Genomic DNA, 558,080 nt, shown 5'->3' with positions numbered 1-558,080 from the left:
CAGCCGGCGTCCCTGCCCCGCTGTGGGATAGGCAGCATGGAGTCAAGGGCAGTCAAACCAGTGCCACCAGGGGCTCTGCTGGTGCCATGCCTGTTGCAGGCTCTGGAATGCCCACAGGCAACTTGGAGTCCCAAGACCAGACCTCAGTCTTCAGCTTTGCCATTAAACTACGTGACCTCAGGCATAGGATGGCCTTCTCTGGGCCTCATTTCCTTTTTATCGCTAGAAGGCTTCAAAGCTGCTGTCCGAAGCCCTCTGGGTTCTGGCATGCCGTGGGTCTAGGCTTTGGGTGGGAACCCCAGTGGATAGAAATTCCTGCGGTCTGCCTGCCGTGCTCAGAAGCTTGCTTGCTCGGAGCCTGCAAGGACTAGTCTGATTCCTCGGAATTGTGTGCCAGGGCCTGGAGCGCAGGACCAATTGGCGGGAGCCCCCTGGGATGGTCCAGGCTGTTCAGCTTTATAAGAAAAGCCTGCAGAGGGTTTTGCGTCTCCATCAATCTACCGCGTCTGCTGTGACTACAGCCCCACGTGGCCTGTGTACCGACGCGGCGCCTGTGTGGCCCTCCCTGGGGTGTTTATGTCTCTCATCTCCAGGGTGTGTTGGTGCATGCGCACGTGTGCACTGCTCTGTGTGTGTGTGCTTTTATTCACATGCGGGCACATCAGGGCTCCCCTCCAGAAACGTGTCCCTGCCTGTGTGAGAGTGTGCCATCCTCGAGTCCCAAGTTGGGACACCCAGAGGTCGGCTTGCCTGTTTTCTGCCCTCTCTGAGTCCATAGGGTCAGTCTGTGTATCTTCTACGTGCCTCTCCCTCCGCCTTCTCTTGAAGTGCCCAGGATCCAGAGTCCCGGGCCGGGGGTCCTTCTGAGGGCGTGAGAACCCTCCCGTCTCCAGGACGACCCGGGGCCTCCCGTCCCCTTCCCCCAGCAGCCAGGCAGCTGAGCCAGGTCCCTGAGCAGGCCCTCTGAGGGGAGGTGACTCAGGAGCCTGAGGTGAGGGAGCAGCTCTCCTGGGGGCAAAGGGCTGGCCCCCCGGCCTGGCCACGGGCGTGGCTACGTGTCCCGGGGCTGCAGGGCTGCGGGAATGGCCCTGGTCCCACCTCTGTTGATTCTGTAAACTACAACCTGTAAATAACATTTAGCATTCCTATTGTAACAAGATTAATTTTTATGAAATAAATTATATTTCCTAGTCTAATAAAAAACTCCAGGTTGTATTCTGTGGTCTTCTGGACTGTCTTTCTGTCAACCATTGGGAGTGACCTTCCTGCTTTTCTCAGAATTCCAGGGGCTTGCTGGGTGGAGGGCTCCTGCCAGGACTCTGAGCTCCTGGAAATGGTCAAGCTCAGCTGTGTCACTGTGCAGAGGGGAAAGCTGGGCCCGAGAGGGCTGAGGACTCCCCATGGTCACACAAGCAAGTTCAGGCCCATGCTGGGTCTGGATCTCAGGCCCTGCTCCCAAGTCAGTGCCCTCAGTGCAAAAGCCTGCGAGGGCTGTGTTTGGGGGCCAGTCATTTGAGCCTCCCGTGGGGCTTGGTGATGTGCAGCCAGGGTGGCAGGTGAGGCCCCCATGTCCCTGGCTGCCTGTGAGAGGTGCAGAAGCATGTGTCCCAGCCGGGGTGATACCGGGAGGTCAGGGCAGACCACTGCCCTGGGGCAGCAGAACTCGTGCAGGCAGAGAGGGGCCCAGGGCTGCCCTGGGCAGCCAGGCAGGTGGCACATGGGACAGGAGGACCTTGGGGGAGAGGGTGCATTCCCACATGCATGGTAGCCCTGCGTTTACTGTGAGGTGTGTCCAGCAGGTGGCAGTAAGGGGTCTTGTTCTAATAAAATCGCACGGGTGTTCGTTTTCCCACTGATGGAAGTGTCTTGAGGGGTCTTCTATTTCTAAGTGCACGAAGGTGCGAGACGACCATCCTCAGCCCTGTTCCAGCTGGCCCTTCTGCCCTGTGGACCTCAGGTCTCTGAGGTGGGCCTGGTCCCAGCATTTCCCAGCATGCATTGCCCACTTTGCGTGGATCCCCTGGTCGCCTCAGTTTGTGGCGACAGCCCCCTCTGGCCCCGTCAGGGAGAGCCACAGTGTTCGCCAGCACAGGAAAGGCTCTGGGAGGCCCCACTGAGAAGGTGGCTCCCTCGTACTCATACGGGTGTCCCACATGTATTTGGCCATGGAGCCCATTTCCACCGTTTTATGCTCTGCAGCGTGTGGTGCCTACAAGCCCTGCCAGCTCGGACTTTCGGGGGCCTGTGTCTCGGGGGGTGCACTGGGTACCACCTGGCTGTCCCCCCTGGGGGTAGGGAGCACCTGTGGCCTAGGCCCTCTGGGAACTTTTGGCCTAGTGGGGCAAGCAAGGCCCTTGCACCTGTACACACACCAGCTTGGATGGTCATCGTTCCCCAGGGACCCTGAGTGTCTCCAGCCATCACCGCATCCCAGTGGGTCAGGCAGTGTGCGCACAGAGGAGGGGCAGCTGTGAGTGTGTATGCGAGTGTGACGGCCAGCATGGGGAACGGAGCCTGCAGTGGGAGCAGCAGCCCAGGGGGTGGTTACTTTACATGCGCAGCTCCCACAGGCAGGCAGCCGTCGGGTCCTCCCTGGAGTGAGAAATGCCCGTTTAAACCCCCCACCCCTCTGCCACCATCTGCACAGGAGGACCCTCCCTGGTCACCTGTTCCTTGGGGGTAGCGTGTTCAAACAGTTCTGGCCTGGGAAGCATGGGACCTGAGTTCTAGTCCTGATTCCATTCGGGTCATGGTCCTTCCCTCGGCCTCAGTTTCCCCATCCGTAAGTGTGGGCCTTAGACCTGCAGCTCTGCAGGGGCCCTCTGGCTGGCGTTCCAACATCTGGGGGGTGCTGGTTCTGGGCAGGGGGTGCTGTGACAGCCCCACCCCATGGGCCCTCCTCCGTCACAGTCCCGGGAGTAGGTGAGGAAAACCCAGTTGTAAGCAAAAGACGGGCTGGTTCCAATCCTGTGGCCAAGTGGCTGCTGCCCAGGGAGGTGACACAGCTGGCACACACGCCCAGTCGGCTGGCCCGGCACAGCCGGCAAACTCCGGGTACCCACCGTTGCCCATGGAGGGCTGCTGGGTGGGCAGCCCGCTGCCCCCTCCTGCACCAGGGGCCTTAAGAAGAGAAAGCCCATTGCAACTCTAGTTTAAGGTCGGACACAGGAAAGCCTCATCCAGTTCCCTTTAACAAAGTTTTAAAAACACTGCTGCCCCCTTTAATTGAAAATATGTTGTAATACTTGCCTATGGCATAAAAATTTCAAAAGGCATAAAAGCATAGAAGAAAAGCAGATCCCCCTCGTCGCCCTCCCCCACAGAGGCAGCCGTGGCACTCACATCCTCTAAGGAAGATCTATGCAGAAACAAGTATATTTGTGCGTGTAAATATTTAAATATAATGGATTTGATCCAAGACTCTCAGCCCCACGAGGTATAAACATGAAATAGTTTTATTTTCCCAATAACTGTTTGGAGTTTCATTTTGTTGACACTGATGCGGGCTGTCCCCGAGGAGAGCTGGCTCCCTTAACGACATCTCCGTGGAGGTCTCGGACTGTCCCCTCCCTTGGTGTTACCAAGACAGTCTCATTCTGGTCGCTAGGTCTCCACCCATCCATCTTTAACTAAAGCCCTCAGAGCTCCCCACCCAGGTCACTGGGGCGCCCTGGCAGCCTGCTCTCCACGCCCCCGCTGCCACTGTTCCCCTCTCTTCTCAGACTCGGCCAGCCACTCCCAACAGACGGACCTCCCTCCCTCCTGACCTCCCTTGTCACTTGATGGAAAGGCTGCCCTCAAACCCCATGTCACTTCCTGCGAGGCACAGGCAGCTCAGCCGAGCCTTTTTTTGAACTGGGCCCTGGAGAACCGAGGGACCGTTCTCCAAGGGACGCTGTTCCTGACATAATCCCTGCCCTCGGTACCACATTCCAGGGGCAGGAGGAGCTCCCAAGTCCTCATTTTCAAAACAGAAGCTGGCAGGGTGGGGCATGCAGTTCCTTGCTCACTGTCCAACAACTGACTTGGCACATTGTGTTGGTCATTCCATGGTGCCAGGGCTGGGTCCGCACTGCCCTCAGAGCCCACAGTCTAGGGAGGAGACGGGAAAATGGGCAGGGAGGCGTGGAAGCTCAGGGGGACCCTGAGTCAGCCTGGGGTCCAGCAAGCCTTTCTAGAAGGAATGCTATTTTAGTGCACAAGTTGGTTTCCCTGGCACGTAGTTCTCGATTATGTGTTTTGTGGGAGATGCTTAGGCAAAAGTTTACAGCAACTTGCTTTTGTGAAATTTCTTATGAAGCCAAGATGTTGATGTCCTTGTAGCAGATGTGAAGGCCACTGTCTGCCAGAGGGGCTGACAGAGTCTGAGGGCGCTGTTTAGGTGTGTGGGGTGCAGGGGGATGAGATGGTGTCCTCTCGGTGACCCTAGCCTGGGACACGGGGGAGCCTGGGGGAGGGGCACAGGTGAGTCACCGCTATTCCGGCAGCCATGGGGGCGGTGGAGGGGGCGTGGAGCTGCTCAGCCCAGGCCTCACTGGGGGTGACTTCAATGTGCTCATCCCAGTTCCTCGGCCTAAGCTTTCCCCCAAGGAGCGGGTCTAGGACACCTGGGAATTCGGTCAGTGTTTACTGATCTAATCCATAGATGGGCACAGCCCAGGGGCAGGGCCTTGCCGAGTCCGGCCTGGCCAGCTCCCAGCAGAAAAAGAAGCGAATCCCACGGCAGGTCTGCCAGGACAGAGAAGCAGCCAGCAAGGATGGTGCTGGTGGAGCAGAGGGAGCAGGACAAGGGGGTCGGGTGATTTCAGCGGCCCACCTGGAAGGCAGTGGCATTTAGGCAGGTAGAGATGGGTTGGCATGGAGGGCTGGGCCCAAGGGACCACCAGGTGGTGGGAATGGCATGATCCCAGGCTGCGGTGAGAAAGCCCACAGTGAGGAATGTGGGCTGCTGGGGCCGAGCGGTGAGGATCAGTCAGGGTGGGGGGGCAGGCAAGGCCAGAGGCGCCTTGCTGATCCAGCTCCTGTAGGGGTATAACCCCTTTAAGACCACCCACTGTAGCCTGGCTGGTGTGGCTCAGCAGCCTGAGAACCAAAGGATCTCTGGTTTGATTCCCAGTCAGGACACAGGCCTGGGTTGTGGGCCAGGTCCCCAGTAGGGGGCACTCAAGAGGTAACCACACATTGATGTTTCCCTCTTTCTCCCTCCCTTCCCCTCTCTAAAAATAAATAAATAAAATCTTTTTTAAAAAAGACCACCCACTCTAGATTCACATTGATCTTCTCAGTGTTGGGACTGGCCATAGAAGTCCCCCACGCCAGGCCTGAGGGCTTTGTCCACAGGCTAGGGGTCAAAAACAAGTGTCTCTGGTACCCACCCTGCTGGGTCACGGGAATGAGAGAAGCAGCCACATCAACACTTCTCAGGCAAGAAATGTACCCTCTTGGCTGTTTCTTGAAACATAAGCCTGTCTCAGCACATCGCTCACTTCCCACTTTCGTTGGCATCACGGGTCTGCAACGAGTGAAACGGGAGGGTAAACGTTCTGTTAGATGTCTTCCCGCGTTTGGCATCAGTGCAATAGGGGAGCAGCAGGGAGAAGTGGGGACTGTGGCTACCTGGAGACCACTCGGCCCGCCGGGAGGGGAAGCCCACACCCCTGGCTCAGCCCATGCCGCCAGGCGGGAGTGCGTGCCCACACTGCTCCATCCTCCTGCTTTGAGAAATCAGAGATCAGGCTTAAAACGTATGTGTGAAATCACTCCCTATGTAATCGTTGGCTTAATTCTTTTTAAAAACTGTGTATGTCAAACAAGACCCCCCAGTTTGTGGTCTGCTGGGCTGCGGGGAGCTGAGGCAAGGTTTTGGAGGAGGGAAGGGTCAGGCTTGGGGCTGTTCTGATTCAGGGGTTCACTGGCTGGGGCAGGTCCCAAGGCCCCAAGGCCCTGGCCTCTCTATAGACTGACAGACTGCCGAGGGGCCCCTCCCTACACACTTCTTTCCCTGGGTTGCATCAGAGGGACCACAGCCCTTGCTCCAGCTCCCCTCCTGCCTCTCTCTGTAGGATGGAGGCCTCGGCTGATCCGCTTCCCAGGAGCCTCTCCTCTGCCTGATAAAACCAGAGTAGGGCTGGGCTGCCAGCGCCCCAGGTCCCAGCAATTCCCCTTCTACCAGGTGCCCGGGGACAGATGCCCAGGACACACACCAGCAAATACTGATTACCCAAGGGGGTTACACAAGGGAGAGGCTGCCCCTGAGAACTACAGGGCTCATCAGGATCTGTTTCACAGACTTTGAGGGCCACAGAGGTGAGGATCCTTGGCTGCCCTCTAATCCATCCTCACCTGATGGCAGGATTCCCTCCACAATGACCTAGGCATGGGCTTATACAGTACCTGTTTGAATACCTCCAGAGATGGGGGACTCACTACCTCCAATAGTAATAATAGCTAGCACTCATTGAGTGCTTACTCGTTTTCACTGTAGGGGCTGATTTTACTCTCAACAGGAATAAGTCTAACTCTTCCACTCCATGACAGCTTTTTAAATATTTGGAAACAGCTCTCATGGTCCACCCTGGAACCACTTCCTGCCAGCTAAATGTCCCCAGTTCTCACGTGTCATGGCCCTGTGTCCACGCGCCCTCTTGTGCTTCCTCGGGGTCCTGGTGGCCTGCCTCCATGTCTTCAGGGTTCACATCACAGGGTGTGGGGGGCGTAAAGCCCCCAATGGGTGGGAGCCAAGCACAGGGTTCGGCGCTGAGGATGCTCAGGAAACAGAGGCTGACACTATCCCTGGTCCCAGCTCAGCTTCAAGTTTAAGGGGACAAGCTTTGGGATCTGCCTGACCTGGGTTTGAACTCAGATTCCATCATCTGCTAACCATGACCTTAAGCACATTGCTTAAACCCTTGGGGCTTCTGATATTCAAACAACAAAATCAGGATGACAAGCCTTCTTCACAGATTTACTGTGAGAAGCAAATGAGATGGAAGTGTAAACATGAACGAAAAGCAATAAGGGCGACTCTTTTTCCATATGTCAGCATCAGTAGCAGTTTCATCACTGAGCTTTTATTATCACCTCCCTTATTATGAGCTCTATACATCTATTTACACAGCCTGAGCCTGCTCTATTAGGTGAAAAAGAGAAGGAAGAGCTCTTTGAACCTGCAGACACCTGAGACCACAAAGCTCTTTCAAGTGCACTGTGTCACTGGGGCCTCATGTTTTCCCTTCTCGTGTGCCCAGGAGGCCAGTGGGCTGCTTGGGCAGAGCCAACCCTCTCTGACTCTGGGTCCAGGGCCCCTGCCACAGCCCCACGCAGCAGGGCACACAGCCAAGCTGCAGCCCTGCCTCCCCAGCCTGCACCAGCCCCGACACAGACACGCCCCATGGCCTTCCTCAGGCACCTTCACCCCAGACTCCTCCTTGACCTCCTGAATCAACCCCACTGCCACCAATCTGGAGATGAGCTGCTCAGGGACTCTCCTCCTGGCTTTGCAGAGGGGGAAACACAGACCCTGGGCTCCTGCTTCTCCTCCTCCTGGTTTATCTCATCCACACCCACTGCTTCAACTACCCAGAGCTGACAATACCCCATCTTAGGCCTCCAGCCCCAGCCTCTCCCTTGAGCTCTAGATGCCTACCAGACATCGCCCCCTGGTGCCACAAAGCCTCAAATGCACCTCAAACTCAACATTCCAAATCAGAACTTGTGATCTGCCCCCAAATCTTGGCTTTGCTAGCATTTCCTGTCCCAGCAGAAGCCCTATCATCCATCCATATGAGCGAACTGGAACCCTAGCCATTGATCGTCCTTGCCCCTTTCGCCTCGCTCCGCCCTCCCTCATACCCATTTTTCCATTCTATCTCAACTTCTCAGACCTTCCCAAGCACTTCAGCTCCTGGTTGGTTGTGTGTCAGTCAGTCATTCAGCAATCACCCACCCTGGGCCCCAGGCGAACAGAGGAGAGCCTGGCCTGCCCTGCCCCCCAGAGCTGATGTGGATGGTAGGCCGGGGTTCGGTCTCTGTCTTACACAGTCCCAGTTACATGAAGCACGGCCTCACAGCCCTAATGGTGGTGGAGGAAGACAGTTACAGCTGGGAAGAGAGGAGGAGAGAAGCTGATGTGGCTTGACTCAGGATTTCCTCTCTGGGGGTTTCTATTTTTCCTATCAAGTAGGGGTCAGGAGGACAGGTCATGTTGGGAAGGGGCGTGTACAGGGGTAGAGGCAGGTCGGAGAGGAAGGTGGCAGCCGTCCCTGTGGAGAGCAGGAGCTAGGACCCACCGAGGGACTGCTGGGGTTCTGGGGCACCATGGGTTGGTGGCCATGAACTCCCAGGGGAGCCACCAGCCTGCTGGGGGCTTTCCCCAGCGAGGCTCAGTTGCTGGGGTGCAGGTTTGCCTGCCCAGGGTCGGCCAGCGGTGCCACTAGGAGATGAGGGACACGGGAGTGGAGGGTGCTGCTAAGGTGTTGCTAAAATGATGGGCTGTGGCATCTAAGTGGGCTCAGGTGGGAGGAACGATGCCTGATGCCCAGAGGGAAGAGGAAGGGGTCAAGGACTCGAAACTCCAGGAGGTCCAGAACTTTCCCAGAGGGAGCAGATGAACACAGCAGGGAGAGGGGGTTAAGGTCAGAGTGGGGGCTTGATTAGTGGTGTGGAAGCAGAGAATTATGGGTCAGCATTTAAGGATGATTCCTTATCTCCCAGGATCCATGTGCCCTGCTTGGGGCCCCAGTGATTCCTGGAAAGTGGGAATGGAGCCACACTGAGCTCCCGCAACCTGTGAGCATAGCAATGACAGGACAGAGCCACAAGATGGCAGCATCGGCCCAGACACCCCGTGCCTGGAGGCCTCTGCATCTGCTGGGCTGACTTCCCTGAATATTCAGGTTCTTCCTATTGTTTGATCAATCACCTACAGATCAGCAAACTTCGGGTGAGATAAGGAGTTTGTGTGACCCCCACAACCAACCACCTTTGATGGAGCCCTGGCTGGGCTCTGGGGGCACAAAGGCATAGACTGGAGTCTCGGCTCTGCCACTTACTGTGTGACTTGAGCCAGATACTGTGCACCCCAGACTCCTGATGTGCAAGACTGAGGCTACCCAGAGTGCCTCCCTCATGGGGGTGCATGGACTTAAGGATCTGGTCCCCGGGGGGCTGCAGCCAGAGCAGGAGCCCAGCAAACACTCCTTCCTGGTGGCAATCAGTACTTTATTGGTCTCCTGCTCTGTGACTCAGAGAGGTCTGTTGTGTTGGTGTCGTCAGATGACAAGGCTGAGGCTTGACTTTCCAGGAACACAGAAACGGCATCCCAGCCCAGGTCCATCTGGCCCCAGTTCTGGCCACCACACCAGGCAGCCTCCCCCGCCAGTCCTTGACACCCCTGGGGCCAGGAGCAAGTCCCTTTGTAACAGGGAGATGGCTTCTGTGCACCACTCAGAAACTTTCAGGACATTTCTTAGCCAGGGAGTGGCAGGATGCTTTTCAAAAAGGGCTGAGAGTTCAAGAATATCGACCCAGTGGGAAACGCTTCAGATGCCTTGAGGTTTCCTTCCTCCCTTCCTCCCTCCCTCCCTTCTTTCCTACCTTCCTTCCTTCTCCTGTCTTCTTCCCTCCCTCTTTCCTTCCTTCCCTTCTCTTTCTTCCTCTCTCTCCCCTCCTTCTCCTATTTCTTATTCTCTCCTTCCTCTCTCCCCCTTCCTTTTCTTCTTCACGTGCATTCCAAAAGAGTGAGGCTGCCCAGTGGGTGCACATCACTCGACCGGGTACCAGTCCCTTCCCTGACATTCGCTGGCAATGCCCACAAACAGGTGGTGGTTGGCATCCACTCTGCTCCGTGGCGATGCCCCACACTCACCATCTCCATCCCAGACACAAAGTCGGGGACCCTGAAGGCAGAAGAGTGTGGCTGTTCTCTTCCTAGGCACTCACCAAAAGGGGCTTACATGGCCTGTTCACGGCAACGTCAGGCCGGTGACAGGAACCCAGCCAGTCCCTGGGCCCGCCCACGCCAGCCCACGTTCCCCACCCCCTCCCTGGTCCTAAAATGGGTCCACTCTCCAGTCAGTCCTGTAAAAACTCCTGTATCTGTCTCCTCTCTATGTCCCCTTCCTGACCCTGTCGCCCTATTTTTTGATTATCTGTCAGGGGATATTTTTATTACTTCATCATCAAAGTGCCCTGGGCAGGCAAGAGACTTGCTCAAGGTCAGTCAGCTGGTCAGAGGCGGGGTCAGAACCTGACCCAGGGCTTCAGACCCAATCTCTTGTGCTCCTTCCCTCATCGCACACAGCCTCGAGCATTCCCTGGGAAAGTGAGCGTGCCCTAAGCTACCTGCCTCATCTTGTCCCCAAGCTAGATACTGCCGCTGCATCTGTCTAGAACCTGGGGAAGACGAGCCCATGCTGGCCGGGAAGCAGCCCAGCGGATGCCTCAGCAACCTGTTTCCTCCTAGTAGTTCCTTCTTCCCAGCCAAGGCCACCTCGAGCACCTTCCAAGGCGCAGTGCTAGCAACCAGCTCACCCCCCAAGTGGCTGGCACCTACTCCACATGGAGGAAGCCCCCAGCCTCTGAGCACTAGAGGGGGCCTCCTGGTACCTCTGGTTCCATCAGCAGGTGTCTTGAAACTGTTTCACTCCTTCACATACACACATGTTCTCCAAAAGGAAAGATCAAAATGATGCATCCCACTGAGGATTTGCGTGGAGGAAGCAGTCAGGTGACAAAGTGCTGAAGCACCAAAGAGATGAAATCACGATTTGGGGGCTGGGCCAGGGACTGGTCCCTGGGCCAGGGGGCTGGATTTGCTGCCCTCACCGGACCCAAGGAATTTTGTCACCTATGCCGTCCCTTCCCCTCTCAGCCTCACTGCGTGCCTGGTGTGGAAGACAGAGCCTTGGCTCCGCAGCCCGCCCCTCCATCGCTGCCAACCTGTGCCCTGGGGAGCCTCTGTGTTCTCATCTGTAAACTGGGGACAACAGCCCCATATCATTGGGTTGTGGGGATAAAATGAAAGTTCATGGAAATGCTTTCTTCAAGTGTGATGAAGGCTAAAATTAAGGCCCAAGGACCCCTTCCAAAACAAACTCTCTTCCTGGGAAGTGAAGGAAATTTGCAGTGAGGCCTTGGCATCTGTGGCCTCATTTAATCCTCCCAATGGCTCCATTCGAACCCTGGCCTTCAGAGAGGTTTCGTAATTTTACCACGCCCCCTCAGGCCACAAGCCTGGAGCCAATACTCCCCCCAGGGACATCAAGCACCTTCCTTTCCAGGGCTGGGGGCTTTCTGACACTTTAAGGAACAGGGACCCAGGGGAGAGGCCCCCAAATCTGGGTACATGCCACAGCCTTTTACAATCAGGCCAGTGTTCGGGTGCTGGTTATAGGACAGACGAGAGCCTGGGGCAGGGTGCAGGCAGGGTGCGGGGTGCTCTGCAAACCTCTAACCACCCTACCCAGGCCACGGCCTCCAAGGGCACTGTGCCGTGGCTGAGCTCTGGGGCAGCAACTGCAAAGCCATGCCATCTACGGTCACCAGACTTCAGGCCCTGGCAAGTCCTCCAGATCCCTGCTCTGGGCTGGCTGACTGGGCAGGGACCTCGATGGTTAGGAAGCTTCCTGCTTCCTTTCTGGGAGCACCTGCATCCTTACCTGTGGCAGGCTGAGGGCAGGGTGTGAAGGCTGGGGTTCTGACGGCAGAGTAGTCTCCAAGCCAAGTTCTGGGCCCCCTGAGATCATCTGCCCAGTTGATTAACCAATGGACCCTGACCAATGTGGCTCAGTTGGTGGGGTGTGGTCCCACAAAGAGAAAGTTCACCGGTTTGAACCCCTGTTGAGGAACATGCCTCGGTTTCGGGTTCAGTCTCCAGTAAGGTGCACCCGAGAGGCGATTGATCAATGATTCTCTCTCACGTCAATGCTTCTCACTCTCTCTTTATCCCTCCCTTCCCTCTCTCTAAAAATAAATAAACAAATAAAAATTTAAAAATAAATAAAATAAAACACTGCTGGGGCCTGGTCTCCTCTTCTGAAAACTCTTCCGGAGTCCTGTCGCCTTCAGGGTGATGTCTATGTGAGGGAGTCAGTGAGAAGCTGGGAAATTCCTTGGCGAGTGGCACGGGGAAACTGAGACAGAGGGCCGAACACACCGGCCAAGCAATTCACACCCAGCTGATAAACCGCAAGGTCTATCTTCCCTCACCAGGGATGCTCAGGAGCGAATGGTGTGCACACGTGCTAGCCAGCGCTGGGGCAGACCCGCCTCAGCAGACAAGGACCCTGACCCCTGCACGTGCTCAATCAGCATATTAAAGGCACACCTGGAAGGCCATGAGAGCCTTCCACTGTCCTCTCCTGAGACCTCCCCTAAAATCCCAGCCTTTAGAAAACAGATAAAAACCCTAAGACCAAGGATGCAATGTGGCCCCTCTGCCTTGAACAGACCAGTGCCTCCCTTTCCTCCGGCACGGATCTTGGCTCTCTTCCTCCTAAGCTTTAAGGGTCCCGATAAGACTTGCAACCAGTGGAGGAGCAGGCAGCCGCAGGTCATCCCAGGGTAACCCCTGAACCTGCCTCCAAGGGCCCTCCTTTTGCCTGACTTTTCAGAGAGCCAAAAAGCAGCTCCCCTGGGCTGACTCCTGTTGCTATGATCTTGCCTCCTCTACCTTAAGCCCTTCCTTTGTTTCCCTGTCGCCAGCTTTAGTGAATGTCCTCTCAAAATCACCCGAACTTGTGTTGTCAGATCTTTCCTGCACGATGTCAAGAACCCACACGTTCCACAGCATGCCCGGGCAGACTCGCCTTGGTCCCTGGTCACTTTCCAGGGACACACATGCCCATTCTAGCTCCCAGGAGGCATCTCAAGCCAGGCCCAGCCTTTCTCACGGCCTCACCACGTACCTATCACCCTCCAAGGGCAGATCACTGCTGTCACCTCTGCCTTTGCTCCAGCTCTCTGTTCCTCCTTGAGCATCCTCCCTGCTCTTCTCAATGGGCCACACTGGTCCTGAAGCTTCAGGTCCAAGGTCACCCCTCCTAAGAAGGCCTCCTCCCCCCATCCCACTGTCCACTGTACCCATCTCCAGGCCCTTAGGGGAGCTATATGGTGGAACAGAAAACAGGTGAGGACTTTAGAGTCACAGCAAGGGGTAAACACAGGCTTCACCATCACAGGGCCTTGGGCTTGCTACATAATTTTATAGGCTTGGGCTTGTGACCCGTAAAATAGGGCCAACGAGGATATGAGGCCGCAGCAAGGGTGGGCGGTGCCCAGTCCTTGCTGATTCCCGTCACCTGCCCACCTGATGCCCCTCCCCCACACTATCCTGTTTTCCTTGGGGAGTGTGCAAGCTCCTTCGAAACCAGACCCCAGCCCTTGGCACCTTTGGGCCTCTGCACTGTCTTTATTTCAGCACTACTGACATCAAATGGGTGGGTTTTCCCACACCACAACCAACCCTTCAACTCTCTAGACACCACAGTTCGATCAATTCTGATGCTATCTATCTGCAGCTGGCATCGGACCCCATAGATTTATGGGGTCAGTCCACAAGACTGCCCACACTTCAGACACCAGTCTCAAATATGGGCTGCCCAGGGTACCCAAACTTCTGAGTTGGCTACAAAGTTGGGGGTTTCCACAACTCCTACCTACCTCCAGTTTCAATAATTTGCTAGAATGGTTTACAGAACCCAGGAAAACACTTACTTTAGTGTGTTCGCTTATTATAAAGGGGACAAATAAACAGGGCACAAAGTCCTGAGCAAAGGAACTTCTGTCCCCATGGAGTTGGGCTATGCCGCCCTCTCAGCAAATGGCTGTGTTTACCAACACAGAAGCTCTCTGAACCCCAAATTCAGGGGTTTTTATGGAGGTTCCATTATGTAAGCATGCTTAATTACCTCATTGGTCACTGGTGATTAAGCGGATCTTTAGCCCTTCTCCGTTCCCAGAGGTGGGCGTGGTGAAGAGAGTTCCAATCCTAATCCCACAGACGGTCCCTTTGGCCTGACCAACGACCAACCCCCACCCAGAAGCTATCTAGGGCCCTACCAAGAGTTACCTCATTAGCATAAACTCTGACTTCGTTGAAAGGAGCTTGTTTTGAATAACCATAGACACTCCCATCTGCCCTATCACTCAGGAAATTTCAATGCTTTAGAAGCTCTCCTGCCAGGAATAGTGGACAGATCAAAAGTACCATATTTCTTAGTATATTGCAATATACACATGGCCCCACTGCAGGGCCTGGCACATAGTAGGTCTTTTTAATGAAGGAAGCACACTGTGTTCCAGGAGCCTCACCATGAAACAGGGATGCCACCACACTTTGCCCTGAGAGCACCCAGCACTGAGGCTGCCCAAATGGTGGGTGGGGGGAGGGGGAGGCATGCTAGGCAGGGATTTGAGAATCCGATCTGGTGTTTGCTCCCATCTCCATCTTAGCTAACCTTAAGTCCTGCTTTCTCACATCCCTAAAAGAAGTGCAGTGCTACTCGCGCCCCTCAGGGCATGTGACAGTTAATGAGACAGTGCGTATGAAGGACACAGCCTAAGAGAGGGTTGGACACAAGTGGCCCCCTAGACCTGTAATTCAAACAGGAAGGTCTGGCAGCTACTGGGAGGGCCCGGTGGAGTGGGTTGGTCCTGAGGGCTGTGTGCCCAACTGCCGCGGCGCCTCGGTGCGACGGTGATAAGGAAAAGCTTCAGGAGGCCTGACACTATGAGCAAACCTGGGGTGGCTGGGGCCAGCTCCGGGCTCTGGGACAGGAGGGGGTCCATGAGGTGACGCTGGGTGGGGGGAGAAAGCAGGAGGATCAAAGGAGTGGGAGACTGCACTCAGAGGGGGCCCTCTGTGGGAGTTTGGGGGCGAGCCAGAAAATTCTGGGAGCCAGAGGGGCAGGACTGAGACATGGGGTCCGCTGCAAGGTGCACTAACGGGCGCCCTTCAGCAGCCTTGAGACGCGGCTCCACCGCGCGCTCAGCGCTCGCGGGGGCAGTCTACTTAGCGGCCGGCACCTCATTTCCTCCACAAGAGAAAGGGCGCAGGAGAGCCGGGAGAAGACGAAAGAATTTGCAAAAAAGGAGAAGCTTCGGCGCCGGCGTGCGCGTCGGCGTCCGAGTCAGCGTCCGGCGGCGGGGGCGGGGCCGGAAGGCGAGGCGGGGCCGAGAGGCGGGGAGGGGCCGGGAGGGGCGGGGCCTGGGGGCGGAGCCCGGCCTGTGGCCCGGCGAAGCCCGGAGTCGCATTGGCCACGACGGCCGAGGAGGCAGCGGTAGCGGTGGCCCGGTGGCGACAGTAAGTGCCGGACGGAGGTTGGGTGCCGGCCTGGCCACCAACCAGCTCTTCAGGGTCCCGGGCGGCCCTGGGCTCCCGCTCTCGGCGTTCCCTCCCCTCCTCCCCACCTTGGGCACTTCTGGAGGCTGCTCCACGGGAGCTCAGGACGCCAGCCGGGCCCCTCTCGCTGCATACTTCCCATCGTGTCCTCCTCCCCAGCGTCCCTCGCCTTCCTACCCACTCTTTTCCGCCTCCCCCCACTCTCTTCTCGCTTTGTCTTTCTCGAGGTCTCTATCTTCTTCCTTCCAATCCTCCTCCTTGTGCATTTCCTGAGATTGGACCACACCGCCTGGATTTGGGGGTGGGGTGGGCTGAGTATGGACAACTCAGCCCAATGTATCCAGAAGGTAGCCGACTCTTGGTCCAAATTAGGGAGCCTGAGGCTGGGATATCTACAGCGCCAAGGCCAGTTCTTTCATGGCCTCTGAGGGGCGCCTTGCGTTTCCCAGCAGTGCGTTCCCACTGGGTAACCTAGCTTCACCAGCCCCCAAGCCCCCACATTACAGACAAGGAAAATGAGGCACAGAGGGGAGACTGATTCAGCCAGAGTAAGAAACCTCGTCGGAACCCGCACCCAGTTCCAGATGGCTGTCTGCAGTGGCCCCAGGCCCGGCAGTTTCTGCGTCTTCGTGTAGGGGCTGCCCCTTGCCCCCATCACCCAGGAAGGGAGCCAGGCCCAGTGTGGCCAGTTCCTGGGGGTGCTTGAGAAATGCACCAGCCATAGCCAGCTCATCCTGGGGATGCTGGGACTCTTCTTTACCTTCCTTTTTCTTCTGCTTTCTTTAATCCAAAAGCCAGCAGCTAGTTTTTATAAAGAGTAATGAGACGTTGCTCACTCCAATGGTCTGGCCTGTGACCCAGGTTAGAGAAAATTCCTGGCTCCTTCAGAAGCTTGGTCAAGGCTGAATAGTCCTGGATAAATAGGTACCTGGAGCAGAGAATGGGCCTCCACCAAGTATGAGCCCAAATAACCCTGCTGTTGGCCTCTGCACCCACCCCTGTAGCTTCAGAACCGCTGGCTCTTTCTCTACTGTCCTACATGAGTCAGAATTTTTAAGCACTAATGTCTGGTTAGTTTGTTAGTACTGGGTTCCCTGTGAATCAAGGCTGGGAAAAGTCCCTGCTCAACCAGGGGAGTTTAAAATAGACTTGCTGACTTGAATGCGGGCAGCCAGCAGCATCCTGCCTGCCTGCTCCAGGATGCATGCCCCCACCAGACGAGACAATATCCTTGGCCGCACAGAGTGCATCCATTCAGCAACACTGATGAAGGTGCCCTGTAGTGCTGCCTTCATCTCTGCTCACAGCTCTCTTGCTACAAGGCCTTCCTGAAGGAGCCTGTCTATGCTCGGAGCCTGTAGACGCAGGAGGCCAAGGAGTCCCTTTGGACCCCAGACTGTTTGGCCGTGTAACCTCACCCTTGCCACTTGGTAGCTGTGTGACCTTGGGCATGTTGCTCAACCTTTCTGAGCCTCACTTTTCATCTATTAAATGGGTCTTAGAATAGTACTTACCATATTATGAGGTTGTTGTCAGGCTCAAGTGCTAGGCACAGACCTCAGCATGGATGAGTACTGGATTTCATTTTAACTATTGGGGATTCCTACTATTTGAATATGGGACAAATCAAGTCCTAATTCTTTGCATCTGAAAAAAAAAGGAGGCAGTAATTCCTGTCCTGCCTAATTCCGAGGAATGTTGTGAGTCTCTCTTGAAATAATGGAGAGGCTCCATGCCTATGTGACAGAACATCCCCGTCACCGGGGAAGAAAGGTTCCATCCTGCCTGGCTTGATGTTCTGAGTAAGGCTCAGCCTCCCATGTGAGCCGAGACACATTTATTTATCAATTTATTGGGGAGGGAGGAAGCTACTGCAGAAGGGACTAGAGTATCCCATCCTCAGCTTTATGGAAGTATTTTCCATTTATCAAGTCACTGCCACATCCCGGGTGCTATATAGAGCATAGAAGTAGGTATGCTACCTTGCACTCAAATTCAGCAGCCAGCCAGCCAGCCAGCCAGGTGACAAGCCCATGATGGCAGGGAAGATGCTGATGTTTGTGCAACAGCCACTGTCACAGGCCAGGCATTGCCAGTCAGTTGTAGTTACATAACCATTGTAAAAGTCTTAGGTTTTTATTTAAAAAACAGAAACAAAACAAAACCTAGGTTTGCAGACGGGGAAATTGAGGCTCAGAAACATGGTGACTTGCCTAAGTCCAGGTAGGCAATAGTTATTGGCAACCCAGAACCTTCCCTCTGTCTTGGGCTACCACAGGTCAGGAGTGGCTGTCTCCTGGTGGGATGTGATGAATAGAGGTGGGGGTCCAGGCAGGAGTCGGAAACCCAGGCTTGGCTATTCCCCTGGCTGGTGACCTTCCACTTCCCTGGATAGACCTCTGTTTCCCGAGTAATGAAATTCCCCAGAAATATATGTCTCAAACTGGCTTCTGGAGGCAGCTGTAGACACCATCGACTTTTAAAAAAATGTTATTGCCCTGGCCAGTGTGGCTCAGTTGGAACATCAGCCTACAGATCGAAAACTTGCAGGTTCTACTTCCGGTCAGAGCACATGCCCAGATTTTGCCTTCAACTCCCAGCTGGGGCACATATGAGAAGGCAACCAATCAATGTTTCTCTCTCACACCAATGTTGTTTTTTTGTCTCCCTCTATCGGTTTCTCTCTGTCTAAAAGACAATGAAAAAAATGTTCTTCAATGAGAATAAAATATTTTTTAATTCAAAAATGTTATTTAATTTGAATACTTTTGTTTATTTTATTGTTTGCTTGTTTATTTATTTATTAGTGTATTTTTCCCATTATCATTCAGTCCCCCTATACTCTCCTCCTGCCCGCAATCACCGCACTGTTGTCTGTGTCCATGAGTCCTTTTTCCTTTTTGCTCAATCCCTTCACCCCACCCTTGGCTGTCATCCTGCTCCCTATCTATGAGTCTGTCTCTATTTTGCTTCTTAGTTCAGTTCGTTCATTCGATTCCACATATCAGTGAAATCGTATGGTATTTGCCTTTCTCTGACTGGTTTATTTCACTTAGCATAATGTTCTCCAGGTCCATCCATTCTGTCACAAAGGGTAAAATTTTCTTTTTTAATGGCTGAATCGTATTGCATTGTGTAGATGTCCCATAGTTGTTTTATCTACTCATCTACTGATGGACACTTGGGCTGCTTCCATATCTCAGCAATTGTAAACAATGCTTCAGTGAACACAGGGGTGTTTATGTTCTTTCAAATTAGTGTTTTGGGTTCCTTCAGCTACATTCCCAGAAGTGGAATCACTGGGTCAAAAGGCAGATCTATTTTTAATTTTTTGAGGTATCTCCAAACTGCTTTCCACAGTGGCTGCACCGATCTGCATTCCCACCAAAAGTGCAAAAGGGTTTCCCTTTCTCCACATCCTCACCAGCACTTGTTCGTTGATTTGTTGCTGATAGCCATGCTGACAGGTGTGAGATGACATCTCATTGTGGCTTTAATTTGCATTTCCCTGATGATTAGTGATGTTGAGGATTGTTTCATGTCTATTGACCATCTGTATGTCCTCTTTGTATGTCTGAATAGATACTTTGGGGAAGTGTCTATTCAGGGCCTTTGCCCATTTCTTAATTGGGTTGTTTGTTTTCTAGTGTTGGGTTTTATAAGTTCTTTATAAACTTTGGATATTAATCCTTTATTAGATGTATTAGCAAGTATGTTCTCCCATCCTGAAGATTGTCGAATGCCCTTATTTTTATTTATAATTTTATTTTTGGACAAATAATACATTTACATACTTCAAAATTCAAAAGGTATGAAAGAGTATGAGGTGCAGTCCCCCCTTCCCTGTCCCTGTCCTTCTTCCGCAGAGGCAGCACTGCCAGAAATCACTCCTGTGTCCTCGCAGAGATCACACAGACACTCCTGTGTATGGTCCCCTCCCCATCCGCCCCAGCCTCGCTTTTCTGCACAAATAGTAGCACATTCTCCTGCTCCTTACTTTCCTCACACAAAGTTGAAGAGCGTTGAGAGTGTATTCTTTGCCCATCAAGGGTCCTAATTCCATTTTTATGGCTGCAGAGACACGTGAAGCCTTTGGGACCTGGTTTGTCCATCCAGGTTGATTGCCACAGGCCCTACTATGCCGCATTGCCTCACTCCCCACCAGCCACACACTGGTTTACTACCTGTGTTGCCCTACATGGGGTGGGAGGGTGACCCCGGGGTCGCTTACAGCTCTGACATCTTGTTTTTTTCCCTGATGCTGAAACCTGAAGCTCTCCCATGGTGCCCTGGTGACTCCATAGCCCCCGGTACATGGTCAGTTTTTTAGAGCGGGTGAGTCCCCAGCTTTAGCTTCTGATCGCCTGCCCCATCTCTGTCTCTGTGTTTCAACAGTGGCCTTTGTCTCAGAGGATGACTTTCGTCACAGTTCCAACTCCACCTATAGAACCACGAGCAGCTCTCTCCACACGGACCAGGAAGCGCTGCTCGGGAAGCTGCCGGACTGCCCCCCGCACCCCCTGCAGAGGCCCGAGGACCGTTTCAACGGGGCCTACATCATCTTCTTCAGCCTCGGCGTCGGCGGCCTTCTGCCGTGGAACTTCTTTGTCACTGCCAAGGAGTATTGGATATTCAAACTCTGCAACTGCTCCAGCCCAGCCCCAGGGGAGGAAAGTGAGGACTCAGACATCCTGGTAAGGGTGTGTTCCTCCTGGGAGGCGAGGGTGCACTCAACCGGGATGAGGTGAAGGGCGGCCTCACTCAGGTACGCCATGCCAGGAAGGATTGTGGCATGCTGACGGTGTGCGAATTGGGAAGCCATGTGGAGTATAGTAGAAACAGTTCAATCCAGTCCTGAGACCTGCTTTGTGCTATGTATGAGGCCCCGTGCTTCATGTGGCAGGCGAGGACGGAAGTGGATAAGACACATTCCCGGCCTCCTGATTGCCTGCTGTTTAACTTGGGGAGAAGATGCAAACAGCAATTGTCTACAGTGTAGTGTGGTAACCCCAAGAATTCAGAGTCCATGCCTTCAGGGGTTCAAAAGGGTGGATCTAATAGCATTAAGTTCAGCAGTTAGTTTAGAAAATTCCAAAAAGCAGTCGATAAATAAGACGGAAAATAATTTTTCTCTTACGTTCAGGTTTGGAGGGAGCAGCCCAAGTCTGGTGCGATGCCCCATGTTGTCAGGAACCTAACTGTTTCATCGTGTGTAGCTTCTAAGTTCAAGATCGCAGTCCAGGGGGGCTGTTGGAGCTCCAACCATGAAATCAAATAGGAAGAGGAGAAAGAGAGGCAAAAGGAAACTGGAAGTAACACACTTTGCTTTTGCTTGCATCACATTGGTCAGAACTCAGTCATGTGGCCACATGAGATGCAAAGGAGGCTGGAAAATGTAGTCTTTGCCCCAGAGAACTCCATACCCAGCTAAAATGAGTGGTTGTATAGTTCTGGAGGACAGGAGGAAATTAAGACTCAGAGATAAGTAGTCTTGTCACTGTGTCTCCTGGTCACAGTGTCTCCAGAGCCTGTCACTGTGGATCAGAGCAGGTGGATTAGAAAAACGGGGAGGAGTCATTCCAGGTGGAAGAAAAAGCTTGGGCAAACGCAGGATGGGAGCAAGTTCAGGTGTGTGTGGGGAATAGTGAAGCATCTAATATTGCTGTAGCTGAGGTGCATGCCAGAGAGAAATAAGGCTGAGATCATTGCCTAGGCCTTAAGTGGCAAAGTGAGGAGTCTCAATTCTGGTTGGTTGGCAGTGGCACCAAGCCCCATCTCGCCACCTACGGCTGCCCACTTTGTGAGGAGACTTTTCTCTTGGGCAGGTGGAGCATTGAAGAAAAAATTTGCCACCTGAGCCTTCATTCAAGACTGTTGCAACATGGGAGAGAGATCAGGCTCAACTTCAGTTACTCAAGGACAAGTGGGGATTAATAGCCGAGAAACACAGTGAGGGGGGGTCAGTGGATGGAAAATTACTAAGAGGGGCCACCAAGGGTAGGGAGATTCTTACTAAAAGCAGGCCAAGGACGTCTAAACCAAGGTCGGTGTGGGGTGGGGAGTGAGAAACTTGATCAAATATCAAGGGAGATCAGTTACCATGGTGGGGGCATTCTCAATAAACTGCCTTAGCAGGATTCTTGCTGAGACCCGCTGGGCATGCAGAGAACAGGACAGGAGCGGGCAGTGAGGGCAAAGTCAAGGCCTGGCAGGAAGAGGGCCTAGAGTTTTGGTTAATCTTTGTCAAGAGCCTGTTCCCTCGATTGATCCAGGAGGGTGTCTGTTCTCCATTGAAAACTCATAGATGGGGAATCAGGGACTCTCTGAAGGCATGCCAGGCTGGGGAGGTTGCTAGCTGCCCCTCTCCCCTGGGGGTGCCCCAGGGGACAAGAAGAATATACCCTAGCAGACCTTAGTCATACCCCGCAACCAGCCCAGGAGGTGGCTTGCCTCCCCTTCCTGAAAGCACCTTTGAAATTCCCGATCTGACCCCCCAGGAACTTTCCCCAGTTTTGTAGGACTGAATCTGACACGTGGACTGAGGTTTACTATCATCTTTGGAGGACTCTGCCAGGACTCCACATCAGAATCACCCAGGGAGCTTTTAAAAAATTCCAATCTGGGCTCCACCCCAAACATTAGGATTGAATGAGATCCCTTGATTCTGACACCTTGTGAGGGCCTGCTTCTGTTAACTGGGGAATTTGTGGCTGCCTCCAGGAGCCAGAGCAGTGTGATATCGACCCCATGTCTGCAGCTGCAGAGCTGTCTTGGGAACATGGTATAGTAGTTTAGAGCCTCCCACTCCAGGTGTGTTCCTTGGTGGAGGCTGGCCTGGAGCTCCTTAGTGAGGCAGAGTCTCAGACCCCACCCCAGACGGGCTGAGTCAGGAGCTGCATGCTGATAGGCCCCCACATGACTGACAGGCACAATAGAGTTGGAGAAGCACTGTCGAGGGCGTGGCTTCTGGAAACCGACTGTGTGGGTTCCAACTCTGCCTCTGCCAGTGCTGATCTCTGTGGCCTCCCTGTGTTGCGTCGTCTTCCTGGTATGCACAGGAAGGTAAGGCTAGCAGCAGCTTCTTAGGGTTGTTGTGAGGACTAAGTAAATTACTCTGCACACAAAGCACTTGGAACCAGGGCAGGCACTAGAGCTGTAAGTGCTGTGTAAACATTATCATTATTATCATTTGGGGGCTGCAGCCCTGGAGTATTTCCAGACGCCTGGCTTACCCGGGTGCTTTATGCTCCACTTTTATTTACCAGTGACTCCAGCAGTGCAGCTTTCCGCTGGCCTTGGTAAATCACTCAGCCCACTTGGGCTTCTTCCAGAAGGCCCCTGTCTGTCTGGGCCAGCACTAGCCTAGGCTGGCCCCCGGGACCAGATTACACGTGCACCTGCCCTGTCCCCCTACCATTGTCCCAACCCAGCTCCTGGGAGCAGGCTGCCGGGGCAGAGGAGGATGTACCGGGGGACCTCTGGGAGCCGGCCTGACCCTCGAACAGCGGACGTCCCCTGCACAGTAGACGTCTGCCGTGAGCCGTTCTCTCTGCAAGGCGATCCCTTCGCAGCTGCAGGCACTTAGCATTCCAGGCCCTGCTACGATGCTTTATTGCCTCTTCCAAGTGCTGGCAGGTGCAGATGTAGTACCTGTGGTGCCCGGAGCTCCTGGCTCTTGGCATCAGAGATGAGAGACCTGTCACCCCTCGATTCATGGGCCGGCTTTGGGAAGCAAGCATGCTGGGGCGTTTCTGCATTTTGCGGGCCATTTTTCTTTGCCTAATTCCCCATTCCTGCCACCCACCTCCCCAATTCTTTCCTCCTGTCTTCCTGATCTCCCTGCGAGAGGCGGCTGGTTTGCTCTGTCACCTGAGGGCCACTCTGGGGGAAGGAGGGGGAGAGTCAGATGGATCTGTCTCCAGCTGCCACCTGCAACTCAGTTAGCTGCGGGTCTGGATGTTGTTTTTTGCTGCACTTTCCTTTTAATATTGCCCAGGGATGGATACCATTGGCTGGCGGGTTCGACTCAGTAGAATGTTTGCACAGGCCACCTCCCCCCAAAATTATGTCACTGGAAGGTCACCTGCCATCCCAGGCTCATTTCCTTCTGCCCGGACAGTTTGGGGGTGGTGTAGGAAGCATCTGCTTCACCTGGCCCTTTGTCTCTGCTCTCTGGAGTAAGAACTTTGAATGAACCCACCACAGCCCGTGGATCCAGAGCCAAAGAGATTAGAGCATAAACAAGGAAGAGCTGGCGTGAGAAAATGGTGCGGGGCAGCCGGGACAGCCTCCTCTTCCGAGGCCCACCCTGGGCCCACCGTGCTGGCAGGGGTGTTAAACGCATTGTCTCTAATTAGCCCTGCGTTTTTCAGACAACAGCCAGAGCTCAGAGAGGTTCAGTAGCCTGCCCCAGTCACATAGCAGGAAGGACTGCAGAGGACTTAACGGAGAAGTCAGGCAGAGAGATGATTGCAGAACTGGTCGTGCCCGGAGAGCGGTGTAGAGGGGTCACCCCTGTCCTGACCCTGCAGGCGCTCTGTCTTCATATGGAGAGCCTGCCCTTGACCTGCAGTTCTGTACCACCCAGACGGGGGCCTTTGCTCTGCCCCTGCATTCTGGACCCAGCTTCCAAGCTGTCAGCATCCCTGATGCCTCCCCACCGCACCCACAGGTTTGTAAGGCATTGCTGATCCTGGGATCTGTTTGCCCTCCCTGAGGCCTCTCCTATAGGCCTGTACAGGCAGGCTGCCCCTGGGCCAGGACTGTAAGCTGGGGTGCCTCCTTTCTGCCCCACAGAGCTGAGTGACTGAACCTTCTGCTGGTCATTCCCTGCCCCGAGGCTTCTGTGGCCCCTCCAAACACGTTTTTCCCGTGCACCTGGGCCTGCCCAGGGCTTCTCTCCGAGGGGCCTGTGGGACGTGGCCAGGTCATGGGTGGGACCCACAGTCCCACTTGGTGTCAGCAGGGCCAGAACCCAGGCTTGGCCATCTACTGCTGTCCCATCTGTCCCTTGGCCAGAGGGGGCTCCAACAGCCCAGTCCCAGAGCAGGGGGCAGATGCCTCTCTCACCCCTGAAACCTCCACTGCTGCTACCCTCTGAATTTGGGGCTCTGTTCTAGATCCCCAGATCCTACTGCATGCACTTCCCCACTAGGTTCTCACCACACAACTCACAGTACTGAGCGCTTTCTGTTCTCAGAGCTGGGCCTGCAGTATCTCATTTAACCCCACTGCACCCCCGTGAGGCAGAGCTGTTGCTGTCAGTGATGATAGTACCTGTCACAGATGAGGACACCTCCTCCACTAAACTGTTAGCTCTTCCGAGATCACCGTGTATCCCTGTGCCTGCAGAACAGCTAGCACAGTGCACAGCACACAGCAGCACACGATAAATATTTGTTGCATTAGTTATTATATGGCTGGGGAGGAGAGCCTCATCACCCCAACCCAAAATGAGGATGACATGGCTCTACAAATGGGCAGAAGAAGATCTGAGGGTCACAGTGGCCACCCCCAAAGACGTTTTGCTCTTTCCCGTGGGTTGGCATAGACATGAAGTGGGATTCTTACAATAGGAAAGGGACTCAGGTTGGCCTGGTGCAGCAGGTGGGGACCTACCCTCATATACAGCATCTTGGTCCTGGCCCAACCCTTCAGCACCCACCCCCCACCAAAGATGCAGGATAGCATGAATAGGGAGCTGTTCTTACAACTAAGAGCAGACATCCCAATTCAGGGAGGAGGGGGTTAAAAGAAACCAGGATGAACTAGTTTGGAGAAGAGGAAACTGGAGGGCAGATGATCAGAGGTCTTGACAATGACCTGCTGACTCTAAGGTCACGCCGTGCAGCCCATGCCCACCCACCTTGGACCTGCTGTCTTCATCTGCAGGATGACCTGGTGTGTGACGCATGGTCACCCCCAATTTTTAGGTGGAGAAACTGAGACTCACAAATTTTAGGCCACCCAGGGCCATTTGCTAGCCAGTGGTAACCAGCATGCTCTCTGACTTCTTCCCCTGCCCTGTCGGTCTCAGCTCTGGCTGCACACTGGAGTCCCCTGGGAGCCTTGGAAGCCCACCCGCCTCATCCACCCACCTGATTCTGGTGCAGTCTGAGGGGCCTGGGCACAAGCATCTTTAAGCTTTCCAGGTGAGGCTAACGTGCAGCCTGTTCTGTGCATCCAGCAGCGCATCCATTGAACTGGCTTCGGCCGCTTCAGGAGAGACTTAGGTGAGCCCTCTGGAAGAACTTCCTGCAGTGACAGTTGTCAAAGCTGGGGGGCCTGGGGTGGGGAGAGGTGGAGGGCGTGCAGGGGCGGTGTTTCCCCCTTGGAGAATTAGAGCAGCCTCCCTGCTGGAAGTCCAAGGAATGGCTTTCCTTGGCTTGGTCTACTTCAGAGAGCGCGGGACTCCTCACTGGGACCCTTACCACCGTAAATGGATGGAGGGTCTTGTGCTTGGCTGACCTCAATTCTTTGGGTTTGATGAATTCTTCTCCCTGGCTGCAATGGCCCTTCCTCCGGGTAAATGCTCCCTCTGGTGGGGGCTGGGGGCTCCAGAGTCGCCCTCCTCCTCCCCCTCCCCCCTGTTTGCCAGACTCCTGGAAAAGGAGCAGAAGGACTGACTGGGCCCCGAGGTGGATGTCCTGTCACCTGGGGTGGCACAAGCAAGAGAAAGTAAAGCCATGAGAACCGCTGTCACTGTGAGGACCAGCCAGTAACCTCTCCATGCTGGCTCAGGTTGTAGGCTGTGACCTGCTGCAGGAGTTTTAGGACCAATGGGTAGTTTACTTTTTAAAAACTCTGTACCTGGGAGAAAGCTGCGTCTGTCTGTCTAGTGGAACCAAAGAAGCTGGGAGGAGCCCAGACAGGGACAGAGGGACCTCTTTCAGCTCCTGTCCTAGTGGTGACCTCTCCTACGGGCTGTGTGGCTTAGGGTCGGGCTCTGCGGCCCCGGGCCTCGGAGCACGCAGACTTCCCCTGGCGGCACTGGCAGAGCGTGCCAGATAGGCCGGGAGGGAAGTTCTGACATTTGCTGCTCACCCCCTACGTGGTAGCTGCCACATGAGGGCTGTGCGGAATCCTAGTAATGTTCGCTGCCTCTACCATGTCCCGGCCACTGGCCTAAGGGTACTGGTTCTTTCTTAATTCCACAGTATGTGTTAAGCCACCTACTGTGCGCCAGGGGCTTTATTTTTATGATCTCTTTTGGTCCTTGCTAAGCCCCAAGGAACAGTTATTATTTTTATTTATTTATTCTGAAATTTTGAAATTTTTGTATTTTTTCCCATTACCATTTATCCCCTGTGGGACAGGTATTATATCCACTTTACAGAGAAGAAAACCGAGGCTCAAAAAAATAAGTAATTTGTTCCCAGGCACAAAGCAAGAGACAGCAGGGACTCACACCTGCCACTGGCATCCATGTTGTCCACCCAGACCTGAGGCTCCGTGTCAGTGTTTTCAGACTTCTCTTGACCACCTACCTAGCTGTGCCTGTCACCTAGAGGAAATGTGCAAGACCTGCGTGTCCATAATGGAATCAACAGTTTCATGAGGCAGCATCTACACTTTCACAAAATCTCTGATAGTAGTTTTCAGGGAGGAGCAAGTGGTCACCTGTGCCGATTTTATTTATTTATTTTTAGAGAGGGGAAGGAGAGAGGGAGAGAAACATCAATGTGTGGTTGACTCTCACTCACCCCCTACTGGGGATCTGGCCTGCAACCCAGGCATGTGCCCTGACTGGGAATTGAACTGGCAACCTTTTGGTTCTCAGGCTGGCACTCAATGCACTGAGCCACACCAGCCAGGGCCACCTGTGCCGATCTTGTAAGTGGCTTATAAGCCACCCAGGCCAAGGATTTAACCTTGTATAGGTCCTTGGTGGCCTTGGGGAACCGCGCCATGGGGGAAGGGGCAAAAACTGGACCCGTGGCTGTGAGCCAGAACATGGGGGAGGGGACACTGGTGACAACAAACCTAGAGAGCTGTGTCTAGAAATTTTACTTTACAACTCATTGTAGAAATGAGGTGGGAGTTACAGGGGAGGTGTAGTCGAGAAGAGCGCCGATTTTCCGGTTTCATTTTATTATATAAGAAAAGTAGCGGCCAGTTTGTTGCTCCTGTGAACGGTCCAGTAGAGAGGGAGAAACGGGTGCTGAGGTAGAGGAGGACGCAGGGCTGAGCGAGCAGACGGAGGGCCTGGGCTCAGGCGCACGGTGGGGGCGGCCCAGGAGAGCATGCAGACCGCCCGTCTTTAGGACTGGGAGAGGAGGCGGCCAGAGATAAAACGGAATGTTGCTGAACAGCTCTGGTCCGGGCCTGGGAAGTGAATTCCGTGACTGTCAGTGGGCTGCAGTCTGTACCGTGAAAGACCCCGCTCCACCTGCTTGCCTCTGACCTCGCAGCCAGCCACGAGGGTGGGTTTTCCCCACTCTACGGACGGATCCGGAAAGTGGGGGCGAAGAGTGACTTGGTGGTGTCACAGAGCTGTGAAGGCAAGAAGGGGGGCGACAACCCAGGGGTATCCAAGTTGGCATCAGATTTCTTGGGGTACTTGGCAAAGAGCCAGATTCCTGGACTGTCCCCCTGCTGGCTGTTTCTCCCGAGTGTCAGCATGGGCACCGTGGCCCCGGGCAGGAGGGCAGGAGAGCAGGTATCGGAGCCGCTTCCTCCGCGCCACTTGCTGTTCCTGGAGAAGCACGAGCCATTCCGGATGTAGAGGGATCACAATGCGCGCCCAGTGTAACTCCAAGTGGAAGGGATGCGGTCCGCTTTTTAAGGACAGAATTCCAAAGAACAGTGCCAGTGAAACACCCCGTCCCTTCCCCCATGAAAGCGTAACTGTCCCTCAGCCTCAAACTAGACTTCTTCTCAATAAAGCAGGATTTTGCCTGAGCCCTATTGTTCCCACAGAGGAAGGGGGCAGATTGGCCCGGGGGTCTAGGCAATGGGGCTGTAGGCTTCCTGCACAGGGCACAGGTGTGGCTGCCAGGTGGAGAGAGCAGCTGCCTAGTGGCTTAGGCTAGTGCCAATGGCTGCCCTACATAATTTTTAAAAATTAGAACCAAAAGTGAGTCATTTTTTTATTCCCTTGCCCACCCCCTGACTCTAAATGCAGACAGAGCCAGCGTGCCATTCCCAATAAATACACCTGTGATGGCTTTTTCTTCTGTTTTTAGCTCTAGCTGCGTCCTGCAGAGAGAGAGAAAAATCCCAACCTGAAGTGCCGTCAGTCATGTGTTTTGTGGCCCAGTGTTCTCAAATCCTCTTTTTATTTTCTCCCCGTGTGTCCAAGGCCCGGCCTCCCCACCCGCGCCTGTTCCCTGACTCTCCTGGGCTATCGATCGCTCCCTCTCTGCCTTCGATTTTGTTTCCTCCTGCACTCCCTTAGAATCCAGAGGCGATTTCCTGGACAAATTAGAACACGGCCTGGGCTTTAAGTGCCCAAGTGTCTCCTTAACGTGATTGATCATCGCGAGCTCCCAGAGAGCAGAACCAAACAGGGGTCTGTGCCGGCGCCTTCATTCCAGGGGTCGTTGTCTGGGAGGGGCCCGAGGGGCCCTTGCTCGCCTCTCGGGGGTGCTCCATATGTGTGTGTATTCGGGGTATGTGTGTGTGCATCCCAAGGCCTGTAGCAGCCAATGCGGTTTCGTGGATTTTGACCCATGTGGACCTCCTAAGAGAAGCAGCCTCCACAAAGGGTAGACGTCGTGTCTGGGGAGGAAGTGGCTGCTGTCTACTCAGGATCCTCTGTTCTTGGTAGTTCTCCTGGGTTTTCTTCTGCAGAGAGCAGCTGGAGCACCCCCAGACCACCTCCTCTTTACCCATGTGCCGGGGGGTGTAGTCCCTGTCCCCACACGGTCAGCCTTGCCACACTGACTCATGTCAGCCCTCTGGGGGCTGCAGAAACTGCCCCGGTCAGGCCGGGGCTGTGCGGGTGGGTGGGGAGTTTCCTGGAAGGCTACTTCCTTCTTGCCCTGGCCACATGGTCAGGCTGCAGAAGAGGAAGGCCAGGCTGGCCCACGCAGCAGCAGTGACCTAGCCTCAAGTCAGCTGTCACCCCTCAGAGGTTGAGATCCCTTGGGTGTGGGTGTTCAGAGCTCCCTCTGGCCCTGACCCTTCCCTCTGCCTGTTTCTGAGTCACTCCTCTGCCTCCTGAGGTTGGGGAGGCTGGCCCGAGGGTACGTAGGGGGAACCCAAAGGGTAAACTGCAGGCCGGCTTGGCCCTTGTTGGGGAGGCTGGCAAAGGTCTGACGGGGGTGGGGCTGGACGGGTGGGCAGCAGTGGTTTCCATTTTCTGTGCTCACCTGGTGTGGTAAAGAGATCTGGGATTCAGGAGAGCCGGGCTCAGTGTCTGACTTGGGTTTAAATTTGCTGCGTGACTTGGAGCTCCATTTCCTTATTTCAGAAACTTGATTGAGTTTCTTGCACTTCTTCTGCAAGGAGCCAGATGGTGAATCTTTCAGGCTTGTGACCACACTGTCTCCTGCAGCCACTTGACTCTGCACTGGAAGAGTGAGAGCTGCCATGGACAATTTGTAAACTGGCCGGAGACCGTTTTCCAGTATTTACCAAGGAGAGTAGGTGCAGATTTGGCCCCGGGGCAGTGGGCTGCCAGTCCCAGTCTAGACTTTCTTACGGTTCTTTCCCTAGTGTTCTGGGGTCTGTGATAGAGGTGCCTGGCCTGCTTAATTTCTCCTCCTAACACTTATCACTGCCTCATGCATTCTCTGTTTACTTGTTTATGCATTTACCGACTGTCTCCTTGGCCAGAACATCAGTTCCCTGAAAGCGGGAACTTGGACTCAATCCCTTGTGCCTGGAATATCTATTGATCTCAACGGATACAAGCAGAGGAATGAGTTATTCTGTAACTGGTGGCGGAGGGCACGTTGTGCCGTGCTGGGCGGCAAGGAGAGAGGGGACAGGAGGAAGAGCGTCGTCCCAGGACGACACTCCGTGGCCCCACACTCCAGGGTTTGGGACCTCACCTGGGGCCATTGTTTGACCCCACGTGCGTGCGCTCTGACTGCCCCGAGCAGCCGCCCTCCCCTGCGCAGTCACTGGCCCTCCGGACTCACTCCGAGTTGAGCAAGCCTGACAGTTAGGGCTCCGTTTCCCTCTGTCCTTCCGTTCTCAGCCTCACTGGCCACTGGCTCCCAGGGCACCCGCTCCGATCAGTTTTTCACAGAGACTGCAGAAGTGATCTTTCAAACACATAAAGTAGAAAGGCTATCCACTGTGACAGGTAAGGCACAGGCTCTAGGGACAGAGGGCCGAGCTTGCACTGCTTGACTTTGGGCAAGTACGTGACCTCTCCACGCCTGTTTCCTCACCTGCAACGTGCACCTTCCCTCCGCGGGCTGCTGTGACCTTCAGGGGAGTGAACACGTGAAAAGCATTCAGAACAGCAGGGCGTGGCAAGGGCTCAGGGAATGTGTGCTGGTACCGAGTTTCTCCGTCGCTCAGGATCCTGCAGTGGCTTCCACTCCGGCCTGGACGCCTGGCCCCGCCCAAGCCTGGCCCCCTCACTCTCTGTATTCCAAGACCACCTGGTTTTCCAGTTGCCTGAACACACCAAGCTCGTTCCTGCCTCAGAGCCAGTATGTTGTTCCCTCTGTCCAGAGTGCTTTTCCCCATAACCCCTCACGTAGCTGATCCTTGGGTCTCTGTCCAGACATTGCCTCCTTCAGGAGGTCATCTCTCACTACCCTTGTCCCCCACTGGGCTCTGTTTTAGCCATTATTTGTTTTTTTCCTGTTATTGCATTTATCATAATAAATGCAGTCTATTTATTTACTTTGCCCCCGTCACTAGTGCACTGTGGCATCAGCCTCCAGCACAGGCTGGGCAGGTATAAGGTGCTCAGCCGTTATTTGGTGAATAAGTGACCGAGCTCTAGCAGATCAAGATTTCTTGAGGGAGTAAATGAACGGATAAATGCACAGCCACTGCCCCCTGTGCCTCCCACTGGCCCTCGTCCTTTGTCATCTGAGGCCTCTAGCTCCCTCATGCCTTCTGGAGCAAACACTCTCTTCAGCCTGCTACCCGACACCACCCCTTAGTCTTCCCTCCCCACTTCCCTCACCTCCACCTGCCGCATCATTTACCCAAACTGGAGCCCGCAGGGTATCCTGGAAAAGGCCTGAAAGAGGGGACAGCACACCAAGGAGCTCTGAGGAGCAGCCAGCAGGAGAGGCTCTGTGGAGAAGCAAGCACCGGAGCTGGGCCCTGCAGGGCTGACAAGGACCGGACAGCTGGGCTGGGCTGGGCTGGGCTGGGCGTGGGGGAGGCAGAGGGTGGCAGTCCAGAGCACAGGCAGGGGGGAGGTGGGAAGCTGATGGGGTGGCTGGCACCCTGGGTGGGCGGGGGAGCTGTGCGGGCGTTGGGTGGGAACATAAGCCATAGTCAGGTGATGGGGATGTGGTCCTGCATGACTGACGTGAGTGAGGGTGGAGGGGCAACCAAAGGAACTTGAAGCGAGGGCATTGGGGAAAGGAGGGGTGACCAGGGAGCCTCGGGAGGGGGTGCTCAGGGCTCTTAAGGGCCTTTGAGCTGGGAGCTAGGAGCTTGGGCTCAGCAGGCCGCCCAGGCAGGAGAGCTGGCTGGCCGTGAAGGTTGTTGGGAGGCAGGGACTGCTACAGCCCTGGGGGTCTTCAGAGCCAGGGGAGGCAAGCTTCCTGAGGCAGGACTGTAGCACAGGGAGGGAGGAGACGGACTAAGGATGGGGTTCAGGGTGCCCCTCTGGTGGCAGAGAAAGCAGAGGTGGGCTCGGCTACTGAGGGCAGAGTTGGCTTCTGGGTCCAAGTGAGAGCACTGCAGGGAAGACACAGTGCATCCCTGTGGCTGCCACAATGGGCCACACGACCCGCCCATGTAGAGCAGCAGGGGTTTTATCCTCGAGGTTCTGGAAGACAGGAGTCCAGCCTCCAGGGGCCAGCAGGACCGAGCTTCCTGCCCCACCACTCACCCTTCCTGGCCCCCGCCCCCCACCCCCGCCGCCGCCGTTACTCTAGGAAGAACCTTGCCGTGGCTCCTCCACATTCCCAGTGGTCCTGGGCCTCCCTGGGTGAGGCAGCAGAACTCCCGTCTCTGCCCGTGTTCCCCTGACGCCCCCTCGTGTGTCTGCCAATGTGTCCTTTCCCTATGAGGGAGGACACCCGTCATTGGATTTAAGGTCACCCAGTCCAGTATGAACTTGTCTTAAATGATTGTATCTGCAAAGACCCCATTTCCAAATAAGGTCACATTCTGAGGTCCTGGGTAGGCATGAATTGGGGGGGACACTGTTCAACCCATATAGATGGGGTGGCACGTGGTATTGGGAGTGTGAGGACTGAGACCAGGCCTCGGTTGCGGGTGGGCTACAGAGAGGCCCCTTTGGAGGAGCCTCCCTCGGAGAGGCCTTGGAGGGGTGAGTGGTTCACAGCGGGGATGCGCGGTCCTGTTGTTAGGGACTTCGGACTGAAGGGGCAGAGGGGCCCGGTGGCTAGAGGCAGTGAAGACAAAGAGGGTTTTCCCTGCGCCCAAAGGAGACCTGAGTGAGCCTGTTAGCCAGAGGAGAAGGGGGGACCAGCAGTGAAGGAGAGAGGAAAATGCAGGCGAGGAAGACGAGGATTCCTGGTGCCGATCTCTAGGAAGGCAGTTTAGGCCATGAGCCAGCAGCTTCTTGCCCAGAGGGGAGGCGGCGGCCCCAGAAACCCTCACACAGGGGCCGGGCTCATTCCAGAAATACCCCGGAGCTCTGCTCACCTCCGGCGAGGATTCCAAAGAAGATGAGGGGGAAAAGGACTGCAACTGGGGAGCTCCTCCAAGCTATTAAAGAGCAAGATTTATAGTGGTCCCAGGGAGCCCAGGCCTGGACATGGCCCGGGAGGCCCTCATCCTTACAGTGGCTGGGTCTGTCTGGCCAGCGTCTTTCCAAGGCTCACCTGTCTGCCCTTGGGCCCCTGGCCACTCCATCATTCCTTGGTTGATCTGGATTCCTGTCTCTCTCACCTGTCTGACCCCTGAGACAGGCACTGCCCTCCCCCCACTCCTGCCCAGCCAGTCCTCTCAGCTCACGCATACCCTCAGGCACGCACCATTGGTGTTCCCGGGCTGGGCTGGGGCCCCAAACATGGAGCTGTGGAAGGGGCAGACAGGATGCTCCTGCACCCTGTGGGGACACCTGCCCTCTGCTCACTTCTTGGTGTGCCCAGGAATGACTTTGGCCTCTGCCAGGGTGAGGGTGCTGCCCCTGCAGCGTCCCAGGCTGCAGAACTGGGCTATCAAAGGGCAGTAACTTGTAATGGCAAACTATTCTTGGCTCCAGCCTGCTCGCTGCTACTAATTTCATGCCCCTGTGATCCAGGTAACGCTTTGCTGCCTCGAGCTGCCACCCCCAGGCCTGAATTGCTTTTTCTCGCCCCGCAGGAGCCCGGCTGTCTCTACTGCCTCGCTCTCGAGGTAGGGGCTGCACAGGGCTGCCTCGCCGAAGCCACCGGGTGCCCAGCACCAAGTTAGTCTGCTGCAGCTCATGACTAATTTGCTGCACTTATTTCAAAGTGCCCAAATGGCATTCAGGGGAGAGGAAGCTTAACCAGGGCCTGCCAGAGATAAACAGGCTCATTTCAGGGCCTCCCTGCCCGAAGAAACCTCTTTACCTGGACTCTGAGCCCGGAATTAAATTCTTCCAGAAGAGACGCTTAGCACGGAGCCTCCCAGCGTGGCGGAGGAGAGGAAATGTTCCCCATTATGAAATGGGCCTCACATCTGGCCAGCTGGCTCCGGCGGGCTTTTAAATTGTGTTTGAAAAGCGTCTCTACCCTTTCCTGGTGTTCCCAAACCGGGCCAGAGTGTAACTGATGAAATGAGTTTCTTCATCTCCATTGCAGGTGATCCAGTGCCCGGTGCCCAGGCCACAGGTGGCTCCTTCGCACATAGCTGGCACCTGGGGGGCGGGGGGTGTGGCTTCTGGCCGTGGGCACCCCTGGACCAGGGTCTGACCGTAGGCCAGGTTTCGAGCCCCACCCCCACCCCAGCCGGCAGGGTGGGGGACGCCTCGCTGGGCTCCCACAGTCCGGAGAGGCTGGAAGCCCGCCTGGTGCTTCCCGGCCATCACAGCCTCTTTGACATGGTCTGTGCTTATCAGCCGACCGTGTCCGTCCATATCGGCAGCTGATAGAGTGAGTGCTTTTCTCTTCATCTTTTTTTCTTTTTAACACTAGTCAGATCCATAGGCCTGTGGAAATGCCCAGGAAAATGGACAATGGGGTTTAAGGAGAAGAGAGAGTTAACAGGCAGAGATGAGAGAAACCCCATTATTTTCTGGCATGGGCATGGGCCCCTGCACTTAAGAGCCGGGCGGAGGGACGATGCCATTCTGATGGAACCTCTAGGCTGTCCCTGCTCACTATTGGGAAGGCACGTGGGCTGGTAGTCCTGGCCACTGGTCATCCCAGTGATGTCCTGCAGTCCCGGCGACAGTCTGGGAAGCCGGCAGCCTCAATTAGAGCGGTTTGTAGAGCGATGGTAAATGTCTCCTCACCCCGTCTCTGCCCCGTCTTTGTCCTGCATCAGTAGATCCTGCCCCCAGCACTTGCCAAGCATGCACCCCTATACAGTCGTCCACCCTGTTCGGCCTCAGGCTTCTTATCTGTGAAGTGGGAGCAATCCCAGCTCTGCCTTGCTCTCCCGGGCTGTGTAAGGACAAATGCACCAGAGTCTGTTCCGGCCACTTGTGAGCGGATTTGTTCAAATGTCAGTCGTCTGGTCCCCTGTGGGCCTTCCACTCCCATGCTTGGGTTACAGGGCTGGTACCAAGGATGACCTTTGGCGCTACTGCTGCCAGAAGCTGAGTGCTGACGCTTCCCAAGCTCTAGGTGATTGCTGAGTGCAGGGGAGATCGTGAGGGGCAGGGAGGTTAGATGAGACCTGCAAGGAGCAGCTTTCTCTTTGTTCCCCGGTGCTGGGCCTCAAGTCTGACTGGGTTGGAGAATTCAGAATGGTGACTGAGGGGGCCACTCTCTCTCATCCGCCCCCTGATGGGGCAAGGGGGTGAGGTGGCTCTGTTCCTGCCTCAGCCCCAGTGGGTTTGCATTGAAGAGACAACAGTGCAGTTGGCTCTCGGCTCAGCATTTTCCTGCAGATGCTCTCAGGAAAGCCTTGGAGTTCGTTCCAATACATAAACCTGGGTTGGAGTCCTAAGTGACAAAAAGAAAAACATCTCTCCGTGCCTTTGCGTGTGCCTTCCTCTTGCAATGCCATTTACCTATCCTCTGGTACCCCACCTCCCTATGTCTGTCTGCAAACTGCCCCCTAGTCTTGTGGGGAATTCCTGCGGAAACCCCTTTCCCTCCTCCTGCCCCCTCCTACTGCACCGTGGGTCTATTGTAGTGCAGCCGTAGGGTTACACCAAACCCCATGCTCCCTGAGGGCATCGGGCACCTTGTTTTCTCTAGTTTAATTTACACAGCAAACACCAGCACGGTGGTGGGCACACAGGGACTTGCCACATCTTCCGTAAACAGAGGATGGGTTAAAACAGGAGCAGTGCTGGTCTGGATGGACACTGGTCTCCCAGCCAGACTGAGGGCCGTGGAGTAACCAGCCTCCGGGTCCCCCACCAGCTGAGGCAGAGAAACCTGCTCGGGAGGCCTGATCATCTTCCAGTGCCCTGTACTGCTGGGTCCACCCACCCACCCACCTTCCAGCCCTGCCTTCTTGCTGACTCACCTACAGTGATGCCAGACCCAAACTGACCCTCAGGGCACGGGTTTTTTGGGGACTGTGTAAGTGGGGTTGCTGCACTCACAGCTCTGAGGGCTGCACTACACCACTGTCTGCAGGGCCGGTGCCCCTGTCGTTGTGCAAACCACAGCCTCTGCTGTCATACGAGGTACCCGTTGCCCTCCAGTCCTTCGTGGCCACGCCTAGCCCTTGGGGTCCTTGGGCTCACCTCTAGAGGTAGAGGCCATGTTCATCAACCATTATGCGGGGCATCTCGTGGGCTAAATAGCAGCAGAGCCTTTTGAGGAGCTCTCATGGTGAATCAGGCCCCTGTAGAGGGGAACTACAGTGTGAATTATCCCAAAACCTTGCATTACATAATATCCCCCAATGGCATGGCAGTTACAGTTGCTCTGGAGGGGGCAGTACTCTTACCAGTCTAATTGTAAGGAGTTTGAACCAGCATTCAAATGTCTTTATCTTTCCTGGAGTGAGGTGGTCCCACTCCCTTAGAAGCAAAGGAGACAGAGCCAGGAAGGAAGTGCCGGCTGCAGGTCTGCGCAGCGCAGACTCGAGAACTGCATGTAGGGTCCTCACTGCGAGGCTTTCTAACGCAGGAGCCCAAGGCAGCGCCTTCTGTGCAAATGGTGTCTCGGGAAGCACAGTCCTGGGGAAGTAAGAGCACAGGGAAAGGGAAGGGGGGCAGGGATGGAGGAGAGCAAACACAGACTTGGATATTTCTGGCCTGGCCACAGCTTTGCAACCAAACGCCCCTGGTTGCTCAGGCACCCGGGCTGTCTCCGAAGACGCCACATGGAGCCACCGCATTTCAGACCAGTGCACTGGGGAGAGGAAGGGCAAGAGGTTTTCTCTCCTGTCCTCTTCCCATCTCCTGCCTCTCATTGGTCAAAGCCTGCCTCCTGAGACTTTGCTTCCCCCACCCATCAGAGAGTGTCACCGGGCCTCTCCCCGGCCACCAGGGATCCGGTGTGGCCCAGACAGTGCAATGGTACAGGGGTCCCTCCCCTCTGGTGACAGTGGTGGCAGTGGCTTTGTGACCATGGGACCAAGTGGCAAGGCAAAATGGCCTGAGGGGCAGGTGAGGTGAGCAGCCCGGGGTGGAACGTAAACTATGTCCAGCTCCTTGAAATCAGTGCACGCCACCTGCAGAAATGGTCCTGATTTCAGCAGAGGACTTGGTGAGGAAAGGCCAAGTGGACTGATGTAGTCAGCGAGCATAACCTTTGACCCCCCTCATGGGCAGGTTGGCTTTTTGTGTGGTAGGAGGTTGAATAAGGGATCGTGATGCGTTGTCCCTGTTTTTGTTGAGGAACTGAATTTAAATTGCAGCAGGAAGGCTTTAATTTCAGTGAAACCCTGGCTAGTAGGAACTCAGCTGTCTGACACCTCTGTTAATTAAGAATTGATTGCTACTTAACAAATACTTCAGATTTAGTGGCTTAAAGGAACACGCATTTCTTATCTCACAGTCTCGGTAGGCCAGGCATCTGCATGCAGCTTACTGGGTCCTTGGCTCAGGGTCTCATGTCACAGCCATCAAGGGGCGGACACAGCTGCCATCTCACTGGAGACCCAACTGGGAAGGGACCACTTGCATGCTGACCTGGGCTGCTGGCAGAAGCCACTTCCTTGCAGTCATGGGCTGAGAGCTCTCAGCAACTAGGGGTCACGCGCAGTCCTTGCTACACGGGTCTCCCCAGCAAAGCCACTTGCCTCCTTCAAGCCGTCACAGAAGGAAAAAAGATCCCAGCGAGGTGTTGCTCCGCCTCATGGAACACAATCCCAGAGATGTCGCTGCGGGTGCCTGTCAGCTTTGCTGTGTTCTCTTGGTTAGAACCGAGTCCCAGGTCCCCCCAGACTCATACCAGGGCGTGAGCACAGGAGGCTGGGGTCATGGGACCACCCACCTTAAGAGTCTGCCCAGCACATCTCATTTCTCTAGAAATTCGTTTATAAGTAAAAGCAGCAAGTAAAAAAAACAAACCCACCACATGTTTATATCAGGAATCAGGTTTAAGAAAAAGGTTCCATGGGATGTGCTGAGTCACCCTGCATCGCCATCTGCAGCCCCCATCTGTCCCAGTGGGAAGATGGCCCAGGGTCAAGTTCACTCTGCCTGCCCCCCCCCCCCCCCCCCGCATCCCCTCCCCTGCTCCCCCACCCCCGAGTGCTCTTTGTTAAGCAGAGAAATGGGCTCAGTCAACAGAAAGGGAGTCCTAGCCTTTCCAACATTAAAAGAACAATTTTCTGTTTCAGTATCAACAAGCCAGAACATTCAATTACCTAGGAAATCCCATTCCTACACCCTCAGAGAACCTGAGCCCTCTCAAAAAAACAAAGACGGAGGTGCTGCATTCTGTGTGATGGTCCTGCGTGGACTTGCCCGGAATAAGCAGCCACTGAGCAAAGGGCACCGCACTGGGGGTTTGGATTGGGGCAGTCTGGGCCCCCACCTGCAGCCATCTGTTCCTTGGGGCCTTTTTCTGTTTCTCTTGTTTGGCGCCTGCCTGCCAGGCCTCACGTAGGCCCAGCCACTGTGTCAGGATGTAATTGACTGAGTGCCTCAGACCAGTCCCGGCTCTATCGAGCCCACTGGGGCGGGAACAATGAGGTGGCACCAGCCAGGAGGAAGGCCATTTCCGTGGCTCATGGTTGATGGACCACCTGAGCTGTGATTAGCATTTTAATTGCAAGGCTGCCAGGACCTTACATTCGGGGTGCAGGTTCCAAAGACCTAAAGCACTCTGCAGGCTTAAAAAGGGACCGTGACACCGTCTGTGCTTCCCACTGGAGGAGCCTGTTATGACGCCTTTCTTTCTGGGCCTCCACGTTGCAGTCAGACTCCCCGAAAGGAGAGATTTGAGGTCTTCCGTTTCAAGGTCTGACTCAAATCCTACCTCTGGGGCCTTTTCCCAAACCCACACCCATTCCCATTCTTCCAAGTGCTCAGTCCCCCTTGTTCCCATCCCCCACCTGGAATTCCCTAGAACTCACTGCTCCTCCTTCTGATTTGGAAAACAAAAACAAAAACAAAAACACAGAATGCTAACGTCTCTTCCTGTGGTGTTTTGAGATGTTAGGAAACCTTTGCACTGTGTCCTGCATCCCCAGTGTCTCGCCCCACTCTCGGTGGGCAGGAGGCGCGGGCTGCCCCCACAGCAGCGGCCGGCAGCCTTTTCACCTTCCGGTACACGCAGACTGGTTACTGAAATTCTTCAGTTCGCCAAAAAATATATTTTTGCTGATCTGACCAAAAAAAAAAACAGATATGATTTTGACTCATTCACACTGGATGGTTGTTGTTGTGTGGCTATTGTCATTTTTTTAAATTTGACAACCTAGGGGAAAAGAGGTCAGTGCCCCGACTGAAGAGTCAGGTGCCGCATGCCTTAAAAAGCCTGCAGCACACTGCTCGCTTGCAAGTCGCTGCTGTGTGGTGAGCCTTGCAGTTGCCAGAGCTCCTTGCACGTCGGCCAGTGTTTCACACACGTTGTTTTTGCACTTGGCACATTTGTTACTCAAGGTGTCTCCTCAGGTAAGTTCAGTTTTGTAAGTTTTCCATAGTAGAATGCTCACAGCTTTTTTTTTTAGGATAAAGAGTATAATTCATATAAAGCCCTTGTATGTGGCACAGAGTAAATGCTTAGTACGTGTGCACACTGTCACCGCTCCGAGCCACCGCTGCCGACCTGAGGTTCGCACTTCCACGCACAACAGCAGAGCCGGGCCCTGGCAGCCCCGCCCAGTGTTCCACTGTGTTTAGACAGGATACCGAGGGGCGATGTGCACACTGTAAAATCTACCCTTACAAGCAGACAGTTCCCTGCGTTCTGAAAAACACACTCCTACAGTTGCTACACAGTTGCTACATAGCTTCTTTGGCTGTGAGTTCCAGCACGTTATGATCAACAGTTCTTTATCTCGTCTGCGGGCTCACTTACTCTTTGTCTGTGATGCCCCTGAGCTGCTTCCAGGAAACGCCCCGTCACCTCGCTTTGGCCAGCCTAGGAGCCGCTGCCCCAGTGGCGCTGATGTTCAGCAGCAGCTCTGTGGAAGGAGCTCATCCGGAGTCAGGACAAAGTGGTCCTGCAGGTACCAGGACCTGGCATGTTTCTAAGAGCCTCACTTGTTTGCAAGAATGTGAGAATGTGCTTGAGTCAGACCAAAGCCTGTTTGGGTAACTCTGAGATTTGACAGTGGGCTAAGCAGGCCGACCGGGCAAAGTTTCTCTCTGTAGACAGGCACTGAGTCCCGTCCCACGGCTCGTCTGCTGTGGGAGAAGTGGAGTAGGTGGGATTATAGGCTGCAGGGCACGGGGGCCTCTCTGAGGGCAGAGATTGTGGTTTTCCCTTTATGACCCTGGTACTTAGCACAGCTTGTCTTGGTGTCTGTGCTGAGTGGTCCTAGGATGGCGATGGGGCAGGACTGTGCCATCTCAGGGTGGACCTACCCATCACTCAGAGGAATCTGAAGACAACAGGGAGAAGCCCCACCAAGAGGAGCCCCGTCGCTAAGCTCTGGTGGGGTCCCTTGCCTCCATCCTGAGTAACCTCAGCGGCCTCCTCACTTCTGTGCTTACAGAATTACTTTGAGAGCTACCTTTCCATCGCTTCCACCGTGCCCTCCGTGCTGTGCCTCGTGGCGAACTTCCTGCTTGTCAACAGGTAGGCCATGTTCCTCCCTCCCTCAAGCTCCGCCTTCATTTCCAGCCTCTCCCACTTCCCTCTTGTCTGTGGCTGCTGCTTCTCTGCCTGCTCAAAGGGTGGCCACTGAAGTCGGAGGCAAGTGGCTCAGATTCCTCCGTGGAGACTGAGAAGTCACATCAGCGACCTGGGCCCCTGCCAATGGAATGCCCCATCAGAAAGCTGGACTTTCACTTTCCTGCCACAGGCTGTGACCTAGCATCAGCAGCCAGCAGGAGGCACGTGGGGAAATGGGTCTTCATCCCTCTTCCTCTGGAGAGAGCCTGTCTGTCAACTGCAGCCTGGGCTGTGAGCCCTGCAGCCCAGGGACACCGCCTGGAGGGTAAGGCGGGGCTGGGAAGCAAGTCTTGTGGAAGCTGCTCTTCCAAGCATTCCTGAGAGCAGTTCGAACTGCGTAGCTGGCATCCCTTAAGTCCCGCTCTGGCTGTGTGGGAAGAGGCTGCCAGCCTTGCTCAGTGCTCAGCCAATAACACCAGCCTGTGTGTGGGCTGCTCACAAAAGGATCCTCGGGGAACTCCTAACACTCTGTTAGTGAAGGGCTGGGAGGGAGCCTCCATCTAAGTGCACATGGGAGGAGGAATGATTTAGGAGACAGCCGGGCAAACTAGCATGGTCCTCAGATTCCACCCGGTGGCTGTTGCCATCCATTCTCAGCTTAGGTTTGCAAGGGCAACGGCCTTAGGTACTTTGCCTGCATTTCCCCTAGCTACCGCTAGGTGAAAACAGTGGCTGTGTGGTAATTTAGAAGCCTGAACTTGGGCACAGCCTCCTGAAACCTTAGATCTCTAATGACAGGTCTGTTTTATCTCACTTTGCTCAGTTTGTGCTGATTGTCTAGATTTCTGGTTGAACAGGAATCTAAGGCAAGTCTGGCCTTGGGGAGTGTGCTGTGATGGATTAGTGATGTCTGCTCTGAGTGTGGGAGAAGAGAGGGCAGCACACGTGCTTCATGTGTCCTAAGCCTGCATAGACCTGTCTTTCCAAACATAGTATGCTGTGGGGCTAGTCCAGTTGTCTGTTGTTGTATAAAAATCGTCCCAAAGCATAGCAGCTCAAACGATAACCGTAATTAGTATCTCTCATGGCTGTGGGTGTCAGCAGGCTCGGTTGACAGCTCTGATGTGGTGTCTCTGCTGTGGTTGCAGACCACTGGGACTGGAGCTGCTGGGCCTCCTCGGGGACCCCTTCCCTCCCCTCTCCCTGTAGTCTCCTGCATGTAGTAGGACTTTTCATACTGTGGCTGAAGAACAAGTGCTCCCTCACATCTGTACTTGGAACCTGGGGTCCCCTGCCTTCTAGTTGCCCAGGTTTCCTGGCTTCAAGCTCCTGGAAGGAAGGAAGTAGTTAGAAAGGCCTGGATCTGTCTGCGCTGGGGACCCTGGGCCACCCAGGCAGCTGCCACCCTCTTCCTGCAACTTGGGCAGAGGGCTGGCTCTGAGGGCTCAGCCTTTCAGGCACGCTCCAGAAGTGTCCAGCCTGCCCTGGGCCTGCCCTTGCCCTCCCCTGGCTATAAGAGAGGAGTGAGGCAACGTGGGAAGTTCCTGAGCCTCTGGAAAGATGGTTTGAGGCTAAACTGTTTTTGATTTAGTGTGTGAGATTGAAATGTCTCCTTTTCTTACCTCCTGGAGAACCCTCGCTGGCTCTGACCAGCTCATTCATAATCGCCAAGTGTTTTATTATGTTCAATGTGCAGCATCATAAATACTTATGAGGAGGATTTACATTTAGGAGACTTGTGAAGAAATCAGTTCCCTGGGGTCCTGAGCCCTCACAAGCAAGGGGTGGCAGGGAGCTGGTGGCCTTGGTACAGCTGGCCATTCTCTCCAAGGATGTCATGTCACCGAGACCTGCCCCAGGGTCCAGGGGCCGGAGCAGTCATCTCACCTGCTGGCCTTCCTAAGGCCTTCCTGCTGTCCCAGAGGAGAGCCCTCTGCCCTGCCCCCCCCCACAGGACACTTGTCAAGACTTTCCCTAAAATCCCAGCAGTGTCACCCCCTGGGCCACTTCCCCCGCCCAGGGTGGGAGAAACAGAGTGAAGCCAGCAAGCTCCTATTACTGCATGTGGGGCAGGCTTGAGCAAGCAAGCACACGTCTTCCAGCTTTAAGAACATTGAAAATAGCTCCAGGTGAGATCCCCGAGGGCCTGGGGCTTATGGACAAGGCTTGGAGGAGAATGGGTTAGGTAGCTGGTAATTAGCAGGCCAGGAGGAGACCCGTGCAGGTGAGGGGACTTAGGGAAGAAGCAGAGGCAAAGGTGGTTTGCATTGATTTTTAAACATGGCATTGACCTCCTCATCCCTTACTCCTCCCTCCACTCCCCACCCTTGGGTGCTGGATGAGAAGTTCCCCAGCTCTCTCCAAAGCAACTGTCCTGTTTAAGTGGTGACAGGCACAGGAAAGCTCTTGTGAGGCCGGCGGAATTCCTGAGATGGACTTTTCCTGCAGCATCTGTGAGGAGGTGGTTAAAGGCAGAAGCTTTTCCCAGGGCTGGCTGGCCACACTGCAGGTGCTCACAGCTGTCTCCTTGCCAGGCTGCGGGGCCAAGAGGCAGAGCCATGGGAGGTTCAGGCTCAGGGTGAAAGCCTCCCTTTACTGCTGACACCCTTGCTTGTCAATCTGTATCTCCAACAGGTGTTTACCAGATGCCTGCCAGGCCCCGTGCCAGCCCTGGGGGCCCTGTGCTGTGTAGCTCCTCACACCTCAGTCTGTTGTATTCCTTCTTTTTGCTCCAAGGAACTGTTAAATCCTTTGGGTATTTGTCCCCAGCCTCTCTCTTCACTTGAATTTCTTCAGATTTAGAATCATCATCTGGAAAGGACCTGAATGTTATCTTACCTAGCCTCTTCTCTTTTGAGATGAGGACACGGCCTGGAAGGGTTGACTGTTGGCTTAGAGTTACACAATGAGTTGGTGGCAGAGCTGGGCAGGGCTTCAGTCCCCTGACTCGGGCTCAGTGTCCCTGCTGGCTCTTATTTTGGGGGTGGACGGGGCAGCTCCAGCTGCTGGGAGAGGGTGGGTGACTGGGGGCAGAGGTGAGTGTGTAGAATCTCCGTGAGCATCTGAGGTAAGGCCTGACCCTGACCGGCGGGCTCCAGGATGCCTGGTGTGTACTTACATAGATGCTCTGGGCCCCTGCGGGTACAGGTGCTCCACCTGGCTGCCCACAGCTGCTGCCCAGGCCTAGACCCCTGCAGACCCTGGGAAGATGTATCTCAGTGTGGGGTTCCCCAGAAACAGGCCCTGGAACGAGGATCCTATTTAAAAGTAGTTGATTTGGGAGGTGAGGGTAGAAGAGTGGGGAAGGGAGACCAGGCAGGGAAGGCAGTCAGTGAAGAAGACCTCATTAAGCCAGCTCCCCCAGAGGGTGACAAAGTTTGGCCTGCCAGGGAAACTCTGGGCGCTAGAGCGTGCTCAGGGACAGTAGGCAGTCAGGGGTTTATCCACCCCCTTCCTGGGCATTGGCTGAAGTTTCCTCTTAGGAGGTGTTAATTACATGTCACTTGCAGCCTGCTTCCTAGTAAGAGGGAGGGCACATGGCAGGGCACCCTGAGCGTGCAGCTCCCCAGCTGGAAACCCTGATGTGCCTCTTTGGGTTTGTTGGCACTCTTGGTGACAATAGAGACCCAAAAAGGATTTTCTCATTCTTTACCTGGAAAGTTAAAAGTAAGGCCTGCTTCCAGGATCTGCTGGAGCTGGGGTTCTGCAGACCTGTGTTCTAGTCCCAGCTCCCCACCAATTTACGCCACAACTTTGAACCATGTACCCCTCATTTCCTAGGGCTTCCTTCTGCTCCTTGCAAAGCAGAGGCAGCGCCTGCTCCCTTCAGTTGGATCAGAAGGAAACTCAAGTTAGCCTGGGGTCACAAAACTACTTTGAAAAAAAATCCTTTCTTGCTTTCCATGTTCATCATTTCACACCTATTTATGCACATACTTTTCTTCTACCTTTCAAGTATTTCTATTTTATATAAAAAAAATCATGTATAACTAATTTGGCTTTTCTCCCAGCCCTCACCCTCTGGTTAGAGGGAAAATTAACTTCCAATCCGGTTTAAAGCTTAGTCTAATCTGATGAATGAAAAAGCCTCTTTAGGTGATGTTCTCTCTCCCCAGAATAAAAATGCAGTTTCTCTGAGAGTCAGCCTCCCCTGCTTCCTGCTGAAGGGCAGCGTCTGGGCAGGCTGGGGCAGGGGCAGTGTGGGGCTTACGTTTGGAGTGGGAGATGGGGCAAAGGGCTGGTCCTGAGCCGCACAAGCTTGGCATCAGCTGCTGCCCTTGACAGCGGGAACCGTCATAGGAGAAGCCTTCCATCCTGGCCACTTGTCTGGACCTCCTTATGTCCTGTGTTCCAGGGGAGGCACTGGAGTGTCGTTCTGAGAGCACAGTCTGCAGCCAGACCTCGTGGGTTCACAGCCAAATGATCTTGAGCAAGCTCCTTAGCTTCTCTGACCTGTTTCCTTATCTGTACATGTGGGATAGGTAAGACTACCTATCTGTAGAGCTGGTATGCGAGTTCCATACATTGGCATATAGAAAACACTTAGGAGAGTACCTAGCACAAGTTAAGTACTGAGTGTTCGCTGTGGTGACAGTGATGGTGATGCTGTTTTTCTTCTTTCTCTCCACACTTCTAAGTTTTGTGGGATGGAAGCCCAGTGGGCGGTTGCTCTATTAAATGCTAGACAAAACCAGCAGGAGCTCAGCCCTGTGGCAGGAGGAGCCAGGGCTGGCCTCGAGAGCCCTTGTGTTCCGTCCCGAACCTCACAGCGAGACCAAAGGAAGCAGTATCTGCCGAGCATCTGCCCTGAGCCAGACCTGCTCTCTGCACTCTGCACACGCCCCTGCAGAGACCCTGCTCCTGCAGGTAGACCCATTCTCCCCCGTTGTCCGGAAACCAGAGCTAGAGCAACTGAGCCACTTGCCCAAGGCCACACAGCTAGTGAGCTGGAAAGGGCAGGACTCAGACCCAGGCCTCCCGGCTGGTGGACAGCCCCAGTCGCCGAGCTCCCCTGCTTCCCAGTTCACCAACTGGGCCTGGCAGGGAGCCCCCGGGGGTTTCTAACCGCTTCTGGCATCCTCTCCCAGAGTTCCGATTCATGTCCGTGTGCTGGCCTCACTCACTGTCATGCTGGCCATCTTCGTGGTGATGACCGCGCTGGTGAAGGTGGACACCTCCTCCTGGACACGCAGCTTCTTTGCTGTCACCATCGCCTGCATGGCCATCCTCAGTGGCTCCTCCACCGTCTTCAATAGCAGCGTCTTCGGCATGACTGGCTCCTTCCCTATGAGGAACTCCCAGGCGCTGATATCAGGTGAGAGCCGGGGCCAGACAGCCGACCAGGTTAGTCCCCCAGGTGACCCATGATGGAGCCAGAGGTGAGCATGTGACTGCCTTTCCAGAAAAGGAGATGAGCAGTAGGTGTGTTTTCAGATCTATTATTGTGTAACGAAGTGCCCCAGAACTTAGTGGCTTAGAAAAATAACAGTTGTTTCTTCTGCTCACACATCTGCGATTTGGGCCACAGTTGGTAGGGACAGCGCTCCTCTGCTCTGTGAGGCATCAACTGATGCAGCTCGACTGGGGCTGGGGGACTGCTTCCAAGACGGCACGCTCGCCTGGCCTGCATGATGGTGCTGGCCGTTGGCTGGACATTCAGCCAGGGCTGGGGCTGGGGCCAGGGTTTCTCTCTACCTGGACCCCACCACGGCTGCCCGGGCTTCCCCGTGGCATAGTCTGGGTCACGAGAGACCCAGGCAGAGTGTTATTTCCTTTTATGATTTATCATGTAGGGTCACTTCCACCATAGCCATAAGCCCATCAGGACTTAAGAGAACGCAGACCCACATTGTCTCAGTGGGAGCTGAGCATGATGAACCTTACACTGTCAGGAGCGGGTGGGAGGGAGGACAGAGTGCAGCCCACTTTGGAAAACATAGTCTGTCCACTTCCTGAAGCTACATTCCTTTCTTTCTTTCCCTCCTCTCCCCCGTTCCCTCCCCATTCCCCTTTGCTGTATTTTTCTATTCTTACCTTTCCCCCCGTCCTTTCTCCTTCCTTCCTCTCTTCTGTCTTCTTCCTTCTGATTTTATAGAAGACCTGCTATGTGCCGGGGATTCAATGACCAAGACTCAGCCTCTCAGGAGCTGCCAGCCTAGTGAATAAAGTCCCATGGCCCTGAACTTGGGCACTCTGCGGGGGTGCCAGTGCGTGACTTGGGCCAAGCCCTTTAGCTGAAATTTTGGTGCTGATCCTAAACCTGTTGTTTAGCCCTTATCAGTTCCATTCTCTCACCGAGATGTTCCAACGAGATGAAAAAGAGCTGGGTCAGTGAGAATCTGTGCGTTCTCAAGGGACCACCACCCCTTAAAGCACTACTGGGGCCTCAGCCGCTCCGTTCGGCACTTCCGCACGTCCCCGCTGGGCGAAGGGGTGCTGCGAGCACGTGCTCCCTTGAGAAGAATTTCACAGAGCGTCCGCTGTGTGCCCATAAGGAATAATGCCAGGTAGCGTGTGGCCAACATGACAAACACCTTGACAGCTCTGTGTCCCCTCCCCACTCCCACACCACTGCCAGACATCACTGATCAGTCTGTAGCTGTCCTCCTGAGCCTCTAAATCCTTCTCAACACAGCACTGGACACTGGACACAGTTACTGTCAATGCAGCAGACTTAGTTGTGGCCTCAAATCTAGTTGCCATTTTTGATACAGGATTAGGCTTCTGGCTCTATTCTGGGAAACCCTTGGGCCTAAAAAAAAAAAAAAAACAATAAGAATGGACCGGCTGCTAAGTTTCTGGCGTACAGTCCGTGTATCCCTAGCAGTGCCTCGAGAAGCACATGCCGAGGCTGAAGGCAGGGGCCACCACGTGCTGGCTTCAATCCCTCCTGTCACCCCGTCTCAGAGAGAAGCCCTGGTCCCCACATCTCCCTCCGTCCTGCTGGGAGATATGTTTTCCAGGGCTATGTCAGCCTTGTTCATTACCTGTCAGGGCCAGTGACCAAACACACCCTTTTATGTTGGCAAGGGGTCTTTCAAGTTCACTTGGCCACCCGCGAATCTTCTAGACAAAGGGGACACTCCCTAAACTGTTCAGAAAGTCCATTTTTGAAAGTGTTAAAATCTAGTACTCAGACTTCTATGTTAATTACCCTGGGCCCTGGGCCACCGTCATTACTGTGTGTAGCCCCACAGGGGACCTGTCACCCCGGAGAGTCCCAGGTGTCCACTCTCCCAGGGGCCCCAGAGCCACCTCCCCAGCCCACGTGTTTCGTCCAGAGGAGGGAGCCCATCTGTGAATTCCGCCTGTGTTGGTATCTGAGGAACAATTCATTCGTTTTGTGCTGGTGTTTTTTTAACCCCCTCATTTGCATGTATTTCCATAACTGATGAGATAAAAGTAGGGAGTCATGAAGGATGAGCTCCCCGAGGCCTGGTTTGTTGTTGATGATAATATTGTAAATTCTCTACAAGTTGGGAAGAGAGGGAGGAAAATCAATAGGCAGTGATGTTAGATCTCTTCCTCGGGCAGGCGGCGAACATCTTACTGAGTTTAACCCCAGTTCTTACAAAATGCCGAGGTGCGGATTACAGCTTCTCAGAAGTTGGCAGCCTCTTGGCAAAGGGTTTACCCTGTTGTTGCTGCTTTGATGTAGGAAGGACAGAAATAGCCAAACACCTCATTGAGAATCTGAGAGGATTTGTTTGCTCCTTCTCTGTGCCAGGTGCTCTTCTGAGCACTTCACATGTAGTAATCCTTTAATCCTTATAACAACCCTAAGAGGTGGGTCTTGTTAACATCCCCATTTTAAAGATGAGGAAACGGGCGCACAGAGAGGTTAAGTGACTCGCCGAAGACCACACAGCCAGAAGTGGTGGAGCCAGGATCGGACTCAGATGTTCTGGTTCTTGTGTCTGTGCTCTCAGTCACTATGCTGACTGGTATTTCTTTGCCTCCCTTCAAATCCCAGCCTGTGGTTCACAGAGCTCCTTTTGAGGAGGCTGGGATCATCCACCAGTGCCGTGGGCTGCTCTCTGAGGAGCCTCGGAGGTGCCAGGCAGAGTGCCAGGGAGGCAGCGACCATGGGCAGCACGGGGACGAGGGCCAGAGCTGCCCTGCCTCTCCCTTTCGGCACAGCGGGGTGCTGGTCCGAGCTGCCCAGTGAAACGGAGCAGTCTGCTGCTTGCTGTCTGCAGTCAGCGCTTCTTGCTTCCTTGAGAATCGAAATTCATTCATTCAGCCAGTGAATCCAACTTAGTCACCAGGCCCTGACTGACTCTGCTGATGCTAATGGTTGTGTCTTTGTTCAGCGCTTTTTCTATTCATTGTCCCACTTCTCCCTCACTACGGCCTCATGGACCACAGGACGAGCATTTAGCACCTTCTCCAGGCAAATAAACAGAGGCAGGGAGGGATAAGTAAACAGTCAGCTGACCGCTGGCTCTGGGCCAGCAGAAGTCCATCACCCACGGTTGGGAGGGTTCAGCAGAAAAGGAGGACACTTCCTTCTCCCCCAAACAGCTGCATGGCTGTGGCAAAGGGGACAGCTGGAGTTTGTTGAAAGTCCGCTCTGTGCCGGGCCCTTTCCAGACGCCCTGTCACTCAGTCCGCAGAGCAGCCAGGTAAGGCAGATGCTCTTACCCCCATGTCAGAGGAGCAGGCTGTGGCTCCAGAATGTCACGTTAGCAGCCAGGGCACAGTGAGCAAGGGGCAGAGTCTAGGGGCAGACGTACATCAGTTTGGGTCCTGGGCCCCTGGGTCCACTAGGTTTTGCTGCGTCCTGAGCTAGGTAGCAGTGAAAGGTGGGGTGCCACATGGCCACCTGGGTCCCAGGTCAAAGCCTGGCAAGAGAGAACATTCCGGTGGTGCAACAGTTGCATGTGAGTAAGTGCGAGCGTGTGTAAGAGTGTGACAGTGTATGTGAGTATATATATGACTGGGAATGTGTGTTACTGTGTGTACATGGGCATATGGATATTACAGTGTGTGTGTGAGTATATGTACACGTGATGAAGTGTGCGAGTGAGGGTATGTCCTTGTGTGTGATAGGATGTATGTGAACATGCGTGTGCATACACCCATGTGCTCACACATGTACGGTGCCGCAGTGGCTGCGGGGCATGAGGTGAGTTCCGTGAGTGCATGGGTGGGCGGCACAGCGGCCTGTGGCCGGTGAGGACGGCCCAGACCGGCTGGCCTGGCTCGGAGGCAGCTGTGGAGCCAGTGCTGAGACACGCCCTGCGCCTCTTCCCCAGTTTGGCGGGTGATGGTGTGAGCTGAAGAGGAGTTCTCTGAGATGTCCTGCCCCGAATATAAGATGTCTGACCTCACCAGCGGGGCAATAAGGAGAGATGGAGGGTCAAGGATCAGAAGTGAAACCAGAAAACAGGCAAAACCTTGGAGGTCAATTGCCACCTCAATTGTGTGGCAAGCCTGTCAGAGAGATCCCGGGCCAAGGCCATGGGAGCCGACACCCTGTCAGTCAGAGCACTCGGGGCTGCAGAAGCCCTCCCTGTCTGCCGAGGGTCCAGGACTCTCTGAGAACAGCAGCGCTCTTCTCACAAGGGAGAAGCTTTCTTTTGGTTCTGTTAACCTTGAGCATAGAGGAGGCAGACCTGAGATGCAGGGAAGATGGACCCCCCCGCCCCGCCCCGCCACACCTTTCCTTTGTGTCCTGTGTCCTCTGCAGGAGGAGCCATGGGCGGCACCATCAGTGCCGTGGCCTCCCTGGTGGACCTGGCGCTGTCCAATGATGTGACGAAGAGTACGCTGGCCTTCTTTCTGACTGCGGACATCTTCCTGGGCCTCTGCATCGGGCTCTACCTGCTGCTGCCTCGGCTGGAGTACGCCAGGTGAGGCCCCGCCCCTAGCTCGCAGGACCTTCTTTTCTGTGGTTGTAGCTTTTTATCATTTACTGGCATTGTAATACCCCCACTGGGGTGTGAGCTCCCTGCAGGCAGAAATTGTGTAGGTTTGCTCACTGCTGTGTCCTGGTGCCTCAAGCTGTGCTGGCCTCGTAGTAGTTGCTCAATTTATTGTCACTGTGTTTGTCCACTTTACAGATGAGGAAACTGAGGCTTTGGAGGGTTAACAGACATGCTCAGGTTGCTCACGTTGTGAGCTGCAGACAGGCATTTGAACCCAGAGCTGTTTCTGGAGCTGCACTCTCTCCGCTACATCACGTCGTAGCTCTGGCTTGTGACTTCGAGGGTTTGTCCTCATCTCATCATCCACTCTTCCTGTCCATGTGAGAGAGTCACCTTGCTAACCACCTGAACCCCAATTCTACAAGGGCAGTTTGAGGATTGTTATAACCCAGGCTGGCCTCAGTGGCCCCAGGAAGATAGAGGGGGCCGGAGCAACTTGACACTGTGACCCCCAGGGGGCTACAGACCGGTGAGCTTGCCCGTCCCCTCTGATCCTTCAAGGCCACCATTGGAAATTGCCCAGTTGTGCTTCACAATGATGTCCCTGTGGATTCTAGGTTCTGGCTGGCTCACTGTCCCCACCAGCACCCCATACACTACCTGGCACTTCATCACTGCTGATGAAATTTTTTGAGCCACTGACTGAACAGAAGGCAGAAGGTTCCTGCCACACCTTCCGCTGTTCCCCCATCCTGTTTTCCAAGTGGTCTGCATGGGTCTGTTTGTGGTGGGGTAGCCAGCCTTGCCTGTCTGCCTGGGGCTGAAGGTGCTCTTGGGATGAGGGGCTTTCAGTGCTAAAACCAGGACCGTCTCAGGCAAACTGGAACAGCTGGTCACCCTGGATTTCAGTCTCACTTGAACAGGCCAAAATCCTTCCCAGCTAAGCATGCAAGAGAGCGAACACCCAGAGCTGTGCTGTCCCATAGAGGCTTCTGTTTCTTTGCTGATTAACACTTTGGTCAAGACTTTTGGTTTTATAGCAAGTCAGCTGAGGATGGAGCTTTAGAGGGAGCTGTGCTCCTGGGGCTACTCAGACTAAATCTTCCTTAAAAGGGATAGTTGGAGACCTGGCTGGTGTAGCTCAGTGGATTGAGCGCAGGCTATAAACCCGAGGGTTGCCAGTTTGATTCCCAGTCAAGGCACATGCCTGAGTTGCAGGCCAGGTCCCCAGTAGGGGGCATTCGAGAGGCAACCACACATGGATGTTTCTCTCCCTCTCTTTCTCCTTCTATTCCCCTCTGTCTAAAAATAAAAGAAATAAATAAAAGATAGTTGGAACACTGTCTCATACACCAAAAGGTTGAGCGTTCGATCCCCAGTTGGGTGTGTACAGCAGGCAACCAATCAATGCTTCTCTCTCACATTGATGTCTGTCTGTCTGTCTCTCCCACCCCCACCCCCCTAAAATCAATGACAGTGTCCTCAGTCCTCAGGTGAGGATTAAAAGGGAGCCCACGGGTGTTGTACCAAGAGGGCTGGGCTGCCCCACCACCCAGGGGGAATTGGGAACTGGGCCTTATGCAGCGCCGGGAGCTGGTGGCCTTGGTTGGATGAGACAAGACAGTTGGATTTGGAAGAACTTATGAGGAAGAGCTTCAACCAGAGGAACTTGGATCTTCCTCAGAGCAGACTTAAGGCAAGGGCCTGCCACTGAGGAGAGGGAGAAGTAAGAATATTTCTTTCCCTAAGAGTGATTGTGAAACAGAGCAGCGTTCGAGTGCAAAGCACCCTGCTCAGCATCACGTGGCAATGTGGTTCTGGGAAGAAATCCTCCCACCAACCCACTTGCTATCTTTAGGACTGATAGGGTTCTCAAAAGCTCATGGCTGCAGAACCCCTGATTTTACAGAGGAGGAAACTGAGGCCCCAAAAGAATACCTGGAGTGAGGTCATGTGGGGAGGTAAAGAGGGACTGAAGTCAGAGCCCAGCCATCACCAAGCTGCTGGTCTCCCATGCCCATGCCAAGCCTTCTGTTTGCAGTATCTTAAAACAGTTAGCCCGTGTCTCCTGGTTTCAGACACCTGAGGCCCAGAGAGGTTCAGTGACTCAGACAAGGTCACACAGCAAGGCAATATGACCCATGTCTTTTCTTTGATCAGAGTGGCAGAAATTGAAAAGATTGATAATATTCAGTATGGAGGACATGGGAAAAAGACACTTTCATAGGCTTACTGGTTCTTTCAAAAATTACGTTTTGAAGGCTATTCTGTGCCTGAAGATTTAGCTGGAAAGAGCCAAATGTGGTTCTTGTCCTAGGGAATTGTCTTCTATTAAAGGAGACAGAAGATAAGCCAGCAAACTAACACAGCAATTATAAATTGTCATCAGCTTTTTAAAAGAAATAAATAGCTGCTCTCATAGAGATTAAAAGGGTAGGGTGGGTGGGTTAAACAGAGTAGAGATATATTAGTCCTACCTGTTTGGAGAATAAGTCATCAATATCAATAAAAATTTTAAAGGTACAAACTTTTTTTTTAAAAGTCCTTACCCGAGGATGAGCCTACTGATTTTAGAGGGAGGGGAAGGGAGGTAGAAAGAAAGGGAGAGAGAGAAACATCTATCGATTGCCTCTCATACCCACCCTGAGTGGAGACCAAACCCCCAATCCAGGCGTGTTTCCTGACTGGGACTCGAACCCATGACCTTTTGGTTTACTAGATGACACTCCAAACAACTGAGCCATATCAGCCAGGGCAAAAGGTAGCCACTCTCTGATCCAGGCATCACTCTCCTAGAAATCTGCCTCCTGAAATACGACTATGTGCCTGCCAGGGTTTAAGTGTAGGGATGCTCACTGTGCCTTTATTTGCAGTAGAGACAAACCGGAGCTGATCCCACATGTGCACCGGGAGGGAGCAGCTGGAGTGTGTGTTCCTTCAGTGAAATACTAGGCAGCAATGCAACAGAGACGTAGAGCCCCGTGCCCCGTGTGAAAGGGTGGCCACACAACGTTCGTTGGACAATTATATGTATCCATTCATGTATAATGGTTATGAATGTATTTGTGCAGTTATGTGAGTGTTTATATATTAGTTATATATTTAGGAGTTATACTGTTGCACAAAGTTTTATGATATGTATGTTTCATGCTTCTTTTGCTTAAAAACATAATGGTGGGGCGGTACAGGGTGTTTGCGCATGCACGGAACAGTATACACCAGGCTTTTAATGGTCAGCACCTCTGTGGAGAGAGACCAGAGGGGAGAGTTCTCCTTCTACTCCATCATTTCTCCTCAGTGTTATTTGGGTTCATTGCATCAAGCATGTATTACTTATACAATTTTTAAAAAATTGTATTTTTAGATGCTATTTTATGCCCACCCCCTCTCCCCTAAAACAAAACAAAAAGCAAGTGAGCTGAGACTGGACTGCAGGCTCACCACGTCGTCCTCGGTCAGAGCCAGTTTCCTCTGACCCTTCTCGGGGTGCGGCCACCACCACAGAATGGCGGGCTGGGTGGAGCCCGGCCTTTTGGCCAGTACCAGGACAAGCGGGCAAGGGACTGCGCCAGCTTCCTCCCACCTCCCTGCAGCATGTATATCACCCGAGAGCCTCCTGGGGCTGCAGGCCATCGGGGCTTGGGCTTTCCACGCTGGGCCTAAAGGTCCCCCACCCCCCGTCCCCAGAAATCCTCCTGGGGCGCTCTGACCTCGCGCCTCTCTCCCCGCAGGTACTACATGAGGCCTGTGCGGCCGCCCCACGTGTTTTCTGGAGAAGAACCGCCACTCCAGGACTCCCCCAGTGACCCCTTGGTGGCCCCCAGATCCAGCTCCTCCCCAACACCACCCCTCTGCCCCATCCTAAAGAGGACAGCAGGCCTGGGCTTCTGTGTCGCCTACCTCTTCTTCATCACCAGCGCCATCTTCCCCGCCATCTCCACCAACATCGAGTCCCTCAACAAGGACTCGGGCTCACCGTGGACCACCAAGTTCTTCATCCCCATCACCGCCTTCCTCCTGTACAACTTTGCTGACCTGTGTGGCCGGCAGATCACAGCCTGGGTCCAGGTGCCGGGGCCCAGAAGTAAGGTGCTCCCTGCACTCGTGCTGCTCCGGACCGGCCTCATCCCCCTCTTCATGTTCTGCAACTTCCAGCCCCGTGTCCACCTGCAGTCGGTGGTCTTCCCGTCCGACATCTACCCAGTGCTATTCAGCTCCCTACTGGGGCTCAGCAATGGCTACCTCAGCACCCTGGCCCTCATCTATGGACCTAAGATTGTGTCCAGGGAACTGGCTGAGGCCACAGGGGTGGTGATGTCCTTTTACATGTACGTGGGCTTGGCACTCGGCTCGGCCTGCTCTGCCCTGCTTGTGCATCTCATCTAGAAGGGGTCAGTGGCAAGAGAGTTGGCGTGAGCTCAGTGAGAGGGGCAGGACCTGCCGGGAGGGCTCAGGTGACGCGCAGAGAGGTCTGGAGTTGGCCTCAGTGCAGAGGGCCGAGCACACCTGGGCCTCGTCTCCCCAGGGAGCTGGGGACACATACTGTCTCGGTGCCAGGCAGAAACATTCCAGACACTTCAACAGAACACTCCTGAGACTTTTCTCCAAGAGACACTGGAATAAGGCATAATTACACAGGCACAAAGCGGGGTATCACTGTCCTAGCTGATGGTTGCTTCCCGCCTTTCTCTACAGCCTCCTAGGGGCTGTGTTGCCAGTGTTTGGCTCAGGTAAGTGCCAAACCCCAGCCCTGCTCCTTCCAGCCGGCAGCAGGATGCTCTACCTAACCAGAGGGTCCCTCCGGGACAGAAGTCCCCGTGGGATGGCCAGCCACCAGGGCCAGGACCCAAGCTTGTGCACTTCCTTCCAGGGGTGAGAGGGCACCCACCAACCAGATTGGAACACCAGCAGGACAGGTCTTCCGGGGAACCTTCCTTCCTGAAACCTGGGCTCCAGGAGGTCTCCCAGTCCCAGAGACCAAGTGTGTCAGGCCTGGGTTTTCAAATAGGGCTGTTTAAAGGGTCCGTGGCCTGGGTAGGGCTGCGTCTTTTAACTTGATGTTTACAACATGGTCACTGGTCCAAGGGCATAGTAAATTCTTGGGCGTTTAACGAAGTGTCTGTGTTAGGGTCTTGGCAGGAAAGAGTATTCAGAGTGGGTATTGTGAGGATATTTGAAGAGTGAGTGCAGGGCCCCGAGGAGCGGGTTCCTCCAACCTGCTGCGACCTGTAAGAGGTGAATTTCCTTCTCCCTCCCGTCTCCTTCAGTCTCCTCCAGTCCCTGTGGCCTGAGCCACCCCCAAGGAGCAGGCGCAGATGATGGAGAGTGGATGGAGGGGCAGAAGGTATTCAGCTCAGGGCCTCATCCAGGGTGGGGCTGCCAGCCCCTCCACTTTCCTAGTTTATTTGTTATTGAGGTCAGTAGAGTTCTGAAGCTTTGGTCAACAGAATGTTGCTTCATCCTGAGTAATTGTCTCTTTTGAAGCTGTTGTTTCAAAAGGTGACCTCGGTGTCTGCCCTCGGTCACCTCGGTCACCTGCCCTGAGCAATCATCTAGGTGGTTCTCAGGTCCCTGAAGGCTTCCTCAAGGCTGTTCCTTGGGGGAGCAGGCTGGCTTGGCAATCAGCGAGAGAAAGGAACTAGGTCAGACCCAGAGTTCTTCCTCAAGAGTTGTGCAGAAAGAAGAGCTTGTCCCCAAGAAGTGGCGCCCCCAGAGCCGTAAATGAACCCGCTACTCTGAAGCGCCTCGGCTCTGTGATGCCCCGCAGACAGACGAATAGATGGGGGGTGGTGCTGTCGGCCATCCACGGGGCGGCAGCTCACACTCCCCAACGCCTCAGGCTGGTGCACACTCCCCTTCTTGGGCCAGAGAACTAAAGAGGACACCCTTGAAAATTGATACCTAAAAAATATATTAAAAAGCATTTTAAAATAAGTCCTTCCCTCTCCCCTCCACCTTCAGGAGCCTGACACCTCCCCCTCGAAATTTTCACCAACTTGAGTGCTGTTGATTACTTGGGACATCCGTCTGGCTAGTGACTTATTTCAGCCTCAGGGGCTTTCCAAATGGGCAGTGTGTCCGCATTAAAGTAAAGCAGCAGTCTCTGAGCTCAGAGACGTGGACCACCCTGGGGCCAACAGAGAAGGAACAGTAGGGGTCTCAAATGCCTTGTTAAAGGGGGAGAGCTTTCAGAAGTAGAGGAGATGTCTGCTGATGAAATGATTTGAAATTAGCGTGGAGGGAAGAGGGTGGCGAGCATGGAGATGTGGCGCTGGGAGAGTTGAGGTGACTGGACCCCAAGCAGTGCCCCCTCCCCGGGGGTGCTGCTGTGAGCTGCAAGGGCCCAGCTGCTTGGCTGGTGGGAGGGGTCACCAGGCATCTGCCCACTGCTCTCCGTTGCTCACCTTAGTGGGCTTTCACGAAGGGCCCTTCCTCCCCTGGGAGCAAGGAAGGAAGATAAAAGTATGTCTCCAGGCAGAGCAGGAGGTGGAGCTCAGGCGCCCTGTCCTCGAGGCACTGTCACAGCCGCTCCTGGGGCTTGGCTGCTGTGGGTCTCCAGGCTCACATGACCCAGGCAGGCTCGTGGAACTAGCTCACATGTTCTGGGGAGTGAACAAAACTTGCTAAAGAAGAGGATTTTCCAGCGAGAGAAGTGGGCAGGCTGTGTGCGTGGGTGGTGCTGCGGGTTCCCTGTGAAGTGGCGTTTGTCCATTCTCGCATTCAATCCAAGTGGCAGTTTTTAGTGCACGCCCTTGCATATTTCCAGACCGTACACATTTCCACTTTCCTCTTTTTATTCAACAAAGTCAGAGGCAGCCAAGTTAGTTGTCTCTTCAACTAGTGAGTGACAGTACTTCTAAAGAAAATGCCAGTTCCTATGTGACTGGGCGCGTGATGGGACTTGAGCCAGGGGTGGGTGTTATTAGTAACGACCCTTCATTCTGCCAGCTTGGACCCAGTGCTCCCCAGGAAGATCGGGGGCATCCTAATCCATCGGCTTGGGTGTGCTGTAGGAGGAGGTCCCTGCAGGGAAGCCTTCGGTCCTCAGGCTTCTGAGGCCACGTAATGCTTTTGTAGAGAACTCCAAGTAAAACAGAGATTTTGTTGCAGCAGACATTAATCGAAGGCCCAGTGCTCATCCCAACTTTGTGGGCTCTCGAAGTGAAAAGACCTAGTATCCGTTTCTCCATCATCACTTCCTTGGTGGCAGCACTGTCGGTGCCCAGTTTGCCCACGGCAGAGTCATTGCTGCCCCCTCCACCCCCAGCTGACTGAGGTCGGTCTGGTTCCACGCCCAGCTTAGACCCCAGCAGGATCCCCGGAGGAATTTCAGCCCCCCCAGCAGGTGGAGGCAGGGACTATAGTCATGTGGCCACAGACTCAGGGTCCAGGGCAGCCTGCCCAGTGCTACCCTATGATGAGTGCTTCATCTGCATGATTTCCCCTGCCTGTCGGTGAGTACAGCAGGGCCCAGAGAGGTTAAGTAACTTCCCCAAGGTCACTCAGCTCCTAAGTGGCACAGAATAGTCAAACCTGACCTTCCTAAACTAAGGCCCCACCCACCCTGCTCTCTCGCTCCCCTAGTTGAACTCGGACTCTTCTTGGTTCTCGGCACCTGTTGTTCCTGTGCCCCGCTCCATGGCCTGCCTGGACTCTTGCTGAGAAAATGTCTTCCCCAGAACCCTGGCACTGGCTCTGGCCCGGTCTGATCAGTGCAGCTGGCTGGACCCCCTGCTGGACTGACCCCCATGGGTCCTGATCCAGGGCCCACATCAGGCCCACTCGCACCGCTCCTTGGGCACAGGGTCTCGGGCTGCTTCCGGGCCCCTCCCTCCTGGTCCCACACCAGCCCCCGCTGCTGAGGTCGCCCAGCATAGCCGCTGCCGCTGGACTTGTCTTGGGACACAGGGCTGTGAGACAGAACGGTCTGGGGGTACGGAAGCCTTGCTCCCAGACCCACCTGGCATCAGCTGTGTGAGTCATGTGGCCTTCCTGAGCATATTTCCTCATCTAAAGCGCATGACAAAAAGTCCTGACATTGTGACTGCTGTGCCACTGAGCCAGCCTGCCACACCCAGTCATGCCACTGCCCAGCCCATACAGGACAGCTGCCCCAGGGCTCACAGCCGTCGTAGCAGGGCGACTCAGAGGCACAGGGCACCCTCTGCTGCCACCCATGTGTCTGCACTTGGGAGGTGTGAAGGCAGCATCAGCCTGAGAGGAGGACTTCAACTTCAGGCTGCAGTGGACTTGACCCCAAAGAATAGCAATAAAGATGGGCACGATTTCTGCCCAACAAGGCTCCAGACAGCTGACCCACGAGCTCTGTGCACTCCACAAGAAGTGCCCTTGACCAAAGTTAGGGAACTCCAGACTTACAACGTGGGGCTGAGAAGTAGACAGCTGTAGGTTTCAGGTGCCCAGACCGAGGTTGGAATTCTGGTTCTGCCACCTCCTAGCTGGGTCACTTTGGCCAGTCTTGCTGACACTCTCATTTCTAAAATGAGTGTCCTCTCAGGCCTGTTGTAAAGATTGAATGAACCCTGACATTGTATATACAAGTACCTGGCATGTAGCAGACCCTTAATGAACGTGTTCTCCCACCTGGGCAGTCTAGCAGTGCCCAGCCCCTTCCCTGTGGCAGGCTGTAGCCTGCACCCAGCACTTAGTACCCACGTCTTTCCTGCCCCCAGCCCAGTGCCTGCCTGGGCCAGCACCTCCAGTTCTGATGCCTGCTCTTTGATGCCTAGGCCCCTGCCTGGGTCCTGCCCAGACACGGCTGACCTAGGGCAGAGTGCGTGGGGCAGAAAGCTGGAAATCCAAGACCCCACACCAAGCTCCGTCCCTAACTTTGACCTCTGGGCAAGCCACTTTTTCCTAAGCCTCAGCTGGAAAAAATGGACACCCCAATACCCATGCTGCCTTTATCATGAGCATGTGGCCAGGCTCACAGATCCTCCTGTGTCCCCTAGTGGTTCCTAGAGTCTGCCCTCTGGAGCCACACAGCCTGGGTTTGAACTCTCACCACTTCTAGCCGCATGGCCACGGGCAAGTTCAACCTGACACTGGTTCCTCTTCTGACAATGGGGCAGTTGTAGCACTGGTCTCGGATCTGGTTGTGTACACTAAATGATATGGTGGGGATGCATAGAACAGTTAGAATTGAGCCTGGTGTGTGCTCCACGCTAATTGCCAGCTCCTAGAAGGCTGTAAGTTCAGGCCCCACTTGGAGAACCACTGTGCTAGACCACCAAGGGCCGACCGGGGCTTGTCAGGGGCTCGCATCTGGCCCAGGGAGAGACTAGTGCTCCAAAATCTTCAAAGTACAGGGTCCGGCACAAGTAATACCCTTTTTTTTATTACAAAATTATAAGCATGTAATTCTGTAACATAACAATATCACACTCAAGGACAGTACATGATATTTTAGGTGAACTGTTCAAATTGAAACTATCATAAATTATTACACCCATATTATTACCCTACCAACCACACTTCCGCAGCCCTACTTCTGCCGGACCCTGTAGCTAACGCACTGTGGGCACTAAATCCCTGTTTTCAAAAACGTTCACAGGTTCAGGGTAGAGCCTTTGCACTTTAAGCACCAAGCTCACCCTCTCCACCAGCCCCCAAGGTAGGCACCCAGTGGCTTACTCCTCAATTGCATCTTTACCATCTGCTCCTTTCACCATAAATATTCAGGAGGGAGGTGAGAAGGGCGGAGGGGACCAGGTAAGAAAGGGTAAGGCCTGAGGGCAAGTCAGCCCCAGCCCACAGCTTGGAGCTCAGGAAGTGGGAGTTGCAGTCTCCCTCCCTCCCAGGCATTCCTATCTGGGGCACAGCAGGGTGGGGGTGCCGGTCGCCTTCGGCCAGGGGCCGGGGCACACCGTCTACCTGTTCTCTGGAGCTCATTGGCTGCTGAGGTGGCGGTCACTGGTTTTCATTTTGCTGAGATTCAAAAAGGGAAATGAGCCATTACCAAACTACAACCCTTTTTGAAACAAAAACTGAAATTGCATTTTCTAATCACGTTCTGGGAGCAAAGAATGCAGGAGTCTGGCCTTGCTGTGTCAGAGTCGTCTTCCAGAGGGTGTCAGTGCCTTGCCTGCTGCGCACAAAGCTGTGTGGAAAGGGGCGGGAGGAGTCAAATGAAGAACAAAATGTGCCACACCTGTTAGTGCCACTCCAGCTGTTATTCAGTGGCTAGCCCACGGTCTCTTGTGAGGGTGTCAGGAAATTTCCCTTTCCTTGTTTTTTGCTGCTCAAAACCCACAGGCTCTGCCCCGTTGGATAAGAACTAGTCACCTCAATTCTTGAAATAGGGGTGAGCTAGAGTACAGGGCTTACAATTGGGGGACTTTGGGCAAATCACTAACCTTTCTGAGCCTCGGTGTCCTCACCTGGGAGCTGCAAAAGGCACGCAAGGTATTAGCTCTTGTTATTAAACTACCCACAGATCCACTGGTACCTCGTCCCATGGGGCAAGGAGTCTACAGGACCAAGGAGGTGTGCCAGCCTGGAGCTCATACCTCTTCCCCCTTCTGGACCATGCTCTGGGTACTTGGGACTCCTAAATCTCTTGCCTAAATGGGCTCACACCTGCAACCCAGGGCCTGGGCAGCCTCTTTCCTAGGTCCATCCCCCAAGGGCACTTCCAGGTTCATATTTGCAAGTCATGCGGAGTTTGGACATATGCATTGGACTACCCACATGTGTGCAGAGGAGCTCTTGCCAGATGTGGGACTGAGCCATGATGTTCCAGAGAAGAACTCTTAAGTCAGAAGATTCCAGATTCAAACCTGACCTGTCAGGTTGTTAGAAAGGCATATGAAGAAAGAACATACTTACTTTATAGCATATATGGAAACGTGGTATATGTGCCTCCATTTATATTCTTATCCTGGGCCTGCAAATGCTCCTTTCTCTTACTAGCAGTTTGAATTCCACTTCCTTTGAGTTGTGGGTCTCTTATTTTCCCCTTTATCTGTGTCTCTTCTCCTACTTCCTCTCCTCTGTCGTCCTAAATATCCAAATTGTGCTGTATTTGGAAATGTAGCCAGGATTAGCAGAAGTTTGTAGAGATTTCAGGGGCTCCCTTTCTTCTCTCCCTTAAACCATTTCTGTTCCACTAGGGGCACACCCAGGACAGATCATGGCAGAGACTGGTTGATAGCTGGCCTGACCCCCTTGCCTCCTCAGGTGTTCCCAGACAAAGGGCACCGGTGCTGCTCTAGGGCAAGAAGATGGAGCTTTGTGCTGCAGCCACCATGGTCACCCCTAAGCTGTGTGGACTAGATGACACTAAGGAAAGCCATGGGCTCCATCTGAAGGTGTAGGGAAGGCCCTGGGTGCCTCAGCGTTTGTGCAGGGAACAGCTGTAGGGAGGGTGGTGTCTCTTGGACCCCCATCCTGGAAGGGGGCGAGGCCCTCAGCTGGCAGAGGGGAAAGTCAATTGGTCAGATGTGGGCACCAACTTCACACGACGAGTTGAGGCCCTTTTGGGTTCTGACTCTCCCCAGACTTGCTGCTGATGGTGTCATTATCCACATTTTGCCCCACGTAAAACCCTTTCCTGATGTCCCCTTATTCAGACACCCTTTGGCAGTGCAGAGACTCCAAAATGGAAGAGGGGTTGCTGCCTCTATGGGCTAAGCCTCCCTTGTCCCAGAAGAAGGACAGGAAGAGCTGCCCTGTCCCACTCGCCTCCTGTGGTCCTGGGAGGTCCTGGGGTGACGGGACAGCAGAGGTTGAATAGCCTTTGGGCACATCAAATTCTGCCAAACTTTTCTTCTCGCCTGTGCCTGGGGTAGCTCTATATAGAAAAGGAAAATATGAGGGGAGAGGTGGACCCACTAGGGGGTGCTTTCTGCTACCCACCTGCCCCACAGACCCTAAGAGAATCAGAGCGAACACCAGATATTAGACGACGACATGAACTGTTCTCAGCCACTGTTTCTCTTAGGATTGAAAGTGAACTGCTGGCACTTTGCCACGTGACTGGGTGCTATGGGCCAGGGCAGTGAACTCTGCAAATCTCAGCACGAGGAAGTTCTCCCTTCTCAGCTCTTTCAGTTCTGAGTACCCACAGGAGAAACTTTCAATTTAGTGCTGGAATGTCTTCAGCAGTTTGTTAAAAGTTGCTATTGTTCCTTTTCAACAAAATGAGAACAGGCTGAAGGTCAAGGTCTTGCCTGCTAGGCTTGAGAAGAATGTTTTATTTTTATTCGCATTTCTCTTTATGGTTTCTTGCCTTCTATTTATGACAGGTGATACTGTTTTTCCATTAATGATATACAGTTTGCCTTTTACAGTAATTGTAAGTAAAGCAACAGAGTTAAAATTAAAAAAATACAGGTGGCACGTGAATATGGCAACTGTCATTAGGTTTCTCATTTTAGAGGCAGGGAGATAGACCCAGGCAGGAGACCCCAGGCCCCAGAGTGAGCGAGCGCCGCTGACATGTAGGAAGAACACACATCTACCAGAGCTGAAGACTAGATTGTTCTGCTCGTAGGCTAGGGACTTGGCAAGGCCCCCTTTTAACTTCAGGCCCCACTAACATTCCTTTTGTGGCTGGTGTTTTCACTGGTTTTATTTTAGCTAATAAAAGTGAGAACTTCTAAAGTTATTCTTTGCTCCCTTTCAACTCCTACACAAAGCAGGCCATTATCAGAGGCAAAAGCCTTCAGCCCTGGAGCTAGCAAGAACTAGCAGAGAAGAGAGGAAAGGGTAAAATAGAAGCAGAAAGAAGGAGGAAGTAGAAGACACAGCAGCTTCAACATTTTTAAGGACTCGAAACTCTGGAATGGGCGGTTAGGTCTCTGACTGAGCCTGTCCAAAGTGGACAAAGCAGTCTGTCTCTGCCAAATCACTCTTTAATGCAGACATTACTATCACTTGTTACTGTAACTCTTGATTTGCTCACCAACCTTGTCTGAGTGCTTAGTAGGTGTCTGGCCCTTAGCCATGACTTAACATCCTCTCATCACTCCTCACCAAGAAGCCTCTAGGATAACCCTGGGTTCCGGAGTTGTACAGCCCGGGGTTGGAAATCTGGCCCTATGTGGACTACATGACTTAAGGTAAATTACATCCCTCCCTGAGCCTGTTTCCTCATCTCTCCAAAATGGGGATAATCTCTTAGGATCAGAAAGCTTCTATAATAGAATGCTTATCAAGAGTAAAAAGTGAACAGTCAACAATGTCACTTAGTATTAGTCACTATTGCTGTTATCAGTACCAGGAAGGCAGAGAAGCTTCCGGAGGTCATTCTATCTAAGGTAATTGGGCTGACTGGTGGGATAGATGCAGGTGGGTTTGGACCTCCCGGCCTCGGGGCCCAGAGCTAGGGCAGCGTGGCACGGGCTGTGCAGAGAAACCCAGGCCGCCCGGGGCGGAAGCTCCAAGCTGCCTCCGGGCCTCAGCCACGTCTTCTTGGGACTCCTACTGGACGGACACGCACTCTGCTGCGACACGACTGGCGAGCTGAGGCGGATGCTCAGCCCTGCGAGGTCATCCGGCCCAGTGACGCGCTGCGAGACCGGGCCTGCGGCGCTCAACTCGGCCGTGAACCTCTCCCGGCGCTACTTCTTTGTTGTCCACTTTGATCTCTCCGGAGCTGCACCAGCCACCCACCACGAAAGAGGTGGCCGAGCACGGCTTCCGGCAGCCGCTGGCCATGCTGGGAAACAGGCCTCACAGCCAATCCCCGCGCAGGGGTGGGCAGTGGTTGCCCAGCAACGGGGCCATAGGCCAAGCCAGGGGGCGGGGCCGGTGGAACTGGGTGAGCCGGTGTGGAAGCCGGATAGTGAGCAGACCTGCCAATCCCAGAGAAAGCTGCCTTTTCTAGTCTCCAGTTCCTTCACTCCTATCTGAATTTGGAGGGAAGAGTTCATAAGGCAAATGATAAAAAACAAGAATAAGCCATGGGAACTAATAATAAAGAAGATGTTCATATTATTGAGCATTTAACTTCTGGGCCTGGCTCTTAATAGGGATTATTGTTTTTCATTTGATTTTGTAAGGAAAGTGTGATCACTGTCCCGATTTTGTACGTTATTAAATGGAAATTTAGGTAGATGAGACTCCTTGTCCGCAGTAACTCAGCTAGAGAGTAGCAGAGCTGGAATTGGAATCTAGGTGGTTTTAAACCCAGGTGGTTTGTGTTCCTAAGGAGTCAAGTAGTGAACAGTCATTTCAATTCAGTAAACGTTATGTCTGTGTTTCTGCTAGGCCTGCCTACAAGGGCCAGTCCAGCCTTTATGGGGAATGAGGCTTAGACAAGTTGGAGGAGCCCTCTTTAGGAGAATGAATAACAAATTATAAATATAAAATTAGGCACAAAAAGAATACTTGAGGAGAATGTAAAAAGAAATAACAACAAAGTACTTTTGCTAATTTTACAAAACATGTGACTACATGACGACATTGCTAAGGCCTGTCACAAAGGCATTCTTGACCTTCAGTTCCCATTAAAGCCCTTCAACCAGACATTAAACTACCTTGCATGCTTCTCTGCTTTTCCCTTCCACACCCTGCATTCCACCCACAGGCCCTCCGCGGGGAGGGCTCTAGCAATGGGTTTAGTAGGGCTTTATGGCTGTGGTGCAAGCTTGGGCTGCCAAGTAAGTGAACTGAAATGCCAAAAAGTTAATACCCTTGGAAGCAGTCCTCAACACTGATGGACTCGAGTTGGTGACATTAATACCCCCGCCCTCCGCTCAGTGATCCAGCAATGTTGGCCGTGTTAACAGGTAGGGGCTAGTCACGGACAGCAGCACAGGTGTCAATCTTGGGCTCTGTTGCTGATTTTGGGTCATTTTTTCTAACCCCTCAGAGCCTTATTTTTTCATATGTGGAGTGGGGAGGCCTGCTCCGCTGCCCTGAGGGTGTTCCAAGGATGCAGTGCCCATGGCAGGCCAGCGGCAGAGACCATGGCACAGGCGTGGGCAATGGGGGTGCAGGTCTGCAGCTGGGGCCTCCCCCTCTTCCGTCCATCACAATGGTGAAGGAACATGGGGCTGCTCTTGATTCTCCAGAACCCTGGTCCGTCAGAAGGCTGCTTGTGATGCCTGAAAGGTAGTGCCCTCTCTCTAGGACACTGTCAGCTCACGCTGCAAGGTGGGAAGAGACAGGGATTATTTTGGAGAGCCTAGGTTAAGGATGCTCCAATGCCTTGCCTTGCCAAAAACTGATTCCCTGACTCCCCAGCTGAAATCTGGGTGGTTTTGAACCTGATGGTCTGTGTTCTCAGCAAGCAATTGTCACTCATTTTAATGCAATGATTTCTTACCACATTTGTTTGCTTTTCCTTCATGGCACTCCTCATGAATTATAATGACTTATTTGCCTCTATTTTTAAAAACACTTTTAAATGGAAAAATGTAAACATTTACAAAAGAAAACACAGCACGTGGCTGTGTTTTCTTGTGCACCCATCACTCAGCTTCAACAATCAGCAACTCAGGGCCGATCTTTTCCACCTCTGCCCCCTCTCACTGCCTCCTCCCTGTATTACTGTGAAGCATCCAATCATTTCATCTGTACATAACTTTTGGTAAGTATATGTAAATAATTAGGGCCCCTTAATAAAATGCAACCATAATACCATTATTATACTTAACGAGATGAACAATTCCTTGATATGTGATTATGGGTAAACATCAGTCTCCCTCCACTAGGCTGAAAGCTTCACGAGAGCTTTCTCTCTTGTTCTTGGCTATAGCCACAGTGCCTGAGACCTAGCAGATGGTTGGTAAGTATTTGTTGATGGATAAATGAATGGGAGAAAGGCAAAGGACGCTGGGACCCACTCTGCCTTCTGTGACTGCTGCCCCCCCCGTCCATCCCGTGGACCCTGGGGTGTGATTGCTGCCCTGCAGGCTCACAGTCACTTACTCTCTCTCGTGGGAGCAGCACCGTGGAGCGGTAAACTCCTCAGTTTCTTTTCCTCGCAGCTAGACTTGGGTTTAATCGGGCAGCAAGTTACTAATCCTCTCCCCAGGACTGCAGCCTCCTCCCCCTGCGCAGCTAATTCCACCTTCCGACTTAATCATCCTACTTAGCACTTTCAATAAGGGCTTTTCCTCTTTAGAGTCGCACTCAGGCATTAGTTGATTACTGTAATCTGTCTGACTTCCAAAGCATCGATGGAGATGGGAGGCGAAGGGCTGGAGCTGCCCTTGTCCCTTGGAGCCTCAGTTTCCTCATCTGTAAAACTGGGTGAATATATCTGTTATGGTTGGTATAGGGATTAAGTAAAATAAAAGAACAAGGTGCTTTCCCATGACACATAAGAAGCACTCAGGAGTGACTGCTTTTTCCCAGTATAATTCAGGGATTAAATCTCATGGGAGAGCCGAACAGATCTCGATTTGAATCCAGCCTTCTCCACTCACAGCGAAAATTTCTGAGCCTCAATTTCCTCATCTCTAATGTGGAGATAATGGTGCCCGCCTCTCAGAGTTTACTGAAAGGATTAAACCACATGATATATGTATGTGTTGGGCTGAGCAGAGTGTAGGGCACTAGTAAGTGCTAAATAAGTAGGTTATTCTGCTCCCAGGAGGAGGTGGAGGCAGAGAAAGGAGAAGGAGGCTCTGGTGCCTTCTCTAAGGTGTTAGTTATGTCTTTTCTCCTCGAGGCGTGCAAATCTACAGCAGACACCTGATGTGCCAGACATTGCCCCCCCCCCCCCAGCCTGTGTGTGTTTAGTAAATGAGTGAATGGATTTGGTGAGGTGGGGGCAGGAATTACTACGGGCATACCTCCTCATTTTATTATGCTTTGCTTTATCACACTTCACAGATACTGAGATTTTTATAAATTGAAGGTAAGACCCCCCCACAACAACAAGGCAATGACTCGCTTTATTGCAGCGGTCTGGAGCCCAACCCGCAATAGCCCCGAGGCACGCTTGTCTCTGAACAGGACCCGACAGAGGACTTTCAAGATCTTTCTTTATCTTACAACCAGACAAAGTAAACAAGCCAGCAATTATACGCACCCCCCCCCACCCCATGTTACAGAGGCCCCAGGAGAGAAACTCTAGGCCTGTAAGTGTTGACAGCTGGAGCCACTCCCACCCCAATTGGGATGTGGCAGGAGTGTGTGTAGCTTTCAGAAGATTTGGGCCTCTGGCTCAGCTGGAGTTACAGTGTTCTCGGGATCTTCTAAAGCTGCATGGAACCTGCCTCCTACTCCTCCTGCCGCCCACTGGCTCATGTGGGGCTGTATCTCAGTGTGGTTGTTTTTAATTACTGAGAATTTCAACATTGGGGCTGCCATGACCAGCCATTAAGGTTATACAATGTGCAACTCCAGGGAACGGACACCATTCACAATGGGTAACATCAATGAATCCCCAAGACCTGAGTCCCACTGTGAAGTTGGAAGTGGCTGTAGGAGGAGGTGGGGGCCCTCCCCATGTACCAACTGGACGTGGGGCAGGAGCACTGCTCTGGGAACCAGGGCTCCTGGGCATCCCCTGGTCTGGCGCGAGTGGGCAGGTCCCTGTTCAGAGTGTGGACATCTGGAGGCTGAGCCCCACCCTTCTTAGGGAGAAGGGTAGGAAAGCCCTGAGACCTGAGCTCTAGTTTTAAAACTTGAGAAGGTTAAGGATAGGAGCAAGAGTCTAAGCCAGGTACTTTATATATTGTGTTACACATCTACAAAGGGGCTCCCCACAAATACCCTGCGATTATCATCTGAAGGGTGGGCCCCTGTAGTACAGGCTTCCTCTGCTAGGTGAGTGTTCTAGGAACCCATCTGCATCAGTGTGCCAGCTGGCATTGTTTTGAGAGGATGCATTCAGCTTCAGGAATTTTTTTTGAAGACTCAATGCATTTGCCCATTTCAGGTTGGCTGATTTACAAACACACCTGCCCACACCACACTGAGTGTTCAGCAGTTTTCAACCAAAACTGGCATGACCTCTGTGCCCCACCCTCTCTATTCACCTGGTCTCGCCCTGAGCAACATTTTTTTTTGTTTCCTTGGATAAAAAAGTCCTCAAAGGGAAACATTTTGCTGATGCCAAAGAAGTGAAACGAAAAACAGCAGAAGCACTAAAAGGCATCAAAATTGACAAGTTCAAAAATCATTCTGAGTAGTGGAAAAAAGTCTCAACAGGTATATTGCATCAATGGAAATTACTTTGAAGGTGACCGAAGTTTAAACATGTAAGAATAAATACACAATTTTTAAATAAATAAATTCCATTTTGGAGGGTCCCTCTGTCATAAGTAATAATTTAGTGTTGACAGTAAAGCTCTTTGGAGAGGTATGAAGGGGCAATAACCCACTATGCAGATGAGTTCACTGAGGCACACAGCAAGGAAGTTGCACAATTGGGGTCCAAACTCAGGCTTGTTGGACTCCAGGCCCTGCTATGTTACTGCTAGTTGTAACCTGCATTTTACAAGGGAGGGAGCAGAGGCTCAGGAAGGGGCAGTGCCTAGCCCAGGGTCACACAGCCAGGTGGTGGCAAAGCAGATAAGAAACCCATGAATCTAGGCTTCAGTCCCAAATGAGCCTATATGGGTGCCTGGCCCATCAGTTAATATTTGTTACAGAAACAAATCTAGGAAGATGAAGTCTAGGATGCCTAGGGGTAGGGGAACTGGGGGAGGTGGAGCAGGTGATGAAGGGCAGGCACCAATCCACCATATTTTTGCCCCCAGATCTCTGTAAAAGGAGCCCTGTTACCTTCATAGCAGGGCTTGGTGGGTGGAAATAGGTGGGTTCCAGGAAGGGCGAAATGTGCAGCTCAGCACTCGGCCTCTAGGTGGCACCCGCACTGCAGACCTGGACTCCCTCAGGAAGTCAAGCCCCGGGGAACTAGCCCGTCCCTGGAGTTTTCAGGATGCTCCTGGGGCAGCTCTTCTTTCTCCCCACGCAACCTCTAATTTGCCTTTGGCAGTAAAGGGCTGGCAGGGCACATGCTGGGAGCTCATGCCTCAATCCCCACCCTTCCTTATAAGCCCTCTGCAGGCCCCTGGATGAGAGCCTCCCCGGTAATTTGCGGGTCACCCGTCTGCTTCCCATCTGCTTGACTTTGGGCAGTTTGCTCAACCTCTTTGAGCCTCACTCACTCCATCTGCAGAGTGAAAGTGGATTATATGCCCAGGATATTGAGAGGATCAGATAGAACATTTTATGGCCTGTTGCAGGAGCTCAGCAGATGGGAGCTACAGTGAGTTCTCACTTTAGTTGTCGGTAACTTCTGAACTTTAAGTGGAACGACATGTAACAAAACCAACTTGCCACAGACTAATTGATATAACAAAAGTTAAGTTCTTATGGCATCTCATCAATGTTATAATGAAACATTATTGGAGGATCTGCTGTTGTTAGCATTGTTCCGCAGACAGTGCCATTTTTTTTAGTCTTGTGCACCGCTACGCTAGCCCATCACAGCATGCCCTCTCCATCACCACTGGCCTCTGTCACCCACCCCTGTGGCCTGCTACTTCCTTGGAGACAACACAGGATAGTGGTCAGGCAGAAGGCTCTGAGGTCTCGCTGTCTGGGTTCAGATCCTCGCCTCTGCCACTTTCTGCGTGGCCTTGGTCAAGTCCCTTAGCTTCTGCATTGCCGACCCTTAGTGCTCACTAACGTATATTCCAGCCCCACCCCAACCCCCCATGGACAGGCGGGAGCCACGTGACCGATAGGTTCTGGCCAGGGAAATGGGAACAGAATGTGTGTCATTCCAGACCAAGGCAGTTAAGAGCTATAGACCTCATCCGTCCCTGTCTTGCTGTGCCGCAGTGACCTGAGTGTGGCCACAGGGACGTGAATTTCAGGTAGCACATCTCTAAGAGGGAAGCACCCCAGGTCCCCTGGTCCCCCCTGGAGGAAAGCCAAGCCACCAGCACTGCACTGTGTGGGAGCAAGAAGTACCTGTTTATTGCCATGAGATCCCAGGGTTTGTTTATACCGCACTGTAACCTAGGACCGAACCTCACTGGTACGGTTTCCTGGGCCTCCATTTCTCACCAGTGAAATGGGGACACTAACGGTACCACTCTCGCAGGGTGGTTGTGAGGATTAAATGAGATCATAAATGTAGCCTTCTTAAGATGTAAAATCTGTTTTTGTTACTCCTGTAGGGAGAGTATGAAAAGCACAAAATAACCTTAGACCTCAGAGCAGGAGGGATCCTGGGAGGCCTTGAACTCCCTCCTCATGGTTAGAGGAGAAGACAGAGGCTCAGAGAGGGAAAGGCCTCTTTCACGGTCTTTCAGGCAGAGGGAGGAAGAGTCAGAACTGAATCCCAGGTCTTCTGACCTCCACCTGAAGCTTATTCAGATATACTCTGTTCCTTGTTTCCTAGGAGCTTATGATTAGTTGGAAGCAAGATAGACAAACAGACATAATATTAAAAGTTCACTAAAAATTGCATGCCACATACACTTGAGTTGTCCCGATAGTGAGGATGCTGAGGGTTAGAGGAGGACCTGGGGGTCTTGGAGGCAGGCAGGGAAGGCTTCCTGGAGGTGGTGGGATTTGAAGAATGGGCAGGAGAGGGCAGTGGGCAATGACAGGAGACAGGACAGTGTGGGCCTAGGCCAGGAGGTGGCAGAGTGGCTCGTAGAACAGATGAGTCAAGCTGTGGTCCCCTTAACCAGTCCCCTACCATGGAGAGCACAACACTGAACATCCTTGTCCCGACCTCCAGTTTCTGCATATTGGCCAGCTGAGAGAGAGGCTTCACAGGGAAGAGAGTTTGGGGTGAGGCTTGAAAGGTGTGTTGGGCCTGATTTCTCAGGGAGAGAGGGTTGGGGGCTTTAAAAGCTACAGTAATGCTCCCACTTGATTCTTGAGGTTGGGACTTCCAATGTCAGCCATTTGCCTAACATGTTGACCAATTTTGGCCTTTCCCTGTGCCAACTCTACTGTTACTCAATTTAAATTTTAAATCCTCACTTTCCAACTCATTTATTTTTAAAAACTTACCATCACCCTAAAAGACGAAAAACCAGTACTAGTTGCAATAAATGAAAGAGAACTATAAAACTAAATACAACAATTACAATACTATCCTATTAAATATGGCCAGACAAAGTTGCCTGCAAGAGAAGGTCTGATCCCTTCTAGGTCAAGAAAGGGGCATTCTCACATGTTAAAGCTGTAATCGTGCAATCAGAGATGTGCTTTTCTGTGTGGTTACACAGACTACAGCAGAACTGGAAGTGAAACCGCTTTCTCATGACTGCATGTGATTCAGAGAGGTGGCCCGAGGAAATCTGCACCCAGCAGGACGCAACGTGCAGACTAAACCAAATGGGAGCCCCGTCCTCTGAAGACTGTGCTGGGTTGACTGCAAGGGTCCAGAGGTGGGTGAGCAGACCCGCTGACCACGAGCCCACCTCTCTCCATACGGGACACTGAGTTTTCCAGTGCGTGTGATGGGGCCGGGGTTGGGGTGGGGGGCTGGCAGCCCGGAGAGAGAAGGTCTTGCTTCCCGCCCCGGGGTCCAGGCTTCAGACACACCCAGGGACGTCAGCTTCTCTCCGCACTGCCCGCTGCAGGCCAGGGCTGCCTCTGTGGGCAGGTGACCCGCCGTCACACAGGGCCCTGGGTTTGGAAGGGCCCAGCACTCAGCTTCATGCTCTGTTGTTACCGTTATTCTGTGGGATGCGTGCTGGCAGGCTAAAGGAGGAGACAGTCCCTCTGTGTGCCGATGTGGAAAGAGCTCCAAGGACACGCTTCAAGAGAAAGTCAAGTTATAGAACAATATGTCAAGTATGACTATTTATAAACCTTGGATAATTTTTTAAATACACACGCACAACTTTATTATTCCATTTCCCCCCATTGGCTGGTTAGTTAGACATCCATTTACCATTCTTCTAGGGTTAGCCTAGAGATAAAGCAGGCATCCTTGATTTATTAATGTTTACCATACAGGCACGTTTTACCCACTTCCAGGACGATGCAAGGACTTCAGAATATTCTAACTCCATTTACCCCCTTCCTGACTCATGTGCTATTGTGTCGTGAATTTTAATCTCTCTCTATATTTTAAACATCAGTTGCATTGTTTTATGCAACTAAGATTCATTTGTATTTACCCGTATTCCTCTTTCTATTTCTCTTCTTTCCTTCCTGAAATCCAAATCTCCATCTGGGACCACTTCCCTTCTGCCTGAAGCATACCCGTTATATTTATTTTTATATTTGAGCCATTCATATGGTTTGAAATTCAGAAGTACAGAAGTGCGCCATAATAGATGTCTCCCTCTCCCCTCCCCCTGCCCCCAGCCAGAAACGATATGCTTCCATATGCACACGGAATGTCGCCAGGAAGAGCACATACCAGCCTGAGGACAGCCGTTTGCCTGTTTGGTCTGTGGTGTCAGAGATGATAACGTATTCCTGTCTCCTGTGCGCAGAGGGAAGGGGTCGGGGCCCAGGACGGGCAGGCAGGAGGCCCAGTGTTTTCTTCCTGACACCTCCCCCGGCACCCTGCAGCACACACAGCTTCCCCGTCCTCATTTACTCCCGCCCACAGCCCTGTAGGCCTGGGGGTGCCAGGTCCCCTGTCCCGGGACAGCCAGGACCATGGCTCCCAGGTACCATTTTATGTGTGTCCACTCATTCAGTGGTTACCACAGCTGTAATCGCAGTGCCACCGTTTTACTGAGGAGTGAATTGAGGCAAAGAGAAGTTAGAGAGCCTGCCCAAGAGGCAGAGCCAAGATTCGCATCAAACCCAACAGCCCAGCTTCAGGGTCCAAGCTTTTACTAACCCCACTTTACAGATAAGGAAACTGAGGCCCCAAAAGGTTTGGCCACACGTTCAAGCCCATACAGTCAAGAGTGGCGGGACAAGAACCCACATCTATGACTTTTAGGGTCAAAATCTACCCCTTGTCCCTGTCCCCAGACTACTGGTTTTGCTCTGCACATTGAAATCATACAGGGAGCTTTCAAAACTGCCGTGTCCAGATGTCAGCCCAGTCCAATCAAACCTGGTTCTCTGATCCTCTTTCTACACCCACCCCTTCCCCCCATCTTCCAGGAGCTAGAGAACCACTCCCTGGGACACAGAGGGGCAGGGCCTGGGCGCAGAGTTTAATCCAGACCTTGCCCCAGTGACCTTGGGCAAACTGCTTTTACGTGTCTGTGCTGCCTCAGTTTCCTCATCTGTCAGATTGGATCATTACAGTGTCTCCTTCATGTGGGGATTGAGTGAGATAATCCATGCAAAGCACTTGCAAGAGTGCCTGGCACAAAGTCAGTTTGAAATAAATGCTGGAAAGATTATCCCTGTTATTATCATTTGCTGTGTAGCTCTGTGGAGAGCCCATCCCCCTGTGGGCCCCAGGTTCTCCATCTGTGAAGACGTGGCCCCGTGGGGGCCGCCCGGTCTTTGGAAGGTATCTTCCAGCTCTGCCATGCCCTCACTGGTGAGAAGCTCGCTGGCTCTCAGGCCCTCTCCCCCACGCCCTTCCAGAAGCCCGGCTCTGCCCGTTTTGTGCCCAGGCTACAGCAGGCACGTGCGGGGAGAAGATGAGCCGTGCTTCTGTGGGATGCGTCCAGCCTCTGATTACGGTGTTGGCGTCTCTGCCCGCTGGGAGGTGCTGAGCCGTGCAGACAGAAATCTCTCCTTGTAAGGTGGTGGCTGACAAGGCTCCAGCTGCCTCCAGAGAAAGACAGCAGGGCCTGGATGGAGGGCCTCTTGGAGAGGCAGGGTGGCGGGGGGGAGGCCCTGGCAGAGCTGGGGGCCCCATGCCGGCTTCCTACCAGAGCGCAGGGCACTTAGCGCCAGTCCTTGCCACCAAGCGCCATTCTGCACCAATGCATAATTCATGCCCCCGTGTGCCAATCTGTGCCAGCTTTAATTAGCTTCTAACTTTTTGTCATTCATTTTGCTATGAACACCTTATAAATAAATAATGCGAGGGGAGCAGGGAGTGGGGCAGGAACACGAGGGAAGGAGCCTGGCTCCTCAGGCCTCACGGGGGAGGGGTGAACCTCTAAGGTGGGGATCCAGGGGCCTCCCCAGGGGCCCTCAACTCCGCAGCCGGGTGGCCCTAGCCCACCTTGCTCTCCTTCCAGCCTTGTCCTTTCACAAGCTGCGCTGAGCCGCCACAGCTGTGCCAGGCTCCACGGGCCCACAAACCAAACTCAGGAGCACACGTGTCTGGTTTATGGTGGCAGGCTCTGCCCCGGGAGAGGGCCAGTGGGCTGGGGACACCGGCAGGAAGCAACAAACAGCTTTCACCAGCTCAGGGATGGGAATAAAAGGGGAGTAGGCAACTGCGCTTCACTGTGAGGTGGGAAAGGGAAGCTGTTATGGAGGACACCCAGAGGAGAGGCGTGTATATGCTTTAAAAATAATAATCGACCCTCGTGGGGAAGAGAGATTTGAATGGGAGTGTTGTTTTGTTTTCACAGTTTATAAAGCACTTGGATTTGTGTGTTTTCTCTTCCACCCTGAACGGCAACCTTGGGAGGTGTTCAGGGAAGCTGGGGGCTAGCGCACCATAAACAACTGAGGAAACTGAGGCTCTGACAAGCCAGCGAAGACCCACGTCCACTGCGTTCTATCTCAGGGGCTCTGCATCACACGCATGGCCTCACCTCCATTCCCAGGGAAGGAGGCAGGGGCAGAGAGCTCCCCGGGGGGCGCATGGGTGCTGAGGCGGAATCCAGTCCACTCCCAGGTGATTTAAAAGCTGGGCAGGCTTAGAATAGCGGATTTGGATCCCCCCTCTTTTCTTCTTTCCCTCCCTTCCTCCCTCCTTTCATTCCTCAGTCACTGAGAGTGCCAGTGAGCCCGCTGACCACTTGTTGTGTGGGGGTTACAACGACAGTGAAGGAGAGGCGTCCCTGCTTCCCAGATGCCAGCCCAGGGCCACCCTGGGACAGTCCACTGTCCCTGCCTCTCCACCTTCCAGTTCATCATGCTTTGCCATTATTGTGGGTCTTCACCGCCAAGCCCACCCCACTTCCCTCCACCTCAGTGTCACTGGCTGAGTGGTCTCAAGGTCCCAGGCCCAAGCGTGGCACACAAGGTCCTTCACGGCCCAGCCCTTGCTCATCTGTCAAGACATGTGTGCCACCACTGCCTCGTGTCCTTGGTCCACCCCAACCACCGCACTACCCAAAGTCTCTAAACTGTTTGAGGCCCCCGTGGCTTTGCATGCATCCAGTCCCCTGGACCTCAGATGCTCTTGCTGGTCTTCTCTTGCCAGGTGCCCGCGTCTTGCAGGGCTCTGTGGAGTGGTCCCTGCTATTGGAAGTTGTCCCCAGACTCCTTACTTAGGGTAGACTGTGCCCTTCTCGGGTGCCTCTGTCACTGCTGAACCTGACCCTGGCCTCCTGTGCTTCCCGACTACCTGTTTCTGTCCCTCCGACAGGATCGCAGCTTCCTTGAGGACCAGACTCGCCCATGTTATACGCACGTGATGGACCTTCCAGGAATAATTGTTAGATGAATAAATAAAGACAAAATCCCTGCCTTTGAGGATCCTAAAATGAATGTCCCAGAGCTAATGCTGAGCTTGTACCGCTGCAGAGATGTGGCCACTTCCGGCAATATCTGGACCACGTGTTCTGATACGGAAGGAGCCACTCTATCAACTTGCCTGTCCTCTTCCCTTCCCTCCACTACCTCCCCTTCCTATCCCCTCCCCTCCCCACCTCCCTCTTTTAAATTTTGGAAAAGGGGAGGTAGAGGCACTCTTTACACTGACCCCATGTCACACTGTGACCCCTACAACCGTCAGGAGATTCATCGTATGGTCCACACCAGACAGGGCGGTCGTGGTTGCAGCGCCCCCTAGTGGGAGAGAGGGCTGCATGAAGCTGGGCCCTGGGCAGTTCACCTGTATGTGGTTCTCTGCTGTCCTCAAAGTGCTTTCACACTCCGCCCCAGCATTCCTGATCTCACTGACAGAAGAGAAGACCAAAGCTCAGAGAGGTTAAGCAATTTGTCCAAACCATACAGGTGGTAAGAGGTGCCTCTTTATTGATCCAGACCACCCTCCTCCATGCCCCAGGGTGCTTGGGGGAGAGGCAGACACTTTCCAAGGAAAGCCAGGCAGGGAGAATTCTGAGAGCTATTGTGGACAGCCCTGAGTGCTTGGAGGGATGGAAATCCCAGCCAGGGAGAAAGGCTAATTCCGGGGATTAATCACCTGGAAGTGAGAAAGGTGCTGGGTCAGGGGATTGAGGCCTAGCTCTTTTCCCAGTTCTGAGTCTTCTGCAAATGGCCGTGGTCCTGCCGTTTGCTGCTTCATGAGCAGGGTGGCAGGACTGCTATTCACCTCCAGGTTCAACGAGCTCCCCTGGCCCCCACAGGGAGGGTCCGTATGCATGCTCTTCCCTCCGCCTGGAACGCCTCTGCCTCTGCTGGCCTTGGGGCTCCTGATCACCTCAGCAAAACCCAGCCTCAAGGTCCCCGTATCCAGGCAGACTGTCTGGGCTCATCTTTCTTGAAATTCCGCCACCCAGCCTCCTTTGGGCTACCTCTCGCTTTGGCATGCTTACTTTGTTAGAGTATAATTGATTTGTATGTACGCCTCCCTGGACCAGGCCTCAAAGACAGAGGTTGAAGTGACTCACGCCTATGTCCCCGGTGTGTGCTGCAGGTCTGGTTCCTCTCAGATCCATTCCTCACTCCCCTCTGCAGTGCTTTCTAGGTATCATAGCAGGGCCGACCCTGCAGGCTGCAGTCCCCAAGCTTCTGGGTCTTCTGGCTTCTGGCTGGGGTCAGCCAAAGGGAGCCCTAGTGGGAGGTCAGAGGGCTGGGGAAGGGAGAACCCAGGGTGCCTCTTCTGCAGACTCGGCCGTGAGCTGTGTCTGGTATTTCCAGTTCCCACCAGACAGGTCCGCTGTGGTTCCATCTGTCTTCCAGTGCGTGGCCCACCTGGTGACTCTGCTTCCTCTTATTGGCCCCCCAGCCCAGGGGAAGTATAGCAACTTCCTGCTGTTGCTGAACTCTGGGTTACTTCTTCATCTTCTGTTTAAATTGTCAGCTTCTTCATCACTATGTGACCGAATTCATTTTGAATTCCATGCCTGTTACACACCCGAGGATTGTGTGGGCTGTTGCCCCTGAGGGAAGTTCCTGTCATGGTGTGTGGCCCGGAGTGGGCTCGTGGAACCAGAGTGGCTGCTGACGAGGGCCTGTGAGCAGAGGTGTGGTGCCCGCATCGGCAGGGCTGATGGCCTCCCTGAGCTTGGTGCTGTTTTGTTCACATGTAAACTGACTGCAGACAGTTAGGGGAGTCATAGTTTAAGAGAGATAGATGGTAACAAACCAGAAACAAAAAAGATTTTAGGATTAGAGAAGCTTTACAAGGCCGAGAGAGGTCCAGGGTCCAGCCCAAAGCCGTGCAGCTCGAGATTAGTCTGTTGTTCAGAACCCAGCCCCCCGCTCCTGGCCGCACCACCATGTCTAAACTCCTGACTACCTCAGAGCTGTCTCACCTTATCTCCAGCCCTGCCCTTTCCCCTCAAGCTCCAGACTCCTGTGTCTGATGGGCTCCTACTTCACATCTGCATCCGGTCATTGCACGGGCCTCCCCCACTCCACATGTCGTGTGGGATTCTCACTCATCTCCCCACAGTGGCTCTCCTCCCGAGATCCCATCTTAGGGAGCAGCACCCTGTCCCACCTACTTCCACATGCCAGAAGCCTGGGGCTCTCCTCGAGAGTTACCTCTGTCTCACCCCAGAATCCCCTTCCCTCCCAATTCCGTAGACTTTTATTTCCTGAGTGTCACTTCTGCCACTAGTGCCCCAGCCGAGCCTCTGTCACCTGGAGAGTAGCCTACAGAAATATGAGCTGGAAGAGGGCAGGGATTTGTGAGCCTGTGTATGTGTGTGTGTGTGTGTGTGTGTGTGTTTTGTTCACTGATATATTCTAAGTGTCTAGATGCACAGGGGTCAGCCAGCTTTTTCTGTATAGATCCAGCTGGTAAATACTTTAGCTTTTGTGGGCTGCATAGTCTCTGTCGAAACTCCATAACTCTGCAAATGTAGCATGAAAGTAGCCCAAACTGGATGGGCATGCTGGTGTTCCACTAAAACTTTATTTACAAAAATGGGTGGCAGGATGGATTTAACCAGAAGGCTACAATTTGCTGACCCCTGATCTAGAAAAGTTTCTGGCCTATAGTAGATGACAAGGAAATATTTTTCATTGAATTGGTCTCCTCTTATCAGCTATTGCCTCCAAACCAATTCCCCATTTTTCCCGCCATAAGTTAGATCATGACAGTCCCACCCCTCAATCTCCACACCAACTACCTGCTTCAAAGCCTCAACTCTTGGGATAGAGATCAAACCCACGTCAAAGCCAACATGCCCTAACCCGTCTGGCTCCTGCTCCCGTTCCAGCCCCACACTCACTGCCCTCCCCACCCTCTCAGCATTCCAGCTGTTCTGTCTTCCTCAATTCCCTCATGTATGCCTGCTCCTGCCCACCCCAGGGCCTTTGCACATGTTGTTTCTTCTCCCTAAAACTCTACTCTCTCTCTCCGTTGCTCATCCTTCAGATCTCAGATCTAAACTCCTTCAAGAAGTCTCCCCTGATCCCCTTGGCTAAGTGCCCTTACAGCATGCTTCTTTCTGGCACTGATCTGTCTGTCATTTTACCTGTTTATGTGTTTCGTTGACTAACACCTGCTCCCATTAGAGGAGCTCCACAGGGCACAAGGACCAAGCCTGTTTTGTCCCCATGTTCTCAGAAGCTATTTAAGTTAGCACATAGTAGCCACTGAGAATGAATGGTAGAGAACTGGAGTTTTGAAGTCAAACAGTTTCTAGGTTCTATACATGACTCTACCACACAAGCAAGTCACTCACCTCCCTAACGCTGGTTTTCTTATGGTACAACCAGGATGAAGACAAGACCTACCAGAAAAACTGTGTTGAGGCAGGAAAAGTTTCAGCCCAGAGACTGGCTCCAGGCAGTTATTGTCAATATACTAACTGCGACAGTGACAGGTCCAGAAATCCTGTCATATGAGAAACAGTTAAAAGAACTCAGAATGTTTAGCCTGGGGAAGTAAAGACCAAGGTCAGGGAACTACCCTCTTCAACTCCCTGAATACCAACTCCTTCTGAATCCAGCGGTCTGGACAAGTCATGAAGTTTCCACTATAGGTGTGCAAAGAGAAGCTGGGAGACTATTGTTCAAGGTGCTGCAGAAGGGTCTCCTGCATGAGAGAGGGTGCTCAAGTGATCTCAAGGGTTTCTCCCAATCCGAGGTCCCTCCCTTGGAGGCATTTTGAGCTCAACCGAGGGAGAGAGGGCGCAGATGGGAGCGCACGATTGGGGTTGGCAACGGTAGCTGTTGGAGGGAAGCACAGCCAAGCAGCCCCAACGACTAGAGGGGCCCTACTCTGCTCGACGCTCAGCGATTCTGAGAGCAGAGAGGGGGCGCTTAAAGCCAACAGATGGCGCAGGCTCACCTAAGCTGTGCTTTGGAGCTCTGGCCCCGGCTTCCCGGGAGCGTTTCCAGTTCCTCCAGAGGCGCGGAGCGGGGAGCGGACGGGAGGTTGGCCGGCCCTCTTCCCCTCTGTGTGCCCCTCTCCCGGACAGCCGGTGGCCCTGTGGGGCACGGCTCCAGCACGCACCTGGGGCCATTTACCCGGGCTTCCTTCGTGTCCCTTTGGGGGATGCGTTGAGTTGTCACAGCAGCCAGTGCCATGACATCGGCAGAGGGCAGCTTCGCCAGCACTGAAATATTCATGCCCTGAGCTCCTGGCCAGGCTCCGCTACGTTCCCGGGGGTCCGCGCACGTCTGGGGCGGGTGGCCGGTGGTGCAGGGATACTGGCGGCCCTTAGCGTGTGTGCGGAGGGGGCGCTGAGCGGCAAAGGCGCGGCCCGGCGGGCGGGGGCTGGGAGAGGCGGGAGGTGAGCGAAGGAGCGTCAGGAGGCGGGGTCTGGGTGGCGGGGGCCGAGCGGGGCGGAGGAAGAGAGGGAAAGTTGATAGCGCACTTGAGCGGCGGCAGCGGCTCCGAAGAACCCGGGCGCTGGCTGCGGACGCGAAGCTCAGCGAGAAGATGCGTCCGACGGCAGCCGGGCGCTGAGCCGGGCGGGGCGGGGCGGAGAGGCTCGGCCCCGGGCATGGAGTGTGGGGGCGCAGAGCCTCGGGACGTTTTGAGCGCGACTCGGGTGCCTGAAGTTGCAGCCAGCAAGCAGCCAGCGCCGAGCGGACGGCCCAAGGGGACCTGGGAGCGGCTGTCGCGCCGCTGATGAGCCTTTGCGCCTGCAGCGAGACGCGGTGGTGGCCAGCACCGGAGCAGGCGGCCCGTGGGGGCCGACCCGGCGGAGAACAGAGCCCGAGGCGCGGCGCAGCGCTTCCCCGCACACGCACACGGTACCAAAAGCCGCGCACGGCCCTTTCCCTCCCCACTTCCCTCGCCTTCACTGCGCCGTTCGTTCGCCTGCCACGCGGCGGGAAAGTTGGAGCAGTGGGGTCGCGACCGCAGTCGCTAAACCACTTGTTCCCGCCGAGGCCATCGCCCGCGGCAGGCGTGCGGGGCCTCCTTCCATCCCTGTCCCTGGTCCGGGTCCTGCACCCGGCTCGGAGCCCGCGGCCAGACGCGCGGCAACTTTGATTCCCGGGAACTCATATTCCCTCCGCGCTGGCCTTGGGAGGACAGGCACTCATTGCACTTCCCACCCCCGTTCCTGGACCCACGACACTCGAGCGCTTTGCTCTTCCCACCTCGAAAAGAATCTGGGTTTGGGATGGGGAGAATTTCGGGGACAAAGGGGGCGTCGGGATCCAATCCGGTCCCCTTCTGCGCTCTGGATACCCATTTGGACAGTGGAATGGGTGGGGTGCAGCTCCTCCGCAGATGGGCAATGGCGTTTGAGGGACCTAAAGTCACGTAGCTCTCCTCGTCTCTCAGTGCCCGCAAGAGACCTACCTCAGAGTACTCCGGCAACCTCCCCAACCCGGACAGGCTATGGGGAGCCAGACGCTCCCCTCGTGGAGCAGGGAGCAGGCTGCTGGCGCTTCTCCTCCCAAGTCCCTTTGCAGGCCGGTCACGGGTGGTGCTGACTGCCCCCCGGGGGCCTGCACTCTCGTCTCCCCTCAGGTCAGCCCGGGAAGTGTGCAGAGCCCGCGCGTTCCAGGGAGGTGGCGGCACCAGCCTACAGGCACTCGGTCCCTTGCCTTTCTAGAGCAGAGCAGGTACCTAGAGCCGCTGCCTCTGTGCCGCTAGCGGAGATCCATTGCCCTCGCTGCTGGCCACCGCCCCACCGCCACCCCAGCGCCCAGCCCTGGTGCTGTAAGCGGCCCACTCTCTGGGGGAAATTAGCTTTTCCCCCTGAAGTAACACACCCCCACCCTCCCCAGTAATTCGGAAAGCCGTGCCTCCCTCTTCTATGTACTTTGCCCTCTCAGACCAGAACGGGCATTAACCTTTGCCTTTCATCTGGTTTGCAAAGGCCCCCACCCCAATTTGGATTTTGAAAAACGCTGGAGAGGCACAAGAATATTGTGTGTGTGCATATATGAGAGTGTGTGTATTGGGTGGAGTCAGACCCTTGTATAGGGAAGAATTAGGCTGGGCTGAAGAACCTCCTTGGGACCAGGTGCAAGGTGCTGATGAGTCAGCCCTAAGTTATGGTGTAGGGGTAGGCACACTGTAGTCAGCACCCAAGGGTGTGGGGGACCTGATGTCACTACCCAGGAGGGCCTGGGAGGGCGCCTCCTAGCTGGGGGAATAGGAATGCTTGGTGCTGTTTCCCCAGGGCTGGGGAAGGTCAGAAGGCAGAATGCCTGCCCGGCAGGAAGCGAGAGTATCCTGTGGCCTGGAAAGGTGGCGCTTTGCAGAAGTGACCAGTGTGAACCCCAGGCTCTGCTGCGGGTGGTGAAGGAAAGCAGTGACTGGGTGGGAGACCCAGAACTGGCATCCTGATTTTATCTGGGACCCCATACACATCTGCCTTGGCCTTCCTGACCCCCAAACAGCTGGGGCACTCACATCTGCTTACCAAAGGGCTTAATTCGAGGGTTATGTTGGCAGATGGTTGCCTCCCAAATAGCTCCCCTCTCCAACAAGCTCCTTACCTGCAGTTTCACCATTTGAGGTTCATTTCTTTGAGCTTAATGTTATTTAAGGGCACCTTTCTGAAGTCCTAATTTGAAATGCCCATGGTTCTGGAAGGTGAAGGTCTGGTGGAGCCTTGTTTTTCCGAGTGTGGCCCCAGGCCACACAGCGCAGCGTTAGCAGAGCCGGGGCGTTGGTTGGGAAGGCAGATTCTCACGTCCCACCCCAGACCTCTTGAATCAGAATCTGTATTTGACAAGATCCTTGAGTGATTTGTTTGCTCAGTAAAGTTTGGGAAGTGCTGGTCCATAGTACCTTCTAGGGAATGAGCATTTCACAGCCTCTTGGTGCAGAAAGAGTGTTGAATAGGGCAGCGGATAAGAAAGGAGGGAAGAGAATGAGACTGGAGCGTCTTATTCTGGATGGTTATGCTAGGGTTGGGTTAACAGTCCATTGCTGCCGACCCTCAGGGCTATCCCTGCTGATGCCTGGAGGCGTCTGTGTTGGGGGTACATTCAAACAGATTCAAGTAGCAGCTCAGCTTTCTGTGCAATTAGAACATTGTGGTGTGAGCTGCATATGGGCTAGTAGGAAGCGGGCAGGGGGGCAAGATGTCTGGGAAGGTGGAGATGCTACTGTGCCTCCAGGAAGCCTGGGGCTGAGCAGATGCCGCCCCTCGAGGGGGAGGAACTAAGTAACTGTCCTGCATTTCGTCTGTCCCTCTCAGTGGGTAGGGTGAGTCCTCAGTGCTCCCTCATGCAAAGGGAGCTGCATAAATGCTGGTTTGGGAGAGCCCACAACAGGAGCACACTGACCAAGCTCCACTCTTACATCCCTCCGCTGCCCTGGGCCCTGGGGAGGCCCCTAGCCCCGACACCCAGGGATGGTGCCAGGGCATGGTGACAAGTCACCTGCCTGGTCCTCTGGAGGAGTAATGGCAACCCCGAGGCCATCAAGGCTGGCCTGACAGTGAGGACCTGAAAGACTTTGGAGGAATTTGGATCAAAGGCCTGGTGGGGCCAGTGGTGTCGCAGGTGACATGTTATGGAATGACTCATACCTCCCAGCATTGCTAAAAGAGGACTGTCCTTCCCCAGTGGTGGTCTTTGTCAGGAAGACAGTCAAGCCCCTGACCCGGCTGGTGTGGCTCAGTTGGTTGGAGCGTTGTCCTGTACCCAAAAGGTTGCGGTTTCGGTTTTCGGTCAGGGCACATACCAAGGTTGTGGGTTCAATCCCTGGTCCAGGTGCATACGAGAGACAACCAACTGATGTTTCTCTCTCACATTGATGTTTCTCTCTCTCCATTCCTTTCTCTTTATTCCTGTCTATCTAAAAAGGCAATGAAAAAAATGTCTTCGGGTAAGGGTTAAAGAGAGGGCCCACCCAATCAGAGTGCAGCAGGGGCAGCGCTGCAGGAGCCACGGAGAGGCACGGCCGTGGGCCTTCGGGGCAGAGATGCCGCGGTGACGGCATTCTTTCACCGGTGAGTTAAAAATAGCTAGGTTAATAAAGGTCTGACTATTTTCTTGACCCTCAGTTTAAAAAAAAATTAGTGTTTTAAAATGTAAAGATGGTTTTTAATATTAACATAATTGTCTTTAAACTCATTGTTTTCAAAGTCAGTTACAGTGGTTTTTTAAAAAGAAATCATTTCTTTTTATATTGAGCCTTGATTTGAGTGTTCCTTGGCATTGGGGCCATCCTGTTTGCCCATTACTATGTGAGCAAGGCCATTCACCCTTTGGACCCTTCTCTGCGAGTTGTTTCAGGATGGGAGTAACTTGCCTTTGGTAGGAAACAAATGGGGATCAGAACGCGTCCTTCTGCGCCCAGCCCCAAGCACGTGTGTGCGAGTGGTGCTGACGCCGCTGAGGGGCGGCCAGCCAGGATGCCTTCACAGATGCCTGCGGGGAGGGGGGGCGGTGGGTGAGGTGGCAGCCTCTCCAGTCCCTGCCTCCCTCCCTCTCTGTCCTTCCATGCTGCTTTGTACTGCTCCACGGTGGTCTGGCTCCTCATCTACACAGTGAGCTTCTTTAGCACCAGCTGTGTTTTATTCCTTTTTGTATCCTCAGGGCCCACCGCATGCCTAAGTGGTGCTCAGCAAGTGACTGACTAAATGGAATATTGTCAGGTGATAGTGCCACTACCTTCTCTAGCCCCATCGTCAACTGGTCATTAATACCAGGGCACTTGGTGTGCCTAAAACCAGTTTTAACTATTCATGTTGGTTCCTTTCAAGGCTGAGCTGCTGATATCCATATGGCCATGTTCTGGGCTTTTGGAGTACATACCCTTGGAGTAGTGGTCTCAGCCTCACATGCCTAGAGGGGCCAGGAGGCAGAGCGAAGAGCAGAGCAGAGCCAAACACAAGCCAATAGGGAGTGGTGGGGACTGCAGAGAACCCGAGAGTGGAGGCCCCATATGGAAGGAGCAAGTGTGGGCAAACCGTCCACACGACACAAGTCAGAGGATGGTGACGCCGAGGCTGAAGGGGTGCTTCTGGAGTGCTGGGTGTTTCTATGTCTCGACTGAATTATCTACAACAGTAGTGAATGATCATTTGTGCAGAAGAGAATTTAGGAAAATTAAAGCACTTATGGGCCATATTTATTTTGGTTCAACATAAAAATAGCTTTATTGAATTTCATAGGGCAGAAAATGCATACTCTTATTGGCTTTATTGGCCAGAACGGTATCAGTGAGAAACTTGGCATATTTAAGAAGTAGCCACATGGAGACAGCTTTCTCGTCTTTCACGGTGAAATTCAATCTGGCTCTGTCCTGGGGAGGGTGGCGGGCTGCAGCCGCTGCTCCTCACTGGGCTGCGTATTTGGGTCTCGGGATTGATGCTTTCGGGGCTCCGTCTGACCCCAGCAATTCAAGTCCGTGTGGCCCGGTGTGTTGCCGAGGGGAGTGGGAATGCCACAGATCCATCTCAGCCCCGGGGGCCTCAGGCTGTGTCACCGAGAATGACACGGCAGGCTGAGACGTAGCATTCATATTTTTAACATTCCCTTTGCACGGTTTAACGTGCCATGCGTGTGTTGGTTATTTATATGATCATAAACCCATTCTCTTTGTGATTTTTGCAAGCCTCTTGGAGGCAGACTGCACCGGGACTGAACACCAGCTCTTCCACTCTTGAGCTCTGTAGCTTCCGCCCAGCCTGCAACCTGACCCAGGCTTTAGTTTTCTCGTCTATTAAATGGGAGCAATCTTCAGTTGCATCATAGACTTGCCCTGAGCATTAATAAGATGAAACATTTGGAGGAAGCCCTGGGTGCAGGTGCATCTGCAGTAGCTTTAGTGTTCTCCTTTCCATCAGTCGAGTCATGCGTTAGCTACATTGTGTTCGAGCAAAGAGCGGAAGCCTCCTGCTTTGAGAGCTTGACACTCTAAGTTTCTGCATTCAGTTCTGCCTGAAGTTGTGTGTGTGTGTGTGCGCGTGTGTGTGCGTGTGTGCGTGTGCGTGTGTGTGGTTATGGCTGTGGTTTTCATTTTGAATTAGTGACTAACAACATTATAAAAATAGAAATTTTGCCTAGAAACTTAGATTTCTGGCATCTGACTAGAACCAGCCACACCAATGGTCTGTGTTCCCAACTGGCCGTTGTTGGCTGGAGCTGAGTTGCAGTCACCGCTTATATTTATTTGTCCTTTTATTTTAACAACCCTTTGGTTGAGGAGTACATTAATACACTAAGTTAAACAGATCTTAAATGAAAGTGGTGAATTTTCACACATGTATAAACCTGTGTAAGCACTGCTGGGTGGAGATGCATCCCCAGCGCCCTCGGGTGCCCCCCCCCCCCCGCACCCCTGCCCACCCCAGGCGGTGCTATTCCCCACCCAGACCAACCGCCTTCTGCCCTCACTCAGACTTCCTTCTCACACGAGCCTTGCCCGCAGTTCTTCTCTCGGATTTAGGTGTGCCCATAGCCTTTAGTTTTCTCCTTAGTGCCCACCATTCCCTGTTGTCCCCATCCGCCCCCACTGTTCTCATGTGCACTGCATTCTGGCCCCTTTAGTCATTTGAGTCTGTGACCTCTGTCCAAGGGCTGGGTGGGTCCTTGGAAACCAGCTAGACCTACTATGTTACAGGCAGGGAAAGTGAGGGCTAGAGTGAGGGGGTGGGCTTGTTCTGGGCCCTGTCCCTGGGTGAGGTGGGCCTGGGTGATGGCCAATCAAAGGCAGAGCTCTGTTCCTCCAGCCCCAGCATGGGGTGTGTTTAGGAGGCCAGCCAGCTCCTTGTCTCCAGGCCCCCAGCAGCCTGGGGTGGGCCCTGCAATCACAGTCACGCAGAGCCTCCCGGGGTTCGGCCTCAGAGGGGTGGAGTCTTTTCTGGCCCATGCCTCCCCAAAGATGCATCTTCCCCGAGGCAGGCTGTTAGCAGCGCCGCGTTCCCCTTTAAAGGCCATTCTCCATTTGGAGAGGACCTGAGCTGCCATTTGTGACAAGGGCCCCCTGCACACCACCTTGATTGTGTCTGTTTCTGAAAGAAGGCTGTAATTTGGGAGCCAGTGAAAGCGAGAGAGGGAGGGAAGTAGAGAGGAGTGCGAGAGAGAGGGTGGGGGGAGGGAGAGGAAAGGGAGAGAAAACAAAAAGGGTGGGGCTGGGACCATGTCTGGGCATTCATTTGTGTCACTGCTCCCATCTCCAAGGAATGCTGGCTTTTCCTGGCTGCCCCAGGGCTCCAGTCAGGGTAGGCTGGGCTCCCCGAGAGCATCCCTTTAGCTCTGCCCTGCTTCTCTCCTGCTCTTTGCCTACAGAAGTAGAAGCCTTGTCTCCCTGCCCCAGGCTTACCCATGGTTTATCCATGGCTCATTCTCCCTCAAGCCCTTCGCACCCCTTCTCCTGCTCTGATTTGCCCTTGCCCTGCAAGGAGGCTGATCTTGACCTTTGCTGTGCGGGCCAGGAGAGCTGATATCACCGTCAGGAAACCAGGAGTTACAGAACTCAAAGCCAGGCTTCCCTCTGCCCCTTCTAGGGAGGTCTGAGGCTTTGTCTTAGAGGGAGAGGCATGGATGGGCTGCCACTGAAGACCAGCACATAGTGGGCCCAGGGATAGGAGGTCCTTCCAAACTGACCCTCTTTTGTGTCATAGGGTCCCATGTCCACTGTTGGGGAAACTTTTCATTCAGCCATTCAGTCCACAAATATTGAGCATCATCTATAAACCAGGCTCTGTCTAGCTGCTGGGGATTCACGCTGGGAGCTGCAGGAGTGCTGTCCAGCAGAGGTGTAATGCCAGCCACACGCATCGTTCGGTCTTCAGAACCTGGTCTGTATTGTGCATTTACAGCATATCTCAGTTTGGCCTTGGCATCTTTCAAATGCCCATTGGCCCCATGTGACTGGTGGCTACTATATTGTTGAACTGGAGGAATAGATAATCAACAGCCACTCCAGGCCATTACAGATGGTCATGGAAGCTACCCTAGAAAACTGGGGGTCATTGACATGCTAAGGGCGGAAGATAGGATGGTTGGGGAAGGCATCTCGAAGGATGGGAAGTTGTGTTCCTTTGCCATGGACCTGAGCCTGGCTGGGCTAGGGGCAGGAGTGGTAAGGGGAGGGTCCGTGTGTCCACAGGCAGCCTCCCTAGACACCATGCTTAGCCGACATTGGACACCGCGTCCCCTCTTCGTAGGAGACCCAAGTGGGGCTTGGAATGGATACAGTATTGTAGAAAAGCACTTTGTCTCTGGGGTGCATGCATGTGTGTGTGTTTCCATATCTTCTCTGCATGCTTTCCACAAGAAAGATAAGGATTAAGTTCACCTTCCTTTGCTTTTTTATACTTGGGAGTTTTCCAAGCAAAGAGGAAGTTGGCCTGGAAAGCTGAGGTTATTGCAGCAATAGGGGCACTTGGGGTTGTATCCTCTCAGGGAGAGGGTCTGGCCTGAACAAGGAGGGGGGACTCGGATGCCAAGAGGTCTCAGGGTGCTGAGCAGACCTGGAGGCCCGTCTCCTCTCCTGGAGGTGGGGCTGGGAAAAAGCGCTTGTGGGCAGATTTCTCTGAGGCTGGGCGGCTGCCAGCCTTCTGTGCTGTGCTGTCTGGGCTTCACCTGTGACTCACCTGGGCCAGGGTCAACGTCAACGTCAGGCACCTACAACATCCGGGCAGCTTATATAACAGAGGGAGGCTGGCTGGGCAGGCACAGTGGCAAAGTGCACATGCACGCTCTGTCTCAAGGGGGCGCCACTGCCAGCACCCCTGCCTGTAGTTGCTCAGCAGGTGTACAGGATGCATGCAGCCAGACACTTTGTTTGATATTTCCAAATAATCCAGAAATCCATATTTAAAAACACAACATTTTCTTACTTCAAATGTTAGCAACTAATTCAAATATTTAAAAACACCATGAGGCCCACTCATTTATTCATCAAATATCTATTGAACCCTGACCGTGTACCAGGCACTGCTGGAGGCCCCTGGGGCCCATCCGTGGTTCCTGCCCTTGTGGAGCGTATACTGTGGGAACACCCTTTAGCAGCCCGCACGTGGGACATGGGTGACCAGTTTCAGCATGACCTCTGTCATAGACTTAGAGTTTCTGGGCTGGCAAAAATGATGGGAGACATTTATTAAGCACTTACTGTGTGCCAGGCCCTGGGTTAACACACACAGTGTCTCACTTAGTCCTGACAGCAACCTTATGAGAGAGGGACTCCTGCACTTGCACTTCACGGATGCAAAGTCTGAGACACAGAGAGGCTGAGCAGTTTGCCCACAGCCACCTGGCTACGAGGCGGTGGGGCAGAATTTGAGTCAAGGCATCCGACTCCTTAATCTTCACTTTCTTCTTCACCCTGCATTGCACTTGGAGAAAGCCAGAGCCACATCCCTGCCTATATAGATGGAAACTGCACCCAGACAGGACAAGGGACCCACCTCAGGTCTGCAGAGGCAGTGACAGCACTGGACTTGCAATCCAGGCCTGTCAAGCCTGGTCAGTGTTGTCTGGACTTCACCTGTGATTGACCCGGGGCTGGGGTTGGTCATCAGGTGCCTATGGCGCCCAGACATTGAAGAGAGGAGGCTGGGCAGTGATTTACATATGCATGGGAGTGAATGAGGGGGATATCTCGTCAGCTCAGAAACTGCGGGCCAGCTGCCATGACCAGGTTGCCCCCGTCGGGAAGGCCATGCACTCCAGTGCCTTCTGTGCTAGGTGAACCCAGGGACCTAAGCCAGACCCTCAGCTCTGCCCACCGGGAAACTGGGGGTGTTGAATGCAATGATTCCTATGATTTAATACCAGTCCCACACCTTCCCCTCTGCTATTGGCCAGGCTGGCCCATGAGCTACCCTCAGTATTCCAGCTGAGTGGCCTCAGCGTGGACTCTGGGCCCTGGCCCGCATAACCTCGCTGCCGGACCACAGATCTGTCACGTAGTTTTCTCCTGTCCGTGTGTGCACGGTAACCTCAAGGCAGGAGGCTCAAGTGAATGGTGGAGAGACACCCCTGACAGGCACGTGGAGACTTCAGTCACAGTCCCATGTTGGCTGAAGTGCTTTCACTCTCTGAGCCGCAGTTTTCTCATGTGTGAAGCAGGAGGGAAAAGCCTGCAGGCCCGTCCCGCTGGTTTGGGAAGTAGGGGCTCTCCTGAGATACACGACGGTGCTGGCAGAATGAACGGTGACATATAGAAATGACGGTAAATAAGTTAATAGGTAGATAGATAATTTACTAATTACGACTATGTATTGTACGCACTACTGTGACTTGACCTACTACGCAGGAGTCACAAGATGTATGCAGACAGATATTTAAATAACATGAAAACCTCCAGCCCCAACAGCACTATCTTTGAATAGCTTAATGACTTAACACCTGCCCTATCAATTTGACACCCACCTTTTGGGGAAACTGTACAAGTCAACAGATAATTATTAATCACCTACTGTTTGCAGGACAGTGCAAGGCCCACTATGGTACAGAGATAGACGAACCATGGTTGTTGTTTTCATGAACTCTCATGCTTATTCAGAGGACCATATTTAGTAGATCCAATTCAGAATATGTGTGTGTGAGAGAGAGAGAGAGAGAGAGAGAGAGCGCGCGAGCGCGCAAGCCCTGTAGCTCCTTTTGGAAGTTTCAGCATCTCATGCCTGTCTCAGCCAAAGTTTTCCTTCTTTGTTCTTCCTCACTGACCCCAAAGCTTTCCCCTCCCCCCGAAATTCTGTGTGACAGTTGGGGGTGAGTTAGCGCAGGGATGGCTGCATCCTAGGAAGGGGACAAGAAGGATGTGGGGTGTAAGGAGTGGGGGTTGCCATAGGTGATACCTGCTGGGCTGGCTGACGGGCCAAGCCCAGCCTGAGGGCTGTTGGAAACTGGAGCTTAGGCCGGAAGAAGGGAGCCCATGAATTATACAGCGGGAGGGAGGCTGTTAACTAGGTGACCTCGTTGCACCTGCGTGTTTCACAGCTTCTTGAGGAGCCACTGTGGAGAGCCTGGGTGTCAGGCAAGGGCAGAGGCTAATGGGAAAGGCCAGGTGGAGACACAGCATCTCTGTTTTCTCCTTACTTTCTGGTCAGCTGTCTGACTCAGAAGTTCTCAGTACTAACAGCTCCCTTTCCTTCTGGCTCAGACCCAGATGGCCTTGGCTGTGTGTGTGTGTGTGCGCATGCGTGCACTCAAACGCGGGTGCACTGAAACCCGTGCACCTGAGGCTCCTTAGCAATGGCTGAGTGTAGGAGTGGGCATCTTCTGCTGCTCTGCGCCCCGTAGGCCTGGTCTCTGGGTCTGGCTGCTGACCTGGGAGTCTGCCTGGCCTCGTCCTTGGCACAGATGTGCTGTCACCTTTGCCAAGGGGGCGCCCTCTTTGGGCTACTTCTGGCTGCCATGGAAAACACAGGCTCCTGGGCAGGACTCCCGAAGCCTTGGCCTCTGGCAAGGGAAGCACCGTTTGAAGTAAGTGGGGGGCAGGTAACCCTGACTTTTCCTTTTTATGCTATGGTTTCTGTCATTTTGAGTGTTTGTCATTGGAGCCAGGCTACAACAACCCAAACAAAGGAGCCTCCATACCCCCAGAACCCCCAGAAAAGCAAAGAAAGTCTCTCGAAACAGATGAGGGCCTCACTAGGACAGAGCAAAGGGAAATGAGCTTGAATTGCAGCAGCAGAGCTTAAAGGCAGACCCGAAGAGAAACTGCCTGTATGAAGTGTTGGATGAGGGTTGGAGGATGGTGAGACTGTAGAATTCCTACCTAGCAGAAGTTGGCCTTACCTTGCAAGGAGCTGTTTCCTTGGCCTGGGGTGGGAAACAGAGGGCCCCTGACCAGTGCCTAGAATGGGAACAGGGCTTCCCTGCCTCACTTTCCCCTGTGTCCTGAGTGCAGTTGGTTTCCGGCCTTCCTCCCTAGGACTGGAAAGGGACTTCCCCCCGAACCCATGCTTCAGCCTCAGCCTGCTTCCCCAGGTGTGGGGGCCCAGGCCCAGCAGCCTGGACCTGCCTGCTACCCTCTGGTCTTAGAATTAGGCCTTCACGAGGTCGTTTACCTCCCTATACACCTCATCTGTGTTCACAGACAGACAGATGCATCGCCTGCCTGGAAGAGATGGGCCATTTCTTGATTTGCGCCTGCTCTGGGTGGGCGTAGCTGGGGACCAGCCACCAGACCATCCAGGATCAAATCCTAGTCTTTTAATTATAGCTGTGTAATTTCAGGCAATTTAATTAATCATTCTGTTCTTCAGTTGTCTCACCTGGAAAATAAGGATGATAATAGTACCTACTTCAAAGGGTTATTGGGAGGGTTAAATGAGTTACTGCACGTAAGATGCTTAGAAAAAGCACCTACCATATAGTAAATGGTCAACAAATGCTGTTATTCGTTATTAGTATGCTGCTGTTATTCTCAGCTGATAGTTACTGTTATGCCCTCTTACCCTCAGCTCCTGCATTCCTGAGGCTCAGCCTTACAGGCTGCCTGGGGGGCCAGGGGTGGTGGTGGTTAGCAGTAGCCATGAGAAAGGCCGTGTAGGTTCAAAGGGGGTGAGGGGGAGTGAGCACTCTTGGAAGTCTTCATGGAGGAAGAGGCCCCTTTGCTCAGAGGCTGTGGCTTCTGTCTGTGCCCACCAGTACTGGGCTCCTGTGGTGGGAGGTCAGGAAGACAGGCAGGGCAGCATGTGGTCAGCAGCACTGATGGTGCCAGTCCAACTGGGACGTTTTTGTCAGCTTTTTCACTGCAGTATAACACATAGAGGAACAGTGGTGACCACTCCCATGAGCCCCTACCCAAACCAAGGAGAAAGAAGTGATCAGGAGCTGTCTCCTTGTCACTACTCCCAAAGACAACTCCTCTCCTGACTTCCAATACCAGATGTTCACTTTGTCTGTTTAGAACTTCACAGAAATTGAATCATGCAGTACGTTCTCTTTGTGAAGTTTCCTTCCGTTCACATCATTTGTGAGACTCATCCTGTTCTGCATAGCTCATGTTTGTTCATTCTCATTACTGTGTATTCCGTCATGTACATGTGCCACAGTTTACCCATTCTACTCTGGAAGGGTGACTGTTTTTTCCCCCAGTTTTTGACTATTATGAAGAAAGCTGTTATGAACATCCATCATGCAGTGTTTGGAGTGCATATGAGTACTTGAAATCCTAGTGGGTATCTTTGACTCTCCTCGTACCAATACAGGCTTTATGGTGTAATTACTACAACTTTATATGTGTTGTCTTGCTATCGAGTAGTATAAATCCTTCAGGTTCATTCTTCTTCAACACTTTTGTTTACTTTTGGTACTTGGCTTTTCCATATAAATTTTAGAATCAGCCTTTGAAATTCCACAGAAACCCTGCTGAGATCTGATTAAGTCTGCATCACAAATATGTAGGTCCCTGTGAGAAAAATCGACATCTTTACAATATTGACTTTCTGATTCATGAATGAGCTATACTCCTCCATTTTCCTAGGTCTTAAATTTCAAGAATGCTTTTTAGTTGTCTCTGTAGACAACTTCTTACACTTCTTTTATTAGATTGATGTCTATGTGTTTTATGTTTGTTCATACTATTATACATGATATTTAAAGTTTTTTCATTTCTAATTATTTTGTTTCTGGCATAGAGCAGTAAAATTGATTTTTTAAATATTGACATGTATCCAAAAACCTTTGTTAAATGTACTTATTAATTTGGGTAGTTTGTCTATGGAATTTTTTATTTTTACCACACAATCATGTTTTCTATAGATAATAGCATTTTTGTGTTTTCCTTTTCAATGCTTGTATCTTTTTTCTTGCCTTATTGCAAAGACTAGGACTTCCACATAATATCACACAGAAGTGGTGGGTGGCAGTGGCCATCCTTGTTTTTTCTAGTGTGGAGGAGAAAGCTTTCCATATCTCACCATTAAGTGTGACACTGGCTGTAAGTTTTTTGTAGATGTAATTTACCAAATTAGGGACATTTTCTTCTATTACTTTATTTTCAAAATCATGGTACAACAGACGTAACATAAAATTTGCTATGTTAGCCATTTTTGAGCGTACTGTTCGGTGGCACTAAGTACATCCACAGTGTTGTGCCGCTGTCACTGCCGTACGTCTCCAAACTGCTACTTGTCCCAAACCGAAACTCTGTAATCTCTGTGCCTATTAACGAGAATGCCCCTTCCTTCTCTCTTCAGCCCTTGGGGACTTCTGTTCTGTTTTCTGTCTCTGTGAATCTGCCTGTTTCAGATATCCTGTGAGTGGAATCATACAATACTTGGTCTTTTGTGTCCGGCTTATTTCACTTAGCATGTTTTCCGGGCTCATCTGTGTTTATCATGTACCAGAATTTCATTCATTCTTAAGGCTGAATAATAATCAAATTTATGTATATACCATACTTTGTTTAATCCATTACCTGTTGCTGAAACAGGTGACCGTCTGGATTGCTTCTACCTCTGACTGTTGTGAGTCACGCTGCTGTGAACGCCGGTGTGCTAGTAGTATCTGTTTGAGTTCCTGCTATCAGTTCCTTTGAGTATATTTCTAGGAGTGAAATTCCTGGGTCATATGGTATTTCTACATTTAGTTTTTTGAGGAACAATCACACTGTTTTCTACAGTGGCTGCTTGATTATATAGTCCCATCAATAATGCATAAGAGTTTCAATTTCTCCTTATCTTAATCAACACTTATTATTTCTTTAATAATAGCTATTTTAACGGGCATGAAGGGATATTCCATTGTGATTTTGCTTTGTATTTTCCCAATGGCTAGTGATGTTGAATATATTTTCATGTGGTTATTGGCCATTGTACATCTCTGAGAGAAAAATGTCTGTTGAGGTCCTTTGCCTATTTTTGAATTGGGTTGTTTGATTTTTGTTGTTGAGTTTTGAGTTCTTTATATGTTCTGGATATTAATTCTTTATCAGATATATGATTTATAAATATTTCATCCCATTCTGTAGGTTGCCATTTCACTCTCTTGATAGTGTCCTTTCATACATACAAGTTTTCAATTTTTTGATTAAGTCTAATTATTCTTCTTATTATTGTTACCTGTAGTTTTGGTGTCATAGGCAATGAATCATTGCCAAATCCAGTGTCACAAAGATTTCCCTTAGAAGTTTATAGTTTTAGTTCCTACATTTAGGCTCTGATCCATTTTTAGTTAATTTATATGTATGGTAAAGCCAAGAGTCGAACTTTATTCTTATGCATGTGGACATCCAGTTTTCCCAGCACCATTTGTTGAAAAGACTGTCCTTCACCTATTGAATGGTCTTAGCACCCTTGTCAAAATACATTAACCACATATACAATGGTTTGTTTCTGTGCTTTCTATTTTATTCCATTGGTATAGACCAATGGAATAAAATGTTCCTGTTCTTACCTGTCGGTACCACACTGTTTTGATTACTATAACTTTGTAACAGTTTTTAAGAGCAGAAAGTGTGAATCCTCCAACTTTGTTCTTTTTTTTTTTTCAAGATCATTTTTGGCTGTTTGGGATACCTTAAAATTCCATATAAATTTAATGATGGGTTTTTCTATTTCTATGAAAAACACTATTGGCATTTTTTAAAAATCCTCACCTGAGGGTATGTTTTTATTGATTTTGGGGGGTGAGGAAAGAGAGACAGACAGACATTGATGTGAAGGAGAAACATTAATCGGTTCCCTCCTGTTTGCAGCCTGATAGGGGATCAAACCTGCAACCTAGGTATGTGCTCTGACCGGGAATTGAACCCGCAACTTTTTTGGGGGGTGTATGGGATGGTGTTCCAACTAACTGAGCCACTCAGCCAGGGTACCATTGACACTTTGACAGGGATTGTATTAACTCCATAGATTGCTTTTGGCGATATTGTATTTTAACAACATTAAGTGTAGGATCTTAACAATATCAAGTCTTCCAATTTCATGAACATAGATGTCTTTACACTTATCAATGTCTTTTTACATTTTTTTTCAGCAATGTTTTGTACTTGTTTTCAGTGTTCAAGTCATTTGCCTCCTTGGTTAAATTTATTCCTAAATATTTGTTCATTTTGCTACTATTGTAAAAGGAATTGTTTTCTTAATTTTCTCTTCAGGTTATTTATTGCCATAGATATACAACTTATTTTGGGGGTGCTGGTGTTGTATCCTGCCACTTTGCTGAATTTATTTTCTAGATCTAACAGTTTTTAAATGGACTCTTTCTTGTTTTCTATATATAAGATTATGTTATTGATGAATGGAAATAATTTTACTTCTTTCCAATTTGTAATTGGCTTATTACTTCGGCTGGAACTTTCAATACAATGTTTAATGGAATTAATAATAGTGGGCATCCTGGTTTTGTTCCTGATCTTAAGGAAGCCTTTAGTCACTGAGTATGATGTTAGCTGTGGGTTTTTCATATATGGCCTCTTCTATTTTTTGCTAAAAGTTTTTTTTTTATTGGAAATATGTGTGGAGTTTTATCAAGTGCATTTTTGCATCTGTTGAAATGATCATGTACTTTTTCTTCTTTTCTCTGTTCATGTGGTGAATTACATTGATTGATTTTCAGAAAGTTAACCAACCTTGTGTTCCTGGAATAAATCTTTCTCATGATGCATTATTCTTTTCATAATTCCTTGTCTGCTATTGGAATAGCTGCACCAGCTTTTTTTTTTTTTACTATGTTTTGCATGGTATTGTGAATTGTTAATATGCTATTTAAGATTCTTTTATCTGTGTTCATGAAAGAGATGGATCTGTGATTTGCCTTTCTTGTGATATTCTTGTTGGATTATAGCATCCAGTTATGCTGGCCTCATAATGCAGGTTGGATACTATTCCTTCTTCTCTTTCTCTGAAGGGAGTTTGGATAAGGTTTCTGTTTTTTCTAAATGTTTAGGAGAGTTCACTTGAGAAGTCATGTGAGCTTATATTCTTAGTAGGAAGATTTTAAAGTACAATTTCAATTTCTTTAGCAGAAATAGCACTATATTTCTATGTTTATATATTAGTTTTGGTTAAGTGGTATTTTTCGAGGACTCATTTTACATAAATCTTTAAATGAGTTGACCTAAAGACATTCACAATATCTCCTTTATCATCCTGTATAATTTTTAGGCACTGTAGAATCTGCAGTGCTACTTTCCATGATATTGGCAATAAGTGCCTTCTCATTCTGTTCATTGTCTTGCTGGTCACTGAACTTACACTTTTGATAGTCTTTTTAAAGAACCATCTTTTAGTTTACTGATTTTTGTCTATTTAATGTTGTTTTCTATTTCATTGATTTCTGCTTCTATTAGGAATTTTCAAATTGCCTTCTACTTTCTTTGAATTTAATATATGAGGTCTGTCCAGAAAAAGTCCAGCCATTGCTAACATAATGAGAATGGTTTGTGCAACATCATTGATGTAACTTGCTAGCCAAGGAGAATGGACTGGAATGCATATGTGTGAACAATGACGACTTCACTGTACTAGTCAGTGGGGGCGGTAGACACTGTTGAGTGAGCATGTGTACTGTATGTCCCTCACATTCAAAATGACTGAGAAAATAGAGCAACAAATCTGTATCAATTTTTGTGTTAAGCTTGAACATTCCTCCACAGAAATTATTCAGGTGATTCGGAAGGCTTTTGGGGACAATGCAATGACTGTGGTACAAATAAAAGTGTGGTACAAATGCTTCAAAGATGGTTGAGAATCTGTTGAAAGTGATCCACATTCTGGAAGGCCTGCAACAAGCAGAACACCTGAGAATGTTGAATGTGCATGGGCTGCAATCAACAAAGATTGGCAATTGACAGTGTGAGAACTAGAAGCTGATCTGGGGATTCCAAAAACTACTGTGTCCAAGATTCTGATGCAGGATCTTGGCATAAAAGGTGTTGTGGCAAAATTCATTCTGTGGCTTCTGCTACCATAGCAGAAGGAACATCGTCCTGCAGTTGCTAATGACTTGATTCAAACCGCTACCAAAGAACCAGATTTCCTCAAGGAGATCATAACCAGAGATGAATCGTGGGTCTATGTCTGTGATCTAGAAACAAAGGCCCAGTTATCCCAATGGAAGTTGCCTGCCTGGTTCTCCATGCCCAAGGGAGGTGTGGCAAAGTTGCAGCAAGATCAAGACCATGTTTACTATGTTTTTTGATTGGGAAGGTGGTATTCCTGAAGTATGCCCCTCTAGGCCAGTCAATTAGTAAGGAGTATTATCTCAATGACCCTCATTGGTTGAGAGATGCAATATGATGGAAATGGCCACAACTATAGGCAACTGGTGATTGGCAGCTTCGCCACGACAACGTGCTCACTCATGCGTCACATCTTATACAGAGTTTTTTTTTGTGAAACATCACATCACCCAGGTGACTCAGCCTCCTACAGCCCAGATTTGGTGCCCTGTGACTTCTGGCTTTTCCCAAAACTAAAATTACCTTTGAAAGGGAAGAGATTTCAGAATGTCAGTGAGATTCAGGAAAATATGATGGGGCAGCTGATGATGACTGGGAGAATTATGCGAGATCCCCGGGTGCCTACTTTGAAGGGGACTGAGGTGTCGTTGTTCTGTGTGCCATGTTTCTTGTACATTGTGTCTTCTTCAGTAAATCTCTCTGTTTCTCATGTTACATGGCTGAATACTTTCTGCAAAGACCTTGTACTTCTTAAAATACTTTTTAAGATTTTTTTCTTCTCTAAAATCTGAATTTAAGGCTATAGATTTTCCTGTAAGCACAAAATTTGTACTGTGTCACAAATTTAGATGTCATGTTTTTATTATTGTATGGTTGAAAATATTTTCTCTTTGTTACCCAAAATGTGTTTTTTGGGGCAGTTCTCTACTCAGCCTCGTTCAGGTGCTTTTAGTGCTGCCTGCTTTGGAAGGAGCATCCTTCTGGAAGCCGTGGTTTTCCTCCTGTGGGCTGACAGAGGACAGTAGAGTAGCCAACACACAAAACTACTGTTTGTGCATGGCCAAAGACGGTGGTGATTGTATAGCATCCTGGGCATTTCACATCCTTGAAGTGGGAATTAGGGCTCTGCACCAGGTGCTTCTCATGTGCCTCTTCTCTCCCGGGCAGGGGTGGAGGGGATCCTTAGCGAGAGGCATGCTGTCGTGGGGAGGTCGTCGCCGCTGGAAAGGGACTGAAAATACTTTTTAATTTCTGTTGTAGTTTCTTCTCTGATTCACATGTTTGTGTTTGTGTGAGTGTGTGCATTGTTCATTTCCAAAAATTTGGGAATTTCCTCATTTTTTTCATGGTTGTTTTTGAGCTTAATCTGCTATAATCAAGGAATATACTTTGAATGATTTCAATTCTTTGAAGTGTTTTGAGAGTTACTTTATGGCTCAGCATGGTGGATTTTTGTATTATCCGTTGCCTCATGAGAGTGTTTATCCTGCTATTGTACGCAGTGTTCAGTTTTGTCAATGAGGGTAGGTATGTAAATCATGTTGGTCAGATGCCGGTATCCTCACTGATTTATTTTCTGCCTTTTCCATCAGTTTTTGAGAAAGGCGTGCTGACATCTGCCATTATGACTGTGGATTTGTCTATTTTTCCTTCACCTCGTTTTCCCCACTCAGAGTCTCTAACCCATAGGAAAACGGCATTGGAAGGCCGCCCAGATGTAAAAAGCCTTGTGAAGTTTTGTGTGATTTTTAATTCTCCTAATTTTTCCTAACATTTTATCATAAAAATTTTCAAGCGTGCAAAAAGGTTGAAAGTCTTGAACAGTGAACACCCATAAATGCACCACCAGGATTCTACAGTTTATGTTCTGTTGCATTTCCTGTATTCACCATCCATCTATCAAAATATTTATTTGGGGCTGCATTTCACAGTTAGCTGTGTAACCGTTCATTCCCCCCTATGTACTTGCATGTGTATCATTCAGTGGTCATCTCAGCAAATTTTAAAGTCAAAAGTGGGGACCTAAGAGCAAGTATAAATGACCCATGTACCTGGACACCAGGGTGGGGACTGACTGTGGGAGCAGGGCAGGTGGGCAAGGCGGGGGGGCTCAAGGCAGAGGAGAGCAACAGCAGGAAATCGGGACAACTGTAATAGAACAATAAACATTTTTTAAAAAGCAGGGACTTGAAACTTAATCCAGGTACGAGGAAAGCTCTTTGAGGGAGAGGGCAGAGATGGTGCCACCAGAAGGATCTCACCTGGAAGAGCTGGGGTAGGGATGGCGCGGCCGAGGGTCCCGGTCACCTGCCCGGCTGCAGGGACGGGCTTCTGTTGGACGCGGCACTCCCTGCAGCCCGGGGCTTGTGCCTAGGGCAGCGTGCCGAGTGAGCGGAGGGCTTGCTCCGAAGGGCCGGCGTTGGCTGTGTGCCTCTGCAGACCAGAAGCCCAGACAGAGTGGAAGTTACTGGAGGCCTGCTTGGGGTCATTAAAAGAAGAGATTTGTCTTTCTTTGTCTTTTTTGAAATACCAAACCACCTTTTGGCAATTTTTTTCAAATTTATTTTTGGGCAGGTAACATAACACATGCAGAAAATTCAAGAGGCTTGAAATGGAATGCAGTGAACTGCCTCTCCGCCCTCTCTCCTGCAGCCACTAGGTGCCCCTGCCAGAGGCGGCCAGCTTCTGGTTTCTGCACAGCCTGTCGAAAAATCTATGCACACAGTAACGGTGATGATGAAGATGATGATACCACTGATAGTAACACTTACTACTGAGAGCGTACTGTACGCAAGCTTGTATTCAAGGTATTTTACCTGCATTACCTTGTTTGATCTTGGTAACGGCCCTGTGACATAGGTTATTCTCTCCATTTCAGAGGAGGCAGAGAGGGTCCTGTCGCTGAGGCAAGCTCACACTCCTCCATGGGCAGTCAGGACGTGAGTCCAGCCTTGCTGGACGTTCTGCTCTGCTCCTTTCAGTGCTCCTTGGCACCCCCTCTGTCAACAGGCCCTTCCAGCGGCCTGGCAGTAGTGCACTTAACAGTGTGACCACCTGGCTGAGGAGGCTGTGGGCTCCCTGTCCCTGGAGGACATTCAACCAAATGACGCCCTCCAAAGGCTTCTCCACCAATAGCTGTGTTTGTTTTTCCCCAGCTCTGGTTTCTGCTGCTCTCAGCCTGTGGGTTAGTCTTCTTTCCTGTCTGTAGGGGTCTCAGGTGCTTATCCTGCTTCCCTGAGCCCTGAAAGAGAGGCCCTTGTAGTGTCCGTCCCTCCCTCCCTGTTTGCAGGAAGCAGTGAGGCACAGAAGGGGCGGTGGGCGCTGCTGGCCACACGGCGAGGCTGTGGCTGCCAGGAATGCTCCTTCGTGGTCCTTTCCTGGTTACCGCCTGCCCCCGACTGGCTTATCTCCACCTTCTACCCCCACCCCAGGCCTGGCGTGAGGAGAACCTGTATGCCTGGAGAGGTTGTGGGGGGGGGCATGTGGGAAAGAGCTGAGTGAAATTCTTCACTAGGAAAAAATCTCATTTTCAAGAAAGTCTTGACAAAATGAGGCATTAAATTACAATTTTTCGGAGAGCATCGTAATTCTATTGCAGACAGCCCTTCATCATGGAATCTGAAAGCTGGGAAAATACAAAACTCATTAGATTAAAATAAACCACCTACTGCTCTGGAGAAAAGCTTATTTATCAATATCAATTTACTTATGATTACTCTGACCTGCAATTTGTTATTTTTAAGAATTATGATTTGTGTATTGCTCATATAGATATGAAATATTTTTTCTTAAATTAAGTATTTTTAAAAAATATTTTTTTTCTTAGTAAAGGTTAGAAAGTGGCTATTGGGGAGGGGAGAGAAGAAGTATCAGAAAATAAATGAAAAGAGCCTGGTGAAATAGAGGATGGTGAGGAAGTGTGTGTGTGTGTGTGTGTGTGTGTGTGTGTGTGAGAGGGGCTGAGTGGAAGCAGATGTGGACAGAGTGAACCTGAAATCAGGTGACGCTTATGTGCTTTTAAAAGAGATTTTTGGCCCTGGCCGGGGGGCTGTGTTGACTGGAGCATTGTCCCGCACGCCAGAAGGTTGTGGTCTCGATTCCCGATTGGGGCACATGCCTCGGTCATGGGTTCGGTCCCTGGTTGGGGCATGTACAGGAGGCACTCACATTGATTTTCTCTCTATTTCCTTCTCTCTCCCCCTTTCTCTCTAAAATCAATAAGCATATCCTCAGGTGAGGATTAAAAAGAGAGATTTTGATTTGTTAAGAGGAAGGACATCCTAATTAACCAAGCTGTCCAAAAGATGGAATGTGTCCTGTGTGTGAGTGAGCTTTCCATTTAAAGTGTGCAAGTTCAGGTTGAAGGTCTGTCAGGAAGGATGCTGTAAGGTTAGCAGTCCAATGAAGAGCCAGCTCTTGTCCTGTCCCGCCCTGGTATTCAGTGATCCTCTGAACTGCACACGCCGGGTTGGGCAGGTGGGGCCGTGTGGCCAGCCTCCTGGCACACAGAAGGGAGGCCCTGCACGGGGCACCAGAGAGCCCCCATGTTGAGTGTCCTGGCTCTGGCGCTCCCGTCTCCAGGTCAGTCCTTGCTATGTGGCACCAGAGAAACAGTGTGGGTGCTGGAGGCAGGGACTCTTGGGTTCCAATCCTGCTGCCATTACTTCCTGCTGCGAGACCCCTGTCGAGTCGTGGACTCTCCCTGAGCCTGTTTCCTCATCTGCAGAATGGATCAGTAAGGCCCCTCACTGGCAGTGGTGAAGGCTTATAAAGTTATAAAATCTAGCACATAATAGGCACACCCTCCACATTAACACCCTTCCCACATCTTTCCTGGGCCTTGGTTTCCCTGTCTGCAGAGTGGACCACCTGCTGAACATCTCTAGGTTTCTTCTAGCTCAAGATTTATGTGCAGGTGTGCAGGCGTTCAGTGTTCCTGGTGTGAGGAAGGAAGATGGTTGGAGTAAGGAGCTAGATTCCTGGGGCCTTAAGGCCTCCACAGGCCCATTGGCAGCTTTGGCACCTCCGTCACAGCCACCTGAACGTCTGTGAGTGGTTTTCCTGGCCAGAGCATCCCCCGGAAGTTCTCCAGGTGCATGCTCTGCCTTTGGGAGACTGGATCCCCATCTCATCCATGGGAAAGTGGAGGCCTAGAGAGGAGAGGAAGAGTATGGTCATCTGCCTCCCCCACTGCCTCATGCTCCCTACCCTTGACCCCATTTCCCAGGAAGCTCTGTGCATGGGGTGAGGGGGCAGAGGGGAAAGCCTTCCAAACTCTTGGGAGGGCCTGGCCTTGGAACACCCTTACCGTAGTCTCTCTTTGGCAGAAGCAGCTGTGCTCCGGTTTCCCTCTGTCTTTTCCTCCTCCTTTCCCTTCCAGGTATTCTTTCACATTTTCCACACCTGCTTTTGAATACCTCCTCTGCTAAACAATGCCTGTGTGAGGCTCCAGAGCCACCCAATGTGAAAAATCCAGGGCCCTAATTCTAGCAGATTTCAGAGTCCTGTGAAAGGGAGAGACGTGTATTACCCATGTGTGCGTGTGTACACGCACAGCATCCGGAGTGCTCCCATGAGGGAGTCTGTCAGTCAAGGGCACAGTCGGGTGGAGGAGGTCATGCGGAAGCCAGCTGGTAAAACCAGAGATTTCCTCGGGGAGGTGATGGCCAACCTACCCGTAGAGGAAGGAGGAGGAACTTGCTGTGCATTTTGTGCCCCTGTGGAGCAGGGGCTTGGTGACAACCAAATGGTCAACTGTACACTGCAGCTGGGGTCAGATGTGATGCCACTGCCACTCTCTGCCCCAGGACCCAGGCAGGTCCTTTGCCCCCAGAGAAGGAAGGCAGAGCAGGAAGGCCCTTGTTGGGTGGGCCCCGGTGAGAAGCACATCTGGACAGAGGTTAGTGATGGACAGGCGGAGAGAGAACCAGCTGACAGGTCCAGGAGGGCCACCTGGCCTCTGCAGGTGGGCCCGTTTGCTGGGGAGTGGGATCGGGGAGGCAGCGAGGGCTGTGGCAGCTTCGGGGCTCATCCAAACTTCAATTTTCCAGTTCAGTCAGTTGTATGAAGGTCTGAGCACTTCAGGGTTTTTGGGTTATGACTTTATCCTCTCTGAGAGTCAGTTTCACTGTCTGAAAAACAGGGTGACATTCCCTCCTCCAAATGACCTAAAAGGCCGGATGGCACTAAGCCGGGCGGGCAGGGCGGACGGAGCTCTCAGGTTTGCTCTCAGACCACCGGGCACAGTGTGGTGTGGGGTCCCGCCTTGCCTGCCCTCCGAGAGCAGGTGTGGGGGTAGTGTGTGGAGGGTGGGGACTGTGATGAGTGTGACATCAGTGACGTGTCGTACCTGCATAACAGGGCATTGCTGTCGCTACTCCTGTGGGTAGTGTTTTGTGAACTGTGCAGAAGAGACAGGGTCTGAGAATGGGACTGGGCCAGAGGACGTGTGACTCGGTTGGATCTTCACCATGTGCTAGGCGAGCTTGTGGACACTGTCCTTTAATCCTCATAACGTCCAGCCAAGTAGGTACTGTTCTCTCAGTTTGTACAGCAGGGAAACTGAGGCTGGTCAGGGGTCTGAACCATGTCTGACCCCTGGCCGAAATGTCTCTTGGTCCAACCTCTTGATGGTTCCCATGTGGAATTATCCCTTTCTCCTGCCCCATGATGAGAGAGCCTGGTGGGAACCATGTTCCTCACTGAGCTCTTAGTCGGGGCTCCTAAGCAACTTCCCCACTAGACCTTGCTGGCTCCCTCTTTCTTTTTCAGGAGCTGTGACATTAATAAGCATAAAAACAATTGAACGGCATCTCACACAATGATGTGGGGAGGAAGCTGCTGTCAGAGGCAACCTGGGAAGGAGTTATCCCAGTTCACAGGGAGAAGGATCAGTTTATCCTCAGGGAGCCTGGCCTTGCCCTTCCTCCTGGTTCCCTGGGGTGGGGACACGGCCCCTCACCGTGCGGATCCCCTCCCCCTACTTGGCCTAAAACATCTGTCCTGCCAGCTGGTGGGGCTCTGGCCTGGGCCTTTCCTGGCCCACAGCCTCAGGCTGTTCAAGCCATAAGGGGCCTCATCTGTTTATTCGATCAAACATTCATTCATCAGCTGCTGGCTGTGTACCTACTATGTGCAGTCTCTGGGCTGGCTGGGAGGAACCTTCAGCAGTCATAAAACTGTCCCGTAAACCAGAGCTCACACTGCTCCATGTCAAGTGCTTTAAAGCAGCACGAGTCACATATTAAGGATCTCAGAGGACAGAGGGACCGGCTCTGCCTAGAAGTTGGGAGGCCTCCTCAGGGAAGGTGACATTTGAGTTTCTTCCTGACAAGTGTGCCCCATATGGCCAGGTGGGAAGAAGACTCTCTGGCCATAGGGCCCTTCCCTGGTGAAGTCAGGAGCCATGCTGTCCTGAGTGGCATTTTGCAGACAAGGACGCTGAGACCCGGAGAGACCTGATTCTTTCATGGCTGTTGGTGGGCTAAGAACGCACATTTGTATCTAAGGACCAGGAGGAGAGGCAGAGGCTGAAGGGGTGTTTGTGAGAGCCTGGAGGGGGTGAGGGTGGAAGGCAAGGCTCCCTGTGCCCCTCCCTTCATCCCCACCCAGGGTCCTGTGCCAAGAAGGAGACGCTCTGTTTAGGTGACGGGCCCGGAGTCTGCTGCTGACCCCTGGCCGATCTTCAGCATCAGATTGATCCGCGATCACTTAGTTTCCTCATCTGTGAATCCGTGAAATGGGCATGACATCTGCGTGTCTAGATTTGTAGTCATACTTCCAGGAAGCCTTTGCAGAGTTAAAGTCAGCAAAGAGATGTTCTCCTGGCAGCTGCCTGGAGTCAGGGCTTTTGCCTCAGGACATAGAGGGGAAACTCCATCTCTGTGGAGAATGAAAGATGCCCAGCATTCTCGACTCCTTCTGGGCAGGTTTCAGGGTGCAGGGAATAGGAGTGGAGAGGGCAAAAGGAGAAGGGGATGAAGACTTGAATAGAGGTGACCCCCTACATCTGTCTGGTGAGAGAGGGGAAATAAGAAGGGTGCCCTGGCCCCCCTCCCACCCCTCTGTCTTGTGGAAGTTAAGTAGTAATTGACCCGCTGGTACTCAGAGTGGCCTCAGCTTTGCCCCAAGTTCCCTTGACCACCTGCATGGCCCCTGAGCCAATGGTCTTGACGTGGGTTGGGGGTCAGCATCTGGGGAGCAGAGGAGAATAGAGCCAGGAATGCCAGGGAAAACCAAGTCTACCATGGATTTCACAGAGGAGGGCCAGGACTTTCAGAAGGGCCACCAGCAAGTGAGTGGGGGGACAGGTGCAGGACCTGGGGTCTTCATTTCCATCATTGATTCTTGGGCTGAAGGTCTAAGATGGAGAAAGCAGCCCTTGTCTGTACAGTGAACAAGCCGCCACGGCTGGCCAGCTTGGCTGGCCGTGGGGCGTGGACTCTGGGTGTGCGGAGGTGGCTGGGAGAGGCTGCACAGCCTCCCCGGTGGGAGGTGAGAGGTGGGACCCAGGGAGCCTAGCAGGAGCGTCTGCACTCGCACTTGGCAGTTAACTAGTGTGGTTTTGAGAAGTTTCAGCTTCTACACTAGCTTTGTTTATTTATTTATAACTTTATTTTTACTTTTAGAAACAGCTTTATTGAGATGTAATTCACCCATTTGATACAGTTTACCCATTTAAGGTGACAATTCAATGGTTATGCATATACCGTCGTCCTTAGTGTCGGGGCTGGATGGCTCCAGGCCCCCCTGAGGAAATGAAAATCCTCAGATGCCCGGGTCCCTCCCATAAGCTATGCACAGCCTCCTGCACATTTTAGGTCATCTCCAGAGTACTTAGAACTCAATGTAAGTGCTATGTAATACAGCGTAGGTACAATAGAAATAGTTGTCATTTGATGCTGCTAGGGAACGGCAAGGAAGAATGTCAGTACACGTCCAGTCCAGGTGCAGCCGTCCTAGCCTGACTGCGTGGCCTGTGTCAGCAACTGCGACATTTTTTGAGACTAGTTTCTCTCACCGGTTAGTTGAAGCTGTGTTATGAGGAAACCATGGACATGGAGGGCTGGCTATATTCACAGAAAAACGCGACCATCTCTACCCCGTATTTTGTAACATTGTCATCCCATCAGAAAGAAACCCCCACCCTCAGTCCTAGGCAACCCCAGTGTACTGTCTGTCTCTATCCGTTCGCCTGTTCTGGACTTTTCATACAAATACAGTCATGTAATGTGTGGTCTTTTGGGGCTGGATTCTTTGACTTGGCATGAAGTTTTTAAGGCTCATCTGTGTTGTAGCACATATGAATACTTCATTTTGTGCTTGAATAACATCCCATTGTATGGATGTAGAGTAGGTCCTCCAATAACACCATTTCATACAATGTCGTTTGGCTATAACATTGATGAGATGCGGCAGGAACTTAACTCGTTTGTATCAATTAGCCCAAGGTAAAATTGGTTCTGTTACACGTTTTGCTTAAAGTTGTAGAATATATTGACTATGTTAAGTGAGGACTTACTGTTCCACATTTTGTTTATCCATTCATCTGTTGATGGACTTTTGGGTTCCTTCTACCTTTTGGCTATTAAGAATAATACTTCTGTGAACATTCAGGCACACGTTTCTGTGTGTGACATATATTTTTAGTGTATTTCATTGCTTATGCTATTACAGTTGTCCCATTTTTTCCCCTTTGCCCCCCTCCACTTGGTAACCTCCTTCCCTCCAGTAATCCCCCCTTAGTTCATGTCCATGGGTCATGAATATAAGTTCTTTGGCTTCTCAATTTCCTATACTGTTCTTAACCTCCCCCTGTCTATTCTGTACCTACCAATTATGCTTCTTGATCCCTGAAACTTTTCTCCCTGTTCTCCCCTTCCCCTCCCAGCAGATCACCCTCCATATGATCTCCATATCTACGATTCTGTTCCTGTTCTGGTTGTTTGCTTAGTTTGTTTTTATTTTTTAAATTCAGTTGTTGATTGTTGTGAGTTTGTTGTCATTTTAATGTTCATAGTTTTGATCTTTTTCTTCTTCTTAAATAATTCCCTTTAACATTTAATGTAAGAATGGCTTGGTGATGATGAACTTCTTTAGCTTTACCTTGTCTGGGAAGCACTTTACCTGCCCTTCCATTCTAAATGATAGCTTTGCTTGATAGAGTAACCTAGGCTGTAGGCCCTTGCTTTCCATCACTTTGGATACTTCTTGCCAATCCCTTCTTGCCTGCAAGGTTTCTTTTGAGAAATCAGCTGATGGTCTTATGGGAACTCCTTTGTAGGTAACCCTGTGCTTTTCTTTTGCTCCTTTTAAGCTTTTCTCTTTAACTTTTGGCAATTTAATTTTGATGTGTCTTGTTATGGGTCTCTTTGGGTCCAATTTGTTTGGGACTCTCTGTGCTTCCTGGACTTGTATGTCTATTTACTTCACCAAATTAGGGAAGTTTTCTTTCATTATTTTTTCAAATAAATTTTCAATTTCTTGCTCTTCTTCTTCTCCTTCTGGCACCCTATGATTGAGATGTTGGCACATTCAGAGATGTTCCAGAGTCGTCTTATACTATCCTCATTTTTTTTAAATTCTTTTTTCTTCTTTCTGTTCTGGTTGAATGTTTCTTTCTTTTTTTCCAAAATCATTGATTTGAATCCCAGCTTCCTTTCCTTCACTGTTGGTTACTTGTATATTTTTCTTCATTTCACTTAGTGTATCCTTCATTTCTTCCTTTATTTTGTTACCGTACTTAGTGAGTTCTCTGAACATCCTGATCACCAGTGTTTTGAACTCCGTATCTGATAAGTTGGCTATTTCCATTTTGTTTAGTTCTTTTTCTGGGGTTTAGTTCAAGTCCTTCATTCAGGCCATATTTCTCTGCCTCCTCAATTTGGCAGCCTCCTTATGTTTGTTTCTGTGTATTAGGTAGAGCTGCTTTACTCCATCTTAGCAGCATGGCCTATGTAGAAAAGGCACTTGTAAACTGTGTGGGGCGGAGCCTTGGCTAATTGCCAGGGTGAGGCAACCTGCCTCACCACTTTGTGACTCTCTGGGGGAGAGGGCCTTGGAAAGGGGTCAGTGCTACTGCCTGGCTTCTGGAGGCCTACTAGGCACTTGCCCTGCTTCCAGTCACCTCACCCTCCTGCTATAAGCTATTGGCTTCCTCCCAGCTGCTGCTGTGGGGAACATTCTAAGCCCCATTTGGGCCCTTTATGCAATGAAAATCCAACAGTTTTTCCTTCCACCCCAACCCCCACTGGTTTTTACAGCCAGAGGTACTGGGGGTTTATCTTCCTGGTTCTGGAACCCTGGGCTGTTCAGTCTGGCCTGGGGCTGGGCTCACTGGCTCCCAAGGTATCCCTCCCAATTGTTATAAACATACATGAATGTGAGGACCATTGCTGCCACCTCCATGCTGTGATGCATCCTCTCTGCCCTGGCTGTGTGATTCCTCCCCTACTACCCTTTTGGATGAATGTGGCTTCTTTAAATCCTTGGTTGTTGGACTTCCATACAGCTCAATTTCAGTTCTGGGTGGTATTGGTTATTGAGATCTGTTTGTAATTCTTTCTATGGTTGTGTGAGGAGGCGAAGTGTGTCTACGTGTGCCTCTGTCTTCTGTTAGGCATATGTACCTGGAAGTGGAATTGCTGGGTTATAGGGTAACTCTGTTTAATTGTTTGAGGAACGGCCAGGCTATTTTAAACTAGCTGCACCGTTTTACATTCCCATCAGCAATGTAGAAGCAGGGTTTCATTTCTCTACATTCTCTCCAACACTGTTATTATCTGTCTTCTTGATTATAACTATACTACTGAGTGTGAAGTGGCATCTCATTGTGTTTTTGATTTGCATTTTCCTGATGACTAATGATGTTGAGCATTTTTTTTTCATGTGCTTATTGGTCATTTGTACGTGTTCCTTGGAGAAATGTCTGTTCAGATCCTTTGTCCATTTAAAAAATCTAATTATTTATCTTTTTTCTGTTGAGTTTGAGAGTTCTTTATACAAGAAAGGACCCCCCCAAAATCCAGAATTATGTTCTGGAGGGCAAACCCCTCATAGTACAGGCTTCACCCACTAGGTGGGTGTTCTAGGAACCCATCTGTATCAGTGTACCAGCTGGCATTGTTGTGAGAGGCTGCATTCATCTTCAGGAATGTTTTTGAAGACTCTTTCAATGCATTTGCCCATTTTACGATGTGTGACTTACCAACGTACCTGCCCACACCATGCTGAGCATTCAGCAGTTTTTGACCTAAAACAGCATGATCCCCATGCTCCACCCTCCCTATTCACCTGATCTCACCTTGAGCAACTTTTTGTTTGTTTTCCTGGATGAAAAAAGTCCTCAAAGGGTAATGTATTGCCCATATGCAAGAGGTGAAACAAAAAATGGCAGAATCACTAAAAGGTATCAAAATCGGTGAGTTCAAAAACTGTCCTGAGCAGTGGAAAAAACATCTCAGTAAGTGTATTGCATGAAATGGAGAGTACTTGGAAGGTGACTGAAATTTAAACATGTAAGAATAAATACACAATCTTATGAATAAATTCTGGTTTTTTGGGTCCCTCTTCTTATATTTTAGACAAGTCCCTTATCATATGTACGATTTGCAAATATTTACTCCCATTTCTGTGGGTTGTCTTTTTACTTTCTTGATAGAATCCTCTGAAGCACAAAAGTTTAACATTTTGAAGTCTATTTTATCTGTTTTTTCTTTTGTTGTTTGTGCTCTGGTGTCATATCTTAGAAAACATTGCCAAATCCAAAGTCACAGAGATTCACAACTATTTATCTTCTGAGAGTTTGATAGTTTTGGATCTTCCATTTAGGTCTTCGATGCATTTTGAGTTAATTTTTGTACATGGAGTGAGGGAGGGTCCGACTCATTCTTTCGCACATTGCTGTCCAGTTATCCCAGGGCATCAGGTGAAGACCGGCTTTTCCTAGTTGAATGGTCTCGGCACCCTTGCTGAAGGGCTGTGGTTTGATTTCTGGACTCTCAATTCTATTCCATTGATGTCTAGGTCTACCTGTTATTAGGGACCATGCTGTCCTGATGCCTAGTTTGTTTTTAAATGAGATATTTGCTACTTCATTTAAATGTTGTTAGTAACCCAATGCTGTTAGCTTAGAAAATACAGAAAAACAACCCTGACCAGTGTGGCCCAGTTGGTTGGGCATTGTCCCACAAAGCAAATGGTTGCCAGTTTGATTCCCAGTCAGGGCACATACCTGGGTTGCATGTTCAGTCCCTAGTTGGGGAACATACAAGAGGCAGCTAATGGATGTTTCTCTCCCTCTCTTTCTTCTACCCTTCCCCTCTGTCTAAAAATAAATAAGTAAAATCTTTAAAAAAAGAAAGTACAGAAAAACAGTAAGAATAAAAGAAAATCACCTGTTATCTCTCTATAAAGATATAATAAGTATATAGATGTGTTGCTATATGATTTATACATATAAAGATACATACATATATAATTTATGTTTTTTTCCAACATGGGAACACACTATACATAGTCTTGTAGCTTGCATTTTCTATCTAACAATTTGTCACAAACATTTTTCCTTGCCAGTAAATGTTCTCTGAAAAATGTGGTTTTCCTTGGCTTCCCTGCACTCTGCTATATGAATATACCATAATTCACTCAGGTAAACCTCTGTTGTTGGTTGCTGAGTTGCCTACTTTTACTGGCATAAACAGCGCTGCTTTGAACATCTTCAAAACGTGTATTTGTGCCATGGTTCTGCTGATTGCTTTTGGAAACATTCCTATCAGTGGAATTGCTATGTCAACAGGTGTGAATATTTCTAAGGCTATGGTTTTATTGTTCCAAATGGTCTCTAGAAAGTTGTACCATCTGTGCCAAAGAGGAGTTTCATGAATAAATTAGCCACATGGAGTAGTCTGACTTAGGTCTCTTTCTGTTGTCGTGTTCCAGTTCTTGCATGAGGTGAGGCAGTGTGGGGGGATCTTGAGACATGTGCACAGAAGGTCTTCACAGGGAGCCCACTCTGCCAGATCCTCTCCCCGTGGTCAGCCCCTGGCTAGGGGTCCAGGTTCTCCCAACACTCTATAACTTAAAGTAATGGTGTGGGGAGAGAGACGACCAACCAAAGATGGCTGCTCGCCTACAGAATGCGTGCAGAGCCGTGGAAGGTGAGCACAGGGTACGAGGAGAACAAAGTGAGGATGGCCAGCTGCAGTGACAGGTGCTTAGGGAAAGCCCCTGGAGAGGGCACTATCGGCTGCGGCGTGTCAGGGAGGGGTTACAGGGTGCTGCCTGAGGGGACTGCATGCCCAGGTGGTGGCCAGGCTGATTGCCAGCTGGCGGTCCCATTCTGACTGGGCTGTCCCTTGCTGTCGTGTGTGTGCCCCGCTTTACACACGGCTTAGTGATTTTCTTCTGGGTAGTAACAGAGGTGAATGGTAGACTTTTATTTTATTTATTTTTGTATTAGTTTAAATGTATAGATAGTGGCAACCTTTATGAAATGTAAAACTTACTGTTTTAATCATTTTTAGCATTTTTATTGCAGTGAAATAGACATAAAAATTGACTTTTTTCACCATTTTAAGTGTGCAGTTCAGTGGCATTAAGCACATTCACACTGTTGTGCCGCCGTGACCACCACCTGCTGCCAGAACGCTCTCACCTTCCCAAACTGAAGCTCCGTGTCCATTAAACTCTGACTCCCCGTCCCCTCCTGGCAACCACGGTTCTGCTTTCTCTGTCTACAAATTTGGTTACTCCAGGTAATTCATATAAATGGAACCACACAGTGTTTGTCCCTTTGTGATTTGCTTATTTCCCTTAGCATAATGTCTTCAAGGTTCATTCATGTTGCAGCATGTGTCAAAATTTCATTTTTAAAGCTAAAATATATTCCATTGTGGGTATATACTATATTTCATTTATCCATTTATCCACTAATGGACATTTGGGCTACTTCCACCTTTTCGGCTCTTTTGAATAATGCTGTTCTAAACTTGGGTGTACAAATATCTGTTCAAGTCTGTTTTCTTATTTTTACATTTTTTTATATATTTAAAATTTTTATTTATTTCTTTGTTGAATTTATTGGGGTGAAATAGGTTAATAAAATTTTGTAGGTCTCAGGTGTATAGATCTATAACACCTCGCCTGTGTATTGTATGGTGTGGTCAAGTCTCTTTCCATCACCATTTATCCCCCCTTTACCCTCTTCTGCCTCCCCCACCCCCTTCCCCCGGCATCACATACTATCGTCTGTGTCTGTGATTGAGTCTGTGGTTTCAGTTCCTTGTGTGTATACCAGAAGTGGAATTGCTGGTTCATGTGGAATTATATGCTCAATTTTTTGAGGAATCGCCACACCGTTCCCCATAGTGGCTGCACTATTTTATATTCTCACCAGCAATGCACAAGAGTCTCAATTTTTCCGCATCCTTGCCAGCGTTCGTTTTATGTTTTCTTTTTATATGAGCCATCGAATGGGTGTGCAGTGGTATTTTATTGTGATTTTGGTTTGCATTTCTCTAATAACTAATAATGTTGAGCATGATTTCATATGCTTTTTGGCCATTTGTATATCTTCTTTGGAGAAATGTCTATTCAAATCCTTTGCCCATTTTTTAATCTTTCTCTTTTTTTTGCTGTTGAGTTTTAGGAGTTCTTTGTATACTTTAGATATTAATTCCTTATCAGATATGTGATAGGCAAATATTTCCTGTGAGTTGCTTTTCTACTTTGTTGATAATATTCTTGGATGTACAAAACTTTTTCATTTAACCAAGTACAATTTATCTTTTTTTTATTGTGTGTGCTTTTGGTGTCTGTTATATCCAAGAAATTTTTGCCAAATTTAATGTCATGGATCCCCTCTGTGCTTTCTTATATGGTTACATAGATTTCAGAGCATTAGCATCAGCCATTTGTTGTTTCGATAAAGTCACATTACCTACCACTGCAATAATCATTCACTCTCACTCCTGTGTCTGTGGGTCAATTGGAGGGCTAGCAAATTTAGGTCAGCCAGGGGTAGCTGACCTAAATTCTGGGCTCTGCCCAGGGCATGCTCTTCTCAGGTTGAAAGACAGGAGCTCAAAAGACAAGACCCCTGGGCACAGGGGTCATTCTTCTGCTAATGTGAAGGTTGGCCTGAGCATCCATTGGTCAGAGCAAGTCACATGGCTGAGCCCAGCATAAAGGGCGGAACATCATACTCTGGCCACCATAAGACCCCAGCAGGGGTGTAGATGCCTATTCCTATTTGAGTGAAGAGTTAGGACCTGCAATTTGATCGACCACAGTGATGGCCAAGGGGTGGGAATGAACTCAGCAGGTTTGAGGCTGAGAGGGGGTAGTGGGCCTGAAATATGCTGACCCAAGGGGTAAGGATGAAAGTTCCACTTACTGGATGCATTGGATATTGATTAACTGAATAAATCAAAATAATGTATCCATGGAAGCAAATTTACCAAGATGGGAAAGGCAAAAACAGGAACCTATTTGGCGAAGAAACTGAACACTTCCAGATAGGTGAAATGTTAGAGACATCTAGGAGGGGATGTTAAGTGGGCAAATGGCTCTAAGAGGTAAAACAGACTTTGCTTGCAAGGAGCTGAATCTTTTAGGAAAAGGATGGTGTGTGCATGCCTAAATAACCCACACAGCTGGGATAGCTGCCTTCAAAAATCTAAGAGGGTTGAGGGGAGATGAGGATCCCACTTCTGGCAAGGACCGGGATGGCTTCGTGGAAGGAGTGGCATTAGTGTTATGCCTTCAAGATGGAGCCAGGTGTGCTGCAATTGGGTGGGGGGTGGGGAACAAGCTGGCCAAAGCACAGAGGGAGAACACAGGTTGTGGTGACTGGTGGTGACCCCAGTGAGGGGACGATGCAGATTTCAGTACTGTCCCAGAGCACTAGGCAAGGTGCTATTAGCTACGGCCTTGCTGGTGAGTCGGGGGGACAGGAGAAAGCTGGCCTTGATCGACCCCATTTTCCTCCGAGCTCTGGCCGGGGGCTGAGGATTGGAAGCCTCAGCTGCCTTTCTTGGAGGTTAAAAAAGAGTGAGTGCCCAGTGCTGCAAAGACGTGGGGAAACCAGCCTTTCCTAACTGCCAAGGGGAGCACAACTGGATGCATCCTCCTTGGAGTGTGTCAACAGCTAGAAAAACATGAAAATGTCCTCTTCCTAGATGTAGTCATACATGTATGTAGACATAGCAATACAAGATATCCACCGTGGCTTTGTCAAAGGAAAAGGTTAAAAACAACCTACGTGTCCATCAGCAGCGGACTCGTTAAATCAGTCACGGTCTTCCCGTATAGTAGAAGACTCCGCAGTTGTCGAGAAGAACGAGGCTGCCCTCTGTACATGGAAACAGAACAGTCTTCAGGATGCACTGTCACGTGAAAACGCCAGGCGCAGGACAGAATGAATAACATTCAGATTTTTGTTAAAAGAGGGGGAGGTACCTGTGTGCTGTGCCCTTACACATGCACACAGAACTTCAGGAATGCTACCTCGCAGGTGGCCTTTGGGAAGGAGGCGTGGGGCTTGTGGAGAAGGGAGACTCATCCTGCTGCACACCCTTTTATGTAGTTATTTGCTGTGTCCAGTATTACTTCCAGACAGAATAATCAAAATATATCTTCCGCTGAATGATTTTTTAAAAATTATAGGTTGAGGGGACTCAGAGACACCAGGCTCATGTGGAGGATGCTGGGCCACTGTGACACCGCCTGGGGTCTCAGGTTGTGCCCCTCCCAGCCCTGCCTCACTCACCCGCCCCCCCCACCCCGCCCCCAGGCATCTCTCAATGGGAGCTTGAGGGAAGGACCCAGAGGAGGTCATAAGAACAGAATGGCCTCGAGATGGTCTTTTTCTCCCTTCCAGGTAGGGGCCTTCTTAGTGACCTTCCATCACAGCAGTCTCTCCGCCCAGCAGCCTGCATAGTGTGGGCTCTGAAGCGTGGCCATTGGTGGCTGACAGTGGCTTGCCCATTAGCGGCCCTAATGGTATCGTCTGCAGGTGCCTCCTTGCATGCATGAACCTCTCTGTGTGTAGTGGTGGTGAATAATCCCCAAATTGTATTTGATTTCTGCAGTGTATTTTTGTATTTCTATTCAAAGTTGAGTGCGTCCGATTTTATGGGAATTTATAATAGTTCAGACTAAATCGCGGTGCCCTGCTGTGAAAATCTCCCACTCCGAGGACCTGAGCCACTGCTCAGATGTCCCCTCCTGTCCTCCCCTTCCCTTCCCTCCCCTCCGGCTCTGTCCCGTCTTGCCCCTTGCCTGCTGGGATGAGAGGCAGGGCTGTCACCAGGCGTAGTGTACCCTCTGCCCCCACACTTCCGACTGGGCTGCAGGGAGAGGTGGGACATGGCGACTGTGAGGGTCCTGCCCCAGGAGTTGGGGCCAGAAGGGGCTGGTTTCCCAGAAAAGGGGAGTGTGCTTTGCTCTGAAGCAACAAGGAACACACCTTCCAGTCCCTGTCCAGAAAACCAGCCTGCAACAGGCTCCATCTTTGTTTTGGTCCAGAAGCATTTGGTCAAACCCCTACAGATGAGGAGGAGCTTTGCAAGGAGCCTGCTTCTTCCAGCCTGGCAAAAGGTGTAGAGACGGGAAGGAGGGGCCCTCCAAGGTTGGGCTGGAGGACCCAGCTAGGCTGTGGGCATCTTGTGGACACATCGCCTGCAGGGGCTCACAGGGCCCAGTCTGTGTATATAACCATTTGAATATACACTGTGCTTTAATTAAAAAAAAAATTTAAAACCTCACCCAAGAATATGCTCATTGATTTGAGAGCGAAGAAGGGAGAGAAATATCTCTCCCTTTGAAAGAGAAATATCAATGTAAGAGAGAAAAAAAAAAGTCAGTTGCCTCCCTCATGCACCCCAGCCATGGATTGAACCTGCACCGTAGCTATGTACCCTGACTGGGAATCAAACCCACAGCCTTTAGTGTACGGGACAATGCTCCAGCCAACTGAGCTACCTGGTCATGGCAATATACATTGTTCTCTTAAATTGTTAGTCCTCACCAGGGAAAGGAGAGCCCTCAGTACAGGGCTGAGTTTCTGACCTGGGCCTTACCTCAAAGGCCTTGGTTGTAGCCCATTCTGCTGTTTGTGGGTCCCCACAGATGGAACACGGAGACATCCTGCTGGTGGTAGGCACAGTCAGAACTCCTGCTCCCAGTGTGCGAAGGTAGCATCCTGGGCTCTCAGGGCAGAGAGGCAGGGCCTCTGGCCGTGGACCCACTGTCTGCAAGGGAGGGAGCTCCCTGTTCTTAGAAGGGACTGAGTGAGAGCACAGGGTGCAGCTAGCCAGAGGGCCACCGAGGGCCTTCCCAGTTCCTCCGGTGTTCTGACCTGGCACGGCTGCCTCCAGGGAGGCTCCGCAAAGTATAGGAAAGAAATCAGAGTTGTCTGTTCGCAGGCTGGCAGTGTTTCAGCGGGGTGGGCATAGGCTAGGCCTCTGATTGTAAAAATGACGGGCATGTGTTATGGAAAATTTGGAAAATACAGAAAGTATGTAGAAGATCAAATCATCTATAGCCTCACCAGATAAAATCACTGTTTCACAGAACAGTCCAGTACATGCAGCACCCCCCAGCACACACACACATGTGTATCCACACATGGGCCTCTGTGGGCTTCCTGTGGGTGCCCTGCAGTGGAACCAGTGACCTGTTGGGGGTCTGGGCCATTCCGCTGTCATAAATGACACAGCAGTGAACGTTTCTGAGGCTTAGTGTCCGTGCACGGACATGATGATTTCTGCAGCCCGCACTGTGGAAGTGGAATGGGTGGGCCAGACAGGCGTCCACATTTTGAGGCTCTTCGTGCAATTTTCAAATATTGATTGATTCTCAGCCGTGTTGCCTCAACTTTAGGGTGTGGGAGCCTTGGGAATCCTGTCCCTCTGGTGGCTTTAAGGACCCCTTACATGCCTATGACTCCCACATTTGCATCTCTAGCTGCACCTTGGGCCTGAACTCTAGTTGGGGGCACTTTGTTGTCAACAGCCATGGCAAAGTCACCACGTCCCAACCTGAACTTCTGCTCTTGCCCCTTGGCTAGTTCCACCCACAGCTATCTCCCGTGCTGGTTAATAGCCACTCCATTCTTCCTGGTGCTTGGGCCAAAATCCTCAGGTTTGGTTCTTTCTAGCAGCGCCACATCCTTTTCAATAGGAAATTCTCTCAGATCTGCCTAGAAATATGTCCAGAACCTGCCAGATCTCATGCCCCGCCCCCACGTCCCTGGCTGCAGCCCCCAGTCATCTCTGGCCCACATGGCTGCACTAGCCTCTGCGCCTGTCTGCCTGTTTCTGCCTTTGCCGCCTCCAGTGAGTCCTCAGCACAGCAGCCGGAGAGCTGCTGTAACACTCGATTCATTCATAGCACTCCTGGCTGTCTGAAGACCACAACTTCTAGTTTATCCACATCAGTGGCCGACAGAGGCCATCCTGGGCCTGTTGTCTCCCTCCCTGGGCTCGTTTCCTGCAGCTCTCCCCACTGTGCACCCTGTTCTAACTACACTGGCCTCCTCACTGTTCCGTGAGCACACTAGCACACTTGCCTCAGGACCTTTGCACAGGCTGTCCCCTCTGCTTGGAAGGTGTTTCTCCCAGGAATCCACATGGAGGCTTGCTTTCTTGATTCCTCGTGTGTTTGCTCATGTGTCACCTTCAGTGATACTCAGATGACCCTCAACTCTGCTCCTTTCCTCTTTCCTTAGCACTTGCCTTCTGAACAGTCTGTAGAACTTGCTCATCTGCACTGTCTGTGTTGGTCTTTCCTGGGAGTGGCAGCTCCCCCACCGCAAGGTTTCAGTTTGTTTTCACCTGTACTCTGGTGTCTAGCACAGTGCCTGGTACACAGCAGAATGTCCAGGCAGATGTGTGCAGTGTGGCCGGACCTGGCCCAGCAGCCTCTCCCTGCAGCTCACCAGCTCTCTGGGGTATAAGTGGAAGCTTTGATTTGATTTGGGGAGTGATTCCCGTGTGCGGTGACACCCTGGTGCTGAAACTGTGCCACCTGCCGAGCCTTCCCTGCCGGCCCGAAGCCCAGACCTGCCAGAGCAGCAGGTCCCCATGAGTGGATGAGAGGAGAAGGTGGACCCAGTGTGATTAGGGCTGTGCCCTGAATCTGCGTAATTTTGTAGCCCACACCCACCAGGGATAAGGGGGTTGTTAGCCTCTCGAGGATGGTGCTGCAGGGAGGCAGGGAGGGTGAGGCAGTGGGGGCTGGGCCACGGCTGGCACTGCTTACATTGTCTTATTGGTGCTGGTACCAGAACCAACACCCATGGGATAACAACAGCCCAGAAGGCAGACTAAAGAGGAACCTGCCTGCCATCCCCACCTCATGCCTTCATCCTGGCACATGTGGCTCGGCCTCCCTTCTGGCCTTGACACAGGGTGGCTCTGAGGCATGTTGGAAGCCTCACCCAGCTCTGCTGATTCGCCTCTGAGTGAAGGCAGGCTCCCTCCCAGGCTCTCCCTACCAAGTCCTTGGCCTGGGCCCTGCCCTGGGGTAGATACCTGAGCTCAGTGAGGGTTAGGGCTAAGCTGGAGACTGACCTGTAACAGCCATCAGAATGGGGTTCAAATCCAGACTTGACCACTCACTGGCTCTGTGACCATGGACACATGACGTAACCTCGCTGAGTCCCAGCACATGGAGAACACCATACATCCAGAACCTGGCATGTAACATGTGCTCCATAAATGTCAGCATTATAATCCCTTGAAATCTGTGCAGCTCACAGCTCACCTCCTCTAGAGGAGCCTGGGCTTCTCTCTCCCGGTGGCCCGAGCTGTGACAGTCTCACTCACTTGCTTGGCCCCTAGCACATGCTCCCAGCCATTTTCACAGCCCTGTACTCTCCAACAGTGCCTGGCACAGGGCTTGGCACGAAGAAGGGCATGAGAATTAGAAGTCTGAGGGCTTTGGGGCCTGGCCCTGTTTTCTTGGCTGTGAGTATGTCTGAGCAATTTCTGGAAGGCTCCCTGTAAGATTGGCTCTAAGCTAGGCCCCGAGAGATTTGGGGACAGCTGGCTGTGACCCTGCTCATACCTCTGGGGCAGGTAGTTGCCACATCTTCCTAGGCCCAGGCAGGGAGCTCAGCACAGAAGGGTGTGTCTGTGTTTTCCGGTCTCAGCGGGAACTCAGCCTCGTCCTGAGTATGGTGCGGCCTCACACACTGGATGAGGCCCTGTAGTTCTGCTGGGCAGGAAGTCAGATGGCCAGGAGGCTGTTGCTCAGGGCGGAACAAGATCAGGCTCTCCCTGGGGGACACGTGTCACTCTCCACAGCCCCCGTGCCAGCAGCCACAGGTAGCATCTGTCACAATGCCCTGCCTGGAAGTGGGGGCCCAGGTCCTCTTGTCACTGCCATTGGCCTCTGCTGCCTCTGGGCCTTGCTTTCCTCTGCAAAGCCAAAGCGGCCAGAGGAAGAACAACATCTGGGATATCAGGGAATACCCAGCAGCAAGACGGCCCACCTTGGCCTGGCTGTTTTGCCTCAGTCTTTGAAGTCTGTGCCACCTCACCTTAGTGTCTGTGCCACCTTGTCCCCCTGTTGGGGATGGAGAGTCATGATGGCGGGAAGATTTTCCCTGCCTCTGGATGCTCTGGAGGTGGCCCCTGCCAATTCTGCACAGTAGGGGACTATTTTGGCCACCCCTGATTGACAGATGGGGGCACGCACTGAAGCAGTGTGATCACCTGTGAAGGGGAAGGAGGTGATCAGACATTTAAGGAGAGAGGCTGGGGGCGCAGGGTACCCGGCAGTGTCAGAGCCGGAGCCAGCACCCTGGAAGGCAGACACATTAGACACGTGTATGTGTTGTGTGTGCGTGCTCACTTCTTGGCAGACATGTGTCCTGTGTATCATGTTGGGTGTTTGTACTGAGCTCCCGGAGGAAGGGGCTGTGCCTTGCCCTCTCACAGGTGAGGGAACAGGTGGCGGTGGCGGTGTGAGGAGCGGAGTGGCACGATGGAAGTAGTGTGGGGCTTGGTTCTGGTCCTAGAGTGGCCCTGCCGGGTCTTCATTTTCTCGTCTGTGAAATGGGGACAAGATATCTATGTCATAGAAAGGTTTTGGGAGACTAAATAAGAATAGTACCCCATGATAATCCCTGGCCTGTGGGAATTTTCCCTTCCTTCCTCATTCCCTCCCTTCCTTCCTTCCACTGAGAACGTCCTGCAATCCCCGGCAGAATGGTGCGCTCTCCCCAGCCGTTCCTAGGTGATGTTCTCAGCAGGTGTTGTTTAATCCTCATAACATCTGGTTTGGAAGCGTGGAGGGATGGAAAAATTTTTTAAAGACACTCACTCACTATGAGATGTCAGGTTGTCACTTAATTGCCCTGTGCCTTGGTTTCTCCACTTGTAAATCAGGGCTAATGCTAGCAATGCTAGCCAGCTTCTTCGCAGGATAGAGTAGAATAAAGATAACAGATGGAAAGTGGTTTGCACATTTAGAAAAAGGCGCCATGCTCAGCCTCACTAGTAGTTAGAGAAATGCAAATTAAAGCCACGAGGCTGTACCATTTTTCACGCGTCTCATTGGCAGTCATTTAAAAGAGTGATGGCTTCCAGGTGGGCACAGAGGCCCTCTCATGCCCTGCTGGCGGGAGTGGGAACTGCTACAACCTTTCCAGAAGGCTGTACGGCAGAGTCGAGCAGCTTATGCCCACACTCTGCGTCGTGTTTAGTTGACCCTGTGATCCCTCTGTTAGAGAACCAGGCTCAGGAGCCGCCGAAGTCCCGGGCTGCTACCTGTATCGGGATGATCACTTCATAAGTTATGTAAATGTCCAATCACTGGGCTGTACACCTGAAACTAACATAATACTGTATGTCAACTCTAATTAAAAATAACTTATTAAAAAATATAAATAAATAAAAACATAAGCCCCCTTCCAATGAAAAAGTGCAGCGAAACATCGATGTGCAAAATGAGAGCATCAAAGTCCCAACACAGGGACTTGCAGAGATGTGTCCACGGTGGCACTGCCTGGGGTGGCAGGAACCTGGAACAGCCAAATGCCCAGCAGTGGGCGTTTCCAATACGATACGTCACACTGGGAACTATCACTCAGCTCTTAAAAAGGAGGAGGTCGATATAGCAGTGTTGACCTGCAGGGTTTTCTGTGAAATATTATGACATGAGAAAAGCAAGGTGCTTTTGTGCGTGGAGACTGCGTTGTTCTGAAGCTGAACGGCAGACCCTGCTCCATACACGTGCGCATGGCGAGCGCCCTCGCCTGGGTACAGTGAGGGCCTTGGGGGGAGCATGCCTGGCCCAACCTGCCACTCCGGTTATCAAACCAGTCGTGTTTGGCTCACAAAAATGGAATTATTTGCCAACATTTAAAAACTGGATTCATGTAAAACGCCAAATTTCCAGCTATTCATTGAGAAAAATCAGAACCTCTGGACACCACATTCCCTCTTGGCTGAAACACAGCAGCAGCTGTTACTTTTGGACAGAGCATGTGGCCTCGGAATGGCCACTGTCTCCAGCCACCAAGTGTCTCCCTCATTAATAGCCCCTGCCTGGCCCCTGAGAAGCTGCAGGTTGCACCCTGGGATAGGCCGTTGGTGTTCGGAAACTCGAGGGGGGTGGGGGCAGGAATGCAGAGAGATGATGAGGGCATTTGTCTTTATCGAAATACATCTTAGAATCTTTTATTCTTCAGATGACTGCTTCACACCTAGTAATTAGGACACTTTAAGTACAACATTAGGAAAAAACAAAAGGGCGCCATGGGCCACTGCACGTTGTGTGGGTCTGGACCGCCTGGGGGGTCACTGCATTGTCGTCCACTCGGGCACAGGGCACAGAGAGAGGCCACGCCAGGCATGGAATACGGCGTCTGACCTCCGGGCCTTTTTTTAATTTCTTGTGCCTAGATCCTGCAGAAATGTGGAAGAATCTAAAAAAAAAATCCCTTCCTTTAGCCCTGACCAGTGAGGCTCAGTTGACTGAGCATTGTCTCACAAAGTGAAAAGTTGCCGGTTCAATTCCTGGTCAGGGCACATACCTGGGTTGCAGGCCCAAGTCCTTGTTGGGGGCATGTGAGAGGCAGCCCATTAATGTTTCTCTCACCCACTGATGTTTCCCTCCCTCTCCCTCCCTCCCCCTCTCTCTGAAAATAAATAAATAAAATCTTTTTTAAAAAAGTCCTTTCCTCTGGTTCCCTTTACCTCCCTGTGTTGTTCCTGATCATTTATTGATAAGGGAGGCGGCATGCCAACTTGGGTCCAGATGCTGGACCCTCATTCACTAGGTGGGGGTCTCTGAGCAAATAGTGTTGTGACTCCCAGCCTTCAGACCCTGCCTGTGGACTGGGAGGGCAACCCGCCCAGGCAAGGCGCCCAGGGTGTACTCACCTCGGGATGCCGGGCGGGCCGGGTTAGGCCCTGTCGGGGTGCGGAGGTGAGTGGATCAGGTCCCAGCATTGACAGGGCTGACGGTTCCGTGGGAGTAGCAGCTGAGGAGCACAGGCCCCTCCCATGTCACTGCCAGTCTCCAGGGAGGTCTGTCCCGAGCCACTGCGGGGGTAGGAAGGAGCCAGGGACCATAGCCCTGCTGTAACGGGCCAGGTAGGCCACTCTCCGCCACCCTTAGAGATCGGGTCTTGCCCTGCCCAGCCTCTGGGGGGTGGGCCCCAGATCTCTCTGGAGCTTAGCTCTGAGCCCCCGTAGTTTCAGCTCCAACTTTCCAAAGACTTGTTGTGGGGCCCTGGGTGGGTCAGCTCCCCTCTCTGTGCCTTTTTGAACCCTGTAACTCATAATGTTATGGGATAATATGGTAGATATTTAAAAAAACAAAACAAAACAGAAAAAACATGCCTGTCAAGCACTTAGGCTGGGGTGAGGCAGGGGCAGTGGGCCCGCCAAGCCCACTCTTAGACCCCTGTCTCCCTTCTCAGCACCCGTCTCCTGTCCCTGTCCCCAGACTGACCAGGCTCCATCACTCACTCGGAGTGCTGTTCTGGAGGATGGAGGCAGCAGCTCCTCCTTCCGCCCACTGAGCCCAGGATATGTCATGATCCTACACGGGTGCCGCTGAGGAGCTTCACCCTTGGCTGAGCAGCCGGCCCCCACAAGGACAAAGAGGGCATGTTGCCCCTGCCCCCAGGCCAGTCTCTCCCAGGCTGCTCTGTAATACCCGGGATTGGAAGGTGATCAAACCCAACGACACAGACCCTCCCCAGCCTGCCTCTCCGTCCATTTGAGCCGGTTCCCTCTTTTTCCTTCTCCCTGGAGCTGCAGGGGTGGGGAAGCACTAGAGGGCCTTAAAGAACAGCTCCCCCTGCCCCCACCAATAGGAGGATTCTCATGCTCACTTTCTTTGTGTCCCCAGGAGCCATGAGGTGCCACGTTGCTACCAGCTGCCACGTGCTCTGGCTTTTTGTGCTGATCTCTGGATCCTGGGGTAAGTTTAATTCTTTTTTCCCTCACAGCCAGCATGGGAGGGAGCTGCCCTGGGACTCTGGAGATCGTGCCTTGCTGCGTGACTGGGTACACACTTCCCTCTCTGGGCTTCTGCAGGTCTCGCAGGGCTGAAAATACTCATCCCCAGGGCCTGGGGCACTGGAGGGGGTAGGAGGAGCCTTGAGAAATACTTGAGCTCTAAGGGAAGGAGGCATCTGTGACCCTGAGCTGTCCTTCTGGGATGCAGGACTGGCCACAGTTGGGCTCAGTTTTCCAGCTGTCTTTTGAGTACCTGCTGTGTGTCTCCTGTGCCAGCTCTGGGGGTGTGGAAGAAATGACTCATTCTCGAGTTCAGAGGTTCTTGGGTGAGAAAGACCTACCTAGGGTTTACTCTGATGCGGGGTGAAGAGAGTGGTTGGTATTAAAGGACTTACGTGGCTCCAGAGAAGCCCGTCGGAAGGAAAGATTAATGGGACCGGCAGGGATAGGAGACACCCCGCCAGAAGGGAGACATTCAATCTAGGCTTTAAAGACTGAGAGGTAGTTTTAAGATAGGGGTTTGGGAAGTAGGGGATCCTGCAGGAGGGAAGAGCCTGAGCAAAGGCGAGGAGGGGAGGGGCCTTTTCTCTGTGCAGGGAGGACCAGCCCTCCTCCTTCTGGGCCTCATGGCAGCCAGGCCAGGGCCACCTCTAGTGCCCACTGAGGAGGCCAGGAAAGACCTGGGCATATGCCTCTCCTGGACCGCAGGATCGAAGAACTCCGTTCTGATCTGAAGGAAGGCCAGGGCAGCAGTCACAGCTGGCACCATGTCCCTGGGGTCCAGGGTGTCCTTGGGGAAGAACTGTGGGCACGGCGTGCCTGGCGACAGGCAGATGCATTCCTGAGGGAGGCCAGCTTCTCCCACTCCAGGGAGCTGGGAGCCTCTGCAGGAAGCCATAGCCTCAAGCTTGTTGGAGCGACACTGGCATCCTGCTGCCAGGAGTCCTGGCCACTCCTGCTCTTTCTGGGCCTCCATGCCTGGAGGGGCCTCCCCTGGAAAGCTCCTGTGACGCGGGCTCACTGCCTTCCAGGCAGTCCAGGGTCACGGCGCAGTCACAGAGACTCTCGGGCAGAGCCAGAAGGGGTCTCAGACCCTCCCTCACTCCTGGCCCACTCTGTGGAGGAGAAGCTGATGCCTTGAGGAGCAGCCGGCCCGAGGTCGTTCAAAGCAGGGCTCAGCTGGGTCTCGGCTCGGGTCTCTGATCCTCCACAGTGGCTTTGTTGTTTTTTTAAATCCTCATCAGAGGACATGTTTTATTTTGCTCATAGAGAGAGAAAAAGGGATTGAGAGAGAGCTCGGTGGGCAAGAGAAACATCGATTGGCTGCCTTTCGTACGTGCCCTGACTGGGGATCGAACCTGCAACCTTTTTGGTGTATGGGCCGACACTCCAACCAACTGGGCTACCCAGCCAGGGCCGTGGGCTTTTGTGAAGGTGCACACCCTCTGCCTCCTTCCCCCAGGGGAGGCCCTACTAGGGGCACCTGAGACCAGCCAGCTCTGACCCTGGGTCAGCTGGACAGTGGCAGTCAGGACACTTTCCCTGGCCTCCTCCAGACTCTGTGACTTGGACACTTACACCCCCCAACCCCCTATAAGAAATTATCTATATATGTAATGTATATATCATGTACATGAATAAAACAGGTGCATGCACCCAGCTGCCTTCCTCAGCAGAGGTGGCAGGGTCCCCTCGAGAACTCTGACGTGACCACAGTGGGCGCAAGGGAGCAGCACGGAGCAGGACTCCTGGGTTCCCACCCACTTCTCCGAGGGCTCCCTTGGGCTGGTCGCTCAGCTTCCCTGTGCTCTGGCTTCCTTCTCTGTAAAACGGGAAGGGTAGGGGGCCTCTGTTGCTTGGCTGTCAAAATGACCAGAGGAGTAAATACATATCCCAAGCACTCAGCGTGGTGCCTGGCACAGATGACGTGCAAATGGGTGGTGGTAGCTCTTTATTGTCAGCTGTGTCTGCCTCTAAAGGGAGCAGAACGGGACACAGAAAGCCGGGGGTAAGTCTGTTGCTTGAGGCCACTCAGCGACTCTGTGGCAAAACCAGCCTGCCCTGCAGGAATATACGAGTCTCTCCCACCATTGGACACAGACCCTCTTCCTGGCCCCCATCTGAAACAGCCAATGTCATTCCTTTGGCATGGTGGGGCCGTGGCTGTCCTCAGGGACTGAAGGGCACCGTCCTCCCACTGTGCCCTTTCGAACCTGCCCCCGGCCCCTAGCACTTGCCTTGCCCCCCAGACCATACCACACCGCTTCTCTCCTTGGTTTGCTGCTGACCCCACAGCCCTGCTGGTTTCTTCTCCCATCTCTGGCTGCCAGAGACGGGTCAGACTCAGGGACAAAGGCCCCCTAGATTTCAAACAGCCTCATCTGCCCTTTGTCTTCCTGCCCTTCTCTCCTCTGGCCTCAGTGCACTCCCAGGTGCTTTTCATTCTTCCTCTGTGGGCACGCTGGTTGGAGACGAAGAGCAGGCCTGCCCTGCCCCGCCCCGCCCTCCCCTGGCCGGCGGTGCGCATTCTGCTGGGCCTGTAGGCAGTCCCCAGGCACTGGGTGGGAGGAGCCTGAGTGGGCTGCCCACTGCTCACCTGACATCAGCACGTGTGTCCACTCCCATTCCCACCTCGCTGGAAGCCTCCAAGCTCCCAGGGCAGTGGCTTTGCCTCTGGAAGACATAGCCTTTATGTCTTAAAAGTAGTTTTTAGAAGAGCAAGTGATCTGTCAGCATGCCCCTTTCTGCCCCCTCCCATCAGCCCACTCCTAGTCCCCAGATGCCACACTGGCCGCCCGGGGCCTCCCGCCAGGCCTGCGAGGGTGGCAGGCCTGTTCTAAGAACACAGGTCCTGCTTGGGGTGTGGCAGGTGATGCGTGTCCCCTGCAGTCTGCCCAGCTGCCCGTGCAGATCTCTCTGTGGCCAATTACTGGCAGGTCCTGTAAAATACAATTTAAAATGAAGAGTGCTGCTCTGGGCAGTAGTTCCCCCCTCCCCCCGCCCCCGGTTTTCCTCCCCACAAGCCCAAGCCTGCCACTGAATTCTCTGGGCACCCCTGAGCCCTCTCCCTTTGCTCAGTCCAGGGCCCCCAGCAGGGGTCCAAGCATTCTCCTCGGGCTGAGCAGGCAGCCCTGTTATTCTCACCAATATTAGTAGCAGCTACCATTTATCGAATACTGCTGTGTGCTGGGGCACGGCATAATTGCTTTACAGATGCAATCTCATGTAATCCTCAGGACAGCCATGATGTAGGCCCCATTCTGATCACTTTCTTACACATGAGTAAACTGAGGCATGGGAAGGAGGCACAGGAACGTAGGTTCCAGACAAAGGCAAGGCCCTCGGCCACTGGCCTCTCTCTGAGGCTATGGTGTGTGTGAGGGGCAGCGAGTTCCTGATGTGAGAGGGCGGATGGGGTGTGTGCACAGTTGGGGTGGTCAGGGAGGGCTTCCCAGAAGAAGGGACATCTGCAATGAAACCTGAAGGATGAATAGGAAGTTACCGCATAGGGGCAGAAGGACCAGTAGTCCTGGCCAGTAAGTGAGAGGCCAGGATGTTGGAGGATCCAGAAATGGCATCACCATGGCTGCCAGGGAAGACTGGGGAGAGGAGGAAAAGGTGCTGCTAGTTCTGCCCAGTCCCCACTAGGAGGCATCTCAGGCAGGAGGGGGAAACACCCCCCACCCCCTGCCCCCGACCTCAACGTTCTGTGAGTCGGCCCTTGTGTTCTTGAGCCTGGCCCGAGCTCTGAGGGAGCCTCAGGTCCACAGGGGTGCAGGAAGAGAGGGCTACCCCTGCCTACATTCAGGGCCCCGGATGACCCAGCAGCCCTGCCTATGCGTTGTACGAGTGCCGCACAACATCGGCCTCGTGCGAGGAGGAGCAGCTGCCCCTGGTTGGCAGCAGCTGAGGGGAAGTGCCCTCTCCTGTCTCCTTCTGCGTGTTTTCCAGCACCAACCACCAGTTCTCTGGACACCAACCAACAACAAGTACCTGAAGTTAGTACACATTCCATGGGTTTAAGGGTGTAGGCCCCCATTTCAGGGGCCTGTCACAAGGCCCAGGCCACCTGTACGTTTGACCAACTAACTATACACCAGGGGTCCCCACGGCCCGCCCTCAGGCTCAGTGATCTAGAACAACTCACAGAGTGCAGGGAAACACTTTACTTATGTTATTGGCTTAATATACAGGGTACAACTCAGGAACCCCAGATGGAAGAGATGCGTAAGACAAGGTATGGGGTGAGGGCGGGTCCAACACTGCCTTGCCCACTCCAGGCACCCCACCCTCTAGGCACCGGCACCTGGTCTTTCAGATGACCCGCCCCATCCTGAGGCTGGCTAGAGGCTCCGCCCTAAGTCGCCTCACTGGCATAAACGTAGATGTGGTCATAAGGGACCCCTTGTGACTAACACAAGACATTCCTGTCACCCATAAGTTCCCAGGGTTTGGGAACTCTGCCAGAAATGGGACAAACACCAAATATATTTCATTTTTTAAAAGATTTTATCTATATATTTTTAGAGAGAGGGGAAGGGAGGGAGAAAGAAAGAGAAACCTCGATGTGCAGTTGCCTCTCTTATGCCCCCAAATGGGGACCTGGCCTACAACCCAGTCAGGCACGTGCCCTGACTGGGAATCGAACTGGTGACCCTTTGGTTCACAGGCCGGTGCTCAATCCACTGAGCCACACTAACCAGGGACCACATCTATTTCTTATTATGTCACACTATGAAAGACCATTTAGAAGAGGACTCAGAGTACAGGTGGAGCCAGCCTCAGGGAGTCGTTGTGGAGCGGGAGACTTGTGCTGTGTGGGGGGGCTCTTCACAGATACGAAATTTCCCAGCCCACACAGGTATCACCCTGACCCCTTCCCGTACCAGCCCCGACTCCGAGGTGTCGTGGAGTGGTATAGGCTTAGCTGCCTGGAGTTCCCATACAGCCTGCCAGTTACTAACTGCGTGACCCTGGGCAAGTTCTTACTTACCTCCTCTCAGTGAAATGGGGCCATGGCAGCACCCTGCCATACCATGAGGCTCATGGAGATGATATTAGTGGCTGGTACAGAAAAAGGGTCCATGGGTGGCAGCCATTATTAGTAGTAGTATTAGTATTGGTATCAGTATTACTACTATTTACAGAGGGCCTTCTAGGTGCGGGCCCTTCCCTGGGCACCCAGGCTATGGCAGTCGTCACACAGACAGCCCTTGTCCTTGCCACGTCCACACTCCACCTGCGGCCGAGCTGCCCAGGAGAAATACAGTGCGGATCAAGTGTGTGATTAAAAATGTTCTAGGAGCTGCATTAGAAAAGAGATAGGTGACGTTCTTTTTAATAATACATTTTGCTTAACCTAGTATATCCACAATATTATCAATTCAACATGTAATCAATACGAAAGATGGATGAGGTGTTTTACACTCACTTTTTCTTTCAAGTCTTTGGAATCCTGTGTGTGGTCCACACTCCAACACATCTCAGTGTGGGCCAGAGCTCAATAGCCACATGTGGCTGGTGGCTTTGCTGACCACACAACCTGACAGCCATCTGCTTGTCTATTGGCATTGTCCCATTTGCCTTGAGGAAGGGGGCCGTGGTGCTGGACACAGATTCAGTGCCCCCTGCTGCCCCGACAGCCCTGTGTCTCCTTGGGGAATGCATGAAGCCGGTATGAGGGTACTTGACTGACGCTCTTATCCTCTGACTTCCAGGCCAGGTGAACCGGCTGCCCTTCTTCATCAACCACTTCTTTGACACGTACCTGCTGATCAGTGAGGACACGCCTGTGGGTGAGTTGGCATAGGGCCGGTGGGCATGCTGGGTGGCATGGGTGGGCTCCTTTCCCACAAGTGAGGGCGATCTTAGAGACTGAGCCCATCTTCCACGTTACTGAAACCATGGCACCCCTAATGGGTGTTTATACAGCTTCTGCTTGGTTTCCTCCAGGGATGGAGCACTTAGTACTTCCCATGGTGGCTCATTCAAACAGAGAGGAATTCAAAGTAAAAAAGGGTTTATCACATTGAGCCCAAGTTACTGGCTTTCACTTATGCACCAGTTTTGTCCTAAAAATGGTTTTTTGCCTCTTCCTTTGGAAAATTTGAAGATGGAAGCTGTTGTAGACTTTGTTTTATGGCCTTTTATAGTTTTCTGTGATTATTGCATTTTCTGTATCGCATAAGCCTATTTTTGTCATTAGAAAAAATGAACCATTTAGGAGACAATCACAAGCATCCTGGTGTTGACCTCTTGCCCCCCAGCTTGTCACCTCATCACCCAGGTCTGTCCTAATGAGGCCCCTCCCCAGGACCTGGTTCCTACGCCTGTGGCTGGAGACCTGCAGGCATAGTCCCATGGCCTCAGTTCAGCTCTAGGGACCCAGAAGCCTCTTGGGCGTGGAGTTGAATTGAATGAACCTGTCTTACATCTGTGCTCATGGGAAGGCGTTTTTCCTGTGAGCATGTGTACAAACAGCGGTGCCTGGAAAGGTCTGCCCACCTCTGAGACACCCTCTCCTCTGTCCTCTCACTCCCATAGGTGTCACTGTAGGGAAAGGGCCTGTGATCGGGGGCTTCCTAAATGCTGGTCTGCCTGTGGTGTGCGTGCGAGGGCCGGGCTGTGTGCCAGGAGCAGTGCACTTCGGGGGCCAGCGTGGTCCACCTTTCCGGGGCATCATTTGTACTTAAGAATGAAGCAGGTGGCTTGGAGAGGGCAGGGGTGTTAAGATATTTACCTAGGAGGTAATTTCAAACACCCTTTTACATAAAACTGAACATAGGTACACAGTACAGTAGGTACAAAACCCTTTAAAGAAAGCCTCTGCTTGAAGAGGGGGCCTCAGGCGGGCCCAGACTCCCCCACTGCTTGTGAGTGCGTGTGCGGCCCCTGAAGAGGTCTTTCCTTCCACTTTTCCCAATGGAATCTTCTTTGCAGATGGGTGCTGGGCGCAGCAGGTGTGTTTCTGACTGCTCTGGGGTGCCTGCTCTGGGCCAGGCTTGGGTGCCCTGGACCCGGAGAGAAATTAACAGGAATAAAGAAACGGATGTCGGGGGTGATAAGGGCTGAGCTGCATGTCTTGTTAAGTCCCAGTGGGTGGTTGAAGGAGGAGGGGTCATCTCTCTGGGCCAGGGCAGAGGCGGGAGGCTGCAGAAGAGGTTTCCAGGCGGTGGTGACCGTTGAGCAGAGTTCTGAACGAGTCCCTACCCTTCCCTTCACACACTGTTTCCTATGGCTGATTTCCTTAAGTGTCTGTTTTAACTTCATCCGCCTGGAGCGCCATTTGTTGTGGAGGCAGTATACTTGGGGCAGGTGGGACATTGAGGCAGAGGTATGGCCAGCCACTGACTGACCAGAGCTGCTGGCCAGAATAGGTGAAGGCCCCTCTCAGGTGAGTGGTGTCGGCTTCATCGCCTCCTCTGTGACCCCGCACTGCCCTGCCAGGTCTGAGTGTGGTGTCCTCGGAGACCTGTGGTTCAGGGAAGGTGGTGGGTGGAGTGGGCCGGATGTTGCTTGGCCAGTGCGAACAGTGAGAAGCTTGGGGCTGGAGGTTCCCCGGTGAGCCCCCCAGCAGGCCCTGACCTAGCTTCCTCCGGCTCTGGCTCCTGCTTGTCTCCGGCCAAGGCCATCATCAATCGGCCTCCCCAAGCAACTCCCAGGGCTGCCCCGTGAAGGCTATACTCGGCAGTCCCAGCAGTGGTGTCCGTCTGTGTGGGGGGACTGACCCGTGACTCTAGGGGGCAGTAGGAGTGAGAGGACTCCGTGAGCTGCAAGACAGCTGGGCTCACCTCTCCCCGCAGGGGGGGGTCCAGAGCTGGCCCAGCTCCCTCCTGCCTCCTCCTCTCCTGTTGCATCAGGAGGGGGCAGCGCAGCTCTGGCCTGAAAGCCATGAGCCCAGTGTCTGTTCCTTCCTGTGTGACCTTGGATGCAGCACTGCCCCTCTCTGGGCCTCCATCTCCCCACCTCACCATTGAGAGGGCATCGAATAGATGGGCCCGATGGTCTTTGTCTTGAGCAGCCTGACTGGCCCCAGATGTCTCCATATGGGACAGACCTGGGGACCGCCACTGAGCGCCGTCACCTATACGGATGGCCCTGGGTCATTCCGGGGGGTATGTGGACTCGTGAATGGGACAGGGGGCAGGTCTCTGATCAGCTGTGGCCAGGGTGACAATAAGGGTTGAAACAGCTTGTCGAGGGGACTGGCCCTTGGCCTGCCACTTGGCATGGGTGGCCTAGAGAGATGACTTTGAGATTTGGCCCTCAGTAACCATTTGTTTTCTGGATCTCAGTGTTACAATCTGCAAAATAAGGATGGGTAGCCCTGTCTCCATATTGGTGGGGTATTTACATAGGATACTGGTAGCTCCCAAGCCTCCACACCTGAAATGTTCTGCCATTACTAGAAGAATAGTCTGTGTGTGGCCAGAGATGGCTGGGTGGTCTGTCCTGCCAGCTGCAGGCTTGAGGCAGGGACAGATGAGCCCATGGAAGAGCTGGGTCCAGTGGGGTGGTCAGTAGTAGTGGCCAGAGGCATAGCCCAAACCAGCTGGAAAATGTCAGCTCTGGCAGGTGGAGGTCGGGCTGGGGCCGACCAAGCGTCCAGCTCTGGGGCTGAGTGTGTCCTTCTGCTTGGGCACCCAGTGATGGGGAGTCATTGTCCTCCAAGGCAGCTCACACCTGTGCTGCAGGCTAGTCCTGGGAATGAAAAATTCTTCCCAATATATATGTATATTTTAAAGATTTTATTGATTTATTTTTAGGGAGAGGGAGAAAAAGAGGGAAAGAAACATCAGTGCAAGACAAAAATATTGAATGGTTGCCTCTCATATGCACGCTGACTGGGGACCGAACCCGCAACCCAGCCATGCACCCTGACTGGGAATCAAACCGCAGCCTTTTGCTTTGCGGGGCAATGCCCAGCCAGCTGAGCCACACCAGTCAGGTGGTGTGAATTAATATGAATTCTGTTTTCGTGGCACTTCTACCCACTGACCACTGGAGCCTTACAGAATAATAATAGAACATATGATATACAATATAAATGTATAATGCATAGTATTATAATAATGTTCATTGAGTGCTCAAGGCAGTGTCCTAAATGTTTTGATGATTTCATTTTTAAGATTCCTTTTAGCCCTGGCTGGCGTAGCTCAGTGGATTGAGCGCGGGCTGGGAACCAAAGTGTCCCAGGTTCGATTCCCAGCCAGGGTACATTCCTGGGTTGCAGGCCATAACCCCCAGCAACCGCACATTGATGTCTGTCTGTCTGTCTCTCTCTCTCTTCCCTTCCTTCCCTTCCTAAAAATAAATAAATAAAATCTTTAAAAAAAAAAAAAAGATTCCTTTTAAGAATCGGAGGTCGAGCTTGGCTACAGGCTCCATCAGTATGTAGTTTCTGTGAACGTGCTCTCCTGGGTTAAAGAACAGGACATTCATCCACCCCTAACCCTCTGAGCCTTTCCATTTTTAATGCTTTTGCCTTGATTCCTGACAGTGGGCCAGCAGCCCCGTGCCCAGGAGCGGAGTGGGAGGGTGCAGCATGGCCACCCGACACCCCTTGCAGAGGCTGTGTGGTCTCTTACCTATCTCACCTATCTCAGGTGCTGATTCCCCCCCTGGGATGTTGTTTTTGAAGACCATCTCCCAGCCAGAGAAGACAGCACCGAAATGAAGTCATTAAGTAGCTGTGCTCCCCACCCCCCTCAGTCTGTTAACACTCGGGCCCCCCACCTCCATCCCTGTGTGTCTTGCTCTGGACACACACATCAGTCGTGGCAGTGGGGCCTGGCATGGCGGGGCAGAGCAAGGGCAGATCAGGGACACAGTGTCTAGTCTAGCTAGTTGGCATTGCTTACACTTGGCCCCGGCTATCCACAATGAATGGCCACCTGGCACCTTTTGGATGAAAGACACAGGCTGCAAGGGTGCTGCCTTCAGGTCACCTCCTGAATCCACTCCACACACTCCACCAGTATTGCTCATGTCCAGAACACTAGTGACCCATGTGGCTAAACCCCATGGTTAGTCCTCAGCCCTTGTGACCTCTCAGCAGTGGATCCTTTTCTCCCCAGGACATCACGTCTCTTGCTGCTCCTTCCCAGTCTCCTTGGCTGGTTGCCCCACACTCCTGGACTTCTTTGCATTGGAGACCCCAGCCCAGCTCCTATATCCTGTATCTTTTCTTCTTTTTCTCACTCCCATGTGAGGTCCTCTAGTTCAGGGCTTTGGATGCTATCTACATGCTGACAACTCACAGAGGAGACTCCAGACTTGTGCATCCACCTCTGCTCATCATTTCCCCCTGGATGTCCAGGGGGCGCTGCGCCCTGCATGTCTAAAGCTGAACTCCTGACCTTCCCCACCGCACCCACCACTTCTGCAGCCTGTCCCACCTCAGTTAGTTGCAACTCTATCCTTCTAGGTGCTCAGGCTGGAAACTTGGGGTCAATCCTAACTTTTCCCTTTCTCCCTCACCCCTCATCCAGTTTATCTGGATGTCCTGTTGTCTCTAGCTTCAAAATGTTTCCAGAATCTTCTCACTTCCCACGTTTTACACTCCTACCCCCTGGATCCAAGTTTGGGTCATCCCAGCAGCTCCCGAATGTTCTGCAGCACTTGCTGTAGCAGCCGGTGGTCGAGTGGTTCTTTCTAACCTGAGACAGAGCCTGTCACTCAGCCTTTTCAAGTCCACCCATCCCTTTTGGAACACAAGCCAGCATTCTTGAAGGGCATAAAGGCTGTCTGCAGTCCAGACCCTGCTACCTCTCACACCCCTGCCCTCCCCTCCCTCCTGGAGCACTTGGCTCCAGCCCTGCTGGTCTCCTTGAAGTTCCTTGAGCAGGAAAAGCAGGTGCTGACCTCTCAGCCTTTGGAGGTGCCGCTCCTGCAGCCTGGAATGCCACACCGTGATGAGCCCCTGCCGGGCAATTAAGTCAGGTCAGAGGCTGCCACCTCTGAGGCTCTCCAGGAAGGGTTCAAATTTGGCTTCCTCTGCTTTCTTCCCTCTCTGCTGGTCCCAACTGGGGCGCCGTTGTTATTCTGTTGCTCATCTGTCTCCTCTGTTGCTCTGTGAATGCTTCCAGGTAGCCAGGGCCATATCTGTGTCCCCAGGGCTCAGCCCTGTGTCTGGCTTGCCTCTGGGGCTTGGGGTGCCCTGGGGAAGGAGTGGAGTCTGGAGTTTGTGAGCGTGTGGGGGAGTGTGCCATCCCTCCTGGAGTCTCAGGCCAGACGCCCCCCTCCCAATGGTGTTTCAACAGCGAAGTGTTGGTGACAGCAGGGATGGCTGCCCAGGGAGTGGGCCCAGGAGAACCTGTCCCCCGAATGGCACAGACGCTGTGCGTGCCTGCGCTTGCGGATGGTGAAGCCTGCACTGTGCCTGGGGCCATGCTTTATCACCCCAGCTGCCTGCCGAAGTCGTGTGTGGCATATGTGCTGGGGGCTCTTGGGGCGGCAAGCCCTGCATGGCTCCCAGGGAGGGGCACAGAAGCAGCAGCATGAAGTCCGGCTGGGAGGCACATGCTGACTGAGGAGCTCCGGGAGGGGTGAAGGATATCTAGTCCTTCTCCCTCAGCTGCCACCTATTCTCCTACTTCAGGTTCTGCAGCGGGCGGTGTCCCTCAGGGCTGGTCACTGAGGTCACTCCTTCTACCCCAATTCTGGACACCCTGGCCAAAAGCCTCCCAATTGCCCAAAGGAAGGAGGGAGAAGTCTTTATCACAGCCTGTCACCCACTGCTCCCCATAGGCTCCCTGCTTTCTAGCCGTGGTGACCCACTCGGCATCCTAATACCTCAGGCCGTCTCACCCCTGCACCTTCGCTCATGCTGTCCCCCGGGCCAGGAGTGCCTGGTGAGCCCCTCCTCACCTGTCAGGGCGTCGCTCATATGTCACCTGCTCTGTGAGGCCCCACAGCCCTCCCTCCTCCCACCTTCTGTCTGCTTTTCATTGGCCTCCACGAAAGCTCTTAGCAAGTTCTGTCTTGCTGTTGGTGTGTAACTCCCCGTTGGCTGTTCATTTTTACTTACTACTTTTATTAATATCGACATTACCGTTAATTATAATTCCCACACTCAGGTATAATGCGGGATTGTGGGTGATAGTATTAGTGAGTGTTTATCGACTGCCAGCCTCCTGCCGGCGTCTCGGGGAAGCACGTTGAGCGCATGGCCTCCTGGAGTCCTCAGGGTGACCCTCACAGAGAGGCGTCATCCTCTCTGTTTCCCAGCTGAGCGAGCTGAGCGAGCTGAGCCCGCATGTCCTCTGTGCCAAGCACAGTGCCGGACCCAGGTCCTGGCTGAATGAATATGGGGATGAACGCAGGAATAAAAGGGTGTGTGGGTGGTGACTGATTCCCCTCCCCTTGTTTCCTGTCTCTCTGCATGCCGCCCCCCACCCCCAGATTGGTACACAGGAAGCCAACTTCCCCAGGCAGACCCCCCAGCACTCCCAAAGCATCTTGAGCCACAATTCAGATGATAATGCCCATGCTAATCACCTACAGGACTAAATTAGTCTTGTCAGGAGCCATTAAGGCAGGAGCTGGGATTCATTAGGATGGATCAGGCCCAGGTAGCGGCTGGCATCGCTGCCAGTCGGTGCTGATTAATTCCTCTGCAAACTTCATCAATGCCCAGCTGTTTCGTCTGGACCCAGGGAGAGCCATTTTCAGGTGGGCTGACCCCGCGTCCGTGGCCTCAGCAGATGCGGGAGCTGTGCCCCTGCCAACATGAGGACAGCTCCCTGCAGGCGCCGCTCCCCACCCACCCCCATGCCCCTGCCCAGCACAGAGTGGGAGGCTGACGTGCATGGTGGGCTGTGTGGGCAGCAGACGCTTGGGGATGGCGAGGTGTCTGGGCATGGGATTCTGGAGCAGACGTGGAGGGGGTAGGTGACAAGGGAGTCTGGGAGGTCTCGGTGCCTAGTGACTCCCAAGGAGCTATCCCCCCTTCTCTGTGCCTTTCTCCCATTGTGTCTTTAAAGGAAGAAATCATCTCTCAGAAGAGGATGGAGGGTGACATGCTTTTTCTCTTAACCAGGGAATTCCTTAGGACTGACACAGGGGACAGGGGCCCATGGTACCCCAGAGCAGCTGCTCCCCAGGGAGTTGTCGGGCTAGAGCGACGTGCATGTGAGGAGTCCAGTGGGGCCGCCATCAGCCGGGTGTGTGCTCTGAGTGTGTATGGCCCAGACTTTTCTGCCAGCCACCCGTGCAAAGGCAGTGTCGGCCGGTAGCTCATAGCGATACACACAGGAGAGCGTGTGAGATAGTGACGGAAACGAAAGAGAATTACCATCTTTGGTCGAAGTAGGGTCAATGGGAGACAGTGGGGCTGTAACAGCCTACATTCTCCACTCACTTTGGCCCCCCACCCCTCAGGATCTTCAGAGGGCCTATGATGAACCCCTAGGACAATTTGATGACCACTATCTTAGTCAAATAGTCCCACTTTACAGATGGAGAAACTGAGGCCCCAGAGGGGGAGCTTGCCGAAGGGCCCCAGGGAATTTCTGTTGGATTCCAGTCTGAAGCCTTCCCTGGATTCACACACCAGCTGCAGGAGGAGTTCCAGGGGGCTCTGCCCACGTAGGCCGGTGCTGCCTTGGGGCCTGGGGAAGAAGAGGCACCTTGGGTTGGCGGGATGTGAGCGGACTCAGAATGTGAAGAGAAGGCTCACAGTGCCTCATAGCTTTCATAATCTGGGGGCAGAGTGCTTAAGGAGGGGAAGTGGGGTTAGCCCAGGGGCTCCCTGGGGCTGTGGACATTGGGGTCAGAGGGCGTGGTTTTAGAAGAGGGAAGTGACCCAGCATCTGTCTGATGGTCAGATGCTGGGACCCAGGGACCTGGGGTCTTAATGTCCTCACAGAGCAGGGACTTTCCTCTTCCTTTTGGGAGGTGGGGGGATGACTCGCAGGACCCCTGGAGCAGCCCGGATGCCCTGTGGCCTTACCTCCTTTGCCTTTTTCCAGGGCAGCATCGGCCCTCAGAGAGGGTGAGAGGACAGATTAGCACCCTCTTGCCCTCTGGAGGCATCTTATGGGCATTAGCTACTCCCAAGAGGCCCCTGCCTGAGCACATCTGCAGCCCCAGCTGCAGACTGCCCCTCAACACACGGGTGGAGGTGGGATGGGGGTTTTGGATGCAGCGGTAACAACACTAATGATAACGATAATGTGCCACCTGTCATGTGGGCAGACTCTTAATGGCCTGCATTGCACACCCGTGCCAGGCTGTGCCGGGAAATGGGGTAGGGACATACACATTAAAGGTAACTGGGAAAATGGCAGCCATCTTTCATTATGCAGGTACTCTGCTAGCTAAGCTCTTCCTGCACATTGCTTCACTAAATCCTTATAGCAAACCGAGAAAGCGGGCCTCATAATCTCCGTTATACACAAGAGGAGGTAGAAGCTGCAAAGAAGTAACTTACCCAGGGTCGCACATCTTGTATAGGATGGAAATTGCACTTGAACCTACTGCCGCCTGCCCCCAAATCCTGTGCACTTCACCACAACTTTGGGATTCTGTATGTAGGTCATTGCCTTCAAGGAGCCCCAGTTTGGAGTGGAGAAGAGGACCAATGGTAAATGCCCAGTGAGCCCCAGGCAAGTGGGAGCGTGAGCCACGGAGTAGTGCTGATGCTAGAGAGGGAAGGAGCTCGTTCCGGGCATGGGAATGGAGAAGGCTTCGTGGTAGAGATGGCATTGTGCGGCTGGGTTTCAACGGGCTGGAGCCGCAGGAGAGGCATTTCAGAAGGCGACCAATAGTGCGGCAACCAGTTTGTGGTGTTTTGGATGGCAGAAATGGTGGTTGTGGTTAAAAATCAAAAATAGTAATAGTGATTAGTTAGCACTTGTGTTTTACACAAGTAGATGATGTACATGATCTCATTGAATCCTCAACAGCAGCGACGGGGAGTCTGTTCTGTTGTGATCCCTGTGTTACGGTTCAGAGAGATCGAGCAGGCAGCCCAAGCTGTCACAGCTGAGGCAGGGTTTGAGTACCAAGAGCTCAGACTCCAGGGTCCACAAACTTACTACCCTACTGTGCTGCTTCTCAGGATTGTGTAGGTCTTTGCTCGGTCTGTCACCCAGGAAAGGGTCTCAGTGACCAAGGGTCCACAAAGGAGAGGCGCTGGATCAAGGGGCAGCTGCTCCCAGGTCGGGGAGAGTGGCTAGCACAGCTTGGTCTGGGAGCACAGGCCCGGGCCTGGGCCAGGCGGCTGGGTCCCTAGCCTGCCTCTGTGCTCACGTGGCTGTGTGAGCTGGGGCAAGTCAATTTGCCTGTCTGGGCCTCGCTTCCCTGTTACTCAGAAGTTGCTAGACCTTGATGACGTGCCACACAGAGTTGGAGTTACTGTTGAAAAATGGCTGGGGAAAAATAGATGAGAGCGTGAGATTAACCAGGTTGTTAGTTCTTGGGCTTGCTGAGCCTTCTCCGGTGACCAGTAGTGAGGCAGGCAGGGGCCTTGGCTAACAGTGCTGGGGCCAGGCAGCAGGTGCCTGCTTTAGGGGAGTTGGGGGGCTGGTAGGTGAGCCTGGCGCAGCCATGTCCATGGGTGAGGATGTGCTGAGCTTGCAGCCAGCTGGGAGGAAACATGGGCTTCCTGGGAACCAGCCAAAGGTGTAATGTACAGGAGCTGAAAACCCTCTAGCTGGCTGAGGAGCCAGTGGCAGGCAGAGCTGAATTTGAACTTGTCACCACTCGCCTGCACCCACTGTCCTTTACATGGCTCAGAGGACCTGTGAGCCTGACTATTTGACTACAGTTTGGTCCAGAAGAGGAGGTCAAGTCTTTTTGTAGCACTTGACCAAAAAGAATTTGTACACCCAGGGAAGTTGTCCATTGGTGCAAGGGTCACCTTGAAGGCCCCCTCACCTGAGTGCCTCCCTCCTTCTCCCCTTGCCCACCTGTGCAGAGCACACAGTACACCAAGCACTGAGAGGTGAGGTGCAAGGTCTGGATCTGATCCCAGCTCTACTGCTTACGAGCTGTGTAACCACCGGCAAGTCCCTGAGCCTCCCTGAGCCTCCTTGTCTTCCCCTGGAATCACGGATGATCGTACTTGCCCAGCTGACTTCACAGGGAGCTTCAGGAAAGACTTTTAAAAACTAAATTGCTGTACAAAAAATAGTGGACATTGTTTTTATTGAGTCATTTGTCTTCAAGTGCCTCCTCTTCCAAGAAGCCCTCCATTGCATTTTAGGCAAGTGTGGACTGTATCACTGACTGCTTATCCCCTCTCTGCCTCAGTTTACTCGTTTGGAAAGTGGGGGTGATGACCACACTGTGTATACTCATAGGATTGTGGTAATGACTAAATAAGTTAATTTTGGTCATTTAGAACGGCGCTTGGCACCAACAGATGCTGACTATTAGGTCATCATTGACTAGCGCTTTTCCAGCTGGGCAGGAAGCAGCCTGGGACTGGAATTTTGCCCTAAGTGGCCAAAGTCCCCTGTACCCATCCATAAATATTTGGAATGGTTTTATGCATTACTTTTTCAGGGGGGCATTTTCACTTTCCAGGTAGAAGAGACTGAGGGGCCCCTGGTCCACCTCCCAGCCTGGCCAGGAATCCGCTGGCCACAGCTGTCTGCCAACAAGTGGCGTAGGCACAGGGTGGCCAGCTCCCTGTCTCACCAGACAGTGAGTGTCACCCGCCTGGTAATGGGCTGTCCGCCTCCTGTGGCTGTTCCCCACTCACCCTGGTCGGCCCAGAGCTCCCTGGAGTCAGCCTGTCCCTCAGCACAGTATCGCTGTCCACAGCCCAAAGATAGGCCTGCCCCTCAACCTGCTGGGCTTGGCTCTGGAGGTCCCCTCCCCTTGCAGCTAGCCCTCGGACTCAGGACAGACTTTGCTCACCTTCAACCTCCTGGTCACCCTCCGCTGTGCCAGGTACCGAGGAGTGTTGTCTGTTCGTGTCATTCTCATGGATCCCTGGGAAGGAGCTGGTTCCTTAGCCATTTACTGAGGAGGAAACTGAGGCTCAGAGAGGTTGCCACCTGCCAGAGGTCTCACAGTCATTGAGTTGCAGAGCTGGGTTCAAGCCCAGGCTTTTCTCCCTCCAAAGCCAACACTCTCCTCTGTTTGTAGGAGAGGCAGAGAGAGAACCTTCCCACCCCAGGACTGGTATGGGGTCCTCACCACCATCCCTTCCCTCTCTTCTGCTGCCTTGCTCTGCCTTCACACTACAGCACGGGGAGAGGACAGGAGCTTCAAACTCTGGTCCCTTCCATCTCCTTGCCTTTGGGTGAGGGAGAGGGTGTGCCACAGCTGCCTCTCTGCCCCCACACTCAGGTGTCAGGGGCTGCCCGTGGACCCTCCGTGCCTGGGCTCTCTCAGTAGCAAGACTGGGGGTGGGAGCCCTGGCACTTTGTAGGATTGATATGGCCTTTGAAGAGGATAATTCAAGATGAATATGCTGGCGTCCGGCTGGGTGAGATGGAGGGATTATTGAGTGTTGAACCTGCTTCGCCGCATCAGCTGCTTTATGAGCTCTCTAGAGAAACCCTATGTTGTGGATAACTCAGCCCTGACAGGCAGGGAGGTGGCATCTGCCTCCCGCATTCCCTCGGCGAGCAGTGCTGGCCGAGCCCAGGCACCTTGCTCACCCCGTCTGGGTGTCCAGAAGCGGCTCTGGCCTCACTGCAGTGAAGGTCAGCACGCCCCCGCCCGTGCATCCTGTGCTGCCCCAGATGGGGGTGAGGCCTGTGGTGCTCACCCGCTGGGCCCTTTTGTTGGCCTCTGGCTCCAGGCTGCCTCCAACAACCCAGGTAGAGGGGAGGGGAGGGGACTGGAGCCTGTGGACAAGTGTCTGGTCTCAGGCAGCCCCGTCTCATTGCTAGGGACACTGCCTCTGCAAGTTGACAGGTTTCTTGGCAGATCAGACTGTGTCTGCAGTTCAGGGACTCTGGACACCACAGGAGAAGTGTCCTCATGGAATCAGCTTTGCCCACTGTTGACACACAAGGGCACGAGGTCAGGGGAGCAAAGCCCCTCACAGCCCTGGCAACTCAGCTCAAGCCTGGTTCCTCTGGTGTTCGCCCTCATCGGTCCCTCCTACAGCCCCGCCATAGTCCAGGGACCTCCACAGGTGCAGCCAAGCAACAGACCAAGCCGTAAACTCTTGGTGGACAGGGGCTGTGGCTTAAAGCCTCGTTAGGTGGAGTCCCCTGGTGTGTGCAGCAGGCTGACAGTGAGCACCAATGGCCTTCTTCCTCCGTAGGCCATGTGGAGCCTGGCCCTGGGAGTATGACACAGGTGGCACTCATGCTGTGCACAATGCCGTACACGTCCGTCCCAGCCCCAGAGCACATTTATCCCTGGGCTGTGCCTCCTTTGGTCACTAAAGCTTTTCTGAGGAAAAGGCACTAGAAGGGGAAATGACAGGCACACTACACTCACAGGGACAGCTTGGGGATAGGAGAGCTTAGGAGCAGGGACTTCCCTGCAGTGGGGTCCAGAGTAATAACCCATAGCCCGTGCCTGGCGGGGCGGGGGGTTGTAATCTGGTGCTAGCACAGCACTCTGTCATTTTAAACACGATCCGTGTCTCCTCCATCTGCACTCTTCTCTGTGCCCTGTCCTGTCACGGGGACTTGGAGCGTGGCAGTGACTTGGGAAGAAAGCGACTCCAGACCCTCTGCTGGGTTCCCACACTGCTGGTCCCCGCCATAACCCAGGAGGGCCACTGCTGGCTCTCTGTGCGGACGGGGATGAGCTAGTGACCTGTCCACCGTCAAAGGACCCACTCAGTGTCGGTGCCAAGGATTGAGCCTGACTGTCTGACCCCCAGGGCATGCCTGGCTCCATTCCCACTGTGTGCCCTTGAGCACACTGCCTCAGTTTCCCATATTATAAATTGAGGGTAACAGGCCTCTCCCAATGTGTTTTTCCCTCCCGCCAGCAGTGTAAAACCCCCAGAGGGCTTGTCACAGCACAGGTGGCTGTCCATATCCCTTGAATTTCCAAGTCAGTAGGTCTGGCCTGGGGCCTGAGAACTTGCATTTCCGCAAGTTCTTAGGTGCTGCTGCTGCTGGCCCAGGGGCCCCACTTTAAGACCCCTGCCCTCGCCATGCTGCTTTTCCGCCTCTGGAATTGGCCCCTGAGCCTACGTGTGTCCTCCCTTATCCAGGCCTGTTCAGTTTGCAGCCCTGGCGGTCTGCCCTGTAGGCACTGGGCTGGACTCCCTGGACCCATTTGACCATCTCACAGGCCCCCTGCCTGACGCATCTCCTGTGCTCTCGACCCCTCAGCGGGGCTCATGCTTGGGGCACAGATGTGTGACTTTAGAGGAAGCTGGAGGAGGACCGGGGATGCAAGGGAGCCCTGGGTGCCCAGGTGCCCAGATGCCCAGCATGTCTTGTTCCCAGCCTCACTTCCTGTGTTTACACAGAGTGGCTGTGCAGCAGCGGACATAATTACTCCTGACGGCCTTCATTAAAAGCTCTGTGGCAATTTACAGTCAATTAAAGAGAAGGAAGTTACTTCCGCCCTCAGGCACCCCCCCCCCCCGCCCCGCAACCTGCTTCCAGGGAGTCCTGCCTAAGGAGATGTGGGTCTGGTGGTGGGGGGTGTTCTGGGCCTGAGCAGAAAGGAGGAGGAGGGTAAAAAGGGGAGTGTGGCTTCTGAAGCCAATGAGCCCACTGTCCTCAAAGTCAGCAGCCGAGCCATCTGTCACGGGCTCCTGGCTGAGCACTCCCAGTGTGGTGTGTGAGGCCCAGAGCCCGGTGGAGGGGGTGGCGGGGGGAAGAGCTCTGAGCCCTGGCCCTGCCCCCACGGTGCTGGAGCCTCCCCCGGCTCCTTCACCTCGGGAAGCCCCAGTTTCCTCATCTACAAAATGGGTCTGTTTTCGAGTCCTTTGCAGAGCTGTTGTGATTGTTAGGTGCAATCTCGAACGTGGTGAGCATGGGGCCTGGACCCCATTGGGCGCTCAGGGGCAGGAATGGCAGTCCCTGTTCCACCGGGAAAACCAGACCCGCCTGCGCGGGTGCTTTCCGACAGCCAAAGTCTGCTCCGATGTGGGCAGCCCGATGTCCCCCAGTCTGGCTCAGGCCCCGCCTCATCCTTTGGGCACAGGAAACTAGAGACACTCATGGGAGTACCCTGTGGCACCTGTCCCTCTGGGAAGACCTTTGGGTTTCAGGGTGAACAACCTCTTCCTTTGCCTATAGGCCAAGTTAGGAAAATTAAGATGTTCAGCAGCTGTATTTCCCACCATCTAAAATGAAAATAGCTCCATGCACTGTAGCGGCGCACACCCTCCTGAAGACAACGGAAAATTACTTAGAGCAAAACGCATTTCCCCCTTTTCCTCCTAAAATTGATTTTCCAACTCTTTCTTGATCATGTATAAAGCAAAATACTTCATGCTCTCACTATGAAAAATAAGGTAAAATGTGAATAGCTGCACCGAGTGTCGCGGGAGCCAGGGAGGGGGAGAGAAACATGCATTTTCACCACGGGATTATCCACTTTGCGGACCAGGACCACGTCCACGAGAAGAGCAGCGCCTCTCCTCAGTCCCCAAACACAGACACGTACGGCTGTTGGGGAGGTGGCCGTGAGGGGCCACTGTCTCCACATTGGGGCCACATCAAGAAGATGGGCTGCCTGTGAGCACAGGGTGCTGTCCCTGCTCCAACCCGGTGCCCTCATTTGATGAGATGACACGTGGGCTGTGACAGGGGACACGGGACGCATGCCCAGCCCAGGGTCTGGCACACCATCAGGGCTGGTGCTTCCCAGCCTGACCTCACTCTGTGGGCAGCAAGTGTGGCCTTTTCCTTTGTGGTTGTCTTCTGTCCAGGCCTCTGCCATTAAAGGAATAATGAGGAAGGAGGGCAGGGTCGCCGTTCCACCCTGCTCACCCCTGTTCCTCATCCTCAGGAGGCTCCCTTCCTCAGAACCACCCCCCCACCCCACCCCCGGTCACTGGCTCTGGGAGCGGAGGGTGAGAGTGGCAGGGGGCAGGGAAGGCAGGATGAAGGTGGAGGAAGTCAGCATCCCCTCAGCAGCCAGCTCTCCTGCCTGAGTCTTCTCGTCCACACGCCGGCGTGCTGCCTCTCCTGGCCCAGTGTCAGTGGGCATGAGGTATGCAGGTTGTGCTGGAGCCGGGACCCTCGAGGTCAAAGACTCTTCACATCAGAGCTGCTCTGTTTGGCCTGAACCTTTCCTGCTGCGTTCCTCATTTTCCGTCCCTTTGCTTTCGGCCAGGGTAGCATCCTGCCATCACCCAGTCACAGGGGTTCTTACAGTGCTGCTGCTTTACGAGGCATCTGTAGACATGTCCACCCGCCACTCTGTCTTGGAGGCCTGATTAAAACATTTTAATTTAACTAACACATATAACACTTACTCTGTGTCAGTAACTGCTGTAAGTTCTTTTCTCCCTTTAACAACCCCCCCGAGGAATGTGCTATTATCATTCCTACTTTGTAGGTGGGGAAGCGGAGGCAAACAGTTGCGGTGACTTGCTCAAAGCCATGCAGCGAGTGAGTGGGGTTGGAGCTGGGATTAGAACTCGAGCATCGGCAACCAGCCTCTTAACCAGTCTGCACGGCTCCCTCCGAATAATAGTAATGACAACAGCAATCACGGCTTCTGTTTATTGAGCACCTGTGAGGTGCTCGTACACATTATCACATCAAATCTTTGTATGTAGCAAATGGGGAAACTGAGGCTCGGAAAGAGTAGTTAACCTGCCTGTGGTCACAGAAGCAGCAGACAGTGGAGGCCAGGCCAAAATCCAGGCAGCCCGTCAGTGAGTCCCTGCTTGTCCTGCTGTGTCTCCTGCATGTTCTGGCCCCAGAGAAGATGGGTACCCCCTGTTGACTGTGATGGGGGCTCGTCTCATCTGGAAACCAATCTGCTCTGCCCTGCTGTGCCAGAGCCTGGGCAAAGGACTTGCCTTTACAATTCTGGCGGCCGCCAAGGGTGTGAGGAATGGGGGCTGAGGAGGAGGACGGTAGAGCTGAGGAGGAAGGCGATGGCAGTGCAGTTCAACAAGGCCTCTTGTGGACAGTTGATTGTTGACCTTGGCCTTGTGTCCTATGTACCCTCACTAGTGGCAGCTAGGTCTCCTTGCAGTTGAACTGAAAACTAATGACAGGAAAATAAGCTAACGTGCCTTTTGACCCTGACAGTCCAGGATTCAAATCACCTTCCCTCTTGTCCTTCTGTGTCACATAGAGCCAATGACAGCAGCCATCAATGGGGCGGAAGGTGCCGAGGCTGCAGCTGCCTGCGCTATCTCCTTCCGTCCTCATAACTGCTCAGGATGAGGGCACTATAATCACATCTCCATTCTTTTCAGTGTGAGATACTTCAAGCACGTGAAAAAAATGTAATGAAGCATTGTCCAAAACAGTAGCCACTAGCCACATGTGGCTATTTAAATGCACATTAATTACAATGAAATAAAAATATAAAACTCTGTTTCTTATCCACACCGGCCACATTTCCAGTGCCCGGCAGGCCCCTGTGTGGAGTGGCTGCTGTATCGGACAGCACAGAGAATGTTTCCGTGATCACTGCAAATTTGGCTGGGCAGTGCTGGTGTCATTTCTCGGTGTCCAAACGAGAAGCAGCCTGCCCATAGTCACTCAGCTGGGCACAAACAGCCCCCCGGGGCCATCTGAGCTCTGGACCACTGTTTCTATGCCTGGCCATTACCCCCCGGCCCCGTTGGCAAAGAACATTCTCTCCAGGCAGCAGCTTAAGGCACAAAGAGGCAGCATGACCTACTCAAGGTTGAGAGGCCGGAGGCAATGGGGTAATAAGACCCAGGGCTCTGAGTCACCGAGAGCCACCCAGCTCTCTGGACCCTAACCAGGCCGGCTCAGGGCGGGGGGCCTGTGGGCAGTGTGCCCACTCTTGGCCAGAGGCAGCCCTGCTGGATATGAATTTTTACAGCTGTTTACCCGATGTTGTTCCGTCCAGGAATGAAATAACTCTCCCCATGGCCACTATGAATTTTTTGCTTCCCTGGGGAAAAACCAGCCCCTGTGATTGGAACATTGTCTGCAGTCCTGTCAGGTAGCTGGCGGTGAGTGACAGGTGAGAGAAAGCAAACGGCTGAAAGCCATTACCCTCTTACTTCAGTGGACCTGGAAAAATAGTCATAAATTAGTGCTGTGTGCCGAACGAGGGGAGAGGAAAAAGCATACAAAAAAAAGAGAACCCTCCTCCCTGAGAAAGTCGTAATTTTCCAGCCGAGGGTGGGAGGAGTGGGATGTTCAGAAGGTGCCGTCTCAGAAGAGCCCGCACGTCACCTGCCTTCGCCACACCCCGGGGAAGAGTCCAGGCCCCACAGGGCTCTTCAGGGAAGCAGGGGGGTCAGCGTCCCCTCCCCCTGCAAGGTCACCCTACAGCGAGTGTTCTTGTGTGAGTGTGCATGTACTGGTGTGTCTTTGTGGGGCAGTGCCCTGCTTGTAAACATACCTTTCTCCATGTGTGTGTGTGTGTGTGTGTGTGTGTGTGAGAGAGAGAGAGAGAGAGACTTCACCTTAATTTCGTACTTTGCTTTTTCTATACATTTGTAGCAAGCTACATGGAGCATCCAAGTTCATGGATGAAGCAGAGCGAGGCACATGCGTGTGCATGTGTGCATGTGTGCGTGTGTGTGCCTGGGGTGGCAGACCACCTTGGAGGCTGGGATCTAGAGAATATCGGAAGGATAGCTTGTGAGCTAGTAGGGTGCATGTGCTTTAGGGTTATTATTGCTTAAAGGACGTTGGCTCTTTTTTCTTTGCGGCTACAAAGGTACTTCTTTGTGGAGGGTGGGAGGAGGGGGAGCGAGAAGGGGCTGGCTAGAGGCAAGATGGCCCAGCACGCCCTTCGGAGATCCCAGGGAGGGGGAGACAAGGATACTTAGGGTTTGGACTGCTGAGGACAGTCATCTAATTTCAGCAAGTTAAGCTCACAAATAGAAAGGTGTGAACTTGAATAAGAACATTTTGTGGGTGGGAAATATATACCAGGGGTCCTCAGACTTTGCATCCGAATCCTCTGGAAGCCTTGCTGAAACAGATCACTGGGCACCATCCCCAGAGTTTCTGATTCAGCAGGCCCGGGGTGGGGCCTCAGAATTTGCATTTCTTACCAGCTTCCAGGAGATGGTGATGCTGCTGGCCTGGGGAGCACACTTTGAGAACCACCGATGCACGCCTTCAGCAAAGGTCTCTAATGAATCCCCAGTACCACGAGCGCATGCGATTGGGCGAGGAGGTAGTGTAGTGTGTGGTCAAGAGCATGGGGCAGACGGCTGGGGTTCAAAGCCTGACTGTCACCTGTCACCTATGGGCCCTTAGGCAAGTGGCTTAACCACTCTGTGCGTGGGCTTCCTCATCCACAAAGTGGGGATGATGATAACATCTACCACACAGGGCTGGTGTGCGGAGACAGTGTGCGTTAAAAGCTTAGAATAGTGCCTGGAACCCAGGCAGCTCTATGTGTATTGGCTAATGTTACTCTCCCCATTTTGCAGGCGAGTGAACTGAGAGTAGGTGGCATTCCAAGGTCACACTGTGAGTCAAGGCAAAGCTGGAAGGACTCAGGCCTCCTGACTCCTGGCCAGTGCCCCCACTCCCTGTTTCCCCCCAACTGTGCTTCCAAATGCTCCCATGTCCTGGCCCAGCGGGTTCATCTCCTGACCCTCCCTTCTCCGTGGGGGAGGCGCCTTCCCTCTCAGGAGGTGGGGGCGGAACAAACCCTGATGGCCAGCTCTGACCTCGGCCCAGCCCACCTGCACCCTGATGGGCACCTGTGACCTGGCCCCCACCTCTGCCTACGCAGCTCCCACCCTGCCTGATCCTGAAGCTGCACTACTTCAAAGCCAAACTTGGGACACGCCTAGAAACTGGGTTAGGGAATGGAGGCATTTCTGGACGAGAAAACTATGGGGAGTGGTACACTCATGCGTGCATGTGAGTGTGCGCACACAGGCACCTGCACACCCCATCATGGGTCAGAATCTAAGTCTGCAGGCAGGAGAGGAAGCTGGCCGAGGAGTGGCTCGTAGAGCGCTGTCAGCGGCTGTGGGCCAGGGGCTGGGCTTTGCCCCGCTGCCCCAGCCTCTGGAACCCACCTGACTCCCCATGGGACTGTCTAGGGAACACCCTGGGGCCCTTCTGTGGGGCCAGGTCTTTTTGGCAGCGGAGCAGGGAGGGCAGATAGCTGAACTGGGGGGCGGGGCCCTGAGATACCTATTCATCCTGCCTGGGGAGGTCCTGAACATGGAAATCTGGAGCAGATGTGTTTTTAGCAGCATTGACATGCCCTGGGGAGGAGGAACCTGCTCCAAAAGGCAGTCTTTGCCCTGGGAAACCAGAGTCCTGGAGGAAGTGAGCATCCTCCGAGGGCTCCACAGTGTCTCTTGAGCCCCCACTGCACTCTGGAGGTGCTCACCAGGTCCGACGGCCCTGGCCAGCCAGGGCCTTCATTGGACTGGGAGGATCAGACACATCAGCCAGCCGTGACCACCCAAACCAGACATACCTAGTAATTCGGGGCAAGCCAAGAGGGATGGGGTGGGTGCATGAGGAAGTCACTCCCTCCAGGGGGGCCCAGGCACTGCAATCAGGCAGACCCCATGTCTGTGTATGCCCTTGGGCATGCTGGAGTCAGGGCCCCTCTGGTCTTTCCTGAGGATTAAAGGAGCCAACGCGGTGTCAGAGGCTCAGTGTGCAGCGACTTGGATAAACACTCTTCGGGGCAGATCTCACACAGGAGGTAAGATTTAAGGCAGGTCTTGTGGGTGCTGGGCAGAGCCTCAACCAGCAGAAAGGCAGAGAAATGGCGAGGACTAGAGGCAGGACTGGCCTGGGGTCCTCTCACTGCCTGCCCCCTTGCAGACGCCTTGTCTCAGGCTGTCACCGGGCCTGGCAGGCAGCGGGGGCCACTCCTTCCTAGGCTTCTGGATTTGTTTCTACATCACTTGCTTCATACTTAGCACCTTGTGTTCAGCCATTGGTTCCATATCCATCCCCCCACCTCCCCAGAGGGGCTGTCCTCCAGGGAGGGGCTGTGACCCCGTCATCCCGGTCCCTGCTGTCAGCTCTCAGGTGGACTCAGATGTTACCCTCCTCTGTGTCCTGACCATTTCCTCTCCTCCATGCTGTTCCCTCTCTGCCACTGCTTACCTTTCTACTCTCAGATGTCCTCACCTTCCCCTGAGCCTTGTCTCCCTGGTCCCCAGGGCCTCTGGGCAGTCCTTTTGGTGGTGCCAGAGAAAAGATCCTCTCCTGTGAGAACAGTGTCCTCTACCAGAGGCATGCTCTGCCTCTGCCGGGCAGCCCAGGCCCAATGCAGAGGCCTCCCTTCCTCCCTGTCCCATCTCCTCCATCCTGTCATCTCTGCCCTCTGTTTTCCATCCTTCATCCAAAGGATGTCACATGCAGAGCTCTGTGCTGGGCACTGAGGCAGTTTTCAGTTTATAGTTAAGAGGACTTTGCAGTCTATTGGGAGCCAAGGCCAACCACCTGCCTAGAGAGATTCAATAGCCCCAGAGTTCATTAACCAAGAGAACCTGTCACGGGAGTTTCTGATGGAGTCCAAAGTGAATGGTCGCTACAGTGAAGACATTCAGAGAGAGGGCTCATCACCAACACAGGGAAAGAGTAAGGATAACGATGATGAACAGTTCTTGAGTGCCCACTGTGAGGCGGCTCTCTTCTGAGACATTTTGTGTATTAACCTGTTCTTCCTCATGACCTTCAGTGTATAAGCCAGGATGCGTGGCCCAGCCTAGGGTCACCCAGATGAGAGGCGGGGCTGGGCAGGGCTGGCACGTGGTAAGCACTCACTGAGTGTCGCCTTCATGAACGAAGAGGTATTTAGGACAGGTTCCTCTAGGAGGGAGGAGGAGGGAGAGCCTCTCCCTCTGCTGCCACCCATTCCACCCGGCAGCTATAGTGTTCATCTTACAACGTAGACTATTGTCACCCTTCCCAGCATGCAGCCCTTCCTGGGCTTTCCCTTCTCCTTAGACTAAGCACATTACTAGGCCCTTGGCTTTCAATGCTCCGTGGACCAGCCCCTGCCTGCATCTGACTTCCCTGTCACCCTCCTCCCCGCTCATGGAGCTCCAGCCACTCAGCTGGCCTCTGGTCTTCCAACATGCTGAGCATATTCCCACCTCAGGGCCTTTACATCTGCTGTTCTCTCTACCTGGAACGCTCTTCCCCTGGGTCTTTGCAGAGTTCGCAAAAACTGGGACCCCTTCATTGCTTATTTCTCCAGGAAGCCTTTCCTGGGTCTCCTCTCTCAGGTAGCCCACCCTTTCTTCAGTTTACCCTGTTTTGATTACTTCTTAATATTCCACATTTGCAAGTACCCATTGTTTATACATTTACTGTCTGCATCTAGCTCCACGAGGGTAGAGACTTTGTCTTCCAAGGCTATTTCCCTGCTGCCTAACTGAGGGTTTGGCACTCAATAAGCCTATAATAGATATTGAATGAATGAATGAATGAACGTCAATGCATAGATTGTTAGCTTGGAGGAGAAAGGACAGCATTTGGGTGGGGGGATACTATCAGCAGAGCCACTGAATAGTCCTATGTGCCCAGGGAAGAGTGGGTCAGCTGGTCTGGAAGGAGAGGGTTTGAGGGGGGAAGTCTTGGCAGAAAAGACTGCATGAAAAGACAGGGTCCAGGGGTGGGGAACGCTGAAGCCAAATCTTCGTTACCTGGACTTGAGCCTAGGTGATGGTGAGCCATGGCGGGTGCTTGAGCAATGTAAATGCAGGTGTCTGAAGCATTGTTCTCATGGGTCGCTCCTCAGCTCAACAACCTTCGGTAGCTCCCACTGTCCAGACACCAACCCCAGGCTTTTGGTCTGTCAGACCAGACCATTTGCAATTGGCTTCACCACCCTTCCAGCCTGTGTAGAATCTTGGTTCCCTGAAAAGATCCCTGACGCTTTCTCAGGACCACCGTATTGCATGACCCCAGGGGTATCAGTTGTATAGTACAGCTTGACTGCACTTGCCCGACACTTTTTTTTAAGAGAGAAGGAAGGGGAGTGAAATATCCAATGGGTTGCCTCTTGTACCCATCCCAACCTGGGGCCAAACCAGCAACCCAGGCATGTGCCCTAATTGGGAATTGGACTGGTGACCTTTCGCTTTGCAGGACAACGTGCAACCCACCAAAGCTCACTGGTCAGGGTTGCCCCGCCCTTTTCAGCTCTGCCTCTGCCTGTGTTGTCCCTGCCACACTCTCCTCCACAAGATCCTCCCTGATCCTCAGCTGGAAGTGGGCCCCGGCTTCTAGGAACCCTTCATATGCATGACTCCCACACCCTTCCCTATTCGTGGTGGTGTTTTCCCTCTTACCCAGAGCACCGGTTCCACAGTGAACAAGCTGCCCTGGGCAGTCGCTGCCCACTTCTACCGCAGCAGCTGGCTGGAGGGCGGGGCAAGGCACGTACCTCAGCGCTCACACCCTCAGCGCCTCCCCTGTCCCGGAACGTTCTCCTCCCGAATAGCCTTCCTTGAGGTCCCCTCTGCCTTCAGGGTGTCATCCCCCCTCATGCCGGCTCTCGGGGTGTCTTTCTCCTAGGCGCCTTCTCTGTGGGCCCAAGGAAGGCTCAGCAGCCCCTTTGTCCCACTGAGCCCCAAAACAAGCTCATGTCCCTCCCATCCTACAACATAACCTTCCCGGACCCTGTATCTCCCTCCATCAACTTTCCTTCCTTTTCCATTCAAGCTTCTTTTAAAAAACAAGCTCTTACAATATTGTTGGGATATAATTGACATATGAGAAATGACACCATTTAAAGTGTTTAATTGGTAATTTTCCCCTGACTGGTGTGGTTCAGTTGGTGGGGCATTGTCCCATAAAGTGAAAGGTCACCAGTTCAATTCCCGGTCAGGGCACATCTCTATGTTGTGGGTTCAAGAGGCAACTGATCAATGTTTTGCCCACATTGATGCTTCTCTCCCTTTCTTTCTCCCTCCCTTCCTCTCTCTCTAAAAACTATGACATGGACAACAGTGTGGTGATTGCTGGGAGGTGGGGGCTGTAAGGGGACTAAAGGGTAATGGAAAAAATATAATAAAGGTTTAATACAAATAAATAATTAAAATTTAAAAAATAAAGGTTATAATTGGCCATTTTGAGATATGTATATATCATTGAAACTATCACCACAATGAAGATAGTGAACATTAACCCCAAAGTTTTCTCACACCCCTTAGTAATTCCTCCTCTCTACCCCCCCACCCATGCTCCCTACCCCAGTGACCCTGATCGACCTTCTGTCTCGGTAGATCAGTTTGCATCTTCCAGGATTTTATGTCAATGGAGTCACGCTGTATGCACTGTTCTTGCCCGTCCCCATTCTCGCAGCCTCACTGTTCGGAGAGCCATTCCTGTTGCCGCACAGCCCGACAGCCGTCCTCCACTGTAAGGATGCGCCACGACGCGCGTGCCCACTTGCCTGTTGACGGACATGCTGTTTTCAGTTTGGGGCCACTTCGAACAGTGGCATCCGTGCACTTTCTATGGAATAACGCCGTCATTCTCTCGGGACGGTATCTAGGAGTGGGGTTGCTGAGTCCCGTGTGGGTCTTTAACTTCTTAAGAATTGCAAAGCTCTTTTTCAGAGTGGCCATCCCATTTCACACGCAGCTGTGTATGAGAGTTCCGGTTGCTCTGATCACAGCACGTGGCATGGGAGGTCTTTGTTATTTTAGCTGTGGTAAAATGTACGTAACATTTACCTTTTCAAGCATTTTTAGGTGCACAGTTCAGTGGCGTTAAGTATATTCGCAATGCCATGCCCCTGTCACCATCACCAGTGTGTATTTCCAGAACACCGTCGTCATCCCGAACAGGAGCTCCGCACCCATAAACAACGATTCTCCATTCTCCCCTCCCCCAACCTCCACTGTGGGAGGTATTTTCAATTTCAGTCATTCTAATAGGTATGTGGTGGTAATGCATTGTGGTTTTAATTTGCATTTTCCTAATGACTAATGATGTTGAGCATTTTGTCATGTACCTATTTGCCATCTGTGTATCTACTCTGGAGCAGTGGCTATTCAAATCTGAGACCATTTTTGAAAAACGAGTTGTTTGTTTTCTTATTATTGAGCTTTGAGAGTTCTTTTATATTCTGGATGGGAGTCCTTTATCATATGAGTGACTGGCAAGCGTTTTCTCCCAGTCCATGCTGTCTTCATCCCCACAGCAGCAGCGTCTGTTGAGGAGCAGCCAGCTTCTCCATGGAGTGGTCTTGACCTTGGTGCCCTGTTTCTCACTCCGCCCCCTTTGTGGTCGGTCCTGCCCCACACGCCACTAGCAGGGCCCACGCTAAGGCCAGCCGGGGGCCTTCCCCTCGCCCTGCCCGGTGGGCCATTTTCAGACCTTTCCTTCCAGACTCCCCACCATCTGTCTTCGCAATCTCACCACCCAACTCACTGACTGCTCTAACCGCCTGCTTCTCCGCTACCTCTGTGGCTGTTCCTTCTTTGTCTCCCCCTCCCACTGGGCAGTGGAGCTTCCTAGGAAAGTGTCCTCAGCCCCCTTTACATGCTCTGCACGATGGGATCGTCCCCTCCACTTGTGCCGTGACCACTCCTAAGCCAGTGAAACCCAGGTGGCCACCCGCAGCCCGGCCACCTGTGTGGGCTCGGAATGCTGGGGCCCAGCTGTGCCCTGGCAGCTGCCCTGGAGGGTCAGAGGCTGCTCCGTTTGTCATGGCCCTGGTAACTCCTTGAACCCACTGTCTTGAACCTGCCCACGCCCTGCTGTTTGCTGCCTCAGCACATTAATCATGCCACCCCTGCTGCCCAGTGTGTCCTTCCCAGGTCTCCTTTCCTCTTTTCTTTCCTTCATTTGTCTCCTGACATCTCTCTTCCAGGAAGCCTTCCTAGAGTTCCTTCTTCGCCGTCTGTCCTCTGGCTTCTGATGCCCTGGAGTATAGCCTAGCACCTGTCACAATTACATGGACATGATCCATTGACGGGTTTATTCCTTTCGCTAGGCAGTAATTGCTTTGAGGACTGCGGTGACTTCTAATTCATACCCCCACACCCCCAGGTGTGTCTGCAAATGGGCTCCGTGCTCAGTAAATGGTGGGCGACTCAGTTTTAGGGCTGGATCCGTTTTTGACCTCAGGTCCTTTCGTGGCCTTCTCCAGCTCTGTTCCGAACCTCAGGGAGATGCCACTAGGGGCTGCCTTACCCACACTCCTGGGACACTGGCTTCCAGCTGGGGTTGGCCACCGGGAGGCCCCAGGAGACTGGACTGCTGCGAGAAGAGAGACGCCAGGGCATGGCGCCCGCACACTCTCTCCTTGGGGGTGGCTCCGGCTCCCACCAAGTGACCACGGGCCCCAGGCTTTGGAAACAGCACTTCCTCCCTGTCCCTCTGGGGCAGAGCTGGTAGGGAGGCTTCCTGCTGTTCCTGATCCGTGGGTCACCACACCATCCCCTGCTTAGCCGCTCAGCCCCTCCGTCTCCTGTGTGACCGAGCCTCCGCACAGCACGCCCTCTCAGCTCCACACAGCAGTGCTCTCTCTTCCTGCTGGGACCCTCTCAGACCATCAGGGACTTGAGAGCCAGCGCTCCTCTGCTTGTACTGAGGACCAGAAACCCCCAGGAATCCTTCCTCCAGGGAAGGTATGGCTGAATGGCCGACATGCAGGCCCAGGCCCAGCTTGCCCCATCCCCATGCTTTTGCCCTGAAGGTCCCACTGGGTCCTCCACAGCTAAATGGGGCTGGTGTCCTTGTGCTGTGGCTGGCTGTGGGTTGAAGACAGGCAGCACCACTGCCTCCCGTGCACCTGGCCGTGGCCCTTTACCTATTAAGCCTGCTGAGTGGTAAAAGCCAAAGTGGCCCCAGGTGGTGGGATAATAGCATCTTTAATTGTGCTCGAATGAGATTAACTTCTTATCTGACAGTTTGACATCTTTATTGTTATTAATGCCCAAATAACGCACTGTTATTTTTATAAACTCCATGGTGGCAAACATTTTCCCTTTATTTGGATTAAAAATAAATATATCTGTTACTTGCCCTCATTCCCCAGAGCAGGACACGGGGTCCGTAGCTGGGGAGCAGGGACTGGGGTGAAGGGGAACCACCTCCGTCCAGTCACCTCCGAGGGGCCTGAGGGAGGAGGTGGCGGAGTGATCACTTGGCAGTGACATAACGGGGGGCCGGGCCCGCTGAGGCCTCCGGCCTCCAGTTACTTCCTGGGAAGCAGGTGTGCCCTCTGTGCCCCCAACCCCTACCAGAGAGGCAGCGTTCCGGGATGGAGAGTCTGGAGACTATCCTAGGAGTTGTTAGGAGAAATCACTTGGTGTCCCCAAATTGAAATTTAGGTTCTCCACAGTACTAAGTAAACTGAGAAAGATGTAAAAAGTAAATAACTATAAAGACTCTGGAAGCATCCAGAGTCCCCTCTGCTTATTCATTTGCTCATTCCCAAGGATGTGCCATTGATCACCCATTGTGTTGAGTGCTAGGTGTCCTACGCTGTGCTGGCCTCTAGGTCGCTGCCTCTTTGGAGGATGGGGTCGAGGGGAGGGGCAGATAATGCAGAGGTCATGAGCATGGCTCTGGAGTCTGATTGCTTGGGTTCAAACCCTGCTACCTGTTATCGCAGGGTAAGTTACTCAACACCCTGAGCCTCAGTTTCCTTTTCTATAAAAATGGGGATGATGGAAGCATTTGCTTTCAGGGATTCTGGAGGCATTAAATACACATGAAAACATTTAAAACACCGCCTGGGGCACGTAATGGCCAAACAGTATTAAAGGTATTTATAGTTGAAGTCTCCCTGGCCCTCATGCCAGCTGTCACGGGGACTGGTCTGCCTGGGGCTCCCAGCGACATCTCTGGGTGGGGTTGGGCCCCTGCAGAATGACAGCTGGAGAGGGGGTCCGGTGGGTTCTGGGAGGGAATGCTCACGGCCTGCCCCAGGGCTGACAGCAGTGGAGGGACAGCACCCTGGAGAGCCGTGTCCACTCCCTGGTGACCCTTTGCCCACTCCCAGGCCTCCTGTCGCCTCCACTTACCCAGTCATTAGCCCTGCTGACAAGGTCGATAATGCCTCCGCCTTGGAGAGCCAGCACCAATGTCTTTATCAAAGCCAATATTAATTTTCACTAATTAGGAGCTGCCGCTAATGAGCGTCACAGCTAATTTAGCTCATCTGTAACCCAGGAATGGTGCTGCTCCCGTGCCAGGCTCCAGAGTCCAGGATGCTGCTGCTCAATGGCTCCCCCGCCCCCTCGACGCAGTGCTGGGGCACCAGCTGCCAGTGCAGCCTGCACTGCCCAGCGCCTGACCAGCTTGCTCTGCCCAGGGCCCAGTACCCCTGTCCCCCACCTCCAGGGAGTCCCCCAGGTGGAGCCAACAAGGCAAATCCCTGAGGGATGGGTCAGACTGTGTAGCTGCTAGCCCTGAATCTGGGAAGCTTCCCATTAGGAAGGCTCTGACTCCATTCTAATGCCTTTGCCACCTCCCCCAGGAAGCCTTCAGAGACTACCTCAGCCCAAGGAGCCCTTCCTCCTCTTGGAGGCCTAGCCCTCCCTGGCCAAACATTGGCAGCTACTCAAGGCCCATTTATGATAGTGTTTGTAGAGTTGCCTTTTTCTGGGAGACAATAGAATGTGGTTGTTAGACTATGGGCCCCGAATTCTGACAACTAGTGGTCATTACACCCATGCCTCGCTGTCTCCTTTGGTAAAATGGGGTTAGGGCTGGGGTTGCTCCTACGGTCACAGTGACGTTAACCGAGAGCATTGCTCTTTCCTGCTGTTCGAGGCATGCTCACGTCTGGCCTCTTCTTTATCCGTCCTTGTTTCCCACCCACTCGTGCCCAGTACGGGGCTTTCCTCGGAGCGAGCTGACAGGCTAAGCCCCAGTGTGCTGCCAGTAACTGTCCAATGAGTGGATGGACTTGGGCTTTATATCCCCTCTCGGAACCTTTGTTTCCCCACCTCTAAAATGGACCTCTGGCCTGGCCAGCCTCTCAGCCCTTCTATTCTGTCGCCCTCCAGGCTCTGGGAATGTCTGGTGTGCAGAGAGACATGGATCTCTGCCCTTCTCTAGGCAGATTGGAGCGGCGATTTATTTTCCTCCAGGCTCCTCCAAACAGCCTCCAGCCCTCAGGGGGGTCCTGAGGTCGCACTGAGCTGTGCAGCCTGAGAGCTGGGCCGCTTTGCCTGGGCCAGGCGCAGCTCTCCGCCCCTTGTCATCCCCAAGCCACCGCTTGCAGAGAGCCAGAGAGGTGGTCCATGTGGCTTGGCCCTTGGGCACAAAGTGAAATCCCCAGGAGCTGCCCAGGAGCACACTGTCCCCCTAGGTACCACCCCCTCCCCCCAGCCCTGCCTGGCACCTCCCAGCCACATGTGAACACATTTGAGGATCCTGGTGTGGATGGAGGGTGGGAAGGGAAGGAGTATGTGGGCGAGGGGCTGAGAAACTCGTCTGGGGAAGTTCCATTCCTGCCTCCTTTTTTTCTGATTCCTTCTGTGAAGCTTGAGCCCTTGCTCAGGGTAGGAAGGGCCCAGGAGGGCGGGTGAGGACATCTTTTTTGCACTTATCACCTCTGAAAAGCGACCTTCAGGCCGAGCCAACTTTGGGGGAAGTGCCTTCAGCCGTGACAGATTTGACTATAAATCTTTGCTATTAATGCTTGGTTCCCAAGGTCTGTCATTCTGTATGCCCGAGTGACAAGCGAAAACAGTGCATGGCCCATCTGTCACCCATGGGGTCCCCGCCCCCAGCTGGCTTTACCTAGGGAGGGTGGTGGGCGGGGGGTATGAAGGGGAAGGAAAAGCGGGTGTGGGGGAGATCTGACCATCGATGGGAGTGAGGATTGCAGCTGGTGGCGTGGAGTGCAGGGTGAGGGGCAGCGGCCAGCCTTTACTCAGGGCGAACAGGCCCCGGCTCTGTGCCCGGGCTCCAGACCCTGGCGGTGGGTGGAGGGTCGTCAGCCTGTGAGTCAGGGCCTGGATTCAGCTCTGGCTCCGTCTTCCGTCTGCGGTGGAGCCCAGGCAGCTTGGGCGTCCTCTCTGGTGTCAGTTTCTGCTGTTCAAACTGAGAGGGTGGCCGAGGTGACTTCGAATGTCTGTTGTCCTTCTGGTTGTGGATGTGGAGCTGCCCCTCCTGCCCCTGCCCCCACCCCTGGGGCTTGCAAACCTTCGGTGACTTGTTTCAGGGGAACTGAGTGGAGCTGAGCACGGATGGCAGCACCCACGGCAGGGGCCGTGTGAGAGGCCGTGCAGCAGGGAGATGTGCCCCCAACTCCAGTCTGCTCCCCGGGGTTCTCCAGAGAGACTTGGGACTGGCACGGTCCCTTCAGGGCCGAGTGGAAAATGGCTGACTTGGCTGAGGGGCAGAGGGGCAGAGGGGCAGAGGGGCAGAGGCGCCGGCGGGAGGGATACTGAACTGCTTGGAGACTGACTGTCTGCTGGGCCTTGTCTCCTGTGTGCCTGTTCTAAAAATTCATATATATTTTTTTACTTTTGACCTCTGAGTGAAATATATCACATAGAAGAGTGTATAGACCCTGATCATATAGGTCACAGAAATGTTATAAAGCAGACACTTGTGTGATCTCACCCCAAGCATTGCCCGGACCCTCAAAGCTCTCCCTCCCTGTGCCCGCTTGGCTGGTTCTGTCCTCAGGAGCGGGGACACCCCTTTCTCAGGGCTCCTTCAGAGTGAGGACATTCCCCAAAGGGGCCTGGGAAGATGCTTGAACAGGGAGGGGCTCTAGAAACTTTGGGGCTGCTTATCTTTGACCTTGAATGAGATCCTCTGAGTCGCATCCCACAGGGCTGGCCCCTCCACTTCCCCGTCCTCTCTCCCAGGGCCCCCATCCTGCCACTCTGCCCGTTCCTTCGGGCCTTCCTCCCTGGCCCCGCTGAACGTCGGCGCTGCCCAGGGCTCTGCCTCCAGCCCACCTCCCCACAGCCTCTGCTCCCTTCCTCTGCCCCTCACCTCGCCCTTGGCTTCAGTCACCACGTAGAAGCCCCTCTCTTTCCCGGGAGTTCTAAACAGGAGTGTTCCCCGTGTCCTGGACCTCAGGCACCTCGAACACAGGTCTGCACCAGGATCTGTCTCTTGCTCATCTTCCAAAATTTAGTTAGTGGTTCCAGTTGCTTTAGCCAGAGCTTGGCAAGTCGAAGACCCTGTCCCTAAGCCTCTGCTGAATAAGTCACCAAGTCTTGCTGTTTCCACTTCTGAAACGTCTCTCACATGCCGCCTGTTTCTTGCTCTTTATGCTGGTCTCTTACCATCTCTGCTAGGTCCAGGACCGGTAAATTTCTAACACTCATACCATATTTCTCTGTGCCCATGCCAGACATCACTAGTCAGTCACTACACTTTTTCTTTCCTCGTCACAGTGCCCCACGCAGCCACTGCCAATCTATCAGAACTGGTGCTCGAGATGACAGTGATGCACTTCCATGGCCCGGGTTTCCTAACAACCTCCCACCTGGGCTCCTTGCCTTCAGTGTCTGTCCACACAAACCCACCTTCCCCACAACTGCCAAAAGAATCTTCGTTAACAGCACAAATGAAGTCAGGTTGCTCTTCCACCTTAAAACCCTTCGTATCTGGTGTTCACGGGGACAGAGGTCCAGTGTGGCAAGAGGAAGAGTCTGGAGATGGACAAGAGTGAGGACTGCACGACTGCACTTTAAGGCCACTAAGCTACCCGCTTAAAAATGGTTACCGTGGCGTATTTTTTGTTGTGTTTATTTTACACGATGAAAAAGTTGAAGAAAAAAGTGAAATTCTGAATTTCATCCATGCTACAGCGTGGATGAAACTTGAGGGCATAGACTAAGTAGAAGAAGCCAGTCAGAAAAGAACAAATATTGAATGACCCCACCACTTCTGCACAGTATGTAGGCTCGTCAGTTTCATGAGGACAGAGTGTAGGGGTGGCTGCCGGGGTCTGGGGCAGGGAGAATGTGCAGTTCCTGTCTAACGGGGACAGGGTGCCAGTTCGGGGTGCCGGAGGCAGGAGCTGTGCATGTGTGTGGAGCCACTGGCCTGTGTGGTGGGTGTGGTTAAAGGGGCTGATTTTACGTTAATGTATATCCCACTGCAATTGAAAAATTGTATATTATGTGTAATGTTCACATATCATTATAAGTAACATATAAAAATGTATACGAGATAAAAATTCTTCTGTAGCCCTCCTTTGCCAACAGGACAAAATACAAGCCCCTTAGCCGGGCGTGCAGAGCTCCCCAGGATCCAGGCGCTGCCCAGCTCTCTCAGCGTCTCAGCCCAGCCTCCCCGCTGCTTCGCCGCCCAGCCCCACCCCCTTCACCCCTGGGGGTCTGCAGCTCTAGTGGCGCATCGTGCAGCCTCCTGCCTCTGGCCCTTTGCACCTGCTTTTCTCTTTGCCAGGAATGCCTCCCTCCCCTCCTCCTGCTCCTCCCCTCTTATCCTTCAATGCCACCCTACCCATCACAGTGAGTTGTGCCCCTCTGTTCTCCTGGAGTGTCCAGAACACCCTGGCTTGGCACAGCTTGTCACTGGGTTCTCTTTGCGGCTTTGACTGTTTCTGACTCATCTCGACTGCTCTAGGGCTGGCGCTGTGCCGGGCACATGCGGTCCCCAGGTGCTCTTAGACGCTGCTGGAGCAGAGCAGTGTTGAAGCCACGCGTTCCCCTCCTGCATGTTTCTCACTGGTCTCTGATGCTGCTCTGTGGCCAGGGGTCAGCCCATGCTCAGTGGTGCATTAGTAACCCCTCTGGCCGAGGGGAAATCTAAGAGCCTATCCCAAATATATCAGGTAAACATTTTCCTATTTTCTTAGAGCCATTTCTTAACAAAGGACAAGAGAAGAAGTCCTTTTTTTACCTTTTTTTTTTTTAAGGCTGGAGAGGCTGCGTAGGCAGTGGGCTGGTCTATCTGCCCCCTTGTTCTTGTGTCTGTTCATCCGTCACAGACAGACAAAATGGCTTTGGGTTGGGGGAGGGAGGAAATGGTCCTTCACTGGGCGTCCACTTGAGGGCAGGGACTTTCAGATGTGTTTCTTCCCTTAATCCTCAGAACAACTCGAAGAAGCAGGAATGATTGTGCTCATTATATGGATGAGGCTCAGAGTAAGCACCTTACCCAGGGTCACACAGTAGGTGAGTAAAGAACAGGACTCAGACCCAGAGGAAGCTGTCTCCCAGGCTCCTTCCTGAGGTCAGGACCGGTCGCTGGCCCGCCCCTGTGACGGGAGGAGGGAGGGAGGACTAGTGTTCCCTGGGCTCGTTCCTTCATCTTCTCTCTTCTCTCTCTCAGGGGTGGTTTCTCCAGGCTCCCCGGGGAGCTTGTAGGGGGGAAACCCTTGGGAGATTCGTCTAAGGAGTTGGGGAGGATGAGTGGAATCCTTAAGAGAGGAGGAGTTGGGGGAAGAGGATGAGGCCTCCGGGGGACCTTGTGAGGGGCAGGGTGGACTCGGAGGGACCAGTAGAGAAAACCTGTCCCTGGCCTGTAGGTGCCAGAAAGTCTACCATTAGGGTATCATTCCTTTGGGTTTAACATTTTGATTTGTTAACAAAAAATGAAGTGCTCCTAAGGAGAATCACACCATAAATAGTTGTTGGGCCTCTGAGGGCCTGCCAGGAGCTAGCCCAGTAGAGAGTGAGGAGCCAGGTGAGGACCGGGGCTGGGGCACCAACTAATGTACAAGTGTTGGGCACAGACGGGGAAGAGGACCTGAGGGTGTGGAACAGGGGTGCAGGGTGTGAGGGTACTGAAAGCACCCATTGCTGTGAGAGTGACACCAGAGGCTCGGAGGCGTGCATGTGTATCCACCGGGGGCCGCCGTGAGGGCTTGGCAAGCTGCTGGAGTGGGGCACGACTGAGATCACGTGCTTACGAGTATCATTGCAGGGGCTCAATGTGATGACTTCATTCTCGCTCACACAAATGCAGCCGGGTGACTCTCCGGGCACCTGGCCTTCACAGGGGGGATTCAGTGACCCAGCCTGTTTTGATCGTGGGGCTCCGCCACCATCTCAACATGTGGCCTCCACAGTGTTCCACGGCAAAGGAGGAAGGGCAAGGAGCCCTCGCCTCTGCTCCTCCGTGTGTCCTGTGTCCCCCTGGCCAGACTCAATGCATGGCCCAGCCAGGGAAATGAGGGGCGCATGAGAACACCGGGCAGTAGTGGATGCATGCCTGCCGAGGGTGGCCAGGCAGGGCACGGGGTGTTCTGTCTGCCTATTGTCGTTGCTCTCTGGTCGTGTTCAAGTTACTGCTGCCGTACTGCATCCAGCAGGCACTTATGAAATCCTACTGTGTGCCAGCATTGTGCTGGGTTGACAATAGTAAGCAGGACACGACACTGCCCTCCTGGTTCTAACAGCCTAGTGAGAGAATCACGCTAACCAAACCACGTCCCAAATGAGGGTGAGACTGTACGGGGACAAGTGCTCCAAGGGAGAGATGCAGTTGGCTCCTCGGGCCTGTCCTAGCAGGACAGTCGGGGACAGCTCCCCTGAGCAAGCAGCGTTAGAGCTGAGACTTGAGGGACAGCTTGGATGTGACAAGGCCAAGGGGAGGATGGAGGCAAACATCCCCAGAGGGGAGCAGCACCCAGAGGGGGGCAGCACCAGGTGTGTTAGGAAGGGTGCCTGCATCCTGCGGGCCCTTGGAAGCCGCTGTTGGGTTTGATGAGAAGCAGGCTGGGGTCGGGATCCCGAGTGGAGACAGGTCAGAGGCGCCGGTGTGAGTGCAGGGACACCAGGTAGGAGGCAGCTGTGGCCCCACAGGGAGAGGGTGTGGGCGGGGATATATTTGGGCGGTGGACACCACAGCACTTGCTGATGGTTGCTGCTGGGGGCTGTACACAGGAGGTAGTGCAGTCACGTGTGGCCTCCGAGTTCTGGCTTTCCGAGCTCACAGTTGGTGGTGGCCTCCAGGGACCCTGCCCTCAGAGGAAGATGGGGATTCCCTTTTAGCCTTTGAGTATCCAAGTGGACATGTCAGGATGGCTTTGTGAAAATCTATAGCCTGACAGCCCAGGAACCTTGGGTTGGGGTTGAGATTAGGGCAGGAGGACCTGGAGACCCCTAGGGAGTCCCACCTCCCAGCCTGGTTAGTGTTCACCTGTGGCCCTGGTGGCAGCTTCTCTTCCTCAGTCAGAGGCCTGGACCGTGGCTCTGCTGTGAGTGTCCAGGCTTCCTGCGGGCGTCTGCAGGGCCCCAGCACCGTCCAGGCCGTACCCTACATTAGTGCTTTCATAAACAGATACAGTGAAGGTGAGAAAGTTATCTGCCCCCAGGGGGCGCAGAACAGCCCAGACAAGTGAGCAGGTCAGGGTTTGAACTTGGGGCTTACCTAGACTAAGCCTATGGCGGGCAGCCAGCTGCCCAGTTGCAGGAAACAGGGAAGGAAGGGGCGTGTGTTTCAGGGGCAGAAGGCAGCCCTCATCCCTTCTGCCCCACAGCTCCAGGGGAGGGGCGGGGCTTATGAGAGTATCTGACTGGCAGCTCCTCTTGGGGCTGAATAAACTGGGCTGTGGGGTCCCTGGGTGCCCTGGGCCAGGCCCTGACCACCACATCCTTTTGCTTGGGTGTCAGTCAGCAAATTGCTTGGTCAATACCAGCCTCTGTCTAAATAATGGACAATTAGGGTCAGGGAGGAAAGCTTTCTAAAACGGGGAGCTGGGAAATCACTGGAGAGGGCAGATAGGAAGGAAGAACTTCTTGGATCAGTTTCTCCTCTGTGCTCCAGAGACCGAGGGTTTCCCCTCACTCTCCGACTCTGGGGAGGTGGCTGTGCCGGGGACCTCAGGGCAGCCCTGTGTCTGGCTCGGCATGGGGTCCTCTTGCCTGCACAGGTAAATAGGCTTCCACTGCCCGCAGCAGGGAGGGGAGCTCTCCCAGGCAGGGACCAGCGGGCTAGATCTGGTGCCTGGGGTGCGTCTTAATCGTTTCAGGTCAGCTCAGCTGCTGAGTGGCACGCGGAGAGCCTGGGCTGCTCTTGTCTGCAAGGCAGAGGGGAAGCAGGGGCTGGCTTCAGTGCCCTTCCCGCTCACCCTCCCCAGAAGAGCTTGATTGAGGCCCTAGGCAAGTGTGGCCAGCTGAGACCTGGCTTGCGTTCTCCACCCTGAAGGCTGCATTCCAGCACCTCTGGGCTTCCAGGCAGGAGGAACTCTTCCTCTTTCTCCCTCTCATCCTCTTCTTTCCCTTTGTATTTATTTCCTCTAGTACAGAACCTCCAAAGTCCCATTTTCTGACATCAAGGGCCTCAGATCCCAGAATCCCTTACCAAGTTACCGCTTCCCTGACCCCAGGAGAGAAACCTCTTGGTCTTCTTCCCTCAGCCACAGGAAGTGCTTCAAAGTTGATGCCAGAAGTTTCTGGCCCCTTGGAAAGCTTCCCTTCCTCTAAGCTGGGGTGGACAGCATGAGGCAGGGAAGGGAGATGACCCCACAGGCAAGGGAGAGGCTGTGCCCAGGAGGCTGTCAGTGGGGTGGGGGCTCCCATGCTTGGGACACAGAGGCTGGGCCATGCTTCATGGCAGTGGAGGGTAGGAGTGTTGTTCATGCTGTTGGCTGACTGTTTATTTCAGATTTCTTATTTCCAGAAAGACCTGCGGGGCTTACCAGGAAAAGCCCAGTGCAACCAGAGACACAGGGAATAACACATCCCGGCATATCTGGGGAAGCCGAGGAATTAGGTAGTTTCAGCTGCCCGGTTGAGCAGATTACACCATCTGGGGGCATTGCATTTGGCCCCAAACATCCTGATGGTTAAATCTAAAAGGGAGCTGAACTGAGATGTCTCCAGGCAACAGAGACCATGCCCATTAATCTGTGGAGGCACTTTTTCTCCCTGGGAGGAAATCTCAAGCAGGAATTGATTATGTGGGTCTCAGTACAAAGGACATCAAGGGGCACAGTCCACAGTGTCTTCTGCAGCAGTTCTGCAGAAGCTCTGAAACACTGCTCAGCACAGCTCACACGTCCTGGCATTGACCGTGGATAAAGGCAGGGGCCTAACGATAAATCACAATGCAACAGCTGCTCAGATTCCATGCAGGGCCAGGGCCTGGCTGTCCAGGAAGCCCCTTGATGCTTGGTAGTTCTTAGAACTTGGCAACTCACCCTGGCACAGCCGCACACTGCTCAGGCTCTGAATTCACACCCTCGCACCTGCCACCGGTGACGGTCAAGATACTGCCTAACTTCTCCAGCATGAGGTATGCCGCCTTGAACAGATGCTGGCCTGTCGTGGGGCTGGAGCAGGTCTCACAGAACCTCTGGTGGCCAGTTTGAGCTCCACAGGGAGGGGGCAAGGTGCCAGGGCAGGAGGCAACTGGGACAATAGCTATTTATCAATTGACACGTGATGTCTCAATGTTTGAACAACCAGTGTGGCCACACAGGTGCATCCCAACCCTGCCTCTTCTTTTGTCCCTCTCGGCGCTCTGTTCCCAGCATCCCTCCCAAACCCAGGACACACCACCTGTTTTCGTCCACTCCAGTACCCGGCACTTTCTTGCAGGCACTTGCTCCCACAGCAAGTTTGCCTTGATAGTCACAACACCGGGAAGAAGGGGGACCTACCTCTCTACCTTTCCTGTGCTTTCATCCTTGTGCTCGTCCTCGGGCCAGTCCCTGGGCTCGGCCCCTTCTGTGATGATCTGATGGAATCCTCCGAGCAGTGTGTATGGTGGGTATGACTGTCTCACCCCTTCTGCAGGTGAGGACTGACGGGGGCTTGGAGTATAAATTGCAGTCTTGAGAGTAGGTGACACAAAAATCACTCTGCTAGTATATATGCTCACTTATACCCATTACCTATGTTTCCATGTTCACGCTCTTGCACACAGGCATGTGCGTGCACACTTACACACATGCATACATATGCAAAACACACACGCATACATGCTCGCTCTCTCACATACACAGTTTCACATCCTCCCTGCCCAAGCTCCCAGAGGATGCCCTGGCCCTTGTCCTCCAGCCCGAGCATTGCTGTAGAAGGCACAGCTCTGTGATCCTCTGCTGTCCCCCATCTCCCATGACCACAGAGCAAGGCTGTGGTTTCCCAGGGCCTGTACCTGGGTGTGGGGGCCGAGGGCCTGCAGCATAGCGGCCCCATTACTCACAGGTGGGAGGATATGAGAACAGTCAGACCGCTCTTAAACGTCTCTCCACGTCGTCCTCATTAATAACTGTAATGCCAGCATCACTCGCTCTTAAATAGCCTCATTTATCAACAAGCAATTTGCCGTGGCGAGGTGGCAGGGACGCAGATAAGCAGACGGGGCTGAGGTGCTTGCAAGACACCTGCCAAGTATCTTTCTCTCTCCTCCTCCATCTCCAGGGCAGCAGAAGAAAGAGGAGACAGTGTGCAGGAAACTAGCCAGAGGCCTAATCCAGCCTGGAGAGAGGCTCTCAGAATCATCCCTTTTCTAAACCCAGAGGAGAGGGCCAGTGGTGCGGGGCAGGCATGGCTGCTGGCAAGGCCCTGCCCGTTCCGGGCTCCAGGTTTATACTGAGTTCATGGGAAGTCCGCTGTCCCAGAGACACTTGCCTGTCTGCCTGACAGCTCCTTCAGCTGAGAGCAGGGCTGAGAATGAGGTCAGAGCTGGGCCCTGCTCTGCCACTTCCTGGCAATGACCTTGGGGATACAGCTTGACCACCCAGCATGTCATCTAGCTGCAAGGGTGGGAGTCCTTGTATCACATTTGGTTGTAAGGACCCCACATCTAAAGTTTTTTCTGTTAAGTATAGTACCTGCTGTAGGTTTTGGCATATAGGTTCTGTGGAGTTAAGGAAGTTCCCTTCCATTCCTAGTTTGCTGGGTTTTTATTACAAGCAGGTGTTGGTCTCATATGCATTTATATTCTCATATATGAAAATGGACACCCCGCAGGCATTGCAAAAACAGAATGAATAATTTACACAGAAGTTCTTGTACACTGTAAAGAGCTGTATTGTTTAGGTGTGTATCTGGCGGCAAATTACAGAAAATTGGCTGATAGTGGTGTAAACAATGGGGGCTGGCGTTTTCCGAATAAAGAGGGCTAAGGGTTGGCAGCTGCTGGAGTAGGCTGGTCACTAACCAGTAGTGGATGAATGACACCATCAGAGACTCAGGCTCTGTCCTTCACCATCCTTCCTGCAGTGACTTTTGTCCTCAGGCTGCCACAGCTGCAGCCACCACCTCTGCTTCTTCATTCCAGGAAGAAGCATGGTAGAAGCAGCCAAAGGCTTTTGCTTTGACGTGGAGAAGAGAAGACAGTCCCACTTGCTCTGAAGCAGACCTCTCCTTACATCTCATTGGTCAGAATCAGCTAAGGGGGTGAGACCGTTTGAATGGTTTAGCTCAGTCCTGATTCTAAGGCCAGTGGGGTCCAGGATCCTCCACTGGCTGCTTGAACAAATGGAGGTTGTGTGGGCAGAGAAGCAGTAGGTAGAGAGGTGGGCACCGTTGCTGGGCAGGCACGTTGGCCTGTTGTCGCTTAGGCGGCAAGAACTGGTTGGGAGCCCGTTGCTTTAGGCTGATCTCCTGGCAACCCTGTGTCCTGGTTGCCCTCAAGACACTTGGATTCAGTAACAAAGCCACATAAACAGAAGGTGTCATCGGGTCCTCATGCTGGGATACAAGGACCCAGCTGGCACCCAAGAAGTCACAGATAAATCTTACTTATCTCTCTGGAGTGCTGCCTTTATTTGCCAATGAAATGGAGAACAAATTTTTATATTAAAATAAATATGAATATATTATGCAGTAGAATGCAGGAGTTACACAGATTTTCAAAACAGGCCACTGGACTCTAAGCTCCTTGAAGGCAGGAGCGTGTCTGCCCCATTCAATGTACATTTACTGAATGAATAAATGAGTGAACTAAGATGTAAATAAGTAAAGTATTAAACATAAGACTTTGAGTTAATTTCATCTGTGGAGTGTGCTGCTTTAGGCTAAACATCTCCAGGGGCGTCTAAGATACAAGTTCCCTTTCCCTCTGCATCTAGGGATATTTTGCTGTGAAGCATTGAGTTAACAGATCATTTGTGGAGACTCCAGGTGCTCTGAGAGAGTACAGAGGAGAGTGTAGGAATATCAAGGGAGACTTCCTGGAGGAGGTGGGCCTCGAGCTGGGAAAGATGCAATGGGAGGCGGGAAGGAGCATGCATGATGACCCATGAGAGGTGGACCAGGGTGCTTTCGTGGCCTGGGCCAGCAGAAGGGTGGGAGGGGAAGGTTGAGATGGGATAACTGGCAGGAGCTCAGCTGCTTAAAGCAGCAGCACTGTCCACCAATGTTTAACCACATGTCATCTCACACCAGGTCTCCAACAGAGTGGGACAAGTATCAGAGTCCTCCTTCTACAGATAGAAAATGGATACTCAGTACTTATTCAGTTACATAGTAAGGCGGCGGCCGAACTTGGACCTGGCATAGCAGTCTCCAACTTTCCTGATCTTGGACCACTTCTCATTATCTCAGTTTCCTAGAAACAAGACTCTGAGATGGAGCCCTGTGTGCAGGAGCTTTATTGGGGTATGCTGGAGAGAGCAGGGCAGGATTGGGCAGGCAGAGAAGCAGGGCTGAGCCTCAGCTGAGCCTCAGGAGAGCCCTGGGGCTGGATGATCCAGACTGAGGCAGGGAGCCAGGCCTTTGTCCCGCCATCCGTCACTCTCCGAGCACAGACTGTCCTAGGAGGGGGCATAACCTTGAGCAAGGCATGTGCTCCGTGCGCTCCCCTTGTTGGCAGGAGCAGCCTCCCTCCCTCACCTCCCCAAGGTGTACCTAGAACACACTGTCCGCTCTGCTCAGAATGATTCTCTCTCTCTCTCACCTACAGAACTCCAGCTTATCCTCGAAGGCCAAGTTCACATGTCATTTCCTTTAGCTCTAAAATCTACTGTCAGAGATATAGCAAAGTATAGGGCAGTAGACTACCACTTGTATAAAGAGAGGAATAAAGTTTATATGACTATGTATGTACACGTATATGCATATACACACACCTGCTTGGGTTTGTGTAACATATGGCGGGACAGATACACAGAAACTGCAAACAGTGGTTGCAAAGTAAGGACTGTGTGGGTCGGAGGCTTTTAGTGCCTTTTGAACTTTGAATGATATAAATTAAAATATTTAATAAAGGAAGATCAAACAATTATTAAAAACACCGAGAAGGAAAAGAATGGTTAAATCATTTGGTAGGTAGGGCCTTGCTGCTCACTCTTCTCTGTATGGCCCTATCGCCACTGTGACTAGTTCATGGTACAACTATTTGTGAGGAACCCATCTTCACCCCCAGACTGTAAGCTTGGTGAAGGCCGTCTTGTCTGTTGCCTACCACACCCTAATGAGCATTTGAGGATATTGAGTCTCAATCCTTGGGCTGGCTGCTAATTCTCTCTCCTTCCCCCACCCTATGCATAAAAAACAGCCTGCCTTCTTCCCATTTTTACTAATTAATGCTCTTTATGATCATTTATGCAACCCGCCTAGAGGTCCCGTGCATAATATACCCATCCTGTGCATGGGGTGGAGAGATTCATATATAATGTGCAGGAATCTGAGTTCTCCAGGCCATGGTCCCTGACCCTGTCTGTACTTTCCTTGAACCACAACTACCATCCACTGGGTGTGCAACCCGTGCCCTGTAAGAGAGCCAGGATGAGGCTCTTGAGGGTGTAGGGAGATGGACCACAGACACCTTATTTCACTTAGGTAAGTGCATGCATGGTATGATAGCAGTGAGCACAAGCATCTTTGGGGGTGGGTTGGGGAAGGCTCCCCACTCCCCTCACTTGAGGAGATGCCAGGGCAGGTGTGGAGGAGAAGGCATTTACAAGGAGAAAAGAAGTGAAGGGTTTTCCGGGCAGAGGAGTGTTGGCCTGGAACCTTCTGAGTACAGGATGCTGCGAGTTTGGATACAGGGCTCAGAGAAGAAAATGGGACCTCTTTCTCATAGGAATGAGGCTGTCCGCCCGTCTCGGCCTCTGGGGCTGCTGGCTTTGTCTGCAGGGCCTTTTTCTAGAACTGCCTGGGCTGCGTTGACATTTCTTACCCTGTCACTTGATTAGTCATTTTTTCCCCAGCTAACAGTATGCACCAGTGACCCACTTGCCGCATTTAGTTCCCACACTTGCTTTATTTGGCCCACGCAGGGTTTCTTTAAACATCTGATTAGTTGCCAACATTTAACCCTTGGGAAATTTTGCATCAAAACATGGATCTCCAGTTTTCGTTGATTGGATCTGGCAACAATCAGCTGGAATTAGAAAGCTGCCCCCGTTAGAGCAGCTGAGCATCTTTGTTCACCGGTTTCTTGGATGACATTGAGCTCGTGACCTCGCTGATTTGTAAAGAGACCAGTTACACAGTCTGAACATGTCTTCATTTCACTCTCGTTCTTCAAATGCATTTTTGCTTAATGGAGAAGTCTAGGCTGGCATTGGCGTTCTCTCGGCACACGGGACGGTCAGTCCACTGACTCCGGAGTCCAATGTTGTCAAGAAATTAGCTCCCAATTTAAAATGTTGCTTCCTTGATGGCAGTCTGTTTTGCTTCTCTGGTTGATTTTAAGATAGCCTGTTTTTCTTTGATGTTTTGCAGTTTTGCTATGACTTACCTGGTGTGTATTTCTATTTAGTCTTCCATCTTGGGCTTCATTGGGCTTCTTGAATCTATGGGTTGGAGTCTTTGATCAATTCTGGAGTGTCTCAGCCTTTATGTCTCCAAATGTGGCTTCTGACCATTCGTTGCTTCTGGAATCTCGGTTAAATATAGGTTAGACCTTTTAATTTCATCCTCCATGCTTCTTAGCCTCTCTGTTATACTTTCCGTTTTGGACCCTCTGTTCTGCATTCTGGACAATTTCTTCAATTTTACCTTTCACTTCACCAAGTCTCCTTTCAACCATGTCTAATCTTCAGTAAAACCAACACATGTGAGATTTTAATGATTATATTTTGATTTCTAACTGCTCTTTATTTAATCCCTTCTTTAAATTTCCTTGCTCTTTATTCAAATTGGCAAGCCTCTCTTTTGGTTCTCGAAGCATACTTTAGAAAACATGTTTTATAGTCTATGCCTGCTAATTCCAATATCTGAAGTGTTTGGCAGTCTGGTTATGCTATCTGTTTTTCTTAGGTTTTCAGTCATGGTATTTAGTGTGTGTGTTAGTTTTGACTGTGAACTCCTCACTTGGCGGGAAGTGTTGGGCGGAGAGATTCTTTCAGACCTGAGACCTTTAGTGGGTTACCCCAGAGAGAAGTTGCATTTCTTTTTATTAAGCACTTGGGCTTACTTCTTGTCTGGGACCACTTTAAATTACACTTTTGCTTAAGGATTTTTAGACATCCAGGCAATGTGGACCTGGGCTGCAAATGTGGTGGGAGCCTTCCTGTGGTTGTGAATTCTTAAGAGCCGTGCTCTTCTTTCTGTTCAGCACCACAATTTCAGAGAAGCATTTTTTTCCCAGATTCCTGGTTCACATGGGAGTCCAAACTAATTTTTAGTTCACCCATATACTTGGGGTCCCTGCTTTAGTGAGGATGGTTTTCTATTGGACTCTCTGCCTAGAGTGGGACCCCATGGGCCCTGGGCTCCTCCTCTCCTCAGAGCCCTGGGTGCTGTGATAGCGAAAACTCAGGTTTACTTGGTCCAGTGACTGACTCTGAGGCGTAGCCAGCTTCCCTGGGTTTCTCATTTCACTCAGTATTGAGCCTGAGCAGTTCTTATTTTCTCGTCCACTTCTTTATCTATGCAATAAGGTTTAAGACATTTTACCTGGTATCTTTAGTTGTTTTCAACTTTCAGCTTGATCCAGGTATATATACCGTATTGCCAGAATTAGCAACAAGACCATTGAAGCTGTAGTCTGTTGGAGGGCAGGATTTTTAAAAAAATATTATGACCATATTGACTCTCACTATCTAGTTTTAGTTCTGGCACACATACTGAGGCCACGTGACAGATCCTCCGTAAATGTTAACTGAGTAACAAATGGCTGTGTGGGTGACTGAATAATGGGTGGATTAGTAGGTAGAATGGAAGATCACATTACAGACAAGGAAACTGAGACCAAGTGACTTTCCAACACAATAGCTGATAGCTGAACCGAGGCTCCTTGAGTGAGTCTTATTAAGGGCAGCCAAGTGTACAACACGGTATTGTTAACAATAGTCACCATGGCCGACTAGTCACATTAGATCCCCAGGACTTACTCATTTTGCATAAATGAGATTTTATACCCTTTGACCAACATTCACCAACCAAGAAGACTTTTGGTGCCATTCAGAAACCCCGTGGCAAGAGGTCCCAAAGGCACGGATTAGGTGCATGAGAGTGAGGCTGCCAGCCCCTTGGGTCATGTGATCATACCAGGTTAACAGTGGCTTATGGAGGTCTTCCTGGAGGGTCCCCCTCAGGCTAGCCATGTGGTAGGGGTATGGGGAAGACTTCGATTATTCTCTCTCTGACAGCCCCCAAAACTCACTGACCTTAGACAGTGACCCCTAGACAGTAACCGTGCTGGAATTGTGTCTCTGCCCTTCATCTTTGCCCACTGGGAGGGAAGGAGCCCAGCCCCCTGCCTGGGTAGGGAAGGCTACAGGACCCAAGGCTTACTCTGTGGTCCAGGCAGGGCTGCTGAGAGGGCACTGCTGTGGGTTGTGGCAGTGTGCTCTGTGGTCCAGTGGCATGCAGTTCTCTTGGGCTTCTTTAGACTTCTCTCCCACTGCTGCCTTCCACCGGACACCACTAACTCTCCAGCTCTCTGCTCATGGTACACCCCTAGGAAACATTAGTCACCTTGAGAAAACCTTGAGGTTCCCAGTCAAGTAGACAAACTTGCACAGCCTTTGGCACATAGGTGAAGTTCAACAAAATGTCATGCTCCAGTGCTGACCTCAGCCTCAGCACATGCTCACCACGTAAGGGCTGTCACGGAACCATTGTGGTGATGGTTGATTTGACTGAGTTGCTCTCAGAGGAGTTGACTTGTTTTTCTAATTACCTAAACGAGGGTCACAGTCTATGCCCTTCATTTGTGATGCAATTAGAGATCTCACATTTTGTTCTCTGATGTTGTCTTGATATATTCTGTATAATCTGTGGGAGGAAGGGGGTACAGCAAAGTTGATGATTGGGGGAAATACATTTTGGAAGAGAAATTTTTTAAAAAATCATTTAATTGTGACAGAGGGGAGCTGGTTTAGTCCTGACTCCACCACTGTATACAGGACCTCAACCAGCCCCCGCCCATCCTGGGCCTCAGTGTCCCTGTAAGTAACCCAAGGGCACTTTGTGATATCTGAGGCCCCATTGAGCTCTGACATTCTGTGGTTCCCACTGAAGCCAAAGGCTTTCCTTCTCCACTGGAGTGAGGGCAGTTCCTGTCTACAGCTGCCCCAGGGGGCCACTCTCAGGGACTCTCTGTCCCTCTGTGTACAGGTCCATGTGGTGCCACATGATCCTTGCTGAGGTGAGGATGGGAAGGTGGGCAGTGCTTCCAGCATTTGCCTGGTGGTGAAAGGAGGTTACTGACCTTCTCTGACATGCTTTCTTTGGTGCAAAAATGGCCCTCTGGGCACTGGTTGCCCAGCCCCAGGCGCTGTCTGCAGTACAGGACAGAGAGACCTAGAGGGGATGAAGCACAAGTCCTCTACCTCCCTTTCTAGGCTTTTGGGAGCATCAGCAGTCAGAAAACAATTTCAGAGAGCATATCCAGCCAGAGAGGGAGGGAGGGAGGGAGAGAGAGAGAGAGAGAGAGAACAGAAAGAGCCCAGAGTCACCTACAAGTTCCTAGAAGTGAATCACACACATAGTGTTCTGGAGATGAGGATCCTGAAAACCATGGGGTGACAAGTGTGGGTGCAAAAGTATGTAAGTAGCCAATTTGGGGGCAGTACTTTGGCTAAATGGCAAGGAAACCACCCTGCAGCCCACCCTCAGCTCTTCACTTACTTGAATTTGCCTCCCACCCATCAGTGTCCCTCATTTCCACAATATGGGGCTCAAGAACTTTCAATTCTGTCTACAGGGAAGTGGGAAGAAGAACCCTGATTCCAATAGAAATAGAACCTCCAAGCGTTCCAGAAGTTTACCATCTGCCTAAATCAAAACTAAACTTACCAAGTTAAAGAACATCCTTCCACCCTGGCTGGTGTGGCTCAGTGGATTGAGCACTGGCCTGCGAACCAAAGGGTCACAATGATTGGGTTAGATTCCCAATCAGGGCACATGCCTGGGTTGCAGGCCAGGTCCCCAGTAGGGGGTGCATGAGAGGCAACCACATATTGATGTTTCTCTCCCCCTTTTTCCCTCCCTTCCCTTCTCTCTAAAAATAAATATACAAAATCTTAAAAAAAAAAAAAAGGATATCCTTCCAGTCAGGCAGGTACCGGGCGGGTTGGGCATTGGGTAGGCTTTCTGGCTCTTTCTCTCTTCTCTCTGCCCCACAAACAAAGACAGCAAGACACTCCTAGAGGATGGAGTCCTTGGTATGGCTTCTAGCATTGTTAGAACCACATTCCTGAACACTCCAGAGCCATGGTGACTGTGTTTACGCCGTGATTCATCACTTCGTGCAATCAATCAATGAATCACTTATTCAACGCACTGGCAGAAAACCTGTCCTTTGCCAGGCTCTGGGGACACTGCAGGGAGCAAAGGTCACAGTCAGGTGGAAGAGTCAGACCAGATCAGCTAGTTAGGACGGATGCTGTGTGTGAACTGCTCTGCTTGTGTCTGCTGGGGGAATCAGAGCCCCTCTGGAATGTCTGGGCTTTATGAAGTGCTTTCTCTTCTGTTGTCTGACTTGACCCACAGCCTTCTGAGGCAGGAACAAGGCTGCCGAAGTCGTGCCGCTTGCTTAGGTTACACAGGTGGGAGCAGGAGTGGGGCCTGGGTCTCTGACTCGCACTGGTTGACTCTGGACCCATCACTTGACTGCACTGAGCCACAGTCTCTGCAACAGGAAGGCAGTGTGGAGCCTCCTGCCAGCCAGATGTGGCAGTGCGGTCGTGGAAAACCCAGAACTGGCAGCCAGGAAAGTACTCTCTGAGTGTTGGGCGTCCGGCAAATGTTTAGAGTCAGTATGATTATTCTTTCAGGTGCTCAGGACTTGACCCGGGTGAAAAGCAACCCGCCTGCCGCCAAGCTAAAGAGGTCCAGGTTCCCTACTCATGAAGCTGTGACTTACAACCTGGCGGGGAGATGGGCTGAACCATCTGGAGGGACGGTCTTAGACCCTGTACTCATGTTCCCCCTCCGTCTGAGAGGTTCTGATATTAGAGCTTCTGATGTGCTCCTTAGGATGAGAACAGCTTGCTTGGTTATTTGTTCCTTTACTCATTTGTTCATTTGCTCAATTGCTGATTTATTCATCCGCCCCTGACCCTCCCATCCATCCATCCACCCACCCATCTATCCTTTCACTCACCCCAAGAAAAGATAAAAGCATCCAAAAAAGTTCCTGGGCCAATGTTTCACCATTACTTTCTGAACCACTGACGACCTTTGAGATGTTCTTGGAAGAAAGGGTTTCTTGGCCAAATAAAGTTGGGAAAAGCTGGATCTTTTCCATCACCTTGTAGGGCTTCACAATGCATGTTAGCATAATAAAGGCTCCGAGAGGTCCTGCAGGAAACGAACCTGTTTAAATTTTTTTAAAATGCAATGTTCCCTAGACCTTCTTGACCAAAGAACACTTTTTCATGGAGTACCGTTAGCCTCTAAGGAAATTAATGATTCGTGAAATACACTTTGGGAAGCATTTCTTTAAGCACAAAATCTTTTTTTAATTATAATGACTTGCATGGAATATTCTGAAGATCTATTATATAGTACCTGCCTTCCTGCATGGGGATGACTCATCATTTAGCACTTTCTCGGCACATCATTGAACACGTCACCGCGAATGGCTCTCTGTAATGATGCATTGCCATTGACGGGAGCTAGTGAAGGGCCTCAGATTATTTTAAGTTCTTACTTTTCAGAGAGTTTTCATCTTTCCCCTTTGCGAGTAGAAGCAGCTCTTGTTTATTGCTTATTATTGTTCATGTACCTCCTTGATATTTCTATGAATTGAAAACACAAAGAGCCAATCTGATTACAAGCATGTGTGAAGTAAGTGTAAACAGGCTCTGAGCGAGTACCTGGCCAGGTCTCTCTCTTTCACAGTGAGCTTGAAATTTAGCGTGTGGACTTTGGTGTAATGACTTTCAGTGCTCAGAGCCCTTTGGGGCTAATTTCCTGCTTTTCATCAGTGTCCCGGGTAACTGAATATGTGGGATGTGACTCTTGGAGATGTGGGGTGTCACAACTGAACCCCCAGAAAAGACCTCTGTGAGTCATTTGGGGCCGTGACTGAATGAGAACATCATCTTCAGGGTCAGGCGGTCCTGGTGTGAATGCTGCTTCTTCCCAGCTGTGTGATCTTGAGCAAGTTGCTATGCCTCCCCGAGACTTTATCTCCTCCTCGTTTGAGTGTGGGAAGACCTTCCTCACAGATCTGTGGTAAATATTACATGAGGTTGTGAATGTGAAGTGGTTAACAGGGTGCCTGTCATACAGCAGGTGCTCAATAAATGGCAGTAGTGGCAAGGCTGGGACTAAGGTGAGGCGAGCAAGGCGCACAGGGTGCAAAATTTTAGGGGACAGTCTGAGACTTGTGCAAGTACAGGGTCGGCACCCGAGAACGAGTGCCACCTTAAATGCTACATCCTGGGTGCCTCTCTTATCTCATACCCTGGCTAGTGGGACACTGTCACCCCCAGTTGTCCTCAGAGACTGAGGGTCTGGAAGGCCCCTGATTAGACGAGAGAAACCCATGCTCACCTAGAGAACCAGCCCCACCACTTATAACTGCTTTCCCGCCTGAGGCTGCAGGTGAGACCGCTGAGAGCCCTGGACCGGACCCGAGGAAAGATGGGCTGGGGGTGAGGGAACTGTTCCCCACTCGGGAAAGGGGCTCGCTCACCTGGGCCATCCAAGTGTGAGAGTCTCCATGGAGCCCCTCCCCTCAACCCCGAGGGGGACAGGGCCTCTGCCAGCTAGGCTGGACCCCCACTTCCCCGGCAAAACTTTTAAAAACACAAACAGTGGCAAGAGCAGCATTTGCATAAATCTCATTAGAAAAAGTGCAAGTTTCATAAATCTTGTGATAAATTAGTGCGATATCATTCTCAACGTGATGTATTAATTTTAGGGCACAGTGAATGGTGCTGTGATCATTGTGGGTGATTATGAGTCTCCTCATAGAGGAAGTGATTTCCGGAGGGACTTTTCTGGCCTCCTTCACAGAGGGAAGTGGGAGGGATCGCAGGGGTGAGGGAAGGGCATCTTCTCACCTGCTTTTCTGGTTTCATCTTTCTTAGTTCCTTAGTTTCCTTGCCCGCTGTAGAGAGGAGAAAAGAAGTGGCCTTGGCTCTGGCCAAGGGGTGAAAAGTGGGGGCACAGAAGGGGATGGGACTCTGAAGTCAGGCATTAAGGTCCATGCTACCATCGAAAAGAACTTCAAGTGGCCAGGACCTGAGCCCATGGAAGCTCCAATCCTGTGGTTCTCAAAGTTGTGGCCCCAGCTCAGGAGCCTTAGCATCACCTGGAAGCTTGTTAGAATGCAAATTCTGAACCGGAAACTCTGGGTGGCACCCCTGAGCCTGCCTTTGAAGCCAGCTCTGCTGGTGATTCTGATGAAGGCTGGAGTTGGAGAACCACTCCTCTGACCCAGGGGTTCTCAGCCCTGCTGCACACTTTACTTACTCCTCCAATGACATCATTTCCTTGTGTTGTTTGGTTATAATGTTGATGAGATGCCATCTTAACTCTTGTTTATGTCAATTAGCTTATGGCAAAAGTAGTTTCATTACAGTTTGTTTCAGTTAAAGTCACAGAACCTGTTAAAGTGAAGACTTACTATATACAAGGCCTGTCTGGAAAAAGTGCAGCCATTGTTAATATAATGAGAATGGTTTGTATGGCATTGATGTAACCTGGCAACCAAGGAGCATGGGCTGGAATGAGTATAGGTGAACAATGATGACTTCACTGTACTAGTCAGTGAGGGTGGTAGATGCCATTGAGTGAGCATGTGTACTGTGTGGCCATCACACTGAAAATGCCTGTGTGAGTAGAGCAATGAATCTGCATCAAATTTTGCGTTAATCTTGAATATTCCTCTGCAGAAACTGTTCTGATGATTCAGAAGACTTTCAGGGACAATGCAATGAGTGCAACACAAATAAAAGTGTGGTACAAATGCTTCAGAGATGGTCAAGAATCTGTTGAAAGTGATCCACAGTCTGGAAGGCCTGCAACACACAGAACACCTATATGGGCTGCAATCAGCAAAGATTGGCGACTGACAGTATGAGAGCTAGAAGCTGATCTGGGGATTCCAGAACTACTGTGTTTGAGATCCTGGAGCAGGATCTTGTCATGAAAAGTGTATGGCAAAGTTCGTTCTGTGGATTCTACTACCAGAGCAGAAGGAACATTGTGCTGCAGTTGCTGATGACTTGATTCAAACCACTACCAATGAACCAGATTTCCTCAGGAAGATCATAACCAGAGATGCATTGTGGGTCTATGGCTTGTATGATCTGGAAATGAAGGCCCAGTTGTCCCAGTGGAAGTTGCCTGGTTCTCCACACCCGAGGGAGACATGGCAAAGTCACAGCAAGATCAAGACCATGTTAACTGTATTTTTGATTGAGTAGGTGTTGTCCCCGGACTACGCCCCTCCAGGTCAGACAAGTAGTAAGGAGTACTACCTCAATGCTCTTCCTCAGTTGAGAGATGCAATATGATGAACACTGCCCCAGCCATGGGCAACTGGGAATTGGCAGCTTCATCATGACAATGTGCCCACTCATATATCATGTCTCATGTAGAGTCTTTTGGTGAAACATCAAATTGCTCAGGTGACTCAGCTCCCCTACAGCCCAGATTTGGCACCCTGAGACTTCTGGCTTTTCTCAAAACCAAAATCACCTTTGAAAGGGAAGAAATTTCAGACTGTTGATGAGATTCAGGAAAATACAACAGGGCAGTTGATGGTGATTGGGAGAACTGTGTGAGGTCCCAAGGTGCCTCCTTTAAGGGGACTGAGGTGTCATTGTCCTATGTACAGTGTTTTTTGTTTCTTTATCTTCTTCAATAAATGTCTCTCTTTTTCATGGTGCATGGCTGGATACTTTCTGGACTGACCTCATAGAACAATGTACTAGACCAATTAATTAAAACAATTCTTAAGTGGCAAGGCCTGAGCAATTTTTTTTTAAGCTGCCCAAGTCATGCTTATATGAAATCAGGTTGAGATTCACTACTTCAAAGGCATGAATTAACTTCTTCAAATATTAGGATTGGAAAACTTTGAACACAGGAAGAGGCAATGGAGAAAAGAATTGTTTTTCTTTTTCTAACCAGCCTGTGGTATTGGCCTCAGCTGGATGTGCCTGAGACCACATACAGGGTCTCGTGCAGGAGAGTGATCAGGAAGCTGGCTTTCCTGTTGTTCAAGCAAAAAGGACACCTCAAATGGTCACCCTGTGTGTTAGAATCCCCTGGGGACCGAGAACTTCCTGAAGCCTAGCTGTACCCTAGACCACTGAACCCCAGCCTTGCGGCGTGGGGCATGGGCACAGGCGTTTAAAAGCTCCAGGTGATTCCAAGGTGCTGACAAGTTTGGGAACCGCCGACCTATGAGTTTCCCTGAGTCATAGTTTCTTGGACCAGTCCTGAAGGCTGAAAAACCTCAGGGATCTTCTAGACCTTGGTTATCAACTTGGGCTCTCCTCAGGAATCTTCTGGGACTTTTGGTTTTGGTTTCAGTTTTTAAAAATCCTGATGCTTGTGTCCCTCCCCAGAGAACTCTGATGTACTTGGTCTGGGGGTACAGCTGGGCACCTGGAATTGCAAAAACACCACAGGTGAATGTACCCTGCAGCCAGGCCCGGGACCCCCCAGTCTCAGGTGCCCCATCACCTGCAGCAGAAGGAAAGGACCTCTTGGAGATGGCGGCCTATTCGCAGGGGCTGGCCTCCCTGTGCTGCTCTGGCCTTCCGCAGGCATTGACATTCATGGTGGGGGCCTGTGATGATGGGTTACATTAGCATGGCCCCTTTCTGAGCTGGGGGGACTGCGGGTGGTGACAGGCAGGGTGTGCCAGCTCAGGGCAGGAGGGAAGTGCCAGGGTCCCCTGGAGCAGGGAGGAGTCAGCACGGGCCTGCAAGTGTTTGGGTAATCTCTTTGTGAGCCTTTAATGACCTGCAGTGCTCTGTTTATTTTAATGATAATGTCAAGTTCAATTTGCCTGTCATTTTCCCACATTTCCTTTTGTAAAGTTAATTGAACAGTTCAATGAATTGAAAAGTTTCAGGAGAAGGGAAAAAAATACCCACCCCTCTATTATCACTGTTATTAAATCTGGTAACTACCGCTTGCCTGTCCGGGCCCTTGTGACAGGACTCCAGCCCCCGCAGGCCGGGGAGCTGCAGCAAGGACTGAGGAAGGTCACACAGCATTCCAGAGCCCCCTTTTCATGGCTATTTCGTGCTCAGGCTGCTGTGCCTGAGCAGAAAGGATAACCCAGTCCCCCCGGGACCCTGGCTGTTGGGCCGTCCAGAGTGTGTCACCCAGCCTGCAAAGCCCTGCCAGCCAGGCCAAGTCGTCCGTGCCCTCCTCTCCTCCCAGTGCTTTGTATTGTACATAGTGTGTGGCAAACAGAATCATAATCATATAGATGTTTTCACTGGATGGGACCTTAATGTGGTGCAGTAGGAAGGATACTGGGGAGTTTCGGACCAATCCGAGTGTCAGCTCTCCCCCTGTAGCTGTTAGCTGGGTGAGGGCAGACGAGCCACTGAGCTGCACAGCCCTGCTTCCAGCTTGATAGAATGAGCTTGTTGGCCTCGTCAGGACTGTGGACGTGTGACACACAGACAGCTACCCCTTTCCCTACCCCTGTCAGGGTGTCCATGGATCCCAGCGTTCTTCCCTGCTGGACTCTGAGGCAGCCCCACACCGTTCTCCACACACTGCCCACAGAACCATGACCTGGGACTGCCCTGGGAATGTGGCCCACGGCCTATTTGTCCAGCTTGGATTTGATGATCCTTGAGGACCATTGACACCAGTCCCTCATGGTGTCAGTGGGGAAAGGGAGGCTCAGAGAGGACAGTGACTGGTCCATGGTCACAGGAAGTTGTGGCTGAGTGCCGGCCTTGTAAGTTCTGCGACTTTCTGTTTCCCTCTGTATTTGCAGAGGAATGTCACTGAGGCTGCCTTCCTCTCGAAGCTTCGTCTGGGCCTTGTGGTCCTGTGTCCCAAATCCCCACCGCCCTGCCAGGATGAGGAGCTCTCCTCTTGGTGGGGGTGGTCCCGGCCTGTGAACCAGGCAAACAGTGGGAACACATTCCTCACCCATCCGGGCCGTGACCAGACCCCACACGCACACTTGTGCTTCCCAAATGTGCCGGTGAGAGGCCAGGAAAATGGAAACCACTCGTGTGGCATAATGGAAATGAAGGTCCAGCTGCTGAATGTCAGCTCCAGGAGGCCAGGGACTTCTGTCTGCTGTGTTCGTTGCTGCATTGACAGTGCCGAGAGCAGTGCCCGGGCAGAGCGGGTGCTCAGGCACTGAGCGTGAAGGACTGCGTGAAGCATTGTTGTGGTGGCACAGGGTTGGAAGGATCACTGAAAATCCCAGCTCTGCCATATGCGAGCTGTATGACTTCAGGCAAGTGACGTAACTTCTCTGAGGCTCTCTAGGTCACAGGGGCTTATAGCTCATTGGTGGCTGCTGCCGGGCTCGGCAGCCCTCGGCAGCGACAGCCCTTACTTGCTGTGTTGTGCCAGAAGCAGCATAGCTTCAGGCGTCTGAGGCTCAGGGCCAGGTTCCTCAAATATTGGTATTTAATGTCTGATCTTCTTACTTTTTTAATTTAAAACAACAACATGTAGCTTCTACTATTCCTCACCACTAGAGCCTCTGAGTTTAGTTCATCCCTCCCTGTTCAGTGTCTCCTTCTCTGGTGAATCACCTTGTCCCCTTGGCCATCTGACACCTGTGTGTCCGTGTGAGCCAACCACTTCCCTTCTCTGACTCTCAAGAGGGGATCACCCTGGTGCTGGCAGGTGAGGAGCAGGCTGTGGAGAGCCAGGGTGGTTGAGGGGACCTTCCACAGTCCCTGCTTCGAGCACTCACCTTCAGGCCAGCCAAGTAACCAGAAGTCCAGAGCAGCCGAAACCATGGAGGAGTCCAAAACATGGGGGGTCTGGGGGTCTTCATCGGGGTCATTCTCTGTGGGGGTAGTAGAAGGCAGCATTTAGCTGCTTGGACTGGGGCTTGGAGGGAAGTCTTGGTGATCAGGGCTGTGAGGGTTGCGGAAGGAGCATGAATTCAGAGTCAGACAGGAGGGTTCAAACCCTTGCTCTAGCTGTATGACCTTGGGCAGGTCACTTTACCGCTCTGAGCCTCAGCTTTCTCAGTGTGCAGTGGGGACACCGGCCCCTCTCTGTACGGCCGTTACGAGAAATGGATGATAGAGACGAAAACCACAGAGAGCGGGGCCCGGTGTTGGGGAGGAACAAACCTTCCTCTACCCTCAAGGTTCAAATAGACATGAGACAGATTAGCAAGTGAAAAATAGCCAAATTTAATGATGCACATATGTGGGAGCCCCATATATGTGAGACAGACCCCACCTGCAGGCGAGGTTCAGAGACAGGAAGCAGACCCTCTGAGCGCGGGATCAGGTACAGTGCCCTGGGGCCTCCACAGGGTCCTTGGGGGGTGATAGGAGAGCAGACGTTACTTTAGTAAATAAAAGCTCTTCCTGCCATACAGGTGGGTCAAAACGGCTATCTGATCATCTCTTATTATGAGCAAGGCCCCTAATTCAAGTTCTTCTAGATAGTTGAGTTCTCCTAAGCCTGAAGCTAAATTTGCCCTTAGCTCAACACAGCCTGCCTACCACAGAAGCACATCTCCAGTGGCTTGTTCTGAGCCCCCACAGGTGCTTAACGAATGCCAGTTCCCCTTCCCTTTGACAGTTCACGCTGTCTGCCCTGAGTGGGCTGAGCCACAGGAGACTGGGTGTGCAGATGGCCTCCAGGTTTTGGAGACAGAGGCAGCTCCGCTATCCAGGGCAGGGATTTTCCGATGAGATGAGGACGTTGGTTAGTACAGGGCAGGCCTGAGGCCACCTGCCTCTCAGGAGAGAGGGGCCAGGGTCAGATCTCACTCTGGCTTCCTCTAGGTATGTGTAGGCAGGTCTAGCACAACAGAGAAAAAAAGAAAAACAAAAAACAAAAACTGGCTCCCCTGAGGTCAAACCAAGTTCAAGATCCAGGATCTTGACTTGGGGCCTGACTGAAGGAAGGCAGGAGAGCTAGAAGCAGGGCACCTAAGACAAATGAGATTATTCCCAGGAATCAAGGCACTTAACTGGCCTGTCTTATCCCAGAGGAGAGACAAATGAGGTGCTGTCTCCAAGGCCAGCCCGGGCTCTGGGGGGCTCATCCCAGGGGAGAGGGGAGGTCAGGAGCCCCCGGCTCTGACAGAGACCAGGGCCAGATCAGCCAGGGCCCTCTGGAGCAGGAGGAGGAGGGGGGGTTTTCCTCCAGCTGGGGGTGGGGGATATGCAGCAGGCCTGGTGCCTGAGGAGGTGGGGGAGTGGTTAGTCTCAGAAATCTTGGTCATCACCCCCTGCCTGTAATCTGGTGCTGGGGCTGGGGGCCTGCCCTCTGCTACTGCTTGTCTCCACTACTCACCACTGAGCAGCCCCATTGCATCAGCCGTCTCCCGGCTGGGACCCCTGATCCTCCCCCTCTGTAAAATGAGAAGGAACTTTGTCTTTCTGCTTCTCTTTAGCCGTAAGGAGTCCCCTGTTTCTGAGCTCGCCTGTAGACTTCAAAACTGATTATCTCCCTCCAAAATGCCCTGAGCCTGATAGGGGCAGTTTGGCTTTAGATCCTCTGCCTCTGGATGGGAAGGAACAGCAAATCAGGGCTGACATGAAGTCTTTTTAGGTCACAGATTGCAAAAGGCTTGTTCTCACATGCTTTTAGAATTGATTAGTAGTGACTGCATGGAACCCAGTATTGTGAAGAATTCTGAAGTCGGATATAGACTCATCAGAAAAGGGAGCTGTGATTGATTAGTAATGTCTGCACAGGCAGGGGAATTAACTGCTAGCTGGTTGGCCCAAAGAGAGGAGTGATAGTTAATCGTGAAGGGGTGGGGACATTTGCCAAGCATGTCCCAGAACATCAGACTCTACCTTCAAGGGGCGATGGTCTCTCCCTGCTGTGCAGAGAAACAAACAAACAACAAATCAGGGAGCACAGAGAAGAGAGAACTTTGTGACGGAGGTGGTGTTTGAGGTGTGCATTTAAGCGTGAATGGGAGTTGGGAGTCAGCGAGAGGAGGAAGGGCCTTTCAGGCTGAGGGAACACCAGCAGCACAGGTGTAGACGCTGCGGCATGCTGGAGGGATGACTGCAGTCTGGTGGGCTGAGCCGAGGGAGGACAGGTAGGAGGAGCACGGGCCATCGTGGCAAGGAATTCAGTTTTAATTCTGCAGGAACTTGGAGGGGTGGCGGGGTGGTTCTGAGGGGGTGTGGCACAGAGGTCTGCGTTAAGATGCTGCTGCTGCAAGGTCAAAGCAAGGAGGCCTGGTGGATGGCTTCTCCGTACCCTTCATTCATTCTGTAGCACCCTTGTATGTTGGGAACCAACACAGCTTTCAGCTCCCCCCACCCAGAAAAAATAACAAGCCTTGCACCTGGCTCTGCCCTGCTTGAGTTTCTGGCCCACCCTGAGTCTAGCAGGCAATGACTCACCGCTCTCCAGGGGCGCATGACACAGCAATCCCAGCAAATAACAACAATAATAGTAATAACAGTCATCTCAGCGATCAGCAGGGGCCCAGCAGGGGAAGCTGTGATTGTCCACCCCTTGCCTGGAAGATGGATGTAGCCTGTCACTCGGGGCCATGGCTGAGGTGCGTGTTGCCAATCCTGCACCTCCCAGGAGCATTTGCTGGCCACCGAGCAGGTCCCCACTCCAACCTGGGCCCCTGGACTCCCGAGCGGGCTATAATGTCACAGGAGGGGAAGTCGGGCCTCTGGATGGGGTGCAGGGCCAGTTCCTGAGAGGCTGGAGCCCAGCCAGTGCCCAACTATGATTCCACTTGCATCCAAAGCCAAGTGCTACTGGTTCGGGCATTATTAGGTTTTGATTAGCCAGGCTTTTTCCTGTCCATTAGTGTACATAATTAAGAATTAACTTGCTATACTTTCTCCTCTCGTCGCGGCTCAGAGATTTTCATGACTTTTGGAAGCTATCTTCTTTTAACACCTCTAAGCTGTTGGCAGGACTCATTTATTTACCCACTGACTCTTCACTGAGTGCCTCAGGGATGCCAGCTCCGGTGTTAGTTTAGCAATGCTATAGGGAACAGGACGGCGGGCCACGGCCCGGGGTCTCGGGGCAGGCAGTCAGCAAGTCAAGGGAATAAACAAGATCAGCTCAGAGCAGGGAGGGCTGTGAAGGCCATGACTGTGGGTGTGGGGACCCAGAGTGACCGGGCATCTTTTTAGATAGATTCTGTGTGGTCCAGTGTTTAAGGAGGACCTCTCTGAGGAGGTAATTCTTGGCCTGAGAGGGGACTAAGGAGCAGCATGTAGTGACCTCAGGGTGGAATATTCCTAGCAGAAAGCACAGTCAGGGCAAAGGCCCTGAGGCAGCCAGACTACTCAGGAATGGAAAGAAGGCCATGGGGCCGCGGTGGGTGTGCCTGGGGAGCCTGTAGGAGAGGCCGTGGGAGGTGTTACCTTGGGTGAGATCACGAGGACCTGGGATATGCTTTAGTTTTGATTTTAAATTGCTTAATTGTGGTAAAATACACATAGCACAAAATTTACCACCATAACCATTTTAAGTGTGCAGTTCAACAGCGATGAGGACGTTCACACTGTCGTGCAAACAGTCTCCAAAATGCTCTTCATCTTGAAGCCCTGCACCCGTTAAACAGCTCCCTGTCGCCTGCTTCCCTGGCCCCTGGCAACCACCTGCTGCTTTCCGTTTCTCTGAGTGCCACAGAGGTGGAATCCCATGGCATCTGTCTTTTTGTGCCTGGCTTATTTCACTTAGTGCCACATTCAAGGCTCATCCATGTCTGAGCATGTGTCAGAATTTCCTTCCTTTTTAAGGCTGAATGATATTCCATGGTATGTATATGAAGCCTGTCTGGAAAGCATCCAGCCATGTACTATGCAAAACAGAGACATTTCTTGAAGAAGATACAAGATACAAGAAACATTGTCCATAGGACAGTGACGCCTCAGTCCCCTTCAAAGTAGGCACCCTGAGACCTCACACAGTTCTTCCAGCATCTCTTCCACTGTTCAAAACACTGCAAAATCCTTTGGAATTGCCATCAGCTGCTCTATCGTATTTTCCTGAATCTCATCAACAGTCTGAAATCTCTTCCCTTTCAAAGGTGATTTTAGTTTTGAGAAAAGCCAGAAGTTGCAGGATGACAAATCCAGGCTGTAGTGGGGGCTGAGTCACCTGAGCAATTTGATGTTTCACCAAAAGACTCTACATGAGACATGATATGTGAGTGGGCACATTGTCGTGATGAAGCTGCCCATCACCAGTTGCCCATGGCTGGGGCAGTTTTCATCATATTGCGTCTTTCAACCAATGAGGAACTTTGAGGTAGTACTCCTTACTAGTTGTCTGGCCTGGAGGGGCATACCTGTGATGGACAACACAGTTGTCATGGTCTTGATCTTGCTGCAACTTTACTGCACCTTCTTCAGGAGTAGAGAACCTGGCAACTTCCATAGGGATGACTGGACCTTCATTTCTGGGTCATGCAAGCCATAGACCTACGATTCACCTCTGGTTACGACCTTCATGAAGACATCTGGTTCATCAGTAGTGGTTTGAATCAAGTCATTAGTAACTGCAGCACGATGTTCCTTCTGTTTTGGTAGTAGAAGCCACAGAACAAACTTTGCCATACACTTTTCATGACAAGGTCCTGCTCCAGGATCTCAGGCACAGTAGTTCTGGCATCCCCAGATCCGCTTCTAGTTCTCACACTGTCAGTTGCCAATCTTTGTTGCTTGTAGCCCGTACACATTCAGCATTCTCAGGTGTTCTACATGTTGCAGGCCTTTGAGAACATGGGTCACTTTCAACAGACTCTTGACCATCTTTGAAGCATTTGTGCCACACTTTCATTTGCACTGCACTTATTGCACTATCCCTGAAAGTCTTCTGAATCATTGGAATAGTTTCTGCAGAGGAACGTTCAAACTTAATGTAAAATTTGATGCAGATTCATTGCTCTACTCATGCAGCCATTCTGAATGTGACAGGCACACAGTATACACGCTCACTCAATGGCATCTATTGACCCCACTGACTAGTACATGAAGTCATCATTGTTCACACATGCGTATCCCAGTCCACTCTCTTTGGCTGCCAGGTTACATTGATGTCTCACAAACCATTCTTGTGATATTAATAATGGCTGGGATTTTCTGGACAGACCTTGTATACCATATTTCAATTATTCATTCTTTCATTGAGGGACACTTGGGCCACCTTCACCGTTTGGCTATTGGGAATAATGCTGCTGTGAACATGGGTATACAGTGATTTAAGTTCTTTAAAGTTATGCTTCCCACCCATGAGGTTAGGCCAGGCCCTAGCCTGGGCTGGGTGGGCACAGGGTGGAGGGGCTAGCTGTCCCCACTGGGTTACTTTTCCCTGGGAGGGCAGGGAGGCAAAAGCAAAGGGTCCTCCAGCAGCGCTGATTGAGCCAAGAGCCCTGAGACTGAGCTTTTAAATCATTCTGAGACCCAAGGAGCTTTTCTCTGCATCTAAAATGTGAGCCATAAACCAGGCTGACTTACAGGCAGTACTCACAGGTCTGGTTGTTTATGGCCAGTATCCTTTCTGATTGGTTGATGTCTGTACTGTGCCCATTGTTAAATATTTTAATATCATCCTGCTATAAAGCAGTCTCAAGACTTCCAAACCTGACTGTGTGCCAGACTCTCTTGCAGGGAGAGTGGGGGCTATTGTTTAAAAGTTAACACACCAGCCAACTGAGTCAGTGGGGCCTGGGAATCAGTATTGTAACAAGCTCCCTGGGTGATTCTGATGCCACAGTCTTAGGGAGTGTCTTATGTGCATTCCCCCAGAAGCAGACTGTGGGGTGAGGACTCATGTACAAATAGTTTACTGGGGAGAGAATTGCAGAAAACAGGTGGGGGAGTGAGGACGCGAGACAAGGAGGGGAAGGAAGCCATAAAGTTGCATTGCCTACCAGGTCACCAGTGTGGACAACTGGATATGAATCCTGCTGGGGACTCTCAGAGCCAGTGTGGGACCTGGCCTCTGAGCTAACCCCTGAGAGGTGAGGGAGCTGGGGCATCTATCTGCCATCCTACATCAGTCATTCTTTGAGCGCTGCCTCCAGGGACGTTAGCTCCCTGGCACTTCCGGTCTGCCCTGTGTATGGGTGGGGCAGTCCTTGATGGTGAGAACTGCTCAGGCAAGAGTCCTGGGGCCGGCGTGGGAAGTGGGGCAGGCGTGAGTGATGACGGTATATTTGAAGGCATAGTGGGCACAGTGCCAACAGCTTCTGCTCTGTAGTGCTGCCCGGCTCCCATCTCTCCTCCACACCAGGCCACCCAGCCCCTGATTTTCCTCCTATGGCCTCATCTACTGCTGGTGGGAATGTACATGTTGCCACTGCAGTGGAAGGCAATTTGGTGGTTCTTCAATAAGTTAAATGTAGAATTACCATAAAACCCTGCAATTCCACTCCCAAGTTGATACCCAACAGAATCGAAAACAAGTGTTGAAATAAAACCTTGTCCACAAATGTTTATAGCAGCACCACTCACAATATCCAGAAGGTGGAAACAACCCAAATGTCCATCAACTGGTGGATGGATGGACAAAATGTGGCCTAGCCACACAATGGAATATTAGTCATAAAAAGGGATTAAGTACTAATACATGCTCAACATGGATGACCCTTAAAAACATCTGCTGAGCTAAAGAAGCCAGAGACAAAGACCACATATGATTCTATTCACATGAAATGTCCAGACCAAGCAAATTCATAGACAGACAGAAGACTGGGGGTTGCCAGGGGCCAGGAGAGAAGGAGTGGGGAGTGACTGTTAATGAGTATGGGGTTTCCTTTTGGGGTGAAGAAAATGATCTGGGAGGAGGGGTGGGGAGAAAATATAGACAACTGTAACCAAACAACATAAATTAATTTTTAAAAATACAATAAAATACGAAAAAAAGAAAATGATCTGGAAACAGGTAGTGGTGATGACTGCACCACGCTGTGCATGTACCCAATGCCACTGATTGGTGCAGTTTAAAATGGGTTAAAGAATGTATTTTATGTGTATTTTACCACAAGAAGGGAGGGAGGGAGGGAAGGGAAAAGGAAGGGAAGGAAAGAAAGGAGGGAGGAATGAAACAAACTCCAGGAGCTGCACAGCCTGGGTTGTGGATACACTGTCTGTCTCCCTGGTGGAAGACGAGCCCAGAGCATGGCATGTATACTCCGTGGTCACACAGTCAGGGATGGTTCTGCTGAGGGGCTGCTTCTACAGGCTTGGGGCTGGAGTTGGGGCCCTCACCTTGGCCTCATTTCTGAGTGAATGATACAAGCAGAGGTGGCTGGAAGCCACCCTGGTGGAAATAAGGCCTGTGTCCCGGAGAAGCCCAGGCTATGCCCAGTTTCTGCAGAGTGGCAGAGCAGTGCTGGGCGGGGGAGTATGCGCCCAGCCAGAAAATTGCAGGGCATCTCATCTTAAATATAATATTAAATCAGTACCTTTAATTAGTAGACTTAGAAAAGGTCACTAGCAATTACCTGGGACACAAAGAAGGCGTGATCAGGCAAGAGCCCGTGAGGAAGCCGAAAAGGACCATTTCGAGCAGCACATAATTGAGGGGAAAATGGATAAAAGTCCATGAAATTACAGGGTGGGTGACAGCAGCTGATGGCCCCATCCCTGTTCTGCCCAGCGCCCCCCTTCTTGGGAGGACCTGAGCTTTGGGCCTCAGAGAGCCATTTGGGATATCTGGCCGAGAAGTGCAACCTTGGCTGGACAGCCAGTTTGGCTTTCCCAGAATCCCCATCGGCCAGCCGGGAGCTTGGCCCTCTCCTCTCTGCTGGGCTGGGCCCAGAAGGAGGTCAGCAGGTGGGGGGTTCAGTCCAGGGAGGCTACCACGGACTCATTGCTGTACTGTGGGTAAGCAGGGCCCTATGGGCCTCAGTTTCCTCATGAATTGCCCCAAGGCATTGGGAAATAGCTGTGTTCCTCAAACTTTGCCACCGAAGGAGTCTTGAGGGTAACGAAAAGGAAATGTGTATCCCTGGAAGTCTCGGGGAGACTGGAAATTCTTTTACAGTTTTAGGTTGTATCTTTAAATTAAATGTTACATTGTGTTCCCAAAATATTCCCATTTAGTACAAAACAGTGTCTGGTCATTGAGCAACACAGATGCTCGGTTTCTCCATGACTTCATGCCCCCCCCCCCCCCCCCCCCCCACGTAGACAGAGCACTATACCGGGAGTCTGAGTGTCTGGAAATGGGTTTCGGTCCTGACTCTGTTGCTCACCATTGTACTTTAGGAAAATGGCTAAATACCTTAGCTTCTCCATCTTTAGAATGGGAATATCGAATATCGGGCTCCCCAAGTGGTTTCTAACTTCGTTTCAACTCTGCTCCAAGATTCTATTCCTTCTTCTCCCACTTCTCACCTATTCCCATCACCCCGGATACTGCCATGTCGTCCTCTTCTGTGTCACAGAGAGAGTCTCTTTTGCCTCTCTGAGCCTCACCTTCCTAATCTGTAGAATGGGTGTAACGAAGACTCCCAAACAGAGTCACTGGGAGGATTTGTGAATGGGCCAGCCACCATGTCTGGCATGTCACGACAGTCTAATGGTTGCCTCATATCTTCCTTTTCCAAGTGTCGGGCTTCTAGGTTGGGTCTGACAGGGTCACGTCCATGGAAGTCCTAAACCTTGAGTTCGCTGATCAAATGTTGAGAGATGTCAAGTTGTGGAAACAATTGTGGGCTTTGAAGCCAGAGGGCCTGGGCTCCAAATCCCAGATCTGCCATTTGTAACTGCGTAGCCATTGTAAATGACTTAATCACTTTGTTATCTCGCATGTTATGGGGAGAACGACAGTAAGGATTAAATTATGCAGTCCACCGGTACACGGGAATCTTTTATCCCTGTGTCTGGAGCGTGATTAGTGCTCAGAAATGTTAGCTATCATTGTCATGTTAGAACTGGCTTTGAAAAGTTCGCCTAGAAAAGCTCATTAGTGTTCTTTTCTAGATAACATTCCTAGAGTTTGGAATCCCTCCTTACTTAGCCTGATCATTGAGAGCTATTCAGTTAGTGTGAGAGTCAGTATTTGCGGAAGAGTGTCCATCCTATTTTATAGGGTAAACTGAGGCTTTGAAAGAAGAGATTTGCTCAAGGCCATGGTTCTAATTTAACTAGTCCTTCGAGACTCTGATGAAGACTATAGACTCTCTCTGCAGAAAATGACACTCTGCATACTCCTAACATTTTGTATAGTTCCTGGGGGTATAAAGACCTCCTCAAGCTGTGATGACCAGCTGATTCAATTGCTCGGGACCTCCTGCTTTTAGTATGTGTTCTGCCTCAGTCCTAGACAAACTAGGGTGGGTGTCACCCTATCTGAAGGCTACCTAGGGAGGGCTATGGACCCTAGGAGATACTATACTACACAGGGATGTCTTAGGTAGGGCTGCAGGCCAGGCGTCCTAATGCCCAGGGTATACTCTGGCCAGGGCTTTGTTTCCTGGTGAAGGGTGACACCTTCTTCTTTATTTGTGAACAGGAACTAGACCTTGTCACCCCGTGCTAGACTGGAGTTCCTTGATGCTGGTCCCCATCTTCCTAACTTCTGTACCCCAGTGCTTACCACCAGGACAGTACCTAGCCACTGTTGAATGAATGCCAAGTTTTGCAAAATATTCTGAATTAGAAGGTGTGCTTCCATTTGCAAAAGACTGAAATCCAATGCAATTTGACTCAGGCAGAAAAAGGGGGGGGGGGATTTATTAGTTTATATAGCTAAGAAGTCCAGAGGATAGAACTAGTCTCAAGTACAGCTGGCCACACACCCTCACACCATCAGGAATCTCTCTCCATGCACCATTTGCCTCAGTTTTCCTCCTCGTTGGCCTCATTCTCAGGTAGACCCTTCCTGTGTGGTGCCAAAGACTGCCACCAGCAGTGCCAGTTAGCAACCCCAGTGGAAGGAGAGCTCCCCTCCTTCCCCATAGTTTCAGCAGAAGTCCCAGGGCCAGCTTTGATTGGCTAGCCTGCGTGACATGCTCATCTCTGAGCCAATCATTCTCACCAGGAAGATGGAATGCTCTGATTGGCTAGGGCTGAGTTGGGTGCCCATCTTGGAACATAAGAATTGAAAGGTTGGGGGCCTGCTCTCATCTGAGCCACTTGCAGAAGGGGGACTCCACATTAAAATCAGAAAAAGGAGGTCCAGGCAGAAGTCACAGCTGTCCATTACACTCCAGAAGATGGTGAATGATGGTTCCCTGTTGTAGGCACGTGCACACTGCCATGTGGCCAGGATGGAGGTGGGGAACCTGGGTCAGAGCCACTACAATAGGCCCTGCTGTAGTCAGTGACCTGCTGGGGCTCTCTTGGTGGCTGCCCCCCACTGGGATTCAGCAACCTGAGCCAGGTGCTGAGGAATGGACTGACCCCCCATTTTTGCCTTCTCCCTTGGATACTGCAGGTTCCTCTGTGACTCAGCTGCTGGCTCGAGACATGGACAATGACCCCCTGGTGTTTGGTGTGTCTGGTGAGGAGGCCTCCCGCTTCTTTGCCGTGGAGCCTGACACAGGTGTGGTGTGGCTCCGGCAGCCACTGGACAGAGAGGTATGACCTCAGTCCTTCCCTGGGGGGCACCTAGGGAGCAGACCCTGGGATAGGACAGGTCATCATTTTTAGGGGCCTTTCTCTGAGACCTCATTGTGACCTTGAAGCAGCATCTTCCTCCCTGAATGGTACCCTTCTTCAAGGCCAGTGCTGGACTTGGGATTGGGATGGAGTGGTTGGTTGGGCGTGTCTCTAGGCCAGGGGCAACACTGGATAGATAGACAGGAAGGACAATGATCCTGGGTTCATCACCCATAGAATGGGGGCTCCATGGGGTATACAAATCTACCCCTGCCCCAAACAAATCCCACCGAAGGACATTTTCCAGAGACGCAGAAATTGATGAGTCTATAGTCCTTAGCAAATTAAGGTAAGAGCTCGAACAAAACCCCAGCTCCTGCTTTCTCCTTACATTTGAGGAAGGGGCCACAGAGGTGTCTATCCACCTGTTCAAGATCACACAGCAATGTAAAGGCTGAGTCTACATTAGAACCCAAGACTGTTGCTCCAATCCTGTTGCTCTTTTATGGGAAGAATCTCTATTCTGAACCCACTTCACCAACCCAAGGGGCACTGCTTATTTTTAGGGGAGCCTTCAGGTGCTCAGTCCCAGACCAGCTCCCGGGGTGATGCTGGAGGTCTCCAGCTCCACGCAGGGCTCAGGCCTCAGGACCTCAGCACACCTCTCTAACTCCACCCCCCTCCCTCCCTTCCCTGTCTTTTAGACCAAGTCGGAGTTCACAGTGGAGTTCTCTGTCAGCGACCACCAGGGGGTGAGTATCCCCTGGAGCCCCTGCTGCCCAGGGAGCATTGTTCCTGGACTCCTCGGGTGGAAAGAAGCCAGAGGCCAATGCCAACACTGATGCCTCACCCTTCCCTTGCCAGGTGATCACGCGGAAAGTGAACATTCAGGTTGGGGACGTGAATGACAACGCGCCCACATTTCACAATCAGCCCTACAGCGTCCGCATCCCTGAGGTAGGAGCTGCTGGGTCACATTTGGGGGACCCTGGCCGCCTGCTTCTGGGAGTGGGGTGAAAAGTCAGCCAGGGCAAGGGCATGTCCAGCTTTCCTTCTCCTGCCCACACCTCAGCTCAGGCACCCTCTCTGAGGGCATGGGCCCATCTGCTAGTCAGGGAGAGCAGGTTGGTGGGAGTCTCATGCCCGAGAGAGAAGGCTTGCCTGGGAAGAGCCCCATAGTTCCAGCTGGAATCAGGGACGAAACAGAGGTTAGGAGGGACCTGTGTTGTGTTCTGTTTTCTTCCACTCTTAGCCGGTGTGGGCCTTGGGCAGGCGGGTTGGCAGCCTCAGACCTCCCTGCTTCAGCCAGAACAGCGCCGCCCACCCCAGGACGGAGGGAACATGCAGTTCCCGGAAGGGACTGTCCTTCCCGGGTCCTGCACTCACCCGCCGTCCCACTGGCCCTTGGTGGCGCTGGGACATCCATGTGCTCAGAGAGTGTTCGCATGGGTGTGTGCATGTAAAACCATGCTGTTGCTGGTAACTGAGAAGTACAAATTATTGTACTACAAGCGGTTTGTTAATAAACTGGCTGTGGGCTCACCATGGCACCAGGATTCTCTTTGCTTGCTGTCCCTCTCCCCGGTGGCTGATGGCAGACTTCTGGGCTGGCAGTTAGCAATTCAAAGACCTTGAAGGTGGTGGGGAAAGACCTTCCTGCTAGATGTCCTACAGGCCTGCCTTTGGGGCTGCTCTGGGTGAGGCAACAGTGAAGGGTAGAGGTGGGGATGGTGGGAGATGGGATCCACTGGAGAGAAGCAGGTGGGCATCATGGCCTTTGAGTCCTAGCCCCTTTGTTATAGGTCATTGGATCAGGAAAACTGGAAGAATCTTTAGAAAATACCTGTTCAGTTTACAGATGGGAAAGCTGAGGCTCAGGGCAGTAGGGATGGTCACCAGCTTTGGCTTTGCACCTCCTGGCTCCCAGCGCAGCCTCAGAGTCCCTCAGGAACAAGGAGCCTTGTTTCATGCCCCCCAAGTTCCTGTTTCTGGCCCTCCTTGCTCAGCGGTGAGTCAAGGGTCCTACGCTTATGTCAGACAGAGGGAAATGAGGACAGGTGTGTGGGTGGGGATGTATCAGAGGCTCCCATGCCCACCCCCTGGGGGGGGGGCAGGACATAATCAGGGAGAGCCCACAGACCCAAGCATGGGCCACAGTACACTGAGCTGTGGCCGGGGTGCTGGGGACTGCAGCTTGGCTCTGGGCCCTCTCTCATTTGGAAGCCTCCCTAATTTAATTAAGGGTCTCTACGTGCCAGCCTGCACTACGGGCCTGGACTCAGAAACCAAGGGCACGGCTTGGAGTTAATGAGCCTTGGACCCATTGCTCAGCTGCCATCCTGGCAGGCATGGCTGCCCTCTGCCTTCCCTCTCAGGGGCAGCCGGCAGCAGTGACGGCAAGGGGACGAGAGGTCACAGTCCTCCCCAGCCCGTAGGCTGGGGCCAGCCTTCTCCTCTCTCCGTGGCCAGGAGATATGACCTCCAACACCACCCTGTCGGAATCTCCCGGAATTCTCCAAAGGCCTCTGCCTCCAAAGAGAGATCCTCTCCATCACTCATTTATTTAACAAATATTTATCGAGTGTCTGCTGTGGGCTTGGTGCTGTGCCAGGCTCTCACAGTGTGGAGATGTGGGCAGCCAGAGGAGCGTGCTATGACAGGAGCCAAACCAGCAGCAAGAGACCCCAGGCTCAGCTGCCATTCTGCTCCCAGATTGCTGGGTTCATTTGGACATGTCACTTAACCTCTCTGGGCCACAGCCCTTCTTATCTGATAAAAACAGAAGGCAGGCAGGATAAGGTGGCCTGCCTCCTGCCCATCTGATGAGGAGGGGGTACTGAGAGGGCCCGCTGCAAGGACATGCAGTCCTTGGAGGAAGGCCCATATGGTTTACTCACTCACGTGTAAATATCCCCGGGTCACTTTGCTGGCCTGACACTCGATCGGGGATGCTCACTGTGGCCAGTGCGGATGTGGTGTCAGCTGGACAGAGACCAGGCCACTGCTGACCTCAGGTGGCTTGGCACTGACCAGCCTGGTCTGGTCACCTGAGCTAGAACTCAGCGGCCTGACTCAGTCCACAGCAGGGTACCGGCAAAGGACCTGCTGACCCCTAGCCTAATGTTGAGGCCAGGGCCTTCTGTTTGCATTGAGGATACCCTGGCAACCCCAGATGCCTCCCCTTGAGAAGCATGATTTGTGGCAAAGGCCTTGCAGTTTTGAACAGAGTGAGACTACAAACCAGAGAAACCAGGGCATTATAAATCTTGTGAAGCATCGATACTGAGGAGTTGCCCAAGATCAGAGAAATCTCAGCAGGCTTCCTGGAGGAGGTGGGTTTCCACAGAATCTTACCAATGTGAGTGATGGCGCTCCTGTGTTGTGTCATGGGAAGAGGGAGACTAGAGATCAAGACACCTGGGTTCTAGTCCTGACTGTGCCAACAACTGTCTAGGTGAGACTCTAGACTTGTTGCTGTCCCTCTGCTGCCTTCAATTCCAGTGGCTAACTAGGAAGTTGGACCAGGCCCCATTCTAGGGCTAACATCCGTGATCTGAGGGTGAATCCAATAGGAGAAGTCCTTCCTTTCCCTTGAGTGATTGGCGGAGAAGCTCCCGTGGTTGCCTCTATGCACTCAGCTCCTCCCTTGGCCGCCCCAGCCACCTGCACCTACCTTTCCAGCTTCCACTTTCCCCAGCCCTAGTGGTCCTGGTATGTTTGGGTCTGGTGCTCTAAGAACCCAGGGACAGACATGGGAAGCAGGTTTTAAGAAGGCAAATTCCAGGTCTACATAAGGAAGAGCTTTATAAATAAGACCCGCTCCGTGATCTACTCCCCTGCCCTGGAGTTATGCAAGCAGTCACGGGAGAACCACGTGTTTCAGAAGCCGTTCAGCACCATGTGTTGGAGAAGGGGTGAGCCAGGGGGTCCCGGACACACCACGTCAGAACTTCTGGCAGGACTAGTTAGGATGCACACGGGGCGGGGCAAAAGCAGGTTTATGTTTGTGAGTCCTCAAAGCCCAGAAGTTGTTCTTGTATTATTATTTATTAATTTCCATACGAACAACCGTAAATGTACATTCGCCCCACCCTGTGTTCCTGGGTCCCAGCAATTCTGAATCAGTAGTTTGGGGGAGAGCTGGCCCAGGAAGCCGCATTTTTCACGAACTTCCCTGGTGCCAGGGAGCCCTGGAGGATGACCTCCATCGCCGTCCCCACCAAAGGTTTCTGAGAGGTTCCGGGGCAGCCCATCTTTGAGGAGGACTTTCAGCCTGTCCGTAGTTGCCCGGAGACACGACCCGTGAGGACCCACATCCTCAGGCCTGGAGTAGGAGTGAGTGGGAGGAGGCTCGAGGCCAGGCACTGCCCCTTTCCTGGGAGAAGCTCTCTGCCCCAGCCCACCCAGGCCTGCCCCCTCTCCCTCCGGAAGCCCCTGTCCAGGCCGAGGGAGAAGCCAGGCAGGTGTGTTTGGGTTTGTTTGTTCTTGGTCCCCCTCTTGCCCACCCCTCTCACCTCGCTAAGCTGTTCTCCATGTAATTATCCATTTTATCAGGGTGAAAGGCCCTGCAATTCACTTGTCGAAGCCCTAACGAGGCAGTGTGGATGCTTTCAAGTCCGTAAAGAAAGGGAAATCCTGCTAGAATTGGCAACTTAATTCACCAAGCCAGCCTCGACAGACCTCATTAAGTCCCCGTGTATTCATTTCAGGCTAATGGCTGTCATGCTGACTGCTGTTTGATTTGCTGTAATAGACTTTTATGTCGTTCCAATTTGCTCAAACGTGTTTGCCTGTGTCTGTGCCCAGCAGTGCTGCTTCAGTACCTCCTTTGGGGGTGCGTGCCTGCCTTGCTGACCTTCAGCGCTGCCCCATCAGCCCTGTCCCCCTCCTCCTGGGGCCACGCCCTCAGCCCTCCAGGTGTGCCCTGGGGTGTTGACCCCGGAGCCAGTGCATCTGGGCTGGAAAATGGTGTGAGGTCAGAAGTCAGATGATGCCAGGTGGCTCCTCGAAGCAAGGAGTCAAGGAAGGCCTTTGGAATCCCAGAGATGGCCATGACCTTGAAGTTCTGGCAAGTTCATCCACCTCAGCTGGGCAGTTGAGGCTTTTAACCCCCTGGCTTCAGTCTGCATTTCCCAGCTTACCTCCTGGCTGTCCTGCACGGGACTGCCCCTGTGAGCTCAGGGCGGTGGGGGGTGGGGGGGCAGTCCGACATCTCGGGCTCACATCTGTCTCTGGCTCTTCTCTCGCACCCTGACACGCACACTGGGCTGTTCCAGGAAGTACTGCAGGGCCTGTCTTCTCTCGGCCCAGCTCGATTCTGCCTGTCCTTCAAAGCCCAAACTGATCCGTCGTGCCCAGGTCCACTAATTTTTTAAAAAATGAACACAACAATTTGTCGAAAGCTGTGGAGCAGGGCCCAGGGACTCCGAGCTGGCTTGGGCATGCGGGGCAGAGAAAAGGGACTCTACAGTTCATCCACTGTGCAGCTCTGGATGGTGACTTAACCTCTCTGGACCTCAGTTCTCTTACTGGTAAGAGGGGCAAGAGCTCTTGCCTCCTGGGGTCTTGGCGAGGGCTGTGGCACTGCAGGCAGGAAACACCCATCGGCCACCGGCGGCTCATTGTTGGTGCAGTAAAAGGCTGGGATGGAGACCAGGGTCTTTGTCCTTAGGGAAGGTGGCTTCACAGAGAGGAAGACAAGGAAGAGGAGGTCTAACTTCATCTAAATGTATTAAAAGCCACACTAGCTTAGGGCGCTCAAAGTGGGACGGCAGTACCGTGGAAGGAGGGGCCGGGCCTGCACGCAGGCGCTGCGTGCTCGGGACCTTACAGGGTGAGTGGCGGGGAGTGTGTTAGAGGAGATTGTGGGGTCTCTGATTTGAATGTCATGTGCTTTCTGAGATCCTTTAGCCCCTTTCCATATATTGGAATTTCCCCAAAAGGGAAGTGAACTCTAAACCCTGACAAGAGATCCTGTTGAAGAGGGACAGGGGCGATGTGGGTGTACGTGTCCCCTGCAGGTCCCTACTGTTACCTCGTGGAAGCAAAGCTGGGCGGGAAGGAGGCTCCCTGGGTCCCTGCCCCGGTCTCTGTGACAGGCAGGTCCTGCATAGATCTTTGTCACTGGTGACTTCAGGTGACCAGCTGTGAGGTGGGGATGAGGCTGGAGCAGGGGAGCGGTGGGGCTGAGACAAGAGGACAGTGGCCTCAGAGACGGAGAGTCCTCGCCCAAGCCTCAGAGCTGGCTGCGGGCAGGGTCAGACCCGGAACTCGGGCTGCCCGGCCCTGTCCCTCTAGGCCGCACCGTCTCCCCATGTCACTTAATAGGGACAGATAAAAGTTACTTCCTCCCTGTACCTCCTTACCAGAGATGGCAAAGCAGGGAGAAGGGTATTCCAGGTGATCACTTGTCGATGAGACAAAATGACTTATTTCTAAGATAATAATAATAAGTCGGTGTTGTTACTGTTGTTCCCGAGAGCCTCCTGGCGTCCAACGCTGTGCTTTTCGTGTGGGAACTCAGTGAGCCTGGACCACCGTCTCATGAGGTGGTCACTCTGCCCTTCCCATCCTGTATGGGGGATGTAGAAGCAGAAAGGTTATTTGCCCACAGCCAGTCAGGAATGGAGCCGGGACTAGGAGGCAGGTGTGTGTCTCATGGCGGGTAGCTTCAGTTCTACGGAAATGAACATACCTGCCTCACAGACCGGCTGTGAAGATTAAAGCAGATGGGACCGTGCATGGGAAGTGCCCAGCACAGGACCCACTATAAGTGCCCAGTAAATGGTCACGGCCACAGTTGCTCAGATGTCTGTCTCTCCTGCTGAGTGGGGACTGAGCTCAGTCATCTGTGTGTCCTTGGCACCCAGCCGGGGGCCTGGCCCGTGGAGGGCAGAGCACTGCTGCCTCCTCTGCCCCTTGGGGGGTCAGGACAGCAGGAGCATTTATGCAAAGTATTTTGCCCCAGCCAGCTGGTTTCACCCAGGCAAGGGGTCCTTTATTGCTCACAATCCAGGGTGGTGGTAAGGAGCAGCCAGGCCTGGCGCTGAGCTGGAGAGGGTGTTCACAAATGCCACCCTACTCCATACTGCACTTTGCTCTGGGGACACCCTAGAGCTCACTACTGGTGCTCACTGGTGCCCTCTGTTGGTGCACCTCTGGTGGTGCCCGCCATTCCTGAATCTCAGCCTTGCCACATCTGTGCGGCGGGCTTGTAGGGAGCCCCGGAGTGGCTGCCGGCAGAGACCCAGTGCATACAGAGATAGACTTGGCCAAACTTATTAGCTCCTGCCGGGCCCCACAGCAGTGGCCCCCGCTGCCTGCCTCAAAGAGTGCCCATCAGACACCGAATGATCGATAAACTGCATCCTTAGGTTGCAGCAAGAGGTGGGGAGGGGCATGGGAGGCTCCCCCTGACTTGTGCCTACTGTGCCCCCAAGGTGTCAGCTCTACTCATGGGTGGGTTGTCTCCCGTGACAGGGGCAGCAGACAGGCTCCAGGGGTCAGGTGGGGAAGCTTCGCTGAGAGCCCACAGCCCACTCTTTGGAGAGAGGAGCACCCCGGTGGTCAGGCCCAGCCATGGTCACAGGGACACCCTTTCTTGTGACCTTCAGGGTCAGGTCACCCCCAGGGACAGCCTCTAAGATTTTGGTCCCTGAATGTGCACACAACACAGTTCCCGAGACTTGGGAGAGCCGCCCACACAGGTAAACGTCACTGCCCCCTGCCTGCAGGGGGGCCTCTTTCTGCCGCCTCCCCCTAGGCCTTAGGTGCTCAGGAGGGAATAAATGGAGTCCCGCAAAACCAGGGCCCAAAGGGCTCCGCTCAGCCAATACTCTGAAGTGTTGGCTCCCTCCTCCGCCCAGTGGACCGAGGCAAGTCCCCCTGGCCCCCATGACCCCTGCAGCACCTCCTCATTCCATGCACATGGGGATGTGGCCAGGGCTAGAGGTACCCCCCTCCACCCTCACCCTGAGGATAGAGGACCGTGTGGGAGCAGGAGTCTGAAGCAGCCCAGATATAATTAAACTTATTATTTTGTTTGAATGGTAAGTGTTCTTCATTACATCGGTTTCCTCGCCGATTCTGAAGGGGAGTCTTTGGGGACTCATATAATTCCATTGCCATGACTGCACAGCCCTCTACCATGACTACAGAGCAGGGGACTGAGTGTGGAACCCAGCTCCCCTGCATTCACCAATCCCTGGCACATGGAGGGACACCTCCTACTGTTACCCCCGCCTTTAAATAAATAAGCTCTAAATGGAAGGAGATGATAGCTGCCCACCGGGAGACACGCCTGCTGCATTGTTGGGCTGTCAGCCTCAGGTTCATCTGTCCTCTTTCATCTCTCTCTCTCTTAAATGTTCTCCTCTCCCCTGTGGTAGGGCCTGTTGAGGGAAGGGTACAGGCAGGAGACCTGCACCCCTCTTCCTCCAGGCAGTGAGGTCTCCTTAGACACTGGGTTGAGGGCAGGCTTAGGAAACTGATGGTCAAAGGAGGCTCCCCATGCAGCCAGAACCAGCATTGGCTTTACTGCATGAAGATTCATGCCACATTTGTGACATGGGGACCCTGACCCTCACCTCCTGCAGCATGGTGCAATGGAACCATGCCCACACAGGCTCCGGCTTCAAACCCGGAGGCCATGAGCAAGGTGCTTAGCCTCTCAGAGCCTCAGCTTCTCCATCTGTAAAGTGGGGATACATCGGGGTTGTTGGGAAAGTTGTACTATAAGTAGTTGTGCGTGTGTATGAAGCACCGCACACAGGGTAGCTGATTGGTGTTCCCATGGTTACAAAAAGTTCTTGGAGAACTTTGAGAAAGTTGATTGAGGTCCAAGGAGCTTGACAGGCCATCTCTGTTGCTGCAGACTGATTGGTTGATACTGGGTTATTAGCGATCAAGAAGCTGGTAGCCCAGTGGGAGGCAGCAAACGTGTGGAAAACATGACGAAGAAAAAAATGGAACCAGTCATTCAGAAATAATTAGTAATAGGCTGAGAACATTCCAAATGGACTCCTTAAACCCAGGGCCAGAGGGGCCATCAAGGTGGCTTAAGTCAACCACACATTCTGTGGAAGTCAGCAAAACCTGAGGGAGTAAAAACTTTGCCCAAGTCTTCAGCCAATCAGTGGCAAACCAGTGAAAACTGGAGGTAATCTGGAAGGCTCTGAGAGAAATGGTCTCTGGAACCCATGAGGCTGACCCCATCCGTGGGCTTGAGGCACACCCTATTTCTTCCAGGTGAAGCCCGGATGTCGAGAGCCGGGGTGGGAGTGGGGAGGTGCTGCCTCCGGGGCTCCTGCCGCCCTTCAAGCCCAAGAGCAGGGGCCTGGCAGGCTGCCCCGAAATGCAGGGCACCGGGGCCCATGCGTGCGCATCCACTGTCCATGAGCAAGGCGCTGCTTGTTTCGCCTGCTTGCAGGGGCTCTGGGCTTTTGTCTCCACCCCTCTACGTGCCTGAACTAGTTCAAATATTATCAAAACAGCCTGGGGACAGGCCTGGTAGCCTCCATGACATTGAGCCTCCCCCCACACACAATTGGCTGGTTTTGCTGTGTTTGCAGGGTGCCTGACCCACCTTGGTTTCAAGGAGGGGGAAATGAGAGAAGCAGAGCTCTTGGTTGATGGAATTATTATGATTTCTCTGATTCCTTAGCAGCCTTTAATTACTTTGCAACTTTGTGGCGCTGGCTGGAAGCCGGGAGGGTCTGGGCTCTCCCTCTTTATAATAACTTTAAGTGGAAGCCTCCTGTCTGTCTATTAAAAAGCCCACTCTTCTCTCCAGATATAATAATGCAGCCGAGAGGCTTCACCCAGGCCATAATCACTAGGTACGCTGCAACCGTCCCCGCTCACTGGCTTCATAGATCGGCCGGCCCACCTCCCAGGCAAAGGGACTGCCGGCCTCGAGGAACTGAGTGCCCAGGCATGTCCCTTGTCCAGGAGGATTGCGGACTCAGGCTAGCCCCCTCTCCCAGAGCTGCCCCTGAGAGGGAAATGGCACGGGGGGGGGGGGGGGGGGGGGGGGGCCTTTGCACTGATGCCCGCCCCCATTTCCAACACAAACTCCACATGATAGAGACCCATCCTGAGACCCATCCCATTTGCATGAGGCTTTAAGCTCCACACTTCCTGTCCCTCCCGGCCTTGATCCCCACTGTAGGTGGTCACTTTCCCACCACTGGCCTTTGTTTGTGCCGGGCCCTCCTCCAGGTTGTTCTCACCCAAGCTCACTGCATCGTCTTCCTTCCCACCATTTAGCCAGACCCCAGTCTTCCTTCCTCAGAACAGTCTAGTGGGAGAGGGCTGGGTTGGTTGGTCCTCCCTGTGCATTTTACAAACAGGAGAGTTTGTAAAGTGTCAGAGAAGCCAGAAGACTTGCCCAGTTATTCCCTTTAGAAGCAACCAGCTGGGACCTAATCCCAAGCCCTTCACTTGTTTTTTTCCACCGGACCTAAAGGCACAGGCCTCCTTTAGTCGCTGCCCTTGGTGTTGCTCCTTATGCCAACTCCAGTCACCCTGGCCGCTAAACCTCACTCACAGGCCACCCTCTGCCTCCAACCTTGGCCTGGCCTTTCCTTCCTGAAGCGGCCACAGGACCCCACTGTGAAAGGCCAGCAGGACCCAGGTTTTGGGTGCCAAGCCTTCCTTGGGCTGGCTCAGCCAGTAGCAGCCTCTCCCATCTTTCTCACCTGTCCATACAGCTCAGCAAGTAGAGTGGGGTGCGCTCTAACCTGGAGAGACCAGAGCCCCACCCCCCATCTGGGGCTGGGACACATGGGTGAGTTACTTCCCCCTTCCAGCGCTCAGTTCGCCCCTGTGTTAAGTAGGGCTGGTACTTCTAGGCCTATCCACCCCATCGTGGGGACTGGGGACAGGACAGACATGCAGGTGGGACAGATGAACCCCCGGAGTATTTTCTCCAATGCCCCCATTCTGGCTTCATATGATTTCATTTGGGGGGTCTTTGCCTTACTTAAGCATACTGCAGAGAAGGGAACAATCACAAGTGTCCCGCTTCGTGAGCTATCTATCGCAAAGCGAACACATCTGTGCACCCACACCCGCATCAGGAAACAGAACCTCTCCATCTGGGCACCTAGACTCCCCTGAGGCCCTTCCCAGTCTGTCCCCCTCTTCTCAGAGGGCAACCGCTGTCCTGGCTTTAACCCCGTGGACTACTTTTGCCCATTTTCCCTTTATTATATGCACTCCATTTGGTGTTTATTCCCACCTAAGCCCCTGGAACAGGCAACCAGCTTCCTCATGGGGGTGCCTTCCCGCAGTGGTTGCATGGTGGGTAGCTCAGTGGTGTGAATCCCAGTCTCACTGCTCGCATCTTGGAGTCCCTGGGAAATGGGCACGGTGCCAGTGCAGGGTTGCCACCATGCAGCCGACATGTGCAATGCTCAATCGACAGTCTACACATGGTAGACTGGAGGGACTGTCCCCTGTGGGCATCATCTCTAAACAGCCTCCCTGTGGTCGGGAGTCATCTCTGTAGGTGACTGTAGAGCTGCCCAGATGCTGACACCGGAGGCCGGGCAGTCTCGGAAAACTAAGCGGAGTGGGTGAAACTTGGGTTGAGAGGAAGGGAAAGAAGAAAAGGAGGAGAGTACCTTTCCCCATACTGCCCCCTTCAGTTCTCACAGGGGTCCTGCACGTTGGTGAGAAAGGTATGATTATTCTCATATTACGGCTGGAGAAATGGTCCCAGAGAGGTTAAATGACTTGCCCAAGGTCACACAGCCAGGCCCAGATTTCATCCTCGCATACTGCCCCCAAAGCAAGTCCAAATGCATTTTACCCCAGCATATCCACTCGGGGGTTGGGGCTTACTGTAAGTCTGCCGCCTTCAAAGGAGCAGCCCTGAGTCTGGAGAAGGCAGAAAGGGGAGGTTTTGGGAAGGACAAGGATTCTTCCGAAGTGACCTTTACCGAGTTCCAGCATCTCCAGCCCCCCACAAAGCTGCGGTTCAAATCAGCAATCCAATCTCAGGCCTGAGCAGGAAAACACAAAAATCTTTAAAGGTTTCTAAGCAGCTTGAAGTGATGGGTTTTGTTGTTTGTTTTTTTTTTTCTTTCCTAGTCAGGGTTGGGGTAAGATCAGGGCAGTGGAGGAGGGAGGAGAATAATAAATCCTCCTAAGGCCTTACCTTTTTCCCCACCTCCCCAAACTACCAGACCCCCAAACTCAGGGACCACCAGACCTTTTAAAAATTCACCTAACAGAGCCCAAAAGATGGAGATGGAGGGAAATGCAGCAGCAGCTACTGGGGCGGAAGGCCCTAAATGGAGTGGAAGTAATGCCTAAAGTGTGCTGGCGATCACAGTCATTCCCCCGCAGCCACACTCCTCAGGCTGCACGGGTCAGTGCTGGCAGCCACGGGGAAATAAATAAATAACTGAGCAAGCCTCAGATATCCCGGTAACTGTTGCTGTGCAGAGGGGGGGATGAGGCAGGTTGCTAGTGAGGGGCGGAAGGGGGGTAGACAGACTCATTCACTCATTTATTCTTCCCTCCGTCCATTCATCCAACTATACTTAAGTCCCTGTGAGGTGCAAGGGGTGTTGCTAAAATACTTCCCTGGTGTCTGTCCTGAGGCTGCTGGCCAGAGTCCCACAAGGCTGGCAGAGCCTGCCCCCTACCCAGCCTCCCATCAACTCTGCTTTCCGTGCCACAGGGTCTTTGCATATCCATCCCTAACTGGTCCCTCCCCCCAGTACAGAATAGATTCTTGTGTTCTGGGCCTTCGGAGCACCAGAGCTGTGGGTGCTGGGATGTAATTACCCTCTCATTTGCAGGACTGTCCGATCACTGTTGGTCCCCTATAGGAGGCAGTGGGCTTCGTGAGAGCAGAAGCGTGTCCGTGTGGCTGTCCTTCCACCACTGGACCCTCAGGACCTGGTGCCCAGTGGGGACTCAGTAAGGATTTGTTGCACAGTGCAATTTATACCAATGGTCCTAAAAGAGCTTCTCCTCCTCCCCTCCTCAGCAGCCCACCTCCTTCCAGAGGGAAGCTGCACGAGCCAGTCCTCGGTGTGCTCTGGTCCTGCAGCCCACTGCTGGGGGCACCTCAGAGGGCCGACAAGTTCCCACTGAGGCCTTCAGAGAAGCGCCACGTCTGTTCGCACCGACTTTGCAGGCAGCCAACAGGAAAGGAGGGTGCCTCACGCGGGGCTGTTAAAGGAAAGGGTGTCCTTTAATGGGGCTGGGGAATGGTAGGCAGGAGAGTAGCCCTAAAGATGCCCATGTCCTAATCCTGGGAACCTATGATGTCTCCTGACATGGCAAAAGGGACATTGCAGATGTGAGTCGGTGCATTCATGGGGAGATATCCCGGTCTGTCTGTGTGGGCCCAGTGTAATGACGAGGGTCCTTACGGAAGGGAGGTAGGAGGCCAGAGAAGCTGTGACGGTGGAGGCAGAGGTCGGAGAGAGAGGTTTGCAGGTGTCACGCTGCTGGTCTGACCTGGAAGAAGAGGCCTTGAGCCAAGGAATGCAGGTGGCTTCTAGGGACTGGAGAGGCACAAAAACAGGCTCTCCCCTGGAGCCCCCAAAAGGCACTCAGGCCTGCTAACCCCTTGATCTTCGTCCAGGAAGACCCATTTTGGACTTCTGGCCCAGAACTGCAAAAGGATAAACTATGTTGTTTTAAGCCGCTGAGCGTGTGGTAGTTTGTCACAGCAGTGGCAGGAAACTGATCACAGGGGTGCTTTGAAGGCAGAGCAGTAGGGGTGTGCACCCTGCATTGTGCCCCACCTGCACCCCCAAACTCTAGTTCACTCACTGCTTTGGGGCCCTTCAGGCAGGAGGGTCGGTGGACCCAGAGGTGGAGGTCTCTGGACGTAGGTGTGAGGCTGGTTGCTATTGGGGGTGATCCATGAGGACCAGCCGTGGGTCAGGGGACCCAGAGCTAGGGAGGGCAGTTAGCTGGGAAGGGGTCCTGCAGAACCAGGAGGAGTGATTTGGGGGACCCTGAGAGCCTGTGCAGTGTGTGTGGAGAGAGGGGGACCTTGCCGACGGGGTGGAGAGTAGTACCGGAAGGTGCTGCGTTCAAGAACTGGCCGCCATGCTGCTGGGATCCCAGGAAGACCTCCCCATGCACAGAGGAAAGCTTGGCAGGCGCCTTATTGCTGGAGGCCCTGCTGGAGAGCTTGGCCTCTTGGTACCCACCAGCCCAGAGACCGGAGAGGAATCTGCTTTGCTTGCCACCAGAGCGGTGACAGGATGCAGGAGTGTTGGTTCCGTGTGGCTAACCCTGCCCTCTTCCTTTTCTTCATCCATTCACTCATTCATCACACATCCCCTGGGTGCCTGCTGGGCGCCAAGCCCATGCTGGGTGCTGGGGACACAAGAAGAATGAGACCTGGCCCCTGGCCCCAGGAGATCCTGGCCGGGCCCTGCTCACCCACAGTGGCACACTTTAAGGCAGGCTGGAAGGCCAGGGCTGGAGGATCCAGGCAGCCACCACCCAAAGCTTGGCCTGTCTTGGTTGCTGAGGGGTGGAGCATGGTGGCTCACCCATTCCAGCTTTACTGCTCCTGGAAAGCTGGGCCCTGACTCCCACCCACCCTGTCCTGGCTCCCAAGTCCCTTGTCCTCCTGTGGCAAGTATCAGTATAAATCATGTCTCCCTCCAGGCATCAGAATTGGACAAATGAGCTCTAAATGAGCTTGGCGAATTGGTTCTCTCTGCTCTGTCCCACTCTTCCCCCACCCGGCCCTGCAGCAGTCTGGGATTCACCTGCAGGCCTGCTTTCAGCCCGGGCTCGGGAGAGAGGACACAGGGACTGACCTGGGTCTGGGGAAGCAGAGCGGCCTCCCCATCTCCGGGCTCCCTGTCCACCCCTTTATGCCTGAGGCGGGTGGAGGCCCCACAGGACAGGAGAGGCCCTCCTGGAGAGTTCCCTGGCATTACCGAGAAGGAGGCAGGGCCTGAGGCCCTTGGAAGGCCTGGCAGGGGCTCCCTGACCCACCTTCCTCTTAAAATATAAAAGTTGATGTCCGTGCTGTCTGTCACTACCAGAAGCAGTAAGCAGAGACAGGGATTGAATCTTCAGGGGTGCTTTATTCAGATGGCCAGCGATCTGAGAAGACCACGGGTTCTGTACCCTAAAAAAAATCTGAACATCTCATCTCAAGCCAACATAAGGACAAGTAAGGGGTTTGGAATTCAGGGGAAAAGGTTAGTCAGATGGAGGTTGCAGTCCAGCAATTTGCCTAGCATCCCAGCGATTCTTTATCTGCTTCTGGGCGTTCTCTCCCTGGAGCACGAGGGCTCAGATACCGTCTTGATTGCTTGTGGTCCTCCTGGGGCACGCAGGTTGAGTTGCTGGTGGGCCTCCTGGAGTCGGGGCGGGTCCGGCCAAACATTCCAGTTCCCGGAGCAACAGCGTTCTACTCGCACTAATCACGGAGCCTGTTACCTGGAAGCTAACGCTAGACATTTTAGACTCGAGCTCCCCCATCACTCTGACCTGCTCCAGCTCCTGTTCATACCATGTCTCTGGGACGTGGGTACCCCTGGTCCTAAGTCCCAAGATTCATGACCTGTTTCCAAATGGGGTCTGTGTCTTATAATTCCTTGAACCTGCAAGGTCTCGGTGGCACTGGCCAGAGGGAAAACTCTGAATAGCAAGTCACAGCCATAACAGAGACTGTTTTTAGGGCAGGGAGCCCGAGGCTCAGAGAGGTTAAGTCCATTGCAGGGCTGGGGTGTGAACTCAATCCGTGCACCCCCAGAGCCCCCATCTGTGCTGCACCTCTGCTGACAGGGGCTGTGTGGCCACGGGGTGCTTGTGTCTTGCTGGTCAGATGGACTTGCCCTGGATACTGAGAGGAGCCAGCAGGCAGCAGACCACTGCCAGAAGGCTGCCAGGCTCCTAGGGCAGGACTCTGGGCTGCGGCTCCCTGAACCCCTCCCTGGGTCTCCCCGAACCCCCATCTCCCTAGCACAGTGCCCAGTGCCATGGCCAGCATGGGACAGAGAGAGGCAGGAATGCCAGGTACCACTCTCAGTCCTAGACAGCCAGGCTGGGCACCGTATTCCTGGAGAGACGGCCCTCCCAGCCCTGCACCAGTGCATGCTCGCCCCTCAGGCATGACGGCAGCCCGGCCTCCTTCTGTCCCGTGTGTCTCCCTCACGGGTCAGCACCCTGGAGTGGTAAATCATGAGCAAATCGGCCACAGCCAGCAGGAGGCCAGGAGGACACAGAGAGGGGATGCTGCCATCAAGGCCATTAGCACCAGGCTGGCCGGGCAGATGAAAGCACAGCTGATGGGGAGAGTGGGCCCGGCGCTGCTCTGGCACCGTGCTGAGGCCCTTCAAGGAGCGACACAGGGTAGGGCACACACGTGGAACCTGCGTGCTCATGAGAGTCCACTGAGCGTGCAGGGTGCATGGCATGGGCACTTGGTTATGCACCCCCTCCCCACCAAGAAGAGCAGTTTGCAGGTGGGATAGTCACTTCACATGCAGGACAGAAGAGAGGTTTGTTTCCACCTACATTCTTTAGACCTTGTCCCTGTGTCCCCGTGGCAGCAGCGTATATCTTAGACGAACACTAGACTGGGATGCTTCCATGTGTCTTCAGGCCTCTCCTTCTCCCTGAGCCTCAGTTTACCTGCCTATGCAGTGGGGTTAATAACCTTAGCCCTGGCTAGCTCCCTGGCTAGTCAGGGTTACAGTAAGGAGCAGATGACCAATGATGAAATGACATATAAACTAAGACCTGGTTCCCCAAGATCTGTCTGAATTATGCCACCAGGCTGTGGCATTACAGGGGGTCGGGGTGGCATCCCTGCCTCCAGCCAGAGAAGACAGACCTAGTGTCACCCCTAGAAGGCCATCCTGGAGCATGTTGCTCCATAGTGCTTCTCTGGACTTGGGTCTCTGTTCTCTCCCCCAGGTCAAAGGCCAGCCAGCCCCAGCAGCTGACGAGCAGAGATGGGGCATGTGTGGGTGAACTGAGGCCAAGGGTCTGGGTGCCGTCTCTGTGCAGTGGTATCTGGGGACAGGTCCCTTCCCACAGTCTCAGCCTCACCTGCAGGGCCAGCAGGCTCGTCCCTTCTGCATGGATGGCCTTGCAGCTGGCCTGTGGCAGACACGGCTTTTTTGTTTTTGGTTAAAAAGCCTCATTGGAGCGTTATGATATTGGAATGTGAAGGGTAATTGAGCTGAAAGCTATTCTCTTCCTGTGACCGGCGCAATAGGAGTGATTGAGGCGCCCGGGCCTTCGCGCCAGCCTGGGAATCCTGATGGAAGGTCTGTGCAGAGATGGGGGTGGGTGGACGGCGTGAAGCCAGGCCCCTGAACCCTTATTCCCCACCCTAGGGCCCAGGCCTGTGCCTCAACATGCTCCCCCGGCACTCAGAGCTGCCAGGCCAGGCCCCTGCCCACCTGGAGCAGAGAGCCAAGGCCCCTGGTGTGCTGGGAATAGGTGGAGGGTCTCTAATGACAGGTGCATGAGGAGGGGGCTGGGTCCTGGGCTCCAACAAGCAGAACGGGCTCTTGCCTGCATCCTCTGCCCCTCTTCACTGCTCTGTCTGCCCCTGGTAGGACTCACCTCCTGCCCCTGTTCTGCACAGGGACCTCTTCCTCTGCTTTCTGCATTTCTCTCTCTTCACGTTCTACCTCACCTCTGCCAAAGTTTGGACAGCCCCAGTATTTTCTGATGCACATTTTAATGCACATATGAATCACCCAAGGATCTTGTTAAACTGAAGCTCCTGATTCAGTAGGCCTGGGTGGGGGCTGGGGCTCCATTTCTACCAAGCTCCCATGTGACGCCCGTGCTGCTGGCCCTCGCACGTGACTTGGAGGAATGAGGTTCTAGAAAGCTGTCAGGCCCGTGGGCCAAGGAGGAGTGACCCAGATTGTCAGTATAGGGCCCAGCTGTGAGGAGACACTGAGGGGACAAGAGCCAGTTCCTGAGCAGAGTTGTCCTCTGCGGTGTACTGCGCAAGGAGGGGAGTGGCGGGGAAACGCAGCCCGAGCGTAGCTTATGAAACCACGTGCCCCGGAGCAGCAGGCACTGCCTAGAGAAGGGAGCACGTTCTTCCGGACACAAAGGGACATTTTGCTCACCATATTGTATAATCACAGGGCAGGATCTACTCTGAAGGGGCGTGGTTTTAAATTTTGTATGAAGGTACCATGCCAGCCTTGCCCCCAAACTTAAAGCTATTTCTTTGGGCCTGCTTCTGCATACCCTCCCTCCTCCATCACACATCTCGGTCTCATGACTTCTCCGGGCAGCATGTGGAAGTCCGAAGGCAAAGGAGACTAAAGCACATCACACTCACACTCCAAACCTCAGTTTCTCTTTTCAGTCACTCCAGCCCCATTGGGTGGAAGAGTGAGTTCAGGCCTTCTTGAGCCCAGAGGCCTAAGAAACAGGTCCTTTCCTGCCTTCTGCTCCCTCCTGGCCCACAGAACTCAGCTGGAGGGGGCAGGCTAGGATGGGTCCCTCTCTCCCTACCTGGGGTGGGGCCCAGGTCTGCTGCAGGGAGAGGGTGTCCTTGAGGGAAGATGCTCTGGCCCACCCCAGCCTAGCCTATGCCCTCCCCTGTAGCATGTACACACACATGCACACACGTACATATACCAACTCAGTCTTTCCGCCTGGCCCATTATTAATTGCCCTGCAGGCTGAGCTGAATGGGTCCCATTAATATAAGCTCTCACAGCTACAAGGAGCCGGGGCTTGTGCTGGGACATTGCACCTTATCTCTCTCTGCCAGGCTATTCCTGCACAGGACTCCACTGGCATATAACGAGCCCTCCTTGGGGGCTCTGGGCCCATGTGCAGGGCCTGGCAAGAAGGGGGAGCACCTGCCCTCCCCAGCTCTGCCCCGCTGGCTCCCACTGGTAGGGCTGAGGACAGCCCTTCCTCTCACCCCACCGGTTCCTGAAGGATGGGCCAGGGGCCTCAGCAGAGGAGACAGTCACAGGACAGGCTCTGCAGGCTTCCACACCCATGTCCCGTCCCCCACCTGTCCTGAAGCTCCCCTTTCCACTTCAGACCCGACTTCCCTCAGCCTGCACTGCGGCTGTGCCAGGGGCTGCCATGGCGTCCTCATCTGTCTTGTCTGGTTGGCATGTCATTGGTGGGCAAGGCGGGGTCTCCAGTGCTCCTGCAGGTGGGCAGAGCCATTGCATCTTCTCCTTCTCCCTCTTTCCCAAGCACCTTCCTTCCCGAGCCTCTCATCTCACACCCCCAAGGCTGGGGGTGTGAGATGAGAGTTTGTTTGTTGGCATTCGCAGCCCCTGCGGCCATCAGAGGGGGGGGGGGGGGGAGTCTGAATGCCCGTTGTCCCCACCTGTCCCACCACTGAGTAGAGTAATGCGCACGGTGAACGCTTGCTGAACGGCTAGTGCTGACCAGGCACATCCCATGTGCCAGGGACCGTGCTCCGCACTTTCTAGGCGGCATTTCACCTTGAGACCACCTTCGAGAGAGGTGTGTTCACTCTCCGCATTATGCTGATGAGGATGCGAGGCCCGGAGATGTCCAGGGACTGTCTGGGGCCGCACACTTGGCTAGCGGACACTACACTACGTACAACTGGACACTTTTCTGAGATGCAGAACTCTCAGCTCCCTGGGGCCATCCAGGACAAGCGCAGGCATCTCTGAACTGTAGGAAAATTCTTCCTGTTTTGAGGTGGAATGTGCTTGCCTGCCCCATGCCCCCCACTGATCCTGGGGTGCTGGCCGGGATTACAGTCAGTCAGTGACAGTCTAGCCTTGGGGTGAACCCACTCCTTGGGTCCATTACCACCAGCCTGTGGACCTCTGACCAGCCCGTGACTGACTTGTAAGGGCTTGGGAGGAACAAGGGGACCCCAGAGAAACCCGCTCTTCTCTAGGACTCCCCTAGGTGTGGACCCTCTGGTTTGTTTGTTTGTTTTTCTTCAGGACAACAGGCCCTCTGACTCCTAGAGGTCATAAACCCAGGGCCCCCCATTCAGGATTTTGAATCCCATTTTGGGGGATTCCCAGACTCCATTGGCAATAACACACCTCCAAAAATACATAATTCTTCCATTCTGAAATGCGCATCTGCCCTTCATTTTAAAATCTGTGAAAGTGAGAGTCATCTGAATTAGCCGCCTGCAGTCCTGGCTCACACGGTGGTGACCACGCTCACCTCACCGTGGGGAGACTGCTCCGGGCCCCTCGCTCGGCTGCCCAGGAGATGGCCTGACCCCCTGCCCTTGGGAACATCTCCCCAGGCCCTGGCGAGGCCACGCTGAGTGGGACTAGGGAGCTGAGGCAGTGGCTGGGGACCAGGGAGCCTCCAAGGCCATCACTGCCCCGATCCTTTTAGCCATAGACAACGCTGCATTTGGCACTTCCTGTGCAGCAGGAGGGGCTGGCAGTTTTAACTCCTCTATCCCGCCTGGCTCAGCGTCAGCCTGTGCCTTAGCACCTGCCCCTTTGGACCAAGGTTTTCCTCATCCCCTGACCTCTGACTGTGCAGGGCAGAGCCAAACAGAGAGAAGCGGTATTAACTAACTAATTAATTAATTTGTTTATTTATTTCTGACACTGTTACAGATGCCCCCCACTCCTACCCCTGCTTTGCCTACCTGCTTTGGCCCCACCCAAGCATTTAATTTACATATTCTGCTCACAAGTTTGGCTCCCTAAGGAGTTAAAGAGTTTTGGACTGGACTGAATTCTCACTCTCGTTCAGCAAAGCCTTAGTCCTCAGGGAGAGTGCTGGGCAGCTCTCCCAGAAAGGGGGAGTCCTTCTGAGAGACCGCTGGTATCCCTAGTAACAGGCAAAAGAAGCTACTTGGGAGCCTCAGGCCCGTTCACAGGGGTCTGAGATTTGGGAAAATGAGTAGCTTGAGGCCTCAGAACCTTGTGGAGGGAAGCCAGTCAGTCCCCTCCCTCCCCCACTCCAGCCCTTCCCTGTCCTCAAGCAAGAAGGCTCTAATTGATGAACTTGTTCCTCTGTAGCTGTCACATGCTTTCAGTTCATTACAGCCCCATCTGCCTCTCACCGAGGCTGCTCTCCTGCCAGCCTCCCGGCTCGTCTGAGGGAGAGAGCACACGCAACAGAGCAGCTGGGAGCTGGAGACCTCACCATTATCTTGGAGAGTCCAATCAGGGTAATGGCAGGTCCTTCTTTAGAGAACTGTGTCAGGACAGGGCTAGTGGAGGGGGTGGAACTTGAGGAGGTGGGTTAACCCTTAGCCTCCCAAATCCGGAGGCTGAGGACCACAGCCAGGCACACCCCCTAGGGCAGCCCTGTCAATGGCCCTTCCTGGGGTGTGAGTGAGACACCCTCAGGGACTGGACTGAGATTTGAACAGCCTGCCCTTTTGAGTCCCCAGCCCTGAGCTTTCCTTACGCTAAGCACTGAAGTTTTCAGATGAGTAGTATTAAGTTTGATGGCTGGCAAGTATTTTTAATCGTCTCTTTGTGCCTAGCACTGTGTGTAGCACCGAGGGTGTGATCCTCCCTGAGGTTCTGGCGTCTCCTGGGTGGGCTCCAGCTGCTTGCACTGCATGGGCCTCTGCTACTGCCTGACTCCAGATGACACTTGGTGAGGCTGTGAGTGACGAGTGGGCAGGGGAGCAGCGTGTTGTGCTCAGGAGTCACAGGGCCCCTCTGATTCTAGTTCTGTCTCTGCCAGCAGGCACTGGAGTGTCATTTACTGTAAACTTCTGCTTTCTAGTTTGCACGACAAGCATATTACTAGCTTTCTGCCCACCTCAGAGGGCTAGGCCCTGGCACGCTCTATTTAGCCTTCAACTTTGTGCATAACATTTAACAAATATGTACTGGCAACTGAGATATGGAAGACGCACAAGTGCAGCGCAGCTCTGCCATCCAGGAGCCTCAATGAGGAAGACCAGGAGCCTGATGAGGGAGACCCGTGAGCCCGGGCTGGCTGGACAAGCACACAGACAGTCACTCACCGGGGGCTGCAGAGGCTGAAAGGCACTCAGTGGGGAGGCAGCCTTGGCACGGTGCTGAATGGGCTGAGATGGAGGGGAGGGCAGCTTGAGGGGGTGGGGGTCACCCTGAGGAATGGCATAGGAGCTGGGAAGGGCCAGGTAGCTTTCAGGGCAGTAAGAAGAGAGTGCCAGGACAGGCCCAGCGGACATAAGGTAAAAACTTAGGTTGATTGGAGCCACGATATAAAGGATCCAAAAGACCCCAGTCAGTGGTTTGGACTTTCTCCTTTTAGGTAGTGGGGAGGGGTGGAGGGCTTTGGAGCCGGGGGAGGATGCAGTCAGAGTGGAGCCTTGGGGAAGGGTCTCTGGTGGCGGCAGGAAGGGTGAGTGGGAGGCAGAACAAGGCGTGTGGACATTCTACCCCACCCACCCCAAGAGCCCACATCGCCACAGCCTGTCTGAGCCCGCGCCTCCCTGGTCTGGAGCAGGCATCTTGCCCCATTTCCCATGCCCTGCGCTATTTTTTCCTGAGGGTTCAGAAAGCATCTCCTTTGAGGCTCCCACTGTCCCTCCTCATTCTCGGTCAGGCTCTGAATTTTAACCACTCTATTTTCTTCACCGATTTTATGATAAACAGCCCAGTGTTTTCCGATACCTTTCCTAAGTGTGTCAGGCCGCCCCTGGAGGCACTGATGCGTCCCTTCACTCCGAGATGCTCCCTCTCATCCCCGCCCAGATGTGTGACCGTCCCCAGATCCCACTGGTTTCTTCTAAGTGGCCGGCACATTTCCAGCCCACCCCAGATCCATAAAATTTGGGGCCGAGTGTCCATCATCTCAGGCTGAATCTGGGTCATGCTGGCTAATAAACTAACCCACAGAACAGACTCGTCAACTCAACCAAGGGATACCTGTCCTGATTTTTTACATTTTCCTCTGGAAGGACGGCTGCCTGTAGCAACCGCTCCAGTGCCATCGCCCTGCTGAGCAGGACTTCCCATCGCTGTGGGGTGCCCCCAGCCCTGGCCTGGCCACTGCCCGGTCCCAGCTTAGGCTTTTGTTGCTGATACAAAAAGGAAGTAAGTTTATTTAAACCTCTCTGAGCTGGGTACTTCCTTTAATTGCCTCTTGTTCCAGGTATTCAGAATTACCTGGCCAGGTAGACCAGCATACTCATCTTCCCTTCCCCTCAAATCCCGGCAGCTGTGTCAGAAGAGACAGTTCAACTGCTGGGATGGTCAGACCAGGTTACCCAAAATGCTAGACCTCGGTGACATTGTAAGGTTACTTCCACATCCATCGGCTCTGTTGTGAGGGTGGAAATCACCCCCCACCCCCTTGCCGTGCTGGAAGAGGAGGGGAGGGCGCGAATACGCACTGGCACAGACTGCTTCACTTCAGATCAAGGAGTAAGGCTTGGGGTCTATGGGATTCACTTTTGCTCTGAACTCCGGGATCCTAGAGGCCTCCCTCCCCGCTCCCCGAACTTCACAGTCAGAGAGGAGAGGTCCATTCAGCCCCGACAGCCAGCAGTCCCTGGCCTGATGCCTAAGAGCCCCCATCCTTCCTCCTTGCGCAGGTGGCCAGGAGAGGGGCCCTGGGGCCGGGCGCACTCTGCTGCTGGCCCGTGTCCTCCGAGGCTCTTCAGAGAACTGTGGCCGGCTGCCTGCTCCATGCCCAATCTCTTCCACCCAGACTGCTCATTGCACTTTTTATGGCTTGGAGCTGGTGGTTTATGGAGCAGGAGAAAGACAGCAGTAGAACTGAAGGAAGGGCAGGCCGGTTGGAGGCGGGGTGGATGGCGCCTGTAACCTCTGGTTAAACCCAAAGACATTGTGTAAATTATGACCCGTGTCTTCCTTCGTCCCACTTTGCATTCCTGATCAGACTGTCACTGTCTGCTGGGAGAGGGGCAAGCTCTGATGCCCTCGCCCAGGCCCAGGCCCAGGCCCCGGCCCCTCCTGCCATCCTGGGGCTTATGATAGGCGGTGAGGAGTCCTCAAAACTACAGACACCATGACTCTGCTCATTTCTCAAGTTGACCCTGACTCACAAACGTGCCAGGGTCCGTGGCATCATAGAAGGCTTTGCTCCACATCCTGGTAGCCCGAGAAAACTGCCTCACGTTGAGGCCATCCCGTGGGTCTCCGGAAACAGAAGGGTGGCTTCACTGATGAGCAGAAACCCCTCCTAATGGCGTTTATTATATGGAGCTTGGCAGGGTAGGATCTGACCTGTGTTCTGCCCGGAAGCAGCATTTCTGTGTTTCCCATGCCCAGTGGCATTTGCCCTGGGGCTGGCTGGCTGGAGGCCCCCAGCCCCTGATGTGATCCCCACAGGGCAGGGGCTTGGTTAATCAGGCCGGGGTGTAGCGGGGGCCCACCCTCACCCATGTGCCCTGGGGACAAGATGATTTATGCCAGGCAGATGGCATCACATCTCCACTTGGTTATCACCCAGAAGTGCCAACCCAGCAGCTTGCAGCATTGAGTTTGGACACTGCAGAAAGAGCCCGTAACCAAGGCAGACACTGTCAGCCCCAGATGGACAGTCAGGGAAATCACCGAGCAACGGGGACACCCTCAGCTGAAGTCCTCAGGGACCTTGGCGTGGTCCCTGCCCTCAGGCAGCCCACATTCCCGTCACAGGAAAGGGAACACAAAACAGAAAGACTTCATGGGCAAGGAGGGAGACAGGGTAGGGAGTGATTACTCTGTGGGGTACATACCGTAGGTGCTGATGGGGAGCCAGAGAATGGGGAGACATTTGAGGGCCAGTGGGGGCAGAAGGGCCTCTGTAGAAGGACTGGAGAACCCAGTCCTTGCTCCCAGGCCCTTGCTCACCCTGGGCCCTTGAACCCAGGGTGAGGTCTGGACAGACACCAAAGTGATGAGGAGGCACGTCCTAGGACCTGGGCGGGGAGCAGAGGTGGGAGCACGTGATATGGGCTAGTGAGGAGGGGCTAGTGTGGCAGGATCAGCGAAGGCCTCCAGGGAAGAGGCAGGGGTGGCCTGGTACTAGTGGAAAAGGAGGCAGCGCAAGGCTTCGAGAGGCATGCAGAGCATTCCTGTGCTTTTGGTGCAAAGGAAACAGCGAGCCTCTCCAGGTTCTGGAGTGATGGCATGACGTGATGAGAGTGGGACAGAAGACTCATGAGACAGGAAACGAGTGGGCAAGGCCTCAGGGCTTTGGGTTGAGTGGGGCTGGAGGCTCACTTTTGGGTGGGGCAGAGTTGAGGACGGTGGTCATGGAAATCCACTAACAGTAATCAATCCATAGTCCTTCCACTCCATCCAGACCCAACAGGGGTCAGTGGGGTGAGCTGAGCCACGTGATGTGACAGAGGGAAAGGTTCTGAAGAGCATCACCTCAAAGCAGAGACACTGGGAGCTCACGTGTCTGTGACGGTGAAGGGGACCCGTCACAGCATGATGGAGCAGTGGGGGTGGAGGGGCCACAGAACACGGAAGGGTGAGCATCTGCCCGCGCTCCTCATGCTGCGGCAGGCCTCACTGTCCTGAAAGGCGGGTAATCTGGCCTGTGAAACCAGGGCAAGAGTCAGGACTATTTGTGTATTTGTTCACATGGCTGCTCCGGAAGGTTCAGAGTTCCTTTGACGGAACCACAGCAGGGCCAGCATTGACTCCGACTGCTCCCCACCCTCCGTCCCATCTTCCCAGTCTCCTCTGGGTCCACAGCTGAGGGCTTTGGGTTGGGAGCAAGCGGCCACCCCTTGGGGCCGCCAGCCCCTATTCCCCAAGTAGGAAAGCAGCTCGGTTCTCTAATTGAATAATGTGTGGAAATAATGGGATTTCTCCAGAACCATCGGTTATATTTCAGAGCCAAATCATAACGAGAAAGTCATTAGTAGTAATAAACACAGCAGAGAGGATCTGTCAGGGGTCTGACAGAGGGCACAGTGGGGAGGGGGGGTCATCCCATTTGCATTTTCGTGAGCTGGCAGAATGTCACCAACACCCCCTCCCTGCCCCCAGAAGAAGTCAAGATTCACAAAAGCACATTAATCCCAAGGAAAGGACAACGCAGACAGTAATGGCTTTGCCTCTTTCAAGTGGCTCTTTATGTTTCCTTAAAAACTGAGTGTTATCAAGGTAATTTCCACATCCCATCCCTTCTTACTTCACATGCCCTGGAGGAGCCCAATAATGAATGAACCCTGTGTGTGCCTCCAGCTCGGCTTTGCTTCCTGCGTATTCCATCAGTCTCGTTTCCGTCCCCAGCCCACCCCCAGTCATGTCAGCCGCTGGTCTGGGTTCATCCTGGGGCCCAGACTATCAGCACCACGTGAGGAACCCTTATCTCGGGCCAGCGCTGTGTCTGATCTCAAACGTCACTTCACTTCCTCCTCCTGATTCTTTGGAGATGATGGTGTTATTCTCGTTTTACAAATGAGGAGGCAAATGAGGAGGCTGAGACCAAGGAAAACTGCAATGAACTATTAGAAATCACTCAGTTGGTGTAGGTCAGAGCTGGGATTCCAATCTGTGGTTTTCCCACCTCCTTCTCTACAAAGTAGGTGCCCAATAAATGTTGCTACTGTCTCCCACTGTCCTCTTGAGGATGCTCTGGCAGCCAGCATTGTCCTACCTGTGGGTCCTTTTTACAGACCGGAGTAATTGACGTGCAATGTCAGGGCCAATGTTATATAGTGGGCTGGCAAAAGATAAGCCCGTATTCCTCCCACCGGCCCCGCCCCCATGTTGCTCAGTGGGGAGCAGCTGAGGAAGTGACAAGTGAGTTAATTTTCAAACACACTAAGGTTTCCCACATATCTGTGAACTTCTCAGTCCCTGCAGCGTGCATCAATAACTTGCCACCAGCCACCCCCACCGCCCCGCCCAGGAACTCTGAGGGTCCGGGTCAGCTTGGTGCCTCACTATTTTCCTCATTTGCAGTGTGATTGCCATCAACCTCCCAGAACTCGGGGGCCTTGACTATCGACCTGGAGGGACCTATGTGGCCCATGCCTTCCTTGACATTTGGGGAAACTGAGGCCCAGAAAAGAGAAATGACTTGTTTTGGGGAACACAATTGGCAGGGCCGTTGGCCTCCCCCCTGAAACATGATTTCTCTTCTGCTTCTGTCACATCCGACATATCTTCTCTGACTCTCATGTTAATGTGATTTTAGCAAAACAAAAAAGAAGTCAAGTGCATCGAGACTGTCCGCTGCTTGGGCAAATATATTCTGGCAAGTTCCAGGCAGTTCCAATAACTGCCTTCTTGGTAGGCGCTGCGTGCAATGAAGTCTAGGGGTTAGCAGTCAGTCGTAACTGTCGGCATTTTCTTCAGATGAGCATCTTTGAGTTCTGAAAGTGTTCCAGGTGCTTTTCCGCACCCTGTTTTCTTACATCAGAGGCGTCAAACTCATTTTCATGGGGGGCACACCAGCCTCGTGGTTCCCTTCAAAGGGCCAAAACAATTTTAGGACTGTATAAATGTAACTACTCCTTAACTGCTAAGGAGTTGAAATTACATTCAGCCCTTTGAAGGCAACCTCGAGGTTGATGTGGCCCCCAGTAAAAGTGAGTCTGACACCCCTGTCTTAAATCCTCACCAAAACCTCGTGAGGTGGACAGGGTAGGCATTCTTACCTCTGCAGTCCAGATGAGGAAACTGAGGCTGGAGGCAGCGATTTGCCGAGTCCATGTGGTGAAGGGCAAGGATAGGAAATCAGCAGTCAGAAAGCAAGAGCCCTGGGCCCTGCCACTGCTCTCCTCACTTGACTCCGCCGTGGGAGACGGTTTCTGCCTGTTTCCTGGTAACCTAGAGAGCGCCCAGCGCCTCCTGCATCAAGTCCAGACAGGAGCCCCTGAGAGAGCGGTGGGGAGGCTTCCCCACCCTGCATCCCCTGCCCATCACCACTCCCTGTTTCTGTCTTCCCAGCTGGGGGGTCAAGCAGGTGGCAGGGTCCTCTAGAGGGCAGAGGCCTGGGCCTGTCCTCTCAACACCCCCTGGACCCCTCTGCTGGGCACCCCAGCAGGAACCCAAAGCAAGCACTTTGGTGTACGGTGCTCCGTGCTCCAGGACTGACTCCTCTCACGCCTGTCCCTCCTGTGGCCTGGCAATCCTCTGCTCCTGGCTCCTTCGAGCAGAAAATCAGCTCCTTAGAATGAAAATCAGGAGTGTCTGCTCGGGGCCCAGAACCAGGGTAGGGCCACTCTCCAAGCCCCCTCCACTTCCTTGCCTCTCTCTTTCCAGTATCCTTCCTTCCCGCTTGTGGCTTTGTTTGTCAGACACGTGTCAAGCCTGATGCACTAAACGATGCAAAGCTGAAGACGTAACAGCTCCTTTTATCTCTCATTTCAAAGCCCAGTTTGCCCCTGCTGTCTCCTGAGGGCTGCCTGAGACACACTCGGCCTCTCTCCTGCTCCAGAACTCTGCACACTCCAGTCCCTGTCACTCCCAGCCGTTCCCCCTTCCTGTCTTTCCCCTCCTCTCTCTCTGCTCTCCCCATCTCTGTCTTTCTTGGTCTCTCTCTCTTTCTGTCTCTTCCCTTCTTTCCCCCATTTATCCCTCCTCTGGTTCTTTCCGTCTCTCTCTCTCTCTCTGTCTGTTCCTTTCCCTCTTGCCCCCCCTCCTGCTGCCCCTCATCGTCCCCCCTCTCTCCCTGGGCACGGGCGGTGTGTGTTCGCCTTCTTCCCGTTAAAGGATGGAAGAGCAGGTGTGCTCACTGGTGACACGGACGGCAGGGAGCTGGCTGGCTTTTAACCCTGTCTTTGCTGCCTGGATCCTGGCTGGGGTGTCAGGACCTCTCCTTCAACAGGACCCCCCTGGGTTCTGAGGGGGGCCCACCCCTCTCTCAGGGGAGACCAGGACTTCCTGCTCCGTAGAGACATGAAGCTCCCACCCCGCCGTCTCAGATGTTACGTGTTCAGCTGGTGTGTCTCCCCACCCCAAAGCCCTGGGTGCTGTGATGGGGCTACAGAGGGCCAAGGCTCCCTGGCAGACCAAAGTTCGTGACCCTCCTGGGCTTGTACTGGAACCCACCCCTTAATCAGACCAGACCTGGGGCAAAAAGCAGCTCCTTGTCCTCCCCCTTCCCCAGACCTCCAGTGGCAAGTTCATCCCGACTGGGTTATTCAGTGTGTGGTGCCTAGCAGCCAGGAGCCTGCAGGCCATGCCTGTGGTGGGCCAGCTACTTGACCGTGGTCATAGAATGCCCTGCCTGCCCTGGCCTCCCAGGCTCAGGGCTGCAGGCCCTCGGGGCTTGACAGAGGCGTGGGGGCTGCTTTGATCCCCCTGCACAAACCACTTAAGTGCTGTTGGCAATGACTCGACTAGCACTAGCCCCAGAGGATCGCCTGCATTCCCCCAAGAGACTGGGGGCAGGATTACTCCAATTCACCCCTCCCCTCCCCCCTCTGAACAGAGACAGGAAAGGGAGGCCCTGAGCTGGAGCTGGAACAGGCCCTTTCAGGAAGCAGTGTCTCTGTCTTTGCCAAATTGCACTGACTAGGAACCTAGCCCAGGAATTCCCAGCCTCTTAGCTTTGTGTTAATCTCAAGTTCCATGGTGACTTCTCATGACCTGGATGTCACTGGGGCTGGGCAATGGCAGGCCCCCATGGGAGGGCTTGCCCAGGATGACACAGCCGATCCGGCCGCACCGGGCCTGGGACAAGCCTATCTCCTTGCTTCCTCTGTGCTAGGCACATACTCAGGATGCATGGCCTCCCTCATGGACCCCACTGTTCCCACCCCAAGCCTGACCTCAGGTTCCTCAAAAGGCGACCACCCAACCCCGTCCCCTCTGGTGGTCAGCAAGAGGACAAGGATCGGTCCGGCCCTGCCGCCAAGCCCAGCCTTCCCTTGTGTAGGCTGCCAGCGCTCTGCTCCTCCCGCACACGATTCTCATGCAGCTGGTGGTCCCCTTGGAAATAGACAGTCATCAGACTCATATGGATCTTTCAAACCCCCTTTTTTCCCTAATAATCCCTCCTCTGGGGCGGTATCGATTCCTAGCCACCGGCAGCCTCTTGGTATGCCGGGGCCCAGTTTGGGGTGGATAAATCGCTGCGCTGTCATTTTCACACAGCAATTACCCACTCGGATTCCTCTCCCCCCAGCCTGCGCACCAGCCACAGGGCCACCCGCTCGCTGAGGACACACTCAAGGCCAGGCCAGCTGGGCCGGACCTGTGAGCCAGGAGAAGTTGGCAGGAGTGGAAACTTCGGGAAGCCTGGGGCCTGGCTGTGGGCTGGAGGCGGGTCGGGAGGCAGTTCCCCAGAGCTTTGGCTGCAGGGGAGACCTCTGCTCTCCAGACACAGAGGAGGCCCTGCGACCACGCAAGGGCTGTGGCCTCACATTGACGTGACCCGCTCTCCTGCCTGAGTGAAGAGAGCTCCCAATGGAGAGCAGGAAGACAGCTAAGGAGGAGACGGGGGCGTGCAGGGGAGGTTAGAGGTGGAGGGATTGAGCAAAAAGGCAAAAGGATTCATGGACATGGACAAGAGTGTGGTGACTGTGGGGGTGAGAGGGGGGCATGAGGGTACTAAATGGGAATGAAAAAAATACAACAAAAATGTTTAAAAGATAAAATAAAAATGCTTTGTTGAAGCTTAGATTTTTTTTAAAAAAGCCCCCAGTAGGAATTACTGTTTTCTCCCTGAGCTTTTCTACCCCCGGCTACTCTGTGGGTTCAGAGCCCAGACCTGGCTCAGCCTCTTACAGCAGAGCTCAGCGGACACGTCCCGTGAGGGGCCCACAGTAAATACCCCAGGCTCCGCAGACCATATGGTCTCAGTGGCAACCACCCGGCTTTGTTTTGGCACAAAAGTCACCATGGACACCATATATATAAATGCATGAGCATGGCTATGTTCCACCACGCCTTTATGGACACTAAAATTTGAATTTTATGTAATTTTCACACATTACAAAATATTGTTATTCTTTTGATCCCCCGCCCCCAAGCACTGAAAAATGTAAAAACCATACTTGGCTGTTGGGCTGCACAAAAGCAGGCAGTAGGCCACATTTGGCCCCAGAGCCAGTTTGCTGGCCCCTGGTTTAGATCTAAAAAGGACTGTAAGGGTTCTTTACTCCCGGCTCCTTCTCCCATCATTTTCCAGATGAGGAAACCGAGGCTCTGAGAGGAAGCATCTCGGCCACATGAAGGAGGGAGGCTCGCTATAACTGGGGGTCTTTGAGCATATGAAGACCCATCTCGGGAGTTTCCATATAGCTTTCTCGTGGACAGAGAGGTGGCCCAGCTTAGTTAGTGATTCACAGTGGGGAGGCCGGCCATCGCAGCTGGGGTTGGACCTCAGCTTTATCATCTCCCTGTGACCTTGGCCAAGTTATTTAATTTCTCCATTTCTCCAGTCTTAGTTTTCCCATATGGAAAACGGGGAAGAGTGGGCTAGAGGATGACGTAGTCCCTACGGTTCCTCCTGCTCTAAGAATAAAGATTAATTTGTGATTTTGATTTTCAGCCCTTGTTCCTGTTTTTAGGGTCTTTCTGTGCTTAGTGATTCTTAACCATAAGCCCCGACCCCATCATAGCAGGACTTGAGGCCCAGCTTCCCTGCCTGCCCAGCAGATGTCAGCTCTCTAGGGCCCTCTCTGCCCGCAGGTCTTATCCCTGGAACAGCCTCTCTCTGGGCTTTGCAAGGAGGCTGAGCTCAGCAGGCACCCACCTGGGCAGGAGGCCAAGGAGATAAGGCCAGCTGAGGCCTGGGCACTGACACCTGGCGTGAAATTGAAAAGCACTGGACTCCTGCCTCCACAACCCAGTACCCTGAGTGAGGGAAGGCTGGGATGGTGAATGAAACCAAGGCATCCCCTGTCTGGTCACTGGGCTGGGCTCCAAGCTGCCACACTTTAGCTCCCCTTACCTCTCCTCTAAGCAAAAGTGCAGGAAGAACAGACATAATTTCAGCTTCTTTGAGGATGCCAATGGTTCTGCACAGGGAGCCCCTTTCCAATGTGGCTCAGGGGGGTTGTTGTGGTCCTAGAGGTTTTAGTGCACCTAGTGGCCCCTTGGTTTTGGAGGGCAGGGGAAGCCATTGGAAAAGGGGTTGGTGAGTGTATAGCCTTTGCCCTTGGGAATCGAGCCCACCTAGAACACCTCAGGACAGCTTGGATACACAGACTTGTGGAATGCTCCCACAGCAGTCCCATTGTCCAGGTGAGGGTACCAAGGCCTCAGGTGCACAGGAAGCAGGTAGGGCACCAGGCCTCTGGCTCTTGGGACAGTGTTCTCACCTCTGCCGTCCAGCGCAATCCAGAACTTGTTGCTCTCCGGGCCTCCTGCCCTGCGGAACACTGTTGTCCACAGAGCCCTGGAAGAAAGGCTGCGGTGTCCTTGAGGGCAGGGCCCAGGGGCAACTCTTCTCCCTTCTTACCTGCCCCTGTCAAAGCTGAGAGTAGGACAGATGTCGGCGATGCCCTCTTCAGAGACTAGGCCCTGGGGGCAACTGGCCACCCACATGCTTATTTGGGTCCATATGCAACCGATGCCGCCTGTGCTGGGTGAATAGGTGCTGGGAGGTTTCCAGTAGAAACACCCAGTTCCTCATCAGTGATCCGGATACAACAGTGTGTGCAAACAGGAGGGAAGGTGACCATTCTTTCATCCGGTGACCTAACTGTGCATCCTGGCACTTCTTCCACCCACTCTGGCAAGGGAATAGATCCTCCCTTCCCATTTGACAGATGGGAAAATAGAGGCCCAGAGGGGTACTCTGATTACCCTCTGGTCCTATAGGAGTTTAGGGGCCTGGGTAGAACTGACCCCCACCCCCAGCACTCTATCCCCAGCCACCCCGTCCTCTGCTGGGGGAGGGGCGGGCCCAGGGCTGCCAGGAGCTCTTGCTCCTGAGTAGCTTGGTCCTTCCAGAGTTGCTGAGCACGTGAGGGCTGAGTGAAGACTAGCTGATGTGATACTGGAGCCTTTTCGCTAAGAAAAAACAAAAAGGTTAGATGAAGAAAAGTGGAAGCAAGTGCAGGCCGCATTTTCTGTTCATACAATAGCCTCCTGCATGGAGGGGCCAGCCTCGCCCTTGTGGGGTGGGGGGCAGGATGAGAAGGCAGGTCTCAGCTTTTAATCAAAGCTACATTAGATGGAGCTTTTATTATTCACCTGGCTTTATTATAGCTATTTTTACTCTAAGGTTAGATGTTAATTTTCCTGTTTGTTACCGAACTCTGGTCCACATGGCTGCCATACAGGCAGGGTGGATGAGAGCAGAGGAGAAACGGGAAGTGGGGGAAGAAACCAAACAGAATAGACTCACCGCATCCAGCAAACCGAGAGAGTGGACGGAAAACAACTTTAATAACAAGGGAGGGCTCCGGAGGTGGGAGCAGGCTGGTGAAATCAGGCCTAATCAGTCCTAGCAGGAGGGGTTCCAATCACCCCAGCTCCACCAAGAGGAGGGCAGGGTGGGAAGGCTGGGAGTCGGGGTGGGGGCAGGCCGGGGGCTGGAGGGATGGGCAATCAGGACCCTGTGAGCAGAGCCTGCCCCACGCCCTGCTCCCACCCCCTCCTCTGTGCTCTGGCAGTTAGAATAGGAGTGCTGGCAGAGAGGTTAACTGGCTAGTGGCTAGATGAAGGAGAGGAATGACATACCCACTCCAAGCCCAGGGGCCTGTGCGCACTGCCCCTAGGAAACATGGCCTACAGCCCCTCGCACTCCTCCTGTGTTCCAGCATGAAGTCAAGGTCACCCATGCCACAGACAAGCCCATGAGGCAAAGAGTGTTGGCCACAGCTCCTTGGAGAAAGAAGATAGTGCTTCTTTTTCTGTTTTCACCTTCAAAGAGAGTCCTAGCATTTTAAGTGGACTTCTCAGCTAGGCTGTCAAATAAGGTTCAAATTTCTTCATAGTTTGGGAGTTGTTTTTTGGCTAGATGTAGGTTATGGGGTATGGCTAGGTTCTGGTATCCATCCATGACTGGTGCAGTGTGTGACCTGTGGTCAGGCTGGGACCAGGGTCAGGGCTACCCACTCTTGCCATAGCGGTGGCAGAGAACAAGCCACATCTGCCCTGTAAGCCATGCAGATGGGTGCTGGCCCGCAGCCTGTGCACGCAAAGCTCACCTGAGCTCCTCCCACACCCCTCCCCCTCAGCTGTCTCCCGCAACACCCATCCCTGATGCCGGAAAGGTTGGGGACCACTGTTGCAGGAAAGACTCAGGCCACTAAACAAAGCCGTTAGTCCAAAAGCACCAGATGCAATAGCTTGAGACAGCACTTTTCACCCCAGCCTTTCCTGGCGATTGATCATTTAATCTCTTTAGTTCCCACTAAGAGGAGGCAAGAGGGCTGCAGAGAGGAGAGGTAGGACTGAAGAGGCTTGGGTGCTCCCAGCCAGCCAGCTGCATTTTCCTGTCTGGAAAAAACAGCCACCAGCAGGGGAAGGAGGAGTGACAGGGAGGGGGATGATGGAGCAGCTGTCCCTGACAGAGAGGTCAGTGGTCTGGAGAGAAACCCATTAGGCTGTTCTTATCTACCCTTGTGTTTCATTAGAAGTGCCTGTGATGCAGTTCACACCTTCCACTCTCCCAGGTTGTCATCAGTGAGCATTCATTGTGCCTCCTGGGCAGGGGCTGCAGGTGGGTGATTTCTGTTTGCTCCACAAACAAGTTCAGAGGGGAATCTGGTGTTTATTCTCTATGAGTCTTTGCACTTATAGCCTAATAAGAGTTAGATACCACATGCATTATCCTATTGGTTCGTTCATTCATTCATTCATTCATTCATTCAAGAAATAGTTCTTGAGGGCCTATTGCATGTCAGGTACTGTTTCCAGAGCTGGGGACTCAGCTGAATAAAACTGACAGGTCTCTGCTGTTGGCAGCTTTCATCTAATGCGGGAGATGAGCGCAGCAGCGCACAAATCTATGTCTGTTGATGACATGGGCTGTGAAGAAAACAGCTAAGGGACTAGCGCAGGCTTTGCAGCCAGAGGAGGCCTCCCCGAGGATGTGTGAGCAGGCGCTGTGAGGGGTGCAGTACACACTTGCTCAGGGATGGCAGCTGTCCAGACAGAGGACATGGTGATGGCCAAGGCCACCCCACACCCTTAGGGTGAGGGCACTGTGGGAGGGCATCCGGGGACATGTCAACACCAGGGGGAAGCTCCAGAGCCAAAAAGCAGAGCGATGTGGAGTGTTGGGTAACTGCGAGGGTTTGCCAAACTGGCCTGTGTGAGGACTCCTCCTGCAGCCTCATTTCCCCTCTGACCCGATGGCCGTGGTGCTCTCAGATGCAGGGCAGGGAAATCCCGGTTTCCAGCTGATAGCCCTTCTCCCTGTCTTATCTCGAAGTTGTCTCCTCCTCTTCCTTGTGGCCATACTGTAACCGAGCAAACTGAGGCCTGGCATTGTGGCACCTTGACCCATGACCCAACAATTAATGTTGAAGGAGACCGGTTTTTATTAACAGGGTTCCAGCCTCAGGGGGGCTGAGGGCACTCCTGCTCAGAGCCCTCCTCTCCCATGACACCCAGCAGTTCCCTCGCTCCCCAAAAGGCTGCAAGCCAAGACCATGCCCAAAAGTCTCTCATATCCTTATCTGTTCTTAAACCAGCAGCTCAAACAGATCTCCATCCCCTCTGGAATGTGCACTTGTGGGTTTCGGAGTCGCCATCCTATCTCAGCAGCTCTCTCCTTCAGGATCTGGGGCACGCAGTTCCCAGCCTCCCTGGAGTGGTTCAGGAAAATGTGTGCTGTGTCACACTGGGTCATGGTGGGGTCCAGAGAGGCACATGTCCAAAGAGAGTGGCTTCTCTGTACATCCTCCAGAGAAGCAGAAGTAGCTCCTCTCTCACTCCAAACCTCATGGCTTCTCCCTTACACACCAGGCCTCTTCTCTTCATGATGGACTCTCTTGCCTACACCTTTTCAGCCCACGGGGCTTCCTCTTCTTCTCTTTCAGCCCACCCTCCTTTAAATGCTCCGCCCAGAACTTCCTGTGTGACCTCCTCTCTGGCCTCTCCTGTGCCGTGCCATGTTCACCAGTTCCCCCATATCTTTCACCTTCTTTTGGCTGCCATCTCGGGTCAGGACAAGAGTTCCCAATGACTTCCGGGGTGGGCACCTGCCCCCTGCCTCTTGCACAGGTGCTGTATAAGCAAACCCCAGCTCTGTCACGAGTCCCTGAATGTTCTCAGAGTCACTAACTTTTCACCCTGGGCAGCAGTCCTCTTCCTATCACAAAAGGCACAGCTATGAACTTGTCATTGTAATGCAAAGTGTCTTAAACAAGGCATCATCCACTTCCCCCTTTCCCTAATCAAGGTTTGTGGGGAATATGCTCTACTATTGCTATTTTCAGGGGACCCCCCCCCCTTCTCACAATGCCTTCTCACAAATGCCCCTTCTCCTTATTTATTTCAGCCAACTGCACATTGGTCTCAAGTGCTTCCAAAGCTCCTCTACCTGTGAGCTTGTGGAAACACAGGTGAAAGAGACAGAGGAATTTGATCATGCAGAAAAGATTTATCAAATGGCTGCTGTGTGCTAGGCCAAGGGGTACAATTGCACTGAGGGCACTATGGTGAGTGAGACAGGATTTTAATGCAATGTGATGGAGGCAGGGGGCTCTGACAGCCCCTAGGATGGCACCCACCCAGGTTCAGGAATTAGAGAAGGCTTCCTGGAGGAGAGGATAACGAAGTTGAGACTGAGTATGTGTAGGAGTTTGCCAGTGTGACCCTTGCACCTAGAGCACTGCTGGAGACATGTGAGGCGCTCACTGGTTCTTTGTTGGGTGAGGGCACGAACGAGAAAGAGTAGTCAGGCAGGAGAACAGCATGCGCACACACCAGCAGGGACGGATCCAGGTGGTGGTGGAGCTGCGAGCAGCAGTCAGGTCCCGCAGCTGCCTCTCGGGCACGGTGCCCTCAGGCTCCCTAGATGGCATGCCCCAGAGGGTGCCTGTTAGCGTGCCCTTGGCACCCAGCAGAGTCCAGGACATAGAAGATGCTCAGTCCGTGTTTGCTGATTGAACAGAAAGGAGAAACTCTGGAGCTGGCGTCGCCCAACCACCTCACCGGAGAGGAGAACGAGGGCGGTGTCAGGAGAGGGGCACCCAGGATATTACTCGCTCACCAACTATTTGTATAGTGCCAGCACGTACCAGGCCTGGGGAGCACAGCGAACAGAAGCTGATGTGGCCCCTGCCCTCAAAGTGCTTATGGTTTAGTGGGGGCACGGATGGCCATCAAAAAGCCACATAATTACATAGGGAGACCGGAGGCCCCAGGCAAATCTCAAAGGACTTTGAGAAAATATTGTCAAAGATGTGACCCAAACTAGGGGTCAAACAGAGTCGTAGAGGAAATGAGTCCTGGTTGGGATGTGGAGGCCAAGTGGACGCGGATGGGGGTGAAGACGAGAACAGGATTCCGGTGGACGGGCAGCGCGGGCAAAGGCTCGGAGGCAGAGAGGCACCTTGTTCATCGAGGAGGCGGGAAAAGACCAGCGTGGCCAGGGGAGGAAGGGGACAGGAGAGCTGGCCAGGGCCAGGCCATGCAGGGCCCTGGAAGGGGTTCTCTGGTATTTATCTTAAGGTCAACAGGAAGCCACTAAGCAGTGTTTGGAGCACAGGGGACAGCGTTGTAACAATACAATCAGATGCCTGTTTTAAAGTGTCATACCAGCTGCTTGGAGAGACCACATTGCAGGGGCCCAGTTAGGAGGCCACTGCAGTGGTCCAGGTAAGAGCCAGTGGTAGGCAGGGAGAGAGAAGGACAGAATGGTGTTTGGGAAAAGAAATTGCAAGGAGGCCCCTGGTTTCTGGCTTAGCAGCTGGATGCAGAGGGACCATACTGCCATTCACAGAGCCAGCGATGATGCAGTTTCCAGGGGAGATTTAGACTTGTTCTTGGGGAGTTGAGTCTGAGGCATCTTCGTGGCTTTCATGTGGAGATCTCAAGTAGGCAGTGGCTTGTTCAGAACCAAGAGGGGCCTCCCTAGAGGTTGGGGGTCCCTCAGCTGCTGCGGCCAGGGTTCAGAAGCAGCTTGGCCTGTCTGGGCCCTGCTGGTAACAGGAGCCAGAAGAGAGCCCTGGTGGGGCGGGGTCAGTCAGAGGCTGGCCATCTTGCTCCCGCCTGCCTGCTTGGAGCCTGTCAGCGGCACGGTGACCGAGTGCATTTCTCCGCACTGGAATAGATTTGGGCTCAGCAGTTGGCTCTAAGTGCTTTTTGCCCTGACGTTTAGAAACGAGCACTGTGGGCAGCGGGAGGGCTGGGATGCGGAGGGAGCCCAGGGGACGGGAGCCACAGCCCGCTGGGGCCTGCTGCTTGCCTGAATAAATACATGTTTACCCGACAGCCACACGCGAGCCTCACATTGCACACTGTCACCCTGGTGGGGTCAGGGGGACTGCTGCAGGACAGAGAGGGGAGAGTGTGTCTGGGGGTGGGAGGAGGCATGGCCGGTGGGTTTGTGCTTCAAAGTCCAGTGGCCTCAGAGGACAGGAATATTTCAGGGTCCAGGTGGGAGGGACAGAGCCCGATAGCTTCTTCCACTTGTCTTGTCTTCCTTCACTTAGCAAAGATCCAGGTCAGAGGCCAGGCGTCCTCCAGGCAGGGGTGTTAGCAAACAGGGGGAGCAGAATTGGGGACGGGCATTGAGGTGGGCTGGGAAGAGGCAGTACAGAGCCCCTGACTTTGGGAGCCAGAGGAAAATGTAGTCTAATGTGGACTCACAGCCTCCTCGTAGATGCCTGGGGGGGCTGATGCCACGCCCGGCCAAGGGAGACGTGGTGTACAAACTCAGAGACACGAAGAAGAAGGTAGTACAGCTCCCAGGGAAGTACTTGGTGGTCGTCATTTCGTCTTTTAGGGGAAGAAGGGAACAACTTTTGTGTAATGAAGACTTTACTTAAGATCGGTGTCGGGCTGCCCCTTATTAGGTTACCGAGCCTGTCCCCGAGAAGGGGCCGCTGCCTGTGCCGTGCTGCGCTCGGGGTGCAGCCTCCGCTCAGCCGAGCCCTCCGAGAGCTCCCCTCGGGAAACCAGCCCCGCGCTGGCGAGGCCTCCTCCGTCTTGGCTCGGTAGAAGTGACAGCCTGCCTGCAATCACCGTAATTGATGGCTTGTGAGGCAGAGACAGTAAATAATTGTTCCACAAGTTCAAGAGCGAACGTAATTAGTACAGTTAACAATCTTAGGTGATTAATTGGTTCATTCAGTACCAGGGTGAATGGGGGAGAATGAGCAGGAGAGGGGGCTGGAGCCCCCCATGAATGCCACACTGAGGGCTACAGCCCGCTGCTCATCAGCCAGGGCCTGGCCTTTGAAACAGCACCTGACAGACCAGTGGCGTTAACTGCGGAGAGCTAGGACTCCTGGGGGCATGGGGAGGGCAGGTTGAAGGGCGGGGGCCAACAGAGTTTGGCCATATTAGCAAAGTCTGAAGGGTGGAAAGAACTGGATTTGGCTTTCAATATTTTACATGTTAGCCAAGGGTCAGAAAGGTGTTGTATATGGAGCTAAGACTAGCTGATTCAGGTAGGAGGGGAGGAAGCAAATGATTTATGAAGTCCCAGACTCCCCAGGTTAGAGGGACTCCGGGAGGTCATTCAACCATTCTGTCACCTACTGAGCTGGACCGCTCTTAAGCATCCCCATCAGAGGAGACTGGATCCTATTCTAAAGTCTTCCAGGGAAAGATGCCCTAAAACAGTGAAAGCAAAACTCAGGTGCCAACTCCATTCCATTGATAGAAGCCGCTCAGAGTGCTGGGTTGGGAGTCCCGCGGCTGAGCCCAGGGAAGAGCTCCGTGATTGCCTGGCACCCTCAGCTCCGAGTGCAGAGAGGAGGAGAAGCAGCCTGCATGCCAGGGATCTGTAGACTTAAAACCCACCCGGGTCACCAGGCCAGTCTGACACTCTCTTCCAGTGTCATTTCCGGGGCCTCGCTCATTGCCCTTTAGGAGCAAACCTGGCCTTGACCTCAACCTCTGAGAGGGTGAGAGAAACAGCCAGGGTGATAGCTGTAGAGCCATCTTGTTGGGGTCCCTCTCTTAACCTTTGTGAGGTTACAGCTGTGAGGGTGGGGAGCCGGGACAGCACTGCCTGGTTCGTCCAGGCTAGACCTTGTTCCCCTGGGATACTCACCCACCCTGGGCAGGTGGCAGCTCCTCCCTGGGAAGAGCTGGTGTATTGGGAGCCTTGGAGGAAGGCCAGGCTGTGTCCCAAGCTTGGCCCGTCCTCCCACAAGCTGAGGATAAACCTGAGCTCTCTAAGCCCATTTTCTGCTCTTTACCAAGGGACAAAGCCTCCCAGACCACGGTGAGGGTGGCAATGGAGAAAATGGAAAAAACTTCCAGCACAGAGCTGGTCGCTGGACATCTGAATTTTGTGCCCCAGACCTTCTGCGGCTTGGGGTAGAACGTGAAGACCGACCCGATGTGGAAAACCTCTTGAGGTTTCCACAAACAGCCAGCCTCCGCCCACAGCCCCCGTCCCCTTCATTCCTTCCCCGCCACCCTGTCCTCGGGGACAGACAGTGCACACCGGGGGTGCTGGATCTGGGGGGCCAGCCGCACTCCTGACATGGGTCCCTCAGCCTGGGGGAGGGGGAGGGCTCTGGGGAGATGATAAGTTCTCTGGGGGCTGCGGTGGGAGGAAGGAAGGGTGGGAAAAGCAGATGCAGGAAAGTCTAGAAGGGGCTTCTCCTTCCAATACAGCAGAGCCAGGCCCCTCCAGCAGCCTCCCCCCGACCCCCCCGCCACCCCAAGCCAAAAGGCAAAGACACACTCGCAGCAGAAAACATGTACACATATTTGCAAGCTACAGTACAAACGAGCAACAAACCTAATGATTCGTGATTATTATTTGAAGGGTCCCACTGTTACAGATTTATTTGTCATTTCTTGTAATAACACCGACGGTAATGAATTCATTTGTATTAATGTGAGTGTCACGCGGACTTCCGTTGAAATTCTGCATTAATTAATGTACCATTAAAACAAAGTGTCGCCCAATTAATATCAAACAGAGGTAAGGCTGCCAGGGTCCTCTTCATCTGGGTTTCATTTGTAATTCATGGTATTAGCACCCTGCTTAATGAAAGTCATTTGCAATTTCTACCCGCGGTCTCTCCTACTTCCCGGGGGAAGGCCAGTGTGCCCTAGGAGCCGCCAAGCCCTTCACTGGGCACCCAGGGCCCAGGAGGAGGAGGGGTGGGGAGGACTCTATTTCTTGGTGGAAACTAATCTCCACATACCTAATTCCAAGAGGGGCTTAAGGAGCCCCCTGGGACTTCCTGGCCGGGCTGGTCATCAACTTGAACCCCCCCGGGAGGGGCACGGGGCACTCTCTCTGGGCTCTGTTAGGGAAGGGGAGCTGGTTTGTTTCTTGGCCAAGGCCGGTCTTACTGGATAAGGCCGTGGCTGCCCTGGGACAGACAGCCTTCGAGCAGGGTGCCTCTGGAATTCTGGGTCTCCAGCTTTCCTTGGGGTCAGTCTAGTGGTCTTCTTGTGGTCCTTGTGTGCCAGGACCGCCGGCTGTGTCTAAAGCCAGTGCTGGAGCCTGTGGGCCGTTGTTGACCGGACACAGCAGAGCAAAGAATTGGATGTCCCTCTCCGTCCCACTCACAGCCCCTCGCTGGGTCCCCCTCCCCAGGGCCCCGGGAATAGATGCTGTATCCCACCACAGCCTCGAGAGCCCTCGTGACCCCTATCAAGGGACATTCTCAAGGACAACACAGCAAGGCACCCTCCCTCCCCAGGTGTGCTCCTTGGGTAACTGGGTCTCCCCGGGCCATCTCCACTCAAGCAGGGGATGTCAGGGAGCCATTACCTGGTAATAATGAGGTTTGTCACAGTGAGGGCCACTGCTGCCACCAGTGCTGTGGATCAGGCACTAGGCTTAGTGCTTCATAATCATTACTTCACCTAGGACCTACATATGCAGGAGGTCAGTGGGTTTGTCCCCATTTTATAGATGAGAAAACTGAGGCCCAAACAGCTTCTATCCTTGCCCAAGGTCACACCAAAATGGGAGAAGGGAGCAGGACAGGCACCTTGGACTGTCGCACCAATGTCCTTCCGGACTTTCAAGACCATTTGAGAGCTGGCGAGGCAGAGCCACAGGGGGCAAGGCCTCTGGCTCCTGGCACAAGGTGCCCTCTGCTCTCAGAATGTCCTTCCTCAGCTCGTGACCCCCGCTCGGGCTGCACTCAGCGGTACTAGCTCAGGGTGAGGACCTGCGACCAGCAGCGCAGCATTTTAACCTGGGTTCTGTCCATGCGAGAGTGTTCTGTAAAAGAAAAGAGGAATGCTTTATCAATATTTGTTTCAGGACATGCTGCCTTTATATCTTCTGAAGACAGTCCTGAGCAAAGGGTTAGGTTTTGTAGCAAGAGAGCCTTGGAGTAGACTTCAGGAAGGACTTCCAGTCATACTCACTTAGAGCAGGAAGGGAACCTGGAGGTGATGTCATTTGGCTCCCTCATTTGATGGAGGAAGACCTGAAGGCCAAAGAGGTTTGTAACTTGTCAGGATCACACGGAGGCCACACTGATCCTGGTCTTCTGCCTCCAGCCCTGTGCTCTTCACAGCTGCCCACCATGCTGTGTGTTCAGGGGTCACCTTCCACCCTTGTCAGGACCAAGGAGCAGGCAGGTCAGCGAGCGAGCCTGGAGGTGGGCATCTGCTGCCTATGACCGTCCGTGTGGCCTCGGTCAAGCCCTCTGCACCGCCGGGGTCTCAGCTCTGTCACAGTGTGACTGGTCGGGACATAGCTTCCCTACCCTGGCTGTATGTGAGGATTCCTCTGGGACTTTCAAAACCACAGAGGCTTGGTGGCTCCCAGCATGGCTGTGGTTTCACAGCTCCCCGGGCATTCTCCTGTGCAGCCAGGGAAGGGAAGAAGCACCGGACTGGGTGACTCCTGAAGTCCTCTGTGGCCACGACAATTCCAATCTCTCTACTATTGATGCTAAAACCATTTCCCAACCCCCCCCCCCACCCCGGGCCCAGTGAGTTCCTGCAGCCGTCCTCTCTCTGCCTGGGCCCTGGGCCCACCAAGCCCCCTCTCGCAGCCCTCACCAGCCTTCAGCTCCCCAGCAACCAGGTGGGCAGGCCATCAGCCCTTAAGCCTCCCGGCTCCAAGTGACAGGTTCCACTTACCACATCACACCGCCTGAAGGGCTGGCAGCAGTAGCCTTAGGGATTGGGGATCTGAGAGGAAAAACCCACCCCAGGCCTAACCTACTACTCATGCCTGCGCAGGCCTCCACTGCCTCCTCTGTCCACCCCTTCCGAATGCACACCCTGGCTGGGGACAAAGGGGCACACCGGTGGATGGAGCCCAAGGGGCTGAGGAGAAGAGATGAGCAGAAGTTGCATTGCTTGAGCTGTCTTCTTATTCAGAATCCATTTATTAGTCTCAGTTCTCCATAGATGGAAGGCCCGCCCTAAGGAGATTTGCATATTCATTTTGTTTGGCATGATTCATCATCATGTGGGGGGACAAATTTGGGGGTTGGGAGAAGGAGCCCCACTCATGAGCCATGGAACTGAGCACAGAGAGCCCAAGGCAGCTCTAAAGATGCTGAACACCCAGAGTGGGCTCCAGTGGGATGGGGTTGGTGGGGGGGGGGACATGCCTCAGGGAGGGCTCCCCTGCCCACACCACCATGGCCTCTGACCCTGCTGAGAGCAGAGCAAGGACTCAGCCTTCACAGGTGTCCCCTCCCCTCCCAACCCTCCCCACCGGAAGCAACATTTTCAAAGTGCTTTACAGTGTACAGACCCTTATACCCGTCCCATGAGGTGACGCAGTATGATGGCCCCTCAGACTTACCGAGCACGTGTTCTGCCCTAAGCACTGACCGTGTGTTTTCTCCTGTAATCCTCACAGTGGCCCCATGAGGCAGGGCTTCCTATCATGCCCATCTCACTATAAGGAAACCCAGGCTGAGAGAGGCTGCCTAATTTCCCTCAAGTCACACAGCAAGTAAAGGGTAGAGCTGAGTCTCAACTGCAAATCCCCTCAGGCCCCTGCTCCCTCAAAGCCTCCCTTCATGGTGTCTGTTTTCTTCCCCATAAAGAATCGCTTGGAACTGCTTATAATCATTTTTCTGTTGGAAAAAAAAGTATGCATGCGGTCAGCTCAGTCCCATACTATGTCGCTCCATAAACACATTTGGGATGTATGGGTGGGAGACCTTGACCACCCCCATAACTGATGCCTCCATTTCCAGCACCTTCCTGGTCACACCTGACACCTGGGTCCTTCTGAGCCTGGAACCCCTGGATGGCCTAAGTCATTCCGTGGCATTCCCCTTAAATGTCATTGGTAGGATCTGGCACTTAGCCAGAATGGCAGGATCCCAATTTCTCAAGGTCACTTTGGCCATCCCCCTGCCCCCTGGATGTGGTACACTTTGCTCATGTATCACTGAGAAGAGTATTGCATGCTCGGGCCCTGGAACAGCTCACCTGGGTGCACATCCCAGTGTTCCTGCTTCTTACCACATGGCCTCTGGCACCTGGAGGATGGGGATAGTAACAGTGTCTGTTTCACAGGCTGCCACGAGGACTGTACAAGATCTTGCATGGAAAGTGCTTGAAGCAGGGCCTGACACATAGGAAGTGCTCGGCAGATGGAAGCTATTACCCTCGAACTGGAAGTCTATTCTTATTTGTAAAAAATTCCAGGAGACCCAGTGCACGTACTGGTTGCCACCCTCCGTAATCTGTGTGTTCTCAAGACCACCTCCTGTGTCAGCTGAGCCCTGTTTCTGGCCCAGACGCAGGGACAGTGTCCTGGGAACCAGATGACCAGATCTGGACTCCAGGGTAGCTTTTTAGGGAGACCCTTCTATAAGTCATACCATACTTTTTCCTAGTTTTCTTTTTTTCTTGTTTCCTCTTAGAATATTCTGCCTCTACAGAAGGTGGTGATTTTTGTTTTGGCATTTGAGTTCTTAAAGTTCTTTCCCACCATCAACTCATTTTATCTCCCCTGCAGCTCTGTGTGGAAGAGGGTGAAGGGATTAAGATACTCATCTCCTGGATGGGGAAACTGAGGCACCAGACATTTGCATTGATGCTTTGTAGCAACAGAGAAGGAAGTCAGGCAAATTAGTCCTAAAGAGTCAGAATGTGACCCAGCATTTCAGGACAGTTGTTCCTGGGCCTTTTCCTGTCAAGCCAATGTGCATGGTGGATAATCACCACTAAATGGATCCTTCCAGAAGCTGATTTCCAAGTCCCTGCTGGGGGAAGGAGAGGGGGGAGGCTCCCAGGAGCCAATGAGATTAACCTCTGGGGTAGGGGAAGGGCGGGAGGGTAAGACCGAACATCTGAGGTCTGGATTCATGCCTCTACTCTGGTTACCCCTCCCACACTATACAGGGGGCGGTGGATGCCCAGCCCTGAGGGAGGGGTGGGACTGCCTGATGTTGGAAGCATCCTGTCCTGGGGACTGGGGCCAGCATGGTCACCAGGGCTGCTCCACCATCACTGGCCTTGCTGTCCCCTTCTCTCTGCATGTGGCCTTCAGCCACCTGCTGGACTGGCTTACCAGCTGTACACTTGCCGTGATGCATAATGCCCCGTGCTTCCCGTATTCCCTCTATCAGCTCCTGCGAGTCAGCAAGTGAGAGGGTGGAGAGGGTGCCTGGAGGAGAGCAGGTGCTTGACAGCCCTGGAATGTGGGTGCTAATGGGAGGTGGCACTGGGTTGTGGGGGGACCTTGGAACTCTACTGTCACTCATTATACAGGAAGGTCACTGAGCGGGGTGGGGATGCTGCAGTGGGGAGGGGGTGAGAAAAATGCCTGAGATCTCCTTAATCCCAGGTAGCACACCTGGCTCTAAAAGTGGAGCTTCTGAGAAGAAGTCCCCCCATGTAACTTCAGGGAGGTTCCTCCCAGCCCTGCATGCCTAGCATCACCTGGGTAAAGGCCACAGTCCATGTGCAGGGGGCAGGGAGAGAGCCTGGACATGTGTGTCTAGAAACCTGGGGAGCCAACAGGCTCTTCTGGGGAGGCAGGGAGTGCCAGTCCCTTATACTGGGTGACGACACATGCTCTCAGCGTTGTCACCCAGTGGAGAAGCCAGAAGCGCCACTAGCAAAGGCCTAGAGGCGGGCCCACCCTCTGGGGCTGCTATGTAGAGCCGTCCGACAGATGCAGGGGTCTCAGTGGGGCAAAAAGGGAAGGTGAGTTTGGAGAGGGAAGCTTTGATCAGACTGTGGTGAAGCTCAAGGTCCAGGAGACTTGGCCTTGGAGGTAAAAGAGGAGCCGTGTTTAAGGAGAAAAATAAAGTGGGGGATCAGTGCTTTAGGGGAGGGGCTTTTCGGGTTCAGTGACAGGGTCAGGGCTAAAAGAGGGGGGCTACTTCGGTGGTCCAGCTCTGGAGACACATTTTTTCAATTTTTGTATTAATTTTTTCAAAGTCATATATGCATGAGCTTAAAAGTCAAATAGTAAAGTGAGGCTTATAATAAAAACAGTAGTGTTTTGCCTCATCCTTTCCCACTCCTGATTCCCAACTGTGTTCAATTTCTGGTAGTTACCTTTTTATTTCCAAATCACACACTTGTAAACTGTTCAGTTCTGGACACTACCTACTGACCTGCAGCTCTGCAGGAGAATCACACTTTACCACCACTCTCCACCTCATCTGTGCTGCACACATACTCATGCACACATGCAGCTGCACACATGCACACATGCATGTACATGTGTGCACACATGCACAAACACATGCACACATACACAAATCACTCTTAATGTGCTTTGCCCATTCTCCCAACATAATTACATCCCTCCTTTTAGCTCAAAAGGCATTTAATGTATATATCTTTATGATTATGTAAATATTCACAGTTGAGCTACATACTGCACTGTAATTATATTTCCTTTTTTTGTTTTCTCTAGAATTAATAATTCTCTTGTTTTTTGCTTAGGGTTCTACGAACCTATCACTTATTCATCCCCAAATATCCCTCACATAATTAAATGCCTCCTCTCAGTATATTAAAAGTATATTGATTTTTAAATTTGGTTCATGTCTTTCTTGGCAACATTCTTCTTCTCCAGTCCAAACGTGCTGTGCTCTGGCTTGCTTGCTGTTCTGGAGGCTGAATGGCTAAAGGGGCCTGATGTGGGTGGGCATGGGGGAGGCGAGGGGAATCACCCTGAGAGTTTCTTTGCCCCCTATATTAGATCCCCTATTGCAGGGGACCCATATTTTCCTCTTTCTTTGTTTGCACCCTCATTTTGGTGGAATACACCCTTCAATAATTTCCTGAAAAACAGCTAATTTTTTTTACTTTGTTTCTAAAAATATGTTTATTCCCCATTTGTATTTGTTGATAGTTTGGCTGGGTATAGATATCTAGAATGAAAATGGTTCTCCTCATACTGTGAAGTAATTTCTCTCTTGTGTTCTAACCTGTAGTATAACTGTTAAGAACTTTGATGTCATTTTGATTCCTTATCCTTTGAATGTAGTCTTTTGTTTTCTTTTCGAGAGTCTCTAGAATAAAAAAAAAAAAGAAGTACTTAGTGTTTTGAAACTTCATAGTTTTATGCTGTGTGTCTCTCTTAGATAGATAGTGGTCTCTTTTGATCTGGAAACATGTCCTTCAGATCCAGGAGATTTTCTCACCTTACTTCATGGCTAATTTCCTCCCTTTGTTTGTTCTGTGTCCTGTCTCTGGGATCGCTGTTGGCCGGGTGTCGAGTTTTCTGAACTGCTTCTCTGATTTTCTTACTCCCCCACTATCCCGCCCCCCCCCCTTTTCCGTCTCTTTGAGTTTTGTCCTACTTTTGGAGAAATTTACTTTACTTTATCTTCCAACACTGTTACTAATACATTTCTAATAGCTCTCTTTTTTTCTCTTGGAATGTTCTTATTTTAAAGATGCTATGTCTTATCTCTCTGAGGACATTTAAGATTCTTATTATTTTATCTTTACTCTCTGCCCCCCACCCCACCCTGCTGCTGTCTTTTACATTAAAGGCTCTTCTTAAATGTTTCTTAATGCTTAGTTGTCTGTTCATATTTAAGAATGAGCCCACATTTGGCTGCCTAGAGGCTCGCTGTGAGTGTTTGGGCATGGTAGGGTCGGGGGCTGCTTATTAACCAGTGGGCTTCACTGTGGGATAATTAGGTAAGGAACCAGCTGTTTCTTTGTGGGAATTCCAACGCATTAACATTGGTACTTTCTCCTGGGCCAGTTTCCCTGTCCTCTGCCTGGCTAAAAAGGACTGATCAGGGGTAGGGGTGAAAGAGAGATGCAGATTTTCACTTAGCCACCCCATTTTCTGTGCCTTGTCCAGCTTACTGTCTGAGTCCAGAGACTGATTAATCCCCCCCACCCCCACCCTTCCAGAAAGCACACATCCTGTCTCCTGCAAGAGCTGGGGAAGGCATCTGGGAGTCTGACCACTCTTCTTAGAAATTTGTAGCCATTCATCAGTTTCCGGTGTCACCTGGTGTCACCAGGTCCCGAGCTTTTCTGGGGTTCTGAGACACCAGCCCGTTGGCTTTCCTCTCTCTGTAAGGCAGTTTTCAGTTACTTCTGTTTTGTTTCCAGGATTTCGTTGGCATTTCTCATCCATTGTCATCTTTTCTCCTATTCTTTCTTCCCTTGTAGATTTATGCATTTTTAATTCCCATATTGTCATTTGGTGTCATTTGATGAAGGGTTTGGACAAAAAACAAAAGTAAATGCATGTATTCAGCCTGCCATATTTAACAGGAAGTTCTGATTGTGTTAAAACGTTCATTGAATGCCTTCTATGTATCAACGACCATTCTCAGACCATATAGGTGGCCGAGGTAAATGGCAAAGAGAAAGGAATGACTTAGGGAATGTTGAAGGAAGAATCGACAGGTCCTGGTAACTGACAAGTAGGAAGCCCAAGAGAGAGAGTAAGTCCAAGATCACTCCAGCAGGCGAGGGCATCGGGAAGTCATGAGGGGCATTAGGTAAGCACTTTGACGAATGCCTCCCTGGGATTCAGATTGGGCAGCAAGCACACAGCTAGAGGCTATGAAGGAGGAGCGGCTCAGGGTTAGGAGAGCGCTGAGCTGGCTCTGTGGAACAGCTGGGGAGGCCAGACCCACTCACAGGAGGTGCTCAAGCCACGTCTGGGTGTCCGGGTCTCTGAACCCAGCCCTTGGGGCTTCTTCTGCCCACAGAGCTGGCCCCTCCACCTAGCAGCCTGCCTTGGCTCTCAGAGCAGATCCAGCACCGTTTGTAGAAGCAGCACTCCTCATCCAGGAGAGAGCAAGTTCTGGTCGAAAGAAGGGGTGTTGTAATATGAGTGACCTCTTCCTGACTCTTCCACAGAGAGGTGCTAGAATGTATAGGTGTGGCTTTGTGCACACACGTCTGTACCCTCTCCTCAACCGAAATAGGGCCACCTGAGACATTCTTCAGGGCCTGCCTCTCCTGGTTCTTCTGCCTGCACTATTTCTCTCTTTGGCCCTGGCTCTCAGCTAGTGCCCTCATATGCTTCATTGCCTAGTTAGGAAAGAAATACAGCCCTCACCTACATAGACTCCATTCCCCACCCTCCCACCCCTGGGGGTTAGCATTCCACACACCTTCCCGTGTGGAGGTGGCACTCTCCCCAGGCACCCCAGTAGGCCCCGCCTCCAGAGCCACCAGTGAGGATGTGCCAGCTTTGGCACGCAGCAGCACAGCAGCGGAGACCAAAGGCCTCTTGTTTGCCCCAGGCTCCCCCTGGTCAGAAAGGCATTAACCTCTGACTTTACCTCTTCTTATCACAGTGGGAGCGTATTTCCCGATCCCCCATGGAAGTATGCCCATTTTGAGATACCCTCTTCCTGCTGAAAGTTTTGGGGGGTTAAAGCTGTCCATTCACCCTTTCTTCTCTAATTCAGGCAATCTAACACCCCTAGTCCTTCCACAGAGGGAAGTGAATAAATCAGCCCCTCTTGAGAGGGGCCCTGAGCCCACTCTCCACCCTCATCTCTGGGGTCCCCGAGGTCCGGGGACACAGAGATAAGCTGAATTTAAATCCTGATTCTACCACTTACAAGCTGTGTAACTTTGGACGAGATACTTAATTTCTCCCCTCCCCAACATACCTCAGAGACCAGAAGCCCAACTTCTGAGCGGCAAAAATGCATTCCAGGAGGGTCCGTTCCTACCTCGGATCCACAGAGGCGCCCACACCCTGTCAGAACTCTATCTGTCAGGAATTTATTACTAATGCATTTTATAACAGGCTTTATAATAAGATATGAAAGACTGTGGCAGCATCTAGCACACAGTCCATAAATATTAATAATGCCTTCGGAGATGGCACCTACGGTGGAAGTGGTGGGGCCGGTTGCTGAGGTTTGGTTAAGAGCACAGAACACACCTCATGGGGGCTACACCTCGAAAGGGTACGGCTGCACTTTCCCTTCTCCTGTCTTCCTTTCTCTTGCCACGCCTTTGCCCCTGTAATATCTTTTTCCCCTTTAACTTGCCACTTGCTCCTCAACTTTCCTTCCTTCTCTTTTTTCTCATACACTCCCTGCCTCATCCCCGTTTCCCCTTTGGCCCCCATTTCTGCCCCTCTCACCACCCCATCCTGGGTTTTTTTGTCCCCTTCCCTTCTCCCTCGCCCTGCTCTCCCCTTCCCCTTCCTTCACACTCCCTCCATCTCCGTTTTCTCTGCCCCCCCTCTTTGCCTCTCTGTCTGGCCCTCTTTCGTCCTCGGTGCGTGACACACACCCCCACACATTCCAGTCAGCGCCCCGAGCCACCTCGGGAGAAGCCTAGAGTGTAATGTAACTCACACTGCATGTGAGAAGTGAGCTATTTATCATTATTATTAACGAACAAGATCCCTTGCACGGCCGAACTTTCCCAGAGTCTATTCCCTTGTCACCTCGGGAGTAGGGAAAAGATTTATTTGTCTGTGAATTGCACAGGGTGGCCCATTTACAGCAGGTCCATCAGAAATGACATGGAGCTTAAATGGGACCTGGAAGAGGCAGGGGTCTGCCCTGTCTGCCACCTGCCTGCAGTGGGCCCCTTGCTGGGGGGCACAAGTGGGAAGGTGTAAGGGGATCATGCCTATACACACTCCCTGGCTCCCAGGAGGCATGAGTGGTGCATTTTGGGAGATTTCCATTGAAGTTACCCAGCAGCCACGAGGGAGTGGTGGGTCTGGGCTATGGGGAAGGAGCACGGGAAGCAGAGCTGGCGCGCAGCAGTGGGCCCAGAGGCCGGCCTCAGAAGTGGAGTGATCACATTCCACGGGGCCTTTCCTCCAAAGACCAGCTGCTCCTTTCCAACAAGAAGGCGGACCCAGAGCCAGTCTGCACAATGAATATGCAGAAAGAAGTTGCCCTACAGTGGGGGAGCCCTCCCTACAGCTGAAATGTGCCTTTGGCCCTGCCTCCATGGCCCAGGCTCACTCTGGTCATGGTTCTGTAGACCTTGAACCCCAAGCCCAGGCACCATAAGGGCAGGCACCTTCTCCCCCGTCACCTTGTCTCCAGGCGGGCAGAGACTAGCTCTGAGGAGCATCTCTCCTCCAGGCCTGTCGTGGCTGATTGCGTCATGCCCATGATAGGGCTGTCCCTTGCCTGCCTCTGCCACCCCCACATGCATGCTGATCATTTTTTACAAAAGATTTTATTTATTTATTTTTACAGAAAGGGGAAGGGAGGGAGAAAGGAAGGGAGAGGAACATTGATATGCCAGAGAAAAATTGATCAATTGCCTCTCACACACCCCAAATTGGGACCTGGTCTGCAACTCAGGCCTGTGCCCTGACCAGGAATTGAACCCGCAAGCCTTTGGTTTACTGGACAACACCCAACCCACTGAGCTACGCCAGTCAGGGCTGCATGCTTATCATCGCAGTGACCTAAGTGGTCTGCATATTTAAAAGAGACACTTAAGAAGAAGAAGGAGCCAGCATTCATTCATCCAGATGGTTCTATTCTCCCCATTATAACCTCCTATGCCCTTCACAATCTAGGGTCAGTGGCCAGGAGCTTTGCTTTTTGTGGTCCAGCTGTGGACATTAAAGAGGTAGAATCCAGCAGGAGAGGATAAGGGAGAGTCTGGGTCAAGGCTTCAGGAATGAGGGGGGCTTTGCCTGGGGATGAATGCATTCTGGGGGACTGGGGAGAGTAAGAAGCTGAGACCCACAGAAGCCAGTGTGAGCAAAGGGGGTATGCACACAGGAAGGACAGAATAGATCTGGCTTCAGCACCACAGCCAGGGAGGGGAAATGAAGTCCAGGCAGGACCTATGAAGACCAGGGTAGGGGGACTCCCAGAGCCGGTTGTCTCTGTCTTTCTCCGTCACTGTGCTTCATCCTTCTCGAGATGGGCACCCTCTTGCCTGCCCATGGCTCCTCCGCCATCCTGCCACCTGTGGCTTCTATGTGGCATCAACTGTCATGGCACCCACACCAGCCCTAACCAGATAATAAGAATCTTCTTCTCCAGGTTCCCACAGAAAATTGATTTAACTTACAATGTCCCATCTAATTGGACTATTAGAGTCAGGTGGTCATGCCCAGACCAATCAGATGTGGCCTGGGTCTGAAGTCACTTGGTACAAACATGGCCACCTAGATCCATCCCTTTGAGCAGAGAAAGCTAAGGGTATGAAGAACATCTTTACTTAGAAGGAGGGTGAATGGGAAGGCAGTGGTGGGCATCTCTGGGTGGGTGACAAAAACATTAACATGGGCCAAAGCACCTGATCTCCAGTCACAGCTCTGCTCTTAGCCACCTCTAAGACCTAGAGAAAGGCACAAACCCTCACTTTTCCCATCTGTAAAATGGGGCAGCTAGATGGATAATCTTTCCAGCTCCTACTTTAAGCCTTTCTTGAGTGGTGTGTGGTCAGGCCTAGCCGCTGTGTTCAGGAGCTTTCTTGCCCTCCAGACCCCACCTGCTGACTCCTGCATCAGACCCCACCCCTCCTCTTATAGGCTCTCCAAACCCACATGGGAGGGTCTCCACGGGTCCTCCTACTGTGACCCTGTTGGCATCAATCGTGAACCAGTCAACTGAGATGTTCTCCTGAATTTTAAAATGCCCATTTGTCTAAGTTCATGGTGAAGAGATTGACTGCTTACACTGGTTCTGATACCCCCCCCCCCTTTAAATAGGACTCATCTCAGACTGCCTGTGATGGTATTTTATTACCATAATAATAATTGCAACGACCATTTATTGAGTATTGCTCAATATTGCTGTGTGCCTGGCTCAGCAAGAAGCTTTTATTTTCCCCCACACCTTATCTTATGTAATCTTTCTCACAACCCTAGGAGGTAAGCACTGTGATTAGCTGCATTTTTGCATTTTTCTTTGTTTGAGGAAACTGAGGCCAAAAGAGTAAGTTTAACAGCATGTGCCTGAGGTCTCCAGCCAATGAGTGGAAAGGCAGGGACTCAAACTTGGAGCCCATGCTCTGAGCCACCAAGTTTTACTGCCTGCGGTGTACTTGGAATGCCAGGTGCACCTGGAGCCGCAGAGGAAATCTGCTTGCGTAGACCCGTGAGCACATCTGTGCGTTTCCGTGGAACGGCAGCTGGGTGCTCGGAGGAGCCCCTGGTGCGCACTGATGGATGACTGTCCCCTCACACCTCATTTCCCTGACAGAGCATGGTGCCCAGGACCTGAAATGCAGGAAGTCAGCATTCTCTTCTCTCCAATGGCTTGTCCCTCCTAAGAATATGAATGGCTCTTTGCCAGGCCTATTTGAAACATTTTCTAAGTTATGCAGAAATTAAATGGGTTTGCACTGCAGGGCATGAAACATAAAAGCCAAGAAGGTCAGACACAGGACCATGCCTTCTTTTCTTCCTTTTCCTCTGTCTTCTTGGATCATGCTCTTAAATCTGATCAGGGGCCCTTCACAGCGACCATACAGTACGGAAGGGTGAAGTGTCCTCTCCTCCCCAAGGCAGGGGCTACAGCACTGGGCGCTGGCTCCATTTGGGGTGTGTCGGAAGCACTGTGAAATCAGAACATGTCCCTCCCTCTCGTGGCAGGACCACAGGTCCTAATGGAGTGTTTTGTTCTGGAGCATGGGGCTGACTCTGGCACTCACGTGACATGTGCATGTTGGGGGGCGGGGTGGGGGGGCAGAGAGAGAACCGTAGGTTAGCTGAGAACATCATAAAGATCTCTTAAGACCAGTACCACTGCTGTGGCTTGGCAGGGTAGAGGCTGGCTTCACTGAGCCCAGCACTAGTCTGGGCTAGTTCAGCCCTGGGCTTTGCACATGGTGGCTCTGGAGAAGTATTTGCAGAGTCCCTGTATCCATGAGGATCCCCCAGGAAATAGCTCGTCTCAGTACTTCCAATAAAGGCATTTCGGTGAAGAGACAGAGCCTGGGTGCTCAGAGGAGGGGTGGGCATGGCTGGGGGGCATTAAGAGATGCTAAGGTACCAGAGACTAGCAGCAGTGGGAGGCTCCTACTGCCCCTGGGGCTGAAGAGGGAAGGGAAGGGGATAGCGCTGCCAGAGGCCACCAAAAGCTGGGGCTAGGGAGGAGGGGCTGCTGGGCTGGAACCAGGGGAAGTAGGGAAGTAACACCCCAAACTGCTTCTCTTACTGACACCTCCCCAAACTCTGAGCTCTTACCAGCACCTTCATTGTCAGAAGCCAGCCAGCAAGGGAGCCTGGGAACACAATGAGGTCACCGTAGGATGGGCAAATGGATGGGGAGGTGGAGGCAGAACAGGGCACTCAGTGGATCTGGGAGTTCGGTGCAGACAAGGAATTCCCAGCACAGTATCATTAAAATTCACGGTGCTTCTTGATACCACCCTGCCCTACCCTTGAAGGTGTGTTCTTGTCTGCAGTCCTCTAGAAGGTATTCAGACAATAAAATCACAACTGCCATCTTTGAAGCACTTATTACATGTTAGGAAGTTTGCAGTTACGAGTTCCTGTATGTTTCATATGCGATGTTATTAACTTCAGTGTGCAGAGAGGGGATGGAGGGTCAGCGAGATTGAGCAACTAGCCCAAAGACACACAGCAAGGCTGGGGTTCCAGCCAGCCGAGACCTGTCCATCCCAGGAATCCTAGCACTGGTCCTTTCTGCCTCCTCGAACACTTGATTCTCTTCTGGAGGGAAAGGAGAGTGTCTGTTTCCCAAGCCACAGCACTGAGGAGGCAGACCTAGCAAAGGAAAGCAGTTTTGGAAACCCAGAGATGTGAGGGAGCCTGCTGGATTTGAGAAGTACAAATAGCTCTACCTGCCAGGGAATATTAAACGGATAAGAACAGATACTAGACATGATCTTAGCTAAAAGGCCAAGAAGCCATACCTGCCAGGAAATAAAGTATAAAGGTCAGAGGCAGGTCCAGCCCGTGAGGGCCTGCGCTGTGTTCAAAGGGCACTGGGGGGCCATGCACGTTGTGGAGGAGAGGAGCTGCCCCGTCCGCCTCCGGTCCTCAGTGCTGGGTGGAGAGCAACCGCCCCTGCACTGAGCCCGACACTTGCCTGGTGATGGAGAGAACCCGCACATTCAGTCAGAAGCCGTGGCAACTGCACAGCTTTTCCCCTGGGGCCCCCCTCCAGCCTGACTAGGGACCTGACTAAGGACCTCCTTACCTCAAACAGATAGCCCTGGAGAGGGGCTGTTGGTGCGCCCACACCTGGTCCACAAGGAAGAAGCTGCCCAGAGCAGTGAGGCAGGGCCTTGGTCGTGGCCAGCAGCATGGAGAGGAGGCAGCAACAGAGATGCCCTTGTGGGAAAGAGCCCTGCAGGTGTCAGAAGGGACCCAGTCATTGTCCCAGTGTAAAAAGAGCACAGAGGACCAGAAATACTGTGTCTCTGCCCTCAGGGAGCTTACAGTCGGTCCCATACTCCTGGCTCACAGGTGCCACCTATGCTGGCAGTTGACCTTAGCGTCACACGGAAGAGTTAGGGAAAGAACAGCCATCAATATTTTAGAGAAGTGTTTAGTATAGAGCCTGAGGTCAGGGGCTAGACCTGAATCGAGGCCTTTCGTCACTGCCTAGCTCTCGTGACTTGGACAAGCTCCTTAACCTCCCTGAACCGCAGCTTCCTTTTCGAAAACAGGGCAATAGCTCCCGCCCAGAAAGCTGCGTGTCACAGATGCAGCCCCCGGCACAGGACCTGGCACCTAGCAGTCAGTCTGCAAGAGCAGAGATTTTTTACCGTTCATCTCCGTGAAGGGCCTCATTAGATTGCCTGTCCTCAGATGTGTCCAGAGCTCACTAAATTATGAATAAATTAACCCATCCAACAGTTAGCAGGCACGCTTGCCACCCAGGCATTGCGGCAGGCGCCGCAGTGATGAAAGCTGACAGCTGGGCAGGGGATGCAAACAGATACTCAAAATATAATGTGCTGCATGCTCGCAGAGACTCCCTCACGTCTTCATAGCGGGTATTTATCGACTGTCTGACACGGGCCCAGCACTGTGCTGGGCAAGGCAGATAGAGCCCCCTGGCTTCCGAGGAGCACATGGCGATGGGGGAAAACAGGCACTGACCGAGGAATAATAGAAACGTGGGGGACCCTGAACATAAACATGATGTGGGTGGGGGTCTATAGAGGGGGACTGCCCTGCCCAGAGGAAGTTGCATTTAACCAGAGACCCCAAATCAGAAGGCGACAGGGGTCTGTACATGTTATATGGCAGAGGAAATCACAGAAGGCTCCCAGGACGTGGTGACATTTGAGCAGGCCTTGTGGGCCCCTCTGATGGCAGGTTGCCACAGCCCAGGGATGCTGTGTGTGTGCCCCACCCCAGGGACAAACCTAGAGGTCACCTGACACCACAGGTAACCTCTGTGGTGCCAGGCCAAGCCCCTAGGGCCCCTGCCACATGCCCACAGCACACACCTCCCAGCTCCCTGCCCTTGAAACAGGGAGACTGGCGGGTGTCCTCCAGAGCAGTCCGGGCCTGAGGCTCGGGCAGGCGGGGCGTGCTCAACAGAGGAAGCAAAACTGCCGAGAAGCAGGGGTTTGGGGACTGAAAGGCTCTCATCCAGAACTCCAGGATGAGCAGATCATCTTTGGAACTGGTGCTGTTATAGCCACCAGGAGGCCATCAAAAAAAGGAAAAAAAAATAGATACTGCATTTTAAATTCCTCTGAACCCTCTTAGAATAAAAATGACAAGGCTGCGGGCCTGGTTGGCTGGACGGACGTGGTTAACGGGCTTTGGGGGAATAGTCACTGATGAAGGCAGCTGCTCCGAGCTCCACTCACCCTTTTGTTTGCTTTGCTTCACCCCAGAACACACCGGTGGGGACGCCCATCTTCATCGTGAATGCCACAGACCCCGACCTGGGCGCAGGGGGCAGCGTCCTCTACTCCTTCCAGCCCCCCTCCCCATTCTTTGCCATCGACAGTGCCCGCGGCATTGTCACGGTCATCCAGGAGCTGGACTACGAGACCACGCAGGCCTACCAGCTCACCGTCAACGCCACGGTGAGTTGCCACGCTGGGGTCCCGGCGACCAGGTGTGGCCTCCTCCCGCCCTTGAAGGGAGTGACAGAACCTACGCCTCAGGGCTCTGTAGTCATGACGTTAGTGACAGCGGTGATAATGATGACAGCCGATGTTACTGAGGGCTCGGGCTGTGTCCCTGGTGCTGTGCCAAGCACGCAGATGGGCTGTCTTCATTAAGCCTCATGAGAACCCTGTGCTGTAAGTATTATGAAGATACCTGATGCACAGATGAGGAAACTGAGGTACAGAGCCATTCAGGAACTTGCCCACAGTCACCCGGCAGGTGGGCTGCAGCACCTGCCCTGGGAACCCCACAGGACAATTACGGTGTAGGACGACCTCTCTGCTGTCTGGGGCACAGCACAGGGGCATGACCCCCACTGGTCCTGACACCACCCAACACGCTGGAGGCAGAGGGGGCCTGGCTGCCGCTCTAGAAAGCCGACACTCAGTAGGGACTCCCGTCCGTGCCAAGCGCCGAGCTGGGCCCCGCGCAGTCCAGGACCAGTCAGTCAGGAGAGGCGATGCGATGGAAATATACACCCCATTTTATGTCTCACACTGTTGAGACTCACAGCAGCAAATAGTGGGGGAGCCAGAACCCGGAACCAGGTTGTCTGGTGCCTGGGCCGGTGCCCGTGACCTGAGGCTCTGAGTCTCCAGAACACCACGGCCATTTTCATTTGTCGCCAGCTGTTTGCTAGGGCCTTGGGGGCAGAGACCACACCCTAAACCTGATCCTACCCCTGCACTCCTCTCTTTCTAGCCCCTGGCCACTGTCTCTGGGCACAGCTGGCGCCTTCAGCTGGTAGCAAGGCGAGTAGATTTGTTTACAAACTCAGGTCAAGGGTGAAACAAATTGCTGGAGTCCCTCTTGACCAGGGCTGCCAAACTCATTTCCACAGGGGGCCATGTCAGCCTCGAGGTTGCCTTCAAAGGGCCAGATGTAACTTTAGGACTATATCAATGTAACTGCTCCTTAACTAGGGGCAAGGAGCTCGGTGCTGCTGCCGGGTAGAAACAAGGTGCCAAACCAGATAAAACAAGGTGGAGGGCCGGATTCGCCCTCGGGCCTTGTGTTTGCCACCTGCGCTCTAGACTCTCCAGGACCCACTTGCCTGACACACAGCCTCTACCCCCTGGCTCCATGCCAGTGTGGTGGGGGTTGCCAGTAGTGCTGGGGGCTCCACCTGGCAGGTCACAAAGCCCAGATCCCTGGGAAACACACACTGCATGAGTCCAAGGCCTGGTTTTGAAATATGAGGTCCCCCAGACTTGCTCAAGTTGCAGTGGCCCCTGGAGAGCCACTGCAGACAACACCCTGCTTCTCCCCTGGTCAAGAGCTAGTTGTCTGGAGAAGCTGTGTGCTGATATTTGCAAAGCTGACTTCCGGGATCGGGGGCACATGTGAGGCCAGAAGTGGCGTTTTGCTCGTACCCATACCCTTCCGCTCTCCCTGGCACCCACATGTGAGTGGTGCCCTCCTACCACACCTGGGCCCAGCAACATGATGAACCTGTCCTCATGGAATAATTTTCATACCCCATAAAAACGGCTTGGGGACGGTGGGGGAGAGACCAGAGCAGGCACAGGCATGGACCTGGGTGGCGGGAGCCTGTCGAGAGGCCTGGGCTCAAGCTGGGATGGTGAATACAGTTAAATTACTGTTAATCTCCCAGCAATCAGGCCTTGAAGTGGCAGAACAGGAGGGGCACAGAACTCCCTTCGTCCCAATGAGTCCCCCACCCCTGATTCACAGGTCCCTTTCAGAGCTGGGACTGTGCCCTTAGCCGCTGGACATGTCCCCCAAGGAGATTTTCCTATGTGGCCTTGCAGGGAGCAGTGTGGGCTCCAGCCACCACTGGGTGGGGAAACATGAGGACCCCCCTGGGAACAAGCTGCTGAGAGCCAAAGGCCCCAGAGTGACAGCTCTGGTGAGGTGCCTGCCCTTCCAGAAGTACCCACTGCCGTCCCCTTTCTCCAGCCAAGGAGTCCGGGGTAGGCTGGACGTGGGCATCTCTGGCAGGGCAGGACTGCAGCCATGGTGTGGGACGGGGAGAGCCCATGCCAGACTGGAGAAGGCCAGCTGCCAACAAAAGCCTGGTAATGGCAAACCGGAGCCTCTGCAGGCCCTGCCCGAGAGGTCCAGGGACCTCCTGCCAGGCCTCCCCCTCTGGCCGTGGCTGCCTGGTGGTCGCTGGCCGAGAGCTCTCGCCATGGACACCATGACTTTGGAGCCTGGCAGGCTGTCTCCCTGGTGGCCCCTCTGCCCAGTGCCTCCTGCCTCCAGACTCTGCCCTCCACTGCTGCTCCCACTCTTCAGCCCCAAAGGCCCTTTGCTCTCTCCTTAGCGGACCCTGAGGACTGTTAAAACAACCAGCCCTTCCTTCTTGAAGGGCCTGCAGCCCAATCAGTGGAGGGGAGGAGCACGCACTGGGTTTGTGAGGTGGGGATTGCCTTGCATTGTTCAGGTCGCCCCAGACAAGCCGAGGCGAGTCGAAGCCAAGGACAGTGACTCCTCAAATCCCAGACCAGAGAGTTTACAAGCCCAAGGTCCCTCATTTCACTGAGCCCTCTCATCTCACGGAGGGAAATTGAGACTTCCACAGGGAAGAGAACTTCTTCAAGGTGACCCAGCAGGTCAGAGACTGAGCCTCTTATGCTAGCAGGCCCCAAATCAAGAAAGTTAAGGGCAGACTTGTATGTCATGAGGACCTGAGTTTGAGTCCTGGCTACACACTTACCAGCTGTGTGACTCGGAACAAGTTAACATGACCTTTCTGAGTCACTGTGAACTCGTCTGATGAACGCCCGCATAGCACCCACACAAGCAAGTGAGGTGCCTGCACGGTGCCTGGGATGTAACTGTACTCAGCGTGCAGTTGCTCTTCTTGTTAACTATTGTTATTCGATCATAGTGGGCTATTTAAGTGGGATGTGTATTTTAAGGTAATAAAATACAGGTTTCAGGTTTCCTTTCTTGGTGAGCTTTCATAGGAGTAAATTTCCACCTAACTAGGAGGGTGTGAGCACTGCCTGCCTGGCCACAGGGGGATGGCCTGTGACCTCTCAGGATTCCTTCCCGGAGTCCCCCAAATGTCACAGGCCCTGGAGCTCCCCCTACTGGTTCTACTGGAAACATTACTTGATCAGTAAACCCAGAATGCAGAGCAGGGACACAGGTCCCAGAGTAGCCTCTGGGGTCAAGGGCCTTTCTTCTAAAGAGCCCCCGTCCTCGTCATTCTCTTGATGCCCGGGGATGAAAGGGGGCAGGAAGTGAGAATGGAAAGGGGCAGTGGCCCTCTGGCTGAGTCCAGTCATGAAACCAAGGACAGCACCACCTTTACCCCAAGCTGGTCATCCTACCCACCAGATATCAGGGGGTCAGGCCCAGCCTGGGCTGCAGGCAGGAGACTGGATCCCACTCCCCGCCCCGTTTGTGACATCGGACAAACCACCTCTCGCTGGGCCTTGGAGGCTGTTTGTGTTTCCTGCACAGGTCAGAGATCAGTGTGAGTTCTTTCCCTTAATGTCCCTTGTGGGTTGTTAGGTTCTTGAACTTCCACGCACTAAAGCCCTTCCCTGCTGGAGTGAGGGAGACCATGTGCACATGTGTGCACACCTGTTTGTGCACACAGATGTCATGTGCTGTGTGCATGTGTGCACGTCCACAGCGTCACTAACCCTGAGGCTGTGTACCTTTGTCCTCTCAGGATCAAGACAAGACCAGGCCTCTGTCCACCCTGGCCAACTTGGCCATCATCATCACAGATGTCCAGGACATGGACCCCATCTTCATCAACCTGCCATACAGCACCAACATCTACGAGCACTCTCCTCCGGTAAGACCCTCCGGCCCTGTGGGGCAGGCTCCTGCTCCCCCCACCCCCATGCATGGCAGTGACGGGTGTCCTAGCCCCGGGAAGTACCGACCCCTCTTCACACAACAGCGCCCCTCACTTCATCCCTGGAGGGCTCTGCATGGCAAAGGACAAAGAGTGGCTAGGACCAGGGTGGGGAGCAATGCAGAAAGACTCGTGTGGGTGGACGGGGACAGCTTTGGAAAATCCAGCCTGGGCTGGAGAGCAGATTGGGCGCAGCCAGGCTCACTGAAACATCAGTGTGGCTCAGCCACGTCCCCGAGGCCAACAGGCCAGTCTGCTGCTGTCACCAACCAACGGCGCTGGCTGAGATGGTAGCAGCTGGCCCCGCTCCGCAGGCCCCCTCAGGCTGGGTTCTTCCCTGAGAGCTCAGTGCTCCTGCTGCCCCTCCCAACTGCTCAGGCGTTAGGCGTCTCAAGTCCAGGTTTTCAAGAGAGACACCTGATTAGCTGTACTCATGATTTTGTGCCTTGTCACAAGGTCATGGATCGTCAGTCAGCCTGTAGATTGGCTGCCCTTGGGCCACACGTCCACCCCTGGTTCAACCAGTTGTGAGTGGGTGTCTTCAAGGACCAAACATGTGCCACTGCCCCTCAGCTGTGGGCAGCCAAGCAACAACCGGCACCCCATGCCTGGGAGCCCTCTGTGCTTTCATGCAAACTGGGATGAGACACCCGCTCTGGGCCGATAAACTGGGAACGGGCAGCTCCTCTGGGGAGATGAAAGCCCTGGAAATGCAGCTTGTGGAGCAGCTCTTGTGGGGGGGAAAATGTGCCTTTCCTTTTGAGAGGACTCTGTGGGCTTAGAGGAAGGACACGCAGCTTTGAGAGCAAAGTGCAACACCCACTGGAACAAGTGGATGTTCAGGGCCCCAGCTGCACGTCTGCCCAGGCTTATAGAATTGGGCACAGGTGAGGGGCAGGCTTCCCTGGACCAGGCCGCAGACTGTGTCCCAGGCCACCAAGGCTGGGCAAGCCTGACCTCCAGTTGGGAGCCTCGATCTGTCCTGACTGTCGCACTATGCCTCAGTCTCCAGGTGTGGCTAGCCACACACACCTTCTTGGGCCCAGATATGGACTAGAGGACCCAGCAAGCAGGACACTTTTTGGCCACCTATGGCAGGTGTCTGAAGCTACTTTGAGGGTAGAAGAGGCATCTCAGTGCCTCCCGCCCCAGCCTTCACTTCTTGGTGGTCCACGGGCAGCAGAAGCTCCAGCTTTTGAGACTGAAGTCTGTCTCCCTTGAAACGTCTTTGCTAAGCTCACATCTTCTCAGCCCAGGGAGGCTTTCCCTGACCTTTCAGATGAGGCAGGCCCTCCCAACTGCCCTGTGCTCTCGGACACCCTATCTTGAGGCTCAGTGCTTCTGAACAGCCTGCTCTACCTCTCTTCTGGGACGACTTAAAGTATGTCTCGGCAGGGATGGCGACTGCTGTGGGCACAGCACAACGTGCCTGGGTACTCAGGAAGTCTTTGTGGAATGAATGAATGAATGAATGAAGAAATGAATGCCCTGGTCATACCAGCCCTCCCACCCTGGCCATCACCCCTCGTGCCTGCTTACCGATCCAAAGACCACCCATCTGACCACCTTTCTTAGATTTTTTTTCCCTGGCTCCATCCTCACCAGCCCACAGACACCAACCCTCTCCCCTCAGCTCTGGCAGAATTGACTCTCCCGTGCTGCATAATTTACCACCAAATTACAATCACACCTGTATGTTCGCTGATGTGTAGGTGGGTTACGTTACAGCCCCTAGTAATCAAAATGCCTGAGTCTCTGGAGCTCGTAACAGGCTTCCTGAAGGTCTCCCAGGGTGTCATGCCCAGGACCAAATGCAGAGAAAATGGGCAAAGCCGACTGTTGATTGAAGTGAGGAAGTGATAGTGGCTGGGCAGCCAGAGGAGCTTGGAGAAGGTCCTGCACGACCATGCAAGCACCTTGGCCAAACCACACAGTCTTCAGACTTCCTCACTGGGAAACTGGGGCCAGTGATATCTACAGTAGTGCCTCTCTCACCTCAGGGCTTCTAGCACGCTCAGGTGCAGCACCCAGCAAGTACCGGCCCTACAGACGTTCAGTGATGGCGATTGTGAGTCAGCCAGTCGTCCGTGATAGCAGTCCAGCTGGGCTGGGGGGCCCATCTTCAGCTTCATCTCAGAGTCTCGATAGTCAGCCAGAGGCATGTTGACAAGATGAGGGTCCCCCGAGGCCCTTCAATTTGTTTTTTGTGTCATTCCTATGTCATAGCCAAGTAATATTGTTTCAGACCTGCAGATTTCCAAGTGTATCCATTCATTCGTTCTATGTTCCATTCTTTTACTCATAAACTAGATGTTTATTAAGCCCTTCCTGTGTGCAGGGCCCTGTGCTAAGCTGCACCCTCTCCTCTCCAGATAATGCCATAGGCTCCTGGGAAGGTGACCCCTCAGACCAGCAAAGTGGGACACTTGCTCCCCTTAGCTCCTGCTCTCCCGATGCTCGGCTTCTTAACGTCTGATGTGTTCCCTCTTAGGCTCAGGGGTCTCGATATCTCTTTGCTTTGCCAGGGTTGCCCCTTTGGCCCCGCTGGGACATGGAAGCCTTCCTTGCTAAGTTGGGGGTTTGAGGCTCTCCTAGGCACTGGCCTGGTGCCCTGAGTGCCACAGAATCATCTCTGTGTCCGCACACCTCGGCCTTTCCTCGAGTCTCCGCACTGGGGAGGAGCCCTCCGGTATCCTCCCCTGTTGCATAGCTCTTTTCCTGCAGGCCAATTCCCGTATACCTCCAGCCTGGTTTTTCCAGGCTTCTGATTGGTTTCTGTGCCTTGATCCAGGCTCTCCAGGCCCCTTCGCAGTGCAGAACCCTGATTTGGCGCAGTACTTCCCGGGCGGGGCCCAGGCTGAGGAGCACCACAGCCGGTTCAGCCTCCCGGGCGGGAGGACCCAGGCTTCCCCAGTCCTGGTCCTGCCTCTGTGGGCCGGCGCTCCATTCGGACCCTGGCCTACTCTCCCTTGCCCTCTGCTCTTTATCTGCGGCTCCCAGCGTGTATGCCTCTCTCTATCAGAGTATCGGGCCAGCACGCCTCATCTAAAGTGTATATATTACCTAATAAAATCCTTCTTATTTAGGATTATTGCATCAAATTTTAATTTCCTCACTCGAGCAGCGGCATGTCAGCCTACCCGTCAGTGAAGGACCGATAGAAGGTGAAAAGAGTGGATAAACTGCACAAATTACTGCCAGCTGATGCCTATCAGCCCTTTGACTGGAATTGACTGGAATTAAGAACTGAGAAATAGGATTTTCTGCCTCAGAATCTGCTGTGGCAGCTCCTGTCGGAAGTCCCCTGCAGCCCCTGCCGGCCTGCCCCCAAGGACACCTCCCACTCCTGAAACAAACTGCACGTCCACCTTTTCAGCCCCTAATCCTGTTGTGGAAACTGGGGAAGGTGGTCCCAGCTGAGCTGGGAGGGCGGGAGGCGGGCCAGGACCCCCAGGCCAGGCAGAGCCCAGGCAGCTTCTGGCTTCAGCTGCTCTCCTGGCCAGCTCCTTTGGAAGGAAGCCAGCCTCAGAAGGAAGCAGAGACACACAGTCCTTCTAGAGAAGTTCCAGCTCCTCTGGACTGTGCCCTGATGTCCCTACTGGTACTCAGCCTCATAGGCTAGGCTGCCTGCCACACCTCACCCACCCCTCACCTTGGCACACCCACCTAGCCCCACCCCAACACTGCCCTCCCCTCCCCGGTCACCCTCACCCTGTCTTGTGACTCTAAGTGAGTCCCTGAGCCCTCCAAGTGTGTTTCCTCCGTTGTACCCTGACTGTAGGGGCTGTGAGGAGAGAGTGAGAGAGCCTATGTTGCATGCCCAGCTCGGTGCTTGGCACACAGTAGGTGCTCAGCAAATGCTGGCTCTCCCTTAGAAAACACCTTACCTCTAGGGTGGGGATTATTAAACTGGGGTGCTGGAGAGTCTGAACTTGCTAAAATTGTTCGGAATGTCACATGCATGCTGGGAAGAGGCACCCCAGCGTTCCTCGGGTGCTCCCAGCGGTCCCAGGCTCCCATGAATGGCATTACTCACTCTTACAGCATTTGCTGTGCACCTGGCACCATTCCAAGTGCTTTACATGTATCAGTTACTAAGGGGTGGAAACTATTGTTATACCATTTTATAGATGGGGAAAGCAAGGCAGCTAGAGATTACATAACTCAAAGGTTCAAACCCCGGCAGTCTGGCAATGGAGTCAACCTGAACCCCTTGCTATACCACTCTTCCCACCACAAGGAGTCAGGACCCCACAGGCCTGTGTACCTTTAGCCTTTCCAGGAGGAGTCTGTTTCCCAAGAGGCTTCCCCCTCGAAGTGTGGGCCCCTGTGAAGGGAAGAAGCCTGTGTCAGGGTGAGCCCTATCTCCTGAGCCTGCCCACCAGCTCCCCTTGCCATGCCCCGGTGCACCCCCAGCTGGGGTCCCTCTGTGAGAGGCAGGGAGGCAGAGCGCCCCCAGTAAGGGGCCCAGCCCCGGGTGAGGCAGAGGCCTCACTTCCCCAGCCACTCGTCTTTGGAAGTAAGTTTCAGTATATTGAAAATATAATCTGAAACAGCATCTGTGGGTTCCCCAGAGCCCCCATTCCTCACCGTTAATTCCTTCTCATAACATTTCCAGTCTTTGTGGCTGTACTTGTATTAAAAGCTCAGAGTTTTATTAAAAATGGATTTATTTACCCAAAAAGAGATGAAATCCCAAACTTTGTCAGGAGCCTTGTAGATCTGACTTTGTGGAAGCTCCGGTGTGGCTCCTCCTGAGGAGAGCCAGCCCCCGAGTCATCAGGCCCTGCACTGCCTGCCGGGCCCTCTGAGCCTGGCCCGCCCAGGGCTCCAGGCAGCCGGGGGCGGGAGTGCCCGCGGAAGGCTCACACAGAGCTGTGAGGTCTGAGGGTTCCTTAGCCACTAAGTCCCCTCTTTGCACGGGCCAGCAATGCCCACCACCCCCTCACCCCACCGTCCCCCACCAGCCCAGGGGCAGCCCACGGACCCTCACGCCAGAGCACAGGTGAGGCCAGACCAGATGGGGCTGTAAAAAAGGGAGTTGTCCCCAAGTCCATCCTGTTCTGGCAGCTGGAGCCTTTGGCCAGAGTCCTGCACCCTCAGGATCTCCTCTTGGGGACAAATCCAGGGCCCCCCGAAGTGAACAGTGACCCCTGGAAGGGCAAACTCCAAAAAAAGGGTTCCCTGTTGGGTGGTGTTGGTGGGAAGTGGTTATGTAGACCTTTCAAGTCTCAGGCATTGCTTCCCAAACGGCCTCCCGCTGACACCCCCTCCCCCCAGTCTGGGGCTGTTAACAAATGTTACATGAAAGAGTCTGCCTTCAGATCAGCAAGTCTGGGCACCCAGGTTAGCGGCCTCTTTACCACTTTATTACTTCCAGGAGCCTTAGCCACAGGAAGGCCCCAGCTCATCTCCAAGGGAGATATGGGAGAGGTACGGCTCCCCAAATTCGACACGAGCTAATGCTTGTAAAGTGCTCAGGCTATAAGCACTATGGCAAACGGTCTCACAAATAACTGTTATCGTTATTGTAACAGAATCAGTTGCAGTGGCAGTGTCACCTGGCAGGCAGGAGCATCTGGGGGCCCAAGCACCTGGGGGCCCAAGCACCTGACATTGAATCCTGGCTTCATCGTGCACTTGGAAAGGCTGCTTAACTCTCATTCCTCAGTTTCCTCCTCTATGAAATGGGCCTGTCCCAGGCAGTTGTGAGGGTGACATAAGTTAGTCCATAAAAGGCATTTGCAGCAGTGACAGGCACGGCATGAGAGCTCCAGACAGGACAGTTCCCACTGCAGCTGGTACCTCACCGTCTCTGGCACAGCCTGGGCCCTCAGAACCCACTTCCTGAGATGCTCATTTTTCAGCATCTTTCTCTGACTTCTGCAGAATAGTCTGTTTCCCCAAGAGGCTCTAAACAGAGCTCTGGCTCCAGGGGAAGGAGCCCAAAGGAGGCGGCCTGACCTGTATCTCTCTGTGGCAGATATTTCTCCTGGAGCTTCCTTACCTGTCAGCCAACGCAGAGGTGTTCTGGATTGCTCACACCTGGGCTCCAAGAGCAACTGGAGAGGCAGCTGTGCAGGGATAGCACTGACTGGGGAGGGCAAGGTGGCGGATGCCCCTACCGTGTCCTGGAAGTGAACCAGAAGGAGCTGGAGGGGAGGCACCTTGCACTCCCAGGCCCCCCCTCCAGGTCAGAGGGCCCGAGTCAGGGAACAAGTGTCTCACCACAGGAGAAGGTGCTCCAGTGGGGATGCAGGGTGCAGCCTGCGGGATCCAGCCTTCAGCTGATGAATGGGCGAGGGGAACCAAGGCCACAGGACACGGGGCTCTTCATTCTGCAAGCAGATGTCAGGGCTGGTGTTTGCCCAGGGCACAGGGACAGAGCTATGCTGCTGTCCATCCCACAGGAAACTGCAGCCTGAGCCAGGACCTGAGGCAGGCCTGGCTGGCTGGACGGCGGTGTGACAGGGCCTGGAGAGCAAAGTGAAGGTTGCCCTGAGCAAGGGGTGACTCAGCAGGTGGTTGTGATGTTAGGACCCTCTCATTCCTTCATTCATTCATTCATTCACTCACTCATTCATTCAGTTAACTGGTATTTGAATACCCCCATTTAAATGAATCTTTTCCTAGAGAGTCCACTGCTTCCAAGCCCCTGCCTGTGCTATATCTTTCACCTAGAGCACCTACCTCTGCACTTTCTCTCTGGCAAACTCCTACTCGTTCTTTATGACCCCATCCTAAGTGCCGCTGTACGTACAGCCCTTTGCCAGCTCCCCCAGGTAGACTTCTGTACTTTGGGGTACATATCTGTACCTAAGCACCTCATTTGTGTATAGCAGTGTCTGTGCATATGTCCTTGACCTTTGCTACAAACGCTGTGTTCCCCAAGGGCAGGGACCTCTGAATCTCTGTCCTGGCCCCTTCTCCTCCAGGGCCTCGAGGAGAATGAACAGGGCATGGGACAGAGCCCTCTGGGGGAAGAACTGCCGGCTGCAGCACTGCACAGTCTGTGGGGCCTTGGTGGCCTCCAGGGTGGCCAGTCGTCTCTGGAGGTGCTCGCTTTCAGGATTGATGATGTTCTCATTTGTGGAATAATTGATGTTCTCCTTTACTCAGGTCCTGGTGAAAGCAAAGTCCCAGGGGTTTTGCCATTATTCCTATTTAAGTGGGATGAGCTGAGGCCAGAGAGGTGCAGTGACCTTCCTGATGTCACAGAGCAATTTGATGGGTGATTGAGATAGAGATCTTGTACCCTACTGACTGCTCCAACATTAGCTCTCCCTTCCTGGGTGGTTCAACCAAACGGTGGGAGATGGGGAGGCGGCATGAGTGTATCAGCAAGATTGGGCCTCTCTAAAGGACCCGGGTGTTTGCCTGGGGTCCTCGGTGTCTGTCCCAGGGATGTTGCAGGCAGCAGAGGCCTGAGGCCTCAGCACCTGCTTCCCTGGCTGGCTGTGCAGCAGGGCGTCCACCTGGGAGAAAAGCTGCAGGCTCCGGGACAACTGAAAAGGAAGAGAGCAGCAGCCGGGGGGCGGGGCAAACAAACTCAAGTCCCTCCTCTCTCCACCCAGGGCACGACTGTGCGCGTCATCACTGCCATCGACCAGGATAAGGGTCGTCCCCGGGGGATTGGCTACACCATCGTCTCAGGTAAGGTCCAGGCTAGCCCTGGCCCCTCACCACCATCGAAGACAGCCACTGCAAGAGTGTCAGGCTCTGTGGGGCCGAGGAGAGGCCCCTGGGTGTGGGGGACAGTGATAGGAGGGGACCTGCTCCCAGGGACAACTCTGGCCAGAGGACCTGACAAAGGGAGTGACTGCATGAAGGAGGAAGGAGCAGGGGCAGAGCAGAGGAGCATGGGTTGAGGCTAAGATATCCGGGGCTGCTTGCGTGACGCTGGGGCAGGAGCGTGTGCCCCTGTCCAAGGTCTGGGGCGTCTGGGCACTTGGGGCCTCTGAACTTGGATCGTCGGTGACTCCCATCTAAACTCCCGTGGTGCTCTGGGTTATTTTTGTTTTTCTTTTCTTACTTGATGAAAAAGTAGCAGTTTTGACACTTTAGAAGGAATAGAACTACAACTTTGGCTGGTTTCATGTTCTTTATACATTTCTGGCCATTGGAAATGTATGTGCGGTCTGGAACAGAGCGGGGAAGGCACACCTCTCCCATCTTTATCCCTCAGTAGAGCAGAGTAATGACCAACTACAGGGAAAGTTCTGAGTGATGTTTCAGCACGAAGGCTGATGGAAGTAGCAGCTCCATTTGACTGTCCGGGGCTGGGTGACTGTGTGGCACGGAGCTGCTGAGACCGTGATGAGAAGCTGGGTCTGTCCCTGTCCCCCTGCCCCCACCACATACGGCCTCCCTGCCCTGCCCCCAGTCAGGGAAAGGTCAGCCTGGCGCATCTGGGCCGGCCAGTCTGGTGGCCAAGATGCTGGCAGGCCGCCAGGCCGGAGTCCACCCCAATGCCCCTCTCTCCCACACCTCCAAGGTTGGGGAATGGCATTTTGGGGGCATTTTCTCCCCAAAGCTCAAAAGACGCCAAGGTGTAGTGACCAAGAACACTGAGCCCATTTCCTGGGTGGGCCTCTACACTGCAGCTTCTCACCTGTTAAATGGAAGCAGTGGGAGTACCCACCTCGAGCTGTTCCGGAGTCAGAAGACAACACTTGTAAGAGCTCAATTAATGTGTGTGAGGTATTTCATGCTAGATGTAGTTATTGTTATTATTATTGCTCACAGTTAGCGTTACCTTTGGGAAGCTGGGGGTTTGCTGGTGGGAGGGAGACCCCTTACGTCCTTGGATATGCAGGAAACCAGGGGAATTATGGGCTCCCTGCGACCCATAGCTGCCGGCATGACTACTGCTGTGCCCCTAGGCCCAGGTACTCAGGGCCCAGAGCAAATGCCAGCCCTGTCCATGTGCAGAGCAGTAGCAGCATGGGCTTGGGCCTCTGCTCCCGCACTCTGCTTCCCCATTCTGATACTGGCAGAGAGTAAACCCCAACACGAACTCCTGGAATGAATGAGTGAGTGAATGTTACCCTGGGATAGTGGGTTTTCAAACTCTAGTAAGCCCAGGAAGTGTTGGGGGCTCTTACCAAAAATACAGAGTCCTTGGCACTGCCAGATTCTCATTCTGTAGGACTGGGGCGGGGACCAGGCACACACGGTCCTTCCTCACTATGCCCTGGGCAGTTCAGATGCAGGTGGGCCTTAGGCCAGGATGTGGGCAAGCCGGTCCTAGGAAGGAGGCCACTCTGTGGAAGGCAGAGTCGCCTGAGAACCAGGGCCCTCTTCTGGTAGGCAGAGGAGGGGGGTGGCCCTGGCTGCTGCTGGTCTCCATGAATTTTTTGGATGAGATTGGGCTCGTTCAAGGTGGTATGGCCATAGACTCCATGAATTTTTCAAACTAGGAAGTAACGCAAGTGCCTCCTGGTGACAAGGATCTTATGCTGGAGATTGGAGGGAACTCCAGTGAGCCCTCAGGATGATGGAGCCGAGGAGCCAGAATAAGGTAGCAGCAGTGAAGGGGACATCTGGCCCAGTGGGGGATTGTCTCCTCATCTCATTGCCTTTGGGCTGGGGAGCGAGGGCTTGGCCTGAGGTCATGGCCAGACTGGGAATTCCTGTAGCGACTCTGGGAGGCCACCCTGCAGGGCACTGGCCAATTTCAGGTCTGTGCTGAGTGCCAGGCCGAATGCCCCAAACCCCCAGGTCCTCTCTGGCTTTCAAAGATGGCCACAGCCTGCCCTGGCCTGTGTGGCTCCATTGGTTGGAGCACTGTCCCGTACACCAAAAGGTGGGGGTTAGATTCCCAGTCAGGGCACACACTTAGGTTATGGGTTCCATCCTTGGTCAGGGAGCATAAGGGGAGCAACCAATCAATTGTGTCCTCTCACATCAATGTTTCTCTCTTTGTGTCTCTCTCTTCCTCTCTCTCTAAAATCAATAAACATATTTTTTAAAACTTTAATTAAAAAGTGGCCCCAACCAGCTCTTCCTCCTTACCCTCTTCTGCTCGAGCAGGAGGCTAGAGGGCGGAGCCGCTGAGCCTCTGGAGGCTGGGCCGGGCTAGGAGCTTAGAATCAGGACAGTTGCCCAGGGCAGCGTCCTGTGAGTTTCCAGGGACATAGTCTCCTGGGCCCAGTTTTAAGCACAAACAACAGGATGGGAGGGAAGACTCAGAATGTGAAACTATAGGTAGGGAATGTGTGTGAGGGTGGGGGCAGGAGGCAGAAACTTCTGGAAGTCCTGGAGCACTTATCATAGCTTTATAGGATTCCCACTGCCAGCACAGATGTGCCTTGGGGGCTTTTGGAAAGGATGACAAATGGGTTTCCTCTCACGTGCCAGCTTTGATTGATTGGTAATGGCTGTCTGAAGAGGCCCATGAAGCCAGGCAGGTTCAGTGCTGTATGCAGTGGGCAGAACCTGCAATGGGCGCGGAGGGAGAGGGGCCAAGCCTGTGCCACATGCTGGCCCTCCCTGGTAAGATAGCACTTGGACCACAGTCACAGGGTGGTCTCTGTGTCCTTGTGTTTGTCACTGCTTGATCCCGCTCAAACCCTTTCAGACAGCTTGAAGAAAAGGCTGTCAGTCCTTCTCTTTTTCTCCCTCCCCATCCTGAGCACCTGGCTCACCTGGTTGCCCACCCACCTGTTCCTGCCTGCCCTTCTTCTCTGGCCCTGGACTGGCATAGTCCCTCTGCGAGCTGGCCTTCGGAGGAGGCCCCAGGGGAGCAGGTAGACAGCAGGTGAGCCTTGGCCTTGTCTCCGCTTCCCTCGATCAGCATAGACGCAGCTGCAAAGAATACTGTTTGCCAAGGGCCAGGCCTCACACCCCCACATCTCTTGGGACATTAAGCCCCGCCCTTTCCTGGGAGGTTTGACCAGTTCCCATTTGGCTTGAAGCAGAAAGAAGGAATGCTCACACGGGCACCTTCGCACCAACCGCCCCAAGCTGGGCCCAAGTGCCCTGTGGGCCTGTTCCAGCCCTAGGTGCTCTGGGACCATTTCCATTGGAATGAATTGAGGGCCTCGGGGGCTCCCAGAGCCAGATTCAAGTTCTTAGGGCCACTGTGGGTGAGTAAGTGCCCAGGTGCTTCCAGAGCCCGGGCAGGGGCGGCTTGGTTTGCACGTGGATAGGCACAGGCCCGAGTCCGCAGCGATCCACGCACACGGCTAACCTGCCCGCTCCCGGAGGCCTCGTCCCCTTGGCGCTGCTTATCAGCCCTGCAGCTGGGGGATTTATGTCTGCACGCCGCTGCTTTCCCCATTACTAATGACCCCTCTGTTTTGCCAGGAACAAAGAGGCCTTCAGAGGTAAGTTATGGCTTCATTGCCATCAATTTGTTCTCAGCCTCTTGTGGCCAAACTGAGGCTGAAGAATGACAGAGCTCCTGGGTGCTCCACAGAGCACCTGGCAGGGGCCTCGTCCTCTCCCTGGGCCTCTGCCCGTCCTGCCACTCTCCAAGGGCACCACTTCCTCCGGGCCCCGTCAGAACGGGGCTCTGCGGCCTCGAGCCCCAGCAGCCAGCCCAGCCCGTGATCCAAGCAGACACCCTCCTCTGCCCAACAAACAGCCATGCTTTGAGACGCAGCCACACCACACTTCACCCAGAGCACTGGACTCAGAGCCCAGAGTTGTGGGTTTGAGCCCAGCTCCGCCGCCTGCAGCAGCGTGTCTGAGCAAGGCACTCGACCCCTGTTAATGCCATAATTCTCACCCAGCAACAGGGTTAATAATCCCCATGGCAGATAAGATGGTGCCAGAGAGACTCTGAAGGGCCATAAAATGTTAAGCATTATCAATTATCAAGGAAATATCGAGGCCAGGGGTCCTTGGGAGCCATATTCCCTCACCTCCTCCTTCACTCATGTAGGCAGAGAAGTGGCTGGGGGCGCAGGCTCCACGAGCACCGTCCTCGGAGGCGACCGCCGGCTGTGCTGGCCGCTGCGGTTGCTGTTGAGCCCTGGACAGGTCTGAATGGAGATGAGCTGTGAATGTAGCCCATAGGAGTTTGAAGACTTAGGAAACAGATTGTAAAACATCTCATAAAAACGTCTTACACCGATGACATGTCGAAATGATCTTTTAGATATACTGCACTAAATATAACATATTATTAAAATTAATTCACCTTTTAATTTTTCTTTTAATGTGGCTTCTAGAGGACTTAAAACGACACCTGTGGCTCACACCCTATTTCCAGGGGCAGCCCCCCACCCCTGACGTAGACTGCCTGGGCTTCCCCTCTGCCACGGACCCGTGTGCAACCCGAGCGTCAGTTTTCCAACCTCTAGATGGAGGTCATAGTAGCCGGTGCCTCACAGGGACACTAAAGACTCAGCGAGCCAGAATGTGTCAGCACTTAGAGAATGCCTGGATGTATAGTAATTGCCCAACAAATGGAGACCCCTGATATCCACCCACGGCAAACTGAGGGTCTTCTCTGGGCCAACCCCTGTGCCAGTGTCCTGAGGGCTGGGGAGGGAGGGCACTGCCTCGGCCTCAGGATCTTGCAGTGCGTCAGGGGAGACAGGTTGCGATGCCCTGGTGGGTAGGGCGCTGTGAAGAGAAGCTCGGGCTGTGCTGATAATTGTTGACTTACAGTGATGGCCCCCCAGGGGTCCATTAGACTGTTCTCTCTACTTCTGTGTGTGCTCGAAAATAACTGTAAGAGAAGTGAGAACGAATTCATGGGAGGGGGTGCCTCTCCCAACTGGTGAGCTGGGAGGAGCCGGGAGTGGGTGGTGGCGGGGGGGTCTGTTGTAGGCAGATGTAATAGCATACACCAAAATCCGGGCGTAGGAGAGAGTGTGGCTCATTCATGGATCTGTGCAGTTCAGCAAGGACGGACGCAGCACTCACGGGAAGCCGGGGCCAGAGGAGGCCCCAAAGGGGGGTGGGGCCAGGCCCTGCAGGCTGTGGAATGAATGTCCAGCTCAGACCGTGCCTGGCCTGGCCCTGAGGGCAGCAGAGAGCCAGTGCAGCAGGGAAGGGATGTGGTCAGAAGAGCTCGAGTGAAGCTCCGTGTGGTCACACTAGAGCCAGAGTGTTGCAGGAGGACAGGAGGGAGCAAGCAGGCAAGCAGGGAGGCTGCCCTTAGTGTCCCAACTCCGCTGGCATCACTGTGAGGGAGCAGAGACAGAGTCTACGGAGAGTGGGGAGGCCAGGCTGGCAGGATGTCACCGGTGGGACAGGCAAGGGAGGAGCCCAGAAGGGACCCTTAGCGGAGACACCTTTAAAGCCCTCTTGGTCAGGACAGCTGCTTAATTTAACTTGCAGCCATGAGTTATTTCAGAGAGGCCGCCTCTCTCCTCAGTGAAGCAACCTTGAGTGAGTAATTAAACTCTAAAAGCATCAGTGTCCCCATCTTTTAACTGGGGCCACCGGTCCCATTCACATAGAGTTGTAAAAATAACAGTACTTGAAACCATTACATAAGGTGCACGGCGCTGGGTGAGCATCTGCCCAGGTGGGCATGCAGGAAGGCCTCAGCATTGCTGGCCCTTTTCCCTCCTGCCTTCAGCCCATGGGGATGAAATCAAGCGTGTGTCCTGCTGTCGGAAGTCCATATTGCTGACCGTGGCCAAGAGCCCTGGTTGCAGGCTCTCGGTCAGCCTCAGGGGCACCACAGCCCAGGATTCCATCCCGCCATCGTCCTCCTACAAGCACCGGACTTTTTATCTGTCCCCAGTCCCCTGCCTCAGGGACCCGCCTACCAGAGGCTGTGCGGCAGCAGCGTCACCTGGGCACCGGTCAGACCCATGAATCCTCGGGCACCACCCAGAGCCCTGGAGTCAGACACTTGGGAGTGGGGCCTAGAAAACAGTGCCGTCCACAGCGAAGCCTCCAGGTGGTTCTGATGCGAAATCCTTCCCCTGTGTTGGCAGCGCTTTCACTTCCCACAGGCACTAGACTGAGGAGTTCTGTCATCGGGTTCCCCTCCTCTCCTTGTCGATGCTCCAGACTCCTCTCTAGGGCCAGAAGGGCCTTGCCACCAGGTGGAGGGTTTGGTGAACAAGCCCACACCAGCACTTCCCGCTTCGTCCCGCCCGACAGTCCCCGTGACGTCATCCCACTGTCTTCTTTGCCGGCTGAGGAGGCCTGACCTCTCCCATCAGCCAAGCTGCGCAGCCCACATCCCATTCCCCATCTGACCCTGCTCCCTGGCCTTCCGTGCGCTGCACTACCCCCAGGGGCGGGCAGGAGGAAGGGACCCCTTTACTGAGTGCCTCTGTGTGCCAGGCACCGGCCGAACACGTTCCTCCCTACAGGAGTGTCCAAGGGGAACTGTTACTCCACTTTGTAGGAAAGGAAAGCATGGCTCAGAGGGTTCACACAGATGGGCCAACGGTCACAGCTACTAAGCAGAAGAGCAGGGATTTGAACCCACGCCTCTCTGGCTCCAAAACTCACCTCATCCATGACAGCAATGGTTCACAAAGTGCAGTCCCCGGACCAGCAACATTGGTGTCACCTGGGAATTACTAGAAAAGCAAAACTTTGCACCCTACCCTCAACCTACCGGTGGGGCCCAGGTGATGCTGATGCTGCTGGCCTGGGGACCACACTTTTAGAAGTGCTGGTCTGGAAGAACGTGTGTTCTTAACAGGGAGAACTCACTCCCCAGGGGGCAGAAACTTGTTCTGAAGGCTGAGAAATACCTCACTCTTTTTATGTGTAAAGCATAGATAAACATACTGATATGTTCTATCTGTGGTATTGGAATTTCAGGCGGGTGGCGGGGAAGTGGGTAGGAAAGTGTCTCAAAGGGTGGGGGAGGGGTGGAGTGGGAAGAAGCCTGAGAAACGCCAGCCTAGAACAAAGACGGGGTGAGCAGCAGCAGGGCCGAGGCGCCTCACTCCCCACTTGAAGAGCGGTGGCTTCGCCACCACCAGCCTCCCTGGGGGCCCTGCCCAGCTGTATGAGTGAAGGACAAAGCCCCCACTTGACACTCTCTGGATTTTACTTTTAATGCTTCCAAGTGAGGCAGTTCCTTGAGAGTACACTGAGGCCTTTGAAGTGAAGGCTGTGTGTGTGAAAGTGCCTGTGTATGTGTGTGCGTGTGTGAAGAGAGGAGAATAATCAGATACAGTCAGACTTGCACCCCCTCCCACATATACCAATAACTGAATCGGGCCCTTGTCATGGACTGGTGGGGGGCAGCTATCATAGGAGACCATCATTTGAAACACATCAAAGCCCTCGTGATGAAGATGCTTGGCATTTTTCTCCCCCTGGAGGGGCGAAAAGTCAAGGGAAAGCACTCATGCTTTAGCTATCTGCATCACACACCAGAGCTCTGGGGGGATCACACAGTGCATGCCCGGAAGCCCCAGAAGCCTCAGGGCACCTGCCGGGCACAGGGGGGAATGGCCCGCCTGGCTGGAGCCCCGAGGTGGCCTGGGAGCAATGAAAGGCAGATAGAGTGCGGTGGTGGGGCGAGTCGGTGGAGGGCACAGAAGGCGAAAGGCGTGGGTTCTTGAATGGGGCTGGTGCTGGGGAGGGTGAACACAGGTCATCAGAAGTTCATCTCACGGAGTCCGGGATGACTGGAGGAGGCAGCACTGGAAGGAGGCCAGTCTGCTAACAGGCCAGGGGACCGTTCTGGGAGCGGGGTGCAGGGGTCTGGGCAGAGACGGACAGGAGGAAAGTTGGCAGGCTCTGGTGACATACTGAAAGAGGAAAGGAGGAGACCACGAAGCTTCTAACTTCTGAATCTAGGTTTCTGGGGTCCTGGTGGTGGCCTTGGCAGAAAGGGACATATTCATAAGGAAATCTGATCTATTTATACCTGTGACTGCCTAGACCCATGTGAGCACATGTGCCAGAACTCCCCAGTCCCGTACCAAGGCAGACATCACTAATCAATCCCAGCACACTTTCCCTCTGAGCCTGGATGGGCTGCCAAGCCTCTCTTACCCAGCCCTCCAGCTGCCACTAGCATTGACAGGACTTCTCTTCAGAGCAGGCACAAATGTGTCCAAGGTTTATCCCATTACATGTCACAGCTCTCTTCTTTCCAAAATATCTAGGGACAGTGCCTCTGGAGGGGCTTTTAATTTAATTATACAAATACACTACCATATTATTTGGAGTTGTCTCCTACCACCATGCCTAAACAAAAGTGAAATATCACACCAACACTACATTCCTCATGATGAACCACAAGAAAGCCTGCTTTTCATTCCCCCTTATTGTCTGCCTCCTCTCAGCTTCTCTCCTGCTCCTAGCACCCTTCTCTGCACACCCCTGTGACACGCCAGAGAGTCCCGCTCTCTGTTCCTCCTCCCTCCTTTAGTGATGGCCTGTCTGCTCTGTCGGTACCTGTGGCTTCCTTCTTGCTTCTTCCCCTTGAATAACAGTGGTCAGTAGACTTTTAAGAGGTTTCCCTGCCACACAGACTGAGACCCTCCCTTTCTGCATCTCCTTTCATGGGCAGGAGTCTCTGTCACTTGCTTATAACACTGTATAGCCTCCTGGGTACCCCATGGACCCCAAAACCTCCCCGTTAGGTCCAACTAGAACCTCTTCTGCTACACCTTGCATCCGCATCCCTAGGTGGGCAGGGGAAGGACCTCAGCTCCTCTCAGGGAGCCAGACCTCTTCAGGTGCACCTGGGGGCTGGTAGATAGTCATGGCCAAGGTCACTTTGGCCGAGGAGTTCTAGAGTGGCTTCCCTATGTCAACCGGCATTTGTCTTATTTGAAAAGTTGGCTCTTTTCCACTTTTTGCTCATGTCTAATATAATTGCTTTGTGTTGGACTTCCCAGGGCCTTGAACTCTATGGAGAATTATGAATTTGGCCACCATTTATTTTACATTTTCTCTTTTTCTCTTTATGTAGCATACCTCAGGCATGCAGGCCTGATTTACACATAATTCTTGGCTCACAATCAACATTGGCCCATGTGTGGCCCTCTTTAGTTTCGTTATTAACTTTTGAGTATATGCTGGACTCCTGTGAACCCACCAGCCAACCCAAGAGCCAGACCATCATCCACACCTTACATCTGCCCGGGGCCCTCCTCCAGCCCATCCCCCATCTCCCATCCACACCGCCATATCTTTTAGAATCTACCATTTTTTATTCCCTTGCTTTTAAAAAATGTTTTATTATATATGTGTGGATCACATATTGCTTAGATTTAATTGTCTCTGAGCTTTATTTTTATTTTTTAAAGACTTTATTTATTTTTAGAGAGAGGGGAAGGGAGGGAGAAAGAGAGGGAGAGAAGCATCGATGTGTGAAGCCAACATTGATCAGTTGCCTCTCAAGTGCCCCAGCGGGGGACCTGGCCCACAACCCAGTTGTGTGCCCAGACCAGGAATCAAACTGGTGATATTTTGGTTCCAGGGACAATGCCCAAACCTCTGAGCCACACCAGTCAGGGATCTGAACTTTGTTTTACAAATACCATGTTATGCATAGTCTCCTGGGAGAATATTATATAATATAGAATATAATAATACATATCCTAGATCCATCCATGTGTTTTTGGTCTGGATATCATTTGTTCATTTTTGTTATTACATATTATCCCACTGTGTAAAAATACTACAGGTAACCCATTTTTCTGTCCATGGGTGTACAGGTTGATTTTTGCTATTACGTACTATGCTATGAACATCGTGTATGTGTTTCTCTGAACACATGTGTGAGTTTGCCTTGGGCTACATACATCATCTCTCACCCCCACCATAATCCCAGAATGTGGCTGGCCAGAGTCACTTCACAGATAAAGAAGCTAAAACTCACAAGGCTCATGAAACATGCTAAGGGTTGCAGGGCACCTAAGTGCTGGGCCCAGGATTCAACTCCAGATGTTCAGCCTGAGAAACCAAATGATTTGTGTCAGCCCGTGGTCTGCATGCCAGACCGGAACCCTGGGACTTATTTATTCAGTCATGCCATCCTCCCTTTAATTAACTAACAAATATTGAGTGTCTACTGGGTACCGGGCTCCACGCTGGACCCTGGGGACCAACTGTGATGGGAAGGCCACTCTCACTGCCCTCATGGAGCTCACATTCCAGCGGGGAAGAGAGAGAAGTCAGCAAAGACAGTGTCTGCAGACTGTGTGAAGGATCGGGAGGGAACCACCAGGGTGAGGAGAAGGTCACGGGGGTGAGGAGCCTTAGGAAGGCGGTCGGGGATGCTGGCTGGGCTGGGAGGTTCCAGTCACCTGCTTCAGTCCCCCTAGGCTGCAGATATGGAGGAGATTTTGGCCCTCCCACATCAGAAAAGGTCTCAGATATTTTGGGGGGCTTTGGGCCTGAGATGAGCCCCCTAAACAGCTCAGACTCCTAGTTCCTGTTTTCGTCTGATGCTCTGGATGACTCCTCAGCTTCCCAGGCAGCCCCCAGCCGGGGCTAATCTGAAATAAAAGTTTTTATTTATCTAGCTTGATACCCGGTGCAAGGTTAAATCATACAAGAGAAAAAGCAATAAAAGAGAAAGATTAAGTGTAAGGCACCGTCTTAGGCATGTCCTTTTGCAATATGGTAACAAAGATATTAAGCCTAAAGTCGCCCACAACCCCACGTGGCTATTTCCGTGACTCTCTGAGCTTGACTCAGCCGGAGCAGGAAGGAGGAGGAGAGGACAGGGTGGGGGCACAGGAGGGAGACACCCCGGGTTGCCCTGCAGAGAGCATGAGGAAGCAGATGGAGTTCTACCAGCTCAGCCCATCGGCCACCTCCCGCCCCCACACAGCTCTGATTCATGACTTCCCAGGGGGAACAAAAAACTGTTGGCATCTGCACCTACATTTCTGTCAGTGTTTCCTTGTCATCAGTGTTCATCGCGTGTCTGCTATGGGTGAGGCACCCTGGGGAGACAGAAACCGTGGGAGAAGCCTTAGTCACACCCCCTTCTCATGGCCAGCCTGGCTCAAGTCCAAGTGACCTCAAGTAGGGCATTTCTTCTGGCTATACCTCAGTCTCCTCATCTATAAAATGGGAATGTTAGTAGAGTTTATCTAAAAAAATTATGGTCTGGGCCATGGCCTGGTAATTCAGTTGGTTACAGCATTGTCCCGATACACCAAGGTTTAGGGTTCGATCCCCAGTCAGGGCACATGCAAGAAGCCACCAGGGAATGCATAGATAAGTGGAACAACAAATTGGTGTTTATCTCTCTCTCAAATCAATAATTTTTTTTTAATTTTTAATTAAATACATTATGGTCTGGTTGATGACCAGCACATAGACGATACCAGGGTTCCTCAGCATGTAGGTGGTAATGGAGTTTGAAAATACAAATGTCTGCAGCTCATGCCTGTCCCCCATACCCACAAAACCTGAGGCTTCTGCTCCCTGAAAAATCTCCAGGTGCTACAGGGGTCTCTGTGGGGTGGGGATGGAGGCAATTCCCATGTGCTATTTAATTGACCTGGTCTTTTGCCCCTAACCCCTTGTGGGGGTCCCCCATACCAAACCACTGGAGGTGGGTAAGTCATCTGGGCCCCTCCACAGCCACTGGAATGACCCAGCATCCCTAGACACTCCCTGACTCTTAGGCGGAATGGATCATGGGCAGAGACAGGGCCTCCTGCCCTCCCCACCAGCTCCAGCCTATAGTCTTTCTCTCGATAGGGCCCAGACAGGGCCACAGGGACACCATGCCACCCTCCCTACCCCAGTCTCTCTTACAGAACCCATGTTTTAAAGCAATTTAAAACAAGACAGAGAAAGGACCTTGCTTTTAGTCAAAATGTCAGTCCCTGAAAGCCCACCCACCAGTCCACTGGACATGTCCAGTGTAGATCCCAGGAAGAACCCAACTGCACAACTAATTCGCACATAGGAAAGGAAGGGCAGCCCCAAGGGATGACTGGGATGACCACGAGGAAGGAGGAGTCGCCAGCTGCAGGGCAGGCGTGAGCACACGTTCAGGGGCCCCTCTCCAGCCCTGCTGCAGCGTGAGGCCCCCTGGGAAGCTTCAGCCGTCAGACTGAAGAGTAGCAATGACAGAGCAAAGGGAGCTCACACTTCTTGGGTTTAGGGACAGTTCAAAATGCTTCCACTTGCATCAACCCTTGAATCTCCCCAGTAACCACATAAACTCGGTACTACCACTGTTATCCCATTTCCCAAATGAGGAAACTGAGTCCCATTTGTGCAGGGCCATATGACTTGGGGGAGGTGAGAAGGTTGGCTCCAGAACCCACACTTGTCCAGCTCCCCTGGCCTCTCTCCTCTCCCTGCCCTGAGCTCTGGATGGTACCACCCGGGTTTGGGAGCCACAAGATCCAGCCCTGGGCTCTGCCGTCTTTCCATACTCCTGCAGCCTCTCCCTCTGCCTCTCTGTCAAGTGCTCTGCCTGAGTCAATTAACTGGCTGCACCATTCAAATATTTGACCAATATCCTGGAAACAGAGATTTCAGGGCAGATATTTTGCAGACATTGATTGAAGTGAACAAACATTCCAGCACAGAATAATTTATTGCTCATAGTCTTATTCTGCTGGGCTCTGCTCCATCCCCCTCCCACCCCCACCCCCAAGGAGTTTCCTTTGTAGGGAAGTGGGGTGCAATCAGGCTGCCTCTGTTTCCCAGCTCGCTGCCCCTCCTAGCCCTCCTGCTGCCAGTACACAAGGGCCCCACGCTGAAGGACTGCAGCAGTGAATCGCTATTGAATCAGTGAAAGCAGAGGCTGAAGGGTACTTCATAACAACATCCAGCAGGGCAAGGGTTATTTTAAAGGAGCCAGTGACTGGTTTTTCTTCATAACAACAGTGGGAGTCTTAACTGTCCACAAGAGCAGTGTAGTTAAGACCTCAGGAAGCACTTTGCAAATGAGAACTTGAGTTCTGGGATGCTGCTGGTCCTCTTAGACATCGCAGGGACAGAAAAGTTGCCCATTTGTGACAGTGGATGCTTATCAAGGTCTTGACGGGCCAGCTTCCACACTTGGTGGTCTTGGGGAGACAGCCTCTAGAATGGAAATTGGAAATGGAAAACCAATCCTTCGAGAAGCTTGAGGACTTGCTGGGGAGGTAAGCATTTGAAAAGTTGCTCATCCACCCACACAGCGTTTGCCGAACGGCCAATGCTTTCAGTGAGTCCTCAGAAGCCAGAGGAGCCGAGAGTGCTGGGGGCGAGAGCTGGGGCCAGGGCAGCAGCTTCACCCAGACGCGGACTCCCCAGAGAGGTGCTTCTAAGTGACTCACGGGTGGGCGTGAAATAACATCAAGTCACACCGTGAGTCGGTCATTCCCTCCTTGGTGCTCTTTCAGAATTTGTATCCGCCAGTTCTGTCCAGGGAGAAGGGCAGTGGGGCGGTCACACTTCTAGCACCTCTCTACCTCTGGCTCATCTCCCCACTCAACAAAAACGAGATGGCCAGAGCCTTCAGATGTGAAGCTGGTACAGCCGAAATCTAACCAGATAGGTTCATTTTATCAATTTCACAATTACTGTTATTTATGGCCAATGAACTGGTTTTCCCTTTGGCTCATTCTCTCTTAAACACATTCTTTTATAATGATGTTTAAAAGAAAAAATTGAATGCCCTGGGTTGAGCACCAGCTATGAACCAAAACATCGCTGGTTCGATTCCCAGTCGGGGCACATGCCTGGGTTGTGGGCCAGAGCACATGCCTTGGGACCTTGCGGGCCAGGTCCCAAGTTGGGGGCATGTGAGAGGCAACCAATCGGTGTTTCTCTCAAACATCAACATTTCTCTCCCTTTCTTTCTCCTTCTTTTCCCTTCTAAGAAATAAATTTTTAAAAATTTTTAAATTAAAAATAAAAATTAAATCAATTTAAAGAAAAATAGTAAATAATAATAATCCAAGTTGCATACAGATATGGCAAGAATTGGGAGGATGGCACCTGAATGACCGCAGACTGGGCACAGCGGACACAGGAGAAAGCTGGCCTGAGCCTTTCCTCATCTGCAGAATGAGAGGGATGACAGGGCCCATAGGGGCTCGGAGGGTCACATCGATACCCAGAAAGTGCTCAGAACAGGCCGCCACCAGGCAAGAACCAGGAAGTACCAGCCCTCCAGTCAACAGGAGCACATCAGTGCAGCAGCCTTGGGAACGCGGGCGCTCTGGCTCCCACAAGGCCGTATGACTGATGCTGCCGTGGGGAGGAAGGGTGGGTGGGTTAGCGGGGAGGGCATTTGGGAGAGCGGGTCCCGCAGGAGCGAAGGTCCAGAGGGAGGCCTCTGTGAGAGGTCTGAGGGGCGGTGGGTAAACCAACTAGGCCGCAGAAGAGGAAAGGTGGAAGATGATTTGAAGGGTCTTGGGGGTCAAGCTTAGGAGTGTCAGTTGTTCTTTCCTAAGTGGTTCCAAGAGCACTTAGGAAGCGCAGAGAAAGGGGCTGTCTATGAGCCTGCGGAGTCCCCTCAGGAGTCCAAGGCAGACCCCCCTCAGACTCTGGCCTCCTGGGATGAGGAACTGGGACAGCAACTCAAGCACACTCCCCTTTCTCACAGCAGCCATCTTCATTTCCTGTGACTGTGATTTTTTTAAAAATGACAAACTCAATGGCTTCAAACCACAGAAATCTATCCTCTTATGGTTCTGGAGGCCAGAAGTCCAAATTGAGTCTTAAGGGCTAAAGTCAAGGTGTGAGCAGGGCCGGTCGCTTCTGGAGGCTGCAGGGAAGAAGCCCTTTCCTGTCTTCTTCAGCCGTGGTGGCTGCCGGCGCTCAGCGGCCTGTGGCTGCGTCACCCAACCTCCTTTTCCCTGGTCACCTTACCCTCTCCTCTGCTGTAGCCAGACCCCCTCAGCCTCCCTCTTTAGGGTCCTCGTGATGACATACAGGGAGCATGTAATCTCCCCATTTCGAGGTGTTTAATGAATCACATCCACAAAGTTCCTTTTGCCATATAAGGTAACGTTCAGAGGTTCCAGGGACTGGGACCTGGATGTCTTCAATGGCCATTACTCTGTCCACCACAGCATCTTGCCCCTCTCTGAGCATTTGCCCCCCTTCATCTCTTTCTACCCCACTGGCTCCCTCGTGTTCCCAGCGGGTCCATGAGGGCCATACAGCCCTTCCCCACCACAGCTCCCCTTGAAAGTTTCTTCTGTCTTAGCTGTCAGCCATCCCCATGTGCTGGCCTTCCAAGTTCTAGAGGGGGCAGAGTGGCCAGCTTATTACTGAAGGTGGTGTCCACAAGCTGTAGGTCGTTTGCAGCCAGAGACAGAGTTACCCCAGGCAGCCAGGACACAAGAGGGCAGCAGGGCCTCGAATCCATCTAGTGCATTTTTAAAAGTAGACAGGCCAGTGGGACAAATAGAGCTCTTAGAACCGTGTATAAATATGGGAACTTGATATACGATAAAGGTGGCACCGCAAATCAATGGGGAAAAATGACCTGTTTAGGAGCTGGCGCTGGGAAAACTAGCTCGCCATATGGAGAAAAATAAAGCGAGATCCCTGCCATATACCATACACCAGGGCGGACTCCAGATGGATTAAAGGCCTCAGTGTGAAAGGTAAACTATAAAGCTAAAAGGAAATTTGGGGTATGTCTTCGTGACCTTGTAATGGGAAAGGACTTCCTAGCACCCAAAGAGCACCGGCCATAAATGAAAAATTATCTCCATCAAAGAATTTCCAATGCAATGGTGATACATAGACAAAGTTAACAACAGATGACACGTGGGGAGATTTGTGCAAGAATTAAAGCCAGCAAGGGACTACTGCTCTGAATAATATGAAGAATTCCTACAAGTTCATGTAAAAAGGTTGGAGAGTTCAGTAGAAAAATAGGCGAAAGGCATTTACAGGATGGGGGAGCCGGTGACCAGTGGACATTTGTGGAGGCCCTGAAACCGACCAGAATTCAGAGCAGTGGCACCTGCAGCGTTTGGCCTCTTCACGCCACCCTGGGCCAGACCCCCAGCCGCCCGCTTCTGTGGAGTCTGCACGCTCGGAATGGACTTGCAGATGAGCATTTACGCAGTGGATGTGGTGGTAGTGAGCACTACCTTTGACACTTAAGTGAAACGTTATTCCCTGCCACCAAATGCCATTCTTCTCCCTAATAGACCTGTATTACCAAAAAAGTGCTCACTTATTATTGCATTTCTAATTCCATCAAAATGTTCTGTGGAAGTTAACTTTCTCTCTTGTCAAATAAGTACTAACACCACGTCCTCTATTTTGCCTCTTGGAGTCTAAAATATTTACTGTGGCCATTTACCAAAAAAGGTTTGCCCACCCCTACACTAAAGAATGCTCTGTATCAGTTAAAAGCCACATACTGTTAGGTTAAATCACATGAAATCACCATTTTTATAGGCCAACAATGGTTGAATGTCAGCAATTTCATATTATTCAACTTAGTAGCATATAGCAGAAGAGATAAATCTTTAAAACCTAGAATTGAGTGATAGGAGAAACAGAATGAGAAAGCACAACACCATGTCGGTAAGTAAAAAATAATTCACAGCACCCGTGGGCATTGTCAACAGTACCTGTATATACGGGGACATTTAGCAAAGCAGTCCTGGAATCTGTACTTCTTTGGGAGAAGAGAGGGGTAAGGTGGGGGACAGTGAAAAGGAAAACCCAGTGTAACAACACTTAACTGACATTTACTGGGCGATTGCCACGTGCCTGGCCCCGCCCTAAAAAGCAGCTTACCTGTGTTAGCTCATTCACTCCTCACAGAACCACAGTGAGGAGGGCGCCGTCATGGTTCCCACTTTGCAGATGAAGAAACTGAGCTGAGGGATTAAGTAAAGTGCCCAAGGCCACTCAGCCAGCAAATATTGGAGCGAGGGTTTGCACCCAGGCAGCCTGGACTCCAGTTTTGGTTGTCAGATCTGAAGTGCAGTGAGGTGAGCATAGTTCAGAGAGGATATAGGTGGACCCAAGAGATACAAAGAAGCAAACCCCCACTTCAGCTGAACCCTGTACCCGCTCCATGCCCAGGAAGTCCTGGCCATTATTTCCTCACCTTGCTCCTCCAGAGTTCAGAGCACCTACGTCAGCCCCTGGCCGTCCTCCAGGCACAGTGGCCAAAGGGTTAGAAGATGTGGGACCCTGTCCCTACATTGACTCAACTGGAGTGATGGGATGTGCCATTCACAGGACAAAATGGCCTACTAGATGCGCCTGGGGAAATGACTCCTGCATTGGTGCGCTGAGGTAGCAGCTAAGAGCTTTGCAGCAGACAGGTCTGAGTTTAATCCTGGCTTCAAGTTCAACTGCCTATGAGACCTTGACAGATCACTTCTATAAACAGAGGCAAAACACCTGCCTCAAAGAGGGGCAGTGCTTAGCACAATGCCTGGCGTATAGTAAGTGCCCGGTAAACTACCGTTGTTCCCAGGTTCATTGACCCGTCCTTGGGGACGTGACTGCTTTTCATTGTACCTTCTTGAAGGAAGGGCACTTGGAAGCAGCAGGGAGGATCCTTCATCATCCTGTTTACCTAGTCAGGCTGTTCCCTTTATCCATCTTTCTACAATGCCCCCAAACCTTATCTCCCCATTCATTGCCTCCTTAGGCCTCTCCTGACGACCCAACTTGTATTGTCTGCTTAGCGGACGGGAGCAGGTTGGCTACCCCCATTTGTTCCTTATGAGGGGTTCATGCTCACCAACCAGCTCAGCTTTCGTGTTCTCTCTGCCCTGCCACCCCCACTCCATGCCCAGGACACTGTCACCTCTGGGCTTTGGATGCCTGGTTGGCTCAGAAGTTCGCAAGCGTCTTCCTCGTTTCCTCATTCTTTCCCTCCCCTCATGGTGATCACCAAATCCCCTGGAACCCACATGACCGCAGCTCCCCCAGATGTGAGCCGCTGCACCCTGGAGGTCTGCTCAGGCCCCCGCCATGCCACCCTTAGATGCCAGAAGGAAGCCATCCTTTCCTGAGGGGCTCACGTGGGCCTGAGCAGCTGCCAGGGCCCTTCACCTATGTTATCCAAGTGCAGGGTAATGCTACAAGGAAGGGGCAGCCTCCCCATTTCACCCATGAGAACATGGAGGCCGACCAGTCAGTCACCCACATCCCATATCCAGGACCTTTCTGTCGCATCCCACCACCTCTGCCCAGAGGTGACCCCCCAGTGTCCACATTTTAACCATGAAGTCCATCCCCCACTCCTTATTTTTCCAGAAACCTAAGCCCATGCCAGCCACCTTTCCTTCATGGCCCTGTGAGTCAGAATAGCTAACTGGGGCTTGGCTGATGTGGAGCCTGGCTCTGGCAGCCCTGCTGTGATTAGCACTGATTTCCTCTGGCTCCAAGAATGCTGCCTTCTGCTTGGCACGGTGTGGGCTCAGCAGGGAGAAGGGACTGGCCTGGGGTGAGAGCAGAGGACAGAAAGCCACTATGACCCCACCATTGGGATGTCGGTGGGATCCCCCCCAGGATGTCTTGCGGGGCTTTCTCCAGAAGTGGCACATTTGTGCTTTACAACAAGCCCTGTTGGTGCCCCCATTTCACAGATGAGGAAACGGATTCACAGAGGCTGTATAGCAGGAAGGGTCGAGCTGGGCCAGGAAGTGGCAGGTCTGTGTGAGCCTGAAGTCCACGTGCTGTCTCCGGGGCTACCCTGCCGCACTGCATTGTCGTGACAGCTGTCAGGCACAGACCCTGCCTGTGCTGTTCTCTTTTTATAGATGGGCAAACTGAGGCTGAGAGGGCTCAAGAAACTCAAAGTCGTGTGGTTGGTTAAGTGGCAGATGCTGAACTGTCTCCTGATCCAGCCTTTATTCTGCCCAGCGTCTGTGAACTTTCCCATCCATGTCAGGCCCCCCAAGTCTGTGCAGAAGTGGAACCAGGAGAGGATATGAGATGGGGTGCCCTGGGTTGGCACGAGAAGCAGATGGGAGGCCTGGTCATTGGAGGGGCCAAGAACGGCCCGGTTGCAGACAGTGTTGAGAGGCAGGCAGACTGCTGTGTTGGGTAGGTGGGGGCCGTGAGCTGGTGTCTTACAGCGCTCGCGTATGCAGCCCACCCTGCCCTGTGGCCTGCCTCCCGGCCGGGGCCCACCTCCCTACTACCCAGTGCTCCCTCCCTCGCAAGTCAGGACATTCAGTTGCTGAGGTCAGGCCTTTGTTTGAAGGACAGATAATTACTCCCACAAAGTAATCCCCAGCACACTCTGGCAGATTTATGGAGATCACCTCTGTCCCAGGAAGTCTGCCTTATCATCTTTCATTTCCCAGGCAAAGTGAGTGACTTGTTATATCACAGGCCCTGTGCCCACGGGAATTTCATTTCGGGGAGTTCTCCAGGTGGAAGGAGATTGATAATGCAGGCCAGCAAGGGGTGGGGGTGGCAGAGCAGGCACCGTCACCCGTGCTGTCCCCTTGCCCGGCTTCATCTTTCCCCAGTGGGGGCCCAGTTTCATGGAGCTCACCGGTCACAGGCTGCAGGGACCCAGCTACGGTCCAGTTCAAACCCCCTGGGGCATCGGTGGGAAAACCGAGCTCCCGAGCAGTGAGGGAGGCGCCTGTTCTTCAGGCTCGCCCGCTCAGCTACTCTGCCCCAGGTGTCTCCCCTCTCGTTACTTCTCCCCCTTCCCCATCTGCCCTGAAGCTGCCTCAGATGCAGGAAGCTGTCGAGGTCTGTCATGGGTAGGGGCTCCTCAAGATGCCCCACAATCGTCCCTGGAGCCTGCCCCCAAGGGAGCTTTCACCGCTGAGGGAAGGGAGTGGCAGGGCCTGGCAACTCACTCACCATGCAGAGGGAGGAGGGGAGGAGGGGGGCCTGGACCTGGAGACTCGGGTGGTCTCTTCTGGTCTACCTCTCAGCCTCTCACTTGCGGGGAAGTTTGGGGGCTCTCCTTGTCCCTCTTTGTAACACAAAGATTTTGAGCTAATTTGATTACTTATAAATGTTTATCAGGCACTCCTCATGTTCCAGCTTCTGGGGATGTGGCCATGAACGAGATAGATAAAGTTGTGGCCCTCGAGGGATTTATAGTTCAGTGAGGAAGAGTGACAAGTACTTGCAAGAAAACAAAACATGTGAGAGAGAGCGTGTGTGTGTGTGAGTTCACATGTGCATGTGTGTGTGGTGGCGAATGACTGAGCTGCAGCTCCTTAGCCAGGGCAGTTGGGGAAGGCCCTTGGGATGTGGCCCACATCTGAGAGGTGCCTGAGCAGCCATGTGGAGTTGCGGAGAAAAAGAAAATCCCAGGCAGCAGAAATGGCATGTGTAAAGGCCCTGAGTCAAGAATGAGCTGGGTATATTTAAGAAGCAGAAAATTAGAAAAGGGTTTAATGAGACTAGGGTGTGATGGGGAGCAGAGGGTTAGGTGTAGGCAGTGAGTTCAGAGAGCTCAGGGACAGGGACCGATCACTGGAGATCTTGCAGACCAGAGTGAGGAGCTGGGATTATTCCATTTGCACTGGGAAGATGTTAACAATGGAGTAACTTGACTTGCATGAGGCTTTTAAAAGATCACAGAAAGATCTGCAGGGTGGAGAATGGGCTGGAGAGAGGGCGAGAGGAGAAGCAGGGAGGCCAGTGGGAAGGCCACGGGGTGAGCAGGTGAGAGAGAACCCAGCTGCTTGTCATGCCAACCATCTCCGGCTCTGTCCACTTGCCTGCCAGTCGCTCACAGCTCTTCCTCACCACCCCCAGCTTCTCTGGCAACCACCGTTCTCCTTTAGAAGGGCTTGGTCATTGTTCCCAGCCCCTGTTGGCCTGGCCCGCTCTCCCTGCCCCGGGTCCTCCACGCCGTGTCTCACCTCCAACTCTCAAGGTCAAGCTGTCCCAGGGGCTGGTCTCAGAACGGCTCTTTGCATGCACCCCACCACATCCATACTCCTGCTCCACCCCACCCCACCCTCAAGAGCAGGGGGGCAGGTGACAGACACCCCAGAAGTGAAGGGAGGGCCTGGTCACCGCCCAAAGTGCGGGGGACAGCGTGGCAGCGTGCAGGACTGCCCTTGCCAGCTTGGCAGCTCTTGTCAACAGGAACCAAGCCCGGTGGGGCTGGCTCCTTCCTGAGGCTCACTCTCGGCCCTCGGTAATTAAAGCCATAAGTCATCTTCCAACCGACAAGCTACAGGCTGTGGCTGCCACAGCTGGCATTGCTTGGAGCTTAGTGCTGGGAGGGAGGGGGCACATCTGGGCAGAGGTGGGGGCTGAAGAGCAAGGACTATTCTCTGTTCTGGTTTCCACTGAGGTGGTGTGTAGACTCTGAGGCTCTGCGTGGTGCCAGTGGTGGTGCCAGCATTCCTGCCACAAACAAAGGGCTCATGTTCTCTTTTCTGTGGATGCTGCGAGTCTCAAGCTTGCAAAACACCCCCCGATATTGCCATCTGTCTCCAGCAGGATCCTTTGCTCCCCTTCTGGAAGTATCTATTCACAGAGCTTGGGGTGGAGGTGCCATAGGGTGCCCATCCCTCCAGCTGTGCTGGGGAGCTTCCCAGAGAAACTGCCCTCCAGCCAAGAGAGGAGGGGTCTGTAGCCCAGGCCAGCCCCTGCAGTGGAGGACCCCAGGCCACACTTGGAAGGACCCTGAACTCTGAGTCAGATGCTTTGGAAAGTTTTTGGTTGCTGATCCTCCTCCCAGGCAGAAAAGGCAAGGATGTCTTTCTCCTGCTTCTCGCTTGCTCAGCAGAAGTTCCTGCCCATGTAAGCCAAGGGGACAGTAACGTCTCGGGATACCCCTCCCTGTCCGTCTGGGCTCACTCATCAACATTCTTAACGCCCACTTGGTTTGGGGCTCTGGGCCAGGGCCTAGGGACATAATGTGACATCTGGGACTAATGCTCAAGCTGGGAGGATGGGGACATCCTGGAGGCCAGGCTGCCAGGATGGAACGGCCACTCATCCCACCCACAACCACACACACCCCTGTCCAGGACCCCTGGGCAGAGGAGCAGAGCCAGGACTGCTGGCAAGTGTGAGGCATTTAATATTTAGGAAAAGTACAGGAACTGACATAACACCCCCCACTGTGTGTTCACCCTCCCGCAAACATTTGACATTTTGCCATATTTGCTTCTGATCCTCTCTGTTCTTCTTTTCATTCGTGTTTAATAAGTGAAACTACAGATATTGTTAAAGGCACTTTTTGTTTTCATTTTCAATGACCTCAGATGCTTGGTCTCTGAGCACTGAGTAGAAAGGGCTAAAGCCTCTAACCCTAACATGGCTTTGGAAAGGGGGTCCTGGACTTGAGTACAGTCTGTAGGGTTTGAGGTCACATTAAGGAATTGTTTATTTTGTTTGGTGTGATAATGGCATGTCTTAGGCCTTTCAGAATCCCTTATGAGAACTGTAGACAGGCCTCAGGCCGGTGTGGCTGGGCTGGTCATTGCCCCACAAATTGAAAGGCCACGGGTTCAATCCCAGGTCAGGGCATATGCCTAGGGTTGCTGGCTTAGTCCCAGTCAGGGCATGTGTGAAAGGCAACCAATCAATGCTTCTGTCTCACATCGATGTCTCTCTCCCTCTCTCTCACCTCTCCCTTCCCCTCTCTAAAATCAGTGAGTATGTCCTTGAGTAAAAACAAAAAAGAGAGAGAGAGAGATGTAGACAGTATTTAAGAATGAACTGGGGATGAACTTTGGACTTCCAGCCAAGATGGAGGCATAGGTAGACACACTGTGCCTCCTCACACAACCAAAATAAGGACAACAATTTAAAAACAAAAAACAACCAGAACTTACAGAAAATTGAACTGTATGGAAGGAAGTCTGGCAACCAAGGAGTTAAAGTAGACACATTCATCCAGACCCGTAGGAGGAGCAGAGTCACGCAGCCAGGCGAAGAGGGGTCACAATAAAAAAAAAAAAGTGGTGACTGGCAGACCCTGGGCACGCAAGGTGGCAGCTGACAGACCTGGTAAGGCAGCAGCTTGTGGAGGGGCACAGCGTGCAAGGTGGCTGGCAGACAGGGGGTCCCACATTCACATGCAGATAAACCAGGCACAACTGGAGAGCCAGAAAGACCGAGCAACCCAGTGTCCCAGTGACAGGAAATAAAGCCTCAAAACACCTGTGGGGGCTGAGGTGCCAGGAGAAACACCCAGCCTCACAGGAGAGTTCACTGGAGAGACCCACAGGGTCCTAGAATGTACACAAGCCCACGCACATGGGAATCGGTGCCAGAAGGGCCCTATTTGCTTGTGGGTAGCAGGGGAAGTAACTGAAATCTGGCAGAGAGCAGAGCAAGCACCATTGTTCCCTCTCAGACCGCTCTCCCACATACAGCATCACAACCCAGTGACTGGGTTGACCCACCGTGGTGAACACCTAAGGCTCCGCCACTCACTATGTAACAGGTATGTCAAGACAAAAAAAAAATGGCCCAAATGAAAGAACAGATCAAAGTTCCAGAAAATATACAACTAAGCCATAAAGAGATAGCCAACCAATCAGGTACAGAGTTCAAAACACTGGTAATCAGGATGCCCACAGAATTGGTTGAATTTGGTCACAAATTTGATGGAAAAGTGAAGGCTGCACTAAGTGAAATGAAGGAAAATGTACAGGGAACCAATAGTGATGGGAAGGAAGCTGGGACTCAAATCAATGGTGTGGACCAGAAGGAAGAAAGAAACATCCAATCAGAAAAGAATGAAGAAACAAGAATTCAAAAAAAAAATGAGGAAAGGCTTAGGAACCTCCAGAACATCTTTAAACATTCCAACATCTGAATTATAGGGGTACCAGAAGGAGAAGAGGAAGAGCAACAAGTGGAAAAGTTATTTGAACAAATAATAAAGGAGAACTTCCCCAATCTTGCAAAGGAAATAGACTTCCAGGAAGTCCAGGAAGCTCAGAGAATCTCAAAGTTGGACCCAAAGAGGAACACACCAAGGCACATTGTAATTATACTACCCAAGATAAAATGAAGGAGAGAATCCTAGAAGCAGCAAGAGACAAGGAGACAGTTACCTACAAAGGAGTTCCCATCAGATGGTCAGCTGATTTCTCAAGAGAGACCTTGTAGGCAAGAAGGGGCTGGAAAGTATTCCAAGTCATGAAAGGCAAGGACCTACATCCAAGATTACTCTATCCAGCAAAGCTTTCATTTAGAATGGAAGGGCAAATAAAGTGCTTCTCAGATAAGGTCAAGTTAAAGGAGTTCATCATCACCAAGCACTTATTTTATGAAATGTTAAAGGGACTTACCTAAGAAAAAGAAGATAAAAAACATGCATAGTAAAATGACAAGAAAATTCACAATTATTAAGAACCACACCTAAAACAAAACCAAAAGAAACTAAGCAAACAACTAGAACAGGAACAGAAACACAGAAAGGGAGATCACATGGAGGGTTATCAACAGGGGAGTGGGAGGAGGAGAGAGGGGAAAAAGGTACAGAGAATAAGTAGCATAGATGGTAGGTAGAAAATAGACAGGGGGAGGGTAAGAGTAGTATGGGAAATGTAGAAGCTAAAGAACTTATAAGTATGACCCATGGATATGAACTAAAGCAGGGGGATGTGGGTGGGAGGGGTTGTGCAGAGTGGAGGGGAGTGAAGGCGGGAAAATGGGACAACTGTAATAGCATAATCAATAAAATATATATTTTTTAAAAAAGAATGAACTGGAATTTTCTCCAGCAACTCCAGGAAAAAGTTGGCAGGGGGTGAGTTTAAGTGAACAAAACTGGCAAAATGTTGGTGATTGTTGAATCTGGGTAGTGGGGACTTCATTGTACTCTTGTCTCCACATTTGTGAGTGTATGAAACTTTCCGTATTAAAAATTAGTTTCAGTGTGGCCTCCAGAGTTGCCAGGGGACCCACCACTGGTCTGGGATCCACATCTGACTGGCTTGGATGGGCACCCAGACTTGAAGTCGGCCTGTCTGGTGCCAGCTCTGCCTCTAACTTACTGTGTGATGCTGGACAAGTTCCTCCTCATCCCTGACCCTCCATCCTCCAGGGAGAGGAAGTTCGAGCCTGACGAGCCCTAAGCACCCTTTCATCTTCCGTCTCTGATACTAGACACATCTGACTCGTATGCTCAGAGACCCCACCGCAGTGTAACTGTCTGCCATTCTTCTTTTCTTTTGGATTTTATTTATTTATTTATTTTAGAGAGAGGAGAAAGGAGGGAGAAGAGAGGGAGAGAAACATCACTATGAGAGAGAGACATCCATCAGTTGCCTGTAGAGCGCCCCCTGCTGGGGATGTGGCCCGCAACCCAGGCATGTGCCCCAACTGAGCATTGAACCAGTGACCCTTTGGTTCGCAGGCTGGCACCCAATCCACTGAGCCACACCAGCCAGCGCCAGGAAGCAGCCCTTCTTACACCTTTGGTTTTGTCTGTGGGTTTCATGCACACCCCCTCTGAGAGAGCCTTTGCAAAAAGGGTTCTGTGGCACATATGTCCAAGAGACACTGCACCACAATGCCCCTGTCCTTGTGCGAGTCACACTGCACATTATTAGCTCATCAAAGGCGCTAGTAAGTCGTACGGTTGAGAGGACTCTTCAGTGTCTCCCACACTGGTTTTTAAGTTGGACTTTTCCATGCCCTGCGCATCCGAGTTCTGGAGACACCCTCCGGCAAATCCTGACCTGCCTGTTTTCCGTTGGGGTCTCCTGCCCTATGGGCCAAATTTGTGATCTTTTCTTATGAACATAATGATTCTGACTCGTTTTCAGTAGAACACAAGATTTTCTGTTTTCCACATTGTCCAGTGGGTTTTGTACTTAACTAAATCCGTAGTTTTTTCCTTCAGTCATTCCCTGATCAGGGACATCTGCTTTGATGTTACGCTCTGAGTCACTGACCAGATCCCAGGAACCCCTCCCATGTCAGGAAACTGGGCTGGCACAATCGGCAGCTTTCCTGGCGGGGCCTTCAAGAAACAATGTTTCCGGGAGGAGCGGGAGAAGGAACGCAGGCTTTGACATCAAAGACTGTGGCATCAAATCTCAGCTCAGCCGCTTACCAGCCATGGAACTTAAGACAAGTTCTTTTGCCTCACCTTAGTTTACTCTGCAACAAAGTTATTGTAGGGATAAAGCAGCATAGCACATGTCAAATGCTGAATTTCCCTCCTTCTCGAAAACAATTTATGACAAATATTCACTGAGCAACTACCATGTGCTGACCTAAAAAGGTGTATTACCTGCTTTTATCTTCACATCAGCTCTGTGAGAAGATTATTGTTCCTCTTCTTCTACAGCTGAGGACATGAAAGCCCAGAGGGGCTAGGTAACATGCCCACAGCCTCACAGAAGGAGTGATGCTGACTTTAGCCCTGGTTAGAGCCACGGCAGCATCTGCCTCTTTGAAGAAGATCCGATCCAGATGAGGATGTGTTGATTCACCAAACCTCAGGAACCACGCCTGCCTGGCCAGCGTTTCTTGGTCCCGGGGTGTGACCCAGATGGCATGATGTCAGGCCCTGGGCATCCTTGGCTAAGGGCTCATAGGCAACCATGGGATCCTCAAACTGAAAGAGTCCATGGGACTTTTGGGTTCCCTGAAGCCCCAGCCCCTAATTCCACCCCCAGGGCCACCTCTGGGGGTAAGGGGGTCCTGAGCATGCTGCACTCCAGCACCCCCTCCTCATCTGCTTCAGCCAGGGCAGCTAGCTAGCTCTGACTTTGGCTGTTTTATATACTAGGTTTTGTGCAAGATTGTATCTGATCAGAGGACTTTCTACTAAAACAAAGACATCGAAAAAACCCTGCCATGGCAAAGCCCCTCCCTTTTTAAACAGGGAAGGACCCTGAGCCCCAGAGAGGTGGAATAACTTGCCCAGTTGTCTTCCCGATCCCCAGGCAGATCCCTGTCCTCTCTTCAGGAGCAGGGGCCAAGCTGAGGGTGGCTTTGCCGCCCTCAGGGAGCCCTTCAAGGTCAATAATCTGGGCCGGTTCTGCTCACCGGTGGCCAGTGTCTATGAAGATAACTGTGTCTGAAGCTGGCTCCCTGAACCTCATCGGACCACATCTATTTCTGAGCTGCGGAGCCCTGACGGAGCACAATTTGATTCATAAATTACCCAGCTCAAGGTGTGTGTGATGGGCTCTCCCTCCTAGATTTGAAAGTCATTCACTCTGCAACTTGCAGCACTTGGGGCTGAAAGGGGCGGGCAGCTGTGGGACTGTTGGGGTCAGCACTCTAGGAGGGAAGGAGGCCAGGAGACGGGGAGGCCCTGGGGAATCAGGAAGTGCTGTCGTGTGCCAGTGCCAAGCTCATGTCTTGGTGAATCCTTCCAACAACCCTGGGAGGCAACTTCTGTTGTTATCATCCCTATTTGGCAGGCAAGGACACTGAGGCTCAGAGAGGTGAAGCCACCTGCCTAAAGTCACATGACTATAAGTCATGAAGCTAGGATTCGAACCTGGAGCTCTCTGATACCAGTTTCTCCCACAAGATCATGATGGTGGCAAAATGGGACTGAAAAAGTGCGGGACGTGGGTGGACTCTGGGAAGCAGGATTGGAAGGGAAGGCTCAGGGGCAACAAGCCCTCTCTTCCCACAACGTCCAGTGTGCGGCTGCAATGGCCGTCTCACCCCACCCTGCCCCACTTCGCCACAGTCCTTCCTGACACCACCCAGTGCCAGGCGCCGCTTGGTTCCACCTGGTTCGCCGTCCTTGGCACAAACCCGACGTGGCTCAGCACTTTACAGCTTGTGAAAATTTTCACGTCCCTTATTCCATTGAGTCTTCGAATAGCCCTGTGAGCAGGACAGGTATGCTCGCCCACAATGAGGAAACCGAGGCTCAGAGGCCCATAGGAGTGAATCCAGCCTCCTAACTTAACGATGCTGTATGAGTTCTTCAGCCGTCTTCTTTGTGCATGTCCTTTGCCCTTTCCCTGGGGGTGACCAGTCTCCCCCTTTACAGGGGTTCCCTGGGAGCATTCTCAGGCCCCCCCATTGCTGGTAGAGGGGCCAGTTCATGGGGGATGGTTACTGGTGCCATGACTCCCCAGGAGCCAAGACGCCACGTCCCCCTGAGGCCTGTCTTTGCCACTCGCACTGCTAGATCGGCACGGCGGTGCCAGAGGGTACTCCGACTTTGTGCTTCCTTCTCCTTGGGCATCTGATCACTTTCCTGTTTGTTTTCTTAAGTATCTCCACTCTTCCTCCCTCCTTCACATGCTCCCTCTAGAACAAGGCCTTTCAGATCATCAAATATCAAATGCTTCTTATTCGAGGATTGAGATGGCTTTATTGGAGCCCATAAATCTCCCAGAGCCCTGATGCTCTCTTAAGTGCCAAGCCTCAGGTGAGATATGTGGGCCAGGCTCAGCAGCGGGCAGAGCAGGTGGTCCGCAGGGACCGCGATGCACGTCAGCTCCCACCCTCGGCCCAAGGAGGGGCCCCCATTAAGCATGGGTGTGGCTGTTCTGGGCCCACCTGGCCCTGGCCCTGGAGGTAACCAGGCCCCAGGCCAGTGAGCAGGTGGGTCCCTGAGGGGTCCACAGCCCTCTGCTTTCCTTTTCCTCCCTTTGCTCATCTCCTGGCTAGACTCCAGCCCTCAGGGCCTAGGGAGCACCAGCCCCTCACAGGAGAGACCCTGGCAGCCGCGAGGGACATCTGCAACCCAAAAGACCCAGGATCTAATTCCAGCATGGTCACTAGTCTTATGTTGTTGAATGCGTCATTTCCCTGTCCGAGCCTCAGTTTCCTCGTCTGATGAGTGGGGAGCCATGCTGGCCTCACAGGGAGGGCACTTTGAGAAGTCAGTGAGCTCATGAGCATGAGAAGACCTGAGAAGTGGTGTCCCAGCAGGCAGAAGTGTGTGTCTTCCCCACGGCTGGGGCCAGCCTGGTGTGTGGGCTAAGCTGCAGGCTCTGGGGTCGGTCAGTGTGGCCTTGAGTCCTGCTTCTGCTGTGAACCAGCAATGCACAGCGACCTCAGGAAAATCACTTAATTTCTCTGTGCCTCCATTTTCTCACCTGTAAAATGGGAATAGCAATAACAATGGGAGTAGCAAAGATGGCAGTGAGGACGCTCTGCCTGTGGAGTCGCCATGAAGAGCAATGGACTAAGCATGTGAAGCGCTTACAGCCCGGCCTGACACACAGTGGGCCCACAGCCCATGGCCCTTGTAATTGTCCCTTCCCCACTACCATAACCCAGTCCATTTCCTCGTCACCAGCAGGCCTTCCTGCCTCCGGGGCCTCCCCGCCTCCGGGGCCTCCCCATTGCTGTTGGACAAAAATCCCAACTGCTCACCTGCCATCTGAGGCTCCCACATCCTAGCTCAGTCGCTCCTGATGTCACTTCTTGTGAGCTCTGTCCCTCCTAACGGCTCTGCACCTGTGAAACCACTGGCCCCACTCCATCCTTTCGTTCATATTGGTCCCCCTGATGGGACTGCCCTCTCCCTGTCCATACTTACCCACACCCTGCCCTCCAAGGCCCAGCTGAAGGATCCCCTCCTGCACCAGCCTCCCCACCCTGTCGTCAGCTGCCCGCGGCTGGGCTGGGCACCTGCTTGGCGTGGGTCATCTTTCCTCATCTAGATGGACGCCACTGGGGAGCAGAGACCTCCTCTAATGCAGCTCAGCCTCTCCAAGACCTTGCAAATTCAGGCAAATTTCTCCCTTTATCCTGGCTGATGTGGCAGTGACCAAGGCAGGAAAGGTCCCTGTCCTCAGGGAAATGCTGCTGAGCGAACGGTCGTCAGTGAGGTGGCGATCCCAGTGCAGGAAGAATAACTAATTAGAGTGGATTCATTTCCCAATCAGGCTGCATCCGGCAGCCCCTTAGAAAACACAGACACATCATCAGGCCTCGGGGATTTTTGTGGTAAAATACACGCACGAGAAATGTGCTCTTTCCAGCGCACGGTTCAGTGGCATTAGACACTTCACGACGCTGTGCAGCCACCGCCACCGTCCAGTCCTAGACCTTTGGGGATTGTTCGCTAAAGAAACTTCTTTTTTTTAATAGAAGTAATCAATTCAGTCAAAAAGGAAAAATTGACATGACTCTAGAACAATGGTTCTCAACCAGGGGTGATTTTGTCCCCTACCTGGGGAAATTTGGGCAGTGCCTGGAGATGTTGCAGTTGTCACGGCTGGCAGAGGGGTGTTCCCGGTACCCAGCGGCTCGAGGTTAGGGGTGCTGCTGAACACCCCCCAGTGAGCAGAGCCGTCTCCCGCCATGGAGGCGGTCTTTAACATGCTGTGAACATTTCATTCCTAGGTCTGTGCTTACACAGTGGTGGGCAAAAGGAGGTCTCCAGTTGTGAGTACGTAGAACACAGAGTTTGCTCTACTGTTATTGCTTATTAATTATCGGATTATTTTCCATACAAACAACTGTAAACCTACTTTTGCCCACCCCTGTATTTTTAAACAACAAAACGTGTGTCTTACAGAACAAGGGTATTTTGTGGCTCCTTTGAAAAAAATGTCTTGAGCATCTGTCTTTTCAAGTAGCAAACAGCCGGCAGCTCAGTTGGTTGTGTCAAGTCGGGAACGTCTCTTCTGCAACGCCGTTTCTCGTGGCTGACCAAATTCCGCGTCATAACGTATGGAACTAATCCCGTGCTGTCGGACGTTTGGCCTGTTCCCAACTTTCCCCGTTAAACAGCGCCGAGGGGAGCATCCTGGCAGTTACCGTGGTGAGCTCACCCATGATTATTCCCTTTGGAGAAGTTCGCCCAGGTGCCGAGGAAAGGTTTTTCAGGAACTGGGGAGACTCTGATCCGAGCCATCGCCCCGGCGATGCCTTGCTGATCCCCATCACGGTGTCCCCAGAGGACGCCCGGCTGAGGCTCCCCATCTGCAGGGAGCCAGGCACTGCTGTGTGAAGAGGGCCATGGCTTGACCCTTAGCAGCCTGACATAATAGACTTTACTATCCTTGGCTACTCGGGTTAATGTTTCATAAATTGGAGCCAGTTATTAGCAAATTAATCAGAGTCCAGTTTGTGGTCTTATTAGGAGAGGTAATCATTTGTTGGTTTAAGTGAGCTTGATGGAAACCATTGGTCTGTGAAACGCCTGCAAGACAAGCAGACTGCAATTCACACCTACTTGAGGGACTCGGAAGGTTATCTTTCCCTGACTGGACAGTAATAACTGTAATTAACTGAGCCAGGCTCAGCTCAAACATATTGCCACAGTTTGTTCGGAAGTGCTGGTAGCCCCAGCTGGAATTGCTAACTGTCCTATCCCTCCTCGGGGCCCAGATACAGGGCCACATGGGAAGTCACCCCAGCAGCATTCTGCCCCATAGCCCTTCACATCGGCCTCAGAAGGGCCCCCGGACACCCCGGCTTCGGCCCTCATTCGTTCAAACACCGTTCATTGAGCACCTACTGGGAACCAGTCCCCTGCCCCCCTGGGGCTTGCATTCCAGTGGGGCGTTGGGGGGGAGGGGGCAACAAAAGGCAAATGCATACACAGATGAGGAGAGAGGTTCAGAAACTAGAAGTGCTCTGAAAGAAAGGAAACAGAATGTGGAGAGGAGAGTGACAGGGTGACAGTGGGACCTCGGGGTGGTTAGGGAGGGCTCCCTGTGGAGAGGACATTTGAGCTGAGACCTGAATGCAGATGAGGTACCCAGCAAAGATCACCAGGGCGAAGGCTCCAGGTGGCTTCAGGAGAAGCTTTGGGGAGGGGGTGGGCCTAGTCCCCCACCCGGAGGGTCCAGTGCTGGGGAGGGGGAGACACAAGCCCCCAGCCTGTGCCCGCCGCCTCCGCTGAAAGCCGAGGGGATGAGGTAACCCACACCACTGGGTGCCATATGTTGATCGCAGAGCCACTGAAAGCAGCCCAGCCCAGGCGCCCCCCAGGACGCCAGCCCCTTTTGTGCGCAGGCAGCTAGGTAGCCATTTTTAATTCATAAGGTGTCTTCCAAAGCCTCTCTCTCAGGCTGCTCCCAACTTTCATGATACAGTGATACTGTTCTATACCAGACACAATGACACAGTCCCACTGGACAGCTATAGGCGGCTTAGGCCACACGCGCACAGCTGTTGAGTGGGCGGCCCCTGGCAGCGGGGAAGGGAAACCCGGACCGCTGGCGGGACTCGAACTCCAGCGCGGCCCCAGCTGAGCCAAAGCCCACACCCCGCCCTCCCTGCCCGAATGACCCAGTGCCCCTCGGTCTCTGTGCCTTAGTTTCCTCATCTGGAAAATGGCGATAATAGGACCTATCTCGTGGGAGTTTTGTGAAAATTGGAAAAGATACTCATGCAGAATACTTTGCCAGGCACTAACATGTTGGCTGTTTTGGGAGAGCTCCTCACAGCACAGTCCGGATGAGAGAGGCCACGGCTGGGACTAGCCTGGTCTGATCCTTTGGCTCAGGAAGCAGGCAGAGCAGGGAAGGAGGAAGGGGAACCAACACGCACCGACTCTGCCAGGCGGCGGCACCCTAGGGGCGCCAGCACACGACGTGATCCCGCCCCTCCCTCACACGCCTGGTGAGGTGGGAGCCGTTGCCCACACTCCACAGGTGAGGGGTTGGCTCGAGGGAATCAGAGCACTGCAGGGGGTCTCAGCTCCCAGGTGGCAGAGCTGCTGTGGGCACCTGGCTCTTCTCTCACCACGTGAGTTTGGGCACAGGTGGTGGTCTTCACTCGGGTGAACTCCAGGCAGAGACCATGACTGAGAGAGAGACCCCAGGAGGGAAGGGGGTGCGAATCCCAGCTCTGCTCGCTTCCCTGGGGGCAGTCCCTGACTGGGGGCAGCCCAGGCCTGGGGAGGGCTGGGGAAGGGGTCTGGTCCCACAGGTCATCTCATCCATCCAGCCTCCTGCCTCCATCTGGGGACTCGCATTTGGGTGGGTGAAGGCCGACCAGATCGTGAGCTCTTCATAAGCACTGCTTTTTTCTTTGGTCTCCCCCACGGCCCCTGCACAAGGCCAGGCCCAAAGGTGTCCCCACCTGCTGTGTGCCCGTCGACCCTTCCTAACTGCTGTAGAGGGGGAGCAAAACTTCAGGCCGTCCAACAGACATGTCCTGAGCATTGTTGTGGATGCCGCCGGGGAGAGAAGCGTGAGACCCCAGCCAGCCCTTCTCCTCGAGGCCACGCCGGGTCCCCAGGCATGAGAACCAGGGGAGCCCCACAGTGCAGGGCGGCTCTGAGGGTGCCGGCCCAGGGCCGGGCTGGAAGGAATGAGAGACAACACAGCTTCCAGGACTGGCTTCCTGAGCTGGTGACATTGGAGGTAGATCTTAAGAATGGGAAGGACTGAGGTGGGAGCCTCGGTTTTTCTTTAACCGTGAGAGCAGAGAGGACAGTCACTGTCAGCCCAGCAGAGCAGACAAAGCAATTGAAAGTCATCAGCCTGTGTTCCCGCACGCACCACCGGCCACTCACTAAACTGCTTTTTACGGAGACCCAGCTCGGCCAGGGGTCGAGATGCTGCCGGCACGATAACAAGGGGACAAGATGTAGGACTGATGAGATTTGGCAGGGGCCGGGAGGCGGGGGGCCTGGGAAGGGGAGAGCCTGCTAGCCTGGAAGGAACGAGGAGGTAGGGAGGCGAGCCCTTCATGGTTCAAAGAGAGAGCTGCCTCCCTGCTCCCTAAGTCTGACCACCCACCCACCTGTACCCCCCTCCAGTTCCCTCTCCCACTCTCTCCCCTCCCCGTGGCCGTCTCTCTGTGTCACACAGAAGCCCTTGCCTGGCTGCAGTGCCCTCTGGCCGCCATGCCGCCTCTCCTCATTTGTTACACCAGAGTCCGGGCAGCAGGACCTGCACCCTCCGTCCCCAGTTCTGCTCCCCACTGGCCCTCATATCTCAAGTCTGACCGAGCCACTGTAATTTAATAAATGGGGAAGAGAAGGCTGTGACTCCCCCTCGGTGGCCTTTCATGGTCCCGCACACCTGATTCACATCCTCTTTCTTGCAAATCTGAAGAGAGCTTGATGCCTACCACTTCTAGAGGAAGGCTGCCCCCAAGAGAATCAGCAGAGCTGGTCATGGCCTGCTTCTTGGTTTGTGTGAATTCCTGAAGTTACAGTCCCCAGAAGCCCTGGGCACTTAAGGTGCGGCCCGTTCCACACCAGAGCCCCTCCCTACAGGTATACCCACACACACCTAGGACAGCACCTGTCGACCCAAGGGAAGCAGCTGCCCTTCTGCTCAGCTGTCAGGGCTGAACAGGTGAAAGGCGTCCCTGCTGAGCCCCCCTCAACCCCCCCCCCCCCCCCGCTGAGGTCCCAGGGGACTTGGATAAAGAATGTCAGGAGACCAGAGGGCTGACATGGTGGTGTCAGCTTCTAGGAAAGCAGAGAAACTCATGTGCGTGGCTGCCAGGTTCACAGCCCCCTGGGGGAGAGAGAAGAGTATGAGGGGAGAGTAGGAAAGGGAGCTAGGAAGTGGTAACCCCCCCTGAGGGGTGAGTGATGCAGGAAGCAGAGGCCAGGGCCCTGGGTGCGATGCCCTGTGGGCCTGAAGGTTTGTTTGTACTCGGCCTTGACCCCAGGGCTGCCGACTTGTACACGTGGGTCCTTGGCTGTGAGCCTGTCCTGGCAAGAAGAGGGGGTTGACTCTGTGTTCCACTTGGCAGACAGTCCAGGCACATGCTTCTCAGGTGGGGTGGGGGTGGGGATGGAGGAGGTGGGCTGCAGTGTTGAGAGCTTCCTGTGTGCCAGGCCCTGTATTAACTCCTTTAATCCTCACAGCAGCATGGTAACTATGAGTAACTATGGTTAACTCCATTTTACAGACCAGGACACTAAGGCCCAGGTGTGTTAGGCAACTTGACTAAGGTCGCCCAGCTAGTAAGTAGCAGAGTCGTGATCTGAACCCACTCCATCTGCCCCCAGAGGGCACAGTGTTAACCACCTCTCTGCTCCACTTTCCGGAGCTCCACAGGTAATACACATTCAATAATGTGATTAAGGCATCAACCCTGCCTGCTTTTCTCTACTGATTCCCCAGCACCTTGCACACAACAGGTGCTCAGGATTAACAGGAATGAAAGAGTGAGCTAATCAATCAGTCTTTGAATGAGACCTGCCCTTGGCCCTCCCTGCTGGGAGCAGGGCTCTCTTCCTGCTCTGGACCCAGCCAGCATCCCCGGGAGTAGGAGTGCCAATGTTGCCATGGTGACAGTAGGACCATCAGACCCTGTGCCTCACCCAGGTGGCCTTGTCAGCTCCCTGGGTGTGACCCTTTCTGGCTGTTGGTCCTGGGAGTTCATGATTGGTACTTGGCGGGAGGTTGGGAGGTGAGACCCACACACAGATGTGTGAAAAGGAAGCCTGCATGTGTTGGGGGGTGGTCCTCGAGTCTGGCTGTGCACCATTGAGGGTATTTGCCTGCATGTTCGTTGGAGAATGTGAGTAGGTGGGAAGAGGAGGTGTTCTGTGTCCTGAGACAGAATCTGGGTTTGGGATGGGCAGGGTGGCCATCAGCGGGGTGACGGTGCTGGGTGGGGCGTCCCAACTGAGTGCACCAGGGTAGACACCCTACTTTCCAAAATGAAATCCAAGCACATTGTTCAGCAAGGGCCTTCTGGTTTGCGAATGATTTATAGGGGAAATCTTGCAAAGATAAAATTGAATCACATTCAGTTAAACATTTGATAGGTTCCTTTGTTAGGAAGAATGAATTTATATGAAAAGCTGGAATGATGGGATGGATACTGGAAGTGGGAGGGCTGTCCATCCCTGTGAGGGTGGCGGGGGAGACGCCTGGCCAGAAGAAGGCTCTGCGGCCTTGTCTTTAAAAGTCTTTTTTTTTTTAAATCCCTTTAGAGCTGAGGAAAGGGAAGAACAGGGAGATACAGAGGCTTCCATGGGTGATCCAGGTGTCTGCCTGTGTGTATTCAAGGCCTGGGATCAGTTCCCTCCTATGGCGTCAGTGTCTCTCCACCCCTTCCCCAGGCCTGCCTGTCCTCCAAGGCCCAACCCAGTTCAAACAGCACTTACTGAATATTTACTTTGTGCCATGAGCTATTCCAAGCCCGTGTGTGTGTGTGTGTGTGTGTGTGTGTGTGTACTCATTTAATTCTCATAACCCTATGAGGTAGATCCATTATTATCCCCATTTTACAGATAAGAAAACCAGGACACAGAGCAGTTAGGTAAGCTGCCCAAGGTCACACAGCTAAACAGTGATATAGGGAATCAATGGCACTTCATCCATGAAGCCTTCCGTCTTTGAGCCATCCCATGTGTGAACAGCCTCACTGCCGTGAACTCAGAGATGCCCCCTCCCCAGGCTGCACGTGCTGTGGAGTCAGAATCCCTGGCCCTCCACAGTGCCAAGCTCCGGGCCTGGCCCAGGGGGTTGCTGACTATGTGGACAGATGGCAGCAGTGAGTGAGTGTGTGGATGAACCGACACACTGGTTAGTGAGGACGAGAGGAGGGTGGAGCTGGGATTTTCCCAGGTAAAACCGGTGAGCTGCCAGCCTGGTGGGGAGGCTTCAAGGGAAGGACGGGAGCCCAGGCTGCTGGGAGCAGCCTCCTTCAGGGACGTGCTCACTACTGGGCACCCCGCACTGTCCAGAGGCCTTGAGGGATCATTGTAAAAGACCCCCACCTTCCGGGGGCTTTTATCCTGGGTGGGGAGATCATGGAATAATGAACAGAACAGCGACTACTGCCTTTGGGGTGGAGGGGCCAGCAGGAGAGGTGGGACGGCCTCCCGGGAGTGGGGGCTGGCACTGGGTGGGAGGAGGGGAGGGGAAGCCGAGAGAGGAAGGTGCCACTGGAAGACGAGGAGGCAGGAAGGAATGGGGTGATTTGGGGAACCCGAGGAAGCCACTGTAGGGGCACGGGGTGCCTGCAGGCGAGATTGTGAAACGAAGTTGGTGTGGGAGAGAGGGTGGGACATGGAGGCCTCCGTTTGAGCCATATCATTCGTGCGTGGGTTTTGCTAGTACTTTACACTCATATTTTAAATTGTAATAAGTGCTTAAATACTTATTCTTGAAATTGAGTTGTTTTAACTTATACATATCATAAAAGGAAACAGCATCATTGTCATAAATAGAAAATTAGAATAGAATAGAATAGAATAGAACAGAACAGAGCCATAAAAACAAGCACAAAGGAAACAAAACGAGGTCACTGTCTTAGTCCACTGGGGCCACTACACAAAATAACGCAGGCTGCGTGGCTTATAGACAACAGAAACGTATTTCTCGCAGCTCTAGGGCTGGGGGCTGGGATCAGAGTGCCAGCCCGGAGCTCTGCTGGGTCTTTCAGAAGAGATTAATCCCCTTCACGCAGGCTTCACCCTCTGACCTCATCCCCTCCCAAAGGCCCCGCCTACTGATACCTTGGCTTTGGAGGTAAGGATTTCACCATCTGAGTTCTGGAGGGCATAAACTTCCAGACCATCCAAATTACCAGGTCCCCCTGGGCCCTGCCCCCTCTAGAGGCTCTGAGCTGAAGCCTACTCTCTTTGTTACACAGGAAAGCAAGCGAGGGTTAGAGGGGTATTGCCAACGTGTCAGCACCAAACCAAGACTTCCCCCCAATCCCAGGGGGTGAATGGGCACACTGTTCTCCTCTGTGATTCCGTGCGGCCCCTGCCTGGGCCGTATACTCTCGTGTACTCCTGTGGCTCCTGTGTGCTCCGGAGCTCTTTCCCTTCCTCCTTGAGCCTCCATGTTAAGTTCCTAACTCACCCTTAACCGCCGGAGAGGAGCTGAGGTCTCGGCCCCCTGACTACTTGCCGTGAGCCCCAGTCATACCCAGAATACTTCTCTCCCTTGCAGGGAACACCAACAGCATCTTTGCCCTGGACTACATCAGTGGAGCACTGACCTTGAATGGTCTGCTGGACCGGGAGAACCCCCTGTACAGCCACGGCTTCATCCTGACCGTGAAGGTGAGAGCCAGGTCACCTCCATCCAGGTGGAGGGGATGCCCACGCACAGTGCCAGCCCCCAGCAGTGGCCAAGGTGGAGGTTGCCAGGAGGCGCATCGCTTCTGCTCTCTCACCCTGTGCTGATTCCTGGGGGTCGTGCCAATGCGTATTAGGAGTAGGCCATGTCAGGGGCCTTGCTGGGCACACAGTAGGTGCTCATCTCATGGTCCTTACTATTGTCCATAATTTCAAGTTCTCTGCTCTAGCCAACTCAGATTCTTCAATTTACCCCATTTCTGGGTTGTTTGGTTTTTGTCCCATCTCTGCTTCTCACAGCTCCCCTGGGGTTGCTGCCATGTTAGGAAACAGCGGTGCAGTGCGGAAGGGTGGCCCCTGCAGTGGTCCCCGCCCCGGAAGTTGTGGTAGAGCCACAGCCCTGCCCCACCCCCGACCCCTGTAGAACCTGCCACTCGTGGCCAGTTTTAATAAAAATCGATGACTTGCTGAGCCATTCCCTGGGAAGCCCATTTAGGGCATGGATTCTGCATGGGCTACAGGGGTCCTCCCCAGCCCCAGCCATTGACTGAGGGGCAGGGGACGTGCAAAGCTTGAGAAGAGGAGCTCTGGGAAGGAGGCCCTTCCATTGGTATGGGGAGGATGTTGCAGCCTAACCTGCTCCTCTGAGCTGCCCTCCTTGACCTTAAGAGGGCCTGAGGCAGCGATGGGTTAAGTAGCCCCGTCTCACCCATTGCCTCCTTCCTTTCCACCTGATGTGCATGTGTGGGCCGATGGGGAAAGGGCATGCTACCACCGCCTCTCCGTCACCCAGCACCAAGCCTGTGGGCCCCTCTCAGCCTTCCTTCCTCTGGAGCGGCAGCTGCAATGGGAGAGAACTGCCGCCTAGTCCCACTGCAGCCACCAGCTCCCTGGGGGACCCTGAGCTCAGCTGTACGTTTTTATACGAAGTATTAGAGTGATTTCCCAAACTCAGCTGTGAATCTAAATCCCCTGGGGAGCTGGTGAAACATACTTAGTCCTGGGCCTCTTGCCCAGAGACGGCTGGTTCAGAGGTTGAGGTGGGAACCGGGAATGAGTGTTTTAGAACCTGAGGGCTGCAGCTGGGAGACTGGGCGCCCAGGTACCTGAGTCCACCTGTTCCTGAGTCTGACCCAGACCTTCACGGTGCCTAGCACAGTGTTCAGGCCATGGCAGATAAGGAATTAAATCTCGATTACCTGCTAACACAAAGATCTTGACCTCAGTTTCATCATCTGCCACATTGCATAAAGACTGTTACTTTCCCCCTCAATGAGCCCCCAAATCTGTCTTGTCCTCCTTACCCCACCTCAGCCCCTTGGTTCTAGAATCCTACTGCCTAAGCTTGATACCTGCTCTGGCTGTGCATCTTTATACAAGTTACTTAACCTCTCTGAGCCTCAGTTTTCTCATTGGTAAATGGGATCAGTAAAATGGGAAGGCTATGATAGACTCTTCCTCCTGGGGTTGTGGCGAGGATGAGGTGAGGGCGCGGCGGCACCATAGAGCACCGTGGCCGGCACTGAGAAAGCCCAGGTAAATGATAGCTATCATTGCAGTCATGGCTGCCTTCAACCTGAGGTGTCCGTCCTCTCTCTGCAGGGCACGGAGCTGAATGATGACCGCACCCCATCCGACGCCACAGTCACCACGACCTTCAACATCCTGGTTATTGACATCAACGACAATGCCCCAGAGTTCAACAGCTCCGAGTACAGCGTGGCCATCACTGAGCTGGCACAGGTCGGCTTCGCCCTCCCCCTCTTCATCCAGGTGGTGGACAAGGACGAGGTGAGTCCCTGGGACATGTGGCCCATCTAGACCCTCCACCCTGCCTGGGCTGTGCAACCCTGGGAAAATCCCCATTATCTCTGTGCTTGCAGGTCCCCACCTATAAAACAGAAACAAACACCCCCGCTCCCTCCGCTGCATTCTGAGGATAAATAAGGCTGCAAAAACCATAGTCTCTAACTTTTGGATTACATCCCACAACCTGCAAAAATGCTTGAGTACATACCTCCAATATGGAGTTATATATTCGGAAGCTATATACATGATCATTCTACTAATCTAGTATAGGTGCATTAGAAAATGTACACCCCCAAAATAGAAATTTTAGAAGATAGAGGCTCTTGTATAAATGATGACCTTGGAAGAAAGTCTTATCCCTGCTCTCAGGGTAATAACGGCCCCTCCTCTTTCATGCGAGGAGCTGAGTGTGCTCAGTGGGATCCCGGGCCGTAAGGAGACTGCACAGGGCCCTGGGGTGCCCGTATGCCCTTGCCCAAGGGCCGTCTGGCTGAGGCCAGTCTCAGAAAGAGGGGCATGGGCATCAAGCGAGGAAGAGGTCCAGAGGGATGGGCAAGAGGAGGCTCTGGGATGGGGACCTGTGTCATCAGGGATGGGCCAGGCCTGGATGAGACAGGCTTCTGTATGAATGGGACCCTCTCAGCCCGCCTCCTCCCCCAATCCCTTCTTGTGCCCCGTCTCCCCTGCCCGTCACAGCCCCAAGGGTCCACAGGACTTCTGTCTATCACTGCCGCTCCCCCGGCCCACTCTGCTCAGGAATTCCATCAGGTTTCCCAGCCCGAGGTCCTTCTCTGCAGTCCCTCCTCACTCGGGGCTGCCACACTAGCCTTGCTCCAGGCCCAGCTTTCTCCTCGCTCCTCCTGCCCCATCCACCTGACTGCTCTGCACGCCGCCCAGCATGCCCGCCCAAGAGCCCTTCCTCCCACATCCCTTTCCTCTCCTGCCAGCCTCCCCCACCGGGACACGGTCCCCCACGAGGACTCAGGGCCACCAGGGCAGGTCAGTCCCTGTGTGTGTGTGTGTGTGTGTGTGTGTGCGTGCGCGCGCGCCTGCGCAGGCATGCACGTGCCTCCACCTGCTGCTAGTCATCTCAGATTCATCTGTCTGAAGAACTAAAGTATGTACTGAGTGCCTGCTGCTTACAAGGATCTACCTGTGGCCCCTTGAGGGAGACCAGAAAGCATAACCCAGGTCTGTTCCAAGGACCCAAGTGTGTTTACACAAAGGTAGTATGAACCTTTCAAATCACATACAGAAATGTAGAAAGTTTAAAAGGTGGGGATAAACAGATAGAACAGCAGCCCAGGAGAATAGAGGCCCTGGAAGAGGAGTGTGGGTCCCGAGTCCAGTGAGGCATGCAGTGAGGGCTCCGGAGCTGGGCCGAGGAAGGCGGCCGTAGGGGCTGGGCGGACCAGGAAAGTCTCTCTGGCAAGAGGCGGACTAGCGCTGAGCCTTGGGGCGTGAATCAGATCAGGAAAAGCAGCACAGGAGAGCTGGGGGCAGGCAGTGGCCCAGAGGGAGAAACCTACAAGTGGACCGGGGGAGCAGGTGGTGACTCCCGAGACTAATGCAGGGTTTTTGTGCAGCGGGCTGGTGGGAAGGTGGGCTGGACTCAGGCCTAGACAGCCTTGAAGGGCCTTGAATTCCAGGCCTAGGAATTCTGGTTTGCTACTGAGGCAATGCAGAGGGGAAGCAGCGTGTGGAGTGGTTTACTGCCCAAGCTCTGGGGTCAGATGGGGCTATTTGCTAGGTCTGTGACCTTGGGGGAGTCAGTGGCCCTTCCTAAGCCTCACTTCACTCATCTGTGTAAAAAAGACATAAAAGGAAAATGTATCTGTTTCTATTACAGCAATGAATTAGCACTGAAACAGAAATTTATTTCTAAGTCAGACTGCTTGTCTGGCATGGGTGGGGGGACCCCTTCTCTGTAGCCACCCAGGTGCACACTGCAGTTCCATTGGTCCCTGCAGCAGGGAGGAGACAGCAAGAGGTTAAGCACCAGCTCCTCTCTGCTAAATTCCAGAATGAACCCATTGACCAGAACTAGCGACCTGGCCTACCTCGCTGCCAGGAGGCTGCAAAATGTAGGAAAGCAGCTAGGTATGTGTTTGCCACAGGGGAAATCAACAGGGATATGGCAGGGAGGAGATCCTGTGATTGGTACATAGAGCCCAGTGTGGAAGTACCTGCCACACACAGGTGTTAACCAGAGGGGACCGGGGGGCATCGCCACCGGCAGGGCCCGAACGCCCAGGGCCCTGCTCACCGTGACTGGTCCAGGGATTTGTCTCAGGCTCTTTGCTGCACACCTGTCTGAAGCATCCACAGGAATGCCTAGGGGTGTCTGCGTGCAGCCTGCCCACTCAGGCTCAGGCATCAGCACGCCTGCTGTAGACGTGGAGTCCGGCACTGCCAGCGGCCATTCTGCTGTTTCCCCCAGGTAGCCGGCCAGTGTCTCTGACAGTAGAGGCCCAGCCTCCTCCCCACAGGGTTCCTCTAGACTCCAGGGCACAGGCAGGTGCAGGAAGAGAACTACCCTCAAGGAGCGGCAGCCCCGAGGCCCAGACTGCCTCACCGTAAGGTTACCCAGCTCGTCCTCCAGGCTTCCAACAGAACGGCACCCAAACCACCCCAGATGTGGTCCTGGGCTGCTTCTGAAATTGCTTTCTAAACTGCCCTGCTCTTTCCCATGCCTTCTCCACTCTCCAGGACTCCAGAGGGGTTCTGATCTGGACAGGGAACATCTCCCGAAGCCCAGTCTTGGGTGCTGAGGGTCGGGCCCAGGTCCCCGGCTGGGGTGTCAGCCACGGTGCCAGCAGGGACAGAAAACACAGGTGTCCCTGACACTGAGCACAACCCAAGCGTCTAGAATCTGGGGAAAACCCAAAGAGAAATCAGGCAACTTTGGTAACAGAGGTTTTTTTAGAATTGTCATTTCTTCTCGTTTCCTTTCCGATGAGAGGATACGTCCATAGGGATTTGTGTCTCGGTTGAAGGTGACTCCGGATTTGCTAAGTGTGGCAGAAAAATGTGTTCATTGAGCAAACCTGGAGGAAGGAACGGGGCATGAGGAGAGGTGAAACCCCTTTGTCACAGATCCTACAGAACCGTGTGGTTCTCCCTCGCACTCACTGTGACTGTGATTTCGCATTATCAGTGTGTTGATCTAACAATGTTAGATCAGATTAGAGCAAAGGAGCCACAGGCAGGGCAGGTCTGCTTCTGCCCGCCTGTGTGGCCCAGTGCCTCGTGCTCCGCCTGGCGCCTGCCTGCAAGGCGGTGCAGAAACACAGACTGGTGGAGGTGGAGCATGAGTCAATGGTACGGTGATCCAAAGTGATCGTCGGTCGGGGCTCTTGGGTGGAAGCCCAATTCCTACTGAGTGTCTGTGGGAAGGTGACCCCAGTGTCCACTGTGGAGCAGTAGAGGGTGCGGATGGAAAACAGGAAGGGAAGGAGGAAGCAGTTTAACCTTTCAGTCAGCATTTCGTAGCCATCATACCTAAGAAGGATGCTAATCTAATTCACAAAGATGAGATGACGCCTGCCATCCTCTCCAGATCTAGGATTCCACTCCGTTTCTTGCTGAATCTTAGGCTCTGCCAGACCATTCCAACCAACAAAGGTGCTTGAAAGAGGCCCTTTCTATCTCCCAAGGACTCCATCCTCATTGTCAAGTCTCTGGGAGTAATTTCTTCTCATTTGCCCAGGTATAGAAAACTAGCAGAAGCCAGAAAATGAAGGGACTGGGTGGGCTGAAACCAACAACAACCCATTTGCACTGTGTGACAGCTGAGATGCAAATAGATGGTTGTGATGCAAATCACACCAAAAAAAAATCTCAAGGCGAAGGACCCAGGAGTCAGCCTTCATGTGGGAGCTCATCTCTGAGTTTCAAATGAAAGGCTGTGGCAGCTTCATTCCCTGTGCCCGGCTGCTGGGCAGTCTCTCGTCTCTCCCTCGGAGCTCTGGGAAGCTACGGGAAGCAAGCAGCACTCTGGTTCACTTGGAGTCCACCATATCCTTACCCACCCCTGCCTGAGACACACGTGTTCTTCATGTTTTCTCCACTTAGTTCACTCTTCCTCTCCCGATCTTGCATGTACCCTCCCAGTGCTACTTACAGCTGAGCCCGCAGCCCCAGGGGTTATTGGGATTGTTGGAATTTTCTGTTCCATTGTTCTCAAAATCTGCTCCCATTTCGAAGGGAGTGGATTATCTCTGTTTGCATCCTGCCTCTGAAGGGTTGTGGGAGGGAGACAGGGAGACCATGCCCCTGGCTGCCTTACAAATTCCAGCAACAGGTTAGTTTTTAAATACTGCTTTGGCACTGTGTGTGACCCCTCCCAACGGACTCAGCTGAAAGTGGACAGTTCCTCCCACCTGCCTGCCAGTCAGGAGGAGCGCCCTTGGTGTACATCATGTCTTTCTCCTCAGGAGCTGGGAGCATTTGGCCCACTTTATTTCTGCCTCATTTCTGACCCACAGCTTCTCAGAACATATTTGCCGTTGTCCTGGAGGACACTTTTGCAGAGGGACAGGGTGGAGGGGGTGCCAGTATCCCCCCATAGAGGCCTCTACCACCTGGTTCTGGCTGCTTCTGGAAATTGGAATCATTTCAGAACAGCCTTCAGACCTCACTGATTTGCCTCCCGCCACCAGTCTGAGGGACTGTATGGAAATGTGCACAGGTCATGGGGATTAGGCAGTCATTCACTCAACAATCATTGCACACCTACTCTGTGCCTCATGCTGGGGAGACAGCGCTAAAGACGGGGCCCCTGGCCTCCCTGAGCTCCTTTGTCTCCCCAGTGGGGAAGCCAGAAGAATAAGCACCAGCATCATTGCAGGTGGGCGTGAACGTCAAGAAGTCAATAGACAGGGTGAGTGATGGGCTGGGGTAGGGGACCATCCTCAACTCAGCGGTACAAGAGTGCCTTCCGAGGAGGTGCTGGGACAGTGGGGACCCCATGGTGTAGAGAGACAGCCAGTCAGAGCTGCAGGGGGAGGACACCTGCAGTGAGTGCCCCCCAGCAAGGGCAGAGGTCCCCGGAAATGGCCTGGCATTGTCAGAGAGCAGAAAAGAGGCTCCTGTGGCTGGCCAGGGGGAGCTTGAGGGGGCAGCAGAGGGTGAGGCTGTGGTCATCCCCAGGCGCCGGGCCAGGCCTTGCCAGCCACAGGAAGGTGTCTTTCTCTTATTCTGAGTCCAGTGAGGAGTGAGGGAGTTGACAGGTTCTGAATCGTCTTTCTTACGAAGCCATCTGATTGCCGCGTGGAAAATGGACTATCAGGGGCCAAGGGTGAAAACAGGGAAAGACAATAAAGTACTCCCCCACACACACAGGACTCTCCCGCCGCCCCTGCCCAACTATTCCAGCCGGCGGGTGCTTCCCAGCATCTATCCTGAGGCTCTCTTGCAGTTTAGCCATTTTCTTCTTAAGTCATTTGCAAGAAACCAAGAACCCCAGTCCCTTATAATGAAACCTGAAAAGTCCAATAGAAACTTCCTTCAGAACTCTCCCCAGTAGGACGCCGAGTGGCCTGGTCCCACCTCAGCTCTGCTCCTCGCCCTCAGAGTGATACCAGGCCTCGGGTCCCCACTCTGCTCCTCAGTGTCCACCTCTGGAAAACCATGCGTGGGACCGGTCATTCTTAGTTAAGACTACACATCCTGATATTCTTTAGGTCCAGGAGGACCTGGGTGCAGACAAGAGGGTGCCATCTGAGCTTCCGTCTTCTTTCCTGCCCCTGACATCAGCTCATCCCCCCTTCCCTCAACTCGCTCCAGCTGCCTCTGCTCCCCACTTTGGTCAGAGAGGCCTGGCACCTCCATGGGCCTCTCCCCACCCACCTTTCCCAGCCCACCCATGTGCATATTTATTTGGTACCACAGGTTAGGGAGAGAGAGGCAGCTGGGTGGTTAAAAACAAGGACTTTGAAGCCAGACTGCCTGGGTTCAAATCCTGGCTCTACCACTTTTGGTCTGGGTGACCTTACAGAACTTATCTATCCTCTCTGATTCCTTTTCTTATCTGCAGAATGGAGACAATAATAGTACCTGCCTCACAAAGCTCTTAGGAGGATTAAATAAGTTAATATGTGTATTTAGAATAGCACCTAGCCTATAAAAAGCACTCTCTAACTTTTAACTGTTTTTATTATCTTCAGCCCTGAGAGGTATGTGTATTATTGTGTCCTTGCCAGAGAGAAGGAAGTCGAGGCTCAGAGAGGTTAAGAGGCTTTCCCAAGGCCACACAGACAATGGGTCTCAGAGCCTAGCCTTGAACTCTCAATCCTGTGCTTCCTGCATGTATTGCAAGCCTCCCCACTTACAGCCATGGCTCCGCATTCTCCTCAAAGTTTTGGTCCCACCAACCAGGTGGGCCTCCCACCTCCAGCGTGGCTGGTGGGGGGGGGCAGGGGAGGCAAGACAAGGAGGGGGTGCCTGCACTGCAGAGGCGAGCAGAGGCACACCATCAGGAGCAAAGTCCTATTTCAGGCAGGAGATGACATGATTCATTTGTTTGAGGGGCAAAGAAAAAAACAGAGAGAATTACCCACCTCCCCAAGGAGAAAACACCGCCAAATAAATAAATAAAAGAAAGCAAATGACGGGAGAAAAGGCCACATTCCAGAACGCTGGGTCCATCTGCATGGACGGGGAGCGGGAGCGGACAGTGGGAGGGAGACTGTTCCTGTTCCCTGGCTCATCCTGGCATGGTTTTATCCATCACCCTCATTTTCCATTCCACATGGGTCCCAGGCCTGTCACAGAGCCCAGCCCGCAACCTTGTGTTTATTCAAATTTATTTTCGTGTTTGTTCCTGTTAGTCAGTGTGTCCAGCCTGCAGTTTCTTACCTCCTCGCCTCACGCAGCCCTCAAGGTCATGTGGCTGCAGGCCCCCCGGGCCCCTCCCAGGCTTCCTTTCAGTCCAGGGCTTCTTGGCGGGGGAGTGGGGGTCCACTGAACCCCCAAGGCATCCGTGACCCTGGGTGGAGAAAATGCTGCCTCTTTATTTTCACTGACCTCTAACCAAACTTGAGCACGCCCCTTACTTAAGAAAAATGAAACAAACCACAGTGGTATTAGTGGTACCTGTGACTGTGACCCCAAGAGAAATCTCAGATACTTCACATTCATATTACAGGCGTCCCAGGGACCTCAAAATGCCATTTATATTCACCACAACTTTGAAATTACAGCATATGTTAGACCCACTGCCAAATCTTACTGTTTAATGCAATAAAAGGTACATAATTCTACTATAATACCCTTTTAAACTACTTTGATGATTGTATTTCAAAGTAATTAGTTGACTTGGTGGTCCCACGTATTTTATTTTAGGCAATTGAAAGTGGTCGTCTGAGAGGGGGCCCTGGGCTTTTCCATACTGTCAGAGGAGCCCATGGCACACACAAGTGAAAACCCCTCTTTAATCCCTGCGCTCACTAACTGCCACCCCTCAGCCCGGCTCCCTCCTTAGGCTCTTGTCCTGAAGCTGACATCTCACTGGTTCTGAGTTGGGGTCGTGGGCCACAGCTCTGCGTGGGGCGGGGTTGGGATGAGGTAGGGTCGGAGCAGGGGGGCTCCATGCCACACATTCAGGTGAGGGTCTCCTTTCCAGTTCTGGACCCTCCAGGCCACTGTTCAGCTGAGCCTCATAAGTTCGTCACTAGCACCCACTTTTTAGTAGGGACCCAGGAAATGTATATCCCTGCCACCCCAGGGCCTGAAATTCTTCCACCCTGCTGATTGGAAGACCCAGGGCACGGACCTCCGCCTTCCTGTTTTTCCAAAGCAATGTGAACTGGAAACCAAACTCCAGAAGCAGTGGAGCGAGGCAGGGGAGAGAGGGAAGGGCTGGCGGGCTGGCTGCCAGCACCCATGGAGGCAGATGCAGCTCTCTGCTCTCTCTGTGGATGTATGGTCGCCCAATTACCCAGACCCTCCTTTCCCCTCCATTAGGGAGGTAACAGGGTTCTGGCTGGAAATCACCCACTTCCCACTGAATCCCCCAGGAGGAGTAAGGGAAGTGGTTGAAATGCCTCTAACATTCTGTGCCTCTCACCCCATGAAGTAAAGCTGAGAGGAGGTAGGGGGTGAGGGCTCTGGTCCAGGGAGCAACCAAGGTGAGGCACATGGAGCTGTGCTTTGCTTTGTCCCCGTTCCCCGAGCCAGAGTGCCCATCCTGGCTGCTCCTGTTTGTAAGAGATTCTCCGGTGGTTTTGTTCCATAGCAGGGCTTGTGTCCACCCAAAGTGATGTCAGCACCGCTGGTACCTGGAATCCATGGTTCCTAGATGAGTACCTTTGCCCCCATGTTCCTCCTCCCCTGGAAGAGTGCAGGGGTTCGTTTGCGCACCCTCCATTGTCTCACAGCATCAGCTCACATTTCTAGAGTTTCTCCCCCAAGATGAGGCTCTCCAGGAAAATATAAACGTCAGTCCACTTCAAAGCAAACTGCTCTGGAAGGGAAGCCGAGGGGAGCAGGGCAGCCCTGCCTGTGCTTTTCCCATTAATTTCTCCCCAGCTGCCTTCGCTGAGGCTCTTATTAGGACGGTGATGATTATGAGGATTTTTCTGTGCGTGGCTGCATCCCACGGTGTGATTCCTCTCATCATGCTGAGCTCCAACCTCCCTGAGGACCAGAGGGTGTCCTCAGCATGATCAGACACCTCCTAATTTAGTCTCATCCATAAATCTAATTAGCATGCTGTTTACAGGAGGCACCGCAGCCCCGGCAGGGTGTGAAGCAGGCAGGGCTGGCTTTGGCAGCTATAGCGCCACAGCCCAGTCCTCGCCTGCTCTGTGCCCCAGTGCCCGAGGCTCAGGGCGCTCCAGCCACCGGGGGTCCTCCTCCGTGTGGGGTTTGGAGGATGGGTCCTCTTCCACCCAGCTCCCCGGTGGTGGTCTCCTTCCCCACGCCCACCACCACCCACGCTCATGAGCAGGACTGGCGCGGACAGGAGACAGTGGAAATCATGTTATCACAGGAAGCACACTTCCTAAACGCGGCAGCTGGTCTTCCCCGCTGGGAGCAGAGCAGAACTAACAAACTTTATTCTCCGCCTCTGCCCCTCTCTCCATCCCCTCTGGGCCGGTTCACGCCCACTGTGGTGCCCCTTCACAACGGGCACTAGTGAGCCCAGTCCCGGCCTAGAACGTGGCTTCTTCCTCTCCCATTCCCCCACCTGTCCCACTTGCCACCTCTCATGGTGCCCCTGACAGCCACAGATGGTGTGTCTTGTTCGTCCCCGTCTCAAAGGGTAAGGCTAAGCACAGCTCAGCTGGGAGTTGTGCTTTAGTGTCTCACCCATCACCATGACCGTGGGCTGTGAAACAACCTGATCAACAAGGGACAGGGACTGAGGAGTCCCACTGGGCAGCTGTGGTGAGGGCGGGCCACCAAGGAGGGCACAGGCCTCCTCCCCAGAGCCAGCACCCAGTCCCGCTCTCCCGCCCTCCTGCTGACCCGCCCCTGGAAGGGGAGGTCAGTACAAGGGCATGGTGGGAGGGGCAAGGGGCCTTATTGCTGGCAAGGCAAGGTTTCATGTCACTCCATCCGCGCAGGCAGACCTTCCCTTTTCCCTCTCCGGGCCTCGTTTCTGCATCTGCCACCCACTTCATTTGAAAAAGGAATCGAGAGTAGGGAGGAATTTTCAAAATTAAGGAGTCGCATGTTTACACTGGGTCAGCCAGTGCAGAGCACATGTTGCTCTCCTCCGCCCTGACGTCTGGACGGGAGCCCCGAGTCTAGTGCAGACAGGCAGGTGTCTCTGCTCTTCTCACGTGAGCAGAACTGGGCTCGAAGCAGAACCTTCCACACAGAGTCACAGAGCAGGGCCGAAGACGTACAGTGGCTGGTGGAGCACGCAGGGCAGTGGGCGCTCCCAGGCCTGGGGAGCAGGAAGTAAGAGATGCTCGAGAGGGACTCCTGCATTGAGTGGGAATTTCTTCATCAGTTCATTCACTCAATAAAAATTTGTTGAGAAACTACTATAATCTGGATGTGGTTCTAGGTACTATCCGTAAGTGAACACAACAGCCCAAGCCCAGCCCTGGGGCGGCTCTTGTTCCAGTGGCGGAGGACTAAAGAAACAAACGAGCTCTGACCTGTGTGGTCAGTTGGTCGGAGCACCGTCGTGTAGCCAGAAGGTTGTGAGTTCGATTCCCTGTCAGGGCACATACCCAGGTTACGGGTTTGGTCCCCGGTCCAGGCACATACCGTCCCCGGTCTGGATGTGTGTGACAGGCAACCAATTGCTGTTTCCCTCTCACATTATTGTTTCCCTCTCTCCCTCCTTCTCTCCCTTCCTCTTTATAAGCAATGAGACCAAAATGTCCTTGGATGAGGACTTTTAAAAAAAGGGTTTAAGAAACAAATGAGTAAATAAATATATCCTGTGGGCAGGTGCTAATGAGGGCCATGGAGGAAGAGAAAGCAGGGCAAGGGGCTGAAGCAACTGCTGGGAAGGCGGAGGGGTCAGAGGAGGCCCCTCTGGGGGATGGCATTGAGGAGAGCCCTCAGGGAGGTGGGGGTGAGCCACGTGGGTATTTGGAGGAAGATCTTCCTACGCAGCAAGCAAGCGCAGTGGCTGTGAGGCAGGAGCGTGCCTGCACCACCGCCACCGCAAGTGAGGAGGAGGAGGCCCGGCCCCGCAGGCTGCAGGAAGTCAGGGGGGCAGGGGCGTTGTGGGCGGGGCGGGGGGGGGGTGTTCACCGGAGTGAGTGAGGCAGGGAGCCACCTGGGATTGGGGGAGGGGGCGTGTAGTGAGCAGGGAGCAAGTGACTTGATTTCACTGAACTTTCAAAAGGATACTCTGTGTAAACAGCCCAAATGGCCATCAACTGATGAGCGGATAAAACAAAGTGTCGTATCTCCACACAGTGGAATACTATTGAGCCATCATGATAGAGAAGTTATGATAGATACATGCCTCCCATGAACCTAGAAAACACTGTGTTCGGTGAAAGGAGCCAGACTCAAAAGGCCACATCGTGTGTAATTTTATTTATATGAAATGTCCAGAAGAGGCCAGTCCACAGAGACAGAGGTCAGGTTAGTGATGCAGGGACCGGGGAGCGGGAATGAGGAGCGGCGCACATGGGTTTGGGGGCTTCCTTCTGCAGGGGATGAAAGTGTTTGGGGATCAGATAAAGGTGGTAGTTGCACAATATCGTGAGTATGCTAAAACCCCCTGGATTGTATGCGTTAAGATGGTTAAAATAGTGAACTTCCTCTCTAACGAATTCGTTGAAAAGAGCTCTGGCAGCCCAGGGCAAATGGACAGCACGGGGAGGGCCCAGACTGGGAGGTGAGGACAGTAACTGGAGGTGTTGCGGAGGACTGGGAAGTGGTCAGTCAGCTCTCAGCATCTCAAAGGAGGGTCGCTAGGATTTGCTGAAGTGTGTTGGGGGGGGCAGGGGGTGGTGAACAGTTAGCGAAGGTGGAATTTACAGGCTAGCTCTCGTCATGTTATGTGTGACAGACTTGTTAGACATCCAAATGGAAGTGCGGAGAAGGCAGAGGGGAGAGCTGGTAAGTGTCCAACAGGCAACTCTGGGCGAGGAGGGGTCCCTCATTTGTAGCATTCGGTGATCTCTGTGACATAGATTCTCCTACCATGGCTGAACTCTGGCGACCTATGTGACCTCACTGGCTCTCCCAGGCTCTGCAAATCTGATGAGAACCTCTGAGAGCCAAGGAGGCTCCAGCCACCACTCCGTGGCTGTGGCTGGAGATGGCAATGTCAGTGTTGCCAGGCCAACATCTGGATGGTATTTAAAGCCACAGGTCTGGCTGGGCTCACCTGCAAGTGGGTGTGGGTGGGGCTGAGCAGCCTGGGCCAGTAAAGACGCCAAGAAGGAGCCACCCCTGAGGGAGGTGAGGACTAGGTGTGAGCACTGGGGGCAGGAGAAGGACTGAGGCGGAGGGAGGACAGGTTGCATGCGAGTGGCTCTCAACAGAGAAAGGGGCAGGACTCAGAAGAGGAAGGAGGCAGCCTACCCTAACTTCAGTTAATTAGCATTTGAATATATGTTTACTTTTCTGTTTTTAACATAATGACCCTTAATTGCTCTCATTAGGGAATGTCCAAATCCATTAACATTTACGGAGCAGGCCTATCAACCTTTTTTTAAAAATCCACTTGACTCTCTTCTCCCATCTGTCTTAAAGCCCTTCCCTGGCACATCCACGGCTCAGCCCTGAGAGGGAAGCAGGACCCTCCCCCTCCCCCTGCTGTGGAGTCCCTGCCAGTGTGCTAACTCAGTCCCAGACCTACAGGGATGGGGCCGTGCTTAGGTAAGCAGACTGCTAAGCTGAAGTGTGAATCAAAGGATCTCAAAAGCATTATGCAGATGAAGACAGCCAGTCTCAAAGGCTGCATGACCACATGGCACTCTCAAAAAGACACAACTGTAGTGACCGAGGACCAGGGCTTGGGGCAGCCACAGGGTGAGTGTAGGGGCACGGCACAGGGGGTCCCTGGGGTTCTGGGACTGCTCTGTGTCCTAGTTGTGATGAGGGTAATATGAATCTATCCATGTGTTAAAATCCATAGAACTGTATAGCACAAAACGTCTGTTTCACTGCATGTTAACTATAAAAATGATAACTTATTGACCCCCCCCCCAAAAAAAGATGAAATGAAAGGCACCAGCATACATAGCACCTCTGGGGGACTTGCATACACAGCACCATCCTTGTCTCACTGTCATTTAATTCTGCAGGTACAAAACACACACCCGACTGTAAAGCCAGAGGGGGGGCTGCAGGGCCTTGAGTGCCGTGGCGGGTTTGAGCCTAACTCAGCAGGCAGTGGGGAGCCGCTGAAGGATCCTGAGCATGAGCAACGTCCTCAGAGCTGTGCTTTAGGCTCACTAATCTGAACACCAGGAGTGTGAAGACAGTGGCCGACGGTGACGGCAGACAGAATGCATGGGCAGGGGCTGCCTGCGTGGTCTGTGGGAAAAGCAGCGGCTGGAATAAGGCTAGAGTTTGGGACTCCAGAGACAGGAGTGGCAGGCTAGCAGCAGGAAAGAAGATGGGAGCCGCCACCATATGCCACCGCTGTGCTGGGCAGTGGCCGGGCCCTGCCGGTTTCATCTTTACTGCAATTTAGTTCCTCACCTGAGCATCCTGCACCCATCCTTGCCTCAGTCCCTTTATTTCTGCTCCTATTAGTTTCTCTTTTAATCTGATCCTCTCTCTTCCCCCTCCAGCACTTCCTCCTATCTCTATCTTCTGTCTGGTGTTTTCTCATATCCACACATTCACAGAACACACATGTAGCCCACTCATCCATGAATTTATTCCTTTGTCCATCCGACCACAGCTACCATGTGGCCAACACACATGTGCCTTGGGAGATGTGGAAGGTGTTAGGTAGGAGGCGCTCTTTGCAGCTGTGTTCCGGTTTGACTCTGAGATGCCCAGTGGCAGCTGAGTGACATGCAGGGCTATCGCCAGACATGATCATCCATCTGCCTGGAGCTCAATACTCTGGCTCAGCCCAGGACCCATTTCTTAGGGCATTTGTGGGGTTTTTGTTCATAGGGAGGGGACCCAGATCTGGACAGCTTCACCTGGCAGAGGGCCAGGAAGGGAAGGGAGATGAAATCTTTCTTTTGGCTCCCAGGATCCCAGAACTCCCAGGTTCATGGGCTCTAAACAGTCGTGAGCTCTGTCCTCCAGGCCTCCTGAAGGCAGTCGGATCCCTCATTTTGAAAGGCAGCCCAGAGAGGGCAGAGAGTTTACCTGAGGTCACAGAGCATGCAAGCTCGGGGAATCCCTCCTTCTCTCCCACCCCCTCTAGGCCTCTCGGCCGCCTCCTTGCCACACAGAGGCACAGGGACGATGGGCTGGCTGTTGGAGAGGCAGAGGAATACAAAGTGGTCGGATTAGCAGCAGGCGGTGTCCCCCTCCTGATTTCCATAAGGCAGTTAGATTTCTTTGCCTGGTCACACATTTCTCTCTCTGTGGGAAGAGGGAAATAGTTTTAGCATGGCAAGTAGACAGAGCCAGGCAGCTGCCGCGTGCAAGACCCAGCTCTTAGCTCTGTAGCCCGCCCTGCCCTGCTCCTCTGCCAGAGTCCCCTAGAGGTCCTGGGGAGAAAGCAGGGGGCCGGACGCCCCCTCAGCCAGCCATCGAGACTCCTCCTCCTCCTGTAGGGAACCTGTCTCTCAGGTCATGTGTTCCTCCCAGACAGAAGGAGCCCCAGAGACAGGGAAGGACAATTCTGGGCTTGGAGCACACTGGGGTGCACACCCTTTTTCCTGCATTTTGGATTCTCCTCCCTGCACCACTGAGAACATTCATACCCCACCTTAGCCCCTGCCCCGACCCCAGTGCGAACTCCAGTGCGGAAGTTGACAATACAGTAAAGGATGGGTTTGAAGCCAGGTATGGGGCCGAGGTCTGAGTTGGCGCATGCTGATCAGGATGGCACACCTTAAAGTTAGGAAAGGGGCCATTTGTGTTGGGAGGCGTGCCTGGGTTCCAAAGCAGGTCTGTGAGGAAGGAATTGTTAAGCTTTCCGCTTGGGGTAGCATGCCTTTCAAATAGAGGTGCAGGCAGGAGGGAGGAAGGGAAGGAAGAAGGGGGCCTGGCCTCACCCCCTTGGGATCTTGGCAGGAGGTGGGACATGTTGTCCTTGAATTAAGCCCCATAAACCCGACATGGCCCCCTCTGTCCTTTGTGTGAGTCACCAGTCCAGGTGGCCTATGACAGCACAGGACTGTGCTGGGGGTGGCGGCAGGGGGTCTAGAAAGGTCCCTGTAGCCCCGTCCACCCACAAAGTTTGTCCTTTGACTGACGTGCCCACAGGTGCTGTTGAGGGGAGCCTAGCTCCCCAGGCTGGGCCCCCTGAGGCCACTCCACTTCAGTAAGGGCCCACGGGGCTAACTGCTCTGCAGGCCCAGGGCGGCCCAAAGACTGAATCCTACCAGAGATGGCTATCTGCCTGAAGCAGAGAAATGGGGTCAGAGTGGCCAGTTTCAACTTTCGAGGAGGATGCACTGAGCTTTGCTGTATCTGGTAGACGTGGGTGGCAGCTTTGACAACATTGTTCTGACCTGCCCGGAACAGTGTTGCTCCGGGCAGGTCAGCCACCAGGGCTGAGCAAGGGCTGCTTGCCAGCATGCATGTGTCCTCACCAGTCAGGACCAGCCCCTGCGTGTGAGTGGTGTAGGGGGCTGGAGCCTCCAAGGTCATGCCGCCTTCGGGAGCACATGCAGGACATGGCCAGTGTGGTTGGAACTGGATGCCCAGAACCCCTCGTTTACCGCCCCAAGTGCATGACCTCCACACCTGGACCATGGTGCCAGCTGACCCCTCCTGGGTTTTCAGACACAGCTGCTAGAGCCGGGGATCGACTTTCACGGTTTGCCTGAGAATGCCCAGCTGTTGGCACTGAAAGTTTTAGGTGCTGGGAACCCTCTCAGCCCCTGGCAAACTAGGTCAGCTGGTGCCCCATCCTCTCTGATTCAGGCCTGAGAGGTGGCCCATTCCCAGAGCAGGGAAACTGAGGCTCTGAGCCAAACAAGCCCGGGATGTGGAAAAGAGACAGCAGAGCCAACCTACCATCATGTGACCTGGGCTTTGCTGGGTACCTAGAGTAAGGGCTCTGCCTAGGAAACGGGGGCAGGGGGCCAGCGGGAGGCAAGGAGAGGGACAGGTGGTCAGGTGTAGCTGGGCTTTGGAAGTGTGAGAATCCCGGGTACACTAGGATGGTGGGCTGCAAATGGGGAAAACAGAATTAGAAAGCAAGTATCTTAAAGCAAGTGCCCAATGCACCTCATAGTTCCTTTCACAGAAGAGCTGGGGCTGGCTGGCAGGCCAACGGGCAAGATCCTTTCTGAGGGAGCGAGTGGAGAGAAGGACGGGGAGGGCGGGGGAGAGGAGGGGAGGGGCACCTGTGCAGGTGAAGAGCACCTGCCCACCTCGCACCGTGTCTATAGGCGCCTCCTCTATAACACGTCCGTTTGATGAAATTGACAGCTCTCTAGTATTCTTTGCCCAAAGTGCCTGATGCCAATCGGTTTGAATTAGATTTCACAAGGGTTTTTGCAATACGTGGAATTCACCAGCAAATTACTCTTAAAGAGGGAAAATCAATCATTTGGAGCAGAGATAAGCTGAAGGCAAAGCAGCCTGGGATTGATCCCGTCTGTGCAGGCGTGTGTGGAATCCGACAGATAACCTGGGAGGGGGTGGGAAGGGGAGGCTGGCAGAGAGGGACAGAGGAGGGGGGAGGGGGAGAAAGGGAAACACAGGGAGGGCAGCGGAGGGAGGAGGAGAGAGAAGAGAGATGGAGGGAGACAGTAAAGGGGAGAGGGAGAAAGGAGGATAGAAAGGTATGAGGGGAAAGGGGGAAGGCCAGAAGAAGAGGGATAGAAAAAAGGAAAGAAAGGAAAGAGGGAAGAGAGGCGAGGACAGGAAGAAAAGGAGGAGAGACAAAGACGAGAGGAGACGGGAGTGAGAGGGAAGGCACAGAGTGGAGAGGGACCTCGAGCTGGAGGAGCAGGCGCAGCCGAAAGGGCACAGCAGGTATGCACAGCTCCTCAGAGAACCGCCCGGTGCACACGTCTCCCTCTGCAGAGCAGAAAACTGAGGCCCAGAAAGAACAGAGGGTTTGCCCCAGTCACACAGGGACAATGGCAGATCCAGAGGAAACAGGTTGCAGACCTAAGTGCCGTGCTGCTCCAGGGCCCAAACTGCAGAGGGGCTTGGGAAGGGCGTTCAGGAGAGCCTGAAATGAGGGTTGTTTCCTTCACCCTGATGCAGGCCCGAGAGGTGGCCAGCTCCCAGAGTGGGGAAACGGAGGTTCTGGTGGCTAGCCGAGCATGGAATGCACGGAAGAAAGAGCAGGGCTGAGCTACGGCCGTGTGACTTGGGCTTTGCTGGGTCCCAGCATCGGAATTCTGTGACTAAGAACAGGAGACGGGAGTGGCCCCTCACCCAGGAATTGCTGGGGAAGTGCCAGCCTCAGGTCCCCCAGACTGTGAAACTTGGAAGGTCCCGGGGGGTAGAGGGGGGGTTAGGGGACAGTGACCACCATGGAGCTCCTTCCCATTGTCCCCTGGACTCCAGCTTCCCAGTGGGCAGCCTGATGTGCTGGGCATGAGACAGCTGCCCTGGGGAGGCAGGGCCAGGGAAACATGCCCCCCTCCCCCTGCTTAGGTGTGGGGGTCTGTAAGGAGAAGCTGCAAGCTTTGAGGTGAAGGGGTGAGGAAAGGCCAGCCTCCTGCCAAGGTTCACTTCAGCATGTCTGATCGGGGTTAATTAAGTGAAAGGTAGACAAAGGAGTGATAAAGAATCCTCACTGGGCTTTGATTTTCTGCCACTCAATAGCGTGGATGAGATCAACAGAGCACTGGGAAAGGGAGGGAAACCCAGGCGGACACCTGATGGGGTGTCCCCTCACCCCCACCCCCTGCACACACCCAAACCTTTGACCCTGCTCTGCCTGCCCCTCTCATTCCTGGCCAACGTCTGGAAACCAGCCCCTCCCCCAGCCCCTTCCTTCTGGAACAATAGTAACAACTCTTCTTTATTCGGCACTTGCTCTGTCCCAGGCCCTAGCGAAGGTTTTGCGGTTCACCTACCACAGCCTCACCGGGTAGCCTTTACTCTGCCTATTCTGCAGATGAGGAAATTGAGGCTCAAGGAGGTAGAATCCCTTGGGCAGAGTCACAGAGAGGCAAGGGCAGGGCCCAAATCTGGAGTCAGGCCCAATGCCGAAGGCCGTGTGCTTTCAGCTGCCACTGAAACTTAGGGCTTCGCGCCCTGGCACCACCCGCCTGGGGCTCTTCCCCGGCGGGCCTGAGTTCGGACAGGGCTTCTGCAGGGGTGGCACTGACTCTCGGGGCCATCTCTGCGCTCCAAGTGCCCGGTCCAGTTCCCAGCTTGGGGGAAGGGTGTCCCACCAGCCCACAGAACTCCGTGGTGCCTCACGAGGTCCCTAACCCATCTCTGTCTTGATTCACCACACAGCACCCCCCCATATAGAGACCACCTTGGTCCTTGCTGCCCTCCCCTAGCCCACCAGGCATTTGCATTTCCTTGGTCTTTCCTCCCTATCAAAAGGAATTAAGTTTCCCTACAGGGTACTCACCCCTTCAGAGGGCGGGGTGAGTGTCCCCTAGCATTTGGGGTACAAAGGAAAAAGGCACTCAGCGCTCCTGCCGCTGGGGAGCCTCCTGCCTAAGGTAAGAAAAATAACTCAGGTGCCACCCGCAGAAACATGGCAGAGGGAGGTTAAATCCTGTGGGTGCACCTCCCCCCCCCCCAACTTCACGGATGAAGAAACAGAGGCTCCAGGAATAGGAGTTGCCCAAGGTCACGCAGCTAGGAAGCGACAGGGCGTGTTCCCACACCCTGAACCCGACAACCCCACTCTCTCCACTGCATCACACCACGGAGTCACCAACCCAGCTGCTACCCTGATGGAAAATGAGGCAAGATGAGCACCTCTGAGGGGTTCACTGGCACCCCATCCGCAGGAGGTACTCTGATTGGGGAACGCCAGGCAGGAGCCAGAGGGATGAAGGAGGCATATGCAGACCTCAGCCGCAGGGAAGGAGTGCGGGGAGGCAGGCCTCCCTCCCCCTGGGGACTAGGGCACCTGCAGAGGGGAGTTCCAGGGTCCAGAGCCTGCAGGCGGTGACCGGGAGCCATACTGGGAGAGAAGTCAGGCCAGGATCTGAGGAACCCGGGACACCCATGCGAGCCCACCTGCAGAGGCCGGCTGATTCTATGTCTTTAAGGGGAGGGAAAGCCCTGCGTTTGGCAGTCCTTAATGTAACCCCATTCTGGAACCCCTCCGGGAGGGTGTCAGCACTCCACGAACAGAAGCCGGCAGAAGACCCAGCCCATAATAAACTCCATAAATAGTTGAAAAGCAACCCAGGGTCAATTCCCAGAGCCACTGAGATGGCCACAGCAGAGAGACAAAGAGCGTCCTTTCTGGGCAGTGACTGCCAGCCCTGACGGTTCTCAAGGCCACTTCTCCACTCCCAGCATGAGGTGGGGGGGACAAGGTTTGAGGGAGCTGAGGGACAAAGCCCCTTCTGGCGGCGGCTGATAACGCGGGGGCTGTTGCGTTGCCCTCCGCGGGGGGCAGCAAGACTTCAGTCACCAGAAGCAAAGCTCGGCTTGCGGGCTTGCAGCATGGGGTGGGGACCGGCGGAGGCGAGGAGTGGCCTTTCCCCTCCCAACAAATAAATAAAGCAGAGCCGTCGAACCCCGTGGGCAGCCGCCGGCTCCCCAGGCTGACGAGAGGAGGGCGGGCGCTGCCGCTCGCTCCGGGACCCGCCGCTGCCAGCTATCAGCCTTCTCATCGCCTCTCCCCGCTGGAAGAGAATTTAATCCACCGGGTTCCTCTCCGCACACCCTGGGACTCCTTTTGATGTTCCTCTTTATCTCCCTTCCCAACAGAATTGCCCCTCAACAGCTCCAAGAGGGCCTCCTGCCTCGCCCCGCCTCCCTCCCTCCTCCCTCCCTCCTCCCTCCTCCCTCCTCCCTCCTCCCTCCTCCCACTCCACCGAGCAGTCCCCCTGCGGGGCCTGGCAGGGGGCAAGGGCGGAAAGAGGGCTGCACCCTCCACCGGCCCCTGCTTCTCTAACCTGCGCCCGGCTCCCCGACCTTGGGAGAGGTGCGGTTGGGAGAGTGGGGGAGGAGTGCAGTGCTTTGCGGTGGGAGGGGCCCTTGTGGGGCCAGGGAGGGCGGGGTGATTAAGAGCTTAGACTCCGCAGGATCTGGCTCACGGTTGACTCCTTCACTGGCAGCCTCGAGGGTTGAACAAGTTACCCTCCCTGGCCTCAGTTTCCTTCTGCGGAAAGGGGCTGGCCTGCTGCTGCTGCCCCTGGGGGGCTGTTGTGAAGCCTCTGGTTAAGGTGTGTGAGCGCATAGTTGGTGCTTCATACATGAAAGTGGCTGTTATATGAAGTCCCTGCCCAGGGCTGCAGTTAACAGGGGCTGTTCATCAATTTAGTGAACCAGGTAGGTAAGTGTCACATGCACACACCCCGAGGGGCTGTCACAAGCCAAGTCCCAGCAGGTACTGGACCTCGGGGCAGGTTCTGAAGGGGCAGGCTGAGCACTTGAGGGGACTCAGCCAGAAGGTGGCTCTGGAGCCTCAGGGCAGCCGTGTGAGGGGGCCTGACCACTGCAGCATCAGGCCTGCGTGAACTCAGGTCAAGGAAAGGGAGCAGACCTCATCCACTGAGACCTCGCCTAAGGAAGCCAGGAAGCCCTAAGGGGCAGGAAACCCCGCGCTCCTGCCGGGTCAGGTGCACCCACTGCAGCTGCACTGAGCCCCGAAGCCCTTCCCAGACACCTCTTCAGTCCCTCCCTCTGCCTGTGCACAGTGGTCACAGCCCAGGCCCCCACCCCTGAGGCTCTAACCCAGCTTTCTCTCTCCTGCTGCTCATCCACCATATCTGTCTAACGGATTTTCTTCGCTGTTTGCAGACTCGCTCCTTCCCTTGCCTTTCTTTATCCAGGGGATTCTCAAACTTTAGCCTGTATCAGAACACCTGGAGGGCTTGTTAAAAACGGTCCTGGGCTCCATCCCTGAGTTTCTAATGCTGAAGAACTGGTCTGAGTGGCCCCCAAATTTGCATTACTAACAAGTTCCAGGTGAGGCCGTCTCGATGGTCCCTGTGCCACCCTCAGAGAACCACTGGTCTGCCCTCCTAGTTCTCATCCTTCCCTGGATGCACGTTAGAATGAATAATCTGGAATGCATCATGAAATCCTGACGTCTGGTAGCTTTTTTCCTCCTCTATCCTGCAAGTCTGATTTCCTCGGTCTGGAGTATGGCCTAGGTATGGGAATATTTTAAAGTTCCCCAGTTGATTTGATTTGTGGCTGGTGGAGAACTTCCACCCTGCCTCCCCTCTGCATCCCTATGTCTGAAGTCTTCCCGACCCTGGCTGCACAGTGTGGCGCCTTCAGGGGCATTGAGAACAGCGCAGCTGTCTGGCTCCACCCCTGGTAGATCCTGACTCGGGGGCCCTGTGGACACCTGCGTTTCTGTGTAGAGCCCACTGGCAAAGCCTCCCATTATCCCAGCAGTCAGGCCAGCTTCCCTACATGGACCCTTCACAAATCAGCTCACTAGTTGGTCCCATCATTAATTATTCGTTCCCAGCTGCATGCTTTTGCTTAGGCCAGTGGTTCTCAAACAGTGGCCTCAGACCTGCAGCATATCGGCGTTACCTGGAACATATTAGAAATGCAAATCTATGGGCTGCGGCCCAGACCTGCTGAACCAAATATTCCGGGGCGAGGGTGACAGTCGGGTTTAACAGTCTCCAGGTGATTCAGATATACCAAACAAACTAAGAACGAGCTTCAAGCTACTTCCTCCACCCAGCACCCCTTCTCCATGCATCCACTTTCCTTTCCTTCATCCCCAAAGCCAGTTCAGAACGCCCCTTCCCCGGGCAGCCTCCCCTGCTTCAGCTCACCCGCTGGCGCTGGCGTGGTGTGCTCTCAGACTCACCCCTGAGTGCTCGGTGTGACCATCGCCATTTGCTCTGCTACCTCAGTTTGCACTGGAGCTGCAGCTGGGGGACACCAGCATCAGGCCCTGACACCACAGCCTGTGGCCTGAAGGCACCCCATCCCGGGAGCTTGTCCTCGCTGTGCCACCAGCCACCTATGCAGCCTCGGTTGGCCCATCCAACCTCTCTCAACCTCATTTCCTCTGGAGGGGCTCCCCAGCTCTGGCGTTCTTTCTTCTCCACCCTATGGCCTGTGGGAAGAGGATGCACAGAGTAATGGGTGAGGAAAAACTGCTGAAGCCCCATCACTTTCTGAGCACCTACTGTGTGCCAGCTCCCACGTGGATTTGTGCTGCCTGAGGCATGGTCTGACATTCCACAGCGACCTCAGAGGGCTATTCTGAGCAGTGCCTGGCAAAGAGTAGACTCCCAACAAATGCGTGCAGTGTCATCTGTTTTTAATATCACATCTATTTGGACAGTTATGGAACAATCTCCAAGACATAGCTTTAAGTAAAAAAAATGAAAGTAAAGTCCAACACAGAGCGACGTGTATAGTATGCTTCCGTTTGTGCCGCACAGGGGAGGTGCTGGTGCGTGGGCCCGTGTGGGCATGGCTTCCTGGGGAACCGGACCCAAGGCTGGGGATGGCAGGAAGGCTCTTGAGTGGCGGGGGCCATGGAGAAAGGAAGACGGTTGTGTGCCCTTTACACTTTTGAATTATGTGAATGTTTTCCATGCCTGTGTGTATTATGTCTTTCTGTGTTAGGAAATTTAAAACGTGATAATGCTTGGGGTCATTTCCTGCAGGGGTTTTGTCCAGGCTCCTGGTAGCAGGACATAGGGACGTGGCCTTTCCTCTCTCAGCCTCCCCCATCCCCCTTCCCACCCCCTCTGGGTGGGGACTCGGGGAGCTCAAGGAGACAGGAGCCCCTGCCCTGCCTCCCCCTTTGTGGACTTGTCCCGCCCTCCTCCAGGTGTGGGGCTGCATGGACCTCCCAGTACCTGCGAGCATGCACACCTCCTCTCCCCAGCAGTCCGGAGGCTGTGACCCATCAGAGACAGGGGGGCTGTTCCTCCAGAGCAGGGTGTGTCCCTGGAGTCTGTCCTGGCCCCTCTCCCTCACCCTGACCTGGGATCTCATTATCTCTTCTCTCTGGTTCCTTCCTCCTCTCCACACCTCTCTGGCTCCTTCTGTCTCCATGTGCTTTGACTGACCGACTCCCACTGATAGAACTTGGTAAGTGAGCCTGGGGGGGCATGGTGGGTACCGAGGGGAAGGGTCTTCACAGGGGATGTTGCTCCACCTGCCTGGGCACAGCGCAGCCTGCCCCCACTCTCTCAGGCATCCAGGTCCTGTGGTGGAGGCGCCCGGGTCCACGCGAGGGAGAAGGGTTGGTGTCACCGGCTCAGAGCTGTCACACTCCACCAGCTTTGGCTATTAGTGCCCCTTCGGGCATTTAATTGATCCCCTCCACCTGACAATGGATTCCACACCGGGGAGAACTGGAGACTGTACAGCTCAACCGGGCCAGGGGAGCATTGCCTGCACAATGTGTGGGAGCCACTCCGGGCTGGGGGCTCTGGAGGCTCCGCTACTGGCCTGGACCCCGAGGTTGGCAGGACAGCCTATGAGAGCTGCTGTCCCTGCCCCCTTCAACCCACTGAAACAGCAGTAACAGGGCGCCAGCCTGCCTCCAGGCTCTCAGGAAAGGCTCAGTATGGGAAGTGCTCTCGTTTCACCAGTTTGTAGTTGTAAATGGGAAAAACTCAAGACACTAATGGGTAAATGTTAACATGCACTCATTCCACAAACATACTTGAGAGCCTGTGGGACAGCTTGAGGCTTAAGAATCTTGTAACCTCTCAGGCTTTGCTGAGGGTGTCATTTCCAGGCTTCTGGGTTGCCTGGCTGCCCCCTTCTCTGTAGGAACAGGTTCCAGAAGGGAGCCCCTCAACATCCTTGGGCAACCAAGAAGAGAGGCATGCTTCCCTTCCCAGTCCCCAGTTTTCCACACAAGCAAGTGCACAGATGGGCTGTGCTGGGCCCTGGGCCAGGGGCGGGGGACGCACAGCGAGCAGGAGGCCCCTGAGGGCCCTGGTCAGTGGCCTGCTGAGCATCTGCAGCAGGGCCCGGAGGGGCTCTTGACTGGTTGGTTGCAAACCACATGCCACCTACCTAGGTCGAAGGGGGGTTTGGGGAGCATCCCCCCTTTGTGTGCAAGAGGTTGAAGAGGCTGAATCACTTCTGAGCAGGCCAGACTTAGGCCATGTCTCCTACTTTCAGCGGTGGCTCTCCCTCCTGACCTGGGGGCTTGGCCAAATGCAAACATCACACGCTTTGTGTGAGGATGAGCTGGGCAGCGTCAGAGGGCGCCATGGGCCCTACCCCTGGAGAGGATGGCCAGAAACACCTGGCTCAGAGCGAGCATCCCCTCCCTCCACCTGAAACCGTAGACTGCAACCCAGCTGCTGGGCCTTAACAGGGCCTGCAAAGGCTGGGGCAGCTCTGGCTGTCTGGGGTCCAGTGTCCTGCTGGCCATAGTGTGGGACACATAGGGGTTCACTTTGCCACTCAGGCTATGGAATTATTCCCGTTCCACATGTAAGCAAGCCATTGTTCTCCCTGACCAACGGGTTCCAGAAAGAGGACAGGGAAAAACAGCATCCTGCTCTGTCTCTCGTTCCCTCTCCTGTCCAGCCCCACTGTGGACACTGGCTTCTCTCCTGCTTCCGCTCTCCCCTCCCTCTCCCTGCTGGGTCTTACAGCTGGAAGATCCCTCTCCACTTGGGGTCACTGGGACAGGATAAAAGGAGCAGGAGATGGAAAATGCACCGAACCACCTGCAAAGGTGTTGTGTGCATCCAGTGGGGTGGGGCGATGAAGGGAAAAAGCTGGAGGAGATTCCCAGAGGGCCTAGACATGGGCAGAAGGGGGGTCAGGGAGCTGGGCCAGGGTCATTCAGGGGAGGCTGGGGACACTGAGGGGTGAGGGCCAGGCCAGCCCTGCTCCTATCCCCTGACCCACCTTCCCCGCCAAGGCAGCCCTGCCCCTCCAGCCGTGCTCCAGGCCTCGGCCTCCTGCTCCCCTTCTGACTGGTTTCTCCTCCATTCTTAACCCCAGGGCCTGAACAGCATGTTTGAAGTGTACCTGGTGGGGAACAACTCCCACCACTTCATCATCTCCCCCACCTCCGTCCAAGGGAAAGCGGACATTCGCATCCGGGTGGCCATCCCCCTGGACTATGAAACCGTGGACCGCTATGACTTTGACGTAAGGCCCCTATCACTGTCTTCCTGGCTGGGTGGGGAGATTTCAGGCACAGTGGGAGGGGTGGGGTGACAGCATGCCCTTATACAACCCCTTCCACCTCTTCTCACCCTCCCCTATGGCTCCAACTCATGGAGCCAGGACAGGGGCTGGGCTGAGCCTCCCCTTTCCAAGGGCAACCAGGAAATGTCCAAGAACTGAGTGGAGTTCTACCAGGCACCATCCAAGCCTCAGAAACCCCTCAGGAGCACTGCCATCCACACTCTGCCAGGGGAATCAGTGGCCCCCAGCCCTATGACCAGTGAGGGAAGGACTCACAGTAGCACACACCTGGAATGAGCAGGGGCTCTGACAGGTGTTCTGGGTTGGGACCTGCAAAGGCCCCAGGGGATTTATGGGAACGAAGGCTCCAGGAGCACGTGGGACCTCACCTGGGCCCTGCTCTGCACACCCAGCTCTTTGCCAACGAGAGTGTACCTGACCACGTGGGCTATGCCAAGGTGAAGATCACCCTCATCAATGAGAATGACAACCGGCCCATCTTCAGCCAGCCACTGTACAACATCAGCTTGTACGAGAACGTCACTGTGGGGACCTCTGTGCTGACTGTCCTGGTGAGTCCCCACGCTTCCTGCATGGCCACTGAGTTCTGGGGCCCAGCACGGGGAGGCAGCCAGAGGAATTTTGCCCAAGGAGTTTGGGCAGTGAGGGAAGGGGGTGCCCCCAAGCTCCCAGAGGTTGTGGTGTTGGTGTATTCAAGCACCTGGACTCTCCTCACTGGGCTCCCTTGGCTGGGGCGCAGTGTGGAACAGGGGCCAGCATGAGGGAGGATGAGATTGGGCCAAGGATGCTTTGGTTCTCTGCCTTGTCTGTGAAGGGATAGCACCTAGATGGGCCAGGAGCCTGGAGGCATTCACTAGTGGGAACAGGTGCCAGCTGTCTCTGAGGAGGGTGGCACTCCCTATCTGAGCAGAGGAGCTAGGGAAAGAGTGTGCTACTTAAGAGCACTTGGCATCCCAGCTGCCCTTGGTTTGGACTTTGGTGAGGGGCCCTTCCCAGTGTCCATTTGTATCAGACTCTTGGTTTCAAGGGACAGAAACTTGTGTTTCAAACAACTGAACAAACAAAAAAGATTAGCTAATGTAGCTCAACAGTATAAGTGATTTCCGGAATGGCTGCATCCAGGCACTCAGCTGAGCAGGAATTTGACTTCAACACGAGGGTGTTTTTTTTAATTGGCAGAGAGGGACACCAGCACCCTGATGCTTTCTTCTTACAAATTTATCAACCCTGTTGGGGAAAAAATATATCTTTTTCAGTAGTTCCAGCAAAAGTCACAGCGCTGACTGTCAGTGACCCAGCTTGTTGGGCCATCCCGGAGCCAGTCATCGTGGTTCTGATATTCTAGAGATGGGTCATACTCCCCACTGTGGAGCCAGGGGGTGGGGTCAGCCCATCCAAATTAGATGGGCTGAAATGGGGGAGGGGCTACATCAAAGGGGCTCCTGATTGAAGAAGAAAGAGGATTAATCTCTGAGCAGATTGAAGTGGTCAGTGTGTGTTACACAAGCCCAGGGTCTTCCCAGGGTAGGTGCTCAGAAAAGATTGTAGACTTTCACTCACTGCTGCCCCTCCCTGCTTACGCTGAGGCCCCCAGAGTTCTGTTTCTTGTTCTGTCCTCACGCAAAGCATAGACGTTGCCCTGCTTATCCTAGGCCCTCTACTCCAAAGTGTGTTTACTCTACAGACAGATGGCATGAAACTGTGTTGAACCCCCAGGCCCTCCTTGTTCCACAGGTATTAATATTTCAAACAGATGTTGAGCTAGGCAGGCCATCAGACGTAACAATAGGTCTGCTGTGGCTATTCGCTTCCCCAACCTGTGGCTTCACAAGGTGCTCTCTGCAGTCAGTCACCTGATGCTTGAGGTCCCACAGACCCTCTGGCAGCCCCTAGGGGCTGGGCCTTCTGGACCCAAAGACAGCATCTGCAGCCCTCCAGCCACCTTTGAATGTCAGGGTGAAGGACACCCAAGCAGCCTGTGCTTCAGGGATCTCACAAGCAGAGGAAGCCTCAGCCCCCCACTCTTGGACCACGGGACAGAGAACTCAAATGTCAGGTCCAGGCTTGGAGGGGGTCTGGGGACTCCTTCCTGGTATTCTTGCTGGGGATAGAGGGTGTCACTTTGCAGTCCCAAGTTAATGTGGTCCTGGGAAAGGGTTGAGGGAGCCTCAGGAGCAGGGGTGGGGTATGGAGGAAAGCCCACCTCTTGGCTGGCGGCTAGGGGCTTGTGCCGAGGATCATGAGCCAGGCCCGATCCCATCTGCAGTTGGCACTGAAGAGGAGGTTTTCCAGTTGGGTTTCTTGAAGCACTGGAGCAGTTTCTAGGCCTGCGTGGACCCCTGCTGAGTGCCCAGGGCCCCGTCTCCAGTTTTCTCCCAGGCCCCCCGGGATGTTTAGCAGATGAGTTCAGCCTCCTCTTTGGCTGCCTGAGGGTCTCTGTCCAGGGCTGGCTCATCTGGCCAGCCTCAAGTTCCTGAGTGTGTCTGTCCAAGCCTTGCCCACTCCTTCTCAGTCCTGCAGCCCCAGGGTTTGTGGAATCGTGCCTACACGAGGGAGCTGTTCCACCCAAGTAACCTTCAGCTCCAGGGCCGTGCACCTAAAGGGGCTCAGGACCTAAAGTGAAGAGTGTCATGGGCCCTGGTCTCCCTGCCTTTGCTATGTGCTGGTCTGTCCAGGTCACCCCTAAGAGCCTTTACTTCCTCATGTACATAGGGGGCATGAGACCCCCCAAGGCTGCTGTCAGGATGTGTGAACCATGGGTACGAAAGCCTGTCCTGTGTAACCCCACCTGCCATCATCTCCAGTCTCCCGAGGCGCTTCCAGAGCTCCCAGCAGTAGCACGTTTCGTGGCCATGCCACCCACACCCACCACCCTGCTCCCCTCTCCCCCACCCTGCCATTCTCTGCGCAGACCCTGGGCCAGCCTGACCTCTCCACCTCCTTTGCTGCAGGAGGGGCTGAAGTGATAGCCGCCTGCTCAGGGACTGTGAAATTCCTTCTCCCTGACCTTTACTGGGATGTTATTTAAATGTTTCATGGGCAGTTGTGTCAGGAAAAAATTATGAAGAAAAGGGAAATGTTTTAATTTGCACTGAGGTCTGGGGCACAGCCTGCTGCAAGGCGCCTTCCCAGCCCCCATCCGGCACAGCCCCGTTTCCGTGGCTCGCTGCCTGTTCGGGGGAAGAACTGGGGTTCATAGTGGCGTTGGGAGGTCAGAATGTGAGGGGCTGTCACCTCTAGCCCAGATATCCCAGCTGGGGTGGAAGGGCTGGGCCTTCTCGCTTCCCAAGCCCCGGACCTCCCCCAGCCCAGACTCTGAGGTCCCGGGCACTCTCTTCCTCCTGAGTTACAGTTCCTGTTACAACAAAATGAGTTCCCACTGGTGGAGGGGAAAGAGGGGACCTCGAGTTCAAAGGCTTGACCTTCAGAATCGGGTCCTTGGAGGACTTGGGCAGAAGCTGCTTCCCTCGGCAGCACCTCATCTGTAAAATGAACAGGTGGATCAAAATGTGTCTGCGGTCCTTCCTAGACCTAGAGCCCAGAGTGGGGAGGAGAGCTGAGGTGACCTCTGAGGACTGCTGCCACTGTTGCCACTGCTGCTGTCACAGTTATTTCAGCAGCCGTCATTATTGAGGACGAGGCCTCAAGTACATGTAAATCGTGTACTTGAACGTGTTATTTCCAGCCTAAGTAGCTGCTGTCATCCTCATTATAAGGGCAAGGAAACTGAGGTTTGGGGAGATTAAGTCACTTTCTCAGGCTCCAGGGCTAGTAGGCAATTGAGCTGGAATTGGTAAAATGACTGCCTGACCCCAAGCCACGGGGCCCTTAACCACGAGGCTGCCCATCCGAAAGGCTCCGCATTGGACCCCTGAGCCTCTCTTCAGTGACGTTCAGAGCTGAGGGTAAAGAGAGGAACTGGAAGTGCTCTCTGCAGGGCACTGGGGACCGGCCACACGGTCACCCCAGGCGTTTGGTCCCTAGGTGACATTCTGGACCCTCAAGAACCTCTGGCATCGTTAGGTGACTTTCTAGCTCTCTAGGTCCCAAGCTGCTCGGGGGTCAGAGCTAGGTGAGCAACTTTTTATTGATGGGGAGACCAGGTCAGGGAGACGAGCACTTTGCCCAGCAAAGCAGGAATCCCGAGGCAGCCCAGAGCTGTCTTCATTAGGAAAGGCTTCCTGGAAGGAGGGGGATGTAGGGCAAATGTCAGTGGGTGGTGGCCCTGTGAAGGGTGGCCACGCAGGGAAGAGATGTGCAGGGGCGCATATACCCATGTGTGGGGGCTATGTGTGTGCACACGCATGCACGGGCCTGCTCTTGTGTCTGTGCATGTGCCAGTGTGTGCAAATGCATGCACGCAGGGGCGAGTATATATATAATGTACACATCCGTGTGCATGCAGGTCCCTGTATGATGTGGGTGGCTCCCTGTCCTCTAGGCTGTGTGGTCTGTCCCCTCTCAGGTCCCCAGGATGCTCTGATCCTCACTCTAATCCTGCCTTCTCTCCTGACACCAGAATCAGGTGGGAAGACCGTGGGGGGTCTTCCGGGTATTCTGCTGGGCTCGGGGCAGCCTCACAGCCTGACTGAGGGGTGCATGGGGCCCAGCAAGGTTTGTGGGTACCATTAGACAGTAGGAGAGTAATCGAACCATTCATTTATTCAATAAAATATTTTGAATACCTACTATGTGTCAGGCACATGACCCTGAAGACACAGTGGTGCTGTGAGTCTTGCCCCCATGAAGTTTACAGTCTCCTAAGAAAGTCTGAGGTTCATACTAAATCTTTATGTTAAGCATTACTTGCTATGATGGACAAATCAGGTAGTTGTGCATTCCTACAAGGGCACCTGACCTTGACTGGGGTCAGGGGAGGCTTCCCTGAAGAAGTGGCAATTGAGTAGGCATTAACAGGGGGGCAAGGGGAGGGAAGCACATTGGAGGGAACAGCATGTGCAGGCAAAATGCCTTGTGGCTGGAATGCAATGAAGGGGCTGCGTAGTGCAAGGAGGCAGAGTCCTGCTCTTACGAAGCATGAGGGGCTCAACTGTCTGTCTTCCTTCCGAATAGCCACCTATCTACCCCACACGCAACCACCGGGCTGCTACATGGACGGTGAAGGAGTCCTGTGTTATTGAACCATCCACATGCTCCTACCTGCTCCATCCTGGCAGCCCATGGCGGGCATTTGGGAAACAGCTGGCAGAAGTTGTATCTGGAATTGCAAGGAGCCAGCCGGGCCTCTTGCAGTATGGAGCACATGTCCCCAGATTTATTAGTTCTGTGTCCCTGGGGCAGTGAGAGAGGGGTGCTGAGACGGAATGGGAGCCAGGAGGGAGGTTACTCCTGGGGCAGGTCTCACTGCACTCCAGATCTTTTCTCCCTGCCCAGTATGGGCAGAAGGGATGAGCAGAAGATGAACCATGAGACAAGACAGGCTTCTTTGCCAGGCAGAGGAATCAAAGCAAGAAGGAGAGGCAGGTGAGAGACCTGACCCGGCAGGTGTGGGCCCAGGACGCCAAGCTCAGGGTCTGCTCAGCCCAGGCGAGGCAGAGCGGCCTGATGGGAGCTGAAAGGGACGGCTCCTCTCCCCTCCCTGTCCTGGGAGGCTGGTCCCATCCTGGACAGGGTCGACGGTTCTCTGGGACTTGGTTTTCTTCCCATGAAGTGGGAAGTGTTGTGCCCACCCAGCCCACATGGCTGGGTTGTTGAGAGACCCATTATGGTGATGTGGGTGTAAATGCAGGGTTTACGGTTGTTTGCATGGAATATAACACACCAATTAATAAATAATAATACAAGAATAAACAGTTTCACGTACTCACAACTGTAAACCTACTTTTGCTCCACCCTGTGTTTAAGGGCTGACAAACTGAAAAAGGGTTTTACCATCAGCAGCCTTAAGGACCCCAGCCTGGCTGCCCCCACCCCTTCAGGCCATGTGCAAGTGCAGCTCTGCTGAGGCGGGACCTCGAGGGGCCATTGTGCCTCCTTCCTCCTCTGTGACTGGGACAGATAGCCCATCTGGGAGGGGTGTTGTGAGAATCGAGTGGGATGGTCTGTGAAGGCGCTGCGCACACAGCTGGCCGGGAGCACTCTCAGGGTATTTCAGCAGGTCATGCCGAACCTCCTGTCTGAGGTTTCGTGGAGTGGGGACACCACTCTCAAAGTCACAGCCCTGCCCTGGACAGCCATGTAACCTTGGTGATGCCTGGGGAGCCCCAGTGCCCCGTTATGAAGTGAGATGATTGGGTCTCTGGCTTTGTGGGGCTCTAATTCCAACTCATTGTGCCTGAGAGGAAAGGGGAGGCCCTCCTGGTTTACATTCACTCCCTGAGACACAGATGTGCTTCCTCCCCTTTGAGCGTCCCTCATGCACCCACTGGCCTCCAGAGCTCCTCTCCTGCCCAGTCTGGGGGCTTGGTGAGAATTCCTAAGGCCTTCACCTGCCTGCTCTTAGAGCTAAGGGGCTTTTCCTCCCAGTCCTCCCTACTCTCCCAAATCAACAGACAGCCCTGCTGCTTATCCCTCCTCACCCTGCCCTGCCCAACAGCAAATACTACTGACACCAAAAGGGAAAGGTATGTTGTGCTGTCACTGCCCCAGCCTCAGTCCTGGTGGACATAAAATGCAGTGAGCTTCTTCCCCAGCTCAGTGCTCCCCGGGGCTCCCTCATCCTGCAGGCTCAGGGAACACACGCACACCCCCCGCCATGTTGCCGGATCTAACACAGGCCTCACTTGGATTCTGGGCATCTGATGGCCCGGCCAAGTGGTCAGGGAAGGCCAGTGCCCTGTGTCGGCCTCTGGTGATGCTCCTTGGGGTCCCTCTGGCCCCTTACAGAAGGGTATGCTGCCCTGCAGTGTGGGGGACACCTCTTAGCTGCCTCAGCCAATGCAGGAGGAAACCTTGGCTGGGAAGAAGGCTTGGAAACCAGGGAAACCCAAGTCCAAACCCTGCTCTGTGCGCCTGGGCCGATGCTTGGCTTTGTCTAGCCCTCTATCCCCAGTGTTCACTATGGAGATGAAGATAGTGTCTGTCCCATAATTAAGAGAAACGGGGTATTTTAGAGCACTTGGTGCATTAGAAAGTGCTGGGTAAACGACAGCTGTGATTGCTAGTGCTGCTGTTGGTATTCACATCCACCACGAAGGCTCCATCTTACTTGGGGCAGCAGTTCTTAACCTTAGCAGACAAGTACCTGGATTGTCTGTCTTTGGCTCCGACCTCACCGGACACCGGGTCCTCTGAAGTTCACATGCTGGTTGAGTTCTTGTCTGTGCCCATCCCTGGGATTCTAATACCCAGGCCCCAGCCACAAGTAGCAGAAGGCAGAGAAAGGTGACACAGGGACACAGGAGAGAACCAAGACTCATAGACACAGATGTGACAGGAGCTTGGCTTCCTGGGTGTGCAGCCTGGGTGTCTGCTCAGAGACCTGGACCTGGAAGGCCCCACACTCGGGTCGATGCTCTGCTGTCACCATCTTGAAGTTCTTAATTTTTGAACAAGGGGCTCCACGTGTTCATTTTGCACTAGGCTTTGCAAATTGCGTACTGTGTCCTGGCTATAGGAGCCCCGAGGAATTCGGTTGTCCTCCGCTGTCTCCCCCCACTCCCACACTCACCAACTTGCTTTGCACCACGCTCTGTGCAAGGGCCACAAACGGGGCTGTATAAAGCAATGCTCATGGGTTTCTTATGCTCATGGGTTTGGTGGGCCAGGAATGTGGAAAAGGCCCAGCAGAGGGTCCTTCTTTGCTCCTCAAAATCTGGGAGTGACTGCAACAACTGGAGGCTTCTCCTCCCACCTCTGGTGTCTGTGCTGGTCCAACTGGAAGGCTGGCTCAGCTGCGTGCTCATCTGAGCCCCTCCACGTGGCCCTTCCATGTGACACGGGGGTTCTGAGTAGAAGTACCTCAGAGGAGGCCTCTGGGGAGCCAGCATCCCCAGAGGGCTAGGCACAAGCTGTGTGGCCGTCTCTGACCCAGCCTCGAAGTCATACAGCATCATTTCTGGTGAATTCTGTTGGTCCTAGTGAGTCAGTACAGCAAGTTCAGATTCGCAGGAAAGGGCGATAGATGCTCCCCCAACTCTCAGTGGGAAGAATGTAAAGAATTTGTACAAATGTAGGTGTTTTGCAACCACTTGGAGCTCATTCCTATTCTCTACCTTTAATGAGACGTCTTGTGTGAGCATGGCGCTGGCAGACAGCGAGTCCCTCCCCTCCACCTGCATGTTGTGCAAACCAAGCAGAAGAGCGGAAGGAGGAAACCCTTGAAACCCCATTTTCACCCCAGAGCACAGGTCTAGGCTGAAAACACAAGGCCCTCAGGCTGAACCCGGCCCTCCTCCTTGTTTTATCCACCCAGCACCTTGTTTCTACCCGGCAGCAGCACCGAGCTCTCACTTAACTGTTAAGGAGCAGTTACATTTATACAGTCCTAAAGTTACAGTCGACCCTTTGAAGGCAACTGCAAGGCTGATGTGGCCCCTGTGAAAATGAGTTTGACACCCCAGACTAGAAAGTGCTCTCCATGAATAGTGGTAGGGAGGGAAAGAGAAGTGTAATCCCCACTGACCCCAGGCAGCTCTTGGCAAAGTGAAGCCTAGGCTTCGGTTGGCATTCAAGGCCCTCACACCCTGGCCCTAGGCTGCTTTCCAGCCCTCTGCACACTAACCCCTCATACCCCTTCTCTCCTGCCTGACCAGGTTCCCCAGCTCCCTGCTCATATTACTCCCTCCTAGCTCTTCCTCTCTCTTGTCTGAGACTGTCCAAAGCCTGCTGACTATAAGGGCCAGTCCAGTTGGCAGCCATATAAGTAGCCCTCTGCCAGTGACGAGCATGAGCCCACTGCATCTGAGGTCTTCTCCTCCTCACCAGCTCACCTGTGTTCCAGGCACCTCGCTTTCCCTGGCTGCCCTCACTGCTCATACTGGGGATTTCGTGAATAATGGCCTTTCCTCCCCACTCCACTGGAAACCTCCCGAAAGCTGGTTCTCTCTGTTTCAGCGTTCCCCGCCCCCAGGACGTGCTGCACAGAGCAAGTCTGACTCCCGTGAGCGAGCGGGTAGACTGGTTGCCTTCTGAGGGCCCTTCCTAGGTCAGGTAGGGTCTGGGGATGCAGAACCCCCAGCCCAGGAACAAAGGCAGGGGCTGGGTGATACAATACCCCCAGGTTCCAGGATCCCCTGGGCCTCCTGATCCTAATCAGGGCATGCAATTGCAAGGTCAAGGCTAAGGTGCAACCAGCCCCTCAGCCTGGCTCTGCAGGCAGCTAAGCGGGCATGACCCTCCTTCCTTAGCTGCTCCTGGGCAGGCTGGGGAGGGCGTGGGAGGCTCTGTGAGCCCACATGTCTCTGCTGCAGAAGCCTTCCCCTCTGTCCGTCCCAGAGCAGGGCTCTACTCTCTCGGCAGCCCCAGATGCCCCTACCGTACTCCTCCATTCAGTGACTATTTACTGAGGGCCTGGGATGATGGTGGTGAGCCAGAGAAACAGTCCTCTACATTCTCCATGCAGAAGACAGAAGATGAACAAAGAGTAAGGGTGTCAGAGGGGGGGTAAGCACCATGGGGGAAAATATGGCCCAGCAGGGTGGGGAATGCCAGTGGGGTGGTGCAACTCTGTCTTATCAAGTGGTCAAGGAAGGCAGGCCTCACAGAAGGTGGCACTAGACAGAGAAAAGCTGGGGGATGGGTGGCGATCTCCCTGCCCAGGGCTGGCCCAGGCTGGGGGAGCTGCAGGTGAAAGGCTTCCAGACAAGATGCTGGTGGAGTAGGTGGATATGCAGAGGAGGAGGAGGGAGGGGTGACTGCCTAGGACAGCAGGCCCGTCGGAGGTGACCGTGCTGCAGAGACTAGATAGATCACTGTGGCTGCTAGATGGAGAATGGGGGTGGGGGGCAGGGTAAAAAATGCTGGCCCCAGCCAAGTAGGTGGCAGAGGCTGAGGAGAGGTGAGAATCTCAGGAGCACCCCGCCTGCCTCCTCTCCCAGCTTACCCACACCCTCGGGTCTGAGCACAGGCTTCACAGTCTCTCCACTCCCCTCCCTACCGGCCCCGCAAGGCGTGTCCCTCCCACCCCCCGTCTCAATACCAAAGCGGGCAGACAACCCTGGGTTGGCCTTTTACCACAGTCTGGCCTTGGGCAGTTTACCAGCTATGCCTGTGCTCCTGTCCCCTTCTACAAAGTGGGGAGAGTCATTCCCGCCTCAGCAGCGCTGGGGACTCGTGTGTGGGAACGTCGAGGTCCCCAGCCCGAACATGGCAAATGCTCTGATGGCGGCACCAGCACTGGCTGCTCGCCAGGGGTACATCCAGGCTATCCGTGCCGTTCCGGGACAGTGGCCTCTCCCTCTTCTGAGAGCATCGGCCCAACCCGAATCTGTAATTGCATAGTGCTGATGACAGAAATGGCCAACATGAATTATTAGTAGGCCTAGGAGACAATAACATAACCTAAGAGTAGGTCCCGTCCAGGGACTTTAGCAAAACCCAGCGAGACAGGTGACTGCAGGGAAGAGTGGAAGCTGGGCTCCCCTTCCTGAGAACAGCCCCCCACCCCCCACCTCGTGCTCTCTCTCCCCACTTCCTCCTGACACCCCTCACCACGGGCATCTTAATTGATCTCATTGTTCTCCAATCCCTTGAGACCTGAGACTCCAGCTGTGCTTAAACAGAACAAAATCTCTTCCAATTTCCCCACCGTTTAAAAGAAAATTGAATTCTTTATCTGCAGCCTGGGGAGGGGAAGAGCCAGGCTAGAGAGAGAGAGAGGGAGAGAGAGAGAGAGAGAGAGAGAGGCACCAGTAAATACTGCATGTGTCACCCCAGCCCTGCTCCCAACCTGGCCTGGAAGGGCCTGTAGACCACCCTCCCCCATTCATTCAGGGGGTGTCTAGGCTGTACTTCTGGGCCCCTTTAATCTGCTCTGGGGTTCATCCCCAATCAAGGGGCCAGTACGGTGCCGGCCGGAGGCTGGGAGGAAGCAGCACTGGCTGCCGGTGATTGACGGCCCGAGTTCCTCTGTCTGTCAGGCCTCAGTGCTCCGCAACTGTGTTTATCTCTTTAATCTAAATATCCATCCGTAAAACTGAAATGGGATGGAATGAGAGGTAGGACAGGCGCTAAGGACAGAGAAAGACAGAGAAAGAGACACAGCTGGCTGCCGCCTGCCCGCCACCACCCTGGGCTTCTGGAGGGAGCCCAGGCAGAGCCCGTGGGTCGGGAGGCCAAGGAGGGCTGCCCTTGGCGGGCTCAGGCCTGGATCAGCTCGGAGGGCTGTGGCTCCCCACCCCTGCGCCTCAAGTGGATTTTCCAGGATTTTGTCTAAGCCTGACAGTTCCCAGCCATTTAGTCACTCAGCTAATTGATTTCTGACAAACTGATCTGAAGCTCCATCGCCTGTTGAGTCTTTGAAGTCTCCCTCCCTGGTGCCTCCAGAATCCCTCATTCTTGGAAGGAGCAGCTCTGTCTGCCACTGACCTTTGCCCCTTTACCCAAAAAAAGCACAAAACCCAAGTGTTGCTTATCACAGACCTGGTGGGTGTTGTGAGCTTAGTAAACGCCAACCATTTCACACTGTGTTATTCATCTCTTCTGTGCCCAGAGAGGTTAAGTAACCTGCTCAGGGTCAGCCAGCGAGTAAGTGGCCAAGCCAGGATTCAAACCTCAGTCTGTCTGACCCAGAGCCCCTAAGCATCCCTCCTGTGTGCTGGTCACCATCGGGTGCCCACTCCCACACCGGGCTCCCTCCTGTTGTTGGAGTCAGCCAGCGCCAGGGTCTGAGGAGGTGGGCTGAGCACCGGCCTGGGAGGTGGGAGCTGGTCAGTCACTGGGTGACCCTGAGCTCTGGGGGCCTCCATGTCCCCATCTGTATAATGAAGGCACTCTGCGGGGTGCTCTTTAAGGCCCCCTGTGGCCATTGTGTGTGACCACTGCCCCCCAACATCTATTCCCCTTCAAGGCTGGCAGCCTGTGGTCCCCTGCACTCTGTGCCTGTCGGGGTCACCCTGCCATTGGTTAGCTGCTCATTGTTGCTGCTCAGGCCAGTGCTCAGAGGACACCAGAGAGAAGAAAATGGACCCCTGGGTGAGGGGACAGTGGGTAGCTGCAAGAGTGGCCAAGGCCAGCATGAGTTCATAAATGCTGCAAACCAAATGACTGTACAGAGTCCACCTGCGCCATGTGCTGGCAAGGTTATGAACTCTGGGATGAGGTGATGGGGGGATGGGCCCATGGCAGCCCCCGGGGCCTGGCCTGAGAGCTTGTCCTGGGAGCAGGTGGGAGAAAGGCTGAGGGAGCAGAGAGGTGTCTAGGTTGGGGTTGGCATAGAAGTTTAGGCAGAAATCGAGCTGGACCTGTGGCAGCTGAATTAGGGCGCCTTAATCTTGCACAGTCCCTGTAGGAGGGGTGACAGCTGTGGCTTCTGCCTGCTTAATTCCGGAGTGGCTCTAAGTCCCATATGCCCATTGGTTTATTTAGTAGGGGTTTTTTTATTTTAACCATGATCCATAATAAAAATTACATTGCACTTCATGGCCCAGGACACACACTCACACAGTCGTATCTAAAAGAAAACATACTTCCTTGCTACATGCAATAATACACTCTAGTATATTGTTTTATTCTAGATTTTGTCTTTTGTGAGAACCTTAAAGATCTACTCTCTTAGCAACTTTCAAACATGCAGCACAGTGTTGTTAACCAGAGCCTCCACGCTGTGCACCACATCCCCAGGACATTTATTTTAGAACCGGAAGTTTGTGCCCTTTGGTCACCTTCGCCCGTTTTGCCCAGCCCCACACCCACCTCTGATAACCACTAATCTGTTCTAGCTGTGAGCTCAGTTTCGTTTTGTGTTTTAGATTTTACATATAAGTGGGGTCATGGGGTGTTTGTCTTTCTCTGACTTATTTCACTCAGCACGATGCGCTCAAGGTCCATCCACGTTGTTGCAAATGCCGGGATGCCCTTCTTCTTTGTGGCTGAATAATATTCCACTGTAGATACGTACCACATCTTCTCTGTCCATTCCCCCGTTGATGGGGGCTTGGGGTGTTTCCTTGTCTTGGCTATTACAAATAATGCATCCGTGGACATGGGCATAGACATCTTTTAGAGTTAGTGCTGTCACGTTCTTCAGATAAATACCCGGAGGTGGAGTTGCTGGGTCATACGATAGTTCTGTTTGTAACTTTTCGAGGAGTCCCGTGCTATTTTCCATAGCAGTCGCATCAGCCTACATTTCCGCTCGAGATTCCACACAAGAGTGGCCTTTTCTCTACCTCTTTGTTGACACTTGTTATCTCTGTTTTCTTTTTCATGATAGTCATTTCAACAGTATGAAACGATACCTCCTTGTGGTTTTGATTTGCATTTCCCTGATGATTAGTGATGTTGAGCACCTTTCCTGTACCTGCTGGCCACTTGTATGTCTTCTTTGCAAAAAAAAAAAAAAAATTTCTATTCAGATGCTCTGCACATTTTTTTATTAGTTTGCTTGGTTTTTTGCTATTGAGTTGTATATGTATATTAGATATTAATCTCTTATCAGATATAGGATTTAGAAATATTTCCTCCCATTTGAAGGTTGCCTTTTCATCTCATTCATGGTTTCCTTAGCTGTGCAGAAGGTTTTACTTTGATATAGTCCCACATGATTATTTTTGCCTTTGATTTGGTGGCAAATTCAACAAATCCCACTGAGACCAATGTCAAGGAACTTATGGCTTATGTTTTTCTGCTAGCAGTTTTATGTTTCTAGGTGTTACATCCAAGTCTTTAATCCATTTTGAGTTCCTTCTGGTGTATTGTGTAAAGAGAATGGTCCTGTTTTATTCCTTTGCAGGTAGCCGTCCAGTTCTTCCAGCGCCATTTATTGAAAAGGCTGTCTTTCCCCCAGTGTATATCCTTGTCTCCTTTGCCATAAATTAACCATATGCAGAGGCTTATTTCTGGGCTCTATTCTATTCCACTGATCTATGTGTCTGTTCTCATGCCAGTACCATGCTGTCTTATTCATGACATAGTTTGAAATCAGGGAGCATGATGCCTTCACCTTCATTCTTCTTTCTCAAGATTGCGTTGGCTATTCGGGGTCTTGGTGGTTCTGCGCAAATTCTAGGATTGTTTGTTCTACTTCTGTGAAAAATGTCATTGGGATTTTGACAGGGATCACATTGAATCTGTAGATCGCTTTGGGTAGAAGGGACATTTTAACAATATTCCTCTAATCCATGAGTGTGAAATGTCTTTCCATGTATTTGGTGTGCCTTCCTCTATTTCTTTCATCAATGTCTTACAATTTTCACCCTACAATTTTAATTTTCTATTTTATTCTATGAGATTTAATTTTTTATTTTTTAAAGATTTTCTTTATTTATTTTTAGAGGAGAAGGGAAGGGAAGGAGAGAGGGAAAGAAACACCAATGTGTGCTTCCCTTTTGCGCACTCCCCACTGGGGACCTGGCCCACACCCAAGCATGTGCCCTGACTGGGAATCGAACTGACAACCCTTTGGTTCTCAGGCCTGTGCTCAATCCACTAAAACACCAGCCAGGGCTACGTTTTATTTTTGTAAATGCTAATCATGACCCATTAATTTAAATTGATTTTATGACCAACCAATGCATGGTTAGCTAAGTTTGAACATCTCTAGAAGGAGCCTCCTCTGCTTTACTATGTAGTGGTAATGATATCAACTCATGTCCCTCGAGTCCTCACTACTGGGAGCAGGGTGGCAAAGACCCGTGATTCCAGACTCAAACCACTGAGGTTTACTCTGGCTCAGCCATTTCTGAGCTATATGACTTTAAATGGGCTACTTGTATCAGCAATGACCCAATACAGCTACCAGTGATAGAAACCTCCAAATAATTGCTTAGCCAAGATCAAAGTGTATTCTCTCCCACGTAAAAGTAGTTAAAAGGGGGAAAGCCCTGGGTGGCTCCTTCAGCTCTCTTCCCCACCATTCCTAGAGCGCAACCCTCATCTCCGTGGGCCAAGGTGGTGGCCAGCCTTCCCATCACATTCCAAGCTGTGGAACACTGCAGGGGAAGAAAGGCTCTCCCTCCCTTTCAGGTGACTTCCTCGAAATGCCTTGCAAAGGTCTGCTTTCATCTCACTGGCCAGAACTCAGTCATGTAGCTGTACCTATCTGCAAAGAAAGCTGGGAAGTATAATCTTTTAGTCAAATAGTTTCTGTTAATTTGAGAAAGGAAACATGGATGTGTAGTCCCTGCCAAATAAGCTCTGCATGCCTTGGTTTCCTCTTCCAGAGCATGATCATGATGATAGCCCCTTACAGATTTGTGGTGGGAGATGCAACGAGACAATGCGTGTGCAGAACTGAGCACAGTACCGGACATGGAGTGAGTGCTAAGCAAATAATGGGCACTAATATTAAGTGTCTGGCACCAAACTAGGCCAATCACATATATTATCTCATTGAATTCCCACAGCAACGTGGTGAGGTTAGAAATTAGCCTCCTCATTTTATAGACGAGAGCACTGAGGTTCAGAGAAGTGAGGTGTTTGCCAGAGTTTACACCTGTGGAAGCGGCAGAACTTAGGCATGAACCTCATCTGTGGGATGTCGAAGTCCTTTCCCTTAACTGTAAGGCAGTGCAGTCTCCTCATGGAGACTAAGCCCCTCCCTGAGGGCCTGATGGGGCTGTGGGGCCAACAGGTACGAGGAGGGGCAAACTGAACCCAAGGCCAGAGCTCCCTGCCTGCCCAGCCACCTACAGAGGGTAGCCCCTACCCAAGGAGGAACAAGACCAGGACAAAAGACCCCATTAGGCATTTATTATAACAAGACCTACAAACTTAGAGTTGGAACATCAAGGTCTTTGATTTACTGAATGACCCTGGCCAAGCCCCTTTTCTCTGTGAGCCTCAATTTCTCCACCTGCTTAATGGAGAGAATGCTGCTGAACCCTACCCCCTTTCTGGGGACATTTTTAGAACAGTGTGGCCAGAGAGTTTTGATGTCCTTGGGATGCAAGTTTTTATAAATGAGATATGTTGTTTGCCTGTTAGCACATTTCTCAGTCTGTTAGAATATTCTGACTACTGGGAGTGGGGTGGGCAGAGAAATGAAGGAACCTAAATGTCTGTGGATGGGGGTAGTTCTCAGACACGAGTTTCCCAGCATGCCCTCCCTACACAGCACTCATGCACAGCATCTAACTATCTTGCCATTGAGCCCTGGGCTGGACTGGCCCAGGTGAGTGAGGGGCTGGGGCTGCAGCCCTCTGCTACTCTGAGACCATGGGTGATTTATAGTTTCTGCATCGGACTTTGACCTTAATTTCTTCTGTCACTGTGGGGCTGTAAAATTCATTAGGGACCCTCAGGCGGAGTGATGGAGATGTCAGGTGGGCAATCATGTGGGTATTTAATCTATCAGATGTGTGGCTTGCCATTTAGCGAGACAACAAGAGAATGTGGAATCAATACGGTTCATTAGTGAGTAGTACGTGCCAGGCCAGTCAGTGCCCACAGTGGCAGCAAGCATGGGGGCATGCCACCTGCGCTCCAAGTCACCTTGGGGTGATGATATGTCCTCGCTCATGGGTGGGACCAGCCCACACCCAGGTACCTTTCCCACCTTCCCACTAGAGCTAAAGCTGCCTGTTACATCTTAGGGGGGCAGGGGCAAAGAGGGAGGGCGGCAGACTCAGGGTGGAGCGCAGTGGTAAGATCCAGTAGTGGCTGGAGGCTGTCCCAGCCATAGTTTGGCTGTACCCCCGGGGGGTTGATTGGACTGTCTTTTGCTCCTTCCATCTCCTCTGCACATAAGGTCCCACTTAACTGAGCCTCAGCCACAGTGTCTGTCCCCACGCCTTTCTGGCACTCTCCCTTCTCATCTGCTACCACATAATCCCAGCTTGATAGCTGGCCCCAGAGAGGTTCCGTGTCCCTTCTGATTGTGAATGTCTCATTCACCCCCAGCCAGCCAGCCACCCTCCCTCCCCCTACATCCTGGGAAAATGGCTTTCTGCATCCCCATCTTCTTTGTTTGATGGTCAGATATGTTGTTTTTTTTTTTTAAAGTCACTCAGTTGAGTCTTCCTCAAACCCAAGAGCATGAGAGAATGGACAATGTTGCAAAAGGGATAGGAGTGGAATTGTTTTTTGCTTTGCTTTGTGTGTGAGTGAGTGTCAGACAGGCGGACTGTGGGCCCCTGGGCCGTTCGCACCTGCGAGAGCAGGGAACACACGGCCTGGCTCCGCACCCGCGCCCGGTGTCTGGCCCGAGGCCTGCGTCTGAGGTCCGGCCCCCCGCAAGCAGACCCTGAGGCAGGGGTTCTGGGGCAGGAGGGTTACTTGGGCAGTGACTCCAGGAAACTCAGATGGGAGTGGGAAGTGAGACAAGGTCACTGAGGGGGCATTGTGAAGCCAATTACCACAAGGTGGGACTGCTGGAGCTCGGTCCACTGTGAAATCGGGGGCGGAGGGGGTGGCGGGGAGGGTTCCTCAGTCATCCCCCCTCAGGGCAATTGTGCATCCACTCCCAGCCCCGCTGAGTGAGGGCTGCTTCCAGGGAAAGGGCGGCCCCATCTCACCAATTGCTCCCTTAAGAAAAAAGCCGTCGGGCAGAGGGAGGCGCAGGGAGCCCCCCACAAGTGGAGGTGAGCACAAGGGTTGTGTGTGGTGCAGCACGGGCAGCTTCCTCATGCCGGCCACTGCCCACATCCAGGACAGGATGAGTATTAGTACTCGTCTCCTAGAGAGGGAGCGGGGATGAAATGGGTTAATCCACACAGCTGTCTCAGAGTAACACCCGGACCCCAGTCAGGACTAAACAACGGTGAGCTGTTGTTTTTGCTTTTGCCTTTATCATCAGCTGGAGTTGCTTCATCTGTAAAATGGGATCGTGAACCCTGTCTTGATGGTTGTCTTAGGACAAACCAGGGCCGAATTATGTCCAGTTCCTTGCATAGTGCCAGGCCCAAGGTGCCGCTCGACAAGGGGGTGAGCTCAGTTACCCCAGCGATGCGAGGGGCCCCCAGTGCTCCTCCAGGCTGACTCCCGGCATCTCCCCTCAGGGGCCAGGAGACCACTAGGCAGCTGCTGGCCACCCCGACAGCCTTTGACATCCCCATAATTGCTTTCCCACAATGACTTCTTTAAGCACAGAGTTGCTGGCCAGAGCAATTTGCTCGCCATCAATTTTTATTTCCAGGTTTTAAAATACAGTGGAGAGAAAGAAAGAAGGGGATGGGAGAACCCAAGAACAACCGCCGTGGCTGCAATAATGAACAAGCTGGAGCCCCCACACCTCGAGAGCACCTGTCAGCCTCATTCCCCACGGGACTGACACATTAATCCACGGGGCTCAGGCCTGGCTGCTGCATGAGCACCCCCACCTGCAGGGCCCAGGCCACTTCCTGTTTCTTCCACCCGGCTGGTTGCTGGGGGACAGCCACCAGGAAAGGGAGTGGTTGGAACTGGGGGTGGGAACGCTAATACAGACTTCACTTGGAAACGTGGACCATGTGCCGGGCAGCAGTCTAAAGCACGTGCAGCACCTTCTTTAGTCCTCATGGTCATCCCAGTGGGCCAGGTAGTATTGCTGGCCCCATTTACAGAGGGGGAAACTGAGGCTTACAGTGGATGTTACCGTGGTTATTCCTTCTCCTCTTCTTCCTCTGGTCTCTTCTTCCTTCCTCCTCCTCTGCTCTCCGCTCCTTCCTTTTTCTCTTCCTTCTTCTCTCCTCTTTATCTCTTCCTCTCACTCCCCTTGCCACTCTTTTCTCTCTCCCTCCTCCCCTTTCCTGTGTGGTTCCTTCTCTCCCTAGACATCAATCTGCTCAGGATTTGCAGTGGGCTTGTCACTGGTAGAAAGGACCTCATAGGTCACCAGATACAATTTCCTCATTCATTCTGTTGCTATTTGTGGAAAGCTCCAGCGCTGGGGATCCATGGGGAATGAGCCAGACTCAGCCCTGACTCAGCCCTGCCCTCACGAAGTTTACATTCCAGTGGAAGGAGAGAGCGAGCCAGTAACATTCACCCATGTGCTGCTGCCAAAACCATGCCCTTCTCCCCACCCCTCCGTCTGCCAGCACTGCCTCTCAGCTCCAGCTGCGTCCAGCCACTTACCAGCCCGTCCCTGACCATCTCGTCCCAGCCCCCATCCCTCTCACCACGCACAGAGACCAGCTCAGCTCCTAGTTCCTGTCCCTTTTCCTGCCCCAGGAGTCTGTTATCCCAGCAACAGTCATGGGCGTTGGGGGGCGGGGGAGCATGCAAGAATCAACCAATGCATGAAAAATGAGTGGAACAACAAATCAGTGTTTCTCTCTCTCTCTTTCTGCCCCCCACCTTCCTCTCTCTCAGATTAATTAGTTAATTGATTGATTGATCAATTAAAGAGGTCTGGGAGAAGCAGTCCTGGCAGAGGGAACCCCTAGTTGTGAGGCAGGAGGAGCGAGCTTGGCCAGTTAGTGACCTACAGACTGACAGAGGAAGCAGAACAGCAGAGCAGTGGGTTCGCAGAGGAGGGCCGAGGCCGCCCCACAGCCTCATCAGGCCTCAGGGTCAAGGGCAGGCAGCTGGGGCTTTGTCCTCAGTGCTCTGGGAGCCATCTAGGCTGGTGAGTGACAGCTCTGATAAAGCCAGATGAGCTGTTGGTGCCGGAGCAGAAGCAGGCAGACCCAGACCCGGCAGGAGGCTGTGCAGCCCACGGGCCCCAGCCCAGCGTCCCACTGGAGTCCCACAGCTGGATGGCTGGTGCCGATGCTGGATCACACCCAGATCTTGTCCCATTTTGGTGGCATTCTCATGGTTCTGCACTTAGCCACAAATCCTCTCTGAAGCCCTCCTTTCTGGGCCTTTGTACTGCGCCCCCCAAGGAGAAGCACGTTTCTGACGCTCTGGGAGCAGAGAACCCAACAGGGACAGTAAAGAGGGGTTTTTTGGAAGATGCTCTAGCCACTTTGTTTTTCACTAAAGTGTAGTTGACACACAGTGCTGTAGGAGTTTCGGGTGTACAATGCTGATTCTACGTTTGTATGCCTTACGATGCGATCACCATGGTGAGCACGGTCGCCCTCTGTCACCACGCATCCTGGGGATGGTGATGTCGACTCCTTTCCTGATGCCTCACGTTACCTGCCCATGGCTTTTCTTCCTTCTGAACAGACATTCTCGCCTCTTGTTTGCCTTCGCCCCGTTTGCCGGCCCCCACCACCCTCCCCTCTGGCAGCCGTGAGTTCAGTCTCTGCATCTGCTTTCGTTTTATTTGTCCATTGGCTTTGTTTTCTCTTTCGATTTCACATGTTTAAGTGAAATCATACAGCATTTCTTTCTCCATCTGACCTACTCCACTCAGCACAGCACCCTCTAGGTCCCTCCTTGATACTACAAATGGCCAGGGTTCCTCTTTCTTGCGGCTGAGTGATATTCCCCTGCACACATGCACCTTGTCTCGTTATCCGTTTGTCTACTGGTGGACATCTAGGTGGCTTCCCTCTCTTGGCTGTTGTAAATAATGCTGCAGGGAACATAGGGGTATATATATATTTCCAAATTAGCATTTTTGTTTTCATGGGTAAATATCCACAAGTGGAATTGCTGGGTGGTGTGGTAGTTCTACTTTTAATGTTCGCAGACTCTCCCTACCGTTCTCCATCTGTGGCTGCACCAATTTACGTCCGCACCAGTGGTGTGCGCGGCCTCCCCTTCCTCCGCATTCTCGCCAGCACTCGTTGTTTCTGTTGACTTCTTGGTGATGCCCATTCTGGCAGCTGTGAGGTGGCACCTCCTTGCCGTTCTGATTTGCATTTCCCTGCTGACTCATGATGCCGAGCGCCTTGTCCATGCCTCTGGTGGCCCTCTGTATGTCATCTCTGCGGGTATGTCTGTTCACATTCTCTGCCCATTTCTAATTGGCATGTATAGCGAAGAAGCTTTGATGAGTTCCATGGCAGTTGGCTGGCAGTTGTAGAGAAGACAGACTTGAGAGAAATCCCGAGGCCTGCTCCATCCTCGCTGCCGCGGTTGATAGCACTGCCTGCCAGGGCACCCAGGGTGTCCATCCTGAGCCCGCAGTGGAACATGAGGAAGGAAAGGCCCTCCCTCTTTCTCTGCAGCTCCCAGCACCAGTTGGGTCCCCACCCTTTTCTAACTGCCCTCCCACTCCACTCGCCCACCCGGCCATGTGCTCTGAGCCTCAGTCCTCGGCTTCCAGCCCAACGTCCCCAGTAGCACCCTCTTTCCTAAGACCCTCTGCACTCTCAGAAGACCCAGATCAGCACCCATGGGCTCTCCTGAAGGCACCTTTCTCTCTGTGCCCCACACCTCCCCATGACCTCTCCTGCACCCTACTGTTCACTCCCTGGTGTCACTGCCTACCTGCAACACTCCCCTCTTCTCCCCTACAGAGTGTAGCCACAGTCACTTTCTGTCCTCCTAGGAGGGTAAGCATTCCCCCGGGCCCAGGGACCCAAAGTAGCGGCTTCCAGCCAGACTTGCCTCTGCCCCCCAACACCCACCACGCCTTCACGCATCGGCCCTGGCCTTCTTCCCATTAGATAGCTTCCTTCGGAGATGGCCGGGGAAACTGAGGCACCAAGCATTTCCCCAGAAGTATGGGTCACACCGTATGCTATTCCCTGGCCAGAAGCTTTTACCTCTTATCCCGGAGAAAAGCTGAACTCCTCATCTATAGCACCATGGCAAGGGGCGTGGGAACGGGGAGAGGACAGGGCCTCGTGGGTCTAACCAGGACGAGTGGACGAGTGGACGTCATCCCAGCCTCTGGGCCTCTGAGCTCCCCCAGCAGAGTCCCTCCTGCCTCTCGCCAGCCACCTCAGTTCCCAGAGCTTGCAAGAGTGCACTTAATCTCACGTAGTTTAAGGAGTTATTCAGAGGGGCTCAGCGAATGATGAATGTGGAAACCATTACCAGTGAAGCACCGGGGCTCCGTGGAGCTGTTTAAAAATGCATTCTCCCATGTAAATTTCTGCTCCATCAATCCTTATGACATGTCAAACATTGCTATTGTTTCCTGAACAAATTGTACCGTGTGCCCTTCTCTGCAGATTTGTGCATGGGAGCAGAACCGCTCGCCGGCGCCCGCAGCCTGCCGCCGTTGCCGGGACCCAGGGCTGCTGGGGAGGCAGCTGGGCCCGCCTTGCTTCAGAGCAGAAGCCCCGTGCTGGGTGTCCGGGCGAGCGTGCGTGACGAGGGTGTGGGAGTGATTGAGTGTGTGCCTGCCAGCTGCCAGCCTGCAGGGAGAGGCACACAGGTGGCTGGGGAGGGGATGTGGAGGGGCCACTGGGGCTGAGATGGGGGGTAGGGGTTTCTTGAGATTGAGGGTGGGTGTGAGTATGTGTCAGGGTGGTGTGTAGCAGGATGGGGTCTACTTGAGCTGGACACAGAGAGGAAAAGAGAGGTTTTTATGACAATTTGTGGGGAGAAGGAGGCATTGGGGGCTGCTTAAGGCACAAAGAGAGGGAAAAAGAAGTGTGTGTGTGTGTGTGTGTGTGTGTGCGAGCACGCGTGCACGCACGCGCAGAGAGAGAGGTGGGGAAGTGTGAGAACATCGGGAGAAGGAAGGCACAAGGACAGGACTTTCAAGCTGTAAAGAAGGGTAGAGGGTGTTTAAAATCGTGAGCGAGGAGGGCATCTGCCCCAGGGAGGGGTCAGCGATATCAGAGGGTGGCAGTGTCCAGCGCACGTAGTTTGGCAGGAGCCGTGGGAGAAGGCCAGAGCAGGCGGGAGTCAGGATGGCGCGTGAGGCCCAACACCAGCAGGTGGGCATCTGCAAGGCCGTGATGAGGACAGCCGTGGGTGCAGTGATACCTGGGCCAGTGTGGGCACAAGGCAGGCACCCTGCAGGGGGCCTTGGTCTAGGGCCAGTGAATGGAAGAGGGTGAGAGCGTGGCTGCTCATTGTGACAATAGGCTAGGTCAGAGGTGGCTCTTGGGAGGGAACAAAGACACAAGAGGACTGACCACTGTGGAAATGCTAGGCCTCCTGGGAGTGGGCATGCGCTATTGGGACGAGCATCAGAGGTGGGGGAGCTGGGCTGCCCTGGCATACAAGTTAAAGGGAGACCTGCATCCCAGCGGGTGCTGGGTGAAGAGCCCTGGGCGGGTTGAGAAGGGCACTGCCAGCCAGCCAGGCTGCCCTGGCCTTCAGCAGGTGACAGCCTCTCCCAGTCTACGCTGTGGGCCACCACACACACCAAGGCCCAGTTTGGGACAGGAATTGGGGCTTTCTTTGAGGACCAAGGGTCTTTGCCAGGGGCCTGCATCCTGGGAAACCACAGCCAGAGACCCCTGCCTCCTCTGCTGCTGGGTACGGCCAAGCAACGCTGGCCGTGCCCAGCCTCCCCAGCCTCCCTGGGGAGGCCAGCCTCCTTGGGCAGAGCCTTGGAGAAGAGCCACTGTGCAAGAAGGAGAAGACTGCCTATGGGGACCCATCTGGTTTCTACTGGATGAGGACAGTGACCTAGGAGGGGTACTCTGGGTCCCGTGGCTGAGCTCTCATGCTGGTGGAAGATGCCTCTACCCCCCACACTCCAACCAATGGGGGAACAGGGGGAGGGGATGGTTAAGAGCACCTTCTGGCAGTTGATGTGTTGAGTTCACATCCTAACACTGTGGCTGTTTGACCTTGGGCGAGTAGATTGACCTCTCTGAGCCTCATTTCTCTCTCTCTGTAAAATGGGGAGAATATTAATATATAAAGCTGTTGGGAAGATGGGACAAAATAAAGCATGAGAAACACTGGGCACAGTGTACGCACACAGCACGTGCTCGAAGGGAAGTGGCGGGGGCACCGTCGCACCCTCCCCACCTGATAGCCAGGGGAGTGACGGGCATCTCTGACTCGCGCCTGGCCATTCTGGGGATCTGACTACTCCCCCGCTGCAAGTTCACCTTGTCTTAACCTTTGGAATTTTCCCCCCGTGTGTATTTATTTTTTTCCTTTTTGTCAGCAGAAGAAAATTACAGTTCTGCCGGCATTGTCCATCACAGAAATAAGCACTTGCGGATGCAATTATAAAGGCCCAAATGAGGGAATTAGTTTTGCTGGTAATGCCAGTGTTGGGAAGAATCGGAGGAGATGCCTTATAAATCAGGCACTGGGCAGCAGCCAGTCCTGGGCCGCTCTCCCAGGTACTGACCACAGGGGTAGACGCTGACCTGCTGGCCCATCCTCATGGGCTGCAGACACTTCCACCAGGGGAGGCTGAGGCCGGGAAGCAGAGACGTTCTGCGCCTGCTCCAGGCCTCGGCGCCTGCACGAGGGCAGTTCCTACCAGGACCTGCCTGGGCAGCTCGGTGGTCGGCCATGACGGGACGACAGGCCCAAATACACCTGACGGAGGGGAGCTGTCCTCCAGCACTAAGCCCTCTAAAGCAGCAGCCCAGCCACCTGCTAGCCCATTTCCTGCTTTAGTGTTCTCACAGGTCTTAACCACTGCCAGTCCGAAATTGTTGTTTCATCATTTCTCTCCCCCAGTGTCTTGTCTCCCCTTTCCCATTGTAAGTCACGTTCCAGCAAGAGCACCGTCAGGCTTATGGCTGTGACGTCAGCGCCTGGCACAGTAGCTGGCACACTGGAAAAGCTCAGAAAATACTTACTGAGTATGTGACTGAGCAACAGTCTGGTCCCAGTCTTCATGAAAGTTGTTTTTTTAACATTTTTTATTGTTGTTCAAGTAGTTTTCTGCCTCCCCCCCTCCGACCCCTCTCCACCATCCCAGCCCTCCCCACCTTCATGAAAGTTTTTTCACCGGTGCTCCACGTGTCCTCCAACTGCCCCTCCAGACCCACCCTGCCCTTCTCACCCGCTCTGCAAGTGCACCGCGGTGACTGCATGGGCCATTTAGTGAGTCCCCACCCTCCGTCTGCCCCCAGGGTTTGGCCCATAGGGAGCTTGGATTGGGGATCGGAGCCTGAGGGACTTGCTGGTGGAGATGCTTTGTAAGCCCCAGCCACGTGCCCTGGGCACCCAGAGTGGCCTCACTCTGGCTGCTCACTGTCCGCCATGGCATCTGCTGAGAGGGGCATCAGCTGAGAGGGGCATCAGCCCCCCTGGGGGGAGATCAGGTCGGCTGTCAGCAGTTGACAAAAGGAATCTCAGATTTCACTAAGTTTGGCGGTTTGTGGGCCCGGTGCTGGGCATCACAGAAGATACGAAACGGCGTGAGATGCAGCCTTCTCTGGCGAGGGGAAGAAATGGGGCAGACACAGGCCGCTTTCAGCCATGGCAGATCATGCTGCATGTTCAGAAAAGGTGCAGCAGGGGCTCTCAGGTCAAGGACAGTGAGCGGTCAGGAGCTCCCTCAGGGAAGGGGCACTTGGGGTGGACCGGGGTTCAGATGGCAGTTTCAGAACGAAGGGGTGGTGCAACAGGCCATGAAAGAACAGGCTGGGTGCATCAGGGAGAAGTGGGTACAAGGCCACCAAGGCCAGCTGGGCTGTGCAGAGCCCGGACGCCAGGTGCTGGCCTGGAATGAATTCAGCAGCAGTGGGGCGCTCTGAAGGCTTTGGAGCGGAGGAAGATGGTTGTAGTCGTTGGTTTGACTTCTCACCCTGGGCCTCCTATGAGAGTCCTGGCCAGCAGCTGAAAGTGCTAATGCGTGCCTGTGGGTGAGATCCTGGCCTGGGGAGGGCAGCAGTGGGGACAGAGGTGGGGGGCAGGGAGCCTGCAGCACAGGTGAGATGCTCACCTGAGCCTGGTCTGGCATTTCTTAGAGTCACCAGGTACAACATGGGAGCCACCCAGCCTGGCCACTGGCCATCCCCACCCCCCATCCCTGTAGCCATCCGGCTGGCCTGTGGGAGCCCGGAAGTCACCCTGCAGGGGGACAGACTTGGCAGGAGGGAAGAGGTATTCACAACCTGAGGAAGACACTTGTTCTCCATTCATAGGCCCCTGGACACTCCTCCAACCCTCTTCCTGAGGGGGCCGAAGGGCCACTATCTGTGTGGCACTAGGTTTGTCCGTTGGTCTTTCAGTTGCTCAGGCATGTAGCAAGACTTGGGACAGAGGTGAAGATACTTTTCTTTTTTTCATTGCTTTTAGAGAGAGAGGAAGGGAGAGAGAGAAACATCAATTGGCTGTCTCCTGTACCTCTGGTGGTGGGGTGGGCAGGGGGAGTAGGAGGCAGTGGGGGAAGGTTGCACACCCCTGTGCCCGCACCTAGGCCGGGGATTGAACCTGCAACCTAGCTGTGTGCCCTGACTGGGAATCAAACCCAAAACTTTTGATATAGGGGTGACCTTCCAACCAACTGAGCCATACCTGCCAGAATGTGCCATGACACCTGGCATGGGGCAGGGATGGAGCCTGTCGCTGGCCCCAACAGCGCCCTCTACTGGGCTGGCTGGCATTGCAGACCTGTTGGTTTTAAAAACAGGGATTTGGAAGCCAACTCTGCCACTTACCCTTACTCAATGTCATGAGGCCTCTGTGTTAAAAGCAAAGAGCAGGGGACACGAAGGTGCCCTCCTCATAGGGGTGTGGTCAAAACTGAGCAGCATATGCATTAACACTGTTGCGTGGGTGTGGGTATAGCCCATGCAGCTGTAGATGAGAGAGACCAGGAGCTGCCTGAGCTGCCTTATATCCAGGCCCCATGACCCTGCCCAGCCCTCAGGGAGCCACAGCTTAATGGGGCAAGAAACACATCAGCTCACAGCTTCGGCTCAAAGTGCGGTCAGGGCTGGGAATATCACAGAGCCCGAACCCAGCCTCGGGGAGCCCGGGGAGACAGGAGCGGGCAAGCTGGGCAGAAGGCAGGAGCAGTCTTCAGAGATGGGGCAGCTCCAAACAGGCACCGGAGCCAGTCAGGCCCAGCCCGATCAGGGACAAGGCTGGAGCCAGCAGCAAGGGCTGGAGTCCAGGGCTGGACACACACGCAGAAGAGGAGGGACTGTCCCCGAGGACACCAGGGAGCCCTCCACACACAAGAGGATTTGCTGCCTCCTCCTGGACACAGGGCCCCTCGCCTGGCCCCACTGCAGCCAGGCACTGGCCCCAAGGAGGCCCTGCGTGCTGGCCGTCCCCACCCCGGCAGGGGCACAGACACAGCTTTTCATCTTATTATTCTGCTTCGTGCATTTGAAAAATGAAATTTCTCCCTCTCCCCTTCACTGGGCATACATATTTCATACGGTCATTACATGGTGGCACTAAAGGACTCACAAATCTTCCCTGGTCACGTCGGCAGCCTGGGCAGGCAGTGAGAGGACCCCAGGGAGAGTGGTCAGTGTGGGCGTTGTGGCTGTGCCAGGCCACAGGGGGTAGGAGGTAGGGAGTGGGGTGCAGGGGGAGAATGGCAGCACTGTTGCCTGTAGAGAGATAGTTCTATCTTGTCCCCAGGGGCCCAACATTTAATTTCCTTTGGCCTCAGTGGCTCCAGGTCCCAGGGGGAAGGGTACTATGCAAGGGGACCTCAGGGGTCCATCCCGCCCTGACTGTCCAAGTGCCATTCTGGAGGGCCCCCAGAGTTTGGATGTGACTTTCAGAGGCAGAGAACCCCCTTACATTGTGCCCCAGGCCCCTCACTTTCTGCCCAGGTCCAGCCCCCTCTGTCTCCCCTGTCCCCTCTGTACTCCCTAGCCTCTCTCTCTCCCTGCCTTTTTCTGGTCCCCTTCTCTTTGCGCCTTCTGCTCCATTTCCCTTAGAATGCTCTCTTCTCCTCACCTTTGCCCCCATCTGTCCACCAACTCCCTTATTCCTCCCCACCCCTTCTTACTCGTATTTATTCATTCATTTCCAAGCATTGGTGAAGTACCGCTCTGTGCCAGGCAGTGTCTCTGCCTGAAGATGAGCCTGGCAGATATGGCCCTGACCTCGTCGCTCCCCCAAACACTTGCATTTGACGATGAAAATGCTGAGGCCCCAGGGGTTGCTGTCTTGTCACGCCATGACCTAGGCTGTTGACACTGCCTGGAACTTGGCCTGTCCTGGCTGTTGTGGCTCAGTTGGTTGGAGCATCATCCCATGACCAAAAGTTTGCAGGTTCAATTCCCATTCAGGACACATACCCAGGTTGCAGGTTCAGTCCCTGGCCCCAGGCATGTATGGGAGGCAACCAATCGATATTTCTCTCTCACATGGATGCTTCTCTCTCTCCCTTCCTCGCTCCCCCCCCCCCCCCCAACCTCTCTCTCTAAAAGCAACTTTCTAAAAAAATGTCCTTGGGTGAGGATTAAAAAAAGAAAGCCTCGGCCTGGGCCAGAGGAGATGTGTGGGAGAACCATTGGCTTGCTGTGGGCATTTCCTGGCGATGTCGGGAGCCTCCACTGGGTCTGGCAGTAATGACTTCTTGTTCTCCTCTTTATAGGCAACGGACAATGACGTGGGCACCTTTGGAGAAGTCAACTACTTTTTCACCGATGACCCTGACCGGTGAGACCCTACCCAGCTTCTTCACAGTGGATTGGACACTCCTCAGTGCCCTGGGAGGGCGCCACACCCATGGCTGGAGTGCCAGGCTGGGGTGGGAGCCCAAGGGCCCCGTGGCTGGGTTGGCCCTGACTGTGGTGTGGTCTTGCTCAAGTCCCCCAAACTCCCTGGGGCATAGCTCCTCTGGCCCTCAAAAGACAGCATTTAAAGCCTTGAAACACTAATGACAGCACAGCAGCAGTGGCAGCCAGCATTTTCAAAGCCCTTACCATTTGTCAGGCTTTTTGCCAAGTGCTTTATGAGTATTATGTGTTATCATTTTCCAAACTAAATGCTAGGGGAACCCAGTGCTAGGTACTAGCTTCGTCCCCACTTTACAGATGAGGAAACTACAGCCCAGAGGGGCTTAGTCTCTTGCTCAGAGCCATGCAGCTGGCCGAGCACCCAGCATGTAGGGCCAGGGCTCTGCATGGGGTTTTCACCACCAGGACCCACAGCTTCTAGCCATTAGGTAGGTGCCATGCCTCACCACCTGACCTATACCATATGCCAGCCTTGCCCTGTCACCTGCCATGGTCCTGGGCATCTCTTTCCCTTGTCTGCAGTTCAGCTGAGCCCAGGAGAGGCTCTCTCATTTTAAATATGATCAAAAGCCAAGTGGAATTCAGAGGGCAGGTCTGCTTCTAAGGCTGAAGGGTCTTGGGCACCTGGAAGCCCAGCAGGATGAGTGTGGCACTGGCGGTCTGTGTAAGTGACCAGGAAGAAGCAGATTATTAGGTGCATTCCAGCCATTTGCTGCCACTATGCAATGGGGCCTCGAAATGGGAAGAAGGAGCAAGCAGTGCGACAGATGTACAGGGCACCCCAGTCCCTGAAGGGATCTGGGTCCAGCGACCTTGTCCTGCTCATTTTGGGTTTCCTCAGCTCTCCCCATCTCTGGGCCAGGGCTCTCCTGGTCTCAGAGCAGTGTCCTCCAGGCCTGGTAGCTGCCAGCTTTGCAACAGGTCAGAGCACACAGATGTCAGCTGACTGCTCAGGGGGGCACCTGAGGGCGTGTTGAAAGGAGGCAGGTAGAGCGATGGTCTCACCGGACCTTGCTCCTCCCCAGGAGACATGCCAGGCTCAACCCCTCAAGCAGAAGCCTAAGGCTAACCCCTGAGAGAGGACCAACCACACCTCCCCTTGCTGGATGCTTTGCTGCCTGTTGAAAATATTTTGGTGCAAAGCCATCTGGATGGCAGATTTGTTTTATTCCTTAGATATGTGTGGGTGTTACTGAAATGTAATTGCTATAAACTTTATATGAAGGAAGACCCAAGAAAAACAGAATTACCTTCTGGAGGACAGGCCTTTGTAGTGCAGGCTTCCCCCACTAGGTGAGTGTTCTAGGAGCCCATCTGGATGAGTGCAGCAGCTGGTGGTGTTGTGAGAGTCTGCGTTCAGCTTCAGTGGATTTTTTTTGAAAACTCTTTCAATGTGTTTGCCCACTTCACAATGGGTGATTTACAAGCGCACCTGCCCATACCATGCTGAGTGTCCAGCAGCTTTTGACCAAAAATGGCATGACCCCCATGCCCCAATCTCTCTATTCACCCAGTCTCACCCCAAGTGACTTTTTTTGTTTTCCTGGATGAAAAAATGTCCTCAAAGGGAAATGTTTTGCCGATGTGGAAGAGGTGAAACAAAACACTGCAGAGGCACTAGTGGGCTTCAAAATCAATGAGTTCGTAAACTGTTTTGAGCAGTGGGAAAATGTCTCAATAGGTATAGTGCATCAAATGGAGAGAACTTTGGAGGTGACTGAAGTTGAAACATGTAAGAAGGAATACACAATTTTGATGAATAAATTCCATTTTTTGGGTCCCCCTCATACTTGCTTTAAGTGCACGGCATAGTGACTTGGTACTTGTACACACTGGGAATGGTCACCACGGTGAGTCAGGTTCACCCTTGTCTCCACACACTGTTACACATTTTTTTCTTGTGGTGAGAACTTTTAAGATCTACTCTCTTAGCAACTTTCGAATGTGCAGTACGGTATCATTAACTGTAGCCCCCACGCTGTCATTACATGCCCATGACTCAGTTACTGTGTAAGGGGAGTGTTGTGCCTTTTGATAACCGTCTGGTTTTATTCTTTTCCACGTGGCTGTCCAGTTTTCCCAACACCATGTATTGTATATTCTTGGCTCCTTTGTTATAAATTAATTGACCACATAGGGCTGTATTTATTTCTGGACTCTGTTCTGTTCCATTGAGCTACATGTCTGTTTTTATGCTAACACCGTACAGCTCTGTAATACAGTTTGAAGTCACTTTGTCATTGTTTCTCAAGGTTGCTTTGTTTATTTGGGTCTTTTGTGGTTCCACACAAGTTTTAGGATTACTTGTTCTGTTTCTGTGAAACATGCCATTGGAATTTTGACGGGGATCGCAGTGCGTCTGTAAGTTGCTTCAGGTGGTATGTACATTTTAACTGTGGATTCTTCCCATCAGCGAGCACAGAGTGTCTTTCCAGTTCTTCGTGTCATCTTCAACAGCCGTTGTCGGCATCTTACAGTTTCCGGTGTGCAGGTCTTTGACTTCCTTGGCTAAATTCGTTCCTAGCTGTTTTCTGATGCTATTGTAAATGGGATTGTCTTCTTAATTTCTCTTTTTGACAGTTCATTATTAGCGTATAGAAATACAAAAAAAATTTCTTATCACTTCTTGGCCTTTTGGCTAAGATCAAGTGTAGAAATGCAAAAGATTTTTATATATTGACTTTGTATACTGCAACTTTTCTGAATTTATTTATTCTAATAGTCTTTTGGTGGCATCTTTAGTGTCTTCTGTATATAGTATCACATCCTCTGAAACAGTGACAGTCTTACTTCTTCCTTTCTCATTTCAATGATTTTTTCCCCTTACCTAAGTGCTGTGGCTAGGACTTCCAACAAATAGTAAGTTAAATAAAAGTGATGAGAGTGGACACCTTGGTCTTGTTCCGGATCTTAGAGGAAAAACTTTCAGCTTTTCACCATTAAGTTTGATTAGCTGTGGGCTTGTCATATGTGGCTTTAATTATGCTGAGATACGTTCCCTCCATACCCAGTCCATTGAGAGTTTTTCTCAGAGGAGGATGTTGAACTTTTTCAAAGGCTTTTCCTCTGTCTATTGAAATGATCATATCATTTTCATGCCTTAATGTTTCATCCTGTCAGTGTGTTGCCCACTGGCTCATGGGTGCGGAAGCATCCTTGCATCTCTGGAATAAACCCCACGCAATCATGGCATGTGACCCCTTTCATGTATTGTTGAGTTTGGTTTGCTAATATTTTGTTGAAGATTTTTGTCTCTATGTTCATCAGGAATATTAACCTGTTTTCTGTTTCTGTTTTCTTTGCTTATAGTGGCCTTGTCTGGTTTTGGTATCAGGGTAATGCTGGCCTCATAAACTGGGCTTGTAAGTGTTCCCTCCTGTTCTAACCCTGGAAGAGTTTGAGGAGGATTGGTGTTAATTCTTCTTTGAACGTTCGGTGGAATTTACCAGTGAGGCTGTCTGGTCCTTGACTTTTGTTTGTCGGGAGGTCTGTGATTACTGATTCAACTTTGTTAGTAGTTTATTTGTCCAGATTTTCTGTTTCTTCTCGATCCAGTCTTGGTAGATTTTACATGTCCATTTCTTCCGCACTGTCCAATTTGTCGGCATGTGGTTGTATTTGTGCAGCGTCAGTTACAGGGATCCTGACCATCACAGCTGCCCAACACCCACCTGGCCGGGAGGCAGGAGCTCCTGCTCACAGCAAAGCAGGGTCATTCTCCCTGGGCCTCCTCTCTGAGCGAATCGGCCTACGCCTATCCTTTCCATGCCTGACCGCTTCACCTCCCACGCGGTCCTGCTTCCTGCCCACCCCCTCCCACCCGACCCCCCATGAGAAACGGATGCTCTTCTCAATAACAGCAAGTGGAAACGAAGGCAGACATCAGGCTTCATTTGCGTGCTTGCGTCTGTCTATCACTGCGGGCAAGGGCAGGCTGGCGAATGCGGACCCTGTCCACAGGCTGCTTTACACCAGGGCGCTCCTTCCCTTCCTCCTCCTCGCCCGACGCAGGTTCTCTCTGGACAAGGACACTGGGCTGATCATGCTGATCGCCAAGCTGGACTATGAGCTCATCCAGCGCTTCACCTTGACGGTCATCGCTCGGGATGGGGGCGGCGAGGAGACCACAGGCCGCGTCAGGATCAACGTGCTGGACGTCAACGACAACGTGCCCACCTTCCAGAAGGACGCCTATGTGGGCGCCCTGAGAGAGAACGAGCCTTCTGTCACACAGCTGGTGCGGCTCCGGGTAAGACTTGGGGCTCCCTCCCGTTCGTCTCACTGCGACAATGTCCACACTGCCCAAGGCAACCCGCTGCCATTCACCTTATCCTTCTCTCTCCTCCTCCTTCTTGACTACTCCTTCGGGAAGCCGCTGCAAGAGTGGCCAACCTCCCATCCGCAAAGAAGTCTCGCCAGATTTGGGGGTCACATTCTCTGTCTGTGTGGGGCTTCCTCTTAGCATCACCTGGTGTCCTTGGTTACCAAGGGCAGCCAGTGTCTGTCTCAGCTTAATGTCTGTCTGTGGCATTCCAGGTCACCATTCAGCAAAAGGACACCCTCCTCCTCTCCCTTGGCATGTGCTGAGCAGTTTCTTGTGTAAGGGCCCCCATCCAAGCCCCTAAGAGGCTGCTTAGAACCAGGAACTGCTGTAGCTGGCAGGAGCCAGACACCACGGGTTCAACCCACTCTCAAGAAGAGGAACAGGCAGGAAGAGGCAGGCCCCAGAAGGCACGGGAATCGGCAGAGTAGGAGAGACAGGGCTAGAGCTCAGAACTCCGCACTCCAAGTCCCTCTTCAGGGAGTTCCCTCCACGTTCCGAGGGTGTCCGACCATGAGACATCTCAATGTCTTCACATCCCTTCCTCACTTGGCCCACCCGTGGTGACTGTGCCCAAAGCCTCCATTTAGAACTTGTTTCTGAGGCAAGGTGGAGGAGGTGGGCAAGGCGGACACACAGAAGGCAGGACCGAGTGCGCACCTGACATTGGCCGTGGCTCCCCATAGGACCCTGCTCTCCCTCTCCTCCCCACCCGCTCAGCTCCTGTTGCACCCTGAGTGGGGTGGGGGGGCGCCCCTTAGGCTCTCTGCAGTCAGACATCTGGAAAGAAGCTACTTAATGCAGCCACATCAGAGGACAGTCAAGGGGAAGAAGGACCTGACGCCAGTCCAGTGCCTTGTTCCCTCCTAGCATTCATGCAACATGCATTTATTAGTCCAAACAGCAGCACATCCAGACCCCATACTGGACTCTGCCGTATACAGCCATAATCCAGAGATACAAGATTCCTGCAAGCAGGGAATGACCAGTCTGAGCAAGGCAGGCAGAAATTAAACAAGGAGTTGGGGGGAACAGATGGGGTGCAGAGCACGGGGCTCCACCCCAGTCTGGAGATCAGGGAAGGCCCCTGTGGGTGGGATATGCAAGCTGGGGCCAAAGGGGCTGGGAGATGGTCATGCCAGGGATGGTGGAGACCCTGTCCATCCCCTTGGGGCGGCCTGGCCTTTTCCTCTTCTCCCCAGGCCGCCAGCCTGCCCTCTAACTTCCCCAGGGTAGCTCCACGCCCCAACATGACAGGTGTCTGCTGGGAGCCAGACGGCAGCCTCCAGCTGAAAGGCAAGGAGGGTCTGGATCACCCAAAAAGGGGGCGCCAAGAGGAACCAGCCTCCCTCTGACCCACCTTCTTTTAGTCCCGGCCACTGAGGGCTCACAGGGCCATGTCCATCCTCTTCTAGGCGACAGATGAAGACTCTCCGCCCAACAACCAGATCACCTATAGCATCGTCTACGCCTCTGCCTTCGGCAGCTACTTCGACATCAGCGTGTATGAGGGCTATGGAGGTAGGTGGGGGCAGGGATGCGGGCCCAGTAGGAGGAGGGTTGGCAGGTAGGAACGGGGTTTCCCACTCACTAAGGAGAAGGCCCTTCTGTCTCCCAGAGACCCTGGAGCACTGGGAAATTTCCCCACAGCTCCTGTGGCACGGGGTCACCCTTCCATAGGATCAAGATCTATAAGGGGGGGACCCCCAAAAACAGAGTTATCTTCTGGAGCATGGGCCTCTTGTTGTACAGGCTTCCATCACTAAGTGAGTGTTCTAGGAGCCCATCTGGATCAGTGCACCAGCTGGTATTGTTGTGAGAGGCTGTGTTCAGCTTCAGTGGATTTTTTGAAGACTCCTTCAGTGTGTTTGCCCATTTCGTGGTGGGTGATTTACAAACACACCTACCCACACCACACTGAGTGTTCAGCAGTGTTTGACCAAGAATGGCATGGCCCCTGTGCCCCACCCTCCCTATTCATCCAGTCTCGCCCCAAGTGACATTTTCTGTTTTGTTTCCCCTGATGAAAAAAGTCCTCAAAGGGAAACATTTTGCCAATGTGGAAGATATGAAACAAAAAACAGCAGAAGCACTAAAAGGACAGTCGATCAAAATCAACGAGTTCAAAACTGCTTTGAGTAGTGGGAAAAAGTCTCGATAGGTGTGTTCATCAAATAGAGAGTACTGGGAAGGTGACTGAAGTTCAAACATGTAAAAATAAATACACAGTTTTTTATAAATAAATTCAGGGTTTTTGGGGTCCCCCCTCGTGTGTCTCACATCAGCCAGATCTCTCTCCGGTCTTAGGCCCATGGCCAGCCAGGCATCCGCTGTTCCCTGGGTCTGGTGGACACCTACTCCTCACCAAGTCTTCCCGGGCAGATCTGGGGGGTGCAGGCTCATTAGCCAAGTTTCCCCATCCTGCAGGCACACCACGGCCACCCCCTGCGCTTCCCAGACCTCAGCCCTTCCCTGCCTGGCCCAGGAGCAGCTCCACACTGTGGACCCTGCCCTGCTGTGAGTCCTGGTCCCTACACCCCGTGAAGGGAATGGCAGCGGCAACCTCAAACTCCAAGATCCCAAAAGACCCCCTTTTTTTCAGTTGAAGCAACAGGCTCAGAGAGAGAGAACAACTGCCCCAGGTCACACAGCAAAGCAGTGCAGAGAGGCCCATGTGATCTGGCTCTTGGTTGCCTCTCCAGCCTTGTCTTTCAGCACACCCCCACCCAGCACCAGAATCCAGCGTCTTCCAACCCCTCGCCACCCTGTCCCTTTTCAGTGGTCACTTCCATGTCTCTGCAGGGTCCGTTCCTTTTGCTCTGCCTCCCTGTAACCTTTGTCTAGTTTCAAGGGCTCCTTTGGATATCTCCTCTTCCAGGAAGTTTCCCTAATGCTTGGAGAGGTGTGTCAGGTGCCCCCGCGGCAGAAGGGGCGAGCACTGGATGACTCTGCATCCCGTGCTCACTCCTCCTCCCACCCCACAGTTCTGTCAGAGAAATGCAATCATAGAAGTTAGTCCTGGCTCCTGAGGCTGCAGCCTGATGTCCTCTATCAAATCTGCCCCCTTAAAGAATGTGACAGTTTCACGTCTCCGCCCACCCTCACACCTCACCTCCCTCTCAGCTGGAAGGACCTCCCTTAGGTTTTATATTACTGAAGCAATAATTTGATTTCTGTTTTCCAAATAGAAAGTAGCAATTTAATATTGTCGCAGTGCCTTTGCAGACTATCCATGCTCCCACTCCCGAGCCAACATGCCTTCCCATCCCAAAATGAGATCAGTGGCTTAGCACAAAAGGGTACTGGGGTGAGAATTCAGGCTGTGTGGGGAGGGGGCGTGGCGGGCCAAAGCAGCTGCCTGAGCTCTGCCCCTCCCCGCCCAGATCCCCCTCTCCACTTCTGTCTGCCCTTGGTGTTCAGGGTCTTCACCCACCTTCTAGCAGAGTTCTGCTGAGGGTAAAACCTGCAACACCACGCCCTGAGTGTCCTCCCTAGGGGTCTAAACAGTGCCCAGAGCGGCCACTGGACAGGCATGAAGAGCCTGAAGGATAAAGGGGGGAGGGAGAGAGAGAAGAGAAATGGGGATAAAGGCAATGAGAGGAACAGAGGGGACCAGAGGAGACCAGGGAGGGAACTGCCTCTGTACCCCTCTGTCTGCCCCACCCCGGGCAACTCCAACACTGGGCAATAAGTGGACGAGCTGCTTATTGCAAGGGTGTCAGGAGCAGTACCAGGGACGAGAGTCAAGAGCCTGGGGCAGGACCCTGTCCTCAGGCTGATGGGGAGTCAGGTGAGCGGGTGAGACAGACAGACAAGTAGGAGTAATGCCTACCAGGGAAGAGCCTGGACTCTGGATTCAGACGAACCTGGGCTCAAATTCTGGCTCTGTTGTGTTCCTAGCTGTGTGTCTTTGGGTAAGTTACCAAACCTCTCTGACCTTGCTTTCTCCATCTGTAAGTCAGGCTTATTTTACCACCAGAGTAGTTACACCTGGCAACTCAGCACTGGGCCTGGCACACATCGGGCAGTCAGTATACCTGGGCTAAGTTTATGAAACTCCAGGAGTTCAGAGGCAGGAGGGGAAAACAAGGCAGTGCTTGCCCAGTGACGCCTGCTCTTCCCTCTCTGCCCCAAGGGAAGCCCTGGCTGGGTGGGGGTCTGAGGTCTGCTTACAGGGGCCCTGGGGGCCTGTTCCTGTCATTTCAGTGATCAGTGTGAGCCGCCCCCTGGATTATGAACAGATACCCAATGGACTGATTTATTTGACGGTCATGGCCAAGGATGCTGGCAACCCGCCTCTGAACAGTACTGTCCCCGTCACCATCGAGGTGTTTGTAAGTATCCAGGGGTGGTAGGTGCTCCCCAGGGTGTGAGGGGCTCTGCCTGAACCCTGTGTGCCCAGATCCTCGACTGTCCCGTGGCTCAGGGGCTTCCCAAAGCTGCCCTAGCAAACCCTGCTGCTTGGCCAGGGGAAGCCCCCGTCCTGGAATGTAAGAAGAGCCTGACTTTCCTGCTCTAACTTCGTTCAAGGGCCTCAGGACACCCTCTTGGGGGGACAGGCGCTGGGAGGAAATGTCACAGGGTTCCTTCATTTATAGCCACATTCTGTGAAGTCCGAGGGAATTCCTGGAAGGCCATCTTCTCTCCCGCCTCTCTCTCTATCCCCCTCTTTCTTTTTCACGTCCCTTTTCTACTCCTCTGAAGCTCTCAAGGGGCCTGAAACCAAACCACAGCTTGTCTGACATGAATATCATACACACTTTAGTGCTTTTCACACCTGAAATGATCACTCTCTGAATCTATCTCCACAGCGGTTCGCTGGCCCCTCGCAGCTCCCCCAGCCAGCCCGGGAACGAGACAGTGGTGACAACAGGCCTTTCCCTGGAGACCCTCTAACACTGCACACACACACACACACACACACACACACACACACACACGCATAATGCCCCCATTCTGTAAAGGCTGCTGCCTGCAGGCGGTGGCGAGCACGTGTTGATGGAGAGTTAGCACATTACCGATTCCAGGAGGATTGGATCAGAGTGTCAGGTTAAGAGACGTGCTGTGATCTGACGTGTGCTCAGGAAAGCATCTCACCCACAGCGGGCCTGCCGGGCGACTTTCCCGCCCCGGCCGGCTCTGCCGGCAGCGCCTGGTGTGCCCGACACTCAGCTCTGACAAACCTCGTCCTCCCCACCTGAGGCTGAGGCTCCAGGGCCAGCTCCCAAGTGGAAAGGCCCTCGTCTGGGCAGGGGACCCTACTTGATTGCAGGATAGGACGGGGCTGGCAGTGATGGAGAAGTTGAGGTGAAGCACGTGGGAGCAGGATTTAGGGGTGGCCTGGGAGGTTGAGGCCATGCGGAACCAGATCCCGCAGAGGGAAGGGCAGGGAGCCCGGGCCTTCCGTCTGGCAGTCGGGCCTCAGGCAGCGTCAGCGCAGGGCGGGGAGAGCAGGGCCACAGAAGCCTGAACGCCCCCTGCTGTCAGCCTGCAGCCTCTGCCGGGAAGCCCTGGGGTCCCACCAGGAGGTGGCAAGTGTTCCCTGCCAGTTGTAACCACGTCCTGGTGTTCTTTTTAGATTCATTTTTCTGTCACAGTTGACCTACAATAATACATGGGTTTCGGGTGTACAACATAGAGATTAGTAATCTGCATTAGGGGTTCCAATCTTTTGGCGTCTCTGGGCCACACGGGAAGAAGGGTTGTCTTGGGCCACACATTAAATACACAAACACTAATGACAACTGATGAGCAAAAAACAGGTTTTAGGTAAACTTACGATTTTGTGTTGGGCCACATTCACAGCCATCCTGGGCCAACTATGGCCCGAGGGCCGCGAGTTGGACACCCCTGGTAGACATCTATGTAACTTATGAGGTGATTGCCTCAGTGAGTCCAGTACCCATGTGACAGCATCCTTAGTTGTTACAACATCACTGACCACATTCCCTGAAAGCTGTCCTGAGGGTCAGAAGGGGCTCCGCATGCTCCCTCCAGGTCTTCTCCAGCAGCAGGAGGAGGGTCTGGCAGCACAGACAGGTGCCCCTTGGCCGTGCGTGAGCATCGCCTCTCCAGCGGCACTTTTGGATGGTGTAGCCACTTGTGTCTTAGGACCGTACTTGAAAAGGTCAGCGCCTTTGGGTTGATTTTGCACGTGGGTGATTTTTAAGTAGCTGTCGCTTATCTAAGCTGCCTCCTCCCTCACCATGCAGTTGACGGCAGCTCTTCCTGGACAGGGTGGGGGTGGGGAGAGTCAGATCAAAGCGACAGGGTTCTGGAAGAAGGAGGGTGTGTGAGAGGGGCCAGGTGATTCCTTTTCATCCACTGCTTGTTGGTTTTTAATAAAGAAGTCAAACTCGGTTTGTAGATTTCCCATTAGGGGACAATAAGCTTTTGTAGAGGGAGCCGCTGAATTAGAACTAATAGCAAATGCAGCGCCAGGATCCGGGGAAATATCACCGCTAATAAGTTTCTGGCTCATGCTCTGTCACTGACATTCTCGGTGCCGTTTCGTGCAGCCAAGCAGAAGGCTTAAATCGGCACAATATGGGGCACTCGTGCCGCGCCGGGGGACACCCAGGCAGGCCGTTGGGGCATTAGACGACCCTGGGGCATTAGATGACCGGTGAGCCCTCCCGCAGCTAGCTCACTGAGACTGGGGGGACAGACAGGTCAGCATCGGCCAGTGTGCAGCCCAGAGCCGGGGACCAGATGGGGAAGGAAGAGCGTTCCCTCCCTGACACTCACAGTCCCAGTTGGGATGGGATCTCTGCCCTCCCAAGGGGTGGGCTGCCAGATATCATGCCTCCCTCACTTTCATGTTGGTTCAGCCAGAAGTGACTCCAGCAAGAGGGGTTTGCTGCAGGAGTTTTCCTCTTAGGAGCTCCAATTCTGGGGCAAATGAGGCCCTGGGAGCCTGTATTTGTACTGGGCTTGTGAGGAATGGGGAGAGGGCTCTGAGTCAGGGGAAGGGGGCCGTGCAGGGAAGCTTTCTCCAAGAGGGGAACAGGGATGAATTCTTGTTGAGTGATTGCAAAAGGCACTGGATGGGGATGAGACACTTAAAGGGTAGGAAAGTCTCCCCTGATAGTGGAGAGAGACGGGTGTGGAGGAGCAGGAGGAGACAGAGGCGGCACCTGGGCACCCCTGCCCCCCCCCTCGCTTTGTTCGGCGCCTCAGCCCAGCCCCAGCCCCTGGCCTACTCTCCCTCTCACCTGGCCACTGGCGGAGGCTGGCAGAGGAGGGATTGCTTCAGAAGGGAAGGCAGTGGTCCTGGGCCAGGATCTGCTGGGCGTGGCGGAGCCGTGTTTGTGTATGCGCAGTGGGGCCGGGAGGGTGGGCTGGAAACCACCTGCCCCTGTCCGCATGTCTTCTGGGTTGCGTGGCTCCTTTCTCCCTTCATTTCCAGGCAGGTCCCTAGAGCTTTCCACCATCATCTTGGCAGAGCTGGGGGGAAGGCACGGTGGGCACACCCATCGTGGGGGCCCTCGAGCTAGAGGTGGGGGACCTGGAATGAGCTCGGCGCTCACCTGGAAGGCCGACCAGAGACCCGGGGAGCTGGGAGCTGTAGGCAGTTGCAACTTCTATCTTCTTCCTCCATCTCCCCAGTTCTCACCATCCCTTTCCAGCCCCACATGTTTCCCCAGGGCCTTGAACTATAGCCTAGCCAAGAGCCTGGCCCCCACATGACACCCCACCTGGCTCCAGTCATGCAGTGGGGCCAAGTGTCTCAGTGTCAGCCATTCCCAGCCTCCCCCTGGTGCCAGCCTGGGACAGCTGACCAGCCCCCGATGGCCCCCCGGCTCCTGCCACCTGTCTGTCTCCCTTCCAGGACGAGAATGACAACCCTCCCACCTTCACCAAGCCTGCCTACTTCGTCTCCGTGGTGGAGAGCATCATGGCAGGTACGGGCCCAGGCAGGGGAGGGCGTGAGGGCCCAGATCAGTGTGCACAGCTCCCATAGTGTACAGACCTGATGTCGCACACAGACGCAGAAGGACGATGGCCCTGCCTGTCTGTTCCTCGTGACCAGTGAGGGGAGCCTTTGACATGTCCCGTTATCTGCCAGCCAACGGCTACTTGCTGAGCACCTACTGTGTGCAGATGCTCTGCTAGGCACTTGGTCTCTGTTCTTTGCAGCTTTAGTCTAGCAGGGGAAACGATAATGACAGGCAATTAATTCAACAGCCTTGGTGAAGCAAGAGTGTGCAGAGAGTTCTGGGATTACAAGGCTGTGGGAAGGTCTATGGGCCGTGATGGCCAAACGGGTGACCTTGGAGGGTAGCGTGTGATCCAACGTGAGGACACGTCTAAAGTGCCGGGGCTCAGCTTGCAGACCCAGGGTCATTAGACCCACATGCGGGATCCAGGCTGGCAGCTTCATCATTTCACCCAGAGTGGACATTCTGTAGGGAGAATGTCAGGAATTCCTGTGGCAGCTAGAAGAGTCAGGAAGAGCTGGAAGAGTCGGGGTCAACTAGAGTCAGGGGACAGCTGGAGGAGACAGGAACATCTGACAGAATCTGGAACAGCTGCAGGAGTCAGGAACAGCTGGAGGAATCAGGGACAGCTGCAGGAGTCAGGAACAGCTGTGTCAGGGACAGCTGCAGGAGTCAGGGAGAGCTGCAGGAGTCAGGGACAGCTGGAGGAGTCAGGAACAGCTGGAGGAGTCAGGAATAGCTGGAGGAGTCAGGGACAGCTGCAGGAGTCAGGAACAGCTGGAGGAGTCAGGAATAGCTGGAGGAGTCAGGGACAGCTGCAGGAGTCAGGAACAGCTGGAGGAGTCAGGAATAGCTGGAGGAGTCAGGGACAGCTGGAGGAGTCAGGAACAGCTGGAGGAGTCAGGGACAGCTGGAGGAGTCAGGAACAGCTGCAGGAGTCAGGGAGAGCTGTGTCAGGGGCAGCTGGAGGGCAACCTTCCTCGGCACCCTGAGCCTTCTGCTGAGAGCCTCCTGGCACCTCCCCAGTGCCTGGTGATTTGCTGGGTGGGTGCCAGACCGTGCCCAGCCTACCCTTCCCTGTCCCATCTCAGGCATCCCCTGGAGAATGTCACTGCTGAAGCGGCCCCCTGCATTTCCACCATCCCAGAGATTCTGCCAAGGAGGAGCCTCTGTCATAGCACTTAATCCTCTTCAAAGTTGAATATGCTCAGATAAAGTGGAGTGTCAGGGCCCATCTATCTGTCCTCCTGCCAAGGACAGGACTGAGAGTCAAATCAGAGGCCCCACAGCTATCTGGAAGGGGTCAGAATGACCCCCTGTGCCACAGCACGCTGCCTGGCCCCTTATGCCCCTGGGGACGGCTGACTCCTCAGCACAGCAGTAACCACGGCCTGCACCCTGCATGCTTTCTTCATCTGCGGGGTCCTCGCCAGCAGCCCCACAAACGGGCTCCATAGTTAGACCCATCATACAGAGTGATAGGCTGAGGCTCAGACAGGTCAGGGCACTTGTCAGGGATCCTGCCGGACTCCAGCCTTGCTGTAGTGACTCTAGAGACCCGAACGCTGAACCTTCCCGCCGCTCCACCAGAACTGGAGGCTGGGTAGCAGGAGGGTGCCAGGAGCCCTGGCCGGCTCGGCCACGGGACTAGCTGCTCTTGGGGTCTGGCCAGGGCAGCTGGAAAGGCCGATTCCCTGACCCAGGATTCCACAGAGAAAGAAATGAAGGCGAGGACCTCAGCTAAACATTAAATACAAAATAAAACCCCTTATAAATTCCCCTTGTGAACAAGATGAGACCAAAATTGAATATAATAAAGATAGAATAATTTAATATGGAGCTTTGTTTCTTTTTAACTCCAAGTCAAAGTTGGTCAGACTGAGTGTATTTAAGTGGTAGCCAGGCAGGGAGGGCTGGGGGAGGGGCAGCAGTGAGCAGCAGATGCCACACACACACACACACCCACCCCCCCCCTTGCCTCCCCGTAGGAGCCACGGTGCTGTTCCTGAACGCCACGGACCTGGACGGCTCCCGGGAGTACGGCCAGGACTCCATCATCTACTCCTTGGAGGGCTCCTCCCTGTTTCGGATCAGCGCCCGCTCAGGTGAGCCCCACCCGGCCCTGTGTCTGCGCCTGCGGCTGGCAGTGCCCAGCCCGGGGCACCTCCCTCCCGCAGGGCCCGCGTTTCCGAGCAAGCCAGCTTCCAGTGCCTGGTTTCATCCCTAAAGTGTTCGTTTAAGTGAGATTACTGATCTTACCCCCTCAAAAAAATCCCAACATGAATCTATCCACTAAGAAATGCCTTTCAAGGGTGACAAGTCCTGTCATGCTTAAAATGTGTCCCATTTCACATGCCATTCTCCAGGGACGCCTTTCTTCAAGCCTACATGTCCCCTCCCTCAGCTGGCGACCTCGTTCTTGAGTCCTGACTCCTCTCCCTGCCAGTGTGTGTGCCTCAGTTTCCCCACCTAAAAATGATGATGATCAATTGTGAGAATCCAGTGAGTCACTCAGGGGACAGTCCTAAAGCAGTCCCTCACATAGGAGCACTACCACAATTAGGCTGTTATCGTGATTCTTCTGTTCCCCTCACCCAGGGCCCTCAGCCCTGGCTCTCTGCACAAAGGTGTACCTCTCCTTTCTCCATTGCACTGCATGTCGCCCTCCAGCTCTTGCTCCTCCTCGAAGCTGGGAGGGAATCGGGGCAGAAAGAAGCAGTGAGAGACTCCAGGCTTTTCATCGAGAAGCTGGGGAGGAGCACTCGTGTTCATTCAGATACCAGTGGGAGTCTGCCAGTGCTGCGCTGGGCGCCGTGCTGCAGGACAGAGTGAAACGAGGCCCGGCCCTCCGAGTTCTAAGTCAGCCGAGCGGGCACATGGATGTCCACACCTCAGTACCCGCTTCTGCATGATGTAAGGGGCCGCAGGTGCCAGACAAGCCAACCCCGAATCTCAGTGGCTCAACACAACAGGAATTCTAACTCCACAGCAGTCCAGTGCCATGTTCAGGGGATAGCCTTCCATGTGGTGATTCTGGGACCCAGGTCCCTCCTGTGTAGTGGTCCAAGGTCACTGCAGGAGGGAAAAGGGAGCATGGAGCATTGTGTAAGGAGATGCTTATGGGCCAGACCCGGAGGCGACACACATCACTTGTGCCCACATCCTATTGGCCAGAACAAGGTAATGGTCCTGCCTAGATGCAAGGAAAGCTGGAACACAGTCCCTGGCCCGGCAGCCACTTCGCAGCAATCTTTCTAGCCTGGGAAGGGAGCGGTATTCTTTGGCAAACATTGCCCTCTCTGCCAGGGGTGATCAGGGGCCGGCGGGGCACTACCTCTTCCTGTCGCCGCTACCTTCCTGATCGAAATCTGCCTTCAGTCCCTTTGATCCCTTTCCCGGGGGCTGGGGGAGCAGATGGCTATGCTGATGTGTGCCAAGGCTGAACACTGGAGGGCCACCCCCAGCCTGTCTCTCCACCTCTGACAGAACAGAGGCCTTCCTCCCTGCTCGCAGGAGCGTTGCCCTCAGCGGGCCTCCACTTTTGGGGGGCCCTGAGGAGGAGCAGGGGCACTAGCCAGGTGCTCAGTGCTGTTGTCAGCTCTGACGAGATCATCCCGTTTCACTTTCCTCACCACCCTGTGAGGCAGATGCTAGCATTATCCCCGTTTTCCAGATGAGGAAACCCAGGCACAGGAGAAGGTAACTTGACTGAGGGCTCGCAGAGCCTGAACTGCTGACTCCAGAGCACAGGCTTTAACTGCTTCATTGTCAAAAGCCACGTCAGAGTCTCACGCCACCCCCCAGGTACCACGGCGGGCACATTGACCTTTCAGCGCCCCCCACCACCCCCCCACCCCCGGGGACCCCTCTCCACCCCAGGGCTTCCAGTAATGACAAGGACGTTTTTCTGCTGCTCCTTCAGTTCCAAAGGTGTAAGCATTTTCTTCTTAGCTCTTGGGTCCCATTAGCCAAGCCCACTTCACAAAGGCGGCCTTAATTGGATCTAATTCCCCAGACAAGAAGAGCCATCTATCATGCCGACAAGTTCATGTTTAAAACTTTTTAGAGATTAATTTCTCCCTCGCCCTGCCAATTAGTCAACACCACCCCACCAAGGATCACGTCCAGGCGGGTAGACCTCGACCAAGCTTTCGTTCCAGGCCTTACCCCTGCGCTGCCCCGTCCCCCACCCCCAGCTCCCTTCTGGGCCCTGCACCGGCCTGGAGGAATGCAGCATGGAGGGGAGGACGATGTGACGGTGGAAGGGGTCCCAGCACCATCTGGCGCAGCTCCCTTATTCCACGATAGATAAACCAAGCACAGAGAAGCCACTGGCCCCAGGTCACACAGCTCAGGCAGTGGGATAAAAAGTCTCTGCCCTTGGAGAACTCTCACAGAAGAAAACGAGCCTCTTCTGAGTGTGGGGAGCTTCACCTACAGTCATTGAATCCTCACGACAGCTCAGATTCAAAGGCACACTCATCTTCATCATACAAATGAGAAAACCGACGCTCAAAGAAATTAAGTAACTTTCCCAAGGCCCTGGAACAGGCCGTGATCCAAATTCAGACCTGAGTCTCGCTGTCCTCGCAGCACAGGCACTTCCCCATGGCCCAGGCGAGTGGCAAGTGGCCCTGCTACCAATCGTGTGCTGAGGCCAGCGGGCACTGGCGCACACCTGCTGGGATCACCAGCGGCAGCACCTCTTCCCGCTGCCATGTTCAATGCCATCAAGTTGGTAGTTTATTTCATTAACATATTTTATTGGTTATGCCATTACAGTTGTCCCATTTTTTTCTCCCCTTTATCCCCTTCCACCCCACCTCCCACCAGCATTCCCCCCTTGAGTTCATATCCATGGGTCATACATATAAGTTCTTTGGCTTCTCCATTTCCCATATTATTCTTAACCTCCCCCTGTCTATTTGGTACCTACCACTTATGCTTCTTATTCCCTGCGCCTTTTCCCACATTCTCCCCCCTCCCCCTTCCCACCAATAACCCTCAATGTTATCTCCATTTCTGCAATTCTGTTCCTGTTCTAGTTGTTTGCTTAGTTTGCTTTTGTTTTTGTTTTTTTTTTAGGTTCAGTTGTTGATAGTTGTGAGCTTATTGTCTTTTTAGTGTTCATATTTTTTATCTTCTTTTTCTTAGATAAATCCCTTTAACATTTCATATAACAAGGGCTTGGTGATGATAAATTCCTTTCACTTGACCTTATCTGAGAAGCACTTTATGTGCCCTTCCATTCTAAGTGAAAGCTTTGCTGGATAGAGTAATCTTGGATGTAGGTCCTTGCCTTTCATGACTTGGAATACTTCTTTCCAGCCCCTTCTTGCCTGTAAGGTCTCTTTTGAGAAATTAGCTGACAGTCTTATGGGAACTCCTTTATAGGTACTGTCTCCTTTTCTCTTGCTGTTTCTAAGATTCTTTCCTTATTTTTAATCATGGGTAATGTAATTATGATGTGCCTTGGTGTGTTCTTCCTTAGGTCTAACTTCTTTGGGATTCTCTGAGCTTCCTGGACTTCCTGGGGATCTATTTCCTTTGCCAGATTGGGGAAGTTCTCTTTCATTATTTGTTCAAATAAATTTTCAATTTCTTGCTCTTCCTCTTCTCCTTCTGGCACCCCTGTGATTTAGATGTTAGAATGTTTAAAGTTGCCCTGGAGGTTCCTAAGCCTCTCCTCATTTTTTTTTTTTAAATTCTTGTTTCTTCATTTTATTGTGGTTGAATGTTTATTTCTTCCTTCTGCTCCAAATCATTGATTTGAGTCCCGGTTTCCTTCCCATCTCTGTTGGTTCCCTGTGCATTTTCCCTCATTTCATTTCTCATAGCCTTCACTTTTACCTCCATTTTGCAACCATAGTTAACCATTTTTGTGAGCATCCTGATTACCACTGTTTTGATCTGTCCATCTGATAGGTTGGCTATTTTTTCATCACTTAGTTCTCTTTTTGGAGCTTTGATCTGTTCTTTCATTGGGCCATAATTTGTTATCTCGTTGTGCCTGTTAACATTGTAAGTGGCAGAGCCTTAGCTATTCACCATGGTGGGGCAACCCACGTCCCTGTGTTGTGCTGCTGTATGTTGGAGAGGGAACAATCCCTCTTGCTCTGCCCTTGGCCAGTTTTCAGTCACTTCCCCCACTACCCACAAGAAAATTGGGCCCTTCTGGTGCTGATTCCCTAGTGGGTTGGCTTGTATACATTCTAGGACCCTGTGGGTCTCTCCAGTGAACTCTCCTGTGAAGCTGGGAGTTTCTCCCACTGCCTCAACCCCCACAGATTTTTATAGCCAGAGGTTTTGAGGCTTTATTTCCCTGTGCTGGAACCCTGGGTTTTGAGGTCTGTCTCACTCTCCAGTCGTTCCTCCTGGTTTATCTGCACACAAATGTGGGACTGCCAGGTCCTCCAGCTGTCACCTTCCTGCGCATCCTCTCCACCCCAGCTGCCCTCCACGCCTCCTACCAGTCTGGATGAATGTTTCTTCTTTAATTCCTCCTTGGTTGTTGGACAACCATACAGTTTGATTTTCTGTCAGTTCTGGTTATTTTTTGTTTTTAAATTTATTGTTGTCTTTCTTTTGGTTGTTCAAGGAAGCAAAGTGTATCTACTTATGCCTTCTTCCTGGACAGAAGTGAGCTGATAGTCTAAAATGGGCCCTGGTGGGAATGTTTACACCATGGAAGTTGGCAAACGCCTTTTTTTGGGGGGGAGGGGGGCTGGGTATCAAATAGCTACCAGCACTGCACTGCCAGGCTGATGGTCATGTGTTTGTTGGACCAAAATACAAAGAGAAGCCAAAACACAGCCTGACAAAAGTTGTGGTCAATTTTAAATGTATATCTTTAGTAGGATCACTGGTTTGTAAAATTTCAAGGAAATATAATTATGTTACTCTCAGGTAATTAAGAAAACTATTTTATAACCCTTCTCAGTGAGTGATAAATTGCACTGCCCAGTGGCGAGTCACAAGTCGCAGCATGCGTGAAACACTCAGCGTGTCTTGGCCTGCGGCTGTGTTTCTGTGACCGCACGGGTAAATCATGCCCAGCACTGGCCTCAGCTCTCCATGATGACGAGGTTCACCCCACAGCAGCCCGATGAGGCAGGTCCTGTCCCTGCTCCCTTTTGACTAGCTGAGGAAACTGAGGCACACAGACTTGGAGAAACTAGTCCTAAGTGATAAAGCTAATAAGATAATGTCAAAAGTCCGAGAGGTCCTTGGTATCTGAGCTTGAAGCCAAATGGCCCTCCTGCCCTGTTTTCCAGCCACCAACCCCATAATTGGCCTTGATTTTCCCACATTTGAAGATGCCTCCTCATCACGGGGCGATATTGCCCAGCTCTGGGGCTCAGTTCCCCAGACACGGATGCTGGATGCGAGCCCTCCCTTCGCCCCAGCCTATATGCACTCCCATGCACACCGCCAGATCGTTTGGTCTTACACGCATCCCTCTTTCATACCGTTTCTCTCTCCTTCCTCCTTTCCTTCCTCCTTTCCTTCCTCCCTCCTTCCCTCCCTGATCTCTCCCTGGGCCACCTGAACCCTCTCTCACACGCCCACCTCTTCTGCAGGTGAAATCACCACCACCTCGCTGCTCGACCGCGAGACCAAGGCTGAATACATCCTCATCGTACGAGCAGTGGACGGGGGTGTGGGCCACAACCAGAAAACTGGCATTGCCACTGTGAGTGCCTTCTCCTCCTTTACTCCCCAGCCCACCTTCAGGCTGCACCTCTAGGCCTCTAGGCACTTCATCTAGTGCAGTGAGGGTAGCAGCTACCAACTCTCTGTCAGCCAAGGTCAGCCCTGGGGTCACTGCAGCTGTGGGAAAAAAGGCACTCCCGGCTGGGACGTGGGGGCAATCAGAGAATTAAATATTTCCTCCTCTGCACCTAAAAGGCCAGCTGGTCAGGCAGGAGAAGGCAGAAGACCCACAGGCCCTCCCCATGGGCCCCTACAGGAACAGGTGTTTCTGCCAGGAAGAGTGGCTCAGAGCAGGAAGCAGTGCCCCTGGAGGGTCCCTGGGGCTTGTCACCACCCGACCCCTAGCCCTGTGATACTGAGAAACGATGCCTGGGTTGCCCTGCCGTGAGCAAGTAGGACCCATGAAGGCCCAACGCCCCCATACAAGGCCATGTCACTCCAGCAAGGTGTCTCGAGGTGGGGAGCTAGAGGAAGGACGACTGAGGGTCCTCACTGGGCTCTGGCTGCAGAAGAGAATGGGGGAGGCAAGAAGCAATAAACCCCCCTGTGGGAAAGGAAGCAGGAAGGCCGGCAGACACCTCCCCCCACCCTCGGTCTTTGCTTGCTTTCTTTGGCTCTCCCTGGGGTCCCCTCTTCTGACCTCTCCCCGTTGCCCCCACCCTACCCACAGCATTTGCCCTGAGCCACTACCCCAGCATTGCTGGCCAGACAGGCTGGGATTTGTATTGCCTGGCCAGAGACTTGGCAGAAAATCCCCAGTGCCTTATTCAGTCACAGGAGGCCCCTGCTAATAGGATTCAGAGCTCTATAAATTATTTACCTGGTGACAGGTGAGCTGGGAAATTGCTTGGCTTATAGCTGAGTCTGGGAAGCTCAAGGAATTGAGACCCCACCCTAAACCCCCCATCCTGTCAATCACCTTTAGGCAAGGCTGGGGGTGGGGGAGTGACAAGTCCCAGGTCACAGGAAGGATTTCAGGGGTCATCTCATCTTTTCCTCTGCCTCCTAATGGGACAGCACCTGAGCCCTCTGAAGGGTCCTGGCTTCATACTGTCCTTGAAAGCCCAGGCCCTCACCTGAGACACCCCCCAAAGGGGGTGGAGTCTATGGAATTAATGCCATAATGCTCCATAGGCATCTGAGTACATCCCCCTCGTGGGCGCTGTCCGTGTGCAGCCCAGCTGCATGTGTCCCACAGCGCCCCTTGTGGCTTCGTAGGTCAACATCACCCTCCTGGACATCAACGATAACCACCCCACCTGGAAGGACGCCCCCTACTACATCAACCTGGTGGAGATGACCCCTCCAGACTCTGACGTGACCACGGTAAGTGGTGGTGGGGCAGTAGAGCTCCCGGTCTGCCCTTCCCAGGGGCCTCTGCCCTTCCCACATGAGGGCTGTGGGCCTGCCCATGGGGGTGGATGGACTTCATGTTTCCCTCGGAGCCAGCTCTTGGAGCCAAGCTCTAGGAGCTCTCTTGCATGGCGAAGGGTAGTCAGAGGTCAGGGGACAGCCCTCATCCAGTCTTCAGCGACACTGGGCTTCAGCTTTGTCCAAGGGAGTACAGGCATTCCACGGACCATTCCAGGGGACATAGGGCTGGTTCAGCTTATAGCCCTAAGAACCCCAGACTCTGGCGACACCCCCAGGACAGCCTCCACCTCTCCTGGCAAGGCACAGGCCCCTTCCTCAAGGTGCACAAGCTTCAGCTCTGCCCTCAGCACCATTCCTTCACTGTTTCTGTCACCATAGCTACTTGAATCAGCAGGCCCCAGGGCTGCCCCAGTAGGGGCTGAAGTTCACCTGGGGGCTTCCTGGTATGGGATGGTCCAGGTGTGCACAGACCCCTGTGCACGCTGCGTGTGTACACATCCAAGTGCTGTGAGCAGGGGCATGACTCGGGGTGGGGAGGGGGAGACATGGCTGAAGCCTTTGGGTATCTAGAATGGAGACCAGTGTCCTGGAGAAGCTGAGGAAAGTCAGGGATGAGCACCCCACTTTTGTGACCCCCTTTCCTTTTCCTCCCCTATACTGGTGCCCCATTTGGTCTCACCTGGGGAGACTTACCCCCAGTGTCCCCCACCATAGCCACCCAGTCAGCCTGTGAGGGACAGGAACCTAGAGCTCATGGCAATCCTACTTATTGAATGTCGGAACGTGCCCGGCACAGTGCTGGGGTTTTCTCATGAAGCCTTCTTATTCGTGTGACCACTGCACATGGCAGATGGACTCCTTGCTCCCAGTGTACTATGGGAGACCCTGAGACTTAGAGTTTGAGGGGTTTGCCCCAAGTCCCTGAGCCAGGACTCACACCCAGCCCTGTCTGCCTCTGAAACTACCTAGCCCGACAGCCTCATCTCTCTGCTGGCTCGGGGCTGCCCTGCAGGTGGTCCGGGTCCTGAGAGCCTGGGGAGCTTGGGTGGGCTAGGGTGGGGGAAGGGATGGTAACCCTCACCTCCAGTCCTCCAGCAAGGCGGCCCTACCCTGCACTCAAGCAGTCTTAGGCTGGCAGTGCCCGCCCGTACTCTTCATCAGCCACAGCCATAGTGACAAAGTCCACCTGAGTCTTGATGGGAGAGGATGACAACCGGGAGGGAGGGAGGGAGGGAGGGAGGGAACCTTCACACCTGCCCTATCCTCTTTTCTTTGTGTTCAAAATCTGAATGGTTCTCAACTGGTGGGCAAGTCCCCTCCCCAAGATTCCAGTAGGGCAGGGGTGAGGAATCTGGAACAGGTGGTTTTTCAAAACCTTGCTGGGAGAGGGAACTCCTTTTAGCCCAGGGCCAGCTTAGGAAACCATTTCCCTGTGCCTTTCCAGGCACTCTCTAGGACTCCAGATCTGATGGGCACTCTCTGCTGCCACCTCGTGGGCACTTGGGTTCTAGCCCTGGACAAGCTGAGCCAGAGATCCCAAGGGCTGGGTTTGGTTGCCTACCTCAGAACACCTGAACTCTTCCCTTTGCTTTATATTTCTGGGAAATTCTTCCCACAGGGAATTGAGAGGCAAGTGAGGGAGGTGTCCCTGGGAAAAAGTGGCTATGTGAGTGACCAGGCAGGGCCACCATTAGTGAGGAGTCCACCTGCTGGACAAAATGAATAAGTCTGCTGGGTTGGGACGGCACTTGGCATTGGGCTTTTCCCAGATCTGGTACCCAGTGGCCTTGTCTGGGTCCCCAGTCTTTTCTCACATTCTTCTGAACCATGAGCAGGCGTACACAATGGGCCTGCTACCCAGCACCTCCTCACTCTCAAGGAAACCTCAACATAGCCTCAGTGAGCACCTACTATGTGCCAGGCCCCATGCTAAGCAGGCTCAGGAGTACAGGAAGCAACAGTGCTTCTGCTCTGCCCTCAGGGACTTTCATGACCCTCTTTTGCTCAAACTCACCACTGGGTCCCATCTCACCTTGTGTAAAAGCTAGAGTCCCTATCAGGCCTATGTAGCCAGCAAGATCTGCCCTAGCTTTGTCCGTTCCCTGGGAAACGGACATGTGAGCCGCCCACCCCTCAACACAGACTGGACATGCCTATGACTCCCCAGCTCAGGGCAGCCACAGGGCAGGGACCCTCAAGCTTGTCCATGACCCATGGCAGTGTTTGAGACCTGAAAAAGAATGGAGGGCCTCGGAAGTTCAAAAGGAAAAGAGCAAAATCAGAATTAAAACTTACGCGAAACAGCTACCAAATACAGGGTCCAGCACAAATAATGCCCTTTATTATTACAAAATCACGAGCATGTGATTTTGTATCATGACAGTATCACACCATGTGACATTTTAGGTGAAATGTCCAAATGGCTGTCCATCTCATGCAACACACTCACCTACCCCATCAACCATTCTCAGTGGCGTTACTTCTGCCGGACCCTGTGTGCCAGGGGTGTCACATCAGCCTCTCAGCTGCCTTTAAAGGGCCGGTTATAATTTTAACTCCTTAACAGTTAAGGAGTAGTTACGTTTATACAGTCCTAAAATTATTGCAGCCCTTTGAAGGCAACTGCGAGGCTGATGTGGCCCCCGGTGAAAATGAGTTTGACACCCTTGCTGTATATTATGGCAACTTTAGTAACTGTGAAATTTAGTATTTATAAAAATTTCATTACATTTGACTTCTGGCCAAGATGGAGGTATAGGTAGACACACTGTGCCTCCTCACACAACCAAAAGAAGGACCACAACAACTTTAAAAAAAGAAAAACAACCAGAACTGACAGAAAATTGAACTGTATGGAAGTTTGACAAACAAGGAGTTAAAGAAGAAACATCCATCCAGACCAGTAGGAGGGGTGGAGACAGGCGGCTGGGTGGGGAGGACTCACGGCATGGCAGCAGCTGGTGGACTCAGGGAGGCGGTGGCTGGCAGAGCGGGCAGTCCCACATTCACCTGCAGATAAACCGGGAGGAACAGCTGGAGTTCAAGACAGACCACACAACCCAGGGTCCCAGCGCGGGGAAATAAAGCCTCAAACCTCTGATTGAAAACACCTGTGGGGGTTGAGGCAGTGTGAGAGACTCCTAGCCTCACAGAAGAGTTTGTTAGAGAGACCCACAGGGTCCTAGAACATACACAAACCCACCCACCTGGGAATCAGCACCAGAAGGGCCCACTTTGCTTGTAGGAAGTGGGAGAAGTGACAAAACTGTCAGAGAGCAGAGCAAGTGGCACTGTTCCCTCTCGGGCCCCTCCCCCACATATAGCGTCACAACCCAGCTACTGGGTTGCCCCACCCTGGTGAACATCTAAGGCTCTGCCCCTCACTATGTAACAGGCGCACTGAGGAAAAAAAATGGCCCAAATGAAAGAACAGATCAGAGTTGTATGTAGAAATAATATAACTAAGCGATGAAGAGATAGCCAACCTGTCAGATGCACAGTTCAAAACACTGGTAATCAGGATGCTCATAGAATTGGTTGAATTTGGTTCCAAATTTGATGAAAAAATGAAGGCTATGCTAAGTGAAATAAAGGAAAATGTACAGGGAACAGTGATGGGAAGGAAACTAGGATTCAAATCAATGGTATGGACCAGAAGGAAGAAAGAAACAAACCAAACAGAAAAGAAGAAAGAAACAAGAATTCAAAAAATGAGGAGAGGCTTAGGAACCTCCAGGACATCCTTAAACATTCCAATATCCAAATTATAGGGATACCAGAAGGAGAAGAGGAAAAGCAACAAGTGGAAAAGTTATTTGGATGAAAACTTATTTGGAAAGGTATTTTGGATGAATAATAAAGGACAATTTCCCCAATCTGGCAAAGGAAATAGACTTTCAGGAAGTCCAGGAAGCTCAGAGAATCCCAAAGAAGTTAGACCCAAGGAGGGACATGCCAAGGCACATCATAATTATCTTACCCAAGATTAAAAATAAGGAGAGAATCTTAGAAACAGCAAGAGAAAAAGAGACAATTACCTACAAAGGAGTTCCCATCAGACTGTCAGCTGATTTCTCAAAAGAGACCTTACAGGCAAGAAGGGGCTGGAAAGAAATATTCCAAGTCATGAAAGGCAAGCACCTACATCCAAGATTGTTCTATCCAGCAAAGCTTTCACTTAGAATGGAAGGGCAGATAAAGTGCTTCTCAGATAAGGTCAAGTGAAAGGAGTTTATCATCACCAAGCCCTTACTATATGAAATGTTAAAGGGAGTTATCTAAGAAAAAGAAGATAAAAAATATGAACAGTAAAATGACAGCAAACTCACAGTTATTAACAATCACACCTAAAACAAAAACAAAAGCAAACTAAGCAAACAACTAGAACAGGAACAGAATCACAGAAACGGAGATCACATGGAGGGTTAGCAACAGGGGAGTGGGAAAGGAGAGAGGGGGAAAAGGTACAGAGAATAAGTAGCATAGATGGTGGGTAGAAAATAGTCAGGGGGAGGTTAAGAATAATATGGGAAATGTAGAAGCCAAAGAACTTGTATGTATGGCCCACAGACATGAACTAAAGGGGGGAATTCAGGTGGGAGGGGGTGTGTAGGGGGAAGGGGAGTAAAGGGGGGGAAATGGAACAACTGTAATAGCATAATCAATACGATGTATTTTTAAAAAATTTCATTACATTTGAGAGCAAATTACAGTCAAACCTCGGTTCTCAAACAGTTTGGTCTCGACGGAGTTGCTCGCAGCAGAAGTGTCTCGGCTGCTGACAGAGCCGCAGGCCTGCACTCGCCCGGCCGCGCTCTCACGCCGACGCCGTGGGATCCCTCACGTCACTGGGCGACAGACAGGAGATTCAGTTTTCAAACAAATCACCTCTTGAACAGTTTTCCAGGACAAATTAAGTTTGAGAACCGAGGTCCCACTGTATAGGTTCGATTTTCTAGAATTTTTTAGAGTTTTCCAGAAATACCTGGAATTTCCAGTTGTGAATGGTTGCCAGGAAACCAGAAGTCAAAGAGCCCACACGTTAATTGAGTTTGTCAGAGGAAAATAATTTCAAAAGGAATAGTTGTACAAATTCTTTCAAACCTCATAGCCATGAAGTATATGTGCGTCTACATATGTGGGCATGTGTTCATACCTCTGAGGGGCCCCCTGCCAAGGCCCCCGGTGGCCCTGGCGAGGGGGGCACTGTTGCTGAGGTGTGAGCGGGGGAGGCCGCAGTGCAGGGCGCAGCTAGCCCGCAGGTGACATCAAGGAGGTGGTGGTATTGAAGGGAGGCTGACCCACCTCCTGACTCATCCCCCACCGCCCTTCTCACACCCGCCACACCCCTCGCACCCTACATACATGCTGGCCTTTCAGTTTCTGAACTCACCGAGCTCTGGCCCACCTCAGAGCCGCTGCACGAGATCTCTGCCCTCTCACCTGCCAGCCCACAAGCCACCCCGGCTCCCAGAATGCTCTTCTTCCTCCACTCCCCCAGCTCTGCTCTTTCGATGGCTGCCTCGTTCTCCTCCCATCTCCCAGATCAAAATGCCACCTCCACGGAGAGGCCCTCCTTGACTACCCTGCCTAACATAACTCTGGCCCTCTCCATATGGCTTCTTTCAGAGCTGGCCCCCAAACCCGGGTTTGTTTGTTCATTTCTTTGTAAGAGGCAGTATAGCCTAGTGATTCAATGGGCAGCCTCTGGTACCAAAATGTCTTAGACTCGAATCTTAGCCATACCACTTGCTGGCTGTGTGACCTTGGGCAAGTTACTCAGCCTCGCTGTGCTCCAACCTTTTCATCTAGAAAACAGGGTAGTTAGCCACCAGAAAGAGCTGTGGTTTGCGCTGCGAAAGCCACAATACATGAAGCACACTGGCACATGGTGAGTGATCGGTAAAGGGCAGCTGTTGTCGCCATGACCTGCCTCCCTTGCTGGAGTCACATCTGTCTTGTGCACTGTTGAGCCCCTGTTCCTAGCACAGTACCAGGCCATTGCAAGTGCTCGAAATATTTGTGAATGAAAGCGGCTGAAGGACGTACTTTCCTTCCCCGGTTCCACCAGGTCAGGTTGGGTCTTCCTCGTCAGATGCAGACTAGGATGTGAGCCAGACTCTCCCAAGGGCCCCCTCAAGGGGGCACAAGCCCTGGAGTCTGAGTCAGGGGCCACCTGGATGACTTTTCAGAGACTGTGTGCAGGCGAGTGTATGCCTGCATTCAGGTGCACTCAGGGTTGGCCAAGCGTGTGTGCCCGTGTGAGCCCGTGTGCACTGACAGTGTCCACCGCACAGGTGTGAGCTCGCACAGCAACTGTACTCTGCCTGCAAGGGACGTTTTGGCCCCACTCTGCGTCCTGCCTCCTGCAGTCTGCTTCAAGGACCTGGCTGATGGGCATTGATTTAGAGCCTTTCAAAGCCCTCCAGCAAAATAAAGGAGAGGGGAGAGGGAGAGATTAGTCCCGTCAGGCCGGGAGAAAAATGACGAGAGCGTGAAATGGGAAATGAATGAGGGCAGAGCAGTGAGTCTCCACAATCGCCCAGCAGGGAGCCCTCGGGGTCACAGCCTGCTGCCCGCTCCTGTGCCCTGACGCTGCCTCCTGGTGAGCGGGAACCGGCCCACTGGCCAGATACCGGCACCCACCCCCTACTGGTAGCACTCAGAAGCAGCTGCCCCAGGTGCCCTCAGGCACTTAGCGCGGAGGAGGGGAGAGGAGAAGCGGCCCCTCCCCCCATGTGAACTTATCCCGGGGTGTCCAGCAACAGGCTGCTGGCGTGGAACAGGCCGCTTAGCTGCGCTGCACCTCAGTTCTCCCGACCGGAAAGATGGGGGTAAGAACTGTCTGCCTCCTGCAGTTGGAGAGAAAACTGTTGCAGAAATGCAGGGCTTGCTGGTCTCCTCTACCCACCAGCAGGACGCTGCCTGACTAGAGCCACACCTGGATGCCTGGGAGCCCCATCTCCCATTGTCAGCACAGGAGTGGTGGGGTCCCCCTTTAGCGACAGGGCAAACTGAGGCAGCATGCCAGGCACAGTGAGGGCTCCTCAGGCGGAAGGCTACCTGCCCCACCCGGCCCTGTGGGGCAGTAGACAAGGGAGGGAGGACTGGGCTGAGCTGGCTGGGAAGGGAGCAGGGTCGAATCCCACTCTGCCACAGAGAGGCCTGGGGTGGCCCAGGGTTCGGTGTCGGCATCGGCCTCTCTCAGGGGCAGACGGGAGCCCTTGGCCAGAGTGGCCAATCTGTCTGTTCTGGTCTGGTGGCCCCAGAGACACCTCGGCTGGGGATTAAGCCAGAGGAGGAACAGATTCTGCTGCCAAAGCACAAAAGGCCCCACATCAAGTAAGATAAAGGAGCTGACGAGGCTGGGCTGTCATCGCCAAGTGTCCTGGAGTGAAAAATGAGACTGTCTTGATGCAGCCCCAGGGACTACAGCTGCCCCTGCCCCCACTGATCCTGTCCCTTCTGGTGCACAGTGGGCCTGTAGCACAAAGTGGGTGGGCAGAGGGATGGGTGCCACTGCCTTCCTGGGACCCTAGGGGGCTTGCTGATGGGCCCCAGGGCTGGTGCCGTGTGAGCTTGAGTCTGACCTGTGCCTCTCTCAGTTCTGCTTTCCCCTGATGGGAGGTAGATGGCTGGAGACGTTCCCTGCAGAGCCGGGGGTGGGCGGGCCTGGGGAACTGGGAGAGAGCAGCCTGTGGGGTTTGTGGCCCTGGGTTAGCAGGGTGCTGAGGTCGATCCCTTCATGGGGTGGGGATACCAGCGGGGAACCAAGGCGGGGCTGGAAAGTTAAAGGGGCCAGAGTATCTGGGACCCCTATCCCGAGACCCTGCCCCCTGGGGAATGGCGTTCCCCACCTCCAGGGAGACAGCCCACTCCCTCCTCCAGCATCCCCCTCCCCCGGCATCCCCCTCCCCCAGCCCCATGGCTCTCCCAAGTTGCTGGACCCACCTCCAAACTGGGTGGCTTGTCCATGGGTCCCTCCCCACACCCTGTCATCTTTGCTGTCACAGAGTCTGATTGTCTTCACATCACCTCACTATCAAAAGCTCCAAAAGAGGAAGAGTGGATTTAATGAGAAGGACCCCAGTTCCCAAAATCCAGGGTTTTGAGTCCTTCCAAAAACTCGGCCAGGGGTTTCCAGCCCTTCTCAGCCTCACCCTGAAGAGCTCCATGGTTGTGGACCTCCTGGGGCCCCTGTCTCCCCAAAGCCCATGAACATGTTACCCCACAAATCTGGATGGGAAGGACCCTAAAGACGTTCTGGCAGTGAGGGACCCAGAGCCACTTCCTGGCTAGGGGACTTAGGGAGCCTTGCTGAGCCTCATCTGTGAAATGGGCATAATTGTAGGAATCCACCCCATAATTAATTCACAATATGTAGAGCAGGCCTGGCATTTATGAGATGTTGGGAGCCTCCTATAAGCTGGTATGCGCTAGGTGTTGCTTTTAAGACGAGAAGACCGAGGTTTAAGTGGGGAAAGGGACTTACCTAAGGTCAACGCTGAGTAGGTAGAGAAGCCAAGGATCGCAGGACTTGCACTGCTGACTCATCCTCTGACCTTTCCACCTCCCAACACCCATCAGCCTCCTTGCTGGAGCCAGGGGGGAGCCCCGCCGCCCGGGTCTGAGTGGGGAGCCTCGGCCTGGCGTGTGAGCCCAGGCAACTCGGGCAGCAGCCTGGGTGCAGAAATGCCCTCCCTCCCGGGCAGGTGGTGGCCGTGGACCCAGACCTGGGGGAGAACGGCACCCTGGTGTACAGCATCCACCCTCCTAACAAGTTCTACAGCATCAACAGCAGCACAGGCAAGATCCGCACCACCCACGTCATGCTGGACCGGGAGAACCCGGACCCCCACGAGGCGGAGCTCATGCGCAAGATCATCATCTCAGTCACGGACTGTACGTGCCCCTCGTGCCCCTCATGGCCCCACACACCTGGGCCAGGCCCCGATACCACACCTGTCCTCTCGGGGGCCCTGGACCTGCTTAGGAGGGCTGTGCCTTGATGACTAAGAGTGAGGTAACATCCACTTCCCAGTTGTGACATCCCCCAGAGTGCCCTCAGGGGATGAGGAGGTTGGGGGTGCAGGGCCCAGGCTGCTCCCTGGAGGGGCCCCTGGGATGGAGGGGGGCCGCTGAGCCTACCCCTGTCCCACTCGTCTTCTCCCTCGACCTCTTTCTCCTGCACCCCTCTTTCCCTCCCCTCAGGTGGCAGGCCCCCTCTGAGAGCAACCAGCAGTGCCACAGTGTTTGTGAACCTCCTGGACCTCAATGACAACGACCCCACCTTTCAAAACCTGCCCTTTGTGGCTGAGATACTTGAAGGCACCCCTGCAGGGGTCTCTGTCTACCAGGTGAGCTTCTCTCTCCTGACCGGAGGCCCTGCTCTGTCTCCCTCAGCTCGCCCTGACCAGCCAGCGAGTGGGCAGCAGGTGCCTGGCCTCTAGCTGAGCACTTTGCAGGAGCAAGTCAGGGGAGGCCAGCCAAGGCCACCAGACAGGGCACAGCCTATGCTCAGCTTGGAGGGCTGATGTTCTGAGAGATGGTGACAGAAGGCTTCCCGGAGACTTGACCTGGGTCTTGAAGGACAGGGGGATGTGGAGAGGTGGAGGGAAAGCACAGCAGGAGACAGATAAAGGCAGGGAGAGGGGAGGGAGGCCAGGAGAATTCTGGGAAGCCAAGTCCGAGAGTTTCTCAGGGCCTGATTGCAGAGGTCTGGCCCCAAACCCCCGATACCCTAGGCCAGCAGGTGGTTCTGGAACACAGAAGGTTGGACGTGTGCGGCCCGTGTGCCCGGCCTCTGTGGGGCAGTCCCCTCTCCCAGGCTTTCCTGGAAGCCCCAAGGTAGCTTCACACAATGGGTGGGATTCCTCCCATTTTGCAGGAACCTTAAGAAATTTTCCCAAACCTCTGTGGAAAAAGGGGTGTAGCCTAGTGTTGAATTCAGCCCCTCTGCCTTCTGCTCCATAACCCCCGGAAACACAGGAAGGCCCTCACAGCTAGGAGCATGGGCCTTGGAGTCCGACCAATAAGGGTACGGATCCCAACTCCACCGTCTGTGTGCTGGGTGACTGGGAGCATATGGCTTCACCTCTCTGGGCCTTGGCTTTCTCCCCTGTGATGTGGGGATCATAATAGTACCCACCTGGCCGTGTAGACGTAAGTGTAAAGCGACCCAGCACCTAGACTGCAGGAAACACACGGGAGCTAATGTGCGCTTTCTGTGTCTATTGTGAGAGTTCACACCCAAGAGGCAGGGTCTGCCGGCAAAGGGTCATCCTGGGCCCATTCAGAGAAGATGGGGTGTTCATCAGGCCTGCTGTGCCTCAGTTTCTCCATCTGTAAAAGGAGATTAATAGTGCTGTTCGACAGGTTCCAGGGAGCATTAGGTCTCTCCAGCAGAATATTCTCCCCGAACTCCCAGCATCGGGAGCCATGACCTGGGGAATAGCAGCCAGCCCTGAGGAGGGGTCCCCAAACAGGAGATTCTCCGTGAGGGAGCAAAGGAGCCTCCAGACCTGGCTCTGCAGGGACTCGCCCACAGAGGAAGGACGTGCCCCCAGCACAGTGTCAGAGGTCACAGAGGAACTGGCTCAGAATCGTGAGAAGGAGCCAGTTGAAGGTTGGAGCTGGCAGTATTTAACTTGGAAACTGTCTTCAGATGCAGAGAGAGGGTTCTGGCTTGAGCTCTGTGGTTCCCTGGGTTCCCTCCACTACCTCAGCCAACAATGATCTCTGCTGGATGTGCAGAAAACCTTCTCCCGGGACCAGGGCTGTGTGCAGAAACATTAGAGGTTGTGAGCCCCCCATCCAGGAAAGCATTCAAGCTAAGTCTGGACACCCTCTTGTCCAGCTTGTTGGTATGAATTAGACCAGATGACCTTGACGTGTCCTTGCAATCCTGAGAGTCTTGGCTTGATGTGAAGCTCTTATTTGAATCATCACCACACATTTTTTCAAATGTCTTAAATCTGCCTCCATAAAATTTTCAACATATCAGGGAGGGTCTTGAGTCAGAATAGGATCTCTCTCATCAGGACTGGAGGTACAGATGGGAAGGGTGTAGGGACATGGGCACGTGGCCCCTGTGGCTTTTTAAAAATTTTTATTTATTGATTTTACACAGAGAGAGGAAGGTGGGAGGGGAGAGAGTGAGGGGAGAGAGAAACACTGATCTGTTGTCCCACTTATCTATGCATTCATTGGCTGATGCTTAGATGTGCCCTGACCAGGGACTGAACCCACAACCTTGACGTACTGGGGACAATGCTCTAACCATCTGAGCTAACTGGCTGGGGCTCAATGGCTTTTCAAAAAAGAATCTAATACTTAAGTGACTTTTAAAAATGGATCCTTATTGTCACCTTGTTATTGTCATTGTCTTACAAATCAAAACAAAGCAGAGGCGGGAACCCTGGTAACATGTTCTCTGTGGCCGAGCCCCACGTGACCGAGGGAGTCAGCTGAGACGACCGCCCCAGCCAGCGTCTGAGGGGCTGGAGGGTGAGGGGTGACTGCCAGCACTCCACAGAGTCTGGAGGGCCCAGCCAGCTGGGGTCAATCTGGCAGCAAAAGGTCACTGGCTTCCTAACAAGGAAGGCGGGGTTCTGAAGGAGGAAAGCCGTGGGGACCTGGACTCTTACTCTAAAGCAGCCCCACCCCACCCAGGGGCCACTTGGTGCGCCTGGTGCCTCTCAGCTCTGAGGTGCCCCCCCCGCAAGAGAACATCTGGCAGGGGTCTCGGGGGACAGTGGCCTGGCCTGAGGCCCTGCAAGACAGCAGGTGTGTCTGGCTAGAGCCGAGCCTAGGTCAGTGGGAAGGAGGGAAGTAGGGGGCACTTCTTAGGGGGCCAGCGTCAGTCCTGGTGTCCCCTCCTCACACGGCCCCTCCCCTCCCTCAGGTGGTGGCCATCGACCTGGATGAGGGCCTGAACGGGCTGGTGTCCTACCGCATGCAGGTGGGCATGCCCCGTATGGACTTCCTCATCAACAGCAGCAGCGGTGTCGTGGTCACCACCACAGAGCTGGACCGAGAGCGCATCGCTGAGTACCAGCTGCGGGTGGTGGCCACTGACGCGGGCACGCCCACCAAGAGCTCCACCAGCACGCTCACCATCCGAGGTGAGAAGGGCGAGGGGCCTCCTGCTGTGTGCTGAACACATGGGCATGGGCCTTGAGGCGGTGCCGGGCGGGGTGGGGAGCCCCCACGTACCCCTGCTCTCCACTGTCTAATGGGGCGCCCTCCTCGCCTGGAACCATTCGGTACAGTGCAGCCTCCCCTGCCTCCACCAAGTCAAAAATGCCGGTGAGCCCTCTCCTGCCTGGCCACTGCCTTCAGGGCCCCAGAGCCCAGGGGCAGTGGCCTGGGCCCACGGCCAAGGGCGCCTTCTTTAATCCCAGCTGCCTCAGAGCGGGTTCGAGCAGGGGTGGGGCCCTCAGGGTCTCGAACAGTCTGGGGAGGTGCAGAGCCCTCTGTCTCTCTTGAAGGCCAGAGTTTTTATTTGGAGATGCAAAAGGAACTTCCCCTCCCAGGTGCCTGGAAGGCGTCACCCTGGGAGGAGGGCAGCTGGGGTCCCCAGACCCCTGGAGGGGATGAGGGCATCCCCCAGGCCCTCTCCACAATTCCCACTGTCTCCTCCCTCTGTCGGGGAGGGGCCGAAGGGGGCTACTGTTTCTCCTCCACTCTGGTTGTATCTGTAATTTTGGGAGGAAAAGGGGACATTGACATGAATAACACCCAGGAAATAAGTGCAGGGTTCAATGGGCAAGATGGGGCCTGCTCTCCAGGACAGGCCCGCCCCCTTCCTTGGCTCTGCTGGCCTTTGTGGGACGGGGGTGGTTGGCTCAGCACAGGTGCGAACACTCTCTCTCCCTCCTCAGCCACCACCTAAGATGGTAAGGACAAGAGAGAACCGAGCGTTCTCTTTCCTGCTGGCCCACAGCTTGCCTTCTTGATCCTGCAGCCAGTCTGAGGACCCGCTTCTGTGCCAGTGATAGAGGGAGAATGTCCAGTCCTCTCAGAGAGGACCCCCCTCGGAGAGGACCCCTCTCAGAGGCCTGTTCCCCCAGGCTGACCCATCTCAGCAAACGAGCCCACCCTGTCCCCTGGTGAAACACAAAGAGCAGCCCAAGGAACACGGGGGCCATTCACTGTGCAGGTCCCCCCAAGACCCAGCTCTGTGTGCAGAGCTGAGACAAGGAATCTGTCAGGGAAATGGCATGATTTGAGGGGGAAGGGTCCTCAAAGGCAATTACTTTCCCTGGGACCTCATCACAAACTGGTAACAGGCCTCCCAAGACCCCAACCCTACCACTCTCTTGCTGTGTGACCTTGAACAAGTCACCCAACTGCTCTGAGCTTCTACCTCCTTGTCTACGCAGTGTGTCTAGTAATGGCTGCCTCGTGAGGCTGCTTCGAGGGGCGTGTGTGATCCGGGACAGGAAACATTTAGTGTGGGCTTGGCCCGTGGGAAGAGCTGAGGAGTGGTCACTCTCATCGGTTCTCAATGACAGTTGTTGTCAGGCACACACTGAGGACTGTAGGGTGTTCACCTCCCGTGGACAGCAGGGTCAGCAGCAAGCCCCCCAGGGAACAGGGACCGGGGCAGAGTGTGGGGTTCTGGTCAGCTCTGTCCTGCCCCCAGCCAGCCTGGGGGCCCTTGGCTCACGAGTAGGAAGTGTTGATGCATAGGAAACCCATGCCCTGTGGGTCTGTGGTGTGAGCCGCTGCCGTGGGCTGGGTGGGCTGGCCCAGCAGCCAGGCCTAGCCTGTGTGCTGACTCTGCCCACAGTGCTGGACGTGAACGACGAGACGCCCACCTTCTTCCCGACTGTGTACAATGTCTCCGTGTCCGAGGACGTACCCCGGGATTTCCGCGTCGTCTGGCTGAACTGCACCGACAACGACGTGGGCCTCAACGCTGAGCTCAGCTACTTCATTACAAGTGCGGCCCTGCCTCCCGCCCTGCTGTGCAGGCTGCCTGGGGTGGGGCCGGCGAGCGGGGAGAGACCCACCCTGGCCACCAGGGCTCAGCCCCTGCTGGAGCCTCCCTGAGGATTTGCTCTTGGCTCTTCCCAAGGGCTTTGGAGCCCGATCCCTCTGATCTGGCTCCCAAAGGGCCTCCTGAATCGGGTAGGGGTAAGGGGACTTACCACGGTTCAGTCTAGAGGGCGATGGAGCCAGCGACTCCTGGGCTGAGCCCTGCGCCCCACTCCACTCCACGTTAGGGCGTCGAAGCAGATGGGAGGAAGGGGGCCTTGTCCCTCCCTGGGGACCCTTGGCTTAGGAAGAGAATTCCCATCTGTTTAGAGGTAGATGGTTTAGACCTCTCTAAATAAAGTCCTCTAAATAAAGCTCAAAATGTCAAGTAGCTCCCCCCTGAAGGGCTGTGCAGAACTATTATTGCAAGGCCACGCCCTGGCGCGGCAGGTGGAAGGGAGCCGTGAGCGCTCAGCACCCTCTGTGTGACAGGGGGCTTGGGAGGCTGCAGCAGACGTGCCGTGTGCTGGTCACTCCCGGGTCAGAGCAGTGTCCCAGCGTCCCTCAGGCCGGCACCCCTGAGAGGCGCTGGAGCGCTCGGGGTGGGGGATATAGTTCTTTCACACTCCTGAGCCCTCCCTTTGCCCTTTTTCTGGCTCCGTCTTCCCTCCGTCCGTGGCCAGCCTCCATAAAGTGGGCCGGCCCACTCAGGCCAGCTCCTCCCAGCCTGGTCCCCAGGACTACCCTGGGAAAGTCTCCGTTATCACGGCCCCCACATGGCACCAGCCTTGGTTCAGCCCCAGCTCTACTTGTGTCGTGGTTCCTCCCCTCTCCCCTGGGAGCCACACTGTGCTTTGTAGATGGTGCTTCAGACACTGAGCAGGTAGTACTGGCGACTTGAGAGCAGGAGGCTTTCCCCAGAGGCAAACCGTGTCGGAACAAGGGGACTTGGACACATGGAGGAGTTTCTCAGGGGTGACTTCTCAGGACCCTGAGGTGGCCATTTCCTGCTCACCCAAGAGCCCCCCAGCCCTGAGAAAATTTTCGGATTTTAATTTCTCACTGTTTGCGAGGAGCAATGTCCAGTTCCCAGGCAGCCCAACTCCAGTGTGGTGGCGCCCTCTGCTGCCCAGAGTACCACACTGCCCACCCACTTCCCCGGGGAGGGGTCTTTACACTGTTCTCATGCAGTGACCTCCTGGCTCCGGTCTGCTTCAGAAAAGATACCTTCACACTTCCCACCCATTCCAGAACTCAGGGAGACTCAGGAACACTGTCTCCTGTCCCTCTCCTGTACTTTTCACTCTGTGGGGACTCTGGGAGTCCCCACTCAGAGAACCCGAGATAAGGGACCTGGAGCACGCTCAGCCAGCCCCAAAGACCTCAGCCACGCGTGACAGCCCAGCCCAGTCCACCTGCTCAGACACTCCTGCAGGACAGGAAGGCTACAGAACGGTGCAGGACACAGGCGGGGGCGGACTGCTGTGTCAGAGCCCTGCACCCCGCACAGGTGGCTGTACCCCGGGGCACCACACATACCTTCATTGAAGGGCCGTCTTCCTTGTCTGTGAAATGGACACGCTGACAGTCCACATGAAGTGAAATGGTCCACAGCACGTGCTCAGTGGATGTTAGATAGACCCCGGGATTTCAGGCACTGGCGCCCCTGCCTGAGCCCACACAGGCCACACCCTCATCAGAGCCCCCAGAACCCTGTTCTCGGCAGAGCTGAGTGGGCCACACAGCCTTTCCTTCCTGGGCTGCCTCCAGAGGACCCAGGCTCAGAAGCAGAGCCGGGGTGCCACCTCCCCTCCCCTGGCCAGGAGCCCTGTTTCCTGACCGCAGCTTCAGTCTCTGTGGCCTGCAGGTGGAAACGTGGACGGGAAGTTCAGCGTCGGCTACCGTGACGCCGTGGTGAGGACAGTGGTGAGCCTGGACCGGGAGACCACAGCCGCCTACACACTCGTCCTGGAGGCCATAGGTGCGCACCAGTGCCCCGCCTGTGCCCGCCCCCCGCCCCCGCCGGTGTACAACTGCATGGTGGCTCTAGGCAGAGTTCGCAGGAGGCGCCCTCCCAGGAGCCAGCTGGGCCCCACCTGGGAGGCAGGCCTTGAGCCAAAGGCCCTGCCCTGATGCCGGTGGGGGGAGGGTGGCCAGGCGTCCGACATATTACGGAGTACTTCCAGACATGAGGCTCAGTGCCCAGTGCTGTATGGACGGCACTAAGACGGGGTGGCAGGAGTTACGTGGGAACCGAGTGAAAGACCAACGTGTAGACAAATCGCTGCAGAATCAGGCAAAGCAAAGCAGAAAGGGAGAAGGGACGACCCAAGAGTAGCAGCACAGAGTGGTGGGAACACGGTGGGCTCAGGGGTGACCCAAGAAGGCTTCTTGGAGGAAGTGGCACAGGGAATGCCTTTGGATCAGTGAGGACTCTTGGCTACAATGTTTAAAATAAAACAAACTGACCTCAGGGACATGGGCTCACAGCACCAGTCCGCCGGAAGATACACAGGGCTTCCGGTACGACCACGTGGGGCTCTGGGGGCGCCACCAGGCCCCAGTCCCTCCGTGTTGGCTCTTCGGCCTCCTGCATGTTGGCGTCATGCTCTGTCTCACGTGGAGACGAATCGCTGCTGCAGCCCCGCCTCAGTCATCCTGGGTTCGGGCGCAGCAGCAGGGAGACAGTACCTGTCTCTTTCCGCATCTCCCCAGCTGAAGCCCCAGATGAGCTCTGATTAGTCCCGCCTGCCCCATTGCCTGTGCCTGAACCCCTGGTCATGGTCAGTGGGGGTGAGATGTGCTGGTGGCGTAGGCCCCAACCACGTGCCTGTCCCCAGAGCTGGCGGGGGCGGTCAGACCCACTTGGAACCCCAGGCCTCAGAGTCAGGAAGGTGGGTTCTTGGAGCAGCCTTCAGGGCACGGCCTTACCTAAGAGCAAGGCAGTGCTCCAGGCAGAAACGAGGCAGGCCTACCACCACCTTGAAGGCCAAGTGCAATTTTAGTGCAAGGAGCAGCGGGGAGGGCATTTCAGGCAGAGGAACCAGCCCGCTCCAGGGCCCGTGCATGGGAAAGAGCTGTGTGTTCGTCCTTCTGCTGCCCCGTAGTGGGGTGTGTATGGGGAAGGGAGCCTGCGATCAGGTCGGGCCAGTGTGTGGAGGCCTAAGGTCGACCTGGAAGCCTGGTCTCTGGTTTCCCGGCAGCAGGAGCCTCTGAGGGCTCTGGACAGGAAGCAGGGTATGGTGAGACCTTGCCTCCCAGATGACCCTGGTCCTCCCAGAGGCACCCTGGTCCATGTCCACAGGGAGCACTGGGTGGGAAGCTGATGTGCTCCCTGTGCCTTGCTCTTTCCAGCCAGCAGTCCCTCCCCAGCCTGCCCACGCCCACGGGCGTCTTCCCTCTGGCCTCCTCTCCCCCCACCCCGCCCGGGGCAGCCACACCACCCCCTGGAGACGCATCATCCCCACTGAGTCCAGCCTCCAGGACAAGCACTGGCCAGCAGGACCACAGGGCTCAGGCTCTTGCCTTTTATGTCCTGCAGCTCCCACTGTCCCCGGCCGGGGCAAGTAAGCAGGACCCCAGGGTGGTGGGAGACTGGTCCCAGATTGGAGCTTCGGAGGACAGGATGACTCAGGATAGGTGACTGTGCCCTGGCGTGTGGTCAGCTGGCCTGGGGGAGAGGAGACAGAGTCACCACTGGTCTTCAGCCAGCTCTAGCTGCCCGTACTCCTCCCTGGGGCGACGGGCCTTGCCTAAACTTGCAGTGTGGTCACAGCCGCTCTCTCCAGGGGGGATGACCCAACAGCTGCCCCTGGGGCTGAGCCACATCCCCACTCTGGGCGGGGCCTGCAGGGTGCTGCAGGGGCAGAACCCCCGGCTATCTGAGGCTTAACAACTCAAGCAGGGCCCACCACCCTGGATGCAGCGAGCCCACAGGCTGAACCTGTCCCAGGAGCATGTCTGACCTGCTTTGCCTCTCAACAAATGACAGTTGTGAACACTCACAAACCAGATTTTATTTAAACGCTTGCGTTCAGCTTCTCTTGAGAAGTCAGACTTAGTGTCACTGGGCCCAAGGTCTGCCTCGCCACTGTGGACTGGAGCAGAGGACAGCAGCCCTGGCAGGTGGGCGCACCCAGGTGGGCACCCAGGGACCCGACCCACCCGGTCCCAACAGCAGCTGGGCTTGTAATCTCGGTGCCCAAATCTGTTTCCTAGGCTGCTCGTGGCTCAAAAGAACAGAAATCCGTCATCTCCCCTGGAGGCCAGGAGTTAAATTAAGTGTCACACTCCCGGCTAAGGCTCCAGGGAGACCCCTTCCTTGACTCTGCTGGGTCCCAGTGGCTCTAAGTGTTTCTGGCTTGTGGCCGCAGCACTCCAGTCTCTGCCTCCAGCGTAATGTGGCCCTCTGCTTCGTCCCCTCTCCCTCCGCCTTTCTCCTGTAAGCGCCCTTGTCATGTAGGGCCCACCCGGTAATCCAGGATGTGTCATCCCAAGATCCTGAATTAATTATGTCTTCAAAGACCCTTTGCCCCCATAAGTTTACATTTACAAATTCCCAGGGATTTGACATGCGTATATCTTTGGGGGGCTACCATCCAACCCACTTCATGCCTCAGTTCCCTCCTCTGTAAAATGGGGATGATAATAATAATAATAGTAGCGCCTACCTCACAGGCTGCTGGGCAACTAAGTGAGCTAGAATAGTATCGGATATTGTTAGTGTCATTCCTAATCTGAAAAGGGGAAGAGCCACCCTGTAAAGGCTGTGGCTGGGGTGAGCGGGGCAGGTGCCCAGGAACGCTGCCCTTCAGGCAGCTGCTGACAGCCCCCCTTCACCCCCCACAGACAACGGCCCGGTAGGCAAGCGGCGCACTGGCACTGCCACCGTGTTTGTCACTGTCCTGGACGTGAATGACAACCGGCCCATCTTTCTGCAGAGCAGCTACGAGGCCAGTGTGCCTGAGGACATCCCTGAGGGCCACAGCATCGTGCAGGTAGGGGGCCGTGGCCCCTTGGGGGGGCTGGGGCAGGCAGGGCCACACTCAGCCCTGAGCACAGGGGCCCCAGGGCACCATGGCCCGGGGGGGGGGGGGGCAGGGCCTGGAAGCCAGAGAGGGTCCAGCTGCTACTCTGGGAGTGGCCAGTGCTATGGGGGAAAGGCCCCCAGGCCCCTACCTCCCTTCTGGGGAGAGTAGGACCCCAGGTTATATAGTCAAGGACACGGCTCTGGCTCCTCCCCAAAAATAAAACAAAACAGAAAGAAGCCTTGGCCGCCCTCTTCTCCCTTCCTCCCTGCAGCCCCCTCCTCGTCCCCTCCCCAGATGAGCCAGAGGAGGAGATGGCAATGTCACACTTTCCCAGAAGGGAGTAGAGAGAGCCAGGGCCCAGTGAGGCCCAAAACAGAGCCGCTTTCACAGGGCCCTTGGCCGAAACTCCCCTCTGGGGAAGTAAACAGGCAGCAGAAGAAAGGGAGCAGACTCAGTGGGAGGGCGGTGGGGACCTGAGAATGGGGCCTGACCCTCCCCCCCACGCCTGGGGGCCTTCGTTGCTGGGTGGGGGGGAGGCCAGGAATGAATTACCCTCTTCATCAGCTGCGAGGGTTTCCGACTGGGAGGCTGAGCCAAACTCGGCAAATCTGGGCCTGTCCTCTGGGCCGGGCTCTGGGCTTGGGAGGCTGGGAGTGGGACGGGAGCAGGGTGCTGATTCCCAGAGGCACCGAGAGTCCAGAAAACCACGGGGTTTGCAAGGGCCTGGGGCTGGTTCCAGCAGGAGGGAGGAGGAGGTCCTCTCCCTGTGGGTGTCCACCCCTGGGGGCTTGGAGAGCCCCTCCCCCCAGCCTAATACCTGCCACCCTGGCTCACAGATGGGTCTTCTGGGACCAGCCTGGGAACATGCCTGGGGGTATGGCTGGTCCTTTGAGAGCCCCCATCCCCATCCCCAGCCTTTCCTTCTCCTTCAGGCCTCAGGGCCACCTAACTCCCCCCCCCCCCCCGCCCCCCGACCTCTTCTCCAGGAAGAGAACAGCTAGGGCCAAGCAGGGCACCCGGCCGGGGGCTGACATGGGTGACTGTCTGCCAGAGGAATTCCTCCTGGGATGTCTCAGGGGGTGTGGGAAGGGGGACCGTGAAAAGGTAAACAGGCTGAAAGGGTAACAGCCTGTGAGGAGAAGGCCTGCCCCACTCTCCAAAGCAGTGGTTTCTGTTACACGATGTGACTCACACTGAAATCCTAGACCCCGTCGGTAATATGGGGCAGCCCTGAGTCGCCCGTCTCTCAGGGAGAAACGCAGGCGCTAGTGATTCTCCGGAAAGTAAGTTTCTGTCTGAGCATCACCCTTCGATGCACTGATATTACTGACTTGGAAGGAGGGTACGTGGGGGGTGGGGGGCGGCTCTCCGACAGAGCTGCTTGGAGAGAAAGCTTCTCTCTAGGGGCATCTGAGGGAAGAAGAGGACTCTGTAGGCTTTGGGGGTGTGGGGACGTACCCAGGCCAGGCCTCCCTTCGCTCAGTGAACGGAGCCTCCTGGGTCCGAGCCCCAGCTGGTGGGGCAGAGCGAGGGGCTGGACACAGTGTCCCAGGCTCGTAGGAGGGAGAAATGGATGGACAAGGCTGACCCGTACCGCCAAGGGGACGTGATCCCTGTCCTCCCCCCAGAGGTGCAAAGAGTAGGGCAGCTCCAGACAGGAGGTGGCTTTCAGCTGCAGAGCAAAGAGGGCTTCACCGAGGGGGTGCCCTGTGGAGCATAAGGTGCAGCCAGGAGAGGATAGGTTATTCCATTTGCCTGGCGTCTTGGGTCAAGACAAGGTGAGAGAGAGAGAGTTCAGAGCCGGTTCCCAGAAGCCTCTGAACACCAGACTGAGGAGCTCTGGCTTTACCCAGCCAGCATTAGGGAGCCAGAGACAGCTTTGGAGCTGGGCAAACTAGAACTCACTCTTTGAGAAGACCTGGCTAGCTGCACCATGAGTCATGGCGGGGTGAGGTGGGCAGCCCCCTGGCCGAGCCCAGATGACCCTGGCCAGCAGCCAGACCACTTCTGCCTCTTCTCCAAACGTAGAACCCAACCACAGCATAGAGCCCCGGCTTTGTGAGGAGAGGTTAAGAGTTAGGGATTCTAAGAAGCCCATACCCTCGATGGGATTACTTTGATAGGAAGCCCGTCAATGAAGCAACCACCTAAAAGATGGGACACCTAGTGTGGTCCAGGTTTGAAGTCCCACAGCTGTCCTGGAGAAATCCAGACCACCCCACCCTTGGGGAGGCTACCACCTTCCGTGCGTGAGGCATGGAGCCCCTACATGTCCTCAGGTTGCATCACCTCCAGGGGCTGGCAGAGCACCCTGCCACTCTGGCACAGCACCTAGCCTGGCCTCTGCAGGGAGCTCCCTGACCCATTCTCCCCTCTTCCTGATCCGTCCCGATGTGCCGCACTGAAGAGGGACAGCCAGGGTGGCTATTGGGTAGTCAGTATGGATAGCCTCACTTGCCCCTCCTCTCAGCAGGCACGCAGGCAACTGATCCACCATGAGGGTGCCGGCTGCTCCAGGGATTACCAGGCAAATGCTGATGGGAAATCCGAGAGGAGTCCCTGGGTTCCCTTTGGCTTCGGGCCCTGAGCTGGCCCAGAGAGCAGGACAGTACCTTGTCCCCAGTGTGGGCTGCATTTCCACTTGGCTGGAGGGAACCTTTGGCCATTCTGCAACTCGCACTGAAATCCCAGCTGGATTTGGCCCTGGAGGGTGGGCGTAGCTACTGTTGGGAAGTGGGGTTTGTGGGGGGCCCTTCTCCCTGGAGGTAGTTGGTGCCCATTTGCCAGAAAGGAACCCTGGAAACCCCAGGTGTACTCTCCAGAGCCTCGGACCAGGGGTCCAGATGGCTACAGGTTCTCCACAATTGGTCCAGCAGTCTGTCAGCAGGCAGCAGCTAGGGGGTCTGCAGAGAGCAAGGTATTCTTGCAGGGCCTTCTCTGGGAAAGGCCATGAACCTGGGCACACAGGATGCCTGGGCCACTGTCTTCCTGCAGCCTGTGGTGCGAGGCTATGTCCAAGGGAGGAGGGTCCGAGGGTAGCTCCAGGGTAGTGGGGATGCCCTGTCACATCTTGGTAGATTCTGTGCAGTCCCAATCAGGGTTGTCGTTGTGGTCCGGCAGGGAGCATCGAGGTACAGGCCGGCCACGACGGAAGCTGTGCAGGGAGCGGCGCAAGGAGCCCAGGCGCTTCCAGAGCCGGAGCTGGGGCTCACTGGGGCTCCCCGGGTGGTGGGGCATGCACTCTCGGGCCTGGCGGCTTGGATCCAGCGCTGCCGGCTTGCAAAGGGTCATGAACAGCAGACAGGAGGCCAGCAGAAGGAAGATGCAGGCCAAGGCAATGAGCACGGGGAGGGTGTCCGCTGCCTCCACAGGGCTCCCCGGAGTGACAGGAGTCATGAGGGGGCTGGGGCCCCCTGTGCTCATGGCTCCTGCAACAGGAATGGGACAGAAGCTCAGAGGCACATTAGCTGGATCCAGGGCTGGGGAGGGGACATGGGTAGGGGATGGGCACTGCTAAACTGGCAGCAGAGAGCATCACAGCCATTGCACAGGTTAGAACAGGGAGGCCCACAGACGTGACAAAGTCTGAGGTCACACAGCAGAAAATCGATGGAGCTGGGCCCAAACTCAGGGCCTCTTTCTCCTCTATCTCCCTGCCCGCCTGCAGTGGAAGAGCTGGAAAGGTAATGCCTTCCGGCATTTAAAAATCAATTCTCATGAATTACAATAGTCCTAGAACCGAAAACCTGGGATCTAAGACCAACTCCATCAATACCCTGCTCTGTGATGGGAATGAGCCATGGATTACAGGGTGCCGGAGCTGGCAGCGACCCCGGCAGTTACTCGATGCCTGACGCCAAGGCCGCAAACCGGGGGCCTGCCAACATATTTCGTTTGGTTCTTGCAGTATTTTTATATATTTAAATTGTGATTTTAAAACCACAAATAAAAGAACAAGAGATTTCACATAAATATCTGAGTGTCTGGCATCTCTAGAAATTGCAGAATTTCAACACTGGCAACGTGAGGCTAGTTGTGTCTGGCAGCTGGTGGCTACAGCTGAGTGGCAGCTGCCTCCTCTAGATGGGCCTGGCCCCCAGCCCCCCGCGCTCCCCACAGGCCCACTGCACACCTCACTTTGCCTGCATACCTCACGCCACCTGCCTGGTCCCAGGGACATTCCTATTGGTGCTTCCCAAGACAGTCCAAGCTGCTCCGTGATAAGAGAGGGACTGAGGCCCAGATAAGGGCAGGCCAAGCCCAAGGGCACACCTGTGAGCCAGAACCAGGCTCCCCAACTCCCGGCCCCACAGCCTTGCCAACCCACTGGCTCCCACCCCTGTCTAGAGCTCCCTGAGCCACTCTGAGAATGGGTGGAAAATAACCCACAGAGAACAATGGAGTTGACCAGGTGGGGCTCGAACCCCACACAACACCTGACCCTGTTATCACTTAAGAGCCTCCCATTAGAGGGAGGAGGGCAGATGGTCCTTATAGATGAGGCTGAGCTTTTGGTCACAAACAAAAATGCCTACAGAGCCAGGCTGGTGGGCAACACATGAGCCAGGGGGGCAGTGGGTAGTGGGCAGGCCTGCCTGGGCATGCCGTCGAGGGAGTACAGGGGCTGCAGCCAGGCGGTGGGGTGCTGGACCTCAGGCCCAGTGAGGTCAGTTCTCCTGGTTTTCCAAGAGAAGCCAGAAACCTGCATTTTTAGGCAAACTTTCCTGATGTTTAAATGTTGGCAACTAATTCAAATTTGGATTAATGTGAGAGTGGGGGTGGGGTGGGGGGGGGTGGGGAGGGAGAGAGAGAAAACACTGCAAAGGCCAAATAAATGCGATTCCAAACAATTAGGAATGGATTTTAAGATATTTAAAACACTGGAGCAGGCCGAACAAAACATGTGAGAGAGCTACACCCAGCTCTGTGATCTTTGATTTCTACAAACACAGGCCCAATAACAATCATTTACTTCTCTTTGACTTTGGAGACTGTGGTGAGACCAGGGTTATCAGGGTCCCTTCCTTCCCCAGCTTGCAGCCTCGTCCACCTCACAATCATGTGTCCAAACCTGCCAGTGGCTGCCAAGAGTCCATGTCAGCAGGCAGGAGGGAGTGGACAGGGGCCACCCTGCTTTCACCTTCCCAACCCCCACCGCCAGCCCCCACCGCAGGCACTCACCAACAGCCACAGGACCTGACTCCGAGCTCCCTGTGCCAGCCTCCTGCCTGCCCACAGCATCACCCTGTGCCTGGCAGACTAAAGGCATCCAGTGCACCCCACCCCACCTCCTACCCGCTCCCTACCACCACTCCCTCCTGCATTTCCAGGCAGAACAGGACCCCTCCCAGCTCCCAGCTCCCAGCTGGAAACTCTGATGGCCGTCTAGCTGCCCAGGGCCTCCTCCTTGCAGGCATCGCCTAGAGAGCGCCCTGGCCAGGCAGCCATACGTGGGCTGGCCCTTCCTTGAATCTGAGTGGGGAGAGGGATGGGGATGGGGTGTGCCCACCACCATCTCCCATGGGAAGGAAACTGGCTGCTCCTCTATTTGGCCCTGGGCTGTGCTTGGCTGGGACCGAGGAAAGGGCAGTCTGAGCGGGAGGAGTTTCCACCCTGCTAGTCCAACTGTTACTTCAGGGCCTTCACACGGGTCTGCAGACCTATCAGGCCAGCAAAAAGATCCAAGAGGCTATAAGCATCTGAGTAATAAAAAGATCCAAGAGGCTATAAGCATCTGAGTAATTCCCTTGGAAGCAAGAGATTCCAAAGTGCTTGAAAACAGCAGCCACCCTGCCTGGAGCACACACCAGGCCAGCTGCCAGGCGCCCTGATGCCCCCTCCGACTAGCCAGGCCTGCTTGGTCCAAAAAGGGAGGCCTCCACCAGACCAAGGCCAGGAATCACCATAAGGGCAGGTGAAGTCTCTCCCACACTCCTGGAGTCCAGGGCACCCCAGCAGACCTGCTCTGCACAGAGCTCTGTGAGCTTAGTCTAGAACCTTCTTTCTTGCCTCCGACTCCATGGGGCAGGGCCTGTGAGCAAAGCACGTCTTGCTGTGTGGTCTGGGGCTAGCCACTGCCCCTCATTAGGACTTCCACTCTCTTCAAAAGCAGAGGGCTCCCCCAGGGCCAAGCATGCCCCCATGTGACCCCCGTGACCCCCGTGACCCCAGCAAGGGTCTGCCCCACTCTCCTCAGCAGGCTTTCTCCTGCCGCCCCCCAGGCACTGACCTCAGAGCCAGCCCTCCGCAGTCCTGGGCCGGGTGAAGGGTCTTCTTGCTGTCCAAAGGAGACCCAAGGAGCCCCGGTACCCCCTGTGACCCCAACCTGCCCTGGACTCTGTGGTGCCCAGTGTCCCTCAGTCACCCAGGCTGGGCAGAGTGGGTCGTGTCCCTTCCCTCTCCTGCCAGACCTGGCTTTGTCTGGAAGTTTGGGCTCTGCCTTGGGGGAGGGGACACTGCAGAGGGTAGGGATGGCAACTGGGTTGGGAGAAGGAGCGGGGAGCTGTGTGCCTGAGCCTTCCCAGGGCCTCACTCCAGCCTGTCTCCTTGGAGGCCTCCGGAGGGGCGGAGGTGCCAGAGGGACCCAGGGGGAAGGTTTCAACGCCTCCGCGGCCCTGTGGCTCTCACCTTCCCCCACTGGATGTGTGAATGGTACAGTCTGCGGGCCAGGGTCGCTATTCAGTGTCTGCCAGCCTCCAGGTTACCAGGGAGAGGGGCTCCCCGCGGTGGAACAGGCAGAGAGATGGGCCTTGAGGCCCCTCCTCCTCTCCCGAGTCCCTGGGCCTTTCACCTCCCAGGCTTCTCCCTCAACTTCCCAGAAAAGCACCTTCCCTTTGTAGGTGGCTACAGAAGTGAGGGGTGAGAGGCATTTTCAAAAGTCAGAGAGATCACAGGGCAGCAAGCCTAACAGCGAGCGAGGGACAGCCACAGCTGTGCTCCTTGCAGTTTGGGTGGGCCCTTGGAGCCCTTCCAGGCAGTGGCTCTCTGTACACCACACACCACCATATTCCCCTCCACACACAGCTGACACACACATCCTAACCCCCACCCACACACCCCACCAGCCCACATACCCACACCCCACATACCCACACATCCCATACACCCTCACACTCCCCCACACCCAACCTCCCCCCACCCCGCACACACACCCCCTCCACACCCCCACCCCACACCCACCCACACGCACAGACACGCTCCTCCCCCAACCTTCTTTCTTTCCGGAAACCAGAGCTTCCCTGGCAACAAGCTGCGTCCTTAGGAGCCTAAGTCTTAAGCAACTTCTCCATCAAGGACCCCCAAGCTCCTGGAAATATAACACAGAGGGGGAAGTTGTGGCTCCGCCCAAGACCTGAACCTGCCCCCCCCCCCGCCTTTTTTGGAGCCCTAGCTGGGATATTTAGCTTCTTCCTCCTATTCTTAGCCCTCAGCCACAAAAGAAGCATTCTCTGCACAGCCCCAAATGGATGGGAGCCTTCCATGGACTATCAAAGTCCGCTAGATGACCGAGGGGTCATCTCATCCAGCCCCCCTCCCTCAGATGATAAAACAGAGGTTCAGAGAGGTATGGCCTGGCCAGGGTCACCCAGCCAAGTAGCCACGCAATCCACCACCCTGGGTGAGGTTCCTGGGAGCTCAAAAGGCTGAAGGAGGGAACCGTGGAGGTATGAGCCAACCTAGTCAAGGCTGAGTCCATCACCCACCTTCTCTTTGTCCTCCCCATGACCCTGGAGGGGGTCAGAGAACAGAGCTGGCAGCCCCCCTGCCATGGACAGGGCAGCATGGAGACCTCGTGGGGGGTGAAAAAGACAGACGTGTCCCTCTCCCATCCCACACCCCAGCCTCTGTGCAAAGCCACAGATGTGGGCAGGACAGGCTGGGGGCAGTGTGGAGGGAAGAAGAGGGACTCCAAACACATCTTCTCTCCTGCGGGGTGGAATTCAAAGACTTACCTTATATCATTCTTCCCCAGCTAAAGGCCACAGATGCCGACGAGGGCGAGTTCGGGCGTGTGTGGTACCGCATCCTTCAGGGTGAGTGGGCTGCCCTGGGATGGCAGGGGCCGGCCCTCCCCCTGGGCAGAGCTTCTCTGGGCTCCCAGGGGTCTGGGAGGCAAAGCCCAGGAGGCCCCGGTGCTGTACACACAGGCGGGCCCGAGGGAGGGAGCGGGGACATTCTCCAAACACTCGCGCCATGTCGGATGTCTTTTAAGTTTGGGTGCCACACTTGATTGCTTTGCTCCTGAAGTTCCTCATGTCCCACAGTGGGACATCACCCTAACGGAGGGGGGCCTGGGGGACCAGGGCAGCCTTCAGCAGCAAGCTCCCCAGAGACTGTCATTGGCCCAACATGTGTCATGTGCCCATCCCTTAACCAATCACTATTGGCTTGGACACTGGGGCAGTGCCCCCAGCTTCCCAAAATGAGTCACAAAGCACATGGACTGAGAGCGGCGGAGGGCAGATCCCCGGAGAAAAATCAAGTTGCTGTCGCTACAAGACCTGGGAATGGACGCCAGACCAACCCAAATAGGCCCACCAAATCCTGGCTTCCACCACCCACAGAATTTGGATTGGCCCCTCTTTCTGTAGCACCCAGATCCCTCTGAAATATTGATTCCATTGAGACCTCTGGGTATGGGGTATCAGGGGTCCCCAGGCTTCCCTTTAGGAGGGTACAGAGTAAATTTCTACAGCCTCCCTCAAATCCAGCCAGGCCAGGGCAGCGTGAGACAGAGGCCTGCTTACCATTGTGAGCTTCAGCCAAGCTCCTGAGACCTCTGAGCAGGGTCAGCATTCTGGGGGCTGGACCCCCCTTCTTTACCCCTACAATCCCCCAAGGGTCCTGCTCCAGGACAGAGCCCATGTATCTACCTGTCTCTCCACACAGGTAACCATGGCAACAACTTCCGGATCGATGTCAGCAGTGGGCTCCTGATGCGAGGGCCCCGGCCCTTGGACCGGGAGCAGGACTCATCCCACGTGCTGATGGTGGAGGCCTACAACCATGACCTGGGCCCCATGCGGAGTTCTGTCAGGGTGAGGCCGGGGGCGCACTGGAATGGCTCTCGGGTGGCCAGCCATCGGGTTGTGAAGCCCCACATCCCCTTCTGCGCTGACCTCAGGGCTGGGTCACAGCCACAGCTGGACTGGATCTCCCAGTGCGGGCCCGGCAGGACAAGACTGCCACTGATCTGGGTTCCAAATGACTCCTGGGGCTCAGGGTGCTGGCCTGGGATCTCGGGTGTGTCATTGTGTCCTCAGCCTCAGTTTCTCCAGATGTGGAAGGGGGTCAGTGATCGGATAAACGAGGCGTCCTCGCCACACCAACCCACGCAGCTCTCTGGGGTGAGCCGAGAGATCTCACGTCTGTGATCTGAGAGATGTATGTGTTGCCCACTTCATTTTAGAAATAAGGAAGCTGAGGCACAGAAAAATCATTACCAATAGATCTCAGAGCCCAGGTCTTTTGAGTCCAAGTTCAGTGCCCTTTCCACTGAAAGTGTTCCCCAAACATCCCAGCTGCTCCTTCAAATGTATTCTTTTCTGCCCACCCTAACCTCGGGCCTCTCTTGAGCAGCTAAAATGAGATCAGTCTTCTTCTTCCTGAATAGTCACAAACAGACGCAGACATTCCCACCGGCAGGGCCAGGTTACGCGCCCTCCGGCCCAGTAGCAGGGAGAGGACTGAAACGACCTCTCCAGGTCACCCCACCCTCCCCCCACTGCAGGCTCAGCCTCTCACCGAGGCTTCCCGTAAACCAGGTGGAAAGTGAGTCACACCCCAGAGGTGGAGAGTAGGAGGGAGATGGGAAAAGTCAGGTGGAGGGACTTTTACCCAGAACTGAGTGAGGCAGAATCAGCTTTTCTTATCAGCCCCATCTCCACCTGCTGTTTCCCCGGCTGGAAACAATGAGCAGAGGCCTGCGGGGGTCACCGTCACACGCCAGGGGAGGTGGGGGGCAGGTGACTCAGCCTCCACCTGGTAAAACCCTGCCCAAGGCAGAGATGGGAAAGGAAGCCTGCGTCCTCAGGACTGCCCCGCCAGGTGAGAGCTGCACCTGCGGAGGTGGCTGAGTCGGGCAGGCCCCTTGGGTTTTTACACCTCGGGGCTGCTTGGAACAGCTCCAGAGCCCTGGTGACCGAGGGTAAAGCACAGTGACCTGGGTGCTCACGGGTGGCCTCACACGGTCGAGCTCATCTGCATGACTGTGCATTGCTTATTCACACTATCCACTCCCGTCAGAGCCTGCTTCAGGCCACACGGGGTGACTGATGTCAGCACAGCTTTGGTTGGCTCCCAGGGCCTCGAGCTGCCTAACCACAGCCCTCCTTGCGGCCCCCTCACTCCTCACCCTCCGAGAAGCAGGTGAGCAGCTCTCTCCACGGCCTGCTCCTGTCAGTGTCGGGACATGGTGGCTGCAAACATTTTAAAGCCACAAATCTTAAACAAAATGCTGTCCAGCACCTCAAGGCACTGTGTAAAACAGACCAAAGTTGGGCCACAGATCCATGCGGGGCTGCGATGCTCACAGCCGTGCCTGCTGGGCCAGCTCCTGTTGCTCCTCTCCCCAGGAACTCCAAGGACTGATGAACCCTCACACACTACTTAGTCTGTGCCAGGCACCTTTATAAGTACGTCATGTACTTGACCTCATTTAACCCTCATAACAGCCCTATGAAGTAAGCACTGTTATTGTACCCATTTCAGAGGTGAGGAAATTGAGGCAAAAAAGGGATCAGCCAATGTGTTCAGGGTCACAGAGCAGTAAAGGCAGAGCCGGTCTTCACACCAGGCAGTCGGCTCAGGTCTGTTTTCGTGACCACAGCCCCAGGCTGCCTTGCACAAGGCCCTTCAGAACTCTAGCCCCAAGAGCTATTTGTAAGGTGGGAATTTGGGAGCTGGCCCCTGGGGTGGGGGCTGGATGACCCTTGCAGCACACAACCCCCACACCCTGAGCCCTTTCTGAAGACAGTGTGGGGACTTCAGTTTTGCTCTGGGTTCATTTCCCGGCAGCTGCAGAGGTGGTCTGCAGGGACTGCCCATAGTCTCCAGTTCCCGCTGCACAGACCAGGGACAGCCCAGGTGGAAGGGCCAGAGAGCACAGAGTCAACGGTCCTTGCAGGGACCGAAGGTTCCCATGCACGTCCCTGGTGCGCATATTTTCTGTCCTGCCCCCGTTGGAGGGCACAGCACCGGACAGAAAGCAGGGCTAAGCCCAGTAGCGTGGCAGCCGAGCCCTCCTGTTCAGTAAGAATTTGGCAGGCCTGTGTGTTTCCTGTACATCTGTGTGTCTCAGCTTTGCAAACCACACACCATTTTGCCCCCTGTCTCTGCTGCTAAAAACAAGGCTGAAACCAACAGGAGGAGAGTGGCATGCAGCCAGCCTGCTGGAGGAGGGGCCACACCCTAGCCCTGTTTTTCCCCCTGAACCCTTGGACTTGGCTGTTTGGACGAGCCAACTCAGGAAGGAGAAGGCTCACCGTTTTTGAAAGATGGACAGTTAGTTTCTGTTTATGGAAAGTGAGTTCCCAAAATTCATCCGTGCAAATTCCCCCCAACACCCACCCCACCCAGGATCTCCCCAGCCAAATTCTTGGAGAAGCCAAAAGTAGGAGGTTCTGGCTTGCGAACAGCTGTGCTTCGGGGTAGGCCCTCCAGTTTGCATAGTGGGTTCTGGGTGTCTGGGTGTGAAAACAGAATGACACAGCAGGGCTCCAGGAACTCCTGGAGTGGAGGAGTGGAGAACCCTTGATCCCCATATGCCTCCCCTTCCCCTTCCTCTGCCACCCCACCCACCCCAGAGTTCTCTACCCATCAGGCCACCATTTCTGCTTATAACGAAGCCCCTTCACTTCTCTCCAGCTAATTCCCAGCTAAACCCAGAACAGAAGCCAGGGCTGACCCCAGCAGCTGCCATCAGTCAGGAACCAATATTCACGTTCTCAGACAGCCTGCGCCTCGACCCCGCCGTCAGTGCTGTGGCCACATGTGAAGTCTGCGTTGTGCATCACTGCCCAGCCCCGGCCCCACATGCTCCCTCTCCTTCTGCCAGCAAGTCCTCTGGCCCTGGCTCTGCCAGGCTGGAAGGAAGGTGTCCCTCCTGCCTGGGGCAGCTTACCCCCGACGCAATGTGAAGAGTAGCAGTATTGGTAGATTGGGAACCAGAAGATCCCACCCTCCCTTTCCAGCCCTCTCACTCACTGTGAGGCCTTGGGCAGGTCCCTCCCCACCTCTGGGCCTCTGTTTCCCATATGGGGGAAAAAGAGGCATGAGCCCTGGGCCTCCCTACAGCTCCTTGAGCAACAGTACTGATGATACGCAGCCAGCGGCTCTAACTCCCCTCCCCACCTCACCAGTTCCTCTGAACAAAGCCCAGGTCCTGCCGGTGGCTGGGCCACACCCGCCCGTGCCCAAGTATGGCAGGGGCGGGGCAGCGGCAAAAAGGAGGGAGTGCTGCTCACCTCTAGCCACAGACATCCCTCCTCAAACATCTTTAAAATGGTTTTATTTTTGTAATGCAAGATGTACATGGTCATTAAAGAGAAATTAGGAAGTGCAGATAAGCAGTGATGAAAATTATGCATAATTCCCCAATTCAGAAACAGCCACTGTCTCGGGCCGGCTCCCCAGAAGCAAATCCCGACACAAGGATTAGTATGAACGTGATTATAGGAAGTGTCCCAGGAAAAACTGGGAAGGCCCCTGGGACCAGCAAGGAAAGGCAGGCAGCAAAGTGGCACAAAAGGGACTTCGACTCAGCCCCACGGGGAGGTCTGGAGAGAGTCACCTCGGCTGCCCCAGTCGGGCCCAGGAAGCTGGGGAATCTCTACCACTCACCCATCCGTCCGTGGTGAGGGCGGCCCCCAGGGACTTAACGCCCAGGCCCTTCTGGCACCCTGGGCATGCGGGTCCCGGCAGCCTGGGTAGGTGCTGTGCTGGCAGTGAGAGTGCCGGGGCGGTGCCCTAGAATCCGCAGGGGTCTGGGCAGTGACAGCCTCCACTCCAGTCGTGATGAACGTTTTCATGTCAGTTCTCCCAGACACATTTTGGTGTTTGAATGGGGTCACTTTGAACCTTCTCAAGCACTTTGGCAGGGCCTCGCTCATTTCGTCTTCATAACGGCCCTAGGAGTGACATGGGGCGTGAATTATTATATCGATAATTGCTGTTTCATAACTGAGAAACTCGATGGCCCACAAGATTCACTAATTAGTCACAGGTTCCCACAGGGCTAGTAGCAGAGTCAAGAGCAAGGTAAGTTTCGTTCCTTAACAAATGACGTTTGAGCACCTGCCACGTGCTGCGTACTGTGCAAGGTGGGGGGACACGGTAAGCAGCCAGACAGCCCAGAGGCCCTCTCCTGGCAGCTCACCACAGGCGCAGGCCCAGGGCCCCAGCTCCGGGATTTCCTGGCCTCCCCCAGCTTGACCTCCCCCTCTGGGCTGGCTCCCACAGGTGATAGTGTACGTGGAAGACGTCAATGACGAGGCCCCGGTGTTCACGCAGCAGCAGTACAGCCGCCTGGCGCTCCGGGAGACTGCAGGCATTGGCACTTCCGTCATCGTCGTCAAAGCCACAGATCGAGACACTGGTGAGGCCAGCCGGGGACTCTCCTTCCCAGAGCGACCCTCCCCAGCTAAATTCCTCCTGCTCCTGGAGGGCTGGTCATCCCCAGGGCCCCTCAGGCTCCCCCTTCAGCTGCCCCCAGGCCAGGGAGCAACTCCTAGGATAGTCTCGGTGGCTTCTTCACCAGACGCCCAGGACCAGGAGGGCTGGAATCAGGGGGAGTTGTCTCAATCTCTACCTGGAGAGAGGAGAGGTCACAAGTTTGGGAAGTCCAGATTTGTTGTCACAGGACCTGGCAGCTCCCTGTTAGCCTTTGGTGAGGGACTGGGCCGAGCCGGGCTGGGCTGGGCTGGGAGAGGCAGAGGGCATGGCAGAAAGCTGGCCGAGACCTGCTCCCCCACCCGCCTCAGCCCTGGGCCTGGCACACACAGGCTTTCACAGGCACTGTGCCCTGTTCTGCAGAACAGTGGTCTGCCCTGAAGGGTACCTGGGTCTTGCCCAGAGCCCTGAGCCCCAGAAATAGCCACAGCGAGCAGTGCAAAATGAAGGAGAGGGTGGCCGGGTCACTGTGGCCCTCTTCATGAGGCCTGGCTGTGTGGGCCAGAGATACGACCAGAGAGGAGCTCTTTCCTGGGGGTCTGCTGCCCCCGCCCCCAGCGGCTCTCTGAGCTGCTCCCACTTTCCCAGTTCCTGTGCTTCCTTATCGTCAGCTGTGCCAGTGGCTCCCAGCCCAGCCCAGCCCAGCCCTGTGAGCATCTCTGCCAACCTGGGGCACAGGATGGGATGGAAAGAGAAATAGGTCCGAGCACTCTCAGGTGGGTTTCTTTCCCATCTGTACAGTTCAGGTCACATGCCCAGGGGTTCATGACCTTTTCTGGGCCAGGAATTCCTTTGAGAAACAAGTAAAAGCCATGGATCCCTCCTCAAAAAAATGCACATCAATTCAGAGTTTTGCAAAGCAATTTCAAGGAAGGCTGGGACTTCCTAGGTGGTTTGGTGACCATTCCCTTGTAAGCCTGTGAACTCGGGCTAAGGAATTCCACCTCTAGCTCCTGGCTGAAGGAAGCATTCTAAGACCCAGGCATGTGGGGTGAAGGAGTTGGGGAAATGGGAGGTGAGTCTGGCACTGGAAATCTGTGGCTGGAGGGACCAAATGAAGACTTGGTCACCTCTGAGGACACTGCCCTGGTTAGTCAAACACTTTTTAAATCAATGCCCTCACTACAAGAGATCCCTTTTGTCCCCACCCTCACTGTCCAAATACCCAAGGGAGGTGCTTGAGCTTAAATGTTGAAGCTCCGGGAGCAAAGCCACTCTGGCGTATCTTTCCTGCCCAGGCTGTTGAGTCCCCAGAGCAGGTCAACAGTGTGTGCTGGGCCTTGCCATCCACAGAGACCTTGACCCTGTCCTCTGTTGCATCCCTTAGGACGATTCAGGCCAGAGGTGGGGAGCAGTGCATGCTGGGTAGGCCAGCCACGGCCCCTCACCCTGTCCCTCAGGGACAGCATCGGGTGTGCTGTGGACACCTTGGGAAGCCACAGGGAAGCCCTACCCCCATCTGGGACTGCACAACCTCTTGTGTCCTCCTGCAGGGGACGGTGGCCTGGTAAATTACCGCATCCTGTCAGGCGCAGAGGGGAAGTTTGAGATTGACGAGAGCACGGGGCTTATCATCACTGTGGATTACCTGGACTACGAGACCAAGACCAGCTACCTGATGAATGTGTCCGCCACCGACCAGGCACCGCCCTTCAACCAGGGCTTCTGCAGCGTCTATATCACTCTGCTCAATGAGCTGGATGAGGACGTGCAGTTCTCCAACGCCTCCTACGAGGCGGCCATCTTGGAGAACCTGGCGCTGGGCACCGAGATTGTGCGGGTCCAGGCCTACTCCATCGACAACATCAACCAGATCACCTATCGCTTTGACACCCACACCAGTGCCCAGGCCAAAGCCCTCTTCAAGATAGACACCTACACGGTGAGGGAGGCTGCGGTGGGCACAGCAAGGGCTCTCCCTACAGGCAGGGAGCTTGACCCTTTTAAAGCTAACCAACACTTATGAAGCTTCTTCTATACATATGGCATTCTCCTCTTTGTCATTAAGTATCCTTGAGATAAACATCCCTGCAATATATCCCTTTTAATATTCAGGGGTAAGGTAAGGTTTATACCTAGGCAACCTGATGTCCTTCTTATTACTGGATAATGAAAGCTATTTGAGTCATTGTGTTTCCCTTTTTACCTTGGCTGTTAGGAAGCTCCAGTATAAAATTTTGTGTTTCATTGCAATAGCTAGTTTTAGCAAGGTGTGTGGTGCAATTCTCTGTTATCTATTGCCTGGCGCTTGCTCCTTTATCTTTGCTTGTTTTTTTGTAAGAACCCCTTCTCCAAAAATGGGCATGGTAATAATCACTACAATGTACCAGACCTTGGGAATACAAAGGTGAACAAGATCCTTCCCAGTCCCCAGAGAGTTCTCAGGCTAGAAGGAGAAGTAGGAATAATCAAGGGTACAAGTCAGAGCACCACAAGGGAAGAAGTGAAAAGAACTACAATAGTGGTGTAATGCAGCGTCTCTGGGGCCCAAAGGAGAGCGAGCATTCCTAGCCGGGGAAGCAGGAAGCCTCCACGAAGAGGTGGCATCTGAGTGAGACTGAGAGAGCAGCAGGATTCCAACCTACAGAGCTTCACGGAAAAGTCCTGTCAGGCAGAGGGAGGGCTGTGGAGGCAGGACAGTGGGACAGAATGTTCGGGGTTAGTGAAGAGTCTGGTTTGGCCAAAGCATGGGACTGCTTGGGGGTGGGACAGGCTCTGCCCGGTGGGTGCAATGTTGTCATTCACCCATCTGGACCCCTCCCTGCAGGGTGTGATCACAGTCAAGGGTCTGGTGGACCGGGAGAAAGCTGACTTCTACACCTTGACAGTTGTGGCGGATGACGGCGGCCCCAAAGCAGACTCCACTGTGGTGAGTGGGTCCCCGGGTGAGAGCCCCACAGATGCCGCCCATCACCACCCAAGGCACCTAAACCCCATCCCCACAATCACCCAATGTGCAAGCCAAGTAGCAGGCGAGGGTTTCGACAGCCATGGGGTGGTGTTGCAGCCGGTTGTGCCACGCCTTCTGGGGCAGCCTGGCCGGGATGAGACCTCAGACGGGGTGGGGGTGGGGCAGTGCTTCCTTGATAGTCCACTGCCAGAAACGGGAGGTGGACGAGCTGCAGACTACTAACCATCCGCATCTTTGCCTTTTCTCTTCCTTTTCTCTCGGCTGTACCTGCAGAAGGTGAGTAGCCTGTGGGCTGGGACTCTCCCCGGGACACTGGCTGTGGCCAGTGTTGGCTCGGGCCCTGCATAGTGCTGGGCCCTCCTGCCTCCCCCAAAGAGAAGACACGTGCAGTGGGTCCCCATTCAGACCCTTCACAACTGTCCCAATTCGTCCACTCCCTCACCTGAGTCCAGGCCTTTCTTGGGCACATACCCCACATCCAGCTCTGCCCTGTCTGCCCTCTGTGTCCTGCTGAGCCTCCATGGGACCCTGGGGTGGAGGGTGCTCTAACAAGGAGTAAGTGGGACACGCAATGAAAGGAACACTGAGGCCTCACCCCAGCCCTGCCCCTTATCAGCTGTGTGACACAGACAAGTTATTCAACCTCTCTGTGCTTCCTTTCCTTGGGTCTAAAATAAGGATCAGGCCAGCAGCCCTGCTTTCTTCAGAAGATGTGAGGAAGGCTGTAGAGGAGATGGTGGATAGGAAGCACTTTGTCGACTAGTCTGGAAGAGAGGTGTGATGGGAGTGGAATCTGTAAAGGGGCCCCTCCCTCTCTAGGGGCTCTCTCTGTGTTACACTACAGCGACTGTGCAAAGGCGCTCACAGTGCCAGAGCCTGGGGAGTGCTGGGCAAGGGTGGCCATGGTCGTGGTGTGAGTCATGGCCCTCCACTGCTGTAAGGAGAGGCAGGGGAGACCATGTGCTGGGGCACTTCAGGGAGGGCAACCCTGCAAGTCAGAGGTTCCTGGGAGGGTAGGAGGGACAGGCATGTGCCCTCAGGCTGGGGGTTGAAATGGAGGTGGTCCCAGGGGAGGGGTTCCATGAGGTGGCACCCTACGGTGAGAATGAGAACAGTCAGCCATCAGTTTGGCATGGGTACCAGCCAGTCCTGTCTGAGGCCAACTGCAGACCACACGAGGCTTCTAGCTCATTGCCAGCCTTGTTACGGCCACACTTACTCCTCACTGCATCTCTGTCACATCAGCCTAACGGGACAGGAGCCAACCAAGTATCCAGGCTAAGAGCCATATACAGCTGCTTTGGATCCTTCACCCTTGCAGGGGCCTGGCTCCAGGAGCCCTGGTTGTGGCTTGGCCTTACCCCAAAGCCCCCTCCATCCAGAGGACCAGCCTGGGGGTACGTGAGGCCACAAGCTGCACTGCACCGACACAGCTCCCCTCTGCCCTGCAAGGGTCCCAGAGGGCAGCCGGTGAGCAGGGCCCTCGGGTGGTCAGTGGGCAGGTGCCCTGTGTCCTGCAGCTCCTGGCCCTCCCAGCCATAGGAGCTAGGACTCAGAAAAACCTTTCTGAGGTTGCACGGGGCCAGTTCTCCCTCACCCTTGCCATCGTGAGAAGTCCAGGGGCTGAGGACAGGCAGAGACTGAGGAGCAGCTGGGATGCTCCCCTCAAGGCTGCTGCAGCCCCTTCCTGGACCAGACTGCCTGCCTACTTCCTCTGTATGGGCTGGCAAGGGCATTTCAGACACACGTTCCCGTGCAGGCCCCTGTATTTCCACAGCCACTTCACCCTCTTCCAGGCAGAACTCCCACCCCCTCCCTGGCTGCTTCTCAGAGGTTCCCGGGGCCCCTCCCCCAGATACTTCAGCCCTGTTAGCCCCAAGCTTGTTTGAGGTGCTAGGGCGGAGACAGGCTAAGGGGCCTTTTAGTGGTGCTACCATTTCCTCTGTGAGACCGGAACCCCAAACCACAGCTTACCTACACCTGACTCTTCCCTGGTCCCAGTAGCCCCCGTGGGCCCCAAGAGGGGTGGGGAGGCATTAGGAAGGCAGACTGGGGGCAGGGGCTCAGCTGTAAGAGTTCTTGAGTGCCATGCCCTCAAGCCTCCACAGGTAGGGTAGGGAGATTTGGACCAGGGGGCCCTGGGTGGGGACACAGACCCATGCCTAACTCCCACAGACCTCCACGCCTGCCCTTCCTCCTCATCTACCGAGAACCTCACTAACACCATGGCCATCAGAGCAGTGATCAGAGAGGGGGCACTCACTGCAGGCCAGGCTCTGGGCTGGGCTCAGGGCACAGCAGGAAACCAACATCCAACACAGCCCCTGCCTTCAGAAGCATAAGGTATCATGGGAGGGAATTATCACACCAAGAAATGCTGGCCACGAGAGAGCCGATAACACGATGTTCAAGAAACCCAGGAGGGATTCCCTGAGGAAGTACCTCACGCAGAGATCCCTAGAAAGCATAAGAGTTTACACAGCCAAGAAATAAGAGCATTTCAGGCTCAGGAAGCAGCCTGTGCAAAGGCCCTGTAGTGAGGGGAAGCACGGGTAGCGACAGGGTCTCAGTCCAAGTGGAAGAGTTTAGGAAGTATCAGCGCACAGGGGCCTGGCTTATTTCACTCTGAGAACAGTGCGGTGGGCGTTATTATGTCCACTTCACAGGTGAGCACATGGGGGCTCCAGGACTTCATGGAGCTCCCTGAGCAAAATCTATGGTGGATGGGCAGAGTCCGGGTGCCCGAGGTCATGCCTGCTTGCCGGGCAGGAAGCCGGGCAGGGGCCACCCCTTAACTTTTTGCTTGCTCATGTATTCCACCCCCGCCCCAGCATCCTGGTGCTGTAGGTGTTCTCATTCCTATTTTCAGCTGACAAAATGGAAAATCAGAGAGGTTGAATAACTTTTTCCAAAATGACACAGCTCGTGAGCAGTGGGGTCGGTCCTGCTGCAAAGCCTGGGCTCGTGGCCTTGTGGTTTTAAAAGCCACTTAAAGATAGAGGAGAGTGGCTAGGACCGAGAAGAAGAGGGAAAACCTGGTTGGGAGGGAGATGAGATGAATCTCCTGGGCAGAACGTGAAGTTCTGCGGGCTCCCTGCGGGGTCCCGAGGGAGGCAAGCAGGCCTGTGAGCCCCAGAGCCCCAGGTCCAAGGAGGAAGGTGTGGTCTGGCCCGGGGAGCAGCCCTGGCTGGGATTCCTAAAATCGGAGCCTCCTCCGGCCCTACTTCATCCCTCCCATCAGAGAACCCAAGGGGCACCTGCGGCTCAGGCCTCTGCGAGCTGGAGGCGGCGCCCACACTGGAGCCTGAGCGGTAGACACTAAACAATGTGCTTTTTGCGTGCACCGTGCTTACTCCTGCTTTTTATCTGGTGGGTAGAAATTCCTCCCTCTTCCCCAGCCATCCCCTCTCCACGGGGACCCCTGAGCCACCTGCAGCCCCCCTCCTCCGGAGCCCTGTTTCCAGGTGTGCTAATGAAGGGGCCTGCGGGCGGTATCTGGCTGTTAGATGTGTTGGAGACAGCCTGCACATATTTTTCCTTTAATTCGTATCAATTCCCACCTAATTCCATTTTTAAAAAATCTTTATTTCTAGCTCCTCTCAAAACACAGGAAACCGGGCCAGTGCCAGTGTGGCGCTCCCCCATGGGTGTGGAGCTGAGTAGCCTCCCTCCCCTTTAGGCAGGGCCTCCGCCTCCCAGTTCTCCCAGGCCCCCCCTCAGAGGCCCTGGGGCCCCTTCCCTGCTGACACGGCCCAGCATTGGAGTCGCTGCCACCCTCCCCCACCAGGCTCCGGGAGGAAACACACTCTGGGCCTCCGAGTAACGTCTGGATTCGCCCACGCGGCTCTGCGGGCCAGCTGGTGTCCCAGAACCAACTGGGAGCTGGGTCCACAGTGGGCCCATGGTGGGGCGCTGCTGTGTGGGGCAGGGAAGGGGACAAGGAACAGGTCTCGAGTACCATCCATCCACCAGGTCTACATCACTGTGCTGGACGAGAACGACAACAGTCCCCGGTTTGACTTCACCTCGGACTCGGCCGTCAGCGTGCCTGAGGACTGCCCCGTGGGCCAGCGTGTGGCCACTGTCAAGGCCCACGACCCTGATGCCGGCAGCAATGGGCAGGTAGGCATCGATCTGCTCTCTCAGTAGGGGACTCCCGCAGGCCCTCAGTGGGAGGGGGCCATCTGAGCTACCCACCCCCCACACACTGCTGAGAAGGAGGGGGGGTCATCCAGGCTCTGCCCAGTCCTAGGCAGGACCACCTCCCCCTCATCCCAGCCTGTGGTCAGGGCAGGGAGGCAGAGCTGTGCAGGCGGCTGGCCCTGCCTGGTGACAGGCCACAGCTAAGCCCCCAGGGCAAGCTGCAAGCAGCAGGGCTTCAGATTCCCTTCATCACCCTTGTCCACAAACCACAGAGCGCCCTGCCCTTGGGTGCCCGCCGTGGGGCCACCCCTCCTGGGCCCCAGGTCTGAAAAAGGACACACTCCCGTCCCTCCTGCCTCTCAGGCCCCACCCCACAGCAGGAAGTGCTCCCCATGCGCCAGGTTTGGACACCCCTAGAACATGAGGAAGCATGATAAAGCATGTCCATCTTCACGCTGCCTTGAGCTGTCTTATGAATTGGGTGGGGTGGCACCATTTTAAAATACTAGCACACCGCTGAGGAACTGGGAGAGATTGGTTTGCGATCAGAAGCATGCAAATTCAAACCCTCATTCTCTTGGGCACTTGCAAACCATAACTGGTTGTTTCACGGTTCCGAGCCTCCTGTCTGTGGACTGACAAGGACAGCTCCGGTGGACAGAGTCATGTCACACCAGGCCCGGGCCTGCTCCAGGCAGGGGCTCCAGCAGTGCCGGTGCTTCCCGGTCCCTGCCCTGGGCAACTTCAGTGCCGTGGGACTCACCGCTGCCTCCTGGGCCCTAGGCCAGTGTGCTGACGGCCCCGCCCAGGAATGCCACATGCCCTGCAGTGGGCTTGCCACCCCCCGTATTGAGAGATATCACTCTTCTACAAAGCACACCCTCATCTCAAATGCCCTTGCTGAGCAGAGGGCCCAGCTGCTCAGGGGAATGCCCTTTGACCTGACCTGGACACCTGCCTTCCCTGCTTCCTCGCCACTCACAAACTCTCCTCCCTCACAGGTGGTTTTCTCCCTAGCCTCGGGCAATATCGCCGGGGCCTTTGAGATTGTCACCACCAATGACTCCATTGGCGAAGTGTTTGTGGCCAGGCCCCTGGACAGAGAAGAGCTGGACCACTATATCCTCAAGGTGGGGGCTGGCCCTCCGGGGTCACTGTTGACCGTCCAGGAGAACGCTCGACCCATCAGTATGTCCTGGTAGTCAGCTTCCCTGCTGTCACCAAGTACTGTGGGGCAGGCAGCACCTCAGGGCCAAGAGCATGAGTGAGGCCAGCCTGGGAGCGGTGTCCTGGGAGTGGCTCCGGAGCCAGAGCAGGAGCAGCAGAGGCCCCGTCCCTGCCGTGAGAGCCAGGAGACAGAGCAGGCAGGCCCCGACTCTTCCACAAACGTTGTGTGAAACTTACATATGTTGTTTACTCTCTCTGGGCCTCAGTTTCCCCTCTTGTGCAGTGGGCAGAGAAACCCCTGCCTGGCCCGCCTCCGCTGAGGTGAGGCATCACGAAGGCCACCACTGTTGCCGAATGGCTGTGGCCGCCGTGTTTCCTGTGGGTCTCTGGGGACCCCAGGGCTCTGCCTCTGCAGAGCCTGAGTCCCTGGAGCCCTTCTGCTGCCCTGCAGGCCCCCCGGAAGCACCAGGGCCCCCAGGGACAGGCTCAGTCCGAGGTCAGGGCTGCTTGAAACTCATCTGAGGCTCTGTCTCTGTTTGCCAGAGTTCACATCCAAGTGCATGGAACAGGGGCCTTTGAAGCTAAAAGCAGGAGCTCTGGGTCTAGTTGCACAGGCAGGCACAGCCCAGAATACAGTCAGGGGTAGGATTGGGGGGTGAAGACTGGGCATACCCGTGTCAGACTGTGAATGAGGGTCCCAGATCAGACAAGAACTGGGCAAGAATTGTTTACAGCATGGGGCAGGAGGTAAAAGCCTTAGAAAGAGCCCAGAGTTGGCAGGCCCCCAGGGGGCAGGGATGGGCCGGCGAGTCTGTCTGACCCCCCAGCCCTCCCCACTGAGCAGATAGTGCTTTTGAGGTCCATTTTCCTGATCCTGAGAGCAGATAGTGCTTTTGAGGTCCATTTTCCTGATCCTGACCCCTCCATTTAGCCCTGACTCCAGTCACCCCCTTCCTCCTAGGTTGTGGCATCTGACCGTGGCACCCCTCCACGGAAGAAGGACCACATCCTGCAGGTGACCATCCTGGACGTCAATGACAACCCCCCAGTGATCGAGAGCCCCTTTGGATACAACGTCAGCGTGAACGAGGTGAGGGCACCTCTGCACCTGTACAGACAGGCCTCCAGGGCGGACAGTGGGCACGAGTCCACCAGCAAGCAGCTGTTTAAATGTCTGCCGACCCACTTGTCTCTCAGATCTCGGGGAAGGGGGCAGTGGCTCATTCATCATTCTAGTCCTAACACCTGGGCTGGGTTCGGGAGTGCAGTGTCTCTTTGTGGTAGGTGTGAGGAGGGGAGAGGGAAAGAAGCAAGTGGCCTTCCACACCAGCAGGAAACTAAGGTTTACCCTGGGAAAGCTGCTTTTTAATAAACCAGCTCATTGATGGTTAGGCCCTAAAATTGAGCCCATCCAGGAGAACCTCTGCCCGGCGGTGCTGGGCACCCTGCCAGGTTGGGTGTCCGTGAAGGCAGGACAGCAGAAGGGTGAGAGGCCAGCTCTCGGGCCAGCCTCCCACAAGCCGGACCCGGGCTCTGCCGCCAACTGGCTGTGTGACTTGCACACATTTCTTACCTGCCCCTCGGTTTTCTCATCTGTAAGTGGGGATGACACCAGGACTTCACGTGTGGGGTTGTGGAGGGAAGTTGATGAGTTAACACAGCCACAGCATGTAGCGGTGCCCACAGAAAGCTTGCCATCGTTGTCTTCACCCTCTTCCTCCTGGCTCCAGCATAGACAGCAGGGCTTCCTGGAGGTCTGGGTGAGGCCCGCGGGCTCCCAGGAGCAGGTGCTAGGCTTTGCTCCCCGTTGACTCCAGAATGACCACTCTCCCGCTCTCCTCCCAGAACGTGGGCGGGGGTACTGCTGTGGTCCAAGTGAGAGCTACCGATCGTGACATCGGGATCAACAGCGTTTTGTCCTACTACATCACTGAGGGCAACGAGGACATGACGTTCCGCATGGACCGAATCAGTGGCGAGATCTCCACACGGCCTGCCCCACCCGACCGCGAGCACCAGAGCTTCTACCACCTGGTGGTCACTGTGGAGGACGAGGGCACCCCCACGCTGTCTGTGAGTGATAGGGGGTGGCCTCGGGGCAGGGATATGGGAGAGGGGCAACTGTACCCTCTGTGTGGGGGTGACAAGACAGGAGGGAATGGGACACCGTGCAGTGGGGAACCCTTGACAGATCCTTCATTGTGCCTTTAATCCTTCGGCTTATGAGTATTTATAGAGAAACCTGCAAAAGCTAGGGTCTCTATTTAGTCTTTGCTCACACAGCTCTGTGGGATGGTTACAGACTGAGCCTGTACCTCGGGGCCTGGCCAGCCCCCACTCCACTTGCCACGCCGTGTGCCCGAGCGGCCACACTAACTCATATGGGGGTGCCATGTGCCAATCAGGAAAAGGTGCCCTCTGGCCTCTTTCCCTATGTCATGTCCGTGTGATACATCATCATTGTCACAACATGTCAGGGTTGGAAGGGGCTAATCCATAGTCTGCTTTAACGCTTGAATGGGTAGGGCCACTGCCCCAGGCAATGTGCAAGGTTTGCACGGTTTGTAATGTTAGAGAAGGAGGCTGGGGCCTGGGTGGTGGATGATGAGACAGTCTAGGGCCCAGGGCTGGGATTGGAGCAGTTTGCAGATTGAGCAGAAAATTGTGAGCACTGGGAGCTGGCTGCATGATCACAAGCAAGTCAGAACCTCTCAGAATATTGGCTTTGTCATCTGCAAAAGGGAGATGATATCTCTTTCATAGGTGGTGTTTGGGGAATTGAATTAGCTCATGTCTGTGGAAGTGCTTGGTAAACCACGAGGAGGAGGAGAATTCTATCAACTAACTATCACCACAATAATGCTTGCTGCCTTACAAACCAAACCAAACCAAGAAGCATAAAACAACCATTGATTTCACTCCAGTTCTGCAGGCTGGCTTAGCGGGGTGATTCTTCTGCTCTCAGCTGTGCTCCTGCACGTGTGGCAGGGCAGCTAACTGGGTATAGCTTGGATGGTTATGTCTCTGGGGCTCAGTTGCCCATCAGCTGTGGTGACAAGGCAATTGAGCTCTCTCTCCTCTTCCAGGAGGGTAGCCCCTGCTTGTTCACATGGAGCTAGAAAGGGCCCAGGAGAGACAGCAGAACATGCAAAGGCTTTTGAGGCCCAGGCTTGGAACTGGAGTGAGGTTACTTCTGCCACATTCTGTTGGCCGAAGCAAGAAGAAAGGCCAGCCCAGAATCAAGATGAGGAGAAATGGACTCTCTTTTGAAGGAATGGACTGTAAAGTCAGGTTGCAAAGAGTGTAATTATGGGGGCATTCTTGAAATCTGTCCACCCTAGGGGCCCTGATTGTCAACGAGGCCTCTGTTAGATCCTTCCCCTTCAATGTCGGCACTGTGGACTATGGGGTCAGAGCAGGTCCTGGCTGGGTTCTTTATCCGAAGTGTCTCTGAGCAGGATGGTGGAATTGGGCCAATCCTAGGAAACCACATTCTGAGGATCCCAAGAAATGGAACAGTCTCTGGGTACCCTGTGGGCATCCTTAGCCCATGGCTGCCCAATGTCACCACTAATCACTTCAGCCATTCACACCCAGTGGGCCAAAGAGAGGCACATTTGCAGGACACATATCACCAGCCAAGGTGGGAACAGGAAAGAGTACAATTTGGACAGAACACCTCTCTAACTGCACTTTGCTTCAGGGCGAATCATTGTGGTCACTCTCCAATAGCATTTAGAGATGTGTTTGGCTTCAAGTAACAGTAACTTAACTGTGGAGTCATAACTAAATCAGAATGTATGTTTCTCACATAACAAATTCTGGAGAGAATTACAAAGGTTGATTTTGTACTCAGTGATGTCAGAGCTAAGGCTTCTTGGTCTTTCCCTCATGGTTGCAAGATGGCTGCTACAGCTCCAGCCATCATGTCAGCATGAAGTCGGGAAATGATAAAAAGATGAAGAGCTATGCAAGCCATTCTGCCCCTTTATCAGGAAAGCAAAAGGTTTTCCAGAACTACTCTCTAGAGTTCTGCTTGTGTTTCATTAGCCAGAAGAGGTTCCTATAGGCACTGTTGCTATAAGACAGGTTGAGAAAAATGAGAGACAGGAATATCAGAATCGGCCATTATTACTTGGGGGTCAGATATATCATGAACTCAAGCAAGAGCAGAGCTCTGTTAGTGAAGAGGAGGGGGGAAATAGATTTGGGGTGGCCAGCTGATAGCATTTGCCGTACTGCTCTCCCTCACCCCGACCTCGGCCAGTGAACACACCACATTCACCTCAACTTTCCACCCTCCCCCATGCCCCACATTCCTAGAATTTTCCAGGGTGGCAGTCCATGAGAGCCATGACATTATAAAACCCTGAGTTTTAGAGGTAACGTCTGGCTTCCTTTGGGTCCCCAGAAGAAATGGGCATTGGAGAACTAGGAAATCATCCCAGCCACATTTAAGCACCCAGAATGGGTGGGCTGCTACCCATGAAGTCCCTACAGACCTTGGGACTGGTCCCCACAGCCAGGAAGAGTTTCCATCTTTTGACCAGGCCCTCTGTTGAGACCCAGCCCGGCCCTGGGGAGACCCGAGAGCGCTGCCTTTGCACACCCAGCCCCTGACACTCCGGCCCTCTGTGGGGCAGGGCTCAGCCCCTGCCAGCTCCCTGGTGGAATGTGGGAAGTTGGGTGGTAAGAAGTGCAGCTTCCCTTTCTCTGCCTTCTTCATCCTTGGTCACCAGCACTGGGCCCAGAAAACACCTTCAGGGTGAGCGGGACCAGGGATGGGGCTCCCTGAGGCCATCGGGGGCAATACACAGGGTCAGGGAGCAGCAGGTTTACAGCTGTGAGCACACCAGAGCCCAGGCAGCATCAGAGTTAACACAGTAATGAATAAATAATAAATACAAGAGTGATTCTGTGTTTCACGTACTCACCACTACTTTTGTCGAACCCTGTATACGCAGCTCCTGGGCCAGGATACCACAACACAGACGAACAACGTCTGGGAAAGGTTTATAGGAGAAAAACTTTTCACCAGAAAGAATCTATGCTTTCATTTCTTTCTGCTCTGTACCTTCAGGTTGGAAAAGTTCTCTTTTATTTGATCTTTGTAGGGGACACCAATGAAGAATGGTAGTGACCATCCCAGGAGCATAGTTCATTTATTTATAGTTCGTTCATTCATTCGTTTGCTTGTGTGTTTATTCACTCACTCAGCTGATGTTCCCTGAATGCCTGCAGTGGGCCAGGCACTAGAGATGAAGAAATGAAGGCAACCTGGTCCCTGCACAATGAAACACAGCCGAGTAAGGGAGGCAATAGGACATCCATGTGCGGGGGCCAAGGCACAGATGGGGCAGTAGGGAGCACTTTCAGGGTTTGGGGAAGGCTTCCTGGAGCAAGTGACACCTGCACTGTCTTGTCAATCAGTCATAGTTAGCACAGCAAAGAGGAAAAGCATGTTCTGGCCCCAGGGATCAGCCCAAAGGCCTAAGAGTAAGTGATAACCAGGGGTGGACTTGGGGAGCCGCAGGCAGTTGGGCCCAGGGCAGCACTCAGAGCCAAGAGCAGGGCTCTGCCTCTATATAGCCTCCCTGCGGCATTCTGTCTGGGGTATACTCCAAGGGCTGGTCCCACTCATTTCTCCAGCGCCCCCTCCACGCTCTGCTGGCCCCACTAACGCAGGGTGAGGATGGGGCAGAGCTGGCAAGCTGGGGCCCTATAGCCAGTGCCCAGTCAGGACTGGCATTTGACTCCATAGCACATGCTTGAAGATTTTCCTCCATTGACCAGACTCTAACCTCTGGATAGCAAACCACCGCCCCCACCAGGGCCATGAATTCCAGGGTGGGGAGGGGGCTCTTTTCCAGTATTGGGCAGATGCACTGGATGGGTTTTTTGAGGCAGTAGATCGACCCAAACCCTCCAGACCAACCAGAGCCCAGGCAGCATCAGCCCAGCTATCCTGAGGTTCCAGAAAAGGTCCCCATGGTCTAATGGGAGTGAGGAGGGTGGGGGCGACCCTGCATGTATCTGTCCAGAGACACCCAGCAGACCCACACACCATCCTCCTGTTTCCACCAGCAATTATCCGCCTGGCTCAAGCCAGCTCTCATTGGCATGGGACCATCCTTCCTGTAGGACAAGGGCAAGTAAGAGCAATTCATTCATTCATTCATTCATTCATTCAACACCATATACATGCCAGGCCTGTGCTAGATGCTAAGAAGTCAGAGATGAGTTGGGCACAGTTCTACCCTCAAGGAGCCCACAGTCTAGTGGGGGGTGGACATTAACAGAGTTGACAATCTGTGATGTGACACAGTGCTGGGAGCTCACAGTCAGGAGCCAGGGGAGGTTTTCTGAACAAGGCATCATCTGTATGCATGTCTTAGAGGATGGAACTCCCTAGGCAGGAGGCGCTGGATTCAGCCACCAAAGGCTTCCCCAAATCCAAGAGAAACCCTGTATCTGAGCCCTCACATTTTCCTGTTCTCCCTGGGCCCTCCACCCCGCAGCTTCCTGAAAGCCAGACGTTCCTGTGAACAGCCTAGACCGCCCCCACCCAGCTCTCAGCCCTGTATCACCCAGAGCAAGGGGCATCTGGGCCAGCCCAGGCCTGTCACACAATGGCATGCCACCCAGCCGGGGGAGGTCACTGTTCAGCCTCAGTGCTCGGGCTAGCTGCAGGCCACAGGCAGGGAGGCCAGCCTTGGGGGAGAGGTCCAAGTGGCTGTCAGGGAGGCCCCTGCAAAAGGAAGGGCCGGGCCCAGGGAGGAAGGACGGAAGGCAACTGGGAGGTCACAAGCTGAGCCCCAGCCACAGAGGTACCTTGGCAGGGGGACAGGGAGAGGGGGGGCCTGGCTGGGCCTTTCTGCCACACAGATCACAGCCAGCCAGTTAGATAGTCCCAGAGACAATTCCAGTCCTAGTGTTGTACACTGGTGGGGACCTGCAGAAGTCACCTATCCAAGCAGGACAGAAAATCTACCTACTTCTGGTTCAGGAATCACCAGCAATAGCCCCATGAGAGCTGGGGACACTGCCCTTGGCAGCTCACCTCATATATTTAGGCTGAGGGCTCTCCTGTTTATTAATCTTGGACCCTGCTACTGTTTGGGAAGCCTGCTTCCCCTGGCTCAAGCTCAGGAAGCCCAGCCTGGGCCCTTCCCTGAGCTGGACACTCAGTAAGCAGGCCTCTGGCCCACTATGATTTATTTATTTATTTAGACTTTATTTATTTTTCTTTAGAGAGAGGGGAAAGGAGGGAGATAGAGGGAGAAAAACAATGATGTGTGAGAGATACATGGATCGATTGCCTCTCACACACCCCCAGCTGGGGACCTGGCCCACAGTCCACACATGTGCCCTGACTGGGAATTAAACCAGCAACATTTTGGTTCACAGGCTGGCACTCAATCCACTGAGCCACACCAGCCAGGACCATTATGATTAATTTCAGACCCTTCCTTAGCCCTGCTCCTTGAGGGATGTTCTGCAGCCTCTCCATTGCTGCACATGCAACTGGCTCAGTTCCTCTGAGAGACACAGGGCCCTGCAGGTAGCTGGGTGTTTCTCCCTCCCCACCCCCTGCTGCAAGCAAGTAGAGTGCAGAGGTCACTACACCTACCAGGAGCCCTACAGCTTCAGGGCTGCCAGGCAGAAAGGGGAGTGGCAAGAAATAACATGGAAGGTGTGGAGCCATGGGTATGTGGGCACAGGCCCCGCTCCCAGGGCCCTGGTATGTGCTGTAAGCAGGTCCCAGGCCTGCCCTGTAATACCATTCAGTTCAGTGAAGAGGAAGGAGCACTCGCCTGGGAAGCGGAACACCCGGGCTTTAGCCCCAGTTCCTCATTCACATGTGACAAGACACAAACCTTTTGAAACCTCAGTTTTCTGATGCATTAAATGGAGAGAGTAAAGCCTCTCAAGGATTTCTGGTGGGCAAGGGGGAAATCAAAGAAGTAATAACACCTGTGAACGTGCTTTGAGAAAGCAGAGTATAAAAACAAAGGGCAAAGATAGGGCACACACACTGCCACTTCTCTACCCTGTGCCCAAGGCAGACACTGCTAACCAGTGTCAGCGCTTTCTCGTTAGGCTATATTGATACTCCAAAAGCCCTCTCAACATATATTCGAGGATGCCATGCCAACAGATCAGAACCGCAAAACAAAGTGAGACCTCTGCCCCCAGCCTGCACAAGCTCAGGGAAGGAGTGCGGTGGAGGAGATTCCTGCAGGCCCGGACAGAGTGCCTGAGCTGGAGCTGCTGGAAAGTCAGAGGTCCCTGCCAATTGTGAGCGGCCTAGAGAACAGAACTCTGACATCCGGGTTCAGCACGTCACCCAGGGCTACGTGCGCTTCAGTTCTCAGCTCTACAACCGAGTTGAAAGTGCAGGCTGTTATTGGATGGCCACCCTCCTGGAACTCACACCTTCACCCTAACCCTAACCCCAGGCATCCATGCAGGACAGAAAGGTGACGATGCAAAGCGGGTACAGCAAAGGGGCTAGACAGTTCATGCTCTCTGTGGGCTGGGACAGACGCTCAGCTGGGCTGCGAGTGTCTGCTCCTCCAGAGGACTTTGCACTCAGCATTTTGGCTGGCAACCCCAGTTCCTCTTTCTGACCGTTACTGTTCCCTTTTGGTTCCCTGAGCAAATTGTAGCCCGGCCTCAGCAATTCAGCCCAGCCCTGCAGTGCTCGGGCTGATACCCAGCAAGGCTTCCTCCAGAAGGCAGGGCTACAGTGCCCACACTGGGATGGAGGGTGACAGGACCTCCGCGGCCACCAGCCCCATTGCATCCTCCGGAGCCCCGCCACTGCAGGCTGCTCCCTAAAGGAGGCAGTGCCTGTCTGCCCCAGGAGTGAGAGCAACCCCAGAGCCAGTCTTTTGAGAAGCAGGCCCTGCAGTTCTGCACGTGTACCCCAGTGTCTGTCACCACAGACCCCCTAGCTCAGCCAGCCTGACCCAAAAGCAGCATGGCCAGTGGCCTCTGGGACATACTTTCAAAGAGTATCAATCCCATTCCCTTGGGGAGAATAGAGGCAGAAGGTCTTCATTAAATGTGAACATTGGGAGATGAGCTACAGGCCCCGCAATTCCTGATACAGCTCTTAACAAGGACTTACTGCCTAAAAGCACAGGTTCCCTTCCAGGGTCTCAGACGGTGCCATGACCCAGAGGCCTCCTGTCTGCGTCCCACCCTGCAGCTGACTTCCTGGAGGCCCCAGGCTCCTCCTCAGGAACCTCCCAGCTCCCTTGGAGGCAGGCATCGGCACCAGGGTTGGCATCTGCAGAGGCACCACCACCCCAAGGGTGAACGCAGGGGTGTGTGGTCTTTATTCTAGTGTCCACCCTGCCCTGGCAGCAGCAGGGAGTGGGCTTTTAGAGCCGCTGGGGGTGGGGCGTGTGGTCATGGATGCAGATGGAGCCTGGAGCTCAGAATAAATTTCACTGAAAACAGGAAACCACGAAGCTGTGATGCTTACATGTAAGGGTCGAGAGAAGAAGGGCTCGAGGCCATGCAGGAGGAAGCTAGGGAGGAAGTGCGGTGGCTTTCTGCTCTGGGGCCTCCTCCCTCCCTCTACACAGGCAGCTGGCAGGCCTGGGCCCTGGCAGCCAAGCTATTAGAATTTACCTCTGCCTCCAGGTCAGGAGCTGAGGGCTGGGCCAGGCCAGCATCCCCAAAGGGCAGGAGCACTCTTTAGAAGTGGGGGAACAGGGAGTTTGGCCTATGGGCCTGTCCAGCTCTAGGGGTAGCCCGGCCCTGCCTCGAGCACGTGTCGCCCTGCCAGTCCTGGCCTTATGAGCCCCCGTGAGGTGTGAAAACAGCACCCTCTTTCTGTGGCAACTGGCATTGAGTGTTCATGGCAGCAGATGGAGTAGAAGAGGGGGCCCCTCCAGGGACAGAGCAGGAAGGAGCCTGGCCTTTGGTGTTCTGGCCACTAGAGGCATCAGTTTGGTCTCCAGGCCCATGCTCACCCTCTCCTCAAGGGCCCCAGGCACAGCAGGGCGTTCACATTGACCCATAGCCTTGGGCCTGACGGGGGAACTTTGGAAGCAATGCCACACCTCCAGGGGGCTGTCCACTCCGGCCAGGCCTGGAGCTCCTCCTCTCTTCCACCCCGACAGCTGATCTGGGCAGGCTTCTCCCTGCCTGCTGGACCTTCTCCCTGCCTGAAGTCCTGGCTCTCCACACCCAGGCCCAGCTCAGCAGAGTCAGTGTAGGCTGCTGGCAGACAAATGCCCAACTGAAGCTGAGCCCTCTGCAGTCAGTGCCCCAGCTCCCACCCAGCTCCCACCCTCCCCCTTTGAGGCCCCGCCTTCCCCGTTTCCAGAGTGCAAAGACACCCCCCAACTCCTCTCATGCTTTATAGCCCTTTAATAAAATTCCACAAAGGACTTCCCTGCATATGTGTGTAAAAACAAACTTGAGTAATGCCCTGAAGCAGGAGGTGGGAACAGAGGGTGCAGAGCAGAGCAGCCACAAACCCTTCTATGGCTATGTCCTGCTCCTCCCGCCTGCCAGGGTTGCTCTGCAGCGAGCACTCAGCAGACTGAATGGAACAGAAAAACAACACAGGGCGGGCTCACTGGGCCACAGGCACCTCAGAAGCAGAGTAGGGATTTAAACCCAGCTCTTAACAGTCCGTCTACAGGGTTTGCACCTGTTGCCCATGTACTTTTAAATAGCACCCCTCTTCACTCTCGAAAGTGTCACAGTTTGGACAATACATTATGTGGTCACTCTCTATTGGCCACACTGAGCAGTGGAGGAGGGCGATGGGGAAGGCAGGGGAAGTGGAACCCTCTCCACTCACCTTCCCAGCAGGCCCCTGGGCTCTCCCTCACCCCCATCTGGGGTGGGTGTGCAACCTCTGGCCCGACCTCCATTGCCCAAGATGCCAGTCAGCTCACAAGAGCCGCTGTGCCCCAATGTGTACTTCCCGTTTTGGGGCCTTGGCCAGTGGACTCTGGAGACCAGAGTGCAGGCTGTGGGAGCCCCAGATGTGTTTAACCTGCCAGCAGCCCCAAGGAGAGGTAACTGGTAGGAGGCAGCGGAGGGGTGGAGGGGGCTCCCATAGCCCGGGGGCAGGTAGGCCCAGCCCCAGAGCCCCATGGTTACAAAGAGTGAGTCTGACAGATGAACAGCCTCAGGAGAGAGGGGGGAGCTGGCCCAACACACTGGAGGAGAATCTCTCCACACGTCGTCCAGTGTCTCACTCTGGGGAGGGTGGCGCTGGGGGTGGGGTCTGCTCAGTGCCCATCTTGTCCCATCTGTCTTGTCAAGTCCCAAAGCTCATGTCCCAGAGAGGCTGCCCCACAGCTGGAAATTCTGGGGCTTTTCACATAGGTCATTTGGCATCTGTAGCTGGTGGATTTCCGGTCTCTGGGCTGGGATCCCAGCACACCACTGTTCTTGAGATGGGGGTCGGCCTTCTCCTTTCTGCCACGTAGCATCCAGAGGGGTTAAGAGTCTGGCCATCAGGGGTATCTCAAAGAGTCCGGGCTCAGAGCAGAAGGTAGAAAACCAAGCCCGAGGCCAAGGGACCACTCACAGGGCCAGCCTGACCCAAATGCACCTGCCCCAGGTCCAGCCACAGCTGCCCACTGGCCCCCGGTTGGTCTAGATGGCCTCAGAGTTTGGGGAGTCAGGAACAGGGTCTGCAAAAAAAAAAAAAAGGAGAAGCTGAGTGAATGGGGGCTCCTTTGTCCCTCACCCCACAAAACCAATGAGGAGACTGTGAGGATCTCCTGAGAAGGGTGCAGAGTAGGGCTGGTACTCTGCAGGTGGAGGGGAGGTCACGGCCTGACAGGTCATAGCGCTGCAAGTGTCGGGAAGCACTCACCGAGAGACGGGAAGAAGACGTCCCCAGGGCCTGGCGGAGACAGAGGGGTGCTGGGCTCGGAGAGCAGGTGCCGCCCAGACTCAGAAGGCTGCCGCTGGGCTACATAAGACAGTGGGGGCCTGGGCTTGGCCTCTGGCATCCCGTGGGGGGTAGGAGAGACCTCATAGCCAGGGTTGTCAAGTCCTTGAGCGTTGCCACTAGAGAATCAGAACCGAAGGTCACTGCGCTGCCTGGGTTTGGGGCCTCTGCCCACGCCACTGCCCTACTTCTCTGCTCCCTTCCCGTCACCTGCCTTCCCACTTGGGGCCTCAACGGCCCCTCTCAGCGGGAAGGAGGATCCAGCCAGGGAGAAAAGGCCATGGGCTGCACTCTCCCACCCACCCTGAGCCGAGGGCATCTGACCACAGCTCGGCCTTGTGTTCTGACCGTCTGCCCTGGGTCAGAAGCACTTCCAGGACATCGGCCTCAGGAGTCTGGGGACAAGTTTCTCTTTGGTCAGTCGAGTCAATGGCATTAGGATTGAACGTCCCTACAGTGGGTCTTGAGCTGAAGGGAGGAGTGCTCTTTTCTTACCCTCTTCCCTCTTAGGAGCAAGACAACCTCTCGAGACCCCTCTAACTCTGAGATCCCAGCAGGCTCACAGCAGGCCTTCCTTTGACCTGTCTTGAAAACCACACCCTTCCAATACCCAGAGGAGCTCCGGGTTTGGTGCTGCAGGCCCCAGAGCCAGTTCCTGAGTGAGGCACATTCCTGAGCGTGCCCTCCAGGCCAGGCTCCGATGCCAGCTTCTGCTCAGGGCGCGCCAGCACACGTGCCCCCATCCACTCCATCCTCAACCTTCTGCACCCCTCTGAGCCCCGTCAGCCTCTGCCCATGTGGGAGGCACCGAGGAAGCAGCCTCTCCTCGGAGTGCCCTGCAGGGAGGGGCCACAGCTCCAGGTGTGCTGGCCTCTTTGCATGTTTCAGTGTCTGCCCCTGCTCAGCTGCTTCCTCTCCCTCCCCACCCCAGCCCACTGACCACGGGTGGGCTCATGGTTTGTCCCAGCAGCATAGGCGCTCAGCTGTCCGAGTGAGGGGTGGCAGAGAGAACAGCGCACAGATGTGCGGGCCTCCGTGGCAGATGGCAGATGCTCTCCTAACCAGCTGTGCCCGGTAGCTAAACAGGGCTCTAAAGCACAGGAATATCTCCTTCCCCAAAGCTGCTCAGGGCACAGGGAAGACCGGGAAGGCCATGTCCGTGTGCTGACCCCTGTCCTGGTATAACCAGTTACCAGGGAAGGGAGGGGAGAGGACCCTGATAAAGCGGGCAGAGTCAGTCTGTCCTGGCTAAAAGTCGCCCCCCTTCTACATTAACTTCTGCCACAGTTGGGGTGCAGACACTGCCCCACAGAGCCACAAGCACCCGGAGGCAGGAGGAGAGAAAGCCTGCCAAGCTTTCGGTCAGGGCAGGGCAGCTGCGGGGCATTTTCTAGGGAAGGTGTCCATGGGCCTTACCTGTCCATCCGCACCAGCTCCTGGGCACCTAGGGACAGACAGGCAGAGAGAAGCTGGTCACAAAGGGAAGGCTTCCCCAGACAACACCCCTGCCCCTGCTGCCAGATGTCCCCTGGGGACCGGGAGCCAGCCCAGGCAGGGCTGCGCCCAGCCCCCGGTCCCACACCCGTTCACTCAGAAGGCCCGTACGCAGTAACTAACCCAGTATTGTTAACCCTGTGTGTCAGCCCAGCAGGCGAGGCCTCAGTGACCAATGGAACTCGGCCTGCATCTTACAAGTGTGTAGGACATGTGTCACCAGGAGACCAAAGCCAGCGCACACTTTCTCCTATGGTGGTGTCAGACCTTCAGGATGTACTACCCAAAGACCTGGCTCCTGAATTTGCTATTTCCCATTTGGACATTTTCCACGGTCTGGTCTTTATCCGTGATTTCTGGGTGGGAGTGTTGCAAGGTCAGTTCCTCTTTAGAGGGTTTCTGGGCCTCTCTGTCCCATCCTCCACGTTGCATAATACGGTGGCTTCAGCAGTGACACCTCTTAGAGGATTCTTAGGAAGCCTGAGACCCCATCGCTTCTCAGCCACCCCAACACTTTCTGCCCCTCCTCCAGGCAGCTGCTACCCTGCCCTACTCGTGGGGTGCTCCACCCCCAAAGCTGGACACCAACCAAACACAGTGGTTCCAACTTCCCTCTTTCTTGCAGCTCCCCCTGTACCCTGTACTCCCACGGATCCTTCTTGTTTTTAAGAGCTTTCCTGCCGAGCACTATGGGGAAATGGTGGGGGAGGGGCGCAGCAACAGAACACGCAGAGAAGTTGCACAAAGTTCCCAAAATCTCTGTGGTGGTGGAACCACGGCTCCCGTTCAGCGGGGACTCCTGTGTGTCGGGGTTTGTGTGGGTTCCCTACGGTCCCTCTGGGGTGAAGATTGGCAGCCCCACCTTAGAGCTGGGGAAACCAGGCTCCGTCTCCTGGAGGATAGGTTTCCGGACCCATTGGTCCCTGCAGCACACTGCTCCTCATCACTCCTGACCCTTTCCGTTCTTTCCCTGCGGAGCTCTCTCCCGAGCACACCCTCTGCCCCAGGCTCCGGGCCACTCAGCCTCTGCCCTGTGGCCCGATTCCTGCCACTTCCCAGGTGACTTCTGTTCCCTTAATTCCAGCAGCTGCTCTCCAGAGTCTGAATCAAGGAAAATGGCCCAAGTTGCCGCTCCCTCTCCATTTTGCACCTGGCATGTCTAGCCTCGTCCCGACTGGCATCTCCTGTGTCTGTCTCCAAAGATTTCAGTCATACAACTCATTTCTTTTCTTTTTTGGAAAGAGCGAGGGAACTGGCTTTAGAAATAGTTTTAATATATGCAGTAACAGAACGGTGTTATTGACACGGTTCTGTTACTGCATATATTAAACTGAGAGATACGATGCTATGAAGGGGCTGCCCACCACAGAAACGGGCCCGTTTGGAGTTGCAGAGGCTGTGCTCAGCATCAGGGACAGTGCGGGCCTCTTGCTCCCTCTTTCAGCCCAGTCCTTCAGCATCCACTTCATTTGTCCCTTCCCGGCCCCTTTGTGTGGGAAGCCCTCAGAGGTGTCCCAGTGCGCAGAGTAGGAGGTACTGGGGGCTGACCCCAGTTTCCTCATATCCTCAGGACACCCCACCCCTGCTCCCCACTGTCCTGGCCTGGGGACGTCCTGTCTCTGATGTTCCTTCCTCCAGCCGGGAACAGGGGCAAGAGTCTCACATCAACCTCTGGAGACCCCGTGGGGCAACAAAAGCAGGAACAGCAGCGCCTCCCCCCACATCCTCTGCCTGGAATGCTCCCCAGTTCCTGTTCCCTGACAGAGGCAGCGCCGGAGTCTGGAGTAAGGGTGGCAGTCACCTGTGTATCTGGAGCCGAGCCCAGCAGGGCACGGCTCCCCCTGGTCCCTCACCCGCCTTCGCAGAAACGCTGCTCAGATGAGCAGGAGCCGATGGCAGCGCTGCTGAGATTTCTCTTCCTGGTTGAGCCCCGGCTTCCTCTTTCTGCTCCAACCACTTTACCTGCCCCCACCCCCACCTCAGGGTATTTTGTAGGTAGGTTGTGGTGTGTGTGGTGAGATGGGGATGTCCTAAGAGTAAGGGAGAGGTGGCCACAGTCCCTAAGTGCCCCACTGTGCAGCTCCATGGTGGGCCCCCAGGGGAGAGAGGTGTGAGCTGTCCAGGTCCAGCCAAAGGAAGTCAGGTGTGAGCCAAAGCCACCTGGTGACAGAGGAGCTCTCCCTGAGCTACCTACCTCGGCGGCAGCTCAGAGGGAAAGAGGTGGGGGAGGTGCTGCGAGGGTCAAGGCTGGAGGGATCCTCACTCTCCTGCTCCCAGGGGACTTAGACTGGCCAAGGCTTATGGGTGGGGTCGGAAGGGCGGCAAAGGGCACTATCACCCGCAGAGGAGTGTGCAAAGGTGTTTGTGACCCTCACTTGAAGCCTGGCTCTACCCCTTACTCGCTGTGCAGTTCTTTAAGCATGTTGCTTAACCGCCCTCTCTGTGCCTCAGTTTGCTCAGCTGTAAAATGGGGCCAATGAGGACTAAGTGAGAGAATGTATGTAACGAGCTTGGTAGGGTACCGGGCACAGTTGGGGGTTGTTGGCTACATAAGACACTCCTGCTAACGAGCGTTTTCATTTATACAGTGGGATTATATTCCCTGGAAAAAGCAGGAGTTGAAAGCTCTGAGTTTGAGTCCCAGCTCTGCTACTTACTAAGTTAAATAACATTTGATTAGTTATTTAACCCTGCAAATTTGGGGTTTCTCAGCTGTAAAAGGAAAGAGTTAAACTAAGTTATGTCCAAGATCCCCCCCAGTCATGATAATCCAAAGGTCATTTTTGTCCCAAAGATTGCTATGCTAACAAAAAAAAAGCCCACCCATACATTAAATCAGATCCCCAAAGGATCTCTAAGTGGCAGCATTTTTATAAACCAATTTGAACTGCTCCCTGTGATTATGCATTCATCAATAGACATTTATTGCTGAGCCAGCACTGCGTGGGGCTGGTGGGTACTGAGGCCCTGGCAATGGCACAGCTGAGCCCCCTCCCCTCCACCGTCAAGCTCAGCTCCTTGCTGGGCCTGCAGTAGCTTCTGCCTGCCTCTTGCCTTTGCTAATCCCAGGGTCTGAGCTGGCAGCTGGGGCAGGTCACTCACACCCACACCCATCCAGGAAGGTACGGATACTCACGGCGGTTGGAGGTCACCTGCCTTTGCTTGTAGACCAGGAGCAGGATGAGGGGAAGGCAGAGGATGCCCACAATGCAGGCGCCTGTAGCCAGGGCGGCAGCCGTGATGCCTGCAAGGGTGGAGAGGCAGCCAGGGTGAGGCCCCGTTCCCACGGTTCCTCCGGAGGGGAAACTGAGGGCCAGAGAGAGAGGGCCAGGCAGCCGAAGGACCCACCTTTGCCCGGGCCTCATAGCCAGACCCTCAGTGACCTGCAGAGGCAGGGTAGTCCTAGGTGCCCCCTTTCACAGACAGCCCCATGCCTTCTCCCCACGTGGGCCCAAAGGGTACAGAAATGATGCCAGGTGCTTACAGCTGAGGCAGCTCCCAGGAAGATAGAGAATGGTCTTCAGCCAGCCACTGGGGACAGCTCAACTGCCCTGGGCCACAGGTTGCTCCCTGAGAAGGTAGAGCAGGCCTTCACAGACCCCACACCACAAAGTTCAAGGTCAAATGGAGCCCAAGTGATGGAAAACTTTTGGAAATAGATAGTGGTGATGTTTGCATAACCTTGTGAGCATAACTAACGCCACTGAGTCATAGTCTTAAACACAGTTAAAATTGCCGACGTTATGTTTTACCACAATAATAATAAATTTAAAAAGAGCCACACTTATCTCCTAAGAGATAGCTTAGCTCCAGGGTGGAGGCTCAGGAAGTATCTCATACTTCCAGTCACGCCACAACAACTAGAAAAATGCAAATCCTTATCTGATATTTAAAAATTTTTAACTTTCTAAATTACAAAAAACAGTTTCAGTTCAAAAGATATTTTAAAGTGTTTTCCTCCAAAGAAGTAATCAGGGGCCGCGGTTTTCTCATGTACGGTTTAGATGCGTTCTCTGCATCTGTAGCATCTGTGTGATGTGCTTCCCATGTGACACGTGCTTTTCCCACTTAGCAGAGCTTGGGTAGCTCTCCTTTTCGGCACAGAGATGGACTTCATTCTGCCTCGGGCTTTAGCACGCGGCTCACTGAAATCGTAGTGAAACAGCCCCCTGTGGCAGACATGCGGGTCGCTCCCATTTTTCAACACAGCCAATAATGGAGCAATGAACATCTCCTGTACACACCTTTGCTCACTCAGGCAGGTCCACCTGTGTATAAATTCCTAGCAGTGAAAGTGTTGAGCCAAAGAGTACGTGCATTTTCTGTCTGTCTATTGCTAAATTTCCCTCCAGAAAGGTTGCGCTGCGCTTTGCTCCCACCAATGGCCGTGAGAGGCTTGCTTTATTTGCATCTGTCTGCTGACTCCAGGACTTCAACTGGGAACAGACACACCCCCAGAACCACAACCAGCATAAACGCGTTTCCTTCCCAGTTTTAGCCCTTCCCAAAAGATGGGCCAGGATGTCTTCTCACAGTGTCCGCTGGGCCCCTGGCAGCTTTGGGAAGGCACGAGGGCTGTGGACTCAGGTGGCCTTTGCAAACTACTTGTTTGGAATAAGGGCTGTGTCTGCCTCCTTGTATTGCCAAACAGCCCGATGGTGTAAACAAGCTTTCAGGGGTTGGTTCACACCGCAGAAGAGAACAAGCTGTTTCTCAGTCACCTTACAAGTACCCACCGGTGCAGGAACAGTGGCTATGCTAATTACAAAGCAAATTTGACTTCACGTTAAAGCAGGCTCCCCCGCAGATCTTAGTGAGGCTGCATTTTGACATGGAATACTGAAAGTAAAAACATTCTGTAATACAGAAGTTGGAGTATTTCTAAACCCCACCATGGGACCTTGCTGTAGCACTATCAGAGGAGCGGGTTGCAAAGCATTCTTTTCTAGTGTTCAAAGCAGGTCTCCTCTGGCTGGTGGGACTTTTGATGAGGTTAGTCAGGTGCTCACTAATTCCGGCTTCCTTTTGGCCCATCTGCCTGCCTGACTCCAGCCCCCTGGCAAAGGTGACCCGTCTGCAGCCCCTCTAGGGGTCAGGACTTGGTTCACTTACAGCCTGGTCTGAGAGTTAAGGCTGGGACAGGAAGGTGGGGCAGGGCGGGGGCAGGAGTTTGGGGACAGTTCCGTGGATTCGACGGCCCTCTGAATCCATGGGCTCCTCTGCAGAGTCTAGCCCCACTATAGCCCCACAAGCATAGCCAGTACTTGGGTGGGAGATGGGGTTGGGGTGGGGGCCGTCCTGCTTAGTAGCTCTCCAGAGCCAAGCGCATCCTGGGAAGGGGATCAGGCATAGGCTAGAGACAGCTGCAGGCCCTCAGAGCAGGATGTGATGGGTGGGGGGAGGATGCAGCCTGCTCAGAGGCCTTTATCCTGGGCCTGCCAGTGCCCCTGGGTATATACAGAGGAGAAATTTGGACGGGGCTGCCTGGTTCCCCAGGGAGGTGGCTGGATAAAAGCGAACCAAAACATTCTGCTACGGTAAAAGGTAGGAAGGTTGCTTCTAGGGGAGGAGAGATAGGGTACCCAGCCCCCGTCTCTGGGGTCGGTGAGAAACCACAACCCCTAGCAATCTGGGGCTCCTGGGGCACCAACTTCCTCAGTCTCTCTCCTTTCTTGTTACTTCCCCTGACCTCAGGCTGACATGGGCTTTCAGATGATTTTGTACATAGACTAGCTGCCCTCCTGCTTCCCAAAGATAGTGTGAGGAGACTGGGCCGCAGTTAGAGGAGGAAAACTCACAGCTTCTTGGCTGGAAGCATCATTACCTGACCAGGCACCAAGGCTGGCTGTGAGTAGGGTCAGGGATCTTTCCAAAGGTAAGAGGCACAGAGGGCTGCGCACAGTGGCCAGCCCCCAGGCCCGCTGAGCACCTGGGGCGCCAGGCGAATGTTTCTAAACCCGCAGAACACAGGACATGCCCGCTGTCTGCTGCCGTCTCCTTGCCGTCTCCTGGCCATCTCGCCTCGGTGCAGGGGAAGGGGAGAGCTGACTTCAGAAGCCAGGCCTAGAATTCTGCGCTAGAAGTGATAATGGCCAGCACTTCGCACAGCACTTACTCTGTGCCAGGCATGGCTCTTAGCACATTACATGTGGAACTCCGCTGTAGCGGAAAGTGAGCGCAGCTGTAATCATCTCTGTTATACAGATGAGGACATGTAGCCCAGAGAGGTTACGCAACTCGGCTGGTTTCGTGCTCTTGAGCACGTCACCACACTGCCTTTCTCTAGAACGGATTCCACGTTTAAGCTGAGCATTCACATAAAATCTGGAACTGTCACTTTGCTTGAAAATCTAGTGGCTTTGGCAACCCTTGACCCCCCTCCTGGTGTGCAGCAGTTGGACCTGCACTCAGAGACTGGCAGCTGTGACCAGCCACAGTCTCTGCCCCTCCCTACTGCCTTATTCACCAGCTCCCTGGCCTTGCGGGCATTTGAACCAGCTTCTTAGATAACACAATTTGTCTCCCTACAGCAGGAAAAGGACACACTTGCTCCTGCATCCCAGCACACATGGGACCCAGAGAATGGACACGCTGTCCAAACCACCCCCGCCCGAAAGTACAGCTGAGTGTCTTCTTATCTGAGACAGTGCCCCCCACAGGGCCAAGACACCAGCACAGCTGTGGTCTCCAGACCTGCAGAACCCAGAGTCTGGAAGGGGAATGATTGGAAGGGGACCCTGGAGGTCGTTGAAGCCCTCAACCGCTGCGATGGAAGCAAATGTGTCCCTCTGGCCCTCGGTGAGCCAGTCCACTCTGGACAGCAGCAGCTCAGAGAAACAGGCCAGGGTGAGGCTGCATACCCTGTGAACTGGAGAGGAAGGCAATGTTAAAACCTGAGGGCAGAGGTGCCCAGCAAAGGAAGTCTGACCCACTTTTGGCAGTCAAGTTCAAAGTTCTGCCTCGCCCTCTGGGTCTTCTCAGGTGCTCTGCTAAGATTTCCCAAGTGACTTCTGATTCCTTAACTCTAACAGCTGCTTCTCTAGAGTCTAGATCAGAAAAAAATGAACCCAATTTCAGCTCCCTCTCCATTTTGTACCTGCTTTATCTAGCTTTGCCTCCCCTCTCAGCACCTCTGTCTCTGTCCCCAAGACTTAACTCATACAACTAATATCAGAAAATCCGTGTTGACTGCAGGGCAGGTAGCCCAGCATTCAGGCAGTGTTTGCGCTGAGAATCAGGCACTCTGGCATTTCCTCGTGGATCTGGGTCTGAGAGGCTGGGAGCATGTCCCTTCACCTGCCTGAGCCTCAGTTTCCCCATCTGTGAAATGGGGCAAGTGGCGGAAGTGACTGTCTCTAGGGGAGTTCTGTAGCAGGTCCCGGAGGAAGAAGTGGGACAGGGAGGTTGCTCAGAGCGGAAGGAGCGATGGGGAAGTGAACACTCCTGTGTCCCACCAGGAGCAGCGCACCCTGTCCTGTACACAGGCACGCGTGTCTGCACCCAGTCTCAAGACTGCTGTGTGGGAAGGAAGGAGCCACTCAGAGGCCCCTCTCCACCCTCACCAGGGAGTCTCTGGTGGAGGAAGTGAGGACGGTAGTGGCTTGGTGTCAAGTAACATGTGAGCTCTGCGGTGTGCAGGGAGAGGGGCTTGAACCGAAGAGTTTCTTCAGTCCGTGTGGGTCTGGCTCAGATCAACATGGGTGTTCTAATTTTGTTTCTGGCTAGTCTTTTTAAAATGAGCAATTTGAGTAGAAAGTCACAGCAGCCTTTGAGTCAGGGTTTAGCAGAGGCTGCAGTTCAGCTGCTCCCACTCCTGCCCTGGTCTTTGACCATGTGCTCCTGGAGAGCAGAGAGGTAGTCTGTACTTCTGTGTCTCCAGGGCCTGGGAAGTAGCTGGTCCACACTGGTCCTCTGAGTGTCCAGGTACCCCTTAGAGCAGTGCGCCCTTCCCCCACAGGGCACCTCTCTGGGAAAACACCAGGACGCTGTTACCCACTGCCCAGCGCAGCCCTGAGGTGGGAAGGGGTGCGGTGAGCATAGTCCCAGCTGTGCTGCTGGTATTGGTTGCACACACTTGGACAACTCGAGTCACCTCTCTGGGCCTTTTTTTTCCATGTCTGGGAAGCGAAGATGGTGATGCCTGATTCACAGTGTTCTTAGCAGAATCCGCAAGACACCAATAATTGGAAGGATTTAGCACAGGGCCTGGCACACAGTAGGAGCTCCAGGAAAGGTAATTCTGTCTCCTTCTTGAGCCTCTCCCTCCTCCCTCGCCCATGAACAGAATAAGCACACTTTAAGTAGTTGAATCCAAGCAAAGAGGACGCCCCCATAGCGCTCCAACCTTCCCAAGGGGCAGAAGACTGCTGGTGGGCAGGAGGGGAGCCCACCGAAAACAAGCTCAGCAGCCTATGGCGCCCAGCACCTGTCATGAGGGCACTTGGCCAAAGGTCATTGCCAGGGTACGGGCCCAACCAGGGAGTCAGGCTCTGGGACTCTGGGCCCAAGTTTTTGGGCCTTGGGAGGGGAGTAGGCTTCTGAGGGCTGTAGCCCAAAGGCTCAGGTGAAGAAGGAAACAAAAGCAGAGGGGGAGGAATGGGGGTTCCATGGGCTTGGGGTGATGAGGTCAGAGTTTAGGATGGGGTCTGGGTCCAGGAAGACAGAGGAGAACAGAAAACCCAGAAGGGCCAAGGGGACGGTCCCTTACTTTCACTCTCCCTGGGGGAGGCTGGGTATGCGATGCACTTGGACGGCGCCTCTTCACCTGTGGGAGCAAGAAGGGTCATTAGGTGGCTGTCCGGCCCAGGAGGCCAGTGAGGCGTGTCCAGGCCGGTGTGCCCCTCTCCTGCCCCAGCTACTCATGCTGCTGCCCGCTTGGCTCAGTGGCCAGGCGGAACCCGCACACACGCACACATACACACACACAGGCATATTCTCCCTGTACGGCCCACACCCCTGTCCCATCCACTGCCCCTTGCCCTCTCACCTGGAGAAAGACACTCACATACCCACACTCCCCAACAGCCATTCGACCACGCACAAACCCACACGCCGGCTGTGGCATAGTTGTGAGCAGTCACACTCCCAACCCAGGTCATACACACTGTTCCAAGAAGTCCCGCCATCACAGAGCCACGCACACCCTCCCTCTCCACCACACCCAGTTGACAAGAGAGAGGTACGTGCACACAGCCCCACAGGCTGCAGCCACCCCATCTCACACCCCCCACCCCCCGGACTGCTACTGCTACCATATAGAATCACACACCCTTTAGCACAGTATTACTCAGTCACCCCGACACGCACAGCGCCACACCCCCACAGCCACACTGTCCTCTCTGCTCACCCTTCTGGAGGGGCACACGTACCGTCCCCACAGGATGCCACCCCGCCCCTCCGGACGCCCCATATAGGAAGTCCTCACCTCTCTGCACCTGCAGCTCCATGGCCCCGTGGACCCTCTGCTCCGAGTGGTGGTGCTTGACCTCCACCACGAGGCAGCAGTAGAGGCCGCTGTCCAGGAGGGTCAGGTTAAGCATGGTGATAGAGAAGTTGCCGTGGTGGTCAGAGATCGACTCTAAACCATGGTGGCGGACCAGATCCTGGCTGGTGTTGGCAGTCTGGTGGCTGCCGTGGTGCAGGTGGAGGTTCTGGAACGTGAGGTTGCGGATAGGCCGCCGGCTGGTACAGGCCTGCACCTCGCCCCGTAGGCTTCGAAACCAGGTCTTATAGAAGGCCACGTCATGCCCTTTGGATATAGGGCCCAAGATTCTGCAGGTGAGGGTGACATTCTGCCCCTCGGGACACACATACAAGGAATATGGCGTGGCGACCTTGAAGGCTGTCGAAAGACCTGCCCAGAGAGATAAGAACTTGTCACCTGCCTGGGCCAGTGCCACTCTCAGTGTCTGTAGCGTGGGGACGAACCTTGGCCTGGGGCTCCAAAGATGGGAGTTCTGCCGCTACAGGCCCCGGGCAAGTCTGCTGACCTCCCTGAGCCTTTGCCTATTCCTGAACCCAGCTCCATCACAGACTCTGTGGGGAAACCATGGGAGCCTCCCCAGCTGGGGGATCCCCCCACCCCAGGGGCACTGGCCACTGGCCAAGGAGTAGGAGAGACTCCCGGCCGGTGGCAGGCCGAGCCTGGCCAGCATGCGTCCATCCCCCAGGTCGAGCCTGCTCCCTGGCTCCAGCTCCCGTGCCCCCGGCCCCACGGCAAGCCCTGTGGCTCTGCCCATGGCTGGCCCCTGGCACTTCTAACCTCCATGCCCAGCAATGTTGGGTGGGAGGCAGGACAGGAAGCAGAAAAGCTGTTTGGGAACAGCAGCCCTTTGTCCTGGACCCGCCTCCTGGGGGCCGTCAATACCACTGACCCTTCCCACTCCCGAGGCTGGCATGCCTTCCCACCTCCTCGTCACTGAGCACTAATGGAACTCCCAGGTGTGCGAGGCCTGGGCCAGGTGCTGCGTCTCATCTGTAGGCTGCACAGGCGACCTCCCCTTGGGAGCTTACAACCCATGTGGGCAGACAAGGCCTGCCTTCGCAACCAAGTTACCCCATTGGTTAAAGGGCAAACTGGTGCCAACCTCAGGGCACTTGTAGAAAAGAGGACAGAGCCTTCCTGGGGATGGTTAGGAGACTTCTTGAAGGAGGGAGGGCCTTTGAGTTGCTGGACAGATAGGGTTTCAGCAAGCAGAGAGGCTGCCCTGGGCCAGGTGGTGGGGAGACTGGAAAACCTACGGTGTCTCCGGGACAGAGACCAGGAGTGCATTTCCATCTCACCCACGCAGCCGCCTGTCCCCCAGCCTTCGCAGAAATGTTGTCTAGTTCACTTTGTTTTCAGTAAGCCCATGATTTAATCCCTGGTCCTCTTTCCCTTACCCCCATCCTGCAGCATTGAACGGCACTGACCCTTAAAAGCACTGGCCCCTGAAGACAGAATGCTGAGCCCCACTACCCGCCGTAGGAGCCTCAGTCCCCTGATGTGGGTGGGAGAACATGCCACCTACAGTAACACATGGCTGTGGAAGGGCTGAAGGGGGGAAAGGGAGAATACCAGCTGTGGGCGCTAATGCCCTCTGCAGACAGAGAGAGGAAAGCTGTGATTATTATATGTTAGTGACATTTTAATCGGCATCCTGGGGGCAGTTGCAGGTCCAGCAGACACAGAAGGAGAGTTTGGGAATATGTATAGAGTCTAAACAGGTTTGTCCTTTTCGTCGCCGTTGCCTGAACCCAAGAAAACACCGCTTCCTTCAGAGGCCCCTCCCCTGCCTGCAGAGCCTGGGACCCGCCTGCAGCTCTGAGGGCCCTGCCAGGCAGCGGGGAGGCTTTACAATTGGACCTGCGTGCACTGGAGTCCAATCACTATGAGTTACTTAAACTCCGAGCATTGAACTCATTTTAAAACAAAACATGAAAACAACTACCTGCTGGAGCTGAGGCAAGAATTCCACATAATCGCCCTGGCTGGCATGGCTCAGTGGACTGGGCGCAGGCCTGCGAGCCGGAAGGTTGCAAGTTTGGTGCCCAGCCAGGGCACAGGCCTGGGTTGCGGGCCAGGGCCCCAGTTGGGGGTGTGCAACAGACAACGGAGGGATGTTTCTCTCCCTCTCTTTCTCCCTCCCTCCCCCTCTAGAAAAGAATTACTCGCAATTTACATGAAGTGCTTGAAAGGGCCTTGCTAGGAGTTGGTGCTTGATGCATGGGAGCTAGAGGGGTCTCTAATTCGTTCCAGCAATTGAAGAAACAGTTCCTAGGAGTGGAAGATAGTTCTGCACAAAAGAATGGATAAGCTAGCTTCAAAGTCTCTCCCACTACAGTGTGAAAGACAGATAACAGCACGTGACCCAGTCTTGGAGCCCTGCGTATTCGAAGCAGAGTGTGTGCAGGCAGAAAAGCGTGGCCCTAAAGAATATGTCTGCAAGGGCAGAGTTTTAGGCCCCAGAAGATGAAGAAGACAGAACACACTAGAGCCTCCCAGTCACCACCCACAAGTACGAGGGAGCCAGGTCTGGGAGCCCCAGATTTAAAGGATGTCATTGCCAAGGTCAGCAGAGATTTCAGAACTTCTTTGGCAAAACGCTGGTCTCCTTTTCAGACAGAAATATACAGGCCCAGAAAAAGAAAGTAGTTTGCCTGAAGTTCCAGAAGGTATAAACTCAGAACCTGGAGAATGGGGGCTTCGGGTAAAGCAGGATCTAGTTGGAACTAGAAGAAATGAAATGTATTGTGTGCCATGCTAGGTGTTTTATGTCCAACAACCCTGTAAGATGGGTGTTGGGTTTTTTCATGTTTCACTGATAAGAAAACTGAGGCACAGAGATGTTAAGTAACTCCCTGAAGATCACAAAGTAAGTACAAGAGCCAGAATTAAATTCAGGCAATTGGACACTACATTGGAGAAAAAATAAAAAGTTCAGAAACTGGTAGCCCCCAGACTACATCTGGCCTTCAGACAGATTTTGTTTGACCCTCAATGTTTTTCACATTTTTTTGAGATTGTCAACATTTAAAAACCTAGAATTTTATGAAAATTCAGACTCTTAACTTCCCTTTGAAAATCAGGAAATTAACTCAAAACCAGCTTTCCTACAGGGTTATTATCAACTAGAGCTGAGTAGCAGCCTCCCATTTAGATGGTGCATCAGTATTCCAGTTTGCCACAGTCCTCACTACTCCCTAATATTGTACCTGGCCTGCTTCACTCTCTCCCCAGGGAGAGTGCTTGATCCCAGGGACATTGGAGTTTGTGGTCCATGAGTGTGGCTCCTTGGTCTAGCCAGTGAGGGACTCTACTGCCCAAGCCCATCACCCTACAGATGTGACCCGAAAGCTCAGAGAAGAGATGACCCACCCAAGGTCCCCAGTAGAAATCTGGCAGAGCAGGGACTGAGCAAGTCTTCTTCTCCAGCTGCCTACCCATTACTCTTACCTCCTCAGCAGATCTGATGGGAGAGGAGCCCCAGACACCCGGCCATGCCCCTGACAGCCTGGACTCCCCCTCACAGGCCCGTGCCGGCGGTGAGAGGGTGACCTCAGAACTGCGGCTGTGCCAGTATGTGGAGGTGGGGAGTGACTAGGGAAGGGACCTTTTGGGCACTCTCGGGAAGAATAACAACAACAAAGCACCCACAGAGTGGACTCTGGGGTTTTCTCTGCCCTGGGCCCCCATCCCCAGCAGACCGCAGGCCAAGTGGCAGCTCCTACCAGCACCTCTCCCAGCTGATGCCCCATGATCCATTTTCCCGACATCACCTCCAGCCCCAGAACTACTCCAGGCTGGGAGGTGAAGCCAAGATTTAGCAGCATTTGCAGGCACTCACACACCCTGGGGGCTGTCTGGAGGGCTGGCTCAGTGGGTGGGGCCACACATCTGATAGCAGAGGAAGGGGACAGGCGGAGTAGGAGTGGATGCAAGAAGTGGAGCACCAAGCTGAGCTGGGTGGGGACCGCTAAGGGAGCAGAGTTGTGGGTGGGGCGGGGCTGAAATGTAGGCAAGGTGGGGCTAGCTTCGGGTAGAGTGGGGTGGGGCCAGGTGGGAGCAAGCAGCAGGACCTCCAGTGAGGGCATCAGGCCCTCTGATCACAGAACTACCCAGAGAGCAATGGGCAGGGCTTTTCAGCCCCAGCAGCAGTTTTCTTAAGAACCCACAGAAGGGCACAGAGAGAACTGGGGTTCAGAGACAGTAGGAGGAGGGGCATTGCCCAATCCCCAACCCCTCACATACCCCAGAAGAACCTCTTCCCCTTTCAATAAAAAAAGGAGAAGCTAGGATTCAGGTTTGGGGGGAGCAGAGCAGTGTGTTCAGGCTCAACAACAGAGCCAGATAGGAGTAGGCCAAGGGTCCACAGGATGTTACCCGGGGGGAGAGAAAACACCTCATGTGTTGTGTCTGAGACGCCAGATGGAGATCCAGGGCAGCCTGTTCTTGGGAGGGCAGTCCAGAGCTCGGTCTTGGGGAAAACAGTGTGCATGCCCCATGCCATCCACAGCTGTACATGTGTTACCAGGGAACATGCATATATATAATTCCAGCTGGAATTGTAATTAGTGGGCGGGAGGATGTTGCTCATTGTCAGACGCAGATCCTTTTGAACACCTGGGTCATTGTCAGGGACTGGGGAGAGTGGGTGGGAGGAAGGCCCTGGCTCCAGGGTGGTGCCGATGCCGGACAGGAAGAGGGCCTGGGGCCTGAGCCTGTGCCCAGGCGGGAACTGTCAGTCACTGTGCTGCCCTCAGAGCCCAGGCCCCAACCCACCACTGGGTAAGAAGGCAAAAGCACCTGGATGGAAAGTACTGTGAACCCAGAAAATTCCAGGTCTCAGCATTCAAATCTTGGCCTGTGAGATCAGATCCCAGAACCCCTCTCCCCACTTAGCCATGCCCCTACTGTGTGCCCTTGGGCAGGTCCCATCCTTCTCTGGATCTCCCTTTCTGCATCTTGTCTTGAGAAGATTCCTCAAGTTCCGCCAGCTCTGAAACCCTACAACTCGGGGGAAGGGCTGCCTTTCCTCAGGGTGGAGATGGGGTGAGAACCTGGCCACCAAGGTGACCACAGGGGGTTTGAGTGCTTCTCACCTGTTGGGACTTGCCAAGCACTTTCTACTCCTCACGTAAGTCTCACAACACCCCCTTTTTAAGATGAGGGAACAGACTCAGAGGAGTCAAGCGACTTGCCCAAAGCCACACAGGCCTGTGAGGCTGAGCCGAGACCCATGCCTGGACACGGCGGACTGCAGCCAGAATGAGCCCCCCGCCTTCCAGTGGCCAGGGCGGGCACCTCATCCTCCAGCTGTTCAGAGTGAATTGACCTTGAACTGACTGGACTCTGCTTTCCACACAGCCGTCCTTGCTCTGCCTCAGGCCAAAACTGAAAACATCAGTCTTGCATTCCACAAATTTTTACCAAGGTCCTAACCTGAGCCAGGCCCCAGACAGAGGCCAGGGGAGCACTGTGTTCCAGAAAGGACATCCACTCAGAATTTGCTTCTGCTTCTGCCCCTTTCTAACTCGGGACCCTGAGCCACAGGTGCGATCAGCCTCCGGTAAGCGGTTCTGTTCCAGCACAGGGCGAAGGACCTCGTGTCTGGCTTTGTCTGGGGAAACTAGTTTTCATGACCTTCATCTCATCTCTTTCCAACCCAGCACCCTGGTGAAACTCCGTGGGCGTGCACGAGACGGGTGTGTGTGGGTGTGGACAGGCTTGTGTATTTTCCCTGATGGGGTATAAGCTTAGCTGGCAGTTGCTAAGGCAACGTCCCAGCCTTTGGGGGCGGGTCCCTATCTTAACTGGTTGGGCCAGAGGCCCCACCCAAACAGCTGAACTCTGTCGGGCTGCTAGGGCTCAGAAGTAAACAATTACTGATCATCTGTTGTTGCTGGCCCTGTAGAGCAGCAATAGGCCAGGTCCTCACCCTCAGACCAGGCCCCAGACAGGCAGGGACGGGACTCCAGCTCCCTGCCAGGCCCTGTCCCCCAGAATGGTCCGTGAAGGGTGTAGGGAAAGGCTAGGCTCCTTCTTTATCAAGATTCGGAACACAGAGGGAAACAGAGGCGAGAGCCAATCAGAACTGAGTCTGCCAGCACTAAGCTCCAGGACACGCCCCTGGGAAAGGGGCTGAGGGCCTGAAGCCAGCAGGTCTGCCCCTGGGGCTCAGTGGCCAGGGAGGACAAAAGGCATCTCAGATGTGTTTATTGATACCTGCCCCCGCAGGAAGTGTCCGTCCATTCACATCAACCAAGGAGTCGGGGAAGGGGAAGCCGGGCTCTATTGGAGGAAGCAGCACTTCCAGCACCTTGAGAAAGCATCCGTGCATCGGGGACTGGAGGCTGGAGGCCAGCACACCTCCCCCGGGAGGGCCTGGACTTCTGGCCTGAGGCCCTGCCAGTGGCTGCTTCTCCAGATGACTCCCTCCCTGCTCCCCAGGCCCTCCCTGAGGATGACTATGCCGCCCACACTACCAGCTCCAGCCAGCTACTCTCAAGATCCTATGCTGTGAAGGCTTCCGAAGTTCAAGTGTCAGGTTCAAGTGTTTCTGTGCCGTACCCTCAGTGATGGAGGCTCAGTGGGATAGACGTAGCTGGTGCTTACTCTGTGCGAGGCAGCATTCTAATCACTTTTGCATGGATTTTCTGACTTAATCCTCCCTCTCTGTGAGGTAGGTACTATCACCACCTCCATTTTACAGATGAGGAAACTGAAGCACAGAGAGCTTAAGTAACGCTCATAGAATCTCATGACAAGCAAGTGCTGGTGCCAAGATCTGAACCCAGGGAGCCTGGCTCCGGAGGTCTGGTGGTGCAGGCTACCCTCTAGAGTGACTAGAGGCCCCACCTCCTTGCCGCAGATGGACAGGGGCCTCACCCAGAAGGACCCAGCTTGTTTAGACCCCTGCCAGTGTGGCTGCAAGCTCCCTCCACCTCTCCCACTGTGGTCATGGGGTGGCTAGTCGGCCCTGGCATAGGAGAGGACTCGCTGGGGCCCGCTGTGTTTTCCCAGGGAGAATTCGGGGCTGGAAGAGGCCCAGAGAGGCCCTCTGGATCTGCAATGGCTTCTGTCCCTTCCCCCCCCCCCCCCCCCCCCAGAGAGCTGAACTGTCCTCTGCCACCAGCTGACGCTCCTGACAGTGGCGAGGCTGCTTCTGCGCTGACAGGGAGGAGCTGGCAGCGCTCCCAGCACAGGTCGTCTTAATTTTACAGCGTTAAACACATTGAATCACACAGAGAGAAGGTTATTCCCTTTTCAATTCTCTCTCAGTCCTGATTACATCAAAGAGAAAGTCCCAGTTTGATGTCACCATGCCTTGAGAACATCTGTCATTGGCTAGGCCCCTCTAGTTTTGGTTTGGCTTTGGGGTTTGTTTTGTTTTGTGTTTTGCAAAGGACAGTAGGTTTCGGGCGGGGAGCCTTCCCCCAGGCTATAGTTTCTTACTAGAATTTACCCTTATTTGGTCTTCCTATTTATATACGATTATAATTTCATTCTATTTATAGCAAGTGATACTGGCTTCCCATTTATGGCAGTGATATAAACTTTCCTTTCCAGATCTATTTACTTTAGTAAACGAAAGAATAGATTTAAAGGCAAAAATAGGTGTTAAGAAAATAGGCAGACCCTGCAGAAACGCCAACGCGGACGAACACATGACCAAAGCCCAGGAAGCGCCGTCACAGGACTGCCCTTCGAGAGCGAGCAGGCGGCGGCGCTGAGACCACACCGCCCGCCGGCCGCCGTGGCCCATGTGGCCCACGGCAAGGTGGGGTGTGCGCTCACGGCCCCTCCCACAGTGAGCGAGCAGCCAAGACAGGACTTGCCCCCGTGTCCCCGGGGGGGACGAGATCTTTGGAGGAAGGTTAAAGGAACTGGGTGTGCTTGATCTTGATCCATAATTACCGAGTTGCTGACGGCCTGATGGTGGCCACTGTCTTTCTCTCTGGGGATGGTCAACCAAAGCAAATAGGATGAATGTGGAGGTCAATTGCCAGAAACACACCACTGAGTCAAGAAAACCCTGAGCCCCACTTGCCTTGAAATTGAAAAGTCCCCGTCCCTGCCCTGTCCAGTGGCTTAGTTGTTTAGAGCATTGTCCTGTACACCAAAAGGTTGCAGGTTCAATCCCCGGTCAGGGCACATGCAGGTATGGAGGTGAGGTGGTGCCTGCAGGTGCTACAGGGAGCTAGGTCCAGCCTGTGTGTCCTTTAGACCTCCAGGGTTCTGGAGAGTCCAGTTCCAGTGAAACCAGGCTCTGGTCGCTCCAAGGGGCCCAGGAGGCAGCAGGGAGCTCAGATGCGGAGCCGATGGCACCTAGCCTCCAGAACCCAGGAACCAGCATCACACCACACAGAGTTCCCCAGGGGCCAGGCACCGTGTTGAGTGTTGTTCACTGACTTGGCACAGCAGCCCTCTGAGGGAGGTGCTGTCATCACCCCTGTTTGAGGGACGACGGAACTTGCTTAGAGGCACCGAGTAACTTGTCCAAAGTCACAGAGCATCTTGGGATTTGAACATCGGGCTGACTGGCTCCCAAAGCCGAACTATTAAGTAGTGGAGCTGTGAGGGAAGCCCTGGCATGCAGGGTCCACACTCCAGGTCCCTTGCTCTGCTGCTCCGTTCCCGCAGAGGGTGCCAGTGGGCGTGCCTGTGCAGCTAAGGGGATCCAAGGGTCTGTCGGAAGCTGCACTGCCGGTCCCCAGCTCATCCTCCCCTGGTGAAGCCACACTGCCCCTGGATGAATAGTTGGCCTGAAACCTGGGGCTTCGAGCTCAGTGTGTGGGGCTGTCGGTGCTGGTTGGAGGGGTTGCTGCCAGGAGGCCCTGTGTATGTATGCATACCGGGAGGTGGCCCTTCCGCTTCCAGCAAGTGCGCCTCCCCGCCTCTCCTAGGGAGGTCAGGTCCTAGCAGGGAACTTTCGCCCTGCTTGGGCAGAAATGAGCAGCCAGCGCAGCTCAGAGACGGGCTCCCCAGTACTGCTGGATGCCCCTGGCGTTGGGCAGATGTTCCCTCATCATCATGGACTGGCCTGAAGGCTGTTTTTCACCACCCACGGCCTCTGGGCAGAGGGTTGTAAATTTCCTAAGAGTTGACCATTGCTACATCAGAGGCTTGTGCCACAGGGTTGCTCAACAAGGCCCTGCAGCTCTGTTTACTTTGAAGGGGAAGGTGGAGTCTCTCCTCCCTGGCTCCAGGGTACCTCCAGTGCTAGCTCCAGAGTGTGGGACTCCTTGGTCAGCCTATGAGGACATGACAAAGACAACAACTGCCATGGGCCCTAGGAATGCCTATGGGGAAGGAGAAGCTCAGCCACTTTTGGGGGGTTTGCTGGGCCTTAGCTCCCTAGGTGCCTCCCTCTACCCAGGTAATCCTGCGCCAGACCCAGGAAAGGTGTATCTTCAGCTTTTCCTAGACTCCTGAGCACCGTACTCACCACCACCGTTCTCCTGGGCGATGGCCCAGCCGCAGAGCTAGAGAACAGGCTGCGCCAGCTACCTCCATCTGACCTTCCCAGACATGACATGTTTGACTTGAACAGTCCTGCCCAAGGCAACCTAGCACCTTCACTGGCTGGCGGGCAGGCCTTTCCCACTCACAGAAGCCCCTGACCCCACCCGCAGCCAGGTCTCCCATCTAGCACCTCGCTCCACACTGTACTAGGCAGTAGGGGAATATTCATTAGTGTGCTCATAATACAGTTAAGAATACTGGGTATCAGAGTAGTTCAAAACTAGAATCCTTTCTGCAGAAAGCTGCTTTGAGCCCTAATTATCTCCCTGAGCTGGGCCCAGGAAGAGAGGGAATACCAAGCTGTTTGAATAGCCAGAGTCTCTCGTGGTGCAGGCTCCTGGCTGTGTAGACAATACAGAGTGAGGGGCTCTGGGCCTCTCTGCTCCTGGCTGCTCTGCAAGCCAGTCCCTGAACCCTAGTTCTCGGGAACTCAGTTTCCCAAATCAGGGCTGCTGAACAGAGAAGAGCCCAACCAGGGGAGGGCAGGAGAGGGGTAAGAAAACAAAAGGGCCTCTCGGGGTCACTTGGAAAGGAAGGGACAGGGCAGGTGGAGCAAGGAGCTCCTTCCTGCCTGCCACTGTCCCCTGCCCCTTCTGAAGCCATGTCCTGACATGAGCCATGGTTTTGGTGCCGGGACTGCCCTCCTCCCCAGCTCTCTCCCCAGGATGGAGTATCCAGGCTGGAGTTTGGGCAGTTCTGCCTGTGGGCTCCCTCTCCCTTATCAGAAGTCCAGGCCAGCATCCAAGCCCTGAGATATCATGCTGCCTGCAGGCACCCACTTGTTTCTCTTCTCCAGACCCACCCACTGGGTCTCTGTGCCAAGCTCCCCACCTCCCTCCTGCCTCCCTCTGACTCCTTACATGACTCACACTTTCCCTGGGCCCTTCCCATAAAGTTTAGTTCCACAGGCTGCCTGCCAGCCCCCCACCCCCCATCCCTGCAGATCCAGCCTCTTCAGTTCTGGGAAGGCAAGAACCAGAGGCCAGGCTGTGGCTACCAGGACCTCAGCCCTCCTCCAGCAGCTGCTCTGTCCTGGCCAGGATATCACCTGGTGTTGTAACAGTTCGCACTTTGAGAGAGGAAAGTGGCACCTCCTTGTGTAGGGCTTCTGTGTTTGAGCCGAGGAAACTGAGGCCAGAAAGATGCTATAAGTTATCCAAAGACCCAGAAGGCACTCAGGGCCGATCTGGGAAAATGTCCCACACTCTCCCCAGTGCCCCACATGGGTCCCTGAGCTCAGCTTCTCTAGGATGCCAGGAGCCAGCCGATCACTGAACTCTCAGCCATCCGACCCTCAGGATAAGGACATTCCCACGTCTGGGAATGCACCAGTGGATCGCACAGCTGAGCCGGGAGTGTCACCAGGGGACAGGGCACAGGCGAGAATACCACACCCCCCGCACCCTGTGAGATCCCGGAACCCTGAGGCAGGAGGGGCAGGGAGATGCCACAGGTGTCCAAGCCAGCAGTACCTGACTGATGTGGCTTAGTGGCTTGGGTGTCATCCCACTAACCAAAGGGTCGCTGGTTCCATTCTGTTCAGGGTACATGCCTGGGTTGCAGGCCAGGTCCCCAGATTGGGGGTGGGAAGCATGCAAGAGGCAGCTGATTGATGTTTCTCTTACTCTCTTTCTCCCTTCCTTCTCCTTTCTAGAAATCAATAGAGTCTTTTCCACAGAAAAAGCCAGTGGTATCCACTAGAACGCCCTGGGCCTGTCCTCACAATGCCCACCTGCTGTTCTGCAGAAGCTACTCTCACCCTGGGCTCTCTGGGCAGGGGAGGAAAGGGTTGGATAGGCAGCTGCCTGGGCAGCTGTCAGGGCATAGAGATGTGCCCACCTCCCAGCCCGGGCACTTGACAGAGACGCTGCTGCCCCCTGCCAAGCAGTCCCAGCAGCCTCCCTGCCGTGGGGTGGGTGGCACAGCAGGCTGAAGGGGGCTCCCAGGGTGTCCCATCCAGGCTGCGACCCCCCACCCCACCCGCTGTGTTCTCCCCATGCTCTGCTTCAGTGCCCAGGATCCATTGAACTTACCTTGGGAGGCAGCCAAGAAGAGAGCGAGGAGCACAGGCCCCCAGCGCTGGCCGCTGGCCTCTGGGACTGGGGGGAAGCCCATGTCACCCTTGGGCCGTGCGGAGCGCGTCTGGGGCTGAAGCGGAGCTGCGGAAGCGCAGGGGGAAATCCTGGTAGCAGGGAGCAGACACACGCGGCGGCGGCAGAGTAGGAAACCTCCTGGGCAGGACGAGTGAGTGAAGTGAGGAGTGCTGGAGAGCCAGAGATTGAAAGCAGCCAGCGCCGGAGAGACGCCGGCTCAGCACCCCACCCCGCAGCGCCCCCAGGAGGCCGTAGGGGGCACTGTCTCCAAGGGCCCGCGGGAGGGGCTTCCGCTGATTTGCATCAGAGGGGAACACGCCAGTGTCCCAGCAAGGCAGCTCCACTCGCTCTCTACCTTAAAGCCTTTTCTACTCTCCCGCCTTCCTCTTTGCAGAGGATTAGCAAATTTGCACAGCCTGAGAAGTACAACTCTGTGTACCTTAGCGTAATCATCATGGATTGTGTCTGCTCTTACCCTCCAGCCCTTGAGTCGTCTGGGGCCACGGGCTGGTACCCTACATCCTCCAGGCCAGCCCAGACCCAGGTCTGGTATGTGGTGGGCACTCCTGGTTGTAGAATGAATTAGTGAAAAAAAAAACCTAACTTCGGAGTAGACTTGACTATAGACTCCAGAGGTTGCAACGCCCTTGTGCACACCTCACACAGATGTGGCACAGGTGCAGGAGCACACCACAGCTCGGCACACCCCTACACTAGGGCACACATGGGTGTGTGCACAACATCTGGCAGCATGTGCCAGAGCAAGTCACCAGTGCCCCTCTCCCCCAACCCCAGCCTCCCTTTCCACTCTGCCCCGTCTCACTCCCTGCCTGGGCGTCCTTAGCACCCTTGCACACCCCCCCACCGCTGGTGCCCTGCTCTTGCACCCCACTCAGCACACCGGCACCCCTGGTGATGATGTCTCTCTCCTCCCTCCAAATTCCCATCATGCCTCGGGGCTCAGCTCACATCCATCCCCTTCACAAGGTGCCCTAAGCTTCCCCGGGGGTCCCCGCTCCAGCCTTTATTATCCACACCCCTTTAGCCGTCACACCACACCGGGGGTTGCCAACCAGTTGATCTCACCTGAGCTCATCTGCTCTTCTGAGCTAAACCACGAGGTTTTGGGGACAGGGGCTTCTCCTTGATGTTGGGGAGTCCCTGGCACAAAACTGGGCATGGAGAAGATGTTCCACGCACTCTTGTCTGAATGGGAAAACTGACGAATGAGTGAGGGAGTTCCTAAAGGGAGAGGTGGAGGGGACAGTGGCTAGGCCAGGGACTGGAGGAGAGGGAGGGCACAGCCACTGTATCCATTTTACTTGCCCCCCCACCAACCCGGCTGATGCTCCCAGGAGCTTTGCTATTCCGTTAGGGATCTGAGCTCACAGGCAAGCCCCAGGCTGAAGGACAGAGGGTGACCAGAGTCCATCAGGGCCAGAAATCATGGTAGTGAGATTCTAAGGTGGCCAGGAATTTGATCCAAGTCAGAGGCTGTCTGAGAGCTCTGAGCCATCACTCCCGGGGCAGGAAAGGCTGTAACAGAGGAAGGGTGGGTGTCCTGCTGTTACTAGGTGACCTTGTACAGGCCCAGTCCCCCTGGAGCCAGGGAATCCCCTGGGGAATGGGAGCCCCAGAAACTGCCAAGACATAACCCAGGTCCTTGATCATGACCCTGATCTATGGCCCCACTTTGGGAAGCAGCCCAGGGCCCTTCCTGCTAGCAGAGTGTGAGCTCTTTCACTCAGAGAAGGTAGAAGGCCCATTGAAATCAGGTGGGGACAGGGCCCTCTTCCCAACCTGGACATGCTCTGGGAGAGTTGGGGTCCCTCAAGGGTGAGACCCTGGAGCACCCGCCTCCCACCAACCCTCCATTTTTTCCTGGGCTGGCCTTGCCCAAACCACACTTGAAAGCAGAATCCTTCTCCCCCAGGGCCTGGAAGGTGGTTGAGGGTAGCCAGGGATTAGGGGGAGGGTTGCAACTGCCTCCCAAGCCCGTCCCCGGAGGGCTAGCACACCTGAGCCTGCTCGTGATGCTCTCTTCATTTCCTCCCCCCACCCCACCACACTTCCCAGCAGCTGGGCTTCCTGGGCTTGCAGAGGGGTGAAACACAGAAGCATTGCTCAAGTGTGGGCACAGTCCAGAAACCTCAAGCACTGTTTCCTCAGTGCCAGGGCAGGAAGAGCTCAGCCGAGAGGGCCTGGTCTCAGACAGAAGAGACCCCATGGGGCAGCTCCATTAGAAGACCCCACTGCCAGCCCCTGCAGCCTGCAAGGTAGTTAGGCCCACTTCTCGGCGTCTGGGAAAATAAGGAGATGTCAGCACTGCCACCCCGACCAGTGAGGCTGGAATCTGGCCCCTGTCCTGCAAGGTGGTGCTCTTGTGCTGACAGAAGGGTTTGTGTTCATCAGGGGCCTGGCAGTAAAGAGAGGGCACACTGGGGGCTCAGCTGAAGGTAGTTTAAAGGAGGGCCTGTTAAGAGAGCCAGCGAAGCACCCTCAGACTAGCAACTGCAGGAAGCCACTACCACTCACTGTCCCACAAGGACAAGACAGGGTGAGGTAACTGGAGCCCAGGGAGAGCCCGACCAGTGACAGGGGCCACCCGGCAGGAAAAGCGCAGCCATGGCAGTACTGCGGTGAGGAAGGAGGGAGTGGGCACGGAACACCCTGCCTCTGCCCCTCCCACCCCTCATCTTCTGCCGGGACCTCCCATTGGCCAAATCCATCTGGAAGCCAGACAGCAAGGGAGCCCGGGTGAGGCAGTCCCCAGGGGACAGCCTCCCAGGTGGAGAAGCAGAGAATGGGGACAAGATGGGGCTTCCGTCTTCCATGCATCTACTCTGCGTGTGAAGTGCCACATCGGCCATTTCTCCACAGTGCTGACTGCTTGGTTCCAATCGTCTAAAACTGCATGTGGTCCAAGGACAAGCCCCAGCCACAAATGGCCAGTCACAGGAGAGCACGTTGCAGAAACTGTTCTTGCACTGAAGCATGTTCTATGAGCTTTGCTTTCCACAGCTCAACAAATTCTGCCCATGATATTGCTCCAAATCCAATGTCCTCCTTTAAAATGTTGAAAAATAGGTATTTCTTGCATTTACATGAACAATAGGTGAAGCTTAAATACTGCGTTGGGGTGACTACATCACATTGTTGCTTTTTGTTATATGAATGGAGGTCCAGGGTCAGTAAGGCCCTGGCCCAGGCAAAGCTATGGGCTTGGGCTGGTTACTGGGGCTCATCTTATATGCCAGTGTCAATCACTAGGTCTCTGGGCTGACAAGCATCCTGAGGTTACATCTGGCCTCAGCAGTACCATGATTGATTAGTGATGTCTGCCATGGGCATGGGCAGAGACATGGTGCCATCTTGGACCTACACAGTTGCCTAGGTGGCTTTGGGTAGAGCCTCTGTGATTGCCACCTCCGTCAGCCTGTGACTTCCCTCCCTCTCATCCTCCTCCCTTCCCCTCGCCATGCTGGGTCACGCTGAGTGCGTTCAGTCTGGAGGAACATCTAGCTGGCCCCCAACCTCTCCAGCCAGCTGACCAAGGGACCTGACCGCATTCTTCTCCACAGGCCACCACTCACGTCTACGTGACCATCGTGGACGAGAATGACAACGCGCCTGTGTTCCAGCAGCCTCACTACGAGATCTTACTGGATGAGGGCCCAGACACCATCAACACCAGCCTCGTCACCATCCAGGCGCTCGACCTGGATGAGGGGCCCAATGGCACAGTCACCTATGCCATCGTTGCTGGCAACATCATCAACACTTTCCATATAGACAGACACACGGTCAGCAGCTGACGGCAGGGTCTACGAGGAGGGGCACTCAGTGACATCGTGGGGGCTGGGGGTGTAGCAAAGATGGAGTCTGGGAGGAAACTATGGGGGCAGACGGTGCGGGAGGATGAAAATAAGGGTCTCCCATCATGGACAGGATGGCAGGGCCTGCCTGCTGGGGTGGTCAGAGGGTGCCCCATGAAGGAGCTGGTCCCCACCGTGTCCCAGACCCACTGCCCATTGGTCCACCCTTGTTCCCTCTGTGTGTCTCCCAGGGCGTCATCACTGCTGCCAAGGAGCTGGACTACGAGATCAGCCATGGCCGCTACACCCTGGTTGTCACAGCCACAGACCAGTGCCCCATCTTGTCCCACCGCCTCACCTCCACCACCACGGTGGGTTGGGGGGAGACAGCCCCAGTCTGGGGGTGCAGGGAGGACAGAGCCCAGAGAGCTCGAATGGGGAAGAGTGGAAGGGAAAGACTGTCCAGGAGAAAAACCTAAATCCCAGAGTCCTGTCCTGGTCTCAATGACTCACCCAAACTTGTGTGACTTTGGGGAAGGTAATGAACTTCTCTGTGTGGTCATATCTGTCAGACAGATGGCGACACCTGCCCCTCTCCCCTTCATGGGAAGAGTACAAACTCTGGACAAACCAGCAGGGGTTCACATCCCTGACCTTTCGCTTCCTGGCTGAGCGACTCTGGGCAAGTCACTTAACCAACCTGCACTTCCCTTTCCTTCTGTGGAAGGGGCTTAATAAAAGCTGTTGCAGGGTGTGAGAGGAGCAAGTGAGACCATGTACAACAAAATGCCCAAGTATAGCAATACACAGTTCAGAGCACTATTGTAAAAATATGAGTATGCCCATAAAAAGGCTTCGACAAGAACAGTAACTCATCCATGTGTAGCTTAAAGCCCACCCCCACATCCATTATCTCATATGGTTCTTGCATCGGTCCCGAGTAGCAGGATTATTGGGTCCAGTTTCCAGATGAGGAGCCTGGGCCCAGCCCAGGACTGGCCGGAGTGCAGCCTCCGCTAAGTTTGTCCACCATCGCAGGTGCTCGTGAACGTGAATGACATCAACGACAATGTGCCCACCTTCCCCCGAGACTACGAGGGGCCATTTGACGTCACTGAGGGCCAGCCGGGGCCTAGAGTGTGGACCTTCCTGGCCCACGACCGGGACTCGGGCCCCAACGGGCAGGTGGAGTACAGCATTGTGGACGGAGACCCTCTGGGTGAGTGGGGCCTGCGCTGGGCGGTGGGGGCAGCACAACCTGAGGGCCTCGGGGCCCCCACTCCCACCCAGGAGCAGAAGGAGAGAGGAGGCCTCGAGGCGGTGAGCCCACCGCTGGGTGATCTGGCCCTCCCCGGGCTTCAGTTTCCCCGTCCATCACAGGATGAAAATAGTCTTCCCATGCAGATACGGTGAGAATATTCTGAAATCCGAGAATGGAGACAAGTAGCCTTGGAGGGTCACAGACCGCTTTGAGAATCAATAGGAAGTTCCCGGGTGTCACACCGGGAGAAGAGGCTCTGGGAGGGAGGAAGGGCGGGCACCCTCGCCCCGTACCTTCGGGGCCCTAAACACGCACACACGCACACGGGCACGCAGCGCTGGGGCTCCTCTGCGTGTCCCACCGCCACCCACGCGCGAGAATGGCCGCCACAGCGCCTCGGCTGTTCTCCTCAGCTGAGGAGCAGGGTTCATGACCAGAGGGAGTTTTGTCAGGGCAGTCCACACACGTTGCTGCAGAGCAGGGACCCCAGACCCGAAGGCGAGACCAGAGGGAGTCGTGCGAGCGGTGGCGGCCACAGCTCAGCTCCTGCCCATTGGAGCCATGTCTTCCCAGGTGTAAGGCCTGGGTGCCAGGCTTCCCATTCTTAAAATGGAAAAGTTTGGGAATTTAAATCTTTGTAAAACATCCTGATTTTTAATTGATCATTTCATAGTTACTGAGCACCTGCCATACGCCAGTCGTATCCCAGGCGCTGAAGATATAGAACCATACAAAGCAGACGCAAGTCCCTGCCCTTGGACAACACGTTTCCCAGTACAAGGACACAGGCAATGAGCATAGCTGAGTATGTGGTGACGTATCAGTGGGTGCTAAGTGCTGTAGGGAAATGTAAAGTCGGGGCATGGGGACTTCGGGGTGAAGGCTGCAGTGTCAGTTAGGGTGCTCAAGAAAGACCTGTCCGAGAAGGTGACGCGTGAAAAAAGACTTGGAAGTGAGAAGTGGGTCGTGTGGACACCTGGGGAAGAGCATCCCAGGCAGAGGGAACAGCAACTGCCAGGGCCCTGAGGTTGGAGCGTGCCCGGCAGCGAGCACAAAGGCCCTGTGGCCGGCATGGAGTCGAGCGAGGGGGCAGGGAGGGGGAGGTGAGGTCACAGATGTGCTGGGCCCAGAGGCTGGGCCTGCAGGCCATTATCGGAGTTGGACTTCGGCTGCAAGTGATGTGGGAACCATGTAGGAGGGTGTCAAGCAGAGGAAGGACAAAGTTGAACTTAGATTTAACAGGGCCACTCCAGTTCTTGCGCCCAGAACAGACTGTGGGAGTTAAGGAATGGGAGCAGGGAGGTCAGTGGGCCTGTTGCAGCCCCTCGGCCTACAGGTGGCGCAGCCAGGAACAGATAGATGGTGAGAGGTGCTCGGGTCCGGCTTACTTCACAGGTGGGGCCATCAGGAGGTGCTGACTGATCGGATGTGGGGTGTGACAGAAAGCCAAGGACAACACCCACATTTTGGCCTGAGCAGCTGGAGAGAGGCCACCACCATTAGCAGATGGGCAGACTGAGGCAGGGGCAGGTGTGGGGGGAGGGTGAGGTGAGGCCAGTGCAGGGACTGGAGGTAGAAGCCAGCTCCGGAGAGCAGTGCGGCTGGAGAGAGAGGCCCGGGAGCTATCAGCACAGAGATACTTAAGGCCACAAGCTGAGAGGAGAACACTGAGGAAGCCAACAGGGGAGGTCCAGGGCCAGAACTGAGAACTCGGGGCAAACTTGCAATTAAGAGGCAAGGAAACAAAGTCACTCTATGAGGCCAGGTCTGGAGCCCCCACGGTCCAGAGCTTGTGTCTGTTCTGACATGCCACCTTTCCGTGTCCCAAAAGTCTCCTCTCTGTCCAAGGACTGAGCAAGGGTCTTTCTCTTCTGCTATTTTCACAAACAACAGAGGTTTTATAATTTCATGGGGGTCTTGCTCCTGTTGAGGAGGATGCCAAAGCCTGGTTGAGAAGTGGGTGCTGGGTGGGCAGCCAAGCCCCCTCCCAATAAGGCCTTCAACACACCTGTCTTCAGGGTGCAGGGCACACCTGTGCCCCCAAAGACGACAGACTGCCTTAGAGTCATGAGCAAAACCTCTGCAGTTAAATTCACATGTGATCGGGGTCAGCTTTAGGAAGTTGGGTTCCCATGGGGTGTCCCAGGAACCCGAGAGTCAGGTCCCTGGAGGAGTGAGAGGGGCCTAGGACCTCCCTGGGCTGGCCGGCGGGTCAGAGCCCAGTGGCATCTGAGGATCACTGAGCACTGCCCCCACGTCAGAATAGCTACGCAGCAACCTAATGTTGTGTCAGGGCGGCTCCTGAGGGCGTGATATCCACTCCCCACATCTCTTCCCACCTCTGGGTTCGGTGACACCATGATGGTAACTTGAAAAAACAACAAATGCTACAAATCAGAGCTGTTTTCTGTGAAGAGCTAGTTTAGTGACACATCAGGGGTGAAGGGACATGCTCCAGGTCACCTTCCCACCATCGCAGCCCGTGCCCAGAGGTGCTCCCGCCGGTGGGGAGACATCAGGGCTGATAGGCTCACGCCAGCCCCACTAAGGTGTGTGGAGGGAAACAGCTGGGAGACAGGCCAAGAGCCCCTCCTGCGAACCCTGGCCTTCTCATCTGCCCCTTCTGGTCAGACCCGTGCCGTGGACCCCTTTCTTACACCCCCGTCCTCCCTGGAGGCCCCCAGCCCCTGAGGGGTGCCAAGAGCAGCTGTGGGTCCAGCTCCACCGGCGCAGCAGGCCCTCCCCAGCACCAGCACAGCCCCGTAGCGGCACCTCTTCGGCAGCCCGTTCTTCAGATAACAGCATCGAGGCAGGACTCGGGCCAAGTGATTTCACAAAGGAGTGAAATCAGGGTGCAGACCTGTAGGACCAGATGGAAAGCCTCCGCTTTTAACCCCCTCTCTCCGGAAGGAGTGAGGTGATAGGGAGTTCAGGCCCCAGGGCAAGCTGCTAAGGAGAATACTGTGCTTGTGGGGGCCTTTAGCCTGTTCACTTTCCCAGTGAGCTAATTTCTTAGGCATCTGGCCCGGGCCCAACCCTCAGAGCCTCAGGCCTGCTCGCCCAGCCTTCAGGACCTCTCCCTTTCCTTCTTTCGGGGGTGGCTGGCTTTGGAGAGAGAGCAGGAGGCCATCCGCTCGCTCGTGGCCAGCGGCTGAGATGGGACTGGGAAACCCCTAGAAAGGGAATCCTCGGTTCTTTGGAGACCTTCCAGTCTCGGTTCAGGGAATCCTGCTTTAAGCAGTCTGTGGGGTACCAGGAGCAGAAGAGGGGGCAGGGTGGGAAATCCCCACTGCAGGTGAGCTTCGAAGGAGCTGTTTTTCACACGAGAGCAATGGGGGGTGGGGCAGGGAATAGGGAGGTGGGATGCGAAGGGGCAGGCAGAGAAAGCTGTTGGAGAGCTTGGGCCTCTGTCCCCACTGTGTCTTCATGTGGCTGTATCTCCCTGAGCTGTCAGTGCTCCACCGAAGTGTCAAAAGGGACGTGAAGGAAGTACTTTTCTCCCCGTTCCCCGTTCCTGGAGGGTATACATACCGGCACCTCCTCCTCCTCACCTCCCTGATTCGAGTTCCCTCCACTTCTTTCCATCCCACTGGGCTCCCACTTGCTTCCCTGGCTTCTTGCCCCACTGCTGCTGTCCCCTGTACCCTCCCTGCTCTCACCCCACCCTCTCACAACTCACTCCCTGCTCAGCTCTGAGTGGTGTTTTCTGGAAAGATCATAGTCCCATGGGACACAGTAGCCAAGACCCAGGGTCCTGAGCTGGAATCCTGGTCTGTCGTTAACTTGCTAGGGGAGCTCAGACAAGTCATTATCCTTCTCTGGACTCCTGTTTCATTTTCCATTTCTTTTTTATTTTTATTTTGTTTTATTTTTGCTATTGGGTTGTATAAGTTCTTTATATATTTTGGATGTTAACGCTTTTATCAGATACATGATTTGCAAATATTTTCTCGCATTCAGTAGATAGGTTTTTCATTCTGATGATTGGCTCCCTTTGCTGTGCAGAAGCTTTTTAGTTTGATGCAGTCCCACTTGGTTATTTTTGCTTTTGTTACTTTTTGGTATCAAATCCAAAAATTCATTGCCAAGACCGATGTCAAGGAGCTCACTGCCTATGTTTTCTTCTAGAAGTTTTATGGTTTCAGGTCTTACATTCAAGCCTTTAATACAGTTTGAGTTAATTTTTGCATATGGTGCAAGGTTCTAGTGCAGGTGGCTGTCCTGTGTTTCCGGCACCACTACTGTTCTTTCTTCCTTGTGTATTCTTCTTCCTTTGTCATAAATTAGTTGATCACATATGTGTATGTTTATTTCTGGGCTCTCTGTTCTATTGCATTGATCCATGTCTGTTTTTTATGCCAAAACCATACTGTTTTAATTACTATAGCTTTGTAATATAGTTTGAAATCAGGACCCATGATACCTCCAGCTTTGTTCCTCTTTCTCAAGATTGTTTTGGCTATTTGGGGTCTTTTGTTTTTCCATACAAATTATATGATTTTCTATTCTATTTCTGTGAAAAATGCCATTGGAATTTTAATGGGGATTGCTTTGAATCTGTAGATTGCTTTGGGTAGTAGGGACATTTCGACAATATTAATTCTCTTCATCCATGATCATGGAATATCTTTCATTCATTTTTGTCTTCAATTTCTTTTTTTAAATAATTTTTTATTGATTGATTTTTGGAGAAAGGGAGAAGAAAACATCAATTTGTTGTTCCACTTATTTATTATTCATTGGTTGATTTTTGTATGTGCCCAGACCGGGGATCAAACCCACAACCTTGGTATATTGGTTCCATGCTCTAACCAACTGAGCTACTCAGCCGGGGCCTGTGTGTTCAGTTCTTTTCATTAATGTCTTATAGTTCTCCAGGTAGAGGTCTTTCACCTCCTTGGTTAAACTTATTTATATGTATTTTGTTCTTTCTTATGCAACTGTAAATGTGGTTGTTTTCTTAATTTCTGTTTTTGGTAGCTCATTAGTGTATAGAAACGCAACAGATTTTTATATTGGTTTTGTATCCTGCAACTTTACTGAATTCCACTTTTTCAATGTGGCCCTCTTACCCGGGGCAGTCCCTGGCCCGCCCCGAACCAGGGAAGGAAACTGGCCTGGCAGCTCAGGCACATCAGGCACGAGCAGGCCCAGGCCCAGCTTCACCCAGCAGTTACCTGTTCCCCTCCCTCCTGCACTTCTCAGACATTGGCAGGTCCCATGAGGGTCTGAAACTGGGGGCATCGGAGGACCCACACAACAGGCGTCCCCCAGCCCTGGCAAGTAAGGCTTGCTAAAGGAATTGGGGAGAGGCCGGGGCTCTCCGCCATTGTTGGCTGTTCCCAGCTAACTCCGGCCTCCCCTGGGTGGCACCCAGGGGAGTTTCTGATCTCTCCTGTGGAAGGTGTGCTGCGGGTCCGGAAGGATGTGGAGCTGGACCGGGAAACCATCGCTTTCTATAACCTGACCATCTGTGCTCGTGACAGGGGGATACCCCCACTCAGTTCCACGGTGAGTCTGGGGGCCCCACTCTGCTGGCTTCACCTCACTGCCCCTAAGCTCTCCATAGAGACTCCGGTAAACACCTAAGCCCACAGAGGCCACAAGCTGTTCTGGAGCCAGTCCAGGCCCTCAGGGCCCCCATGGACTTATGTGTGCGTCTTGGGGCCCACCCACGGAGGCTAGACCTGGAGCCGGCAGCCACAGCCATGCAGAACTACCCCCCGTGGCGGCTCTCTGGGGAGGCTGTCTTGCGAGTGGGCCCGGCCCCTGCCGCTGCCATTTCAGCTCACCTCTGCACTGCCTCTTCAGCTTTTCCGTCCCCTCATATCCTCATGTTCCTCTTCTTGCCCTTTTCACTACCGTTTCCCTCTCCCTTTCCCCTCTCCATGATCGACTGCACCTTCCTGCTTCAACCACCGCCCCTCGCTCTCCTGCCCTACCTTGATCGTCACCCCCACCCCCTGCACCATGCCCACCACCCCGTGTCCTTCCTCCTCTCTCTGCCTCCCCACACCCCCCTCTCCTTACCTCCTCCTTCACCTCTTCTCCCTCCTCCTCCTCCCCTGACACACCCCAGATGCTGGTGGGGATTCGGGTGCTGGACATCAACGACAATGACCCTGTGCTGCTGAACCTGCCCATGAACGTCACCATCAGCGAGAACAGCCCCGTCTCCAGCTTTGTCGCCCACATCCTGGCCAGCGACGCCGACAGTGGGTGCAACGCGCTCCTCACCTTTAACATCACCGCAGGCAACCGGGAGCGGGCCTTCGCCATCAATGCCACGGTAGGGCCGGGACACCCCTGGGGGCTCCGCAGGGGGGTTCTAAAAGACAGGATCCTGCCCTAGAGGCTTTCCTATGCCACTGTCGGGTCTCCTGCTTCCATTTCCTCCTCAAGTCTCCTTTCTCCACCAGGACGCAGAGTCTCTGGCGGAAGCATGGAATCTTAGATTCCCAGCTGAGCTCTCTCTGGGGTCCCTGTCCCCTCCAAGGCTTGTCATGTGAAGACATGAGGCTAGAGCCTCAGCACCACTCATCCCAAGATGTCTTCACCTGTCCTCTTGGAGTGTCCCTGACTGCTGGCACCACGGGGTCCTCAGAGGACCCATCCCCTTGAGACATCAACACCTGGGCGTTGGTGGGTCACTCTTGCCCAGGCAAGGCCTTGCCGGCCCATTTTGGCCACGTAGACTGTATCGATTCACAGCCACTCCTGAAGCTGCAGGTAGAGCAGCTGGGTCTCGGTGGGCCAGCACCCAAAGTAGGGGGCGGTGTCTCGCTGCTCAGCTCACCAGCCCTCCACATACCAGTCAGGGGTCGTCACCGTGAACCGGCCCCTGGACCGAGAGCGGATCCCAGAGTACAAGCTGACCATTTCCGTGAAGGACAACCCAGAGAACCCACGCATAGCCAGAAGGGTAAGGCTGGTGGCACGGGGCGGAGGTGGGAGAGGCAGGGCCGGGTGCTGGAGGCACGTGGGCAGCCAGGCCAGGGGGTTAAATTCAAAGGCCCTGGAGTGAGCAAGTGCTGGATCCAAATCCCGTTTCTGCCTGTTGGTGGTGTGAGACTTTGGCCAGTGGGTGTCCCTTGGCCTCCGTTCTCTTGTTCTTCTGCAAATGGAAGACCACACGTGCTCCAAAGCTGAGGCGAGGACTTGAGGAGCCAGTATCTGTCAAGTCCTCAGCACAGTTCCTGGCACACGGCAAACACTCAGTGAGCTCAGCTATCACCTCCTCCCTTCAAACCACCAACACTGGGGCGCACACCACAGGTGTGGGTGCATACGGCCTGCGTGCACTCACAACACAGCTCGAGGGCTCTGAAGGGGTTGCATTTTCCCAGAAAGGGTGGCTTTCCCATCAAAAGCCTGAGAAGTTGTTTCTCTTTACTAAGAAGAGGTGAGGGTTGCAAGCAAATGGTCCCTTTGGGGGACAGGGTTCAGCCCTCCCCTCCCGGCCCATGAGGTCTGGGGCAGGACCCTGACCGAGAGTTTTGGGTCCGGCTTATTTCAGCTCCTCTTCTGACTAGTTGCATGGATCCACCAAGACACTACCCTTTCTGGGCCTCAGTTTCCCCATATGTATAGGCCAACTGGACTTTTACTAGCCTCTCTCCTCTCCTTCCTTCTCTCACTTCCTCTCCCCTTCCTTTCTTTCCTGCTCTCACCCCCGGACCCCCCCCGCCGCCCCCGTCCTCTGCCTGTGCTTCAGGAGGGCCTGGGCCACCCTGGGACGCAGCAGCATGGAGTGTGGGAACCAGGAGGCTGGGGGCCAGTCCCCACTGTGCTGCTAACTTGTCGTGCAGTTTTGAATAGTCACCTCTTGGCCTTGGTTTCCTTGCCCCCACAGTGGAGGTTCTGAGAGGTCAGAACGATCACTGGCTTCTGAAACGTGTGAAGTGAAGCCCTGGGTGAGAGTTCGGGGGACTCTGACGGGCCACCAGGCAGGCCTGGACCCTCTGAAACCCAGCACTCATCTTCCGGCCCGCAGCCCCTTCCTACCCTGAGAGGGGCCGTGATTAAATACCGTCACATCCATCCTCCTGTGAACCTCACGACACCTCTGCGGAGGAGTTAAGATCCCCATTTGCCCGGTTGGAAATCTGAGACCCAGAAAGGGGAAATTATTTGCTTAAGGCCACCCAGTGAGCTGCTAGCTCAACAGGGACTTGAACCCAGGTCTCTGGACCACTTGTGTGGGCTTTTTAATCACCCATCTCTCAGCCTTTCTCCCACTGGAGCACCTGACTAGAACATGGTCCACAGCCTACTCCTATCATGCCTCCCACAGGATTTTGACTTGCTGCTGATCTTCCTTGCGGACGAGAATGACAACCACCCCCTTTTTACTGAGAGCACCTACCTGGCAGAGGTGATGGAGAACTCTCCTGCTGGTAGGTGCTGGGCCCTCCTGGGAATTCCTGCTGCTGCCAGACACCACCTGGGTCCCAAATGCCTGTGGACCCACCTTGCGCCTGAGGTCTGGCTAGGGAGGCAGCCTCACCACATAGCTGAACAACAGAGCCGGCGGGTGCAGGAGAGTGTGGACTCGAGGGAGGGGAGCAGCTCTGAGGGGCTGGTGGGCCCAGGGTGCCAGGCCTCCAAAGAGGCCACAGGTCTGGTTAGAAGCGGTTACTTGTCCTCAAAGTGGTCTGAACTCGGCCCCTGCCCCCCTCCTGAGGGGGAGTTAAGTGTGAGGACTACCCAGGATAGGGGCAAGCCCACCCGCCCTGTTCCCTCCACCCCAGGCGGGGTCCAGGGCCTGCCACAAACCAGCACAGCTCTTGCTCTGAGCACGGGCATTGGCCAGTCTCACCTTCCTCCTTTTCACTGCCCCCCAAAGAGGTCCCCTCACTCCACCTCCAGACTCCCCAGGCCCATAAGCTCAGATTCTAAGTAGGAAAGAGATGAACTGGGAAACTACTTGTCTCTGGCTGGGTGTCCCCCTACCCAGTGTGTATGCTCACACAGGTGCCAGTTCATGTTCATGGCAAGGCATATGTGTGGGCTCGCACACGTGCACAGACACACACAGGCATGTGGGTGCCTACACAGTGCGCTGTGTGTACAAATGTGTCCACCGGCAGAGGCAGGCAGGCGCACAACCAGGGGGCACCCAGGCCTGCGAGTGCTCCTGTGTGCGTACTCGTGGTCACGTGAACACAGAGTCCTGTGCACACAAGTGGATTTCTGGTCATGTATGGTCGGACACCTGTATAAAGCATGGTGTATACCCATGTGGAAGGGTGTGCATACCTTGACAGGGCCCACACACAGGGAAGGGATGTCAGAGAGCCCTGAGACCCTCCCCTGGAGTGGCCAGCCTCAAAGGCTGCTGGGAAGGCAGGCATTCTCCTGGCGGGCCGGAGGGGCTTCCTCACCACTGTTGTGTTTTCTCCCCAGCAGGGCTTTGAGGCCGCTCCCCAGGCATCTGCGTCAGTCTGCCAAGGCTGCCGCAGCCCGGCCAGGGCCTCCTCACCCCGTCCACCTCACCTCCCTCCCTCTCATTCATTGTCAGCCATGGCTCACCGGAAAGGGGCGGGGGAGGGGGCGGGGGGCCGAGTTGGCCTTGCAGTGACCCCTCTCCCCTGGCCCAGGGACTCCCCTCACGGTGCTCAATGGGCCCATCCTGGCTCTCGATGCGGACCTGGACGTCTATGCCGTGGTCACCTACCAGCTACTGGGTGCCCAGAGTGGCCTCTTTGACATCGACAACAGTACAGGTGAGGCCCCTCCGCGCCCCCAGCACTCCCAGTCAGGCTCTGTGTCTTCCAGCCAGGGTGGGAGGGGGGCTGCTGCTGGACCTAGGGCCTCCCTTCTCAGTTCTGGACCTGGCTCTTCATGGAGACCCCAGGCCTCAGAGCCCCAGTTTTGCAGCTGTATTAGGCCACCTATGGGCCAGGTGAGGAGACCAAGGAGGAGGCTTGGGGGACCACAGAAGGGACCTGCTAGTGCACAAACTCTCAGCCTACACAGAGAGCCCCCAACACACTCCCTCCTTCTCCCCATCCCTAGGCCAGAGGCTCAGGTCCCTCATCAGCCAAGAGCAGCCAAAGCTCTGCCCTCAAACCAGACCCAAAGCTCCCCAGAGGCCATGTCACATTGGTCGGGTCCTAGACAGCAGGTCAATTCGGTGACAGGTAGCACCAAGGAGAGATATACTAGCACCTCTCTCAGTGCAGCGGGTCAGTCCTCCACCTTAGGCCACTCATCCCAGGCAAGGCTCTATAGAACTGCGGAGGGCACCTGGGGACGGGACAATCTCAGAGGACTGGCACCTGGGGACCTCCCTAAGTATCGGCTGTCGAGCCTTTGGGGAAGAAAGTCATTTGTTGCTTTCTCTGCCCGTTCATCTCTTTCACACCTTGTGCCCGGGTCTTTCTATGTGCCTTCCTGGTTGGCTCTTGCCCTCTTTCCCCACTGCACCCCTTTTCTTTTGCATCTCCCCGGCTGATGGCACTGGGTGTCAGGCGTGGTGACAGTGAAGTCAGGTGTTGTCATTGACCGGGAGGCCTTCTCACCTCCTGTCCTGGAGCTGCTGCTGCTGGCTGAGGACATCGGGCTGCTCAACGGCACAGCTGACCTGATCGTCACCATCCTGGATGACAATGACAACTGGCCCATCTTTAGCCCCGCTGCCCTCACTATCCACCTGCTGGAGAACTGCCCACCAGGTAAGCAGGGTACAGGGCACAGGCCCCAGTCCCCAGGCAGGGGCTGGTTGGTGGTCTGGGGGGTTTGAATGGAGCCTCACTGGTTGGAGCAGAATTCACCTTCAGCGGGAGAAAGCAGGCAGCAGAATGGGTGGAGAGAGCGCTGGACAGGGAGTCAGGAGACCCAGGTCCCCCCCACTTCCCTTCTCTGATCCACAGTCTCTTGTCTGCAAAACGAAATTATTAAGATACATTCCTGGATGAAAACACTGTTTTAAAGTCAAAATAGGATTGATGTGATTCCCATCAAAATCAAATATGATTTTGGGAGTAAATTTGAATCTGAAAGTCATCTGAGAGAATGAGAACATTTTTAAAAATATATATAATAAAGCCAGATCTGCCTTACCAGATATTAAAACATATTACAGAACTACGGTATTTAAAACCATGTAATACGAGCACACAAGTCTGAGACAAAGTACGCCAGAAGCAGATACCAGGAGATTAAAGAATGTGATATTGATGTGACAAAGGAAATAATGAAACCCATAATGAAAACTAATTATTAGGTATGCAAAACATCCATTAATATTTAGTCTAGATTCTTATCCAATGTAAGACACCAAAATGAAAGCCAAAGGCATTCTAAAAAAAGATTAAAAAGTAGAAAACATTTAAAAAACAAGATAAAGAAGCTTCAGGTGAATATTTACCTGACTTTAGAGTGAGAAGGTTCTAAGCATACAAGAAACAGGAGACCTTAAAAAAAGGAAAAATATTAAATTTGGGGGCATATACATTTAAACTTCTTTATATCAAATAATAACCAATACTGAAAGGCAAACAACAAACTAAAAAAATATATTTGTCACAAGTTATCATAATTTCATAATTGGTATAAATTGACAAAAATGGGCAGGAAAAAGCATACAATTTGCAAAAGAGAAGATACAACTAATTATTAAACCATTAAAAAGGGTTCAACTCACAAATAATCAAAGAACGTAAAGTAAAATAAGACGCTGTTTTCCTACAGTGCTGCAAACGTAATGAGTGTGTAAAAGACACGTGCCGGCAAGGCCGCGGTGAGAAGGGGCCTCGTGAACTGCCAGGCAGCGCGTGTTACTGTGAGGTTTCCAGAAGCGGCCCCTGTGCTCAACTACCCCCTCTTCCCCCTCCCCCCTAGGATTCTCAGTGCTTCAGGTCACAGCCACCGATGAGGACAGTGGCCTCAATGGGGAGCTCATCTACAGAATAGAAGCTGGGGCTCAGGACCGCTTCCTCATCCACCCAGTCACGGGGGTCATCCGCGTTGGCAATGTCACCATTGACAGGGAGGAGCAGGAATCCTACAGGCTGACAGTGGTGGCCACTGACCGGGGCACTGTGCCTCTCTCGGGCACGGCCATCATCACTATACTTATCGACGACATTAATGACTGCCGCCCCGAGTTCCTCAACCCCATCCAGACGGTGAGCGTGCTGGAGTCAGCAGAGCCAGGCACTGTCATTGCCAATGTCACAGCCATCGACCGTGACCTTAACCCAAAGCTGGAGTACCACATCATCGGCATTGTGGCCAAGGACGACACTGACCGCCTAGTGCCCGACCAGGAGGACGCCTTTGCTGTGAATATCAACACAGGTACAGGGGCCTGCTCCCCACTGGGCCCCACTCCCAGCTCCCGCCCCAGGCTCTGTGTGCTCTGCTTTCTTCCTGATCTTCCCCCTCTGTGCTCTCTCCCCCTGCTCCTCCCTTCCACCTCACCCGTGCTCCTCCCCTCGCTTTCTCTTCTCCCTCCTCCCTTCACCAGCTCCTATCTTTCTGATTCTCAGCCTCTCAGCCTCTCAGTAGGAGAGCGCCTCTCTTACCACATTCTTGCTAGCATTAAATATTAAAAAGTTTTTATGTTTATAATTTTCAAGGAAAATGGTACCTTGTTTTCATATGCATTTCTTTAATATGTATATTTGCCATGTAAATCGTCTATAAGATATATACATGTATCTTTAATGATTTCCTTACACAATCACAAAATGAAGAGAAATGTGGCCTATCTTTTATGATTTATGCAGTTTATTGTAGTTTTGATCATTTTCCCAAAAGTTCAGTTTTTCATTCCTCTGGGAAGTTAAGGAAAGAACATGGGACCACCCACATATACTTCCTAGAAATCCCAGAGCAGTGACAGAAAAACTAACATGGCTATTATTTTACAAAGTGCTAAAAAACTGTTGTTACTTAGAGAAATTCTTAGTAGAATAGCAATGAGAAATCAGTTTTCCAAATGTGATTAGCAGACATGAGGATGATGGACAGTACTGGGTACTGATGATAGTGTGGGGACCTCAGAACCCTCACACGCTACTGTGGGCATTCAGACCAAGTCCGCCAACTAGGCAGCAACTGAAACACACAAAGCGCACTCATGCCTTATGACCCAGCAACTCTGCTCCTGGGTAGAATTTCCCAGGAAATCCTCAGGTCAGTGATCTGAGGGTATTCTCTGCAGTGTTGGTGGTGGGAGTTGGAGGCCAGCAGGGCACCACCCTTCAGAAATGGAGACTACAACACTGGGGTGCTAGGCATGGGTACCAGGCATCAGTTAGAAGCAACAGATTAGACTCACACAGAGCAACGTGGGTGGACCTTAAAAATAAATACTTACTGAAAAGAGTAAGAAATAGGGTGGGATATATATGAGGTCTGTCCAGAAGGTATCCAGCCATGTGATATGAAAAATAGAGACATTTATTGAAGAAGACACAAGATACAAAAAAAACATTGTTAATAGGACAATACCAGCTCCATCCCCTTCAAAGTAGGCACCTTAGGACCCCACACAGTTCTCCCAATCACCATCAGCTGCCCTGTCATATTTTCCTGAATCTCATCAGTGGCCTGAAATCTGTTCCCTTTCAAAGGTGATTTTAGTTTGGGGAAGAGCCAGAAGTCACAGGTCACCAAATCTGGGCTGTAGTGGGGCTGAGTCGCCTGGGTGATTTGACATTTCTCAAAAAAACTGCATAAGATGTGATGCATAAGTGGGTACATTTTCATGACGAAGCTGCCAATCACCATTTGCCCATAGCTGTGGCCTTCTGGATCATCCAAATAGTTTCCACAGAGGACCATTCAAGTTTAATGCAAAATTTGATGCAGATTTGTTACTGTACTTGCTCAGTCATTTTGAATACTCATCCAAAATGTACACACACCAATCAATACACGTGCTCACTCAATGGTGTCTACCACCTCCATTGACTAGTACAATGAGGTCATCATTGTTCACACATGCACATTCCAGTCCACCCTCCTTGGCTGCCAGGTTACACAGATGTCACACAAACCATTCTCATTATATTAACAATGGCTGGCCCTGGCTGGTGTGGCTCAGTGGATCGAGTGCCAGCCTGTGAACCAAAGGGTCCCCAGTTTGATTCTGAGTCAGGGCACATACCTGGGCTGTGGGCCAGGTCCCCAATAAGGGACGCATGTGAGGCAACCACACATTGATGTTTCTCTCCCTCCCTCCCTCCCTTCCCTTCTCTCTAAAAATAAATAAATAAAATATTTAAAAAGAAACAATGCCTGGGATTTTTCTGGACAGACCTTGTGTACCAGAATCCCATTTGCATAAAGACATAGACACAAAACAATACATGATTTTTAATGCATTACATTGATTGCCCTAGAGAAGGGAAGAGGTAAGCAGTACTGGAATAAAAGGGAATAGATACATACATAAAACAAGAGTAGTCCCAATAACATATTGTGCAATGAACCAAAGAATGTGATTAACTCAGTCTGCATCTGAGGCCTAAGGGAAGAAGAAGCCAGAAACACTATGAGCACTAGAAGTCAGAAAGGTTAAGCCAGGTCCCAGGTTAGCAAAATTCCCGCTGCAGCGGTTAGTCAGGACCATGGAGAGCTGCTCCCCACCTGGCCCAAACTGACGCTGTGCAATACTGATGCACTACCACTTTTCTCTATTCTGTTCTCCTTTCCTCTGACTGACTCTTTTCTCTCTATTTTTCTTTCCAGTGTCTTCTCTACCCCCTGTTCCTTCTGCTCTCCCCATGTTTCTTGCTCACCCTCCTTCCTCCTCCCTCTCCTACCAGATGGGCTCCCTTTTTCTCCCCTGGCTTCCTCCCCCTCTGCCTCTTCCCCTCACAACCTCCCTCCCAAACTTCCTGCCCTGGTCGGCACTGAGCCCCATCGTCCCCATGCCCTGCTCTGCTCCATCCCCTCTGCACCCTGAACTAACTGATGTTAACCCTCTTCTCTCTTCCTCACGGCTGGCAGGCCCACAGGTTTGAGCTGTTTCTCTGTCACTTCCCACCTCATCTCTTCTCTGCTTCACCCCATTGCCTTCCTCCATACCCACCGCACCCCCACCACCCTCCCCATCCTGTGGGGCCAGGCCAAGGCCGTGGCCCAGCCTTTGCAGACTGAATGCAGCCACCCTCTCCCCATCCTCGCTCCCCAGCCTCGGGGACAGGGAGCGAGAGTAGGAAGAGGAGGAGGAGGAGGAGGCAGCGGCCCAGGGTAAGTGACCTCCCCATGGCTGGGGACCTGAGGAGGCCAGAAGCCAGGAAGGGGGATCTGCCATGGGGGAAAGGGAATCCCAGAGACCCCAATGCCTGAGAGGGGACTGGAAAGGGAGAGAGAAGGAATCACCCTAGGATGAGGCAGATGAGAAGAGGAGCTACCAGATCCTTCAACAGGCAGAAAGCAGAGGTCCGAATAGAACAACCCTGAGATCAGCCAAACGAGATCTGTCCAGTTCAAGCCTAAGTCTCTGGAGGGATCCTCTGACTGGGAGCAGGGACTCTGAGGCAGCAGGTGGGAGACAACAAGAAGCCCCTTGCTGGTTCCAACACGGCTGTCGGTGCTCCTTCCCCACCATCACTCCATGTCATCCTCTACTTAATGGAAACCAGGAAGTAGTCCCGACTGTCCAGCCTGTTCCATCGCTGTCCCCTCCAGAGAACCCACTCAATGGTTTTATTGGCCTTGAACTTCCTTTACACTTGATCTCCATAGAATACAAGTATTCTTTAAATAGTGATCAAATACGTATAACAAAATTTACTATCTTAACTGTTTTAAAGTGTAGTGTTCCATATATTCACAGTGTGTGGAATACAAGCACTTTTTAAAATAAGCAATTGTATGGCATTCTCCATGTGCCAAGCACTGTTCTAAGCCCTTTATGCTCATTTAATTGTTATGATGCTCCAAATAGCCCTGTGTGGTAGGTACTGTAATTATCCTAATTTTATGGATGAGGAAACAGAGGTGTGGAGAGGTTAAGTAATTTGCCCAAGGTCACTGTCTAGTAAGTAATGAGTGATGTGCCCCAACCCACAGGAGGCTGTGGTCTCTCCCCGCTTGCTGGTTTCAGCCAAAGCTGAAACCAGCAAGACCCAGATCCATTGAGGACCATTGTCCCTGATGGGAATTGGGCAGATTGGCCAGGAGTACCCCTAGGAGGGCCAGACTTTAGGGGGTTCCCTCAGGGTGAACCTGACCTGATCTGGTCTTCAGGGTCTGTAATGGTGAAGTCCCCCCTGAACCGGGAGCTGGTTGCCACCTATGAGGTCACTCTGTCGGTGATTGACAATGCCAGTGACCTACCAGAGCGTGCTGTCAGCATGCCAAATGGTGAGTCTCCCCACAGTCATCTTCCACTGGTTACTCAGAACTGATCAGGTGGGGTTGCAGGCTGGGAATGGCACAGGCTTGGCCCAGGGTGGCTGTGTGTCCCAGTTACTAAGCAGAGTTCAGCAGTGGGGGATGCAGAACCCAGAATTGTGTGTGTTCATGAACCCCAAGGCTTAGACTGGGAGGGAGGCTTGGTGGAGACTGGGTGAGAACTGAGAAAAGGAGGGTTATAGAGACTTAGGGTGTAATCCGTTGTCAAAGTTGGTAGCAAGGGTGTGACTATCATGTGAGACAGGAACCTCAGATCTGATAGGAAGCCGCAGGGTCAGCCCAGAGGAAGAGAAGCACAAGGAAAGATTATTTGATGCCACAGACACCACACTGGGGTGCACAGGCACTGCGACAGGAAAGAGAGGGGCGAGGACCCTGCCTTCTGCACGCCAGCCCGGGCCGTCTTGCCTGCAGGCTGAGGCGTGAGCTGGGAGGAGCTGCCAGAGGCATGGGCTTTTCTGTGGGAAAAGTGAAGAGTGGGGGGGGGGGGGGGGGGGAGGGACGGGTAGCCTCAAGTGGCCTCTGCTGGGAGATAAGGACAGCTACGGGGTGGGGGAAATAGGCCTGGCCGATATCATCTGCTTATTTCTGTAGCCCAGGGGACCAAGTCCTTTCCCCTGATGGAAGGAAGGGCAAACTTGGTCACTTCTTACATGGCCTATACTCAGAGGGCAGAGGGCCCAGACATCACTCAGACAGGAGACAGAAGGCTGAATCATGGAAAGGGTCTCCTTGGACAGGTTAGGAAACTGAGGCACAGTAGGGTCAGGGGCTCCACCAAGGTTACTCAGCTTGCTGGTAGAACCCAAGCTCCTTGCCCTATGGAAGAATGAGAGGCCAGACCAAAGGAAAGGGTCATGTGCCACCACTCAAGGGTCAGGTCAAGCTTCGGGGATCCCAAGAGGGCTGTGAGATGCAGCCCCCCTCTCTAGGCATAGCTGAGACCTAGGAAGGCCTGGCCCAGCCACATTGGTGGCTCTCACATCACCCTCACCCTCTGCCTTCACCCCAGCCAAGCTGACAGTCAACATCCTGGATGTCAATGACAACACGCCCCAGTTCAAGCCCTTTGGGATCACCTACTACACAGAGAAGGTCCTGGAAGGGGCCACCCCCGGCACCACACTCATCGCTGTAGCAGCCGTGGACCCTGACAAGGGCCTCAATGGGCTGATCACCTACACCCTGCTGGACCTGGTGCCCCCAGGCTATGTTCAGCTAGAAGACTCCTCAGCGGGTAGGTGGGACACCTGCCCGAGGAGGGTTGGCAGACATGTGTGCACCTGTGTAACTTCCCAGAGGGGTCTTGGCCCCCACTTCTCACCCTCCAGTTGAGCCCCACCGTGGCCCTTCAGTAGGCTGGGCCAGAGCCAATATGGCCAACATTCCAGTCACTCCCAGATGTCCAAAGTAGAGGAAAGGACAGAGTACCTTGTCCCAGGTTGAGACAGAAGGCCGCTTTAAGGTCTGCTGGAGACCTGGAATACTCTGCCAGGCAAGCGTACACTGCACTCACCCCTAGGTATCTGAGGGGGATGGGTTCTAGGACCCCCCGTGGGCACCAGAATCCACAGACGCTCTAGTCCCATTGTCAGCCGTCTGTCCATATGCACAGCTCCACACCCCAGGGCTAACCAACAGCAGAGTGAAACCCGAGGGTATGGAGGGCTGACTAGGTGAGTATCACTTAGGAAGTAAGAAGGCCAAGAGGGAGTATCCCAGAGGAGATCTCAGGCATGTTGATGTTCATCTACCTGACTTGGAAAGAGCTTTCTCGCCCCTCCAGGAAAGAGAACAGCTGGATGCCAGTTGCTCTCAGCCCTCTGACCTGCCACTGGGCACTGCTCCTGGCCAGCTTCCTTCTTCAAGGGACCACACCTGCCCCTCAGAGCTCTAGATCCTTCTCTTCATGTTGTGGAGAACTTTGTAAGTGAGGAATGTCAAAATGGTACTGGTGTGCCTCTGTGTCTTAGGGAAGGTCATTGCCAACCGGACGGTGGACTATGAGGAGGTACACTGGCTCAACTTTACTGTGAGGGCTTCAGACAACGGGTCGCCACCCCGGGCGGCTGAGATCCCTGTCTACCTGGAGATTGTGGACATCAATGACAACAACCCCATATTTGACCAGCCTTCCTACCAGGTGGGTGGCCAGGCCAACAAGCTGGGTCTAGGACCTGTGCCCATTCCTTGGGGTATTTGGTCATCTTTCACTGCCACCCTGCCAGCCTCTGAGCCTCATGGGAATGACCACCCCATGAGCAGCTTGATGCCCTGGGCTGTCTATATCAGTGAGTTCCTAGACCGGAGGACTGATGGCAGCCCACTCTCTCCCCCTGCCCACTGGGCCCCAGGAAGCTGTCTCTGAGGATGCGCCCGTCGGCACAGTCGTCCTGACAGTCAGCGCTACCGATGCCGACTCAGGCAACTTTGCCCTCATTGAGTACAGCCTCGTAGATGGAGAGGGCAAGTTTGCCATCAACCCCACCACGGTAAGCTGGAAATGGAGAGCATGGCTTTGGGGCATGGGGAGTGGAAAGGGCTGAGAAGCCACCAGAAGTATTGTAGTTATCCCCCCTTTTCTGGGTCCTGCCACCTGGAGCTCCGTAACGTCAGAGGTTTTTAGCCAAGCCAGCAAGCCCTGTTCCCAGAGTCCCAGACATCCCATGGACTGAGGCCTTTCTGTCCCAGCAGACATGGAAGGAGGTGGCCAAAGTCTTTTGAAAGTGACCCTTTATGGGACAAAACTTCTGATATGTGTCCCCAGCGCACTAGAAAGCTTGATTCAAGTCCATGGAACTGCTTTTTGAAACTGTCACGTGAAAGGCACAGGCAGCTCTGCAGACAGGGAGCACAGTGTGGGAGCACAGTCTGGGAGCACCTGCTGGAAATGCGGCCCTACACTCTGCACACCCCCCAGGCTCCCGAGAGTCTCAGACTTGTGGGAGGGAGCATGGGAACTCAAGAGAAAAGACGGGCAATGGTTTCACATGTCTGCGAACAGACTCAAAGCTGCTGTTTCAGGACCCAGAGCGCCCTGCGGCCTGAGGGCTGGTGGTCAGGTGGGGCCTTCCCCAGTTGCTGGGCTGGAATTAGATTTTCCCTCCCACCCCCTCCCCCAGCCCGGTCCCTCTGCATTCCACCCTCTCGGTAGTGTTCTGTGCTTGCTGCCTGGTGTGGACAGTCAGACACGCCCCTAGCCCAGCACTGTGCACAGTGAATATTTATGGCAGACAACCATATACCTGGCTGGGCAGTAAGCTCCAGCCTGGGCTGTCTGTCCCGTCTCCAGGTAGATTGGGGTAGTGAAGGCAAGAAGAGCCACTAGAATGAGCGCTCCATGGGGACCGGGGCTGCTGTCTCTCCTGTGCACTGCTGTATCTCCAGAGCCTGGAGTAGTGTCTGGCACGCAGTAGATGCTCAGCAAATACTGGTTGAGTTGATGAAGGACCTGATTGCACCCTCCTCCTACTAGGGTGACATCTATGTGCTGTCCTCTCTGGACCGGGAGAGGAAGGACCACCATATCCTGACTGCTGTGGCCAAAGACAACCCTGGGGATATAGCCAGCAACCGTCGGGAGAATTCCGTGCAGGTGAGAGATGCAGGCTAGGCCCGGGACTGGGGTTGTGGAAGCAGCAAGAAAAGCCTTTAGAGACTGGCTACTGCAGAGCCACCTGGTCCCCTTAGAGACATGGTGACAGGAAGGAAAAGGCAAGAGCTCAGCTGGGTGGGTCACCACGGCTGTGGCTTAGGGAGACAGGCCTCTAGCAGAAACCTCTTGTGCCAAGACGCTGCTAAAGCAGCTAAACATCCCTGGGTGTAACCCAAATAAACCCCGGGCTCCACGGGACCAAGTGTCTCCATGGTGTCTCATTGAAGGAAGCACAGCCCAGCAACCAAACATAGTTACAGCGATTATCTTCATCCATGTGTCTTAAAGCACAGTCACGAGGGACCAAACTCAGCCCCAGTTCTAGCGTCCACACAGTTGCTCTGAGGCCAGTGTCCCACCTTCCAAGCTCGACCCCATTTCCATCCAAAATTCTATTCCTTGAGACTTTGCTTTCCCTTTCTTTATTCCCCCTTCTTTCTACCTTTTCTGGTCATCTTTCTGCATTCAGTTCTTCCAGTTCCCCACAGTAACCTAACCATTCAAAACAAAAACTCTCCCGGGAGAGGAGGTAAGAAGCTGGGTGGGCGGGTTCCGTTCAGCAGAGGCAGGCAGGGTCTGGGAGCACTGCACACACCCGGATCCTGTCCCGGGCACAGGGCTGTGGGCTGTGTGGGGAAAAGAACAGGATTTGGAGTCAGAAGACTAAGGTTGCCTCTCTCCCAGGGCAGTGGTGTGTGGGGCGGGGTGGGGGGCGGGCAATGAGGGCAGTGGGGGAGGGGGATCGGAAAATGCTTTGTTCACCGAAAGGGGCTCTTAAAAATCACAGCTGTCGAAAGCTCTGGTGAGGATGCAGCCAGGCAGGGCCATGGCAGCCAGAGGGGAAAAAGGCCTCCTGGCCTGATATGTGCATAGGACCTGCCCTGGGCTGCAGGGCCAGCAGAGAGAGCCAAGTCCCAGGCCTGGTACAAACCCCCATCAAGAGCAGGCCTTCAGGGGTGGAGGAACCACCGCCCAGAATCCCAGTACAGAGGTTGGAGTGAGATGCGTGGGGCCGGGGCACGGGGGAGGGAGGGAGCAAAGGGCAGAGCAGGAGGTGGGCGAGAGGGTTCCTTGCTGAGGCCCAGGCACAGAGCACCTGCTCATCACCATGGAGCCCTGGGCATTTCCTCAGGCCAGCACTGTGCACGTAGCGTCACAGTCCAGAACACAGCACATCATCACAGTGAGCTTCACGTGCCCCTGAGAGGGAAGATATATTGTGACCCCCACCCCCCACAGCCAGTCAGGTAGCTCAGGTGGTTGGAGCCTCATCCTGTACACCAAAAGGTTGAGAGTTTGATTCCCTGTCAGGGCACATGCCTAGGTTGCAGGTCCGATCTCCGATCAGGGTGCGTATGGGAGGCAACCAGTCAATATTTCTTTTTTTTATTTTAAGATTTTATTTATTTTATTTTTTTTTAGAGAGGAGAAGGGAGGGAGAAAAGGAGGGAGAGAAACATCCATGTGTAGTTGCGTCACATGCACCCCGCAATGGGGACCTGGCCCGAAACCCAGGCATGTGCCCTGACTGGGAATTGAACCAGCCACCCTTTGGTTCTCAAGCCAGCGCTCAATCCACTGAGCCACACCAGCCAGGGCAATGTTTCTCACATTGATATTTCTCTCTCCACGCCCCCTCAAATCAATAAGCATATCCTTGGGTGGGGATTAAAAAAAAGGTATTGTCCCCAAAGTATAACTAAGGAAACTGAGGCTCAGGGGGTTAAATAAGTTGTTTGAGGTTGGACTCTAAGGGCATGCCCTGTCCACCTCTTCTTATTCCTATGTCACTGGGTCACCTGAAGTAGCCCCCAATATGCGCCTGACCTTTGACCTCAACCTCCCCCCAGGTGGTGATTCAGGTGCTAGACGTCAATGACTGTCGGCCACAGTTCTCCAAGCCCCAGTACAGCACCAGCGTTTACGAGAATGAACCAGCGGGCACCTCGGTCATCACCATGATGGCAACTGACCAGGATGAAGGCTCCAATGCAGAGCTGTCCTACTCACTGGAGGGCCCCGGCGAGGGTACGTGGCCTGGTCCCCACTCGTGGTGCCTTGGGGGTGGGGGTGGGGGTAGGGGAGGCAGCCTGCCCCGGGAAGGACGTCTCAGCCAGAGCCATGCCCTGCTCTCTGCCCACCTGCCAGAGGCCTTCCACGTGGACGTGGACTCAGGCCTGGTGACCACAAGGCGGCCACTGCATTCCTACGAGAGGTTCAACCTGACCGTGGTGGCCACGGATGGTGGAGAGCCCCCACTCTGGGGCACGACCATGCTCCTGGTGGAGGTCATTGACGTCAACGACAACCGCCCCGTCTTTGTGCGCCCCCCCAACGGCACCATCCTCCACATCAAAGAGGTACGGCTGTCTCCCAGGTCTCCTGCCCGCCCACACGGCCCTTCCAAAACCCGGCCTGCCTCCTCCTGCAGTCACGCGTGGGAGAGGGAAAGGGCAGGTCCCCTCGAGGAGGCGGGGAAACTGAGGCCAGCAGAGGGAGAGGACTTACTCGGCACCACACAGGGCGGCGCTGAGCAGCGTCAGTAATACGGGCTGTGTCAGCAGAAGGTCTCGGGTTCAACTTCAACTCTGTCACTTACCAGCCAAATCTCTGAGCAAGTGACTTCTCTGAGTTTGTCTTTTCATCTGCAAAATGGGACTGAAACTAGTAGACCTTCCATCTCCCACTCCTAGACGTCTGCCAAGGGGAACAGTGTCCCCGAAAACCCACTTCCCCCGACTTGTCTCAAAATAAATATACAGGCCCCTTCCGTCTGTCTGTTGTTCCTGCCGGTACCACAGTGTAGACAGCCTGGGAGGTGAGGACAGGCATCAAAATAAGCAGCAAGGGGAAGTGCCTGGGCTTCTGGAACCTCTCCAGTTCTTCGTTCCTTGCTCTAAAGATCGCCTTGTAAAGATCAGGAAGTCCCTCTGTCTGTCTGCTCCCCTCCTTCCTCTCAGCGCCCCGGCCCCGGATGCTCCTGCGTGTTCTTTGCTCCCAAATTTCAGCATGTCTCTGCATCTCAGAACGTCAGCATCAAACTCTTTTTTTTTAATGTATTTTTTAAGATTTTATTTATTTATTTTTAGAGAGGGAAGGGGAGGAGAAAGAGAGAGAGAAACATCAATGTGCGGTTGCTGGGGGCCCTGGCCTGCAACCCAGGCATGTGCCCTGACTGGGAATCAAACCTGAGACACTTTGGTTCGCAGCCCGCGCTCAATCCACTGAGCTACGCCAGCCAGGGCTAGCATCAAACCCTTGTTGTCATTCTGTGTCCTCTTTAAGGCCCCATGGGAGAAGTTTCTGCCAGGCCGAGCTCTAGGAAACACTGTGCTTTGTATGTGCTTTGCTTTCCCCGTGTCTGTTGGAATGTGAGAGCAGTCCTCTGGGCTTTGCCCTCGGGGGAACCCAGAGCATTCGGCTCGCCTTGAGCAGCCCTGGCCCTGCATGGTCCCAGCAGGCATGCCTTGCCTCCTGCCCCTCAGTTCCCATTTTCTAGCCAAACGTTTCTTTTCTCTACCCTAATTTTTTTATTTGTTCACTCTTACGATTTATACTTTTCTTGTAAGTTGCCTTGAATCCTTGTTGTGGAATGAGGCAGGGTAGAAATTCATAATCATCTGGTCCTTTTTCCACACCAAAGGCCCATTTAGTAACCTTTTCCCTTCAAGGGCCCCGTGTTTTGAAAGATTCACGTCTCCCAAACAACCAGCGTTTGTGAATTACCTGTTTGTCTCCCCACTTTCTGCTCATTAGCTGTGAGTGCCATTCAGAGTTTCTGATGGTCATGATCAGTGAGATAAGCAGTGAAACCACGCTGAGCTGGTAATTTTTCAACTAAAAGCAAAGAAACTTGCTCTTTTGCTTGAGCCCTGAGCAACTTTCTCATGCGTGGGTCACTGTATGATGTCAGGGTTTTGACATCTTTGACTTAACACAAGGGATTCAGGACGCCGAGCTCAGAGAGGTGAAGTGGCAGGTCCCGGTCACTTTGTGTCAGTAACAGACTAGAACCCAGGTGTCCAGTCTGCATCCAGTCTGTCACCCTACCTGGCTGTCCCCCGTTTTCAGGCACCCCACTGTGTGGATGGTGTTGTTCGGGGATACTTAGCGCCTCTGTGATTGGGGTAGCAGAGAGCGAGACAGAGCCGAGGACAGAGAGTGGCCGTGGCTGTGGCCGTGGCCTCAGCTTTGGACGCCTCTTCTAAATCTTAGCACACAGTGGGGTGGGAGGGATGAGGGGAGCCCCTGGAAGGGTGGTCACCCTGAGAGAGGTGGAGCACCCTGAGAGAGGTGGACCCTAGGCTGAACCACCCATGGGCAGTGGCCTTGGCTAGGGGTGGAGGGAGGGGATGTTCTAGCAGATGCTCAGACTCCAGGAGAGTCCAGCCAAGCAAGCGGAACCTCCCTGCCCTGCCGCCCCTGCAGGAGATCCCACTGCGCTCCAACGTGTATGAGGTCTACGCCACAGACCAGGATGAGGGCCTCAATGGGGCCGTGCGCTACAGCTTCCTGAAATCCACGGGCAACCGGGACTGGGAGTACTTCACCATCGACCCAATCAGCGGCCTCATCCAGACTGCCCAGCGCCTGGACCGTGAGAAGCAGGCCGTGTACAGCGTAAGGGGGCGAGGCCCGGCTCGAGGGGCGTTGCCGAGGGAGGGGCTCTCCTCTGGGTGCAGGGCCACCACCTCCCCCCCTACAATGACCTGGGAATGCCCACCTGGGGCCCTCTGTCTCCTCCTCTGACTGTGCTGCTCCACCTCCAGCTCATCCTGGTGGCTAGCGACCTGGGCCAGCCAGTGCCGTATGAGACCATGCAGCCGCTGCAGGTAGCCCTGGATGATATCGACGACAACGAGCCCCTCTTCCTGAGGCCTCCAGTGAGCTCTCACCCATCCCCTGCACCTGTCACGCCCACACAGGAGTTCCCTGCCTGCAAGCACACATGTGCATATACTCTCCCGTGCACCCTTTACCATATACACAGGTTGCCCACGGAAACCTTGCATACACTTCAGGGAACAAATATTTATTGAGCAACTACTATTTCAAGGCACTACTCAGCTGTCAAAAAGGCAGACAAAAATGCCCGACTCCTAGAGCCACATCCTCCTAATTGCACGCATGGTGCACGGAAAGCCTGAAAACCAGCTCTGCTGTGCCGAGCCGAGGCTGAGCCCACACCGTGATTCAGACTCTGTGACTTGGCGGGTTTTCCTTCTTGTGTACACATGGCATGTGAGGTTCCCTGGAGACTCTCTGTGAGTGTGCACACACAGGTGCACACAAGAGAGTGTGGCCCTTCATTCAAATGTCCGTCCAGGCATTGGGAAACTTCAGAGAACGTGCAGATCCCACCCCTGCCCTCATAGAGGACGTTGCTGGGTGACATCCCTGAGGGCAGAGCTGGGGCCTCCCAGGCCCAGCCTTTGTTCCCTTGAGGTTACAGGCATTCTGCCGCCCCACAAAGTGTGGACGATAAACCTCCTCGGCACCCACAATGGTTCTGCCTTGGGCCCTCTGGCAGGAGCCAGGAGCTCAGGCCTTGCCTTGACCTCCTGTGATGCCCTTCCCCTACCCCCTGCAGAAAGGCAGCCCCCAGTACCAGTTGCTGACAGTGCCCGAGCACTCACCACGTGGCACCCTCGTGGGCAACGTGACAGGCGCCGTGGATGCAGATGAGGGCTCCAACGCCATCGTGTACTACTTCATTGCAGGTGGGGCCTCCTGGGGCTAGTGCCCTCCCTACCCTAGGGCTGGAGATGACCCCAATATGCCCTGCCCTGCCCTGCCCCTCACCCCGTGCCATGGTCCTACCTTCAGCTGGAAATGAAGAGAAGAACTTCCACCTTCAGCCTGACGGGCGCCTGCTGGTGCTGAAGGACCTGGATCGGGAGCGCGAAGCTCTCTTCACCTTCATAGTCAAGGCTTCAAGCAATCGCAGCTGGACACCGCCCCACGGGCCCTCACCAGACCTGGACCTGGTCACTGACCTCAGCCTGCAGGAGGTGCGCGTGGTGATAGAGGACATCAATGACCAGCCACCACGCTTCACCAAGGCTGAGTACACTGCAGGTGCCAGGGCCGGAGCCTGGGCACAGGGTGGGGGGTGGCCCCTGCCCACCACTTATACCCATCTGCCCATTCCTGCAGGAGTGGCCACTGACGCCAAGATGGGCTCGGAGTTGATCCAGGTGCTGGCCCTGGACGCAGACATTGGCAACAACAGCCTGGTCTTCTACAGTATCCTGGCCATTCACTACTTCCGGGCCTTTGCCAATGACTCTGAGGACGTGGGCCAGGTCTTCACCATGGGTAGGGGTCTGGTCACACAGAAGTGGCCTCCAACCAAGACCTCTATTGACTACACTGACTACAGTCTGAAAGACATGGGGGTGGTCTCTTCGGGCACCGGAGTACAGCCGGCTGGCCGGCCAGCTGTGTCCATCCTTCCATTCATTCACTCAGCCCTTACCGTTCATCTGTTTAGCCGGTCACCTATCGTTTATTAATCCTTTTTTCAACCACCTATCCATGTCTACCTCTACCCACCCACTTCCTTTTTTCCTTCTCTTCCCATTTCTTCCTCCACCTATTATTTATCTGCCCGTCCGCCCATCCATCCATCCACCCATCTGTCTTCCCACTCTCCGTTCCACACATCCACCTGACTTCCCATCTGCGCACCTCGCCCTTCCGCGTGAGGCGCTGTGCCAGGAACCGGGGAGCCCAATCCGAAGAGTATGCTTGTACCTACAATGTGCGTGTCTGCTTGTGTGCTTCCCTGGGTTGGTGGCTGAGTCTCTGAGTTATGTCCTAGAAGGTGTCCCAGTGGATGTCCCATTACCTTACTTCCAGTCCCAACCCCTTCCCTGATCTTCTCTGTCTGGAGGAGTCAACCCAGACTTCCTGGCCTGGCATTCAAGGCTCACCAGGTCTTCCTCCTAATCCCCCTTTCTGGTTCGTTGGCCCCTACTATTCCTCAGGGCCCTGTGCCCAGCCAAACACAACTGTACACCATTCCTTCTTTCTGCCCTGCACCATCCTCCCTTGGGCCTTCAGTCCCTTCTCTTTGCTTCCTGGGATACCATCCCAACCTTGACCTCTGCCTTCAGATGTGCTCCCCACAACCATCCTTTGAAATCGAGTCCATATGCCACCTCCTCCAAACACACACCCAGACGCTTCCCTTGGTCCCCTGAGCTCCCTCTGCTCTTGTTTTAATAAACGAAAACACAGAGAGGCAACAGGTCATCCAGCTGGAAAGCGGCAGATTTTAAACCCATGTCTACTGTCTTCTAAGAGAAGCCTGGGCAGTGCCTCCTGTGCTCATTTCTCTCCGGAGGGATTCTGAACTGTGTGTGAGACAGAGACACACACAGATACTAAGGAGGCTCAGAAGGACCCCAGTAGGGGATGGACACCAGATTCCCAAACTCATCATCCTCAGGCCAGCACACCCCACAATTGTTCTGTTTAATATGCAAAATGTTTAAGTAACAACTTGGGTCAATAGTTAAAGATAGGAGAGCTCACTAGAAATCTGCTGAAGAGGTGGAGGTCTCACAGTGCAGGCTGCCCCCACACTGCCCCCACACCCCGCCCCCCAACACGTAACAGCTGAGCTGCAGCCGGCACTGGGCTCTGCAGACATCTGGGCCCGAGGTGCTACAGGCCCAGGCTGCCTCCCCTCAGTGCATCACCTGCCTCTGGGGATTCTGGGATACCGGGTGGCCCCTGAGCTGTTCCCCACCCATGGGCTCTTCCTGCAGGGAGCGTGGATGGCATTCTGCGCACCTTTGACCTCTTCATGGCCTACAGCCCCGGCTACTTTGTGGTGGACATCGTGGCCCGGGACCTGGCAGGACACAACGACACGGCTATCATTGGCATCTACATCCTGAGGGATGACCAGCGAGTCAAGATCGTCATCAACGAGATCCCCGACCGTGTGCGTGGCTTTGAGGAGGAGTTCATCCGCCTGCTCTCCAACATCACTGGGGCCATTGTCAACACCGACGACGTGCAGGTGCCCACAGAACCCACCCCGGGGCTGGGGGCAGTGGAGGGAGAAGGGGCAGTAGGCCACTAGGGGGCACCGGTTATTGTGGAGAGGCAAGGCACATGAGAAGGGGTTTATGCCCCCTCAATCATTTCCTACCTGTATAGCCCTGAGAATGTCCTTCCAGGCCTCTGGGCCTCAGTTTTCTAATCTGTAAAATGGGGTGCAGCATGCTAAAGTGATGCGCATCATGCTGGGTCCTCAGCGGGCACGGGGTAGTGCTGGGTTATTGGTAGGGCAGGGCAGGAGGGGCTCTTAGAAGAGGCCTGCCCACCCCAGCCCATGCCTTACATGCGCCACACCCCGTGGTGCCCCTTCCTGCCTAGTTCCACGTGGATCAGAAGGGTCGGGTGAACTTCGCACAGACAGAGCTGCTCATCCATGTGGTGAACCGAGAAACCAACCGTATCCTGGACGTGGACCGGTGGGTGGGGGTCCGTGCTCCGACTGTCGGCCCGCCTCCCTGCCCTGGAACTGGGGAGGGGACCCACCGACAGAAACATAGACAACACCGTCAGGCCTGCTGGGTGGCACTCCCCCCAGGAGGTGGGCGGGCCCCCGAGAGAACACTGTGGGCAAGAGCAGAGCTCTGCCCTCTGTGCCTTCCCCTTCCGTCTGTAGCATGGGAGACTGGCTGTGAGAACCAGACAGGATCCTGCATGAAGGGACGGTGAACCCTATAGAACACGAAGCTATCCTAGCTGGGTGGCTTTGATCTTCCAAGGCTAGGCGTGGGGGTGGGGGTGAACTTCAGGGGTCCGAAGCAAGAACTGAGCAGACTGGTCGGACTGCTTCTGGGAGACGGTTGAGGATGGGGGCTGAGGCGCCTGCCCCCTGCCCTGCCCTGCCCTGCCCAGGGTGATCCAGATGATCGACGAGAACAAGGAGCAGCTGCGGAATCTCTTCCGGAACTACAACGTGCTGGATGTGCAGCCCGCCATCTCCATCCGGCTGCCCGATGACATGTCTGCCCTGCAGGTACCCCTGGGTGGCACCTGCCCCTCCGCCCCCTCGCCACCCTGGGGGCTCTCACCCGCTCACGCCTGGTCCTGTTGCCCCAGATGGCGATCATTGTCCTGGCCATTCTCCTCTTCTTGGCTGCCATGCTCTTCATCCTCATGAACTGGTACTACAGGACCGTGTGAGTGACCCTGCGCCCATGCCCTGAGACTGGCCATCCAGCCTGCTCCTGGGGTGGCTAGGGAGGAGGTAGCACTGAGAGGCCAGCCCAGTCCCAGCCTCTCTCACCAGCACTTCTCTCCGCCTCTCTCCAGACACAAGCGGAAACTCAAAGCCATAGTGGCTGGCTCCGCAGGTGAGCAAGGGCTGTGATGGGTGGGGCGGTCCGAGGGCAGCAGGGGCTCCTGGGGAACTCACAGGCCCTGGACTGGGCCCGGCTCCCACCCCTCCACGCCCCAACCGCTCCCTGCAGGGAACCGAGGCTTCATCGACATCATGGACATGCCCAACACCAACAAGTATTCCTTTGACGGGTGAGTGCGGCCCTGAGCCCTGCCTGGGGCCCTCTGGGCAGGCCTGCCAAGGACCCAGCTGAGGAGGCAGCGACTTCCCTGCTGCCTCCCAAGCAGTGAGGAAAGCTAGATGGCTGAAACCTGGGGTACCGGCGCCCCCTGGTGGGCTACCCTCCCCACTCTCTCCACCCTCAGAAACTCACCAAACTGGGCTCACCACCCTTGATAGGCCCCGAGTTCAAGGGTCGGAGAGAGTTGACTTTGGTCGGTGGGTACAGAGCAAGGCTTCCACTGAAGCTCATTCAGATTGGCATGTCCTCCTGTCCTGGTTCTAGTGAGATCCTAGGGAGAGGAGGCACCCACAGGTGCCATGGAGCAAGGGGCCTACTTTGGCCCCTAAACCCCTATTCTGTGCAAGACAGTACAGCTGGCAGGCCAGGGAAACAGAAAGGGGTGAGGGGTGAGGCTGGTAGAGCCTCTGTCTACTCAAGCCTCCCAGCCTTACCCCACCGCACTCCCCTCCTACAGGGCCAACCCAGTGTGGCTGGATCCTTTCTGCCGGAACCTGGAACTGGCCGCCCAGGCTGAGCACGAGGACGACCTGCCGGAGAACCTGAGTGAGATCGCCGACCTGTGGAACAGCCCCACCCGCACCCACGTGAGCCAGGCCGGAGCTGGGGGCAGGGTGGACTTTCATGAGGGACAGGGCAGAGGAAGGCTAGGTCTTTGCCAGCACCGGCCAAGGAGCTGTTATCTAGGAGGTGGTCCCCTGCCCTGTGCATGTGCACGCACATGCCACCTCTGGTCCAGCTAACATCCTTTGTCCCCAGGGAACTTTCGGACGTGAGCCGGCAGCAGTGAAACCCGACGATGACCGGTACTTGCGGGCAGCCATCCAGGAGTACGACAACATTGCCAAGCTGGGCCAGATCATTCGGGAGGGGCCCATCAAGGTGAGCACCCCCTGCAGGGCTGCCTGCATCCCCGCCCCCAGGCCCCTGGCTAAGCTTGGACCTGCCCCAGAAGATAGAGGGAGGGAAGAGTTTTCTCCCGCTCCAGGTTCAGCTAGACCTGCCCTCCACTGGGGCAGAACACCAGAGCAAAAAGGGGCCTGGGCACCCCCTGACCAGGGGCTGCTTCAGCCTGAGGTGCCCTTAGGACCAGGGCACCACTGAGAGTTGTCACCAGGCTCTGCTCCTGATCCTCTCCACTAGGGTTAGAGGCCTGTGCCTCCGAGATTCCCAGTCAGCTTCCACAGCCCCTTTCTGTGTTATGGGAGTGGACGAGGGGTGGGGAGGCCCCGGGAGGGCCGTGGTGGGGGGTTAACCCTCTCCCTCCCCCAGGGCTCGCTGCTGAAGGTGGTCCTGGAGGATTACTTGCGGCTCAAAAAGCTCTTTGCACAGCGGATGGTGCAAAAAGCCTCCTCCTGTCACTCCTCCATCTCCGAGGTAGCCGGGAGGGCAGGGGAGCTGTGTGCCGTGCCCCAGCCCTGGGGGTGCTCTCTCTCTAGCTCTCCTGCCTTTCTCCTTCTCAGAGTCCCTGGAGCTCAGCAGCCAGGACCAAGAGAGCAGTGGGTGGGGGTGCAGGAGAGGGGCAGCGAACTCTGCTTCCTGGGTTCTACAGTGGGCTTTCTAGGCATGGGTGGGCATTAGGTGTTTCTCAGATTTGAGGAACCCCAAGAATATACCTTAATGGGGTGATGTCATTTGAAGAAACAATATAGGGTCAAATAGGTATACATGTATCATGTTTGCCTACAGTGATAAAGTGTGAGACTTGGTCTAAAACCCGGATTCCCAGCTGGGCCAACATCCTCGAGTGAAATGGGCTAAAGCTGGGTTCCACACAGAACGAAAGCGCCATCTGTGGGTCTCCACTGCACCCATAAGCCCCCTCCAACTTCACCTGGGGTCACTTTTGGCCTGGCTACTAGTGTTGACCTTGCTTGAGACCAACTCAATCACAAACCCAACGCTACAGTTGCATCACAGGGCTTTTATAGATAAACCCAAATACACAAAATTCAAGACTCACGGGAGCCCATACTCCCAAGAACACGTCCCTAGCACTGCAGTCTCCACGGTTCCCCTTTGCCCCGTGAGAAACGCTGCTGGGGGCTGGACAGGCCCTCTGCGTGCGCCCAGGGTTCCTTGTGTGCAGTAGGGCGATGACAGGCACGCAGCAGGTAGGACTCTGGAGCCACCCATGTGCTACCCCTTGAGCACAGCTCTGAGCACGTGGTGGGTCCTGGACTCTTGCAGTTGATCCAGACAGAGCTGGAGGAGGAGCCAGGGGAGCGCAGCCCGGGCCAAGGCAGCCTGCGCTTCTGCCATAAGCCGTCGCCTGAGCTCAGGGGGCCCGATGGAATCCACTTGGTGCACGGCAGCACAGGCACACTCCTGGCCACCGACCTGAACAGCCTGCCCGAGGACGACCAGAAGGGGCTGGGCCGCTCCCTGGAGACACTGACAGCTGCGGAGGCCAGTGCCTTTGAGCGCAACGCCCGCACGGAGTCAGCCAAATCCACACCCCTGCACAAACTCCGAGACGTGATCATGGAGAGCCCCCTGGAGATCACGGAGCTATGACGAGACCAGAGAGCCTCACTGGTATGCGAGGCACCAGGACCTTGGGGTGCGGCCCCTCCTGGCCGACCCTAGCTCACGACCTCCGGGGGGGTCCAGTGGCAGCAGCCTGCACCAGCAGCTCAGATTCCTCTTCTGCCAGGCGCTCATTCAGTATCTGATCTCTACCTTCACAAAATTTGTTATTTTTTTAAGAAAACAACAAAAATGTTGGGTCTAAGGATGAGGTAAGGAGCGTCACTGGGGGACCAGGAGTTTAAAGACCAACTCAGCCCAAGCTGAGCTGAGAGAGGCCAAGCAGGCCCTCTGCCCTCCCCACCCCAGCCGGTCCCCGCCCCTGCCAGCCTGGACTCCGACTTCAGTTCTCACTGCGTTTCTGCCGAGTTCCTGGCTGGACATCCAGGTAGGGGCAGCGAGTGGCCTCTGCCTCCCCACGTGGACAAGGCTACTACCCACAGACCACGCTCCCCATCACTCCGGCTTCCCAGACGTGCCCAGCTCACACAGAGAAATGACTGATGTTCCCTTGGGTTTTGAATATAGAGTGTTCATCTGTGTTCCGTTTTAAATTAAGTTATTCCCTCAATATTCTCCCCTTGGTTTGTCTCACTGGTACTCATTGAACATTTCTGGAATGGTCTGAATCTTAAAAAGAAAAGCAGCTCATGAGAAACTGGCACTCGCTTTGCTGAACTCCCACGCGGCAGGCCTTGCGAGGCAGGAGGGGGCAGGGTGAAGGGCAGGGCAGCGGGGCCCAGCCCAGGCTGGGTATTTCAGGGGGGTGGGGGGGGCTTTCTTTACCCGCTTTGCTTTCTTTCTCTGACCAAGAGGTGACACAGGACTGCTGGGCACTTACAAGCCCAGGCCTTGAAGAGCTTAATCAGAAACCAAACCTCTGGCCAGGTATCACAGAAACACTCAGATCCGATTAACCAGGCTTTATTGTTAAATCACAGAAAGTCAAGTGCAAAACAAAAATATTAAGTCCGTTTAATGGCAACTGCAGGTCTTGCTGTCTCCCAGCCCCAGAGGTGCAGCAGGAGACTTAGCCACACCAGAGAGAGGCCAAGGCCCCCACACAGCCCCCAGCAGGCCCTCCACCTGGTAGCCAGAGGCTTGTCTTCCACATGTATGTCAAAGTCGAGAAGAATTGCTCTGAGGTGGGCCAGAGGTGGGGGCCAAGCCTGCCCAGGGCAGTGGGGGACCCTGGGCAGCAGAGCAGGGCGCAGAGCAGGCCTCAGCAGTCAGGCAGACACGGGAGCAGGCATGAGGGGGTCACCACCGCCCACACGTTCACGCACAAAAGCCAGGCCCACCGGACGTCCACACAGAGCTAAGAGGTTGCACCCAGGCAGACTCTCCCCCTCCCACCCAACCAAGGCATCACCAGGAACGACACAGGAAAGCTGGATCGAAGGTTTACTCAGGGACAGGGAACCCAAACCCCACCCAGGTCTCCTGAGCAGCCCTTCCAAAATCTATCAGTGCAATCTACACGGTGTGAAAACCCTGATCATTTTGAGTCTCTAATCTTTTATATAAAGCTGCCTGTTTTGCTTGCTTGGCTAGCAGCCAAGAGGCCCAGGAAGAGCGGGGAGGCACCCTCCTCCGGCTGAGGTCCTGCCAGCATTCAGGGCCCCTTCCTCATCCCGGTACCACCATGCAAGGGCGCAGAGAGTCATTAACCATGTAGCAGAAAGAAAAGGGACACCCAAGCAGCTACGTCACGCAGGCTGGGCACCTCCGCACAGACAGCAAGGCTACTGATAAGGGAGATAAGAAATGGAGTGGGGGGGCCTATTGTTATGACAAAGTCGACAGGTCATTCCTCCAGACACATAAGTACGAATAGATGCTGTAGTTTCTCCAAGATGGAACATTCTTTCTAGTTCCACACGTGACGTTTGCAATGCTCAACGGCCTGAGAGGAGAGAGAAAACCAGATTAACCTTCAGGACCAAACTCCGCTCCTGGCCCATTCATGCATCAGGTATCACCCCAAAATGGAGCCTGTTCATCTTGTCCTAGGTTAGCTGGATGGCACCAGACACTGAAGACCCAGGATAGCATCTCATGAGGTCATCAGTTTTGGGGACTCGAAAGACAAGCATCCAGCAGAGCAGGTGCAAAACAATGGAGTAATTTGCAGACCAGCCCCCATGCAGGGAGTCACAGGTATAAGCCCCAGCACCAGTGGACAGCCCACGCTGGAGGCCCCACGCAGGACCCCTCACCCAGTCAGAGATACAGTCCAGCTCAGGCCTTGAGAAACAGACCCCCAGGCACATCCACCCAGGGCAGCAGCAGAAACCTACTCCTCCACTGATGTGCCATGGGCCGCGGCCTGGCTGCAGGCAGGCACTGGACACAGCCAGGATGGGCCTCGCCACCCCACCCGGCAGTGGACCGAAGTGACACAACCTCTCCGAAAGCAGCAGTCAGCCCCATCCCAACCCCAAGGGAGAAAAAGTTGCGCAAAAGAACATTAAGCAACAAAGGCAGGTCCAAACATCCCCACCCAGGAAAGGAGCGTGGGTCACCCAACTGTTGGCCAGCCACCCACCAGGATGGTGCCACAGTACCTACCCTGGGGCTGTTGGGCAGGTGCCAACTCTCAGGGACTTTCAAGAACAGCTCTGCTTGGCCTTGGGTACAGATTCAGGCCAGGCTCCACCCAGGGCAAAAGTGACTGAGGGGCATGAGGACTTTTGCAAGAACTGGGGCAATGAAATCAGTGGGCCTTGTGCAATCTGTGGGGGCACCTCGTGCAAACCTGACCCTCTCAAAGGGAAGTAGAGGCGAAGGCAAGAAAGCAGAAACAAAAATATCCATGCTCACTCTTCACTTCTCGAAGACAAGAACACAGCTGGGCCAGCCTTTGCCAGGCAGCCAGCCGTGAGTAAGCCTAACTGCCTCCCCTGCCCTCCGTTTCCCGCTAACATAAAGACACGGCAGACGGCCGGTCCCGGAGGTTCCCGGGAAGGCGGGCCTGTGGAGCGGGTGCTGGGCTACTCACGTTGCACAAGGTGGCTGTCTCCATGTTCTGACACCAGTAGCCTGGGCCCCAGACACACCTCTCTGTTCCCAAAAGAGGCTTACGGGCTTCAGGGCAGGCGCCAATTTTCTGTTTGGTTAAAAAAAGGCAAAACAGGAAAAGAATTAGATCTGCCCAACTAAGCCTGTTCAAACTGAAGTTACCAGCTTCCAACATCAAGAATCAGAACTCTGCTGTGCACGTTCAAAAACATCGGGGTTGCTGAGTGAAGTGGCGCGGCCCGGAGGCCTGGCTCTCCATCTTCTGGGCTCTCCCACGCCCCCTCCCCAGAGATTGCCCCAGGGCCAGAATCTCAGAAGGCCCTTCTGGGGTCCCCCAGCACCCACCAGGTCACGCGGCCCAGCAGAGCTCACCGAGCACACGTAGGACGGCTCCATCACCTCCACCAGGACCTCGATCAGCACGGGCTCGTACTCGGTCACAAACTGGTCACACTAGGAAGCAAACAGGGACACAGGTCCAGGTCTAGGTGTGCCCAGGCAGACAGAGTAAGGGCACAAAAGGAGGGGGCGGGACATGCTCTTCTACAGGAATTCCCGACACTGCCAACCCAGCAGCCCCAGGGCCTCCCTCCCCAGGTGCCCCCCCCTCACACACACACTCGGTCTCATTTACTTATGTTACTTCCCCCCAATGGCTCCATCGGAGCCAACAGATCGCCTCTGAGAAAATTTCACGGGACTCCCTTCCTACAGGCACGGCAGGCGAGGGCACACCGCTCTCACATTCCCCGGGTGGGCTCTGGTTCTGGCAGGTAGCAGCCCGGGCACACCTGTTTGTTGTATGGGTCAGGCAGGAAGTTGCAGCCTTTCTCGAGAGCAGCCAGGATCTCCTCCTTGGTGCTGTTTTTCTCCAGGTTTTGGTCCAAATAGCCAACCAGCTTCTTACACACCTCACAGAAGCCACCGTCCTTCTGCTGAGCCACGCGCACTGTGCAAGAGAGAGCGCGGGCTCAGTGCTGGCAGGGCCCCCGACCCCCTGAAGGCCTGGCCAGCCTCCCGCACGGGGCTCACCAGTCAGTGCCTGCCGTCTCTGGGAGGCACAGAGGTGGAGCAGGTTGCACACCAGCTCTGGGCTCGCCTCCTGCAGGAGGATGGACAGGATGGACCTGCCATAAGTATCCACCACCTCTTGGCACTCTTCCGACAAGGATGTGGGCAATTTTGAGCATATTTTATCAAAAGTGTGAATTATTTCTTCCTGAAACACAAGAAGATCGTATGGGAAGATGGAAGGCTGGGTAGGGGTGGGTGAGATTCTGAAAACGCTAACACGACCAGGAGCCCAGTCAGCAGCAAGCCCGGCAACAAAGCAGGGCAAAGCGGCCTCCTCCCACCCCAGCCCGGGGGAACCACTGATGGGGCGAGGTCATATCGATTCCCAGGCCGGGGGCCACCACCGGCAAGGGACAAGCCAACCTCTTCTGCTGGGTTCTCCCACGAGGCTACTCTGGCTCAAGGGGGAGCCGAGCTCCCTCTGCCAGGAAAGCAGCATCCCGGAAATCCACACACCTCAGTCTTGTTGCTGTCAATCAGCTTGACGATCTCCTTCACCACGTACTCACACAACTCACAGGTGACTTCAGGCTTTGCCTGGACCAAGTCCTTCTGTTCAGAGCATAATAAAAAGAAGTTACTTGAATCCCGAGACCCTCACCTTGCCCCTTGGTCCTGCTCCTCTAAAGGAGAGGGGACACAGAGCCCAAGGACAGGTTAGCATCACAAAGGGCCGCTTCCTACTGAATTCAGAATGAGGTGCGGCTTCCCCCCAGGGTCTCAGTTCCAGTCCCTCTGGTCTTTATGAGATGGGAGACCCATCCCTTTTGCCAATTCTCTTACAGCCACAACCTCCTGCCAACGCCACCCCAACCGCCCCATCCAGAATTTACACTTCAGTGCGAGCAGTGAAACTGTCCCCTCCCCCAAAGAGCTGTCCTGTTGTTTGGTGCTAATCATTCCATCATTCTGTGTCCGTCCCAGGGAGTGGGTGGGGGAGCAGAACAAAGTAAGGGTTTAGAAGCCTGTTTTAAACACATTTCAGGTCTGCTCTTGGGCTTCAAGTCTCATTAACACCTGAAACTGCTTCTCTAGAGCCTGCCTTGAACGAGGCCGCGCTGCTGAATAGGACTCTCTGCGACGACGGAGGCCTTCTCCATGTCGCCGTCAAACACAGCAGTCACTAGCCACATGTGTCTAATAAGCACTTGAAATGTAGCTAGTGTACCCAAGGAACTGATTTTTTTGGTTTAATTTTATTTAAATTTAAGTAGCCACATGTGACCAGAATACAAGCTATAACTCTCCATTTCTCCGGCCATTCTGTCAGCCAAGAGGTCCAGGGCCTACGAGCACCCCAACTGGGGATGCGGGGCAGGCACCTTGACCCTTCCCGAGGTCCTCGCGCTGCACGTGCTGAGAGCAGACGGTGGAGGGGGGAAGACAGCTAAAGGAGAGCGACAGGGGGCGCTCCAGAATGAGAAGTGCACACACATGCCAGTGCACTTAAGACATCGGGTGGCCTAGGCCCTTAAGAACTAGGCCACAGGCCCCACGAACAGGACAGTCCTGTTCACCACTAGAGGCGGGCTGTTCTGGGCTTCAATCTCGAAAACACTGCTTGACCCATAAGGCATGATGGGAACTGATTATGGAGTGAAGGAGGCTCTTCACCAAGTGACGTGAGACACACACTCGTGCATGCAGACGGCACACCCCAAGAGACTTCTGTACAAGCCGGAGGGTGGTCCAGGTGGAATAGCAAGCTTGCACTATGGCTACAGTGTCAGGGAAGATGTGAGGGAGGCCAGAGAGAGCACATCAAAAAAAGGCCAGGTTGGAGCTAGGCACTGAAAAATGATCTTGGCATGACGTGCTCTGATGTAGACTCGATCCTGGGAGCCCTAGGGTTTATAACCAAGGAAATAAATGAACTCAGTATGCTGCTGGGCACTACAAAACAATGACACCAGGCACCTTAATGGGCTCCACCAGTTCCAGGGCAGGGATGACGTTCTCCGAGAGCACTCTGGCGGGGAGCAGAGGCTGCATGGGCACCTCCTTGACCTGGTCACAGAACCCGACCAGCCCACAGATGTCTTTGGGTTGCTGAAGAGAGCACAGAAAAAGCAGTCAGACGTACGCCCCCACCAACCACCCCCTAGTCCCACCCTCTGTACACAACAGTCAGGGTGCTAAGGGAGCATTCCGGTCCCAATGCCAAGGGCTGATTGCCCGCCCCAGCCTGCACAAATAAAGATTCCATATTAAATCTAAATGAGCTCATGCAAGTGCAGACAGGCCAGTTTTGCAGAAGGGAAGTGGTCACGCAAAGCTCTGAGGGGAGATGAGACAGGATCGCTGTCTCTGCTCCAACCAGGGAGCACCCCAGGGAAGCCAGACTCCCAGCACCTTAAATGGGTGACCGATCATCTCCAAGGACACTGGTCTACTTTAGAACCTGTTTTTCAGTTGAGCTCGGTAGGAAGTAAGCACTATGTTCTTTCTAGAGGACTATGCCCATAAACTAACAGAAAGCCAAACATGTTAGAACTAAAACCACACCAGGTCATGAGATGGCAGGACACTTAAAATGATGCATTAAGGGGGAAATGTTGGCTTTTTAAAAAACGTCCACAATTTCATGCACAGCACACATGAAAACCCAGTCACCCAAGTTAGTTAGTGAGTCCTTTCACATCACCAGATTTACCCCCTTTCCCAACCAGACACTGAACTACAGAGAACCAGACCCTTTGGACAACATCCTGACCCCTTCACTAGATGGCGGCCAAGAGCGAGGAAGCATACAGGCTCTATATACTTTGCAAACCAAATGCAACCAGCAACCGCCTCCGGCCCGATGGCATTTGACTCCCGCCACCAAACCCAAGAGCAGCGGGAACGGGATTGCTAAAAACGAGACCTGTTCAGAGAAGAGAGCCAGACCATGGCCGTGGTTCCTCTTGTTTTAATACCGAGAAGGCTCTAGGATTAATTAAATCCTAGAGTGGAGGAGTCTGAAAGTGTATCTGAAGTACCCTCTGCCAGGGGAAAAACAGAAGGGGGCCAAAGACACAGCAAGCTTTTTAGAAAAAAGGCAAAGATCCAGGAGGTATGTGGCTGCTTTGTCTCAGATCAGCTTTGTTCTAGTAACTCCAGGAGGGGCCTAAGTGAAAATGGGGGTATTTCAGCCAAAGTCCTCTCCCACCAGCTTTCAAAAAACCCAGGAAAAACCTTCAGTTCCATGCTCGGAAGGAGGCCACACTCGGGACAGCCCCCATGGGGCACCCGGCTCGGTAAGTCTGGTCTGAGAGGCCCCGGGACCCAGTGGGGGACCCCATAGCCCAGGGGCAGCAGTCGCAATCAAGAGATTGTTTCCAATGCTCTGGATCTGGCAGATGGGGAAGAGTCTGCTCACTGCGTGCAAATGATTCGCTCATGCAGGAGAAGCACCCCGGGGTTACGGAAAACAGGACTAAAGACATGCAGGCTCGAGTCCTGACAGAAACAAGGCCCCGCCGGAAGTCAGGCTCACAGTGAGGAGGCTGCGGCACCTCCGGGACCACCCGCGGTTCCCCATCATCTCGCGAGGAGGGGGGGGGACCTGGGCACTGATTCTGTTCAGAGCGCACAGCCCCGAACAAGGCCCCCTGAAGGGGAGATGAACCCCAACTCCTCACGCACTGCATCACAGGGAAGAGACCAGGAGCCCGTAAGCACAGAGAGGGGCCCAGCCCTTCACAGCTTCGCCTTGTGTCTGTTAGGGGGTCATGCCACACACAGAAGACGAGCGAAGGGGCTACAGGAGCAGCACACCACTACTACGTGCAGAACCCCATCACATACCTGATCCTGCTGTTGAACAAAAAAACAGGAAATCGGAGATAAAAATAAGAGAAAGGAAAGGACACAACAGTTAAGAAAAGATTAAAATAACGACAATCAAGCTGTTGACCAGGTGTAAGGATGCCAACACAGCCACAGAGCAGCCACCTACCTTGCTCCTACAACTGAGCGCACACGGGCCCCAAAGACGCGCAGGCCTCCTGCACAACAGGCCACACTCCCCACCCTGTGTGGGCACCATCCCCCGTCCCTGACACACCACATTGCATTAGAAACACGGGGAGGCAGGTCGATCCCAAGAAAATGCCACATCATGAAGGGCTCTCCACCCCCAGAAGCCTGACCCCACCGCACCTGCAAGGCCTTCCCCTCGGGCTGGTGCCGAACCACAAAACAGAGCCAGACACGGGGCTGCCTCTGTGGGCGAGTGCTGTAAAACAGACCGGGAGGGGTTCAGGACCCCCAGCCACACTCTCCACTGCCCAGGTCTTCCTGCAGCCTACCCCCAGGTGGCCAAAGGCCAGCCTGGAAGGCTGGTCTGACCCTCTATCAGAAGCTCTGCCTTTTGATTCAGCAATTCCAGTTTCGATTACCCAGACTAAGGGAAAAACAGACTCGGCTGTGAGAATGCTCACCATGTTTTTAATCTGAGGGCAAACCTGAAAACAAGCTAGGAACACCCAGCCCCAGGGGACTGGCTGCATAAACCATGTCCTCGTCACCTGGTGGCCCACCATGCAGCCGCTTTAAAATCAACTGCACAAAATAATGACCAACATAATTTTAGATAAAAACTGCCAGCTGCAAAATTTTAAAGTAGTATATAAAAGATGACGCCACTGATGTTTTTTAAAACCCTAAATGATTTTTTATTTGGGAAGTGTTATCCCTATTTTCAAAGAATTAATATGTAGTGTAATTTTTACAATGAGAAATTTTTTTTTAGTTAGCTATGAAAAAGCATTTACTAGATCAAGCCACACTAAAGGCTTATTTTTTCCTACCCTCACTGAACGTCTTTGTAAGCTGCCTCCGAACAAGGTGCGGTGTGAGTAACAATCCCAAAGGAACTCCCCCGGGACTGGGTGCAGGCCCTGAGTGGCTGGCGCAGCGCCAGGCAAGGAACCTTTTAGGCTCTGCAGGTATTAAGGTCTTAACTACTCAACTCTGCTGCTGGAGCACAAATGGGCTTTGCAAAGCTCCAGTAAGAGCATGGAACAGCCCCTGGTTAGAGAATAAACTCCAGGACTGTAGGCAATCTCACATAGTCAGATGTAAGCACGACAGAAAGGAGAAAGTGTACCCGCGCCCCCCAAACCCCATAGATTAAGCCACCGGAGGCCAGAGCACGTTCCCAGTGGAATGATGCTTCAGACCACCCTGCTCTGCACGCCCGTTTTCTGTGTGGGGCCGGCTTGCTGCCAGGGCTTCCCAGCTCTGATGACGAAGGGATGCCCCTGCCACCTGGTGACACCAGAGCGAGTGTGAGAGGTACAGACTTGAGCAGCAGCACCAGCTAATACCACTGCAGAGCTCGGGACCGACTCCACGAAGCAGGACCACCCCTCAGAATTCAGGCCGGGACACAGCGGTTCTCAGGCCTAGCCGACCCCGCAGAGCTGACTGTTCCCTTGAGCCAAATGCTGGCCGTGTGGTGGCCGGCTCACACATGCAGAGGCAAGTGAACCGGCAGGGAGGCACCAGGGCAGTGCCGAGGGCCAGGCCAGGCCAGGCGGAGGCAGTGAGCTGCAGCGGGGGAGTCAGCTGATCAAAAAGGGCTCATCTTGGCCCCATTTAGTTAAACTCAAAGGGAAACAAGGGAAAGGAAACCACAAACTTTTCAAAGTTCCTGGAAATCAGAAAGCTTGAGATAAAGAAAAACGCTAATGAGGACTCTCCCCCGCCACCTACCATGTGCATCATCATCTGGATGGCGATGTCCGAGTACTGGTTGACATAGTTCTTGCACTGGGGACAGAGACACCAACTGTCAGTGAGGTTGGCTGCTGCACCATCCCCAACAGCAGAGTCTGGTACATGTCTGCTCTGGGCAGTTTTATTAAGACAAAAATGGCAGTTTGTTTCTAGTGTTGTTCCTTATATGATTACTGGGAAAAAAAGAAACCCTCATAAAAGTGGTCTCCTTCCACTATTTTTTCCCAAGAGTTCCGTTACATACACAAATGCAATCAACCACAAAGTAAGTACCCACCACCCACTCCAGCTGCTTGCTAATTCAAAGGGAAAGGGAGTTGCTTGAACAATCTCTTCCTCAAAGCCCTTAAGGTGGAACTTAAAATGATACCCCAGGAAGTGGAGTTTTCTTGGTTCCCCCACCCCTGGCTGCAGGGCCCACGAAGACACGAGGCTCACCATGTCAGCCATGCCAGGCCCCAGGCGGTCACACTGCTCCCTGGCGTGCTCCACCAAGGCCTTGACAAAGGTGGTGTTGGTCCTCACGGCAGTCTGGATGTCGGTCACCATCTGGATGCAGTCCTGGCAGACGTCCCCACCAGCCTAGGGACACAGGCACGGGCGGGCTGCACACGCTGCTCAGTCCCACCCTGACTAGGAGGACGCAGACGCCTAGGGAGACGTCCCACGTGCCCCCGAGCACAGAACTCCCCGGGCACTTAGTTCATAATGTGGGGTGTTACAGGCTCTAAAAGCCCTGATGGTTTTAAAATCAATTTGACATTGATTTTAGTAAAACTTAACAGGGAGGGCAATCTTGTGTATTTTAAAAATCCCAGTTTTAAAATTTGGTTCACTCTAACTTAAATACCCAGGTTCCTCAGAGAGTCCAGGACACAGCCACCCGGGGGCCGGCTGCTGCTGCAGACACCCAGTGTAAGAACTGCCTGCACCTGCTCGCCTATGCGGACGCCATCCGTGCCAAGTCTCTAGCCCAAGCACACCCAGGGCCCAGCGGCACAGCCCAGCGCCTTACCTTCGGCTGGGGCTCTTTGTGGGGGCCATCCTGAGGGTAGAGGAGGAGGGGGATGTTGGCCATGAAGGGAGACACCACCTCAGCCAGGTCCAGTTCTGGGATCTTATTGGACTCGAGCTGTTTCTGGTGGTTGAGCTCTGCCAGGTGCTTCTGAAGAGACTCACAGAGGTTGAGGGAGGAGCACACTTCCGCAGGATCGCTCTGGTGGGAAAGAAGTCCAGCTGGAATCCTCTCCCCGGAGGAAAACAAAACAGGCCACCTGGTGCCTCTGAGTGAGTCCCTTCCCTGCATGCACATCAAGTGCGCAGGCATCTCAAACCAACCTGCCCAACCCACTCCCTTGCCATCTCCTTCTTGGCAATGGCCTGAGCACCACACTCCCTGCAGTTCAAGCCAGAAAACTGGAGCACATCCCCTCCATCAACAAATCTAGTCCACTTACCCTCTAAAAAAATAAGAGCCCTGGCTGGTGTGGCTCAGTGGACTGAGTGCCAGCCTGTGAACTGAAAGGTTCAATTCCTAGTCAGGGTACACGCCGGGGTTGCCGGCTAGGTCCCCATTTGGGGGTGTGCAAGGGGCAACCGATCAATGTTTCTTTCCCTCTCTTTCCCCCTATTCCCTTCCCCTCTCTCTAAAAGTAAATACAATATTTTTTAAAATGAATAAATAAAGACGCATCTGTCCGTCCCCACTGCCCCAGTACATCTGGTGCCTGACTACCCTGCCAGCTTCCCTTCTTCCAACTTCCCCTCGGTAGGACCTGGACCAAACCCTCTCAGAAAGGCACCAGGGTCACAGCACTCCCCTCCTTGAAGCCCACAAGGACTTCCTGCTGCACCCGCAGCCCTGAACTGTGCCTGAAAGGCAGTGCATGACTCAACACTGCGCTCCTCACTGAAACCCTCGGGGCCACGGCCCTCTCAGGTGTTTAAGCCCCTCTTCTTCCTTAGGGTTTCTCCAAATTCCACAAACCTGGCTCCTAGCTCGTGGCTGAAACCCCAACCTCGGGCACACGGTTCACACACACTGGATACTCATTGCACAAAGGCTGAGCATCCTTGTAGCTGAACCCACAAGTACATTCCCTGACTCACTCCTTAGGATAAAAAAATCACAGAAATGAAATGAATTACTTGCTCGAGGCAGGAGTTGCCAAATCAGCACCTATTAAGGTCATGCTGGCAGTAATTCCCGCAGTGATCCCGTGAGTTCCTGTTTCCTGCACCCTCCCCAACCCCTGCAAGCTGCAGGCGGAGTGCTCCGCTGTGCCAGAGCCACTCTGGCTGTCAGCACTGCAGCGAAGAGCTGCTGGGAAAACCTGAATGGACTTCCACTTCAATGCCTCTGTCCTGGTCTGGTCCGTCCCTGAACCCCAGCAGCGCCTTGAAGGGAGACTGCTCACCACCACGTACCATCTCCCCCTTGATCATGTCCAGGATGACGGGGAGGTAGGAGTCCACGATGTCCTTGCACGAGGCAGACATGTCCGGCTTTGGAAGCCAGTCACAGGTCTTCTCCAAGTACACAAGGATCTCTTGCTAGAGAGGACACAGGCAAGGGCAGATCAGGATGCACTTCTCTACACACGGACTGGGAGCTGAGAGGCCCTCCACAGCCCCCCCGAACCGTGAAGGCTGGAGAACAGCACCCCTCATGCAGGAGGTCCTGGAGGAGGGAGTACTGTCGGATCAGAGGGGCAAAAAGCAGACCCTCTGACCCACAGCCTCACAGGCACAGGGATTCCGAGTGAGCTGCCCAAACAGGCCTGAAGGCCAACGGCATGCCGGCAGAATCATAATCGGCCTTGGGCGTTGAACTTGTAGGGGGAGCAGGGGAGCAAACTCAGGCCCACAGCCCATTTCTGTAGCTTGTGGCTAAGAACAATTTTTACATTTTTAAAAGATGGGGTGGAAAAAAACTGCGTGACAGAACAGTACGTGCCCACCTGACCTAATTACCCCCTACCAGAGCCTAGACCACTGCGTGTCAGACCCCCGGCGCTGGGGCACAGCTTCTAAGCACTGAACGAGTGTGGCCACACGGCCACCACTGACACAGCCACACACGCCTGTGGCGGCTCACCTCGGTGGCGTTGTCTTTCAGCATGGTGTCCGCTGCAGTGATGACGTCCTTACATATGTCGCAAGGAAGGGATTTCTAAGAGGAAAGCACATGAGAGAGAGCAACTCAGTGTCTGTGGGGCATGACTCACACCACACACAGCTAAAACCTCCCCCGGCCTTTCCCCCGTTTCATCTGGCCAGGACACGCTCACAGCCACATCTGACACACAGGCACATCCCGGTCCCCGGCCGACACAAGACGCACTCGGAGGCCACGGCTGAAGGACCGACTGGCCAGGGGACCCTGTGCTTCTACCACACGGACCCACTTGTCTCGTGCCCTCACCGCTCAGCACCTCGCTCAGCGCACGCAGCACAGACCAGTTCCAGGTGAGCACTCACAACAGCTGTGAGGAAATGGGCTCAGAAAGGTGAAAATCGGAGCAATGGAAACCACGAAAAATCGGTGACACACTGCAACGTCACCAGGGACCAATGTCACTATCAGAGTTGAAGGGGATAAGGCAGGGAAGCAAGCCCTAGCCAACACCCGTGCTTCTGTGCCCCCACACTGGCCCTGTCACCCGCGTTCCATCCACCCTCCACTTCCCGGTCGGTGCTGTGCGCAGGTGGAGGCCGCCTGTCGCCGCTCCAGAGTGCAGAGGCACCACACGAGTCTGCTAACAAGCTGAGGTACCCACCATGGCCCCACATGGCCCAGGACCATGGAAACTCTAGTTGGTTCTCAAAGTTCTTGGGGGGCTCCCTTCTTGACATGAGCTGACTTTTGACCCATGAAGAAGGAATTAACATGTATGGGTAAGATTTAAGGAATACCAGTGACCTCAGCTGCATTCAGAGAAACCAACCTGAACTTGGTCGGGCTAATAATGTGCATGGACCAACTAGGAGAGATTCAGGCATCATTCATGAAACTATCCTATCAAAAGAGAAAGATCGAAAGTCCTCACCTGACACACATTAAACTTGGAAAGAGGGCGCAGTATTAAAGACAAAGTCAGGAGCAAATTAGAGACCAAATCTAAAAGTAATTGTGGCAATCAACAGTATTCCAAAGAATTCAAAAAATATCTCTTAAAGGGCAGTGTTATTTAATTCATCATTCTTCTCTTACTGATTCCACTGTCCACTGACGCATGTTAGAACTTGAACTCCACTCAGTCAAACTTGGCCTGGACCACAGGAAGTGGCACATCCCAGAGGAAGCAAAGAGCACCTCCTGCTGGTGCAGCCAGCACAGCTTGGACATCTCACAATGGGATTCAGGTTATGTGAAGAATGCACCTGAGGTCTGTCACTTTAGAGTATTCCCCGTGAGTGTTAAGAGCCCCACATTAATATGCTATTTTTAACATTGTTTGGCCCTGGCTGGTGTGGCTCAGTGGACTGAGCACCAGACTGCAAACCAAAGGATTCCCAGTCAGGGCACATGCCTGGGTTGCAGGCCAGGTCCCCCATAAGAGGCGTGCAAGAGGCACCACACATTGGTGTTTCTCTCCCTCTTTCTCCTTCCCTTCCCCTCTCTAAAAATAAATAAATAAAATCTTTAGGAAAAAAGTTTAAATGAAAAACAAAATCAGTGGCATTTTTTCGAGTTTGATCACAGCTGGAAATAAAGTTATAAATACTAAAGCTCCAAGGTCTGAATTAGTGACCCAAACAGGCAGCTGAGAGAGGCAGAGAAGAAAACATCAAAAAGGGGGAAAGGACCTGAAAAGCTTCGCATCTCCTTTCTGGGTGAGTGGCCAAGGTTCAGAGCGACCCTTGTGTGCGCAGTTCTGGGAATGAGAGCTGCGAACCCGCTGGCAGCCCCTCACGGGGCTCGGATAGGTGGGGTCGGCACAGAGGCCGGGAGGGCAGCACGGAACACAGGGCACAGGGCGTGGGCACGGGAGGGCCTCGCCCTGTCTCTGCAGCCTTACCCTCTCCAACCCGAATTCTATCCATGGTGAGAGGGGCACACCCACCAGCAGGCAGTCCCGCCTCCCTCGCAGGGTCACCGTGAGAAACAAACAAAATGAGGCAAAAGAACGTGCTTTGTCAATGGCAGTGGGTACGGAAGCCAGCACGGGATGGAGTGCGGAGCGAGGAACGGAGGGAGGGTACTCACCACCGTCGGCTTGTTCCAAACAGTCTGCAGGCAGTGCTTCACGGCCCCGCAGTCGGCCGCCGTCTTCACGTTCTGGCACCACACCCCAGAGCCTCGGGTGCATTCTTTCAGGCCCAGGACAGGGCTGGCAACAGCTGAAAGAAAAACCACTGTGAGCAGGTGGCTCACCCCCCGCGCCAGGTCCCCCTCACGTGGTCACCCAGGGCCGGGTGCGCCGGCCTGGCATCCAGCAGGGAGGTGCTTTGGAGGCAGGGCAGGGGCGGCAGTCCCGAGGCTGCATCCAGCCCCACCCGCCGAGCCGTGTGGTCCTGCCAGTCACAGGGCTGAAGGGACCAGTCTCTGTGGCTCCATTTCTCCTCCCAAACTACTGACATTTTTAAACCATATTAGGGAATACCAGACCTTTCAATCTTTATAACCTTAAAGACATTCCAAATGCCATGATGTAATGAAAGAAATCACAGAAGACTGACTTTTAAGTACATATTTTAACACCTGCAGAAAGAAAATTAGCCAGTTTTTTAAAAATTCGTAGGGGAAAACAACAAGATTCATATCCTTATTACACAGAAAAACAATTCAGAATGTTCTAACAGAAACACTCTTTACAAGCCTAACAGTGAGTTTTTGCACACCAGCACGTTTATCAGCGAAGCGGCGAGGCCACACAGCCCAGGGTGAATGAAGTGCGCCCACTCAACCAGGCGCGGGGAGCGCGCTGCCGTGGTGGTGCGAAGGGACGGGCAGGGCTGGGTCGGCGACACACAGGGTCAAAGCAGGGTGATTAGCTGAATTATTACTTAACTCCCAATGTTAGGCTGTGCGTGTATAATTTTTTTTAATATCTTATAAACTATCCTAAGAATTCTTATTGTTTCTTAAAAGAGGTCTACAGTACCCTTGATTCTGAAACTGGGAAACGAACGGGAAACCCCTCACTAGCTCCCATCACTGATGACTGAGCAGGAGGGGGGCAGACCCCAGCAGGGGGCGCCAGTGGCCACTGGCTGGCCGTCCAGCTGAGGTGAAAAAACCCCAGTCACTACAGAACGCATTTCGAGCCCCAGCAGTCACACTGCATATTGTTCCTACTTGTAAGATGAGAGAGGGCACAGTAATTCTACAGACATGTGACACACGTGTGCACACACACACACAGTATACGACACTGGTGAGGTCAGTAGGTGCTCTCCTTTCTCAGGAGAGGGAAGGAAATGAAACGCTATTATTACTAGTCCAACCAAAGCTATAGTTCCACAAACTATTTGTGAAAATGAGGCAGCAGACAGCTTAGGAAGAACTCTGAGACTGCAATACTGTTACTGGCCAGCATCTAGCACCCTGGTTGCCAGGAAACACGTTTTACCAATTAGGTAGAATAAATAGTAAACGGAGGCAGGGAGGAGGAAGGAGACAAGTCACACACACCAACTTAGCAGTCCTGAGCTGGTCTGATAATATCGCCAGGTGCTCCAACATCACAAGAAACACTATGTTAGCAAGAAAGAAGGAAAGTCCTTGAAATTCTATGTAGTGTTTCCACTATCTGGGAAAGAAAGCCCTGAAACTGTGCTTTCATCCTAGGGCCTGAACATGGGAGAGGGTCCCCGGTGCCCAAAGAAAGAGCCCATAAAACAACTTCAGTTAATTGCCTACCTCTGGTCACTATCTGCTTTATGAGGGAGTCCCTGATGCTTACAGAAAGAGCCCATAAGTAACTTTGGAAAGTGCCCCAATTTTAAAAAACTGCCTCCTGACACGTATTTGTTTTACAACAAGATGAACAAATGGGGTCCGGAGCAAGATAAGGATTTCGGCTAACAGACCCCCACACATACCTAAGTTTGGGTAGTCACATTCCCCCAAGAAAGCAGGCACATTTGCCCATTAATCATTATTAATTTTTTTCCTCCTATCCCACCAACCATGTAAATCCTCAGAACAAAGGTGTGTGTCTCTCCCCCTCCCTCCCTCCCTCCCCCCCCCCCTCTCTGGCTCAGGGTGCTCTTGGCTCTCGGGCCTCAGGCTACCCGGCCTCAGGCTGCCCAGGGGCTTGCCACCCTGGTTTTCAGCAGCTCTTGCTTTTGTTGCCCTGCTTTGCCCTGAAACTTTGCCTTTCACCCCATACTCTACCCGGTCCTATTTTCTTCCATGGGAACGGGCCACTAATAAACTGATTACATACTACTAGATTTGCTGACATGTAATACTTTATATGCGTCAGCAAGAAGAACCAGGTCTCTCCTGTCAACAAAAAGACTGGGTCACAGGTCCCCCAAAAAGCCAAAGCCAGATCATCTCCGCCCTTTCAGAGACCAGCAAATGCACTATTAATCTGCCACCAGGTTTACAGCTCTCTCTGCCCCATGGAGACAAAACCCCACCACCACTGGTTCACGAACCTGTCTGAACTAGCCACATTCCAAAGGCTGCTGGTTGGAACTTTGGTTTCCATGGGAAAACATGTGAGATTCAAAACAGTACCAAGCTCCCCAGATGGTGCAGGCAAGTTCAGTTAACCAGTAATGCAGCCCAGCTGAGCTGGGGCTGGTCCTCAGCCTTGGGTCTGGGGAGGCGGAGGGCAGCAGAAGCTGAGTCACGAGGGTAGCTCCGGGGAGTGTGGGGGCCACAGAGACACCACCAGTCGGAGCCCCAGATCTGGCAGCTACCACCAGCACCTGCCTCGCTCTTCCTAGACACTGGGCCCCCAGGACTCCTGAAAAGCACCCACTAAGCTAATACTGCCTCATTCTACCTCCAATTAGGAGGAAGGAGCCCCATTAATGAAAAAGGAAGCTACCAATGAGTCTCCAGGAAGAGGAACACACAGTGACACACAGGAAGCCAGAAAGAGGAAGGACGTCAGTAGGAAGAAAGAAGCAGGGCCCGTGAGCAGTCTTCACACAAGGCCTGACCGGCACGCTCTGTTCTCACAGTCAAGAACAACTCTCATCCAAGGGTTTTCGCCAACCATCCCAGCCAGTGACCAGCTGCCAATGACCAAAACCCATCAGGTTCAGGGAACAGAAAACACCACCACAGGCCCAAGCAACAATACTTTGTAGCTTGTTTACAGCTTCTAGGAACTTGAAACAGTAACCACTTGCAGTAGTAATGCTTTTGTTATTTGTTTTGGCCAGGCTATTCTGAACTAAAAATCACCTGGGTAGCCCCTTTTATCTGATACTGGCCCAGCTAACAAACCCCAGGTCATTCCCAGTCCCAACAGTGTCTGTTACGCAAGGAAGCCTCCCACCTCAGAACTGGAGGTAAAAGGCAGGCACAGCGGCCAACCTGATAGATGCAGGAAGTCACCAAAGTCAAGCCTGAAACAGATTTCAGGGCCACTGAGAAATGAAACTGACATCCCGGCTCCTGGAAGTTCAGTTCTTAGCAAGACATTCATTCATTCCCCTTCGCCTCCAATCTAAAGCCAAGGCATAAAAGTGCATATTACAAAAACGGTCTGTGGTATACAGCAGATGCGATCTCCTAAGATGAAGCAATGCATACTGGCAGAGAGATAACCGTACGTCCTCAGGACCGGCAATGTGAGGCTGAGACACAAGCATGGGTGACACCAGTGAACCACCTGCTGAAAGGTTCAGGTGCTTATTTTGGAGCTGCTCTCCCAAGAGGAAAACAAACAATGGGTCAAAATAATATATTTACACACAAAATCCTCACACCAATTCCAGGGGCTCTCAAGCACCCCCATGCCTGTCCAGGGACCCTGGCTGTGCACTGAAAGCTCCAGAGGCAAGCCTAGCTTTTTCCAGAGAAGCGGGAAAACCACCACGAGGGGTGGGATTACCAACATCACTGATCCCTCAGGCAGGACCAGTGGGCACAGACGTGGGCCCTTTCACCCCAAGGAGGGAGGGACAGACACGAAGGAGAGAGGCACAAAAGTAAAATACAAACGCAGGGCGCAGCGTGCACAGGGCAACAAAGAAAATTACTAAATGCCTAGGAGGGAGCGAGAGGTGGCTTCTGCAAAATGAATTGTAACTGGCACCTAAAGGCGGAAATACCAAAGACCGGCTACGTGGAGACGGCCGAGGGGAAATTCCTGAACAGTCTTCTTTACCAAAGTGGAAGAAATCCCCTTTGTCTCTTCAGGACCGGGCAGGGGGGAGTGGCAGGGGCCGGGCTACAGCGACAGGCCTCGGGTGCACCGGGCAGGACGACTTCTGGCACACGCACTCCCACGTGAGGCGTCCCTCCTGTGGCCACAGCGGATGGGAGTGTCTCCACAGCCCGGCAGGATGTGGCCAAAGGACTGAAAAGGAGGCGGGAGAGTCAGATGGCCGAGCTCCTAACTGGAATGGAGAGCTCACTCCAAACTGTCCAAGCAAGAGGCAGTGGCATCGAGGGCTGAGAGAGAGGCTAACAAGAAAGATTCCAAAAGGACATTACAGCCAGGAAAATGAAACTCAACAGGGTTGAACTGAAATGTGGAGTCTCTTAGGCCAGCGATTTTCCACTGGTGTGTCACAAGCATCTTTAAAACATGCAGTACCTGACTATTTAATCAGGGGCACTGACCTCCTCTCCCTTAGATTGTCGAATTAAAAAAAAAAAAAAAAAGACAACAGCTAACACAACAATAGCCATCCAGTGTAAATGCCCTGTCTTGAACCATAAATATAGAGTTGAACCTTATTGGTCATGTTGCAAAATGAGGTTGCATCTGATTGGTTAATTCTTGGTGCCAGAAATACTTATATAGAAGTATAGGCGCCTGATTTTTTTTAAATCACTTTGGAAGCAACAAGGGTTGGTAATCACTTTTTTTTTTTTTGCAAATCAATCAATATTTTACCTATTTTTCAGTCAGACTGGCAAAAAATAGTTTTTTGGTATGCTAAGTTTTAGGAATTAGTTTGTGAGAGCCATGAGATGGAAAAGGTTGAAAATCACTGTCTTAGGCTAAAAGAGAAAACAGCAAGAGCCAACAAAACAAGGATGGAAGTGGTGGTCGGAAGCTGCGCTGCCCGAGCCAACATGAGTGGGGGCAGCACAGGCCGCGCTGAAGGCAGAACACACCTGCTCGCTTGGCTTCCGGTGAAATGGTGACACGTAGAGCGGGGGGGGGGGGGACGGGGGGACGGGACACGACACATGACACCACTCCTGAGTCACCTAGAAGCCTGGGGTGTGCAGCTGGGAGAGGATGTTTGGAGACACAGTCATCTTCATGGGCAAAGGACACCTCCTACTTACCACATGAGTGGACCTGTTCTGTGTGGTCTCAGACCCCAGACCTCAGGGCAATGAATGAGCAGACCACAGCTTAAGGTGAGGAACACATATTTCACGTCCTCAGAAATATAAAAAGGAAATGGCATCCCTCATTAAGGGATGAGCTCTCCAACGGCAGAAGCAACCAAGCAAAACAAAATGCCCAACCTATGAGGAATTCTGTGTAAGAATTCTGAGTGGAGAGGGCCTCTGGCCAGAAGACCTCTTAGGGGTTACAAGTCCTAATTCACGTATTAGTGACGCAAAGGACATTTTCAGTATTGATATATAGCCAATATATAAAAATTAGCCTAAATCACTTCCTGATGGAAGTTATTCCTCAAAACATGTTTCTAGCAAAGCCTTCATCTCTACTCTCATCCTCCCACATTCTGCCCCCAATACCAAACTTCCTTCTCAGAAGAAACATGTTGAACTCAAGTTCTTAGAATGCCTGCCTGACCCCTGGAGCTCTTTGATTAAATGTGTCACACTAAGACGTGAACTCTACTCAAGAGTCACTGAAGCACTGCACTTCTCAGTGCCAGGGCCTGGCACGGGAGCCCTCGGTGACAACTCTCTGGGGGGCTGAATCAGAGACCTTAGCATTTCAGAGACCCTGAAACCCTACAGGCAAATCTCAGTTTATTAAGACAGGCACTTAAAAGACTTCAATTATATTTCCCTGGGAAATGGGTGGGTGCTCTGTTCACTCCTCCCTCTCCAGACCTAACCATACATGTTCTAAACCTTTCCACACATTGGTCACGTACCGAAAACAGGTGACCATGGAATTTACTGTATTGAGTGGCTGCCGCAGCTGCAGTAGCCATGCAGCCACAGGCTCTGCAGCGGCTCCAGGCTCCAGCCAGAACACCACAGTAAGCCTGGGCGGGGCAGAGTTCAGAGAGCCGAGTGTGTTTTAGGTGCTCTTCTGTACCTTCTTGTGAAAGGGAACTAAACTTTGAGCCTAGGGTGAGACTTCTAAGACAATTTACCCACCACCTAAATTAAATGCTCTCTTTTCAAACGCAGCGCCCTGAAAAGGTAGGATCTGGCTCCGAGTCCTGGCTGAATGACCTTAAGCAATTCACTGTCCTTCTGAGATCATTTTTCTTCTGCGAAGTGAAGATAAAATCCTTGTCGTCACTGGACCGTTGCGACAGCCAAGACAGCAATTACACACTTCGAGTGCCAGATCCCCTCCATTACGCCCTTGTCAGCATCGCTGGTATTTTACTGTGCTCACATATCTCAAATCCCGACCAGGCTGACTTTGAAATTATTGCGTCAGGGTTCAGATCTGGCTCCACCACTTTGTCATGTGACCTTGAGACATCAGTCTTCAGATCTGCAAATGGGCCTATTACTAGTACTCGCTCCTAAGAGTTTGTAAAATACTTGTGCAAACACAGTGCAGTGCTGGCATGCCACAAAAGTCCAGTTAGTGCTGTTATCATCATCATCATCACCACCATCATCCAAAGTGGCAACGGAACCTTTCTCTGACCCATTATCTCCCCCAGAACAGGTGCTCCACAAACAGCTGAATCAGGGGGCGGTTCTATCTGTTTACATTTAATCAAGTAATTAAGTGGCAGCTCAAAGGACACAGAACGCTGTATCCCAAACAACCTCAGGGTTGTCGGTTACGAAATTCAAGACCCAGGAGTCAGCACTGGTCCCTAGGGGCGGGACAGGAAGTCCCACATGAGCAAGAAAGAGAAGTGCCCAGCAAGGCACCAGTGATGCCACAGGTGCAATGCTTTCAGTAATTTATGAAACTGGAACTCCAGGCTGACTTTCCTCTAATCCCAGTGAAGCCGCTGCAGTTCAAATTATTTTTGGAACCCACCCTTTAAAGGAGCCCCCTCAAAAACCTCTCCTGTACTGGAAGGGTGAGGAGGCAACACGGCAACAAGACTGCTGCCCTGAGTGCTGGGGTAGGCAGGCCTGAGTGAGTCCCCTGCTCTGCTGCCCACTAAAGCCAAGACCCGGGCGACTTACTCACACAGCCACCATGGAAAACCCAGTGCCCCGTTCTCGGGAATTCCGGGGAGAGTGACGAGAAAGGAAGGAAGCACTGAGACTGCCCGGCACCTACAAAGCTGAGTAGCTTGCACATAACTGTTAACGGTGAGCTTGAGGGGAGGTGCTGACCAAGGACAGGCACGCGTGCTCTAATTTTCACACTTTGGCATAATTTGATTTTTCCCGTTACCTTTAAAATCAGAAAAAAATAGTTAAATTTTACAATCTGTTTCGGGAACCATGTGGCAAAGACTACAAGTTGTTCCCTTTATTCTTCACACTTTTTAAAAAGATTTTATTCATTTATTTTTAGACACAAGGGAAGGGAGGGAGAAAGAGAGGGAGAGAAACATCAGTGTGTGGTTGCCTCTCATATGCCCCTGACTCGGGAACCGGCCCACAATCCAGGCGTGTGCCCTGACTAGGAATCGAACCAGCGACCCTTTGGTTCTCAAACCGGTACTCAATCCACTGAGCCACACCAGCCAGGGCTATTCTTCACTCCTTTCAAAGGAACCACAAGCTCCAAGCTAACATGGCTGCCAAGATGAAAAACTACACTTCCCTGTCTCTTCCCTAGCCTGCTCCAGCCACGAAACCACGTGCTGACTGGTGGGATGTTAGCAGAGGCTATCACACCTTTAAAGACAACCGTGATGGCTGGACCTCTGGCAATCAGGGCTGACCGAGAAGGGGCAGACCTCAAGCATGCAGAACACGGAGCTGGAAGAGGCGCCAAGTACTCCTGGGAACAAAACCACCACACTAGCCCTGGACTGCCTGGCACCTAAACTTTCTGTGACAGATAGGAAGAGTTCCATCACATTTAAGCCACTCCTATTCTAGGTCTCTGTTTTCTGCAGTCAAACCTAAGCTTAACTAAATACCAGCTTAGTCATCTACCTCATTCACCAGAGTCTCCAAATGACAAGCCTTTACTAAGGCTTACTTCCACTGAGGATAACTAAAAGCCCATGTATGCAATGTAGTTACCAGAGATTTTGAAAAGCAACCTTACAGTGAAGGGGGCCTTTCCTAGGAGGTATATCTTCTGCTCTATTTCTTAACACAGTCTTTTTTTTAGCCATACAACACATGCTTTCCTTTTCAATATTTCAGGCAACACACGCAGCCCCCAGTACCAACAAACACAGCAAACATTCCAAGGCAGAGGATCAGCCCCTGGGTAATGTATCGCCATGGCAACAGGTAGGCTGCTAGGAAACCAAGAGAGGATAACCCCAGGAGGTGTGGCAGCTACCCTGCATTCAGACATTTCTCGGAACTCATGCACTTAGATCCCCTAAGAGCAAAAGATAGTGCCACATACGCAACAGTGACCACCTGATCACAGCTGGTGTCACAAGTTCCTTCTACAGGAAAGAGCATTGTCTCCTCTTTACAGGACCCTGCTTTGGAAAACATTCTGCAGAGAATAAAAACAATGCCCATTTAATCATTCAGAACAGCATACCCTCAGAGACAGCATGCCTTGTACTGGAGAAAGATCCAAACATTCCTCTAACCACGAAACAAATCCATGGCAATAAAGCCCTCAAGCTCACTAGGCTAAGTCCCATCACCTCTGACCCAGATAAGCTATTATTTCTGCTAGGACAAAGGTTCTTTCTTCCCTGCTTCTCCTCTCCCACTGCTGCCTTGCTTTTTAATCTTCCTCCCAAGCCAGATCATTTTAGGACAAAAAGTCTATCTACATGGAGAAGGCAACAGAGTCCTCAGGCAAATGGCCTCCTGCAGTAACTGAGACAGACAGACAAGAATACAGGAGTGATGCCATGTGGCATAGTTAATTTGGGGAAGAGAAATTCCTATCCAGTTCATTCAAGAATACTCCAGTCCAGCATAAATTCCCGCTAACAAAGCTCTTCTCCCTAAGTGCCAACCCATTCAGGTGACAGATAGAGGTGAACTTAAATCTCCTTAGATGAGATCATGCCACAAGTGGACCATGAAGAAGTGAGCCCCTGGCAGTACTGCCCAGGGTCCAATCAGGTGAACAGGTACAGGCAGGGGTCAAAGGCACAGCTGCCTGGTTCCAGACCCAGCCCAGGGTGCTGCTCAGAAGTCGATGCAGTGAGCCACAACTGGCACGGGCCCTACCCCATCCCTGCTAAATGGCTGCACGGTCTCCGAACACGTGCAGGAGACGGTAACACGCTAAGAGTTCATGCAAACCCCACCAGGAAATTCAGTGTCTCAACTTGTCCCATGTGAATGCTTATTAATTCAAGTTTCAGATACATGCGTGTCTATTATACATGTCACTGACTTACTTTAGCTAATATTTAATAGTACTGCCTTCATTTGAAATGCCAAAATCCAAAACTCAGACCAGAGCATACATTAGGGCAGAGTATTAGAATGCCCCCAGTATTCTGATGTGGTTGCTCTCACCTCAAGAGGGCGCTCGGGAGGGCTGAATCAATGTTAAGCACAAAGCACTTAGAACAGCGCTCGGTAGACAATCGCCTCCCAGTGTCAGGTGTCACGATGCCTGCAGTTCCTGCAAATCAGCCACACTAGTAGTGGTTCTGAGTGTGGTGCCGAGAACCCTGGGGGCCAGAGGTCCTTTCACAGGCTCCATGAGGTCAAAATTCTCATAATACCACCAAGATATTAATTGCCTTTTTCACTTATTCTCTCACAAATGTACAGGGGCGTTTCCCAAGGCATATGACAGGGGACCCTGCAACAGACTGACTGCAGAAGCCCTGATGATCTGACCAGTGTTAACGAGATTGCAAAAATGTCAAACAAGCCCATCATCTCTCTAAACACGTTTGTGTTTTAGGTAAACATTACTTTTCATAAAAATTATGTCAAATGTTATGGGTTCCTTATTATTTCTAAAGAATTTTTTAAAATTTTGTCAGCTTAACTGATAAGATGGTAAGTATGGGCAGATACGGCCCACACAAACAAAGGCTCTTTGGGAGTGCCCCAGTAACTTGTGGGTACATAGGGATCCCCGGAATGAAACACCTGAGAACCACTGAGTCAAACAGTTACGAACAACCCACTTCTGGCACAAAAAGGAGGGGAAGTAGCTGCCTCATTTTATAGCTGGTTCCCTTTTCAGATTTACCTCAAATCAAAGCCAGGGACATCTTTCTAGGTCACGTTCCACTCCTGTGCCCCTCCCACCCACATAAAATCCTCTCCCGTGTGGGTGGGGGGTGTCCCTCTAACCTGGACATGAACCATTACAAAGGTTAGCGCTTCACTTGAGCCCAAAGTCACCTTTGATTTGTGAACTCCTAAGTGACAAGTCCTCAAAATTCATGTCAGTAAATAAAATAAGATGCTTTACTTAATCATGAGAAGACGTGGCACCATTAACGTTTAAGGGTCACGCACACCAGCCCAGCAGCACTTCCTGGGCTGAAGTCTCCTTGGCTTCCATTCACGCCACCATCCAGTTCCGCTGAGCCCTCAGCGGGCTGAGCACTGCTGTTCATGCTGCACATGCAGCAGGGGACCAAGACAGCAAATAAGATGCCACGTGGTGTCAGGTGGTGTGAGAGCTTTGAAGGAAAATGAAGCAAGGCCAAAGAGCAAGACTAGCACAGGGTGGCGTGGCTGTCTGGGACAGAGCACTGCGGATCCTGATAAGTCCCCAGGGGCTGGACAGCAGCCCTGGCCTCATGGGAGGAAAGGGAGAAGAGTGCTCTCAGAGGCAGCAGAGAGCGAGATGTCATGTGACCTTGCAGGACACACGTCGAGTTCTTATCTGGTGAGACAGGAAGCCACGTGACCCTACATGCACAGGACTGTGCCACCACAGCTGCTAAAGAATTTTTTCACTGTAAAAAGTGACATCATTAGGACTGGCCAGAATAACTTTCTATAGTGTCTTCGTCAATCTTATTTATGAAGTTCCCACTAATGTAAGTGATTTCTTTTCAAAAGCAGTTTCTACCCAAATACGGCCAGAAATCAATCCATAGATTTAGAAGCATCATTAGAATTCATCTCACTTTCTCTGAAACCCAGGCGTCCAGCCACAGGGCTGACCGGACGCACCCACACAGTGAACCGCACCGCTGCTATTCATTCCTGCAGACAGCGGGGCGGCAGGAGGAGAGAAGATGGAACAGTGAGTGCAGTGGGGCGACCTACACTGGACCCCGGAACAGAAATGTGACATTAGTGGGAAAACTGGTAAAATCCAGATACAGCTTGCAGTCAGGTTCACGGTGCCCTACGCTAATCCTTCTGCCCAACGCACAGTGGCCACATACGGTGTGAACAGTAGGGAGACCAGGGTACGGGTGTATAGGAACTCAGCACACTAGCTCTGTCCCTTTTCAGTAAATCTAAAATTATCCCAAAATTTGAAAAGTTTTTTTTAATGTACTATAGATCTATCTAGATCAGCATGATATACCTCTAAGTATAAATAAAAAGAGAAATACAAATGAAAACCAATTGCCATTTTACTCTATCAAATCAACAAAATTTAAAGTTTGACACCAAATGTTAATGACTCAAGTAAAAAAATGCATATTCTGTGGAAACAGAAATTGCCAAAATCACTTTAGAGAGTAATTCGGCAATTTCTAGTTAAGGTGAAATATGTACACTCCAGAAGTAATTCTATTCCTAGGTATATCCTCTAAAGAAATGTCTATTCACATGCACAAGAATATTTATAGCAGCAGTTTATAGCAGGAAAGCAAAACAAATGCTAAAAATCCAAACATCTGATCTACAGAATGGAGAGTGAGTATGATATACATGGACTACTACGCTGCAGTGAAAACTGAAACACGGCTACATGTTACCAACATAGATGAACCTCAAGAAAAAAAAAACACTAACCGAAGAATAGATACAATATTTATAAAATGTTTTAAAAATCCAAAGCAATGCTACATACACTGCTGAAGGTTACACCATATCTATGAAAGTATAAAGATCTGCAGGAGAATGATAAAACACCAAGTCTAGGAAGGTGGGTATCTATGGAGGGTGGTGGGACGGGGCAGGGAGTGGCTAAACAGACTTGTCCTGGGAACAACTGTTAGTAACGGGAGGCCTCGAATGTGAGAATTCAGGTCACCAGGAACCTGCCCAATCTGCTGGGCTGCTCTAGTAGAAGCTGAGTTTGGCTGCCTGAAGGGAAGACTCCCGCCTCCTTGCTAACTAACTGCAGGTGACCACCCAGCCTGGTTTGTTTTCCTGGCCCAGGAATTGTATTCAGCGCACATATTTGTAAGTCAATTTAATTTTGTTTTATTAAACTTACAACATCTTTGAAATGAAAGACACCAGGAGATATTACAAAGTCAAGGGCAGAGAGAAGGGTCGCTGTGCTGGTGGGACTAGGACATGACAAACACAACACTGTTTTTGTTCATGGTGCAGCAGTGAACCTTACAGTGCTCACTACACCTAGGCCCTGACATACTTGCTGCAACCCAATTAAATGGAACAAAAAGTAAAGTTCATGACAGGGACTCAAATGTTGGAAAAACGTTAGTTTCAGTTAATAGCTAATAAGCTTAGTAATCATGCATGTAAAGGCTCTTGTTCCAGGAACTGAAGGTAGGACCCACCCTGACTCCAGGGGACCACAAACAGTTCCGCCTTGGTGCCTCAGGAGGACTGCAAGCCACCACCAGGGTATCTGGGCCAGTGTCCCCCAGGATGAGACGCCCACAGCCCAGGACACAGATAAAGACCACAGCCCAGGGCAAGAATGCTGCAGTTTTTCTAATCCAATTACCTTTTCCCTGAATCCAAACCCTTTACCTCCATTTTTCTTCTCCTTATAAAAAGGGCCAGTTTAAAATGGAATTGAAGACAGGTCTGTTAGGGTACAAAGCCACCTCACCTCAGATCGCTGGCCATCTGAGTAAAGCGCCCACAGAGATTCAATCCCCGTCTCTGCCGATTGGGTCTGGTAGGTGATGGACAGCAAGAACGGTTTTATAAGTACTTCTGCAGCAGCCAAAATCTTTATCCTAATCACTATATTTATCATTGTTTAAAATGGTTAAAAAATCAATATAGAAAACAGGTAATATAATTAGCACTCTCTTCTGCTGATTTACAGAAAATCTGGAACGTCCCCATGGTGCTGGCAGGACCAACAGGACCCAGAGAGGAAGGCTCGGAGCATGGCACGCGGCCCGCCGGGACCCCCGTGGTGGAAGGCTGCCTCCAAAGCCTCGGCACCTGGTGGCTCAGTTTAGGCCGTGAGAGCTCCCCACGCCTGATCAGACAATTTCCCCAGCCAACACCACCTGTCCACCCTCGCTTTTTCCCACTCTCAAGTGCCACCCTGGCCATTCCAGTTTCCATTAAGTTCAAGTTCTCCTGCGCCAATCTAGAAAAATCCAGACCACTCCACTCTCCCATACCCTTCAACTCTCATAGGAAGTACTAGACACAACTGGCCCAATGTAGTTAAAGCGCTTACCAAATACCTGAGTGGTTAATACAAATAAACCCTTCATAAATTACATTATTTTCAGACTAAAACTGATTATTGATTGAAAATAGATCAACAGGGGATTCACCCAAAACTCCTGGCAGGTGAGCAATGGAATTCTGTTGATACTCAGCAAACTATGACATAAATTCCTGTCCTGCGTCATAAAGAGCACAGCTATCAAGCGAATATATATGTGTACATAGCACATCCTGGCACCCCTGGAGGGCTTCCCTGCCTGTGCTAGGCACAGGCCATTCAGCTGGCCGGCCATCACACAAGTGACAGGAACAGGGGAGCTCGGCTTCAGTGAACACGTGCCACCACACACGCCTTATACACATCACCTCGTTAACACGGGCTAGCAGCCTTTTTCCACCCGAGGAGTCGCCCAGCAACACGGCCTTACTGTCCGTATGATTTCTTTACAAAAGTTCGTAAACAGCAGTTATGTTTTTACACCTATGGTGCTAAATTAAAGCTAACAGTTGTTCCCTTTGGGACAAATGAAACAGGGCAGCGAACGGAAAAGCAGAGGGGACTCTGGACGCTGCCAATGCTCCAGTCCTCGACCCTGGGAGCCGCTTGCGGTGCCTATGTTCACCCTGCACAACTCACCAAGTCGGACTGCAAATGTGTTTCCTGTAGGTAGGTTACAACTCAGGAAGTCTGTAAAAAAGTTAAGGAAGGTCAGCACTGCTGGAAGGCTATGGAAAGAGCGAGCACTGTCAGGAGCCCTGGGCTCTGACCCCGACTTCTCCAGTAAAGGGTCTATGATTCGGGGGAGTCACTTTTCGGGAGGCCTCAGTGTCTTCACTCCTTCCAAAGAGGTGAGATTAGGTGCTCCCCAAGCATGCCATCACTTCCCTTTCTTTCTGAGGAGGGAAAAGGCAGGGACCACTGGAGAGGCAGAAAATAACTCAAAAGCAAGTGTCTCTACCATGAAGACGTCACTAAAACACAAACCATAAAGCTTCTCCACATCGGAATGACAAGTGCTGTCGAGCAGAGCTGTGCTGGAAGGGCAAGCTCCAAGCACCTCTCGGGAGCAGATGATCGCTGCAGTCATGACGCACCTTCATTAGCAACATCGATGTTATTAAAAACTTTAGAAATAACATTTCCTAAAAGTCACAGTGGGGCCAGAGCTGTCAAGGCAAGTCAGCATCTACACACTGTTATCTGCATGACCTTGGCATAACCCTAAAGGCCTGGCAGCAAGGTTAGAACAAGGCAATTATAACACATTCCCATTTACTCAAGTATTCAAGGAAGCGGGCCTCTTGGCTTAATATTCTGGTAAGCCATCTTCCTGTACATATCCAGAGAAGGATTTAACATTTCCAAAGAATCAATTAAGTCCCTTTAGGATGATTTGAATGATTCAGGATTCTTTTGTTTAAAAGATTTTATTTATTTATTTTTAGAGAGAGGGGAAGAGAGGGAAACATCAACGTGCAAGAGATACATCATGGGTTGCCTCTCACACGCCCCCGACTGGGGACCTGGCCCAAAACCCAGGCCTCAGCCTTGACTGGGAGTGGAACTGGCAACTTTTCAGGTTCACAGGCTGGCGTCCACCGAGCCACACAAGCCAGGACAATTCAGGATTCTTAAAGGTCTTGTGAGAAATAACTCACTGCCTAAGAACAACCATTTGATACTGGGAAAAAAATGTGTTCTCAATTGTTCTCAATCAGTGCAGAAAATTTAGGGACTAGCATTAGTTTATTACATCGACCATGGAATAAAAAGCAGTTATCAACCCCAGCAAGAAATAAATGTTCTTCAGTGACTATAAAACCAAAAATCTTTCTTTATAAGCAGATCACCTTTCACAGTCTAAAGTAAAACAAGTTTATGAGCTTGGTTTAAGGTTAAGACACATTCTTTCGAGCTGCTGAAGGCTAACATGAGGAAAAACATCTTAAACCTATTTCATCTATCAGTATCTTCTTAATTCTTTTTCTTCTTCTTCAACTCATGCATTTTGTTACTGTTTATTAAAATGTAGACGGCTGCATGATAATTTGAATGGGGATTAGCCCCTAAATTACACAGTTAATAAACAGAAAGTGAGGTGGGCCATAAAGATTAGGTTTATTTCCTTCAGTGGGCAACGATCTGAAACCACCCAAAGCTGGGGTCCTGTCTGCATGTACATTAAAATCTGGCTCGTGACTATCAAACTACAGAACTTTGACTAAGCACTCATCCTCACTCCTTTCCCTTTACCTCGATGGTTTAAATGCGCTTAAGGTGTGAAGGCAGGAATTAGGGTAAAGGGAATGTCGCGGCGACATGGGGAGGGCCAGGGTCCCTTCTAATTCCAGGAAGACAGTGCAGCTGTTTCCTCCGCGATGCCTCCTTCCTAGCCTGCGGTGATTTTTACAACCAGTACTATTTCAGGGCAATAAATAGGTGTAACAATACTCTTGTGCACAACTACGTCTTACATACTTAACTTTCCCCAAATGTAGGCCACTGCTAAAACCGGCCAATGGCTATGCAAAAATATTTTAAAGTAGGTAAAATGAGGGCTCCATAGCAAAACCATCAGGATCGCAAAACCCCGTATCATCTTCAAGATGTAGGATCAAGAGTGTGTGTGTGCATATATATATATATATATATGCACACACACACAAAGATAAACATCAAAGATGACCGTATAGTGCACTTTTATGCTCCCTGCAACCTCAATACTTTTAAAAACTGGGGCAACTGGGGCCAATGGCCAAAGTGCGTCCAGCTGGATGGGGCTCCATTCCACCTCAATCACGTGAGCCCAGCAAAGCGCAGCTGCTTCAGGGATCACCCTACAGGCTCACCCCCAGAGCTGGAAGGGCGAGCTGGAGGGGAGGCCCCAATTCGAGCCCTGAGGAAGAGGCCGCCCGCCTCAAGCCGACACCCAGGTCCCAAGAGGCCGGCCTGAGGGCTTCACCCCGGGTCTCCCAGACAAGCGCCGCAACCCCTCCGCCGCGGAGCAGGTACCGGCCCTGCGCACACGCCTGCGCAGTGCGCTGTCCCTCGCCAACCCCAAAGGGGAGCGAAGGGGCGAGGCCGGGTACAGCCCGTTCTGGGGACGCGCGGGCCGCGTTCTGCGGAAGATGCCTTCCCCAGGCTGGGGATCCCAAGGGCTTACCCGCGCCCAGGAGGCTGGCCAGGACGAAGAGCGAGTACATGGCGCCGCCGGACCCGCAGTCTGCAATGCAGAAAGTCAGCTGATCCTTCGCAGATATAAACCTGCACACCCCCCCCAACGCCCCGAAGCGGTCTACTGCGCAGGCGCAAGCTCCACCCAGACGGGCCCTGCCCGAGCTCCGCAGCCTGACTCAGCACCGCACAGGGCGCCTGCGCGAAGCAAAGGAGGCGGCGGGGCGGGGCGGAGCTGGGAGAGCGGGTCGGACTGGGAGAGGGACAGGGGCGGGAAGAACGTGTAGCGGAAGGTAAGGTAGAGGCAGTCAAAATGGAAACTAATGATTGAATAAATCAACGTTTGGAATTATGTATAAAGTATCTTCTAAGTCTCTCATTTTTCTTAGGGGTCACCATTTTCTATTATTAGTACCATTTTATAGATGATAATCCATACTCGAAAAGGTTAGCCGTTTTGAAGTTCTCACGGCGGAATTTGAACTCACCACCCAACCCACACTGTCCCCTAGATGATGTTTGTGGTGTATACCTGGCGGGGGCAGCGTGTAGCTTCATTCTGGATCCTGGGTTCCCTCTACATATTATATATTTATAATCCCTTTTCTGCTTCATGACTCCCAGACAGGCTTTTCGGTATTAAATACACTCCCTCCCAAGGTCCCACCATGGTCTGCCCGTGGACTTGGAGGACGTGGAGGAACAGGATTGAAGAGTAGCATGGAGAATAGGAAGTGCCTCAGCCATGGGAGAAGGGAACAAGAAGTGAAGTCTGAATTTGAGAACCCTGCTAAAACTTGGCCAGGGGCCTTGAAGAAGAAAGAGGCCCCACCCTGGCCAGCCCTCCACCCCCACCCCCAGGGACCAGTGCCTATCACCCCCAGGGAAGGAAAGGAGGAAAATATCACAGAATAGGGCAAACCCTTAAAGGTCAGTTAGTCCCATCCCATCATTGTGCCAAAGGGGAAACAGGCCTAGAGGGGGAAAGACATTTATCAAGGTCACAACTGATGTGTTCAGGGTAAACCCAAGGATTCCATCCACCCCTTCAATCTGTAACCTCTCTCAGGAACAGCTCACTGACCAAAGGCCTCAGAGCCTTTGGCTCTGCTCTTCCCCTACCACCCCCACACTGTGGCTTTTAGTTCCCACTGGGGGACTGGATGGGGAAGTACATATGCACCACAGTGGGCGATATGAAAGGACAGAGTAAAGGTGGGACAAGCTTTAGTCTAGACCGGATACCTCACTGGCTGGCCTCAATGGCCAGATGGAGACTGCATGGTTGCACCACGCGTAGGCTTTCTGAACCATGAGGCAGACCACCCAGATAAATACAAGGGAGATGGGGCTCTAGGATACAGGCCTGTCCCAGCTCCTTGCTGAAGAAGCAGGCAAAATGTCCCTGTGCTCCATGCAGAGGTTACGAGAAGACTCCAAGCCAAAAGAGGCTTAGAGATCTTCAGATCACATGCTCTCATTTTGGTGGTGTTACTGAGCTTTCAGAGCGACTTAATGACAGAACCTGAACCAACCACGACTTTTTTAATACCCACCCCCCTCCTAACTAGAGCGGTATGTCAGTGTTTTTGAAATGAACTTTCGCTGCCTTTCATTTACACACCTGGAACACAACAGTTCTGTGTTCCCTCATCCACCTCCTTCCCTACAGGGCAGAATTTTAATAAAGAATAGAAAAGCAACATGTACAAGTTCTGTCCAAAAAGTATCCAGGCATGTAATGCAAATTAGAGACATTTATTGACAAAAATACAAGAAACGTTGTACGTAGGACAGTGACACCTCACTTCCCTTAGAAGTAGGCATCTTGGGGCCTCATACGGTTCTCCCAATTGCCATCAGCTGACCCGTCATATTTTCCTGAATCTCACCAACGTTCTGAAATCTCTTCCCCTTCCAAGGTGATTTTAGTTTTGGGGAAAGCTAGAAGTCACAGGGTACTACATCTGGGCTGTAGGGGAGCTGAGTCACCTGGGTGATTTGATGTTTCACCAAAAAACTCTACATGAGACATGATGCATGAGCAGGCACGTTGTCATGATGAAGCTGCCAATCCCCTGTTGCCCATAGCTGTGGCCTTCTGAATCATCTGAATAGTTTCTGCAGAGGAATGTTCAAGCTTAATGCAAAATTTGATGCAGATTCATTGCTCTAGTTGCTCAGTCATTTTGAATGCGATGGCCACACAGTACACATGCTCACTCAACAGCATCTACCACTCCCACTGACTAGTACAGTGAAGTCGTCATTGTTCACACATGTGCATTCCAGTCCACTCTCCTTGGCTTCCAGGTTACATGGATGTCATGTAAACCATTCTCATTATGTTAACAATGGTTGAACTTTTTCCAGACAGAATATAGATAGATAGATATTCTACATATAAAGAGAGAGAATGTGTATGTGTGTGTGCACGCGCACACACAGTAAGGGGGTCATTATAACTTTTTACCAAGTCAGTAGGTGCTTAAATACTCTTAAAACACCTTCCTAAGCATCTATGCATAAGCAACAAGAACCATGAAGCTATTTGGACTCTTTGATCCTGTCATACTATTCCTAGTTATAGACCCTCCAAGGAAACAATCCAGAGCTAAGAATTATTTTCTCCAACAAGTTCACAGAAGAGCCCTGTATAGCAGTGGAAACTGGAACGATCCCAAATGGTGAACAATGATGGGCTAAGAAAACCAGCCTGCACAAAACAATGATACTGAGGCAGCTTTGGAGGGTGAAGCAGAGGCAACAGGCGCTGAGGGAGCCACAGCCCTCCTCCCGGGCCCCTCAGAGGGTTCTAGACGCTCAGTGAGAAAAGGAACAGAGACGTGGAGGCGGGGAGAGAGTCTGCTGACTTTGAGTCAACTCGTCTTTGCGTTATTTCACTCATTACCATGTCCATGTTACTTTGTACTCTTTAAAGAAAATAATTACAGGAAAATTTACAGAAGAAAAGAACATCCCCCTCATTTTCCTCTGTGAGCTCAGGTTTTCAGGGAACTGAAAAGATAACGTTTCCTCAGAAATATGAGCCATGCTGGAGATCTGGCCAAGTTCCCGATGGCTTTCCAGACCTGGGCCCCAGTTCCTCGTGAGGCCCCCCTCCCAGTGTCTGGCATCTCCTGAAACCCCCACCTGCCAGCTCCTCTTGATAATCCCCTTGCTGACTCCAGAGGGCTTCCATTTGTTACTGTTTCTGCAGCTGACTATGTCCTTGACCCAGACGGCTGGGGCTGGCGTAACAGAGGCGTGCGCTGTGAGAGCCCAGACTCCCCGCTCGGCTCCTCCAGCCCTGGCTGTCCCACCCCGGGACTTCATCCTGCCCTGGAAAGGCATCCCCCATCCCCAAGCAACAAGCTCAGGTTCTTCTCCCTCAGTATCTTCCTCATCCAGACCTGCGGCCTATGGGCTCCCCTGTTTGTATTTGCCTTTCTGCCTAGTCTCGACCCCTCAGGCAACCATTCAATTTAAGTCTCCGCCCCTTGGGAGGCCTTCTCCCGGTAAAACTTCAGTCACCCAGCCAGTCAGCTCCCAGCCTCTGATCTTTTCTATCTCCTCCAGCCCTGGGCTGCTGGAGAGGCAATCCTGCCATCCAGCCTAATCAAGCCCTCTGTGCTACTCAGCATCTATTTCACCCTCCCATGTGGCTCAGTCTGCTGTTGTCTCCTCGTATCATTCACCTCTCTTTCTTTGATCTTGATAGTGAGTAATCAAACCCTCCGTTTCTGGCTGGGCACATGGCTGCTCAGAATAAATACTACATTTCCCAACCTCCCTTGCACCCACAAGACTTCATTCTGGCCAATGAGATAAAAGAATAAGTTCCAGTTTTGTGATCTAAACAGGTGATCTAAGAACAGGTACTGTTCTTAACAAGGAAGAGACACATCCAGTGTATGTATTTCACAAATAGTACTGCCAGGACACTGGCCATATTGCTGAAGGAATGTTCTGGAAAGTCCCAACTGAGCCAGGTTTTTGCCTTGGAGGGGTGGGTGGTCCCAGGGGATGAGCATCCATGAGTCAGCTGCTATTTACCAGCTGGTATAGAAGTATTTCAATTATTTACCACCGATATAACTGTACTGATCTGTACCAGCTAAGTGTCAGCCCTGCCTACAAACTTTTTTCTTCTTTATGCTGCTTGGGTTGAAGACGAATGGCAGGAGCTCAAGCATCCATCCTGGACCATGAGGTAGAAACCTTGTTAAGGATGACAGAGAAACAAGGCAAGAGCCAGGATCCTGGATGATTGTATCTGTTCTAGATGCTCCACCTCCACACTTTATGTGAACACACCCATATCTTATTTAAGCTCACTCTACAGCAAACTTAACTTTCATAGAAAACTCAAACCAAACATTTCAGATCTTCTCAATAATGCTCAAGCCCCGACCTCATCTTTACCTCCATCATTTCCTATTTGACCTCTTCCCTTCTGTCTCTGAGGAGGAACTGCCTTTTCTTCTCTTTGTGAGGCTCAATTATAGCTGCTAAATGCTCCTGTGCTTTTGCAGATCAGTGCCTGAGACCTCTAGCCCAAACCGATATTCTGTTCATTCTTTTTGTTCATTGCCCGTGCTGTGCCAGTTGTTAAATATTTTTAACATCATCCCTCCAGTACTTTGCTCCATCAACTCTCCTCTCCTCTCTTGTATCTTCAGTCTCCCCCTTGCCTCTGACTCTTCCCCTACAGGTGAGAAATATACTCAGTGCTCTCCCATCTCAAAAGAAATCTTTTCTCACCCGTGACTTTCTCCTAAACGAGTGAGCTTTCTCCAACCTTCTCTTCACTGTCATGCTCCTTGAAACAGTCACCTACATTTGCCACATCTACTACTGTCCCTCCAGACTAACCCTAGCCCAGTCTGCCACGCCACTGAATGCCTTTTTGAAAGTAACTAGTAAATCCTTATATGGAAAGCCCTTCTCATTCCCTCCAACAGGACACTGGATCTGCTCCTCCCCACAGCACTGCCCCCAGTTTGGCAGCAGTGACACAGCACCACTCTGCAGGATGTCAGATACCCAGCACTCGAGCCCCTGTGCCCCCTTCCTCACCCCTGGCAGACAGCACTACCAGAACTTGACCTCGAAGCATTCCCAACTCAGTACGGGCACACCTCAGAGACAGGGCAGGTTCTGTTCCAGACCACCATAATAAAGCAAGTATCACAATTAAGTGAGTTGTAATCGTTTTGCCGGTGCAGGGGGCGGGGGGTGTCTTCAGTTTGCAAAAAAATGAGACGCCTGTGGAGCGCAATAAAGCAAAGTACGCCTGTGCCTGTGCTCCCGCTGTTTCCACAGGCCAGTCAAGGTTGGCTCGTGGATGGACACACATTTGCCCTCTGTGCTGGCTCGGGTTCTCTGGGAAACAATTCTGAGGCTGAGATGTGTGTGCAGGGGCTTACTAGGTCATGCTCTCAGGATCACATGCAGGAGGCAGTGAGGGCAGCCAGATAGGGCAGGGGGGAAACTGAACAGGAAAGTTCCAGCAGAGGCCTCAGCCCACCCACGTGGCTGGGATGGCCTTGCAGCACTGCCCTCAGCTGAGGCAAGGGGCATGGCCTTTACACCTCAACATAATACTTCCCCAGGGGAGGGGTGTAACTTTGGGCCAGAGGCTCCCTTGGCTCAGGGCAATTCCTGAAGAGGAGCTGTTAGGGACTGAATGTTTGTGTCCCCTGGCCAATTCAAATGTTGACGTCCTAATCCTCAGCATAACTGCACTGGGAGATGGGGCCTGCAAGGATATAATTTTGGCTGAACATCATACAGGTGGGGCTGTGATCCTATAGGATCAGTGTCTTTATAAGAAGAGACACGGGAGCTTGCTCTCTCCCCACTCCCTCGCCCTCCCAACCCGCACACTTTGAGGAAAGGCCATAGGAAGATATACCAAGAAGTCATCTGCAAACCAGGAACCAAATCAGCAGAAACGTCCGGAACTGTGGGAAAGTAACTGTTGTGTCAGGCACCCAGTCTGTGGTATCTCATCACGGCAGCCCAGGCCAAGTCAAGGGCACGCTGTGAGCCCCAGCGGGCAGCCCGCCAGGCAGCCAGGCGGCGGAGCGAGTTCCCCAGGGCCGGAGGGGGATGTGGCGGGGAGCTGCACTTCTCACTCTCCCTGCTCTCGGTTGTCCCCCAACTTCCCCCACATTTCTTTTCTGAAAACCTGGCCTGGGCCCCCACACAGCTTTGCAGTCTCTGTTCCCCCAAACTCCCAGCTTTGCCCTCAGTCCCAAGATACCAGCCACTCGGTGCCACACCCTTTATTGCTGTCTAAGAAAGCTCTGCAGTGTCACATCTAGGGGTCCTGTAAATACCTCCCTTTCCTACCTCAAACTCACTCCCTCTCCTGCTTCTTCCCTGCTGAACTTGTTATTCAACCTTCAAAATGAAACTCCCAGAGGGAAGCCTTTCCTCTGCTTTAGGAGATAGCAGAGGCTCCGTCCTCCCCACCCCCACTGCTCTCCGTTTGCTACTTCACGTGACTTCACTTTGCTTTACTTTGCTTTAACAAACCCAAACAGGGAAGTGACTTAACCAGTCACAGTCAGTAAAAAACAGAACTGGTTCCAGGACCAGCTCTCAGGAATTCCAGTCCTCTCAATTTATTTAGCTTAACTTCTCTGTCCCAAAGGGCCTGCTTCTCAAGTAGCTGTTTTGTTCATGCTTTAGCAGTACATTTATTGAGCACCTAGTGTATACCAAGTACTGTACTAGGAACTGAGGACCCTGAATTGAAAAACCCAGGCTGATTGGCAAGGCCACACAAACGCAAGGGGCCTGGTGTTACCGTGCCCCCTCTGGGGAAGCCAGGGTGCCCCCCAAGCCCATGGTTCCCTCTGGGGTCCTTGACCACTGGCCCATTTGGGTCCTGAGGCCCTGCCACCCTCTGGGCTGGGGATGAGCATATCCCAGGCAGCCAGCCTATTCTGGAGGCTGTGGCCAGGATGTGGCCAGGCCTCAGAGTTCTACCACAGGGGCAGTCATAGTGGACTGTGCCTGGCCAGGCCAATCAGGTGCTCTGTGGAGAGCTGTGAATCAGCAGAGCTCATGTGGGGTGGGGGAGGGGGGTTGCTGCTGAGTCACTGGGAGATCTGCAGCCATGAGGTCAAAGCCCTTTTGAGAATGTGCTGAGGACTGCCAAAAAATTCTCAGAGAAGACATTCTGCACTGGTTTCAGGAGGCTCTCAGACCTCCACCATCCGTCGTTGCAGGGCAGAGCAAAACTCCAGTCAACCCGAAGAGGAGAAGTGACTCAGCCAGTCACACGGCCAGTGAATACCAGAACTGGAAACAGAACTCGCTCTCTGGGACTCCAGGCCTCCCGACCCAGTCCTCCAGATCACCGGTGCTCTAGTACGGGATGCCGAGTGGTCTGGACCCACGAACATTCCTTCTCCGGTCCTTCAGAGGGCAATCAGAAGGTTCTCTGGAGGTTTGATGTTTATCCAGGGACTGACGCATGACTGGAAAGTTCAAAAGTTTAAGTTCACAGGCTAGATAAAATAAGAATAGAATTGTTTTCTCAGGCCTTGACTTAGTTGATTTTAATAATTTAGCAGCTTGACTATAGTGACTCCATTTTATTTCTTCACCCTGTTCCTTGACAAGGTTCAGCTGCATTTCATCTTCTAGGAAGCCTCCCTGCTCCCACTGGCTTCAGGCACCTTTGTATCCCTCCAACTTCTAGATCGCTCTCAAGCCTTTGTCCGAGCTTGGAGGGCGAACAATGACAAAGATGATTTTGGAAACCAACTATTTCCTGAGCCTGAAAGGAAAGCAAGAACTGGGTTATAAGCAAATTAACCACATTAGCATATCTCTAAAAAGCAAAGCTCCCTTAGGAGCTTGAAATTTAGGGGAGGGCACTGGCTGGCATGGCTCAGTGGATTAAGTGACGACCTGTGAACCAAAGGGTCCCTGGTTCTATTCTCAGGCAGGGCACATGTCTGGGTTTCAGGCCAGGTCCCCACTAGGGGGCTTGCAAGAGGCAACCACACATTGATGTTTCTCTCCCTCTCTCTCTACCTCCCTTCCCCTCTCTCTAAAAAAATAAATAAATAAAATCTTTTTTAAAAAAAGAAATTTAGGGGAGGGACAGACAGAAGAATCAAAAAGGCAAATTGGCATTATATAATGACAACAATAACAGTGACAACTGGCATTAACACACTACTCCCCCCTCATGTGTCAGGCTCTCTATGGTTCGCTCCATATACATGACCTCAAATCTTTAAAGCAAGGATTGATTACGCCCATTTTACAGACCAAGAAACTGAGTCTCAAGAATGCTGACTTGCCAAGGATATTTCTGATCCTGGCAGAACCAGGGTTCTAGCCCAAGGCAACTTAGGGCCAATGTCTGTGCCACACTGTCTCCATTGAGAATGCCCAGAACTTCCCAGCGGTGCCCCCACTGGGACAGTCACCTCGGTGCCCGAGGCAGACACATGCCAACTATGAAAAGGCACCACGGCCATCATGGTCTGATGCCTTCAGACAACCACCGTTTATGTTTAGGCCCTACATGCCTTAATCGTGGTGGGAGAATGGGCAATATTGTTTTGTCCCCGAGACAGGGCTCGTCTGCGTGGGGAAGACTTGTGGGCTTTCAGTCCAGACGGCGGAGCAGAGTCCAGGCGCTCACTTCGACCTGCTCTCTGAGGGTCTCCCAGACCACGGATTCACAAGGACCTTATGTTGCTTCTTCCCCCCTCTCATCCCCACCTCTGCCCCCAGGCTGGTAAGCTATGCACGCGTGCACACTTTCACGTGTCTGAAAGGGCTCCTGAGAGCAGTACCTGCATTCAGACCACAAGTGCAGCGACTTCTGATAAACCCTTTCCTTAGGATGAGCACTAAGTGGGAAGAATCTTTTCCCTACCATCTTGATTTGAGGACTTCTCATGAATCCTAACTACACTGTTATTGGTTAAAAGACTTCACACAAGCTATTTAATTTCTCTACCACTTACATTCACCGTGTTCAAAACGCCTTCCAGTGTTGCCATGGAGGCGAGAGGGAGGTTAGGCACAGATTCTGACATGAGGTGCAAAATAACATACAAAAGATAAACGTTAACGATCACTACTGTTAAAAGTGTACTTACAGTAAGAAAATTAGTAATGCAACAACTGGTGTTGTTTTTAAATCTCAATTTGGCATTCTTTAACTTTTCTCTAGAATCCAAAACATTGTTTACTTTGATTTGTATTATTTGTATAAATAATATTTTTTAAAATTTTATGCCCTATCTTAAAGCCATTAAAAATACATGTATAATTTTTTTAAGACTATTGTTGTGGCTCATGTAGTAGATTAGCGAGTTTGTTCATGAGTCTCATCCACTCTGGGCTCTGAAAATATTCAGCTTCTTACCCAGCCAGGCAGACTAAGACCCTTGGGCCACCAAAACGTCATCAAGATTGTGATACCCTATGAAGCCAAATACAAAGAGCTCTACCCACAGAAGTGTAACCAAACCCAACCAGCAGGGGTCCTAGCACTCACTGCCAACAGGTCAAAAACCTGGAGGCAGAGTTTGGTGGAAAGGAAAGGAATCTTGTATTTGTAGCGGTGGTAAAGGGCAGAGGGGGAGTCCAGAGCATGACACGCTAGCACAAAGATACTTCTGAAGAAGGCGCGTGCACTTCGGTCCCATTTGCTTCTCCCGCTCTGTCAAACCCCTGAAACGAGCACTCCGGTCTCACAGGCCGGCACTGGAAGTGGGCGGGCCGCAGCCGCCGACAAGCCTGTGCTCTGCTGACAGGCCCACGAGCAGCGGAGGGACACAGGGCCTGCTGCTGGCAGTGCACAGCCTCCTCCCCGCCCCTTCACTGTGCCCAGGGCCCAGGACCTCCAGCCCCGGCCCTGGGGAGGAGGTGAAATGACAAAGGAAGTGCTGTTTCCATGCGTTTCTTTTTAAATGCTCCCTCAGAATCCCTTGGCCACCAGCCAGTGTTGGGCTGGTTTGCCAGGGCAACACATACATGTGCAGTTCAACCCCTCCCCCATTTCCAGGGAGGGGGGCCACCTGTTACAGACAGAATCATTGTGACCCGGGAGACATAAGCCTGTTGCAAGGTCAAATTCGCCCATGCAACCACAAATCAATCCAATCACGCTCATTGCTAGTCCTGGGCCAGGCACCCCATGCGTGATGGCACAGCTGTCTTGTGTCCCTCGGAGGCCACACGCTGAGTGGAGATTCAGACAGACGAGCTCCCTCCATTTCTGAGAGGCAGCAATAACTGATGGTTTCTGAGCAATCTCCTCCCCACCGAGGGTTATGAAGGTACGTTCCTCATGACACTTAAATGTGAGGCCCCAATTCTTCACCAAGGGGACCCAGGCAGTACCTGACTTCTTCAGGGGCTCCCAAGGGCACAACAGGTCAGTTCTGATCGTGTTTATTTTCATTCATTGGGCAGGACCCACAGAACAGAGGCCACCCCGGCAGTCCCACCCACGCCACAAACTGAACCCGAGTCTGCCTACACGTGTGGGGGACACCTGTGAAGGAGACCTAACACGCACCCACCACTCCGGCTCAGCTTTAGCCAGCTGGCCTTACCCTAGAAAACGGGCTCCCTAGCTTCAGAAGGCAACCCCGACCTCATGGGCAACTATGTCCTCATTGGTGCCTCTTCTAATGTTCTATAAAACTCGCTCTTGCCCAAAATCCCTCAGGAAGAATGGCCACGGCTTGCAAGGCCCCGGACACCCCTAGTCCATGGATTGTCTCCCTCACATAAATGGCTTTAAATTCATTACCAAATTGTATTAGTTTCGTCATTTGACAGTTCTCAAAGGACGCCCACCCCCACTTTGAGCGCACCCCAGCCTCTCCCTGGAGCTGGGAGCATCCAGTGAACAGAGCAGGCTCCCCTTCACAACCCAGTCACACAAAACTAGAGAAGCAGTGAGAAGATCAGTGGTGGCTGGTGTGGCGGGGATAGAGAGTTGCTTAGCTCGAGGGATTTTCAGGGAGTGAAACTATTCTGTGTGGTGTTGTCATGGTGGATCCAGGACCCTGAAGGGCTCAGGGCAGGCCTCCTCTGTTCTGGAGTAGCACAAAGTAGCACAAAGTAGCAAAGTGGCATGAAGACATCCTGCTTTGGCGTGTGGATTACTTTGAACCAAGTGGAAATTCAAAGTGCAGAGAAGTTAATATGCGCCATTTGTGTTGAAAGAAAAAGAATATTTATACATATTTTATCATGTTTGCAGAGAATATCTCTGGAAGGATTTAGGGCAGGTAGAAGGGAAACTTTACTAAACCTGCTTTAAAATTCATTTAGAAACCATGTAAAGCCATTTCCCATTTTAAAACATAAAGATTAAACCTTTATAACTCGGCCAATGCCATTCATTGTCAGAAGAGAGGCTCAACATCGCTAGTCACCAGGGGAGGGGAAATCCACACCACAATGAGAGACCCCTTCACACCCACGGGAACGGCTATCACTGAAAAGACAGATAATGATAAGTGTTGGTGAGAATGTGGAGAAATTGGAACCCCCTGCTGGGGGAATGTGAAATAGTGCAGCCACTGTGGAAATCCGGCTGGCGTTGCTCAGAAATCAAACACAGAGTGACCGCCGCATCCTAGCTGGACACCTTGGGAACCGAAAACGTGCACCCGCACAGAGGCCTGTGCGTGGACGGCCACAGCAGCATCGCTCCCAGCCGCCCGACAGCAGACACAGCTCCAGTGCATTACCTCACGAATGAATGAACTGAATGCGGCGTACTCATGCGACACAATATCATTCATCAGTAAAAAGGGTGGAAATACAGACACGCGCTACAATGTGGGTGAACTTGAGACACATTATGCTGAGTGAGAGAAGTCGGCTTTAAAAGGCCATCTAGTGTGTGGTTCCATTTACATGAAATGCCCAGCAGAGGCGAATCCAGAGAGATTGGCGGCTGCCAGAGGCTGACGGGGACAGAACGATCAGGGGGCGGGGCGGGGGGCGGGGTGTGACAGCCAAGGAGTGTGGGCCTCTTTAGGGGGCCGATGTTCGAAAACATTCCTAAGTCGGTCGTGGTGGTCGTTCAGAATCCTGTGCATGCACTAAACGCCAGCAAAGTCTGCGCTGTAAGTGCATAAGCTGTATGGCACGTGCAATAAAGCTGCTTTATATTTTTTAAATATTTAAAAATATTTTTCATTAAAAAAATGCCTAAACAATCTATGCCCTAAAACGTCTAGAGAAAGAGATACCGGACTCCAAACCCAGGCATGACTCCTGCTGTACCAGCTGGGAATCCTGGCCTGGCCTCAAAGCCCCCAGGAAAATGCGGGGGTGGGGCAACCACGTTCATAATGGGGCCCTTGTGAGAATCAGAGATCAGGCGCGGGAGGCGCCCAGCATAGGCCCCTGTATGTGCGTGTTAGCGCTGCACGGACGGGAATGTGAGCAGTAAGATGCCATTGCTGGCAGATGGTGCGGTTTCTTTGCTTCCCTCTAAGAGCAGGAGGGGGGGGTTTCCTCAAGTGGGCGAAGGAAGGGGGAAAACTGCCCCACAGCCTGCATTTCCCAGGGGATAGTTGTCCTGCAACACCCCCCACCCCCAGAGTGGGCCTCCATCTGCTCCACAATCTTGGGTTCTCCTAGTATCTGTAGCCACAATCTCCCCCATCACCATGGTCACCTCATCCCCATGCTGGTGGCCCACAGGGCTAGGGGGCCTGCAGAGGCCAGGGTGACAGCGCTATCAATGCTGGGGAGGAGAGATCCCAGCCACTGCCACTAACCCTCCCACAGCTGCTGCTGGTAAGCCTGCTCTGGTGGCCACAGGCTAGGGCTCTTTCCTCCTCTGGTCTGCCCACAGCTCGCAGATGCTCCCACAGCCCCAGCCCAGCCAGCAGGTGCCAAGATTGTCTGACGGCATCCTGAGTCCAGCAGCCTGCCCCTGCTTCCCCAAAGCTGTTTCCCTGGCCTGTGAGGTTGTAGCCCACAGAAAGCGCCTCAGTGGGAGTCAGGAGGCCTGTTCCCGCTTGCCGCTCACCACAGCTGAGCAGCAGGACCCTGGGCAAAACACTGCTCCTCTCCAGCTGTGCTGGCCCCTCCACCAATGGGACAGCAAGAGCCCGAGGCAGTCTGTCCAGGTTCCATCCACCTTTCAAACCCCTCTGTGACTCAGAAGCCCAGGGCTCCCTGGGCAATAAAGGCTCCCAGTGTCACTGGGCCTTTACCTGAGCTGTCTTGATCCTGCTGTGTGCTGGGCTCTGAGGCCCCTGCACACTCCATCCCATTGAAACTTCACTGAGCGCGGGCCTGCAAATCAAAGGGTCGCTGGTTCGATTCCCAGTCAGGGCACATGCCTGGGTTGTGGGCCAGGTCTCCAGTAGGGGGCAAGTGAGAGGCAACCACACATTGCTGATTCTCTCTCTCTTTTTCTCCTTCCCTTCCCCTCTCTCTAAGAGTAAATAAAATCTTAATTAAAAAAATAAATAAAAGAATAAAAGACACTTCCCTGGCCCAGGGGCTGAGTGTGAGCAGGAGAGCAGATGCACCCAGGCCCTGAGGCTGAACACCGGGCTGGGCTCGCACCCCAGCCCCACCAGGGACTAGCTGAGTGACCCGAGCACCATATTTTCACTCTCTGTGCATTAAGTCTTCATTTGTAAAACTGGGACTAATACTCGTACCTTTGTTACTGAGTTGTTGTGGGAATTAAATTAGCTGATACATGTGATGTGATAGAACAGTGGCTGGCACGTGTTCAATGCACAGGAAGGCTGACTTCCTGCTTTCACTCCATAAGGAGCCTGGGGCTCAGAGACGCAAGGTGACTCGGCCAGGGCGCACAGCTGGGGCGTGGTGGGGCCCGGCTCTCAGCACAGGCCTGTCTGGCTCGGGAGCCACTGCTCTTTCCACCCCCAGCACTGCACTCCTTGGAAAAAATCCTGCAATGAGCAGAGTGGGGATGCTGACGGCTTCAGGAGTGGCATTAAAAAATAATAACAGGCTTCCCGCCCCACTGACAAGCCAGTAAATATGTTTGTTCACTGTCAACAGTTGAGAGTGGAATGTGAAAAGGCACAGAGGGAAGTGAAAAACCCTCTTTTCTCTCCAGCTTCATACACTTCTCCTGTGAATTAAAAAAAGTAGCGGGGGGGACTTTCAGTGCCCTTAAGCAGGGCCTCACTTAAAGATGCCTGGAGAAGATAATGCCAGTGCCCACCCTCCTCAGGACAAGCCTAGCCTCTGTGGGCTCTCTTCCGCCCCGGCCCAGGGCCGAGGGGGCCTCCAGCTGGGGTCACAGCCATGAGGAAGTAACACTGCAAGTCACAGGCTGCAGTGGCCTGGGTCACGCGCTCCCTTTCTAGAACTTAGGTGTCTGGGAATGCCTGGAGTCGGTCATGTGCTGTGGCACAGAAAGGAGACCAATGTCTGCAGGCAGATATCACTGTCACAGAATGAAGGACAATCAAAACTACCCTCCCCTTGGATCCCGGCCTTGGGCCATCAGCACAGGCCTCACTGGGGCCCTGGCTGGGGCCCTGGCTGGGGCCCTGGTGTGGCCAGCACAGGCCTGAGGAGTCCCTGACCCTGAGACACCAGCACCAGTGAAGATAGAATTTACAGTCCCTCATGAGCCCCCAGGCCAAAGGTCTTACACAGAAAAGGAAACTGAGGCCTAGAGGAGCGGAGGTTCCTCAGAAGTCACCCAGACAAGGGGCTGGAGCGGGGGCAGAACCCGTGAGAGTCCCTGGGTGCTGTTTCCCACTGCTTTGGCCTTTTGTCCTAGAGCTAATCTACTAAAAATTTTAATTTAGGATTTCATATAATCTCCAAGGCCTAAGGAAACTTGCCTAAGGAAAGAGGAACAGTGATTATCAAGCTTGGCTCTGAAGTTACAGGTGAAACCAGAAAAGCCAGCATTCTTGCTGCCCATCACCTACCAGACCCAATCGGCAGAGACAGGGATTGAATCTCTGTGGGCGCTTTACTCAGATGGCCAGCGGTCTGAGAAGACAGCGAGTTTGCACCCTAACAGACCATCTTCAATTCCATTTTAAACTGGCCCTTCTTATAAGGAAAATGAAGTATAGGTAAGGGGTTTGGAATTCAGGGAAAAGTTCATTGGATTTTAAAAAACCTGCAGCATTCTCGCCCTGGGCTATGGTCTTTATCTGAGTCCTGGGCAGTTGGTGTCTCACCCTGGGGGACGATGGCCCAGACACCATTGTGATGGTTTGCAGTCCTCCTGAGGCACCAAGGCGGAACTGTTTGTGGTCCCCTGGAGTCAGGGTGGGTCCTACCTTCAGTTCCTGGAACAAGAGCCTTTACTTGCATGATTACTAAGGTTATTAGCTATTACCTGAAACTAAAATTTTCTAACTTTCAAGTCCACCATCACGGGGACAAGGCTTCACATTTGCAGCAGGGTTAGAAGCTGACATGCGCTGGTAGCCGCTGGTATTTCTGGAAAAGTCTTAATTTCACAGGCCAGTTGGGGCCCACGCACATGTTGGGGCCCCAGGCATGCTGAGGGATGACTGCCCCATGAGTCAGCTGGCAGGCGTTACTCCCTCAATTTCCCTTCTTCATCCGGGACGATGCTGGATGCCAGCCACACCCAGTCTTCAAAGGTGAGCTGTGGGCAGGTCCCACAATCTGTACTGTGAACACCGTCGCATCTGTCATTCTGACCAGGACACTTCGAGACTGATCAGAGACAGCTGGTCACCCCACCCACCTAAAATCCTGAGCTCCATGTTGGGTTGGAGGGTCGGTCAACAAGGGGGTTATGGCCCCACAGGGCAGGGGCCCACCCCTGTTGGGATGTAGAAACTGGAGTTCCGGACCTGAGAAATCTCAGTCCCAGTGGGGAGCCACACCCAGCCTTGACTCCTAGGAAAGTGAAACGGAAACCAGCAAAGTTGAAAGGGCCCTTTAAGATGGATCTCTAGCCTTGCCTAGATTATTGTTCTTGTTTACCAATGGGAAACCACAACCTTGAAGACGCCAAGAACCTTGACCAAGGTTGCTCCCCAGAAGTTCAAACCCAGATTCCCAACTCAGCCCATTGTGTGCTCTGCTCCCCAGCTCCCCTGCACCTGAAACCCCCTTCCAGCCCCTCCCTCCAGCATACTCCTATGCAGAAGCTGTGTGCACAGCCTGGAAGTTTGCCAGTATGAGCTTTAAAAGTCCTCCCTTAACCTGGACTGGTTGTGCCTGAGTGCTGCACATGTGGCTTCCCAGACCTGCAGGCCCCGTGGGCGGGCAGGCTCTGCACGCAGCAAGGCCTCGGGTACCCAGTGGTCAGAACTCTCCCTGTCAGACCCGCAGCGTCGTGCCCTGGCACACAGAAGGACCTCAAGAGGGGAAATTGAGGCCAGAGGTACCGTGAGGGATGAACAGGTTAAGCAGGGCTGTGGCAGAACTCCTAGTGCCTGAGGCTTTTGCTTTCTCCCTCTCCTCTGCCCTATGAGTTGGGCTGGTTCAGGCAGTAATTGAGCAACGTTACTGAGGAAATGCCCTTGAATGGTATGTGTGGGCAAAGGGAAGCTCAGCCAGTGCCTGGAGCAACCGGCAGTCAAGTTGGGGTCCTGAGTCCCCAACCCCCTGTACCCTCATCTCTGGGACCCTAGCCCCAGAGGCTGGACCATACTCCCCCCAGAGCCTGATGTGCCAGCCCTTTCAAAGGCTGCCCCCTCTCCAGCCCACCTTTACACCTCGCTCACCGTTGAGCAAGTCTCGGCTAACCTTTCCTACCGACAAATAAGCCCCACAGAGGTCCCGGGATTTGTCAGGGTCGTGCTGCTGCTTAGTGGCGGGGCCTTAAATTCCTGGACCTTTGCACTTTGCGTGGGGCCTGGGAGCGATCACCTTTCCAAAGAAGTGCACCAGACTCTAGGACACAGGGGCAGCCAAACGTTTCCTGAACAAAACAGACTCCCACTGCCTCCACAGCCACCGCCTGGCCCAGGCCACCTCCCATTTCACAGGACGGTCTCAGTGCCTCTGGGGGCTCCTGGTCCCCTCCCTCAGCCCCTGCTCTGCGTCCTCCATGCCAGCAATGTGGGTGCATCGATGCAAATTTCACAAACTCTCCCTTAAAGTGTCTGCCTGTGCCCACATCCCTGGGGTACACGGACACCCACGTGGCTGAGGTCCACCCATCCCACCCTTCTCCCACTCCACGCAGGAAAGGCACACCCTCCACCCACCCGGGTCCTCTGTGGGGCATCGCCCCATGACACCTCCCCGCACCCAACGAAGGGGCAGTTTGGGGGCGGGCGCCTCCAGGCGAAGGCTGGGCCCTCAGCACGTCGGCGTCCTCCAGGCAGCCTTGGGGCCCTCAATGGGCCGCGAGGCTCCTTGTCCTGCTGCCCCGGAGCAGGCAGAGCTGAGAAACGAAAAGGTTGTCCTGGAGACCCGTGCTGGTTTGAACTGAAAAAGTCGAAGTCACATGTTTTCTGACAAGAAGCAAGTCTGTCCGGGGGACTGCAGCGGCCCCGAGGTCGGCTGGGGCAGGCCTTCTTTTGGAATCAAAGGAGTTAAATCAGCTGCCCCAAGGTCAGGGGGAAAACTGGTTTAAAGCCATTCACAGGACACAGCAAGCCACAGAACGCAACATTTGCGAGTTTACATTTATGACTGAAAGTGTTTCAGATGTGTTTCAAGGGTGCCCGCGGGGAGGAAGACGCGAAGACACAATCTGGTTAGAGCGTCCCCCAGAGCTGGCCGGCTCGCACTGCCGCAGAGTGACCGCCTCCAGGGGCCTGTGCAGCGACCTGCACACCAAGAGTAGACAGCAGACCTTTATTTCGTACAAAAGCCAGAGCTCTCCAGCGGCCTTTTTAATTTTTATTTTTATTGTTTCGCTCCTCCTCACACTCGCCCAGCTGGGTTCCCAGGTGGTGCCCTTTGCTCTTCCCTCAGCGGGAAGTTCCTCCCCAACATGTGCGCGCTGAAGCCTGCCACCCAACCACCGCGGCCTCTGCCGCCCTGCTGCTGTTCGCCCTTGCCGGTGTCCTTGGCGCTCCAGCTTCCTTTTACTGACTGTCTGGCGTGTTGCATGTCCGTGTGAGGAAGGCGGAGTTAACGTTTCTGTCTCCAGCCTCCAGGTCTGGGCCTGCCCGTAGTAGGTGCCCCGGAAACTTTCCCCAGAAACAGGTGAAGGGAGGACACTGGGATCCAGGTAGGGCCAGAGCGAAGCATTATTTGAGGGATGCCCGAGTGAATAAGTGAAGGAGCGAGGGACTGTGGACCCTGGTGCCTGGAATGCCTGCGTTCTTTCCTCAGCCCAGTCTGACCAAGCCCTTGCCCATCCTTTGCGACCCCGCTCCAGTGTCACCCCCTCCTCAACCCCACAGGCGAGCACGCCCCCACGGGGCGTGGAGCAACCTCGGTGCCTGCCGGCAGCCCTCCAGCCTGGGAGCCCAGTCAGCCCGGGCTCCTCGGCCCCAGAGCTCGGTAGATCCTCAACCAGCGCTTCCCAGAGGGAGAGGTGGCGGAGAGGGGGGAGCCCCCCCCCCCCCACACCCTTTGCCTGTCCCAACACTCCGAGCACCTGCGGCGGAGCCAGGAACCCAGCCCACATCTCAGCCTTCCTTCTGCGGGAACAATGACCGTTTCTATTTTAATTTGTAACCCTTTTATTTATATGGCTTGTCAAAATGTGTATTTTAAGTGATTCTCTTGAAAAACACAGAACTATAGACGGAAGAAAAATACAGTCCCCTTGTAATTCTGCACTCCACAGCCTACCGCCAGCCCTGGGTGACTAGGCCTGCCACCTTCGCTGCGTCCCCAGCTGACACCCCTCTCACCCCTGAACTCGTAAGGGGATGGGGACAGGGCTCTAGGAAGACAGCAGAGAAGTAGAGGTAGTTTGTACCCAGTTTGGGCCACAAACAAGTGTTATCAGTTCCTGGGAGGCCTCTGGGTGGTTGACTCCCTGAGCCGCCAGGTAGGCCTCGCCCTCGAAGCTGTGGAAGGAACTACAGGTGCAGCCTGAGGTCAGAAGGAGGCAGGCCTCACCTGGGGCAGGAGTCACCGGGATGGCCAGGCCTTGTCCCCACAAACCTGCGGGTGCGTGGAGGCTGACAGTGCAGACCGCCGTGGCCTCAGCCACCTCTGCAGAGCAGGCGCTGAGCTCTGTGAGGAGGGCACCTCGGCGCTCCAGCCCTCGAGAGACTCTCGAGGGGCCACCGAGGTCCCCTGTGGACCAAGAGATGACTTTCTTATACGCTCTCCCTGCCCTGTCCACCTCCCACACCATCTCTAGGGACTTTGTGACTCTCAGACACCGCTGCCATCTTCACGGCCACCTCCACAGCCACCACCGGTGGCCCCTCACAGCCCGCCCCCCTGAGGCTCACAAAGGCCAGACAACCTGTTTGCCATCTATTTTTAAAGTCAGAACGCTTGCTGGCACTGTAGTACAATTACTTTTTGTAACTTCCTTTTCCACTAGACAGTCAACTTCATGAAGGGATTTTTAAAATTTAATAATTTTTATTGTATTTTTTATTACCATTAATCCCATTATACCCTTCTCCCTGCCCCCCACCCCTCAATCAGCCAACCACCACACTGCTGTCCCTGAGTCCTTTTTCCTTTCTGCTCAGTCCCTCCACCCCCCCGCACCCCCCCCCCCCCCGCACCTAGCTGTCAACTGCTCTCCATCTATGGGTCTGTCTGTTTTCCTCGTTAGTTCAGTTTGTTCATTAGGTTCCACATATGAGTGAAATCATATGGTATTTGTCTTTCCCTGACTGGTTTATTTCACTCAGCATAAAGTTCTCCACATCTGTCCATACTGTAGCAAAGGGTAAAACTTTCTTCTTTTTTTTACGGCTAAGTAGTATTCCAGCATCTGAATGTCCCATAGTTGTTTCATCCACTTGTCTACTGATGGACGCTTCGGCTGCTTCCATACCTTGGTGGTTGTACATAACGCTGCAATGTTATTTGGGGGTGCTTCTGTTCTTTTGAATTAGTGTTTTGGATTCCTTTGGACATATGCCCAGAAGTGGGATCGCTGGGTCAAAAGGCAGATGCATTTTTAATTTCCTGAGGTATCTCCATACCAACTTCCACAGGGACTACATCAGCCTGCATTCCCGCCAACAGTGGGGAAGTGTTCCCCTTTCTCCACATCCTCGCCAGCACTTGTTCATTCTTTTAAACAGACACCAGGGAACAAAATTGTATCAGTCACAACCCACGTTCCTGGGTGTCTTCACTGCGGGTTCATGGCTGTGGGAAAGGAAGGGTCTGCGAGAGCGGTCCTGTGTCCTCCGCGACTGTCGCTGAACTCCCAGGGCTCCGAACGGCGCCCGCCGGGCCCGGGCCCGAAGCAGCTCCACATCTGTTGGCTGAATGAGGGAGACTCGGCAAAGTTGGAAAGGTCTGCCCGGCCAGAAGGTGGTGGAGACAGGATTCGAGCCCAGGTCCCCGGTCGACTGCACCGAGCTGCCCCCGCCGCACTTCCGCCGCTGTCCTCAGTGCCGGTTCACCGCTCAGCGACGTTCACGGGCTCGCTGCAGCCCCCAGCACGGCGCCAGAACCACTTTCTGGCTAGCCTACACTGGATTCCCCTTCTCCCCTCATCTCTCATTGTTCTCCCGCATGTCCCGTCACTCTCTGCCCCTGTGCCCACAACCTGCAATGCCCACCTTTCCCTCCAACCTCCCTGTCCGAGCCCTCTGCCCAGCCGAGCCGAGCACGTCACATCGCTCACACTCTCTGTCATCAGAGCACCCTTTCCCCTTCCGCTCGCCTGAGTCCCGCTGGCTCTGCAAGCCAAGTCCTACCCCACCTGTTCCAGGGAGTCTCCTCTCGCCATCCCCTCCCCACTGGGGTCCTGCAGCATGCTTGAGGTCTGCACCTTTCCAAGGCTTACACTTCACATCATCTGCTGCTCATATACCTGCCACTTCCTCCCCCAAACATTTATTGAGCACCTATTATACGCTGAGCTCTGCTTTAGGTGAAAGGCATACAAGGCTCAGTAAGACAGACACCGTCTCTGCCCTCAAGAGGCTACTGTCTGACGGGGAAATTTACAGGAGAAGGGGCAAAGACCACAGAGCATGTGATCAGATGTAAAGGGAGGAGCTGCCTCAGAAACACACGGGGTGGCCCAGTCCAGAATCAGGCAGTCTTGGAAGGCTTCTGGGAGCAGGTGGACCCAAACTGGGACCTAAGGACAAGTACAAGTTCGCCTGGCAGAGGGCAGAGCAGGGAAGTCTTCCAAGTAGAGGTGCCAGGAACACCGGGTGCCTGCTGAGGGGAAAAGGGGGGCTCGAGGACTGTCCCCGGCTTCTCGTGGCTCTTTGATGCTCGGAGGCTGCTTGGACTTGATCGAGGGCCACGAGAAGCCGGGGACAGTCCTGCCCTGCCGCCCTCGGCGTGGGTGCTGGGCTCTTCCCCTCCTCAGCATTTCTCAGGCTGCACCAGGCCAGGCACCCTCCCGGCGGGAAGCAGGAGGTCTCTGTCAACCTCAGTCAAATGTGTAACTAATGAATGTTCTGGACACCTGGCCTCTGGAGAGCAGGGTCAGGCACTTTATCTTTAAGCCGTGTGGGAAGGAAGGCAGGAACTGGAGAAGGAAAAGGGGTCCAGGGAAGTCAAGTAACCTGAGGAATGCATGCATGAGAAACGAATCCAGGGGTTCTAGAGCTGTTTTTCTGAGTCTCCAGTGAGAACCTTTTTGGTCTCTCGGAAGGCCAAGAGGAGAGTCATTTGCAGCTTCTCTGTACTCCTTTGCAAGAAACAGAAAAACAGGACGGTCTCTGAGCCAGCCAGCCCCTGCTCGTTCTACTGGCAGAGGATGGCCTGGAGGGAAGCTCGAAGGAGCGGGAGGTGGGGCACCTTTCTCTTGGCATTTTGCAATTGCTGTGGTGCTGGGGAAGACACCAGGGCACGCCCCTGACAAAAGCAGGAAACCATTTCCTGCCAGACCCCACAGGAAACTGGGACAACAAGTTTTGGTGCTGTCCTAGAGGAGAAAAAGAAGAATAACATCCAAGCACACCTGACGTCGGGAAAGCAGGGGCAGGGACTTCATCTGTCAGCCACATGGGAAGAAAGGCAGCAGCTGGAGAAGGAAACCAGAGGCCCAGGGAGTCAAGTGCTTTTCCCCTGGTCACAAGGCCAGTCAGGGGGCCAGTCAGGATTTGAACCCTCAGTGTTCCGCCGTGTCCACTGAAGCAGGAGGGAGGACAAAGTGGAGAAAATGGAGTCTGTTCACAGGGAGAAGACTCAGAAAAGAACTGGCCTGATTAGAAAGCGAAATGGAAAAGTCGCCTCTCGGGGGCCGCTCCTGCGTGGCCGGTGGTGCTGGAGACAGGCTCTGTCCTCTCAGAGAAAACGCTTGTCAGAACGGCCAGGGACTTAAAGTGGCTCTTCCCTTTGGCCCAGTAATTCAACCACCACTGGGGATGGATCTTGACGCCTGAGGACAAGAAAGCATTAAGTACAAAGTTGCTTACCAGGGTATTTATTAGTCATAATGGCAGAAGATTGGAGACACTCCAAATGTCTGACAATAAGAAAATTATTAAGAAAATCAAGACAGCCTCAGAATAGCACACAGTCCACACCCGTGCCACTTGCGAAGGCCTTCCCACAGCAGGGCAATGCTCACGGTGAAGTGCGAGGTGGAGAGAAACAGGGTGTGGAGCTGTGTCTGCCGAGGGGCAGGCCCGGAGAAGAAGCAGGAGCTGCTGGAGCCAGAGCAGAGCCACAGGGGCCGCCGTGGGGCAGGGCCTGGGGGATACAGGTCCCGCCCTGCTTTTCTGTGTTTCCCTGATAGATATGTGTTCCTTGTACTTTTTCTTTGAAAAAATGCAAAATATTTTAAACTTTTTTTCAGGTAATGAAGGCAATACATTCTGACAGTAAAAAAAAACGTTTAACAATATAGGTAGGTATACGTGAATGGGGAGGCCCCACCCTCCCTATTCACCTGCTCTTGCCCCAAACGATTTTTGTTTCCCCAGATGAAAAAAGTCCTCAAAAGGAAACGTTTTGCTGATGTGGAAGAGGTGCAATAAATGAACAAAAAACAGAAGAAGCACTAAAAGGCATCAAAAGCAGCGAGTTCCAAAACAGTTTTGAGCAGTGGAAAACGCCTCACTAGGTGTATTACTTCAGGTGCAGAGCACTTTGAAGGTGACTGAAGTTCAAACATGTAAGAGTAAATACACAATTTTTTATAAATAAATTCTGGTGTTTTTTGGCCGCCCCCCCCCCCCGCCCATATGTCTTGGTACATGCATTTTTCCTAGAAGCGGATTTGCTGAGGCAAACAGAATACATTTTTAAAATGCTTTTGATCTTTACTGCCAAATTCCCTCTAGAAGTTTGCATAGGTACTGATTTGAAGGGGGCACCCATTTCCCACATTTCTGTGGCATTGAGCATTTAGTTTTTAACCAGTGGCATGGGTAGGAAGATGTTTCACAGTCGGTTTAATTTGTGTCTCTAAATCTTGGTGAGATTCCTTTACACGTGTTTGCTGTCTTTTAAATTTCTTCTTTTGTGAATTGCCTATTTGTGCACATCTTTCATTTTTTATTTATCAGAACTGTATTGCCTTAATAATTGGAAAGTAGTATGAGCCTTAATTTTGAAAAAAGAAAACATATCTGTCTTTATCCCATGATCTTCAGATTCGAAGGCAGGGAAACTTGCAAAAAGCTGTGCAGTGGAAGGGTGGGGTGGGCTGAGGGGCAGAGCCTGGGTGGCTGCAGAGACCCCCCCTCCCCGTGCAGCTTCACCCCTGACCTGCTGCGAATGCTCACAGAGGGCACCCACTCAAGGTTCTTGGGGCCTCCATGTCCTCCTTTAAGGTCAGCAGCTTTCCAGATCTCAGAGTGGCTCTCTCCCCGCCCCACCCCCCACACACCGCCCCAGGATCGCACAGGGCTCCTCAACCCTGGCTGTACTTTAGAGAACTCTGAGTGACTTTTTAAAAATATACACATTCCCAGTGTCCACTCTGGAGATCCCGATTCAGTGTTTTAAAAAGCCACCAGGTGATTCCCATGCAGCCAGGGCTGAGGACACGCATCAAAGCAGGTCTCCTGTTGGTAAACCGAGGCAGAGCCACGAACTTCAGCCAGCCTGGCCCAAGCAGAACCCAAGGCTACTCCCCAGACCACAGGGCTCCAAGAAGGTGTGGAGGGTCTTTGAGGCATCAACTTCACAGCTCTAGAGTGGAGTACTATGCTGCCATCAAAAATGACAAGGTAGCCAGCATGTGCCCACTGCGGACATTTCCCACCATACATTTGTGAGAAAGAACTTATGGAACAGCATGCACTGTGTATGATCCTTGTGTTCTTAAAAAGCCTACATATACAAAACTGTATGCATGTTCATGCATGCATACAAAAATCCTGATGTGTATCAAAACTTCAGAACCCTTATCACAATTTTATGCACTTATTTTTTTCCCGCTGATTTGTCAACCTCCCTCCACCCGTTAGAGAGTAAGCTCCCAGGAAGCCAGAACACATCTACTCATTAATAGAGTTTTAGAGCCCAGGACATTCCCTAGCACACGGGAGGGACTCAGGAGATATTTAAGAGAAAGGCCAATACAGAAAAAGAAAGAGAAAAGGAGAGAAAGACAAACTTGAAGGAAGGGAGGGAAAAGTTAGAGTTGGAATTTATCTTTTACAACTTTAACTTGTTGACTATTTAAAAAATACCTTTGTTGTAAAATAAGACCCAGAGACTGAGTAGAAACAACTAATACTGCCAGGCGACACCCGGGGAAACCGAGAAAGAGAACTCCGCGCCTGCCCCACATGCGTCTCCCGCCACCACCTCTCCCTCCTCCGAGGGCAGCTGCCCTGAGCCCCAAGTAGCAGCTCAACTATTGCATTTTCGACTGCGAGTCTGCCAGCGGGGGCGGGGGTGGTGGAGGCTCTTAGGGAAGCTTCTCCCACCGTCAGGTCCCAGTTCCCTCTGCTGACACCGCCCCTCCGCCTCCCCGCAGTTTGCGCCAGACCTGCCGGGGGGCCAAAATCCTCATCTGCTTTCGAAATGCAATTTTATGCAACCCTGGAGGATGAAGCTTCAAGCGAAAGAGGATCAGAAACCATGAGCTGAGTGATTTCGAGCTCAGGGGCATCTGGGAGGAGTACCCCCAACCCCCCCAACCCACATCCCCTCCTGGCGAAGCAGCGGAAGAGAGCCAGTGCAGCCTGTTCCTGCGTGTGTCCTCGTGGGCAGCTCGGCGTCCGGGGCTTAGGGTTAGGGTTAGGGTTGTGGCCCTCTTGGGGGTCTACCTGCAGAGGGAGTCACTTGGAAGACTTGGTTTTCACTTCACTCCTTCTCAGAACGTTTGCTGATTTTAACCTCACACATACATTCATATTCTCCCTCCCTCCTGTCTGTCTCTCCCGGCCACCTCCTCCAAGAAGCCACCTTTCTCCCAGCTCATCAGTGATTCCCTCTCCTGAGAGCGGAGCTGGAACCACCCGGCCAGCTGCCGGGTCTGGGAAACCTCAGGAGAATGCTGCCTCTGCCTGGGCCTCAGGAGCAGGCCAGGGAGCGCTAAGTGCTGAGACTGAACCCAGCTCACTGTTTGCTGTTCGTTGTTCCTGGCAACACCTTCCACCCGAGAGGAAGGAGCCCGGAGGTGGGACTCCACCCCTGCCCCTTCCTGCCCCACTCAGGCCTGCCACCACCTGCTGACTCCCGGGGCCAGCCACCCTCCATCGGTGTCTGTCCTCAGCGAGATAACCCTCAGCCCTAAAACCAGTTGGAGACGCTGGGGAATGTTGTACTAATGATGTTAATAAAGTTCCTGACCACATTTGAAGGAAACAGCTTTACTTCCAAGCCCCAGCTTGCCCTCTGCCCCTGAGCCCCCCTGCCCCACCCGTCAGGCTGAGGACATCCAGCACAGCGGGTCGGTATGATGGCCAGGGGGGTGGTCGGTGTGATGGCCAGGGGGGTGGTGGGTGTGATGGCCAAGGGGGTGGTCGGTGTGATGCCAGGGGGATCTCCCTCAGTGCAGAAGTCCGATGATCAGCTGGAGCTCCAGGCCTGCAGTCATTGAGCCTGCCCCTGAAGGACATGTTGGACGTGTGGCCTCGAAGGATTTATACTTGGTTTTAAAAAATGCTTTCAGTTAGTTGTCAACATTTAGGATAAAGAAATTATGCATAGCATTTGGGCTGATTTCCTGTGGGGTCACAGTCCTTCGGCCGGCCCTTTAGGGCGTCCACACGCAGCACCCCCCACGGAGGCCCCGACCAGCCTCTGAAACAGGGATTTCTGCCCGAAGCTAAAGAAACGCAGCGGCCTGGGCAGGGCAAGCACCGCAGAGGGCGGGTGTCGGCGTCGGGAACCCTGAGGTTATCAGACAAGAACTTTGCAAAGTTAAGGGCTGGCCTTGCCCAGAAAATGTCACACGGGACTCCGGTCTCAGTCTCTCCTTCGGTGCAGTGGTCAAGCCGGCTAGCCTGAGGGTCCCTGTGGACCCTGCACTTGCGACATTTTGGGGTCCGTGCACTTCAGGTGTCACGGCTTCTGGTTTTGTCCTGCAATGGCGGGTGCGTTGCTCGGCGGGTGTTCTAGGCCCCCCGTCCTGAGCCCTTGGCGCCCCGCCCTGCGCCAGACTCCCTCTCTTCGGCCTCCTTCCCTCCCTCCTGCCTCTGCAAACCATCCTGCCCTCCACCAGCGCCCCTCCTCTCGCCCGGGCACCCCTGCCCCTGACCCCCCTCCCCCTCCCAGCGACCCCACTTCCTTCTTGGGAAATTTTTCGGGGCTCCTCTTTCTTCACACAGGCTGGGCGCCGGGCTCAGAGTGCCGCCCACGCCCCTCCCTGGGAGAGGCTCTGAGTTCCCCGTCCGAGCCTCCCAGCGCTCCCCAGTCTCTCTCGGCCTTGTTCTCCGAGGTGCCCCTGCCATTTCCCACAGTTTATCTCCCCAAAGATACCCCCTCCAGGCCCGTCGAGGTTACCCACACCTCCCAGCCCGCTCCAGTCACTGGGCCATCCAACAGTCCCTAAACATTGTTGCCACAGCCGCTGACCCCGGGTTAGGCCCTCTGTGAGCTCGCAGCTCGGTTGGAAAGTAAAATGGTGCAGCCACAACCGAGAAAATCCTAGCACGTTCTCAAATCATTAAATGTACAGTTAAGTAATTTCACTCCTAAGTGTATACACCCAAGAGAAACGTAGGCATACATCTAGTATACTCGTAAAAACCTGTACACAAATGTTCCCAGCAGCATTACTCAGCCAAAAGTAGAAACAGCCCAAATGCCCATCAACGCAGGAATGCACGACTGAGACGTGGTGCGTCCGTGCGATGGGGTACTGACTCCACAGTAAAAAGAAGCCAAGTACCCCTATGGGCCACATTGTGCTCAATGACGGAAGCCAGTCGCTAAAGACCATCTACTGTGTAACTCCTTTGTATGAAACCCAGAACAAACAAATCTCTAAAAACAAAAACCGAATTAGTGGTTGCCTAGGACTGGAGGTGGGAAACGGGTGGTAACAGCTACCGGCTAGGAGTTTCTTTCTGGAGTGATAAAAGTTGTTCTAAAATTAGATTGTGGTAACGGTTACACCACTATAAATATACTAAAATATTGTATGGTATGCTTTGAATGCATGAAGTGTACGGTATATGAATTATAGCTCGCTAAAGCTATTTTTTTTAAATCTACAATATTTTTTTAAAGCTGGTGTTGGATGGGGGGGAAGTATTGTATTAGTGGAATAGTGTTGAGAAGCCTGCCCTCTCGTGGCCAATTTGTAGTATTAGCATCAGGGAGGCAAGGCAACTGATACATGCTATCCTGAGACAGACCACAAGAGGGCAGAAGAACACAACATTTGCTGCACGAATCCTTGTGGCGTACCCTACTCCTCATCTTTTGAAGCCTCTCACTCAGCTGGGTACCCAGGAACTGGAGCAGGGAGCAAGGAGGATCCAGGCTGGGGCAGGAGTAATCTTAAAGAGTTTCTCACAGTAATTATACCCTAGGTGTTCTTATTAGCAGGTTGGACTGTCTCCTCTGGCTTCTACATAAGCCCACAGCTGCCCTAGCGAGGGGTACCCCAGGCCCCTAAACCCAGAGAAGCCAGGGGAGGGTGCAGAATTTGGCAGCAACGACCCAGAGAGTTACTGATGCCAACTCTGGTCACTAATGTGCTTGGCCTGTGCAAAAGTCTGGGGGTGGGAAAAGGCTCAGCGCCATCCAAGCCTGAAGGAGATGAGTTTGGCTGGGGTATCATGCAGCCGTAGAGAAGAATGAAGCACTCATCGGGCCATAGCACGATGAACCTCAGAAAGTGATGCTAAGAGAAAGAAGTCACTCATAAAAGGTCATATATTGTATGATTCTATTTATATGAAACAGCCAGGACAGGCAAATCCATAGACGCAGAAAAAAAACAAGTAGTTGTTAGGGGCTGCAGAAGGGAGCCCTTATATGAGTCAGAGATCCAGTCCCCTTCAGGTTCCCCATATCCTTGAATATGTCCTAGTCTTGTTATTGCTTCTTTTTTAAAGATTTTATTTATTTATTTATTTTTAGAGAGAGGGGAAGGGAAGGGGAAAGAAACATTAATGTGTGGTTGCCTCTCACGCATCCCCTACTTGGGACCTGGTTCACAACCCAGGCGTGTGCCCCAACTGGGAATCAAACCAGTGACCCTTTGATTCTCAGGCCAGAACTCAATGCACTGAGCCACATCCATTGCTCAGGGACTGTTATTGCTCTCATCTGACCTACCACGCCACTCTGGCCCCTTGGATGTGCTCCTGTTAATGTTTCTCTGAAGGGCTGGTGTACAGTGTTGAAGCCAAGCCTCCCAATGTGGCCTGAGGTGAGGACCGACCAGAGGTCAGCAGCCACCTCCACTCACCACCATGCCCCATCCCTGTGACCAGAGCACCCACTGGGAAGCTGCCTCACAGGGCTGACTGGTCAGAGTTGACACAGTTCAAACCCTTAAACATTTTCTTCCCATGTTCTCAATCGAACCACATCACCCCTGTCCTATAGTTCTGAGTTAATTTTGTGGAGATTTTGGACCAACTGCATTCACCTCGCTGGGCCTGGGCCCGGGGAAGCGAGGAGCAGGTGGCCTGGCTCTGCACTGGGTTTCACCAGTGCAGTCGGGCGATGGTAGACAAACCACTGACCCTCTCTGGGATGGCCAAAGAGCCACCAAGCCAGAGGATCTGGGTTAGAATCCGGCTCAGCCTCTTACTTGCTATGGGACTTTGGGCAAATGACTTTTCATCTTCCTGAGCCACAGAGTGAAATACCAGGTATATGTCCAGCACACTGGTTTCTAGTCCCATCCCTGGCTGAGTGATCTCCGGTGACCTAGGATAAGCTGAGTCACCCCTCAGAGAGAGACGATGGATAAGGACCATACGTTCGCTCCACAAACCCTTCTGGGGGCCTGGCTGCTCACGCCTGAGCAGGTGTGCCAAGAGCAGGACCTGAGCCCTGTCTTCAGGTTTCCAGCCTGACAGTGAGTCTGGGCACAGTCATGAATAGGCAGTCACACCGCCACCACCTGAGGGACCTGGGAAGGCTCGAACGGCAGATCCTGAAGCCCTGGCTCCAAACCCCTCGGCCGCCAGTCCTCTCTCAAGGCCATGATCTGCCTGCTGTAGCTGCTGAGTCTGGAGCAGGTGGGCAGGGGTGGCCGGCCGGCCAGGGGAGGGAGGAGACTGCACAGAGAGCCTCCACCCTGGACCACCCCTGGAAGTGGCTCTGGAAAAAATCTCCCCAATACCTTTGAGATTTGTCCTTTGCCCCTTTGCTCCTTTTTCTTGAATATGGCCACAGGGAAGAAGCATGCAGCTATTGCAATTTGGCTTGCTAAACCCCCTCCCTCCGCCCCCCTCCCCCCTCCTGACTCTGACCTGCAGAGCTCCTTACACAAAGCAGCCACCACGTGGATTCCTTTGGGTCAGGCAGGCGAGAAACCAATGCTCATCACTGGAAACAAAAAGAAGGAAAGGAATGCCACCCCGTCCAGGTCCTCCAAGAGAACACCGAGAGTGTTCTCAAAAATGAAACGTAAAATATCCAGGTCCTTTGTGGTTCAGAGGTGTGATCACTGGGTGCTCATGCTCCTGTGTGGGAGTGCCTCCCTCAAACCTTCTAGTTTTTTTCTCTTCACGTGCACCTCATTTAAAATCGGTACATATTTTTATGCAGCAGGGCCGTATGTGTTGTACACACTGCGCTACAACACTGCCTGTTGCAATCTACAAGCCTCCCACATAACAGCAGGAACGCTGAGGCTCAGAGAGGCCAGAGACTGTCTGGAAGAGTCGGGGGTGCAGAGTGGGATGCAGACGCCCTGTCCCGTCCGGGATTCGTGACTCTGAGGACTGCCTGGGTGGCCATCCCGGGAGGGCCCCCCTGGAGCGGTTGGCAGGGGCCAGCCTACCCGTCAGATGCGCTTCCACACTGCTCTCCAGAGTGTGCGGGACCAGAGGGACCCAGGTCAGGACCCCACGGGAGCACCTCCTGGTCCCCCACCCCCCTCACCCGCCATTCACTCTCCCAGATCTGCTCTTGGCGGCCTGAGAAAAGTGTCCCAAATCTTTTCCTTAATACTGAAAAATAAGGGAAAAAGAGCTTCAGTTCCCGCACCTGAGATGTGTGTCACCGCCGGGCTCGCCCCACCCGTGTGGGGACTGAAGAGAACACCAGGTGTCGTGTCTGCGTGAGATTCAGGGTGGTTTTTACAGCTCTCCTTTACCCTTCAGGTTACCCACAGAATTCCACTCTTTATGTGTTATTTTCAGTTTTCCTGTATTTCAATGTTGTGACAAACATTTACCTTTTTTTTTTTTTTTAATTTATTGAGAGAGACAGGAAGGGAGAGAGGGGGCAGGAGGGAGAGGAGAGAGAGATTTGTTGTTCCACTTATTCCTGCATTCATTGGTTGATTGATTCTGTCTGTGCCCTGACTGGGAATCAGACCTGCAACCTTGGTGTACTGGAGTAACACTCTAACCCACTGAGATACGGCCAGGGTACCCAGCCAGGGCCAAACATTTGCATCTGTGACTATCTATTCGCATGAGCCTCTAACTGATGTTTTCAGGCAAGCTGGATTTCTATATGATCCACTCCTAAGAGTAAGATGGCTAACGCAGCCAAGCAGATATGTGGATTTATAATTTTCGTACTGCCATCCAATTACTCTCCAAAGGGGTTGTTCAAGTTCCAGCCCCACAGGCAGAGAATGGGGTGCCTGTCTCCACCTGCTCCCCAACAGTGGGGTGACCAGGCTTTAACATGTCTGCCCACTTTGTCCTCCACGAAGCCTGAGGCTGCCCTGGTGGGAAGGGGAGGAAGCTGTGCAGGTGGCTGAGTAATGCCCCCCAGGATGTGCGCAGCCCCCAGGGTGTGCCCATGGTGTCCCCGGGCAGAGGGACTTTGCAGAGGTGATTAAGATTATGGACCCTGAGATGGGAGATTACCCTGGGTTGACTGGGGGTAGGGAGGGGGACAACAGGTTTCATCATATGAGCTCCTAAAAGTGAGGACCTTCCCCAGCCATGGGCAGAGGAAGACACGATTTTGGAAGAAGGGCTGGAGACATGGGAAGCCCCTGGCTTTGAAGGTGGAGGATGAGGCCATGAGCCAAGCCGTGTGGGCGGCCCCTCGAGGCTGGAAGCGGCTTTCCCCCACCCCCGAACTCCAGAAGAGAATGCAGCTCTGCTGACACCTTGGGAGACCCACGACGGACATCTGCCTTAAAGACCTGTAAGGGGATAAATCTGTGCTGGTTTAAGCCTCTAGGATGGTGATAATTTGCTATGGCAGCTCTAGAAATGAACACAGCGGGCAAGCACAGAGCTCCGAGGCCCTCTTCCCTGGGAGAACCCTTTTGGCACTCTGGTCTCCTCGCCACAGCCGGAACAGCTGGTCCTTCCCGCCTCTGCGCTGATTCGCCCACCAAAAGGCCCGCTCCCTCTTGAACTGAGTCCTTCACACCCCGCCCCCCACCTGCTCTGCTCACACACATCCCCTCGCTGGAAGCCTTCTGGAGCCCAGAGAGACAGCAGAGGTCCCTTCTCCCCTCCGCAGAGTTCACTTCAACTCATCTGGATCACCCAGATGGAGGAGACGCGAGTGAGACAGTCTCTGCTCTCGTGACATCTGGATCCAGCCGCGGAGTGAGACGGGGAGAACCGGCGGTTATGAGAGTGCTGCGGACTTCACTGGCCGTGAGGGCAAGACTGGATCACTCCTCTGTCTTCCAGAGCCATTACTTGATTAGGGCAATAAGGGACACCTTGCTTGCTGGGTCCCTGGGCAGGGGCAGCCTGGAAGGGTGGGGAAGCTAATGCCTCTGGAGCAATCCTCAACCTGTTGGGGGAGGGGCGGGTGGCCGGCCGCTCCGCCTGCCTGGGGACGGGCCATTCCCCGGGGGCCTTGTGCAGGAGACCAGGACCTGCTGCCCACAGCACTAACCTCAGGAATGCACCTCTTCCCCATTGCACTCCTCCTCCTCCTCCTCACCCGGAGAAACTCCTGCACCGGGGTCCCCGCCTCAGGCTCTGCTTCTGGGGGTGCCCAAGCACGGGAATGACCGAGAGTAAAACTCAGGAAGGCACACGAGGGGCTTGGGACACAACACAGTCGCCCCCACGGCCAACGAGGCAGGGGGGTATTTCAGGTTAAACAGGACCAGAGAAACATGACTGGGCGAGGAACAAAACCGCAGGAACTTACTTCTCACAGTCGTGTAGGCTGGGAAGTCTAAGATCACGGCGTCGGCAGACTTGGCACTGGTGAAAGCCGGGTTCCTGGGCCATGGATCGCTGTCTCCTCACGGCGCCCTCTCGTGGTGGGAGGGCGAAGAGCTCTGTGGGCCTCTTTCACACAGACACCAATCCCACTCGCGGGGGCTCCTCCCAAAGGCCCCACCTCCAAACGCCATCCCACTGGGGGGTTAGGTCTCAACATAGGAATTTGGGAGAAAACAGCCATTCAGTCTAGAGCACCCACTCAGCACATCTTCAAGTCCCCCCCCTTGACTTTCCCTCCTATACAGTCTTAGAAAACTGATACCTCACCTTCCCTCATCCCTTGCAGCTAGAAGTGGCCACGTGACCCGGTTCCCGCCAAGAAGTTGTAAGCAGATGTCTGCTGAGAAGTCCTCTCCTGATGTGGTTACACCCTCATCTTCCACTTTCCTCCTCCTGGAACTCAGACTTAACTGAAATTTGTAGAACATCACACTCACCAGCTATGGAGGACACGGTCTTTCCATAGGCCCAGGGAGTGCTGGGCCGGACAAACCCCGCTAGGCCACCAAGCAAGTCTCACTACATTTAAAAGGACTGGAAAAATACGGTGCAGTGGCAGTGCATCAATTACATTAGAAATTATATTAGTAACATTGTGATATCCAGAACATTCCCAAATATTTTAAAATTAAGCAACACTTCTAAACATTCTAAGGGCCAAGAACAAAATCACAAGGGAAATTAGAAAATATTTCCAGGTTAATAATAATGAAGGCACAACCTGTTAAGATAGATGGAAGAAAGACGGGGGTGCTGTTATGGTAGAATGAGTGGGCAGTGGGGAAACAAAGGCAGGGCCCTCACCATTGCAAGCTGACTTAATGCAGGAGGGTGCGCCTTGGCCGTTGACCCAGCAGTCCTGAGCCTGGTTTGATGAGACTGCTAGGCATTCCAAACAAGCAAAACTATGAGAGTGCAGGAGGGGGGAGCCCTTGAAAGTCTGTGTGTGTCATCTCCACTGGCTGGGAAAGGAAAACCATGAGACTGTGTATTCGTCCCAAGGCCTGGATGGGGAGGGGGCCCACAGCGCCCAGAGAAAAAGCCCATAAAGCAACTTTGGTTAACTACCTGCCTTTGGTCACATGTGCAAAATGAACAAATAGAGTCTGGAGCAAGATAAGGATTTGGGCTAACAGACCCCCCCACACACACACCTACGTTTGGGCAGTCATGTCTCCCCAAGGGGAGGCTGGTACCACCTTTGCCTGTCAATCAATATATAACCTCCTCACCCCCACCCCTCCAACTGTGTAAGTCCTCAGAACAAAGGACTCTCCCTTGGCTCTTTTTGCCACACAGGGGACACCTGATCACCTGGCCACCTTGTTTTTCCACCCCTGCTCTAGCCACCCTTGCTTTGCTTTCCCATTAGAACTCAGCACTAATAAACTTTGCTTGCACACTAGTAGGCTCTCTGGTCTGTAATTCTTTACTGCATCGGCGAGAAGAGCCACGTTTCTGGGAGTTTCTCCTGTAACGAAGCTATTTGTGTCCTCCAGTTAAAAGAATTTTTCAGATGTTATCTTTTTCCACTCTGAGATTTCCATTTGCTTCTTATCTCCCCTGGCCTCCTCAGAGTGTGGCCCACACATGTGCGGTGCAGGAGTCTGAGCATCTGATGGGGATTTCAGGCAGACTTGGGGCCCCCCTTCCATGGTTCCCACCTTGCCAAGATCTCCTCCCTCAACATCTGGCAGCTCACCCAGCCCTGAATTGTGGCCTCTGACTCCTCAAGCACCATGGCCTCTTTGGAGTTTGTCTTGAGCACAGCAGGGCCTGGGACGTGCCCCAGGGGAAGCTGGAGAACCGTGGGCCTCACCCCACGAGGGCCTTTCCCTCGAGTCCTCTCCCCTCCTTCTTCCTCCTGCTTTGGGTAGCTCTCCAGCCGTCAGACCGTTGTTTTTCATGTTTTATGCAGACATGGAACTATGGTAGGCAGATGTGTTGATCCGATAGGAGTGATGCTGCCATTCCTGGGAGCCTGAAGTCACTCCTGACCTTGGGATGACCATCTTCCCGGACACCTGCCCATGTGGTTCACGTACCTGCATGCACCCGATTTCGAATGAGCAGGACCATGTGCTCCATGCTGCTTTATGTCCCATCTTTTCCCCTGAGCAAAGACTTGAATGTCTTTCTGTGTTCACATTTGTACACCCACACTGCCATTTTTAAGAGTTACATAGTTTCCCATGGGTACAGGTAAGTTATTTTCCTCATCCCTGTCCAGTGCACAAACAGTGCTGTTTCAGACCCTTTTGCAGACATCTGGTGCATGTCCCCAGTGCTCTCTTGGGACAAATTCCTAGCAATGGAATTGCTGGGTGCAAGGCGTGCCTCCATGCCTACCCTTATTTTTACTTATTTATTTTTTATTTTTAAAAGATTTCATCTATTTATTTATTTCTAGAGAGAGGGGGAGGGAGGGAGAAAGAGAGGGAGAGAAACATTGATGTGCAAGAGAAACATGGGTTGGTTGCCTCATGCACCCCCTACCCGGGACCTGGACTACAGACTAGGCATGTGCTCTGACCTGGATTCGAACCAGTGACCTTTCGGTTTGCAGGACAGTGCCCAACCCACTGAGCCACACCAGGCAGGGTCTCATTTCTATATTTTGCATCTTCTGAGCCTCTCTCAGAACAAAAGCAAAAATAAAAGTTGTTCACCACCTGTGGCCCCAGCCACCCAGTTCCTCTTTCTGTAGGCAACTGATGTTAATGGTTTTTAGGGAACTCTTCTGAGGGGTATCATGCTTCTATATAAAGAGAAATTCCTCCTCGAACA

The 558,080-nt window shown here is 53.6% G+C and overlaps 5 protein-coding genes, 1 long non-coding RNA gene and 3 pseudogenes across 13 annotated transcripts; 3 read left to right on the top strand and 6 right to left on the bottom strand.

Moving 5' to 3' along the window:
• Nucleotides 1-904: 904 nt before the first annotated feature.
• LOC118500815 lies at nt 905-5,620 on the bottom strand. The gene is made up of 3 exons (XR_004903401.1): nt 5,608-5,620; nt 3,114-3,120; nt 905-1,035 (listed from the first exon to the last, which is right to left on the bottom strand). It is a non-coding gene; the product is annotated as an uncharacterized LOC118500815 (long non-coding RNA).
• Nucleotides 5,621-15,195: 9,575 nt separating this feature from the next.
• On the top strand, nt 15,196-59,537 carry SLC29A3 (solute carrier family 29 member 3). Its single transcript, XM_028514007.2, has 6 exons — nt 15,196-15,301; nt 19,736-20,034; nt 40,658-40,740; nt 45,864-46,090; nt 50,468-50,630; nt 54,377-59,537. Coding segments are annotated over exons 1-6 (1,428 nt in total). The 5' UTR covers nt 15,196-15,300; the 3' UTR covers nt 55,032-59,537.
• A 21,068-nt stretch (nt 59,538-80,605) lies between these two features.
• On the top strand, nt 80,606-491,219 carry CDH23 (cadherin related 23). 5 transcript variants are annotated; one of them, XM_028511340.2, is made up of 70 exons: nt 80,607-80,987; nt 124,387-124,458; nt 130,214-130,291; nt 194,323-194,465; nt 195,191-195,238; nt 195,351-195,443; nt 251,612-251,806; nt 255,541-255,669; nt 263,307-263,385; nt 301,296-301,408; nt 303,026-303,214; nt 325,976-325,981; nt 327,866-328,015; nt 328,468-328,626; nt 356,397-356,461; nt 360,553-360,790; nt 362,278-362,383; nt 365,069-365,196; nt 368,694-368,766; nt 370,791-370,907; nt 376,383-376,495; nt 377,734-377,841; nt 386,601-386,790; nt 387,100-387,245; nt 389,792-390,011; nt 391,682-391,834; nt 393,737-393,850; nt 396,718-396,866; nt 404,872-404,932; nt 405,789-405,937; nt 410,358-410,493; nt 412,061-412,449; nt 413,335-413,436; nt 413,752-413,754; nt 417,451-417,600; nt 418,623-418,751; nt 419,750-419,878; nt 420,634-420,861; nt 456,892-457,113; nt 457,377-457,496; nt 458,164-458,344; nt 463,764-463,897; nt 464,466-464,675; nt 465,201-465,308; nt 466,680-466,782; nt 467,986-468,111; nt 468,859-469,062; nt 470,231-470,689; nt 474,596-474,712; nt 475,776-476,000; nt 476,737-476,906; nt 477,118-477,255; nt 478,239-478,358; nt 480,269-480,446; nt 480,567-480,778; nt 482,847-483,038; nt 483,188-483,301; nt 484,009-484,138; nt 484,245-484,496; nt 484,575-484,736; nt 486,194-486,450; nt 486,810-486,907; nt 487,341-487,461; nt 487,545-487,624; nt 487,758-487,798; nt 487,916-487,976; nt 488,484-488,613; nt 488,786-488,908; nt 489,299-489,403; nt 490,217-491,219. In XM_028511340.2, exons 2-70 carry the CDS (start codon nt 124,392-124,394, stop codon nt 490,541-490,543), a joined length of 10,065 nt encoding a protein of 3,354 aa, XP_028367141.1. In that variant the 5' UTR covers nt 80,607-80,987; nt 124,387-124,391; the 3' UTR covers nt 490,544-491,219. The 5 variants fall into 5 exon arrangements, with proteins under 5 accessions (XP_035882725.1, XP_028367141.1, XP_028367142.1 ...); XM_028511341.2 differs by lacking the exon at nt 489,299-489,403 and having other exon boundaries at nt 80,608-80,987; XM_036026831.1 differs by lacking the exons at nt 325,976-325,981; nt 489,299-489,403 and having other exon boundaries at nt 80,608-80,987.
• On the bottom strand, nt 98,653-99,215 carry LOC114497774 (annotated as a pseudogene).
• Nucleotides 249,549-249,665, bottom strand: LOC114498156 (annotated as a pseudogene).
• Nucleotides 359,160-359,241, top strand: LOC114498160 (annotated as a pseudogene).
• On the bottom strand, nt 396,425-404,954 carry C5H10orf105 (chromosome 5 C10orf105 homolog). Of its 2 annotated transcripts, none has more exons than XM_036026836.1 (2): nt 404,852-404,954; nt 396,425-400,327 (listed from the first exon to the last, which is right to left on the bottom strand). In XM_036026836.1, the coding sequence occupies exon 2, from the start codon at nt 400,320-400,322 to the stop codon at nt 399,963-399,965; it is 360 nt and encodes a 119-aa protein (XP_035882729.1). In that variant the 5' UTR covers nt 400,323-400,327; nt 404,852-404,954; the 3' UTR covers nt 396,425-399,962. The 2 variants fall into 2 exon arrangements, with proteins under 2 accessions (XP_035882729.1, XP_035882728.1); XM_036026835.1 differs by lacking the exon at nt 404,852-404,954 and adding an exon at nt 403,129-403,727.
• VSIR (V-set immunoregulatory receptor) lies at nt 429,157-453,539 on the bottom strand. Its single transcript, XM_028511343.2, has 7 exons — nt 453,251-453,539; nt 441,639-442,067; nt 440,922-440,978; nt 435,351-435,458; nt 432,137-432,164; nt 430,643-430,839; nt 429,157-430,457 (listed from the first exon to the last, which is right to left on the bottom strand). Exons 1-7 carry the CDS (start codon nt 453,330-453,332, stop codon nt 430,420-430,422), a joined length of 939 nt encoding a protein of 312 aa, XP_028367144.1. The 5' UTR covers nt 453,333-453,539; the 3' UTR covers nt 429,157-430,419.
• A 247-nt stretch (nt 491,220-491,466) lies between the features above and the next one.
• On the bottom strand, nt 491,467-522,610 carry LOC114496244 (prosaposin). 3 transcript variants are annotated; one of them, XM_028511531.2, is made up of 15 exons: nt 522,461-522,610; nt 505,584-505,717; nt 503,472-503,546; nt 502,802-502,927; nt 501,390-501,590; nt 500,813-500,956; nt 500,351-500,407; nt 498,440-498,448; nt 496,568-496,699; nt 495,107-495,202; nt 494,609-494,795; nt 494,368-494,525; nt 493,949-494,029; nt 493,557-493,664; nt 491,467-492,461 (listed from the first exon to the last, which is right to left on the bottom strand). In XM_028511531.2, exons 1-15 carry the CDS (start codon nt 522,498-522,500, stop codon nt 492,426-492,428), a joined length of 1,584 nt encoding a protein of 527 aa, XP_028367332.1. In that variant the 5' UTR covers nt 522,501-522,610; the 3' UTR covers nt 491,467-492,425. The 3 variants fall into 3 exon arrangements, with proteins under 3 accessions (XP_028367332.1, XP_028367333.1, XP_028367335.1); XM_028511532.2 differs by having other exon boundaries at nt 498,440-498,445; XM_028511534.2 differs by lacking the exon at nt 498,440-498,448.
• Nucleotides 522,611-558,080: the final 35,470 nt, after the last annotated feature.

The sequence above is a fragment of the Phyllostomus discolor genome, chromosome 5 (genome assembly GCF_004126475.2).
Source record: "Phyllostomus discolor isolate MPI-MPIP mPhyDis1 chromosome 5, mPhyDis1.pri.v3, whole genome shotgun sequence".
Taxonomy (NCBI): Eukaryota; Metazoa; Chordata; class Mammalia; order Chiroptera; family Phyllostomidae; genus Phyllostomus; species Phyllostomus discolor.
Note: the sequence above shows the minus strand (reverse complement) of the source record. Positions and strands in the feature narration are given on the sequence as shown.

Excerpts from the sequence above, each read along its gene's own strand:
- LOC114496244 (XM_028511531.2), bottom strand. The coding sequence starts at position 522,500 with ATGTACTCGCTCTTCGTCCTGGCCAGCCTCCTGGGCGCGG. Across the intron at positions 505,718-522,460 it reads GGCCAGCCTCCTGGGCGCGG|CTGTTGCCAGCCCTGTCCTG; the intron begins GTAAGCCCTTGG and ends TTTTTCTTTCAG. Across the intron at positions 500,957-501,389 it reads ACAAAGAGCCCCAGCCGAAG|GCTGGTGGGGACGTCTGCCA; the intron begins GTAAGGCGCTGG and ends CTGTGTCCCTAG.
- C5H10orf105 (XM_036026836.1), bottom strand. The coding sequence starts at position 400,322 with ATGAGCACAGGGGGCCCCAGCCCCCTCATGACTCCTGTCACTCCGGGG.
- VSIR (XM_028511343.2), bottom strand. The coding sequence starts at position 453,332 with ATGGGCTTCCCCCCAGTCCCAGAGGCCAGCGGCCAGCGCTGGGGGCCT. Across the intron at positions 442,068-453,250 it reads CTTCTTGGCTGCCTCCCAAG|GTCTTTCGACAGCCTTCAAG; the intron begins GTAAGTTCAATG and ends CTCTCTGGGCAG. Across the intron at positions 430,840-432,136 it reads GAGCTGGTGCGGATGGACAG|TGGCAACGCTCAAGGACTTG; the intron begins GTAAGGCCCATG and ends CTGATTCTCTAG.
- SLC29A3 (XM_028514007.2), top strand. Across the intron at positions 46,091-50,467 it reads CTCCCAGGCGCTGATATCAG|GAGGAGCCATGGGCGGCACC; the intron begins GTGAGAGCCGGG and ends TGTCCTCTGCAG. Across the intron at positions 50,631-54,376 it reads CCTCGGCTGGAGTACGCCAG|GTACTACATGAGGCCTGTGC; the intron begins GTGAGGCCCCGC and ends CTCTCCCCGCAG.
- CDH23 (XM_028511340.2), top strand. The coding sequence starts at position 124,392 with ATGAGGTGCCACGTTGCTACCAGCTGCCACGTGCTCTGGCTTTTTGTG. Across the intron at positions 328,016-328,467 it reads TGGACCGCTATGACTTTGAC|CTCTTTGCCAACGAGAGTGT; the intron begins GTAAGGCCCCTA and ends CTGCACACCCAG. Across the intron at positions 405,938-410,357 it reads CCATGCGGAGTTCTGTCAGG|GTGATAGTGTACGTGGAAGA; the intron begins GTGAGGCCGGGG and ends TGGCTCCCACAG.